At 39.0% G+C, this 555,836-nt stretch overlaps 5 protein-coding genes across 13 annotated transcripts; 2 read left to right on the forward strand and 3 right to left on the reverse strand.

The window, feature by feature from the left end:
• Nucleotides 1–14,599: 14,599 nt before the first annotated feature.
• On the forward strand, nucleotides 14,600–197,563 carry NINL (ninein like). 7 transcript variants are annotated; one of them, XM_020987407.1, is made up of 25 exons: nucleotides 14,607–14,887; nucleotides 73,235–73,428; nucleotides 88,252–88,348; nucleotides 93,034–93,147; nucleotides 96,134–96,306; nucleotides 98,863–98,929; nucleotides 103,163–103,347; nucleotides 105,004–105,156; nucleotides 114,759–114,929; nucleotides 121,425–121,558; nucleotides 123,619–123,759; nucleotides 136,369–136,543; nucleotides 139,731–139,841; nucleotides 142,294–142,374; nucleotides 152,953–153,097; nucleotides 157,454–157,519; nucleotides 161,169–161,278; nucleotides 163,078–163,424; nucleotides 171,608–171,712; nucleotides 173,720–173,789; nucleotides 175,162–175,320; nucleotides 182,795–182,908; nucleotides 188,054–188,266; nucleotides 193,753–193,866; nucleotides 196,558–197,563. In XM_020987407.1, exons 2-25 carry the CDS (start codon nucleotides 73,246–73,248, stop codon nucleotides 196,747–196,749), a joined length of 3,420 nt encoding a protein of 1,139 aa, XP_020843066.1. In that variant the 5' UTR covers nucleotides 14,607–14,887; nucleotides 73,235–73,245; the 3' UTR covers nucleotides 196,750–197,563. The 7 variants fall into 7 exon arrangements, with proteins under 7 accessions (XP_078005807.1, XP_020843066.1, XP_078005809.1 ...); XM_078149683.1 differs by having other exon boundaries at nucleotides 96,134–96,204; XM_078149684.1 differs by lacking the exon at nucleotides 182,795–182,908.
• Nucleotides 197,564–200,818: 3,255 nt separating this feature from the next.
• Nucleotides 200,819–222,213, reverse strand: GINS1 (GINS complex subunit 1). Of its 2 annotated transcripts, none has more exons than XM_020987380.2 (7): nucleotides 222,023–222,213; nucleotides 216,740–216,804; nucleotides 212,937–213,035; nucleotides 210,022–210,112; nucleotides 206,507–206,623; nucleotides 204,817–204,891; nucleotides 200,819–201,099 (listed from the first exon to the last, which is right to left on the reverse strand). In XM_020987380.2, the coding sequence occupies exons 1-7, from the start codon at nucleotides 222,095–222,097 to the stop codon at nucleotides 201,031–201,033; spliced, it is 591 nt and encodes a 196-aa protein (XP_020843039.1). In that variant the 5' UTR covers nucleotides 222,098–222,213; the 3' UTR covers nucleotides 200,819–201,030. The 2 variants fall into 2 exon arrangements, with proteins under 2 accessions (XP_020843039.1, XP_078005812.1); XM_078149686.1 differs by lacking the exon at nucleotides 222,023–222,213 and adding an exon at nucleotides 218,385–218,468.
• A 6,011-nt stretch (nucleotides 222,214–228,224) lies between these two features.
• ABHD12 (abhydrolase domain containing 12, lysophospholipase) lies at nucleotides 228,225–365,421 on the forward strand. Of its 2 annotated transcripts, none has more exons than XM_020987356.2 (13): nucleotides 228,225–228,749; nucleotides 286,978–287,099; nucleotides 309,891–309,996; nucleotides 323,899–324,018; nucleotides 337,401–337,431; nucleotides 341,540–341,585; nucleotides 349,659–349,788; nucleotides 351,508–351,545; nucleotides 354,014–354,093; nucleotides 356,700–356,782; nucleotides 358,750–358,828; nucleotides 361,482–361,609; nucleotides 363,686–365,421. In XM_020987356.2, the coding sequence occupies exons 1-13, from the start codon at nucleotides 228,532–228,534 to the stop codon at nucleotides 363,735–363,737; spliced, it is 1,233 nt and encodes a 410-aa protein (XP_020843015.1). In that variant the 5' UTR covers nucleotides 228,225–228,531; the 3' UTR covers nucleotides 363,738–365,421. The 2 variants fall into 2 exon arrangements, with proteins under 2 accessions (XP_020843015.1, XP_020843009.1); XM_020987350.2 differs by having other exon boundaries at nucleotides 228,226–228,749; nucleotides 286,975–287,099.
• Nucleotides 365,422–367,313: 1,892 nt separating this feature from the next.
• On the reverse strand, nucleotides 367,314–453,246 carry PYGB (glycogen phosphorylase B). The gene is made up of 20 exons (XM_020987329.2): nucleotides 452,886–453,246; nucleotides 427,349–427,450; nucleotides 421,205–421,283; nucleotides 416,832–416,935; nucleotides 407,132–407,263; nucleotides 404,939–405,050; nucleotides 402,723–402,805; nucleotides 399,681–399,824; nucleotides 398,108–398,200; nucleotides 397,114–397,260; nucleotides 395,718–395,881; nucleotides 394,192–394,306; nucleotides 393,575–393,676; nucleotides 390,970–391,117; nucleotides 387,334–387,392; nucleotides 380,401–380,542; nucleotides 377,600–377,807; nucleotides 375,530–375,664; nucleotides 373,781–373,847; nucleotides 367,314–370,503 (listed from the first exon to the last, which is right to left on the reverse strand). The coding sequence occupies exons 1-20, from the start codon at nucleotides 453,126–453,128 to the stop codon at nucleotides 370,351–370,353; spliced, it is 2,532 nt and encodes an 843-aa protein (XP_020842988.1). The 5' UTR covers nucleotides 453,129–453,246; the 3' UTR covers nucleotides 367,314–370,350.
• A 43,400-nt stretch (nucleotides 453,247–496,646) lies between these two features.
• Nucleotides 496,647–534,401, reverse strand: ENTPD6 (ectonucleoside triphosphate diphosphohydrolase 6). Its single transcript, XM_020987316.2, is given in 14 exon segments — nucleotides 496,647–498,573; nucleotides 499,850–499,962; nucleotides 502,725–502,781; nucleotides 510,060–510,200; nucleotides 515,978–516,070; nucleotides 518,539–518,603; nucleotides 519,152–519,231; nucleotides 520,183–520,271; nucleotides 521,671–521,706; nucleotides 522,870–522,945; nucleotides 529,607–529,750; nucleotides 531,543–531,619; nucleotides 534,111–534,362; nucleotides 534,365–534,401. Coding segments are annotated over 14 exon segments (1,359 nt in total). The 3' UTR covers nucleotides 496,647–498,474.
• Nucleotides 534,402–555,836: the final 21,435 nt, after the last annotated feature.

Raw genomic sequence — 555,836 nt, forward strand, 5'->3', positions numbered from 1 at the left:
CTGAGGTCCCTGAATAGATTTCAGGTCTGTGGATTTGGATAGGAAAATAATGACACGTTTATTTTTACAAACCTCTGCAATTTTGTATTTCCTTCAGTTATAAAAGCATCCTGAAAAGAACTCCATGGGCTTCCCCAGACTGCCAAAAGGGTATATAACAAGAAGGGTTAAGAAGTCTTGAATTAGAGAGAATTAGAGAGATGAGGAAAGCTCTACCATACCAGTACCTTAGTTGAGCCTTGTAGGAAGCTAAGGATTATAAAAGGTAGAATTAAAGAGAGCATCATTAATTAACTGATTACAACCTTATTTAATCTCTGAATTAGGCCCACTGATTGGCCCCAGCTGAAGCATAAGGATGGCCTGATAAGACCAAGACTAGTTACAGCAGAATTCAGACTTGAACCTAGAATTCAAACCTAGACCCAGTCTTGATTCTAGATTCAGTGCTTTTCCCTACTATACTAGGCTTCCTTCTAGAAACTGATTGCAACTTATGTTCCATAGCACCTTACAGCTACAAAGCACTTCACATGTTAGTTTGATCCTCACAACAGGACTCCTTGCCACAGAACTAGAGATGGGCACATTTTTGTCTTAATTTTTTTTCAAGGGAAGCTCTTCAAATTATAGGTTGATGAGCTTATTTTTTGTTCCTGACAAACTTCTAGAGCATAATTAAAAGGATGATTTGTGAAAATTTAGAAAGGGAAATGGTGATCATTAAGAGCTCACTTTTTCTAAATAAGAGCTGAATAGGTAGTGAACTGGTAACCCCAGAACAGAACTGCAAGGAGCTCTCTGATTGCAAGGAAACCCCTTGGTAGCTTAGGGCTTAGAGTGCCACCTTGTGGCTTACCCAGATAAATATAGCATTGCATAGCCTATACAGCCATACTCCTCAGTCCCCAATGAAACGATGCCCCTGGCCCCTGCAGGGAGGACTAATTAATCAAAATATCATTTGGAGAAGAGAGGAAGCATTGCAGTAACTAGAGAGAAAGATCTTATAGAACAGACAAGGCTCAGATACACATCTACAAGACTAATATATACTTCCCAATCAATGGCCAAAAGACATGAACAATTTGTAACAGGAAATACAAACTGAGCAAAAGATGCTCAAATCCCCTAATGCTCAAAAAAATGCAAATCAAGACAACCTTAAGATACTGTCTTAATACCACTAGAATGACAAAAAATATGGAGAGATGACAAGACGTTGTTGACAGGACTAGGGAACACGGTGGGACTAAAGACTAATGTAAACATTGTGGAGAGCCACATGGCAATGGATGGATGCCACAACAGGAAGTACTGAAAAGTACCAAGCGCTGCTAAGTTCTAAGGATACAGATCAGAGCACAAAACTGTCCTTTCTGTCAGGAAGCTCACATTGTAGCTGAAGGCAACTACCCACACAGGAGGATTAACGGGATAGATGGAAAGGCCCAGTGATCCTTAGAGTGCTGCAGTAGGTCAGGTGGCAATACTTGGGGATCTGGAGGGCACAGCAGCAAAGGTGGTCAGATGGATGAAGTGGAAGACATAGTGTAAGGGTAGGTGAAAAGACCTACTGTTAAGGCACAGTGTAATGGTGGATGGCAAGGCCTGGTGGTCTTCCCTCTTCCTACAACTCCCCAATCATCCAAGCAGTGTGAGCTGCTGTCACTACCCTTCCCTCTGGAGATAAGGAACTGGAGCAGCCTGGTCCACAATTGTTAGGCAGGGGTGGGGTGTGGTGGGGGGGAGAATTGGCCTTAAGTTCAGAGTACCAGAGAGGCTCCAGCTTCCCTTCTGTGAGTTTGGGATGGAAAAGTCAGCATCCGGGCCAGAGAGGGAAAGAGGGGGAACATTGCCAGGAAGGTTGAGGAGAGGGGCTTCCCACAGTTCTGCTCCACTAGCCCTTCTGGTTCCTAATGGAATCTGGGCGGTAGCAGGCTGGAGCACTGGAGGTAGGAGTATCTTCATATGCCTGCTGGGCCTTCTGACGCCTGGTTACAATATGCAGTAAGCATCACAAAACCAACCAGATCTTTTGAGATTCCATTGCTAGGATCTGAAAACATCATAAAAAGGAAAGACAAATCTATCTGAACACACATATCCATAGTGGCCCTATTTAAAATAGGACAAGTTTGGTCAATAATTTAATGACTGGCTGCATAAATGAGAGGCATCCTTGGCATGATGAATAAAGAATCTTGAAATTACAAGCTATATTAGCTTGTTACCTTAGATAAGTCACCCAAGTCGACCTGCTTGCTTCATTGATATCTTAGGACATTGAAATGTTAAACAACTTGTATGCGATCATACCGCCAGAATGTGTCAGAGGTTGGATTCGAACCACGGCCTTCTTGACTCTAAGGCCAGCCCTCTATCCACTACCATTATGTTACATGATTATTATTAAATTTATAATTTTAGAAAATTATATTGTCATTTGTATCTTTTTTGTTAATAAAAATATACTTTGTTTTATATATCAAATCAATGCCAGCTCCATTTACCAAATTATACAATCTATCCACATATATGTATTAATTAATTCCCTTGAGTATTTATATGTGTATGTGGTTTAATTTATAAGAGCAATTAGGCCAGGTAACACACCTCCTCTCCTAGGAACTTAAAAGACCAATTTTATGAAACATATATAGATATGTTCTTGTAATTCATTTATTTGGTAATGCATATATATTCTATCAAATGGATAAATGAATCTATCTATTTGCATTATCCAACCAGTGTTGTTTTTTTAAGTTCCTAGGAGAATTTAGGAGTAGGCATAATGTCTCCTTAATTGTTCTTGTAAATTATTGGGGCCGTAAAACCAGCATTTATAAACAGTAAATAAATTCAATCGATTCAGTTAACTCCCTATGAAAGTAGTACTCAGCCAAATGTCCAGCAGATGTCACTACAGGTACACCTACTCTGTCATAAAGAAAGCTGGTTTTCATTATTGCCTCACTTAACTTCCTAGAATCATAGAACTTAAAGAGCTAGAAGGAATCTCAGAGATCACCTAGTCCAATTCCCTCATATTTACAAATGAGGAAAATTAGTCCTAAAGAGATTAAGTAAATCCCACCATGGTCATGCAAATGGTTAATGGCCTAACTGGAATTAGAAGAACTAACATCTCCTGACTCCAAGCCCAGTTTTCTTTCCATTCTATTAGGCTACCTTATTATATACCTAGAATAATGGCTCAGTTTTGTCAGAGGCCTAAGAGTTAATGCCAAATAATAGTCATTAGGTTGTCCTTTCTCTTTGATAGCAGTGACTAGTAGAGAGCAAATTGTAACCCTAGTGTTATTCACCATGTTTCTGAGGTTTGAGTCATAAAATTTAGGACTGAAAGGAACCTTAGGCATCTTCTTCTCTACACTTTTAATGTTACAATTGAGAGAACCAAGACCTAGAAAGGTTTGGAGGCTTGACCAAGGAAATATAGATGGTGAAAAGCAGAACTTGGATTTAAACCCAAGTATTCTATGTAACCACTGCTGCCTCTGTGATTCTATCTTCTATTAATTTACATATATATATATATATACATTCATTCATTCATTCATTCACCCATTCTTTGAACAAGTATAATAGAGGTAATCAGAGGAATTCCAGCTCTGCTCTGGCTAGGATACACACCATGGAACATGTCTAGAGTTGGTGACATATTTGTCCAAGTCCTTTCCTGTGGACCATGTGTGCTGGTGATAAAAGTGATGAGAGGCTTAGTGCCTTAGAACGATACAGCACACCCTTGATAGTACTTTGAGCATCTCCCCCACATGCTGTGGGGCTACAGGAAGGGAAAAGGAAGCTGTGTCAAAGCTGCATCTGGAGGATTGACCATTATAATAGCAAGAGTCATCCATCCAATAGACTTTCAAAGGACTATCTCTTCCCTCTGTCCTTCTTTCTCCTCCAACTCTCTGGAACTTGTGATAAGACTCTCTCTCTGGGATTTTGTGAAGGGTGGCAGAGGGGTGGATGAAAGGGTGAGCTTGAGACTAGATCTAAAAATTCTAGTTTCTTCTTCTGTCTTGAATTTCTTTTCAGAATATCAGTAACCCAAATGTTGATCTTGTGCTGGACATTTCCAGTCTTAGAGTCAATCTTGTGAGTGTAAGAGGTCCAGAACTCTTGGATTCCTCAGTTGTTGCCATGTTACGCTATGTGAAGAGCTCTTCAACATCTACTGCAATACTTTCTGGAGAAAAAGAATACTGCAGACGGGAAGATGGCTTGCCAGAAGATAAGGGCTTTAAAAAAAAAAACAGCTTAAGAGCTGAGGAGAATATAAATTTTGTATTCAGGAGTTCCACAAAATGTTCAGATGTTTTAAGTATCAACTTACCAGGACAGTGTAATAATACTGTTACTGTTTCATGTTTAATTTTTTTTTTAATCAAGTTTGTGCCTTTGTGAGTCTTTCTTTTGTGTGGAGGAAGTAAAAAGATGTCCTATAACTGATTTGTATTGCACTTTGAGTGTTTTTCTATTCCCCCTTTTGGGAAGACTCTATACATTAGCCAAACTTAAGCTTCAAGTGATGTTTTTTTTCAAGAGGGTTCCAGTGTGGAAATGTAAAAAGCCACAGACTTTGAAAGAGCCAGACTCTTTTCTTTGGAGATCAGGCTCCCCAGGATGGAACCTGGTCAATACATGGCTCCATAGGTAGGGACCCTTGAAAGGAAGAGATCAAGTACCCCAACTTCCCTAGGCCAGAAGTTGTTCTATGTGTGTTGTCATGATGGTATTTATTAAATACCTGCCCTGTACCAAGTGCTATGCTAAATGCTGTGGAGGAGTCAAAAGAAATATAAAACCCAGATTCTGATTTTTGTGGAGTTTATTGTTAGAGAAACAAGGTAGCATGGGACTTAGAGCTGGAAGGCATCATAGAGATCATCTGTCCCAACTCCCTTACTCTATAGATGAGGCAAAGAAGGTTAATTCATTCACACTTGCCTAACATCACAAAGGGTTGTGTAATTCAAGAGTTATCATTAAAAGACAATTCTAAAACAATATGATAGCTAGAAGTGGTAGTGTGGTACAGACCATATACATATACATACATGTGTGTATGCATGTGTATATATATATGTATGTATATGTATATATATGTATGTCAATATGTTTATATGTACATATCTATAAATGCTAATGGAATTCAGAGTAGGGAAAAACTAATGTGAGACTCTCCGTAAAACTGAGAAACATATGTGCAGAAGATAAGTTTTGAGGGGCGGCTAGGTGGCGCAGTGGATAGAGCACCAGCCCTGGATTCAGCAGGACCTGAGTTCAAATCCGACCTCAGACATATAACCCTTACTAGCTGTGTGAACCTGGGCAAGTCGTTTAACCCCATTACCTAACCAAAAAAAAGAAAAGAAAAGAAGTTTTGAGCTGAACCTTGCAGAAAGTATATGTAACATTTGTACCATATGTAACAAAGGAGAAAGCAGGAATTTCAGGTAACAAAATCACTGAGGCAGGAAAAAACAATGGATATGAAGACTAGAGAAAAGTAAAGATGAGGATGATGATGATGATGATGATGATGATGATTCACATTTATATGGTATTTTAAGGTTTCCAAAGCTCCTTACATATGAAGTACGTGCTCTGGGACTACCTCAAACACCTATTTGCACTGACTGGTAGACTGAGTCCCCAGAGCTTGGCCGCTGCTCCTATCCTCCATATTCTAGGGGATCCTGAGCACCTGGGAGGGTCATTGTAATGCTATTCCCATTGATAATCAGTTGGTATCCATCAGTCAACCAGACAATTAGCTTTTAGAAAGAGTACTAAGATGAAGTGGGAACCATTGGTCTGTGCCAGCCTCTCCCACAAGTAAAATGCAGTCCAGGGGTAAGTGGGACCACGGTAGGAAGCACATGTGGCCACGGGTGACACAGCTCTTGATTCCTGGCAGTCCTCCACTCCTCCTTGTTACATCCTCATGATATTCCCCTTACGCACACTATGGCCTTTTGGTTGGGTACCTCAGAGAGTCCTGAGGCTGCCTTTCCTCACGGCTCCTGGTTGGTCCTTTGGCTCCCAATACAGACATTCTTGTCAGGCATTTCTAGGATGACAATGAAAATCAGAAAGTCCAAACTTTCTAACACTCCAAAATTCACAAGGTCCTCCTCTCGTCAAGGATAGGAGATAAGATTGCAGCTGCAAATCTCTCTTCTCCTCCTAGCAATTTCTTTCAAGAGCTTGGCTCATCACTAGAATCTCTTGGGTTCCAAAGAGATCATTATTTTACACACAGTCCACAGGGCATGACGAGTTTCTCCAGCCAATCCCAATACATTTCCCATATAGCTTCATTTCACTTCAACCAATTGCTTTTGCTTGCTTAATTTGATAGAGGTATTTAGACCTTGTTCAGACCTAGTTCATACCTCTGTTGCCCATTGTTAAACTTTCAGGGTAAGGATTTACACCTCTTACATTAACACACAAGTTAAAAATCAGATCTTGATTTATTGGTTTGTTAATTACACAAATTAATAATGTCAATAATGCAAATTAAACTTAGAACTATGTGCGTATATATCTTCCCTCCCCACTCTACCCTCTAGCCCCAGTTATTAAATATTTATCAGCACACCCTAGCTGCATCATATGATGCACTTTTTTTACAGATGAGGTAACTGAGGCCAAGAGGGATTATGTAATTTGCAAGCCTCATTGAGTAAATTGAGATATAATTTTAACCCATTTTTCCTGACTCCAAGGAAGTCCTATGCTCTCTCTATTCTGTTACACTGGTAAGGCCAACTAGATGAAAGCAAGGGGATCTTTATTAAAGAGGAGCTAGTGATATGTAAGATGGGGTTAGTCAATGGGTGACTTGAATGAAAAGTTTTAAAAGTCTGATTTGATTTGATAGGCAATAGGAAACCACTCTAGCATTTTTTTTTTTTGGTAAGCAAGAAGATAACATGACTGTTTTATTGGATGGGGTCAGAATATGCTAAGCTAAAGCTAGTCAGTGGGCATTTTGTTGTCAGCAGTCCTAAAGAATCTGGATTTACCCTGGCCATTCATTGTCCTAAAGTCCTATAGAGATTGACTTGATAACGGACCCTCATCCTTAATTCACCCTGGGCCTATTAAAAAACAATCTGAACCTTGGTCATCCAGGCCAGAGCAAATTTAACCTATGCAGGGTTTCCTCCAAAGTGTTTAACAAAAACCAACTCACTGCATATGACTCCCTCTGAAATCTGGCTTTAATAAATGTTTGTGGTTGAAATTTTCTTAATCAGGAAACTACAGTAAGCCATAGAACCAAAAGAAAAGGAGAAAAGCCCATAGTAAGAAAAATTAGTTTTTCATCATTATTCCTCTAATGAAAAAGAGACACTCTTAATGGAACTGGTTTCATAATGAACCTTCTATTGTTCTCATCTCTTTGATGTGGCATGCAGAAAGTATTGCTCAATTTTGTACTTTGAGGGATTTGTTGTAATCTTCCCTTTTAACATCAGTTAGCTAGCTCCCTATGTATTTAAATAACACCTAGTGCCATCTAGTATTTTCTCCTCGGTTTCTTTAATAAGAAAGCTATTTTAGTCAAAGCAAAACAGATTTTTCCCTAAAGAGCCAAACTTCCTTGAGAACAAAGTTGGGTAGGTTACATTTGAATTATTCAGGGATTCTTAAAGGCCAATACAACTACACCCTTCCTCTTTCCCAATCACATCCCCCATTCTCTAAATGGGTCCGGTGTCTTTTCTATAGGGCTAGAAGGATTGTACTTTGCAGTTGTTTAAAGGGTTGATATAGGGGCCCTTAACCAAGAATATTTTTCCTTTAGCTATCATAAGGTCCTTTATTTCATAAGGCAACTTTGCAAGTCATCTTCTATTTTTAAAAAATTCAGGTCATTTATGGAAAGAAAAAATTGAAACTGGTAATACCACAAAACAAGCACAAATGTAGACATATCATCCTGCTTTCATTTGCTCCTATAAAAAGCGATTGCTGGAATTCCACAGCTTGCCTAGATTGTGTTGGGATTTTTCCATAAGCTAAGTGCAATGTACGATAATACATCTAGGAATAAAAATCTGCATTAATGAAGGGCAGAAATATATCTGACACAGACATAGATAAATGCGAGTGTTGATACCACTCCAAATCCTGAAAAAGAAGAGTTTAGAAACTTTTGATTCCTGCCAGGAGGGAAACAGGAGATTGAAACCACATATGGCTGGCTACTCTGCTTTCCTCAGACAGGGGGTACCAGGTTAGAATTACAATTATATGTCCCCCAACATATTGTTATTCTAGAAAAAATAATTTTTAGGTTCAAGCTGTATTCCCATTTGCTAACTCTTAACCAGAAAGGATAGAGCCAAGATATGACTCTCAACAAAAATGCCAGTTACACAAAGACCATGACACAACAAATAGCAAATAAAGTCATTTATCCAAGCCAACAGCAAACGGAAATCAGAGAAATTATACAGATGAGAATATATACTGAATAACACACAAAGTGAAGAGCTTTCCTACTTCAAGCAAGGTATCTTTGTTCATCTGACAGCCCCAGATCCCACCCAAAGGGAAATTCTCTGACGCTTCTAGTGCAGTAAGCTGAGGATAGCTACATGATCAAGGTGCCAGCTCCTTTACATTTCAGCTCCTTGCCAGAGTTTGTTTTTTTTCCCTCCCTTCAGGGACCACTCCCTGAAGAGAATCTGAAACTATATATGTTCTCTCTTATAACTAGAATTCAGAAGAACCAGGGTCTGTCTTTTTCTGAGTTCTCACCAACTCTGCCCTTCTGAAATTATACTAGGCAAGTAACTAAACCTCTTTAAAATCCTCATCTCTAAAATAAGAATAATAATACCTCACTATCTATCTCCTGGGGCAGCTAGATGGCTCAGTGACAGAGACAGGCTCAATAAGAGCCAGGAAGACATCTTCCTGAATTCAAATCTGGCCTCAGATATGTGCTAGTTGGGTGACCCTGGGCAAGTTACTTAACCCTGTATACCTCAGTTTCCTCATCTGTAAAATGAGGTGGAGAAGGAAATGGCAAACCACTCTGCATTTTGCCAAGAAAACCCCAAATGGGGTCACAAAGAGCAAGACACAACTGAACAGCAATGATAACATCTATTTATCAGAGTTGTAGAAAGAAAAAGCATTTTATAAACTGCAAAACTGCTATATAAATGCAAATGGTAGTTGGCAAGTAGGGGTTTTTCCTGGTTAATATTTAATTCTATAAATGGTATTCATTTCCAAAGGCTATGTGGTACAGTGGACTCAGGAGGCCTGGACTGCAACGTTGCCTCTGCCACTTAGAACTATATGACTTAATGCAAGTTTGGCCTCAATCTGGACCTTCCCTGCACTTTAGTTCTATAAAATGAAGGGCTGAACTAGATAGGATCTGAGCTCCTTTCTGGCTCTAACATTCTGTGATTATATGAATTCAGTTAATTTCATTTCAGAAAATGCTTGTTGAGTTGTGCTAGGACTATGGTCAACACAAAGAACACAGGAGGCAATGGAAAAAGCAATAGATTTGAAGCTGGAGATTCAAACCCTAGCTGTGCCACTTATTATCTACATGAATCTGGCTAAGTTACTTAACCTCTCCTGGTCTCAGTTTCTTCAAATATAAAATGAGGGGATAGGACTAGATGGCCTTTGGGGTCTCTTCCATCTCTAAATCAATGATCCAAGAGTAAAATTTCATCCCTGCCCTCATGGAACTTAGAGTCTAGCAGGGTTGATAAGATATGTCTAATGTAAGGTATAATGTGAAAATACAATAAAGGAGGTACAAAGTACTTTGTTAGTTCAAAGGAGGGAGAAATCACTCCCAGACGAGGGGATCTTAGAAATTTTCATATAGGAGCTGTCATTTGATCTGGGCCTTGAAGGATGTTAGAAGGTTGAGCTTGGGAAGGGTAGGGTTGGCTTGTTGCTCAGTTGTGTCTTGCTGTTTGTGACCTCATTTGGGGTTCTCTTACCAAAGATACCAGAGTGGTTTTCTATTTCCTTCTCCAGCTCATTTTACCGATGAGGAAACTGAGGCAAACAGGGTTAAGTGACTTACCCAGAGTCACACAGTTAGTACATATCTGACACCAGATGAGTCTTCCTGACCCCAGGCCTGGCGCTTTATCCACTGTGCCACCTAGATGCTGGGGTAGGGTTGGGGAGGCCTGCCAATCAATTTAGTAAACATTTCTTAGGGACCTTCTATGCCCTAGGCACAATACTAGGTACTGACGATACAAAGACAAAAATCTAAATAGTTCTTGCTCTCAAGGACCTTACATTCTATAAGAAAAAACAACATGCATGCATGTAAGTAAATATAAAATATATGCAGTGTAAAGATAATTTTTTTGGGAAATACCAGTGAGGGGAGAAGAGGTAAGGCTTCCTAAAGGAAATGAGCTTTGAGATAAATTTTGAGTTGCAGATGTTACAGTAGTGGAGACAAGATATAGAGGTGAGAAAGAGAGTGAATTCCAGGTTTGAGGGAGAGCCAGGGCAAAGACCTAGAGAAAGAAGAGGAAATGTACATGGACTGCAATTAGGCTAGTATGACTGGAAGCTAGTATTTCTGGTAATAATAGTAATGGGTAACATATAATTAGTAATAATAATAATAATAGCTAGCATTTATAAAGTGTTTTAAGTTTTGCAAAGTGCTTTATTATCTCATTTGATATTAACAACAACCTCTGGAGGCAGGAGCTATTTATTCTTTTGAAGGTGAGGAAACTGAGACAGACAGAAGTTAAGTGACTTCTCCAGGGCCACAAAACTAGTGTATTTCTGAGGCTGGATTTGAATTCGTGTCTCTCTGACTCCACGTCCACTTCTATTTATTGCACCACCTAGATACCATTACTAATGTGTAAAAAGTTTGGAAAAGTAGGCCAGATTCAGAGTGATATTCTATGTACCTGTCACATAACCAAGAAGCTCCAATATCTTACATGTAAGGTTAAATTGACCTATCCCAGGGAGTGTGGCCCTGGAATTAATCTGAATACCAAAGGAGATTCCAGGAATAGAGTGACTCAGTGCTTAAGACTTTTGGGAATGATGAACTTCCTGGTTGCTTCTGGCCATGTGGTGGTCCAGAGCTGAAAGGACTTGTTACGTTGGTATGACATGGAAAATCCTTTGTGGTTCCTTAGTACCCCTCTTCGCCTCTCGACAGTGACAGGGAATCGAGGTGCTTCATCAGTTAAAAGGAGAAACAGCTTTTAGTTGGCTCTCTCTTTCTTTTACCCTCCAAGTGGCATCTAAGATTTCCAGTGAGTGATGGGGGCTGGGCCATCCCCATCTTGGCATCAAGATAGCCACTCACTAACGGCAAACTCCTCTAGGCAAGCTTGTCCCTAGACTTCTCAATTCCTTTTCCACTTTGTGTTTCCTTAGGTAATTGAATATCAACTTAGAGGTAGAAGTGTCCTGGTTTGGGGGCAGCTTTGAGAGTTCAAGAGATCATTGAATTGAGCTTACTGGCAGCAAGGTGAGTTTCTTCATCAGATAAGATGATCACCAAAAAAAGACACCAAGCCACTAGTTTGGCTTTTGACACTACAGAGGGAGGGAGATAGACAAGATGAAATGTGAAAAGCTTCATCAGTAGTCTTGCAAACTGCTTTATGTTCTTAAGAGGATTAAGTATTAGCCTCCAATCAAATTCTAACAATTGTTATGAAGTTGTTCTGTCAAAGTGCACTGGGGGTGGGGATTGGGAGTGGAGAGAGAAGGTGCTTGAGTAAGGGCATAGTAAAACAATGTCTGGAGAGTCCAGAGTTGAGCATGAATGAAGACAAGGCTGATCTGGGTGAGTGTCTTAAAATGAAGGCTCTGGGAGGAACCAGCCAATCAGTGGACAGGGCTAGAGGTAGTTGGTACCTCTGAGGTGTGAATTCCAGGGCCAAAAGGATCTTCCGAAATGAAGAGTTTTCTGGAGCATGACAGAGGAGTCTGGATTGAATCCTGTTGAGAAATGAATATGAAGAACTAAATAACATGATGAAGCAGCATGGGTCAGGAGAAAGAGGACTGAACTAGGAGAAAGGCTGTATGGTGCAATGGCAAGAATACTGGATTTGGAATCAGAAGACCTGAGCTCCTTTATTTACTTCTGGTGTGACCAGAAGTTGATTTACATTTCTATTTCTTAGCCTGTAAAGTTAGCCCAGAGGTCCTTATAAGCTCTATATCTATGAAGGTGGAAACCTGAATTCTAGCTGGGTCTCAAAGGAGTAAGAAGGACTGGAATTTAAAGTCCCTGAGGGCAGGAACAGTTTTATTTTACCTTTATATCTTCAGGGCATAAGGCAACACAAAGTAAGGGTTAGAGATCTGGCTTAGGAGTATGGAGAACCCAGAGTTCAAGGCACTTCTCTGCCACCCTAGGCAAGTCATTTAACTCGTCACACCTCTGGAGCACCCATCAATTAAGGAATAGCTAAACAAATCAAGGTCTTTGAATGTGATGGAAGTGAAATGAAGAGAATGGTTTCAAAGGGGAAGACTTGTATGAACTAATTCTGAGTGAAGTAAACTGAGTCAAGAGAACAATTTTCAAAATAAAAAAATATTGTAAAGATAAACAACTTTGAAAGCCTTAGGAACTCTCATCAACACAATGACCAAATATGATTCTAGAGGACTCATGACAAAACATGCCTTATGTATTGACAAGATGCAAAGAGTGCAGATTGAGAGATATGTTTTAGATATGGCCAATATGGGAATTTGTTTTGCTTTACTATACATGTTTGTAACAGAGGTTTTGCTTTTCTTTTTTTCTCAGTGGGAATGAGAGGGAGGTGAGGAGGAGAGAAGGCAAAGTTTTGTTGATTGAAAAAAAATTTAGTTAAAAAACTTGTCACATCCATATTCAAAAAAATACCAGTGGCTCCCTATTACCTCCAGGATCAAATATAAAATCTTTTGTTTAGCTTTTAAATCTTTCAGATCTGTTCCCTTCTTACCTTTCTAGTCTTCTTACATCTTACTCTCCCCTTCAAGCATTTTGCAGTCCAGTAACATTGGGCTGCTTGGAGTTCCTCAAACAAGACACTCAATTTCCAGACTCTGGGCATTTTCACATTTTCTGTGCCTGGAATTCTCTCTACCTTCATTGCTATCTCCTGGCTATCTTGGCTTCCTTTGAGTTCCAGATAAAATTTCACCTGCTATAAGAAGCCTATCCCAATTTCTCTTAGTACTAATGCTGTATCCTGTATATATCTTGTTTGTGCGTAATTATTTGCATGTTATCTCTCCAATTAGATTGCGAGCTCCTAGGAATCAGGACATTTTTTTTTTGCCTTTCTATCCTCAGAGTTTAGCACTGTGGTGGGCGATTAATAAGTGCTCACTGCCCCCTTTGCAGAACACTTGCAGATATGCATGGATGGATCGTTACCCGAAACTCCCTATGGCTACAAAATCGCAAATCAAGATTAAAAAGAAACCTCCAATAGTGCTTATAGTGTACGGGAACACGTGAAGGATCAATGATTTTTCTGTTGGGCGGAGGGGAGTGGATAGACTTGTGATTTCACCAATGTGGGGAACTCCTGGTGTGAAAACCACACCAATGCAGACCAGCAACTAGTATGTAACTTATCATTTTAGGGAGTTTTGTGGGAGGACTATGAGATTAACTTGTCCTTGGTTACACAGCCAAAGTGAACTAGATCAGAGGAAGGACTTGAAACTAGTGTCTCCCTGACTCCAAGGCCAGCCCTATGTACTATAACAAGCTGCTTCTCAAGGCCTGGAATTTCACAAAGGCGAGCTCCTGATGTGGAAACTTCTTCAGTTAATGCAGACCACAGACCTTCTATGTAGATAGTGGTAAAAATTTGTTGAACTGAATTTAAAGTTAATTAACTTCTTTGCTTTTGGGTTTCCTCAGCTGTAAAGTGAAGGTGTGCATATCTGCTTTTCCTACGTCACAAAGCTGTAGCCAGGACCTGAGAAGACAACATAGACGAAAGTACTTTGAAACAACAAAGCTCTTTTCTCCCAGACAGAACACATTGTGCTTCTGAGTGAGTTAAGGAGTTTCTAAAGTTCTAGGAAAACTTTCAGGCCATAAGCGTATCGTTGGGTAGACTGAGGCCAGAACTTTCTAACAATGAAGCCCGGAGTGGACCCACTACTCCAACCCCTGCTTCCTACGTTCCCTCAACCTCCCAACTCCAGCTCTCAGCCACTCTTCTGTCCTAGAATTAGGAGCAGGGGAAAAATGGGAAAGGAGCCGAGGCAGTGTGTGTGTCTGTGTGTGTGTGTGTGTGTGTGTGTGTGTGTGTGTGTGTGTGTGTGTGTGTTGGGAAAGGTTGCCCTCCTCATGGGGAGCTCCTCTTTCCTAGGTGTGTGTGTGTGTGTCTGTGTGCCCCACACAGGGAGCTCCTCTTCCCTGGGGTGGCCTGGGTTTGTGTCTTTGTCCTCCCCCAGCTCTCCTCCCTTTCCCCAGCCAGGCTGGAGGGAGGAAGGGAGAAGAGGAGGAGGAGGAGGAGCCGGGGGCGGGGGCGGCGCCAGGCAGCCCGGAGGGGCTGGGCGTCGGGGGACCTACACACTCGCACACCCACACAAAGAGCGGCTCGGAGCTGAGGGCCGCGAGCTGCTGGCTGGCTGGCTCGGGGTCTGAACTGTGCCTCCCCCGACCAGTGCCTGGGCTTGTCGCCCCCAGCCTCTCTTGCCCATGGCTCCGATGGGGCCTCCGCTCCAGCCCTGAACCCGAGACCCTGGAGAACCGACATGCTGCAGCTGCCCCAGGAAGGCTGATCGAGGAGAAAGAGTGCCCAGGAGTGGCGAGAAGCGGGGGACACCTGAGGTAAACTGAGCGGTCCTGGGGGCGGATGGTGAGGGTTGAGCCCCGAAGAGGATGGGGAAAGTGCTCCTGCTCTCGGTTTCCACGTAACTGGAAACCCTTGACCTTGAGGTTGGCTGGGGGCGGGGGGGCGGATAAGTTCTGGGACTGGGAGACCATGGACCAAAGAGGGATGGAGCGCTTTGTGGACCCCATTGGTGACGGAGGAAGGAGCACCGGGGAGCATCCCCCCTCCCTTCCTACGTGCGCCTCTTCTTTCTGTCCCATTCTCTCGGTCTTGGCGCAACCCCTTCTCTGTGTCTTTCTGCTCTTTTCGAATTCCCCGACGTTGAGGCCGTTTAGAAAGTTCCTGCGGAGTGAGTAAGCTTGTCTGTGTCTGAGGGGGAGAGGGAGTGTCGTGGGACTGGGGACTCTAGCCGAAGTTCCGGCCCGTCCCCCTGCACGTGCGGCCAGCGGGGCCACTCTCGCATCCTGCGTCCTCCAAGAAAGCGGCCAGCTGGCTGGGCGCGGGGTGTCCCCTTCACTCCAACCCCCCCCCTTTGTGTGCCCACTAGTGCAGTCCTAGCAAGCACTGGTAACTGGGGCAGTTGGCTAAACTTTGTCGTGGCCTGGAGGGTTTTCCTTTTGGGAGTGCTTCTCTCTTTTAGAGAGAACACTTTCCACCTCCCACCCAATGAAAGCTCCCCATCCCCTGAGGCCTGAGTAAAGAGTATTGCTGTCAAAAGAGACTCCTTTGTTTCCCCTCTAATCTTTCTATTGTAGTCCGCCGAGTGATCTATCAACTGCTGCCTAGATCCCCGCTGGTTCCTTCAAAGTTTCAGTTGCAGAAGAGGAAGAAATAACAATAACGAGCTTCTAGATAGAGCTTTAAGGGTTGCAGAGCATTTTATAAAATATTTAATTTTATCCTCAAAGTAAGCCTGGCAGATGAGGTGCTATTTTTATACCCATTTTACAGATGAGGAAACTGAGACAGCAGTTAAGTGACTTTCCCAAGGTCACATAGCTAGTGACAAGTGTCTGGGGATTGGATTTTAAACAGATTTGTCCTGATTCCAAGTCCAGCCCTCTCCAGGCCTCTAGTTGCCTAGAAAGAGCGCTTGATGTGGATTTGTAGGACTTAGTTCACTGATGCTTCCCTTCTGTGTTTTTGGGTAAGCTCCTTAATCTCCTTGGGCCTCAGTTTCCTTATCTGTAAAATGGACGGTGATGTTGGACTAGATGGCAACTGAGGTCTTTTTCAGGCTCTAGATCTATGATGCTGTGAGGAAGAAAAGCTCTCTTGAGTCTCAGGTTTGATCAACACAGGTAAAAAGGAAAGGAGCTCTTGTCAGCTGATTGTGTACAGTGGATAGAGTGCTGGGCTTGGAGTAAGGAAGACCTGAGTTCAAATTTTGGGTTTCCTCAGCCGTAAAGTGGAGCTGCTCTTATCTGCCTTTCCTAGCTCACAAAGCTGTAGCCAGGACCTGAGAAGACACTTACAAGCCGTATGACCTTGAGCAAGTCACTTAAAACTCTTTGCCTCAGTTTCCTCAACTGTAAAATGGGGATAACAACAGCACCTACCTCACACAGTTGTTGTGAGGCTCAAGTAAGATATTTGAGGGTAAAAAGTACTTAACTGCAATGCCTGATACGTGGTAGGCTCTATATAATTGCTTGTTCCTTTCCCCTGTCCTTTCCCTTCCCTTCATCTTCTGTGAATCTTAGGGAATCCAGTTGCCATTTGGTGGTGGTGATCTTTGTTTTGGGAATCATTTGCAGAGACACCAGGCACTTGTTTTGTGACCTTAGTATAGTTGCTACCCCTTTTTGGATATGTTTCCAGTTGAGTAGAAAGAAAAAGTAGGACTAGATGATCTATGAAGGCCACTTGCAATTTAAACATTCTATGAGTGTATGAGAAAACATTACTTGTGTCACAATAGGGATTCAAAGTTGTCTACTGCTCAATCTGCTGGGGCTTGTATATTAAGTGTCCTTACCTTCATTCTTGGGTGTCTCCTAATCTTATAAAGTAACTGGTACTTGGTCCTTGTCTGTCAGTTTTCACTTAAGAGAAAAGGTTGTAATACTGTATTTGATACAGCAACATACTTTTGGAAGGGTGTTGGTAGAGCAGGATTCTTAACCTTTTTTGTGTCATAGACCCTTTGAGGGGGGGTGTCTTATGGACTTCCCTATGAAGCCTAGGGACTCCTCAAAATAATATTTTTAAATTCATATAATAAAATACATAGATTTACAAAAGAAAGCAATTATATTGAAATACAATTGTCAAAATATTAAAAATAACAAATTTAGAGACCTGAATTTAAGAATTCCTGTGCTGGGGATGCCCAATCTCTGCTTTACAGGTTCTTGGAAATGGGCAGCTTTCTACTTTACATTTACTGAGTTCAGTCTAATGTATACCATAGTTGGCTGCTGTGTGGCATAGAAATGTTTCCAGTGTGTTCATTTTTATAAAATATTCATTGTCATAATAATAATGTTAGGTGTGTTTGCTATTATTAAATTTCTTGTGAATTTTGATAAAATAATAAGGAATTGACAGATGCATTTAAAGTTCCCTAAAATGGTGAACTTAAGGGTTTTTTTTTTTTTTGGCTAGGCAATGGGATTACATGACTTGCCCAGGGCCGCACAGCTAGTGTTTGTGTCGGAGGCTGGATTTGAACTCAGGTTCTCCTGACTCGAGGGCCCATGTTCTGTCCACTGTGTCACCTAGCTGCCCCTTAAAGTTCTTTCCCAGAACTGACTTTTGCAATTATTTTAGTATTCCTTTTTTTATTTGTCTAAATTAAGAGTATGGTATGTTTTTTGCTTTTTGTTTTGTTTTTGCATTTGAATTTGCAATGCTAACTTTGCTAACTTCTTGAGCAAAGACAGTATATACCTCTTTGTATCATTTTTTGGTGTCTGTTCAAGGTTACCAGTAACATCTGAAAACTTTTTCCCTGGGGGAAAAACTGTACAGTGGCCAAAAAAAAAAAAGATTGTTTCTTGTCTGTGCATTAATTGGGCAGGAGTACAATGCCAGTGATGTCAAATTAGTTTCATTTTTAGCCATTATCCACATCACCCACAAAAACTGTACTATAATTTTAAAATTACTACAATGTGGTGACTTCTGCTATATCCAAAATGCTTTTCTCATCTTTTAAAAACCAGACCTTCAAATAGTGGTAGTGTGATAATTTTTGTGCTCTTTGTAGTAAATATTATGTTAGTTTGTCCCTTTCCCTAATGTTGAATTAGAAAGTTTATGTGTGAATGAATAAGAAAGAATAGTAGGAATTTAGTTTAAAAAAAAAAGGTAAGGTCTTTTATTTTTCCAAGTTACTATATTATTATGGGTTAGCCTTCCTTCTGGAAAGTAGCATAACCTAGTGGAAAGAACATTAAACCATGGAATTAAGAGACTCTGACTAAACTTTAGTCACTAAAGCATTGTCCATAGAGAGCTGGCCTCAAAGTGGGACAGATCTGGGTTCAAGTGAGCCTTATTTACTGTCTGACTCTGGGCAAGTATATTCTCAGCGCTCTGGACAATTCTCTTAAGACTATAATTGGCAGAGAAGGTGCTGATCGGCATTGGTGAAAGGGGTTTTCTTACCTAGAGCTCCATATACCAGTGAAGTTGCAAGGCAAATCCCTATCCCTACTAAACTTCTGAGTGATTCAGTTTCTCCTTCTGCAAAATGGAGACAATGATTGGCCTTAGTTCAAGAAGAAACTCTTTAGTTCGAAGATAATATGTGAAAATGTTTTAATCCTTTAGAAAGAGACTGTAAAAAACCTTTCAAATCTGTTATAAAGGCATTTACAAGGGAATATCAAAATGCCTTTGTTTTTATATTGGAGTTTTGTTGTATTGCCTGTAATATAAGTTGTTGGAAATCTTTTGTTGTAGTAAAGCCTAGGATGTCTTCCACCCAACCACATGTCCTCAAATCCTCCGTAGAGAAGCTTCTATTTCTCTGCATGGTAATGCCTCCCCTTTATCACAACCTGTTTAAAGAGTTCATTTTGATCAATATATGCACTTTAAAGGTGTTTGGACAGAAGACTTATAAGATAAGACCTATAAGGCAACTTCTGCATTTCTTTCCGATTCCCTGGAAGTAGGTCAGAGGAGTGATCCTGTTGATGGGGAGTGGGCTGGGACATTACTTCTTTAGTACTTAAAAAAATGATAGCCAGGCCTATTGAGAACTGCTTTAACACCAGTACTTTCTCTGTCTGTCTCCTGAGTGTATTGTGTAATTGTGTAGGCTACATTTTGCTCTTAAATTTGTCTCTCCTCTAGCTTCATTCTTGACCCCCCATTCATATTCAAGTTCCATGCAGTTCTTCATACCGTAATTCTTTTATCCAAAACAAATACTTCAGTGCTCTTTGTTTGCTTAAGAAATTAGTTGCAATCCAGAATTCTTCATTAACCAAGTGTAAAAACGGAAGAAGAAAAAAAGATGATGATAAGGTGGGAGAATCAGTAGAGTTTTCCTTTCTGTATATTCAGGTGTAATCCGTTAATGGCTTGAACTGTTGTTTATTTTAGGGAGTAAAACTGGAAATTCTGTATGGAGGAAGTAGAAATGGACTTTAGTTAAGATTGCATAGAGATTAAAGAATAACAACCCAAATCCCTTTTGATGGGTTTTGGAAAACATAATAATTTACTGAAACTATCCCTAATACATATATCTATATTTGTATCTGTATGTATATACACATATATACATTTATATCATGCAATATTATTATATACATATGTAACAGTACATATATACATTTAGATGTATATATGTTTAACAGACCCTTAGCACCATATATGTATATACCTCTTATATATATCTGTATTGTACATAATTGTTTGCATATTGTCTCCCCCATTACATTGTGAGCTTCTTGAGAGCAGGCACTGTTTTCTGCCATTCTTTGTATCTTCAGCCTGGCATAGAGTAGGTACTTTACAAACGTTTAAAAATTGACTAATTCTGTATGCATATGTGTATGTGTATGAGTGTATGTACATATTATACATGCTCACATGCCCACATGTATATGTATATTTTTGTTGTTTAGTGATGTCTGACTCTTGGGGTTTTCTTGGCAAAGATTCTGGAGTAGTTTGCCATTTCCTTCTTCAGCGTATTTTACAGATGAGGAACTGAGGCAAACCAAGATTAAGTGACCTGCCTAGGGTCACTCAGCTAGTGTCTGAGGCCAGATTTGAACTCAGAAATCTTCCTGACTCCAGGCCTGTTGCTCTATCCATTGCACCACTTAGCTGCCCAGCATATATGGTAGTAAGTATTTATTAAAGCAATTATTTTTAAAATGTTCTAAATTTGTTATATTTTGATCTGCTTCCCTGCCCCCTCCCAAACAAAAAGAAAATTTGAAGATACTTCACAAAGAACTTTGGACTGGCCAAAGGGAGGAATAGTAAGTTGCATTTTTTACAAAGAAAAGTATATAAATTGTGTTTGATTGAAAACTTATTCTCCAATCTAGCTTCATCTTATATATCCAAGAAATCAAAGGAATGGCATATTTGAGTTATTTAGTAGTAATTTCTTATACTATACTGTTCTTTCTCCTAAAGGGAATGTGTTTGTTTTTCTGTGGTTCTATTTGACTTTCACCCATTGGCTTTGGAAAAATGGAGCAACTCGCAGGATCAGCATCTTTCCTTCTGAGTGGGGAGTTTACCATAGTGTGTCACACCATCCCTACTGCAGCTTCTCATTGGATAGGAACTTGGCATATAAGGGCCATGCTGACAAATTGTAAACACAGCATGCCAATAGAGGTGTATGCTAATGGCTGTTTTCAGACTCTTGGCTTAGTCACATAGCAGAAGTTCATCATGGGAAGAAATCAAGTAGAGTCACTGAGCTGTTAGATATCTCCTTCCTCTTGTTATTCAGTTATGTCCAAAAGGTACTAGAGTAGTTCCCTATTTCCTTCTCCAGTGAGGAATTGAAGCAAAGAGGAGTTAAAGATCACATGGCTAATAAGTGTCTGAGGTCAGATTGAACTCAGATCTTCCTGACTCCAGGCCTGGTGGTCTATCCACTGCACCACCTAGCTGCCCTCTCCTTCTTATGTTTCTTGTAATAACGGGAGTATCTAACAAACCAGAAGCTAGCTAGCACTAGATCCTGGCCCAGGGACTCAGGGTTTAGTCTCATTTCTACCCTTACACCTGAGGTTTTAAGGATATATGTATATGTGTGTATCCATCTATCTATCTATCAGAAATTTCAAGGACTGAGTGAGAGAAAAATGTACTCTTTTATTATTTTTGCCATGGTTAGGACCATAGATTTAGACCATAAAGGCTATCTAATCCAACTCCCTTGTTTTTTAGATGAGGAAACTGAGGCCAAGACAGGTTAAGTGACTTTCCCAAAGTCTGTTCATTCTCAGCTGTCATCCAGCCCTTTACACTCTCTAATGCCACTTTGTCCTGCCTTCAGGGCGAATTATACGAGCACAGTAGTGATGTCTCACCTGAGCTTTGGACCTTCTCCATGGCCTAATACTGTGTGCATAGTGGGTGCTTTATATATGTTTGTTTAATGGACTCGAATGTCTGTTCCGACCCTGTACAATAAGGGCCCAAGTACAGGGGTATTGACGTGCATATTTCTCTGAGTAAGCTGTTCTGTGAAGTGTGTGCCTCCTGGCATTCTGGGGGGGGGACTGGTGCTTCATTACCATACTACTTTTTTATTGTTAGTGTTGGTAACTACACAGGACAGCAGCTTTGAGAGACTGATGGAGACTGAGTTTCTGCTTTGAGCCTTTTTCTCTGTGAGTGTGTAAATCATGCTGAATAGCATTATCATCTTATGGTTTGGTGAAAAGAACACTGGATTTGGAATCCGGAAGACCTAGGTTCAAATCCCCCCTCATTTATTACAAATCACTTAAACTTAGCTTCAGTTTCTTCATCTGTAAAATGGGGACAATAATAGCACCTGCCTTATAGGGTTGTTTGGTGAGGATTAAGTGAGAGAGTATTTGTAAAGTACAATATAAATGTTGGGGTAGCTAGGTGGTGCAATAAATAAGGGTGCCCAATCTGGAGTCAGGAAGACCCCACTTCAGATTTGGCCTCAGGCACTTAGCTAGCTGTGTGACCCTGGGCAAGTCACTTAGCCCTGTTTGCCTCAGTTTCCTCATACATAAAATGAACTGGAGAAGGAAATGGCAAACCATTCCAGTATCTTTGCCAAGAAAACCCCAAATGGGGTCATGACGAGTCACCCACAACTGAAACTACTGAACAACAACAACAACAATAGTATAAATGTCAGCTGTTAGTATTATTATTATTTAGCTTGGTGGATAATCTCCCAGCATAGCTGTAGCTAAACAAGTCATTATCCTCAAGCCAAACTGGTGATGAGCCTCTCTTAAGGGTAGATAGGCCATTCTCAAAGGAGGAGTATATGTGTATACTATACACCAGTGCCTGGTATACACATAGTAAGTGTTATATAAAATGCTAGTTGTTGTTGTTGTTGTTAGCTGGAAGTGTGATGTTGAAGACTGTCTAGCTCAGGAGCTCTTAACTTTTTTGTGTGTGTTATGGACCCCTTGGACAGTCTGATAAAGCCTCTGGAACCCTTTTGAATGCATGAAATAAAACAGGATTACAAAGGAAACTATACTGACATATAGTTATAATTAAAAAACAAACAAGTTTATTGACTCCAGGTTAAGAATCTCCAATCTAGCTAAAACCGCTAATTTTAAAGATGAGGGAATGAAGTTAAAATTGCTAGTTCTTATCCTGTCATTTGAAATTTTCAATAGATATTCAGATATGTAGTAGGCTTCCTTGTGGTTTTTCTAGTTTCAGGGTGATTACAGAGAAAACTTTTCATTCCAACTTTTCTGTTCTGAACTAGTACCATGACCTTGATGATTCAGGTTAGAGTAAGTTTTGTAACAAGCACTCATCAGGAAATTATTCATTCCTGATTGCTAGGAACCAGGCTTGTTCCGTAAGTTAAAATAGCTTCACTCCTCCACTGCCACCTATCTCCCATCTCTGCTTTGTAGATGTCACAAGCTGCCTCATTCAGCTTCATGTTACTTGGAAAGCCTTTTTTCTCTCACTTGCATCTCATCTTATTAGATCCCTCAGCCCCTAGGTTTTCCTGTGGATTTTAGTGAAATATTATGGTTAGAATACATTAAAGCTAGTTTTCATTCTGGATTTGTATCCTTAATATAGTTCTTCTTTAACTAGAGACTCTTAGAAGGAAGTTAATGCTGGTACCCTTTCTCTGAGATGATCTTGAATGAGTAAGTAAGTGGTGCAGTGGATAGAGCATTGGAATTGGAATGAAGAAGTCCTGAATTCAAATGTAACCTCATATACTTAGGTGTGGGACTCTAGGCAAGTCATTTAACCCCTCCCTCTGTGATTCAGTTTCCTCATCTGTAAAATGGAGATAATAATAGCACCTTACCTTACAGGGTTGTTGAGGATAAAAGGAAGTATTATTTGTAAAGTGCTTCACAAACTTTGAAGTACTACATAAATGCTGGCTGTTATTATTATTAATTTATTCTTATATATTTTGTTTGTATACAGTTGTTTGCTTGTTATTTTGCCCATTAGGTAGGGCAGAGACTGTTTTTGCCTTTCTTTTTATACCTAGCACTCAACAGAGTGCCAGGCACGTAGTAAGTGCTTAAATAAAATGCTTGTTAACTTGACCACTGGACTTATAAACTAGTAGGTCTTTCCAGTCATTTTTAATTATGCCCTTCTGGTAGATACCTGGTTGGCTTTCACATCTACTACATTTTATTGTGTTTATTTGATCCAAAGCAAGGAAGGTCTCCTTGTAGCAACATTAGTCTTTTCCTAGTAAAAAAAAAATCATCAAGATAATGGATTCTTATCCATTAAATTAATGACTTGCAGAACCAGCAGATTATTAGGTGTTCAAATTTAACATACCGGATAGCTTATCTTTAAAAGACAGAAACCAGAAATATTTATTCCTTTGGATTAAAGAAGCTTTTTCTATGCACTGAGGACAAATAAGATCAGCCGTGTTTGATCAGCAATGTTTGAGCAAGTGCTGTTCAGGCTTCTAATTGCATGTGCTAAATTTCAGACTTTAATGCATGAACAAGCATGAGCTGGGGGAGAATTGCTCTTAAGAATGTTGTTGGCCTTGGGGGTGAAAAATACCTTGGAGATTTTACATGCTACATTTTTCAGAGCTTCCCAGAGTTGAAAACCCCAGTTCTGGTGTATGACAAGTTATTTTTTGCTCACTTGCAGCAAAGAGCACAAAATAGATTGGTTCATATTGGGGCATGATTTTTTTATTTTGGGGGTTGTTCATATTAAGACACTGTTGGTATATATTGTTCTACCTTAGAACTTTCCTGATGTAGGAACCCATGGAGCCTGAATTTGTGTATACCATTCCCCCCCCCCAGGTTGTAACATCTTTTTCATTCCCATGATACATCTGTACATCTCCCTTGGACCTGAGAGCCCTATACTAGCTCCACAGAAAGATTTACTGTATATTAAAAACATGCAGGATCTTTCCATGAGGTGATGGGATCCTTTTTTCAAAGTTCTACCTAGTAGCAGGATAAAAACAAGATGGACATATCCAAAAACTAAGTATGATTATAGACAAAACTGTAAGGTTTCGGGGAAAAAAAAGGAACCTATAGTAATCAGTAATTGTATATGTAGAATAGTGGGACAGTTAGCTACCATAAAAATATACACACTACCTCCAGCTGGGGGGGGAAAGGGAGAAAGAAGAGAGTGAGAGAGAGCACAATATTTGAGGTAAAAAAATATAAGAATAGAAAAACCTTCCTCTGAAAATGTGAGATTTTAATTTTAAAAAATCCCAAACTTAGTAACCATTAATAAAACATTCAAATAAACAAAATAAGCAGTGATGAATAAAATTGTGAACTTCAAATTATAATGTTAAAACATGTATGCTACCTTTAACAGAAGAGGAACCAAAATATCATGATTGTTTTCATGTCCTTTTTAAATAATTTTGTGTATTAAAGGGTAGGTAAATGTTATGCAAAAAAAATTTTTTTAAAAGAAAAATCTATCACACATTCTGACATTTTGAAATCAGTTCCAAAGGTGTGTGCAGAAACTCTGCATTGTTTAATCTCACATTGTCAACTTATGTCTGTTATGACATTATTTTTCTGGGAATGGTAACAGGAAGGCCAGAAAAAGCACTCTCATTAGCTTAACCTGTGTTTGAGAACAAAGATGATGCATTTCCATGAATATTAGAGTGGGGTATTCATGATTACACATAACTTTATTATTAGCAGTGGTTAGGGGTTGCATAAACTAGCAAAATGTCCTCTCCTAGACTACTGAACAAATTTTTAAAGAAAGAAGCAATACTCCTACGCATAGTATATGTAATCAAGTTCTCTCCCTGGAATTTATCTTTAGTAAGGTACCACGTCAAAGATTCCATCTGGCTAGCTGGAAAAGGTCTGGATGGTACTGTAACCAACAACAATATTTATAGTAAAGATAAAAGTAGTGAGGACTCGTGATTTTAGTGTGAAAGTTGATCTCCAAGGCTTAGGAAAGAAACAAGCTTGTCTTTTGTGTGATGATAATAAGGAAGAAGATAAAGCAGGCAGATGCTTTTTGCCTCTCTCCCTACTCCTTAGAGACTGATTAAATGTAGGTTCTGTTTAGATTAGTCCTTGGGGGGTCCATTCTAGAGTCAGGGTTACCCAAATAAAAATTCTCACTCTTGTACTTAGGTTAGAAATCTTTATTGATTGCCCTTTCGATTGAGAATAATCCTTGACATACGTCCAAGGGCTTTAGAGCCTACTTGGCTCTGCCTGGATCTGGACCTCTGCTTCTCAGATTGATCCAGAATGGGACCAACTTCCAGGGTCAGAGGAGGAAGGAGAAAGACATAAGACTAATGGCTGTTCATCTGACTATTCTTTTCAGTGCTGGACCTGTATCCCTTCACTTTCCCATTTCTGATTGTTGCACATTAGGGTGATTTATCTGTTGTTCTATGTCATCCCATGACTAAATTTAGTCTGTTTTACTTGGTTGTGTCTTTAAATGCTGACTCTGTCACTTGTGCTTGTCACTAATTTGATGAAAACATCCCAAAGATTTACCTGATTCTTAAAGAGTTGTAACAACTCAAGATTTAGGTTTATTTCACATAACATTTAACTTTTGTACTTTAACTTTTGTAAAGCAATTTATTTCCATTACCTCATTTGGTGTGACCCACTATAGTGGACTCTATAGTCCAATTTTAAAAGTGCCCAGCTATCTGTGTAAATGAAAGCCAAAGAGAGCAACAAGAATCAAATGGTGTGTCTGTCTTGCTATTATGATAGCAATAGGACTGGACTAGAGAGGAAGGAGCAGGATTAGGAGTTCTGCTAGATAGGAGAGGGGTCCTCCTTACTGTTTTTTTTCCATTTTATTCTGAGCTTAAGAAATGAGACAAGCATTTCCATAACATAGAATAGAAAAAAAAAGATGATTGCACATGAAACTGCAAATCTATTGTGTACAACTTGCTATTCCTTTTAAATATATAATAAAGTTATCATGTACATTTTTTTCTTTTTTTTTTATTCTCTCCTCACCCTACCCTAGAGATGGCTACCACTAGACACACATGTGTCTAGTGTGTGTGTATAAAAATCATTCTGTACATCTATTTATCAGTTCTTTCTCTGGACGCAGATAGCATCTTCCTTCATACATCCTTTGTAGTTAATTTGGGTATTTATAATAGTCAAAATATGACTTAGTCACTCAGTTTTTCTTAACACAGTGTTGCTGTTACTGTATACAATGCCTTATTGGTTCTGCTTATTTCACTCTTCATTATTTCATGCAAGTCTTTCCATGTTTTTCTAAAATCATTGAGCTTATGATTTTTTTTTTGGTGAGGCAATTAGGATTAAGTGACTTGCTCAGGGTTATACAGCTAGTAAGTGTCAAGTGTCTGAGGCTGGATTTGAACCCAGGTCTCCTGACTCCAGGGCCGGGACTCTATCTACCACGCCACCTAGCTGCCCCGAGCTCATCATTTAAAAAAATATAATTTATTTTTAGTTTTCAACATTCACTTCCATAAGATTTTGAGTTTTAAATTTTCTCTCCTTCCCTCTCGCCTTCCTCCCTAAGGTGGAGTGCAATCTGATATAGGCTGTACTTATACATTCATATTAAATATTTTCATATTAGTCATGAAATAAAGAAGAATTAGAACTAATGGGAGGAGCCATGAGAAAGAAGAAACAAAGCAAAAACAAAAGAAAAAAAAACAAAAGAAAAGAGCAAATAGTATGCTTTGATATGCATTCAGACTCCGTAGTTCTTTCTCTGGATGTGGACAGCATTTTCTATTGTGAGTCTTTGAGAGTTGTCTTAAATCCTTGCATTGCTGAGAAGAGCTAAGTTTATCAAAGTCAGTCATCGAACAATGTGGCTATTACTGTGTACAATGTTCTCCTGGTTCTGCTCATTTCACTTAGCATCAGTTCATATAAGTCTTTCCAGGTTTTTAAAGAACTTATTGTAGGATTATGGTTCTTAATCCACTCTGCTATCCACTTCCATTTTATGGAAGAGTTCATCCCATTCACATTCCAGTTATGCTTAACTATCTGTGTCTTTCCTCCATCCTATTTTCCCCTTTATGCTTTCCTCTCTCCTTTCTCCCTTTCCCTCCTCACTAGAGTTTTACTTTTGACCACCATCTCCCTCAAATCTGCCCACCCTTCTATCATCCCCCTCCCTATTCTTTCCTCTTTCCCCTCCTACTTCCTGTAGGATGTTAGATTTCTATACCTTAATGATCATGTTATTCCCTCTTTGAGCCAAATCTGATGAGAGTAAGGTTCAAATAATGCTTATCTGCCTCCCTTCTTTCTGTCTACTGTTTTTGTGCCTTTTCATGTGATTTAATTTACCCTTGTCTGCCTCCTCCTTTCCTCTTCTTCCAAGACAATCCCTTTTCACTATTTAATTAGATTTTTATCATCACATCAAAGTCAACTCATACCCATGCCCTCTGTCTATGTATACCCCTTTTAAATGTCTTAATAACTATACAGTTATCAAGAGTTACAAGTGTCATCTTTCCTTGTAGGGATGTAAACAGTTTGCCCTTATTAATAACTTGTATTTTTCTTTTTATGCCTCTCTTAAGTCTTTAAAGATTAAATTTTCTGTTGTTTTTGTTGATCTTTTCATCAGGAAGGCTTAGGAGACACCTATTTCATTGAATGTACATCTCCCTTGAAAAATTATGCTCAGTTTCACTGGGTTGTAATCCAAGCTTCTTTGCCTTACGAAATATCATATTCCACACCCTCTGATCTTTTAATGTAGAAGCTGCAAGGTCCTGCATAATCCTGACTCTGTGGTTCCATGATATTTAAATTGTTTCTGTCTGACTGCTTGCAGTATTTTCTCTTTGATCTGATAATTTTGGAATTTGGCTACAATATTTCTTGGCATTTTCAATTTGGAATCTCTTTCAGGAGGTGATCAGTGGATTCTTTTGATGACTGTTTTACCTTCTGTTCCTAGCCCTCGAGGCCCTTGATGATTTCCTGAAAGATGCTGCCCAGGTTCTTTTTTTCATCATGGTTTTGAGGTAGACCAGTTTTTAAATTGTCAGGGGCAGCTAGGTGGTGCCGTGAATAGAGTTTGGAGTCAGGAGGACCTGAGTTCAAACTGGGGCTTAGACACTTGACAGTTAATAGCTGTGTGATCCTGGGCAAGTCACTTAATCCCGATTGCCACACCAAAAAAAATTTTTTTTTAATTGTCTCTCTGTATCTATTCCAGGTCAGTTGTTTTACCAATGAGGTATTTTATGTTTTCTTCTATTTTTTAATTTTTTTGTTTCTCTTTGACTGATTCTTGATATCTTATAGAGTCATTAGCTTCCTTTTGCCCGGTTCTAATTTTTAATGAATTGTTTGCTTCTATTAGATTTTATACTTCCTATTCCATTTGGCCCACTTTACTTTTTAGGTCCTGGGCTCCCAGCATATCTAGCAGGACAGCTCAACTTTAAAAGCCAGGAAATAGGCATAAGCAGAAACAGACAATGACCATAGATTCTTATTACAGGGACAGGGAAGATCAAGGCACAAATTCAGAAGAGGACAACGTTGTCAATATACCCATATCTAAAACCTCAAAGGGGAATATGAACTAATCTGAAGCCCAGAAAGCCTTCTTGGAAGTGCTCAAGAATGATTTAAAAAGTCAAATATGAGAGGTAGAAGAAAAATTGGGAAAGGAAATAAGAGGTATGCAAGAAAGAGTCAATAACTTGGAAAAAGAACAAAAATTGACTGTACAAAACAAGTCCTTAAAAAATACAATTTGGGGCAGCTAAGTGGTGAAGTGGATAGAGCACTGGCCCTGAAGTCAAGAGAACCTGAGTTCAAATCCATCCTCAAACCAAATACTTGACACTAGCTGTGTGACCCTGGGCCAGTCATTTAACCCCTTAAAAAAAATGCAGTTGGCCAAATGGAAAAAAAAGTACACTTAACCTGTCCCCCACAAGTCCCTCCCTTATCATGTTCCCTTATCCTTTTATTTCTTTATAAATTTAGAAGACTTTTATACCCTTTTAGATATATATATGTTGTTCTCTCTTTAACCCCGATCCAAAGAGAATAAGATTTCAACACTGCCAGCCCTCCACCATCACGTGCTTCTTCTGTATCAGCTCTTCCTTTTATACCTCATTTGCATGGGATGATTGCTCCTTTTCACTTTTTCCTACCCAGTTTTGCTTTTTAGAATCGCCCCATCATACTCAGTTCATTCCCAACCTTTCTTTCAAACTACTCAAGTATGACAGGCTTAAAAATACTGATAACGTTTTCAACATGTAAGAAATAAACAGTTTATCCTTAGTAAGTCCCTTATAATTGGTCTTTGATGTTTTCCTTATATTTCTTTGAGTTCAGGTATTTTTGTCACAAATACCTGAAAAACTTTCAGTTCATTAAATGTTCATTTTCCCCCCCATTTAGGATTATACTTAACTTTGCTGGATAAGTTATTTTTGGTCCCAATCCAGCTTTTTTTTGTTCCTTGAAACATAATGTTCCAAGAACTGTGGTCTTTTAGTGTAGAAGCTGCTAGGTCTTGTGAAATCCAGATTGTAGCTCAGCAGTATTTAAATTTTTTTTTCTTATTCCTTGTAATATTTTTCCTTAACCTGGGAGCTTTGAAACCTGGCTGTGGTATTCCTGTAAGCCTGCTTTCTGGTATCTCAGTGAAAAATAGCAGATTTTTTCTATTTCTACTTTACCCTCTTGCTCTAGAACTTCAGGGCAGTTTTCCTTAATAATTTCTTGTAATATTGTATCCAGATTCTTTTTTTGATCATAACTTTCAGGTAGTCCAACAATTTTTATATAATCTTTCCTCAGTCTGTTCTCCAGATGAGTTGTTTTTCTGATGAGATGTTTCATATCTCTTCTATTTTTTTCATTCTTTTGGTTTTGTTTTATTATTTCTTTGTGTCTCATGACATCATTTGCTTCCAATTCCAGTTTTCAAAAAGCTATTTTGTTTTCAAAAAGCTATTTTGTTAAGATTTTGGATCTCTTTTTACAGTTGATTGATTTTCTTTTCATAATTTTAAAAATTTTCTTCAGTTGTGAAAAGTAACCCCCTATTTTTTCTTTGATCTCTTATTTGATTTTTTAAAGTCCTTTTAAAGTTCTTCTAAGAACTGTTTGAGTTTTTCCAAGAACTCTTTTTGGGCTGGTGACCGTTTGACATTGCCCTTTTGGGGTGGGAGTGTGTTGTTTTTTTTCTTTTCAACCTCACTATCTTTCTCTGAATATGAACTCAGATACCCAGATCTTCTTTTATACCATAGTAGCTATGTGTGGTTGGATGGTTGGGTTTTTTTCTTTTTTACTTACTCATTTTAATTTTAATTTAATTTAATTTTTAGCAGCTTATCATTGTAATAAGGTTAAAACCTTAAGTTTTAGGTAATGGTGCCTCATGCCTTAGGTCATTTTTTACTGTTATTTTCTGAATTCTGTCTGGAGAGCCTCAGGCACTTCTTTCCTTCCCTAAGATATGTCTAGAGCCCCTAGCCACTCTGTTCCTAAAATGCCCTGGCTCCCTGCAGTACCACACTCACTTGCCGTGTGCTCACTCCTTGCCACATCAGTGACAGCTTGGAATCATGCTTAGCCAGTGCTGCTAATAGGCCTAGCATCTAGACACAATGAAGGGTCCCTCAATCTTCTACTCAGCTAAATGATCCTCATCTTTTTGGGTTGATGAAAGTTTATGAGGTGAAAGTTCTTGAGGCTAGGCTGCTTCCCCCCAGCTGCCCCTAGCTGTCCACATATTCTTAACCCCTAACCCTGCCACAGTTCATTAAAATCTAAGTCTAGGAAGGATCAGAGTTTTGGTCTGGGAGGTTAAATTAAGACAAGATCTATTCAACACAGGGTCAGGGACCCAGGCAAGAGAATCTGAGTAACAAGAGAGTCTGGAGGAAAGGGTCTGGGTCACAGGTAAGGGCCACCAGCATCAAGAAAGAGTTGGATGACTTTGTGATCTGGGTTTCACTCTCTGTACAGAGCTAGATTTTTCCTAAAAGACCGGGGAGACTTGAGTCTCTAGGTTGGTAAGTAGGAACATCTGGCTGCACTGGGGGATTGAAAGGGTAAGGAAGCAAGGCATTTGTTTACATTGTGCTAGAGCCATCTTTGTGGTATTCCAAGGAACCTTCTCCAAATTGTGGAGCTCAGACCTGGACCCAGGATGGGTCTGGTTTGAGTATGGCCTCTAAGGAAGGCAGAAGGATTGTGTGGAAAAAGGCGCTGGGTCTGGAGTCAGAGAGAGCAAGTCATTTCACTTTTCTGGGGACTCAGTTTCTCTCCATCTTTAAAGTGAGGGATTAGATGAGATCATTTTTGAAGTCCCTCAGCACGCTCTAAATTTATGATACTAAGTATCTTAATTCAGTTGTCTCATATTTCCTCAATGCCATGTTTACATTTTAAAACAAAACTACATTGCCAACTCATGATTAGCTTGTTGACACAGTATGGTTTGGGTGCTCTTCTTTTCTTTTCTTTTGTTGGTGTAATGGATAGAGTGCTAACTTCCAAGTCAGGAAGATCTAGGTTCATATCTTGGCTCTGATGATGGCTGCGTGACCTTGGACGAGTAGATTAACCTCTTAGTGACTTTAAATTGCAGAACAGTTGGGCTAATTATAGTGATGAAAGAACATTTATGGGGCAGATAAGTGGCACAGGGAGGGATATAAGTTGACTTTGATGTAATGTTTAAAAAAAATCTAATCAAGTGGGTTAAATGGATCCAAGTAAGTGGATTAATCTGATCTAACTAAGAAAATATACTGAGAGAAAAGGAAAGGAGGAGACTGACAAGGGTAAATTACATTACAGGAAAAGGCACAAAAACCTATTACAGCTGAGGGAAAGAAGGGAGGGAGATGAGCATTGTTTGAACCTCACTTTCATCGTATTTGGCTTAAGAAGGGAATAACATGGGAATAACATAGTCAGTTAGGTATAGAAATCTAACTTGCCCTATAGGCAGTAGGAGGGAAAAGGGGAAAGAAAAGGGAGGGGAGATGGAAAGGAGGGAACAAATAGTAAGGGTAAAGGGGAAGAAAAGGGAGGGGGCTAATAGAAGGGAGGTAGGACTGAGGGAGCTGAACTGTTGGTCAAAAAGCAAAACACTAGTGAGGAGGGAAAAGGAGAAAGGAGAAAGAAAAGCATAAATGGGGGTGGGAGGAAAGGATGGAGAGAAAGACACAGACAGTAATTGTAACTGTGAATGTGATTTATGAATGTAATGGAATACTATTGTGCTATAAGAAATGATGAACAGGCAGACTTCAGAAAAACCCGGAAAGACTTTTATGGTCTGATGCTCAATGAAGTGAGCAGAACCAGGAGAACATTATACACAGTACCAGTCACATTGTGCAGTGACTAATATTGATAGACTTAACCCTTCTCAGCAATACAAGGATCTAAGACATCTCCAAAGACCTCATGATGGAAAATGCTATTCACATCCAAAAAAAGAACCATGGAGTTTGAATGCATATCGAAGCATACTATTTGCTATTTTTTTTCTTCTGTTGTGTTTTGTTTCCTCTTTCTGGTGGTTCCTCCTATTGGTTCTAATTCTTACAACATGGCTAATGTGAAAATATGTTTAATAGGAATGTATATGTATAGCCTATATCAGATTGTGTACTGTCTTGGGAGGGAGGTGGGGAGGGAAGGGGAGAAAAATTTAAAACTCAAAAGGTTATGGAAGTGATTGTTGATAAATCAAAATAAATTAATAATAAAAAAAAAGAGTAAGGGTTGAAGCTAGGATTCAAACCCAATTTTCCTCTGACTCCAAGTTCAGGGTTCTTTCTATTGTATTTCTAGCCTGCCCTGTTATCTCTGTTGTTTGACTCTATTAAAAAATCTTCAAGTTTCCTGGTTGTATGCTTTTCCATGTTTGAAATAAGGAAAATAGACAGTTTCTACTTTTTTATTTTTTAAATGTTGTCTTTCTCTTTATTAAGTCCTACCTGTTCATTATCTGTTCCTCACTTTCTGTCACCTTTGCTCATTTAGTGACTTTTCCAGTGACTCCAAGCATGTCTGAACCGAAACCTGGTCCTTTACCTGCTGGCACTGCACAGTGATTCCTAGAGGGTTTAGGATGGGCAGAAGTTGGTGATAACCAGCTGTTGTTGTACAAACCAACCAACCTGAGGCCAGATCCATACAATAAGCCCTTTAATACTTTCCACTGTCACTTGGGCAAAGGAACACAACCATCCTCCCTTCCATAGGTACCTTCAGATTGCTTTTGTATGACCCCTTTTTTCCTTCCAGGTTGTCCTTGATACTGGGGCTTGGGGGGGGGCAGCGAGGTGGCGTGGTGGATAGAGCACCAACCCTGAAGTCAGGAGGACCTGAGTTCAAATCTGGGCTCCGACCAAACACTTGACACTTGCTAGCTGTGTGACCCTGGGCAAGTCACTTTTAACCCCAATTGCCTAAAAAAAAAAAAGAAAAAGAAAAAAAAGCCAAGAACATACTGGGGCTTGGAGAAAAAGAAGGAAAAAGATAAAAGAAAAGAGGATGAACAAGAGGACTAGATTTAAACTTTCAGTAATAGATTCCTTGAATGGAGATAGTGATAGAGACTGTGATTTCATTGGTATAGGGAAGTCCAGGGTAAGGACACTCCCTTTACCAATGCAGGTTAGTACCTCCTCTGCAACTTGTATTCTTAGAGAATTATCTATAGCACTGAGAGGTAACTTAGTTTGCCTATTGTCAGATAGGTTGCATGCCTCGGAAGCAAGATCTGAACCTGGATCTTCTTAAGTCCAAAGCCAGCCTTATATCAAATATACTATGGAGCCTCATAAATACATGTGTATAGGTGTGTACATTTATAGGCATCTTCTCCAGCTTGTTTTACAGATGAAGCAACTGAGGCTAACAGGGTTAAATGACTTGCTCAGGGTCACACAGCTGTTAAATGTCTGAGGTCAAATTTGAACTCGGGAAGATAGTCTTCCTGACTTCATGCCTGACACTATATACTTCCCCACTTTTAAGAGCTGTCCAAAAAGTGAAATGAGCTGTCTAAAGAGGTGGTGGCTTCCTTCTCCTTGGAAGTTTTTGCATAGGCTGGTTGAGTATTTGTTGTATGTTATAATGAAGGTTCTTTTTGTATATGGGTTAGACTAGATGACTGCTAATCTTCTTCAATTCTATGATTTTGCTGTGTCTAAATAAGCTGAGGTTGGTTTGATTCAGAATAAGACTTCACATTTTTGTAGTGTTTACATGGTTATGAGCACATACTTTATCTCATTTGGTTCTCTCAAGGATTCCATGAGCTGAGTAGGCAAGGAATCTTCGCCTCCATTTTATATGTGAAGAAGCTGGGGCCCTAAAAGGGTGAGTGATATACACAACATCATGCAGCTGGGGCTTGAGCTTAGGTCTTCCGACTTCGACTCCAGTGTTCTTGCCATGGCACTGTACCACTTCTTTAATGTTGCTCTTCTGTGTTTAAAGTTGTTGAGAGTGTTTTTTTCACCTTAACTATTGATTCCTCTAGGTTGCTTTGGTGCTTCTTTGTGACATGGAGGTTACTAGATTCCCAAAAGCTTTGTCAACAGAGCATGGGTGGGAAGGGAGGGAAGGGAATAAATATTTATTAAGTACCTGCCACTACCAGATATCCTCACAACAACTCTGGAAGGCAGGTGCTTTCATGATTCCCATTTTACAATTGAGGAAATTGAAACAGACAGAAGTTAAGTTACTTGCCCAAGGTCACATAGCTAGTAAGAGTCTGAGGATGAATTAATAATAATAATGATGGTTAACATTTATATAGCTCCTACTATGTGCCAGGCATTATTGTAAGCATTTTACAAATATTATCTCATTTGGTCCTCATAATAATCCTACTTAGTAGGTGTTGTTATTATCTCTATTTTACAGTTAAGGAAATGAGATCAAGTAATTTGTTCAGGGTCACACAGCTAGTAAGAATCTGAGGCTGGATTTGAACTCAAATCTTCCTGACTCTAATTCCACTTAGCTGTGTCCACCTAACTGTGCCATCCAGCTGCCTAGCAAGGCCTACCAGGGCAGAAAAAAAATTTGACCCAGTGCCCCACAGTGAGAAACAGCCTAGCTAGCCTGGTGAGGCTCATATGATAACATTTTCCATTGTGTTGGCATTTTCTGGTTGTGGCAACTTAAAAAGTTGTCTACTGGAGCATGGAGAGATTATGATCTGCATTGGTAGAGAGAGTACCTTCAGTGAGGCCTTAGGTCCTTGGTGCATTGAAGGAAGTTATTGATTTCCCCTAAATTCAATTCAGCATGTACTTATTAAGCATCTAATGTGTTTGGGCAGAAAGGCACTAGGGGATTTCTAAAGTTTAGTTAAGATGTGATGCCATGCCCAGTGGACCATGACACACACACACACACAGTGAATGAATGGAAGAAAACTCATCAGCTGAGCAGTCACTGTGTGCCAGACATCGTGCAAAGTCCTGGAGATAAAATTAAAAAGGAGTTTACGTTCCAATTTGGTGGAGACAGTTTGGGAGTGATGTACAGAGCAAGATGCACCTAGGGAATTCTAGGGATGGTAAGTGGATGATAGGGCAGTGAACTGATACCCCTTTCTAGAGACAATGTTAGTATGAATGAATGGAAGAAAAAGCTTTTTTGAAGCACTTGCTACTGCCAAGCACTGTGCTGGGGATATGAATATAAAAGCAAAGGCCTTTTGGCCTCTAGCAGCTTATATTTTAATGGATCAGACAGCACATATAAGGGAATGGTGGCCAGGATGGGATATTTTGGTTTTGATAGTTGTAGGGATGATGAGTGGAGTTATAAGAGAGTTGCAGTGAAACTATTGCTATAATTAGGGTTCCAGAACTGAGAGAAGAGAGGGACTGCAATGGTATATACCAAGCAGCCAGCAGAAGATGGCTAGGAGGTAGAGGCAGGTAGGTGTCTCAGTAGATAGAGCACTGGTCCTGGAGTCAGGAGGACCTGAGTTCAAATCTGGCCTCAGATACTTGACTCAATTTCAATTGCCTTGCCAAAAAAAAAAAGAAAAGAAAGAAAAAAGAAGATAGAGAGTAAAATGAAACATGACTGGAGCTAGCCTAGATATAGTGGGCACAGGAGGCACTCACCAATCAGGACAGTGGGGTCCCAGGGGGAATTCTGGGAGTGAAAGGATTATCTCCAGTGCATGGTATTTAGTCCAGATGGCAAGGTGGTTAGTGAGAAGATGAAGGGTAAAGTAGGATAGTGTTTATAAGATTGCTAAGACCAGAGAAAGAAGTGGAGTAAGAAAGAGTAGGTAGGCAGCAAGGCAGATTGCAGGATGGTCAGGGCAAATGATGAGGAACAAAACATGGTACATGGCCTGGGTAAGTTGTCTAGACTTGGGCTCACTGAGGGTGGGAATTTCAAAATTAAGTAGATTAACTTTCCAAGTGACTGGTGACTTTTTTTTTTCCTGGCAGTATGGTTTGGAGGTCTTGTTAGAAGTGAGAATAAATGGGGCCATGGCAGAGGTAGATGGCTGTGCATGTTGTGTATTTGTGTAGATAATCACACACACACACAGCTATAATACATAATAAGTACCAAAAGGCGGTGCAAACAAACTGTTTTGTTAGGTCTGGGAAGTTAGTGCTTACTTCAGTTTGTCTGGAGCATAGAGTATATAGAATGAGTCAACTAACGTTTATTAGAGTGGAATGAATGGTATGAAATAAAGCAGGGTGATCACAGTCTGCAGAGGGTCTTGAATTCTAAGCCAAAGGAGTTTGAGCTTTATTAATTTGGCAGTAGGAAGCCACTGAAAGCTTTTTTTTTTAATAGAGAAATAATGTATTGAAAGCTCCAAATAATGAAGATAAGTCTGGTGAAAGACAGATTTGAGAGGAGAGATAATGGATATAGGAAAATCTGTTAGGAGGCCATTGCAGTTTTTCAGATGAGTGGTCTCTAGTGGAGTACCTCATAGATCTTTCCTTGGCTCTGTGACATTCAGTATTTTTTGGTATCTTTGATGAAAGCATAGACAGCATGCTTGTCAGATTTGTAAGAAAGATAGGACTGGATGCATTGGATGACAAGAGTCAGAATTCAGAAATCTTAGCAGGCTAGACTGATAGAATCTAATAAGATGGAGTTTAATAGAAATAACTGTAAAGTCCCACTTGTGCAGTCACACAAGTAAGGGTTGGGGAAAATGTTTAAAGACAACAGATTGTGTGAAAGAAAGATCTAGAAGTTTTATTGGACTGCCAAATCAATGTGGGACAACAATGGGACATGACATCCAAAAAAGCTAACAAGTTTAAGGGTACGTTAAAGGAAATTGAGTGACCAAAATGAGGGAGGTGATAGACCTGCTGTACTTTGCTTTGGTCAGACCATACTTGGAGTATTGTGTTCAGTTCTGTGTAAGTGAAAGGTAACCAGAGGAAGGCCACTAGGATGTGAAGGTCCTGGATGTCATACCTTACAAGGATTGGTTGGAGGAACTTGGGATGTTTATCCCAAGAGAAAGATGAAGAGAAGACTTGGGTAGGGAGGGTGTGATAGCAGTCTCCAAGTGTTGGAAGGCCTTTCATGTGGAAAAGAAATTAGCCTTATTCTGCTTGGCTCCAGAAGGTTGAGGTAGAAGCAATAAATGATTTCAGGTTGCACAGAGGTAGATTTTGGCTCTGTGTAAGGGGAAAACTTCCCAACAATTAGAACTATCTTAAATTTTTTTTTTAATTTAGAATTATGTAAAAGTGGAATGGGTTGTCTTAGATAGTAGTAGGTTCATCTTTCCCAGATGTCAAGTGGATGTTAAATAATCTCTTATTAGGGCTATTTAGAGGGGATTTCTGTTCAGGTGAATGTTGGACTGAATGACCTCTGAGGTCTCTTTCACCTTTGCAATTCTGTGATCTTATGGTAATGAGGGAGTAGTACCAAGGAAGCAACAGTGGGAAAGGACATGTAAAAATGGAAGCACAGTCCAATAGTACCTGGTAACTAAGGAGCTATGAGAGATGAGGGTGACAGAAGAATCAAAGATAATGCCAACGTGTCAGCCTCGGTTGGGATTATCCTCAGCAGAAACAGTGAAATCAGAAATGGCACGTTTAGGGGCAAAGATAAAGAACCTGTTTTTGAATGTGTTAAGTTTGAGTTGTTGGTGTCATTCAAATGGTGGTGTACTGTAGAGAGCTGGACAAGTGAACGTGAAGCTTAGAAGAGGGTGGGAAATCCAGATGTAAGAGTCATCAGCATAGAGGTTGATGCTTGAAGCTCTACAAATGAATGAGGTTTATAAGGGAGAGACAGTAAAAGAAGAAGAAAGACTAAGTCTATACTTTCTGTTGTTACTGGGTAGGCTGAGGCTAACGGAGCTCTGGAGGCTAAAGCACATTGAGTCTCTTTACAGAATTCAGCATTAATAGAGTGAGCCCTGGGAGGAAGGGGTACCAGGTTGCCTAAGGAGGGGAAAATCAACCCAGGTCAGAATAGGTCAAAGCTGTTTTAATGATCTGGTTGGCAGTAGGAATATGCCCATGCATAGCTGTTTACTTCCTGCCTGGGTAAGATAGAGAGACACTCAGTCTTTGAAGAAGAAAGGAGAGAGAGGAAGAGGATGAAGAGGAGACATAAACTCTGTGTGTATTAAAAGGGATGTTGTTTTGGCCTTTGCTTTGGAGACCTAGTGAAAACCAGTGAAGAGCTAAGTTTTAAATTAAGGGGAAAATATTCCTCCCATGGAAATTATGGATAGATTTTTCTATTAGTATTGGTAACAGAAATAGAAATATGGAAGTGTTTCTCCAGATGTTGCCTACAAGCACTTAGAGTTGAAACAATGCCACATGTTTCTGAATTTGTCATCTGCTTTCACTGGGATGATCTAACCAGTGGTTCAATTTTAAAAATGCGCTTTCAATATCTATATTAGACCACAGGTTTCCTCCTTAGAAACGGTTCTGATGACGATTTAAATTTCAGGGAAATGGGCATGGAAAATGAACAGGCATTTTCCTGGAGCCAAATCTTGATTTTTCCTTGGTAATAGACCATGGGGGAAAAAAGGATAACTGAAACAAATACATTCAATTCAATCCAGTTCAACAAACATTTATTAGGTATCTACTGTATTGAAGGCACTATACCAGCTGAAGATAATCCAACAGCTTCAGCCTCTTTCACGAAATCTTTTACCAAAGCTGTGAACTAGTAGCAGTCAGATTGACTGAGTTGAATTTTATCTCTTTCTTCCCCCTGTTCACAAAAGCTACAGTAGTCAGGGGAAAAGAGGAAAGACAAAAAGCAAAGGGCCTGCATAAACCACAAATTAGGCGATCAATGCCTGAATAAGAAATTTGAGTGTCAGACTTATTTCTTAAATAGGTAACGCTCAGGAGAAAGTACCAGGAAAACTCAGGGAATGCAGTCATCAGCTTCAGGTAAGAGCACTTGATCTTGGTACATATTTCATGAGGTGACATTTCTAAACTGGATTAAGTTTTACTCTGAATCTGAAGCCTTGACACCAAGTTGTATCATTACTAGCTAGCACTTCATGGAATATAATGTACAAAACAGAAGTTCTTAATTACTGAGTTTTGACTGAAGTATGATGGAGAAAATGCTGTTCTTTCCCTAAGCGACATATAGGTTTTCCTCCTAAAAGAAGAATCGAAGTGTGTGTCAGTATGTTTATTTTTGAGTCATTCTGAACTGAAAGCACCCATGTCTACTCGCAGCATCTGATTAATGGGATAAAAGTGCAGTCAGGCATGTAAACACAGAGGATTATGCATTATATTTCTTTTGGGAGATTTTTAACTTGAGTGGAATGAGGACAGAATGAGAAGAGGCTTAGGGGAAAATGGTCTTTCCACATTCTTCTCTTTCAATTTGATAGGTGTTGTGGGTCCTTAAGAAAGCCTATCTCTGTCTTTGTCCCTCATTGTCTCTGTCTCTCTCTATAGCTGTAATGTGATATTCTTTTCTCTCACCACCCCCTTTTTTAAAGCTAAAAACATTCTATGGGGCATGAATATAAGAGAGGGAGAAAGATAATGGGGGAGGGAAGAGAGAGAGAGAGAGAGAGAGAGAGAGAGAGAGAGAGAGAGAGAGAGAGAGAGAGAGAGAGAGAGAGAGAGAGATATCGAGATCACATTACAGATATACAGTGTTTCTAGTATTCTCTGTTACTTTTTCTGCTTTCCTTCTCTGCCCTGAATTTATTTCTGGTTTATTTTATGATTCTTTTGGTGATGTGTTTCCCCTCTTGGAAGCATATTTTAAGACGGAGTTCTGTTCAGGAAGCTCTGAGGCAGTCTTGTAAATGTTGTCATTTGGTTTCAGAGACTAACCTGACTGTTCTTCTGTTCATGTATGGAAAAGATCTCTCACTGTCTCTGTCTCGCTCAAAGTGCTTTAAATTTGTTCAATGTCATTATCATGAAAGTGGTTGAAAAGAATGATAGAAATGGAATTAAAGAAGAATTTTATGTTCTGGGCTTAGTGATAGTAATGTGTTTTTTCCACTGGCATTTAAGAGTGACTTCTGAGCCACTATGGAACATGCTTTGGTATCACTGGTTTTGGAAAGGAATTTGCCTTGAGTAGCAAGTACTGAGTTTCATCATCCTGACTATGTCAGCATTTGCTCTTGGGTAAGAATGATGATCATGTGCTTCTATTTTTCCAAAAACGAGAGAGAAGGATAGAGATACAGAGAGATAGAGAAGAGACAAAGGCATTTGGGTAGACCAAGAAAGGCCTCCTACAGAAGGTGACATTTGATCTCAGTCAGTTAATCAACGAATATTTATTAAGCACCTACTGTATTAAGGCTAGATATAAGGAAAAGCAAAAACACAGTTCTTACCTTCAGGAATCTCACATTCCAATGAGGGAGACAATATGCAGACAACTGCAAGATGTGTGTGTGTGTATACATGTGTATATATATGTATATGTACACATACACTCACGTATATATACACACACATAGTAAATGGGTGGTAATCTTAGGGGGAGGCACTAGTAGGATGAAGAGGTGGGAGGGGGTGACTCAGAAAGGCCTTCTACAGAAGGTGGGATCTCAGCAAAATCTAGAAGGAAGCAAAATGTGGCAGTGAGGAGGTGAACATTTCCACCATAGGAGATTGTCTAGTTCAAGTAAGTAGGCCAGTATTGTTGGACTGCAAATATAGGGAAAGACCAGGTTGTGAAGGGGTTTTAAAAGTCCAACAGGGTTTTTATATTTTATTCTTAGAGCTAATAGGCAACCAGTGGAATTTATTGAGAGAGAGAGAGAGAGAGAGGGAGAGAGGAAGAGTGTGTGTGTGTGTGTGTGTGTGTATGTGTGTGAGACAGAGAGAGAAAGAGAGAGAAAAATGGTTAGATTATTCTAGAAAGATCACTTTGATAGCTGAATGGAGGATGGACTGGAGTGAGAAGAGGCGATGCAGGAAGACCAATCAGAAGGCAGTTGCAGTAGTTCAGGCTTGAGAGGATGAGGGGAGGACCTGTACCAGGGGGGCATTCGTATGAGACAGGAGGTATGTGTGAAAATTCTTGTGAAGGCATAAAGGCAAGACTTGACAATGGAATGGATATGTGGGGCTAGTACAAGGGAAGTGTTTCGGATGACACCTAGGTTATAAGCATAGATGACTGGGAGGACAGTAATACCCTTGACAATAATCTGGAAGCTGGGAAGAGGGGAGGGCTTGGTAGGAAAGATAATGAGTTCAGTTTTCTAAGTGTTAAGTTTGGGATGTCTGCAGGCTATTTTGTTTGAGATGTCAAAAGGGCGGTTGGTATGTGAAACTGGAGGGTAGGAGAGAGGTTCAGGCTAGTTATTATAGCTGAGAATCATCTATATAGAGATGATAATTGAACCCATGGAAGTTGATGAGATCACCAAGTGAGATAAGAGAGAAGAAAGCTCAGGACAAAGTCCTAGTGGACACTCATAGTGGGTAAAACCTGAGTTAAGATCCAGTAAAGGAGACTGAGAAGGAGCAGACAGGTGGGATGAGAACCAGGAAAGAATGGGATCAAGAAAGCCTATAGAGAAGAAAGTATCAAGAAGAAGGTGATAGTGTCAAAAGCTATAGAGGGGTCAAGAAGGATGAAGATTGTGAAAAGGCTGATACACTTGGCAGTTAAGAGATTGGTGGTAGAGAGCAGTTTCAGTTGAAAGGTAAGGATCGGAGTAGGACTGCAGAGGATTTAAAAGAAAGTTGAGAGGAAGGGAAATGGAGACAGATTTTTAGATGGATTTCTCAAGGAGTTTAGCTTAAAAAGAAGGAGAGATCTAGGGCAATAGATAATGGGACGGTTGGTTAAAGTGAGGGTTTTTTAAGGATGAGGGAGACAAAGGTGTGTTTATAGGTAGCAAGGAAGCAGCCAATGGATAGAGATTGAGGAGGGATTAATAGCTAATGTTTCTATAGTGCTTACTATGTGTCAGGCACTGTGCTAAGCACTTTACGGTTATTATGTTATTTGATTCTCACAACAGCCCTGGAAGGTAGGTGCTATTTTACGGATTAGAAAACTGAGGCAAATAGAAGTTAAAGTGATTTGCCCAGGGTCTCACAGATAGTAAGTATCTGAAGGTGGATATGAACTCAGGTCTCCCTGACTGTCCTGGTGGGGATGATCGTGGGGACGTTTTGCTGGAGAAGATGGGATAAAATGAGATCAAAGCAGCATGTAAAGGGGTTTACCTTGGGAGGGAGAAGGGCCACCTCCTCATGTGAGATGAGGGTGATGGAGGTTGTAGTAGAGGAGATCTGAATGATGTGAGATGAGGAGAAAAGAAAGAGCTCTGCATATAAATGGTCCCAGATTTTTCTGTGAAATATGAAGCAAGGCCCTTAACTGAGAGGATGTAAAGGGAGGCTTGCAGAGGGATGAAAAGGTTTGGAAGAGCCACTGGATGAGTAGAAGAGTGAGTCTGTTTGGGAGGTTTTAAAGGAAACCAGACCTTTGGGGGGGGGGGCTAGGCAATGGTGTTAAGTGACTTGCCCAGGGTCACACAGTAAGTGTCAAGTGTCTGAGGCTGAATTTGAACTCAGGTCCTTCTTACTCTAGGGCTGATGCTCAATCCACTGCACTGCCTAGCTGCCCCGAAACCAGACTTTTAATTTAAGAGACATAGATGAGGAGGGAGAACATTCCAGGCACATGAGAGAAACGAGGTGGTTCTGTGAAGCTCAAATAGCATTATCTGTGTAAAGCATTTTGCAAACCTTAAAACACTATATGAATGCCAGTTATTATTATTATTATTATTGTTGTTGTTGTTGTTGTTGTTGTTGTTGTTGTTATTATTATTATTAGCTATAAGTCAGTAGACTTCCAGTCTGGTGCACTGTGCTCTTGCTGAACTCAGAGTTCAGATCAAATGAGATAATGTTTGTAAGACATTTGGCACAATTCCTGGCACGTAGTAGGCACTTAATAAATGCTTATTCCCTTTCCTTCCTTCCCCTCAAGCAGTGTTTACAGAGAAATATGGTAATGGGCTGGTAAATGTTTAATTGGGCTCTTCAGAAAAAAAATGTACTTTTTAAAACAGTTTAATCTGTATTATTAATTTATTCTTATGTCTAGACAATCAACAAAACAGTAACTCAAGCCCTAATTTGTAGAGTTTGGTGATTTCTAAGATGTCAGTACACTGAAAACTTAACAATTGGGCCAGTCTCAGGCACACCACTGGGGACAGTCAATATGAAGGGACAGAGACAGGCGATAGAATAGTAGGCAGATGTGACTAGAACATGCATGTGTAGAAGGGAATTATAGTGTAAGAAGAGTGGAAAGATAAGAAGGGGGATAGGAAGAGCTTTAAGTGCCAAACAGAGGTTTGTTGAGTTGGGGGTAGGGTGAGAGTGATGTGGTCAGAAGTGAACTTTAGGAAGAACACTTTGGCAGCAGAGTGGAGGATAGAGTGGAGGGTGGATAGATCTGAGGCAGGGAGACCAATGGAAGACTGTTGAAATAGCCAAAGAGAAAGGTTTCAAGGGCTTGAATTAGGCTGTGTGAGTAGAGGGTTTTGGACGTGTAAAAGAGGTATTATGAAGAAACAACAAATCTTGGCAACAGATTGGATGGATGGATATGGTAAATGAGTATGAGTTATGAGACTGGAATTACACCAAGTTTGTTAACTTTGGTGACCGGGAGATAGTAGTGCCTTCTACTGTAAAAGGAAAATTGGGAAGAGAGAAAGGTTTGGGGAAAGATGATGACTTCTGTTTTGGACATGTTAAGTTTAAGATGCCTAAGGAACATCTAGTTTGAAATGTCCGAAAGGTAGTTGGTACTGTGAAGTGGGACTCAGGAGAGAGATTAGGGCTGGGAAAATCATCTTCAAAGAGATGATAATTAAATCTCTGGCAGCTAATGAGATCACCAAATGAGAACATATAGAGAGAAAAAAGAGCCCAGGACAGAGTTTTGGCAGTCACTTACAGTTAATGGGCAGGACCTAGAGGAAGATCCAGCAAAGGAGGCTGAGAAGGAGCAGTCAGGTAGGTAGGAAGAAAACCCAGAGAGGAGGAGGACAGCAGTATCAAATGCTACAGAGATCATGAAGAATGAGGACTGAGAACTCTGGACTCGGCAATTAAGAGATTATTGGTAACTTTGGAGAAAGTAGTTTCCATTGAATGAGCCAAGTTGCAGAGAGTTTAGAAGACAATGAAAGGAAAGGAAGTAGAAGCATCAAGTATAGATGGCTTTTTGACATTTAGCTAAGAAGAATTAGAGAGATGTAGACAAATGGCCAGTGGGAGAGGTAGGATCAAGAGAGGGGGTTTGATAGATTAAGGACATAGGGTGGTGTTTGGTAACATCAGGGAAGGAACCAGTAGATAGGAAGAGATTGAGAATTAGAGAGAGAAAGGTGATGATAGTGAGGACAGTCTGCTGGAAAAAGACAGGAGGGGATGGAATTAAGAATACACTGGAATAACCTATAATGGATTGCTTACCGTCTCAGGGAGGGAGGAAGGGAGGGAAGAGGAATAGAATTTGGAACTCAAAACTTAAAAAAAAAGGTTTAAAAATTTATTTTAACATGTATTGGGGGGAAATATTATTTAAAAAAGACAGAAAAAAAGAGTACACTAGAGGGTTTGACCTTTGCAAGGAGAAGAACCAACTTATCGGCAGAGACTGGAGTGAATGAGGAGATAGTGGAGGATGGTGTTAAAAGAATGTGAACAGAGGGAAGTTCTAAATGAATGGCCATAATTTTTTTTCCATCTAAGTATGAGTGTTGGGCCTGAAGTCAGGAAGACCTGAGTTCAAATTCAACCTGAGATCCGTACTAGCTTTGTAACTCTGGTTAAGTTACTTAACCCTGTTTGCCTCAATTTCCTCATTTGTAAAGTGGTCTGGAGAAGGAAATGGCAAATCAGTATCTTTGCCAAGAAAATCCTAAATGAGGTCATGAAGAGTCGGACATGACTGAAACTACAACAATAATCTATTTTTCATTCGTAATTATTTGTTTGAATAGTTCAGTATTGAGTTGTTTTAATTGTAGAAATAGGGAAAGCTTAGGGTTCATCCTCCCAACTTGGATGAGCAAGTCAGTTCCCCAGGGAGTAGCTACTACTCCCCTCAGAATTCTAGGTGACTATAACCTTTTTTCATTATTATTCTTTATTTTAACTATTTACTAATATTATTCTTTGCTCTAAGAAGTGATCTGATGATACACAAACAATCGATTCAGAGAAGATTCACATCAGTAACATGTCTTTTCCAGTTTTTTAAAATAGAGAGAGAGTGAACTCAGAGTACACCTGAGACTTTTTTTTGGAGATGGCCAATGCAGGAATTCATTTTGCTTGACTGTACATGTTTGTAACAAAGGTTTTGTCTTTCTTGCTTTGTCAGTTTAAGGGAGAGGTAAGGTGGGTGGGGAAGGAGAGAATGTGAATCTGAAAATAAAATAAAATTTAATTGAAAATATAATGAGTTTCATTTTGTCTTATATTTAGTGCTTAAAATTTCCTGTACCTACCAGTTCTTGAGAAGGATATTGGTGAAATAAAAGTGTGAGCTTCTGTATCATCTACAAGTGTTTGGGTTCTCGCATGCCTTTTTTCTGATACATGCTTTCTGATATATTTCTCATTATCCTGATCAGTTAGCACCTTTGCATTCAAGTCACTGAGGATCCAAGTGTATGTTGATTCGACTTAGAGTCTCTTACTGAATTCTTTGTGGAATTTAATTTCTCTATTTTTTCATCCTCTGTAACTGAAGTTGATATAAACTGCAATTAGTTTCATAATTTTTTTTGGTAAACACTTGCCATGAGCATTGCAATATGAGACAACCAAATGTTCCATGAAATAGTGTTCTTTATTTTATCTAAGTTATGTGGTGAGGAATGTCTTGCTGCTGTGTACTGCATGATTCATTTGTAGTTAATTACTTAAGAAATTAAATAATGTTGAAGGAATTTTGTGTTTAGACCCAGAAAACATACCCTACAATATTCCTAAATATACTTTCATGTATTACTATTTTTAAAAACTATTTGAAAATCCTTTTCCTCTCCACTCCACCCCCAATAAAACCAGAAAAATGCAATTCTTGTAACACTGCACATTTGCTCAGTCCAAAAATATAGATCTCATTTTGCACCTTGCACGCATCATAAGTATAACTGCTTCTTTAAGTGCATCCTAATTTTTTAAATAGCCATTGACATTCCACCTCATCCAGATTTTCCATAGACATTGAGTCACTATTTTTTTTTCTTCATTCTTCTTTATGGAGACAACAGCAACAACATGAATAGCTTTTCAGTATTTTATTACTTCTGTTGCACTTTTATAGCCCTTTGGGGGAAAATGTTGCTGCAAACTTTAGGGCATGGGATGTACATCCTTTGTATGAATATGGGCATATCTATGCATATCGTCTCCCTTGCTCCTTCTGTATTAATTGTATTGTCACTCAGCCAAGTAATGAATGCATGTAGGTATTTTAATGATCTATCTGATCAGGTATTTTGTTTTATGTAAAAAAAAATTATGAAAATTTTTTGGAAATTTTTTTTTAGGGCAAATGGGGCTAAGTGACTTGCCCAGGGTCACACAGCTAGTCAGTATCAAGTGTTTGGTCTGATGCCAGATTTGAACTCAGGTCCTCCTGACTTCAGGGCTGGTGTTCTATCCTCTGTGCCACCTAGCTGCCCCTGGAAATAATTTTTGTGGGATGTCAGGACCATTGGAACGTTATTGAATCATATAATGTTAGAATTCAGAGGAACCTTAGAGATCTTCTAATCCGGTGGTTCTTAACCTGGGCTCCATAAGCTTTTTAAAAAAATAACTATTTCAGTATAATTGGTTTCCTTTGTAATCCTGTATTTTATTATATGTATTTAAAAACGTTAGTCTGGTAATACTTTAAACAACAAATAAATAAACAAATGAATAAATAAATTAAAAGGCCTTAGGTTTCACCAGATTGCCAGATTAGTCCACAACACAAAAAAGGTGAAGAATCCCTGATTTATTTTTTCACTACTTTAACTTGCTTTCATTTTCTGAGAAATGAATTTTGCAGTTAAAAAAAGGTGCTTCAAACCCTTCACTTGACAAATTACTTTATTGGCCTAGAGAGGTTAAATAACATGCTAAATAAAATAAAACCACACTGGAGCTAGGACCTGTGACACCTAGTTCATTGTTCCATCTATCATACCAGATTGGATGTAAGCTGAACATTTTCCTCATAAACACTTTATTCACCATTATCAAAAACAAAATTTGTCATTCCTCCACTCTCTAATTTTGTCAGTTAAAAAAAGTTTTTCTGAATTTTCCACTTTTTTCAAGGTCTTGCTTCCTGATTCTAATTAGGCTATCCGTTTAAGCTCTTAGGACAATGTTTTCTTTTAGGCTCTCATAAAAACTGGAAAGGGTATGTTGGTAAGTGTTTAATAACCAGCCCTTGTGGGAGGTGGGGTACAGGACACACTTGTAAGGTTATTCTGCATTATTAACATTTTCTCCATCACTTTCTTAAGCCTAGACAATCAACAAAACAATCAAGCCTTGATTTGGAGCTTTTGCCAACTGAACATTTAACAATTGGCTCTCTAGCTGGTTTGAGTTGGCTCCGGCATACCTCTGCAAGCAGCGGGTATGTGCTTCTGTAAATCATGCAGGGCAGAGTAATTCCCACATGAGCATATTTAATGCACTTTTTTGTGCCTTGTAACCATGATACACTTTGGGAGGAGTAGTAGGTAGTTTGAAAGTACAGTGGTTTTTACTCTTTTATAGGGCAGCAGGAAATCTTGGAAGGGTTAATCTTTGACTGTAGAGGTATGTGCATTGCTGCATATATCTACCAGCAGTGGAAAGACAGTGCTTTGAAATTATTTGGGAAAACTCTCAGGTGGTCATTTACTTTTAGTATAGTGGAAACAGCAGTGGAATTACAATCAGAAGTCCTGGGTTCCAATTTCTACTTCTGTCATGTTCTGACTTTATGAACTTAGGCTTTTCTTTGAACTACCCTGAACCTCTGTTTCTACATCTGTCATTCCACCGACAGAGCTTTCCTTACCTGGTTGTTGTAAGGACCAAAGGAGATGTTGAATGGGAAATGGTGTAAAGTACTAGGCACAGAGAATATATGATTCCTGTTTCTGCTTCATTGAGTAAGAAAAGCTGTGAGACAGGCTGAATAGCCGTGAATGGCAGTGGGATTAAAAATAATTTACTTTGATCTCTGGCCAGTGCCTCCTGATGAACCATTCATAGTTTCCTCAGTTTTTGGAACTCTGGTTAGGTTTGATAATAATTCACTAATAATCTCTTTTTCACACACATGTTACAGTGCTGGACTTTGAGTCAGAAAGACCTAGGTTCATGTCATCTCAGATAATTACTAGCTTTGTGACCTGTGCAAATCATTTAACATTTCTGAGCCTCAGTCTCTTCATTGGAGCACCTACCTCAGAGGTGGTTAAGAGGATTAAATGAGATAATGTGTGTAAATTGATGGCAGACCTGAAAGTTATACATAGATGAATATTAGCGCCTATTATACATCTAGAGTAGAGATCCTTAACCTGGGGTCCACAGAGCCTGACCTAAAGGGGTCTGGAGATAGATTTCAAGGGGTCCATGAACTTGGATGGGGAAAAAAAATTATATCTTTATTTTATAATAAACTCTAAAATTTAGTATTTGTTTCCATTGTGAATATAAGCAGCAAGTAAGTATATTGAGCAGGGAGCCACAGCAGGCTTCACCAGGCTGTTAGAGGGGATCATGACGTAAAGAAGGTTAAGAAGTCAAGCGGTCCAGCCCCTCATTTGTCAGATGAGCAAACTGTGGCCCACAGGTTAAATGATTTACCCAAGGTAAATACAAGTTATAAACCTCAGGTAGAACTGAACCTGGGCAGCTAGGTGGTACAGTGGATAGAGTGCCAGGCCTGGAATTAGGAAGACCTGAGTTCACATATGATCTTATTAACTAGCTGTGTGATCCTGGGCAAGTCACTTAACCCTGTTTGCCTCAGTTTCCTTATCTGTCAGATGAGCTGGAGAAGGAAATGGCAGACCACTCCAGTATCTCTTCCAAGAAAACCTCAAATGGGGTCATGAAGAGTGGGACACAACTGAAATAACCAAACAACAAGAACTGAACCCAGGTCCTCAGCGTCCAGAGCCAGGGCTCTTTCTATAATGCCATGTAGCATCCAGGTCTGCTAACTCACTAGTTATGTCACCTTGAGTAAGTCTCTTAACTTTGTGGGTCTCAGTCTCCCCATCTGTAAAATGAGGCGATTATACTAGATCAGGAGTGGGGAACCTGTGGCCCTTTATTAAGGGGATTTGTTTTGCAAAGCTTGGATTCAAATGGCTGTATTTGAGGACCTAGAGGGCCACGTGTTCTCGAGGCTGCAGGTTCCCCACCCCTGTAGTAGATGGATCCTGACCTTCCTTCTGACTCAACATCAGATGGTTCCATAAAGGCTAATCAGGTAGCTGATGTAATGAAATTGGCATTTGATAAGTTTAATGACAGATGACTCAGTTTAATTTAATTCATTGAAGGCTGTTTTAGAATTACCCTGCTTATGCCTATGAAAGTCTTTCTGTGGCTTCTGTAATATCAAATGTATTTTTATAAATGCTTTTTAGAAAGGGGAAAATCATTGGTGCAGGCACTTCTCATCTAAATGTGTTGGCATGCATTAATTATCTTGCCATGGATTGTGACAGCAATAATAATAGCTTTAAGTTTTATAGCATTTTTAAAAAGCACTTTTAGAAGGGTATGAATAGGCAGTTTTTTGATGATGAAATCCAAACAATTTATAGCCATATTAAAAAAAGTGCTCTGAACTATTATTGATTAGAGAGATGCAAATTAACATCCTGGAGGTATCATTTTACATCTATCAGATTGGCTAAAAATGATTGAAAATGAAAGTGACAGATGTTGCAAGGGATATGGAAAAACTGGGACACTAATTCACTGTTGGTAGAATTGTGAACTGATCTAACCATTTTGGAGAGCAATGTGGAATTATGCCCAAAGAGTTATTAAACTTCTTATACCCTTTGACTAACAATACTACTACTAGGTCTGTTTCCAAAGATGATTAGGGAAAAAGAAGAAAAGAACCTGTAAAATATTGTAAAATATTTATAGCAGCTCTATTTGTGGTGGCAAAGAACTGGAAATTGTGGGGATACCTGTCAGTTGGGGAATGGCTGAACAAGTTATAGTGTGTGATTGTGATGGAATACTACTGTGCTGTAACAAATGATGAACTTAGAAAACCATGGATAGACTTGCATGAAATAGTGAAAAGCGAAGTGAGTGGAACCAAGAGAATGTTGTATACAGTAACAGCAATATTGTTTTGAGAAAAACTGAGTGACTAAGTCATTTTGACTATTATAAATACCCACATTGACTACAAAGGACCTATGAAGAAAGGTGCTGTCTGCATCCAGAGAAAGAGCTGATAAGGGGCAACTAAGTGGCACTAGTGGCTAGCACACCAGTCCTGGAGTCAGGAGGACCTGAGTTCAAATTTAGCTTCAGACACTGTGACCCTAGGCAAGTCACTTAACCCCAGTTACCTCACTCATGTAAAGAAAGAACTTATAGATAGTAGTATGTACAAAATGATTTTACACGTATATACACATTGATATCCAATGGTAGCCATCTCTAGGATGTGGTGGGAGAAGGATTTAAAAGAAGTTACATAATAACTTTATTATATATTTAAAAGGAATAGCAAGTTGTATACAGTAAATTTCCAGTTTCATGTGCAATCTTTTTTTTCGTATTCCACTATGTTATGGAAATGCTTGTTTTATTTCTTAAGTTCAGAATAAAATAAAATTTAAAAAAAAAGAAAAGAAACTTAAAAAAATACATTATCTTATATGATCTTTGCAACCACACTGTCAGATAAGTACTTCAAGTCAATGTCTTACCTACTTCCATTTCAAAGCTGAGGAAACCAAGTCTGAGAGAAGTTAAATAAATAGGTAGGAGTCTGAAAGCGAGAAAGTGTCAGAGGCAGGATGTAAACTGGTCTCTCTCTTGACCAAAGTCCACCATTCTTTCCATATTGCCTCCTTCCATCCACAGAGACTCAGAATTTCTAATATACAACAATTTAAGATGACATCCTCATCTTTCCAGATAAAGCAAATACAAACTCAGAATGCCTCCCCTTAGGCCTGTTAATTCTAAGTGAGCCGGGTTTACTAGTGACCCATTTAGAAGTGGTTTCAAATGTCTACTGTTAAGTATCTTTGATGTGCCAGCACTCCTGGGCTTCCTAAACTGAGGAATACAGAGGGCAGGCATCTCTCCTGCTGTCCCTCAGTACAATGTGAGTTTCTAAGGTGCACAGATTAAATTCCCTCATTACTGTGCATAAATTAAGAGCAAACAAACACCTTGCTGTGTGAATCCTCTGAAGGGCTGCATTGCAGAGTAATATAAAATAAGCTATTGTATATCTGGATGACCAACCAGTTTGTTTGGAGATGTGCTTTGCTCCCCGGATAAGGGGGAAAGCTTGATTTTACCAGGTTGAAAATATCTTGGTCATACTTTCAAATTTAATTAAATAATCTCGTGAGGGCCCCATTGTTTTAACAAGCAGGCAAGAAAGGAAGCAAGCAAGCAGGCAAGGAAGTTTTCTTCCTCTGTGCAGTTTCCTCAGACAAAGCTGAACTACTTACTTAGCAAGGCATTGGTGGGGAGCGGGTAGAGAGTGAGAATTCCCTTCTTAAGCACACTTCAGAGAGATTTTGCTGCATTAGTATTTGGTGCACGTGTGAGAAATCCTGAGGAGGATTAAATAATTTAGATGAAGAGGAAATTGAAGAAGCTTCTCTGCTGCCCAAGTATCTGGTAACTTTTATTATTTATAAGGATAAGCAAAAAGCGATCCCAGGAAAGAAAATAGTATAAGTAGGTTTGGTCTGTTACCAAGTTTAGGAGCAGCCTGAGCAGAAATTATTCCTTTAGGCCATGCACAAGATTTTAACTTAATGCTAAAAAGGTCTCCTATCTGGGCCTTTTCTTCTTCTTAGTAATAGGAGGAAAGTAGCTAGGAACTGTGAACAGAACTGTGCTAGATGATAAACTGCATGAGGATGAGAACAGTGTCAGTGTCTTGCCTAGACTTTGTTCTCTCTCCTGGTGCCTAGCACAGTACTACATTGTTATTCAGTTGTTTCAGTTGTGTCCCAATTCATTGTGACCCCATTTGGGGTTTTCTTGGTAAAGATACTGGAATGGTTTGCCGTTTCCTTCTCCAGCCCATATTACAGGTGAGGAAACTGAGGCAGACAGGGTTAAATGACTTGCCCAGGGCCACACAGCTACTAAGTGTCTGAGGCCAGATTTGAACTCAAGAAAAGAAGTCTTCCTGACTCCAGGTCTGGTGCTCCATTTGCTGTGCCACTTATCTGCCCAACAATACCAGGGGTATTTTAGTAAAGGTTTGTTTAAATTGACTGAACTGTACTAGGTTCACCTATCCACAGTCTAAGACTGCATAAAATCAACTCGCTGTTTTTGGACACCCTTGAATTTCCAATACTGAGAGATGTTTAGTCCAAAAGAAAATTCTCTTTAGGAAACAGTCTGGCAGAGTAATCATAAGATCACACATAGATTTAAAATCTAGTTCATTTCACTCATTTTATAGGTGATAAATCCAAGGCCCAGCAAGTTAAAATGACTTTCCCAATATCAAAGGATACAAGAGGCAAAATTCAAACTCAGGTTCTTTGATTCTAAAACCAGCCTCTCTAAGTGCTGTAACTTTTAATATGTTAAGACCAGGATTCAAATCCTGCCTCTGACACTCACTGTTTGACCATAGAAATAATTTCCACCCTCTGAGCTTCCCGATCTTTACCCGTAAAATGGGAATAATAATACCTATCTGTAGTGCCCGCTTCACTGGGTTTTTATATAAAGCTTCAATGAGATAACATATATAAAGAACTCTGCACAGTTTAAAGGAATATACATATTCACCCACAAACATTCTCACATATGCTCACATAGATGCATATATGTCTCGCATGTATTATTGGTTGAATTGTCGAATACCCTGTGCAGCAGGGGTCCTTAGCCTTTTAAAAAATCATAGACTCCTTTTGGCAATCTCTAGGGAAGACTCTGGATCCCTTTCCAAAACAGTATTGGAGGTTTTTTTAATAAACAAGTAAAGGAAATGCTACATTTTATTTAGAAATTAGGGGAAGTGAAAATGTTACTTTTTGCAAGGTTCTTTGATGGACAGATCCTTGGTTAAGAACTCCTGCCCTAGGATTGGTCAGTTACACCTCAGGTGGAGTTATTTAAACAGTTGGGTCATTTTTTGAGTCATGACACCGTTTGAGGTTTTTATTTTTTTTTTCCAGCAAAGATACTGTGGTGGTGTGCCATTTCCTTCTCCGATTCGTTTTGCAGATGAGGAAACTGAGGCAAACAAGATTAAATGACTTGTTTAGGTTCACACAGCTAGTAAATGTCTGAGGTCAGATTTGAACTCAAGGTGAGTCTTCCTGACTGCAGGCTCAATGTGCTATCCGCTGTGCCACCTAGCTGCCCTTAAACAGATTATTTTCCTCCAATACTATGCAGAAATGGTACTGAGGGAATAACAGTTTTGAAGAGAGGGAAGAAACAATTATTCTGGAGCAGGTCCTTAAGACTTAATCAACAGATAAGTACTTTATTTGGGATTATTTGCTGCTGCAAAAGAAGTCACTATCAACATTTTGGTATATTGGCATTATTGCTTGTAAGAAAGGCAAACCATAAATCAAATTATTGTCTGGTCAAATGCTGAAAACAGCTGTAGTAGGATTTAGGACTAAGTAAACCTGCTTTGAGGCCTACTGTTCTCATTGAAGCAACCTGGGTAACCATTCTGGGGGAAAAAAAAAACCGAAAGCTCTGCTAACATAGCCACCATTCCCCGCAGTGAACTGAATAGCTTCACTACCACTAGAGGTCAGATAACAGCCTCAGAACTAGCATAGAAGCAGGCTTCAGAAAGATGGGCCAGTCCACCACAGCAATGAGGACGTGGGGCCTGAAACATGAGCAGGACAATGTGCATGCATGGTAGAATACCTGTGAGCCCATAGGCAGAGCCCTCTTGAAACAACCTTTTTCATAATAGGGAAAAGCACAGCTGGCCCATTCTTTATTATCTGTATCTTATCCCACAAAGGGTAATTAACATTCTTTTACTAATAGCCAGCTTCCATGAATCTGATCACAATAAAGAGGGAAATGAGGCAATTATCTGAATAATTCAACTGAAGAACCACCCTGTACTTCTAAATACATTTGTCTCAGTTACCCGGTGAAGGTGGCTTTGGGCATGATTTCAGCATGTAAATGTTCCTGTTCACAGTTTTTCTTTGGTTGTATAGAAACACAAGCTGTATATAGCACACCTTCACTTACTGGTGCCCAAAACTTTGGTCCCTTCCTCTTTTTTGGCTTGTTTCTGAAGGGAAGACAAGCATGTTTTATTTCCAAATTAAATCATGTTAAAGCAGTGATGACAAGCCCTGATCTTGTGATAACCCAGGAGGTCTCCAGTCTTCATAGACTTTAGAGCAGGAGGGGCTCTCATAAATCAGCAATTCTCAAGTGTAGTCTGGGGAACCCTTGGGTGTCCGTGAGTCTCTTTCAGGCAGTCTACAAGGTCAAAACAATTTTCATAATAATACTAAGTCATTTTAATTTTTAATATGGTAAATATTGATTAACTACCTAAACAAAAACCTTTTGGAAGGTTCCTCAGTAATTTTAAGAGTGCAGAGGGGTCCTGAAATAAATCATCTAATGTATCCCCTGTATTTTTTCCAACGATTTTACACAGCTTTGCCTCACTTAAATCCAGCTCACACTGAAGTCAAGATGTCACCCTCTTGATAGCATTGGTCCTCTTTGAAAACGAAGGATTGACGACAACAACATCAACAACAAAAGATGAGAACCTAAGACCCAGAGATGTAGAATGATTTGTTTCAGTCAGTCAATAAATGTTAAGCACCTGCTTTATACCTGGCACTGTTCTGAGTGCTGGGAATGCACAGAAGGGTAAAAGATAGTCCCTGCTGTCATGGAGTTTGTCGTTTAACCGGGGAGACAACATGCAAACAACTATGTACAAACAATTAATGTAAGCCGAAACGGGGATAATCGACAAGAGGGAAGGGACTAGAATTAAGGGGGATTGGGAAAGGCTTTTTGTAGAAGGAGGGATTTTTTAGCTGGGTCTTTGCAGGAAGCCGGAAGGTGGGTATGAGGAGGGAGAGAATTCCAGGTGTGGGGAACAGTGAGTGAAAATACCAGGAGTCCAGACACGGACTGTCTTGTGCAAGAAACAGCAAAGAGACCAGTGTCACTGATCTTAGTGTGTATGTTGGGGGGGGTGAGGTGGGGGAAGGTTGGAGAGGCGTAAGAGCATTGGAAAGTTATGGGGGGGCACTTCATAAACTGAGGCTTTTTTATTTGATCCTGGAGGTAAGAGGAGTCCACTGGAGTTTATTGTATGTGTGACCTGATCAGGACTGTGCTTTAGGAAGATCAGTTTGGCAGCTGGGCGGAGGATGGATTGGAATGGGGAAAGATTTTAGGCAGGAAGACCAATCAACAGACTGTTACAATAATCCAGGCCCTAGGGTGGTGGCCTGTCAGAGGAGAGAAAGGGGAATATGGTCATCTAGGGAATGAATATCTTGAGATTTGAACCAGAGGTCTTTAATTCCAAAACTACTCACCCCATCAGGTATTGTGAAATCATATAAATTTTCTGAAGGTGAAATTAATTTTAATTTCAATAGGAAGAAAAAAAGACATACAGCAAACACACTTAGAAAGGCGTGGGCAACAAATAGACCTTGATAAGGTTTTGAAACTCCAGTTATTATGTTGAATAAATCCTTAATCATTTTAGAATTGCTGTCCCTGCCAGACCTTGCCAATGAATAATCAGAATCTAGATGCTTAAATGTAAAAGGGGAAAAATTACCAATCCCTTTTCTTTGGAAACAAGGTAAAGTAGGGGAGAGGAGCGAGTCATGGAGGGTGATAAAATAATAACAATAGAAGTTCTGATTTGGTGCTTTAGTTTGTAGTTCAAAATCATTTTTAAAAAGTTTGAAATATGAGGTATAGTTCAAAGATAGTTCTAAAGTACTCATCAAAGTAGTTCAAAAACTTTTAGTTGCAGGAATTAATCATGGGTCTGCAGACGGGACCATTTAGATTTTGAGTCTCCTATACTTGAATATGTCACCTCATCGTTCGCAATACCCAGACAAAAGCATTAAACCTGTATAAATCTCAATGGATCCTTTGGCTTAAGTTAACCCTGATTATAAAGCATCCTTGAAAACAGAGAGAAACGAAACTTTGTGGTACTTTATTTTCTGGAGAGCATAATCAGAAGGGATGGAACTGGCAAAAATCAATAAAAATAAATCGCAGATCAGGACAGTTTTAGTATCCATCTGCAAAACTGTATCAGAGACTTAATGTCATCTCATGGAAGAGATAGATGTATAAAACAGAGAAAGATTGTCCTGAGTCACCCTTGTTGTTTAATGGTGTCTGATTCTTTGTGTCCCCGTTTTTGGGGTTTTCTTGGCAAAGATCCTGGAGTAGTTTGCCATTTCCGTCTCCAGCTCATTTTACAGGTGAGCAGACTGAGGTAGACAGGATCAAGTGACTTGCCCAGGGTCACACAGCTAGTAAGGCCAGGTTTGAACTCAGGAAGAGGAGTCTTTCTGATGTGAAGCTTAGCACTGTATCTGCTACACCACCTAGCTGCCCCAGACACCTATTTGCCCAGTGCTTAGAGCTATAAGCTATCTGCAAGTCTCCCATGAACTGGTATAAGTGGAAACTGTTTGTCTTTCATTCTGTTGTGTATTCTTGGCACTTTCCAGGAATGCCTTCCGTCTTCAACTCTCCCTATCCAAATTCTACTCCCTCAAACCCTCTAAGAGCTACTTGTACTTCTTCTGCGAAGCCTTCCCACCAAGAACACTCCAGCCAACACTGATCCCATTTCCTGATCTCTTAGAGCTAGCTAACATTTACATAGCATTTTAAGGTTTGCAAAATGTTTTTACATTTTTTTTAAAATTTTAACATTTTTAAATATTGCTGCCTGTATTTCTATCTTTTTTTTTTTTTTTGCTAGGCAGTGGGGTTAAGTGACTTGCTCATGGTCACACAGCTAGTAAGTGTTCTGTGTATGAGGCTGGATTTAAACTCAGGTCCTCCTGAATCCAGGGCCAGTGCTCTATCCACTGCGCCACCTAGCCGCCCCATGTTTTTGCCTGTGTTATCTCACTTGATCCTCACAACAACTCTGTGAAGTAGGTGCTGTTATTATCCCCATTTTACAGATGAGGAAAATGAGGCTGAGAGAGGTTGTATGGCCCAGGAGTCACACAGATGCTAAGTGTCTGAGGCAGAATTTGAAGTCGGGTTTAGCACTCTATCCACTGAGCCAACTGGCCACCTGAAAGAGAGCACTTAACTCCCTGCCACATACGTTCTGGCTGCTTTGGCTTTGGGCAGGTAGGTGGCACAGTAGATAGACTGTGAGACCTGGAGTCAAGAAGACTCACCGTCCTGAGTTCAAATCTGGCTCAGAAACTTACTAGCTGCGTGACCCTGGGCAAGTCACTTAACTGTTGTTGCCTCAGTTTCCTCATCTATAAAGCAAGGTGGAGAAGGAAAGGGCAAATCACTCCAGTATCTTTGCCAAGAAAACCCCAAATGGGGTCACACAGAGTCAGAAAAGCCTGAACATACACATACTCTTCAATTTTAGAGTATTATTATATACGAACTTATGTGATTTTAGTCCTTGACACAAGAGGCCATGTCATATGTTTTTCTGTTTTTCATGATATCTATCTGTGGTCAGATAGATGCTCAGAAAATATTAGGGTTACTTGATTGATTGAGTTTATTTGAAGAACATTGCTGCCTTCTTATATATACTACAGTGACTTTCTTTTAAACTAACCCCTTTGGGGGCAGCTAGGTGGTGCAGTGGATAGTGTACCAGCCCTGAAGTCAGGAGGACCTGAGTTCAAATCCGGCCTCAGACCAAGCACTTGACACTAGCTGTGTGACCCTGGGCAAGTCACTTTACCCCAATTGCCTAAAAAAAAAAAAACAAACAAAAACCAAATAAATTAACCCCTTTGTTGCACCCTTCCTCATAACACAGAAGAACATTTACAGAAACCCAATGTTTTCCAGCAAGCTGGTCTGATGGGATTTAGTATATTCCATATCCCCAGTCCCCAAACTCTGTACAGAAAGCGGGGACATATACTTAATCATGACTGATTGAATTTAAATGAATTGTTATTTGAAAGATTGTTATGTAGAAGGATCTGACATTTTGTTCTTGGCCCCAAAGAGCAATGACTATGGTAATAAGAAAATTTAGGCCTGGTATAAAGAAAAACACCTCTCCAAATAGAGTTATCCAAAAGTGTGGTGGGCTGCCTTGGGAGGCAGTGGGTTCCCCCTCATGAGAGGTCTTCAGGTTAAGGATGGATGAACATCTTACAGGGATATTGGAGGAAGGAATTCTCTTGTCAGGTACAAGTTGTTCTCTGTAGCTCTGGAAGACCCTTCCAACCCTGATTCTGCTGTCACCTTTCTATCCACTCTTGAAGGAACTGGCATAGTGAGTCATTCTTTTTATTTTATTTCACTTTAAAATTTTATTTTCTCTCTTTTCCCTCTTTCTTTGCCCTTTTACTATGATGGTTATTTTAAAGTTGGGTTGTAGAGGGTGGTTTGGAAGTTCAGAAAGTGGGTAGGAGGAAATAAGTTTTTTTTTAATTGTCCTGCATGTGTGTGTGTGTGTGTATAGGTACCAGTGATCTGAGAGCCTATCCTCATGGGGGAACAAAGATAAAATAGTCTCTTTGAGTCTTAGAAGAAAAAGAAGATAGGGCCAAATGGAGAGGAGAGAAAGGAGGATTTCTGAATTGCCAGTTTCTTTCTCAGTTACAATGTGGAAGGCAGCAGTTTAACTGATGCTGGTTGTTTCGTATTGTCACTTGGCTTTGTCAGTGATCCTTACTACACACTAGGTACATGTAACTTGGAGAAGCAGAGAAGCAAATTGTTGGATGTGGTTGCTGAATAGCCTGGGTGTGAATTGTGTGCTGAATAAGTTTGGGCTGTTGATAGCTGGGGCCATGGGTTGCTATACAGGCTCAAAGCGTGCATCTTCCTGATGTAAGCTGATTAGGTATCCTCTAACCTGTACCTCTAAAAGCTTATTCTGGGGGGATCCCACTCCTGTATGTATTCTCCTGGTTTTTTTTGAGACCTTTCACTTATTGTCAGTACAAAACCTGGAGAATTCACCGAACTGGGATAATCCTGACTAGATCTGGACTGGCTCTTCCAAGGCAGAGCTAGCCTGGAGTGGGTCCCATAGGCTTGGATCTAAACTCCCAGGACAGTCCTAGGACTTATTGTAGATCCAAAACTAGCCCAAAATTTATATACCTGAGTTAATTTTACCCTTGATTTCTTTATTTTTATTTTTTTCCTCTATTTATTACTAAATAATTTAAATAGATTGCTTTCCCTTCAACAGATTAACAGATCCATTCATGGCAACTGAAATAAATCTTAACTCTTGGAAAATGTACAACAGTGAATGTTGGGTTCTTCTGTAGAGCTCTGTAAGCTCACAAAGAAACTGGCCAGTTCCTTTCTCTTTCTGATCTTTTCTTGCATAAGGATGTAGAAAGAGCACAGGTCCAGAAGTCAAGTGACCTAGATTTCTCGTTCTGGCATTGTCACTAATCCCAGTTGTGTGACTGAGCAAATTACTTCTTTCTCTGCCTCAATTTATTCATCTATAGAATTAAGGAGTTGAATTTCTTTTTCAGCTCTTTGAAATTAAAGGACCTTCTGATTTTATGTCTACTAATTCAGTAGTGTACAATTCAAAGCACCTATTGTCCAGCAACCCTAACCCCAGGTAGTTCTATTGAAGGTGGAAACCACTGATCAAAAAGGACTGAGGAAATCAGATAAAGACTAAATGACAATACAGCTTCTCACTACTACAGAAGAAAAACCAAAACAATTCCAGTAGCATTTACTAAGTGCCTAGTATGCATAGAGTATGGAGGCCAAGTGCATATCCTAATAATGGTTAATTTTCATACTGTATGTGAAGGGCAGTCAGCCTACATGAGCCATGCAGTTAGACCAGGCCATTGTCAAGTTGTGATATTTAGGAAGTGGTATAAAAAAAAGGTTTTCTAATTCTAGGCTCCTTCTGTGGACTCACCCAACTAGTTATACTTTGGGGAAACATGAAACAGTGCCTGTTTGCGTTGAAGTGCTAGCATTTATATTTCCAAACTATCCTCAAGGACTTGGCAGCCAGCTAAAGTAAGAGAGGGCTCTGGAGGCCCAAGGTTGTAATTTTTTAATCATTCCAGAGCTCAGAAAGCCCTCCCACAGGACCATGACTGTGTTGCCTTTTACAAAACCTTGAAAGATCCTTCATTTGCAGTGTGGTATTGAAGCAGGGTGAGAGGGAGTCCACAAATAAACTCAGATATGTGGAATTGTGTGAAACTGATACTTGATTGAGACATAGGTTAAAATACATGTCGATATTGTGGAATCACAATTTTGGTGGGCTATAGTTAGGAGCAGAAAATAGAAGCTAAGAAAGCAAGCACCATCTTCATCTGTATTGAGAGGCATGATGTCCAGGACTAGGGAGGTAATGGTGGCACTGTGTTGTACCCCTCGAGATCACATCTGGAGTGTCGTGTTCCATTCTGAGTGCTGCATCTATAGATTAGAAAGCAACCAGAAGAGGGCAATCAGAATGCTGGGGTGCCTCAAGATAATTCTATTTGCCTTTCATTTCTCTCCAGACTGTTCTGTTGACTCATCTCCACAAGGACTTTCTCTAACATGCCATAGAAAGCTCTTTACTCTGGGTGCTCACTCCATTCCTGGACTCTCTGTCATGTTGGAAGTACCCTTCTTTCCTATTGCCTTTCCCTGTGATTGGGTAGCTCCTTCTGATGGGGTGCTTGGGTGCTTGTCCTTATACTTGGACCCCAATTTCTCCCTAGTCTCAGAAACACTGTCTCTAACAACCACTCCCCAGCCCAAAGTACACTGTGCCTAGCAGTTATTCATGCATGGGCCCCAGCATGACCCTTATCTCTCTCCCTGGTGCAGCTACACAAATCTGGGTGAGAGAGTGCTGGGCTGCTCAGGCTCCAGCCCTCAGATCATGTCTCTAGAAACCTCCCAATTCCTTAGTAAGTTCCTGTCTTGTGAGAAAGCTTTCCCTTGTTGCAGAGCATTCTCTCATAGAGACAGAGGGAGAGAGGTGCCTTGCCCAGCCCAAGGAGTTCTGTCCTTGGCCAGCCCAAGGACTCTTCCTCCTTCTAGACTTCAGAGATGCACACCTCTGTCATCTCCCTGCCTGTCCAGTATACTCCCTGTACTTTCCCATCCATAGCCCCCAAAGATATCTGCGCCTTTGGATTACCTCATCAGTGTCCCTGGCATTTCTTTCCCATGCCCTTTTCCATATAAACCCTAGCTCCATCCTTAGTCTTTTGCAGATTCCTTAAGAATCCTTGCCTGCTCAAAAGTATAACAATAAATCTTTGCCACCTTGACTTGAGGAATGCTTGAGTCTGTGAATTCATTCCAGACGACCCAGCCTGTACTCTGGTCTTTGAGGGGTCTCAGTCTCTCAGACTGCAACACTTCCGGAATGTTCATTTTTAGGGAAGAGGCCCAAGACAACCACGTCCTCTTCCAGTTCCTCTCTTGGTTGTACTACTGACTCTCCTCAGGACTTTACTATACCCTTACTCCCTTCTCAGCTCCTTTTTATGTGTCATCTTCCCCCATTAGAATGTAAGCTTCCTGAGGGCAAGGACTGTCTTTTTTTGCTTTAATCAATCAGTAAACATTTCTTAAGTGCCTCCTGTGCCGGGTACTTTGCTAAGTTCTGGGGATAAAAAAAAAGATGCAAAAAGGCAGTTCCTACCCTTAAGAAGCTTACATCTAGTGGGAGAGACAACATGCAAATGAACACACACGCGCACACATACACAGAGAGAAAGAGAGAGTGTGCTATATATAGGATAAATAGGAAATAACAGAGGGAGGCAGTAGAATTTAGAGAGGGATATTATGAGCCCTTGGCACAGTGTTCAGTAAAGGGTGGTTACCTTGACTTATGATGGCTGAAGAAAAACTTAGCTTGTTTAGCCTGGAGAAGAAGAGACTCGAGAGGTTGGGAGCATGATAGCCAAGTCATAGAAGGTCTGTTAAGGAGAAGAGGGCTAAGACTTGCTTTGTTTGGTTGCTAGGGTAGAACTAGGAATAATGATGGGTTAAAGTTGCACAGAGGCACATGTAGGGTTGGCAGAATGAAAAGCTTCCTCGTCCTCAGAGGTGCTTCAAAGAAGTAGAATGGGCTGCATCAAGAGACAGTGGGTTCTGCTTTCTGTTCTTGATACCATCAAAGAAGGGTCACCCAAGTGTCTGCCTGACCACTCTGGCCATGTTGAAGTCAGAGTCCTCAGGAGCCCGAGCAGCTGCAAAAACTGTTCATTGGAAGCTTGAACTTCAAGATGACAGATGAGAGTCTAAGAGCCATCTTGAGCCACAGAGCATGCTCAGAGAACATGTGATAGTAGGAGCGATCCAAGTACTGAGTGTTCCAGGGGTGTTGGTTTTGTTATCTGTGCCACAGAGGTAAAGGAAGATGTCTATCCTGCCCTACAGGAAAATAGAAGGGTAGGGGATCAGAGAAGGAGGGGTAATAAAAGGGAGGGCAGATTGGTAGAAGGAGTATTCAGAATATGCATGTTGTGTTGGGGTGAGGGGAGGGGAGAGATGTAGAGAAAATTTGGAGCTCAAAATCCTGTGGAAGTGAATGTTGAAAACTAAAAATAAATAAACTAATATTTTTAAAAAAGGAAAAGAAAGATGTATACATGAATGCAAGACCTCACAAAGTTGATTGCAGAGCTGCTGAGCCAAAGAGAGCTGTTTCTAGAAAGGATTCTCAAAACCAGGTGCCCACTTAAACAGTGAAAGAGATTTTTGTGGGTAATATTAAGGAAGGCGCTAAGGAGAACCACTTAAAAGACTACTTTGAACAGTATGAAAAGATGGAAGGGATTGAAATAATGACTGGCCAAGGCCATGGCCAGAACAGGAGCTTTGCTTTTTTTGATGACCGTGACTGTGGATAAGTCATTCAGAAATACCACACTGTGAATGGCCACAACTTTGAAGTAAAAAAAAGCCTTGTCTAAGGAAGGAAATGTTCAGTGTTTCATCTAGTTGAAGATGTTGAAGCGGTTCTGGGAACTTTGGTGGTGGCTGTGGAGATGGCTTTGATGGAAATGATAACTTTGGTTATAATGAAAACTCTGATGGTTGTGCTGATTTTGGCAACAGTGATAGTGGTGGAAGTGGGGATGATTGCAATGGATTTGGCGATGATGGAATCAACTTTGGAGGTGGTGGAAGCTACAATGATTTTGGCGACTACAACAATCTCTTCACACTTGAGTCTCAGGAAGGGAGGAGACTTTGGAGGCAGGATCTCTGACTCTTATGCTGACTCTTATGTGTATGTGCTAAACCACATACACAAGATGGCTGATGGTTCCAATAGTACTAGTAATTATAGCAGTGGTAGAAAATTAGGAAACAAAGCTTAGCAAGAGAGAAGAACCAGAGAAGCAATAATGAAGCTATTGGCTACAGCAGATTTATGAGCTCAAACACAATGGTGGCAGGGCCTGTTGTTCATCCTTTTTCAAAAAGGACCAATGACAGCATGGGTGCTGTCTTGACTGGTGAGTAAATTGGATTTAAGTGAGGCAGAAGATTATCAGCCTCACTCTCTTCCAGGGTCATCTAAGTTCAGCGGCAGGACAAAAGTCAAGGTGGCTGAGCCTATCTGCTACAAGAAGACATGTTACTTTTTGTGTAAAAACTTCAAGACTGTATTTGTGAGTAAATTGTATAGCAGGTTATTTTAGTTTCTTTTCTTTTTTCTATTTAATATTTGATTTTTCCCAATTACATGTAAAAATAATTTTAACATTCTTTTCTGAAATTTTGAGTTCCAAATTCTGTCCTTCCCCTTTCCTCACCTCATTTAGAAGGCAAGGAATTTTTCATAGGTTGTACATGTGTAGTCATGCAGAACACATTTCTATGTAAGTCATGTTGTAAAAGAAAAGAAAAAAAACTGAGAAAAATAAAGTAAAGAAAAAAGTATCCTTCGTCTGCATTCAGGCTCCACAAGTTCTTTCTCTGGAGATGGACAGCACCTTTTCACCATCAGTCCTTCAGAATTGTCTTGGACCATTGTATTGCTGAGAATAGCTAAGTTATTCATAGTTGATCATCATACAATATTGGTGTTACTGTGTACAGGGTTCTTCTGGTTCTGCTCTTTTCGCTTTGCATCAGTTCACACAAGTCTTTCCAGGTTTTTCTGAGAGCATTTTGCTCATCATTTCTTATAATGCAATAGCATTGATCACAATCATATACAACAACTTGTTCGGGCATTCACCAGTTGATGGAAATCCTCTCAATTTCCATAGCTTCTTTTCTGTGGAAAGCATTTAGCATTAAAAAAAAAATTCCTACACAGTTAACAGCCACGTTGTGCAATGACTAACTTTGATAGACAGCCTTTCTCAGCAGTACAAGGATCTAAGACATCTAAGACATGATGGAAAATGCTATCCACATCCAAAGAAAGAACTATGGAGTTTGAATGCAGATCAAAGCATACTATTTGTTCTTTTTTTTTCTGTTTTGTTTTGTTTCCTCTTTCTTATGGTTTCTTCTATTGGTTCTAATTCTTCCTTGCAACATGACTAATGTGAAAATATGTTTAATAGGAATGTATATGTATAGCCTATATCAGATTGCCCGCCATCTTGGGGAGGGAGGAAGAGAAAAATTTAAAACTCAAAAGCTTATGGAAATGGTTGTTGCTAAATCAAAATAAATTAATTTATTTAAAAATTTTTAAAAATATTTTTTAATGTAGATTTTTTGGTATCCATGCTCTTGGTTTTTAATTGTAATAATAATCTGATCATGACACTGAATAAATATGTCTTTTTTAGAGAGAGAGAGACGATAGGGTTCCTCCTTATTGGAAGGTTTCTAACAAAAGCTGGATGACTACTGAGGTGTGTTGTATAATGAGAATTTTTGGGTAGGCATGGGTTGGATTAGATCCGGTCTGAAGTCCCTTAAACTCTGAAATACTCTCATTCTGTTAAGATTTTCTTTGGGAAGACCTGGAGAAGGGTGTGAGGGGAGAGAGTTCCTTTATGTGGTAAAAAAGAAAAATATAAAACTTTTCTTCTTTATGAAGAATTTCATAAAGTTGGATGGGAACTCAGTGGCCAGTTGGTCCAGCCCACAGTAGGATGGCCACTGCTAACATACTTAATAAGTGGTTGTCCAGCCTGTTTGAAGTGAAGACTTCTGATGGTGTGAACTCACTACCATCCCTTTGCACTCTTAGATAGATGTAATTGTTAATTTTTCCTCTACATCAAAACTAAGACCAAACAGAATACATCTAATCCCTACTTCTCATGACAGGTACTTAAAGAAAGTTATCCTGTGCTGCTCCCTCCCCAACCCCTCCCTCAAACCCCCAGTCTTCTGTTCTCCAGGTTATATGCCTCCATTTCCTTTGTTATTGTTTGTTTTGCTAGGCAATCAGGTTAAGTGACTTGTCCAGGGTCACACAGCTAGTAAGTGTGAAATATCTGAGGCCAGATTTGAACTCAGGTCCTCCTGACTCCAGGGCTGGTGCTCTATCCACTGCACCACCTAGCTACCCCTCCATTTCCTTTAATCCATGCTCTGTTGCCAAAATAATCTTAGAGCATTAAGATCATGTCACTTCTGTCGTTCCCCTGTTCAGAAAGCTTCAATGTTTTCCTGTTGCCACTCAGATAAAGTAGATTCCTTTGTTTAGCCGTTACAGCATTGTACAATCTGGTTCCAGCCTACTTTTCTAAATTTTTTTTTCATGTTAGCTCCCCAAACACACTCTGGTCTAAGCAAATGACCTTCTTGTTCTTCTTCATATATGACATCTGTGTCCTACCTCTGTGTCTTTGCCCAGGCTGTTTCCCTGTGCCAGTAATGGGCTACTATCTCCCCTCTGCTTCTTAGAACCCCCAGCTCCCTTCGGTGTAGAAGCTACTGCCTGTACAAATGATTCTCCTGGTGCCCCAGTTGTTAGTGATCTCCTTCATCCAATTTACTTTGTGTCTACATCACCACCATCAAGAATTTGCCTCCTTGAAGGTAGGGACTATTTCTCTCTCTCTCTCTCTCTCTCTCTCTCTCTCTCTCTCTCTCTCTCTCTCTCTTCATTCTAAGTGTAGGCATTTAGTGTTTTTTTAATTATTGCCTTGTGATAATTTTTAAACTCAGGACTAGGAAGGGACCTTATAGACTCTCTAGTCCCATTGCTCCCATTTTACAGATACCCAGAGAAAGGAAGTAGCTTGCTCATGGGCACACAATTAATTATTAGCAGATCTGAGTCCAGAACATAGGCTCCTAACGCATAATTTAGTGCATTTTCTATTATACCAACACATACATGTAGTATTCATATATAACATAATAATTATATGTATATATATGACATATATAGTCATACATTATTTTGTATATGGAATTACAAATATGATATACTATGCAAATATTATGTGTTATATAATTCCATTAGCAGATAGAATTTTGTTTGTAAATGTGTTGCATGTATTATAAATATATATGTACTCTACTGTACTGTAAATATTGTATTGTTTTATTATGATTGTATATTAATATAAATGATGTCTATCTACATGTACATTCATATATACATGCATATATAAATATATACACATACATATATGCATACATCTGAAAAAGCACTAAACTATGTGTTTAAGAGCTTGTATTCTGGTCCCATATGTGTTAGTAATTAATTGTGTACCCATGAGCAAACTACTTCCCTCTCTGAGTATGTATAAAATGAGAGCATTGTGACTAGAGAATCTCTAAGGTCCCCTTCCAGTGGAATCATTACTATTCAAATGTGTCTATGTGTGGGGGTGGTGTATTGACTACTCTGTTCAGACTACATGTGAAGGGTTTGGGGATCACATTTTAGGAAGGACATCCAGAATCTGGAGAGTATTCAGAGAAGGGAAAGCAGAATGGAGTCAGTGCCTTATGGGGTCCATTGAAGGAGGTTGGCACATTTAATATGGAGAAGTGAAGGCTCACAGGGACACAGTGGCTGTCTTCAAGTGTCTGAAAGCCCCTCATGCAGATCATGTTAGATGTGGTATGCTTGGCCTCAGAGGACATTTGGAGCAGTGGGCAGAAGTTGCAGACTGCAAATTTAGGTTTGATGTTAAGGAAGAACTTTCTAACAATAAGAACTATCTGAAAATGGAATGGGCTGCCTCGGTGAGCGAATGAGTTCCCCTTCAGTGGAGGTCTTTAGGCTGAGACTGGATGACCACTTGTCAGATATGTTGTCACGGTGATTCTTTTGGGGTATTGATTGTACTAATTGGCTGCTGAGGTCCCTTCCAACTTCTGAAATTCTGTGCTTCTATCAACAGACACCTTATACCACCAAGTTATAGAGTCCGGCTTAATAGATGACTAGTTCCTCTTCTCCATTCCATCTTTCTTCTTTTTCTAGGTCAGCCAAACTACTTCTTTTAGCTCCTCTGATCCATAAGGAAACAGAGAAATTTCAATATGGCAATCTGCCCATAGTTCCCAGCATTCTGATTGAAACTCTTTTTATAAAAATCCTTTACCCTCCTAACAGTATCCCATGCTGACTATTCTTGGTTGGTGTTCTTGGTTCCCAGGCTAAGAAGTGTCCCTTCTAACTTTATGGCCTGGGGAATATCCCCAAACTACTTTTGCTAGAAGTGGTTCTGACTTCATTTTAGGTTTCTTTCTTGTCTTATCCATCGTTGAGAGTATTGGTTTTATCAATGCACTCCTCTTTATCAGAAATGGAATCATAAGATTTAAAGTAGGAAGGGGCCATAAGATCAGAGTCCAGCTCCCACCCCCATATTACAGATGAGGACATTGAGGCCTGGAAAAGTTAAGCAACATGTCAGTGTCACAAATAGGAAGCAGCAAAGCCAGGATTTGTACCTTGGCCTTCTGACTCCAAATCCAATATTGTCTCCATTCTACCATGCTACTATTTGGTTTTTTGTTTTTCTTTTAGTTCACACTCTTTCCCCTCCCAGCATTATTATCTTTAACAATTCTCCTCATCCCTTTCCTCCAGCTACTGGAAGTATCACTTGTTTGTCCCATTATTCTATCTCACATTAGTTTGTGATTCATTTAAAATTAATATTTGCAAGTACCCTAATTTCCTCTTAATATACGCAAGATAACACTTCTTTTATGCCTATTATTGTTTTGAGTGATGTGGGAGGGAGAACTTGTACAAATGTCAGCTAGAGTTTGTTATTTTTTCTTTCTTTTATAGGTGTTCGGTTTTTAAAAATTATTTTCTGTTTCCACGTTCTTGATGCTGTTGAATGTTAGGTTGTCAATGAAGGCTTGGTGGTCAAAGTTATCTTTGCATCCCCCCAAGCATATTGTAATGCCTGGCACACAGAAGGCAATTAAATAAATGCATGATTAATTGATTGAAAATAAGGGAGGCAGGCTTTGTGGCCTCATGGATGTTTGTCCTAGTTAATTTCTTTGTTCTGGTTTTTTAACTTTTAAAATTGGTTGATCTTTTGTTTTACATCACTTGCTAGTGCACCATGTCTGCAAAGGAGTGGAATTATATTCTCAGATCTCTTCTTTGGAGCCACACTTGGTCATTATAATTTCTTAGCATTTAACTTTAATTGTTTTGTTGTTGTTTCTTTTATGTAGTTATGAACACATTCTAGAATATTTTTGTCTGGATTTTTTTTTGTTCTAGTCGTTTCCTGGTACTATACTTAGCCACGTGTGTGTAGTATTACATGTAGTTTTATGTATATTGTGTTCCTGGTTTTGTTTACTTCCCTTTGTATCAATTCACTGGTATCTTTCCATGTTTCTCTCCATTTCATTCATTCACAGCTTAGCCATTTCTCAGTTGATGGACATGTGCTTTATTTTCATTCTTTGCTAGTACAAAAAAATGCTGCTATAAATGCATTGTTGTATGTGAAATTTTTTTTAAAAAATCGTTGACTTTTCTTGAGGTAGGTGTGTAGCACAACATCTCTGCTTGAAAGAGTATGGAAATTTTGCTCACTTTGAGACTATTTCAAAACTCAAGCATCATGTTAATGTTATGCCCTGCTTTCTAATAATTGGGCAGACTTTTTCTGCCCAGATTTTAGGCCAACCCCATGCAGGACTTTTGTTTGGAATAGTGCTCATTTCTTACCTCCATTCTGCCTCAGGTGTGTTTAGCCACATCTGTGTATACTGGAAGTATTGTTGAGTCATTCATTTTCAGTTGTGTCTGACTCTTTGTGACCTCATTTGGGATTTTCTTGGCAAAAATACTGAATTGGTTTGTAATTTCCATCTCCAGCTCATTTGACAATTGAGGAAACTGAGGCAAACAAGGTTAAGTGATGTGCCCAGGGTCACGCAGTTAGTGAATGTCTGAGCCAGATTTGAACTTGGGAAGATGAGTCTTCCTGACTTCAGACACCTCTCTGCTCATCCTGGAAGTAGCACAGTGCTAACATCATTTTCAGGTAGGAAAGATAACCACATGTTATATGCATATCCGCAGGTTTTACATTGAGAAGCCAAATAAGAATTTCAAGTTTGTCCAGTCACTGCAATATCATACCTGAACTACTAAAATATCACGACTGAAATTCTAACTCAGAACTGGACTCGCTAAAAAAAAAAAGAACTTTTTTTCCCCCCACTGTTCTCTTTCTGAGCAGGAACAGACTCTACCATTCCACTGGAATAAGGGCAGTGACGATTTCATTTCCGTGCTTGCTTCCCCACTGTTTGTCATCGCATGTAGTGGGCACTGAATAAATATTTGTTAAGTGGAATGGAATTCATTCATTTGTTCAACAAATACTTATTAGGTGCTAGACAAAAATGACACAGTTTCTGCCCTCAAGGAACTTACCTTCACCTGGGAGTAAGGATGCCACACATTTGTGGTTACATTTAATATAAGAGAGTGATTGGAGTGAGGAAAAGATCCAGATAAAACGTCCTCGGAAAATTTGAGGAGGAAGAAAAGATGTTCAGCCTCAGGGGAATCAGAGAAATTTACACAGAGGGGGTGGCACCTGACCTGAGCCTTGTAGGAAGGTAGGAATGAAGGAAGTCAAGTCAGATCAACAAGCATTTATTAAGAACCTGCTGCAGTTTGCCAGGTACTGTGCTAGGTGCTGGGAATACAGATACAAGCAAAAAAGAAAGGTGGTCCCTGTCCTCAAGAAGCTTACATTCTAACAGGGGAAGGTGACACATAACAAGAACTGAGAAGTGGATAGAGTTTGTTGTAGGGGGGAGTAGAAGGGGGAGGTGTCATGGTGGAAAAAATAAAGTGCAAAGAGTCAAACGTGGAGTACAGAGAGCAATGAAGGAATGGATGTGGCTGGCCTGGTACTTTCCTTAAAATGGAGGTTTCAGGAGGATGTGACCAATCAGGAAGGGTCCACAATGGTGAAGTTCATCTTCCAGATTGAGAAAGCTGCTGGAGCATAGTTATTTTCCAGGGTGAGAAGGATGAATAACAGTCATGATAGACATGGAAGACATTCTGGTGGAAGACAGCTGTTGTCAGTGTAGAAAAGAGAGATGGTATATGAGATTGAGAGGAGAGCTAGCATGCCAAATTGTCTGAAGCACAGAGTACTTGAAGAATAGAAACAGGGAATGAAGATGGTTGGGACCAGATTGCAGAGGACCTTACATGCCAGGCCAAAGAGTTTTATTTTATCCTAGAATCATTAGGGACCCAGTGAAGGCTTTTTAGTAGGTGGGTTATAGGGCCAGTCTCATGCTTTAGGAAGATTATTTTGGAGCCATGTGGAGGGTGGATTGAAGAGTGGGAGGGGAAGGAGGGAGATTGTAGGCTGGGAAACTCTTTCTGTACCTCAAGTGGGGGTATTAAGGGTATGGACTGGCATTATGGCCATATGAGTGGAAAGATGGGAATTGAATTGAAAGACCGTGAAGGTAGGAACTGGCAACTGATTGAATATTACAGGTGAGGACGAGGCTATAGTCAAGTATGTCGCTGAGCTTAGGAACCTGAGTACTTGGTAGAATAGTAATGCTATCAATAAAAATAAGGCAATTTGGAGAGTAGGGTAATTGTTAGAGAGAAAACTTCAACTTTGAATATATTGAGTGTTAGGTTCCAGTGGGACAGGCAGGCAAAAATGAGAGAGAGATTCTTCCCCATAGATGTTTCTGGTTAATCTATTTGATACATCTCATCCTTTTGAATTATGTTTTACTAAATATTATCAATCGTATTGTTTTACAGTAGAATGATGAATATGACATAGCGAAAAAAACAGTGGCTTTGGAGTCAGAGGGTCTGGGTTTATAATCTGGCTCTGTTCCTTACTCTGTGACCCTGTTTAAGTCAGTTTACCTTTCTGGGCCTCAGTTTCCTCATTTGTAAAATAAGGCGGTTTGGATTAAATGATTTCTTACGTTCCCTTCTAACTTTAAATTCTGTGTTTCTATGGATTTAGTGTTCCTATTCAGTTCCAGGGCCACAATGATGTTCTTCTGATTTCTTTTGTCATAGGGGAACAGAATTTTCCTATCTTTGTAATCCTAAGGAGGGCTTCTCTACAGAGCTTCATATCATTTCCTGATGGGTTGGGAAATTAGGTTGACTAATTGTGTGTGTGGGGTGGGGTGGGGAGTATAACAATTTTTCTAAATATGCTACTTTTTCATTTTCTTGCATTGACTCATGTAGGGTGCTATGGGATGGACGAGGAAGAAGAGAACAAATATGTGTCCCAGCTTAAGGAAGTCTACAGCAGTTGTGATACGACTGGCACGGGATATCTGGGCAAAGAAGAACTGACAGAGCTGTGCCAGAAGCTTCATCTGGAAAGACAGCTGCCTCTGCTTTTGCAGACACTTCTTGGGAATGACCACTTTGCCAGGGTTTGTGTTTAATCTGACATTATTATCCTAGAAGTGATTTGCTAAATGGTGATCATGTATGGTTGCAGACTAGGTCTTATGTGAGAAGTGTCATGTGCACTTAATCCTAGCCTACATTTATGTAGCACTTTATGGTTTACAAATGATCTTCCATTCAGCATCTTTTTATTCCTCAGAGTTTGTGAAGGGGGTCTTGAAAATATTATTAGTCTCATTTTATAGTGGAGGAAATGGATTCAGGGAAGTGAAATTACTTGCCCAAGGACACACAGTAAATGGCAGTACTGGGGCTCAAACCCCGGTCCTCTGATTCCAAACCCAGTGCTTCTTCACTCCTGACGTCTTTGTTTGAAGCTTATAATGGAAGACAAAACTGATGAAGGTACTCAGATGGAGAGTAAATCAATACAAGAGAATCCAATATTAGCTTAGTCAGTCAGTCAACAATTATTAAATGTCTACTATATGTCAGGCACCTTGCTAACTCCTGGGGATATAGAGAAAGGCAAAATCTCAAGATGCTCACATTCTTATGGTGGTGGATAATATGCAAATAGGACAAGTCAGTCAGCAATGTTGAATGCTAAAGAGAGGTTGAAGATAAGGAACTGAGAAATGACTATTAGATTTGAATTAAGAGATCACTGATAACTTTGGAGACCCAAGAAAAGAGAGTAGGGTCATGTAAGCTCAGAGAGGAGATAGTACACCGGAGACCAAGGTGATTAACAGTTCCTATTTAGGTAGTTTGATGTGTATAGCACTAAATCCCTAAATTAATTTAGGTTAAAATGTGATTTTTGTTGTGTTGGTATGTCCCAACATGAATAAAAAATTTATTTCTAGAGATTTGTCTTCCTTTATTTCTAATTCTCTCTTCATAGCAGGTCAGATGAAGACAGAGACCCCTCTAGATAGGATGCTTACTAGTCAAGCTGTTAAACTATCGTTGTTCATCCTTCATGCTTGAAGAGGACTAATGACATCATGATGTTAAAGTCAAGAATAGTGTATTCAGCTGTGGCTAATCAGTCAGATATGAGCTCAGAAGGCTCAACCACAGGTCAGGCCTAAATGGTTTGAACATTTAGGATGGAGATGTCTCTAGATTCACTCGTCTTCCATTTCCTGTGTACTCTTGCAGTTCTGCTTTGCTCACAGAACACAGGACCTTCTTTGATATAGGTATCCCATGCTGGATGATCCTGTCCCAATGTCTCCCGAGTCTTACAATTGATCCTAAAGTTCTTCAGGAAGACCTGGAGAGTGTCCTTAAATAGCTTCATCTGACCTCTGTGCGAGCACTTGCTTGCCTGAATCTTCCATAAAATAGGTAAATGTATGTTTGGCATTTCGGCTACATGGCCTGCCCATCAGGGTTGTGTTCTCTGCAGCTTGAGAGAGCCTCAGTGTCTGGTACCTTATCTTACCAGATGATCTTCAGAATCTTCCTAAGACAATTCCAGTACTACCATTATTTTAACTAAGTTACATCTCACTTTATTTAAAAAAATCTTTTGCTATGTGTGATCTCAGTTTTTAAAACCTTGTAACAGGTTTTCCTTTGTTTCATGGATTGCAATAAAGCATGGAACTCCTGTTTTTGCACTGTTTTATCTTAATATGTAAAGCACAAGCTGCTTTTCATTGGTTCATTTTAATGTTGCTATTTATTACAAGAAGACAGTTAATAATTAAGATAAAAACTTTTAAGAGGCTAGAGAACATAATCAAAATACAGATGTCTCAGCAGCTGACTAGAAGAATCCTTAAGCAGTTGGGATCTAACACTGTGCCCTAAACCAGAAATATAGATTCTCTTTGGGTTCTGATCATTCTCACTGCCCACACTGCACATTATCAGGCAGAATCCTTTTTGGGCAGAGATTTAGATCAGGGTTATACACAGGTCAAATAGAGGTGAAGAATATGTGCTTTTTAAGGTGAGAAGGTAAAGAGGGTGTAAATAAATACTGAGGCAGCTGGGGGAGGGGAGTGGATTAGCATTCTGGACTTGGAGTCAGAACACCTGGGAATTATTTTGTTGTTGTTGTTGTTGTAGGCAGTGGGGTTAAGTGACTTGCCCAGGGTCACACAGCTAGTAAGTGTTATGTGTCTGAAGTCGGATTTGAACTCAGGTCCTCCTGAATCCAGAGCCGGTGCTCTATCCACTGCGCCACCTAGCTGCCCCCTGAGAATTATTTTTGGAAAATTTATTTTGAAGGGTAGACATAAGAGTAGGGTCAGGTACAACATCAAGAATAAGGGTACGACACTGTATAAGATCCATGAACAAACGCTACATCAGTAAAATAGTCAGAGAAAGACAATTGGACTGTCCCGGCAATTCTTGGACAGTTTGCTTCCAAAGCAGAGGAAAGAAAGGATTCTACGCTAAGCTTTAAGGTATCAGCTGCATGACCTTGGGCAGGTCTCTTCTTTCCCTCCCTTACTACAGCCCCTCTGTCAGGAATCGGTTCACTCATCTGTGTAATGAGGTGATTGAAACAGATGGCCCTTTCCAGCTTTCACTTTCTTTGTGTCTGTGTTTCTGTCCTGAGAACATACTGCCTTATAGAATCTAGAATCCTCCCAGTACATACAGCTGGACAGAGCAGTCACGTAATGCCAATTATGTACCACATGCGCTATGGGAACAAATGATACCCATCTTTAAGAGGTACCTTCTGTTCAGTCTGGAAGCTCTGAGCTCCAGTGATTGCTTGCAGGTCAGACACACAACTTCACAGCAGAGGGCTATGTAATTCCTTAATGAAATGAGGACCGTAGGTGGAGATAATTGCATTAAAGTTGTATCACCACTTCAAATTTCAATTAAATTCACCCAACATTTATTGAGTGTGCCAGTCACTGCACCAAGTGATACAAGAAAAACAGAGATAAATCAGTCAGTCTCTTATTGCCAGCAAGCTTAGAGCTTAACAGGAAGCGTAAGGTGTTCACAAATGCACATAATTCAGAGCATGAAAACATATGAGAGGCACCAAGAAGCTAAGTGCTGTAAAGACTGCTGTGCTGGGAGGTGTAGCTAAGACACTGGATGTCTTAAGTCAGGGTCCCAAAAAAGAACTCGACAAGTTAGAACATTGGGCTGAATGGTATAAGATTAAATAGCACCAAAGGAAAGTACTACAAAATAGATTGAAAATGTCAACTTTATAATAACAATGTGACGCCAGCTAAAATAACAAAACCTGAAGTTACATTGAGAGGTATAGTGTCCAGAAGGTGGGAGGTTATTCTCTTACTGTATTTTTTCCTGGTCAGACCACTTCTGAAGCATTGCATTCAGTTCTGGGCATTAGGAAAGTAACTGAGAAGGTGCCCAAAGGAGCACAACCAGAATGCTTAAAGGCTTTGAGTCTATGTCGGCTGAGTATTAGTTGAAGGAACTGAGTGTTGTTACATTAGAAAAGACTCAAAGGAACATGATAGCTATTGTCAAGTATTTGAAGGCATGTCATGTGGAAGGGAGATTAAATTGATTTTATTTGGCTTTAGAGAGCAGAAGTAGGGGTCATAATGGATTGAAGTTGTAAAGGGACAGATTTCAATTAAACATAAGGAGAAATGCCTAACAGTGTTTTGTTGTTCAGTTGTGTCTCACTTGGAAGTTTTTTTTTGGGGGGGGGCAGAGACACTGGAGTGGTTTGCCATTTCCTTCTCCAGCTCATTTTACAGATGAGGAAAGTGAGGCAAACAAGATTAAATTATTTGCCCAGGGTCATATAGCTAGTAAGTATCTGAGGCCATATGTGAAGTCAGGAAGGATGAGTCTTTCCTAACGATAAGTGGTATTACAAGAGTAGAGAGAATTGCCCTGGCAGGTGTAGTGGGTTTCCCCTCACTAGAAGTCTTCAAGCAAAGTCTGGGTTAACTATTTCTCAGGGAAGTTGTAGAAATAGATTCCTGTTCACTTTTGGATTAGGCTAGCTAGTTTTGAACTCCCTTCCGACTCTAAGAATCTCTGATTCTCTGATGATAGCAGAGGGGAGAGGGAACGAAAAGTCCAAGGTTTTGAATGTGGGAAGTTGGTTTGTTATCATCTACTGACAAAAGAAAATGAGTAAATCGAGGAGCAGTTTTTAGAGAAGGATAATAAAATCAGTTTGTGAGCTGCTTGGAGGGCATGAGGATGATATGCCACAGACAGACAACTGGAAATGTAAGTCTAGAGTTGGGAGGGAGATGAGGTGTTTGGGAGACATTTGCATACAGGCTGCAGCCATGCGAGTGAATGAGGTTGCTGAGGAGAGGGTCTAGAGAGAAAAGAGAAGAAGGCTCTTTGGAGAACATCCACCTAAAGGGCTAATGGGGTATGAAAGGGGCCTGTCTTCTTAGAGAGTAAAGCTGGCGGTGGGGACAGGAACTCTCCAGCTGCAACTTAAAGGAAGCTAGAAAGCAAAGCTGGCGATAAAATACACATGCCAGTAAAGGGATTGAGTCCTGGGAAATGTGTGGGAGAGAAATTGGCATCCTGGTATCAAGTTTTCATGTTGCTCAGACTACATTACTCTAAACTGGTTCTGAGCCTAGCTTTTAATCTAGATGTTGCTATGTATTTCTGGCCCCTCAGTTCAGCACTCTTGTTACCCTGCATGCTGATATTGGCTAGGTACAACTGATTCCTTGATTCTGGGCCATTATTTTTCAGTCTTTCCTTGAACCTTGGCCCAGGAGTATTTATCCACAACTCAGTGTCTACCTTGCTTCCATTCCTAGCCCATGAAACAGGAATCCACAGTGCAGTATCCTTGACAAATGGTCTTTTATCCTCTACTTGAAGATTTCTGAGAAATCTGTTACTTCCAGAGGCAGCCCATTCTACTTTTGAGGCATCTCTTAATGGGGAAGTATTGAGGGTGGTAGCAGTGGAAAAGCAGGACAGTTTGAGACGATGTTGTGAAGATAAAATCTAGAGGACTTGGCAGCTGCTTGAATAGGGGAATGGGGGAAGGGTTAGTCAAAAGTGGGTCTGGGGCAGCTAGGTGGCGCAGTGGATAGAGCACAGGCTCTGGATGCAGGAGGACCTGAGTTCAAATGTGACTTCTGACATGTAACATTTACTAGCTGTGTGACCCTGGGCAAGCCACTTTTAACCCCACTGCCTAGCCAAAAAAAAAAAAATTTTTTTTAAATTAAAAGTGATTCTAAGGTTTGTAGTTTAAGTAATTGGAGAAGGATCAATCAGGTTTTTGAGGGAAGAGGAAGATTTCAATTTTGAAGTGTTGAGTCCGAGATGCTAGCAGAACTCCAGGTAGAGATTTTGTTTTGTTTTGTTTTTTGTTTTTAGGCAATTGGGGTTAAGTGACTTGCCCAGGGTCACATAGTTAGTGTCAAGTGTTTGGTCTGAGGACAGATTTGAACTCAGTAGTCCTAACTTCAGGGCCGATGCGCTATCCACTGCGCCACCTAGCTGCCCCCAGGTGGAGATATTTAATTGGCAGTACATTATCCAAATCAACTTATTTTAAAGATGATATTGAATTTGCTGGATAACTGAGTAAGCTTCTGTTTCACTTTAATGATATAGTTTTGAGTAGAGTATAGTTTATTTGTTTTTGCTTTTTGGTGAGGCAGTTGGGGTTAAGTGACTTGCTCAGGGTCACACAGCTAGTAACTGCCAAGTGTCTGAGGCCGGGTTTGAACTCAGATCCTCCTGACCAGAATGAGTTCAATGTTCTTATCTGTCTACCGGACTGGTTCTTTTTTGAAGAGTACAGGGCTTTTGATCTTGCTACCACTTTCAGAGTATGTATAGGGTAGCCTGCTAGCTACTGGGAATGTAGGAACCTCTCCCCAAAAATACTCCATAGTCTCGACGAGATTACAGTTTAGTAAAGGCTGTGTCATATATTTATTGAAAGTATCCTAAGTGTAGTAGGTAACATCTAAACAAAGTGTTAGGAGAGATGAGGAAGGAGAGAACACTGATTGTTTCTGCTTACTTCCGTATCATCCCTTTACTTTATGGACATACGTCTAATAGTAAGAATTGGAGTAAGCAAGTTTTTGGTCATAAATAAAGCATTTGCTGATATGGGAACATTGTCAAGGAAGAATAATACCTAAATATAATAGAGACTTCTACACTTCATCATGTGGTCTGGGTTCTGGAAGACAGTTCTTCTGATAACAAATACCACCATTGCAAAAATGGTGGCCTGGGAGTTTCTCCTAATGTAAGTAGGATAGGATTAAAGGGGTCAAACATGAAGAAGCAAAGTCTAACTTTTCATGAGCAACACTCCTTTTGGTAGAACTGTATGTGTTCCCCAGACCCTAATTCTCTTCTTACAGCCACAAATTATTTATTCCACAGTCTAAGAACAAGTGAGTTTTATTAATAAAATTAATAAGGAATTAAATAAAATTAAAAAGGAATACCAAGGTAAGGAAATTTGAGAACTGACTGAGGGACTGATGAAGATGTAATGGAGGCAGGAGAACATTTCCTGAATACAGGGAAAATACTGTGTCAGGAACAAAGCTTTCAAATAGGAATCGTTGCTCATTTATTTACATAGCACTTTAAGGTCTGCAAAGCACTTTCCTCAATGAAGCCTGTGAGGTAGAAAGTGCGTTTCAGAAGTGAGGAAACTGAGTCTCTGAGGGGTTATGTAACCTACCCACAATCACACAGCTAATTGGTGTCTCGTGCAGGATATTGCAGCATGGGCTCAGTTTGTTATTTGGGTACTTAAAGGTTCATTTTTTACTGTTTCTCTTGACTGTGTCCCAGTGATGTATATCTACCTGCCCAGCACCCCTCATTGTTTTGAGAGTACATGCTCTTTGTCGTGACTTCCAGGAGGCATCTTCTCAGAGGTTAATTTGTCTCTGCTTCCCTCTTTGTTATCTTTCAGTTCTTCTCAGTGGTAGATTAATATTTTTCCTTCCAAACCTCTACTTTGTCATTATCTTAGATAGGCAGCATAATATAGAGGATAGAAAGTTTACCTCAAAGTCAGGAATATATAGATTCAAATCCTATCTTTGAGACATGCTGACTGTGTCACCCTGGCCAGATCATGTAACCTCTTAGTGCCCTAGGCCAGAGGTCAAACACATGTGGCCCACAACACTCCTGAGTATAGCCTGAACCCGATTAAAATGTAATGAGGAAATATTTGATAAAATATATAGTATAAAATATAAGACATGGATATTCCATTTTATTGCATTTATATTGACATGTACAGACACACCTTGGAGATATTACGGATTCCTTCCAGACTACTGCAATAAAGTGAATATCAAAATAAAGCAAGTCAATGGATTTTGGTTTCCCAGTGCATGTAAAAGTTATGTTTACACTATACCATATTCTATTACGTGTGCAATAGTATTATATCTAAAAAAAAATTGTACATATCTTAAAATGCTAACCATCATATCATCTGAGCCTTTGATGGGTCATACTCTTTTTGCCGGTGGAGGGTCTTGGCTCTGCTGATGGCTGCTGACTGATCAGGGTAGTGGTTGCTGAATGTTGGGGTGGCTGTGGCAATTTCTTAAAACAACACAAAAATGAAGTTCGCACATTGATCGACTCTTCCTCTCACTCGAACACTTAGAGGCTATTGTACAGTTATCGTGGCCTAATTTCAGCTTTGGTTGTATCTCAGGAAATAGGGAGGCCTGAGGAGAGGGAGAGAGACAGGGAACAGCCCTTTGGTGGAGCAGTCAAAACACATTTGTTGATTAAGTGTGTCATCTTATACGGGCACAGTTCTTGGTGCCCCAAAACAATTACAATAGTAACATCAAAGACACTGATCACAGATCACCATAACAGATATCATAATAATGAAAAAGTTTGAAATGTTGTGAGAATTACCAAAATGTAACACAGAGACACCATGTGAGCACAAAGCTGTTGGAAAAAATTGGAGCTGATAAATTTGCTGGATGCAGGGTTGCCACAAACCTTAAATTTGTAAAAACAAAAACCCCAAAAAACCCAACCCAACATCTGTAAAGTATAATAAAGTGAAGCTCGAAAGAACGAGGTATGCATGTATATGTTTATACACGTAATACATATATGTATGTATGTGTTATATATACACACAGACATGCATGTGTATAGTGTACACACAGATATATACCTCATTTCTTTGAGTTTTGCTATATTTATGTATGTATTATATATGTATATATGCATGTATGTATGCATGCAGCCCACAAGGATCCTTATGCATGGATTAATAATGGTTCCAGTTTCTTTTTGAGTTTGATACCATTCTAGATAGCTGTCTTAAGTTGTGGTGCTGAACTGCCCTGGTGGGAGGAGTTCCCTGTGTCAGTGAAATCAGATTGATTTCCCTTTCTTCACCTCTGTCCCTATCTACTTTGGTCTTAAGAGTCAGACCTTACCCATCACATTTAGCACCTAGAAGGGGAAAAACCCTGCTGGCTATCTCAGCCCTGCAGCCAAACTTAATGATTGAGATTTGGGGGAGATTTCAAGGTTAATTGTGCTGAGGGCTAGGGATGTAGATGAGATTTTGGGCAGCAGATGTATTGGGATTCTATTTCCCTTTTAGGTTTTTTTTTTTTTGCCTTGTTCAAAGACAATTTTTCTACTAACCTCCTTCTCTGATGCTTCCATCAGTCTTGGAGGCAAAACTGAGCTCTTGAAGAGGAGCCAGCAGGACTCAAGCTCTGGCAGGTTGTGCCTAATTTACTACTGAGGTTTTGAGTGCTTGGGGACCAGTGTTTGTCACCTGAGAATCAGCCTAGCTGAGGGCAGAGAAGTATCACTAGAAGTATGGCCATCAGGCCATGACTTTCTTTGGCCACAGAAATGTCTCCAAAGGTACAGAGGGATAGAGATCTGAATCAGAGGAAGAGGTACCACACAGATAAAAATGTTGTTGTTTTAGAAGATATAAAGTACAACAGAGGAACAAAATTACTTATTCATGGGATTATCAAGTTTTTCTGTAAATGTGGAGAGTGCTTGTTTTTCATTTCTACTTCCTGTTAACAAAATGCTAGCAAAGGCTGGTTCTTAGCCAGCAAATTAATGTGCCCTGAAATTACTGTGACCTCCTTTGGGGAATTTCCATGTATTTTGTTTTTTCAATACTTTCTTATTGACTTAGCAGGAGTAAACAAGTCAGCTTCTTTCTTTTGTGTTTGAATGTCCCAACACCTGAGCTAAGCAAAAAATTCTCCATTAAGAGATAAGTCCCTAAGCAATGGAAATAGCTTCATCACAGGCAGCTTGTCTAATGAGACTCCAATCTGAATGGCTGTCTTCCCTCCAATCCATTTTATGTATTGCTGCCTGATCCTAATACACAGCCTTGATCACATCGTTCTGCTCAAAATCTTCAGTGGCTCTACACTGCCTATTGCATTAAGTTGAGATACTTAGCTTGGCACTGAAGACTGACCCTCTACAACCTAAACTAAAAGTTTTGTCTCATACTACTCATGACCTGTACTCTCTAGCCAAAATGGTCTACTTGCAGTCCCCTAAACATATGCTAACTTGGGGTCAATAAAGACCCCTTTTCCCCCCAGCCAACATTTATGTAGTGCTTACTATGTGCCAAGCACTTCGCTAAGCACTTTATTATTATTATCTCATTTGATCCTCACAACAACTCAGGGAGGTAGGTGCTATTATATCCCCTTTTTACAGATGAGGAAACTGAGGCAAACAGAGGTGAAGTGACTTGCTCAGGGTCACACAGCTAATAAGTGTCTGAGACTGGATTTAAATTCAGGTCTTCTGACTCCAGTTCTTGTTTTTGTTTTGTTTTGGATAGGCAGTGGGGTTAAGTGTCTTGCCCAGGGTCACACAGCAAATAAGTGTCTGAGACTGGATTTGAACTCAGGTCCACCTGAATCCAGGGCCGGTGCTCTATCTACTGCACCACCTGGCTGCATACTTACTAGTTGTTTGACCATGGACAAGATAAGCCTCTTTGACGATTAATTTCTTCACCAGCAATATTAGTGATAATAGCTGCGAATCCAAGCCCTCTATTGATAATCCTTTTGAGATCAAGATGTGTGGGACAGTTCGGTATAGAAATCAATGCTTATTTATACCCTAACTCAAGTTCCTCCTCGCTAACCCCCTTCCCCTTATCCCATTGCCTGGGCTTTCAGGGAGTACAATCTATCCAGGGAGACGAAGGCATCCAGTATATGAGATTTTAGGTGGAACCTTTGTGTGAATTCATTAGAAGCTATAGGTAGCAGCTGAATGAGATGAGTAGGAATGGTTGGGCTGTGATCTGCATCTCTTCAAAGTAGGCTTGTGACTTACCTGGGGAGTTCTCTACCTACACCTCCACCTCTACCAGCAGTCTTCTTATGCTGGAAACACCTTCACCCCAACAGCCTTCTCCAAAGAGTGAGTTCCTCTTCCATTTGAGGAAGTACCCATGACACCCAAGCTGACCTCAAAGCTGGGACCCAACCCATAACTCTCCTACTTTTCTACCTTGCTCCTACTTTCCTCTACCCCTTTCTGCTCCTTTGGAACAAAGCTCCTGGAGGGCAGGGACTGTTTTTTTTTCCCACTTGTATTTATATTCCACAGTGAGGACTGGAATATAGTAAACATTTAATAATTGATTTGTATATTTTTCCATCTCTTGTTGAAGGGAACTTCTAAATGAGGGAGATCGTAAAAATCCATTTAATTATTTCAGGACTATAATGTCTGAATGCTTTTAAATGCTTTAAAAAATTTACAGAGTGCTTTACATTCTTTATTGTATGGTGACCAACTGTAAATTAACTTATTAACTATTCTCAGCAATCAAGTGATTCAAGACAATTCTGAAGGACTTATAATGAAAAAAGCTATCCATTTCCAGAAAAAGAACTGATGGAGTCTGAATGCAGACTGAAGTATTTTTTAAAAACTTTTTTTTCCTGTTTTTGGAAGGTCTGTTTTTTTTATTTTTTTTGCTTGCAACATGGCTAGTTGGAAATGTTTTGTGTAACTGTACGTGTACTATCAATATAAAATTGCTTGCCTTATGGAGGGGGAGTGGATAGAGAGATAGATTCTGGAACTCAAAATTTTAAAAAACAAATGCAAAAAATTGTTTTTACATGTAATTGGGAAATATGTATGTGCATATATATTTCCCAATTACATTTTAATCCTGTTTGTGGCATCCACAGTTCTCTGATATGTAAAACTTAATAGATTGGATAGGACTCCTGGGAATCTCATTATCAGGAAATTCATCATCCTAGGAGATTGAATCAGTCTTGGTACTCATAAATCATTACCCTCTACTGTTCTCTGTTTGGAGAGCCTGAGGGTGGAGCAAAAGAATGCTTCCAAAGCTTCTATTTAAAGAGAGTTTCTAAGCACCACATCTCTTCCTTTCCCACATGTTGCATTCCTTTGGGCTGGGGCTTTTTGAACAGGCCCCTGCAGTTAAGGAGTGGTGGGGGAGGAGATTCTCTTTTTTTTCGGCTTCCTTTTGTGTGTGTTTCTTCCCCCATTAGATTGTAAATTCTTTGAGGGCAGGGACCGTCTTCCTTTTTGTATTGTATCCCCTCCACTTAACACTGTGTATAGCACTTAATAGATGCTTAATAAATGTTTACTGACTGAATGGCTGACAGATTTGGAGGATGGTGAGAGAAAATGAAAACCCTAAGATGTTACAGAGATTCTGAGCCCGGGTGACTGGTGAGATGGTGCCCTTGACAATAAGAGGGAATTTTCAGAAGAGGGTAGGGTTTCAGAAAGGGGGAGATAATGAGTTCCATTTTAAGTTTGAGATATCAATAGGATATACAGTTCAAAACGTCCAGTAAGCAGTCACAGCTTTGAGACTGGAGATCAGGAGAAATTAGGGCTGGCTAACTGGATCTGAGAATTATCTGCATAGAGATAATAATTAAATCCTCCCTTTTTGCTTTCTCTACTTCCCGTATTTTCTCTGTACAACTCAACTTCCACTTAGCTGTCAAAATCTTCCCAAAGCACAAGTTAGATCCTGTCCCTCTTCTACTTAAGATTCTTCATTGGTTGTGGGCGTGATTCTGAAGAGGTCTAGGGGTTTTGGGGTGCTGGGACCCAAGATTGTGGTACCGGGCCCTGCCTGAAAGAATTCAACTCAAATCTTCTTCAGCCAGAGGAAAAGTTTATTAGTGGTAAAACATATAGTCCGGGTGACACCCGTAAGGAGGAGCGGGCATGAGAGGTTCTCAGCCTTATGGGCCTGAGATTCTCAGCCAGGTGACACCTGTAAAGACTAGCAGGCATGAGAGGTTCTCAGCCTTGTGGGCCTGAGATTCTCAGCATCTGAATGAGGGCCAAGGTGGATCTTGAATACTAAAGTAACTTTGGGTGGTCAGAGAAGGGGTTTGGGAAAAGGGTCTAGGTAAGAATTCTAATTGGGGAGGTCAGAGAGATTGAATAGACAATGGGAATAGCTAATGGAGGGAACAGGAAGGCAGAAGTTTGAAAGGTATCTGCACAAAATCAAGGTGGGGCTAGGACTTTCAAAAGGAGATAAAGGAGGGCCTTTCTGGGGCCTATAGGCAAAAGGGAGCCAGATTGTTTTAGGGCGCATCTGAGTAAGATTAAAAGGTAAGGCTAAGGCTTTCTAAGGGAGATGAGGGTCTGGGGCCTGTGAGTCAGATTACCTTTGGGGCAAAGGTTTGGGCTGCGCCCCCTTCAGATTCTACTCTTTGGCTTTTAAAATTCTTCACATTATCTCTAAGTTCTAGCTGAACTGGCTTGTTTGCTCTTCGTGAAATTGGCATTCCACTTCTCACCTTAATGTCTTTGTGTGGACTTTCCCCCATCCCTGGGATATACTTCCTCGTCATTCCTGACCCCTAGAATCCCTAGCTTTCTTCAAACCCAGCTATTATACCATCACCACTGGAAGCTTTTGCTGATTTCCCCTGATTGATAATGTGCTCCCTCTCTCTCTCTTTGTACTCCCCTCTCCCTTCCTCTCCCCTCAAATTAACTTGTATTTACATATTTTTGAATATCTTGTATTCTCTCAATACAAGCTCCTTGAAGACAGAGATTGTTTTTCTTTTGTCTTTGAAGTCAGGTGACCTGGGTTTGAATCCTGCCACAGAGTTGTGTAATGCTGGGCAAGTCATTTTCTTTTACACCCCGTAAATCTGTCAGCTTGAAAGGCTGTGATTTTTGTTAGTTAGGGAGGCTTCCCAGGGTGGGAATACTCTCAGCTCTTGTAGATTTCAGCCTGTTTACAAGTTGTAGGCAGTTATTTTAAGGTTAAATACAATGTAAAGGTTAAAATAATAGCAGTTAAATCAGATGTAAAATTATCTGTAAAATGAGGATAGTAATACTTTCACTACTTAACTTTACAGAGTGGTGGTGAAGAAAAAAAGCATTTTGCAAATCTTAAGTCTTATACAGCACATTATTACTAAATGAATGAAAAAGCATTTATTAAGCAGTTTTTACCGTATGCTGAGCACTGTGTTCAATAGTGGGGATATAAATACAAAATCAAAGACGGTCTCTGCCCTGAAGACACCATTGTAATGGGGGAGATTTTGGGGGGAGTGTTTATCCAGGGAGGGCTGTCAGTACTTTGGTCCAAAAAAGTTACAGGGATAGTGAGTAGGGCCTTAGGGAAGTAGATTTATATCCCAGCCAGGATTAACAGTAGAGTTGGTTTAATCATGGTTCGTAGTGTCTAGAAGGTGGTGAAGGGGGAAGGGAGGTAGAAGTGGTAGGGGGAAAAGTATATGCAAAAGCATTAGGCATGGGGGGCAAGTCTGTTGGTGAAGAGGCTATGAAGAAGGTGATTAGAAAAGAGGGACTGAAGGGGAAGCATGGTTGGTCCTTTCCTAAGTTGGTAGTCTGGTAGAAGCAATTACCAATCAGGAGAATGAGGCCACGGGAGGAAGTTCCTCCCTAGGCTAATAAAATGATTGTTAATGAAATAATATATTGTTATAGTCCTGTAAAAATAAAATATGAAGAACATAAGGAAGAATGGAAAGATGAGGTGATATAAAGTAAGATCAGCAGGACACTTTGACTACTATTACAGATATAAAAAAAATGAAAGCAAAGAAGGGGATATAGAATGAACATCTTTTGTTGGGTTCTGTTTTGTTAAATGCCCAGATTTAAGTAAGTTCTTTCTTTTATTCTTTGTTTTGTATATTTATCTGATGACTCATGTTTTACAGTTAATAGGTTTATAACTTTAAAATGTTTGTAAATTTAAAATGTTTAAAAGAAAAGAAAGAATGAATACATCCAGATTCCAAGGAAAAATTCAGTAGTTCTAAACATGGAAGCTTTTGGTTGATCAGATACTGAGAAACTGTTGAATTTGAAAAGACATTCAAAAAGCAGGGTGGAGGCAAAGAGCATAAAACCGTGAATTCGAAGATCGCAATTCTAATCTTGACTCTACTACTAGCTGGCTCTATGTCCTTGGGCAAATTACTTCACGTGAACCCTATGGGCTTCAGTGTCATCCATAAAATGCCCGGGGGGAGGAAGGAAGATTGGACTTGAAGAGCTCCTGGATTCCTTTTCGGGCCTAATATCCTATGAATCTAAAAATTTAGTCAAGTGATTAATCTGAAGAGGAAAGAGAAGGAAAAAAAATCTCCCCCTCCATGTGATGTTTTCGACGTAAAATGCCGTGTCCTATATCTAAGCTGTAATGCTGTGTGGGCTCTTTTGGACAGATGCAAACTACAACAGGGAGGAAAGAACATCAGATAGTTAAGAGCATTAGATCCTAATGGTTTCTTTTAAGGTGCTGAAAAGATTTCCTTCCATTCTTAAAATTTTCCCAGGTAAACTTTGAAGAATTTAAAGAAGGACTTGTGGCTGTATTGTCATCAGATATCGATGTCAGCACCTCTGATGAAGATAGTAGCTACTTGGAACCAGGTGAGAATGTGCCCCACATTTGTCTTTGACTTGTTTTCGTTCTTTGTTGTTGCATTTTGAGGCATGGTGTCTTAAGGAAAGAGCGCAGCCCTGGGGTGCAGGAAATCTTTGTTCTGTTTCCTTGGCTATCCCTGACTAGTTGTGTTGTGTGACTTTAATTAAGGCATAACTTTTGTATTTTTTCATTTCTTTATACATAAGATAGAAATACTTTCCTTATGTACCTCAAAGGATTGTTGTGAGGATTGAATAAAATAATGGATATGAAATGACTATTCAACAGAGCTTATGGTATGAGAGGAGAGATACTGGTTCTTTAGTTGACAGTTCAGTCATTTTAAATTAATTCAGTAGAACCCTGTAAAGGGGCAGCTAGGTGGATAGAGCACTGGCCCTGGAGTCAGGAGGACCTGAGTTCAATTCTGGCCTCAGACACATGATAACTTCCTAGCTATGTGACTCTGGGCAAGTCACTAAACCCCAGTTGCCTCACTTTAAAAAAAAAAAAAAAGAACCCTGTAAGGATTCTAGTCTTGGTAAGGGACAGATAGTACCATTCTTATGGGTTTCCCATGTTCAGATTAGAGTAATACTGTGTTTTAATATGTATTTGGGAGAGGGAAGTGGTTCAGCTTATGATATAACTAAATATGGGGTGTAGTGACCTACTTTATTACAAGATTTGACTGTAGTTTATTTGCTTCTAAGGTAAAATGATATATATTCTTATGATATGATTTCTGAGAGGCAGCATGGCCGAATGCCTTTAATAGACATCCATAAAGTCAAAATGCTCACTTCTCTGTTGAAAAACTCTGTGGCCTGGGCAAATTCTTAGTCTGTTTGAAGCTGCCCTGATATTGAAAGAGACAATGATTCTTCTTGCAATATGTGTGCTAAATTACAGCAGGGTTCATTCTCTTTCCACTGTTTCAGACAGAAAACTTGGAAGAAGATGATTGCTATCTGCAAGGGCTAACATTTGGCTGAGAGATTTCCCTTCTTTTGCTAGGCTAAAAAGGATAGAACTGGGAATAATAGAAGTTGCAAGAGGAAAGCTTAGGTTTGATATAAGGAAAATTTTCATGACAGAGAGATTCTCAAGTGCAGTGAGCTACGTAGGGAGGTAGTGAGTTTGCCATCATCGGGAATCTTCAGGTAAAGGCTGGATAGCTCGTCATTAGGGATCATAATAGACAGCATGTGGTGACAATGTCTAGTCCAACCCATGCCCCTCAAAAGAATGTTTACTACAGCATACCCAATAAATGGCTATCCAGCCTCTGCATGGAGCCCTTTAATGAAGGGATACCTATGGCCTCTCAGTTTCTCCTTTCCTCTAACCTAATTTGCCTCTTTGTAACTTCTCCCGGTTGCTGTTCTGTATGGGGTCATACAGAGCAGGTCTTATCATCAGTCCCCATGAAAAGTCTTTCAGATACCTGAAGATTAGAGATCATGCCCCCTCCCCAAACCCTGTAGAGTTTTCTCGAGCTTAAGCATCCCCAGTGTTTTCACAGAATCTTTAGATGCCACGACCTTGAGTTCCTTCTTCCATTGTATTGTGAGCTCATTGAGATCAGGGGCTGTCTTTTGCCTCTTTTTGTATTCCCAGTGCATATAGTGGGTGCTTAATAAATGTTTAACTATCCTTGACTGTTAACTTTTCCATCTTTGTTACCATCCTTTGGACTCTCTCCAACTTATCGGTTTCTTTCCTGAAATGTGGTGCCCACAGTGTTCTAACCAGAACAGAATACAGAAAGATTCTAATCTTATTCCTGGGATCTGTGTAAAATTGTAAGGTAGATTCTTGTTCAGGTAGAGATTAGACTAAATGATCTCTGAGGTTCCTTTCAGCTTTGAGAGTCTGTGATTCTGAGAGGATCCTACTATCTTCACCAATTTTAGACTTTTGGAAACTGCGACCAGGTTGGTAATGTCAATAGGACAGAACTAGCCTCTAACCTGTGGGGTCACCAGGGCCAAACAGAGCAGGCTAAAGAGAGGAGAGTCAAGAATCAAACACATTTAATTTTTTTTTAAAATATTTTTTAGGCAACTGGGGTTAAGTGACTTGCCCTGGGTCACACAGCTAGTAAATGTCAGGTATTTGGTCTGAGGTCAGATTTAAACTCAGGTCCTCCTGACTTCAGGGCCGGTGCTCTATCCACTGCACCACCTAGCTGTCTCAGCAATTTAATTTCAAAGTGAGGGAAGTGGCTTGCAAGCAAGGGCTCCTGCTGGAGCCCCACCCCTAGTGGGGGGAACCCGAGGCAGTGTGGGGAAATCTCAATACTTATATCTATGGTTGCACAGTGAGCTGTAGCCTTGACAATGAGGGGTAACAGTAACAATGTGACAAGTTTGATACATAGCAGGGCTTCATGACCAGAACTTGTCCAAGCTCAGAAAATGCCTGGTGCTGGTCAAAGCAATACAATAATTACATGAAATAGTTCTGGGATTTTGCTGTGGCTGAATTCATCCAGAGGGTTAGTGCAAAGGATTGTTGTTCTGCCAGGCTCTCAGGGCACGGCTTGTTTGCTGGGCCTTAGCTCTGGAAAATAGGGTATCCTAATATCTTGACAGTAAATAAGATGTTAAATGAAATTCTACTCAATGTCATTACTTCATTGTGCAGTTAATCTTTTTTCGGCTTCACTCTCCTAGTTGCAAATACTTGTTATCATCCAAATTCTAGAATAATGTAATCTGTTAGAGAAGACAGCATGGGCCTCTGAATCTCGTATCCTTGATTCTAATTTTGGCCATAACACTGAGTATCTGTGTGAGTTGAACTAAGTCGTTTAATATCTTTGTGCCTTAATTCTTCAGTTTGGGAAATATCTGTCATAATATACACAATATACACCTCCACCTGATAGGAATACTGAGAAGAATAATGAAAATCAGTTTGTATTCCCCTTCCCCTCCCCCCAGTGAGAAATGAGGAGTGGGAAGATGTTAACATTCATATGGTGTGTGAAGGAAGATAGGAAGTTAGGTCTATGATATATTAACAGGAAGTCTGGGAAAAGGTGAATTCATTGCCTTGCTGAGTGCTTTGCATCATCTTGGAGTAAAGAAGGCTTGATCTAGAGTGATGAAAGAAAAATATGGGAGTGCACTGACGTGGAAATCCCCACATAAATAAACATACAAAGTACTGGGCTAGGTCCTGAGGGAGATATAAAATTTAGATAAGACACTGACCCTTCCCTCCTGGAGTTCACAGTCTAGTTGGGAAGACTAAAAGGTAACTTGGATCATGGAAAGCTTTTTCCTTTTCTTTTTTTGCTGAGACAATTGGATGATTGGGGTTAAGTGACTTGACCAGGGTCACGCAGCTAGTAAGTATCTGAGGCTGGATTTGAACTCAGATCCTCTTGACTCCAAGGCCAGAGCTCTGTTCATTATGCCACCTAGCTGCCCCTCATGGGAAGCTTTTTGAAGAAGGTAGCATTCAATTGGGTTTTGAGGGATAACTGGGACGTATGAAACTTGGCAACAAGATGACCAGCAAGAAGGTGACCTGTGGGGGCAGCTTACTAGCTGTATGACCCTGGGCAAGTCATTTAACCCTGATTGCCTCACCAAAAAGCAAAAAAAAATTAAAGTATGAAAATGACAAGCAGCTAGGTGGCACAGTGGGTGGAGCACCAGCCCTGGAGAACCTGAGTTCAAATGCGGCCTCAGACACATAACACTTAGTAGCTGTGTGACTCTGGACAAGTCACTTCATCCCAATTGCCTCCCCCCCCAAAAAAAAAAAACAAAAAACAAAAAACAAAAAAACTGAGGATGACCAGGGAGGAAGTGGTGCGCTACTAGAGCCTTCTGATGAATGGGCCATCTAGGTATTCATCAAGCAGGAGGCAGAGGGGTGGGGTGAGGCGGGCCCCAAGTTCCGGGCCTGAAAGGAACACAATGTGAGGTTCAGATGTCTCGTGAGAAGAGAGCCTAATGTAAATGTAAAATGGCTGGAGTCAGTGATGCCAAAAGCTACAGGTCAAGGACAGCATGGACTGAGGACAGGTCATCAGATGCAGCAGTTAAGAGATCGCAGATATCTTTTGACAGAGCAGTTTCAGTCAAGTATATGTGCTTCCCCAGACTGTTAGGTCCTTAATGGCATATACTGTTTTCTCTCTCTCTCTCTCTCTCTCTCTCTCTCTCTCTCTCTCTCTCTCTCTCTCTCTCTCTCTCTCTCCTCCCTCCCTCCCTCCCTCCTCCCTCCCTCCCTCCCTCCCTCCTCCCTCTCTCTCTCTCTCTCTCTCTCTCTCTCTCTCTCTCTCTCTCTCCCCTTCCTTTTCTTTCTTCCTCAGAGTCCAGCAAAGGCTTGGTACATAGTAGGTGCTTAATAAGTGCCTACTGACAGACACTTGACACAGCTGTGTGACCCTGGGCAAGTCACTTAACCCCAACTGCCTCAAAAAAAAAAAATGCTTATTGATTGATAGAATTTGTGGGGGCCAGAAGCCAGATTGCCAGGGGTTGAGAAGTAAGTGGATTATGAGGACAAGGCAGACTGGTACAGATTACTATTACTAGGAATATAGCAATGAAAAGAAAAAGAGATACAGGATGGGATGGTAGGATTTTTAAGGGATGGGAAGCTCTTCAGAGGTTTGTTGCTATCACTATCATAATCTAATTTGAATTTTTTTTTGTTGTTTCTGTAGATTTTCAAAATTATCCACAGTTAAGTGGCTCAAATGCTGTGCCTGATGCTCTACCCCTCAAACCAGCTGAGGATGAATTTCCCAGCACTCAACTGTGTGCCCCTGTTCAAAAAGGTACTCCTGCTGAACTCCCACTTAGTTCTAGGCCTGATTTGAAATTGTTTCCCCAAGTCAGGGCTAATTACAAAACAAAACAGGGGAGCTAGGTGGCACGGTGGATAGAGCACCAGCCCTGGAGTCAGGAGGATCTGAGTTCAAACCTGGCCTCAGATACAACACTAACCTGCTGTGTGATCCTGGGCAAGTCACTTAACCCCACTCATCTCCTTTATGACTTCTTGGTCTCCCCTCCCCCATCTTCTGCACCTTGTCCTTGCTCTTTTACTTCCCTTATCCTTCACATCCTTTTGGCATGTTTTTTGCACTTCCAGCTCCACCCCTTCAGAGCCCACTCCTTCTTAAGAAACCTTGTCCTGCCCCCTACCCAGCCCCTCTGTACCTTTCCTGTTTTCTTATCTTCCATTCCCTTTACTTTCTGCCATTATTTTGTACCTCTGTGAAGAGACTGAATATTATTCCAAAGCTTAGAAAACTAAGGGGTGCCTACTGTATGGCAGTAGCATATTTAGGGCTTTAAGTTTGCAAAGCATTTTACATAAATTGTCTCATGCGATCCTCATAGCAGTTTTGAGAGATAGGCACTGTAGGTGTTGTTATTTCTGTTTTACAGTTAAGGAAAACTGAGGCTTAAAGATAGGTAGTGTCAGAGGAGGGAATAGAGCCCAAGGTTTTCTAGGCTCCAAGTCTGGCACTCTCCTGTCGGGCCTGTGCTACAGAAAGATGATCCCTGTAGTTGAATCCACATTATATATTAAATTATATTACACGTACACATACATACACATACACAAATGAAGGCAGTGTCACAGTTGGGAAAGGATCAGATTTTGATTGATGGAAAATAAGAAGTATACTTTTGGAAATGACTAGTATGGGAATTTGTTTTGCTTAATTTGTTTCACTTAACTGTGCTTATGTGATAATGCAGTTCATTCGTTTCCTTCCTTACTTCCTTCCTTCCTTCCTTCCTTCCTAGTGGGTAAAAGGAAGTGAGAGGAACAAAAAGGTGAATTTAGATAACTGAAAAATAAAGAGATATTTATTTTTAGAAAGGACCAAGCTTTGTTAGGAGACTGGAGCTCTAGTCCTGCTTGGTTACTCATAGCACTCACTTACTGTGTGACCTTAGAGAGTCCCCTTTATCTCACTGAGCCTTGGTTTCCTAATATGTCAAATGAAGGATGCAGCCGTGCTAGTCTCTATGGTCCTTTGCAGATTTAAAATTCGGTTTTGGTCTAACAATTGAGAATATGGTAGAATTGCCTCCTCCTGTACAGCTCATTCTTTCTCTGTTCTCTTGTGTGATCGTGTACATTAAAGTGATGCATATTAATATTGATTCAGAGCTGAAAGGGACCTCAGAGATCTCCTGGTCCAACGGCTTCATTTTAAAGATAATGAAATTGAGACACAGAGAGAGGTTAAGTGTCTGGCCTTAAATTCATGCAACTATCAAGAAACAGAGAGGATTTTTAAAAAATTAATTTATTTATTTTTAGTTTTCAGCATTCACATTTATAAGATTTTGAGTTCTAAATTCCCCTTCCCCTCCAAGAGAGAAGATTTTAACCTGTATCTTCTAATTCTTAAGTCCAGTACTCTTGTCACTACCCCAGCTGCCTCTCATTTTTCAAAAACATCTGGCCATGAAAGAGGGAGGTGATGTTTTTCTGTACTGTTCTGATGAGATTGAGTGTGAAATGTTATGGAAAATATGTGGATTTTTTGGGCAACTCATTATCATAAGAAGATAATTGACTGTCTGGCAAGGGTGGGCAGGGCTAGGGAATGAAAGTACGGGAAGAAAATTGAAACTGAAAAGCATAAAAAAACCTGGCTTGCAATGGGATGTTTTTAGATAATAGATCATTCTCCAATTGCAGAAGTACTAATACTTCAAACTTTGGAGATGAGTTTAGATTCATTACGAGGGAACAAAATCAAATGTGTTGCCAAAATTAGATTGCCTCACGAGTCTATTTCCCTAGTACTTTTAGCGATTCACAAGGGCCTTGTATAACACTGCCCTGTTTTCTTTCCCATGAGCCTCCTACACCTTTGCTGTCCCACTTGACATTTGACTTCCTTTTATTTATAATTCCTCTTACTCATATAAGGAAGTTTACAACTCAATAAGCATAAAGGATTTCACCACATTTGAAAATAATCAGCTAGCCATCTCTTTTTTTCTTGACATCTAAAGTCAAATCCGATTACAGATTCTACAAGGTTGATAGCATTGGATAGCCTGACCATGTCATCCACTTGCTCAAAAACCTTTGCTTGCAAGGTTTAAAGAAACAAAACAAAACAGAGTAAATGACTTGACCAAGGTCACACGGGTAATCCACAGCCTTAGCTCAGTAATTACCTTCTATAACCTGGTTGTAACCTCCCATACCAGTTTTGCTTCATATTATTTCTCTTAAAGAACTCTGTATTCCATCAACACTGGGTTTAGCTCTTCCCTAATCTCATCCCACCTTCTCTCATCTTTGAATAGGTGGTTCCTCAGGTTTAGAATCCACTCTCTCCACATCTCTACCTTTTGAAATGTGTTTCTTTTTTTCTTTCTTTTCTGTTTTTTGGCTAGGCGATGGGGTGAAGTGACTTGCCCAGGGTTACACAGCTAGTAAGTGTCAAGTGTCTGAGTCCGGATTTGAACTCAGGTCCTTCTGACTCTGAGGCCAGAGCTCTATCCACTGCGCCACCTAGCTGCTCCTCTTGGCAAACTTCTAAAGTTATACGTCATTTTCTTTTTTTTGAGAATTAAGAGGAGTTTATTAAAATTCGTCAATGTAGCAATATGTTGATAGGCTGATCACTGGGGATCAGCCTTTGGTCCTATTTTGAAGGTTTTTTGTTTTTATTTTGCTACCAAGAGACTTTAAAGAGGCATTATTTGGGAATGTATGGGCCCAGATACTTTTTTTTTTCCCCTTTAAAAATATTTCTCAAGTTTCCTGATTTTTCTTCCTAGCTGGCACAGATGACGTTCAACCAAAATATGTGAATGGAGCCAAGCGTTATGGTCGTCGGTCCCAACCAGAGGTACGAGATCCTGAGACTGAAACCAAGTTTTTGCAAGAACAGCAAGTAAATGCCAGTGTGAAAAGCCCACTGAGGCGCTCAGCCTCTCTGGAGAGTGTCGAGGTGGGTTCCATCAGGCAGTCCTTTCTTCTCCTCAGTTACTCGGTATTGGGCTAATCCTGCCTCAGTGATTGTCACAGCTGCCAAAGGCCCCCTTAGAGCTGGGAGTCAGGGAGGCATGAAAGTTCTGCTGTGAATCATCTGACTGGTCACTTCCATTCTCATTCATTGTACAATAACTGGATCCACAATTAAACCTCAGGTGCTAAAGAAATCGTGGGAATGCCTGGTGGTTATAGCTTCATAACAAGTGATTTTAAAGTACAGAAGGCTAGACTTGCCATACCTTGATCACATAGAACACATGAGGGCATGTACTTCCAACCTGTGGGTGAGCACCAGACATTTACCACTGACTTTGGCTTTCAACTGGCAAAGTGAATAATTCAGATCCTCCCAAATCCACCTGAATTGTCCTGTTTGGCCATCATGTGCTGATCCAGTTAAGAGCCATGTGGTAGAATGGAAAGGGTACTAGATTGGGTGTCAGAGGTCCTCAGTCTCTGTCCCTGAGGAAATTATTAAAGGCCTATGACCATGCTGAAAAGATAAATTGTATTTTATTAACTAGAGTTATTCATATACCAGCAGTGGACAGGATAAGAATGTAAGAAATGCCAAATGGTCATAGACCAGCACTGACTGAGTCTACCATGCTGGCTTTGATGATGGAACTAGGGGTAAGGAACCTGGGTAATTAATTCCCTCTGTGTCTTGACATCCAAAGGTTATGGTAGAGCCAGGGATATTCTGTAAAAAACTTAGGAATAGACAACTATGCTTTTGGAACATTGCATATATTGTCAGACTCTGTTATTGTGTGACCCTTTCATTTTTTAAATTAGGAAACTGAGGCCCACAGAGATTAAGTAACTTGCTCAAAGTCATCTAGATTAGGAAGTGGCAAATGCATAATTTGAGTCCAGGTACTCTGACACTGTGCTGTATACCAGCTCCTCTCTTTAAATCGGATGCTCTTTTCTTTGCATCATACTGCTTCTACCTTTGCCCTCTCTAGCTGTCCTAATTGAATCTTCTTTCTACTAAATGTTAATACCTGAGGGGCAGCTAGGTGTTGCAGTGGGTAGAGGCCAGGCCTTGGAGTCAGGAGGACCTGAGTCCAAATGTGGATACTTGATACTTCCTAGCTGTGTGACCCTGGGCAAGTCACTTAACCCCATTGCCTAGCCAGAAGAAAAGAAACACATTCCAAAAGGTAGAGATGTGGAGGGGGTGGATTCTAAACCTGAGGAACCACCTATTCAAAGAGGAAAGAGGGTGGGATGAGATTAGGGAAGAGCTAAGCCCGGTGTTGATGGAATATAGAGTTCTTAAAGAGGGATAATATGAAACAAAACTGGTATGATAGGTTACAGCCAGGTTGTAGAAGGCCTTAATTGCTGAGCTAAGGCTGTGGATTACCCGTGTGACCTTGGTCAAGTCATTTACTCTGTTTTGTTTTGGTTTGTTTCTTTAAACCTTGCAAGCAAATGCTTTTGAGCAAGGGGATGACATGGTCAGGCTATCCAATGCTGTTAACCTTTTGGAATTTAATACCTGCGTCTCCTCTTCTGACGTCAAGGCCAGGGTTTTACCAGACTATGTCTCTAACCCATGCTGTCTCTAACAGAGTTAAGTGTAATCTTGGGTACTTAAGAGAGGCATAACTTCCAGTAATAAAGGCAGGGGGAAGATGGTAAATATTTAACAATTGGCTCTCTGTAGGGGAGCAGGGGAGGAGTGTGTGCACAACAGATTTTTAACTGCATTATTAACATTTTCTCCATCTCTTTCTCAAGTCTAGAAAATCAACAGAATAATAAATCAATTCCTGATTTGTAGCATTTGCCGATTTCTGTGTTATGTACTGTGGGAAGTCTTGTTAAATTTGAGGCCCTAAGGCAGGGGTTCTTGACCTGGGGGTCCATGTACTTGTGTTTTGGTTTTGTTTTGTTTTTAGTATTTTGATTACTATATTTCAGTATATTTGGTTTCCTTTGTACTCTTCTGCATTTTATTGTCTGCATTTAAAGAACATTTTTCCGAAAGGGGGTCTATAGGCTTCACCATGGACAAAGGGTCCATGATTCCTTGTTGTTCAATTGTATTCGACTCTTGGTGACCCCATTTGGAGTTTTCCTGGCAGACGTGTTAGAATGGTTTGCCATGTCCTTCTCCGGCTCATTTTATAGATGAGGAAATGGAGATAAACAGGGTTGAGTGACTTGCCCAGCTATTAAGTGTCTGAGGCCAGATTAGAACTCAGGAAGATGAGTCTTGCTGACTCCAGGCCCAGGGCTCTACCTGCTGTGCATACCTAGCTGCCTTAGGTACAAGATACCAAAAGATTAAGCACTCTTTCTCTAAGGCAATCTTAACAAAGAGTAAAGGAAATACTGGCAAAGATTTGAAATTTCATTCTTGTTCTCTGAAACCACTTAATTGATTTGTTTAGGTTTGACTTCCTTGCATAATAGACTTTCCCCACAATTAAGCCACAGTGCATTTCTCTGTAGTGTTTTCTTCACATAGACATTCTCTTTATTAATTTTTTCACAGAGTCTCAAGTCAGATGAAGAAGCTGAAAGCGCTAAAGCACCTCAGAATGAGACTTTTGAAACACAAGGTAAGAATAAAGCTCGTTGCCTCTTTTGTAACACATTGGCCAGTGTTTGCTTTGAGAGGACTAAGGCAGGGAGTGCTCCAATCAGTCCTTCAAGACTGTCCCCCTAGCTACACCTCAGGGTGAGATGAGAGTACGGTAAGTCCATCTGATATTTGTTGTTCAGTATTTTCAGTCGTGTCTGACTCTTCAGGAAGGAATCCATATGGGGTTTTCTTGGCAGAGATACCGGAGAAGTTTGCCGTTTCCTTCTCCTGCTCATTTTACAGATGAGGAAACTGAGACAACAGGGTTAAGTGACTTGGCCAGGGTCATACACTTAGTAAAGTGTCTAAGGCCAGATTTGAACTCAGGAAGAGTCTTTCTGACTCTAAGCCCAGCACCAAGCTGCCCCTTTGATTTATCCAAGGGGAAAATATTAGCAGGCTTTGCATACCTTTGCATGAAGGGTGCTCTAGATACACCCTAGTCAACCAAAGGAATAGAAAACTTCAGAATGTCATTCTTGCCCTCAAGGAGCTTATAATCTAGTTAGGGAGATAGTAACATATATGAAATAATAGTAAAGAGTATAAGCTAGTATATCATTAAATGTTAAAATTATTTGATACAAAATCTAATTCAGTTCAATAAACATTTATTAGGCACTATGTGCATGGTATACACACAGTGGGAATTCAGTGGAGAAAAATATTGAAGAGGGAAGACTCCATAGAAGAATGAGATTTAGGTTGAACCTTAAGTGATGGGTAGGATTTAGATAGGCAGACAACAGCTAGGGACACTTTTGTAATGGGAGAAGCAACCTAAGTGAAAACATGGAAGGAGGTGCTAGCATTGGCATGTTGATAACGCAGTAAACAGATTAATCTAAAGTGGAAGGGAGAGTGTTAGGACATAAAGAAAAATAAGGTTGGGTAGATAGCATGGACTATTTATGGGGGACTTTGAAAGACAGGCAGAAATATTTAAGAGGTAGAATTTGGGCTGATACAGTAAAATAGGAAGCCCTTGAAGCTTTGTGAGTATAGGAGGGACGCAAAGAAAGAGTTTTTGGAGGAAGATTAGTTTAGGGTGCATGTGTGGGATGCATTGGAGAAAGCCAGTATAACTCAGGCTGCTGAAATCTTTTGACTTTAAAGAATTAATATTATAGCACGGAAGCTTTGCCTATGGTACAGTGGCCATACTGCATCTAAAGGGAGATAGATTTACTGAATGCTCTGAGGACATGGCTTCCTTCTTGGGGAAGACCAGTGAAATAAAAACTGGTTATAAAACCACTGAAGACATGTACATTTCCTCAAGGTGACTGTCAGCAGAATTTGATTCCAAAGGGATATTTTAAAGCTGTGATACAGATAATTATGGCCATCAGCTTAAAAGGTCTTTTTTTTTTTTAAGGCAATTGGGGTTAAGTGACTTGCCCAGGGTCACACAACTAGTAAGTGTCAAGTATTTGGTCTGAGGCTGGATTTGAACTTGGGTCTTCCTGACTTCAGGGCCAGTGCTCTATCCACTGCACCACCTAGCTGCCCCTAAAGTGATCACCTTTTTGTTTTTTGTTTTGTTTTTGCTGAGCAGTGGGGTTAAGTGACTTGCCCAGGGTCACACAGCTAGTAAGTGTTAAGTGTCTGAGGTCAGATTTGAACTCAGGTCCTTCTGACTCCAGGGCCAGTGCTCTATCCACTGCATCACCTAGCTGCCCCTTAAAAGGTGATAAGACCACTGGACCATTCAAGAGGTGTTTATAGATCCCAGAGTATTAATACTTAAAGGGAGTTTAGAGATAATTTATTCCACATTGCCTCTCTTCCTCCCCTCCCTCAGTTTCATAGTTGAGGAAATCTGAGCCTGAGACTTAATGACTTAATCAAGGTCACAAAGCTAATAGACTTCATTCAAGTCCAGTGTTTCTTGTTTGTTTGTTTTACTACTACAGGTTATCTGAGCCAGGTTTTCAGAGGTTTCTGTAACAAATACCAGTCCAACTAATGTTGGATTTGTAACTTGAACCAGCCTTACTCTGTCTTATCGAATACAGGCCATCAAGGACTAATGAACATCAGTGCTGCATATTTATCTTCTCTCCATGTTGATGGACACCTTGGGGTTACCTCCTGACAGCAGTCCTGTAGAGGAGAAGGAGAAGCCTGGCCGAAGAGCACAGGCAAAGTGACACTAAACTTGAATTTTCTCTGAAATTAAAAATTAGGCACCATTAGCATACTCTCTTATTTGTGTTCCTGTAAAAGTCAGACTTCTTTGAGTAAGAAAAAAAACAGTCCAATCCACATTTATTAGGAAGCCTAACTATGTGCCAGGCAGCGTAAGTACTGAGGATAAAATTAATAAAAAGAAAGTCAGTGTCTGTCCTCAAAGAGCTTACAATCAGATGGGGGAAGACAGTACATAAAAGGAGGTTGGAAAATAGAGGAAGGAGACCAGGCAGAGAAGCAGATATAAAGTGGAGTGAATCAAAAAATCCAGTCTCTGCCCTCCATCAAGGTATTGGGAGAAGTTTGGTATGCCACTCGCCAACCCTCCAGGACAGAGGACAGAAGACAGAGGAAGATGAGGGAGGTAGTATCAGTCAAGGTTTCAGTTAGCAGCCTGGTGATGAGATTAGAGGTGATGAGCCTAACCAGGGAGAGACATCTTGTTCCTTGGAGTTGAAACCTGGCAGGGCAGCAGATCCTGAGTGAAGTGAGAAAAAAAAGGAAAGGGAGACCTCTTCCACTCAGTATTTCAGTAGATGTTTCCACTTAAACCAGGCATGCTAGAAGAAGGCCATTGTTTGAGAGGATTTCAGTCACGAAGCTGACCACACCCTTAAGAGAAACCCAGCCCCAAAACACTTAAGTGACCTTTACCTGAGGAACAGGTTTAGATTTGTTTTAAACTGGTTCCTTTACAGCCTTGTAAGGGAACCTTCACCTCTTAGCTCAGAACTGACAGCAAGACTACTAATGTGCTAATGCTCAGATGGAACTACAGAATAATTAGATGTTTCTTTGTTTTTTAAAAAACTTGTCTTTGTACCAACCCTGGGAAATAAATCCCTAATCCTCAGTGCTTTGGAAATTAAAATTTTAGACCTGGAAAGAACCTGAGAGATCATTTAGACCAATTTGTATCCTTTCCATTTTTTTTAAATCCATAAAGTTCAGTGTTACTTGTGTATATCCAAATAGATTTAATTTTCTTAGTACTTAGATGCAGTGTGTCTACGTAACTCAGACCATGGAGTGCCTTCACTGGACACATTCAGATCACTCAGGCAGAAGTAGGGCTTGGAATCTGATGGTTTGGCATGCTGCCTCTGTTCTTGCTTCACTCAGCAGGCCTAGCCTGAGCCCACATAACTGATGTTCTCAGGAGCGGTTGTATGCAGAAACAATTTGTAAGATATATAGCTTTCCTTCACACATACATCCTAATATGTCTGCAGCCTTTGTGTTCTCCTAAGATACGTACAGTACCCTGTGACCAAATTGACCTCTCAGACACCGATGGGTAAAATCAGAGGAAAAGAGACATTTTAACAAAAACTTATCTATTTTTAACATGCAGGTAGTTCTTTTTTGTGTGTTTATAATAATCTTACCTATGTGTGGGGGTTTTTTTAGATTTACCGATTTATTTTTTTACATTGCTGTCGTTTCCCAATAATCTTTCACTAATATAACCTTATGTATGTTGGAACAGTGAAGTACAGTGAAACAAAACATATAAAAACATTGGCCATAGTCTGATAGCAGATGCCTTAGCCTGCTCCTATAGTCCACCATCTTTCTATTGAGTAGAGGGAAATATGTTTCATCATCGGTCTGCTGGAATCAGAATTGGTCTCCTTGTATTGATCTGGGTTCTCATCTCTTTTTTTTTTAAGTGTTATTTTCCTTTCCATTACTGTGGTTCTGTAAACTATCCTTTTGGTTCTGCCTTCACATAATTTTGTGCAAGTCTTCTCAAGTTTCTCTGAACTTTTCATGTTCATATTCACTTCTTACATTGTGATAATATTCCATAACATTCATATGCTGTATTTTGTTCCACCATTCCCCAGTCAGTGGGAACTAATTTTGTTTCTAATTGTTTGCTATCCTAAAAAAAGGGTTGCTCTGAATATTTTGGTAACTCTATGTCCGCACTGAGAAAGTTTGTGAAAAGGTTTTTCTCACATTTTAAAATCTCTCAAATATTTACCTGGTTTTACCTTTCTTTGATTTGCAGGCCAAACCTGGAACCCTGAGATATTTGGGAATTTCCCAAAGTCCCCTAATGCTTCCTTAGATGTAACTGAGAACCAGGTGCGGGGAATCTGGGAAGAACTTGGAGTGGGGAGCAGTGGTTATCTAGATGAGGAGGAACTGGAAACAGTTTGTAAAAACATTGGACTGCAGGAACTTGAAAAAGAGGTAAGAGAATCTGATATCGGCTTCACACTGTGATTTGCAAACACATGGCTGGATTCTTGAAGTATTCAAAGTTCTGTTATGTCTCACAGCTCAGAGTGACGTCACAAGTGCAGAGGCCACGTAATAAACCTTGTTTAACCAAAAGAAGGATGTATAGGAATCATAGCTACCTGTGGCTCAGGCATAGAACAAGTTCTGATAAACAATGCAATTAATGTTAAATGCTTGGAGGTAAAAAGTATTATTAAGAAGCCTTGTTGCACAGATGTTTATTGACTTCAGATTATAGAATCATAGATCTAGAGCTGGGAAGGTAGGAGGGACCTTATCAATCATCTAGTCAAATGTCCTTGTGGCGCAGTAAATAGAGCGCTGGGCCTGGAGTCAAGAAGACTCATCTTTCTGAGTTCAAATCTGGCCTCAGACACTTCCTAGCTGTGTGAACCTGGGCAAGTCACTTAACCTGGTTTGCCTGAGTTTCCTCATCTGTCAAATGAGCTGGAGAAGGAAATGGAAAACCACACTAATATCTTTGCCAGAAAATCCTATATGACGTCTTGAAGAGTCAGATATGACTGAAAAGTGACTAAACAACAAAGCTCCTTATTTTTACGGATGACTCAACTGAGGCATTAAGAGATATCTCCAACATTACACAGGCAGTGTGTTGGCAGAGCTGGCATTCAAAGTAAGGTCTTTGAACTCTAAATGTGGCATTCTTTCCACTGTACTGCAATGTAGAGGGTTTTTTTTTTAAAGTTTCTCAGTTTTAGAATTGCATTATGTTATATGATTGTGATAGAATACTATGGGGGTATAAGAAATGATGAGCTGGTTGATTTTAAAAAACATGGAAAGATTTGCATGAAATAATGAAGAGTGAAATCTGCAGGACCAAGAGAACATTTGTATATAGTAACAGCAGTATTGTTCTAAGAACAACTTTGAACAACTAAGTCATTCTGAGTATTATAAATACCCCCCAAAAACCACAGAGGACCTATGAAGGAAGATGCTACCCACATCCAGAGAAAGAACATAAATAGGAATATGTACAGTACGGTTTTACATATTATACGTATTTGTGTCTAATGGTAGCCTTTTCTACTGCAGAGTACGGAGGGAGGATAAAAAGTACCCAGCAGAGGATAAAAGAAAACTTAGACGGAAGCACAGAAAAGCAAAGTAACTTTGAAAATGATTCATGGTAGTTATTATATAGTTTAAGAAAAAAAGCAAATAATGTGAAATGGAAACTTACAGTTTTATACAAAATCCTCTTTTAATGTTGTACATGGAAATGTTCATTTTTATCTTTTTGTATTTAAGTTAAAAATGAATAAAACATTTTAAAAAAGAATTGCTTTTGAGAAGTTTTCTAAGTAAAAAGGAAAATAGGAACCAACTTTTCAGTTAATAGTAGAACATGCTAACTGATTGTGCCACAAAAATTGCCTGTTATAAGGAGTTTCTAAAAGATTTTTTGTAATGGTAAAAACTCAGTAGGCATCATTTTGTTCTGTGGAAATACTTCCCAGTGTTACTACCTGGGTTAGAGGAGAGAGGCAAAAAATCATCCTGACTTCCTAAAACAAACACGGCTGTAACACACAGAGATCTTATTCCTAATTCTGAGTTTCAATATCTTTTCTAAAGGAACTTGAGGATTTGTTTAATAAGCTGGACCGAGATGGTGACGGCAGAGTTAGTTTTAAAGAGTTCCAGCTTGGGGTGTTCAGTCACGGTCCCTGTTCCATCCCTGGATCTTCCACTCCCATCAGACCTAACAACCACTGGCCACATCACCAGGTAAACACTACTAGCTAAATTAGAAGGCTTAAATGACAAAAAACAAAGCTCAAACAAGGGTTCTATACTGTAGGTGACTGAAATTCCCTGGTCATCCGTAATAGCATGCCCATCATAGAACCCTGCAAGATTTTTGATCTTTGTTCATGAGGCACCTGGGAGGCTAGTTGATGGTGTAAGGATTGCCCTGAAATGCAGAGTTTTAGATTTTCAGTAAAATCTTGAAGCAAAAAAGATTAAGCGGCCATGAAGAACTGAGACAATAGAATGATAAATCTAAAACTGGAGGGGGACCTCAGAAACAGCTAGGCTGACTCCCTCATTTTACAGATGAAGAAGCTGAAGCCCAGTTGTGACTTGCCCAAGCTCATACAAGTAGTAACTGTCCAGAGGGAGAGTTGAATCCAGGTCCTTCAAATCTAGAGCTCTCTACAGCAGTACTGTCAAACTCAAATAGAGACGGATCTGTCTGCCAGCATATTGACTTAGAAAACCACAAATTAATGTTCACTATGTTACATTGTGTTTTTATTTGTTTTGATAAATATTTCCCAGTTACATTTTAATATGGTTCACTTGGCTGAGAGTTTGACATCTCTTCTACACTGTATGTGTACTATGTTTACCTTCTAGAAGAAACCTTAAATAAATGTTTATTGAACAATTGATTATTGATTGAGAGCCTAATTCTGGGCTAATTTTAGTAGTCTCAGACAGTTATAAATTCAAAACTGAAAGGGATCTCACAGGTCAATCTAAGATTTAAAAAGGTTTTTTTGTGTCATGTTCCCCTTTGGCAGTCCGATAAAACCTATGGATCTCTGCTTATTGTCAAGTCAAACAAGCATTCATTAAGCCATGTGCTAGGCACTGTGCTAAGTGTTGGGAAATACGAAGAAAGGCAAAAAGATAATCTCTGCTCTCAGATAACAACCAGTCTAATGGGGAGACAACATACATACAACTATGTACAAACAAGATATATAGAAGAGAAGTCAGAGATAATCACAGAGGGAAGGCACTAGCATTAAGGGGGATCAGGAAAGGTTTCTCATAGAAAGTGGGAGGTTTTAGCTTGGATTTGAAGGAAGCCAGGAAGGCCAAGAGGCAAAGATGAAGAGGGAGAGCATTTCTAGGCATGAGCAGCACCCAGTGAAAATCCCAGAGTTGGAAGGTAGAATGTCTCATTCAAGGAACAGCACCAGTGTCATAGCATCAAAGGGTATATGGAAGGGAGTAAGGTGTAATAAGACTGGACAGGTAGGAAAAGGGCCAGGTAATGAAAGCCTTTTAAAAAGCCCCAAGATTTTATTTTTGATCCTGGAAGTGACAGGGAGCCACTGGAGTTCCATGAATGGAATTGGGTGGGTGGGGCCGATACTGTCAGACTTACTCTTTAAGAAGATCAGTTTAAGAAGGATATATCTGAGTGAGGAGATACTTGAGGCAGGGGGGCCAACCAGAAGGCTATTGCAACAGTCCAGGCATGAAGTAATGAGGGACTGTACTAGGGTGGTGGCAATGTCAGGACAGAAGAGGGTGTATGTGAGAGATGTTATGAAGGTAGAACCAATAGGACCTGAGAGCAAATTGGATTTGGGAGGCGAAAGAGGGTGATGAGTCAAGAATGACACCTGGATTGTTGGGTGACCAGGTGAGTGATGGCGCCTTTGACAATAATAAGAAAGTTAGGAAGAAGACAGGGCTGGGGGAAAAGATAATGAGTTCAGTTTGGAGTATGTTGAGTTTAAGCTGTCTGTGAGACAGCTAGTTTGAGATGTCCAATAGGCAGTTGTAGGTGTGAGACTAAGCTTAGGAGAGAAGTTAAAGTAGAGTAATGTGTCTGAGAATCATCGGCATGCAGATAATAATTGAATCCATGGGAAGGGAAGAGTGCTCAGATCAGAGCCTTGGGGGACACTGAAGATTAATGGATGTGACCTAGATGAAGATCCAGCAAAGGTGATTGAGCAGTAATAGCTTCCCAGGGTTGTTGAGAATAAAATGACATCATAGTTGCAGAGTATCTTGCAAGGCTTAAAGCACTACATAATCATGCTGACTATCCTCCTGCTTATTATTATGGTTTTGATGATGATGATGATGATGATGATGATGATGATTCTTGTTAAGATGGCCCTCAGACAGTAGCCACAATCTCACTGAACTTGTCCTTGAAACTTCTCCAGTTTGGTACAGTTTGCCAGCGCTTGTGCTTCACTGGCACCCATTCAGAGTCCAGGGTTTTAAACCTGTCTCCCAGAGGTCAAATGAGGAGGGCTTTCATGGAGAAAAAAAATAATTTTACCATGACTTGTTTGTCATGAAGTTTTTCTTAATGCTCGAACGGTGGTATTGTCCTGCTCTAACCCTATCCTCCCTCTTCACACCAATTCGATAGAAAAGGAGGCAATGGAAAATTTTCGTGAGAGTTTTTCAAGTATTTCTAATCTCATGATTATATTTTGTGGTGGGTATAGGAGTGAAGCTATTATCATATTATTCCTTTTGTTAGGCAGTGGGCTGATTTGAGAACTGAAAATTCTTTTCTTTCTTTCTTTCTTTCTTTCTTTTTTTTTTTTAAGAACTGAAAATTCTGATCAGCCAGGGTGCATGAAAAGAAAAACAAATTAACTAACCAGCCAGCTTCTGGTTTTTCTTAACAGCTTCTCTCGCCCCCCTCTTCCTTTTAAAATCCTTTTTCTAAAGAAAGACTGCTAGATAGAGGAGGGGGGAGGAATATATTTAGAAGTGAAAAGCAAAGGCATCAGTTTTTTAAAAATAGCTTCATTTCTCATTGGCAGTGAAGAATGGTGCTAGGAGTGTTTTTCTTTGTGTGTGTATGTATGTGTCTCTATATGATTTCTGTAGTATGGGAGTATTTTTTTTTTTTTTGCTCAGGCAGTTGGGGTTAAGTGACTTGCTCAGAGTCACACAGCTAGTGAGTGTTATGTGTCGGGGGCCCGATTTGAACTCGGGTCCTCCTGACTCCAGGGCTGATGCTCTATCCACTGCACCACCTAACTTCCCCTGATGATGATGATGATGATAACACTCCTTTCTGTAGAGCATTATCTCCTTTGTTTTTTGTTTTTGTATTTGTTTTTTTGGTGAGGCAGTTGAGGTTAAGTGACTTGCCTAGGGTCATACAGCTAGTGTCAAGCGTCTGAGGCCAGATTTGAACTCAGGTCCTCCTGACTTGTGGAGTATTTCACCTAGATCATAAACCCTATCATACATACTTAGGTAGTTTTATGACCAAAAAATTACTTATCTTGTACCCAACTCTTTGGTGGTAAACCTTGCTGAGCTTAATTAGACTGGTGCTCAAAAGCGCCAGAGTTTCCTCTGTGGTAGGAGTTACTGGAGCTGATGCTTTCATGGAAATGAAATAATTTTTGATGTGTTTGTCTGTGTGTATATGCATCACGTGTATAAAATAGGGCCTTAGCCATTCTCATGCTTTGTATGCTAGGAGAACTGCCAAGGAAAGATAGTTTCTTTTGAATAGTTGTGTTAAGGAAAAAAGTTATGTATGTTCTCTTTTTATTGCTTGGACGGGATCTTGTAGGAATTTTTTAAACAAGGTTAAGTAACAGAGATGGAGAAGAACATAGCTTCCCAGGGAATCACTTAGTTGTTTTAAGACAGCCCTCTTCCTCAGTTCATAAGGAAACAGGTTGGAATCTCATTTCTCTTTGTAACATTGATATCTGCTCAGGCAGGGAGTGCTTTTTGAAGTCCTTGGGAGCTCCATGCCTGCAGAGGCAGAATCTATAGGTCACACTGAGAAACTTGAACCTATTTCAACAAAAGCGTCTCAGGCAGGAAAGAAAATGGGTGGAGGGAGCCGTGTCAGTCCTGATTAGAAACCTGAGCAAGAGATTATTTCTGAGTGTTGTTGTATGATAATGGACAAAAATAATAGCTAGCATTATATGGCACCTACTATGTGCCAGGCAGGAGATTAAATCAGTCAGTACTTAAAGAAATGCAGGCTATTCACTGGAAGGTCAAATACTGAAACTGAAGCTTAAATAGTTTGGACACATAATGAGAAGACAGGACTCATTGGAAAAGACCCTGATGATGGGAAAGCTTGAAGGTTAAGGAAAGGGGGACAGCAGAGGATGAGATGGATAGATAGTGTCATAGAAACAAGCTTGGACAGACTTTGAGAGATAGCGAAAGGATAGAAGGGCCTGTTGTGGTATGGTCCATGGACATGATTGAATGACTGAACAGTAACAGAATGGTCAGTCACTGTGCTAAGCATTTTACAAATATTACCTCGTTTAGATCTCATAACAATCCTATGAGGTACGTGCTATTGTTATTACCATTTTACTGATGAGGAAACTGAGGCAGACAGGATAAGTGACTTGCCTAAGGTCACACAGCTAGTAAGTGTATGAGGCTAGATTTGAACTCAGGCCTTCCTGACTCCAAGGGCCAGCTCTTTATCCACTATACCACTTGGCTGCCCATTGTAAGCAAAATTAGATATGATAATAAATTTAGACATTGGTGTAGGAAATTTCAGAAGGAATTAAAAGATCTGGTTTCAGAAATGTCGGTTGGTAAATCTCAGTGTGACCAGAATCTAGATGTACCTGGGTTTGTGAGTGTAATTATTTCCACTATACATCATCAAACCGGAAACTATCCAATTCTTGTTCCATCATTGGGCAGGTTGGACAAAAGTACAGGAAAGAAGCCCCACAAGGCCCATTCTAGAGCATTGGTCAGCAAACTATAGCCTCCCTGTTATCAAGAGTGCTTTGGGTTTGCAGCCTGCTTTCTCTGTAGTATGAGTGCTTGTGATTTTGTTTCTGGCCTAAATGAATTCATTTGTTTTATCCTTTATTAGTGCATTGTCAAAAGCACTCTTCCCCAGCACTCTGGGCTTTTGTTTGTTTGTTTTGTGCAGTCTAGTAGGGTGTAGGTTAAGTGTTTTCTAGGGTCTTACGTCCCTTTACTGAAATGTCTTATGGACTAAGAATGTTTGAGAACCAGTTTTCTACAGTCAGTGGCAGTGTTTCTCCCAGGATATATAAAATGGTATGTGGGAGAGTGGGGGGCTCTAGTGTGAGTCTACAGGGTACATGCTTTTTGGGGGTACTTTGTTATCCCTCTTGTTAATAGGAGCTGGGTCTTTTAGGCTGCCACTTAATGAGAGGAGTTGGAGAAGAAACCGAGGCAGTGGGGCAGCACCAGCTTATGCAGCCATGTTGGTGCTTCCTAATTGCGTTTTACCCCTCAGAGTCTGAGGCTGTGCGTTACTCTTATGTCATCATTGTATCTAAAAGGGATCATTTAGGGATGTCCCCCCCACAGGTTGACAAGTGTTTATCAAGTATCCGCGAGGTTTTTCTTGTTTTTTCTAGTTGCAAAGGACCTGCCAAAAAAAGATGTCTATGATCATCTAGCATCCCTCTGCCCTTTCCTACCATATCTTCTCTGACACCGATGGTTGTAGAAACAGGATCTGGTTATAAAGTAGTGTCGCTTGGTAGATAGAGTGCTTCACTTGGGATCGAGAAAACCTGGTTTCAAATCTCAACTCAGGCAAGTCGCCACCTGTCTGGACCATGGTTCCCTCATCTTTCATAAAGGGATAATAACAACTGTAGAAATGATGTCACAGGGTTGTCATGAGGCTCAAAAGAGATTATGTATTGAAAGCATGTTGCAAACTATAGAAATGTCAGCTACTATAAGGGAGAAGTTACCATAGTTAAGCCATTTTAAGATAGAGCACTGGACATGGAGTCATGGGGCCTGAGTTCAAATCCCAAACTCTTCTGCTTTCTACCTGTATGACCTTGGGCAAGTCTCTTAATCTCCCGGGGACTCAGTGTTCTCATCAATAAAATGAAGGGGTTGGACCAGATGGCCGGCCTCTAAGGTGTGTTCCACCTGGGGAACACTGATCCTGTGCTGTAATCACAACAGGTGTGGCTTTTTCTATTAAATGATTTCCAAAGATCTCATAGAGAAGACAGTAGAAAACTTCAGATTTGGTACTGGTATGCTGAACTCCTAACTTTTCTAATTTCTTTCTTTGGAAAGAACTAAGGGATTTTCTAGAAAAGAATAAAAGAATTAAAGTTCTGCTCCAAGTGTTAATACTGGATCTAATCTTCCAGATTTAATTTCTGTTGTGGATTTGTTAGGCATTCATCTAAATCCCAGAGGTTTGTTTAATATTTTAATTGTATAGAACCCTTTTTGTTTTTCTATAGCCTGTAACAGCCTGTCTGCCTTTCACACCTGTTGCTGTAACTTTGCCCAAATATTAATGCATTAGTGAAATTTTCTTAAATAAATTGTCTCTCCATTAAAAAAAAATATACTTAGTACCCCTAGATCCAGAACATTGGCCTCTAACTCCATTGATCTCCCAGCTCTTTGTGAGGGGTGTTTAAAAATGTTGAGCAGCTGAGGACTCAGAGTAAATTTCTATGTAATCCCTTCCCCTTAAGTGATTGGTTTGTCGCCTAGATCTGATCATAATGCTCCCTGCACTTTTTCCAACCTCAAGTATAATGAAATTAAAAGAAAATTCCTAGTATTAGCTACCTCATTCCACAGTTATTCTTCCAAATAAAATGTTCCTGGGTCTTTTCTGAAGAACTAGGGGATAACAGAATACAGGAACAGAATGCAAAATTCAGTTACTGTATCGATTTTTGTTTCCTTTACAAGAAGGTTCAGTTCCAGGGGTTGAGCTAGAGGGGCTCCTCTAGAAATGCTTGTGATATGAAAACAAAAGTCAACAGAACAAACATTTATTAAGCCCTTGTTATGTGTCAGATATTGTGCTAAGTACTTAAGATACGAAGAAGTAAAGATCAAAAAAATCCCTGCCCTCAGGGAGCTCATCATCAAGAGAGACTACATGTCAACAATTATGTACAAGGTATATGCAGGATAAATTGGAAATGATCTCAGAGAGAAGACTGGGAGCCAGGGGAAAGTCTTGCAGAAGGTAGGATTTTTGACTCAGACTCAAAGAAAGCCAGGGAAGCTAGGACATAGAGAAAATTAGGGAGACCATTTTAGGCATGGGGGATGTCCAGTGAAAATGTGCAGTGTCTGAAGATGGCGTGTATGAGCTGCAGCAGTTGGGCTAATGTCACTGAATCATAGAGTACATGAATGGGAGTAAGGTGTAAGAAGCCTGGGTAGATAGAAAGGGGCAGAGTTGTTTTTTTTGTTTTTTGGTTAGGCAATGGAGTTAAGTAACTTGCCCAGGGTCACACAGCTAGTAAGTGTCAACTGTCTGAAGCCAGATTTGAACTCAGGTCCTCCTGTCTCCAGGGCTGGTGCTCTATCCACTGTGTCGCCTAGCTGCCCCTGGGGCAGGATTTTAAAGGGCTTTAGATGCCAAACAGAGAATTTTATATTTGATCCTGGAGGTGATTATTGAAGTTTATTGAATGGAATGGGGGGTGGGGAATGACATGGTCATATTTGTTCTTAGGAAGATGAATTTGACAACTAAGTGAAGGATGAACTGTAGTCGGGAAAGACTTAAGGCACTGAGGCCAAGCAGAAGGCTATTGCAGTAGTCCAGGCATGAGGTGATGAGGGCTTGTGCTAGAGTAATGGCAATGTCAAGAGAGAAGGGGTGTGTATGAGATATATTATGAAGGTAGAAACAATAGCATTTTTTAACAGATTGGGTATGGGGGCATAAGAGAAATAAGAGAGTTGAGGGCGACATCCAGGTTCCTGGGCAACTGGGAAAATGGTGGTGCCTTTGACAGCAAATAGGGAAGTTAGGAAGAGGAGATGATTTTGGAGGAAAGAGAATGAGTTCTTTTTTGGACAAGCTGAGTTTAAGGATCTATGAGACATCTAAATTGAAACATCCAATGGGCAGTTCAAGATATGAGAGAGGTTAGAGCTAGATAAGCATATCTGAGGATCATCTGTATCGATATGATCACTGAACCCATGGACGTTAATGAGAACACCAAGTGAGATAGTGTGGAAGAGGGCCTGGGACAGAGCCTTGGGGGACACCCATAGTGAGTGAACATGACCTGGAAGAAGACCTAGCAAAGGAGGCTTAAAAGGCACTGTCAGACAGGTAGTAGGAGATCCAGGAGTGAGCTGTGTCATGAGAACCTAGAGAGGAGTGTGGTGCAGAAGAGGGTGATGATCACCCTTGTCAGAGGCTGCAGAGAAGTTTTGAAGGATGACCAAGAAAAGGCCATTGTAGTTGGCATCTGTAAAATCTATTTTTTAAAAAAAGTTTGGTTTTTAAAAATTTTTCATTGATGTTGCATTTTATGGATTAGAGAGGAAAGAACTGGAAGATGATATTTTAATGTGGAAAATGAACCAGTCTTAATCATCAAAACGGAAGTAAATAACAAATTGGCTCCAGTGAGGCATTGTGGATTATAAATGTTGCCAGCCTTCAGTGTTCTGTTATTGTTAAAAGCTCTATATGATAAAATCAAATCAACAAATAGCAAGTGATAAATGTGACCAGCACAGACTCCGAGAAGGAGGCATGTATGGTAACCAACCTGAAGTGGCTTAGGCCAGAGATGAAAACCTGAGGTGACCTGGCATCTAGAGATGCCGAAACACCCACCTTTGGCTGTTGCCATTTATGAAGGATAATGGAGCTGCTGAAGATGCCAGAGAAATTTGACAGGAATAAAGGCTATTGATGGATGTTGTTACGAATTGCATAACATTTGACTTATTATGTGCATGGTGTCTTAGTACAGTGCTCAAGCTAGAACATTACACTAAGACTTTTGGGATATCCTGTATATGGAGCATTGCTTAGAAGTTGTTGCAACATTATTATTTTTGTGGGCAGCTAGGTGGCATAGGTAATAGAGCACCAGACCTGGAGTCAGGAGGACCTGAGTTCAAATTTGGCCTCAGACACTTACTAGCTGGGTGACCCTGAGCAAGTCATTTAATTCTGTTTGCCTCAGTTTCCTCATTTGTAAAATGAGAAGGAAATGGCAAACCACTCCAGTATCTATGCCAGGAAAAGCCCAAATAGACTTACGAAGAGTGCCACTGAAAAATAACATTACTTTTGTCAAATAGCCATGTGTTGATAGATATGTACGTATAATATAAACACATATGAAAATGGCATCATGTTATCATGGTGTCATAGATACATACATATAAACACATGTTTATATGCATGTACATACACACATGAACATGTGTGTGTGTGCGCACACGCATGTCAGCTAGGTGACACAGTAGATAGAGCATTGGACTGGGAGTCAGGAAATTTAAATCCAGCCTCAGACATTTAATAGCTGTGAAAACCTGAGCAAGTCACTTAACCTTTATTTGCCTTAGTTTCCTTGACTGTAAAATGAGGATAATAATAGTACCTACCTACCATCAAGGTTGTTTTTAGGATAAAATGAGATAATATTTATAAAGGACTTGGCACAATGCCTGGCACGCAGTAAGTGTTTCATAAATGGTAGTTGTTATCATTATCATTATTGTTAGTATTATACATGTTTTATTTATATATATATATATATATATGTATATACACACGTTATATATACAGATATGTCTTCATTTTTACCAATCTACAGGTCTATGAGGAGAATGGCTGTAGAACCTCCACTACTTCATCCCTTCTGTCCCTTTGCATGGATGTGCACCTCTTCTCCAGCATTGATGATGGCACTGGGTTTGCCGTTCCTGAGCAAGTCATAGCCCTTTGGGCACAAGAAGGCATAAAGAATGGCAAGGAGATCTTGCAGGTTTGATACAGACCATTTGGTGCTGCAGCAAAATGCCTTACTTAAACGGCAAGGGTTTGGAGCCAGAATTACCATGGAAGCCATGGGGTTTCCTCCATCCATAGCTGGAGAAGCAAGGGTTTAGGAAAGGAAAAAAAAAACTGAGGGAAGGAAGTGGAATAGAATTTTTCTTTCAGGAGATTATAGCTAGAATGTGTACATACATCTTTTCCTATTTTGTTGTGACAGAAAATCCTCAGCAGAGAAGATTGCTTTGAAACACTCTTGTCTTCATTTCAATTTTTAAAATAAAAGGATCATAGAAGTCAGAAGGGATGACACCTTTGCCTGTGGATTTATTAGAGAGCTTAACTGTACTTATATGTAGGAAGAAAACACATCCACAGACTCATATTTCTACTTAATAATAATAATTATAATGATAACTAACATTTATATAACGCTTTAAGGTTTACAAAGCACTTTAAAAATATTGTTTCCTTTGATCTTCACAGCAACCCTGGGAATAGGTGCTATTATTATCCCTATTTTACAAATAAAGGAATTGAGGCAGACAGAGGCTAAGCCACCTCTCCAGGTTTACATAGCTATTAAATATCTGAGATTGAATTTAGACTCAAGACTTCCTGACTCCAGATTCAGCATTGTTTCCACTGTACCACCTGGATACCAGATTTAGTAGTTAGATCCCTCCCTTGTTCTCAACAACTTAAAACATTTTATTTTTTGTGCATACCAATTATATTCAATTTGGTAAACATTTATTAAGTGCCTACTAAGTTCCGGGCATTATGCTAAATCCAGGGGACATGAAAAGAGGCAAAAGGTAGTCCCTGGGGAGGACAGTATGCAGACAGATATATACAAAGCAAAGAAAGGTACTGGGATTAAAAGGGGTTGGGGAAGGCTTCAGTAGAAGGTGGGGTTTTAGATGGAGAAGAGGAGGCAGAGTGTTTCAGGCATGGGAGACAGCCAGAGAAAATGCCAAGAGCCAAGAGATGAAGTGTTTTGTTGGTGGAACAGCGAGGAGACCAGTGTCATTGATTGGAAGAGTACATTTTGAAGAGTAAGGTGTAAGAAGACTGGAAAGGTAGGAGGGGGCTAGGTTATGAAAGATTTTGAATGACAAACAAAGCATTTTGTATTTGCTCCTGAAGGCAATAGGATGCCACTGGAAAGTTTATTGAGTAGAGTAGGTGACATAGTCAGGCTTGCCCTTTAGGAAAATTACTTTGGTGGCTGAATGGAGGATGGATTGGACTAGGGAGAGATTTGAGGCAGGCAAACTGACCAGCAAGTAAATTCAGTAATCAAGGTGTGAGATGATGAGGGACAGCACCTGAGGGGTGGCAGGAGAGAAGAGAGAGTATTCAAGAGATGTGTCAAAGTCGACAGGCCTTGGCAACAGCTTGGCTGTGGGGGGGGTGGGGTAAGCAATAGTGAGGAATCCAGGATGACTCCTTCGTTGTGAGCCTGAGGCACTGGGAAGATGATATTATAGTATAGCAACTCGGAAGGCAGGAGGAGGGTAGGGTTTAGGAGGCAAGAAAATGAGTTCATTTTTGGACATGGTAAGTTCAAGATATCATTCAGTTTGAGATGTCTGAAAGACCATTAGAAATGGAAGATTGGAAGTCAGAAAAGAGTTTGGGCCAGGAAAAGTAGATTTGGTAATCATCAGTATGAAGATGGCAATTAAATCTGTGGGATCTGATGCAATCATCAACTGAAGTAATATAGGAGGGGAACAGAAGAGGATGGTTAGAGGGTGTGATCTGGAGGAAGATCCAGCAAAGGAGATAGATAATAGATGGTCAGGTGTTTCTGACACCTGTTCCTGTGTCCAGCAAGGTTTTCTGTGTGGTTATGTTTTGGCATCACACCAAGATGCTTTTTTTTTTCAGTTTCCTTTTAACCCCAGAAGTTGTTTGGAGGCTCAGAAACAACCTGTTACCTCATCAGGTTTCTTGGCATTTGGTGGATCTTATTTCAGGTCTTGTCTTGTCTTGTCTTGTCTTGTCTTGTCTTGTCTTGTCTTTGGCAGTGGGGTTAAGTGACTTGCCCAGGGTCACACAGTTAATAAGTGTTATGTGTCTGAGGCCGGATTTGAAGTCAGGTCCTCCTGAATCCAGGGCCGGTGCTGTATCCACTGTGCCACATAGCTGCCCCCCAGGTCATTTCTTTATTCATCTTCCACACACAGGTTTCTTCATTTAGAAGGCCTGAGGGGGTCTCTGTTCTAAAAACAGCCTAGTTATGAGAAAGGTTCTATTTCGACAGATCGCATCTAACCCATGGCAAAGAATTGGCAGGTCTGCTGTCCTTGCATTTTGATCCCCACTGTGTAGAAAAGACAGCCCTATATGTTGGTTGCCCTTTCCAACCTTGGTATTTTATTTTTTCTTGGAGCTTACTCTACATTCAGAATTTCTGTGGTTTTCTTTGTTTTGATGCAACTCACACCACTTACGTGGCAGCTACAGAGTTTGAATAATTTCCTATTCTCCAATTGTACCATTTATTTTTTCTAGAGCCCAACAAGATTGCCAGCCTGTTCTTGATTACACATGGGAAAAAGGCATCTAAAGCCTTTCCAAAGATAGGCTGGCGTTAATAATAATTATAATAACCACAGCTATCCCTTTCATATCTCAGCTTGCCCCATTCTGGTTTCAGTATATCATAGGTAAGCATGAAAAATTAAATGAGAATTTTTGGGGAGTTTTGTGGAAGCCACAGATGACATGTGAAGGCCAATAGATGACACAGAAAAAGTTTAGAAACTCAGAAATGCGCAAAATATGTGTAAAATATTACATATTATATATACATATAGTATATTACATATTTTCTACATATACATATGTATAGTATTACATACATAAAAATGTATAGTATTGTTTAATATCAACATATTTTACCTTTTAATACCATAATAATTCATACTACTTCTCTAGTATAAAGGGAGAGTCAAAAAATTTTACACAGATTTTCCAGATCTTGGGGACACCATGCTCTTAACTCCAATGATGTGGAAGGGATAACTGTACTGTTGTTACAAAGAACTTTGCAAATGAACCCATGTTAAATTCACAATACCCTGGGAGGTCAGTTCCGGGTTATCCCCATTTTATAGATGGGGAAACTGATGTAGACAGAGTGACTTGCACAGGGTCACACAGCTAGTATATGTCTGAGGCCATTTTTGAACCCAGGTCTTCCTGATTTCTGGTCCATTATTCTATCCACTGTGCCACCTGGCTAACTGCCTTGGAATGAGAACTTCCTACCTGTAAAATCTTAGATCTTGAAATTTCATTTCATACAGAGCCTAGGACACTCCTGACCATGATTTAAGAAACTCACCCAGTATACCCTGCCTCTTTTTCTTTTCTTCTGAAGGAGGAAGGGCCGAGCCACTGCCACTGGGGTTTGAACCGTGGGCCTCCCTTTTTTCTAGCAGTACACCAGATGATGCTTTAATCACTTTCCTGTTTCATTTTGGGTGACCTCTCAGGTTCATAGAAAAAGTAAGAAGAAAATATATTTGGACTAAGGGAATTCTTCCTGCAGTTTCTGTGTTTGGCCTCTTAGAATTTAGATGAATAGAGCAAGATGCCTGGGGGTGGGAAGAAGTACTTCTTGACCCTAAGTAATATCATTTTATCTTAAAAAAAAAAAAGGAGTATACCATTGTTAGAATAGAGTATAGAGTTATAGAGTTTCAGGACCGAAAGAAACCATAGATATATAGGGTGGTCCAGATTAGAGCTCAGGTTTCTCAGACTCCAGACTCAATGTTTTCTCCATTATATTACTGCCTCTTTTTTGCCGGTCAGAAGGGAGGGAGGGAGAGAGTAGGTGTTTATATAGTTCTTGTTATGTACCAGGCAGTGTGCTCAGTGCTTTACAAATATCTCACTTGATTCTTATAACGACTGTTAGATGTAGATGCTATATTATCCCCATTTTATAGATGAAAATTTGAAGCAGACAGAGGTTAAGTTATTTGTCCAGAGTCATGCAACTAGCAAGGTTCTAAGGCTGGCATGGAACGCAGGTCTTCTTGACTCCAGGCCCAGCTCTCTATCCACTGTGCCACCTAGCTGCAGTCAGAGAACAGCATTTCTTGCCTTAGACCATGTGGAAGTTCCTGATTTTCCTTCCTTCTTTCCTTCCTTTTTTTCCTTTCTGCCTTCTTTCCTTCCTGCCTGCCTGCCCTACTTTCCAGTTGGTCCTGTGCTGTTATTGATCTTCTCGCCCTCCCTGTGGTGATGTTATCTTGAAAGGGTCCTGGAACCAGTGCCTATATAACATACTTCTTCTAGATGAGGAAGCTTGAGATCTTGCTCTTTCAGAGTGCCTGTTATCCTCCTTAATTCTGTTTGGCCCGTTAGAAGCCATTATCTTTTTTGCCAACTCTGTTGCTGAGCAGAGATTGCCCGGCTAAGACTTTGTTCCCAGCTTGCTCCTTTGTGATACATGTTTGTCATTGTCAAAAAGTCAGCACTTGTATAATCATAACTTGTGTTATAATTATTATTCTAAAAGCTGACACTATGCTTTCCCTTTTCTCAAAGAGCTCAAATGACCTTGCACATAGCTTTTTTCATCCTCCCATAGAACCAATGAGGAAATTGGAGCTTGAATGATATCCCATCTGTGCTGATGTGTCCTATTGCCTGTGGCTTGACTTGCGTGTAGCCTTTAACATGTTTGATAAAGGTAGGGGGAAGTCCATAGTTATGAAAACATGGCTATGTTGTTATATTTTTAATGGATTGATAAGTGTTGCTTATTTTTTTCCTTTTTCCCCATTTACAAATTTTGTTAGATGGTTCCCTGGAGTAGGAGAGGGAGAGCTAAAGAGGGGAAATTAAGCAATGAGGAAAAAAAAGGTGTTGATTAAAAAGAAAAAAAAACCCTATTTGTCAGAACTTATAGGTCTTTGAGATGGCATAAGTACAGAATTTCAGGTCCTAAGCATATTGACATAGATGCCAGGCAGGTTGCTAGGGCAAAAGTAAAACCAAGGGTTGGACTTGGTGATATCTAAGTCCTTTCTAACTCTAAGTTTCCATGTTGAAGGGGAGTGTGGTGTAGTGTAAAGAATCCATGTCAGAAGGCGTGGATTCAAATACTGGCTCTATCATTATCTGTGTGACCTTGGGCAAATCTTTGCCCCCTTGAGGACCTCAGTTTCATCATCTGTAAAATGAGGGATCAGGCTACATGACTTTCATTCTAGCTCTAACTCAGTGAATTGATCAGGTGATCATAAGTCATGCTAAGAACCAAGATTCAGGAATTATTCACAGCATAGAGACCCATCTTGTGCAGCATAAGAGATGACTTTTTTCTTTCCACAAAACACATGACTTCCTGTATCATTGAAAGAGAGACAGCCTATATAAAGTGGCCTGCATGCTGTCCTTTCCTGAGTAAAGCCCAAGGGCCACTTTGTAGCCCACAGCACTCCTAAGGGTGGCCTGAACCGGATTAAAAGATTACCGGGAAATATTTAACCAAATAAATAAAAATACAATAAAATACAGACATTATTACATTTTGAAACGTATTACATTTACATTACCTCGTCTGTATGCGGCCTGCAGAGATCTTATGTATGTATGATTAGTGACTACCCCCGTCTCTATTTGAGTTTGACAGCACTGGGATAGCATAGTGGTATTTGAATTAGGAAGACCTATATTCATATTGTTCTTCTAGACACAGGTTTTATGACCATAGACTTCTCAACCTCAATTTCCGTATCTGCAAAATGTACATGATATTAATACCTATAATACATGTAGTCTGTACCTCCCAGGATCATGGTGAGGCTCCAGTGCTGTGATATGTGTAAAGTGCTTTGCAAACTTTAAATGTTACTATCTAAATGTCAGTTGCCAAAGTAGATACATAGACAGACAGATGGATGGATGGATGGATGGATAGATAGATATAGATAGATAGATAGAATGTTATATACAGAGGATGTCCCCAAAAGTTGAAACTTATTAAAGCTTGTAACTTCATTACAACTTTGGGAATGCCTTATATATGTAAACTTTCATACACACACACACACACACACACACACACACACACACACGCCCCCGCGCGCATATGTATACACTCTCTATGTATATTCTGCACGTGAATATCCATATCTGTCTATCTGTATCTGGCTTAAAGTGTCAGTTAAATCCTGCCTTCTACAAAAAGCGTTTTACCGATTCATCTGAACATTAGTTCCTTCCCTCTGAGATGACATCATCTCCATTTCATCTCGTATCTCCCTCATAAGACTGCGCTCTTTGAGGCAAAGGGTGTTTTTTCCATCTTTGTATCCACAACACTTAGCACGTTGCCTGGCACATAACAGGTGCTTTTAAATTTGACTTATTTTTATTAAAATTTCCAATAAATTCTGTTGATTATTATTAGCATCAGTCTCACCTGCCAGTGAATCCAGATTTTTATTATTTCCAGAACCTTGACTTCAACATGGAAGATAAGGTGAACCTTTTGGAACTGACATGGGCCTTTGACAATGAGTTGATGACTAGTGGTGGAATTCAGCAGGCAGCCTTGGCCTCCTACAGACATGAAGTCTGCTATCTACAGTAAGAGCCTTCTGTTTGTGTATGTTAGTTAGAGACTTCTGATGGAATTCTGTGAGTATCTATGTGTTAGCTCTAGCTTTATTGAAAATTTCAAGCACATGGGATGTGTTGGAGAAAGTGTTGGACCAGTGGTCATTTCCATGGAGAATCTCCAGGTTGTCAAGGAAGAACAGCTAACATTAGGAGCAGCCTGTATTATAGGACCCCTACTTTTATCATTTAATCGATGAACATTTGTTAAATGCCTACTGTGAACTTACAACTGAACTTAGCCCTTGGAATAGGAATATAAAATTTAAATAAGATGCTATCCTAGCATTCGAGGATCATATAGTCTAATAACTCCAGTAATATGCCAAAAAATCACAATGTAAAATATACTTGAGAAACTGACCAGAGAGTTACAAAACAAAATGTTGGGTGAAATCTGAGGGAAAGGTTGTTACCAACGAGGTAATTGGGAAGGTTTCCTGGTATAGGCAGCATTTGAAGTAGGCAGGCAATCAAGAGGTGAAGGGAGAAAGAGAGAACAAAGGGGAAAGTTCTGTCTAGTATCCAGATATGTAGGAAATTCTCCAAGTAATCACCAAAGGATATTGAAAGGCACCATTGTGCAGAGCCTTTTTTATAATCTACCTTTATTCCTACGTCTGTATGTGGAAGGAGAAAAAAAATAAATAAAATGAAGACTAAAGTTTCCTAGCAGTCCATTTTTCTTAGCCTGAACAACTTGTAAAACTTGAAAACTGACACATCCCCCTTGTCAGGTTTTTATTTTTGCATGGTTTGAGCCTTGCCTTATAGAATCTTTTTGAATGGGACGGCAAATGATAATCTCTAAACTTACAGGCTATTCAGTGTTTAATTGAGTCAAATTACATCAAAATTCCAAAAGGAAGATAGAAATATATGTTATTATTTTGAAATTTCATTTTGCTAATCATCAAGGTTGAAAGCAGTCCAATAAACCAAGAAAGTCTAAAAAAATCAATCTGATTTTTCTCAGTGGTGTTGGGTCCTGGACACCAAAAGGAAAACAGAAAACATTTCCCAATCTCTTACACAGTCTCAAAATAAGAGTTTTGGACAGGGACAGTATGTCAATTACATTATGATCCCATTTTAATCAAATTCTGTTTGAGATTTAGCTATTTATATATTCCCTCTGTTTGCCAGGAAGTTAAGTGGAATGATCATTTTTATATGTTTATTGATTGATACTTTTAAAATTATAGGGATTATTGCAGATAGCACATTCTATTCCCCAGGCAGTAAACAGGGAATAACATTAATGGAAAATTAACTCACTTTTCTTAAATTTTATGCTTCCAGATAAAATAACAAAAATTGGATTATATTAAGATGATAAAATCCAGATGATAACTGGAACCAATTAATATACAATTTGAGGGATGTGTAAATAATTAAACATATAGTTTTACATATAATCCAATCTAGTGTTGCTTGTTTGTTCAAAACACACTTTTTAATCACTTGCTTTATGCATTACACCACACAGTATGATCTGAGAAAATAAAAGGCACAATCACTTCCCTTAAAAGTTATAGTCTAGTTGGAACTGAGCAATTTTAGTCAGCTTTGCCAGCTGAATTTAAAAAAAGACTGAACCTCCTTTTCCCTTTGAATTCCATGGAGTATAATCAGCAGGTTTTTCAAGTGGGGAAAGAATTGATGATAGGGTGAATTCTCCTTTTAGAACCCACTGACTTTATTGATGAACCTTAAAAGTTGTACTGGAACAGTGCTAGGCCCAGGCCTCAGCAATGATCCGGAGTGACCAGAAGACCAGCTAATCTCAGAGAGTGCTGACCTGTTCTACCCCCCTTTGGCTCACTTGACTTGAGTTTGCAGCCATATACAGCTAGTAGCAGCACTGCCTCCTAGTACCTATAAAGGACGGAAACAGACACTCTTTCCCTCTCCATCCTGCTCTCACCACTTGCAAGTTCTTTTTTTATTTTAATCTCTCCATGTGAGAGAAAATAAGACTGTTGGTGTTGTGATTGGAATTCAATAATGTCTCCTTCCTCCATGGACAGAGAGCAAGCCGAGCAGACAGTGAAGCAAAGAGACAAACTGAAGCATGATTTGGAGAAATTGGAAAAACGGAACTTGGAGTTTGTCAAAGAGATGGATGAGTGTCACGTTGCCATGGAACACCTCAACGAAAGCAAAATCAAGTACGTGAAGCCAAGCCTGGGGTTAGGTTGGCCAGTAAATTGTGGCTCTACTGGAGCCAGAGGTGTTAATCCCTATATTCATATATATTATGCTAATGTCCAGAAGGCCCTTCCTGTACACCAGATTTGTGAAACTCACTGCCCAGCAGCGCAAAACTCCTGCGGGAGGCGGAACCAGATTAAAATGTAATTGGGAAACATTTAACAAAGTAAATAAAACTCAGGTACAAGATAGACAATGTTAATGTGTGGTTTTCTAAGTCAATATGCTGCCAGCAAGGTTTCTTTTTGAGTTGACATCACTGCTCTATAATATGGTGATGCAGTGTGTCACTGCTAGAGCACTGAACCTGAAGGCATGAAGACCTAAGTTCAAATCCAGCCTCAGATACTTACTAGCTGCATGATGCTGGGCAGATCTCTTAATCTCTCCCTGCCTCAGTTTCCTCATCTGTAAAATGAGAATATTACCAATTGTCTCTGAGGGTGGTTGTGAAGATCAAATGAAATAATTTTTGTGAAATGCTTTGTGAATCTTAAAAGTGCTATATAAATACTATTATTGTTGTTGTTATTATTTCTTCTTTTTAGCTGAGGTTACTTGGACATAGCATTGATAATGTAATTAGGTGTAGTGTGGAGAATGCTGAATTTACAGTTAGGAAGACCCTGAGATTGAATCCTGCCTCAGACACTTAGCTTTGTGATCCTAGGCAAGAACTTAATCTGTAAAATGGATACAATAGTTATTTCCCAAGGTTGTTGTTACGGAGCAAATGAAGCAATCCACAAAAAATGCTTCTTAAATCTATATAAATGCTATATGAATGCTGGCTTTTATCTTAATTATCACTAATATGCTTAACTCATCTGAAACCTAGAAAATGTGCATTTGAATCTGTAGATTAGATTTATAGTCCACCCACCATTTCTTTAAAAACAAATCTGTCCATCTCAAATTAATTTCAACCAATGCTTATTAAGGACCTGCTTGTGTGTTAGGGTCTAAGTATAGAAAAACAAAAATAAAAGTTCTTATTCTTTAGGAGCTTTCGTTAAACTGAGGATGCACCATGTATACGCAAATAATAAAAGAATAATTGAGGTGTGAGAGAACACTGACACCTGGGGAAGGGAGAGGACCAGGGAAGGCTGTACAGAGGATATGATACCTGAATTGAGCCTCTAAAGGAAGAGCTGGGTTTCAAGAGGCAGAAATGGGTATGGCATTGCCGGTAAGGGGGTTATGGCTTATGTGAATACACAGAGTGAGGCGAGTATCAAGTTCAAGAACAGCTAGTTCTGTTTGGCTAGACTGTAGAGTGAATGAAAGGGAATCACGTGAAATAAGGCTAGAACAGTAGGGGAGAGCGAGATTCTGGAGGACCTTAAATGCTAGATTAAGGAGTTTATATTTTATATGTAAGACAGTGGACAAGCATTTTTGGTCAGGGGAAATCATATGATCAGAACAAAGTGATTATTTTGATAGCCATGAGGAGGGTGAAATGGAGAGGAGAGAGACTGGAAGCAGGGAAACTAATTAGGAGACTTAGCCAGCCAAGAGAAGGTCATACGACCCTAGCTAGGGTGGTAGCCATGTGAGAAGAACTAAAGGGAGAAGAGGGAGAGAAGAGAGAGTTGTCATGGAGGTAGAATTTGTTAAAACCTGGTAATTGATTGGACATGGAGGATGCTGGAGAGGAAAGACTAGAAGATGACTCTGAGTATAAAAACCTAGGGGATACAGTTACCAATTTAAGGGCAGTATGCATTAGCTTCCAAGCCTCATAAATCTTGGAACAGGTGATGAAGCCATTTGAGTCTGAGAGCAGTAGGGGGAATATATGATTTCCCTTATATTTGATGAAGTTGGTTTTGCATCTTTTATCATTACTAGGCAGAGTCTTCCCTCTATGCCACCTGGATATTTACTTTATCCATTTGTCCTTTTTTGGAGAGGAAAACAGATACAGCAAGAACTGGATTTTTGAATGGTTTCAGAAACAAGGAAAACTTTGCTAAGCAAGGTGTTCACTGTATGATGCTTATAACTGAGGAAGTGTTGGGTTGCTCAGTGACTGTCTTGCAACTCTGATGTTTCCTGAGAAAATCCATTAAGTTTTCACTCTTAAAAGTACTGCCTTGATTTGAAACATTGCTGAATAATAGGGCTTCAAGCAATTTGAAAGAATATTTCTCCTTCTTATTCCACTATTACTCTTATTGGTAGCAGCATAGTGTGGTGGTAATAATGATTATTTGGCATTTGTATGTGCTTTAAGATTGGGAAAGTACTTTGTATACAAAATTTAATTTGATCCTAATAACAGCATTATGACAATAATGACAACAACAACAATAATAATAGCTAGCACTTACATAGTGCTTTCTGGTTTGTGTGCATCCTGTCTTATTTAAGCCTCACAGAAAACCGTGGGAGCTAAATAATGAAAGTATTATTATCCCTCTTTACACATGAGGGAACCGATTCTCAGAGATATCAGATGGCTTGTTCCTGGTTTCACAGCCCTGGACTTGGAGTCAAAAGACCAGGATTTGAGTCCATGCTCTATCTTCTCAGTCTCCTCATATGTAAAAACAGATAATACTTATAATACTTGTACTACTTAGCTCGCAGAGTTGTCATGAGAATCACTGGATAATAACTCTGTCTGGTCCTTCCCTCCTCATTTTATACATGAGAAACTGAGGCACTGATTAAGTAACTCGACCAGGGTCACATATGTATTATCATAAGTGTTAGAGACAAGATTTGAACCCATGTCTCTTGGCTCCAAATCCAAGGCCCATTCCATTGAATCAATTCACGTAGCCATAAAGATGTAAATGCCAGCCATTATTATTATTGTTGTTGTGGTTGTTATTATTATTATCATCATCATCATCCTCCTCTTTGTTGTTTGGGATTGTTATTAATACAGTTGATTTTCCTCTATCCCTCCTGGGAGGAGGAGAGAAGTATGAGGGGGGGAGTTAGAGATAAAGCAGTGTGTGTTAATTAGTGTTGAAGAATGTTGTGACATGAATTTCAATAGACAGCTCTTGAGTGAGAGTTGGACAGGATGTATTGGAACTTGGCTGTGTGTGATTTTTTTTTTTTGGCTTTTTGGTGAGGCAGTTGTGACTTGCCCAGGGTCACACAGATAGTGTCAAGTGTCTGAGGCCTGATTTGAACTCGGATACTCCTGACTCCAAGGCTGGAGCTCTATCCGCTGCCCACTTAGCTGCCCCCATTTGTGATTTTCTTGAAGCCAGTGTGTTCCAACACCAATACCAGCACACACACACTGACTTTTTTACACCATTGGTTAAGTGATAGAAGCTTCATTGTCTGTAACCCAAAAAGCCATTAGCCCCAAAATAATGGGGGTCTGGAAGGTCAGCGAATAGGGCTTTTTCATAGAACTGAACTGGCTGGGGAGAGAGAAAAACCAGGTTCTTGAACTGGGTTTTACTGTAGAACAGTGTTCTACAGGAAGCCTTCTCCAACCCCTCTTTTTTTTTACCCCCTTTTTTGAGAGGCAGTTGGGGTTAAGTGACTTGCCACTACACCTCCTGGCTGCCCCTCTAACAGCTGTACCTTCCCTCTTTTAATTATTTCCTATTTATCCCCCATGTAGCTTGCTTTGTATGTATTTGTTTGCATGTTTTCTCAAAACCCCATTAAATTATAAGTGCCTTCAGGGTAAGAACTGTCTTTTGCCTTTTTGTATATCCAGCACTTATCACCATGCCTGGCATATCATAGGGGCTTGATAAATGTTGATTGATTGATTGATAGTTTCCTCATCTGTAAAGTGAAGAAATTATGCTGGATGGTCCTTCTTGTGCTAATATTTTAAGATTCTGTTATTCCTAAGGCCAGGAATGGAATGTCTCAAACATAGAGGAAGAAATCTGTTTGTTTGTTTTTTAATGTTCTTGTAGTAGAAAGAGCATACATAGTCTTTGCCATGATAGGATTTGTATTGAAATTCCACTCTACTACATTAGACCTCAGTGACTTAGACAAGTCACTTAAACCTCTCTGGTCTTCAGTTTTCTCAACTCTGAAAGGAAGGGATTGGACTAGATGAGCTTTAAGGTTCCTTTCAGCTTAAAATAATATAATCCTATTTAATTATTATTCTAATTAATATTAATTACTAAAACAACCATATGGGTTATTATATTTAATAAAGTTTCTTTTATTTAATAATAACATTAAAATTAATAATAATAAAACAATTATTAAGCCTAATTAAGATTCCTCTCAGCTTAAAATATCCTATTTATCTTAACTAATCGTTATTTATCACAGATGAACTAAGCTTATTTATTATAGTTAATAAGTATTCTTTTATTAATAAAATGGAAATTAATAATATAATAATTAAAACATTCAGGTTCCTTTCAGCTTTAAATAATATAATTCTATTTAATTATGATTCTAATTAATTATTACAAAGTAGTAAATCTTTACAGTAAGACAAAGGTTTCACCTCACAGAGTTTTCAGCTGCTGGTTGTATGCAAGACACTTTGTGGAGGGCTCTGAGGTAGATACAGAGTTTTTCTAAGATGTATGCCTTGCCTTTATGGAATAGAAACCAGTAGGAAAATAAGACTTGGTCACAGATAGGCATGATCAGGGGTATGCTGGTAAATATTTAACAACTGGTTCTCTGGGAGAGTGTGTATTTACAGAACACTTTTAAGTTTAATCTGCATTATTAACATATTTTCCTTCACTTTCTTAATTCTAGAAATCAGTAAAATAGTGTCATGCCCTGAGGTCAGTCAGAGCTTTGCCAGTTTCCAAAATGTAAATGCTCTCACTAAAAATTTAACAAGGTGGTCTTAGCTCTACTGTACCTCTGGATAATACGTAAAATTACTCAAGTGCAATTAAAGAATCTCAAACAAAATAGTATTTGGTGTCTTAGGGAGAAAAATGTAAATAGAATTTTTACTGTATGATTATTAAGCTAGATTCTTTGCAGTGAAGTCTAGCTTATTTTATCTCCAAAGCAGTGATGGCAACAGTGATGTAGCAGTAGCATAGGTCTTTATGGTTTTAAAGGTAAGGGACAGCTAGGTGGTGCATTGGATAGAGCAGTAGGCCTGCAGTCAGGAAGGTCTGAGTTCAAACTTGAGCTTAGATACTCACTAGCTGTGTGACCCTGGGCAAGTCACTTAACCCCTAGTTGCCTCAGTTTCCTCATCTGTAAAATAAGCTGGAGAAGGACATGGCAAATCATTCCAGAATCTTTGCCAAGAAAGCCCCACATGGGGTCTTGAATTGTGAGCCATGACTGAACAACAAAATAAGATAAGTAAGCTAAGGTGAAATGTAAAATCCTTTAGGGCAGGGACTGTTTTTTTTTTTTTAATTTTGTTTTGTGTTTGTGTCCCTAGTGCAGATTTACATATGTAGTACAGATTTAATAAAATGTCTGTAGAATGAATATTCTATGATTATATGAAAATGAACCGGTTTTGTTATTATTACCAAGCAATAAAATCACCCCCCCATGTCAGTAATGAAAATATTTAGGGAAATTCACTCCACATAGTTTTTGTTATGTTATTACTATTGTAGCAACAGCTTCTGTCAATAGCAACACGTCTCCAGAATGCTCCTGGAAGAGATCATTCTGTGGTTTGCCATCCTAGTGGTACAAACCTCATGTGGGTGTTTGCTCAAAGTGCCAGCTAATCACACTACAGTGAAATAATCAGTTTTTTCATTTCACTGCTTTCCCTAGGAGCCTACCTGCTAATTAGCAAATGATCCTTCCAGGTCTTGTGACTCCAGGCCAGTCCTGTTGCCAGCCTGATAACTGGCCTCTTTGGTTGCTTGGCCTTTAGTGCAGTAAGTCTGACCAAAGGCCTCCTTCCTCATTCAGGGTCCTAATGTTCCAGGCCTTTTGGATAGGCAGGGGAGGCCTCTTAGAAGGGGAAAGCACAAGACCGTACAGCAGCAAGTTCTCAAACTTTTTGGTCTCAGGATCCCTTTATACTCTTCAAAATTATTAGAGTGGCTAGGTGGTGCAGAGGATGGAGCACCAGCCCTGGAAGCAGGAGGACCTGAGTTCAAATGTGACCTCAGATCAGATATGATCCTGGGTGGGTCACTTAATCCTGATGGCCTCAGAAAAGCAAAATTATAGAAGAGCCCACAGAGCTTTTGTTTATATGGTTTATATCTGTTGATATTTACTGTATTGGAAATTAAAATCTTAATATTATTATGACAGAGCAGCTAGGTGGTACAGTTGATAGAGCACCTGGCTTGGAGTCAGGAAGATCTGAATTCAGATGTGACCTCAGACATTCACTAGCCGTGTGACCCCGGGCAAGTCACTTAAACCTGTTTGCCTCAGTTTCCTCATCTGTTAAATGAGCTGGAGAAGGAAATGGCACGCTACTTCAGTATCTTTGCCAAGAAAACCCAAATGGGATCGCGAAGAGTTGGACATGACTGTAAAACAACTCAGCAACAATATTATTATGAAAATAGTTTTGACCTCATGGACCCCCTGTAAGGTCACCTTTGCTCCTCTCCTGTCCCCTGAAGCTTCCTGTCACACCTCTGCTTCTGTATTGTGTGCACTTTTGAAAACAGGGCTTGAATATTTAAAGTAGGAAAAGTCATTCATCCATATTTTAAAGATGCACTGAGGAAATTCTTACAGCCCTGCTTTTAGGAAAATGCTTCAGTTGCTTTTCCCCCTTTAACAAGCATTTATTTTGTATCTCTCCTACTCTCCCTCCCCTACACCAAGGGGGGAAAAAATGAAAACCTAAAGTGCCCAGTTTTTAAAAGTTTTTTTCTTCCCCTGTCAGAAAGCCCTTGAATTTTATAAAGAAGTATAGTTGATACCTATAGGGACTTCATCTTTTAAATACTCTCCCACAAGTTTCCCCACTTATCAAATGGTCTCTGCTGGATCCACCACCTTGAGGGGCAGTATCTGTAACCACGGGACCCTTGTGGGCACCAGACTTTAAAGCCTGTTCTTTTGAAAGGGTGGTGCTAGCGCAACTTTGAAGTTTTCGCTTTTGATGAGTATTTAGTATACTTAAGTTTGATACTTGTGTTAGGCTAAGCAGGTCAAATGGAGGAAGCTTCAAACTTGAAGGTCACCATATTCTGTGATCTAGGGATTTGTCATCACTAGATCTACCCTGTGACCTATAGCTTAAGAAATCTTGACTCTAGTTATTCAGAGGTTGAAGACTGCATGCTATATAACGTTTTAAGTGGCATAGAAAGGTTCTGAAGTGAAATTAATCATTGAGATCATAAGAAGAATAAAAGTAAGGATAGTAGCTAACATTTATAGAGGAACTTCAGGTTTGTAAGGCACTATGGGGTTAAAAATGACTATGAGATATGTCTTGTGTATTATTGTCTGCATTTTATAGATGAAGAAACAGAGGAGAGACAGTGTGGTGTAGTAGATAAAGGTACCAGGCTTGCCATTAGGAAGACCTGTGTCCAAATCCTGCCACAGACACTTGTCAGCTGTGTTATCCCAGACAAGACACTTAGCTTGTCTGAGCTTCACCTCCCTCATCTGTGAAAAAGGGATAGTAATAGCACCTATCACACCTGATTCTTTCGAGTAAGAAATGAGAAAATGTATGTCAAGTGCATTGCAGGCCTTGAAGTGCTAAAAATAAAATAAAGATTAGGGAATTAAGGCTCAGAGGTTAAGTGACTAGCCCAAAGATGAGGGTCCTGTGGCTTCGAGGCTACATGTGGCACTCTAGGTCCTCTAATGTGGCTCTACCTCACTTGAGGACCTAGAGGGCCACATGTGGCCTGGAGGCCACAGGTTTCCCACCCCTGGACTAGCTAGCCCAAGTTCACGCAATGCAAACAAGCATCAGAGGCAGACTTAGAACTCAAATGTTCTTAATTCCAAACCCAGCACTCTATCTACCAAACCACTCTGACTTATCTGTTGTATTTGCCTCAAGTATCCTTTATTTGGGGAAGGGACTTGATGAGCTGAATATTTTTCTTAAGGATGAAGGTTTGGATAAGTATTAAGGTTGGGTGAGTTTTTAAGCACCTGCTTAATCAGAATACACAGTCAAGTGTATGTATTCATCAAAGCCATTTTTAAAAAGGTCCTTAATCAAGCTTACTTGTGCTATTGGATGGTTATTTTATCACATGTGCATTTGGATTTGGTGCTAACACAATCTTTCATCTCCAGTGCCTAGCGCATGGTAAGTGTGTCTATCTGTCTGTCTCTATCATCATTTAAAATTCTAATTTTCAAGGTTGCCTGTTTGGGCTGGGCAAATTCCTGGAAGTGCAGATAGAATAAACTAATATCAACAAGTTTGGTATCCATGGAGAGCTGCTAAATGCCATTTTTATGTCATCTCATAATGTACTTGTTAGACTTGCTGAATGTGGTCTGCCCTATATATTGTGAAAACTGGTCATAAAGATGTATGGGGGTTTCAATTTGATGAAAACGTCTATTAAAAGTGACACTCTGATGGAATAATGGAAAGAGCTTGTCAGTAAAGGTCAGCATGTTGGATACAACTGCTTTGTGTTGTACTTAAAATTCTCATCTTATCCTATTGCCTAATGGCTGTTTGATGGACTAGAGAAAAACAAATTAAGCATCATATTCCATTTTTGTAAGGCCTCAGAGCTTTTATTTTTTATGGAGGTAAATTCAGCTTGAGTGCTTGGAGAATTAACTCAGTAATTCCTTTGCTCATTAGTAGAAATGAGCCCATAAAAAGCCTGCAACTTGAAAATTACCTTGAGGGCAAAGAGAAAAGTACCTAAGAATTTTCTCATTCTAAACAATGTTCATTGTTACTAAAAATAATGTTTTTAGATTTCAGCTCAAAATAAAATAATGAATCAATGCTATCATCTCTTAATTCATATAATATTTACATTTGGATTTATCCATTTTGTAGATTATGTGTAGAAAGTTTTATATTCCAGATGAGCTTTCTCCCACTTCCCAGCATGAGCCACCTTTATGTTCCTTGCATTGGTATGATCAGGGAATACACAATAATTCTAATATGCCAAGCAAAGCATAGCTAGTCAGGAAAATTTTTTTAGACATATGTATTCCGAGACCAACTGCAAATGGTTTTGGAATGATCTGTTCCACTGATTCGTTCATTAGCTATACTGTTAAGACTGATAGTTAATGTGCACATCTTGAATTTGATTTTCCCCCCTAAGTATCTGGTAGGAAATTAGCAACATGGCTTTCTGAGGAGAAGGGGACAAGAGCCCTTCCTTCATATCCCTCTGGCATAGTCTCTTTTTTTTAGACATAATCCAAGATGGAGGATAAAGATGCCCTGGCCAGTGCTCTCACAATCTAATTCATCAAATATCTTATTGCACTTATAATCACATTCCTAGATACATGACAGCCAGGAAATGATTTATGTAGAAATCTTTTATGAGCAGCCAGAGGAGAGTGTAAAGAAATGAACAGTGTACCCCCAGAAAATTACTGTAAGGCTTTGTTATTCCCTCAGTAGGACTGAGCCATGCGTATTACTTTTCAAGCCTCATGAAGGCAGGTGTAGTATGGGAAACTTTGAGATTTTGTTTGGGCCCTTGGGAGCGCTACCTCCTCAACTTATCCAGTATCCCCTGTGGCTCTTTAGGGCAATGCTTTGGGCAGTCTGTGGTTTGCACTGTGTAGTGCTGGACAGAATGCAGAATGAGGTAGTCAGCGAAGGGCCTGTAGCTTTGAGCCTTTTATTTTCTCCAAATCCAAACCTTGTCATTATCAGACTGTAAATTTAGAGAGGGTTTCTTGAATGTCACAGACCCCTTTGGCAGTCCCTTTACAGAATAATCTTTTTAAATATATGAAATAAAATGTGATTACAAAGTAATCAAGTATACTGAACCAAGTGTATTGAAATACATGTATCAAATTTTGAAAAATAAAGCTTACAGACTCCAAGTTAAAAACCCTGAGGGAGAGATCTTAGAGACCACTGAGTTCACTTCCCTCATTTTACTCCTACTGACCTACTGAGGCCATTAGAAGTTAAGTGACTTACCAGTGGCCAGACAGGTAGTAAGAGACAAAGGGGAAATTTAAATCTTGGTCCTCTGACTCCAAAGTCATTTATCCTTCTGTTGCACCTCATTGCAATATCCAGCCATGTCTGAGTTATAGCCCTACGCATATTTTGTTACTGAAGAGGCTCCTGTTTGAAATCTGTTGGGCCTTCTACTTCAAATCTCATGTGTTCAGTTTCAGGTCAGATAACTCTAGCAGAACCGATCGACCACCTTGCACAGACTGCCATGAAGATGCAGGATTGTAGCCATTTAGCTGCTTCTTACAAAGCTAAACGAGGGCGCTGGCTCAGACCACGTAGGCAGTGGGCAGCCAGCCCTCTCAGATCTTCATTGCTTTGAGGATTCCTTGTTTATCATTATGCCTGTTTTCTACTTGGAACACTGAGTGACTTAATTTTATGAATAGTGGGGGAAGGGGAATGCACGGTGTATTTTATAGACTAATCACAGTAGAATGGAAGAAAAAGCAGAAAGAAGGCTGGGGTGTTATTACCAGGGGAAGTGCTCAATCTGGGCTCCTCTATAAATTGTAAACACCCTGCCGGGTGCCTCAGATGTTGAACGCAGTTTGGAGTGCATTCTAATTTAGATTCCAATGACTCTATTTGGGGTTATTTTCTTCTCCTGTCAAGGAAAACATAAAGACAGACAACCCAACAGTTAGAGCCATCCGACAGTGAATGGAGCTGCCTCTAGAGGTAGTATCAGCATTTCCTCCAGCCAAGACTAGAGGACCCATTGTCAGATCTGTTGCAGAGGAAATCCTGTCCAGGTAGAGGTTGGAGAAAATTTCCCTCATCTTAGAAATTCTGATGCTGGGATGACACTATTCAGCCCAGCATTCAAGGCCCCCATGTTGTAGCTGTAACTTCTCTCTTTGAATTAGGGATCTGCAGTATGTAAATCACTGTGTTTGGTGCTAGGGGAGATACTATAAGAGAAGAGAGAATTTCCTAGCCCCGAAGAAGTTGTAGGGGTTATATTCTAGTTGGGGGGGAGGGGATATAAAATCAGGAGGCATTGACGTGTAGTGGAAAAAGCACTGGCTCTGAGGTCAAATGACTAGGATCCAAATATTTCCTGTATAGTTTTGGGGAATGCACTGAACTTTCCTGGGCCTCAGTTTCCTCATGTTAAATGGGAAGGTTGAATTAGATGGCCTTTTGAGGTCCCTTCCAACTTTTGATCCATGGTCCTATGAATTCAAACAAGTGTAACAGAAAAGAGAATGCATTGAGTGCAGAAGAGTACCTGCTTGAGAATCTTGTTTAAAACATACAGCCAAGCCCATCCATTCATTAAACTCATTTAAAAAAAAGTTTCCCCACTCCAAATTGAAACAATAAAGAAATGCCACGTGCTATGAGAATTCAGAGAAAGGAGAGGACACTTCCAGGTGTGGTTGGGGGCAGGGAAAGGGGGATCAGGAAAGAGTTCCTGGAGGAGGTAGCATTTGTGTTGAGCCTTGAAGAGTAGGTAGGATTTCAATAGGTTAACATGGCAGCAGGGCAGAGTGGGGCATTACACTGTAGTAAATATCATGACCAAGCATAATGTGTATTTGAGGCAAATGTTGTAATCTACTTTTAGCCATAGCATAGAGTACTAGGGGTATGGAAGAATGGAATGAGGCTGAAAAAGTATCCAAGAACAAGACTGTGGTGGGCCTTGAAATGCACATAGACAAATTTCTGTGGAGAATGGCCATGAAAATTTCATAGAATATTAACCTTCCCCTACTCCCCTTAAATATGTTCTCATTCTCTTTTGAATATTTTATCTGTGTCTTTCCTATTTAGTATATTCTGCTTTGTATTCTGCTTATTTGTGTCTCTCTCCTATTCTTCCTGCCCTCCCCCGCCCCAATCCCTTGTTAGATTATATTGCAGGCAATGTCTTACTCATTCTTGTATCTCCAGCAGCATCTAGTATGAGACTTTGCATGTTTGTTCTATTTGTTGAATTGAATAATAATGATAGCTGGCCATTATACCTCATTCTAAAGTTTTCAATGCCCTTTGCTTATGTTGCTTTATTTAATCTTTACAATAACTTGTGAGATAGGTGCTGTTATTTTACAGATGAGGAAACTGAGGCTGAGAGAAATTTAGAAGACCTGCTCAGGGTCACACAGCTAGCAAGTTAGCCAGAATTCAAACTCAGGCCTCCCCGTCTTCAGGTCCAGCATTATATATACATTGTACCATCTATCTAATTGGCAAATATTTACTAAGCATCCCATTTACACCCAAAATTATTTGACACTGGAAAGGATCTTACAGGATCATAAGACGTGTTCTTTACCTTCAAGGAACTTGGGGAGATAAGAATAACGTAATAGAACAATTTAATTCTGTGTGACACTGACCATAATTGTAGCAGGAGTTCAGGAAAGACATCAGCGTGGGTTGGCATGGTCAGGGAAGGCTTCATAGGAGAGGACAGAGAACCTGAAGTGGGCTTTCAAGACTTCACCTAGGAGTTAATATTTGTGTGTTACAGACACCTGGAAGAGGACTACAGAGGAAAATTGTCCCTACTTCGATCTGAAATTGAGATGGAGCGAGAGATGCTCTGGCAGCAGGTGAACAGACAGAGAGCCAAGCTTGAAGCAGACATTGAGTATCTACAAGGGGAAGAGGTGTGCCTTCAGGAGAAGCTGACCTTGGCCTTGAAGGTAGGGAAGACCTCTATACTGGGCCATCTGCACCAATTAGAAGATTTTGGTTTTATTGCTACCTCCCCCCCCGAAAAAAAAAGTACTATTTTAACATAGTTAAAACAAACTAGTAATCCTACAGCTTAAAGTCAAAGAGCCCATTTAGGGTCCTTCTGTACTCCAGTACTGTGCTCCATTCAGGAAGTGAAAAGGTGGAAATAAGCATTTATATAGCACCTATTATATTCAAGACATTGTACTAAGTGCTTTCTTTTTTTAATAAATATTATCTCATTTGATCTTTACAACAACCCTCTAAAGTAGGTGCTGTTATCATCCACATTTTACAATTGAGGAAACTGAGGCAGACAGATTAAATGACTATCCACTGTACCACCTCACTGCATAGAATTTGATGAGATCACAATAGATAGTATATAGTAAAAAGAGAATGGAACCCAGGACAAAACCTTGAAGGATACTCATAGCTGCTAGATATAGTACAAATGAATTTCCAGCAAAGAAGACTGAGAAAGAATGTTTAGAGGGCGGCTAGGTAGCACAGTGGATAGAGCACTAGCTCTGGAGTCAGGAGACCTGAGTTCAGATCCGGCCTCAGACACATAATATGTCCTAGCTGTGTGACCCTGGGCAAGTCACTTAACCCCAATTGCTCCCCCCCCAAAAAAAAATTTTTAAAAAGAAAAATATTATATTAGATAAACAGCCCATGTAGAAGAATTAATAATTAATTGAAGCCTAAAACAACTTCATCCTAAAGAATTAATCCAAAGAATAAATCACAGAAACAGGAGAAAATCTTATCAGAGGAGGGGAAAAAGATGAGATTTGACAAAAGAACATCAGATTTGGCAATTGCAAGGTCATTGGTAACTTTGGAGAGGGCAGTTTCGGTTGAATGATGAGGTCAGAAACCCACTTATAGAATATTAAGAAGAGAGTAAGAGGCGAAAAAGTAGTGGTAACTATTAGGTATAGACACCTTTTGTCAAGGAGTTAAGCCAAAAAGGGGAGGGGAGATAGCACATTATAGCTAACAAACATGGTCAGATCAAGTAAGGGTTTTTTAAGGAAGGAGAAAATATGTACGTGTTTGTAATCAACAGGGAAAGAGCCACTGATTGGGGGGAGGGGGAAGAGAGAGAAAGAGAAAGAGAAGATGGTAGTGGAGGCAATCTGCTGGAGAAGAAAAGAGGGAATGGGATAAAGGATACATGTGTGGGAGTGAAATAGGAAACAGTGGGTGATGTCTGAGTAACGTAAAATAAGGAAAGAATAGGGGAGAAGGTGGGACTCTTGGTGAATGACCTTAGCTTTTTTTAGTGAAATATGAAGCATTAAAGAGAACATTAATCTGTATGTTTAAGTTCCCCAGCATGAGAGAAGGGTGGAGAATGGCCTGCCTTTCCTTCATTAGTATGACAGGGAAAGACTACATAACTTGACAGTTTTCTCTCTCATTTCCTGGTATTTGCAAACACTAGTCTCTTTTCTCATGACATCTGGGTTTCAGTCATTTTCAAAGCAAAATATTCATTCACAGAATACAGCAAGATAATACCTTACAAATCATTTCTTGCCAAACACATTATTATTGGAGCCTCTGTGAATAAAAAAAATGTATCCTTTTGAGAAGGTGACAGTGAATTCCACTTAAATTTTACATTGAGAAGCTTCATTTGCCCTATTGAACAAGGCCCTAAATTTGGATCCAGGGAGACCTGGGTTCAAATGTCACCTCATACACAATAAATCATTTCACTTATTTATGCTTCAGTTTCTTCATCTATAAAAGGGGAAGATTTGGACTTGATGGCTGTTAAGAGAGACCTAGAACTGATCCCACGAGCTCCTGGACCTCCGTTTCCTTATCTATAAAATGGGGGTGATAATACCTATAGTTCTCATCTTACAATGATGTTGAAAGGTTAGAATGAAAAAGCATATTATAGAACCTTGCAAACTTTGAGGCATTATATAAACTTTAATTGTCATTATCCTTTTTTATTTATTATGATTTATCAATAATCACTTCCATATGCTTTTGATTTTAAAATTTTTCTCCACCTTCCTCCCCACCTCAAGACAGTGCACAGTCTGATAGAGGCTATATATATATACATTCTTATTAAACATATTTTCAGATTAGTGATGTTGTAAGTAAGAATTAGAGCCAATAGGAGGAACCACCAGAAAGAGGAAGCAAAATTTAACAGAAGAGAAAAAAAAATAGTAAATAGTATGCTTCAATCTACATTCAGATTCCATAGTTCTTTCTTTGGATGTGGATAGCGTTTTCCACCATGAGGCCGTAGATCCTTGTATTGCTGGGAAGGGTTAAGTTTTATCAGTATTAGTCATCACACAGCATGGCTGTTATTGTGTACAACATTCTCTTGGTTGTGCTCACTTCATTCAGCATCAGACCATACAAGTCTTTCCAGGTTTTTCTGAAGTCTGCCTGCTCATCATTTCTTATATCACAATAGTATTCCCTTACATTCATATACCACAACTTGCTCAGCCATTCCCCAATTGATGGGCATCCTCTCAATTTCCAGTTCTTTGCCACCACAAAAAGAGCTCCTATGAATATTTTTGTACATGTGGTCCTTTTCCCATTTGTATGATCCCTTTGGGATATAGCCTTAGAAGTACTATTGCTGGGTCAAAGGGTACACACATTTTTATAGCCCTTTGGGCATAGTTCCAAATTGCTCTCCAAAATGGCTGGATCATTTCACAACCCTACCAACAATGCATTAGTGTTCGAATTTTCCCACATCTTCTCCAACATTTATCATTTTCCTGTTTTGTCATGTTGGCCAATCTGATAGGTATGATGTTGTTTTGATTTGCATTTCTCTAATCAATTTAGAGCATTTTTTTCATGTGACTATAGATGGCTTCAATTTCCTTACCTGAGAACTGCCTGTTCTTATCCTTTGACCATTTATCAGTTGGGGTTGTCATTATCTTTTGAGGAATGGTGTCACATCCCTTAACCAGGGATTACTTATTACCGAGTATCTGCACAAACCTTTGCCTTCACTCTCATTTTATTATTGTTTTCTGTGCTTTTAATATTATTGAATATTCTAGGATTTTCATGGAAGATAGACTAGAAAGAAACATCTTTTAACATAGTTGTCCTTTCATTAAATTCTCACACTTGGTCTTGTAGGAAAATAGTCGCTTACAGAAGGAAATTGTGGAGGTCGTGGAAAAGTTGACAGCATCAGAAAAGCTGGTATCAAAGCTACAGAATGATCTTGAATTTGTGTTGAAAGACAAGGTAACCCTCCTACTTAAACTGGCCTTTGCTCCTGTCAGAAAGGGTCCCTGGATTGGGCTTGGGTGAGAGGTGCTGTGTACATTTGGTAACTCAGGCTCTTTATCTAAAATTTTTGGCACCTAGAAGAAGGGCAGTGACATAGGCGTGAGCTCAGTCCGCTTTCCTATCTAGTATTTTATAATGAAGGAAGGACTAATGGTGTCATTCAGTTTGCCCAAAGGTTCTTTTTATTTCTCTGGAGTTTTCACTAAGATGAAAGGATCCTTATTATACCATCAGACTCCCCCAGGCAGTTGTCCAAAATTCATTTCACAGAATGTTAATTAAATGACTTAACTTGTGAAAGAAATTATATTTAGGTAAGCAAAAAACAATAAGATGTGGTCTCTACCTTTTAAGTTTTTCACAAACTGTCTCATTTCAGAAATTTGAAGAGACAGACCAGGTTGATAAACCTGCAGCAAACATTTATTAGTAGCCCCTGTGTACTCAAAGTACAACCTCATACAGTGGCAGGCTTTTGGAATAATCACAAGTGAAACCTGGAAATGAGGAGCTGCCAGACACATGTGCCAGCCCCCATCATCTCTGCCACATCTATTGTCACCACCATTGTGCGACTCTCCAGGTGTCACTATTGGAGCATAGGGAGAGGGGAGGAGAACGGGCAGCAAGGACTATTACCTTATCCAGCTGTGTAATTGGCTGTGCCAGGGAGAACCTCATGAGTTCCATCTGCTGTGGATGCTAAACTTGTTAAAGAAAGCAAAAAAGGAGTCATTCATTTTGACAGGGTATGGTCCCTGCATACAGGCACCCCCACCCTACACAACTTTGCTTGAACTTTCCTAACTGGTCCTGGCATTTGCCTGAGGGTATAATCCTTTCAACTGGCCTTTCATTTGGCCCTTGTTGTCTGCACCTGCCCCAACCTTAGAGTGCCAGGGTTTGATTCCATCTAGACCCCTTCCACGGTGGCCCAGGTCCCTGGTGTTCGCCTGGGGCACTCGGCCCTTCTCTAATATCTCCCAGTAACCCCAGACCTCTTGGCCAGTCCTTGATCTTTCTGTATATGAGGTCCATCTTGTCCCCGTTCAGATTCCTTAAGCGTCTGGCCTGGTTGTATTGGCATCACAAAGGCTCAGATTCCTTAAGAGTCTGGCCTGCTTGTCAATACAAGCATCACCAATTCTTAAAATCTCGCCCACTCTGACTGGTATTCTATTAAACTTTGTCTTTGGCTGAAAGAAGGCTTGGGTTCAATTCTTTCCAGGCAGGACCTGCTTTGCTTGCCCTTGAATTTCAGGGGCCCAGCACTCCTAGACCTCAGCAATTTGATAGTTTATTAATATTATGAATAAGGACTGGATGAACTTAGAACAAGTACTGAGCACCCTACATGGTAAGCAAAGGGGGAAAAAAGCCTTTATTGAACACCTACGGGGTGTCAGGTACAAAAAGACAGTCCCTGCCCTCAAGGAGCTGATAGTTGAATGTGGGGGGAGGGAGGCAACAAGTGAACAAACATGTACAAACAAGATATATACAGGATAAATAGAAAATAATTAATAGAGGGAAGGTGCTAGAATTAAAAGAGGTTGGGAAAGGCTTTTTATAGAAAATGGGACTACAGAGGAATAAAAAGTACTACACAGTATAGGTAAGTGTTGTTACTGTAAGCTGATTGGAAAGAAAGTCAGATCCCTCTGGCAGTCTCAAACCTTTTCATCCCTGACTCCAGCAAGAACAACCAGCTGATTTGAGAAAGTTGATGTGAGCAATTCTTTTTAACTTCCAGTGGGCCTGTGAGGTGGGAATCCAGCATCACTGTTGGAGGGCAAACCTGTGTTAAACTGCCTCTAGCAAAAACCCTTGCTGTCAATGAGCCTTTTACAGGTGGTCTGGGTGTGGTTCCAGTAAAATAAGTTACTGTCCCATTCCTAGCCCAACTGTACCACAAGTCATGTGACTAGAGACTCTTACTTTCCTTCTTAAGATCACACAGCTTTTATTATTCAGCTCCCTTTAGTTTTGTTTGTAGACAGGTATTCTCAGAATATCAGTAGACCAACATCTAATTTCTCCCAAGTTAAGGCAGATTATATATAGAATGACATTTGGAAGAGTTCTGACCAGTTCCTGGGATAGAAATGTTGAGGCAAATAATGTTAATTTGTGGTTTTCTAGTGGATCCTTACATATGGTTTAGCAGTCTCCATTTCTTTTTTTGCCTTTTTTTCTTTTGTCTTTTAGCAGTCTCCATTTCTATTTGAGTTTGGGTTAAAGTTCAGCTGATCCATCACAAAGCGCCATAGAAGTGAGTCAGGCTGAGAGACTGAGTATTTTTTCCCCCTTTATTTGAGCTGCAGTTGGAAAGGGATATTTTGTTTCCTTCTTGTCATTTGCGTCTTCTGGTTGAGCATAATAAAAATTTTATTTATTGGATTTTCAGCTAGAGCCACATAACCCTGAGCTCTTCAGTACAGAAGAACGGATCACAGAAGTTATAAAAGAATATGAACTCAAGTGTAGGGTATGTACCTCTGGGAAACTCCATTGCAAAAAGCCTTTGCAAAAATTTTTCTCTCTCTGCCTGCTGAGAAGTCATGTGCCTTTTCTATGTAACTTAGTGGAAATGGAGGAGATATGTAATTTCTAGTTTAATTTTTTTTTTGTTTGGAGCAGGTAGAGAACATTTTGTCTCTTGGGCAAAAAGCTTTCTGTATCTCCTGACCTGACTGCTGCTCCTAAACTTCCATGTTTCTCAAGCCCCTTTTGTCTGATACTGCTGTGCTCTTCTTCTAAGAGAGCATCCCACCAGCTTCATAGTTACACGGTAGAAGTACTAGCATACTCATCTGGCCTCCAGTGATAAATATAAAAGGTGCCGGGAGCTCCCTTCTCTTCTGTTGTCAGTTAGGACAATATTATTATTGATGACTCCGTTGTTAGTTAGTAATGTGTTTCCCCCTGAAGCCTTTCCATGCCCAATCAAGGGGCAGCAGAACTAAGATTCCTCAAATTTGCACTGGATTAAACCTAGGTGCTGGAATCAGAAGCCTTCCTCTGTTCTTCACTTTGTTATATTATTATTCTTCTCATGGTCATCATCGTTATTATTGAAAGTAATAATAAGTAATATTAAAAATAATAATAATAATAAGGTATTTTAAGGGCAGCCAGGTGGCACAGTGGATGAAGTGCTGGGCCTGGAGACAGGAAGACTCATCTTTCTGAGTTCAAATCCAGTCTTGGGCACTTACTAGCTGTGTAACCTTAGGCAAGTCGCTTAACCCTGTTTGCCTCAATTCTTCATCTGTAAAATGAGGTAGAGAAGGAAATGGCAAATCTCTCTAGTATCTCTGCCAAGAAAACCCCAAATGGGGTCAGAAAGAGTCAGACACAACTGAAAATGACTGAAATGATGCTTTAAAGTTTGCAAAGTGCTTTACAAATATTCTCATGAGGTGATAATCAAAGGTGGCTTAGCACCCTAAAAGCTACATAGTCAGTCCTCCATTTTAGGAGGAATGTGTACCAGTGTGGGAAAAGGCAATAAATTACTTCATTCTCATGCCAAAGTTATGTTGAAAGGAAAATTCTTCATTTATGCTTTCACGTTGATTAACAAGGCAAAACTCAGGACAAAAGAATTAAGAGGAGTTTATTATAAATATGTCAAGGTAACAAGACATTGGCTGATCACTGAAGGTCAGCAGTGGCTTCAAGGTGGAGCCAACTTTTATCGGTAACTTTGAGACAATTTAGTTAGGTCCACCTCAGCAAAAGAGGTTGGACTCTTGCATCTCAGTTCCTCCCCAAGCAGCAAGAACGTGACAATTTACAGGTAGAGGTACAAAGGTCACAGGTAGGGGATGACTTGGCTGTGTGACCAATATCTGGAGACTAGGTGACACTTCCCCCCAAACTGATTAACAAGAAGGACTGAGAACTGTGGGATACTGAGTCAACAGATAACTTTCAGTAGTAGCATTTATCCCTGATTCTGTCTTTTAATAAAAGCTTGTTCGTCCTTCTTTTCTTCCTCTTATATGTCTAATTGCCTATTGGATTTTTAAATCTCTTTTAAATTTAAATCTCTTCACAGTCTGGTTTCTTTCTGCCTTTCTGGTCTTCTTACATATTACTCCCTTCCACACTGTCTGTGGCCCAGTCCCACTGGTGCATTTGCTGTTCTACACCCATGACATCTTATCTCCTATCTCTGTACTTTTGTCTGCATTGCAATCCCTTCTCACATCCATCTCTAGAAACTTCCAGTTTCCTTTAAGGTTCAGCTCATGAGACTTCTACATGAAGCCTTCTTTGATCCTTCCTTTTTTGATGCCCTAAAACCATTTTGTATATATACATACATGAATATATATGTGCGTATACATATACACACACATACACATGTATGTATATATAAAATATTCTGGCACCAGCTCTAATGGGCCATATAAGAGCAGCTTGTTAAATTTTCAGTCTGAACATTGCACCTCAGAAATCAGCAAAGGCTAAAAATCAGGGTTTGATTTATTATTTTATTGATTATTTAGACTTAAAGTGTTAATAATACAGATTAAACTTGAAGGTGTTTGTGCATACATTTTTTTCCTCTGGCAAATTCAGTTGTTACACATTACTGGCACCCCACTGTATTGCTCTATTCATGTTGCTAGACCTGAGCTCAGAGAATGTAGACTTCACCAAATAATAACTGGTATCAGTATAGAATTTTAAGGTTTGCAAAGTTATTTACATCCACTAGCTCATTTGAGCTTCATCACACTCCTGTGCATATGTGTATATATACATACACACAAATACAAATACACCTTAACGTACACATACATATAGTTGTGAGAATTTTACTGCCCAAATAAGCCAACACAAGATGGGGGTTGGGGGATGAGCACAGAGAAGGGAGAGACAGAGACAGAGACAGGAGCCTGAGTAAGCTGGTAGGACTCAGGTATTTAAATTGTTATTAAGGAATATATGTATCCTTGTTAGCATAGCCATTTACAGTAGATCAAAGAAATCAGTACCTTCTTTATTCGTCAGTCCAGCATTGGTTTAGCTTTATTTAAATAGAATAAAGAGACTGATTCTCCCTGAGTTTTCTTTTGTAATTGTAAAGTGATTGGGGAAGAGGAGTATCGATGGAGACATTCAATAGGCTAGAGGCATCATGCTATAAAAATACATGTATACATGTAAACATTATTATTGCTATTGATTGATAAATTAATATGTGGAAACATGCAAAACACTAGTCTTAAGTCCTGGATCTGGAATTGAACGATGGAAAAAGCAAAGTCCTTTTCTTTTAAAAACATTTTATTTTTTCCTCAATTACATATGAAGACAATATTTAAGATTCATTTTTTAAAATTTTGAGTTCCAAATTATCTCCCTCTCCTGCCTCCTCATTGAGAAGACAAACAATTTGATATAGGTTATACATGTGCAGTTATGTGAAACATGTTTCCGTATTAGTCATGTTGTGAAGGAAAACACAGCCCCCCCAAAAAAACCAACAAGAAAAATAAAGTTAAAAAAAAGTATGTAGAGCAAAGTCTTCTCTAGGCTTCTGTCCCTGATGATTTATATTCCATTAAGTCTTTCAAGTTCTGTAATCAAGTGTATTTTGGAGAAAGAGTAGTCAGCAATGCATTAGGGTTTGTTTTTTGGAACAATGGATTGTTTTTTTTTTAATATGTCTTAAGGTGATTCTATCAATATATGTTAAACTAGTTCAGGTAAATGGGGTTTTGCTCATTCCATCAGTCAACAAACATTTAAATGTTTACTATGTGCCCAGCACTGTGTTAAGGTACTGTGGATGCAAGAAAAGGCAACAGGAAGCTTACTCTTTAATGGGGAGATAACATGTAAATAATCAAGTACACATAAGACACATTCAATAAGACACATAACAGAGTAAATGAAGGGTCATCTTAGAAGAAAAGGCTCTAACCAGAGGGAGGGAGAGGGAATTGGTGGGGGTAAGATCCCTGCAGAGGGTGACATTCGAGCTCAGTAATCTCTTGAATGTGGGTAAAATTCTTAATAAGACTGCTAGGTGGTGAAGTGGATGGAGTGCCAGGCCAGGAGTCAGCAAGACTCATCTTCCTGAGTTTAAATCTGGCCTCAGACCCTTACTAGTTGTGTGACCCTGGGCAAGTCACTTAACCCTGTTTGCCTCACATTTCCTCATCTGTAAAATGAGCTGGAGAAAGAAATGGCAAACTGCTCTAGTGTCTCTGCCAAGAAAACCCCAAGTAGGGTCATGAAGAGTCAGACGCCACTACAGAACAACTCGACAACAAAATTCACAAACTATTAAATTCACTGTTTTAGTAATAATAATTTAAAAATCGCTCCTTCCTTGAAGCCCAAACTGTTGTCCATATCGTGAGGGGAATGGGGTAAACATGAGGGAATGATTGTGTGTGCCCTGAGACTGCTATGGATCTGTAAAAGCCTAGAAAGAACCTTGAAACATCAGCCAAAGGAATGAAGAGAAGGTTGCGCTTAGTAGGCACCAGTACTAAATCACAAGAGTGGAAACAGATCCTAGCAGTTACAGGCAAGCATTTCACAGTGTTTACTGTCAGTGATGTCCTTACCTCTAAGTTGCCTGGATCCATTTGAGGCAATTGTAAGAAATAACGTCATGCCTAAACCCAGATTAGATGAAATAAGAATGGAAATTGAGGAGTTACTTTAATCTGAAGAGGAAAAAGCCTAAAATCCAGAAGGTTTTCATAATATATACTTAATGCAAGAACGCTTAATGCAAACTCCAGAAGTGCCAATATGTAATGAAACAGATGGCAAAAATAATGCTCATGTCTCAAGTGATTTTGACAAGATAGGGGCAGAGTTAAAATGAAATTTTGAAAAGCCCTTTTTGAGTTCCATGGAATGAATTAAACTGACAGACCAATTATATCAAAATAAAGTAATTCAGAAAAGCTGATAGAGGTTCTAGTATGAACTCATGCAATCTCCTACGATATAAAAACATTTCAGGCAGTAGTATGGCTGTTAATATAGCTAAAAAATATAGTTGTGGTCATTGCAATGTTCAGGAACTTAAGAGGAAAGGTAGGGGCAGCTAGGTGGTGCAGTGGATACAGAGCTAGTTCTGAAGTCAGAAAGACCTGAGTCCAAATGTGGCCTCAGGCACTTACTAGCTGTGTGACCCTTGGGAAAGTTACTTAACTCTGACCTGAAGAAGAAAATGGCAACCACCCTAGGATCTTTGCCAAGAAAACCCTAAATGGGATCACAAAGTGTTTGATACAACTGAAAAACACCCCAACAGCACACAGCAGTAAATTTGAACACACTATACTCACCAATTTAAAACAATGAAAAAGAAACTTGTAAAATAGAATCTAGAAAAATACAAGTATATTCAGAAATTTTCAAGATCTTTGATCTACAACTAAAAGTCAAAGTCAAAAGGTCAAGTTGATACAAGGAAGAAAAAGCAGTGAAAGAAACAGACTAGTTATACGCCTATCAAAAGTTTGAGAAGCAAAAAAAATTAGAAACGGAGAGGCCTCAGAGAAAGAGGATATAGAAAATTTCTGGTTGTCTACTCATAAAGTTGAAAGTTCAATATAGTGAAAGCACAAGATGGATCAAAAAGTTGGATATATCTGTAATACACTGAATGATGGAACCGTTTATGGTAAATGAAGGAAATCCATATGTTTTAAATAAATGTTATTGTTCAACCATTTTTCAGTCGTGTCTGACTTTTTGTGACCCCATTTGGGTTTTTCTTGGCAAAGATACTGGACCAATGCACAGCTCCATATCAGCAGTGTATTAGCAGAATACTGACACATAAGCATCTTATTTCTTCCTCTTTTTTGGCCTGATTTCATCACCATGAGAGTGTGCAATAACAACAACAAAAAAGACCTGTTAATAGTTAATGACAGCAGTATTGCCAGAATTATGGTAAATTATATTAATTTCACTTCAATTTAATGTAACCTTGCAGCTAAATAGCTAATGTCAGTCAAACATTTATTAAGTTCCTACTATGTGCTAGGTACTGTATTAAGTGCTGCTCTTTCCTTCCTTCCTCAACTTAGTTGTATCATACAGATAATATAGAAATATCTCTCTTTAGGAAAATCCAGTATACAAAAATCCATGTGTTTTGAACAAATACAGTATTGTTCAATCATTTTTTAGTTATGTCTGACTTTTTGTGACCCCATTTGGCGTTTTTTGGCAAAGATGCTGGAACAGTTTGCCATTTCTTTCTCCAGTTCATTTTACAGATGAGGAAACTGAGGCAAGCAGTAGACTTGTCTAGGATCACACAGCTAGTAAGTGTCTGAGTCCAGATTTAAACTCAAGGAGATGAGATTCCAGGCCCAGCACTCTGTCCATGTGCCACTTGGTGGCCCGTTAAATAAATGTACTGAGGTGATTATTAATATTATAGATTTTTTTCCTCTTTACAGAAAATTCACCATGAAGTTCGTTTAACTATCAAGCTCCTTTAGAAAATTTAAAATATGATTTACACCTAACTTGTTGGGAACAGATCTAGTACTTTAAAGGTGACATAGCTGTGGTTAAAATTAACATTTAAAATGCAACTAACTCCAGATGTGTGGTTATGGATTGTTACCTGAATACCTCTAAGTGCAGTTATCTCCTGTGCACATAATTCCTTCCTTTGTGTTTTTTTTCCTCCTTTAAAATCAGCAGTGATAGTTGCTTGCCTCTGATTCCCCTTCACATCCACATCTATCTATGCCCATCTGGCTTTGGTGTAGATTAACTGTAACCTCATCCTGTGGTTATTTCTGTTGATATTATCATTGTTAAATATACCAGTGAATACCATAAAATAATTTTACATGATTTGTTTATTGTACTGGGAGAAAGAACACTCGATTTTGGAAGAATAAGTGAATTGTAAACTCATTGGTCACTGTAAAAACTGATATTGTTTTAGTTTGGTTTGCATCTTTTAAAGCTCTATTAATAAAGTATTATCAACATTCTGCTTATTCCCCTTCTGACCTAAAAACAAACGAAAAAACCTTTGGTGTTGTTGCTGCTTCCTTTCGGAATTACTAGAGGGTAAAGGTGAGCTTTTGTATCATTCTGAAGTGTGTGCATGAGAAAAGTACTTTGGTGTTCTCCCCTATCATCTCTGCATGGTGGCTTGTTCCAGCAATATAACCCCACACATAGTGGGGATGTGTGCATAAGTATTTTTTCCATGGAATGGTTGTGTTTGTCTTTTGAAAATTGTATTAAATGGATAGCCTAATAGCCCAGCTTTTTAAACTTTCTCTCTGTGTGTGTGTGTGTGTGTGTGTGTGTGTGTGTGTGTGTGTGTGCGTGCGCACACACATATGCAGGGTTGGGGAAATAGGGGTGAAGATGATGGGGTAGAGCAGGGGTGGGGAACCTGAGGCCTTGAGACCACATGTGGCTTTCTAGGTAGCCTTTTGACCGAATCCAAGTTTTACAGAACAAATCCTTTTATTAAGGGGATTTGTTTTGTGAAATTTGGATTAAGTCAAAGGACTCTACTTGAAGATCTAAAAGGCCGCAGGTTCCCCACTCTTTGGGTAGAGGAATAAGCTAGACAAGAAATTTTTACTAAAAGTTAGGGTTGTTTTCTCCTTTGACTTGAAAACAGTTCCACAATTGGGTGTCAGTTCAGTTACCATTTTGACGTTAACTAGGCTAGGTTTGGGTTTTTTTTCCTTCATTCTGAAGGTTGACTCATAGATGAGTTGTTCCTTCCCTTGATGTGATTTATCCATGACCCATTCCAAATTTGGTTTACCACATATATCTTTAAAAGGGATACTTACTGTTTTGTTTTAGGTTGTTGAAAATTTGTTACTAAATCTTCAGAAGAGATGGTTTCTGTATTCTTGCTTTGCTTCTTATTTGGAAACTACTGTCTTTTCTGTCTCCTCTTCCCTTTTCCTAAAGTGTGAGTGAGTGAGTGTGTGTGTGTGTGTGTGTGTGATGGACTTTTTGGAAGTCTGGTGAAACCTATGGATCCCTTCTCAGAATAAATTGTTTAAATGTGTAAAATGTAATACAGAGGATTACAAAGAAAATCAATTTAAGAAAAATTTTTTTTTGTATTTTTCAAACTTTGAGTTCCAAATTTTCTCTTTTCCTCCCTCTCTACCTCAGCTCATTGAGAAGGCAAGCAGTTTGGTATAGGTTATACATATGTAGTTGTGTGAAACATATCCATGATAGTCATGTTATGAAAGAAAATGGGGGAAAAAACCAAGAAAAATAAAGTTTAAAAAAAGTATGCTTCAATCTGTATTCAGATACAATCAGTTCTTTCTCTAGGGATGGATAGCATTTTTCAGCGAAAATCAATTGTTTTGAAATACAGTTATTAATTTTTAAAGTTCATAGGCCCCAGATTAAGAACACTTGCTCAATATCCAGTTGATGTAATAGTTGAAACTAGTCTGCAAGATAGGAGGCTTATAACCAGAGAGGAAGGGAGAACAGAGACCTGAGCAGTCAGTCATTCCTGTTTTGTCCTTTCAGTTTTAAGTTATGTTATTACTTTTTCTTTATTGTTGATTTTTCTCTTGTTGCTGACTTTTTTATTATCAAATTTTAATTCAGTTTTTTTCCCCACTTAAATTCTACAAAAAGTCTTGCAGAACACAGAATAGGATGATTAAACTAATTATACTTTGGAATTCCCAATCACAGAACCTCAGACCTGACCTTTTACTTTCACTTTTGCAGATGTAATCTCTGTAGATTCAGCCTACTCTATTAGACAAAAGTCTGATCTATTTCCACTAAACCTGTAGCTCAGTCTAGAAGGTTATTTCATTTCAGTTACCAACCCTGCAGTGTTTCAGAATTCCCCCTTGGAAGTGATTTATTTTCCTGTTGTTTGGATCTCTTTATCTCTTCCCCCCCTCCCCCTTTATCTCTTTCTTAACTGGTTTGCTTTACACCTGCAGCTATAAAATAAAGGCAGGAGGAGAGGTCAGGACTCTTTCAACCCAGCACCATCCAGGTGGTTCACTTGTAGTTCTCAGGGAGATTTATGTGGTACCCACCAATTAAATTTTCCTAGTCCAATTTGCTTGCAAAATAAGATATCGCCCTTGTAATGTCATTGAGCTTCTTAGAGAAGGAGGGATGAACAACCTGGTACAGAAAAAAAAGTTCCCAGAGGATACCCAGAATCAATGAATGAAAAAGTATTTATTAAGCACTTAGGATATACTGGGCACCTCACTAAGGGCTGGGCATACAGATATATGTAAGTGTGGAGGAAATGTACAAAGCCTGTGTGCTGTGAGTTTTGGGGAACATCCCCCAGAAATGGTAATTTTAGAGGTCAAAGAATGTAGCCTGCAGGGTTGTGTAAATAAAGAGAAACTCTCTGATTCCATCTTATCTCGCATCCAACCTAGATATTCTGAGGAGATTAACTACCAGAACAGACCAGATCTTGGGCTTCTAGGTTACTTCAAAGTTAAGACACCCAGCCCCTGTCACCTGATGACCTGTCTCACTTAGCAAAATAAGGAAAGTGTCTGAGCAGCCTGGCCTAATAGATCCTTTTAGACTGTTTTTGCCATGAAACTGTGTAAAACCCTATACATGTATTATCTCCCTCTTTTCTGAGGAGTTGTTAGCCACCCAACTACACATCAGTTGATGGTTAATTAAATTTTTTATCTTCTAGCCTTGCCTCTGGATTTATTGACCTTCATTCAAAGGGACCTAGGTGGGAAAAATTACTCTCTGGGAGGGACTTAAGATCCCCAGTCTGAGAAATTCCCCTACACAAGCAAGATCCTTCTTCCACTGAAGGAATTTTCATGTCACATCATGACATACTCAATTCAGCAAACATTAAAATTTCTCTCAATAATAAAGATAAGAATAACAGTGCTTGCCTAAAAGCTCACATATATGGAAATTATCTGTAGGCTTGGTTACTATTAAAGCCCATTTTTGTAGTTGGGGAGGAGGAAAATCATGCCAGAATCCTTGTTTCCTTATACCCCATTAGAGTGAGCCATTAGAAATGGGGGCAATCTCAAGTCAAGTCTGGAAAACTTTTCCTTTCTCTTGAAGTTTGACTGACTTTAGCTGTGTCCATAGCTTTATTCAGTGCGAAATATGAGATCCTTTGCACCACTTGAAGAGAAAGCATAATTTTTTAAAAAGTTGAATTTGCAATTTGGTGCTCTTATAGGTTATTTGCAAACTTTGACTTTTTGCAATTTGTCTGGGATTTAATTATTCTTGTTTTTTTCCTTAATTATCTCTGTAATTGTTTTTGAAACTTGATTCTGCTAGTTAGCTCAGTCGAGATGGCATTTTTTTTTGCTATAATTGATTACTCCAGTGTAGACTAGGTGTATCTTTTAAAGGCTTTGTACTTGAAAAGGCTACCTTGAGACTGTCATTATTTTTGAATCCTTATAAGTGTTTATATGTGCTTTTATCATAATCATTTTTGTGTGTGATGTTTCATATTGGGAGGAAAACTGGCACCCTGTTTTATTTAAAACTACTGAAATCTTTACTACCAAATCACAACTGGGAAAAAATATTTAAGCATCACTGTCGAGGATTTCAATTCTTTTTACACCTTGATGCATAGATCAGAGCACCTGGAATTTCAAAAGCTGTCAACTCTTTAACTTCATTTCTTTATTTCTTGTTACATAGGTAAATTAATCAATTAAGTATATGAGTTCCTACCTGTTATCTGGAGTGCATTATTATTGGTATCATGGGTAAGATGCTAAGGAAATTGAAGCTATGGTCCCTGATCTCAAAGAGATTAGTATTCCTCTTGGAACTTAAAATCTAGTTAGCAGCTTATCTGGCTGATGTTACAGGTTACTATGTACAGAACACCTGAGAGACAGAAAAAACATAGGGAACGTAAACTACACAGTGCAAATTTCCTTATCCTAATTTTTTTTCCCTATGGCTCTTTTATATCTGGTCTAATTTCCCAAGAGTGTTAAGTCTGTGATTTGTCTCCTGCAAGTTGGATTGAGTTTGTGTGGCTGTGCCCCTTACCTTACAGGACCTAAGTGACAGGAATGATGAGCTGCAAATCGAGTTGGAAGGCCTGCGCTCCCAGCTGCATGAAAGCAAATACCGTCATTCACGGAGTCCAGAGAAGGACAGTGTGCCAGATGGATACATTCTCTATGCTGATGATCAAGAAGGTAGAACACTTAAAAATGTACAGAATAGGTTTGGAAATAAACAACCTTAGAGCGTTCTTTCTTCTATGCTGATGAGTGAGGTCTCCTCCTTGATTCACTCAGGGTGGATGCTCCTGAACATAAATTGACATAAAGTCATGTTTGGTTCTTCCCACTATACTTTTATATTGAGGAAAAGGCCCCAGCAACCTAAGGCTGAAGAGTATCTATAAAACAGTGGTTAAAGGAAATGAAAAATGAATGGAAAAAGGATGGAAAGCATTGTGAGATTTAGAGACCATGTTTTAGATGTAGAGAATAAGGCATAGGGAGAGAGTTCATTGCCTAAAGCCACATAGATAGTAAATAGCAGAAGTTAAATTTCAACTCAGGTCTCCTGCCTTTAAATCCTGTGTTGCTCTACTACAACATGCCACTTCTTGTATCTTGTTATATATCTTGTTTGTATATAGATGTTTTCATGTTGTCTTCCCTCTTAGATTGTGAGCTTCCTGAGAGCAGGGACTGTCTTTTCCCTTGCTTTGTGTCCTTAGCTCTTAGCACAGTGCCTAGCACATAGAAGGTACTTAATGAATGCGTATTGACTGGCTCTTGGTGCCCAGGGGAGACAGATTGTCACTGCAGAGGGGGAAAAAGTGTGTGTGTGTGTGTGTGTGTGTGTGTGTGTGTGTGTGTGTGTGTGTGTTTGTGTCTGTGTGATTAAAGCAAATTTCAAATGAAGATCCTCCTTTTCTCCCCCCATATCCCCTAGCTCACCAATTGAGAAAGCAAGAAAAACAAAACCCCTTTACAAACATGTGTAGTCAAGTGAAACAAATTCCCATAATGACTACGTCCCCCAAAATGTTCCCAATCAGCACTTTAGATAATATTTTCAAAGAGAGGGAAAGAGGACTAAAAAAATTCCTAAGTAACCGGAAGAAAAGAATGAAAAGCCCTTTGGCTTGGGTGCTGCCTTCTCTTGGGAAGAAGGCCTGTCATTGGTAGCTACCACTGGCCTATGTAAGCAGTGTCAGAGTATTGGGAAAGAGCTGTGCTCTTGAGCTGGGGGCATAGGGGGTCGAGTCTGAAGAAGTGTATGTATGACAGACTAATGCCATAGCAAAGGCTGTATGAAGGTTAGTATTGTTGATACAGGCCGTTCCACGGGTAGAGCCAAGACTACTAAAAATAACTGATATTTATATAGCCTTCTTAAGGTTTTCAAAGCACTTTACATACATTATTATGTCATTGGAACTTCACAACAACGTTGTGTTGTCAGTGTTATCCTCATTTTCCAAATAAGAGAATTAAGGGACTTGGAACATTGTAGAACATTGTAAGTTGCATATGAGATTCAAACCCATGTGTCCTCTGACTCCAAGTCTAATGTTCTTTCTATTGTACCCTCATGCCTTTCAAAAAAGAGTAGAATTTCTATATTTAGAGCCCTGGAATGCATTCCTGCATCCTTACTACACAAGAACTCCCTGAAACTGAGAAAGATCTCATAGAATTCTCAACATCCAGGAAGCGTGGTAGAGTAGAAGGAGGTTGGACCTGGTGTCATAAGTCCTGGATTCAAATCTTAGCTCTTCCACGTACTATGTGAAGTTGAGCACGTCACCTGTCTGAGCATGAGTTTCCTCATCTAAAAAATGAGGCCATTATATTAGACAGTACCTAACTCCCCTTCATATCTAAGGTCCTTTCCAACTTTCATATTCTGTAATTTGCATCTGTGTTATGCTTTGAGATTACCCCATTTGATCCTTAGAACAGTTTTGTGGAGGAGGTGGTAAGTTGCATTTTATAGGTTAGGAATCTGAGGCTCATAGAGGTGACTTACCTCACATAGTGAATAATTATCAGAACCAGGCTTCAAATTCTGGTTTTCTTACTCTGAGTCCAGTGTTATGTAAACCTTATGCCTGCCTCCCTCCCTCCCTCTAGCGAAGTGTCCAGGTACTTCCTTCCACATGGGAAAATGAAGAAAGGGTAGATTACCATTTATGACTCTGGGACAATTCTTGATTGTCTTCCTGGGGTAGTTCTGACACCCTTGGTCCTTTATGGATTTGTAGAGCAGGGAAAATGCTTTGGTTGGAGAACAACATTTGTTAGGGAACATGCTTTACTAAATAGAAGCAATAGGTTTTTACTGTAGTGACAGAGAAGGGAGATGGGGCAACTAAGTCGTGCCAGCTTCTCTAGCTGTGCATCTGAAGCAACTCTCCCCTTGTCCATTGATTTATTCACTGCATGCGAAGCACTGTGCTTGACAGTAGGGGAACAAAGATAAAAATGAAACTGTCCTTTCCCCCTAGAAGCTTACATAATAGAGGAAATAAATAACACACAGAAGGGCAGCTAGGTGGCACAGTGGATGGAGCACCAGCCCTAAAGTCAGGAGGACCTGAGCTCAAATCCAGCCTCAGACCAAACAGTTGATACTGGCTGTGTGACCCTGGGCAAATCCCTTAACCCCAATTGCCTAAAATGAATAAATGAATGAATAAGTAAATAGTAGCGCACAGAGATAAATTGAGACTAAACATATACAAAGTCAATGCAAACAAATAAGTACAAAGTAATTGGGGACAGGCGATGAGGAAAGGCCTCCTATATGAGGTAATATTTGAGCTGATCCTCACATTTAGAAAATGTTACACATCTGGTAGTCCCAAATACTTTGTGAGCTATGAAACTCACAGTTGAGATTTGGGAAATCCTCTAATAATGCTCCCTCTAGAGACACGGGATGAAAGGGATACAAATGCACAACCTACTTTCGGGTTTTTTTTTTCAATTTCTTAATGTTTTTAATTGATTTTCATTCCTTCCCTACTTTTACCCAGAGACATTCAGCTGCATTAACAGTTACCTGATCCTTGCTGATGGAGCAGAAAGGGCAGCCAGTATATCCTATATTCCTGCATCATCAGTGCAGGACACATGCCAATAATAAGCAGATTACCTAGACTCTTTCAGGATGGTGCAAGTGTGGGACCTTAACTACCTCACTGAGTAACTGATTTCTACTTCTATGGGAATGCGTTATTTACAGTCTGTAGACTAAGAGTCTGTACTTGAAACTTCCAGATTCCCTAGACTTCTTTTAAGCCATATATTTAAATTAATACAAAAAATTGTACCTGAAAGAACTAATGAAACATCTAAGTAGGAAACGTGAGTAGTAATACCATTCACCTTGAAAATTTAATTTTTTGAAAGTCAATCAAATATTTATTAAGTGCTGATTATGTGCCTGGTACTAGTCTAAGCACTGGGTATGCAAGCATAAGAAAATGAACAAATGCGTTGCCCCCAGCGAACTTACCTTTTAAGATGAAAATGTGGTAGATAGTAATCATTGTAATCTCTGTTTTGTCAAGTCAAGGAGCCTGAAATGCTATACTGTAGAGCCGCAGGGAGGAAAATCAGTCTTAGAATTTCAGTTAGAAGGGATCTCAGCAGCCATCTAGTTCAAACAGAGCTCAAACAAGAATTCACTACAATGTATCTGAAAAAGTAGCAATCCGACCTCTGCTTGAAGACCTCCAGTGAAGGAGAATTCACTAGCTCCCAACACAGCCTGTTTTATTGTTTAAAAAACTCTGATTGTTAGGAAATGGTTCCTTATATCAAGCCTATTATCAAATCTGCCTCCAGACAACTTCTGCCCACCATGGCCAAATAGCAGAAGTCTTAATCTCTCTTCCAGAAGACAGCCCTTCCATTACTTGAAGAGAGTGATCATCCTCGTACTCCAAGCTAAATATTCCTGGTTCTTTCAGCCAGTCTTCACATGGCTTAGCTTGAGGCTGTTCACCATTTTGGTTGCATCCAACTCACGTGCAAGTCATGACATTACCCTCGAGAATGAAGGACAAACAACAACAATAATAACCCTACTCTCTTCTAGATTAGTTTATCCATGTCCTTCCTAAACTGTGCGCCTAGAACTGAACAAAATATTCCTGGTGTGGTCTAACCAGGGCAAAGTATAGAGGAACTTACCAGCTTCTTATACCTGGAAGCTGTGTCGTTCAATTTAGCCTAGGATCACATTGACTTTTCTGACTTCCCTATCACACCCTTGACTTACATTGAGATTACAAGTCCCCTAAAATGCCCAGATCTTTTTCAGACAAATTGCTATCTACCTCATTTTATACATATGAAGCTGATTTTTGCCAGAGCCAGGAATAAAATCCAGTAGTTCTTAACTCATAAAACTTTGCAAGTCCCTCTGTGCTGTGACATTAGTAGGCAACTTTATATACTCTATTGTTCACAAGAAAACCAGCATTAATTTTAAGTATGAGACTTCCTACTTTTCTTTCTGTTGTTCCTTTCATTCCCCTTTTATAGAAGCAATACAGAGAGTCAATTGGGCCCTTCAAATGAGGAGAAGTCTGTCTGCTACAGGCAAAAATGGTAAGAATATTTAGTAGAGTCACATATAGGGCTTTCTCTAATAAGGATTATAATTAGTGGTGGCATTTGCAAAAACATAAAATATATTAAACTAAAAGCATTTTCTGGATTGACTTCTTCCTCTGCTCAGCCTCATGAAATGGATACAAAACAAGATTTCAGCATGCTGTCTTCCAGTTTCCAGGGTAACAAGATATCTTCCTTTTTTCCGTGTGTCTGTCCCCTAATTTTCCTTTGCCTGGGTACCCCTGGATCTGTCATACTTTTTCCCTTCAATTTCAACAAGAAACATTAAATATCTATTGTATGCAGAACAGACTTCTGTGCATTGAAGGAAATAACATTCAAATAAGACAAGGATCCTTGTCAAATAAGAACTCTTTTTCAGATAAAGAAATGGCCCTTCTCCTTGCCAAAGCAAAACCTTCCACATATACACATGATCCCATTCCATCCTGTCTTCCAGCAGATTGCCCTCTCTCTATCCCCTCATTTATTTTCAACCTTTCTGTCTGCTAGCTGCTTCACTAATGCCTGCAAACATGCCCATCCTCAAAAACCCCCTGACTTGATCCCCCCTACCTATTGTCCTGTATTTCTCCTCCCTTTTGTGGCTGAATTCCTTAAGAAGGCTATCTACAGTCAGCACCTCCACTTCCTTTTACTTTCACTCTCTTCTTAACTCTATAGTCTGGCTTCCAGCCTCATCATTCAACTAAAACTGCTCTCTACAAAGTTATCGATTATTTCTTAATTGCCAAATCTAATGGCCTTTTCTTAGTCTTCATCTTTCTTGAGCTCTCTGTAGCATTTGGCATTGTCTTTTATCGCTTCTCCTTAATTCTGTCTTCTGTCTTGGTTTTCTCAACTCTGTTCTCCCCTGGTTTTCATCCCACCTGTCTGACCGCTCTTTCTTAAGTGTTCTTTGCTGGATCTTCATCCAGGTTGTACCCACTAAGTGAAGGTTTCTGCCAAGGCTTTGTCCTGGGATTCTCTTCTCCCTCTATTTCACTTGGTGATCTCATCAACTCCCATGTATTCAATTATGGTCTCTAAATGAATGGCTTTCAGATATATTTATCTCCAACCCTAACCTCTCTTTTAAAACTGTCATCTCAAATCTCCAACTGCCTATTGGATATCTGAAGCCAGATATCCCATAGACATGTTAAATTCATGTACAAAACTAAACTTGTATCTTTCCCCTCACAACCTTACTTCTTCCTAACTTCCCTGTTACCACAGAGGGTACCAACATCTTCCAGTCACCCAGACTTGGCAATGTAGGTGTAATTCTTGACTCCTCACTCATTTTGATCCCCCATTCCTACTCTGTAGCCAAGTCCTGTTAATTTTGCCTTCATAACATCCCTTGTGCACATTTCTTTTTCTCTTCTGACACTATCACCACCCTTATGCAGGTCCTTATTATCTCGTGCCTGGACTATTGTATAGCCTACTAGCTGGTCTCCCTGCCTTAGGTGTTTCCCTGCTTTAATCCACCCTCCACTTAGCTATCAAATTTATCTTCCTGAAGTACGGGTCTGACCATATTGCCTCCCTATTCAATCAGCTGGGGATCTCTGTTACCTTCAGAATAAAATATAAATCTCTTTTTGGCATTGGCCTTCATAACCCAGCCCTTCCTACTTTTTTGTTTGTTTGTTTGTTTTTAGGCAGTTGGGGTTAAGTGACTTGCCCAGGGTCACACACCTAGTAAGTGTCAAGTGTTTGGTCTGAGGCCGGATTTAAACTCAGGTACTCCTGACTTCAGGGCTGGTGCTCTATCCACTGCGCCACATAGCTGCCCCCCTTCATACTTTTATAGACTTCCTGGAAAACTTTCCTTCCACATACTCTTTGATTCTGTGACATTGGCCTCCCTGCTGTTCCATCTCCCAACTCTGGGCGTTTTCACCAGCTGTCTCCCATGCCTGGAACACTTTCCTTATCTCCTTATCTTCCTGGCTTCCTTCAGGTCTCACATAAAGTCACATGTCCTACAAGAAGCCTTTCCTGACTCTTCTCAGTCTTAGTGTCTTCCTTCTGAGATTATATCTGACTTATCCTTGTATATATCTTTTTGTACAGCGTTATCTGAAGAGTCTCTCCTTTTGACTGTGAGCTCCTTGAAAGCAGGACCTGTTTTTGGACTTTCTTTGTATCTACAATATTTGGCACAGAGTAAATGGTTAAAAAATGTTTATTGACTTGATGGCTTTCCTTCATGGTGCTTACAGTCTCATGGGGAAAAGATGGAGATACTCTAAAGTAAATGTAACAGGCAATGAAATAGTGTGAGTGTATTAGGCACAGAACAAAAAGATATATGAGGTCCAAAGGAGAAAAGTCATCTCTGACAGCAACAGTCATTGAAAGCTTTGTGGAAGAGGTCGTTTCTGAGTTGGAGTTTAAAAATGAAGAGGGAGAAATAGGATATTATAGGCCCAGGGAACAGAGGCACAAAGGCAGGAAAGGTGGGGCATTTGGGCAGGGGAGAACAGAGGCTAGTTTGTCTAGGCTGTGGAATGTGTATAGGAAAGTAAGGCTGGAAAGGTAGGGTGGAACCAGATTATGTAGGTCCTTTAATGTAATTAAATCTGTCTGACCTTTATAGGTTGACCTTAAGGTATTTTTGAAAAAAAGGAGGGGCCAGATCAGAAGATGTTGGGCCAGATGATATCTAGAATGGACTGGAAGGAGAGATTTGCCTGAGGCACATGAACTGCCTAGAGTCACATGACCACAATGTATCAAAGGCAGCTCTTGAACCACGGCTAACTTTCTATCCGCTAAAAGCCAAGCTCTCTGTATACCTCTGTTAATAAGGCAAAGGTGTGTGTGTATATATGCACACCTTAATACGTATGCATATGTGCACATGCAGTAGTCAGTTAACCAGAATCCATTTTCTGATCATACCAGATAAATTTAATGTGTTACTGTATACATAGGACAATTCTTGTTTGGCAGAAAAACTGAATCAATAGAACAGCAAGGTGGGTGCTATTTGATCTCAGTATCTCTGTCTGTGTCACTGACTCTGTTCTCCCCCCCCCCCCGCCCCCAAATGAATATAATGGCAGGAAGCATTGCACAGCAAAAAAGAGCAAGTCTTGTATCTGATACATATTGGTTGTATGACATTAGACAAATTACATGCACCAAGCAAGTTTCTACTCTAAATCTTAGATAGTAAACCCTTCTGGGAAGGGCCAATGAAAATGTCCCCTCACATTGTACTGGTATACCTACTTATGCAAGGTGACCAGATTGCAAATTTAGAATACAATAAAATACACTTCATTAGTGAATTTAGTCCTTTTTTCTCTGGTTCAGAAATACTTTCAGATCTTCCTGTCTTTGAGGCCATAATTGCCACATGGAATACCCAAATGCCAGTTAACAGAAAGCTCTGGTTATTAGGATAATTGGGAATATTCTATTTTAGTATGTTTCTCTTACTGTAATACAGAGTGTCAGCTTTATAATGAATTCTACCATGTTGCATGTAATGTTTTTGTACATTTTTGTGCTGGTAGTAGGTGGAAAGCATGAGTACTTGACATCTCAGTTTCAGATCTAGGGATTTGTAATGGGACCCATCTCTTCTGCTACTGGGTGAAATGAAATGCTATTTTCTTTGCAGGCATCACTTCTGTTGGTGATGATCACGTACCAGTGAGTATAGAAACAGAAATAATGTTAGAGCAACTCAAAGAACATTATCAAGATTTCAAGATCAAACTGGAAACCAAGGTAAAGAAAGAGAGGACAAAGAAAGTCACAGGCCAGAAAATGAACATTTAGCCAAAAGAAAGTGATTTTTGCTTGTGCAGTTGCTTCAGTGTTGTCATTTGCTGCACAGTCATCTCTCTGACAGATTTGGAGGGGGGCTTCCTAGTCAGTAAGTCATGAAGAGTGATGAGGAAAGTCTTATGAAATGTAGATGGCAATGAAGCTTGGTTATGACATGCTGAAAGCAGATGTACAGCATCGTTTATTGCTGTGAAATGTTTATGGACTTTATGTAGATTATAGCCAGCTATTGGCAAGTCCTCCAAGATACTGTGTTATTTAGGACTTGGATTTCATTTCCCTTTATTTTAAGCTTGGGAGGTTTGCCTCTTGGGGACAATCTCTTAACTCAGAAGAATTGTAACTGATGTCAGTCTGGCTGGTTACATTCTTTCTTTAGAAGTCTGTCATGAGTACCATCTGCTCTTTTCAATAGAGTCTCCTGGTGTATGTGACTTGCCCAAGGTCACACAACCAGTATGTGTCAGAGGCAGAACTTGAACCCAGAGTCTCTACTCACTGTGCCATGCTATGTCTTACTATGTTCATTTTCTCTTTCCCACCCCCACCCCCATATAAATGTAGAGATAAATAGGGATAAAGATCCCTTTTATCTTTTGGGCAGCTAGGTGGTACAATAGATAGAGGGCTGAGCCTGGAGTCAGGAAGACTTATCTTCCTGAGTTCAAACTTTGCTTCAGACACTTAGTAGCTGTGTGACCCTGGGCAAGTCACTTAATCTTGTTTGCCTCAGTTTCCTCTTCTGTAAAATGAGCTGGAGAAAGAAATGGCAAACCACTCTGGTATCTTTGCCAAGAAAACTCCAAATGAGGTGAGGAAGAAAATGACTAAATATCAACAGATCTAGATATTGATATCTGTATCTATATAGATATCTAAATTGTCTAGAGTGTAGATAAAGACATCCATATAGATATGTAGGTTGTGATATCTATATTATGTGTACATATATGGATATGTATATCTATTGAGAAAGAGGAGAGGGAGAGAAAGAGAGAAGTTAAATAGTACCTTGTTCTTTTTTTTCTTGTTAGTCTAATAGTATTATTTGCTTGAAACATTTTCCCCCTCTGAGATACATACTAAAAACTGATTATCATATGTCATATTCCTATATAAGGGAGAGCTAGAAGAGGTAGGCTACTCTTACACTTTTTGCACGCTTGTCTTCCAGATTAGATTAAGGCAGAATTTGAAATTGAATCTGTCCTTAAAACTAATGCTAGAGTTGATTGTTCGTCACTGGCCAGACAAACCATGTAGCTCCTCTCAAAATTTTGTTCTGGTTCCAGATACATTTCTAGGTGTCCTTCATGATGGTTAGAATAGCCCTCATGAGGTAGCTAGATGGTGCAGTGGACAGAGCACCAGCCCTGGATTCCGGAAGACCTGAGTTCAAATGTGGCCTCAAACACTTGATACTTACTGTGTGACCCTAGGCAAGTCACTTCACCTCATCGCTTCGCAAAAAAAAAAAAAGAGTCCTCATTTTCCATACTGATTGTCAGCACAGTTTCAGATTCTCTCAATAATTGCTAAGCCTTCTGCCCCACACAGGTGGCATAAGTGCAGCCTGTAAAAAGTAACATTATTGATGATAGTTTTATTTTCATTTCTAATGCTTTTTATGCAACAACAAATTTTAGAGTTTTTTTTTAACATCATGCTTCTCTTTTTTGGATTTTTAAGAAAAGCATAGGAACACTTTAGTAATATCCCGATATTGTCATTTATTTCAGGTAAATTACTATGAGCGAGAAATAGAGCTCATGAAAAAGAACTTTGAGAAGGAGAGAAAAGCCATCGAGCAAGGCTTTAAGATGGAGATCAGTGAGTTAGAAGAACAGAAGGCTGATCTGGAGGAGCTGAATTTGAAATCTCAAGAGCTGATTGAAGGCCTGAAAGATCAGATCCAAAACTCAACACAGAGCCAAGAGCTTGAGAGGAAATTAGAGAAAGAGAGGTCAGAAATGGAACAGTACTACGCAAAGGAGATTTCAAATCTAGGGCAACGGCTGGCCCAAGAAAAGGACCAACTAGAAGAAGAACTGAAATTGAAGCATCAGAATGAGCTGCAGTTAATGAGGTCTGATTGCATGTATTCTTTCTGGATTTCCAAGACTGCACATTCTTGCCATGAACAAAAACTTGAAATTGATTTAGTCAAACAAATGGTGTAAAACTGTAGCCCACTAATACCCAGGTGATGATGATTTATGGGTAGAGGAACGAGGCCTGGAAGAAAAGGTGATAGGTATTGGAAAGAAGTTTATTTAAAGAAAAAGAAAGCTAATTTAAAAAAAAAGTTTTAAAAATCAATTTGCTTGTTGAATTGTAATTCAGTTCTTTTTATATAATTCATGGTAGACTTCCTACTTCCTAATACCCAATGAGCAGGCTGCTTTTTGTCAAGTTAATATTATTTTCCATTTCTCCAGTGGATACTTGTAAATATGAGATTGAAAAACAAATGAAAGAAATAATTTTTGGTTAGTGAGATTTAGGATAAAATGTATAGGCAGAAGAAAAAATGTATATGGAAAAAGTATATGATGTTATGGGTATTCAGGGGCCAGAGACATAGAACATAAACTCATATACATACTTGTTTTGAACCCTTAAGATTTACTTAATGCAGTGTTAAGTATCTAGTTAATACTCAGCCAGTGTGTTCAGTACTAATTTCTAAGGACTTCAGTCTTCTAGGAAAGTTTTCCTTAAAGGTCAAGGTGTCTTAAAATCTATCCAGTTTGGGAAATGATTGGCTATTCCCAGGAAGCAGGGATTAGACTTCTAGCCAATATGATCAATTCAAGATTTGTGACATGATATTGCTTTAAAAAAAAATCCAGTCTTGTTAATTTGGGTAGCTTGGAAGAACATGTTTATGTCAGGAATCTGTGTACTGAAAGTAAAACATTCAACTCAGTTCAACAACAGTGGTACAATGGCTAGAGTGCTAGATGAGGAGTCAGGAAGACATCTTTATGTGTTTAAATTGAGCCTTAGATACTTACTAGCTATGTGACCTTGGGCAAGTCGATTGATCTTTATTTTCTTCAGTTTCCTCTTCTGTAAAATGAGGGTAGTAATAACACCTACTTCTTAGGGCCTTAGGAGGATAAAATAAAATATTTGTAACATGCTCATTGTTATTATTAAGTTCCCAGTATGTGCAAGGTGCTATGGTAAGTTCTGGGGATACAAAGATAAATATAAAACATCCCATAACTTCATGGAGCTCACATTTACTCAATTCTTCTTACATTTTTTCCCCAATAAATAATTTCTCTTTGTACCTTTTTAAAACATCAGAATAATTTTACAACATACCTTCATCCTTAATTGAATTCTCCTTTGTAGCAAAGAAAACTTCCCAGGAAGATCCTGGCAATAAAAGGATATAGGACAGTATAGGCAACATTCCTATCTAGAGAATCCCCCTTCTCCCCAACTTCTTTGCCAAAAGGAGGGGAGTATATTTCCTCCTCTTCTCTGGGTCAGAGTTTGGCAGCATTTTTGAGTTGTTTCCATTAATATAGCCTAGGAAGTTATGCTCCACCATGGAGCTGACATTTGAATATGAAGAAATCATCAGTGAAAAGGAAATTAATAGATTTTCTGCAGCGAAGGTTTTCACTTACTTTTGTACAATGATGCCCTGAGACAGTTGCTAAATATGGCATAATGAGAATGCATTGACAAAAGGTGTACACATCTATTTATTATTTCTCTCTTGTGTTAAGGAGAATGCTACATTGTGCTTCTCTAGTCATCTACCTTTGGATTCACTACTTATACTTAATGGAAGGGAAACTAGTTCCGTAGTGGACAGAGGGTGATAATTGTACCTATTTAGATTATATGTTAGAAGAACACAGCCACATTTCCTCAAGCTTCTTCTGACTATCCCATTGGGAATCTTAGCCATTTGGTAATACAATGACCCAGAAGCACCAGTTGTTCAAGCAGAAATGCTAGACACATAGTTAGTGCTCTACAAATGCTTGTTGGTAAGAAGATTAATTGCTGTAGAGTATCCTTGTACCCTACAGAATACAGGCAATGATTTCTTCCCCTTCAACTCAGTCCATAAAGATGAATTGAACACAGATCCTTTGCTTTTACACTGGTGTACTCTCTCTGTGAAAAGCTTGGTGCAATATTTAGCAAAAAGACACTTAGATTACTTCTTGTGTCTACACCTCAGAAATCCTCTTTTTTTATCTTTTGAAAGACAGGTTTAAATGAAATTCAGCTGTTGAATTAATGAATTTAAAGAAAACTCGCCATATTAAATTCAGCATTTGCACATTTTCAAGTAGGACATGTGAAAATTAGTATGTGTGTAGACATGATATATAGCAACTCACACCAATAGCTTAATTTGCTTTAAAATGGAGATCAACTTTGATTTAAAGTAAAAAAAGCAAGTATATGTTGTTTGGTACATGACGAATGTTAACATATAAAAAGGGCAATTAGCCAAGAGATTCACATTCAAAAGAGAAGCCAGCAACAACCTTCATGACTCAGTCTTCTGTTCTTGTTTGGTAACTGCTAACTTAACACATTTCATTAAAACCTGAGTGATAGGGCATTTTCAGTCTATCAGAGCTTTTATGCTCTAAGCTTTAATGACTTCTAATTGAAGTTAACAGTCTTTTTCCTTGAACATCTACATAGAATTAGGCCTCTTTATGCCAGTGGCCTTCTGTATTGAAAACACAGTCTTTTCTTTATCCTTCTTTGAAGTCTGCATTTCTTACTAATAAAGTCCTTTATCATTTTGAGAATCTACTTTACTTGCTCATCAGGCTTAATTCTGTTCTTTAAAATATATTGGGTTATGTACTTTTGTGGAAAAAAAGCCTTGACAAACAATGGTTAATTTCATACATTTTTGGTGGGAATGGTAAAGAGCACTTGAGCTGAATATATCAAAACAGACAAGGTGACTTTTCTCACCTCAAAAACAAGATCTGTGGTATAGACCTAGGAAAGCCAACAATATGCATATTGTTATTGAACGTGGGTCAATATAAAATTGTTTATCTGCAGGACAGAGGCAGAGATGGAATTGAATCAAAAGCTGTCATGGACAGAAGCCCAGCATGCTGAAAATTATAAGAGGTTATTGGTGCAACATCAGCATGAAAAAGAAGACATGTTACAGAGATACAGCCTGCAAGTGAGAGAGATAAAGGAACAGTGTGATTTAGAAAAAAAGAAATGGGAAGAGAAAGAAAAGGAAATATTTACTCAGTATAAAAAGAAAGAGCTGAAGCTGGAAGAAAGGATGAATGAAGAACATGCTAGGATATGCAAAATGTTTGTCATTGAAAAGGAGAAGGTTGAACTCACTTACAGAATGCAAATAGAAAGGCTTACCCATGAAACAGAGAAAATGAGGGCCCTCTTATCTGATGAGAACAGACAGATAAATAATGAAACCAAGTCTGTGACTAGCCAAGAAATATTTTTTCCACACAAGAGCAGAAACCAAGGGAACCTGTATGAAGAGGACTGGAAACAAGGTGAGCAGTTATTGGCGTGGCCGAAATCCAAAGGTGAAAATCATGACAAGTCTGGAGATCTGTTTTTTATTCAAAAAAAGAAAGAACTTGAAGGAGACAACATAAGTAATTTAGGAACAAAGTATGTAACTGAACTAAAGGAACAAAATTGCCCTACTGAGACTGTTCACAAACCATGTGAATTTCAGACATTGCTGTCATCTCAAAGGCTATTTGATGGTGTCAAGATCAGAGATGCCAATTTGACTTTGCCAAAAACAGAAGAAGCCATGTTCCTTTCTCTTGGAGTAACAGTTGCCTCACCACCTGGATCTGAAGAGGGGTGGAAAGGTGAGGAGCAACAGATGAAGGAACAGTTGCTTTCTGTTGAGGAAAGAGGCATCCAGAATGAGAATTTGTCAGATCATCTCAATATCAGAGAGAAGTTGCTTTTATTGAAAACAGAGGAGAATGGCTTGGTTGCTCTATTTCCACAGAGAACAACTTGATCCCAGCTCTGCAGCCAAAAAAGAGTGTGGCTTTTTCAGGAAAGGAAGATATTGAGAAGCAGAGAGCAATTTTTAAGGAACAAACTGGGAAGCTCACTGAAGAGCTGGAATTAGTGAGGATGAAGGAACAAAACTTGACCACACAGGTACAGGAGACAGAGGAGCAGGCCCAGAAACATATAATGACCTTGGAGCATGAACTGTGTCTCCGGGAAGAAGCTATTAAGAAGGGAGCAGAGCTATTAGACATGTATATACAGTCACACCAGCAGCTAGAAAAGCAACTGAGGACCAAAGAAGAGGAGCTGTCAGTACTTCGGGAAAGGGAGGAAGCGATGCTTAGTCAATTAAAGCATAAAGAGGAGGTGGTGGAAGAAAAGAAGTGGGAGACTGAGACCCAGCTAGAAAGGGAAAAGGACGAGATGAAGATTAAGCTGATTCAGCTGGAAGGGCTAGTCTGGACCCTTGAGAAAGAAACACATTCAAGAGAAAATGACAGGTTTGATCTCTAAACATTTTGGGGGGTTTTAGTAAGAAAAAACCCACAACTAAAGGGTCACTGTTTACTAATGACCCCACTTTACCCACCTTTTCAGTGCTTACCTACCACATCGCTTACAGACTTGGGCTAAGAAGATGAAGGAGTTTGGGGTATTATTGTGTGAAATGGAATGTTTGTCTTCTGGTTTATCCTGTCTCTAATTTGCCCAAATGGAGGAATAAGCATTTAACTTTCCCATGACCTCCTTATACATTAGTTACCTCCTAGGTTGTATAAGCTCTTTCTAGGCATCTGTCAGCACCTATTGAAAATATTTGTTGTTAAGCAAGTTGAGTGCTGTAAACAAGATGGAAAGTAAGAAAAATGAGTGAAAATTGGAAGCAGGCAAAAATAGGATCATTTACAATGTTACAGGTTTTGCACGATGGCTTTTTAAAAATTGCAATTAGGGCCTTTAGTTGGATGAAGTAGTTTTTTTTTACTATTATTTTAATTCTAAGTTGTTGTGATTATGTGATTTCCATTAAGGTTTTGAGGCTTCTAGTACCTATTTGAAATGAGGTATTGAGGAATAATCGAGACACTGTTCATGTATTCATCTTTGACCATTCTGAGCTTTATAGATGTACTGCCTTTTATTTTCTTATTGTCTGGTGGAAGACCAACCTTCCTCTGACTTGGCAGGCATTTTGTCAGATCATGTGAAAGTAATAGAGTTGGGGATTTAAGTTGTTAAGTTTTTGTTTGAAAGTGCTGTAAGTTCTTTCAACTTGAGTCTTTTAAAATAGTGTGACCTCTAGGTCCCTTTGAACTTAAAAAAAATCATCTGATTCATTGGCATTTTCCATATGGTTACATTTAAGTGTTTGAAATGAGAGGGCTTTTGCTGTGTTTGCAATTGGCATGCTTCTACTTGGACAGGCTGGATTTCTCTTAGGCAGGCTTTAAGTTAAAATATTGCCTCCCTGCAGATCCTGATTTCTTGATTTTTATTTCTTTGCCAACTCACTATATACGCCATAATTTCTTTTGCATGTTTTAGAAAAATAAGGAGTTATGCAAGTGAGGAGCTACCCGAAACTAAATGATTAGTCCATAGAATAAATGCCCATTATACATGTTGTCCCTTAACTATGGTAGGATTTGGGGGAAAGGAAGTCGGGATAGATGGATTTATTGACTGATCTTGGCTGGTGTTTATCCCCTTTCCCTACTACCTAAATATGCTAAGGACAGATTATATGAGTAGTAAGAGTAAGACTTAGATTTATTCATTATTATTAGTCATTATTTTCTATTCATGGTTGACATTTAAATAAGTAAATGATCTCTACCAGTTATGTGTTATAAAATGACCATTCAGCCAGATAGACTTCCTTCATCCTATTGCCACTCATAACCATTTTTCTCTCCTTATATAATCCCTTCAGTTAATTTTTTCTTTTCAAAGCTATCCCTGTAAACAGTTGTAGATGTTTCCGAGGTTTCTGTTGCTGGTCCCAGAGTGGTGCAAAAGGGCAGATTAGCAAAGAGAAAAGCTCACCACTCTACGACTCCTGTGGATAAAACACCTATGTATTTTTATCTCCCAAGATTGCTACCTTTCTTGGCTTCCACTTTGCCTTGTTATAAGTAACAGCTATAATTTAGTCATTGGAGTCTACTTAATATCCTTTTAAAGTCACCTACAGATTTTTCCTCTTCCATATCTGAGTGCCTCCTTGCTCTGGTGTTTTCCATTTGGTGGTGCTCCTTTGCCAGGGCTTATGGGGAACTAGGGGTGACAGTATACATTAGACAGGAAGAATTCACCTTGTGTCTTCCCCATGCTGAATAAGGGGCAAATAGGGCATATAACAGGTAAGCCCATCCTAGTCTTTGCTTTTTTTAGTCTTTCTCTGTCTTGGTGCTTCCATGGGTAATTTTTTGTTGTTACTGTTGAAAACAATCCCAGTCTAGAAGCAATTGAACTTGGAGGCATAGCAGATGATTTCATTTTAGTTTAGTGATGGAATGGGGTGGAGTGCAAACGTTTGGAAGATATACAGGGCCTTGGCACACACATACAAGCATAAAGATAAGGGAAAACAGTGGAAGGAGGCACCCCTGCCATTAATACTGCCCCAATTGAGGAATACATGTGCCTCATTATTAGTCCTGGGTGTTCTGTATCATTCACATCAATCCCTATGCATCTCTCATGCTGTGCTGACAGCATCCTCTTTTCATTTATCCATGGTGGCTGAGAGTGCCACAATTATGATAAAATTGCTCTCTTTTCCAGGTTCACTGGTTCTGGCTTTCTATGCAGATAGTTATTGTTGGGATGGCTTGAGATGTAGGGAGCTTTGGGAGCTACTAGGGGTTGGTTTGGAACTGGGAGATGTATTCCTTTGGTCCCCAGGACACCCAGAAAAGTTTCAGGAGTCTAAGGCACTAACTAGCCAGCTTGAGGAATCAAGCTGATAGTCAGTGTTGGATGCATTTTTCTTCTCTTTCCTCTCCCCTTTATAGAAAGCTAAGAAGAAAAATAAAGTAGATGTAGTTCTGAAGTTCTAGTTGATGGAACTTAGTTGGGATGGCTAGGGGTATGAGACCCCAAACTACCTCTTGCAGACAAGCCAGAGTGAATAGAATTCAGTGGAAGCGGTACTTTGAATTTAAAACAAGATTATTAGAGAGGTGAGGTAGTGCTATGCCCACTCTTATCTATATATCTATATATATGTGATATATAGATATGATATCTATCCCCCTTTACTTTCTGATCTCTAACATTCCATCATTCATCAGGATTTTGATAGGAAACACCTGATAAAAAATTCTGAGGGGATGCCAAGGAAAGGGCTCAGCATCTAGAGCAATAATCTCTCTTTTTATTAGGAGATGGGTTAGTGTTTTACTTTTTCTTTTTGAAGATAAGTTGGTGTTTTGGGGGATTTTTTTTGTTTTCTTTTGTTTTTCAGGGACAGGGGTACAGGGATGGGGTCCATTCTATGTAGGAAGACACAAAAAAATGCCTTAATATGAGCCCGGTTTGGACTACCACACTCTGTTCCTAGTACTAATGATTAATTACTTGATAGTTCTTGGTGACCATTTAGTTTTCCTTTATTTTCCTCTATTCCATAGGAAAGAGGTGGCTTTTTTTGTTTGTTTGTTTTACTGATAAAGTGTTGTTTTCCAAAAAAATAAAATAAAGTCACCTGCAGGTTGTTGCTGGGTGTGGGCACAGGTACCAGTTAGCAGTTCTCATCTACCTTTGGTACACCTGGCCCCTTTAACACAATAGATGTTTTCCTTCAGGAAGTGGTATTGAGGTGGAGTGCGGTGGAAGGACAGATTAGCTTTTGTAAAGGAAAAACCCTCAGCAAAAGAAACCAGAAAAAATGTATGTATATATATTTGTGATTAGCTAACTGTATGGAAGCTTCGAACAAGTATACCTGCAAGGTAGTATCATAAGGTAAGGAAGCCTAATTTTCTGTGTTTAAATAAGGAAAATTGTTTAGGTAGAGTTCACACTGAAAAGAGATTTTTCAAATCCAGGAAGTCTATCCTGTAAAATCACCAAGAAAACATCAGCATATGACATCACTGAGTGGGGGAGGGTAGATGGGAAAATGTGGACCGGAGGATTTTTATAAGGTTTCATTCCATTGGAAACCAGGCTAAAAAGTAGAATGAAAATGGTAGTCATGCCTCCAACATCATAATTGTTTTTTTTTTTCTTTATCTGCAGAATCGAGTTGTGTAAACTTTCTGAAGATAACCGTTTACTAAAAAGTAAGCTAAAAAGGTTTCAGCAGGAGCTAGAAGATACAGCAATAGAAGGGGACCAACAGAAGTAAGGGCTCTTTTTACATTATTTAAATGGTTATAGCCTGCACCCTTCCATGTTGTTTATCTGCATGATATTTGAGAAGACAGTTGAACATACCTTCTGATTCAGCTTTTAAGGGTTCTGTGACCCCTTCTGGAACAAGCATACCCAAGAGAATATGGAAAGTGTCGTCAAGGATTCAGTCATTATGCACCTTGTGACACTGTGTCCTCATTTCCCCAAGCTTTTTGGTATTGGCTGTGCCAGGAGACCGCTAGCAGCTTGTAATATAAGCTAGTGCATGAGGCTTTCCCCCAAGGACACATATTATACAGGAGAATACAAACAAAGACACACAGAAGAAGCTATGCAACTGAATTCCCTAGGGAAAAGCCACTCACAAAGATCTCACTTGGATCTCTAACTTTCATGAAAACACATTGAGTTCTGTAATGTGAGAATCAGCCAAAAACATCCGCTCAGAAGCCTGGATTAAGTTCTGTTGTTATAGGTTGGCTACAGGCAGCCTTAGAGGGCGAAAGACTATGGTGTTTTCATCAGAATTATTGGAAACAGTAGCAGGGGAGTAAGTGCCAGGCCTGGAGTCAGGAAGACTCATCTTCATGAGTTCAATTCCAGCCTCAGATGTGTACTAGCTATATGACCTTGGGCAAGTCATTTAACCTTGTTTACCTGCATTTCTTTATCTGTAAAATGATCTGCAGAAGGAAATGGCAAACAACGCCAATATCTCTGTCAAGAAAACCCCAAATGGAGTCACAGAGAGTCAGACATGACTGAAATGAACAAATGACCTTCTCGATCCCCAGAACATTTGCCCTTTACTGATTATGGTATGATAGCCCTTCCAATTCAGAAAACTACCAGCAGAAGCTCTGTGTGTATGTGTGTGTGTGTGTGTGTGTGTGTGTGTGTGTGTGTGTGTGTGTGTGTGTGTGAGAGTGATGCCTTGATGTATGTTGTTGTTCAGTTAGTTCAGTGTTATCTGACTCTTTGTGACACTGTAAACTTTGTCCATGGGATTTTCTTGGCAGAGATCCTGGAGTGATTTATAATTTCCTTCTCCAGCTCATTTTACAGATGAGGAAACTGAGGCAAACAGGGTTAAGTGACTTGTCCCAGGTTATGTATAGCTAATAGGTGTCTGAGGCCAGATTTGAACGCAGATCTTCCTGACTGTAGACCTGGCGCTCTATCCACGGCACCGCCTTAGCTGCCTCTCATTTATGTATATGCAAATACTTACTGGCATATTTTTTCAGAAGATGTTTATGGAGAATAAATATCCCCTGCCCCCAAACCTTCTGTGCTATTTGGCTTCAAGAATATGGTCAAGAGAGTGTATAGATAGTTCAATACAAGCTCTTACAATTTCAAGCATACATTTTGCCCAATGAAATAAATGAATTAAAGAGTAGTGTATATTTGAGGGAAAAAGAAACAAACTGTAAGTAGCCTAATTTTTGAATTAAAACAATATACACTAAAAGAAAAATGTAAATTATTTAAATAAATATGGCTGATTTGGTATTAGAAGCATGTTTAAAAATAATTACATAGAGCAGAAGGAATTTCAGAAAGAGACACAAACAAGACAGTTTTCACTACCATGTCAAATTATATATGCTTAAAAATGCAAGCTGCATGTAAAAATGTTCCACAATTTCATACATAGTCCTCTTTTTCTGTTCGTTTTATATGGACGTCATTGTGTCTGCTAATATCTATTAGATTTTAAAAAAATTCAAAATAATTATGTAGCTCAAAATCCAAACTGGTAATACGAAAATGGAATATGATGCAGATGGAATAATTTGATTGGTAGTTGCGGTTTTACACATTTTACTAGTAGATACAATTTACTAGTATGATATAATGTAACACTACATTAAATAATAAATATTTACTAGTATATAGCAATGGGTTCACTAGCTCAGGATATAAAGAGTTTAGTGATTTTTTTTTTTGCTGAATTGTTGCCTGTGCTATTAATGACTTTTTTCTGAACAGGAAGCAAATAGAAGAATTACAGAGAGAAAAGGAAAAGGCTTTCTCTGAAATAGAAGAGTATAGTAAACAGGTAAAATATTAACATCTTTTTCAGACATACCTAAGAATAAGCTGAAAATATGAGAGCATGAACCTCTTCTTGGTTGAATGACTCCAATCACGTTAGAGTCATAGAATTTTAGAGAGGCCAGCATCCTTTGAGATCGAGTTCCACCTCTTTGCTGGAGGGGAAGGAAAACACATGCAGAGATGGTGAAAAGATTTGCCCAAGGCTACTCAATTAGTAAGTGATAAAGCTAGGATTAGAAGCAATGGTTTTCCCATTATTTCATGATGTAACACCGTGGCAAAGATACATTTTGTAGGTGGGTTTTTTTTTTTTTAAGGAACTGCAGTTTTTGCTAGGAGCAATGTTAATAGTATCTGATACTTATTTACCATTTTAAAGTTTACAGAGGACTTTGTATACATTGTTATTTCATCCTTATAAAAAATCTTGTGAAGTAGGTATTGTTATGTGCACTTTATAGATGTGTAAACTGAGATCCAGAAAGACTAAGTGATTTGCCTGTGACCATATGGCTAGAAAGTGTTAGAGGTGGGCTTCAAACTGACTTAATTCCAGCTTTAGTGCCCTTTCTACTTCCCCAGCTTCCATTCCATAATATCATTAAGACATATTGGTGAATGGAGTTTATGTATTAGTACAGCATTTAAAATAATTTTTCGATAAGTAAGCTTTTAAAAATTTGGCAATCATGTTTTACTTTAGTATGGTGAATTATTAAAATATGTAATGTGTTTTAATATGTGGCAGAGGTTTTCAGAACACTGGATTCAAATTATCATCAAATAATTCCTGTGGGTTTTCAGAATATTATAGGTCTGTTCCATTTCCATTTCATGAACTAAAACATTTTATCTGTTAAGGAATGAAATGAAAATGATTACTTTTTTCCTAAATTATTGAGCTGTCAGTGAAATTTCTCTGTCTTTTAAAAACAAATTTTTATTGATATCTGTCATCATCTTGATTTCTCCCTCTCTCTGTAGAAAGCCCTCCCCTATAAAAAGGTTTTTGAAAAAGAAAGAAAAAAGCAAGCAAAATTAATAAATGTATCCAAAAAATCTGACGGTGAATGCAGTGTTCCACTTAAAGAAGTGGGCAGGGGGGCGGGGGTAGGGTTTGTCTTATCTCTGTCTCTTTTCTGTGATTTTGCATTTGTTTTGTGGTGGTTCTTTCCATTTACATTGTTATAGTCATTGTGTAGACTGTTTTTCTGGCTCTGCTTACATCGCTTTGTATCAGTTCATGTAGAATGTTCCGTAATTCTTTGTGTTCTTCATATTTTTTTTTCAAGCTGGTAATATTGCATTACTTTCATGTAGCACAATTTGTTTAGCCATTTTCTCTCTTTATTTAAAAAAATCTTTTCCTTCAGACAGAGAAGCGCAAGAATGAAATATCCCAGCTCAACATCAAGATCAGTCAGTTGACTGATGAGGTCTCTGTGCTACAGGCTCAGAATGAGAGCAGCCAACAAACTGTGCAGCAGTTAACACAGAGACTTACAGAAGAGGGATGTCGGAAAAAGGAGAAGGTGAGTGAGACTGGGCAGCCACAATAGATAATCCAAGAAATGAGAAGAAAGGCAGTTTGGACACGAGTCATAGAGACAGAGGGAAGACGAGCTAAGACACGCAGCTAGGTAAATATTTAAGTGTCTGTTAGTTGACTCTAATGGAATCAGGGATTTTAGTGTTGGTAGATTAAGAAAGAAAATATAATGATTGCTCAAAGATTCAGGCCCTGTTGGGAAGAAGCCAGAGATGTTCCATATAATAGTCTTTCAGTGTTGTAGGTTGAAGGCTAGAAAAATCAAATAGAATTAAGTAACCAAAATAGCAAGTTTTTGAATTCTCCATTTAAATAACTAAAAAGGGCCATTGGTTTTTCTCTTTCTTAATTTTGTTAAGTCAATCAACTAGCATTTATTAAGCCCCAGGCATTTTGCTAAAAGATGAAGATACAAAGAAAGGCAGGAGACTGTGCCTGCTTTTAAGGAGTTCACAGGGTAATGGGGGAAATGATGTGCAGATAACTATGTGGGGATACACACACACATATGTATATATACACATGCTAATTGGGGATAGTCTCAGAGGAAAGGCATTAAGATTGTGGATAACCAGAAAAGGCTTCTTTCTTGAAGAAGGTGGAATTTTAAATGAGACTTGAAGAAAGCCAGGAAGTGAAGATGAGGAGGGAAGGAGTTCTAAGCATGAGTGGAATAGTCACTAAAAATTCCCAGACTTTGGAGATGGACTATATTGTTTGAGGACTGGCAAGGAGACCAGTGTCACTGGATTGCAGAGTAGTAGAAGGGAGTAAGATGTGAGATTGGAAAAGCAGAAGATGGCCGGGTTATGAAGGGTGTTAAAAGCCATACAGAGGATTTTATATTGGATCTTGGAGGTAACAGGAAGCCACTGGGGTTGATTAAATTCAGGGATGGGGGTTTGATGTGGTCTGAGTTGTGTTTCAGGAAGATCAGTAGGACATATCCATATGAACAGGAGTGGGGAGAGACTTGAGACAGGGGGATGACCCAGAACGCTTTTGCAGTAGTCCAAGCATGAGGTAATAAGGGCCTGCAGGAGGGTGGTGGTAGTGTCAGAGGAGGAGTGTATATGAGAGAGGTTATGAAGGTAAAATTAACAGGATTTACATTGTTAAATATTGCATTTTTACTCACGTTATGGTATGGCCGTGTTGGACATTATGAATGCAGTAGTTGAATTCCTTGGTACATGTCGCTATACCCTTCCAAGCTCAAGGGGCCTAGCTTGGTCCAGCCTCAAGGATATGGATGGCATTGATTTTAGAAGCCGACGTGGGAGATTGTTCCGTTAGATTGAGAACCCTATAATTACTTATAGGTAACATAAGAAGATACTAGAGTAGATCAAATCTCATGGTATATTCGGTGACTGCTTCCCAGTAAGAGCAGACCTCCTAAGTCCAGACTGGCATCCTGGGAGTTAATCATATTGTAGTGACCTTTGGGAGTAGGGAGTTTGGGGCTGCAAGGTCCTTTCCACTTCTAACTCTATGATCCTATTGTGCCATGACCAAAGCCAGGCTCATTCTATTCTGAAATCTGTCTTTCCTATCAACTTCCCCTTTCTGTTGAGGAAATCACCATCCTTTCAAGAAATCACCTTATCATCTAGGAATCTTGCAATTATCCTTGTTTCTTCCTCTCCATCCTCCTCTTTCCCCCCTCCTGCCTTATTCAGTCTATAATCTCCTTCTCTCTTCCCAGAGAGCCATCTCCTATAAAAAAGATTTTTTAAAAAAGAAAGAAAAAAGCAAGCAAAATTAATAAATGTATCCCAAAAATCTGACAATGAATGCAGTGTTCCACTCGTCTTTCTGAAGTGTGTCTTTCTTATCTCTGTCTCTTCTCTTTAATTTTGCATTGTTGATTCTTTCTCCACATAAAATCTCACATCCATCTCCTTCTTCCCGCATCCCCTCATTACTTCATTCTGGTATCATTGCAATAGCTTCCTAATTGGTCCATCTGCTTCCAGACTTTCTGCTCTGTAATCTATCCACACAGCTTCCAAAATAATCTTCTCAAAACACAAATCTGCCATGCCACTCTCCTCCCTACTCAAGAATTTTCTGTTTCTCTCTTGCCCCAAGGATAAAGTATAGACTATTTAGTCTGGCTTTTAAACGCCTTCACAATTTGCCTTTTAGCTTACCTTTTCCAACTGATTTCCCATTACTTTCCCTCATGCATTCTCTGTTCCAGTTACACTGCCTTACTTGATTTTATCTGAATCTGGCCTTCTATCTCACACCTCCCTGTCCTTGCACAGGTTGTCCCATGTCCCTGGAATGGACTCCCTTACTTTTCCTCTTAGAATCACTGACTTCCTTCAAGATTTAACTTAGGAGGTGTCTCCTACAGGAATCCTTTCCTGATCTCCCTACTTGTTACTGCTTTTTCTCTCTCCTTTAAACCATATTGTGTCTGTTAACAAGTTATATTTCCCAGTATAATATAAACTCTTGGAGGGAATGGACTCCCTTTTTAGTCACTAAGCATTTATTAATCACTTACTATACACCAGACACTGGTATATAGTCCCTAGATACTGGGGACACACAAAGAAAGGCCAGAACCCAGTCCAGATGTCCTCCAGGCACCCACATCCCAATAGGGGAATCAACATGCAAAAAATGGGTAAATACAACATATATATATACAGGGTAATTGGAGGGTCACTTTATCCCTGTATCCTCAGTGGCTAGCACAATGCCTTACACATAGAGAGCCATTAATTAAAACTTAGCTGAATTGAATTAAAGGCAACAATTTTTTAAAACATAGAAATAATCATAATAATTTAAGACAGTTTTTTTAACCAACCATATAAAAATGGACAACCTTGGATTTTTCACCCAAGAAAACCATAAAACTCAGTTTAAAAAAAAATGGTCGCGAAGCATATACTGTGCTACAGATCGTATTATATTGCAGGTCAGATCTGTGGTATAGTGGAAAAAATACTCACTTTGGAGTCAGGAGATCTGGGTTCAAATCCTAGCTCTTAAACTTACTAGTTATGTGACACTGAGCATATCATTCCACTCTTTATACCTCAGTTTCCTTTATATGTAAAATGAGCACAATAATGTACTCCATTACAATGTGCTTACTATAGTATTTATATGGGTAGATAAGTGGCACAGTGAATGGAGGGCTGGGTCTGGAGTCAAGATGACTCAGTTTCCTGAGTTCAAATCCAGCCTCAGACACTTACTAGCATATTATCTATGTGACCCTGGGCAAGTCATTTAACCCTATTTGACTCAGTTTCCTCATCTGTAAAATGAGCTGGAGAAGGAAATGGCAAACCACTCCAGTATCTTTGCCACAAAAACCACTGATGGGGTTGGACACGACTGAAAAAACATGGAATAACAACAACAAATAGTGTCAATAACACTAATTGGGTTGTTATGAAGAAAGCATTGTATAAATTTTAAAGTGCTTTGGAAGCCTAAAAGTACTATAACTGTGAGCTATTTCTCTTATGTCTATGCATATACAATAATGACAACTGACATTTATGTAGAATTTGAAAAATTACAAAGCACTTTACATACAATACCTTATTTGATCCTTATGGTAGCCCTCTGAGGCAGTTAATAAAATATTAGCTCCATGCAGGAAGAAACTGAGTCTTATTGAGGTTAAGTGATCTCATAGGGTCACATAGATAATAAAGTATCCAATGCAGAATTTTTGTTTGTTTGTTTTGGTTTTTTAGGCAATTAGGGTTAAGTGACTTGCCCAGAGTCACATAGGTAATAAGTGTTAAGTGTTTGGTCTGAGGCCGGATTTGAACTTAGGTCCTCCTGACTTCAGGGCTGGTGCTCTATCCACTGCACCACCTAGCTGCACCTCTAATGTAGAATTTGAACTTGTGCTTTTCCTGGTTCTGAGTTCAGCATTTTTGACGTTATACCACAGAGTACAGAGTTATCTCTTCATAGCACAGAAAGCCTAAAATAATACTAGTGCCTCTCATCTTTATACCCAACATCAAAATGATGAGACCTTGTACTATGAACATATTTTCCCTGAAGGTCAGTAATTTCTTTAATATATATTTTATTTTCTCCCTTAATTACATGTTAAAACAATTTTTTAACATTTAAAAAAAAATTTTGAGTTCCAAATTCTATTCTTCCCTTACTCCATTCCCCTCTCCCTGAGACAATAAATAATCAGATATAGGTTATACATGTGCAATTATGTCAAACATTCATTTTGTACAAGAAGATTTGAATAAAAGAAAAAGAGTGAAAGAAAGAAAAGAAAAAATAGCATGCTTCCGTCTGTATTCAAACAGTATCAGTTCTTTCTCTAGAGGTGAATAGTATGCTTCATCATTAGTCCTTTGGGATTGTCTTGGATCATTGTATTGCTGAGAATAGCTAACAGTTCTTCACTGAACTCTTCACTGAACAACATTGCTGTTACCATGTACAATGTTCTCCTGGTTCTGTTCACTTCATTTTGCATCACTTACTTATGTAAGTCTTTCATGGTTTTTCTGAAATCATCCTTCTTGTCATTTCTTATAGCACATATTTCATTACAATCATATACCATAGCTTGTTTAGTCATTCCCCAATTGATGGGCATCCCTTCAATTTCTAATTCTTAGCCACCACCAAAAAAAAGAACCGTTATAAATATTTTTGTACAAATAGGTCCTTTTCACTTTTTTGGGATGTCTTTGTAATCTAGACCTAGTAGTGGTATTGCTGGATCAAAGGATATGCACAATTTTATTAGCCTTTAGGCATAGTTCCAAATTGCTCTCCAGAATGGTTGGATCACTTCACAACTATACCAAGTTAGGGGCAGCTAGGTGGTGCAGTGGATAGAGCTTCAGCCTTGGAGTCAGGAGGACCTGAGTTCAAATTCGACCTCAGACACTTGACACTTACTAGCTGTGTGATCCTGGGCAAGTTACAATAATTGCCTCACCAGAGAAAAAGCAAAAAACAAACAAAAACCCAAAACAACAACTCTACCAAGTGTCTTAGTGTTCCAGTTTTCTCACTTCCCCTTCAACTTCCATCATTTTCCTTTTCTGTCATGCTAGCCAATCTGATAGGTATGAGGTGGTACCTCAGGGTTGTTTTAATTAAATCACTTTTTTTTTGCCATCTTGAATTAGCATTTTATTTACCAAAGCAGATTTTCACCGTGTCACACTTTATCTTGAAAATCTGCTAATAAATTACAATATGTTGTAAAGATGCCTAGATATAACTTAGCTTGTACTATTTATAGATTGCTTATATGATCTTGATGATGGAGATATAAACTTTGAAGCAAACATTTACAGCTATTGCTTGTGATCTGGTCAAGCATTAAACTGGTTCAGGTATAAAACATTAACTAGATAAAACAAACATTAAAGTAATGGGCCTAAGTATAACAAAGTAAAACTTAACTTAGTGGCTCTCATCCCACATTCACTATACATAAAGAATGCCTTTCTTTTTATCTGGTAAAATAAACTAGTCCATGTAGAGCAAAATTAACTGAAAATTAGGTGGCTATCACCCTGTTTTCACTATATATAGAGAACCTCTTCCCCAGTCAACATTCAGGAGTTACGCTTTTTCTTCTCCAGTTCAGTTCCCAAACCTAACAAACCCCAAACAGTAATATTGGGGTTCCTGTTACAGTGAATGGAGCGAGCCAGAGGTAGGGTGCTTTTGACTAATGTTTTTTAAATAACAGCATAATGGCAAAACAAAGGAATTCATTTTAAAACCTTAAACCCTCAGAGATTTTGGGGTTATCATATACTGTAAATAAAATTCCTTCTTAAGGAATGAAGTTTAGGGGCAGGTAGGTGGCACAGTGGCACCAGCCCTGGATTCAGGAGGACCTGAGTTCAAATCCAGCCTTAGACACATAACACTTACTAGATGTGTGACCCTGGGCAAGTCATTTAACCCCATTGCTTATACTCCCCCCCCCAAAAAAAAAGAATGAGGTTTAAATTTAGCCGTGGCATACCACATGTAATCAGAATTATTTGTTACATGCAGACAACACCTAGGCAACACAGCAAAAGCAGAAGCATCATAGCACATCCCAAACTGATAAACAACCATACAGACCAAAACATCAACATAGAAAGTTTTCTGATGGTGAATTCAATACGAAATTTTAATTTCAGAGTTTAACAATTATTAATGTTTGTGTACATTCAGTCAATCGAGAATCAAACCTCAGTCTAAGCCACTGCATATACACATTGAAATAAAAAGTACAAGTCATGAAAAAACGTGTGGGGGCTTCTTTACCATAAGGAAATAATTAACAAATGTTTAACTATCTTGCGCCCTGAACATCATAAATTGCAGTCAGCATTTTGTATTACTGATTTTATTAACTTTTAAAAAACACAACTGTAGTTGAATATTATAATAAACAATAGCTATTACTGAGTGTGTTAAGATGATTGTAGTCCTTCACTCAATCACTATTGCATCCAAAAGCCAGCAGTACAATGAAGAGTATTCACTGGCCCCCATTAAGAAAGAGGTTTGATCCTGAATCCCGTTTCATGGTGCATTTCTCTAATCAATTATGACTTAGAGCATTTTTTCATATGACTATAGATAGCTTTGATTCTTTGTCTGAAAACTGTCTGCTCATATCCTTTGACCATTTATCAACTGGGGAATGACTTGTTTTTTTATAAATTTGATTCAGTTCTCTATATATTTGAGAAATGAAGATTTTATCAGAGATACTTGTTGCAAAAATTTCCCCCCAGTTTTCTGCTTTCCTTATAACTTTTGTTGCCTTGTTTCTGTTTGTGCAAAAACTTCTTAATTTTATATAATCAAAATTATCTATTTTACATTTTGTTATGCTCTATATATTTTCTTTGGTCCTAAATGCTTGCCTTATCCATAGATCTCGGTCAGTAATTTAGAACAACTAGCTTTTCTTACATTTTATGCTCATTGTTTTTAAATTTCTGGAACTTAATATTCAGTTGAATTCTGAAAAATCTTTTAGTTTATTTCTTTGGATTGGTAGAAAGGATTATGTTTATTCACACCACATATCTCATTACCCCTCACAGTATAGTTAATAACTGCATATTGAATGAATGAATGAAAAGAACTTTTAAAAAATCTTCTGAGTTCAAGGAAAAATAAGTGTTTAAGTCTAGAAAAGAGAACATCTAATAAATCAGCAGTATATTGACAATTTACCCACATATCATTTTTTGCAGGGGGGGGACTTTTAGGAAGTAGGGTGAAGTGACTTGCCCAGGGTCACACAGCTGGTAAGTGTCTGAGGCCAGATTTGAACTCAGGTCCTCCTGAAACTAGGGCTGTTGGCTCTATCCACTGTGCCACCTAGCTGCCCCCCACATATCCATTTCTCAAATGAAGCCATCAAATTGCTAAAATGATACTTATGTTTGTGAATTTGATTTAATACACAGGATAGTCAAATGCAGCAACTGGAGCTGGAGCTTGAACAGGTGAATCAAGAATGCAGATCTCTGAGACTTTCAGAATCACAGCTGAGAGAGAAGCTTGACGAAAACCTGGGTCAGGTGCGTGCCAGCTGTGGCCCTCACAGATTCTCGCCTGCTCCATATGTGCCATAAATGGCCAGGCTGAGTTTTGAAAGTCCTGGCACTAATTTTAGTGTGACATTAGGTGAATGACTTAAGTTCTCTTCGGGTCTTCATATGGAGAGTTTAAATCATGAGGTGGTTTTATGTACAGGACTCTTGTGAAGAAACTGGAAAATGTAAAGGGTCACTGGAATCATGTGTGGTAACTAATGATAACAATATCTGTATCTGTGTCTATATATATCATAACTCAGCTTTAATGTTTGCAGAACACTTTGTATATCTCTTTAGTGTCTTATGACAATCCTGGAGAGCAAATACTATAGGTATTATTATTCTTATTCTATAGGTGAGGAAATTGAGGCTCAGAAAAGTTTAGTAATGTGCCTATCAAGAGGGAATAGTGGTAGGAAAGATGATCTATCTGCAGAACTGCCATCATTAATGTATAACAATTACAGTTGTCCAAAAATGGAATGGATTGCCCCAGCTAATGTCAGTTATGGAGAGTGGGTCTTGAACCCCAGGTCTTGTGGATTTCTATCATGCCATACTTCTTCTAGATAGGATGCTGAAATTAGAGGTAAAAGGATGGGATCACAAATATGTATAGGAGATTGTTTTGACTGTATCTTAAAAATACAAAAATGAATCAGTCTTTCTTATTCTTGGCATGTGTCAGATCTGATGTTGGAGTCTAGACAGAGCCAAAAGCCCCACCAGTTCCAAAGGAGTCACACTATTGTAAATGTGAGCATCGCCAGCCCAACAGAAATATGCAGAGAATTTGGCTGTTATGTCTAGAGGTTTGCCCTCAGTTCTACACTTGAACATATATAATGATGTCCCTCCTCTGAGTCTAGCCTTGAACTTACTCTTATGTTCCAGAGCTGAGATCAGTAATAGAGTTGGTCTGCTTAAGGAGCCTCTCAAAATACGTCCTCACACTCAGGAGCAGGCCAACCCAAGCCTGCTTGCAAGATAGCAGGTCAGGACTAAGACATCTGCTGAGACTAATTAAGTCCCTAACACTTATAGAAAAGGGAATAGTGGTAGAAAAGATAATACAGTTGCAGAGATGCAGCTGTTAATAACTGTCCAAAAATGAAGTGGGTTGGCTAGAGAAGTAGTGAGTTCTCCATTACTGAGGGCCAACTAGGGCTGGATGACCAGCTATAAAGGATGTTGTAAATGGCATCGCTCTTCATGTATAGGCTGGACTAGATGGTTCTGAGGCTCCTTCCATCTTTGAATTTCAGGATTTTGTAACGTTGTACTGTCTTGTGCGTGGTACTTTTGACACTTCTAGAGCTGAAGGGAACCTTGAGAAACAGTCATAGAATCATACAATCCCAGAGTTAGAAAACTCTTCAAAGGCCATCTATCCTGACCATTATCTGTTATAGAATCCCCTCAATACCAGCCTTAGCAAGAAGTCATCCAGTCCCTGATGTTTAAATACCTTCAGTTTAAGGGGGCTCATTACCTGTACTGTAGCTATGCCATCTCAGACTGACCAGACTAATTTTAGTTTCTCGAGGAAGGAGATTTTCATAATGCGTCTCAAGGATTCATTCCAGGAAATTTCCGCCTTAATTCTTGCCTAAGACTTGCAACAACATAAGCTGATTCTTTTGTGATTTGAAGTATGTTGGTAAAATTTGATGATGGTCATACACTACAGACAAGAAAAATTACATGAGGTTGCAAAATAGACAAGTGGACAAGAAAGAACCAAAATAGTATCTCTTTTGAGAAATGCAGTCTCATCTATTTTGGGGACAAATGAAAAAGAACATGATTGTTCTGTTTTGTTACTGTTAAGTAGTTTCAGTTGTGTCGAACTCTTTGTGACCCATTTGGGGTTTTTTGGCAAAGATATTGGAATGGTTTGCCATTTTCTTCTCCAGCTCATTTTACAGATAAGGAGACTGAGACAAATAGGGTGAAGTGACTTGCACCAGGCTCACACAGCTGGTTAAGTGTCTGAGATCAGATTTGAACTCAGGAAGATGAGTCTTCCTGTCTTGAGGCCCAGCCCTCTATCCACTGTACCACCTAGCTGCCCCTTTACATTGTTCTGTAGGAGGAAAATTGTTTTTGTTATTGTTATATTTTGTTATTTGTTTTTGTTATTTACACTTGCATAAGTCCAAAGTGAAAGAATGCCCAAAGGACATAGGGTGAAAATGAAGAACAAATTATAGGCACTAACAGAGATAAAATGATAGAAAGAAAATCAAGGACTGTTGGAGTTTGCTGGTGTTTAACACTGGTTCCCCTCCCTAGAAAGATAGGGCCAGTGTTTAACAGTGTTTTAGATGCTTTTTGCTTTGAAATTCTGGCGTTTGGTATGTGGCCAAATGGAGCAAAATTACCTGTTGTTACAGCAATCAATCAGGAGTATGTTAAGTGCTTGCTGTGTCTATGCTGAACATTGGTGATATACAGACGGGTGAAATGGCCCTGCCCTCAAGGGAGTGCTCTAAAGAAGAGGTAGCAGGCTACCTAGCCTACAGAATGAGGAAGTGAATAAATGGTGATGCCCCCGTGGGACCCAGAGGGCGAGGAGAGAATTTCACTTCCCTGGATGTGTGAGACGGTTAAACTGTACTAGAAATTTACTTCCTCCGTCATGTGATAGTCAAGGAGGATGCTTGAGAATTGATTCGGTAAACTGCTTTTCTCACATAGAAAATAAGAAGGAAGGGTTAGGAGGACAATTGAAAAAGTATATTTCAGAATAGCAGCTGTCCTCTATTATCTTTTCTAATGAAAGGCCACTTATAGGCTACCTGTCAGGGATACTTTTCAGAAGTGCAGTACAAATGCAGGTGGTTGACTCTTGACTCTTGTTAATGAGAGGAGACCTAGATTGGGGTACTTTATAATCATGGTTCTAGAGGAAATGCAAGGAAGTTCAAAACGACCAGGGTGACCATTGTATTCTTTAATATAATTTTTTTTTCATTATGAACTGGAAAGTCACCAAAAAACATGAATATTTCCATGCACAAAGAAGACTAGTGAATGAGGATGTTAGATGCAACTGCTAGTCAGCTATATACAGCTTGTTCTTTGTAATACAAGTTAAATTTAGTGTGGTAGTACCAGCATTGCTCTGCTTTTCTGTCTCCATCTCCTGTCTCCCCTGGGTATTTTTAAAAACATTTCATTGACACACTTTGCTTTCTTTTCTTCCTTTTTTCATTTTATCACTATCATTATCCTCCGATTTCCCCCATCCAGTTAAAAAACAAAAGCCTCTTTTTGAACAAAAGTATAATCAATCAAAATATATAATTGTAATGGTTGTATCAGGAAATACATGTCTTCTACATCTATAGCCTTTCCCCTCTCTACCAACAGGTGGGAGACATGCTTCATCATATATCTTCTGGAGTCATGATTGTCACTATGTAACCAAGCCCCGGTTTATCTGCAGCTAGTAGAAGGGGATTAAAATAAGAGTGAAAGATTTGAAGGGACTCTGGGGCTGGGAGGCAGTTGAGGCCTTAAAACTGTCACGCCAGCTGTTATTTCTCTGGAAAAAGACTTGAAAAATTTTGGGTGTCATATATCCATATTTGTCAGTAAAAATTTCCCAGTCATGGAAGCCAAAAATTGCCTTTGTTCTGAGGAGAACTTACCAGTCTCTGCACAGTGCAGGAGAAGTTCTTGGTAGTAGAGACATGGCTAGTGCTTAGCATGGTGTTGAAGGGACTTAATCAACGCTGATTAATTGCTTTGGCCTGCCGAATAAAAACTGAATGGCAGCAGTGGCATCCCCTTTAAAGTAGATTTCTGGAGTTTCCTCATGAGAGCTCACTTTTCATTTTGGTTCCTCTCAGTTTGGGTAATAAGGACAGTAGCTTTATTTCTTTTCATGGTAATGTTGTGAATGATAATGTAATGAACTATATGTTATCAGCCACATTTGGGATGTAGAAGGCTAGTCTGGGGTTCTGGTTAATAAAGCTAACATATAAACCATACTTGGTATAATTATAATAATAGCAAACATAAGTGCCTGCTGTGTGTCAGGCACTGTGCTAATAAGCATTTTACAGTTATCTCATTTTATCCTCGCAACAACCCTGGGAGAGAGGTGCTATCAGTATTCTAATATAACAACATTTATATATGAATTTATATATTTATATCTTTTGTGTTTATTTCTGTATTTTTATATATAATTTATATATTTATATTTATACAAGTGGGAAACTAGGTGGAGAGAGTGCCAGGCCCGGAATCAGGAAGACTAATCTTCCTGAGTTCAAATCTGACCTCAGATATTTACCATCTGTGACCCTGGGCAAGTCATTTAACCCTGTTTGCCTCAGTTTCCTCATTTATAAAATGAGCTGGAGGAGGAAGTGGCAAACCACTCCAGTGTCTCTGCCAAGAAAACCCCAAATGGGGTCACGAAGAGTCAGTTATGACTGAAGAACAACAACATTTACATAAATAATATTTATATTATTATTTCATTTTAGAGATTAAAAAACTGAAGCAAATAGATTAAGATTAGACTTGCCCAGGGTCACACAGCTAATATGTGTCTGGGGTCAGATTTGCACTCAGATCTTCTTCAATCTAGGCTTAGTGCTGTAATTCACTGTACCACGTAGCTGCCCCAATTTTTTAGAGAATTTGAATATAATAAAACACTTAAAGCAAAAACTCTCTTGACCTGAGCTTAAGCCTTTATTGATAGTTTAGAAATGCTTAAGCATCCTGCAGTACCTCAGGATAAGTTAGGAACATAATTTTTTGTTCTGTAGGTGGGCCAGGATATGGTTATTGAGGAGTTTTGGGTGATGGATGCCAGTTTTTTAAAAAAATAATTTTATTAGAGGGTTATTGGTGGATGGTGGAACATTTGTAAATTTTAAAGTGTTATATAAATGTGAATAATTATTGTTCTAAGACCAAAAAAGAATTCTGAGCATCTCTTCGAACTTTGGTGGTTAGGTGTTTCCTATACTTTGGTGTTGTTGCTGCCTGTCATCCTATACTTGCCTGGCCTACCAGAGCCTCCTTTGCTACCGTTTCTGGTAATAACTCTGATTTTCAGAATTTTTCTGTAACTGTTGTGCCTTTCCTATTGGGATGTAGTTACTAGAAGCCAAGGCAAAGTTGAAGCTGGCGCAGTCCCAACACACAGAGGAGATGTTTCAAGTAAAGGAGCAGATGTGCCAGTTGGTGCCTCAGGATTATGTGACTGAGTTACAGAATGCATTGGCAGAAGAACAACAGACAGTCCAGCATCTCCGGGAGGATTTTAAATTCCGCACAGAGCAAGCGAGTAGACAACTGGCAAGCCAGAAGGTAAGCAGGGCACGCTGATGTGAGGTGCTGTATTCAGAATCCTGGGACTTAGTTCTGGAACAAGTTTCAAGATGTCTATCTGAGAGTCACTTTGCTGATATTGAAAGGTGTGTTTTGGCTTATCATTCAATTATTCAGAAAAACAAAACCCAAACTAGAATTTCCCCCAAAATGACTTTTTTTTTCATGAATCTCTAAAACAAATGAAATGGAAATTATTTTAGCCGGGCTTAACCATGTTTGTTCATTCCCCTAAGGCCTCATTACTAAAAATTAATCAATGTTGGCTTTTCTCTCTAAAGGCCATTCAAAAAGGGGCAAGCTTAGGAGATAACTGATTACATCTGTGCAGCCAGTCCATTAAAATTCATGGCTGCTGCTTTTTTTTGTTCTCAAAACCAAGATACTGCTAAATTGGACCTCTCCAGCAGGCCAACCAGTGGAGGGGATGAGAGGAATTGTAATTAATTTGCACATGAATTCCCATGAGGCTTTATGGAAAACACAACATATTCCTAATGCCTTCCTCTCTTTTTAAAAATAAAACAAAACCTTTAGGGATCTTTGTCTCACAAAGTGTTTTCACCAATTTATTCTTTACCTCTGGATTTTCATATTCAAAACCAATGTTGGGGGTATTAAAATCTGTCACAGATCAGAATGAATACTACAGAGCTGTGGTGCTAGAAAACTATTTAAATTACACATATGCTATATAACTGTGAGCTATTACTAAGTAGGAGAGAAAGATGGTCACTGTTTTTAACATACATGTCTGTATCTCAGGGATCTCCAGAAATGGTACAGGGTGTCAAAGAGACCAACTACTGTAAGAAAGGTTACACCCAAGCAGACATAACAGCAGAGTGAGATTTTATTCCCACTGGAAACTGGAACTAAAGAAGGAGTTAGAAATCTGAGATGAATGAGAAAAGAGGAAAGAAATTGAGGGAAAGATATGGTTATTTCAATGAAAAAGTCAAATAACAAGAATGATCTCTACTAAGGAAATAGCCACAAGTTTTCAGACAAAAGCATATGTAATTAAAGTAAAACCAATTAAAAATAACTTGAAAATATATAGAGAGAGTCATAGACAGACAAGAGACAGAGAGGAAAAGGGAAGGCAGAGACAGAGAGGAGACATCTACGGAAATGGTGTGATTAAAAGAAATTCTATTAATTCTGTCTTAATTTGAGAGATGTATTTTTAATGCTATCTAGAATTCCAGTCCATAAATGCATTGATTTCTGAATGCTCCCCTAAAAATGTTGGATTTTCTGGAATGTTTTTGGGGGGGTGACCTAGTGGAGAGAACACAGCTACAGATGATTGTTTAAGCTGCATTTAAGAATTTATATTTGCTTAATAAGGGCCTCAGAGAAACTCAAAACTGAGTCTTCTTTCCATCTATTTGCTGCTGCAGGTATTAGTAAATGTTCAAATATCCTAAACATATTGCATATCATAAACATTTATGGCTTAGAAGATAAGTCTGTGGGAATTGCCTAAGTCACACAGGGGTTGAGTGACTTACCTAGGTTTTTCTGTAGCTAGTGTCAGAGATAATATTTGAAGCCAGATCTTCCATACCTAAAACACAGCACTCTACCCTCTATTCCATGCAGCCTCTATAATTATAATGCTTTAACATGTGAAGGTGTACGAAAAGTTCAAAGGATGGAAAGGTCACTCTGGCCGAGGTGCCAGATGTTTCATAGAAGATGGAATTTGAGCTATATCTTGAAGAATGGGTAGGATTGGAATAGATACAGATGGTAGAAGAGAGCATTACAGGCAAAATGAACAGTTTGAGCAAAGGCCTAGAGTCCAGAAAGGTCGAGGAGTGGCCAAAGAATTATAAACAGTGAAGTAGATGAGAGCATGGGATGTATGGAGAGAACAGCATGAGATGGGATTGGAAATAGAGGTTTGTACCACATTGTGAAGGGTCATGGATGCCATGCTTGGATTTTATTCAGTAGGCAGTGGGAAGCTACTGAAGGTTTTTGAGTGGAAGAATAGTGTTGAAGGTTCATTAAAAAGAGGGGGAGGGGACAGCTAGGTGGCATAGTGGATAGAGCTCCAGCCTTGGGGTCAGGAGGACCTGAGTTTAAATCTGGCCTTAGACACTTGGCACTTACTAGCTGTGTGACCGTGGGCAAGTCACTTACCCTGATTGCCTCACCAAAAAAGTAAAAAAATAGAAATTAAAAAAACAAAACAACAATGCTGATTTTGAATGCCTTCCTCCAATACAGTGTCAAACTCTAATCTAAACAGAGCAACTAAACTATATATTAAGATGTTTGCAGATTGCATATTGACCATGTATCAATGTTATCTATATTTCATTGCATTTTTATTTACTTTGTTAAATATTCCCCGATTATATTTTAATCTGGTTCAGCCAGAACTCAGGAGTGTTGTGGGCCAAATCTAGTTCACATGTTTGACATTTCTGCCCTAAAGCATTAATTTGATGCTTCATTATAATGCTAGTGATAGTGATAACTGCTAGTTACATAGTACTTCAAAATGTATAAGGCAGTTTATGTAGATTACTTAATTTGATCCTTACAAAAAGCCTCGAGATAAATGCTACAGGTATTTCTGTCTTCATTTTGCAGTTGAGGAAACAGATTGAGAAATTAAATGGGTTGAAAAGGTGACATAGTATCAAAGGCAGAAATCAATCCCAGGTCTTCCTAATGTCAAGTCCAGCCCTTTAGCCACTATTCCATGCTTTGGCTGAAGTCTTCAAGTATAGGCACAGGAATGGACTGTATATCTGCAGTCTAAGAACCTGCCTACCTAAGTGCAGAGACACTCGCCATCAGGAGGTCGGATTCAGGTGAGAATTTTTTTGGCCAGAAGAACAAGTGAAAATGATCTACCAAGATATGGAGGGGTTGCAACCTGTAACCACACAGGTGAAACCACAGATCCTTTAAGTATTGAAGTAATACTTTTGAAACATGATACAAAGTGGTTTGAGAAGTGACCATACAATTTGGTCATAGGATCATAGATTTATAGTTGGAAGGTACCACTTGTTTTACAGATGAGAAAAATGAGGCAAAGAATGGGTAAGGGACTTGCCCAATATCATATCTAGTAAGTGTCTGAGCTGGGATTTGAATTCAGGTCTTCCTGACTCCAAATCTAATGCTTTATCCACTGTATCAGGGATTCTCTAGTCCAGTGTCACTTTTGAAGAACATAAATCTTTAAGTTTTCTAAATGCTGTCAATAGCTTTATGAGTTCAAAATTTCTTGGAAAAAAATTAGAGGAAATATAAAATTGTGGATGAGTTGCTGATCTTCCATCAGTAGGGGGAATTTCCACACCTAGACTTCCCCCACCTAGACTGCTTAAACCATAGATCTGAACTCTTCCCTCTCCTTCTCCGCCCCAAATTGATATAAACAGCAGAAGGTTGGTAGCCACGCACTAGTTTAAAAACCGTAGTCAATCCAAGCTGAGAAGTAGTGCTGTCTTTGATGAGAGTAAAAAACAAAGCATGACAGATTAGAGGTAATTATCTGAAACCCAGAAGATGATTAATGGTGGTATGCTGACAGAGCTGATCAATACAGTATTGAACATGGGTTTACAGTGTGTTACGGCAGTCAGCCTCTCCCAGGATTAACTAGGAAGGCTTCTCCAGAGGCAAACTCAATAGAAACAGGGGTAATTAACCTGTACATTAGGATACCTGTATACTAGGAAGAAAAGTCCCTGAGTAGGATTACTTGAACTGCCCTTAGAAATTCCATTTACTTTGAAGCATGTCAGTCCCCAAAAGATACAGGCAAATTCCAGAGTCAAGAAAAGAGCCCCCAAGGGATGAATGGAGCAGAGATGAATATGCAGGACAGATCACATAATCTCAAATCTAGTCCAACCTGTACCTGAATAGAAATATCTTCTACAACATCCCAGATGACAGCTCCAGTGAGGGGCCAGCCACAACCCCAGAAAGCAATCCATTCCATTTAAGGATGCTTTCCTTTCATTTAGCTGTAAGCTGTCTAATTGTAGCTTCTATCATAGGTCTGCCCTCTGGAGCCAGGTAGGACAAGTGAATTCTACATGATATCTCTGTAAAATATTTGAAGATTGCAGTCATTCCAGCCTCATCTTCCCGCAGTCATGGGAGACAAATCCCACTGAGTTGTCTTTTCTCCAGGCAAAAAAAGTCTTTGAGTAAATCCTTGTGTGGGACTTCCTTGAGTCTCTCACCATGATGGTTGCCTTCTCTGGCACATGTCAGCTTCTCAAAGTCCTTTCTGAAATATGGCCAGAATTGAAGACAGTATTGTGGATGTGGTATGACCAGGACAGACAGTAAAGCAAAACTGTTCCCTCCCTTTTGGACATACGCATGTGCTAAATCATAGAAAGCAATAAATAGCAGTTAAATAAAATAAAAGAAATATTTCAGGGCATTACATGCTTGTCAAACGAATGGTACACATGGTAAATACTGTCAGTAATTTAGAAGAGGTAGAGATAATTGGGGTCTGACATAGAAGTTTTAGAAGGCTTCATGAAAGAGATCTGAGATCTTGAAATATAGGCAGGCTCTAATATTTAGGAAGTATAAATTACAAAGAGAAAGAATAATGTAAGAAATAGTAGGCTACAAGTAATTATGGCTGAACAATGGAATAGGGATAGAGACTGGAATTATCATAAAGAGCACTCCCAGGTGAGAAAAATTCCTCTACTGATGCATATCCTCACTTTGTGTTCAGCTTATCATCTTAGAAGGTTGCCTAGAGCACTGAGAGGTTTAGTGAACTGTCCTAGGTCACACAGCATTGGAATAGGATAGACTAAATGTAAAGAAAACTATACTGGAAAACCTTCTGGGTTATTATTCCATCACTTTCAAAGCATTAATTATAAAACTCTTAGGTTTATTCTACTTTCTAACCCTGAGCCGTCTTTTAATAATAGGCTAGGTGGTCTGACTCTGGTTTCTTGAAAAAGAAAAAAACGAATATTTAGATGGCACCTTTTGTGTGTCAGACATGGCACTAAATGCTTTACAATTATATCGTTTGATTCTCACAACAAGGGCTATTATTATCTCCATTTTAGAGTTGAAGAAATTGAGGAAGACAGAGGTTACGTGACTTGCCTAGGGTCACACGGCTAGAAAGTGTCTGGGGCTAGATTTGAACTCAGTTCTTCCTGACTCTAGGTCCAACACTCTATTCACTGTACTACCACCTATCAGCCTGCTCTTTTAAAAGGAAGTATTTTTATGGTATTTTAGCCCACTCTATTACTCTATTATATTTTAATATGTTAGCATTGCAACACTTTCTAAAGCATTACTGCATATAGTTTCAAACCTATATTCAGATATGTATGTATATCTCAGATACTCAGATTTGCTCTGTATTTTGAAGTATACAAACAAGGCCATTCCACTATGAATTTAAAATGGTGATTTGTACACTTTTCTGACAGGAACACCATGAAGAACAGCTTAAAAATATGGAAGAGAGGGTGGAAGAGGTAGAAATGAATTTGAAAAACATGGAAATACTGTTGCAAGAGAAAGTGGAACAGTTGAAAGAACAAGTAAGTGATGCTAGCTTTAACCATTTTTGTATTTGCCTCCTTTTTTCCTGAATATTTTTTCGAATGATATTGATCTGCTACTTTGGAGAAGACTGCTGTAGATTACAGTGCAGAGAAAGCAGTGCTGAGCCTGGGGCTCTGCTAGAGAATACTTCTTGGCAGCCAGGGACTGGCTTTTGAGTTTAAATGTGGCCCATTTCCTCATCCAGTCTGTGTATCCTAGACACTTGATATGGGCTATGAGAAAAGAGTGATGGATGGGAAATCAGGAGACCCGGATCCAAAGTGTGAGCAAGACATTTCATCTCTTAGGGTCACGGTGTTCTCATTTACAAAATAACAAGAAATGATATCTTAAGGAGTCTCTAAGCTCTAAGAATGTTAGGGCTCTGTGGCTAAACACTTGTTAGTTGGTGACAAAAAGAAATATATAAATATACAAAGATTCTTGATTTATCAGCATGGAAAACTCTTTGTATAGGAAGTCTGTCCACCATTGCAGATCCCAATCCCAATCCATCTGGTCTCTCAGTTAGGGAACTGCTGAAGGGATGCAAAGGTTAAGTAGCTTGTCAGTGGTCTCCCATCGCAATAAGTATCAGATTCAGGACCTAGATATTCCTGAAAATTCTATTCCCTGTGCCATGCTGTTTTCTGGCATGGAAGTAAGACTTGAAAAATTAGAATATCTTTTGAGAATAATGTATACTTCCCACTGCTGCCACCAATGAATGTTAATTTTTTTAATGTAGTCCAGACAGGACTGATGTTTAACCTGGGAACACCTGGAGAAGAAGAACAATCTGTGGATGGTCATTTACTTTGACCACATATGAGGGGAGTTAGATGTATTGAACATTTTCTAGAATGTCCAAATAGCTTTAAATAAGAAATAGAAAAGCCACTATCTAATTAATGAAAACCAAAGTCATCAGTATAAGTACTGGGTAATCTGACCTCTATTGAATGCCTAGTACTTTGCTAGGCACAGCAGGAGATTCAAAAGAAGACACAGGTCTTGTGTGTGCAAGTTTATGACATAGTTAAGGATGCAAGATATCCCTATTTAATACAAGAGCAAAACACAATGCAATCAAATGCAACACGGTATGGTATTGAGTGGGGGCAGCTAGGGGTGCAGTGGATAGAGTGCTGAGCCTGGAGTCCGGAAGGCTTATCTTTGTGAGTTCAAATCTGGTCACAGATGCTTATTAGCTGTGTGATCCTGGCCAATATACTTGACCCTGTTTGCCTCATTTCCTCATATGTAAAATGAGTTGGAGAAATGGCAAATCACTCCAGTATCTTTGCCAAGAAAACCCCAAATGGGGTCATATGAAGAGTTGGACACAACTGAAAAACACCTGAACAACAAAATGTTGTTGACTATAAATGTTTCAGAAAATCAAAGAATTCTAAAAGAAATTGAAAGGATATTTTATTATTGGTGGTTTTATTATTTGAAATTAAATGATACAGAAATTAAGCATCTACTGTGAAAGGCACTGGGGGTACAAAGACAGAAGTGAATAGTTTCTGCTCTCAAGGTGCTATTTTGGAGGGTTTGAAGATGCCCTTGACTGAGACTGCCCAGGATACATCTCTGCACACTTTTATACATCTCTGCACAAATTAAATGCATCTGTGCATTTAATATATAAAAAGTCATTTTTTACAAGATCTTTCAAGTCACATTCCAATGCAGGAAACATTTCATGTAGAACAAACAGTCTGTATTCTTACAAGCATTCAGTCCTTGTGTTATGATAACCTGTACCTCCATAACTTGAACATGACCAGGAATAAGGGGTTGGTATTGACATCATTATAAATGAAAATTATGTTTGAATCTTGTCAACAGCAGATTTAAATTCTTAAGTTTATAAAGCCTTCTTATTTCAAGGATTTGTGATTTCATCAGTGTAGGAACTCACTCAACAAATGTGTAGATCACAACTCTTCTATGAATTAATAGATGTTCAAAAAGTTGATTTGGCTAAAAAATCCATCACCTTTTGACTGATTTGATGGTGACCCTCTCCAGATTTAGGAGGTCTTGAGATGATAAGAATCCATGATCAGGTCTATAACTCAAAGCCTTTCCAGCTTGGTAGGATCTTACAGATCTTGGGCTCTGATGGTGTAAGTGCCCCACATGCCTTGAGGTATTAAAGTAGGACTTTAGTCATCAGCATATAATAAGCTTAAAACTATTTAATGAATAGAAATTTGCAAGTGTTCCTAGGGCCCTAGCTTTCTCCCAGGCCAGCACTAAAGCATGCTGGTTTTATTTTACTTCCTATACAAGAAAATTAGCTGGTAAATTTAAGAATTCTCAAAATAAATAGCTCATTGATACGACTTATTGGAAATGAATGCTGAAAACTAAAAATTAATTTAAAAAAGATATGGCTTGTCTACTTTTTTAAAATTCATATTAAAAATCACATTTTCCCCCTGATTTTCCACACTGTAGTTTGAGGGTCACCATTTTTACTATGAATGAGAAAAAAACACTCATCAATTAGTATTTTTTATAGTTCTGGATCAAAGTCATAACATATTAAGTGAACACCGTGTGATATACAGGGTCCCTAAGCACATTCATTTATCAAACATATAATGTACCTGATGTAGGATCATAGAATGGAACATCATATCAAGTAGTATATGTTGCTTGTTTTTTCCTAGTTTGCGAAGAATGCAAAATCTGATTTGCTGCTAAAAGACCTGTATGTGGAAAATGCTCACCTAATGAAAGCTCTCCAGATTACAGAACAGAAGCAGAAAGGTGCTGAGAAAAAGAATTTTGTCTTGGAAGAAAAGATTATCGCTCTCAATAAGTTAATAAACAAGATCACTCCAGCATCTCTCTCTGTGTAAAAACTATTTAAAAAATCCTTTTGAGAGGATGTTCACATTTCTAAGAATCTTGCCAGTTATGAACAACCAGCTAGTGGTCCCATCATACAGATGGGGATCACGATATTGGGGTCCAGAGTGGGATCCACATGTTGCCTTGAGGCTGCAGGTTCCTCACCCCTGGGATGGACTGTCAAGTGTTCATTGAGGGCTTCAACTGACCTTGGGTAACTTCCCATCTGCCTCTCAACAGAGTTTAACTGCTTATTGATTGGGTGATGGAGGGTGGGGTGGTTTCTTCAGGGAGAAATGCATGGGAGGGAAAAACAACAAAACACATTTCAACAAAACAAAGGCTTTCCTTTGGTCTCCCCTGGCCCAGATGAGCAGAAAGTCATTATCTTGCAAATCTTTATTAAGATCGATCATTCCATAGTTATTTCCTTCTGACTCAGGTAATTTTAACTTTTGTACCCAGGTAAAAACTATGTAAAGGGGCACTCTCACTTCATGACATGACAAGTAGCTCTTTATTTGTGAATTCCCTCTTTTAGCAAATTACCCTACAATAAGGGAACTGCATAGGTTGCACACAGGTCTATGGGCTCAGGTCATGATGCTATTTATTGTAAATGCAATCTTCTCCCCTTGAGTTTTGTCTTTACACTGGAAGTTGTATTATATGTAAAAAAATGTATAGTTTTTATATCTGTGCGTATATAAACCATGGATATTTGGTTTATCTAAATGTATAGCTATAAATGAAATTACTGTATTTGCTTTGGTACGTTTTCAATAAGAAAAGTTTTAATATTAAAAATGTCAATGTCTGAAAGTTTGTGGATTTTCTTTTTCTAAATAATAAGTGTTTATATAGTGTCTGTTATGTGCCAGGCTAAGCACTTTACAAATATTATCTCATTTGATCCTCTCAAAAATGCTGGGAAGTAGGTGCTATTATCCCCATTTTATAGTTGAGGAAAGTGAAGCAAACAGAGTAAGTATCTGAGGCCAGATTTGAACTTAAAAGCATTTCAGAAGCAGGTAGACCTAAGAAAGTGGGTTGGAGGTTATAGTGACCAAGCTATTTAGTTCGTTAACTCCTCAAATACCTAAGTTTCTTTTCTATGGTTAGTATACATGAATAATTTCATTGATTTTTTTTTTAACCTGAAAAATACATATATGCATAGTCCAGCAAAACAAATCTCACATTAGTCATCAGAAAATGAATGCCTTTAAGTGTTAAGTTCATTATCTCTCTGTCAGAAAGGGTTTGGTGTTTCTCCATTCTTTTGGACTTGTAGTTTATCATTATGTTGATCAGTGTACTAAAGCTTTCAAAATTATTTTTCAATATATTGTTATCACTGTGAAGACTGTTCTAGTTCTGCACACTTCATTTTGCATCAGATGAAACAAGTCTTCTCAACTTCCTCTGGAAATGTCCATTTTGCTATATCTTATAGTACAATAACATTCCATTTCATTCATGTAACACGTTTAGCCATTTCCCAATATGACAATATCCCTTTAGTTTCCAACTTGACTGCCATGAAAGAAGCTGTGAGTCAGTCAATAAAACTCATGCCGGTCTCCTGGGCTAGCCTTTTTCTGATTGCTGAGGACCCTTCTTATCTGCAGGGGATCTGAGACTGCCTGACAGGCTACTATGAAAAGAACTGCTATAAATATTTGCATTTTTCCTCTTCCTTTGACTTCCTTGGTATATAAGTTTATACATACAGGTATATAGCTGGGTGAAAGGATATGCACATTTTAGTAATTTGGGGGGTATAATTTCAGATCAATACCAATAGTACATGTGTATACTTCTTTTCCCTCAGCCCCTCCAAAGCCTTGCTAAGAATGGGATGCATTAATGTCTAGCCCACGTAGGAAGTATAGATTTGAGAACCTAGATGTCAAACTACAGCAATCAGACTCAGGTAGTGGGCATTTCATACATTTAGGATAACAGGATTATTAAAGAGCTAGAAGGGACCTTTAGAGGTTATCTAGTCCAAACCCCCTCAACTTAAAAATGAGGAAACTCAAGCACATGGTGGTAGAGCTGGGATTTGAACCCAGATCTTCTGACTCCAAACTCAGCACTCTTTCAACTACAGACCAGGAGTTCCTACAGCGTTTTTATTTTTTGTCTCCCCTTTGGCGGTATAATGAAGTCTATGGTCTCCTCAGAATGATGTTTTTAAATACATAAAATACATAGGACCACAAAGGAAACCAATTACATTGAAATAGTTTACAAAATATTTTTTAAAAATCAAATTCACACCCCAGGTTGAGAATTCTCGCTCTATAACAAACTGTCTATATAGTTCTGAGTCTTCTCTATATATTCCCTCTCAAAATGTATGTTTTGGGGGCAGACTGTGAAGGTAGTTATTACAGGTATTATCTCCATTTTATGCATAAAGAAACAGGTTCAAAGAATTGATTTGCTGATGTTTAAAAAGTTAGTATCAGAGGAGGAATTTTGAACTCTCTTCTCCTGCTTCCAAGTGCAGCATTCTTTAAATTATGCCATGTCAATGTGATTCGGACAATCGTGACACTGTCAACCATATAATTGAGAGGCACTCCTTACATGGAGCTATCACATGAAACTATAAAGTAAAATGAACCAGAACCAGTGGTTTTAAAGCAAGGTTTAAGTTTAGGTTTTTATAAATGCATCAGTTCATTATTCTCTATTCCATACTTCAGCAAGAATAGCTTTTTCTAAAAAAAGGATTTGAAAGTAAAATTTGCACACCCAAGCCCAATGAATTCTCTGGGAAAGCTACTGCAATCCTCTCTGCCCTGTGCCCACCCCCCCCCTGTTATTAGCATTACAAATATGCAAAGCAGTGTGGCAGGTGCTATATAAATGGAAAGGGAGAGGGCCAAATGCAGAACAGAACCATAGTTAAAATTTCAAAAGTCATCTATCCTTTTCAAAGTCCTACACATTATTGATGCTGTAGAAACTAGATTAGGACATGATTATAAAAATGCCATAGGCAATGGAAAATAACCCACAGAGATGTTACATGTAGCTGACCTTAATAAAAAAAAAGCTATATTAAAATTAAACAACAGAACAACACACATGTCATCTTTATTCTACAAGGTCTTGAGGGAAGGATTGGCTTTAAATATTCACTGTGCACACGTGTGTATATTACACAAAGTAAATGTGAATTTCACACATAGGTGCTATAAAAGTGCTTTATAGGGGTTTCTGTGACAGTATGTCTAGAGTCTGGTTGATATGGGACTGACTGGTTGAGACAAGTGGGAAGGTCATGAGGAATGCAAGTTGTGGAAAGGACAAACCACAGAGAGTGGTTGGGACAGAAAGCACTCCAACCCTCAGGGCTTTATGAAATCTACAAAGTCCTATTATCTAGCCGTCAGCCACATGACATCCTGAGTCTGAAGAAGAGACACAAGTTTCTGCTGTTTCAGCTTTGGTTTCTTTTCTTAGAATGACAACATCTTAATGTTTTTACCTTTGTGTTAAAAGACAGGGCATTAGGGGCAGTTAGGTGGCGCAGTGGATAGAGTACCAGCCCTGAAGTCGGAGGACCTGAGTTCAAATCCAGCCTCAGACCAAACACTTCACACTTACTAGCTGTGTGACCGTAACCCTAGGCAAGTCACTTAACCCCAACTGCCTAAAAAAAAAAAAAAAAGACAGGGCATTAGCCCTGACATGACAGTCAGACTATTATGAGTACGGACATTCTCTTAAAAATAGTCATTTGTAAATCTGTATTTTATTTGTAAGTTAACTGAATGTAATTAAAAGAAAAAAATCATTTCATATCTTTTATACAAACTAACTTGCCATGTTAATCCTGTCCCTGAAGAATTCTAAAACTACTTAACTGGGGCATTTAACTATTACTTTGCTTACACTGGAATACTGATGCAACTGAATTTCTGACAACGAGCTATGAGGAAATGACATCAGACTGCCTAGGCTGTCAACTTCAGTTCCTTTTTCATTGGACATAAATCCAATTAAGTTTTACTTTACTTTTTTTCTGTATCAAACAATAAAGGACATTATCACAACTCATTCCCAAGAGGTTATTATTTATTCCTAAGAAAAACAAACTCCATTTTTCTTTGCATCAGGAGTAAAAAAATACATGAGGAAATTATACCTCAAAAAAGGGTCCATCTGTAATTTTTAGGATCACAATGAAGGGGAGAAGGGCAGAGAGACATTTGTACTGGGTTCAACACTACACTAAAAAGAAAAGCTTTCCCAGAGTTTTCAGGACACTGTTATGACAGAACATGTTCTAGGACTCCTTGTCTGATTAATTGTTCACACTTCCATCTAGGCAAGAAATGCTGGAGAAGAAAAAGAGAAATATATTAGAAACAAAAATGAGTCCTGAACTTTAATGTAGACATAAGGTCATATATGTAATCAGTGTATACAAGTTGGGTTATGTTTTTGTCCTACAGTATGAAACTCAAAAAACATTCCATGCATAGTCCAAATGTGTCATCTTTAATAATAATAATAGTAATAAAATAACAAACCACTGTTTGCCTAGCCATTCTTCTACTATGGGACATGTGTTGCTTTCAATTTTTTCCACTATTACAAATGGAACTGCTATGAATATATTGCATGAATAACCCATTTTTTTTTCTTTTTAGTTATTTCTTTGGGGTATTTGTTTCTTAAAGTGGAATTACTGGGTCAAAGAATAAAAACAATTTTTAGTTTTTGTGACACATTTTGAGAAAGTTCTCAAAATCTAAATAAGTTTACAGTGCCATCAATAATGCATAAGCATACCTGTTTCTCACACATCCTTACTAACATTGGATTTTATCTTATTATACAATAAAAACTTAAATTTGCATTTCTTTCATTGTCTTCAGGGCTATGCACTTTTCTATGTAAAAGACTTTCTTTTAAAAACTACAGTGTGAAGAAAGGAAAAACAACCACTGATTCACTGGATTATCAAACAATATCAACAGTTTCAAAACCAAAAGCAAAATTTATTTTAAATTTTATTCAGTTTTCACTGAACAAACTTAGTTCCAAGTTGAGATGTTTCCAAGTAGAAATGTACTAAATTTTGGTTTTTAGTGAGGAATTCAATGAAGTAGCCTTTCATTGCAAACCAAAAAATTTGCTAGACTGGATATAAATTTGAAGTAAGACACAGCACATTGACTTTATGCATAACAAAATTATGCAGTAATGTTTTTGTGGGTTAGAGGGGACAAGCCCCAATAAAAGGACCCTGATTCTTGTCTTCTTTCTTTACCTCATACACAGACCTTGAGTCCCATTACATTTGGTTAAGTTGTAATGTAACTTAACAAGGAGACAATTTTTCTCCTTGTCATGTTTTGATTTAAGAACTAAAAGTATTGGGTGGAGGAGGACAGGCAGGTAGGCAGGTAGGAGGTTGTTGAAACTTCTGAGATGTAACTAGCCCTATATCCACCCTAGAAAGAGTACTCCTCTCTCCTTACTTCTGCCTGAGTGAAGGTACCTTTAGATCTGCCTAAATAGAAGAAAGGCACATTAAAGGTACTAATCCCCAGGTATTCTGAATTAGGGAACACAAGTAAATCGGAAAGAATTCTTCCCTCCCCAAATACAGGGACTTGAGCAGAGTAAATCAGAATCATAATAACAGTGTATATATAATTAGGAGAACAAAAATAAATACAGGAATCACAGTAGAATTATGTACCCTAAAGTTCCCTTCCATTACAAACCTCAAAGTGCCACATAAGCAGAAAAGATTTTGATAGCTAAGAAAAATCTTACTTATTTTAGCTTTAACTATATAGACCTGGAAATCCACCACGTCCAAAAATGAGTTCACGAACATATCCAAGATGCCCCCAAACATCAAGTGAACTTTTAAAAACAATCAATTTTTATTAAAACCATGGGCTTAGTGAGATCTAAGAAACATAGGAATAGTTCCATAATGTCTGTTAGACATTAGGAGAACATACCATTCATCATAGCAAAGCAAGTTATAAGAAATGACATTCTGGGAACAGAAATTAAACTTTTGCTATACTGCTTCGAGATGGCTTGATTTTGTCCTAATTCTTGGGACCCAAAACTAACTCTGAGACAAGACATAAGAAATTGAGATCTTATGAAAGCATCAGTCATTCTCTACTTTTTGTACATTTGGCATGGCTTATTCTAAGATAAGACTTGAAAGTAATTTTTTAGACCGCATACAATATGAGTCTTTGGTTGTAGCCCCAACACCAAGTTTTCTGGTTTTCAAAAATGACCATCTTTATTTTAGTGGAGTTATTTAAAACTTAGTAGTATTAGCAAAACTAAAATCTAATAAACATGGCCTCTTATTTACCCTGCCTAGATGAAAACTAAATAAGCCACATGATTGTGAAGCATATTTGCTGTACTATACATATGAAACTATAACTACTAGCTTACTGTCAGTTGGCACTGGCTGGTAAATACCAAGGGAGAAGAAATGAGAGAGATGCTAATTATTTTTCATCTTTTGTATTTCCTAAGTATTTAAATATGTTGTATTAATGTGACCAGAGAAACATTAAAATTAAAGATAGTTTTTTATGTCACATGTTATTAAATGAGATAATGTTTATAAAGCAATTGGCATTATAAATGCCAGAAACTTATTCCCTTTCCCTGTTACTAATATGAACTTCTGTATTTGGGTGGAAAAGTCTTAAGACTTTAAGGCACATCTAGATTCCTTATAATGAAAAATTCAGTGCAAATTTTATCACCACAATTTATATTTTTCTCCCTTTTGTTTTTAACTAATATCATCAATTCTCAATATCTGTATTCTTTTCCCCCTGGAAATTCTTGGTAAATATTTCCATTTGAGGCTATAAAACTATCCCTGAAAAACAGAAATTCCTTTACCAGCTGTGCTGTGTGCACCCCCTTCCACTGCTTGTTAAAAATGCACATTCTGGATCTATTATCATATGGTTTTGTTGTTCTTGTTATTAATGTGGGCTATTGTGTGTATAGCTTTCCTAATACTGAACCAACTCTGAATTCCTCATATAAATCCAACTGGTCAGAGTATATAATCATTATGATATGGTTTCTATAGCCTTGGTGCTAAGATTAAAATTTTTTCCATCAGTTTTCTAAGGGTTCTGAACTATAGCAGCGGTTCTTAACCTCTGAAGTGTCATAGACATCTTTGCAGTGGTGAAGCCTATAGACCATGCTCAGAATGTTTTTAAACATATAAAATAAACTACATTGAATTACAAAGGAAACCAATTATGTTGAACTATATTGATGACTGAAATATATTCATGATATGTGTGATAAATATGTTGATATATAATACATTAATGTCAATATATTTACATAGTAATTTATAGTATATGTTTATTTTATGTATGTATGTATGTACATACACATATACATACAAACAAGTTCCTGGACTCTGTGTTAAAAACCTCTGGTCTACAGTTTCTGTGAGATAACACTCAAAATGAAGAGACACATTTTCAAATATAGCTAACGTGAGATTTTGTTTTGCTCGGCTAAGTATGTTTATTACAAGAGTTTTGCTTTGCTTTTCAGTGAGATGAAGAGGTAGGAAGGAGAGAAAATAAATACTTGTGAATTAGAAAAATAATTAATTAAAAATGTATATCTCTCCTGCAGTCATTTCAAGACAAGACAAGAATTCTCACTTAACTTTTTAAAAATGCTTCTTAAGTTAAGGCTCAAGTTAACACTGGGGAACAAGCAATAATAATTTACTCCATGTGAAGGTTCTGTTGATTGTCTATGATAATAAAAATCTGCCTATTCTATGCTTTATTATTATCATTGATATTAAAGTAGATCAAGGATTAATATTCTTTTTCCACTATTTGCAACATTTTTTCCCAATTCCTAGAAAATGTAAAACAGGGGAAGATAATTATAATACGTAGGTCTTAAATAATAATCATAAAAGCCAGGCTTAGTGCCTCACTGTTGTGATTGCTTTTCTCAGTCTGTATTTTTCTAAGATATAATGCAATTTGTGTTATTATAAGAAATACCTGGCTATTTTTTTTCAATAAAACTGAAGTCCCATCATCAACTTCAAACTCTCCATAGTCTTTTAGACACCGCACCTGAAATGGAAGAACCTCAAATTTTTTATTCAAATTACACTTTTCTCATTAGTTAATTAGATACTACTTTATACAAACATTGCTCTGTATCCCTCACCACTCCCTTACTTCTACCCCTCCTCAACTCAACTCCCAATGGCCCAATCTAAAGTTGCCCGCCCCTTTCATTATGTTCTCTGAAGTACATGCTCAGTAGGTAACAAACTTGCTTTCACCTTAAATATTTTAGTTTCTACTCCTCTCATTTCTGGCTCCCACTGAGACCTGATGACACAGCCTCTTTGGCCTCCCTTTCCAGCACTGGTTATACCTTCATCCATTCCCCTCCCCCACTCATTGGTTGAGGTGGGGGAGTTTGAATCCTCCTTGTTCCTCACCCACTTCAATGTTCTCCCTTCACCTCCAACACACAGCAACCTCCCCTCCATTGAGGTTAACTCAATTTATGTCTACCACCCAATCACAATTCTGGTAGCTAACCTGAAAGGGGTGGGCATTAGCACCTGAGAGGACTAGGAAAGGATCCTGCAGAAGGCAGACTTTGAGATGACAGTGAGGAGAATGAGCAAGAAGCTCTTGACAGTAAGGCCAAGCAAAGCAAAAGAAAGGGAGCTCTGCAGTGAGCTGTGCCATCCCGACACCAAACAAAGGACACTGGCAGGCAGGAGAAAAGGGTGGGGTGAGGTAGAAGAGAAGCTGTGGTGAGGGCGCAGAGCACAGTATAAGGCAGGAACAGGAACCAACTGGGATTTGATCCGGTTCTACTAGAAGGTCCTGATCCACTGACTTGGGAATGCTAGTAGCATACTTTTCAAAGGATTGTAGATTTACAGCTGGAAAGGAATTTAAACATGAGATAGCACAACCCTTCAAGTTACTGATGAGGAAACAGGCCATGGTAGGTGACCTGCTCTAAGTCATAATACTGACTTTTATAAGCTTTTTTTTTTTAATGAACTCTTCCACAGAATGTTAAGTATGCTCTCTGGCAATCTCTTAGCATATGGAGAGGTGAGGGATTTTCTTGTCAGCTCTTTGCTAACCTCTTGGCTGGAAAGAAGAATGTACAGAGGGGATTCTCCCAAGCTAATGAAAGTCCTGATGATGTGAAGGAGCAGGAAGTATTTTACTTCCTCTGGGAGGACACACAATCCGATGAATTGTGACTAGGAATAAACTACTTTGTCTTCAAGCCACTGGAGAGCTTTATGGGATTTCTCCCAGTTGGATTTCTCCAACTCTCAAGGGAAGTCAGAGGCCTTTCAAAGTTTTCTCTACATAATTTGTGGCACAGCAGGTTGAGAGCTCGCCTCAGAGCCAGAAGGCTTTCGTTCAAATCACTTAATGTTTCAACTCTCTCAAGTCACTCTATCAAGACTGTAAATTACCAAAAAGTTGTTACTCTTCATTGGTTTCTTTTTCAGACATTCCCTAAATTACTGACATCACTGATCTGAACAATAACAAATTTACCACACACTCAATAACTTCCTTATAATTTTCCTATGACATTCAGCCTAGACTATAAACTACAGTTTGAAAAATAATACTTCAGAACTGAAGTACTTTAGAATAAGCCTCTAACATAGACGGGCACTTGGAAAGTTGCACTTACCTCAATATACAGGCTTTTAGGGGGTTTCATATCTTGTGTAATATCTAATCCTTCATCTCCACCCAAACATCTCATGTATGTAGCAAGAGACTTTTTATAGCGATTGAACCATTCAATCTGCAAGCAAATAGAAATATTAATCTTGCAATTATATGCGAAAGATAAACCTCCTATTCCAAAGAAGACAGAGTTTAACTATGGCCTAAGTGAAATGCAAACCAGCTCCTGGACTCTTAGGAAACAGATACACTTTTTGAATCATGACCCCTTTTAAAATTCTGTGTCCTAAAATATGACCACTAGACATGTTTAGAGATGGAAGTTCTGAAGCAATTAAAACATAAAGATCTCCCTCTTGGTATTTCCTGCCTTCTAATTACTGTGATTTGACTGAGAGCAGTAAACAGACTTCCAAAGGAATACTAGGAAAAATAAAAAGGAATTTTGATAATGGAGAACAGTCAGAAGGAGGAAAACTTAACTTCATTCTGAGGTGAGAAGCTAGTATTAAACTGCACATAATCTACCCAGCAAAAATCAAGCATGAAAGAAAAATCACTAATAGCTTTAAAGACCACAGACATCTATTTGTATTATCTCCTATTTGGAGGACTTACTATTCACGCAGGCAATAAGACAATTCAAAACAGGAATTCTTAGAAAATATTAAAAAGAAGTTAAGCTTTTTAAACTCTTATTTTTAAATAAGGCAACATTTTTAAAATAAGGTAACATTAGTGATTTAGGAGCATTAGGCTGTAACTTCTACACACAGTATGTGCTTTCAACAGGAAGCATCCTTCATTAAGAATTTTACTGGCATTTGCTCCCTGGTGATTGATGTTAGTCCTTCATTTTAGCTTTGCCTTGGCTATTCTATGTTTTGCTTTTTACTCTTCAGTAACTAGATCTGAGTGATACAGAAACACAACCATGAGAATCTACACCAGCTGGTATTCTTCAGTGAGCTGTCAAAAATACCCAGAAATTTAAATAATTACCAGTGACTTCCTGCTTAGCCATTAAATTTTTTTTTTCTTATCACAGGCTTAACAACAAACACGAACATTTCAATATACAAAGAAATGAAAGCATATAATGCTTAGCCCATTCTGAAAATATGCTTTGGTCCTTAAGCCTAAATGGTTACAAGAAGCAGAGAAGCATCCTTTAGTATATTTTAAAATTAAAATGAGCGATTCACATAATAACATGTAGTTACTGTATTTGTGGAGATCAGAGCCCTTTTGTAGGATTCTTTAATTTTTATTCTGATTTTTAAAAATCCTTAGTAAGAAAATAACGGCTGGTGGTGCACTGCTAATTGATCCACAACTACTCTGGAAAGCAATTAAAAGAAAGTGACTAAAATATCCAAACCCTTTGATCTAATGTTCCCACTACTAGGCATATATCCTAAAGAGGTCAAAGATAGAAAGGACCCATATATGTCAAAATATTTACTTGTAGCATTATTTTTTGCAGTAGCAAAAAAATGGAAACAAAGTAGATGCCTATTTAATGGGGAATGGTAAATAAATTACAGTACATGAATGTAATAAAATATTACTGTATTCTAAGAAGTGATGAATATAAAGAAGACCAAAAAGAATGAGAAAATTTAAATGAACTGTTACAAAATGAAGTAAGCAGAAGCAGGATATGCAATGATTATAAAAATATAAATGGAAAGAACAAAAAATATTGAAACCAAAAGCTATATAATTGTAATGATCAAACTTGGCCCTGATGAAATGATATTACATATATTATGGATTCAACTGATATGTTAGTTAATTTTGCTGAACTTTTAAAAAAATGTCCTTTTTTATTCCTTCTTATAAGGGATAGGTTTCTCAGCAGGAAAAGACAGGAGGATATATTAGAAGATTTAAAACAAATACATCAATACATTTTTAAAAGGAAATTGGTGTGTGGCAGCTAGGTGGCACAATGGATAGAGCAGTGGCTCTGGAGTCTGGAGGACCTGAGTTGAAATCCGACCTCAGACACTTGGCAAGTACTACCTGTGTGACCCTGGGCAAGTTACTTAACCCCAACCCCCCCCCAAAAAAAAAGGAAATTGGGAGCAGGCATTAATAATCTTTTACGAATACAAGTAAAAGCAGTAAGATACACTGTAGTTCATTGCAAAATGAGTCACCTACACTATCTGGAAAAATTCCCCAACAATATGTAGTCATTCAAATAAATTATTCTAGTCACTCATCATAAACATTCCTCCTATTACTCATTTCCCCAAATTAGGAAGGGTTGTCCTCAAGACTAGAAGAAACTTATGCCACATGTGAAATTGACTTACATAAGACATATGCAATATGAATGGGGGTGTGAATTTACAAAGTTGGATATAAATGTCTTAATTTTCACTATTGTCTGATAAGACAATTAGCTGTCATCTAGTGATGACATATAGATCACACTAATTTCAATAAGTAAAAAAGTAGAGATTTCAAAATGGCAGAATCAGATCTAACATTCAGGTAAAGTAAGTTCATTTTATACTGTTACTAGAAAGTGTTAACTCAGCTATAAAATGATATAAGAGGGGCAGCTAGGTGGCCAGCAGATGGAACGCTGGCCCTGGAGTCAGGAGGTCCTGATATTTACTAGCTATGTGACCCTGGGCAAGTCACTTAACCCCAACTGCCTTGCAAAAAAACAAATCAAAGCCCCCCCAAAATGACATATGAGATGAAAAAATTAAAACAGAACCCACCAAAAATGCAACCATTTCATAGCTACATGGTAAGCATGAGGAAAAGGTTATCTAAATGCTTATTTATATGTTAAATGGCTAAGACAAAGGAATATATTCTATAGTGAATCATTATCAAAAAACATAGAAGCTATGTGATATAATGTTCAACCATCCCAATTTTCATTACAAATAAACATATCACTTACTAAGGCAAATATACATATATAAGGCAGCAAGGTGGTGCATTAGATAAAACACTGGATCTGGATGCAGGAAGTCCTGAGTTCAAATGTAGCCTCAGACACTATCTGTGTGACCCTGGGCAAGTCATTTAACTTGTTTGCCTCAGTTTCCTCATCTGTAAAATGTGGACAATAACACCCAGGGTTGTTGTAAGGATAAAATGAGATATTTGTAAAAAAACAAACAACAAAAACCAAAACATTTTGCAAACCTTAAAGTGCTACTTATATAAATGCTAGTATTATGATTATTTATTGAAACGCTTTGGAAAATCAAGTGAGATGTGCAAAACCAACAGAATTAATCAAATTCCATCCATACCTCTAAAATCTTGTTAATTATTCTTAATAAGCAGTATAACCAGCCCCGTTTTTTGAACTATAAACCAGGAGAATTTTCCACATATAATCTTGTTTTCGTTTGTTTCCATAAAGTATACTGTATAAATTCAGCCTCAGAATTGCTTACTTATAAATGTGAAAAATGACCAGCAACCATTGTCTTACTAGGATAATACAGTCATATAATCGTGACAACAGAGCTGACTTACTTCTTCAGCTGACATGTGAAATCTCAGTGTGTTTGGTAAGACACTGCCATATTCCCACCTGAGAGCTCTAATCCGAAGCAATCGATCATACCTAGAACATTAGAAAGATATTCAGAATTAAAAAAAAAATTATAGAGAAACAGATTGACCAAAATAACAAGAACTATGAAAAACAAAACTGGCAAAGAAGAACTAGTACTATCAGATCTCTACAGGCTTAGATGCACCCTTGCTCCCCTGGGTTTCTGTACTGACCTCCACTTCTCATATCAGGGTCCTCTGGATTTCTGAAGGTCAGAGCACTGGGTCTTCAAGCCTCCCTGTGACATATTAGGGCTGTGCTGGAGACCTCAAGAGTCCCTGGGCCTTGCGTGTACTATCTGAACCACTGAGGGGGTTGCTACCACACCATGCTGGTTGTGGTATCCAAGGTTGTTACCCCGGGACTTTCTGACCACCTTGTGGCTTTCTGACCTCCCCAGTCTAACTTTCTAAGGGAGTCTTCTGTTCTTGCTTCCTCCATACACAATGCAGGCTACATGCGTCTGTAGTTGAGCTGGGAGGCTGGCAGCTTATCAGTGCTGGCTTGGGTAGTGGCCCTTTTTTCTACTGCCTGTGGGCTTCTGGCTTACTTTTGGTGCAATTATGGAGTAGAAAATGTTACTTACTGTAGTTTCTAACTGATTTCTTGATCATTGTTTGGTTTGGTACCAATTTGGGGTTTTTGCTGGAGGAGGTTTGTGGAACCCAGGTAGTCTTCCTCCTATTCAGGCAGCCATCTTGGCCAAAACTAATAGAATAGGTTTCCTGCCCCAACTCTCCCCACTTAGAAGCCATCTTCAACTTAGTTGACTTTTCTAAAACATAGGTCTGACCAAGTCACCCTCCCATTCAATAAATGCCAACAGCTCCCTATTACTGACAGGATAAGATACAGAATTTTCTGTTTGGTATTTAAAGCTCTTTATAATCTGGTCCCTTCCGACCATTCCAGTCTTGTTATACTTTACTCCCCTCCATGCACTCCGTGATCCAGCTATTTTGATCTGCCTGCTGCTCCTCACACATGATAGTCCATCCTCCATCTCTAGGCCTTTGGACTAGCTATCCCCCCATGCCTGAAATGCCCTCCATCTTCACTTCTACCTCAGTTTCCCTCGCCATCTTGAAGAGTCAACTCAAATGCCACCTTCTGTAGAAAATCTTTCCTAGTCCCCCCGACCTGCTGGTAAGGACTTCTTCTCTTATAATGCCTTTCATCTATTCTATGTTGCTATTTACATATTTTTTTATATGCTGTCTCCCACGTTAGTATAAGAGCTCCTTGAAGGCAGCTCTCAGGTCTCTGCCTTTCTTTAAATCCTCAGTGGAGAGCACAGTGTCTGGCTCACAATAATTAATAAATATCTGTTGACAAAATAAGGAGAAACAGGTAATCTAATATATTAGTTGCTTTAAAAATCTGCAATTAACAAACACCAAATAACATGAGCATTTCCATATACAAAGCAGAACAGAAAGATTATAAATGCAGTCTCAAATTTGCACCATGCATAGCTATCTAATATGTCATCGCATTTAGAAGAGAAATATGCAGTAGGAATCAAAAAACTTACCATACCTTCCAAACTAGCTATCTTACTACAACAATTATATTCTAAAAGCATAAAAAGAGAAAGGTGGGGGGGGAGGGGAGTCTATCTATACAAATGTATTCATACTGGTTCTATTTGTAACAGCAAGAAAAAAGGGAAACAATAGTATGTCTAATAATTGGAGAATGAAGAATAAATTATGGCTTATCAATATAATGTGCTATGTTGGCCTTCAAAAACAATAAATATGAGACATACAATGGTTTATGAAAAAAATCTGCATAAAATGATGCAAAATAAAAACAACTAGACTGCATTCCCAATGACTACACTATCAACAAAATTACAGATAGATAAGAAAGAAAACAAAGCCCAAAGTAGTGGAACTTTAGACAGACTTAGAAGGGAAGGGAAGGGAGAACAAAAACACATTTGGCTTTTTTGGTTCTACCTTGTAAAATGCTTTTCATGTAAGATTTTCATGTTTTATGTAAGATTTTACTACCTTGTTTTGTATATACTACCTTATATTATACTTGATTAAAATTTTTTGTTAATATTATCAAGTATATAATTTAAAAAAATTTTTAAGGGTATTCTAGCTCTTACAAATGAAAACAAATAAATTAAGGACTAGGAAGGGTGGCGCAACAGCAAGAGTAGTGGATTTGGAACTGAAGGACCTAGAATCCAGACCTAGCTCTGCTATTTACCACCTGTGTCACCTTAAGTTACCTTAAGTAACTTACCATCTCCAGACTTTCGTGACCTTGTCTACAAAATGAGGGACTAATTGATCTTTTAGGTACATTCCAGTTCTAAATTTATGAACCTATGATGAAAGAGTTGGAGGGCTTCACCTATGAAATCACATGGAAAAATTCTTTTGCTTCCCTGATACAAGAAAGAAATCTGTATTCTACAATGATCTAAGACAACTCTGAAGGACTCATGATGAAAAATGCTATCCACTTTCAGAGAAAAAAACTGATGGAGTTTGAATGTAGATTGAAGAATTTTTGAAACTTTATTTTTCTTGAGGTCTTTTTTTTTGGTCTGTGTTTTTTTTTGCAACACGGCTAATGTGGAAATATGTTTTCCATGACTGTACATGTATAACCTATATCAAATTGCTTGTCTTTCAAGGAGGGAGGGAAAAAGGAAGGAGAAAATTTGGAACTCAAAATTAAAAAAAAAAGAATGCTAAAAATTGTTATTACATGTAATTGGGAAAAAAATAAAATATAAACTCATAACAAGACATCTGCATTCTATCTATAAAGGTTGTAAAAACAGATTAATTTTCACCAAGAAACTTACAAATATGCAACTATGCAACGTCGATTTCTCAGCAAAGAACTATGTCGAAATTTGATTGTCGGAATTAAGTCACTTCTTCCATCTGACTTAGTCTCATTTCTGATAATAAAAATTCAAAGGAAAAAAAGGAAATTATATACATATATATTTTAGAGTAAGAAGTATATATTATCCAATGACTTTTATTTAAACTGTCCCTTCACATCTACCTCCCAAGCAGCTAGCCAGCAGTGGGCCAAGCTGTGGTTTCTACCAGACATTTATCTTAGGAGTTGGTTTGGGTTTTTTGTGTTTTCTGAAGACAGAGGAGGGGAAAGGAAAGCTTTTTTTTTTCCTTTTGTCAAATGGGAAATTTGTTCTCAAGCTGCGGGGCTGGTATTACTGCCTTGTTTAAAGTATTTCATATTTGTAATATTTACAGAAGCTGGGTCTGTGTAGGGGGAGGCGGGGAGGGTTGTTTTTATACAAGTATTGCAAATGTAGCAGCAGTAGAAAGGGTGGTAGAAGTGCAGATCTATAGAGCCACTGCCATCTTCAGTTCTTGGGTTATCATTTCCTGATATTGTAAGTTATATACAGTGGAAACACACTTGCAATTAGGCCTTTTCAGCCCAGGAATCCATTTTAGAGGGCCCTCTCCATGCGTATCCACCGGAGACACCAGGGACCCTTCATGGTTGACTTCAGCTACCGGGAACTAAAAGAGGTCTTTCTCAACCCTTGAAGACAATCCATCCTTTAATTTTAGATGAAAAAATCCTTACCATTGCAGTAATTTTAGAATGTGATATATTAAAGCATCTGCTGTGTTGTTCACTGCTAACAGGAGTAATATTGGCAATGACTCCCATGGTATATACATTTGTAAATATGATTTCTGGTTTTTTCTGCTTTATACACTGTCTTAACTTTGTGATAAGTGACATGAATTTTATATTAAGCTAAATTTGTTTTCCTGAAACATGGGTTTTTTGTAATTATCAGACTCTGATTTTGGAATGAAATCTTGCAGGTGTTTAAATCACATACTTAAAAGCAAAAAAAAAAAAACATAAATAAATAAATAAATAAAATAAACTGTCCCTTCAATGACAGTCACTTTTAGAATCATTCTATCATGATCAATACAATTAGTCAACTTAAATAATTGCCATGTATCAAAGGCTTTGTAGATTATTTCAACTTTCCTGGCAATTTGCATAAGATTAAAAATGAAAATTAAATCATAGGTCTAAGGCTATACCAAGTAATTTTATTCCACTTAGAATATTCTATCTTTACTATTTTAAAAAACTGTTTATGCAATACAGCACTGTTTTATGCTTTTGTTGCTATATGAAGATAGGATTAGCATTATGATAGAGGATAATTTATAGATTTTTACTGTATGAAGTAATTTATTACTGTGAGAAATGATTATTTGTCTCTTGTTATTAATAAGTAATTATTATATTAGAACGAAGGTTTTTCCCCTTTTCTACCTCCTCATCCAGAAATCAACTAGGGTGGGAAATCTTAGGCATAGATTTATCCAGGCCAAGATCTAATAAGAGAATCAGAGACAGTAAAAGAAATTCTAAGTCTAGGCTGATAGTCAAATTCCTGCTCATTGTGTGTGCTCAGACAGGTCTGGGAAGTGTTGATTCTCCCTTTTGTCAGACAGGTGATATAGAAATTGATAAGTATCTTTGGCAAAGATTTGGGTGACCCACATTATGTACCCCAAGACCCTCATGGTAATATATAGCTCACTCTCTCATTGTAATATCATCCTCTCATTAACTATTAACCAATAAGAGTTGATTGCCACCCTCAGGAACACCTATTCTTCGAAGGGCATATAAACTGTGAATCTACCACCATGAGGGGTCTTTGGTCTAAAAGAGATGGCCAAATGACCACCTTTTTACTAATAAACATGTTGGCCTTATTAATAAAATTATTAAATTACCCAGAAATCATGTTTCTCATAACTTTTTTAAAAAGTCACATTATAAGGACATATTTGGATTATAGCACATCCAAATTTTTGTTGTAAAGAGGTTTTACTTTTAAAAGGCTACAGAGGAAAAAATATTTGGAGTCTCACTCTAAAAAAATATGGTTAGAAACTGGGCAATCACCACAAAACCTCCTCTTACGTGAAGACTAGAACACAATTAAGAAATCAGAGAAAGAACAAAGTTAAAAGTGTTTTTTTTTTACAGGTAATGGGGTACAGAAGTCTATCCTGCTCTACAGGAAAATAGAAGGGGAAGGGGATAAGAGAAGGGAGGGAGGAGAGATAGAAGAGAAGGCAGAACAGGGGAAGGGGTATTCAGAATGCATGCCATCTTGGGGTGGGGGAGGGGTGAGAAATTTGGAACTCAAAAACTTGTGGAAGTGAATATTGAAAACTAAAAATAAATAAATTTATATTTTAAAAAAAGTGTTTTTTTTTTCAGCCTGTCACACTCTTTTATTAGAAATATAGCAATGCCCTTTATTTGGAAGGGGGTGGGGACAGTTTTTATTTTTGGTGAGACAACTGGGGTTACACAGCTAGTAAGTTTAGCTGTGTCTGAGGCACATTTGAACTCAGATCCTCCTGACTCCAAGGCCCCAGCTGTATCTACCGTGCCACCTAGCTGCCCTGGGGATACATTTTATTATGAAAAAAGGAACCAACTGTCACATTTTCTCTACCTTCTAGAAGTCATACATGGTTCCTGAATTGTTCACAAAATGTACTACTATGATTTTTTTTATATATTTCAAATAAACTACTCTTATCAAAGTTCATATAAAGCAAAGACAAAGAAGCTATAAATATATATGCTTGGGAGATTAAAAGCTAATGAATTATTGCTAACAGATTATTTAAAACTACCAACCTCAACACCTTTACCCACCTATAAAATTTTCACCAATCACACCCATGTTTAACAGCAGCATTGAAACATCTGATAACTGTGAATATGAGTAGCTTTAAGAACTACAGTTCTACACTTTGACCTGAGAGCCCACTGCTAGGCAAATTACCTCAAGAAATTATAAAAAAGAAAGAAAATTCATATATATTCATATATCCATTGCAGCATTTTTTGTAGTAGAACCAGAAAAAAAGTAGACTGAAGAATGGATAAACAAACTATACAGGAATGTAATAGAATATTAATGTGTCCTAAGAAATAGTGAAATCATAGAAGGGAAGATTTATATAAACTGATGCAGAATGAAGCAGAGAACATGAAAAACAATATATTAAATGGCTGTAAAATTATAATGACCGAGGTTAGCCCCAGAGAAAAGTTGAAAAAATGCACTTTTTTTTTACATTACCAGGGGAGTATGAGTATATAATATTTAATACACTGTCAGACACAGTGAATGTAATGTATTGGGTAGGTTTTTTTTTTAATAACTACTTCTTTCTTCTTTTTGAATATTCTAAGAGGAAGCTCTCTGGGTAGGAACAGAGGAAAGGAATATATTTGGAAATTAATGTGATATAAAAAACAAAGACCATCAACAAAAATAAAATCAATTATTTCTTTAAAGAATTGTAATTTAAGCACTAATTTTTACTTGCTTATGGCTTCACTTACTTTGGAGTAATATAAATTTCTCTCATAGCAAGGTTGTAAATGAATATTAACTTGCATAGAGGATATAGTGTGATAAATTTCATGAAGGATTATGCAACTTAATGGATGGGTTAAAATTATAAAATTTTAATATAAATTAAAATTATAAAAATATTGATATTGTATCAATTCTTTCAAAATACTTTTTAACATTTTCACTAATACAACACAACTTACACATCAGACTGGTTCTGTTCATACAAAGCTTTCATCTCTTCCAGAACTTGCCTGATTCCATCATCCTAAAATATACAAATTAATTTTGAAATGCATCCTCAAAAGTAAAATTCAAACTAATGTCAAATATTTTACAGGCATATTTATGCACTTTTATTTTACATACACATGTCATCAAAAATCAGTATTCCTACAAAAGCTTTGCAGATGAAGTGACTCCATTAGTTATATGAAACGATACTGTTACAAGGCTTTTATGACAAAATGAAAGTAACAAAGTTTCAAAAACAAATGTAATAGATCTGTAGACTTAACAGTCACCTGACTTGGAATAAGCTTAAATATTTTATATATTTCCTCACAATACCAAATATTAGGTTTTGAAATTCTAACACCATTATATTTGTCTGCTGTATATTTTAAAAACATATTCTCTGGAAAGCATCACCATAACTCTTGAAATTATGTTAACATAGAAAGGATTTCTTTTTTCAGTTCAGCTTTCTGATCAAAATGCCACTAACTTTTGATATCATTGATATCAGTGCAGATACTACTTCACCTACTTACACACAGCACAGTGGAGAGAGGGCTGGTTTTGAAATCAGAGAACAGCTCTGTATTTGAATACTAGCTGTCCCTTTAATTACCTGGGTGATCTTGGAAAAGTCGCATAAGCACTAGAGTTCTTAGTTTCTACATTTATAAAACGAGATGTTTGGCCCAGATGACCTCTAAATTACAGGTTATGATGGGGAGAAATAGTTAAGAATGATTCCTAAAACTGTGGAAAAAATTTACATTAAATTTCTCTGATAAAGGTCTCATTTCTCAAATATATAGAAAACTGAGCCAAATTTATAAAATAAGAGTTATTCCCCAACTGATAAATGGTCAAAGGATATGAACAGGCAGTTTTCAGAAGAAATCAAAGCCATCAATAGTCATATGGGAAAAAAAATGCTCTATTAGAGAAATGTACATTAAAACAATACTGAGGTACCAACTCATACCTATCAGACTGGCTAAAATAAGAGAAAAAGCAAATGAAAAATTGCTGGAGGGGATGTGGAAAAATAGGTATATTAGTGCACTGCTGGTGGAGTTGTGAACTGGTCCAACCATTCTGGAGAACAATTTGGAACTATACCTGAAGAGCAATTAAAACTGCGCATACCCTTTGACTCAGCAATACCACTACTAGCCCTGTACCTCAAAGAGATCAAAGATAAAGGAAAAGGGATCAAATACACAGAAAAATATTTATAGCAACTCTTTTTTTTGGTAGCAAAGAATTAGAAACTGAAGAGATGCCCATCAATTGGGAAATAGGTGAGCAAATTGTGATATATGATTATGAGGGAATACTTTTGTGCTGTAAGAAATGACAAAGGGGGTGGTTTCAGAAAAATCTGTGAAGACTTCTGTGAGCTGCTGGATATAAAGTGAGCAGAATTAGGGGAACATCTTACATAGTAAATGATACTGTAATCAACTGTAAAAGACTACCTAGCTACCCTGATCAATACAATGATCCACAACAATGCCAAAGGACTAATGATAAAAAAAATGCTATTCTTCTCCAGACAGAAAACTGATATACTCTTAAGACTGAAGCAAATTTTTTTACTTTTATTTTTCTTACTTTTCTTTTTGCAACAGCGATAATGTTGAATTGTTTTGTATGACTTCATATGTAAAATGGGTATAGTATTTCTTGCCTTCTCAATAGGTGGGAGAGAAGTGAGGGGAAAGAATCTGAAAATTAAAAAAAAAAGAATGATTTCCAAGTATTAACTTGTGACTGGGTGATGCTCTTAGAAGAAATCGAGACTAGAACAAGATAGATAAGGTTTTTTTAAATTGTTTTTTATTAAATTTTTATTTTGTACTTAAAACTAATTTAAAAAAATGAGCATTTCCATATATAAAATAGAACTGAAACGAGACTGTGAAAATGTGAACCTTTATTAAGGCATGCTTTTTATAAAAGAATATAATAAATACATTTTACTTTCAAAGCTGACCTGCTAGTCTATATTTCCTTATGAATTTCCTTTTGTTCTTTCCTGCATGTCTTCTTTTAAATGCCTCAGTGATACTCTTTCCTTTTTGGGGGGCAATGTTATCCTTAGTCCCTCTCCTCCCTCAAAGTTCCTCCTTTTCTTTGAAAAAATAAAAACAAAATTGTAATAAATAATCATAGTCACAGAAGGCAAATCCACACATCAGTTATCTGAGGAAATGTATGTCTCACTCTGTATCATAAGTACATCACCTTTCTATCAGGAGGTGGGTAGCTTGCTCCATTATCTTTAGGGGGCAATGTTTAAGAGAAAAGACAATGAATTTAGTTGTGAGCTTAATGATGGCTATGAGACATTCAGAGGCAGAAAATGTAGCAGGAAATCGGTGATCTGGGACAGGCTCTTGGGGGAAACTGGGGTTGGATTTTTGGGGTCATCTGCATTGAAGTGGTAATCTAGCCCATGACAAGCTCAACAAAGGAACAGAGTTTAAAAAGAGGAAGGGGACAAAAACAATGACTTAGGAGACACTTTCATCAACTAGTTAATGAAGCTAACAGCAGCTTAATTATTTTAAATTAAGAACTCCATCAATATCTTTGTTCATTATGGCACAAAGTATTTTGCCATTCAAATGCTGAAAACTACCTTATAATAAATAATTTGCAATACAGATTGATTTAAAAGACTATCATGATACACTAAAAACCAACTGAGAATCCTAGCAAGTAGTGGCACTCCTCTGCTCAAGTCTTCAGTGTTTCTAATTGCCTACCAGGAAAAGTCACATCATCTTTGCCATCTATAATCTGGCTCTCTCTTACGTTTTATTACTTATTTTCAAATTATCAATCATCAACCAATAAGCATTTACTAAGCATCCACCGTTTGTCAGGCTAATAAACACCAAGGACACAAATAAAAGTGAAACATTCCCTGAGTTCAAGCAAGTTTACATTTTCAATGGGGAAGCCACATATGTATACAAGCACATACATAATATATGTAAAATGAATACAAGGTAGTTTTAGGAGAGAATGTATTAGTAGCCAGAGGATCAGGAAAAGTTTTGCTTAGAAGATGGCCCTTCAGCTGAGTCCTGAAGGATACCAAGGATTCTGAGAAGCAGAGGTGAGGTCGGAATGACTCAGGCAGGAACAACAGACAGTTACAACGCACAAAAATGACAGACTGAGCTTATCCGCACCCTGAAATAAGTAGGCCCGCATGGCTGGACTGCACAGTATTCGAGGGGAAGTAATGTATATGCTTTAGCTATTCTATGTACCTCAAACATACTGCATAATTAAATGCAGTCATGCTGCTCTAGGAACTAGAAAGTCTTCCCCTTTTCACCTGCTAAATTCCAAATTCAACTCAATGCCATCTTCTCTGTGAAGCATTTCTCTAGCCTCTCACTGAACAATATATAGCAATTAGTTCTGTACTTCTCTAATGTACTTAAGATGTTATCTATTTGTGTCTTATTCCACCAATTGGATTGTAAATTTCATAAGGGTCTGTATTTTATTTTATCTGAACTTCATCCTACAGTGTGTACAACAGTGTTCTGCCATAGTATGTACTTATACTATTAAATGTCTATTGAATTTAACTTTATGGTACCATGTAACACACCTAAATGAGATGTGTGGTGACATGGTAGATCAGTAAGACCTGATTCAAGTCAAGAGAACACAGGCAATCATTAACCTAGTCACGGCCCCCAGGCCACTCTATGAGTCTACAAGTTATAAAATAAAGATTGGCTGATCTGTATCTGAGGAGGGAGTTTCCAAACCAGGAATTCCCTATGTGGACAAAATTATTAAATTTAGTACTAAATTCAATAATATAATACTAAATTCAAAATTATTAAATTCATAAAAAACCTTAAATATAATCCCATTTCAAGTTTTATCGGTAACTTATGTTATCTATTATATAGTCTATTTTAGATAGAAAACATTCAGCACTTAAGATCACATTTGTATCTTCTCTGAGTATTATCTCCCTTTAGCAGAGTAAGAAGTCAATAAGCACAATCTATATTACTGACTGACTTAGAGCTGTAGTGATGATGATGACAATGGGTAACATCTTGGAAGAACTTGGTAGAGTTCCCAGGAGGAAAAAAAGCAAAAAAAGTGAAGTCCAAAGCTAAAGATAAGCGATTGCTCTTTTTCCCATAACTCTTTTTCATAGGTCAAAACACATCTAAATATGTTGCTTGGTGGGTTATCACTAAGACTAAAAGCCTAGCTTTTGAGAATAAATTGCATGGATGAATCAGAACTTTCCCCTTCTCCCCCAACAGTCTTCTAATAAAAAAATAAACCACTAAACTAAGACTTAAAGAGTCATATCATAGGTTGTCAAGGGCTTTAGGGATCATCCAAGACTCCAATCCATCCTTTAAAGTCTAATTCAGAGTTCACTCCTCCATGAAGACACCTATAATTCCGTATCTATGTCTATATCTATCTTTCCATCTATCCATGCATGCATCCATCCATCCAGCTCTTCAGGTATATGCCCTTTTGCTGATACAGACACTGACAACAGAAATGTCAGAGCCTGGACTAAAAAAAAAAAAGGACCTTTCTATTGCTACTGCTTCCTGGAATAATTAGCCAAGAAAAAAGGAAATCTTAAGGACTGATATTGCTGTAGAGATATACTTAGAGGCCTAGATACAACTGATCTATACTCTCCACCGTCTTTGTCTTCATTTATTTGGTCACTCTTCTCTTGTACCCATTCCATTATTTTTTAGTCCATCCCCTTCACACCTCTTCCTTAAGGTATTCCCTTCCCTTACACTCTCATCTCACCTTTCATCCTCTCCTTTCCCTTGGTCCTTTCCCCAATCCAGACTCCCTGCTTTGTTCCCCATCTATCCCTCTTCCAGCTCTCCCCTCCCTTTGAAATCCTTTTTGACCAAGCCCCAAGCGCAGTTCCCACCTTCACTCTCCCCCAATCCTTGGCCCAACCCAGGCCCAGACCTCTCCCAAGAACCACTCCTTAGCCCAGCCCCCGTCCCCTCCCTTCTACCAGCCACTGGCCGTCGGGATTTCACTTTATAAGCCTACTCTCCCTTAGCTCCGAGCTTGGGATCTAGCTCCTCCTCTCTGCCACTTTGGCCCCGCCCCCAGCCCGGCTCCGCCCCGCTTAGACCCCCGCCCCCTCCCTCCACCAATCCCGCGCCCCCCCCAGCCGCGCCATCATTTCAACCCAGCCCCAACTCCGGCCTTACATTGAAGGCTGGCAGCTGCCCGTCGGGGGCGCGGTGAAGCTCGCGGATGAGCTCGATGGCTTTCTCGCAGAACATAGCTCCGCGCGCTCAGGCCGCGACACCCACAACAGCTTCCACTCGCGCCCGCCTGCAGCAGAACCCGCGCCGCCGTGCGCAACGCTCCTCCCTCCCTCCGACCCCGGGAAGGCGGCTTTGGCGCCAAACCCACGTTGGCCAATAGGAGCGGAGAAGAGGAGGGGTGGTGCCCCAGCTCTTGCGCCCTCCCCTGCGCTCACGCCCTGCTTTCCTTGGCTTTCCTACGGGTTTTGGAGAGGGACACGATTCCTTGGACTTGAGAATTCTACTGCTAGTCATGTTGGTCTCCGTTCTCAGCTCTTTCCAGGCCCAGGATTCTGCCCCGGAGCCGAGACATCGGAGCCTGTGTTTGCGGCCGTAAGGGGAATCCTGCCTCCCGAATTTGTCCGGAGGAAAGGCAAGCAGGCTAAGGCAGGATTTAGGCCCCTCGGGCTGTCGCCTGTGTGAGAGGCAAGTCACGCTGATGCCATTTTGTTGTGTCCTCCTGCTGAGCCCCGGCCCACTCAGGCTGTGGAACGCGGCCCGGCCGGCCCATTGACAAAAAGCGTGGGAATTCCGCCTCCCGCTTCTTTGTGACGTCACGAAGAGCATTGTGCTTCGCGCGGTTTGTCCACGCTGGCTGTGTGCCTTCCACGAGTGACCGACCTGATCTGCAGCGTGACCCAGCTGTTTGTTTCATCCATTGTAGTGAAATAATGGATATCGTAATGCACAGATTTGGATAAATGTATGGTTAGTGGGCAATTATTTTGTCCATTTTCATTTATCTAGTTTTTAAATATGTATCAAGATTTCGATATTTGAGTGTTGGACATGTGGTTTAAGTGTCAAGTTTTTGCTTTAAAAAAACAACCACCACCAAATACTTTTACCTAGAGGTAATTTTAAAAAATTTTAAAAGTAGTTCCTCTCCCTACAGTTTTTAAAAAATCACTGAATATTAGAGCTGGGAGGGATCTTACAGTGTTCTAGTCCAACCTCTCTCATTTTACGGATGAAGAAACTGAGGGTTGTCATACAGTTAAGTTCCCTGATTTGACCAGAGTTCCATGGGGAATGAGTTAGTAGACCCAGCATTTGTTTCCAAATAGTGATGCTTCGCCAGACTGTGTATCTTGCACAATTAAAGAAGAAACAGGCCTAGAGAGGAAATGACTTGTCTGTCCTAGAGTGTGCAATTTGCCCATAGCAGATCTAGGATTACAGTTTGTTTCTTGCCTTTGGATCATGGGATTTAGATGTGAAAGGAGCTTTAGAGGTTATATAATTCTTTTTACATATGAAAAAAACTAGGTGAAGTGACTTGCCTGATGCAAAGCAGCTAGTAAATGAGAGAGTTGGGATTGAAATCCACTGCTTCCTACTACAAATCCAAGTCAAGTCATCAAGCACTCTAAGAATCTCCTATGTGCCAGGCACTATATTAAGCACTGGGTATACAAAAGCAAAAACTTTCCTGCCCTCAATGAGCTTACAATCTAATCGACTGATTACCCAATCTTGAACTGTTTCTCCTATTGCTTACATGGAAGAGAATATATTCAAGCTAGACATCAATTTGGGGCAGCTAAGTGGCCCAGGGAATAGAGTGCTGAGCCTGGAGTCAAGACTCTTCCTGAGTTCAGATTTGGCCTCAGATACTTACTAGCTGTATGACCCTGGACAAGTCACTTAATCTTCAGTTTCCTCATCTGTAAAATGATCTGGAGAAGGAAATGGCAAATGACTCCAGTATCTTTGTCAAGAAAACCTCAAATAGAGTCACAAAGAGTCAAACACTACTAAACAAGAGACATCAATTCATTTGTGTCAAAAATGAGTACAGCTAGGTGGCTCAGTGGATAGAGCACCGGAGGACCTGAGTTTAAATCCAGCCTCAGACACATAACATTTACTTGCTGTGTGACTCTGGGCAAGTCACTTGACCCCAATTGCCTCACCAAAAAAAAAAACCCAACAAAAAAAGTTACAAGTTTTACATAAAAATCATTTTGACAGCAAAGGACACAGTCATTTACTTTTTCTATATTAATCATTTCAAAGTTTTGTTTTCATTTGAAGATATTTTAAATCAGCAAGGGGAAATGACTTTAAAATCTACTAGGAAAAAAACATCCAGAAATTCAATAGCTCTGACTTTTTAAATTATCATTTTAATGTTTGGGAATTTTTCTTGCTTTGGGAATTTGTAGAGAATCTTAGAGTCGGTCAAAACTAGGATTAGATCTGACCTGGCCTGCCTCTTTGAACTTGGTCATTTTGTTTCTTTGATCGACACTCTCCTTTTCTGTAAAATGAAAGGGTCTGTAAGTCCCTTCTCATCTCTAACATTCAAACTGTAAGAATCAAAATCTTATTTAATATATCCTGGGAACAGAATCTTTGATTCAAGTTATCTAGGGAGCTCTGTGACTTGGTACATAAAATCCTAGGGAGTTGCCTGTGGCAAATGGAAGTTAAATGACTGCTTGCTTAGTCATACCACTAGTGTTAGAGACTGATTTTAAACCTAGTTCTTCCTAGCTTCAGGCCTAGTACTATATCCATTAGACTGTGTTTACTTTAACGCACCTGGTATGTTCAGCACAATACAGAGCTGTTTGTTTTTGTTTTTTAAGTACTGTGGTTTTAACATAACTACTGAGCTGGAAAGGTTTTAAGTTTGTCCAAGAGATGGACTTTTCCAAAGACCAAAGTTCTTGGAAGACTCCTCACCAAAGGGCTGACCCCCATGTGATGAATGTGTTGGGCCACAGAATTAGGCATGAAGGAATTATAATCTATTCTATCTGTTCTTTATTAGGGGCTAAATACCCGCCTTAATGAAATCAATGATATTTTAAAATACAGTATTCAACTGCCCTGACTGTATTTATGCTTAGCCTCCATTGGATACTTTGTTGCTCTGTTGTTAAATTACAGTAGTTAAAAAGTATAGATACTGTATAGATTTAATTTGAGACTTAATAGTTTCAGAGACTTACTTTGGAAGCATAAAACTTCAAAATTCTGTCCTTAAAACAAGTAAGACTTTGTGATTTCCGCTAGCATCACAGCCCTTTAGCCAGGTGTCCACATTCATGATAAAGGCGAATGGCCAGGTTGACTGTAGCAATCTGAGATCTAAGAGTTTTTAACTATGTTGCTTTCTTTTCAGAAATATATATAAGTGTTAGAGTATAACTTTTTCATTCGGTTTAGTTGCATTTAATTGCAGCATTTCCAATCTCCATTGTTGTACTACTTTGAGGAATTCACAATTTGAATTTCACTAACACATGCTTTTAAAACATAGATTAAGATATTTATGTGTGACATTTAGCAAAATTGTCAATAAACTTTTGAATTTGAAAACATAATTAAAATGATAATTTAAAAAGTCAGAGCTGTTGAATTTCTGGATTTTTTTTCCTAGTAGATTTTAAATAGTCATTTCCCCTTGCTGATTTAAAATATTTTCAAATGGAAATAAACTTTGAAATGATTAATATAGAAAAGGTAAATGAATGTGTCCTTTGCTTATTTTTCACCTGTCAAATGATACACTAATTATTCTTAAGCATAGTCACAATACAAAATTTGTGACATCAAAAATTTTAGGTGGGTAAGAATTATCAGACTTGTTGGGATTGAGCATGGACTTAATTATCATATCATTTAAAGATTAAATGTGCTTTGAGGTTGGACTGATCAATAAGTATTAGGAAGCACTGCAATATCCTGGGGATAGAAAGATGAAAAACAATATCTTCAATGAGCTTACAGTCTTAGTTACATAATCATTATGCACTCTACATTGCTTTCCTCACAAGAGTCCTGTGAAATAAAGTATTTTTATTCTTGTTTTACCAAAGAGGAACCTGAGACTTATAGAGGTTAAATGTCTACTCCATAGTTACAGAGGTAGTAAGTGGTACAACTGGGAACTGAACCCAAGTCTTCTGACTCCAAGTCATGTGTTTGTTTTTTTTCCACTAGCCATCAGTTCTAATTGCATTGTGAAATCAGGAGGTCTAATACAAGTAGATATACCTGAAATAATAGGCCTATAGAAAATAGTTAATAAATGAAAAGTTAATTATTTAGATATATTTTTCCTAAATGCTTGAAGCAGTAGGAAATCGGCACAGTACAGTGAAAAGAGTCTTTGATTTGGACTCAGAGAGTCTGGTTTTACATTCTCTTTCTCCATTTGCTACTACCTGTGTGACTTTGGGCAAATCACTTAAAGTTTTCGGGGTCCCAGTTTCTTTATCAATAAAATGAGTGGATTAAACTACATGACTCTATCTAAGGTCACTTCTACTCTAAATCTCTAATATCTAGGTAGGTCTGAAGTATTAGTGGTTTGCATACAATCACATATAAAATAAAAATCTCAAAGTATACTTCTATAAATCAAGTCCTTATAGGACAATGTAAAAAATTATTGAATGAACCTTGATCTTGCATTCTATATAATAGTAGGTGCTTAATAGTCATTTTTTGAATGAATGAATGAATGAATAACATATTTTGTTCATAGGTTTATGGCCACAGAGTAAGATACTTAAAGTTGTCCATCATAGACCTCAGGTAGTTTTTGTATTTGATGTTCTGAACAGACTGCTTTCTGAAGAAAAACAATTAGAAATAGGGATAGGAAGATGTATAGCAAACAACTACTGGTAGTCACTAACTAAAGGAGAGGTAAAGTTTGTATCTCTGAAACACTGGCCTGAGAACTCAGTGTTATCTTTGAATAAGCAAGAATCTGTGTCCTATACCAATATTCCAATAACAAACAGTTAACGCTAAGAACTATTTGCATTATTGTATGGGTCCTGCATTATTCATCCTGACCACTATGATAGTGACAATAGTTTTCAAGAGGTTAGAAAGTCATACATTTTCCAGTAAAATTGGTTTTCTTTTCTTTCTTTTCTGAGGTTTGATTACAGTGGAAAGAGTGTTAGATTTGGAGTCAGAGTTTCTGGGTTCATAAGCCTGGGTATTCTCCAATCTTAGAGAAATCACTTCATCTCTCTAAGGCTAAATTTCCTTATCTATATGATGAGAGGGTTGGATTAGATGACCCCTAAGGTCTCTTCAAGCCCTAAGTCTAGAATTGCTTCCCTCTGAAATGATCATTGAAATATCTAGTATAGGGGCAGCTAGGTGGTGAACTGGCCCTGGATTCAGGAGCACCTGAGTTCAAATCCAGCCTCAGACACATAACTCTTAGTAGCTGTGTGACCCTGGGCAAGTCACTTAACCCCATTGTCTAGCCAAAAAAAAAATATTGTTAGCCATCCTCTTTTGTAAAAGAGTATGAGATTGGCAATCAATTACTTGCAGTCTAGTCCAGGTTCAGCCACTAACCTGGTGTGTGACCTTGGGCAAGTCACATCTCTCCTTTGGAACTCACTATGCTCATTTGTAAAATGATATTAAGAATATGCCTCATATTTACCTAACAGGGTTGTTGTGAAGATCAAATAAGGCAATATATGTATAATGCTTTTCAAATCTTAAAGTCTTCTATAAATGTTATTATTTATCATCTTACATTACCCTCCATGTAAGAATACTAGACACGTAATTAGAGCATATTGCATATGGTACAGGCTCAATGATTACTATTTGTGTAGTGTGACCTTGGAAAAGTCACTTCCTCTGTTTCTTCATGTGTAAAATAAGGGGGTTAGACTATAAAATTTCCAATGTTTAATATTCTGTATTTAACAATCAAGACTTTAGAATGACCAAAAAAAATTTTTTGAATGTCCCTTGGGATCATTTAAGAATCAGTTTGCCACCTATAGTGAAGTAGTTGATACCTTATGCATTTATGCCTTTTCTTCTATATGCCCTTCCACGAACACGGCAAAACCCGTTCCTATTGAGCCCAAGAAATAGTAAGGTTCCCTCACCAGGTAAGGGCTGGACCTTGGTCATGGTGGATTCTGTTTTGCCCAAACCATGATACCCAAGTGGACAGCTTCCTCTTGCCCTCCTTAACATGGAAGCTGTGCTAAGTGTGCTCCGCCCAGGGCAGGAAGTGGAGGAATGAGAGTTGGAGTGGGAGGAGGGGGAGGCGTGTCCAGTGGGGAACGGAGGAAGGGCGTTGCATGTGATTGGTGGGCGGCGGCCGGCCGGGCCCCTGCAGCTGTTCTGTAAGTAGCTGGGGCGCCGCCGGCCCCGAGTATAATGTGAGCGAGCAGAGGCGGTGGGCAGCGAGTGCCGCCGGGATTCTGACTTTGCAGCTACTGCGGCATCAGCAGCAGGGAGCCCAGGGGCAGCGTGCTGTGCAGGACTGGGAGGAGGTGCTGGTGACAGGGGTAGCGCAGGGAGGAGCAGCCGCCGTGGGAAGCCGAGGGAGGGAGTAGGAAAGGATTCAGCTGCTCTGCTCGGCCGGCCTCTGTCTCTAGTGTCAGGCAGCTCTGGAGCTCGGGATGAGAAAGCGGAACGAGTCAGTCGCCTTGGAGCATGAGCGCTTCGCTGCCTCTGCCTCCTCCTCACCCTCTTCTTCCTCGTCCTCTCCCTCTTCCCCCGCTGCCGCTGCAGCGTTGGACAAGGATTGTCGCCTCAAGAAGAACCTGCGTCTGGCGGGCAAGGGGACAAAGGAGCTGGGCTCCTCCTCCAACGCGGGCATGAAGCGGGCGTTCGGCAGGTAAGGAGGCTGGCCGCGACTCGAACCCGAGTCCATCATCCCCTTTTCCCCTCACCTTGGGGAGCTGGGCCCTCGGCCCTATCCTTTCGGGGGCGCTGACCTGAAGAGCCTCCTCTTCCCCCTCCTCCCAAATTGCATGGAACCGCCGACCCCGTGGGGCGAGATGCAGGCAACCTAGCAAAGCCTGATGATCCAAGTGCGCACCCCACCTTTTCACTCCTCCACTCTTCCTGCGACCTTGGCCTCGAGTTCTCCCCACGCCTCCTCTCTCTTCTTTTTCTCCCCCAAGGTGAAGAGTAGCCCCAAGAGCCTGACCCGAGAAAGACAGTTTATCTCCCTTTACTTGAGTCCTCTCGGGGGCGAGGTGGCAGCTGCTCGTGCTGGCTAGAAGTCAGGGCTCAGCATCCTCCACTTAGACCCAACCAGACTCAGTCTCCTTCCTCATTCCTTACCTTTTCAAAACCCTGTGAGCTTTAGTCCAAATCCACTTTTTAAGACTGAGCATCCATCCACCTTCTCCCTCCCCTCCATGCTCAGGTAAGTTTCAAGAGATGACCAGCGGCCTTTCCCAGTTCTCCTGTCTCTTAGATGGTCGACTTCCCAGTCGTAGAATTCTGCCCCTCTCCCAATTCCCTGCTGGCATAGAAAACTTACCCACTGTTTCCCCTAACCTACAGTCTTCCCTTAGCCTGGTCCAGGAGTTGAGCTCAGTTTCCTTCTTTCTCTTTTCCTTCGAAGCCTGACCTCTCCCTCACTTATTTATACCCCTGAGAGCCTGGCTGGAAGCCCAGTGTCTCTCTCTGTCTCTGTCTCTGTAGCTGATGTGATTGCCTCTTTTTCTAAGAGAGGGCTGGGGGCATGCCTTCAATTCAACTAACATTTATTAGGGGCCTTGTTTGTAGTGTTTTGCTAAGGGGATAGAAGATATTGGTAGTATACTGTTTACTATCATTTCCGGATAGATTAGGATATTGGGAAGATACATTCGGAGCTCCCCAGGAGCCTGGTAATAACATCTTTGGAGTGAGATAACATGAGGGAAAAGGAACCAGCTCCTGAATCAAAGGTAGATTGGAAGGGTGACCTGGCAAGGGGTAGAGACAGTTGTGAGTAGAGATGACTTTAGTTTAGGACAGAACCTCCCCCTCTCCCCCCTTTCTATTTATCTTTATTTATTTATTTATTTTTTGCTGGGCAGTGGGGTTAAGTGACTTGCCCAGGGTCACACAGCTAGTAAGTGTTATGTGTCTGAGGTCGAATTTGAACTCAGGTCCTCCTGAATCCAGGGCCCATGCTCTATCCATTACGCCACCTAGCTGCCCCATTTCCCCCCCCCCTTTTTAAATTCAATTATCTTGTTGTCTTGGTTTGTGCAGAAGAGTCCACAACAATTAAAAACTTCAGGAATTTTACCACTTCCTCCCTCCTCCGTTTTATAGTGAATAAAACACCATCCATTCATTGCACAGCCTACAAAATCTTTGGGAATAAAGTCAGCAGCAGCCTTGCACACTTCCAGAGGAGATTTGCTCTCAGAAGATAAAGCTATTACATCCTCATTTAGCTAACTGAAACTTCAAGTTTGGTATATACAAATAGCTTATAGCATTTGGAAACTAGCCAGGTGGATAAGCCTCCCTAGGAACACAGTACAATATGGTAATTATTCAGTGGCTACAGTTCTTCCCATAGGTAATCTCAGGATGCATTTATGCATTAGCTGACTTCAGAACAGGTTTCATCGAATTTGACGCGCACTTAATTTCTTTCCAAATTACCAGTCTTTTGGGTGGAATATTTAGATGTTTGTAGAAAAAAAATTGTTGTACAATTGAATAATTGTAATATACCATGCTCATATTTCTAAAAATTAGAATATAGGATTATTAGGGATATTATTGCAATGAAATTGCTTTTTTGGGTTGCAATCAAAGGAAGTTGGCTAAGTGAGGTAAAAAGTGTGTATCAAGTATTTCCCAAAGAAGTCTGTCTCATTTCTTTAAATGCAAGAAGTTTTAAAGTGGAATGTTAGAACCATTTACCTCCTAGGTCAGTAGTTCAGAGTTATCCCAGATGAGTAATGACTAGAAGGTTTTGTTTTTATGTAAAAGCAGCTGGCAGCTGGTCAAGGTGTTTTGGGAAACAAGTCTATCCCTATGGTCTCATGTATTTTTTTTTAACTATCATACAACTAGCACTAATTTATTTTAGGAATAGTCCAGGCATAAAACTTATATGAGATTTGAACCATTTTTCAAAACAAAATGACCAGAATAGTTCTTATGCATAATAAATGATGTGTGAGGACACTATGTATTGAACTAACTAGGCTTTTCTGTGAATGAGTGTCTGGCACCTTGGGTGAGAGGCACAGTCATGCTCAGTTAAATCAGATTCTTCTAACAGTGCCTGGAGGTTTTGTCCCTGCCTCACCCATCAAACCTGTGGTCTGTAGCAGGAGGTAGAACTAGGTATTTAGGCCCCTCCTTTGAACAAGGTTTTGTAGGGGTTCTTAACCAAAAGTCCATGAATTTAAAAAAAAAAGCATGTGTATGTGTGTACACACACATATAAACTTTATGTTGGTTTCTTTTGTAATCCTATATATTTGTTTTTGTGCATTTAAAAACCTCATTCTAAAAAGAGGTCCATAGGCTTCACTAGAGTGCCAGAGGGGTCCACGACGCAAAAATTGTTATGACTTTCTGCTTTAGGGGAACGCAGAGAAGGTCTCTAGGTTTTGAAGTAAAGACTTCTGTATGTTACCATTTGACTTATCTTCACGGAGCATTTTTCCAAAAGCTAGCAAATATCCAAGAGGATAAATATCTTCTGGGTTCCTTACATACAAAGTACCAGGAAGATAAGTTGATTAATATGTTTAAGGCTGCCTTCTGTGAATTGCTGGGATGGGAGAAGACAGTATGGAACTTTGGTGGAAATGAGAAGAGCTCTGGGCTTCTAGTGAATTCAGTCCAATAAAAAGATGCAGATCTCCCCTTGTCTCCAGGTTGTTGATGATAGAGAAGCTGGCTGAGGATTCTTTAATGCCCTTTAATTTGGGGAATTCAGGCCCAATGATATATTAGGACCCATAAATGACCTTGAGTTTAATGGGAGTCATTTTGTAATTCCTGTTCTCTGTAGGAAAAATAGGACTTTGAAATGGCTCATATTGGTTATGGATCAAAGTACTGAAACAGTGACAGATTTACAGAGTTAACACTAATCTGTGTTCAGGTGTTGATTGCTCTCTTCGTGTATTCGAAGAGATAGAGGGATTGTTCTGCTTAGCCCCAGAAGGCAGATCGACATAGAAGTTGCAGAGAGGCAGATTTAGGCCAGATAGGAGGAAAACTTCCCAATCATCAAAGCTATTCAAAAGTGAAATGAGTTCAGGGAGTAGTTGGGGGCCTCTACTCATTGGCCTTCAAGCCAAATCTTGATGACCATTTGTTGTGTATGTTGTAGAGGAGATTCTTGTTCAGATATATATGGCCAGGGCTGGATGACCCCTGAGGCACAACAAATTCTGTGATTCTATAGTACCGACTTTCTGAAGAGCATTGTACCAGACAGTAGATAGTTTTTTGAGGTTATGAGTGGAGAAGATAGGGGAAGAAAACCACCAAAAAACAGGGGGTGGGGGAGCTAGCTATGTACCTGATAATAAATATGTAAGTACATCAGCAGTGATCTACAAAACAAAGTCCTGTGTGAGCCTGAAAGGAAAAGAAGTTAAGGACACAGTGGGGATTGGGGAGGCTCTGAAAAGGTCATGTTTGAATCGAACTTTAAAAGATAAATAGAAATTGAACTGGCATAAAGAATGGTCTGAGGGAAGGAATGGAGACCAGAGAATTCAGAGCATGTCATGGAGTGCAAAGAGAAGTGAAGTTTAATAGGAGTGAAGAGTGTGGAGATGAGAAATACAAAAAAATCCTGGAAAACGTTTGGTATTGTGGTAGATCCTAGAATGTCAGAGAAAGAAGTTTGAACTTTTTGCGCAATAAATAAATAAATAGTGTGTGATAGGGGAACAATGCAATTTTAAGCAGAGAGTGATTCGTATATATGTATATGTTTAAAACTACTTATTCTGACGTGTACTGTATGAAGAATAGATTGGAAGGGGGGAAAAAGTGAAGATGGAAAAATGTGTAACAAAACTATTGCAATAGTCTTGGCAGGTGGTCAAGGCCTTTATTAGAGTGATGGTGTCAGGAATATAAAGGAGAGGATTGATTTAGGCAGTGTTGTAAAGGTAAAATCAACAAGACTCAGTAATTGACTGTGAGAGGTGTAGGGGAGAAAGTGAAAAAACCCAAGGTTACTTTTTTCAAAGCAAGTTTCAATCAAGACAACATTTTCAAGTGTATTATCTGTCAAATTTTCAAACTTTAGTACTTCATACATGTATATCATTAATTCCTGCTATTCAAGAATTTCATATTTTACAAACTGGTAGTAATCTCAACCATTTTTTAGAATGTAAACCTTTTTGGACTTCAGTTTGTTCATCTATCAAATTAGGGGGGTTGGTCTAGATGACCACTAACATACCTACCAGTTCTGTTTATGTCATTTAATGTGTCTTTCAGTCAGTTGATAAACATTTATTAAGCACCTGCTATCTGCCAGGTACTATACTAAGCACTGGGGATACAAAGAAAGGCAAAATATAGTTCCTGTTCTCAAGTTCACAGTCTAATGAGACAGACAAAATGTGAACAACTACGTACAAACAAGAGCTGTACTGTACGGGATAAATTGGAAACGTTCAACAGCGGTAAAGCACTAGAATTCAAGAGTATTGGGAAAGACTTCCTGCAGAAAATGGGATTTTAGCTGGGACTTGAAGGAAGTTAGGAGGCAGAGATGAGGAGGGAGAGCCTTCCATGAGGAGGGAGCAGCCATTAGAAATGCTTGGAGTAGGGAGATGGAGTGTCTTGTTTGAGGAATAGCAACATCATTGTCACTGGATGGAAGAGTATAGAGGGAGGCTGGTGGAGAGGAGAGAGTCAATTGTGAGAAGATTGGAAAGGTAGGAGGAGACTGGTTGTGAAGTGCTTTGAATGCCAAATAGGATTTTCAAAAATTGGTTAATTAAAAAAAACCTTTCTCTAGTTTACCATTTTTGTTAAGGAAGCTGTACTCTGAAATAAGGAGCTCCAGTTAAAAATAATGGCATAGTAGTTAAAGCACTGCACTTTGCTGCAGAAGACAGCAAAGTTCAAATCCTGCCTCAGACACTTAATAATTATATGATAATAGGCAAGTCATTTAATTTCTCTGAGCCTCAGCTTCTTCATCTGTATCCTTTTGTCATCTGTAAAATGGCAGTAATCTGTTTTAGGCTGTATTCTAGAGTCTTCTTCTTTGAATACTTCTGCCCTATGGCCAGAGGCCCTACAAACTCACCAGTTTGTAGAACCAGATTGAAATGTAAGTGAGAAATGTTTAACAAAATAAATAAAAATACTGTACAATAATAGAGCCTGTTAATTTGTGGTTTTCTAAGTCAGTATGCATCAGCAGAAATTATTTTCTGTTTGAGTTTGACACCATTGACCTCGGGGGTCATTCTAAGCCTATAAATTACAAAAAAGGTGCTGACCTGCTTTTTGCTTTGGTAGAGGGAGTTTCCTGACCTGGGGGTTCAAAAACTGGTAAAATCATGGGTCCAGGTCCCATCCTAGTACTTTTACTATTTGTCTTTTGCTATAAGGAAGTGTTTTGCAAACCTTAAAACACTTTGTAAATGTGAATTATTATTAATGTAACATACTTCATGTTTACAAATATACTATATACCTGCTGTATGTTGTAAGCCCTGTGGCAGATGCTGGGATACAGAATTGAATAAGGTGTCCCTTCTCCCAAGAAGCTTATACTCTGTAGAGGAAATAAAACACAGATGCAGGCAACTGTAATACAAACTCTCATTATTAATTGCATACATTTATGTAGTATTTTGCATACATTTTTCTTACTTGATTTTCAAACCAATCTCTTTTGAACTCCAGATAAGCTGTTTGGAGATAACCATCTGGATGTCACAGTAGGCATACAAACTCAGCATATCCCAAAAGAATCTCTCCCCATAAAAAACAAACAAAAACTCCCAACAGCTCCCCAGACTCCTTGTTTCCAGTCACTGAGGTTCATCTTTAAGGTTTATCCCTTTTCCTTACCTACTGTTTCCAATCCTTTGCCAAGTACTATCAACTGCACTTCCACTGCTCTCAAATACAAATCCTTTTCTCCATTCACATGATCACCACCAGTGAGTTCAGGCACTTGACTGGATTGCTTTAATAATGTAATCTGCCTAAGTGCAATCTTTCTGCTCTTCAGCCATTCCTTTGACAACTGCCAAAATAGCCTTCCATTTGAATTTTATTCTATATAATAAATACATAAATATATAATATAGTAATAAATATAAATATACATATAATAAATATATAAACAGATTTTATTCTATATAACTTTGTTACCCTGTCCACATCCTGGTTGATGCTATTATCTACCAATCATAGGTCATTCTTCCTTCTTTCTTAAGGAGTCTGACACGTGGCTCACAGTCTTTCTTCTCACTCTAGTCCCCATCCTCAGACTTAAAGACTTCCATATACATGTTGGTGCCCTGGCCTACCACTTTATTAGCATCTTCATCTCCTGTGATCAATGTCTTCTTCACTTCATCTCAGGCACACTTCAGGAAGGTGTTATACCGTCTATCTCACCATTACCCATAATCCAGACCTCCACTAATCAGAATGCAGAGATTATTCTGCCAGGCCATAACTTTTTATCCTTTCATCCCACCCCTTTCCATCTTAAATCTGGTCTTTGAGGTTACATAACCATTATAAATGAGTCCACTGCAGATTTATCTAATCTTAACTAGGCGTTCACTGTTACAAGGCAATACTTTTATTTCCTTATTGACTTTCTTTCAGGACCATAATTGTCCTAAAGTTTTTTACTCCTTAAGCTTCGTATGCTGTCTCCTGTATCAGTCGAGAAACTTATGTCCTACTTTACTAAGGAAATAGAAGCCATAAACTCCATCTTCTCACCTAATTTTTTTTTGGAGGGCTAGGCAGTGGGGTTAAGTGACTTGCCCAGGGTCACACAGCTAATAAGTGTCAAGTGTCTGAGGCTGGATTTGAACTCAGGTCCTCCTGACTCCAGGGTCAGTGTTCTATCCACTGTGCCACCTAGCTGTCCCTTCTCACCTATTCTTTACCACAGTTACGTATACCATCTCTTAATTATTTCCTCCTTTGCTCTTGGTTCTAAGGAAGGGTAGTCCTTGCCAAAGACAGTCCTTCTATCTTTTTTTTTTAATCTCATCTTTTGCCCATCAATTGCCTCTTCCAATCATTTCCACCTCCCTCCATCTTCAGTCTTTGCCTATTTACTACTTTTTCCTCTGCTGCCTACAAATTGCCTAGATTTCACTCATCTTTAAGAACTCCTTACTCTACTCTGCCTTTAAGCTATCTTATCTTTAAATGGGTAAAGCATTTATTCAGTGCTTTTAGTGTGTCAGGCCCTGTGCTAAGCACAGAGGATAAAAGTGCAAGGGAACAAGGAAGATCCTGCTTTCAAGAAGCTTATATTATAATGGAGGAAGACAATATATGCTAGAAAATACAGAGCAGGGGTGGAAATCACACCTGTATGGGGACATACCCAAGAGAGTACAGGAGGTAATGTGGATGCATGGTTTCCCATAAGATAAAGCCAAAGGCTAACCAGTCAGAGCTGGGGGAGCCAGGGGTAGAGTTATAAGCTTCAGGTGGGGTGGAAATGATTGGAAAGTAGGACCCTTTACAATCTAAGTTCTAGACAAAGCCACCTATATTTCTCTTACTTCCATTTGCTCACCTCCCCCTCATTCTCACTCCCTTGCCATCTGACTGCTGACCTTACTACCCTACTGAACTCACATTCTCCAGGGTTACCAGTGATTTAATTGTTAGATCTAATGCCCATTTCATCTTTCTTGACCTCTTTGCAGCAGTTGATATTGTTGACTGACTCTTTCCTTCTCTATTTCATCTGCTCTTCTCTGGCCTTTCATGACACTGCTTACTCATGCTTCTCTTCCTTACTTGGGTCCCCCATTGATATCCCTCACTATCATCTCTCACTGCTATTGCTGGTTCCTACTGTTTGCTCTCTTCCAGGAGATATAGTGCCAGCTCTTAAACAAGTAGACCATGGAGCGTAATCAGTATCACTGTTCTTTCCATCTGTGCTTTCTTAGTATTCTATGCTAGATCATCAGCCACTCTTGCTTCAGAGCTCTGTCCTGGGTCTTCTCCTCTTGTCATTTTACACTATCAGTGGTGATTCTCAAATTTACATAACCAGTTTTCATAATTCTGCTGGCCTTCCCTGCCACATCAACTGCTGGATATGTGTGTGTTAGATGTCCCATAGATACCTCAAACTCAATATATCTGAAATGGAATTCATTATCTTTCACCCTAGATCTGCCCTTCTTCTGAACTTCTGTTGTGGTGCACTACCATCTTTCTATCTTTCTAGTCACCCAGGTTTGATAATGGAATTGTCCTTAACTCTTCATTCTCCTTTACCGCCATATTTGCCCAGTTACCAAATCTTGTGAATCATTCCTCTACGGCATCTTTTACATCTCTCCCTTCTTTTCCATTCACAAGGCTGCTAGCCTATTTCAGGCCCTTATCACTTCTTTCTTGGACTATAACAATAGCTTCCTAATTGGTCTCCCCTCCTTCACTTTCTCCTCTCTCCATTCTATTTTCCACACACTTTCCAAACTGATAATCCTCAAGCCCAGGTCCAACCATGTCATTCTTCTAGTTAGGAAGCATCTTCTACCTTTTAAAACCCTACGTAATATCTCGAGCCTTTCTTTCCAGCTTGATTTTTATGTTACTTGCAGTCACACACTCTCTTTCAGGGAAACTGGACAGCTTGTTCCCTGTGTATTGCATTCATATTCTGCCTCTCTATAGGCTCTCCCCTATAACTGAAATGTTCTCCTAAATTAATTTTTTTTCTTAGAATGAATGGCTAGTTCCCTTCAAGGCTCAGTTCCAGTACTAGCTGTGAAATGAACCCTTGCCGGATCATCACTCTAGTGCTCTCCCCAGCTTGAAATTCTTTTTGTATTTACATAATCTCTTGTATTTTATATAATTTATATAAATGAAGTTTCCTTATAGAATTGTATTTACTTATTAGCATACTTGTTTTTTTTCCTTTCTTCTCAAATAGAGTATAAGCTCTTTGAGAGCAGGGACTGTTGAGTTTTTGTCTTTGAATCATCAGGGCGTTGTGCAGTGCCTTGCCTGTAACAGTTACTTAATAAATGAATATTGAAATGAATTAAATTCCTAGTGCATGGATTTTACCACGTATCCTTAAGTTTTCTGTTGCCACTGGGATGAAATAGAAACTCCTCACCCCTTTTCGGTGTTGAATCCTCCCTTCCCAGACCTTTTATGCTGTTCACACTTGGCATTCCAGCCAAAATGAGTTAGTACCTCATTCCCCAAAGTCAACATGCAGTCTCTTGCTTCTAGGCCCCATCCATAGGCTATTCTCCATACCAGAGTTTCATCCCTTCGTCCTCTCTGTGTTTCAGAATATTTATCCACCTTTGAGGTTCATTTCAGACCTTTCTTGATCTACCCCATTATTAGTGCTCTCTTTACTTCAAATGTGCTTGTGTTCATTAACTTGTGTACTTGTTATATGTCTCTGCTCTCCTCCCCCCTGCCCAGAAGTGAATTTTCTCTCTCTTTTTTTAGTATTTGTACCAGGAGCACCTAATCTTACTAGGCCCTTACTGATGTTTAGCTAACCTTTGAAATGGGTAGCTGGGTTTTGTGACTCTCTCCCAAGAGAAACTATTTCACCCCCCCAAAAAACCAACCAAACAAACAGAAAAGGGCCAGAGGCAACAGTTATGATGATTTTTAAGATGCCCTTGAGCTTTAAGATTTGGGGATTGGATTTGTTATCATCTACCTTTTATGGAAGAGGACATAAACTCAGAGTGGTTAAATGACTTGTTCAGTTACAACTACACCCCTCCTAATGATGGTAGTAATTCTGGCATCTCTGATTTAGAGTGTATAGGTCCACTTTCCACCAGTACAGATCACAGTCCCTCTCTGCCTTAACAGATGATCTTTGTGAGATTCTATAGCAACCAAGCCTCTGGTGATAAGCCTCTCTGAATTTTGACTGGTCCTTGGACTATAAAAACACAGCCCATACTCAAGCTTTCCTACTTGGCTTTTCCAACTTAGCAGTACCTGTAAAAGCTTGTGCTATTAGAGGAGGAATGTTAATAATAGCTGACATTATGAACCATAAAATACAGCTCTGTATATGCATTCTTTTTTGCATAACTACCCTATGAGGTCAGTAATGTAAGTAGTAGTATCTCCATTTTATAGATGAGGAAACTGAGGCTAATTTTTTTTTGCCTAAAGCCACATAATTCAAAATTGCATCTCTCTAATTTTAAATCCAGTGCACTTTTCATATGACCCCATGGACCACTGCACACCAGGCCTTCTGTCCTCTACTATCTTTCAAAGTCTATCCAAGTTCATGTTCATTTTTTCCACAATATTATCTATCCATCTTATCATCTGTTGTCCCCTTCTCCTTTTGCCTTCCATCTTTCCCAACTTCAAGGGCTTTTCCAATGAGTCCTGTCTTCTTCTTATGTGGCCAAAGTGTTTAAGCTTCAGCTTCAGTATCTGACTTTCCAATGAATAGTCTGAATTATTTTCTTTATATATTGACAGATTTGATCTTCTTGCTGTCCAAAGGTCTCTCAAAAGTCTTCTCTAGTGCTACAGTTCTAAAGCGTTGATTCTGTGGTACTTGGCTTTCCTTATAAGTCCAACTCTCACAGCTATACATTGCTACTGGAAAAACCATAGCTTGACTGTACTGACTTTTGTCAGCAAGATGATAGCTTTCCTTCTGAGGAGTTATATCTTTTAATTTCATGGCTGCAGTCTCCATCTGCAGTGATCTTTGAGCCCAAGAATGTAAAATCTGACACTGACTCTATTTCTCCTGTCTCTGTTTGGCAGGGAGTGATGGGACCAGTTGCTGAGATCTTAGGGGTTTTTTGATGTTATTCTTCAAGCTGGCTTTTATACTTTCTTTCACACTCATGAAGAGGCTTCTTACTTCCTCTTCACTTTCTGCCATTATAGTGGTATAGTCTGCATATCTGAGATTGTTAATATTTCTCCTGACAACCTTAATTTCAGCTTTTGATTCATCCAGCCTGACATTTCACATGATACACTCTGCATATAAGTTAAATAAGGTGACACTATACAGCCTTGTCATACTCCTTTCCTATCTTAAACCAATTAGTTGTGCCATGTTTGGTTCTAACTGTTGCTTCTTGACCCACATACAGGTTCCTTAGGAGACAAGTAAGATTATCTGGTACTCCCATTTCTTTGAGGATTTGCTGTATTTTGTTGTGATCCACATAGTCAAAGGCTTTAATGTAGTCCATGAAACAGGAGAAAATGTTTTTCTGGAGCTCCCTTGCTTTCTCCATAATGCAGTGAATATTGATTGGCAATTTGGTCTCTAGTTCCTCCACCTCTTTGAAATCCAACCTGCTGTTCTGGTAATTCTTGGTTCACATATTACTGAAACCTAGCTTGCAGAATCTTGAGCATAATCTTGCTGGCATGTGAAATGAGTGTAATTGTTCAGTACGTTGAACATTCCTTGACTTTGCCCTTCTTTAGGATCATAATGTAAACTGATCTTTTCTAAGCCAGTGGCCATTGTTGTGTTTTTCAAATTTGCTGGCATATTGAGTGCAGAACTCTAGCAGCAGCATCTTTTAGGGTTTTAAATAACTCAGCTGGAATTCTATCACCTTCACTAGTCTTATTGTTACCAATTCTTCCTAAGGCCCTTTTAACTTCATTCTCCAGGATGTCTGGCTCTTGGTCAGTAACCATACTATAATGGTTATCAGTGATGTTAAGATCTTTCTTATACAGTTCTTTTGTGTATTCTTGCCTCTTTCACGTAATCTTTTTTTTTTTAAATACTAAAATATTTTTCATCTGGAAAGTGAACATTCCCAGTGCCTTCATCCAATCCTTATACATTGCAGCCAGATTATGAAGGGCTTTGAATATCAGATTAGATTTTATTCTATAGACAATAGAAAGTCATTGGTGATTTTTGAGCAGAGAAATAAAAATCAACTGTGCATTGAGAAGCCAACTTAACCTTTTTGGGCCTTGGTTTCCACATTTATAAAACATGGTGATTTAATTTGATGACCTCAAATGTCCCTCGTAGTTCTAAATCTGTGGTCCTAGGATTATTTGTATTGTTCAGCGGTTCTGAACTAAAAATAATTGCTGGCATTCAGACTGCTTTAAGGTTTGCAGACTGGTTTTTGTACCTTACCTGTCTACTTTTAGCCTCAGTTTCCTTTCAAATGGGCATAATAACTGCATACCTGTCTACTGGGGTTGGGATTAAGATTATAAAAGCATCCTAGACATGGAGCTAGAAGGGAACTGAAACTCCATTTAGTTCACTGTCTTCATTTTACAGATGAGGAGACTGAGGCCCAGGTAGTTTGAAAGACTTGTTCAAGTTTATACAGGTGGTATAATAGGATTTGAAATAGGATCTCTCCTGACTCTAAATCCACTGCTTTTTCTGTTGTGCCACAACTTAGAAGTCTGACAGAGTCAATCATTTGGATCTGTTCTGACCTTGGAAGCTGAAAAGGCTGTGATGCTGATTACATTTCCATTAATATAATCCCTTCAATCATCCATTTGTCCGAGGGCTAGCATTGTGTCTTGAGGAAGACTGCAAATAGCAGGAAGTGGCAACATCTGTGAAAAGAAATGATGGTGAGAGATTGGCAGGCTCAGGTGATGGTCAGCCAGGAGCCAGATAGAGCCAAGGAGGGACACAAAAGTGGCAAAACAGAGGTGGAGTGCTGCTGGAAAAGAGCCTGCACCAAACCAGTATAGATAGGGAATTTTAAAGGAAAAATCGCTGGAGAGAAGAAACTGGAAAAGGGCCAGCAAAGGAGAGATGTGTCAGAATTCTGATTTGAAGGAGCCAGATTTACTTCCTTCCCTTTTGTTGTGGCCGTAGGTGATCAGATGCAGAAAGTCACATGGATTGTACAAATCGTTGGGTCTAAGGATGGTCTGCTTGGAGGGAGGGAGTTTGCTTTATTTTCTAGAACACTCCAAGTTCTTTACCCTTGCTAAGGAGGGAAACTCACCTAGGGTAAATCTCGAGGGTTGACTAGGTCCTTGCAGGAAGTGAAGGGCCACTCAGAAAGGGAAACACGGTTTCTTTACTGTCTTTGAGGTTAGATAGACTTTTTTTGGTGTGTGTCTTTATTGTATAAGTAAAATCTGTTCCTTGTTTAGTGCCTCATGAGCCTTAGAATTTGTAAAGGGCTGGTACTGGTCAGTGATGTTCTCGGGCTTACATGGGTTCAGGCAGATAATGAAAAGAAGAGGGGTTTCCAAAGTATACCTAGGTCCTCCATGTCAGGAAGGAGCACATATTTATTTGTGTACATGTCTAATATCCCTGCCATATATGAGATTGTAAGTTTTTATATCTCCACCAGTATCTAGCACAATGTGCCATGCAAAGTAGAGACTCAGTTGGTGTTTGATGGATGCATGAATTAATTTAACCAAACATGTTCAATTACAAGAGGTGAAATAGGGCCAGAGAGGTTAAGTGGACTTAGGATTGGATCATTTAAGAATTTGAATCATGAGTTACAACTTGGTTCATGAAGATCCCTTAATGAATCCTATGAAATGTAAATTTCATGAATTTTTTGTTTTTGTTTTTTTTTGGCAACTGCTAGTTTTCCAGATTCCCAGTTCCTAATTGGAATTGGCTACAAGAGTACCTGTAATTTTGAGGCCTTAGAACAATGGGGGGTCCTATACCATACCCAATAGGAAAATAGGAGGGGAATGGAATAAGAGAAAGGTGAGTATGATAAAAGGAAGGGTGAATTAAGTGAGGCAGTGGTTAGAAGCCAAATAGACTTTTGAGGAGGGACAGGATGAAAGAGATAGAGTTCCCATAGAGTCAACAATGAAGTAACACTAAAAATTTTTAGAGCAAGTTTCTCTGATAAAGGCCTCGCTTCCCAGATATATACCAAGTATAGAGCTGAGTCAAATTTGTAAAAAAAAACCCAACCCATTCTTCAGTTGATAAATGGTCAAAAGATAAAAATAGGCAGTTTTCAGAAAAAGAAATCAAAGCTATAGTTATTTTTTCATATGAAAATATAGTCTAAATCACTGTTGATTAGAGAGAGGAAAATTAAAACTCTGAGGTACCACCTTACACGTATCAGAAATGACAAATGCTAGAGGGGGTGAAGGAAACTTCTGGGGGAGTAATGGACTGGTCCAACCATTCTGGAGAACAATTTGGAACTATACCCAAAGAGCAATGAAACTGTGCATACCCTTTGACCCATCAATACCACTAGTAGGCCTGTATCTCAAAGAGATCAAAGAAAAAGGAAAAGGACCTATATGTACAAAAATATTTATAGCAGCTGTTTTTGTAGTGGCAAAGAATTGGAAAATAAAGGGATGCTCATCAGTTGGGGAATGGCTGAACAAGTTGTGGCATATGATTGTCATGGAATACTATTTATTGTGCTATAAGAAATGACAAGGGGGTGGTTTCAGAAAAAAGCATGGCAAGACCTGTATAAAGTCCTGCAAATTGAAGTGAGAAGTGGGAGATCGATGAGCACAGTAAGAGCAACATTGTAATGATGATAAGCTGTGAAAGACTTAGCTACTCTGATGAATACAGTGATATGAGACAATTCCAGAGGATTCATTATGAAAAAATGCTATCCATCCCCAGAAAGAGAACTGCTGAATTCTGAGTGCAAATTGAAGTAAATTTTTCTTGCTTTTTTTTTGTTTGAAATGTAGCTAATGTGGAAATATGTTTTGCATGATTTCACATGTATAATTGATATATTACTTGCATTCTCAGTGGGTGTGGAAGGTTGTGGGAGGAGAGAGGGAGAGAATTTGGAACTCAAAATTTAAAAAGAAAAGAATGCTAAAAATAAATAATGAATTTTAAATGGTTTTTATGAAAAGAACTATTAGAGGTCTAAAGCTCTCAGGAACACCAAAACTTGTGAATCCTAGGAACCACCAAAGGCTGGGAGCCAAATGTATGTTTCAAATATGGGACATCTTTAGTCAGGCCCTGAGAATTCAATCGCCAAGCATTTACTGACTGAGATTTCCAAACCAGTCTTCCCTATTCACAGGATTCTTGAATGAGCCTCAGGCAAAAAGTTCTCTTTCCTATGACTAATGAACTCCCACCATGCTCCATGATTGAGTCTCTTAATTGTCCAGGTGAGAATATCTTTTTTTTTTGGAGGGGGGGAGGAGGAAAGAAGGAGCTTAAACATTTTTTTTCTTGATACCTTTTTGTTTTTACATTGCCTTCATTTCTCATTACAGAAGAGGATACAAGTCCTTGACTGATTTATATATTTCACATACCAAATTGGTGGTAGAGTCAGGATTTTAACCCAGAGCTCTTGATTCCTATTCTAGTGGTTTTTTTCCTACTATAAGTTATGACATTTCATGTAGTCACAATGGTTTATACTTTAAAAAAAAAACTGGATCTATGATTTCATCAATATAGAGAGCTCTTTTAAAATGTTGTTGTTGTTGTTGTTGTTTTTGCTAGGCAAATGGAGTTAAGTGACTTGCTGAAGGTCACACAGCTAGTAAGTGTCAAGTGTCTGAGGTCATATTTGAACTCAGGTCCTCCTGACTCCAGAGCCAGTGGTCTATCCACTGTGCCACCTAGCTGCCCCTAAAAAATAACTTTTTAATTAAAACTTTTAAATTAAAAAATCCATCTTCACTTTCTCCCACTCCCCTTTCTGCCCCAAGAAAGAAAGAAAAACAAAACCTTGTTACAAATACATCAGTCAAGCAAAGCAAATTCCTGAATTGGCCTTGTCTAAAAAAACAAATGCCCCGGTATGTACTCTTGAGTTCATCATCCCTCTGTTAGGAGGTAAGCAGCATGTTTTATCATGTCATTACATTGATCAGAGTTCCTAAGACTTTGAAACTTGTTTATCTTTGCACTGTTGTTAACATACGAATTTTTCTGGTTTAGCTCACATCCCTCTGTAGCAGTCTTCCCAGGTTTTCCTTAAAACTACCTCCTTCATATTTCTTACAGAACAATAGTATTATGTCATATTTATATATCATAACTTGTTGAGCCACTTACTAGTTAGTGGGCATCCTCTCAGTTTCTAATTTTTTGCTGCCACAGAAATGTTATAAATATTTTGATACGCCATTTATTTCTTTGCTTAGGACCAATTCCTTCCTTACTACCCTCCCTCTTATTCTTCCTTCTCACATTTCTCTCATGTTTTGCTGTTGAGTGAATCATACCATAATTTCCCTTTTCTTCCCCTGAAGTAGGCATATCATCCTTTATTCTGTCTTACTTTAATTTTGGAGGAAGAGTTAGCCAAGTTCTTTGCCAAGGATAATCCTTACTTATGCCCTCCACCTCATCCCCTCCTTTCTCTAGCAATTACCCCTTTAAGCTTCCTCTTTCATCTCCATTCTCTTTCTGTCTACATTCTGGCTCCTTCCTGTCTAAAAAGCATGCCTAAATCTTCCCCAAATTAAAAAAAAAAAGCCTTGAGTTGACTCTGCCATTGCCTTTAGCTATTGTCCAATATCTCTCCTTCCTTTCCTAGAATCCCTAGAAAAGGCCATGCCTGCTGTTTACTTCTTCATCTCTCACTCTTCAAACCTTTTGTCATCTGGTGCCAACCTCACCACTTAACTAAAGCTGCTCTTTCCAAATTTACCAATGAGCTCTTAATTATTTATCTGATGATTTTTTTTGTTTATCCTTTTCACTTTTAACCTTTCTGCTGTTCCCCCCATCCCCTCTGCTCTCTTACCTCTGGGTTTTTTTGTTTGTTTGTATTTTTGGTTTGGGAGGGAGTCATATGCTCTTTCTTGAATCTCCTACCTGACTAATGCAGATCATCGTCTCTGTCCCTTAAAAATCTGTTATGTTCTCTCTTCTCCTTCTCTAAAATTCTCACTTGGTGATATCATCACCTCCTGTAGTTTAAACTAGCATCCCTGTGCAGATGACTCCCACACATATATCTCTGTCTTCTGAGCTCCAGGGCTTCATTACTTATCACCTGGATCATTGCAATATCTTCTTTGCACTCCTTGCTTCTAATCTCTCTCTTCTTCCATCTGTCCTGCGCCCATTTGCCAGGGTGATGTTCCTAATGCACAGGTCTGCGCGTATCACTGGCCTGTTGAAGGATCTTCAGTGGCTCCCCAGTGTACTTGGAGGTAAAACACAACCTCCTCAGCCTGATATCAAGAGCCCTCCATGATCTTGCTCCAACCTGTTATTCCAGATTACTCAAATTACAGTAATTTCACTTTATTCCCCCTTCATGCACGCTATGTTCCACAGAAAGTGGGTACACTTTCTGTTCCCCAAACTTTGAATTCCGTGTCTTTGGCACAGGCTGTTGTCCTACATTGCGGTTGTTTGGGCTCTCAGCTCTTCTCCACCTCTTGCTTCCCATCAGGGCCCAGCTCCATTGCCACTTCCTATGGGAAGCCTTTCCTGATCCTCCTTGTTCAGAGGTGGGGAATCTGGGGCCTCGAGGCCACATGTGACCTAGGTCCTTGGGTGCAGCCTTTTGACTGACTCCAAGTTTTACAGAACAGATCCTTTTATGAAAGGTATTTGTTCAGTGAAGTTTGGATTGAGTCAAAGGGCTGCACTTGAGGACCCAGAGGACCACATGTGGCTTTGAGTCCCCAGGCTCCGCACACCTGCCTTATTGTTAGCGCTTTCTCTCCCCTCAAACAATCTCATATTTATAAATCTGTGCCTCAGTTAACCAAGCTCTTTGAACATATTTTATCGTTGTTGCCCTATAACCTATTTCAATGTCTTGCTTGTAATAGGTATTTAATAAATGTTTGAATTGAATTGAGTCTCTTGCTTCTTTCCTTCAATCAACTATTATTTCAGTGCCTTTTATATGCCCAGCAATGTTCTAGGAAATATAGTTACAGGCAGACTAAAAGTTACTTGTTTGCAAAGTTTTGTTTTGTTTTAATAAACTTTAAGTAAATGAGATAGTATCTGTAAAGCTCTTAGCATTGTGCCTGGCACTTAGTAAGCACTTCATAAATGTTTCTTCCCTTCCCCCATAGGCAAGTTCTGGTCTGATTTTGCTGTTTTCTATGAAAAATGTTCTTAACCTGAAGAAGCAGTTTTTTCCCCCTGCATGAATATGGGCTGAATTTTGTTTAAATTCTAGGAAATTTACAGATGTCTAAATCTTTAATAGGAGCCTAATTGTAGCAGAAGGAATTGCATCACCACCTTTATTGGATTCAAATTTGGGTAACTTGGAAAGAACACTGCCCTGGGATTCAGAAGATTCTCAAATTTATTCTGTTGCACAAATTTTCAGTTTTCTAAGACTACTACTAATTCTTTTTTAAAATGGTAGCATTTATAACTTCCAGATATGCTAATTTTATGCAAATTGTAGAAACATTTGTGAATTCCTGGAGTGTTATTTTTTAATTGTTATACTTCAGTGAGGCATACCTTCCACTTTTCTGATTGAGAGGTGGTGGACTATAGGTACAGAATGAAACATATATTGGTGAACATAGCTAATGAGTCAGTTTTGTTTTGTTAACCACTGTTTCATTACAAGGTAGGGTTGTATATGGGGAATGGAGGGGAGGAGTCTTTAGGAAGTGAATGATTTTTTAAAAGCACAAACAAAACATTTTAACTGCTTTCTTTGAGGACAGCATGTAATATATAATATATCATAATATAAATCATACATGCCACATGTATATATACATATGCACACACATATATGCATGTATACATATATACACATATATATAAAGAAAGTTTTCCTAGAATTGGTGCTGAGCATAGCCCAGGTAAAGCACACTCTTGTCTGAAAGAGAGTAGGGTGCTGGATTTGGAGTGAAGAAGAACCTCATTTGACCCTGACATACTAAACAAGTATGTCAAACAAGTATTAAACCTTTTTGTGTCCCTGGGCAACTCTCCAAGTTCATAAATTACAATCAACAAACATTTATTAAGTGCCTACTATGTACCAAGCACTATGCTAATTCCTGGCCTTACAAAACTCAGGGAGTTCACTTTCTAATGGACGAAATGACATATATACACAAACTGTCCAGACAAGTTACCTGGTCTGCAGCAGTGGAAGGAATTTCTACTCCAGTAATTCCTCACACTGATGAATCGATGCCTGTCTCCCAGGGTTGTGGGGAAGTTCAGACAAAATGATAGACCTTCAAGCGGCATTTGTCTCAGCATTTACCATCATCTGAGGCCACTTGGGAAAAACGGCAAATGTTTTTTGCTGAGCCGTTGAGATGAAGTGTGTATTTTGCCTGTGTCAGTCAGTAAACACTTACTGAGGCACCTACTATGTGCCAGACGCTTTGCCAATCTTTGTGGATAACAAAGAAGAGTAAAAGGGCAGCTCCTGCCCTTCATGAGTAACAATTCACTACGTACAAACAAGCTCTGAAGAGATAGGTTGGAAATAGAGGGAATGCCCTGGAATTAAGAGGGATTGAGAAAGACTGTACTATAGGAGATGAGATTTTAGCTGGGCCTGGAAGGGAAGCCTGGAGGCAGAGGTGAAAATTCCCAGAGTTAGGAGATGGAGTGTCTTGTTTGAGCAGCTGCGAGAAGGCATTTGGCAGCTAGGTGGTAAAGTGGAGAGAGTACCAGGTCTGGGGGCAGAAAGACTTATCTTCCTGAGTTCAAGTCTTACCTCACACCCTTACTAGCTGTGTGACCCTCAGCAAGTCACCTGACCCTGTTTGCCTCAGTTTTCTCATCTGTAAAATGAGCTGGAGAAAGAAATGGCAAACCACTCCAGTATCTTTGCCAAGAAAACCCCAAAAGGGGGTCACAGAGTCAGACATGGCTGAACAACAACAATTGGATCACATGGTCCACACGTCATTGGATCACATGGTGGGTGTAAGGAAGTATAAGATATAAGAAGACTGAAAAAGGAGTTTTTCTCTGGCTTAGGCAGGAACTAAAGCCCAACTTTGGTGTTAATGATAACATGTTCCAACCAACTGAGCTAAAACCTTCATACCTTATTTTTAGTATAATGGTGCTCTTTAAGGAAGTCAGAGCAATTTCTAAAAATCTTATGGCATCACTGCATAGCAACTATTTACCTTATCTTTCAGATTAATAAGATAAGGGAGTCATGGACAAAATTGCAAAGTAGGTAGGATCCCTATTTCTATAACAACTATTTGTTCCAAGGAGCATGACTGACATTTGCTCCCTGGTAGACCAGAACCCACTACTGAGGCTCTTCACCTAGCTTGCTGTATCACTGTGTAAACTTAAGTAAGTCATTAAAAAAAAAAAACAACTCCTTAGCACTTTAGCTGTCTTCTTAGTCATCCTAGTCAACACTTAACCCTTTCTTGATGATTCTTTCTGCTTCTTCTTTCTCCTATGTAGCTAAACAAATCTGATTCTGATTTCAGGTGGTAGAGCTCTTTACATGGTGTTGAACAGTATTAAATAGTCAAGGCATGAATACTTATAACTGAATTGCATTTATCTGGGACTGTACAGTTTTTGCAGTAACCCAAAAGAATAGGGAAGATACTTTGTTGTAATCATCAAATTATACACTGTAAGTAATCCCAGTGAAATAACCTATAGAAGTCAAGCAGTTGGTGGACACAGGTACTAAGTGTCAGAGGTGAAACTGGATCCCAGTTCCTCTGATTCCAGACCAGTGTTTTTGGGGTTTTTTTTGACTAGGTTGCCTCCTCAAATTGTTAGCCCTCTATCTATCTACTACTAGAATGCTTGACCTTGGTGATACAAAGCTTCTGAGTATCATTTTAAGTACTGTATTGTCATGGCAAATATACATGCCATTAAAATGATAGTCTCAAATTAATATTACTCTCTATGGACTGCATTTTAAGTCACATTAAGGGAAAGAGTTTCTATCTTGAGGGTGCTATTTTGTGACAAAGTATAGATATTGAGTCTTCCACTAAATTTTCCTCTGATGCCTGTGTGACAGAAGAGTGACCTTCAGTTCTCTATGGCAGGTCTGACTGAGTATAGGCTTGGGCACGCCTAGTATGGTGCACAGTGTAGGTTTGTTGTCAGAGACCAGCTTAATTAAGTTCACTGAGGCTTATCACTAGGTTGGCTGCTGGCTGATGATTTTTTTTTGGGCCAAAATAACTCTTAAAGAACATATATTTAGTAATGAAAGGTAGTTACAATCTGTAGCAATAGAAGTAGCCACACTGATAATATTCCAAATCCTTGAGGTACTGAAACACAGGATTAAAGCATTCTGTTTTGGTCATAAACCATCTACCAGTCTGGATGGTTGCAAGTGACCGATTGCCATAACTTAAGTAGGACAATGGATACGTATGCACAGTTGCTGCTATGAAGGCTGCCAGTATTTGACTTAGTTTGTAAAATAGAACAATGATGTTATTTTCTACTTATCTAAATAGTTGGGCATTTGAAATGGATTTAGGTTATGGTTGTGTTTGTTATTTTGAAAAGAAACTTGGGTACAGATAACTGGGTCCCACATGCCATTTATCAGTTTGGAATATTGAGGTCAAGATAATTCTGTCTTCCCCCCAGATTCTTTTTTTTTTTTGTCTAGGCAATAGGGGTTAAGTGACTTGCCCAAGGTCACACAGCTAGTTAAGTGTCAAGTGTCTGAGGCCAGATCTGAACTCAGTTCCTCCCGACTCCAAGGCCAGAGCTTTATCCACTGTGCCACCTAGGTGCCTCTACTCCTAGATTCATTCATTCATTCATTTATTTATCTACTTACCCACTCATCAATTAATTAATTAATTGATTGATTTGCTTATTCATTTATTCACTCATTCATTCGTTCACTCATTTATTTGCTTGTTTGTTTATTTATTTATTTTTGGCTAGGCAATGGGGTTAAGTGACTTGCCCAGGATCACACCGCTAGTAAGTGTTATGTATCTGAGGCTGGATTTGAACTCAGGTCCTCCTGAATCCAGGGCCGGTGCTCTATACACTGTGCCACCTAGCTGCCCCTCAGATTCTTATTGGTATTCTTTTTCTGTCTCAACAAATAAATTTGAAGTAAAACACATACACACACGCATGCACCCACGCATGCCTGCCTCCCTCATAAAGATATTTAGGCAGTTTGGAATGGTTTCCAAGTATGAATAAATTGAAGATTTAAAAGTGCTATTTGAGCTAAGTCAAGTGTGGACATGGGAGTATGAGTAAGGGTGCTTTTGCATCTAAAAAGTTAAACATAAGCTAAAATTAAAGGGAAGTAGCTTTTTGGTGCTTGGAAAGAAAAATCCTTGTTTTGGAAGTTAATGCCAATACTGATACTTTCAACTTTTCATGACAGTTTAATAAGACGTCTGGATCTCTCGTACACATCAAATTCTTTTTGGTTTTGACAGATTTCTCAGATCTTGAAAAGGTCTGGCAGAGAGCAGTATTTAGTCTGTCCTCACATCTCTTTTGTCCTTCGTTGAACCATTTCCAAATTTGGGAAATCAATTACTTGGTATTTATTAAGCATCTATCATATTCTAGGCTTTTTGGTAGGCTCTAGGAACAGATCAAATACAAAAAATATCTTGGTATAATATTTTTCTGATAATCAGGAGACCTAGGTCCTAATCTCCAGTCTGTTATGACTTCCTACGTGACCTTGGACAAATCGCTTAGCCTCTTTGCTATTTAATTTCCTCCCCTGTAAATGATCTTTAAAGGCCTCTTTTAGCCTGAAAATTCTAGGATTAAAACTAGAGTTTGATGTGGACAACACATCAAAACACATTTGATATGGCCCTGAAGAACATTTCTGGAAATAGGTTCATTTGAATCTTGAAAACTTTAGCCACTTTAATATTTAATTTAAAAAAAAAGACTTGTCAGTCTGGAAAACAGAGCTGGAAGTGATGTGATTCAAATCTTATATATTAACAAAAGTGATGAACTTGCTCATCAAATCTTGAGAATCAAAGAACTAGAGATCACCAGTTGAAGCTTGAAAAATACAATCTTTCAAGGACAAATAGGACAAATAAAAGGAGGCACTAATTTTATAACTACCTTTCCACATAAGAAGTAATAGAAGCTAAAAAATGAAGAAGTTCAAGAGAGAGTTAAATAAACTTAGCAACGATGATTCTTTGATGGGTGTTAGTAAGGGGAAATTAACAATGTATGTGTTTGGAGATAGCCTTAGAAAGAACAAGCTGTCAGCTCACATGCCCAGCATGTTTTGATTTTAGTGAAAGAGGCAGAGTTCAGGGGGTGTGGATGAACCACTGGACTAACTCAGAAAGCCAGTATGACTGCAGTTTCTAGATTTTTACTAAAATAATTTAATTCAAAATTCTTTGGCATAATACAGGGGCTGTTTTATCTTAGCTACTGGTTGAAAAATGTAGCCAGCATGACTCCTACATATTTTTCCAAAAATCATTTACTTGCAGTGTTCTGGGAAAAGCAGGACAGATGTTTTGGTGCCTAGCATGCTTTCAGTACAATATTGAAGCAAATTCAGTGTTTTCCAAGGAGAGAGGCCCACTAACTGCAGGCTATCTTTTTGTTAGAACTCTGCCAACAAAATTCTCATGACATTTTTTGTTGTTGTTTTTCCTCTCAAACAAAAGGACATTTATGGATTGTCCTCTTTGGTGTTTTTAAAGCCTTAGAATTTGCAATTTGGTAAGAATATGATGATTCTATGTTGGCTGGCTATGTTAAATAAGGATTTTAAAATTCACGTTATGGCTGTGTCCTGAAAACCAAGAAATTAAATACAACTATAGTTCTGGAAATGAATTTTGGGTGTCTTATACATGTGAGGGCTCATGTGTATATCCCTCCTAAAGGAAATAGGGTAGACTAAAGCTACAAACAGATTTCAATATGAATATATTCCAGTTATTATTTTTGGATTGGTACTCCCCTAGGGAAGAATGGGATTCCTTATCCAAAGACTATAACCGTTAGTCTACAACTTTTCTGTTTCCCTTCTCACATAGAACCTTCCTTACCCTGACCATAGGATCCTCTTTAGTAAAGCACAGGTATCGTGTGAACAATTTGAAAGTGTTTCCCAAATGGATCTCCACTAGCAATGAACTTCAGTTCCATATTTCTGCTTCCTGCTTTTTTCCCCTTGCCTTTTATCCTCTTTTTTACTGCTGCATGGTGAATGTGTTCCCATGATCCTTTTCTGCTCCCTCTTCTATCTCCATATTTTACTTCTTGTCAATCTCAACCTCACCCTCTGCCACTGTAGCTTTTATTATTATCTCCATACAAATGATTCCTAAATCTCCATTTCTAGCCTCACCTTTCCCAAAGCTGTGATTTCATTATTTCCAGATCTTAGCATCTCAAACTCACCATGTCTAAATCTGAAATCATCTTCTTGCCTTTTAAACCTTATGTCCCAAATTTCTTTATTCCTAACAATGGCTATACTATCTTCCTAGTAACTCAGGCATGTAGTACTTGGAGTAGTATTTTTATTCTTCCTTCTCCTTCATCTCACATAATATTGTCACAACAGTTACTATGCTTCAGTTTGTAACTTTACAATCTCTCTTATATCTGGTCCTTCCCACTCTCCCCCCACCCCAATTTAAGTTCATCTTAGAATCATCTTACTTCATGCTCTTATGTCATCTAGACTATTAATTGCCTTATTATTAATTACTTTCCAGTTGACCATTTAGCCTTCATTCTGCTCCTTCTTGAAGTCTGAACTCTTGATTCTGGCATTCAGAACTCTCTAAGCTCAGTTTGGTTCCAGCCTACCCATTCAGCCTTCCATATGCTGTTTCTCTTCACATACTCTATATTTATGTTAAGAGAGACAGCATGCGATATAATAGGAAGATTGCTGGACTTGGAGTCAGGAAAGACCTGGATCTAAAACCTATATCTTAGAATTGTTATGTCACCATGGGTAATCTATTTAGCCTCTCTCAATCTCAATTTTCTCATTTATCGATAGTAATATCTGGCACACAGGGCTTTTTTGAGGATCAAATGAGATAATGTGTACTGTACAAACACTAGACAGAAGTCAGCTGTGTGATCTTCATTATACATGAACTGACTTTTCATCCCCATTCTCACTCTCTCCTGGCTAAGCTAGTTCCTTACCTTAATTCTAAGGATTTTTCCAATTTGCGGTTTTGAAGAACCTCTAAGCCTCCATGAATGAACTCAACAGCAGAAAGATTTTTATACTTCGTCCTTCCTGGCAACCCTCTCATCCCCACTCCTGCCCACATATAACTAGGTAGCACGGCAGCTCTGAAGTGAGCTTAGATTTCTTGGTTACCATCATATGCTAGGCTAGATAATAGTGCATTTAAGTGAGTTTGGAACATGGAATGACTGGATCCCAAGAGTAGTCAAGGTGTCATATCCACCTGGGGTGTGGTTGGGGGACAGGCTGTAGTAGAATGCCCTAGGAAATTAACTTGGGTTTTTTTCTCCTCAATATTTCTTCCCATGTTTTTGGTGATGGAAAATATGGTCTACTTCTCCTATTTTCAGAAGACAGAGAGGTGGAGGAGATAGCTAAAGTGTGGGGTAACCGAGTTAGGATCCTAGAAGGTTCCAGACCCATGGTTCTTAACCTCGCATCTATGAACTTGGTTGTTTTTTGTTTGTTTAATATTTTGATAACTGTATTTAAATAGAATTGGTTTCTTCTATATTTTATGCCTTTAAAAATGTTTTTTTGAGAAGGGATTCCCTTAGGCTTTACCAGATTGCCCATGAGATCAATGATAGTCAAAACACAGGGTAAAAGCCTTCAGTTTTATTCTGGGCAGAATCTAATAAGATGAAAATGTATAGGAATGAATGTAGAGTCCTACACTCAGGCTCAAAAGATTGGCTTTACCTGTACTAGAAGATGGGGGAGGCATTCTTAAAGAACTATGCATGGTAAAAAGAGATCTAGTGCTTTTAGTGAATTGCAAGCTTTGAATGAATCAATCAACAGGGCAACATAGCTGCTCCCCAAAAACTGTGATCTGAAGCTATATGGAGAGGTTTAGTCTAAGTTGGTCTGCATCTGGAGAACTGTGTACATTTCTGGATGGCACATGCTAAGATGGACATTGATGATCTGTATTGAATCCAGACAAGGGTGACTAAGATGAGGAACAGCCTGGAGATTGCTATAGGAAGTCCAGTTGAAGGAACTGAGGCTGTCATTCAAGAGATCAGGACCTTGCCAACCCTGTTGCTACCATGAAATTCAGATGATGTAGGTGCTTTAAGATGAAAAGGAGAATGATTTGTTCATTAGTCCCCTGCAAAGTGTCTTTGTTTTCTGAGATGGGATATAAAGAGTCTAATGATTGGGCTACTCAGTGGTTCTGTTCCTGAAAGTTGCAGAGAAAGATTTTGGGTTTATATAAAAAGAAACTTACCAGCATTTAAAGCTAGACAAAAGTGAAATTGGCTGCTTCAGAAGGGTCTTGAGTTCCTTCTCATTAGAAGGCTTCTTGATTATGTTGTAATGAGGTTTCTTAGTCATGTGTGGTTTGGATTGTGTGGCCTCAGGCATCCCTTCCAGGCTCAGAGATTCTTAGATTCTTCATTTCTGGAATGGACTCTGCTCTACTTATCTGCAGTTCCTTTCCCCATCTCATTTTGAAGCCTCTCCCTTTCTTCAAGACCCAATTCAGGTTCTACTTAGTCTATGAAGCCTTCCTTGCTCCCCACACCCTCAGATAAAAATATCCTCATGTAATATGTTTCTTAAAGCTCGTTGCTTTGTTCTCTCTTGAATTCATATTGGTCTCCCTTATAGCAATTATATGTGTACTTAATGTCTTCAGTTGATTGGGAGCAACTTGGAAGTAGAGTTTGTGTCATAGCCCTAGAACTTAGCTCTATGCCTTATATCTATATAGGGAATACTTAATGCTATTAGCTCTTAAAATTTTTTAACTTTGAGTTCACTTTGTTGATTTTTACTACAGCATGAGGAAATCTAAGCATAGAAACTATATACAAAACAACTTATAGACAAATATAAAAAGTTCTCTTAATCAAGTTCTTAAGTTTGGGGGTCATACAACTGACTTGCTTAGGAAAATCTTTGCCTGTTCCTTCTATTATATTCTCTTCATAGATGGTATAAAGATGCCTTTAGCTGAGTCCCCATCCAAATAATCACAAATTCTGAATCATTTGAGTTCATATGAAGTTTCAGTATATGCCTTGAATACTGAATTATGAAACAAGTTAGTAAATTTAAATTTTTTTTAGGGGGTGGGGGTGAGTTATATCTTCCAAGCTTTGTGAGAGAAGGACTTTTGAAAGCTCAAAGCAATTCATAAATGTGCAGAAATGTTATTTCATCAGGATATGGTCTTTGGATACCTTGAGCCTGTGATCTAATTCTATCTCTTTGTTTTCAATGTCATCAACTATTTTTGTTCTGCAAGTTAGATTGGTACTATGCAGAGCAAAACCAAAAACCACACCCTTGATTTATAATACAAGAATATATTTTATTGACTGTTAAATGAACATTCAACTCATAAAGTTCTGTGAGGAACAGAAGGATGGGCAGAGTGAAAGGAAGAATGAGGAAGAAAATGCTCTGTTTGTTCTCAGCGCTACCTCACCTTTGCTGATAGTTATGTCTCTTGGGTATCAAGCAAGGATGAGAATGGAAGTGTTGAAGTACTTTTGAGAATGAGGAGGAATCTGGCTCCAATTTCAAGCTAAAACTATGGTTCCTGGATTTCAAGCATCTTTTCTAGCCTGTAGATGTTGGGGGAAGGTGTCAGCTTTTGGTCTATTAGGAGATAATGTTAAGTGATTTGATGACTTAAAAACCTAGTTATTTGCCACTCCCCCCCCCCTTTTTTTGGCATTAAGGGCAGTTAGGTTATTTGTGTCCTCACTCCTTTTCTCACTGATGGTCAGCAGTGCCAATTGGCTGTCCCCAAAATTAATATGGTAATGGCTCACATTAGGAGAATTGTAGTGCCCAGAACAAGGGGAGTAATTGTTTTAGTAGGCTCTGACCTGGCAAGAACACATCTAAAGTGTCATTGTGTTGTGGGCACCATATTTTAAGAGGGACTCCTACAAATGACTTCCAGAGGAAGATGGTCAGAATGGTGAGGGAGGAGGATGAATCCAACCTATTAATTCCTTTATTGAACAGTGAGTCTAGAGAATAGATATATAGGAGTCTCTGGGAGTTGTGTTAATTAGTTTTCCATACTTGAAGGATTGTCTCTGGGAGAGGAAGGAGATTTGTTTTTATATAGTACCTCAGGGCAGCTAGATTGAGAGTCAAAGGATCTTGGTTTGAGTTTTAGCCCTAGTTGAAATACCAGCCCTATTGATACCTATGTGACATTGGACATCCTATCACTTAACCTCTCTGGGCCTCTCAGTATACAATTAGGGGGGTGACCTGCATGGTTTTTATCTTTTTTATTTTTTGATATAAATTTATTTGTTTTTAGTTTTCAACATTTACTTCTACAAGCTTTTGAGTTCCAAATTTTCATCCATCTTGCCCCTCCCCCTACCCCAAGATGACATGCATTCTGAATACCCCTTTCCCTAGTTTGCCCTCTCTTCTATCTCTCCCCCCCTTCTCTTATCCCCTTCCCCTTCTATTTTCCTGTAGGGCAGGATAGACTTCTGTGCCCCATTTCCTGTATTTCTTATTTCCCAGTTGCATGTGAAAACTTTTTTTTAAACATGTGGTTTTTAAAACTTTGGGGTTTCAAATTTTCTCCCTTCCTCCCTCCCCACCCACCCTCATTGAAAAGGCAAGCAACTCAGTATAGGTTATACATGTGCAGTTATGCAAAACACTTCCATAGTAGACATGTTGTGAAAAACTAACTCTATTTCCCTTAATCCTATCATGCGCCCCCATTTATTCTATTCTTTCTTTTGACCCTGTCCCTCCCCAGAAGTATTTACTTCTGATTACCCCTTTCCCAATCTGCCCTCCTCTCTATCATCCCCTGCTCTCTTGTCCTCCCCCCCCCCATTTTCCTGTAGGGTAAAACAGATTTCCATACCCAATTGAATGTGTATGTTATTCCCTCCTCAAGCCAAATCCTATGAGAATAAGATTCACTCATTCCCTCTCACCTTCCCCGTTTCCCCTCCACTGTAAGAGACTTTTCTTTTCTGTTTTTTTTGTGAGATAATTTACCCCATTCTACCTCTCCCTTTCTTCTTCTCCAAGTATAATCCTCTCTCATCCCTTAATTTTATTCTCCAGATATGACCCCTTAATCTTCAACTCACCCTGTGCCCTCTATCTATCTACATATACATACATATAATTTTTTTCCTCCAACTACCCTAATACTGACAAAGGTCTCATGAGTTATAAATATCATCTTTCCATGCAGGAATGTAAACAGTTCAATCTTAATAAGTCTCTTATGATTTCTCTTTCCTGTTTACCTCTTCATGTTCCACTTGAGTCTGTATTTGAAAGTCAAATTTTCTATTCAGCTCTGGTCTTTTCATCAGAATGCTTGAAAGTCCTCTATTTCACTGAATGACCATTTTTTCCCCTGAAGGATTATACTCAGTTTTGCTGGGTAGGTGATTCTTGGTTGTAATCCTATCTCCTTTGCCCTCTGGAATATTATATTCCATGCCCTGTGGTCCTTTAATGTAGAAGCTGCTAAATCTTGTGTTATCCTGATTGTGTTTCCACAGTACTTGAATTGTTTCCTTCTGGCAGCTTGTAATATTTTCTCCTTGACCTGGGAACTCTGGAATTTGGCTATAATATTCCTAGGAGTTTTCCTTTGGGGATCTCTTTCAGGAGGAGATCTGTGGATTCTTTCAATTTCTATTTTGCCCTCTGGTTCTATATATCAGGGCAGTTTTCCTTGATAATTTCTTGAAAGATGATGTCTAGGCTCTTTTTTGATCATGGCTTTCAGATAGTCCAATAATTTTTAAATTCTCTCTCCTGGATCTATTTTCCAGGTCAGTTGTTTTTCCAATGAGATATTTCACATTGTTTTCTAATTTTTCATTCTTTTGGATTTGTTTTACAGTGTCTTGATTTCTCATAAAGTCACTATCTTCCAATTGCTCTATTCTAATTTTTAAGGAAGTATTTTCTTCAGTAATCTTTTGGACTTCCTTTTCCATTTGGCCAATTTTTCTTTTTAGGGCATTTTCTCCTCATTGGCTTTTTGGACCTCTTTTGCCATTTGGGTTAGGCTATTTTTAAGGTGTTATTTTCTTCAGTATTTTTTGGGTCTCCTTTAGCAAGCTGTTGACTATGATTTTCTTGCATCACTCTCATTTCTCTTCCCAGTTTTTCCTCTACTTCTCTTACTTGCTTCTCAAAATCCCTTTTGAGCTCTTCCAAGGCCTGGGACTGATTCATATTTTTCTTGGAGGCTTTGGATGTAGGAGCTTTGACTTTGTTGTCTTCTTCTGGTTGTATTTTTGATCTTCTTTTCACCAAAGTAAGATAATATAGTCTGACTCTTTTTGCGCTGCTTGCTCATGATCCCAGCCAATTACTTGAGTTTTAACCTCTTTGTTAAGGTAAGAGTCTGCTTCCAATGTGGAGAATGTACTGTCCCAAGCTTTGGGGGTTTATACAGCTGTTTTCAGAGATACTTGTAGGGACCTGTAAATTTTCAGTTCTTCCAAGGTGGTATGATAAGGGTGAGGTGTTTACTCCTTTCCTCTGTGCTGTCTGTTAGTGACCACAAGCACTCCTTTCTGTCCTGAACTGTGAGAAGGTTTCCTTTCCACAGCCACTACAAGCTCCACCACGTCAGCGCTCCTCCTAGCCCCAGGACCGCCGCCCAGAACTGTGACCCAGATCCAAGCACGGGCAAAGCAAGAGATTCCTGCCTCAGCACTGGCAAATAGATCCCTGAATTCCCCCTCTGATCAGCCACTGGATTCCCCCTCAGTCTGTGGGCCAGAAGCTCAGGAAGCAGCCACTGCCCGGGGGCCCATGCTTTGTGTTCTGCGCTCTGGAGCTGGCTCTGACGTGGCTCCTTTCTCAGCACCACAGAAACAGACTTTTCCCACCGACCTTCTAAGTTGTCTTTGGTGTTTGTGGGTTGAGAGGTCTGGAAGCCGCCACAGCTGCAGGCGATTCAGTCCTCTGAGGCCTTCTCCAGGTTCTCTGCAGCCTGTGTGCCCACGCCATACTGCACTCTACTCCCTGCCTAGCGCAATATACCTTTCTGATCAACCATCCAGGTTGTCTTGGGCTGGAAATATGCTTCACTCTGTCTTTTTGTGGGTTCTGTTGCTTTAGAATTTGTTTAGAGCCATTTTTTAATAGGTATTTGGAGGAGCTTAGGGGAGAGCTCAAGCAAGTCACTGCTTTCACTCTGCCATCTTGCCTCCGCCTCCCCCCCCCCAGTTTTTAATGCCCACTCCTGCTCAGAATCTAATAATGCTATTACCAGTTGGTAGAGTTTACATTGTAAGTGTAATAGGAATTTGAGGACTAATTGGCATCCTGGGATTTATAGTTCAGAGGGACAAGCATCCCTGAATCAAAAGACATACTTGAGTCATGCCTAGGATTTTTTTTTTTTAAAGAAACACACAATCTGAGAGAGAATAGACTGAGGAAGGAGAGACTGCATGAGCTAAGCAGCCGCAGCAGATGGTGTCCCATCCCCACCTAGGACTTAATAAGCTGGGCTGGAAAGAATTAGTGGCTAAAGGAGAAACTAAAAGGAGAGCAGAGATGGAGGAGAGGGTCATGTAAGCATCTTGGAATAGAGAACTTGGCCTGAAGCTGCTGGTTGTAATTGACACTTCCAGGACTGAGGGAAGTTCCAAAAGGTCTGCTCTTTCCTCAGTTTTTCCTCCCTGTCCCTGTCTAGTAACAGGCACTCTAATATACTTGGGCTTTTTTGCTTGTTTTTTTAACCTAAGCATTTCCTGTATCCTGATTTTTACCTCAAATGTAAAGAAGCCAGGGTTAGCTGGAAATGATCAAAATGTCAGTTGGAGCAAAAAGCCAAACTTCTGTCTGAATGTTAGGGATTTTTCCTTACTAGGGGCTTTGATCTGTTATAATTATGTTAATAACTTTTCATCTGAGCCCTGAAGTCCATTTTATTGTCCTTAGTCCAAATATGAGCTGTTTTAACTGGGTGTGGTCGATTACATTTCCAGCCTCTAGGTAGAAGAACCTGGAGATGCCAGAGTGAGATTGCTCCGCCCCTTCCAGAAGGGAGGAGGGAGCACAAAGCATGGAGTAACACAGTACCACCCACCAGTGTTATATAAGGAAAACCTTTCTAAAATTTCTAGGTGATTAACAATGGAATAAGCTGCCTGATGATAAAGCTTCAGGTCACCAGAAGTGTTTAAGTAGAGGTTGGACAACCACTCATCTGAGATGTAGTTGGAATTCCTACAGGGAATTTGAAGCTCCTGTCAATGAACCAGCATTTATTAAGCTTCTACTGTATCCCAGGCACTGTGCTTAGGCACTGGGAATACAAAGACAAAATTAAAACTGTTCTGCCCTTGAAAAATAATTTAGGGGCGGCTAGGTGGCACACTGGATAGAGCACTGGCCCTGTATTCAGGAGGACCTGAGTTCAAATCTGGCCTCAGACACATAACACTTAACTAGCTGTGTGACCCTGGGCAAGTCACTTTGCCCCATTGCCTAGCCAAAAAAAAAAAAAAGGAAAAAAAAGAGAAAAATAGTTTATCAGGAAAGATGACATGGATTTTTCTTAAGGAGTCACTCTTAACTGGGAGGACTGGGAAAGGTCTTATGTAGGAAGCAGTCCTTTGTTGCGTCTCCCTGCGTGTTGTACCTTAATCTTTGAAGCAAGCTACAGGTGCCAAGTGGTGAAGGTGAGAAGGGAGTGCATTCTAGGCATGGGAGAGAGCCTGTTAAAAGGCATGTAAGTGGGAGATGGAAAGTTGTATGTGAGGAACAACAAGAAAGGCACTTTGGCTGGTCTGAAGAGTGTGTAAAAGGGACAAATGTATAATAAGGCTGAAAAAAGTAAGTTAGAGCCATATTGTGAAAGGCTTTATATGTGAGAGGGCTGGCATTTGATCCTAGAAGGAACAGGGAACCACCAGAGTTTGAGCAGAGAAGTAACTTGATTAGACCTATATGTTTCAGGAAAATTACTTTGGCATATATTTGTGGAGGGTGGATTTGAGAATAGGGAGACCAAAAAATGAAGCTATTGGAATAGTTACTATATAATAACAAAAATGATGGTAATGATTATGATAACGCTAGTATTTATGTAGTACTTTAAGGTTGGCAAAGTGTGTTACTTGTTACCTTGTTTGATCCTTGCAACAACCTTCTGTGGTAGGGGCTTTTATTATCTGTATTTTATAGGTGAGGAAACTGAGGTAGAGAGAGGCTAAATGACTTGCCCAAGATCACACAGCTAATAAGTATCTGAGGCAAGATTTGAACTCAGTTCTTACTCCAAGACTTAACATTCTGTCTCAGTGATACCTAGCAGATTCTGTTTACTACCTTGCATTAGAATCTCTAGTTCGCTCCATTAGCCACATTTTATACATTTGTGTGTAGGCATTTGGAGGCCAGGGGTCTTATAAGATCTCGTACCTTACTGGTCCTTGCCTTGATAGTCTTTTTCCTATGTTGTTTTTCTACTTTTTCTAATAACTGGTTTGATAAATGTATGTTGGCAGTTTTTTGCGTCCCCTTTTCCCTTTAAATGCCTCTTGATCTGGACATTCCAGTAGTTTAAACCTTGATCTAGAAATATAAATTCTATTCTTACATACTATCTTTTTTGCCTGTTGTTTGCTTCCCAAATCTTCCTTTTCCATTGGAAACCCTGACATTCAGCTGGCCACAGTAATAAATGTCAACTTTATAATTCCAAACAAAAGAAACTTAGAACTCAACTTGGGAACTACTTATAACCAGCGTTCCCAAACTGGCACCTTTGGTCACCACTGTGAACTCAAAGGAAAACTGCAGGGTTATTTTAAGTTTAAGGGGAACACAGTAATACTTGACATCTGTCAGATTCTAAGCAAACTAGTAGCTTGAGCTAGTTCACAGCATTAGCTTTGTGGCGTTATATGCCTTTCAATGGCATCCTTCAATGTTTGAGATTTGGTTTTGCTTACTTATGCTTTTGGCTAATTTCTTGAACTTTCTCTTTTGCAATGTCATCTTTATGAAACTGGGCTTTCAGCAGTTTCTGTCCTACTTGAAAATCAGTGTGGAACAGGAAATAAAGATAGTTGTGTCTGATCTGATCCAAGGTTTGAGAACTGTGCAGTACCCAACAGGTGTACCCATCCCGTTAGCAAATAATTGTGGTTTTTTAAGAATGAAATAAAAATCTTTTTCTTTCAATTGATATTTTAAAATAGCTGCTAAGTTGTTAGGATATGATAATAAGCTAGGATACTTATTTAGCTTCTTAGACCTGGCTACTTAATTAATGGAACCATTGAGCATTTCTTTTGGCTGATGTGTGTGTGGAAAAGATGACTGCCGTACTAAGGGTACCATGAATGGAGACAGGGAATTTCTGATTTATACTATAGAGATAGAGCATTCTTTGCCTCATTACTAAAGCTGGGACAAAAGGGAGGCACAGTAGGCAGTTGATCAGAGTACAACATGCAGGAGGGATTCAACAAGGGACAATTAAAATATTGTTTTAAGGCAGGTATTTTTTTTTAATATTGGAAAACTACTCTTCAAGGGCAAAAGTCTTTTGTGACTCAGTTGCATATGGTAGAATGAAGGCAGAAAGCACAAGCTATGCAAAGTTTTAGCCTTGTTTGGTACATACAGATGCTTCCTCTACCCTCTTCTCAGGGCTCTTAGGTTGACTCTCGTAGTTGAGTACAAACTAAATTACATATTTTCCAGCTGAACATGAATAAAGGAGACTTCACGGCTCCTGAATACACTGTTTGACTCAGTTTTTGTAGCTGATCCAGACTAGAAGCTTCAAACAGTTTGCAAATAAGCAGCGTACAGAAGACTCACTAATTAAGGCAATGTGGTGGCGTAGTGGACAGAGTGCTTCAGGTCCGGCCTTGGACTCATACTGGCTTGGGCAAGTCACTTAACTGCCCTTTGCCTCAGTTTGCTCATCTGTAAAATGGGGCTAATAATAACGCCTACCTCCCAGAGTTGTTGTGAAGCTCAAATGAGATAAAAATTGTGAAGTGCTTAGAACAATGCCTGGCACATAGTAAACACTACATAAATCTTTCATATTATTATTGTTATTATTTAATTATTATTATTTTATTATTATTTAGAAAGAGCTTGACTTGTCTTTGCTACTCATTAACTCTGTCACCTGAGTAAGCCATTCATCTTCTCTGAGACTATTTCCTCACCCACATGATGAGAATGATTATTTCCTGGCTCCACCTGTTTACCAGACATTTTTGAGTAACACTGTGGTCCAATGGAAAGAATCTTTGATCTTGACATCAAAATCTCTGTTACAAAGAGTCAGCTTTGGTTTTGATGACAAGAAAAATTTCCTAACAATTAGAGCTTCCCAAAAGTGTAACAGGCTGCCCTGGAGCTTAGTGAGTTTCCCCTTACTGGACATCCTAAACAAAGGCTAAGTTAACCACTTGCCAATTATGTTGTAGAAGGTCAATTATATTGAGGTTGGGGGAACTTGTTAATTATATTGTAGAAGAAACTTATGTTTAGGTATGGGTTTTGGACTAGGTAGTTTCTGAGGTTCCTTTCAGTTCTGAAACTGAATTTTTTGTGTTTTTATACAATTTATTTGTCTCCTTCCTTGTCAGACTATCAGCTATTACTTCTCACTGATGTCAGTGTGCCCGCCTTCTTCTAATTTGCTGCTTTTAATCTTCTTAGGGATTGAAAACTGCATAACCATGTTTATTAGAACTACCTTACATCATGTTAAGCAGGTGCTGCATAATTGCCTGAGCAACTTTTCCTATGAGCAAAGTTCATAAACTTTGTTATCAGGGCTTTGCGGTTTCTGTTTTTGCTGCTCAGAAGCAAAAAAATAAACTACTTGACTGTGTACTGTGTAGTTGAGGCTTCTACATAGTAAATTTTATAGTAGCAAAGTATGTAGACCTGAAAGGGTTTGTAGAGATCATGGTCCAACCCAAGTCCTCTGACTCCAAATACTATTCTCTTTTCCCTACACAAAATGACTTCTGGATAAGTGAAGTGTCATTGTATTGATCTTTTTTTTCCCCTCAACATTAAACATGAAGGCTTTGGCTTGATATATCTTTAATGAAGATGTAAGAGACTAACAATGAATATATGTGCTTTGTTATCATTGTAAATTTCCTGTTCAACTACCAACTCCTCTTCCCCCTCCCACGTGCCAAATTCTGCCAGCGCTGCTTGAGTTTCAAAGCATACAAGATGAGAAACTCAAAACAGCAACTCTTGGCTTTGTTAAGTTTCTGCTTTACCGCCATTAACTTTGGCAGGCTTTTTGAGTAGGGCACTAGAAAAAGTACTAGGTTCAGTCAGGAAGCCTGATTGGGTTTTCTGGTCCTAGTTCTCTTTGTAGTATAACTGTAGATAAATAATTTAACCTTCACTTATTTCCTTATCTTTCAAATAAGGGTAGTAGTACCTGTCCTATCTACCTCCACTGAGTAGTTAGGTGATGATCAAGTATGTGTCAGAGAGCGTTGAAATATATAATATGAAAATATGGTTCCGTGGCATAAATGGCAATATTATTTGTTGTTATTTTCTTTCTTTTGGCAAGAAGCAAGGCATCTATCTTTGTTTTATGATTTTTTATTTGGCTACAAGGTGAAATTCTGTACATAAATTCCCATGAATTTTCCTATAGGCTCAGGTTATAAAATTGGAAATATATTCTAGAGAAATAATGGTGAGATTAAGGGAACATCTGGAGTCTTGGGCCACTGAACAATTTAGAACTGGAAATCCCTTGACCTGAAGTACCTTCGTCTCCAGATCTAATTGTTTGCTTTAAGTTGTTTAGAACATTGCTTTTGAATAACCACAGCATCCTTGCTATTGCTCCTTAGAATAATATTTTGAATTTTTTTTTCTTTGAAGGTACTTCTAGGATTTATCTCATTCTCGAGGGCAGCAGCATCAATAAAAGTTTAAATAGCCAAGTACTTAAGAAGCAAAGTGGCATGGAGTAATAGACCTGGAGTCAGAAGGATCTGGTTTCAAATTCTGCCTTTCACATTTCTTACTTCTTTGGCCATGGACAAGTCACTTGGCCTCTCTAAACCATGCTTTATTTATCTGTGAAATGGGGATGATACCTGGATTGCCCCTCTCAGAGGATTATTGTGAACCTCAAATGAGTTAATGTATGTAAAATGCTTTGCAAATCTTAAAACCTGTATCAGTGACAGTTATCACCTACTATGTGGGGAGCTCTCTGCTAGTTGATAGGGGAGATGGAAAGTTTATATAAGATGCCATCCTTTCCTTATAGTCTAAGGAGCTTTCTTATAGTCTAATATTGATAGGTTGTGTATGCTTTTATTAGACACTATAGTAATCTTGAATGCTTTTCTTCTGTAAATACTCTTGTTTTATCTTTCATGAGACTGGCTAATGTTTGACCACACAAAACAAATCTTTTTTTTAAACTGATAATTAAGATATGAAAGGTGGCATGGTATAGTGGGATAGAGGGGCCAGCCTTGGAATCAGAGGCTCTGTGACCCTAGCACGAGTCATTCTCAAAGCCCCAGATAACTCTCTATGACTACAAGTAACAGAAGAATTTTTGAATTTCTTTTTTTGAAGGGTACTTCTGTGTTGGATTATACACTATTTTGTTTGACCTTTTGAATCACCTAAAGACAAAGAAATTGCTTTTTATAGAGGTGCATGTTGTGTCATAAGCCTGTGCCTTTTTTTTTTTTGGCTACGCAATGACTTGCCCAGGGTCACACAGCTAGTGAGTGTTATATGTCTGAGGCTGGATTTGAACTCAGGTCCTCCTGACTCCAGGGCCTGTACTACTCTATCCACTACGCCATCTAGCTGCCCCCTAAGCCTGTGCCTTTTAAAAAGCAAGAGGAGGACCCTTCAAGAACCTGCCTTTACGGTATAAATGAGTATATGTAACTAACTTAAATGGGACAGCTAGGTGGCACAGTGGATAGAGACCTGGGCCTGAAGTCAGGAACTCATTTCCTGAATTCAAATCTGGCCTCAGACACTTATTAGCAGTGTGACCCTGGGCAAGTCATTTAACTTGCCTTAGTTCCTCATCTAAAAATGAGCTAGGGAAGAAAATGGCAAACCACTCCAGTATCTTTGCCAAGAAAACTCCAAATGAGGTCATGAAGAGTTGGACATTACTGAAAATGACTGAACAATAACAACAAAAAACCAACTAAAACAAATTGACTCTAGGAACTAGGCAGATATGTTGGAGTCAAGTTCGGCAGGACAGCACAGTATTGATTCCCTGTTAACTCCTGGAATATTCCTTGGTCTTTAATCTGAAGCATAGTCATATTTTAACATAACCAATAGTGAGTAAGCAGCTGTAAGTAAGTGAGTAAGCTGTCAAGTCTAGTAATTATTATAGCATGTTAAAGTGTCACATACCATCTATTGTTATTTTTAGTTAAGAGGAAAAAATTGTGATTAATTGCAAATAGCAAATAACTCTGATAGATGATAAACTCCATTCTTTGTTTTTGTATCTTCAGTGTGTCTAGCACAGGACTTGGTACTTGGAAGTACTTAATAATTGCTGGTTGATTGAAAATATATCTCTTGCACAAGGATAAAGATGTTTTTGTTAGTTTGTATTGTGGTCCCTTGCCATTTCATGCAGCAAACACAACATGGATTACATTGGATTCTGCTTAAGGTTTGGTATAACTTTATATTTTCTAGATTCTAATAGCTCAGGTTCTTATATTACTAAGGTGGGCCATTGGCCCTTCAGAATGAAATACAAGAATACCTCAGGATCCTTTGCTTGTCTGTCTATCTTGGGCAAGCATGGTGGCACAGTGGATAGAATGTAGGATTTGGAGTCAAGAAGACCTGAGTTCAAATCCTACCTCACATACTAACTAGCTGTGTGACCCTGAACAAGTCACTTAACCGGTCTGTGATTCAGTTTTCCCATCTGTAAAATGGGGATAATAATAACACCTACTTCACAAGGTTGTTAAGAGGATCAAATAAGTAAACATTTGTAAAGAACTTTGCAAACTTTAAAGTGTTATATGAATGCTAGCTATTATCTTTTTAGATGCAATTATTTCAGCTTTTTCTACCATACTATGCATTTCAAGACCTTCTTTATAATTGTAGGGAATCTGTAATATAGTGAAGTAAATGTTTATTGTGGAGGTAGAAAGCAGGTTTGTATTTTAGCTGTTACTTGTGAGGTCACTTAGTTTCCTCATCTTTAAAATGTGGGTCCTGACATTTGTGCTGCCTATCTCACAGGACTGTTGGGAGAACACTTTGTAAATCTTTAGTACTTCAGGGACATGTAATGTTGTTGGTATTGGCATTGACTCCCCAATGAGCATCGCACAACCCCTCTGTTATAGCTGATAGACCTTGAGACTCTGGTAGTTTTGAGTAAGAATGAGGAGATTATAACTGCTGACATTTCAGGTTAAACAAATGGGTAACCTGATGTGCAATGACCTTGAAGCAGTGACCTTCAAAGGGAAGTCCTCTTGGAAAAGAACAAAATCTACCCTACTGAGGAAAAGTGACATAGGAGAAAGAACACTAGATTTGGGATGGGGAGAGCTAGGTTTGAGTCTAGGCTCTGCCAACTTTTACTAGCTATGTGACATTAGGAAATTCATTTCTTAGGACCTGAGTTTGGACTCTGATTCTTATATTGATGCTGTAGCATTGATTTAATAAAAATGTTTTATTGTTGCATTTACATTATAATAATTTTCTACCCACTCTTGTAATAAAAGTAAGCCAAAACATCTGATATAATAACCTTTTCTAATAGTATATACAATATTCTTCCTACCAGCCTTCCACCTCTCTACCACAAGAGAGAAAGGGAAGGAAAACAGAATGAGCATTTATTGAGCACCTACTATGTGCCAGGCACTGTGCTACGTGCTTTACAAACACTTTTGTTTGAGATATGTTTTACTACCTCTTTTCCAGCATCTTCAATGATTTTTCTGTTATTTAAGTTTGATTTACTGTTGTCATCATGTTCTTTTGATTCTGCATACTTCACTTTGCCTTAGTTAATTAAAAATCTTCCTTCGTTTCTCTGAATTTGTCATGTTGTTCATTTCTTGCTTGTTTGTTTGTTTTTGCTTTTTGCTAGGCAATTGGGGTTAAGTGACTTGCCCAGGGTCACTCAGCTAGTATGTGTTGTGTGTTGTGTGTCTGAGACCAGATTTGAACTCAGATCCTCCTGACTCCAAGGCCGGAGCTCTTTCCACTGCGCCACCTAGCTGCCCCCCATGTTGTTCAGTTCTCACTGCACAATAATGTTCCATTACATACATATACCATAGTTTTGAGGTATTGTTGTCAGCTATTTCTTCAATCAGTGGTTCATTACCATGGAATCATACTGAACTTTCTATTATTGCTCATCTCCCACATCTACTCAGTTTTCATGTCTTGGTCTGCTTCCTCAATAAATCTTACCACCTTTCCCCTCTCTCTATTCATACACTTATCACCCTAGTTGAGGCTCTCCTAACCTCTTGCTAGACTGTTGCAATAACTTCCTTATTGATCTCCTGGCATTTATTTAGTCTCTCTCCTCTCCAATCCATGCTCCATACAGTTGCCAGACTGATATTCTTTTTTGTTGTTATTTTCTCTTTTTTTAAAGAATGTTTTATTTTATTTCTTCTCAATTACATGTAAAACAATTTTTAACATTCATTTTTTATAATTTTTGAGTTCCAAATTCCCTCCCTCCCTCCCTCTTTTCCTCCTTTCTTGAGGAGGCAGACACTTTGATATAGATTATATACACATGCAGTCATGCAAAACTTTTCCATGTTAGTCATGTTGTGAAAGAAAACACAGACCAAAAAAAAAAAACCAATGAAAAAATAAAGAACGTGAAAAAATAGTATGCCTCAATATGCATTCAGATTCCATCAGTTCTTTCTCTGGAGGTGGATAGCATTTTCCATCAGTAATCTTTTGGAATTGTTTTGGATCATTGTGTTGCTGAGAAGAGCTAAGTCTATTATAGTTGATCATCACACAATGTTGCTGTTACCATCACCATGTATTTTAAAAAATATATCTTCTGTATCTATTTACTTGTGACCATGTCACTCCCTAGTGTAAAACTGTATAGACTATAAGCCCATTGAGGACAGAGACTCTTATGTTTGCGTTTGTATCCATAGTACTCAGTGCTCAGTACTGGGCTCAATACTTGGCACTTAGTAAGTTCTTTTTTTTTCTTTTGTTAAATAAGAAATCATTAAAATAAAGTTTTGTTTCACTTTAATAAATTTGTCAGTACACTACAAAAAAAGGAAAAATAAAATAGTTTTTAATAACAAACACAGGCTTATTTTGCTTTAGTTCTGTATAACATGCTCATGAAGAAAACAGGTTCTGTATTTGAGAAAAAAGGGGAGAATATTGTCCCTGAGATGGTGTGAATAAGTGGTGTTCTACATGGAAAGGGGTCAAGAACAATGATCTTGTAAAATTTCTTTCTGACCTAGGCCCCGTCACCATTTCTTCAGTACTAGCCTGTAATGGAAAGCTCTTTTGTCTTGGAACTATGTTTGCTTATATTGAGATTTAAAGAATAAAAGCCAATTAATTTCAAATAAAATATATGGGTTATGCTGTCTTAAATACAAAGCTCAGTGATCTACCTTGCTAGAGTGTCATCCCTGTAACTTGTATTTGAATGACACAGTATGGTTGTGTATAGGCAACTAGGTTTTCCCAGACATATGCAAACATAGCTTTTTGGGTGGCTACAGAATCAGGAAGACCTATGTTCAAATCTTGTCCCTGACAGTTTCTGGCTGTGTGTCTTGATAAATTACTTAACGTGTTTGAGATTTGTGTTCCTTACCTATTAAATGAGAATAGTAATAACTGAAGGTCTACTTCACAGGATTGATATGAGGCACAAATGATATGTATATAAAGCAAAACCCATAACTAAGGTAGAGCAACTGGAGCTTTAACCAAGCTTGCTGAAATGTATGTGATGTTGGTAATGTTTGCATTCCTCCTCTAGCATAAAAACAACCAAGCTTATCATTGTAATTCACAAAAAAAATTAGTTAAAACAGGCAACCACCTCTCTGGGTATGGACATACCTCAAATGAGCTTGTTTTCTGAGTCTTCATGTCTTCCCTGATCCATGCCCCTTCCCCACCCTACATTCTCCCCAGTAGTGACCTCAGCATGTACCAAGGTCTTTATCCATCGGTATCTTATCTTTTAAAAAATATTTTATTTTTCCCCAATTACATGTTAAAACAATTTTTACCTTTTTTAAAAAAAATTTTGAGTTCTAAATTCTATCCCTCCCTTACTCCCTCTCTGAGATGGTAAGCAATCTGATACAGCTTATATATGTGCAATCACATAAAACATTTTTATATTAGTCATTTTATACAAGAAGACTCAAACAAAGGAAAGAAAAAAAGTGAAAAATAGTATGCTTCAGTCTGTAGTCAGATAATATCACTTCTTTCTTAGGAGGTGGAAAAGCAATATAGTAAGTTCTTAATGAGTACTTATTGCACATCGGTTTTGTTTCCAGGTTTTTGCTACCAAAAAGATTTATTTTATGATTTTTTATATGATATATACCTTTCTTTCTGTCTTTGACTTCCTTAGAATGTTCCCAGTAAGGGGATTGCTGGACCACAGGAAATGGACAATTTATTCATTTTTCTTGTGGAATTCCAAATTCCAATATACATTGGTAGGGCCACTTCACCATTCAACTAACCATGCATCCCTATGCCTCTGTTACTACAGCCTCTCCAGCATTGACTATTCATTCCCATCTATTTTTTCATATTTACCAATTTACATGGAGTAAGGTAATATAAACCTGAATTGTTTCAATTTGCATTTCTGTTATGATTAGTGATTTGGAAGCATATTTTCATGTGGTCATTTGTAGTTTGCAGATCTTCTTTTGAAAGCTGATCATATCCTTTGGCTACTTTTTATTGGGGAATATCTCTTGTTAACCATTGAGTATACATTTCAGACTACTTACATGTTGTTAACCATTTACTTTACACTTCAAACTGCTTACATATATTCTTCATATCATATGGTATAAGTAGATTCCTAGGCTCTTAATATTTCTTGCAAGCACTTTTGGTTAAAAGTTGTGACCTGAAAATGCTTAAATGAATATTAGTATTGGGTAATAAGTAGATAAATATGTAGCTAAATTAAACATAACTTATATCCTTGGCTATATGGAATAGATAATCTTGCAGGTATAAACGTTCTTTGAGTAACATGAATCAGCTTCTTCCAGAAGGAGCAGGGGGATGGGAGGAAAAGTGACTACAGTTATCCAACCTGGAATTTGTGGCTATTTCTTGTCCCCAGAAACCATTTTAGCTACAGCTGAGAGAACTACTCATCCACTGTTGAACAGAGTTGGATAGGTTTTGTTTAGCTTTGAAAGGCTAGGAATAACAACTATTTGGAATTTTAAAGTAAGTGCAAGATGAGGTGCATCTTTTTTTTTTCCACTCTAGTAAGCCTTGGACCAAAATTTTGTCACTGGACTTGCATACTTGAAGCCACTTAATTATCTTTTGAACTTCCTTTGTTCTTGACTTTGTCTTGTGTTACCATAGATAAGGTCCTCCTTTTTAATCTGCTAATCAGAGTGTTTCATATTACCACCTTGATCTTACTGCTCAAAGCTGAGGGAGGGGGGAGATGAGAACTTCTTAGAATATAAATGTAATACATATTTTATTTGTTGATGAGGAATAGCAAGGTTTTTAAAAAATGTTTTCAGAATTTCTCTGTCCAAAGATTTTCTTTCCATTTTTAGTGTAAACCAGCAAAATAATGCCATACAACTCTACCAAGTGGTTGATTTTAGATTTTAACAGATTTAACAGTGAACATTTATCCCTAATAAGAAAGTTAGCATCTTATTGAGATTTGAGTGACTATAAGGAAATATCTCCCAATGCTCACATCCCAAATCAATTATTTCCAAGGCCTGTTGAGTAAAAAATCTTTGTAATATCAGTAAAGGAAAATGACTAACTTACAATTCCTATTAACTCAGTATAATAATAACATCCATCAGTAGCACATCATCTTAAATATATAACTGTAGCATAAGAAAGGGTATCACTGTATTAATTTGGAAGACGGATCTGGGAACTTGGGCCTTTTGAAAAAAATAGCACCAGTGTGTGAGTAGTCTCCATCTTTTTTAAATAGAAAGGTTTTGAACAATTAAAAACCTCTCACCCGGGAATGAACACCACCTCTACCCCCCAAGCCTTATGCCTTAAATTATTTCATTTAACTTAAGAGAAACACTTTCCCTCTTTTTCTTTTCAAGGCTCTTTATCTACACAGATGTATATCATTGCTTTGACTATCTCAATAGGAAAGTAATAAAATGCTAGAGTTACTGAACCAGAATGGTTTTATTCAGCTTGGCCTTGTTCCAAAAATTCTGGTCTCTGTCATGAGAAAATTCTGTCATTTCCATAGTATTCCTACTACCATAAGCACAGCATCTGTGTGTATGTACAGGTACATGGAAGGCATTGCAATTCAAGTGTATGTTTCTTTAGAAAGCAAATGACTTTTTTTATGGTGTGGGAGGTGGTGCCCTCAGCAACATGGAGGAGCCCCCAGCATAGAAATTCCGCCAAGGCAGATGTGGAACTGCTTTGTGACTTAATAGTCTTACAGACTTGATTGGGGATGCTGAGAGGTTAAATAACTTGCCAGTGGTTACATATTATGTATAGAGGCAGTACTTGAACTCAGGTCTTCCTGGTTTCAACATCAGCTCTTTAGTCATTTAACAGGTACCCCCCCCCAATATTTATTTACAGTTTTCAGCATTCACTTTTATAAGATTTTGAGTTTCAATTTTCTCCCTCTCCTCCCTCCTCCCAAGATGGCATGTAATCTGATATAGGCCATACATGTACAATCGTATTACACATATTCCCACATTAGCAATGTTGTAAAGAAGAATTAGTTAATAGGTATTTATTACAAGCTTACCGTTGTCAGGCACTGTGCTAAGTGTGTGTGATACAAAGAAAGACAAAAACACAGCCCTTGCTATTCTAATAGTGGAGAAAGCATGCAAAAATTATACATATGAGGTATATAGATGTAAATGTGTAAGTGAAATGTAATATCTGAAGGAAAGACACTAGCAGTGGGGGTTGAGGGTGAGGGAAGGAAATTGGGAAAGGACTGTTGCAGAAAGTGAGATCTAAGCCACATCTTGAAAGAAGATCTGAGTTTAGATCCAGCCTCAGACACTTAGTAGCAGTGTGATCCTGGGTAAGTCACTTAACCTTTTTGCCTCAGTTTCCTCATCTGTAAAATGAGCAAACCATTCCAATATCTTTGCCAAGAATACTCCAAATGAGGTCACAAAGAGTCAGATGTGATGGCAAATGACAATGACAACCTGCCTGCCTCTGTTTCCTTAACTGTAAAATGGGATAATAATAGCACCTACTTTTCAGGATTGTTGTAAAGATCAAATGAGATGATATTTTCAAAGTGCTTAGGCTTTGTAATGCCTAGCACATAGTAGGTGCTTAATAAATCCTTTTTTCCATCTCTGGGCCTCAGTTTCTTCATCTGTAAAGTAAGAGGGAGTTGGACCAGGTAGGTCCCTGTTTAGTTCTATATTTTTGTGATTTAAAGAAACTAATAATATTTAAGTGTATTTAAGTATTTATGTTCTTTTTCAGGATAACGACAAAAATAGTAACTGACACATAGTGCTTTAAGGTTAGTGAAGTTTTATGTATATTATCACATTTGATCCTCACAACAACCCTAACAAATGAAGAAACTGAGGCCAGAAGAGGTTAGATGACTTTTCCAGGGTTACACGTTTATGAAGTATCTAAGGGGGCATTTGACTCCCAAGTCCAGAGCTCTGTCCTTTATATAGGATTTTTGATTCAAGTTGGGGCAGTCTTTTTTTCCTATCATTGTATCCTCAGCATTTGGCACATTGCCTGGTATCTAATAAGCACTTAGTAAATGCTTGAGCAGCTGGGTGGCACAGTAAATGGAGCTCTTGGATCTGGAGTCAGGAAGACCTGAGTTCAAATCCATCCTTAGATACTAACTGTGTGACTCTGGGTAAGTCAGTTACCCCCGTTTGCCTCAGTTCATCATCTGTAAAATGGGCTGGAGAAGGAAATGGCAAACCACTCCAGTGTCTTTGCCAAGAAAACCCCAGATGGGGTCGTGGAGAGTCAGACAGTACTGAAATGACTGAACAACAACAAGAGCAATGACAAATACTTGTTCACTAATAGACTCACCATCCTGCCTTTCAGACCTTATCTCCAGTGGTGTGTTCAGTTCTAGGTGTCAGTATTTAAGAAAACCATAATAAGCTGGAAGAACTTGAGGAAGGCAACCTGGATGATCAAGAGCCAAGAGTCCCTTCTTGTGAGCATTAATTGAAGGAAGTAGACATACTTAGCCTGCAGAAGAGAAGACTGGAGGTGGAGGGGAAAGGGTGGAGGGAGCATGATAGCTGTGTTCAAGTATGTGAAGGGCTTGTTTTATGCAGGAGGAGTCAGACTTGTCCTGTTTGTCCTTGGAAGTCAGGACCAGGAGCATTGGGTCGAAGTTGCAGAGAGATAGATTAGGGGGCTTGATGTTAGGAAAAACTAAGAATTAGCTGTTCAAAAGTGAAATGGGGTGTGTTAAGAGGTGTGTGTATGGGGAGGGGTCATCTCCCTCTTTGAACCTCTCTAAGCAGAGAATGATTGACCCCTTGTTGAGTATGTTAACAGTAAGGATTGCTCTCAAATATTGATTGGACTAGGTGATTGCTGAGAGGTCCCTTCTAACTTAAATTTTGTGAATCTGAGACCTGGTTTTGCCAGTTCTTATAAATGAGAAAATAAATTTTTATAAATGAGAAAAAGGAAATGTTATATAGCCCAACTCCTTCATTCCGCAACTAAGGGAACTGAAAAATTTGGAGGTGGTTTCAAATATCTCTTATTACAATTACTGTGGAGTCAATGTCCTTAGCCTCCTCTCTAGAATATAAACCCCTTGAGAACAAGGTTTGTTTTTGTTTTAGTCTGTATGCCCACAGCCTGTCACAGTGCCTGGCAAATATTAGGCACTTAATGCTTATGGGACAAACAAGGATTAAAACCAATCAGATAAATAAATGGTCATGACTTAAAAATAATTTTCAAAAATCCTCAGACTCATCAAAATTCTATTTGCCTCACAGAAGTTTTGTTGCTTTTACCTGAGTCTACCAATTTTAGGAAGGCAGAGTGGTATGGAAGGAATGACTTCTGGATTTGGAGTCAGAGGAAGTCAGGTTCACGTGCTGGACCACTCCATGTGTGACCTTGGATAAGTTACTTAACCTCTCTAGGACTGTTTTCTTCCCTGTGAAATGAAGAAATGCAGTAAGTGGTCTCTGAGTTCCCTTCTAGATCTAAATCTTCATGCTACTTTGGCATCTCATACCTAACAATTTTAGGTTTAATGATTTAATGGAAAGAGCTTAAATCTGGAAATTAGAAGATATGGATGCTGGCATTTTAATTTCTTTAATTCCGTTTTTTTTTCACCTGTAAAATGAGCCAATTAATATCTGTTCCCATCTCTAGCTAACAGAAGCAAAGAAGTCTGAAAATGATTTCTGATTCTCTGGAATTTAGAATTCAGCAAGTTATCTGAATTTCAGAGTGAAAACTTCTAGCAAGATTTTAATGAGTTGCCTGCTAAAGCAAAGTAATTTCTGCCCTGGGTACCTGTTGGTTCCCCTTCCATTCATCCTGAAGTTGCTTCTTGACAGCTAGCTCTAGTTGGCTGGAACAGGAGCTCCTCCCCTTTTCTTTAGAATGTTTTGGTGGAACTTCCCTCCCTGCCCCTTTTGTATATACTATGATTGCCTCTGAGCATGTGCAGGCACAGGCCTCTTTGTCAGCAGTATGAAGGTCTGCAAGTCCTTTTTCTGTATCCCACTGAGGGGGAGCTGGATGTGGAGGTAAGAATGGAAGTTCACATTTAGCTCTATATTCTTTGGAGTTTTTTATTCTTTAAGAAATGAGATTTCCTGCTTTACAAATCTTGTTTGTTTGGCTTACATAACTGAAACTCCTACATATTTTTGTAGGTTGCATGGGATTCGGGATTGGAAGGAAGCTTAAAGATCACCTAGACAAGCTCTTTCGTTTTACAGACGATGAAAGTCTCAGAGGCATGAACTGACTTGTTCAAGCCCACACAAGTTTTGCTGAGATTGCTTTGAAACTTGAGTAAAGCAGTGTACTTAATTTGGTTATTGTAGATTGGCTCCATTCAGTCTCTCCTCTTCCCTCTCCCCACCTCCATCTCATTTAATTGATTTAATTCAGAAACTGAGATGAAAAAGACCATGTTTAATAGTGATTTTAACGTCCTTAATAGTGGAACTTTTTTCAAGGTTGTGTGTTCTATAGGAAGCAGGATCTGGAATCATCTCTGATTCTGAGTCTTATCCTTCAGCCCTGTCAATAGAATTTCTAACTAATGGATCTTGGGTAGAATATGTATTAGAAAGCATGAAATAATGGTGACTTTTTTTTTTATTAACTGTACTCTATCCCATGAAGGCAAGGGAACATATGCCTTTCTTTGGAGCAGATAAACTTTACCCAGGTGAGAGAGAGTATATAATGCTTCTTGATCCTGCTATCTAGTTTGCTTTTTGCACACAGCTTGTTGCGTTTCTAATTTTATTTCACTTTTCTTGATGCCTTTAGTTTTTTCTTATTTTCCTATGTTTTTTTCTTATTTTTCCTGTTTCATTTTTTTTTTCTGAATATATCCCTCTTCTACCTAGAGAAGTCATTCCTTGTAACAATTATCAGAAGGGAAAGAGAAAAAATTCAGTCCAGCAAAACTAACCACTATGTAGGTTGTCTGACAATTATGCCACAAAGGCGTGAATTTGATTTTATAACTTGAATTTAGATTATGTCATTGCCTCCACCACAAGAAACTGTGCCTTTTAATACAATAGTAAAAAAGTCAGTGTTTAAATTAAGATTGGGGAGGAGGGTGTGGAAGGAGGCAGGATACATACAGGATGTTCTTAATGAGGCATGATAAATTGCTCAAGTCTTATTTGGGATAATTGTGGGTTTTTTTTATCTGGAGCATCCATTTAGAACGTATTTTTAGGATACACCTGCAAAGTACAAAAAGGTATTGAGAGGCTTAACTTGTTTGAAACCAAATACTTTGGGCCATATGTTAATATTATTCATTCTTCTCATTATCATCTTGCCAAGTATGCAGACCTCTGTTTTCAAGTTCTTTTTTTGGCCTTTGTTCAAACCAAAAATTGTTCAGACTTTGTGCCAATCTTTTTTTTGAACCTGTTTTAGAAGGCACTTTTAACATGACTTCTGTTGGCAGAAAGGTCTCAGAGAATGGCTGTCAAGCAGTAGCATTTGTAGAATGATCTGGCTTTTAAAGCAAAACAACAAATGCCTTTTTTTAAAGAAAGAAAAAAATTGCTTCTCTTCCAGCATCTCCAGTGATGTAACATTTTAGTTTAGTGAAGGATTTAACTTTTTAATAGGTTATTTTATCATCCACACGTTCTGGATCATTGGCTCTGCAATTGGTTAGAGTGGTTTAGGCAAGGTGCTAAAACAGAGGATTTATGTGAAATCCCAGCTTTAGCTGTCAGTCGCTTTAGCCACAGATTTATTTTTGCACAGTAATAGACTTGTGAATTTCTTTGACTGATGGAAGGTAGCTCTGGTTTTAGAGAGAACTGTGTAGTTATACCATATTAAGAGCCTTTTAATCATCAGCTTCTTGATCATTCTAGTAATGAAAGCTTGAGTTTCTTTTAACCACCTTTAGGCTAGGAGAAGTCATGGGAGATACAGAAGAACTTGCAGGCAAAATATAAACACACATGACACTGTTGGAAAATGAGTTCTTAATTATGTACCTAATCTAGTAGAAGAAAAGGTCAGAGATAATATTGGTCATTTTATTCATCTATGTAAATAGCCTCTTTATGGAAATAAAATAATCCAAAAGCTGTCCCCCATCTTCCTCCTCCTTTTGCCATATGAATTAGATCATTTATTATAACTCATACTTATATACATCTACATATAGATATAGATAGCTAAAACTCAGCATGTCCAAAACGGGATTATTCTCTTTCCCCCTAAACCCTTTACAATCCAGCATTCATTTGGCCTCCAAAGTGATTTTCTGAAAGCACAGGTCTGACCATGTCAACTCCTGCCCCCACCCCCTCCCTAAGTCAAACTTCAGTGGTTTCCTGTCATCTGCAGCATCAAATACAAAATTCTTTGTTAGCTGTTTAAAGCCCTTCATCAACTAGGACAGTTTTCTTATACCTCTTTCCCCACCACGTACTCTTTCATCCAATGACACCAGTGGCTTCCTTGCTGTTCCACAAAGAAGACATTCCGTCTCTTGACTCCAGGAATTTTCTAAGGCTATCACCCATGCCTGCAAAGCTCTTCCCCTTCATCACCTACCTCTGTCTTCCTTGAAATCCCAACTAAGATGCCACCTCGTGCAGGAATCCTTTTGCCATCTGGTGACAGTGAGTATATATATGTAGTCACCAGATGGTTAATAGTTAATTGCCATAGGAATGTTGCAGACAGAAGATGTTAAAGGAGTTCAGAGAAGGGAGAGATTTCACGGAGGGAGCATTTGAGCCGAGTCTTAAAGCATTGGTAGTATTGGAGTCACAGAGAAGAAGAAGAAGGAGGACATTGCAAATGGAGAGAATGGTGTGAACAACAGCAGAGGATGATGGTTAGGATGCTGAAGTTCTTAGTTCATTCCATAGGAAGATGGCTTGAAGGAACTGAATATATATGATGTTTTAGACTGGAGAAGATTCACGAAGACACTATAATTTACTACAAGTATTTAGAAAGGGGATCTTCAACATGGAAGAAGGATCAAGTTTGTCCTGTCTAAACCCAGAGGGCAGAACTAGGAACACTGGATGGAAGTTAAAAAAGAGTCAGATTTGGGCCTGAGGTCAGGAAAAACACTGTAATAAATTAGAGCTATCCAAAATGGGAATGAATTGCCTCAGAAGGGAGCGAACTCCCCGGTCAATGAAGGCTTTGCAGCAAAAGGTGCTTGATTACTTACTGGGTTGTATAGGATACTTTTTTTTTTATGCATATGTGATGGACCAGATTGCTATTGAGGTCCCTTTCAACTCTGAAATTTGTTTAGTCTATCTTTGTGTAGACCATTATGGCTGTAGTGAGAGGACTCACAAATGTGAGTGGTTAGAAAAGACTTGTGGGTTTTCTGAGTTGCAAGCAGCAACTGTTGTTTTTCAGTCATTTCCAGTTGTGTCAGACTCTGTGACCTCATTTGGGGTTTTCTTGGCAAAGATACTGGCGTGGTTTGCCATTTCCTTCTCCAGTTCATTTTATGGATGAGGAAACTGAGGTAAACAGGATTAAATGATTTGTCAAGGGTCACACAACTAAGTATCTGAGGCCAGATTTGAACTCAAGAAGATGGGTCTTCCCGACTACAAGCCTATCTTGTAGTATATCCGCTGTGTATCCATTCTATCCACTGTGCCACCTAACTCCCCTAATGGCAGTCTAGTCCAATCCATACCTGAGGAAGAGTCCCTCCTACAACATAACCAATAAGTGGCCATGCAGTCGTCTCAGCTGAAAAGGGCTTGAAGAAGAAGGATCTTGTTGTCTCCTGAGGGAGCCCATTCCACTTTTCTAAAGTACTAATTGTTGTTTAAGAAGTTTTTATGTCTATCCAAAAGTTGCATCTTTTTGCTTCTGCCCTCTGGGGGCCAAATGTTTAATTTTTCTGCTGTATAACAACCCTTCAAAATGTTTGAAAATGGCTATCATGTCTTCTCTTTCTTCTCTTCTCCTGGGAAAACATTTCCAGTCTCTTTGACCAATTGAGCTTAATTCAACAAGTATTTCTTTATTAAGGACTTATTATATTTATTGCCATAAGGGCTTAATTAATCCAGGCAGTGGTCTAGGACCTGGATATGATTTGTTAGGGACAGATCATGGAGGATCTTGAATGTCAGGTAAAGGGATTTGGACTTGATTCTGCAGCTCTGCGGGAGTAATTGAATGTTTTTCATCCACAGAGTGAGCTGAATAGAATAGTGCCTTAAAAAAATCTCTCTGATATTGGTGTTCAGGAATTGATTGGAATCGGTCAGTAGGCATTTAGTGTGCTATGTGTCATGTTCCAGGCAGCTCTCATAAGATTATTTGTTTAAAAGCAGTAGCCTGTCTGTATTGGTAGAAGGGGTTTCCTCACTGGGGATTCCTTATTCCATTGCAATCACAGGGCAAGAGTAACATGTACCAAGCACTGATCAAGATCGCTTGGACAAGAACAAAAGTTGAGATATTCCCTGGTCTTGAGCTTACATTCTCCCAAGTGAAAGAAGGCAATCGCACCTACCGTCTATGAGATCTTGAGTAATAATAATAATTATAATAGCTATTTTTATTACATCATTATAATTCTTAGCTATTATTATCATCTTTGGTAAATTGAGCCTTCCTGGGCCTCAGTTCTCTTATGTGCAAAGCAAAGGCATTGAATTAGATGGCCTCCGAGGTCTCTTCCCTAGGCTCCTCGATCTCTGATCTTACTGCAGAAATCTGGGCATGACAGCGTAGCTTGAATTGAGGTGGTGGCAGTAGGAATTGAAAGAAAGCAACTAATGTGCAAGGCATTTCAAAAGAAGAATTGGCAGGATTTGGGAGTTGATGAAGGAAAAAAGTCAAATAAGATTAAGGTCTCAACTCTGGTTATGATGACATATTTCTCTTGGTGGCCCCCTACAGAACCCATCATAATGTTTAGGTATTCAAATCTTTAAAGTTTTATAAGAACTTAAAAAAAATTCTATTCCCGTTTCACACAGAACATGGGAGCTCAAGTCCTGACCAGTAGTGACTAAGCCATTTTCCTACTGCTTGTTGAGGGGTAAAGCCCCTTACTTTTGGTGACTTTTACAGTCACCAAAGATCTTCTAAGGTTATAAAGTGACTTTTTGAGGAAAAGGGTTTTTTTTGTTTTTTGTTTTTGTTTTTTAGTTTTATAATTTCTCTTCTGGTACCTCTGGTCAAAACCACAGACTCAGATAGCACAATAGCTCAGGAGTGAGATTATTCCTCTGTCTAACCCTTGGCTAGGTGATAGTACAGGTTCGTTAATTTAGAAATAGCTGAATGACTATAGCCAAAGAATCATCATTAATGACTAGATGTCAGCTTAGAGGGAGATCTCTTGTAGAATGGTTAGGGGTCTGTAGTGAAATTTACTATTTTCAATATTTATGTTTATCCTGTATATAGTTCAGCTGTATGTAGCGGTTCACACGTTGTCTTCCCCATTGGAGTGTGAGTTCCCTGAGATCAGGGACTGTCTTTTACCTTTTTTTTTTTCTATATATAGAACTTAGCATAGTGCCAGGCAGATAGTAGGCACTATATAAATGTTTATTGACTGATTAATTTTGTCAGTGACTTGGATGAAGGTATATGCCTTGTCAGATTTGCAGATAACACAAAGCTCAGATGGATAGTTAACACTTTGTTAACTATTTTAAAATGTCTTGAAAGGCTTTAGAATGATGACTAGGAGCTAGTAAGATGAAATTTAATAGAGATAATTTGAAGTTCTATACTTATGAAGCTTTTTTTTTAAACCAAGTATACAATGGGAGAGGTATGACTAGACTGTAACTTAGCAGAAAATCTCTCAAGGTTTTATCAGACTGAAAGCTTAATGTTAGCAGTGCCGCCTGGCTGCCAGAAAAGGCAGTCTGATTTAAAGCTGCAAAAACAAAAGCACAGTCTCCAAGACATGGAATAAAATGGCCCTGGTATAGTCTAGTGCGTGGATGGGGAACCTGTGACCACATGTGGCCCTCTAGGTCCTCAAGTGCTGCCGTTTGGCTGAATCCAAGCTTCACAGAACAAATCCCCTTAATAAAAGGATTTGTTCTATAAAACTTGGACCAGTCAAAAGGCTGCACCCAAGGAACTAGAAGGCCACATGTGGCCTCAAGGCAACAGGTTCCCCACCCCTGGCTAGTGTTTGCCTTTTCAGTGGGTGGGAGAACTGGCTAGAGGGAAGGAGATAATTTAGAACTCAAAAAAATTTTTTTTAATGTTTAAAAAAAAAAGATGGCCTTTGTATAGTCTTCCCTGATCATTCTATGTCTGGAGTACTATGTTTAGTTGGGACACTAAATTTTTATGATAAGATAGAGGGCAACCAGGATGGTGAAGGGCCTTGAGTCCTTGCCATATGAAAATTGGTTGACTTAACTAGGTACGTTTAGTTTAGAGAAGACTTGATCAGGATCAGCTCTCTTCAAATATTTAAAGAGCTGCCACATGGAAAAGGGATTAGATCTTTCTTCATATATTTGCCAAGAAACTCTAGGGTTTGGGTACCCATGATTTCACAGTCCACTAATATTGTGGAGACCCATTTCAGTTTATCAGGCTAGAAACAAGGATCTTGTTTCAATGCCACTTTGAGCTGAAGGCTCCCTACTCATAAATGTCAAAGTGTTGGACTCCCCTCGACTGCATGGCTAGACACTCTTTGTATGTATGTGTCAGATGTCAGACCTTCCAGCAAAAGTATCTATGCCTTCAAACTCATAACAGGAATACACTGCTCACCTTCCATTGCCTCAGCGCATATCATAAATCAGGGCTTCCTGATCTAAAGGGGACAGATCTTTAGCTCTGCCTACTCTTTGGTCTGTGGTCTAACTGGCATCAGTTCAGTGTTCCAACTTATCCATTTTCTAGACACCTATCTGTGGCTGTCTGTTCACTAAAGGACAGTTCTCTGGCCCTCAGTCCATTTAACATCACTCTAGATCAGTCCTTAAAAATGATCTCCCTTAGGGCAGCTAGGTGGCACAGTGGATAGGGCACACTGGTCCTGGATTCAGGAGGACCTGAGTTCAAATCCAGCCTCAGATACGTAACACTTACTAGCTGTGTGACCCTGGGCAAGTTACTTAACCCCATTGCCTTAAAAAAAAGAATGATCTCCCTTGTCTTTTGGGTGATTCATGTGACTCATTTAGTCTTCTGAGCAGTAAGCATCACATATATTCCTCCTTTTAATACATAACGTGATATTTCTTACGTCACTTAATAATATAAAAACACCAGTAGAGTAACAATAAGCTTATGTGTATACATATACATGTACAGATATATGTATACATATACGTATACTATGTGAGTATGTACAGAGAGAGAGAGATTACCTAGAGAGAAGGATTAACAGTGTGGCACAGTGGATGAATAGCCATGGAAGAGCCAGTACTGGTGAACTTTCTTAAAGCCTCAAAAGAGGAGCTAAAACCAAAGAGACAATAGGGTGAACGCCTTTATGCCCACTCTTTTTATCTCTTAAAGGTGATCACTGCACATATATATATATATATCTCTCACTCTCTCCAGTAAACTACTTCTCATTAAGCCTCTTTGTCCACTCTGGTGCTGCTCCCTAAGGTTCTCTTAACCTCCCCCTCCCTATCAGAAACTCCTAAGGGGGGGGTATGCTCCCCGTTTCCCATTCATCCAGTCACTTTATGGTTCTAATGGGCTTTTACTTCAACCTTTTCCACATTTTAACCTAGGCTTTAAAAGTGTGCTAATGATGCCACAGGCCCCAGGGCATGCTGTTACCCCATGGAGTCCATACTTCCAATTCAAATTAGATGATCTCTGGGTCCCAGTCTATCCTACTTCTTGTTCTTTTTGTTTTTGTTCCTTCTCTTCCTCCTCCTGGAATCCCAAGCCTTTTAAATGTCAGGCAGAAGATGGGTTTGGGATAGGATTAACTCTTCCATTCGTTAAACCATCCAGAGTCATGAAGACAAAAGGTCCATGTGAGGAGGGGTGGCATATCGTGGGGAAGTTCCATTTCTCCAAAGAATATTTAAGTCGCCTCGTTGTAGTGAGACGATCCATCTCTTTGCTGCCTAAGATCCTCTGTATCCCTTCCAGGTCATTCGGCAGCTTTGTATTCTTGCAGCTTTGGCTTCATCTCTACCCTTTTCTTTCTTGGCCTCACAGCTAGCCACCCCATCGGCCACCTCCCCGCCAGATTCCCTGCATGGCTCCATTTGGACAGTGGGGCTCTAGTAGAGTTGGTTTTCTCTTTCTGTCTCTACTAACTGCTTTGGCAGGTGACTTGACCTGGATTTCATTTTTCTTTAATTCTAGTTGTGTATTTAGGTAACTCAAAGATACCCTTGCTAGGATGCTGTGCCTGCATGGCTCTAGAGTGCCTTAGGCTTCATGGTCCACATCATAATGGTGAATCCTGATGATAAGAAAAGAAGGGAGAGAACATTCCAGGTGGCAATAATAGGCATAGAGGTGAGAATGAATAAGTTTGCCAAGAATACACAGCACATCTGTGAGACTAGAGGCAACAAAGTAAAAGAAAGAAGTAACAAGAAGTGTAGTTATTAATGGACCTGAAGTTTCATGTGGAGAAAGCCCCAGATTTTGGAGCAGGGCAGTGAAACGGTGAAAATGGTTTGAAGAAGATTAACCTGTTCCCAATCTTTTCAATATCTGGGTCCCATTTTAAATCTTAAAAAAAAAATTCAGCCCCTTTACATGATGGTAGTTTTGTATTTCTCAGCAGATACTAATGGGATAATGATAAAATGGCACTATGAACTCAAGACAACTTTTAGATGAATTTGTGTGTTAGTCACAGTAGCATATACATGGATTTGAAAAATACTAATACATATGTGTAGGGGATTTTCAGTCTGCAGAAGGTATGCTTGATTATTTATGGATTTGAATATGTATTCTCAAGACACTTGCTAGTATCATGGTTTTGCTGTGGCTAGAAGGATGGCAATTAAAAAGCATCTGTAGGGACCTCAGAAGTGTTGGTTAATGAAGCCAATTTTAGCAGAGGTATATGGAGCCACTGTGTAGATAACTGGCTCTGGTTTGCTATGACCAGCTGGCACTTAGCACCATGCCTGGCACTTATGAGGTGCTTAATAAATGTTTATTGATTGAGCCAGATAAGATGTGACTCGGTCTGCCCAGGTTGGGTTTCAGTCTGTAATGGGAAAATTTGAGTTGGTTGTTTCTTGCAGAATTTTTTGCTTCCCCTCACCCACTTTGTACCCAATCCAGAGGGTTTTTAATAAGTCTTTGCTATTACTTGGGGTATTTTTTTCACATGCTAATGAAGAACTGTTCAGAAATGCTAATGAGGAGCTTCTTTGGCTTTCTGCTTTGCCAAATAAGCCAGACAAATAATTTAGAGTTTAAAAGCAAAAAAAAAAAGTTTAAAATTACTGTTCTCTGAAGTCAAAACTAACAGCTAAATAACTTTTTACTCAGTTGCACTGATAAGTGAGAGGTCACTGTAGTTGTTAGCTTATCGGTCAGTGTAAACCATTGGCTGCTATTCTAAAACTTCAGTGGAAAACTTTGTTAAAATAAGCCTATGTAAAGTAGTCTAAAAGAAGTCTTTACTTGCGTGATTTAGGTCGGGGAAAGACGTGCTTGATTTGTTGCAGTTTTGAGGATAGTCGCCATCATTGGCTATTACAGCTATGAAAAGGCACTTGCTTCAGTCTGATGATTTTAATTACTTTTCTTTTCCAGAAGAAAGGGATTGTGGTTTCGCCTGCGGAAGATACTTCTTTGGTCATTGGCCTTGTACATTGCCATTCCATTCCTTGTAAAACTTTGTCCTGGGATACAGGCTAAGCTGATTTTCTTAAATTTTGGTAAGTGATAACTTTCAAACCTGTTTATTTGAATGTTTTTAGTTTTAATTATAATTGGCATTTATATAGCACCAAAAGGTTGCAAAAGACTCAACTTATTTATTTTCAGCCTCACAAAAGTCCTGAGGTAAGCACTACAGTTGTCATTTTACCAATGAGGAAACTGAGGTTCAGATTAAGTGGATAAGCCCAGGGCCCCAAAGTTGGAGTGTGAGTGAAGGCCTTCCAGGCTTCAAGGCCAGCACTATATAACATGCCAAGCTGCCTCTTTTGTCTTGTTAAATAGCTTTTTGGGTGGAGGATGAGAGGAAAAGTGGGCATTTAAAAAAAATCTGCCATTGAATTTTGCTTTTGCTTTCCATTTTGGACATTCATATCCATGAATGAGATAGACAATAGCCATTTTTTAAAGATAGCATTTTGCTATGCATTTAGCTGAAAGTATCGATACAGATTTTGTGGGAACACATTTAAAATATGGTTTAACATTAGTTATCTTTTCCTATGAAAATTTTAACTTAAGGAACTGTTGTTGTTATTCAGTCATGTCTGACTCTTCATGACTCTGTTTGCAGTTTTCTTGGCAAAGATGCTGGAGTAGTTTGCTATTTCCTTCTCCAGCTCATTTCACAGATGAGGAAACTGAGGCAGACAGGATTAAGTGACTTGCCCAGGGTCACACAACTAGTAAATGTCTGAGGACAGATTTGAACTCTGGTCTTCCTAATTCCAAGCCTGGCACTCTGTCCACTACACTGTTGAGGTTTAGGGGTGCTGGGACCCCGAAATGGGTCCTGCCTGAAAGAATTTGACCCAAGCCTTCTTTCAGCCAAAAACAAGGTTTATTAGAACATCCATCATATTGGATGGACTCTTAAGGAATCTGAGCAGTGGCTAGATTTTAAGAATCTGAGCATCTTAATGGAGACAAGATGGATCTTATATACAGAAAGACTGTAGGAGGGATCTAGGAGTGGCCAAGTAAGTAGTCTGAGGGGACTGTGAAGTAATAGAATGCCAGGGACCTGGACCATGTGGCCAAGGGAGAATGGAGCCTGGCTAGGAATAAGGGTGGGAAGTAGCTGGGGGCCATAGGGAGGTAAGACAATGGAGGGCTAGGCTAGGTTAAGGGTAACTGAGATTTGGGAGGTTGGGCATAGCCACAGTGAAAGGCCATTTGATGGGATTGTAGCCTCAGGTGAACACCAGAGACTTGGTCATGTGGGAAAGTCCAGGGCTTTTCCTTTCTGAGGTCCAGATCCCAACCCCATCAGCACCACCCACCTGCCCAAGACATTTTATTTTGGAAACAGTGAGATAACAATTTCTTTGACGTGAAAAAATTTTCATATACGTCTTTTGGTTTTTTTTAAGCCTGTAAAATCCTTTGAATTTTTTTAGAGATAAATGTTTGCTTTTTAATTGTGGTAAGCTTATTAATTCAGTTTTAGGATATTTATATGAAAATTAAAATTCAAGAGTATGAAATGCAGTATAGATAAAATGACTTCTAGGCAGTATGAACACTATGAAGAACGCTTATGAATAGCAATATCTAATAATGAAAGGACAGGACCAGGACTAAGGTACTGTGAACTATGGAAGGCGTGAAAAACACGGGACTAATTGAAATGCAGATAAGACTTGAAAACAGCTTAGCCTCTGTAACTATCGTCTTTCCAACTTCTCATTATGGTACTGTTCATGAAACAGAAAGAACGAGAGTTAACATTCTAGGGGTTTTGGGTTTTTTTGATGACACTTAGAAATGCGGAGGCTTAGGACACTGGGAAGCTGAGAACAGAGGTGAAATAGTCCCAAGTGGAAATAACAGCCAGGAAGAAGATAATCAAAGAGGCAGAGTGGGTGGGCAGTTTTATAAAAGTGAAGACATAACTTATGAACCCTGGTGTGAGAAATTAAAAGCTGAAAGTAGAGAAAGGGAGGATGTGTAAGTCAGGCTGAGAGAAAGGACAGGTGCGTGGATTTATTTGCCTTACCTGAGATAATCTTGGGAATTCAAGAATCTGCAATTCAGGTGGCACAGTGGATACAGCACTGGCCCTGGAGTCAAGAGGACCTGAGTTCAAATATGACGTCAGACACATAATACTCACTAGCTGTGTGACTCTGGGCAAGTCACTTAACTCCAATTGCCTCACAAAGGGGAAAAAAAAAGGAAAAAGGAATAGACAAAGTCTGGGCACTTTGGGCCTGTAGGAATGTAAAATTTCTAGACATTTTGAAGCCACAAGTGGTAAGTGCTTTCTGTTAATTTAATAGATGAAGGATTTATGATTTCACAGATATGGTGACTCTCCATGAACCAGTCTGTAGCTTAGTAGATAGACTTTGAGAGTTGTCTGAGGCTTGTAAGGGTTAGCTGATTTGACCAAGGTTCAAGAGAGAGAAAGACAGAGAGACAGACAGTGTGACAGTGAGAGAGAGAAAGAGAGAGAGAGAGAGAGAGAGAGTGTGTATGTGTTGGGGGAGAAGGGAAGATGAATCCAATTTCAGTACTCTGGTCAGTATACCATACAACCCATTTCTTCTTGTTGTGAAAGTAATTTTTGATTTTGATTTTAGGAAAAGAAAAGGGACATTTTAGAGCAAGCTGAAATATTAAAAACAAATAAACACCTGCTTATATAGCCCCATGATTTTGGGGTTTTTTTGGTAGGTTTAACAAAGTAAAAATATATACTTCATGATCATAAAATTCTCATACTTAGCATAATTAAAGATATAGTTTATTCAGATAATTTCATATTTCAATTGAATTTACTTTAAAATGCTCTTAATTTTTGTCATAAATGGAATTATAAGCTGCTGGACTTTAAGCAGGCTGGCATAACTTTTTCTTCACCAGTTTATGAGACTTAGACAAGCATTTAAACAGAAGAAACTGTTAACATATGAGAGTAAAACAAAGTTTTTGTTAAAAGAATGTATGATAACATAGTTAAGCAACACTGTGTATAAATTCCATAATGTCTTTTCTTCCAAAGTTAACTTAACAGTCATTGGTCTCTGGAAGATCTTAAGTGGTGAAGTAGTTGGATTTGAAGTCAGAGGACATGGTTCAAATCTTTCTTTCACTTAATACCTGTGTGACTTTGGATAATCTTGTCACTTCTTTGGGCCTTGGTTTCTTATCTGTGAAATGGGAGAATTGAACTAAATGACTTTTGAAGCCTCTTCTAGCTCTCGATCTAGGGTCCAGTGACCTCACCAGTAAGGCAGCTGATTTTGCTACAAAAGAATTAAACCATGGCTTAACTTGTATGGGTTATTAAAAATCTAGTTCATTAAAATAATTTAATATTCTGAATTCTGTTCAAATTTAAATTATTACTCTTTAATAAAGAAGCCTGCCTACTTTCTGCTCCTTTAGTTAGGAGAGGGGGTCAGAAAGAACTAGAGTCTCATCTTTCCTCTAATTCCAAAACCCTTGGACTTCACTTATGCAAGTCAGAGCAATATGTTCATCATTTCTAATCTCTTTTGGAATAAATAGATATTACCATCAAAAAATCTTTCTATAATCTGTCCTTTGGAGCCTGTTCAGAGGGGTAAAAACTTCCCTGCCGACCTCTAGATCAAGAGACAGGAGGCTCTTCACTCCACAGAGCCACCAAGGTGATTTTTCATGTGCAAGTCTGACCATGTTATGTCCCTACTCAAGTTGTAGTGGCTCCATATTACTTTTAGGATCAAATAGAAACTCCTCTTTGGTATCCAGAACCCTGTATGAACTGACCCCAACCTGTCTTTCCAACCTCACTTTTCATTAGCCCCCTGAAAATACACAGTGGTCCAGCCAAACTGGGCTTCTTACTACTTTTCATGCATAGCTCAGAGTTTAATTTGGAAACCCCCTCCTATAGGAGGCTTTTTCTGATCTACCCAGATTCTTGGCCTCCCCCTACCCCCAAAGTCTAGTGCATCTATTTTGCTTCCGTCAGCTAGATTGGACACTTCACAAGGGCAGGGGCTACTTTGCTTTTGTTCTTATGTGCCAGGTGCCTAGAATATGGTAGAGACTTAATAAATACTTGGTCATTGATTGAGGCATAGAAGGTTGGGAAGTCTCTTTTCTTCTCTTATAGAAATAGCAGCGTCCCTAGAGGCAGAAACTAATATTGTTCTTTTTTATTAGTATTTCATTTCTTTTTCCTAGTCATGTCAAGAAAATTTTTATCATCCATTTTTAAAAGATTATGAGTTCCAAATTTTTCTCCCTTCCTTCCCTCTCCTCTTCCCTTCCCCTCTTCTGAAAATGGTAGGTAGTTTGATGTAGTTTATACATGTGCTATGATATAAAAATTTTCCGTGTTAGTCACAGTTGTAAAAGAAGAAACAGCTTAAAAGAATAAAATGGGGGGAAAATGTGCTTCAATCTGCATTCAGAGTTCATCAGTTCTTTGTCTGGAGGTGGGTAGCATTTTCCTTCCTGAGTCTTTTATCATTGTGTTGCTGAGAAAAGCCGAGTCATTCACAGCTGATCATCACACAGTGTTGCTGATACTGTGTACAGTGTTTTGCTGGTTCTGCTCATTTCACTTTGCATCAGTTTGTACAAATCTTACCAGGATTTTGTGAAAGCTGCTTGTTCATCATTTCTTGTTGCACAGTGGTATTCCATTGCATTCATATACCAAAGCTTGTTCAGCCATTCCCTAAATGATGGGCATCCCCAAAATTTCCAATATTTTGCCACCATGAAGAAGGCTACTATAAATATGTTTGCACATGCAGATCTTTTTCCCTTTTTTTTTTTTAATCTCTTTGGGTTACAGACCTTAGTAGTGGTATTGGTGGATCAAAGGGTATGCAGTTTAGTTGCCTTTTGGGCATAGTTCCAAATTGCTTTCCAGAATGGTTGGATCAGTTCACAACTGCACCAACAGTGCATCAGTGTCCCAGTTTTCCCTCACTGATACTGTTCTTTCGTTTGACAGCTTTTCCTCTGATTTGCTCTCAGAGTATGGAAATTATAGTGGTATAGTATCATAAATGGTTTTGCATAAAAAGTTTTTCCCAATATGAGTTTTTAGAAGGATGAGTCATTTTGTGAAAACCTGGTAGATATTTATAGTACAAGAATTTGAGTTCCTATCAGAAACCACTTTCCCTTCGGCCTAGATCTATGTCTGTTGGCAACTGTTTGTATTCTTGGGTCAGCAGACTGCTTCCTGAAATCAGCACTTTTGAGTCTTAGTCAGAAAAAGGTCTTTATTTCCATGTCTGTTTATTGTTGCTTCATAGACACTTATTCTGATGAGGGACAAATCTTTTCTCTTTCCTGGTTTAGCCTTCCTTAACTACCACTACCAAGTATATGGAAGCATATACTTAATATCTATGTATAAGTAGAGCCTATATCAGATTGCATGTCGTCTTGGGAAGGAGAGAAGATTTAAAACTCAAAATCTTATGAAAGTGAATGTTGAAAACTAAAAATAAATTAATTATTAAAAAAAAGAAATAGGAGCGTAGAGTTGGAAGGGATCTTGAATGTCACTGCATCTGTAAAATGAGGGGGTTGGAGGAAATGACCTCTAAGGTACCTTCCACCTCTAAAATCTGTGATCCTATGTTTTAGTCCAGAGCTATAAGGAGGGCGATGTGGAGACAAGAGGGCCCCAAATTGGTCCTGATGGAATGGGGGGGAAAGTAGTGTGACTACAAGTCCACAGAAGAGAGGGTGATGTGATTGTTATAGGGACAAGACTACCCACACTCCTGCTTCCTCTTGAGAGCACACACACACACACACACACACACACACACACACACACACTCTCTCTCTCTCTCTCTCTCTCTCTCTCTCTCTCTCTCTCTCTCTCTCTCTCGCTCTCTCTCTCGCTCTCGCTCTCGCTCTCGCTCTCTCTCTTTCTCTCTCTCTCTGTCTCTCTCTCTGTCTCTCTCTGTCTCTCAATTTGTACCTTTTAGAGTTTGGAAAATTAGAGCCAGGTACTGCTCTTCCTGCATCCAACATCCTGGAGATCTCCAACCCAAATGGTCTTGTGCTGTAGGCACAAGCTGGCTACATTTCTCTGAGGAGGTTTTTCAGGCTGACCTGTTGTAAATCAGGCCCCAGTAAGCTGGTCCCAGATGTTAGAAGAGAAGTCTGAGAAGTGGGGACCAGGATTGAAGCACTTAAATCAGTGCCACCCCTGCCATTACACAAAGGATAAGCTGAAAGAGAGAATTAGTGGACCTCTGCCACAATCTACCATCTCTTTCCGTAACATCCCTGAAGGGTCCTGGCCATTTTCCTCCCCCTGTGGCCTGGCCTCTCCTTCCCTGCCCCTCTCCCAATTCAGCAGATGCATTGTATGTTGCCTGATTGCAGATGGAGGGGAAGGAGAGGTATGTGGGTGGTGAATGGTTTGTGCCCAATCCTCCCACTCTAGCATCTCATGACCCAGGCCTGACCATACTCTTTAATTAGCAAGAACATCTGATGAAAATATGAAGCTATCCCTTAGATCTCCACCCTTTCACAAACTCTCAAGAAAGCTATCTATGCTCTTTTATCCATCTGCTCTCTTCCACATGTCCAAACCCCTCGCAGTCTGGTTTTCAATCCTTCTGCTAAACTGAAACTACCCTCTCTAAAATCACCAATGATGCTCAATTGCTAAATCCAGTATTTTCTCAGCCCTCGTTCTTGATCTCTGCAACTTTTGAGAATGTTAACCAAATACTCCCTCCCCCGAAGGTAGATATTTTCTCTATCCTCATATAGAGACACAAAACTTTCCTGCTTCTTTTCCTCTTATCTGGCTGATCCTTCACAATCTCCTTGACTTCCCTCTTATGCAGAAATGTACCTCAAGGCTGCTCTACACTTTCCTCTCTCAGTGATCCCATTATTTCCCTTGGGCTTCATTGCTGTCTCTGTGCTAATGATTTCCAGGTCAATATATCCAGCTCTAATCCCTCTTGTCCACTCCAGGCCCACATCATCAATTAATTGCCTATTGGACATCACTGCTAAATATCCCATGGGCATCTCAAACTTTTTAAAATTTTACACTTAAATACAAAATGAGAAAAAAAAACATTGTCATACACATAGCAGACCATGAGAGATGATTGAATATAAAATGATAAATTTCGATTTCAAGAAAACTTATATAATAAATACTGCACATTGTTTTCAAAGCTGCCCGACTTTTGTTTCCTCCTTGGTTTTCTTTTGTTCTCTGCTATGCTCTTTTTACTTTACTTTTTTCCCCTCTCCCCCACCCTAAAGAAGGCTACAATTAAGTGTGAATATACATATACATAAACATATATATCAACAAACACATACATGTATGAATATATACACATATGTATACATACATGCACATACATGCAAGACCATACTATGCTTATTTCTGCTTATCATCTGTTTCTTTTTCTGTGTGTTTCTAAATCAACCCACTCATCATTTCCTATACCACAGCAATATTCCTTTCTGGATTCAAATAGCATCTTCCTCATAGGATCTTTGAGATTAATTTAGGTATTTATAATATTCAGAATGACTTGGTTGCTCAAAGTTATTCTTAAAACAATACTGCTGTTACTGTAATAAATGTTCTCTTGATCTGCTCATTTCACTCTCCATTATTTCATGGAGGTCTCTCCATGCTTTTCTAAAATCACTGAGCTCATCATCATTTCTTATAGCAGAGTAATATTCCGTCATGAACAGATACCACTATTTGTTTAGCCATTCCCCAATTGACGAGTATCCCTGCAATTTCCAGTTCCTTGCCACTACAAAGAAAACTGCTATAAATATTTTAGAACATGTAGGTTCTTTTCCATTTTCCCTAATTGTCTTGGGAAATAGTCCTAATAGTGATATTGACCCCTAATAGTGGGTTAAAGGGTATAGATAGTTTAATAACTCTTTGGGCATAATTCCAAATCTCTCTCCAGAATTGTTGAATCAGCTCACAGATCCATAAACAATGAATTAAGGTCCTAATTTTTCCACATGTGCATCTCAAACTTAACATGTCTGAAACAGAAGTTATATTCTTCCCCCTAAAACCACTGTTTCTCCAAACTTCCCTGTTCCTATTGAGACTACCATCTTTCAAGTCACGCAGCTTTACAACCTCAGCAGAAACATCTGCCCTTCTTGTTCCTTCCTGCACAGATCCAGTCACTTGCTAAGTCTTGTCAGTGCCACCTCTACATCTCTCACATCTGTCCCTTTCTCTTCATCTGGAAGGCCATCATCTTCATTCAGTCCCTCCATTTCATGTGCCTCAGCCATTGCAGTGGCCTCTTCACTTGGTTCCATTTCCAGCCTCCTTCTCTAACCCATCTTCCACACAGCTTCCATGAAACTCTTCTTAAAGCACAAGTCTGGCCACCTTCCTCTTTTGATGAAGGACCTTCAGTATATTACCTTCCTTCATGCATTCTGTTTTGCAGCAAAACTGACCTTCTGCATGCTAGTCTCCAACCTTGACCTTTTATCTCCTGCCTCTTCTGCACAGGCTTTTTTCCATATGCGTGGAACATACTCTCCTCACCTTTACTTCTTAGTGAAGGCTGTTCCTCCAGAAAAGCTATGCTGATCTCCCAATTTGTTAGTGTTTTTTCCGTCTTCAGATTATTAAATAAATGCTTTTCTGAATACATGTTGTATCTCTCCAGCAGAAAGCAAACTCATTGAGGAGAGTGATTATTATTTAATTTTGTCTTTGTATCACCAGCCCGGTCTGACACAGTGAGTTGCACTGAGCAGAAACTTTATAAATTCTTGTTGCAATGGATTAGAAGTGACCAGATGGTGCTAGTGGTGAGCTCCTCCACTCAATTCATACCAGTGTCCTAAACTGAGGGCACTTTCCTTCCTTTTGCCCCAGGTGGAAAAATTCCTAGTATTATCTCTGGTCTAGTCTAACTGACATCTTCATTTTATAGATGAGGAAACTAAGGCCTACGGACGGGGTATGGTTTGCCCAAGGTTGAAGAGCAAGTAAGAGGAAAGATTTAACTTAGTTGTTCTAATTCCTGTGTCAGAGGTTAATAATAGCTAACATTTATATTATGTTTGTTATGTACCATACACTGTGCTAAGCGCTTTACAGTTATCTCATTTGATTCTCACAAAAACCTTAGGAGGTAGGTGTTTTTATTATCTCCATTTAACAGATGAAGAAACTGAGGCAAACATGTTCAATGAGTTGCCCAGGGTCATACAGCTAATACATATCTGAGGCCAGATCTGAACTCAGATCTTCCTGACTCCAGGTCCAGCATTCTGTCCTCTCCAAGTTGCTGCCTCTAGATCAAGTTAATCTTACAGTTCACTTTTTTAAAATTTTAACTAGATCACCTGAATCTGGCATGATGGGAAGAGACCTATTATCATTGTTTCTTTTCTACTAGTATTTGTAGCGGTTTTTTTTTTCTTTCATCCTTAATCCTCCTCATCTCATCCTGTCCCCTAATATCCTTTGTAGCAAGTATTTAGGACTTCTCAGTTACTCATATCAATTGAAGTCACCTGGAATCTAGCTATTTAAAACCCAATCAGAAATGTTTATTTTTTTTTGATGGGAATATCTTTTTTTAATTTATTTTTATTTATTTTTTTTTTTCCATATGCTTTTGAGTTGAAAATTTTTCTCCCTTTTTCTCCCCCCCACCCTCCCCAAGACGGCACACAATCTGACATAGGCTTTACATTTACATACCCATTAAACATATTTTCACATTAGTGAAGTTGTAAGTAAAAATTAAAACCAATACGAGGAACCATCAGAAAGATGAAACAAAACTCAACAGAAGGTAAAAATAAGTGAGAGTGATTCGACTTCCATAGTTCTTTCTTTGGATGTGGACAGCCTTTTCCATCCTGAGGCCTCTGGAGATGTCTTAGATCCTCGTTATGCTGAGAAGGGTTCAGTTTAACATTCTTAGTCATTGCATAACGTGGCTGCTATTGTGTACAAAGTCCTCTTGGTTCTGCTCATTTCACTCAGCATCAGACCATATAAGTCTTTCCAGGTTTTTCTGAAGCCAGCCTGTTCATCATTTCTTATAGCACAATAGTATTCCATTACATTCATATACCACAACTTGCTCAGCCATTCCCCAATTGATGGGCATCTTCTCAATTTCCAATTCTTTGCCACCACAAAAAGAGCTGCTATGAATATTTTTGTACATGTGGGTCCTTTTCCCATTTGTTTGATCTCTTTGGGATATAGCCCTAGAAGTGCTATTGCTGGATCAAAGGGTATGCACATAGAAATATTTATTTTAACCATACTTTCTATGTGTACTTTATCCATATATCCATATGTATATATGCATGCATACACACACACACACACACACACACACACACACACACACACACACGCTTTCTGTGCAGTGTGGTAGAGGGGAACAAGAGCACTGAATGTGGATGGAGCCCAGATTTTAACTCAGGTCTCCTTGCTCTGTAGGCTACTTCCTCATCCTGTCCACTGATGTCTAGCAACAATACCAACCACCTCAAAGTATCAGGGCTGCTCCTCTTGGTTACCTACTGGCTGGGTGACCATGAGCAAATCTGTTTACCTCTTTGATCAAGTCTCTTTGCATCCTTACTTTCTTCATCTGTGAAATAAGGATAATACTTATAGTGCGTCATGACTCTGCAGCCTTCACTGTGTATCTGTTTAAACAAGTCTTCCCATATATCTCTGAATTCTTGTTATTTGTCTTTTCTTACAGCACAGCAATATTCGATTATACTTACATATCAAAATTAATTTCAAAATCCTTCATGTACTATATATCAGTGTGAGGTTGAGCTATTATTATTTCATGCTTCTTCCCTGTCTTTACATTTATAGAATGTTCTTGCCTTAGTGAAATTCCTAGATGTTCTTTTGGGAAACTGCTCCTCTTTCTGTGGCTACAGCCAGTTTGCCTTGTCCAGGTTATGTTCTAAAGGATTACCTATTTGCACTCCATTGGCAAAGCCCTCCAAACATGAGAAGTACTTTTTTTGTACTTGGGTGGTAAAATAAACAAGTTTGACTTCTGTTTGAAGCTGAGATCTCTTTTAAAAATCAGTTGTAAGAGGTTTATCAGTTAAACTCTGTGTTCATTCCCCCATGACGTGGAGGTTTTATTTACTTGGCTGTGCTGCCAGAAATTCTTGAGTTAGCCATGTAGTTTGTGTTAGAATACCTGCCCTTGACCCTAACCCTCAATTCCCGTACCTATCTCAGTTGGGTTGGGCTGGCAGCTCTCCAGCATGCCCTAGTTGACTGCAGAAGTAACAGTATGTGTTTGTCCTGTGGCCTATTGGGATTGGCAAGAGCTGTATTCATGGATAAAGTATAATGGGTGAGAGAAAGAAAACACTAAATTTCATTGGCTTTTTATTGCAGAAATTGCCTATTTCCCACATTAAGCATTATGAAATCAGTTCCCTACTATTTGTGGCTATCAGTTTGTATAATCCTTACAATTGTCCCTTAAAATTGACTGCTGCCTTACAGATTAAAAGACGAAAGGTGGGGCAGCTAGATTGTGCAGTGAATAGAGCACCAGCCCTGGAGTCAGGAGGATCTGAGTTCAAATGCGGCCTCAGACCAAACACTTGACACTAGCTGTGTGAGTCTGGGCAAGTCACTTAACCCCAATTGCCTAAAAAAAAAAAAAAGAGGAAAGGGACCTGAAAAGTCATCCAATCCAGGTCCTTCATTTTAGAGATGAACAAACTAAGCTGAGAGAGACAGACACACCTTTATCACTTCTTGCCTAGACTGTTAACAGTCTCCTTATTGTTCTCCTGGCTTCATTTTACTCCTCGCTTCATTTTTTTTTCTTTCTTTTTTTAGGCAATTGGGGTTAAATGACTTGTCCAGGGTCACACAGCTAGTAAGTGTCAGTTGTTTGGTCTGAGGCCGGATTTGAACTCAGGTCCTCCTGACTTCAGGGCCATGTTCTATCCACTTAGCTGCCCCTATCCTCACTTCAATCGGTCTGTCACACAGCTGCCAAAATAATTTCCCAAAAGCACAAGTCTGATCATGTCCCTCCCTATCTCAAGAATTTTTTGTGGCTCCCTGTTGCCCTTAGGTTAAGGTATAAACTACTCAGTTTGACATTTAAAGGCCTTCACAATCTGGTTCCAGTCCACCTCTCTAGCCAGACTTGATTGCTTGCCTTTCTTCATGCCTCACACTCCTCTCTTATCTCCATACTTTTTGTGGAATATAGTCCCACCGCTTTAGAATTCCTAACTCCCTTCAAAGCTTAGCTTAAGTTATCAGCTTCTACATGGAACCTTTACTAACCTCCTGCCCCTACACAATTTTATATTTAGTATATACATATTTTGTATGAACTTATGTGTACGTGTTTTCCTTTCAACAGAATGTGAGCCCACTGAGGTCAGGAACTGTTTGATTTTTGTTTTTGTAATAGCTAGCACCTAACACAGTGCCTAGCATATAGAAGGTGTTTAATAAATATTTGCTGATTGATTCACATGCTCCTTTCTACCAGATTGTCCTGCTTCTTGTTCTTTGGCAATCTCGCATACAAAAATGAAACAGTCCCTGCCCTCAAGAAATTTACATTCCATTAGGGGAAGTAACATGTTAAAATTTTAGTCCATACAAAATAAATACAAGGTTTTGTTTTTTTTGGAGGGAAGTACTAGCAGTTAGGGGTCAGGAAAGGCCTCATATAGAAGGTGATGTTGAAGCTAAGACCTGAAGGAAACTGCAGATCTTGCTAAGAGATCCAACCAGTTCAACTCTGTGTTGTCCTCCTCTCTTGAATTCCCTAGTCCCCTTTTCATGTCATTTATGCCTACCCAGGCTTTATCCTTGGATCATTTCTACTATTTGTTGTCTTTGCTCCCACACACGATGCTGAATGAATTGGAGAAAATCAACCAACTGTTCTGTCTAGATCCACTAAAAATTCGTCATATAACCTCAACTGGGCCCTCACTGCTGCTAGGCAATCCTGCTATACATATTCCCTTATTCCCTTATCAGCTCACTATCCTACTTTCTGCAGTGGTTCTTCCAACCCTTTTCATCCCTCTTCAGAACTACTACGGCTCTTCCTCCTCCTCCCCTTTCTCCTCAACTAAGAACCTTGCTTCATATTTTACAGAAAAAAACGAGGCCATCCCAGGCCTTCAGGCTCACAACCCAGGAGTCATCCTCAACTCCTCACTGTCTCTCAATCCCCGTATCCAAGCTGTTGCCAAAGCCTGTTGCTTTCACCTTTGTAACATCTTCCAATTATGTCCCTTTTCTCTTCTCTGACACTGCCACCAATCTTGTACAGGCCCTCATCACCTCATGCCTGGATTATTCCAATATCCTGCTGATGGTTCAGCCTGCCTCAATCTCTGCCCACTCTAATCTATCCTTCACTGAGCCATTGAAGTGATTTTTCTACAGCACAAGTTTGATCATGTTGTTTCTCCCCCATCCCAAACTCCTCCTGGGAGGATGGCCTCATTTTTTCAGTGGTGCACAATATTACAATGATGAACCAGAAATGAACAGAACCAAGAGAACATTGTACTCAGTGTTCTCTTGGTTCTGTTCATTTCACTTTGCATCAGTTCATGTAAGTCTTCCCAGGTTTTTCTGAAATCATCCCTGCTTGTTAATATTTATAGCTCAATATTATTCCAACACAGTCATATACCACAACTTGTTCAGCCATTCCCCAGTTGATGGACATCTCTTCAATTTCCAATTCTTTGCCCCCACAAAAAGAGCTGTTATAAATATTTTTGTACAAACAGGTCCTTTTCCCTCTCTCTTGCTGTCTTTGAGATATAGACCTAGTGATGGTATTTCTGGATCAGAGGGTATGCGTGGTTTATAGCTTTTTGGGTGTAGTTACAAATTATTCTCCAGAATGGTTGGACTAGTTCACAACTGCATCAACAGTGTATTAGTGTCCCAACTTTTCCACATCCCATCCAGCTTTTGTAATTTTCCTTTTCTGCCATGTTAGCCAATATGATAGGTGTGAGGTGCTGTAACAGAGATGTTTTAATTTGCATTTAATTTTCTAGTGATTTAGAGCATTTTTTATATGACTATTGATAGCTTTGATTTTTTTTTCTCTGAAAACTTCCTGTTCATATCCTATGATCATTTATTGACTGGGCAATAGCTCCTATCTTTATAAATTTGTCTAGTTTTCTATATATTTGAGGAATGAGGCCTTTATCAGAGAAACTTGCTGAAAACTTTTCCCCTACTTTCTTGTTTGCCTTCCAATTTTGGCTAAATTAGTTTTGTTTGTGGAAAAGCTTTAAATTTCATATAATCAAAATCATCTGTTTTACTTCCCATGATCCTGTTTGTCTCTTGTTTGGTCATAAATTCTTCCCTTATCCGTAGATTTGATAGGTGTATTTTTTCATGTTCCCCCAGTTTACTTATGATATCACCCTTCATGCCATTTTTTGTCATCTTTGCCAATTTGCAGGGTGTGAGATAAAACCTCAATGTTTTGATTTGCATTTCTCTTATTATTAGTGATTTGAAACATTCTTTCATGTTGTGAATATTTTGTAGTTTTTCTTTTGAGAACCATTTACTCATAGTTTGTTCTATATATCATTTATCTATTGGGAAATGGCTATTAGTCCTCTATATTAATTATTTATATATCTTGGATAACAAACCCTTATAAAAGAAATTTGATACAATGATTTTTTCCCCATTCAACCCATTTTCTTCTTATCCTAGGTGCATTAATTTCGTCTGTGAAGAAGCTTTTCAGTTTTATGTAATTCAAGCCATCTCTTTTATCTTTTGTAATTGCATCTCTTGTTTAGTTAATATATCTTGTACCAATAGGTGAAAAATGTATATGATCTGCTTCTCTTCATATGTTTTTGTAATCTTATCATTAATATTAACATGATGAATCCATTTAGAATATATTATGGAAATGTTGGTCTAAGCCTAATTTCTGCCAAACTGTTTTTCAGTTTTCCCAGTAGTTTTTATCAAATAAAGAGTTTTTTCCCCAAGGTTATTTATATTTTCTGCTTTATCAAACACTGGGTTATGGAGTTCCATTTTTTTTCTCTGAGTCTCTCTCCTTTGTCTATTTTGTTCCATTAATTTGTTTTCCTCTCTAGTTTTCAACCAATCCCAGATGGTTTTGATAACTGCTGCTTTAGGGGCAGCTATGTGGTACAGTGGATAGATCAATCTACCCTGAAGTCAGGAGGACCTGATTTCAAAATCTAGCCTCAGACAGTTACTAGCTATGTGACCCTGAGCAAGTCACTTAACCCCAATTGACTCCCCCCAAAAACCGAACCAAGGTAACAACAACAACATCTGCTGCTTTATAATATAGTTTGCAGTCTGGAAGTGCCATTCGCTTTTCATCCCTAGTTCTTTTCATTATTTCCCTTTATATTCTTGGTCTTTTTTTTTCCCAAATGAATTTTGTAATTATTTTTTCAAGTTCTATAAAGCAACCTCTTGGTAATTTGATTGGTGTAGCATTAAAATTGTAAATTAAATTTGGAAACGTTATTTTTATTATATTGGTACAGCTTTGTCAAGAGCACGGAATATTCCTCTAGCTATTTAAGTTTTTTATTTCTTTGTACTTTGTAATTGACTGTATACAAGATTTTGTCTGCTTTAGTACATCAGTCCCCAGATATTTTATACATAGGATTTCTCTTTCTGTTTTTGTTTCTTGGATTTTGTTATTATATAGAAATGCTATTGATTTTTTGAGGATTTATTTTTGTAGCCTACGTCTTTCCTGAAGCTGTTGTCTCAGTGTCTTTGCTGATTTCCTAGGACTTCCCAAGTACGCCATCATTTCAGCAGCCAATAGATAGATTTCCTCTTTGCCTATCTTTATTCCTTTAATTTCTTTCGCTTGTCTTATTGCTGTTGCCAAAATTTTTAGAACTCTGTCAAATAATAGTGGAGAAAGTAGGCCTCTTCCTTTCGCTCCCATATTTATTAGGAAAGGTTCTAGTGTATTTCTTCGATGGGAAGAAGCTTTTTGAAATCAGTTAAATATATGATCTCTAAGGTCTCTTCCAAGTCTAAATCCATAATAGTATGATCTTTTATCTCAGTGGACGATATAGGCATAATTAATTACAACTGCCAACTTTAGGGGTTAATCAATTTCTCTCTCTCTTTCTCTCAAAAATCTGTATTTAATAGGTTCCTCTGTTTGTATCCCTTGGACTTTCAACTGCCAAACTTTGAGTCATTCTGGCTCATCTCACTCCCTTCAATTCCAACTAGAAGCTGTTAAATAGGTTTAATGAATTGCTTTCCTTGTGCTTTGGTCCATTTCCTTTAGAGTAATTTTTCTTTGTAGATCTTCACGATACAGTGACTGGAATCATTCCAAAATTAAAGATCTTCCAAATAGGAACTAAAACTTGAAAATAATTTGGCTTCTTAGGCCTAAAATTTCTCAGTTTAGAGAGCCTTGTTTGGATTAATTTGTTAAACCTCATAAAATTAATCCTTTAAAAGATAAGAAATCTTATTAAGCAGTTTGGATACATTTACAAAAATTTTAATTCAACTTTTTTTTCTTTCACTGTTGGTGACTTCTGACTCTGCTTTAGAGTGTCAAAGTGCTAGTCACATTTTTTTTTGCCAATGATTTTCCAATACAATACTTAGGATAATTTGAGCACTCATCAGCTATGATTTATTAAGAGCGTTAGTGTGCATGACATGAAAGCATATAGAGTCTATTGTACTTTGAATACTTAAGAAATTTAATTGGAAAAAGTTATTTTTAAATTTAACTCCTTGGGTTTTACCTTTACGTGAAAAGAAGGAAAAAAGCATTTATTTAGAACCTGTATGAGGCTCTTTACAAATATTATTTCATTTGATGCTTGCAGTATCCTTGGAAGGTAGGTACTATTATTATTGTCATTTTGCAGTGGAGGAAACTAAATTACATGCGTAGAGTCACACAGGCTGAATTTGAACTCGGCTTTTCCTGATTCAAGGCCCAATGTTTCTATCCACTGTACGTACACCTAGTTGCTTGTGAAGATTATCTGTTCTTAGATGTAGTCTAAGAATGTATGACTTCTGAAATAGTCTGACGTATTTAGAAATAAAGTATCCCAAAAAAAAAGATTTTCTACTGAAATTTTGATAATTGAATTTCTTTTAGTTCTCTAAAAATGGGTTTTCATCTCCAAAGTTATTTCTGCTTTTGAGGGGTGTCAGAATAAACACATCAATCTGATCTTCCTTGCTGCATATCTGTTCTTTTCTCTGTTGCCTTACCTCCTTCCTTCTCTCCTAATCGTTATTTCTCATATGTGAACTCAAAACATTTTATCCTCTTAAGCAGTTATATTCAGATATAACTTTTTCTGCCTATTTCACTTCCTTTTATTATTATTTCAGAAATTCATAACTTATTTCTGAATATACCCCTCCTCTCCTTAGCAAACTGTTATAAAAGAAAGAGAAAAGAATTTCTCAGAACAAAGCAATACATGTCTGACAATATGTTCAGTGTTCTGCTCCCAGACCCACTTGCTCAGTCTGCAAGGCTGTTTGTTTCTTTTTTTCAATTCTCCTCCAAGGTGAAGCTTGGTATCCAACTTTCAGCTTAAACTTTTTAATGGTATCTCTTATTCTTATATCACTTACATTTTCCAGTGTAGCCCTCCTCCTTCCCCTCCCAGAGAGCCTTCCCTTAAATGAAGAAGAAAAAGAATGGAAGGAAAAGAATTTCAGTAGAACTAAGCAGCACACCAAAAGTCTGACATTATATGCAATTTTCCATGCTCATATTGGCTTCTACAAAGATGGTGGGGAGGTTCATTCTCATGTAATTACATTGTGTTCAGTTTTGTTGTTATTATTTTTCCGTCTACATTGTTGTCATTGTATATATTTTTTCCCTCATCTTGCTTATTCTACTTTGCATCAGCTTACATAAATCTTCCCATGCTTTTCTGAATTCTTCATATTCATCATTTCTTATTGTTTAGCCATTGCCCAATTAATGAATAACTGCTTTGTTTCTAGCTTTTTACTGCCAATAAAAGTGCTGCAATTAATTATTATTATTTTTTTAATATGGGGCCTTTATTTCTGTCTTGTGACCTACTTGGTGAACCCCGTAAGGGTGGGGATTGGTTTTGCCTTTCCTGTATCCCCAGGTATAGCACCATGCCTGAGAAGTAGTACATGCTTAATAAAAGCTTTGTGATTGATTAATCGACTGATTAAAGTTCCTGCTCAGCAGTGGGCTCTTTGGGTCTGAAGGTATACATTGTAATCACTTTTTTTTTTCCAAACATATTCAGACATTGTCTCTCAGAATGGGTGGGCAGATTCACAGTTTGAACAAGAGTATGTTAGTTATGCCTGTCAACACAAAGCCTTTTATCATTAACTGCTTCCAACTTTTGTCACCTTTAAGTTTTGTTGGATGTTTGAAGAAGCCTCAGAGTTTTTCTATGCATGTCTCTTATTTTTTAGTTATTTGGAATAATCTCACATTTATTTTATGTTGGGTCACTTCTGCTATAGATTTACAAGCTCCTTGAAGATAAGAATTATTTGCTAGGTGACACAGTGGATGCAGTGCCAGTCCTGAAGGCAGGAAGACCCGAGTTCAAATGTAGCCTCACACATTTACTAGCTGTGTGAACCTGGGCAAGTCACTTAACCTCTGTTTTCCTTTGTTTCCTTATGTGTAAAATGGGGACAATAATAGCACCAACCTCTCAGGGTTGTTGTGAGGATCAAATTAGATACTATTTCTGAAGTGCTTAGCACAATGCCTGACACGTAATAGGCACTCTATGCAAATTAAGTATTATTATTATTATCATTATTGTCATGCCTTCTCAAAATTGTATCTTTGGTTCATTTGGGGATAACTTTAAAAATCTCTCCTTAACAGCCAATGTAAACAAATCAATGTACGGGAAAACTGAAAGCAAAACAAAAGAATTCAGTATCAGTATTCTTGGGATGCCATGACAACTTGCTTTTTTTTTTATTTAATCCTCTTCTCAGAAAGAAATCTTGTAGGAATCCTATAAATGATCTTCTTCTCAAACTATACCTCATTCAGATTGCCCTGTTGAAATCTCTCCAGAGGCAATTAAGAGTTTAGCCTCTCATGAAACATTTTATAGTACATCTAACAAGTTTCCAGGGAATATGGTTCATTTTTTAAAATTCCTATCACAGTCAATTAAACCACTCTTTTTGTTCCTTTTACTCTAATTGCTTCAGACTTTAGAGATAGCTTGCTTTTGTCTAGGTACGTCAAAGACAAAATTAACATCACCATTCTGTAGATACATCTGTCTTGGATTTCTATGCTATTGCAGTTTCTTTGGTGTGACTTACAGGTTCTAATGTAAATTTGTTGCAAGTATACCACTTTAGTATGGATTAAATACCTAGAATGGAAATTTTTTTTTATAAATTTAGAAGTAATTACTTGAATCTGTTCTTTTTGGTGAAAAATTAATATCTTATTTGTGTTAATGGAAAAAGTACTGGATCTGAGGTCACAGAATCTGAGTTAGGAGGTATCTCATGGGCCATCCAGTCCATTCTTGGTTTTTTAACCGGATTAACTTTACGATATCACAGACAAAGAAAGTCATTCAGCTTCTTTTGTTGTTGTTGTTGTTTTGGTGAGGCAATTGAGGTTAATTGACTTGCCCAGGGACACACAGCTAGTTTCAAGTATCTAAGACCAAATTTGAACTCAGGTCCTCCTGACTCCCAGGCTGGTGTTATATCTACTGCACCACCTAGCTGCCCCAGTCATTCGACTTCTTAACGGGGAAAACCCAGCACCTCATGGGTCAGCTTGCCCTTTCTACTTTTGAACAGCTTGAATTGATCACTTCTGCCCATTAGTCTGATTTCTGCTCTCTGGGTTGAAGCAGGCCTCATAACCCTTCAGATACTTACAGAGAGCTGTTACGTCCCCTATCAAGTCTACTCTTTTTCCAGGCTAAAAATCCCCACTTCCATTAGTTGATTTTCACATACATAGCCTTATCTCAAGGGCCCCCACTATCCTGGTCATCCTCTTGTAGACACACTTCAGCTTATCTATGTTCTTCCGAAAACATGCCCAGAATGGAACACCATGCTGTAGCCATTGCCTCCAGGGCTGGACCAAGGACAGTGATATCATCTTCGTGCTTGTTCTCAATACAATCAGAAACCAATATTTGCCTTTTTTTTGTCTACCTTGAGTACAGTATTGACCTGTATTGAACTTGGCAGTCTAGAATAATCCTCAGACAAAGGGCTTTGTCTTCTTTCCCTGAATACCCACTTTCAGTGTCCTGCTGGGCCTGGATCCAGGATCCTGTGATGTCCTAAGAATAAAAAGTTCATCCTGCATGGGGATGGTCAGGCGGAAACTGAATTTGAGTTTGAGTCTCGGCTCTGATACTTAAGTGGCGTTGGACAAATCACTGCCTTTAAGCCTCAGTTTCTCCCTCTGTAAAAATGAGGAAATTAAATAATCTCTAAGATCCCTTCTAGCTCTAAATCTTAAGAAAAAGACCAAAATTGATTAGATTGAACTTAAAAAATAATATTCTTAGGTTCTATAGGTTTGTTAGATTCCATATTTATGATTGTTAGATTCTAAGTGATTGTTTTTTTTTCTCTTTGGCAAAGGAGCAATCAACGGTTTGGGTTATTAATTAGATATGGTAGGTTAGAGAGAGATGAAACCAAAGTTTTACTTACTGGAGATGGTGTGAATAGTGGTGCCATGAATAGAAATAATGAAAACAAGAAGAAAAAATTTAGGAAAAATATGATATGCTTGGTTTTAGACATGTTGCCATTGAAGTACCCATGGGATGTTCAGGTGGAGAGGTTCCTGTAGGCAGCTGAATATATAGCCCTGGAGCTCAGGAGAGAAGACAGGGCAAGAGATGTAGAGTCAGAGAATAGTGTGGTACAATGTCATGAGGGCTGAATTCAAACCCTGCCTCTTCTACTGACTACCTGTGTACCTTTTCACATTTCTAGGTTTCATTTATTTATAAATGTTTGAAAAAATATATTAACATGGGCAAAACACAATGTTTGAGTTGTGCCTAAAAAGTAATTTAGAAGTATGCCATTAGCAGGTTTTCAGAAAATATGGACACTAAAGTAGTGAATCATTGTCTTCTAAGAAGTATTTCTTAATAAAAAGTAATATCATTGATTCACACAAATGTATTAAATATATAAAAACCCCCACCAAAATATTATTTAGAGAAGAATAAATTACAGTCTCAAATAACAATGCTCTCATTTCTCAATAGGATATAGTCATTAATATAATTATTAATGATATTATACTTCCTTTTCATTGTTAATATAGTTTATCAAACTGCCTCTCTTCAGTGATTATGTTCCACATAAATGTCTCTGATTCATCAATTTGCAGATCTGTCAACAGCATCTTAGCCCTGATTTCAGCCTTATTAATACAGTCTTATTACCCACATCCTGTACTCCATGAACTCCATAATAAATACATCACAGTATACACTAAAACCTTCTTGGATCAGATGCTGGATATTTTGCTTCTTTTGCTGTCTCAGTGGTGATGTATTGAATGTCAGAGGTGGTACAGTAACAGCTATGACTATGTCTCTCATGGTCTTTCAATCTAAAAATCACCAATTCCTGCCGAAGGACCTCTTCCAGGCATGTAGCTATCTGACACAAAATTAGGAAACATCATATGGTAAAATTGGCATTTCTGAAGCCAAGAGAAGAAAGTGGTCCTTGATGTAAGCTGTTTCAGGGAAAGTCAAATCAGATAAAATTGGACAGGCATTCTTACTATGTATATAGTACTGTGTAAGGTACTGGGAATACTAAGACAAAATAGAAACAGTCCCTGCCCTCGAGGAGCTTATTAGACCTGGGCAAAGGCCATTGGATTCAGTGATTGAGAGGTCACAGTGACCTTAGAGCAGTTTTAGTCAAGCAGTGGGGGCAAAAGCCCCCAAAGGAGTTGAAGGACTATAACGACTTGAAAAATGGGTGATTAAAAAAAACAGATTAGGAAACTGAGGCTCGGAGAGCTTAAGTGAACTTCTATCTGGTATAAATAAATATTTCGACAGATTTAGCTTCGAAGTAGAGGAGGGAGATGAGACAGTAGCTGAATGGGATGGAAGGTAAAGAAAGGCTTTCTTAGGACCAGGGAGATATGAGAGCTTCTTAGAGTATTGCTTCAGCTTTACTCCCTTCTCTCAAGTGCATACCCTTGCATATTTTCAAATTATGCATTGAACTATCTACCACTATCTAACTGTAATTTATTCGTTGGTAGCATTCTGTAATTGAAAACCTAGTTTGTGTTTGGGAATTTAGGTGGCTACCTGCGAGTACCTTGGCTAATTTAATTAAAGTCAAGCATGATTTGAAAGGGTAGCTAGGTGGCACAGTGGATAGAGTGCCTCCTGAAGTCAGGAAGAATAATCTGCTTGGGTTCAAATCCAGCCTCTGACACTTACGGGCTGTGTGTCCTTGGATGAGTCACTTAACCGTGTTTATCTCAGTTTCCTTATCTGTAAAATAAGCTGGAGAAGAAAATCGCAAACCACTCCAGTATTTTTTCCAAGAACCCCAAATAGGGGACACAAAGAGTCTGACGTGACTGCAACAACACAACAACAAAATGATTTGAAAGTCTCACCTTGTACGTATTTGTGTACAACCTTTAAATTCTAATGTAATCTTTTCTTTAATCCAACAGTGAGGGTTCCCTATTTTATTGACTTGAAAAAGCCACAGGAGCAAGGCTTAAATCACACCTATAATTACTACCTCCAGCCAGAAGAAGGGGTAACCATTGGAGTCTGGTAAGTAGAAGGTTCTATTTCTGCAGTGTTGGAGTTGCTGAAATTTTTCTGCAAGAATTTTCTCTTAATTAGATTGAAGAGGCAGCGTAGTGCAGTGAAAAGATTTGGAGTCAGAAGGACCTGGGTTCAGATCAGCTATGCTGTTCACTCATTCACTGTGTGGTCGTGAATAAATGACAACTTTTCTGGGCCTCAGTTTTTCATTTGAAAAATGAAGACAATTTGTATAAATAATACTAAACTCAGAGTGTTGTTGTGAAGCTCAAAAGAGTGTTTGTTGTATGTAAAGCTCCTGACAAACTTCAAAGTTCTATTTGTATGTCAGGTGTTAATAATCATATCAGTAAAATGAGTATGTTGCAGTATGTGACCTCTGAGGTCCCTTCCAGCTTTAAATCTGTGACCCCATGATGATCTTCCGCATGACTTGGATGCCCTGTATAATGGACCTCCACCCTGATCCTGAACATGAATGGACCAGAGTGTCATTGGCTGGGGCAGCTAGGTGGTGCAGTGGATAGAGCACCAACCTTGAAGTCAGGAGAACCTGAGTTCAAATCCAGACTTAGACCAAACACTTGACATGTACTAGCTGTGTGACCCTGGGCAGCTCACTGAACCCCATTGCCTAGCCAAAAGAAAAAAAAAGCAAAAAAAAAATACAAAAACAGAGTGTCATTGGTTGTCCTTAGTAAAATTATTGTAATATTCTCCCTATATAACTGAAGCACAAAATCTCATCTGCAGATGTCAGTGTAATATACACAGAATCTTGAGAGAGTTAACTTGAAAAGATGTCACCTGGGACCTCAGTATAATTATGCTCCAGTCTATTTGAAATGAAATTGAAGGAGTCAGAAATACCACCATTATTAGAACTGCCACTCCATTTTAGAATCTAAACATTTCCTCCGAATCCCTAAAAAAGACACAGACACAGTCACACATACACTCTTCAGCTAGAAGTCTCATTGGCACCACAAGTTCAGAAAAGGTTTTGGGCTGTTTCCACGCAGGTCTGAGGGGAGGTGGCAGCAGAGGTGTGGCTGACTTGCCCCATGCTGTCTCCTGCCTCTCCTTCAGGGTCATTTGCTGCTTCATCTGGGTTAGTTTGCCTTTTCCATGGATAGGGTTATTTGACACTTGGTAGTAAAGGCTAACTCCTTCTTTGCAGTTGTTGCTTGCTAGTCTATTTCTGTTGCCCCAATCCATCCTTCACACTACTACCAGATGAATATTTCTGTTGCGTAGACCTGGTTGTATACATGTGTTCAGAAATCTTTAGTGGTTTTCTGTTGCCTGCTGAGTAAAATTCAGATTTCTTTGCTTGGCATACATGGCCTTCCACTATTCTGATGGCCCCTTGTCTTTCTTGCCTTAGCTTCTGTTACTTACTGTCAAACAAGTTCTGTGCTTTCCTATGTGTGTCTTTGTTCACACCGTTCCCTCTACCTGTATGTCCTCCTGCTTTCTTTGTGCTCATTGAATTCCTACCTATCTCTTCTAGCACAAGTCAAGGGCCACGAGCGCAGGAAGGACTGCTCCACTCAATGTTAATGGGAGATAGTCCTTGGACCCAACATGTACTTTGCTTATATCTTCCAAATGTATCTATTATTTATTAATGTCTTGTATCCCTGATCTTATATGTTAAATCTAAACCCCTCATTTTGCCAGTGAAGAAACTGAGACTGAGAGAGGTTAGTACCATCTAGTTACCCCATGTGAGGGCAGAGAGTCATTCTTACTAAACTTTGTATTTCTCCTGCAGAGTCTAGCATAATGTTCTACACACAATATATGCTTAATAAATGTCATTATTGAATTTAAAAACCTGAAATGGTTAAGATTTTGTGGTCTTATTGTTTGTCTCTTTTAGAAAAAATAATTGCTGGTAGTTTATATCTAAAATAAACAAGGAGGGGCAACTAGGTGGCGCAGTGGTCGGAGCACCAGGCCTGGAATCAGGAGGACCTGAGTTCAACTCCAGCGTCTGACCAGATACTTGACCCTGGGCAAGTCACTTAACCCCAATTGCCTCACCAAAAAAAAGTTATAATAATAATAAAATAAAATAAACAAGGGTTCTCAAGAAAGGACCAGAAACCATAAGCAAACATTGATGCTGAGGTTGCAGAGAATAATGGCTGAATTGCTATCATTTATTTTCAGATAAATTTTTTTTTCCAGCAAAGGGAGTTCTTGAGCTTGTATTTATCAATTAAAGAATGTCAGTGGTGTCCTTAGCGATCATCTAGCCTGACCTTCTTATTTTATAGATGAGAAAACAGAAGACAAGACAGGTTGTGTTTCATGACCTGCGATCACTCAGATGTTAGGTTATAGCCAACTTTAAAAGCAGCAGCTCCTTCACTAGGATGGGGGCTGTAGTAAGGATTCCATTGATGATAGTATTTTCTGTGTTGACTTAGTTATATCTTAGGTAATAGGTAATTAGAGCCAGCAAGGATTAGTAGTTGTGTGCAATAGTTGGTGTTTGTTTGTGTACATGCATTCATTTCGTGAACATTTAATAAGTGCCAGCTGTGTGCAAAACATGCTGATATGTGCAGAAGATACAAAGTTTATATGAGAGAGAGCCCCTGCCTTTATGGAGCTTCCAGTCTGTAAAAGGAGAAGACTAAAAAAGAAACCAGGATATAATGTTACATGACCACGTGTATTTGATATGAGATAAAGTACTCTGTGAGGTCTAAGGGGGAATGCTTTTACAGACAGAGAATCAAGGAAGACTTCTTGAAGGAAGAGACGTTTGAATTGTGCTTCAAAGGCTGGGCAGGAGTTCAGTAGGCCAAGAGTGGGAGAAAGGACTGTTTTAGGCAAAGAGAATTCTAGGAATGAAAGCGTGGAGAGTAGAGAACATAGGGCATATTTAGGGGACAGTGAATAGTCCACTTTGGGGTTTTGTACTCACTTTGTGCTTCCTTCCTTTTGTGCAAAGTGTCTTTTTATGCTTGGTGGGGGAATAAGATGAAATAGAATTAGAAAGCTGGAGAGGTACCAGATTGTGAAGAGCCTCAAATGTCAGGCAAAGAGAGTTTGGCATTCTATACAATATACTCAGGTTCTATTCCTGATGAGTTCAGAAAACATTTCTCTGAGATGTGCTTTATTACAATGTAATGTAACTTAGCCCTGCTCCAATAGACCCAGCAGGAGTATAACTCTGAGGCTGCAGCATGGAAAATTGGGAGCTCCTCTATGAGCAGTAATAGACAGAAAGATACCCTTCTGTTTCTGGATGCCTTCTGATGTTAGCATTCTTGGACCTTCCTGTGAATCTTAGTGGAGTTTGAGTAGCCTCCAGACTGAAATGTCAAATTTGGAACCTTCAAAATGTCTTTCTTACTTAATAGTGCACAGGTTCCTGATCCTATGAGAACACTAATTATAGTTTTCAACCCCAAAGTTATATTTTCTTGATCATTCTAAATTTTGAAATGTGCTGTGGGAAATTTTGAGCCAAGATGGTAGACTAGAGGCAACCCAGCTGAACTTTTTCAACATTCTCCTCCAAACAACTTTAAAATAATGCCTCAAATAAAATTTTAGAGTTGCAGAGCCAACAAAAGGTCAAAGTGAGACATTTTTCCGGCCTAAGAAAACTTAGGCGGTCAGCAGAAGTTTGTGACACAGGTAGAAGCCTGTCCAGAGTCCACACTGAGCAGATGCAGCAGCAGCAATATTTTGGGAACTCTCAGCCCAGAGATAGTAAGGGGGTCAGACAACTAGTCAGAAAGAGCTTCCAGGGGATCCTGAGCTGGCACTGATTGGCAACTCTATTACCCATACACAATTCCAGGGCAGAGAGGGAGCACTGGAGGTCAGTCACAAGGAGGCAGGGCCCCTGGTCGCAGTTCCAAGGCAAAGAGAGAGTGGCAGAGGATCAAAAGCCCTTTTTGGGTAAAGATCAGAATGCAGATTAGGAGAGCAGTGACCATACCTCTCCCAGGATGACAGTAGATTGGATGCACCAAAAACATGCAGACCCCTAGAACTAGTTCTGAAAATAGCAACACAAAAAATCTTAAAGGCTGAGACAGTGCCTCCCCACCTTAAGGTGAGCAGAGCCCAACTTTAACATAAAGTTCAAAGTCAAGAAATAAGCTGGGAAAATGAGCAAACAACAACAACAAAAATTGACCATAAAAAGCTACTATGGTGTGGCAGGGAAGACTAAGACAAACTCAGAAGAGCAATGTGAAAATTGCTACCAAAAAAACCCTCTTAAGAAAAATGCGTATTGGACTCAAGCCCCACAAGAATGCTGGAAGAGTTAAAGAAAGAGATGAATGGTAGAAGAAAAATGTAAAAAGAAATGAGAATGATGCAAGAAAATTCTAAAAAGAGAATGACCAGCTTGGTAAAAAAGGCACAAAAAATACTGAAGAAAATAACACCTTAAAAATAACACCTAGTGGAAAAAGAGGTACAAAAATTAACTGATTTTTTAAAAATCTCCTTAAAATATAGAATAGGGCAAATGGGATAGGAATTATAAAAATTCACTGAAGAAAAGAATTCCTTAAAAATTAGAATTGGGCAACTAGAAGCTAATGACTCCATGAAACATTAAGAAACAATAAAACTAAGTCAAAAGAATGAAAAAATAGAAGAAAATGTGAATTAGCAGAAAAACAACTGACCTGGAAAATAGATCAAGGAGAAATGATTTAAGAATTATTAGACCTGGGGCAGCTAGGAGGCGCAGTGGATAGAGCACCGGCCCTGGAGTCAGGAGGACCTGAGGTCAAATTTGGCCTCAGACCAAACACTTGATACTTACTAGCAGTGTGACCCTGGGCAAGTCACTTAACCCCAATTGCCTTAAAAAAAATTATTAGACCTGAAAGCCATGATCAAAGAAAGATCCTTGATATTGCATTTCAAGAAATTATCAAGGAAAACTGCCCCAATATCTTAGATTCAGAGGGTATAATAGTAATTGAAAAAATCTACTGATCTTCTTCTGAAAGTGATCCCAAAATTTTCAGGACTGTTGTAGCCAAATTCCAGAGTTGCCAGGTGAAAGAGAAAATAAGCAGCCAGAAAAAAACAGTTCAAATATAGTGGGACTATAATCAAGATCACACAAGATTTAGCAGCTTCTGTGTTCAAGAAACAGAGAGCTTGGGATATGATATTCTGTAAGGCAAAGGAGCTAGGATTACAACCAAGAATAACACATCCAGCAAAACTGAGCATAATCCTTCAGGGGGAAAAAATGGACATTTAATGATATGGAGTGTTTTTAAGCATTCGTGATGAAAACATCAGAGCTGAATAGAAAATATGACATTCAACCACAAGACTGAAGCGAAGCATAAAAAGGCAAACATGAAAAAGTAATCATAAGGGTCTCATTAAACTGTTTACATTCCTATATGGGAAGATGATACATGTAACTCCTAAGAACGTTATTATTAGGGCAGTTAAAAGGAGTTTACATAGACATCAAGCATGTGTATGAAACAATTTTGTTGGAATGATCTAAAAAAAATGGAGTGAGAAAGAAGGATGAACTGGGAGAACGGGTAAAGGGAGAGGTAGGTAGAATGAGGAACATTTTTTTCTCACATAAAAGAGGTGCACAAAGAAGAGGTTTTACAGTAGAAGGGAAAGAGGCAGTGCTCGAATCTCACTCATTGGAATTGGTTCAAAGAGGGAAGAAATATATACATATTATGTATAGTGCATTATATAATGTATTATACATACATTCAGTTGTGTATAGAACTATAACTTACTCCATAAGGAAATAGGGAAGGGGATAAGAGAAAGAGGGGAAAGGAATGATAAAAGGGAGGACAGATTACAGGAGTTGGTGGTTAGAAGCAAAATAGACTTTTGAAGAGGGACAGGATAAAAAGAAAGAGAGAAGAAACAGAAGAAAATGAGATAAAGAAGGAAATACATAGTAATCATAATGTGGATGGAAATGCGATATGCTCACCCATAAAATGGAAACAGATAGCAGAATGGATTAGAAACCAGAATCAACAATATGTTCCTTACAAGAGACATCCTTGAAACAGAAAGATACAGAGTTAAAGGGTTGGAACAGAACCTAATATGCTTTAGCTGAACTGAAAAAAAAAATGCAAGGATAGCAATCATGATCTCATACAAAGTAAAAGCAAAAATAGATATAATTAAAAGAAATAATCAGGGAAATTACATTTTGCCAAAAGTTAGCCTAGGCAGTATCAAAAATTTTTATCAAAAAAGTTTCTCTGATAAAGGACTTAATTCATCAAACATACAGTGAGTATAGAACTGAATCAGATTTATAAAAATTAGAACCATTCCCCAAGTGATAAATGGTCAAAGGATATGAACAGGCAGTTTTCAGAAGAAGAAATCAAAGATATATACTCACATAAAATGTTGCAAGTCACCATCGATTAGAGAAAAGCAAATTAAAAAAGCTCTGAGGTACCACCTCACACCAATCAGAAATGACAAATGCTAGACAACATGAGAGAAAATAGGTACTCTAATGAACTAATGAATTGTTGATGGAGTAGTGAACTGGGCCAACCATTTTGGAGAATAATTTAGAACGAGGCCCAAAGGGATATAAAACTGTATACCTTTTGGTCCAGCAATACCACTACTAGGTCTGTATCCCAAAGAAATCAAAGAAAAGGAAAAGGAGCTATATATACAAAAATATTTATAGCAGTTCTTTTCGTGGTACCAAAAAATTGGAAATCAAGATGATGCTCGTCATTTGGGGAATGGCTGAACAAGTTGAAGCATATGATTGTGATGGAGTGCTGTTGTGCTTTGGGAAGTGATGAGGTGAGTGGTTTCAGAAAACATGGCAAGACATAAGAACTGATGTGAAGTGAGAAGAACTGGGAGATCATTGTCCACAGTAACAGCAATGCTGTAATGATGATCAACTGTGAAAGACTTGGCTGCTCTGATCAATACAATGATATAAGACAATTCCAAAGGACTTTCTGGAGAACTAATACATTCTGAATGTAAATTGAAGTATAATTTTCTCACTTTATTTTTCTTGCTTTTTTAAAAAATATGGCTGATGTGGAACTATGTTTTGCATGATGTCACATGTATAATTGATATTATATTGTTTGCCTTCTTAGTGGGTCTGAAAAGGGGTAGGAGGAACTCCAAATTTAAAAAGAAAAGTATGTTTAAATAAATAAAACATGAATATATATAAACAAATATAAATATAAATAATAATGAATAAAAATAAAATAAATAAAAATAAACTTTAAAATATTTTAAAAAGTTAATTACAGGATAATTTTGAAATGAATGTGTTGATTTATTTATATGCTTTAAGAAAATAAAGCTTGACAGAATAAAGATTCACAATTTCATATACAATCCTTTTTTATGTTCTTTGTACATAGAAATGTTCATCTTGGTGTCTTGTCAAGTTCAATATAACAAAAAGTAAAAATTATTTTTAAAAAACTACTAGAAAAAATTAAAATGGGTAATTTTGTTATTAACTCTAAAGATTTGGTTGGTTTCCAAGATAAATTTCAATTAGGCTTATAATAATATTGTCTTTAGTTCAGAATACTACACCTGTCCTGAGCTTTAGTTTCCATTTGCAGTGTCAAGAGGAGAAATAATTAATGATTTTTTATAAATAATCGCAGCATAGTGTATTCAGATAGAGGTTGAAAATGTGGCAGGATTTTTCAGTTATAGATATTTTATTAGCAGTTGTGGTTCAGCATATCCCCACTTGATGGGATAACTGGTATTACTATAGCACTTTAATGTTTACATAACTCTTTACCTACATTACCTCTTTGGGCATTATTATCTTCATTTTATAGGGGAGGAAACTCAGGATTTATGAGATTAAGTAACTTGTCCAGGGTTTCTAAGATGCTTTGTAAATCTTAAAGCATTGTGTAAAGAAAGGAAGGAAATAAGCCTATTTATTAGGCACCTATCTTGTGAGATAGGTGCTATTAATATCCTCATTTTATTGTTGAGGAAACTGAGGCAAACAGAGGTTAAATGACATGTCCAAGGTCACAAAGTTATTGAGTGACTGACACCCGATTTGAACTCAGGGATTCCTCCCTGCAGTTCTAGTGCTCAATCCACTTTACTATCAGCTTTTGTTGTTATTAGTTGAGTTTGGGAATCAGAATTCCAGCCTGGCACAGGGCAGTGATTTAGTACTGATATGGTGATTTAGGCATCTGCTATATCTCTCTCTCTATTAAAAGGAGAGTACCTAAAGCTATCTTGACTTGTCCTAATGTTAATTTCATCCTTCAGAAGGTGAAGGAACCAATGTGGCAAACTTCTGCTCGGGAGCTGATACTCATTGATAAGAAATTACTTGTTGCTTGGGTGAAAGTAAAAGAAACCTAGTGCAGAATTGACCACTTCATCATAGAATTTGTGATAGAGGAAGCCAGATGGAGTCTGACATACATATAGATTTCAGATGGTTGAGAAAAAGGATAAGGTAGGATTCAGTGGACAAAAATTCAAGGAAAGTCAGTTAAGCAGGGACAGGAGGCTTTCAGGATTGAAATTCTGAAGGCGCAGAAGAAGTTTTTATGAGGAAGAGTAGCTCTGTTGTCTAGAGACAGATGTGGATGCACAAGGACTCATGAGCCAACTTAGATTTTACCAAGATATATGGAAGATGGAAGCAAAACAGATGACTTTAATACGAAAGTGTAGTATGGTATATTGAAATGACGGATTAAGGCCCAGTGACTGCGTAGATTGACCTAAAGTCAGGTTTAATGTAAACTCCTTGAAGGCAAGTTGTTTTCATTTTTGCCTGTATATACCTAGTGCTTATCACAATGAATGATACCTAGTAGGCTCTTTAAAATGTTGTTGCTTTTTTAATTGAATTCATATAAGGTTCCAGTAACTTGTAACCCTAAATCAGCACCCTTGTTAAGTATCCCTCCTCCTCTCCTTAACCCTCATTTTAGGATTCTTTTAACTCCTTGCTTGTATAAACACACTACTCTACCCTGCAATTTAGCTGATGTGACTACCAAGGCAAATAGCAATTTAGAAGATATTTCTCCTCGTTCCCTGCCCAAGTTAAAAAAATTTGTGTATCTCATCAGACAGAATATGTTTGTAAAGCTTTTGCTTATTTTGTAGTATTCCTGACCTTTTCCTATTCCTGAGAAGACCCTCCCTGTCACATGTAAGAAATTTTGCTAATTCCATTTAGGCCTAAGGATTTTAAGGTATTGAGAGCTCATCCTATGAACATGGCCATGACCAATTAACATAGTGATAAAAAGTAAAGATGAAGTGGAGATGCCATCCTCCTGCCTCATCAGTTTAAATGCTGAGAAGCCTGAAGTAGAGCTCTCCCTGCCCCCAATTAGTGGAGAAAGCATCCCAGAATAGAAACACAAAAGAATAGAGATGAAATGTCAGGTTGCGTGGCGGCCACCAGCAGATGTTGTGCTGTGCATGAGTGTATGACCTCATGGGCTTGGAAGATAAGCCCTGGGGGAGCTGAACTGGCACAAATCGGGATGGAAAGCAGGGCTGGAAACAAACGGTAGCTTCCTTCTTACTCTTATGACCAGTTGGTTTTAAAACAGGTCTTGTGGATGTCACTGAATAAATGCGAAATCCCAGAACGTGTAAGTGTGCGTTGTGTTATTTTTATGCTAAGGGGTGTGTGACATCTCACTACAGTGTATGTTCATGTGGATTATTTGTGCCCAACCTGTGATAGAGCCTTTTGATCTCCTATTGGTCTGATCAGCCATAGTCAGACAAATTGTGCCTTGACCCCAACATAATGATGTTATTTTGATCGTCTCTGAGAACAAAGGATAACCAACCAACCAACAATGCATGTATCTCCTGAGACTAGTGAGGCATAAGGACCGTCCGAAGGGGAATCCGAGATAAGATTTGCAGCATGAAATGGATGGTAGAATGATAGTGAGTGACAGAGAGAGAATCGAGCTTTTTAGGCCTTAGTGCTTGTTTTTGTTTTTGCCAAGGAAGAATCCTATTTGAACTAGAAATAGCAGAAGAAAAATAGATAATAGGGAGTTAATAATCCTGTAGGAGGAAAGAAGACACACGTAAGTGTCACTGATAAGTGCAGGTCATCAGCCAAGATTAACTATAGCCCAGGTTGCTGAAAGAACTTAATATAAATGAGTGCTAAGCTACTCTTGATGCTTTTGAATGACTGTGAAGAATGGGAGAGGCTGAAGAACTGGAGAAGAGCATTTGTTGTCATGAATTTCAGAAGAGAATAGATTCCATAAACTCTAGGCCCATTTCTTGGCACAATTCTAGAATATATCATTAAGTGGAGAGTTTGTTGTTCAGTCATTTTCAGTTGTGTCTGACTGTTTGTGATCCCATTTGGGCTTTTTTTGGCAAAGATACTGGAGTGGTTTGCCATTTCCTACTCTATTTTACATATAAGGAAACTGACACAAACAATTAAGTGACTTGCTTAGGGTCACACTGCTAGTGTGTCTAAGGCCAGATTTGAACTCAGGAAGCTGAGTCTTACTGACTTCAGGCCTGGCACTCTAGGCATCACCTAAGCTGCCAAATGGAGAATCATTGACCGCCTTGAAAAAAGGAGGCAGCAATCACAGGAATTACTATGGATTCATTAAAAATAAGTCATGGCAACTGTACTATAAAAAATGAGGGGCTAGTTTCTGAAAAACCTGGGAAGACTTGTATAAACTGATGTAAAGTGAAGTGAGTAGAAACAGGAGAACACTTTTTGCAAAGACCAGTGATATTGTGAAGTCAAACCTATTTAAAAGGCTAAGGAACTCTGATCAAAGTAACTTACTCCAGTAGACTCATGATGAACCATGTTACCAACCTCTGATAGAAAGGTAAAAGATTCAAAGTGCAAAATGAGACTTTTCTTTTTTTAGACGTGGCCGATGGGGAAATTTGTTTCACTCAACTATATATGTTTATGATAAAGTTTTGTTTTTCTTTCTTCCTCAGTTGGAGATGGGGAGGACTGAGAGGGAAAGAAAGCAGATTTTTGCTGATTAAAAAATTTCAATTTGATTTTAAGAAATTTGTTGAACATGAAAAGAAAATGAATGAGTATGTGAACTGAGGCACAGTGAAGTGAGCAGAAGTAGCAATAATGACAGTTAAAGACAAACTATAAGAGGCTTAAAAACACAGAGGACTGATGATGAATCATGCTACCTACTTCCTGACAGACAAGTGACAGATTCAGGGTACTGAATGAGACACTTGGTTGTTTTTTTTTTTAACATGGTGATTGCAGGAATTTTGTTTTGTTTGTCTATGTGTATTTGTTACAAGGATTTTGTTTTTCTTTTTTGTTGTTGTTTTTTTTTTTTTCCAGTGGGAAAGAGGAAGTAGGAGGGAAGGAAAATAGAATTTTTTTACATTAGGTAAGTGCAGAGAAGAAAAGAACAGGTCATGGCAGAGTGAACTCATTTTCTTTTGTGACAAGGTTTATTAGACTGATGGATTGGGGAATGCTTGGGGAATACTAGGATCTTAGCAAAATGTCTAACTAGATGTTTCATATTGTTTTTGTGGACAAGATGGGGAGATGTGGGTTGTTGTTTGGTCATATCTGACTCTTGATGACCCCCAGACCTTACTGTACATGAGGCCAAATTTGAACTTAGCTCTTCCTGACTCCAGGCCCAACACTGTATCCACTGAGCCATCTAGCTTCCTCAGGAGATGAGTACATACTAATAAAGTTAAGTGAATTTCTACTTACTCAAATAACCAGACCCCAAAGGATGATTTGACATCAGCTTGGAAAGAAGTTTCTAGTGGAGTACAATAGAGTTCTGGGCTTGTCTCTGCTTTTTAAAGTATTTTTTTGTCAATGACTTGGATAAAGACATAGATAACATGCTTAATCAAATTTATAGATAACACAAAGCTGTGAAGGATAACTAACATTGGACAGTCAGCCAGTAAACATTTAAGTGCTAAGTGCCTAGCATGTGCCAAGCACTCTGCTAAACACTGGAGATACAAAAAGAGGCAAAAGACAGTCCCTGCCTTTAAGGAGCTCACAGTTTAATGGAGGAGACAACAAGCAAACAACTATGTACAAGCAGCTATGTAGAGGATAAATAAGAAGTAATTAAAAGAGGGAAGGCACTAGAATATAAGGGGGAGGGGGAGGAAAGTCTTCCTGTAGAAGATGAGATTTTAATTGGGATTTAAAGGAAGCCAGTAGGCAGAGATGAGGAAACATGTTCCAGGCATGGGGGACAGCCAGAGAAAATGCCCAGGGCAGAGAGATGGACAATATCAGGGGTGGGAATCTTTTATTAAGATTTATTAAAGTGGGGAATCCTTTTATTAAGGGGATAATAGTAATAGGATTGAAGAGAATATGGCAGGGAATGAAGTATGAGAAGAGTGGAAAGATAGAAGGGGGCTTGATTATGAAGAACTTTGAATGCCAAACAGGATTTTGTATTTGATTATGGATGTAATACGGAGCCAGTCAAGTTCATTGAGTTGGGGGGAGGGTCAGATAGAATAGTTGAACCTGCACTTTAAGAAAATGGCAGCTTAATGGAGGATGGATTGGAATGAGGAGAAATTTGAGGCAGGATAACCCACCGATGGGCTGTTGTGGTAGTCCAGGCATGAGTTGATGAAAGCCTACACTAGAGTGGTGGCAATATCAAGAGGGGTGAAGGAGAGTACATTCAAAAAAATGTTTCAAATATGAAATCAGCAGGCCTTGGTGACAGATTGGATGTGGGAGATGAGAGATAGTGAGGCTAGACTCCTAGGTTGAGAGAGTGTGAGGGACTGGAGGTTGTAGTGGAAAACTTTTGTGCCAATATGTAGAATTCAGAGAAGTGGAGGAAGACTTTTATGAACTGATGCAGTGTGAAACAGAGTCAAGAGTCATGACTACAATGATGTAAACAACAACAAAAAACCCACTAAAAAAATTAAAGACAACTAAACTCAGATTGTGTTGGCCAGCCTTGGTCCAGAAGAACAAATAAAACATTTCTCTCCTGTAGAAAGATGAGGAGATTACAGGTGCAGTGTATGTGTGTACGTGATAGTCATGGCAATTAATTTTGCTCAGTTTTCTCTATTATTGGTATAGCATATGCCTGTTATCTCTGCTACCAAGGAGACTAAGGCTGTTGGACTGATTGAATTTGGGAGTTCTGAACTGCAGAGGACTAAAGTGGTTGAATGTCCATACTAACTCTCGCAATAGTCTAGTGATCCCCTGGGAGAAGGGGGTTCACCAGGCTGCTGAAGGAGGTACAACCTTGTCCAGTTGGAAATGGAGAAGGTCAAAGCTTCCATTAGTGGATGCTAATCTTCTAGCTTGGGTAAGTTAAAAAAAGAAATGGTGGGGTTTTTTTTAAGCATCATTTAAGCTTTTAAAAAAGCCATGACACTATAGGTCATCCCAGCTGTCTTCTTTGTTGTAATATGGGTGACCTGAGTAAGACACCAGTTGGAAACCCTATCTGGATGCATGATTCTCAACAAGAAAGGAACCATGTAGATTGGCAAACACTTGACACCATCTCTGGAGGGAACCAATCCCTTCTGTGGCACAGACCAGCTGTTCATATATTCAGAATGTTCATAAATCAAGTGTTGGTAAGGAAGGAAGGGAGTGCTTACATATGACTTCACTTAAAAACTATGAGTTAAAGAATCTTTTCTTACTAATTCAAATTGACTTTTCCCTAGATAGTCCAAATTTTTGCATAGTTGCATTGTGTTTATTGCATTCTTTATAGCATTTGAGCTCTGAATTAATTCTGTGAAACCAAATGAAGTTATAATTTTAAAGGGATAAAAGAATACGCAATCATTGCTTGTTGTCTCTGGTCATATTTTCAGGCACACAGTCCCTACAGTCTTATGGAAGAATGCTCAAGGAAAGGACCAAGTATGGTATGAGGATACCTTGGCTTCTAACCATCCTATCATTCTTTATTTACATGGAAATGCAGGCACTAGGTAAGGATGAAATGAATCAGTTATAAACATATATCACTGACACCTCTTTTTTGGTTGATGGCTTAAATTGATGTAGTGAACATTGTTGGTTCCAGGGAAAGTTACTTTTGCCTTAAGTCCTGCTTGTTAAAAGGGGGAGAGAGTTAAGTCCACCTTCACAAAGGTTTCAGGAAAATGAAACCAGGGAAGTCTGAAAGATGATGAAAAAGTATGACCCATAATAATTAAAAGACACACCTGAAGTAGTTGTGTAGTTTAATCCTGTGTTGAGGAGGTGACTGGGAAGGGAAATAAAAGAAAAATGCAAATGCAGGGAAAATGAAGGATAGAAAATACATAAAGGAAAAAGCCAAGCTTGAGGAATTATGAAAGAGGGATTTAGTGTCTACTCAGATTGTTGTACTTGGCTACAAGATAAACAGTTAAAATGCATGTGACCAGTATAGAAAGTGCACGTAGTATATTAATTAGAATTGGAATGCCAAAATTGGCTTTGAACACTTATTTCCACATGCATATCCTTATGGGAAGTGGCGTGATACAGTGGAAAGAAGGAGGAAAGGAAAAAATATTTATTAAGTGCCTACTATGTGCTGCCAGGTACTGTGCTAAGCACTTCATGAATATTATCTTATTTGATCCTCTTAAGGACCTGGAAATGTAAAATGGAAAGAATTCAGGATTTAGAATCAGCAGATCGGGGTTTGCCGCCACCCCCCACATCCCCATTCCCCGCCCTGCCCCAGTGCTGCTACTGATTACCTGTATGACCTTGGGAAAAGTCACTTTTCCTCCCTGGGCCTGAGTCTCCTCATCTGTAAGTAAATAAGAGGGATGGACCCAATGACCTCTCAGGTCTTTTCCTGGTCAAAATCTATGATGATTTGATCTGGAACTCATGTAGGTTTCAACTGAATTCTTTCTTTCAAATGAAATGAAGCAGAATTCCTATAACTCTGTGTAATGTAAATGGCCTGCATCTATGTGTTTTTAAAAAAAAATTTAGATAAAGTCTATTTTATATTGTGGCGTGAATCTATGATTACTTTAAATATGGTCTAGATCAACTTCGGCACTGCTACTGTAGGTCAGGTCTTTTTTTTTTCGCAAGAAATAAATTATGGGATAAGCAAGGAAATGAGTATTTATAAATTACTCTGGCACTTGCGAACACTGTGTGGTGTTGCACAATATGAAGCCAGTTAGGCATGGGGATTGAGGGCTGGTGGGGGGAGACTGTGAGAGGAAGAATAGTTTCAAAGAACAATTGTAAGGGGCTTTTCTGTAGGAGGGAAGTGGGGCACAGTAGGTGTCTTATCGTCGGACTCCTATAGAGTTTGGAATTTCAGAAAGAACCATGCAACCCTCGTGACACATGAGATCAGAGTTTTAAGCTATGAAAATGGAATGCTGCCCTCCTGAATCATGGACACACTTCCCCAATTTGTTTTCCTTTTTGGGCAGGACAAAGGCAGTGGGTTAATCTCTTTTTGAGGGAATGCATAGTTAAAAATAGTTTTTTCTTCATCTCCTTTCTCTGTATTTAAGGAGATGCACAGTTTACTACTGACCAACTTGAAGTTTTACAGTCAAACAGCATGTGTTTATTAAGCACTTACTATGAGACAGGAACTTTTGTCAGCCACTGGGTATGCAAAGAAAAAGCAAAACAAATAGTCCTGGCCCTCAAAGAGATTTCTTTTTAATTGGGGAGACAACATGGACATAATTAGGTACCTGTGGAAAATACAGCGTAGATCATGTTGCTAATTGCATAGTAAAGGAGATTAATTTGATCCTGAGAGAATTTGATTCTTAGGTTTATGAAGATGAGATACTGTGGTTTTTTTCTTTCTGCTCCCTAACTCATACTGAAGGAAAGGAAGGAAAGAAGAGCTTGGTTTCTGTTGCAAGTGGTACAACTTCAACATTGTCTCATTCTTAGGACTTTTTCGTATTTCCCTCTTTCGCTCCCCGTCTTCCTAACCCCCCCCCATTTCTTACTTCACATTGTGATTGCTATCTTCTTCCTTTCCCTTCTATCTATAGATACGTATGGCTCTCCACTATCTTAAACCATCTGTCACTCTTACTTCCAGATGCCAGCCTGTTTCATTCATTTCACCATCAGATTTCTCATACAACTGGTCAATACTTCTTCCTTTCCTCATTACCCATTTACTCTCTTGCAAACTTAGCTTCTACTTCACTATTATATTGGAAGCTCACAAGTGCCCTAATCACTACAAATCCATATACCTTTTTTCAGTCCTTACCGTATTGAACTTCTTCAATTGAACTCAGATATACTTCCAGGGATTCAATGAACACCTTTATTTTTTAATTTTTGGGGGAGAGGCAATAGGGGTTAAGTGACTTGTTCAGGGTCACACAGCTAGTGTCTGTGATCAGATTTGAACTCGGGTCCTCCTGACTCCAGGGCTGGTGCTCCACCTAGCTGCCCCTAACCTTTGTTTTTAAATGATTCTCAAATCTGTATCTCCAGTCCCACATTTCCAGTTGCCTATTAAGTATCTCTACTGTCATGTCCTTTAATCATGTCATACAGTACAATACCATAAATATTTATTAAATGCCTACTGTATGCCAGATGCTGTGCTACACTCTGGGGATACAAATAAGAAAAAGAAAGAGTTCTCACCCTCGAGGAGCTACAGTCTAATGGGGGAAGATAACCCCTCCCCCCAAAAAAAATGCTAAAAGGAGGCAGGAGGGCCAGCAAGGGGTATGAAGTTCCATGGAGCCAAATCCAAGCAGAATTGCTGGTAGAAAATGGAGAGTTACCTGAAAGAGTTATGAAAGTTCTGAGCATTCTATAAAGGAAACCTTGGGAGGAATTTATTGCTCTTCCCTCCAGTCCTCCAGTCAGAGGGGATTCTGTGTGGCTAAAACCCACCTCATTATCTCCCTTCTTCTCAGCTTTAGCTTCTCTTCCGATCATTTTTCTTTGAATGGTACCATGTTATTCTCAATTACCTAAGCTGTGACATTGGTATAATTGACTTTTCCTTGTCTACATTCCCCTCTAATAAACCAAGCGAGGTATTGATTTTTTCTTTAAAGATGGCTCCCACATGATCCTGGTCTGCTGTCCTACATAGGGCCTTTTTTTTTTTAAAGACATGTTTACTGATGCCTTTTTTTCCCCCTGGTTCCTACCTTATGTCAAAGAAGTACAACAGATCAACACGTTGGCCATAAAACTAATCTTCTCAGCCATCCTTTGTTCTCAGGAACTGCTGCTCAAAACCCTTCAGTGCCTCCCTTTACTCATAGGACAAAATCCATATTCTTTTTGCCTGGCATTTGAAGCTCTCCAAAATTAGCCGCAGCTTACTTTTCTAACCCTTATGCTCCAGTGTTCTCCTACACAAAACCTCTATAGCTTTCCTAAATCATTATCTCTCAAACAGGCCTTATGCTTCCCCATGTTTATACTTGTGAACATGCAGTTCCATCTGTCTGGAATGCCCTCACCCTCTCACTCAAACCCTACCACACCTTTACTATTTATTTGCAAATTGATTATGTACTGCTTTGGGGCATCTTTTCTTGTGTTGTCTTGAATGAATTGTTACTATACAATCTTGCATTGTTTTAACATTCCCTGTGTCCTGTTGCCTCAACAACCAGATTATTAAATAAATTCTTTGTCGGCCCAAGACCCTGTTTTATATTTTTGAGTTCCCATTGTGTCTGCTTTAAAGTACCCTGTAGCACAGTCAATATTCAGTAAATATTTGGTTGATTTTCAACTCCATGTGGCATGGCTGAACCCCCAGTATCCTGTGGGGAGAGAATATAAGCCCTACGTTGCTTACAGTAGGTACTCAAAAGTTTGATTATGATAAAAGACATCATACTACAGTGCTTTAGAGTTTACAAAGTATTTTCACATGTTATTAATAGCAACAACAACAACAATAGTAATAATAGCTAGAATGTTTAGGCGTACAAAGAGCTTTACAAACATTATCACAAAGGGGCAGCTAGGTGGCTCAGTGGATAGAGCTCCGGCTTTGGAGTCAGGAGGACCTGAGTTCAAATCTGGCCTCAGACACTTGACACTTAACTAGCTGTGTGACCCTGGGCAAGTCACTTAACCCCAACTGCCTCACCAAAAAAAAAAAGTACAACTCAAACATTATCACAACAATCTAGAGAGGTAATTGCTATTATTGTGCCCATTTCATAGATGAAGAAATTAAGGAAGATAGAGGTTAAGGGTCACACAGCTTATAAGAGGGGTTGGGAAACACTTCCTGTAAAAGATGGAATTTTAGTTGAGATTTAAAGGAAGCCAGGGAAGTCAAGGCTGGGAGTTGAGGAGGGAAAGGGACAGCCACAAAGATGCCCAGAGTTATGGGTCACATAGCTAGTAAGTGTTTAGGCTCTATTTCGCCTCAGTTCTTCTTGCCTCCAGGTCTAGCTCTCTATTCACTATGCCATCTAGCTGCTTCACTATATTTAAGCTTGGGGACAGCTAGGTGGCACAATGGATAGAGCCACCAGCTCTGGAGTCAGGAGAACCCACAGTGGATAGAGCACCAGCTCTGGTGTCAGGAGAACCCAAGTTCAAATGTAGCCTCACATACTTATTAGCTGTGTGACCCTGGGCAAGTCACCTAACCCCGATTGCCTCAAAAAAAAAAAGGCTATATTTGAGCCTCACTATAACAAAATAAAGTAGTTAAGGTAGGATAAGTATTATTATCATCAGCCCTGTTTCAATGGATGAGGAAACTGGTGCCCAAACAGATTATGACTTCTTCAAGTTTGGTTTGTACTAAACTTCTCTGTTCCTCAATTCCTTCATCTGTAAAATAAGAGAGTTGGTCTTGATGGCCTCCAAGGGTTCCTTTCATGTCTAAATCTATGATCTTATTACTAAGAGGGTAAGTGGTATAATTCCAATCCTTATATGACTTTTATAAAAAGGAAGCCACCATATGAAATAATAAAGTCTGGTTTTTATACAGCACTTTAAGGTTTCTGAAGTGCTTTATATACATATGAACCTCTCAGCAACCTTTTAAGGTAGGTGCTTTTTTATAGATGAGGAAACTGAGTCTCAAAGAGGTTAAGTGACTTTGACTTACCTAAGGTCAAACAGCCAAGAAGTGTCCAAGGTAGGCTGCCTGCTCCCAATCCATCCTGCAATCTTTCCACTGTACCATGCTGCCTCAAATGGAGGTATCCCTGCAGTGAAACAAAAAAGGATGAGTTTAGAAATCTCAATGTTCACTTTCACTTTTTAGTACTGTCATAATAATATACCCTAAAGTTGAATGTTACAGACATTTGTACTTGTTTTTGAAAAATTATATATAATTAACAGTATCCTTACCTGATCCCTCTTAGTTCTAGTGCCTTTTCTCTGTTATTTCCAATTTCTCCAGTATATAGTTTATTTGTACATAGTTGTTTGCATATTTTCTCCCCATTAGGTTGTGAACTCCTTTTGCCTTTCTTTATGTCACCAGCCCTAAGCACAGAGCCTGATACTTAATAGGTGCTTAATAAACATTTATTGATTTACTTTTCTACTTTAAAAGATCCTATGATGAATCTTTGCAAGTTTATATTAGTTTCCTCTTCAGGAATCTAGCTTTCTTCTTATTGCCCTTTACCTTGAACCAACATCATTCCTACTCCTGGTAGAGGCTTCTCTGAAAGTGTGAACAGTATTCCTGATAGCTGTTCTAACTATCTCTCTTATTAATGTTCTTATCCTATAGGACTTCATAAGAGTCACCTTTTTTTCTTTCTTTCATTGTGTATAAGCAACTTTACTGTCCTTTCTTCTTTGGGTAAATTGGTCTTGAGTTTTTATTCAGTCATGTAAAACATACTAACCAATACTCTGCTCATTCCTAGTGGAAATTCTATTATTCCTTAGGTACAGCTTAGTTTTTGTCTTGTAAGATTGTAGGGAGAGGATGATAGGAGTCATTCCCTTCATAGGAGCACTTTAGTGAACTTAGAAAAAGAACCTGGGGACACGGGCAGAATTAGGTCATTTGAGACAGAAAAGACACATTACTTTTCTTTGAGTTCATCTCTGTTTGAAAATGAGCTGAAAATGGGAGCAAAGAAAAGACAGAAAAGCTCAGTGAAAGTCCCAACAGGGTACCAAGGGATCAAACCTGGAAGATATGGCCATCCCCTGCTAGCTATTAAAGAATCAGATATAATGAAGACAGAGAGGAGTGATGGTGTACCTACCTACCGAAGAGGCCAGAAGGCTCCTTGTGAAACTGGGGCCAGAGGCTAGCTTGGAACAAGCAATGAGATCAGTAGAGGGTTCCTCAGGCAGGGTTAAATTTTAAGTGGGTAGCTTGTATATATTAGCTAGTCTTTGACGAGTCTTTGACGACTTATATTATCTTAGTGTAGGATGCCTGTGGGTCTGCTAAGCTCAGATTTGGAGTTGAACAACAGACCTGGGTTCAAATCTCAACTCTGCTACTTGTTATCTAGGACATGTCATTTTAGTATTCTGGGCCCGTATTTCCTCATCAATGAAATGAGTTGAGTTAAATGGTTCCTTGAGTCTCGTCGTATTTTAATTTCTGTGGCCTGTAACTTTTCTGAGTCTCAATTTCATCATCTCTGAAGTGAAGTTAGATTAGATAATCTCTTCTAGTTTTCAGTTCTGTGGCCTATAAACTTCTGAATTGATTTCCACCTTTGTAAAACTGAGTCATTCAGTAAATATATAGTAAGCCCTACTATATGCTGCGTACTGTGCTAAACCTTGAGGATATAAAAAGAAGCAAAGACAGTCCGTACCATCAAGGAGCTAACAATCCAGTGGAGGAGGCAATAAGCAAATGGATATGTACAAACAAGCTACAGACGGGATAAATAAGAAGTAATTAAAAGAGAGAAGTCACTAGAATTAATAATTGTTGGGAAAGGTTTCCTGTAGGAGATGGAATTTTAGCTGGGACTTAAAGGAAGCCAGGAGGCAAAGATGAAGAGAGAGAGGATTTCAGGCATGGGGGATAGTCAGAGAAAATGCCTGTAGTCAAGAGATGGAGTATTCTGTTCATGGCCAATGTCAGTGGATCAAAGTATGTTTTGGGGAGTTAGGGTGTAAGAAGACTGGAAAGGTAGAAGGGAACTAGGCCTAGAAGGGTTTTGAATGCCAAACAACATTTTGTATTTGCTCCTGGAGGTGACAGAGAACAACCGGAGTTTATTGATTAAGGGGTAAAAAAGAGAAATAATAATACTTGCATTACCTTATCTCACTGGATTGTTGTGACAAGCACACTTTGTCAACCTTGAAGCTCTGTAGAAATTTGAGGGGTCCTTTGATCCTAGATGTAGAACTAGAAATGACCTTAAGAGATGATCAATCTAGTCTAAGGCTCATTGTTGTTGTTTAGTTGCTGTTCAGTTGTGTCCAACTCTTTGTGACCCCATTTGGGGTTTTCTTGGCAAAGATGCTGGCATGGTTTGCCATTTCCTTCTTCAGGTCATTTTACAGATGAAGAAACTAAGGCAGACAGGGTGAAGTGACTTGCCCAGAGTCACACAGCTAGAAAGTGTGAAGAGGCGTATACACCATGGGGATGAGCCATGTGATTCCAAGCCCACTGTGACACTTGTCTGCCTCAGGCTCATTGTACAGATAAAGAAACTTAGGCCAGAAGAGGGAAAGTGACAGTTATTCCTAAGCAAGACAAATCAGCACATTAGCTATATCTGCCCAAGTATGCCTCATGTTGCAGCTCTCCACCATCTCTCAAAAAAAAAAGTGAGAATCATGCTCCTTAGTCCTCTAGAGTCATCATTGATTTTCAATGTTCTTTATGTTTCTTTTGGTGATTCTTTTGTTGTTTCCCTTGGTTTCCTAGGAAAGTTCCTTTTTGAAAAGATTCTAACCTTCCATGAGCTAAACTAAGTGGGTTATGAGTTTGCCCAAACTTGGACCAAGATAGTGAGGGAGATTAAAGTACTGCTAGAAACCAAGCATAGGGGTGAGGAGGTGGGAATACTGTAGTATTCCTAATTTCCTGGCTGGCTTAATATATAAATGCTAATTATTGTTATTATTATTATTTTATAGTTCATAAAGTGCTTTACAACTGTTATCTCATTTTATCCTAACAAAAACCTTAGGAGGTAGCTGCTGTTATTATCTTCATTTTACAAATAAGAAAACTAGAGCTCAGGAGAGATGAATTTACTTGCCTGGGGTCACACAACTAGGCTGGATTTGAACTTAGGTGTTCCTGATTCAGTTCTCTATCTATCCATTTTGCCACCTAGCTGGCGCTGAAGAAAAGAATATATAGCTCTCAGAATAGAGGGAGCTGAGGATTGACATGCTTTAAAAAAATTGTTTCATTGATATAGTTTGCTTTTACGCTGCAAACTTTTACAGATCACTGCTACTTCCTGAGAGGTCCCTTGTAACAAAGTAAAATAGTTAAGTAAAACTCATCTGAAACTGCTTGCAACATTTCACATCTGTAGCACCCCCCACCTATTAAAAAAAATGAACAGAAAACTATTCGTACTGCCCCAACCCCACTGAAAAATAAAGTTAAAAACAATTTTTTTTGGCAGTAAATATCCATAGTTAAGTAAAACAAATTCCCCTGCTGGCTGTATACAGGAATGCGTATCTTGCTCTGTACCCTTAAATAAATCCGTTCTTTTTAAATGGATACAAAGCATGTGTCATCACTGGTCCTTGGGAATCATAAATGGTCATTGTATTGATCATTATCTTTACATCTTTCAAAGTTATTTTGTTTTTACAGTGTTGTTGTTGTATAAATCCTTCTCCTGGTCCTGCTCATTTCATTCTTCATTAATTTACAGAAGTCCTTGAAATTGCTCATTTTTATAATATTGATTGCTCTGCTTCTGCTTACTTCATTCTGCATCAGGTCATATAAGGTCCCTTCCTTCACAGGGGACTTTGCCATATACAGACAAGGTGCCTGGCTCCTGTCCTCTTCAGTCAACCATACAAATACTGGAGTGTTTGCTGTTTGCTGCACAGTGTTGGTTGTCCTTTGTTTCCAAAGGCAGCTCTGGGTTTGCTTTCCCATGGCGAGATTCATCTGTGTGGTTGGACTTGGACATCTTCTTGCTAATAATCAAGATGACTTGCAAAACATTGTTCAGATAGGATCACTTTGCCTCCATAGCCACACGGCAAAAAAGCAGGGGTGTGGAAAGATTTATTGTCTGTGAAGGCCAGTTTTTCTGCTTGTCATCCATGGCCTTTCCATTGCTACTGTATTTGTATGTGCCTGGGGTGTTATGTGGGGCTAGGGTGTCTACTGCAATAGCACCTGTTAACTCAGGTGTTAGTGCCTCAGCTGGAGACTGAATTTGAAAGGAAGGGAGAGCAGGGGAGCAAGAAGAAGTCAAGAATGAGGGCAGAAGTGTTCTGTATGCATTGTTTACAAAAATAAGACCTTTTGCTATGTGAACAGTGGATTTTAGAGTCAGAGGGCTTGGGTCTTAGAGAAAGGAAGGAAATAAACGTTAGATACATTGAGAAAGGAATTCTTACTAGCTGTGGTTTGGACTTCATGGCTTCTGACATTCTGCCTAACTATGAAATTCTGTGATTTCCTTCAGCGATGCTTACTCCTGGCTCTCAGAAGAGCAGTGTGTATTTTATCTTCTCTTTGTTGATAAAATTGTAGCTATTACTGTCATGTACTAGACTCAGGAAGCCTAGAAAACTCTAGGAATGTCAGAGTAATGAAAGCTATCACAGTGCTTTCACATACTGAAAATAGGCCTTGTTGGAGCTTTAGGAACTTGAGAACCATGAAGGAAATTGAGCCAGAAAGATGCTGCAATCGTTACATGAGAGTAAAGAGTTCATGGGGCCAGGGGCCTGGGTGGGAGGAGGGTGATTTTGGAGATGCTAGTGAGTGACGTTTGATTGTTTCATTTACAATTCCAGTGATCACCAGGCTAAAGTGTAGATGCTGTCCATCTTCACCAATGACGATTCCCACAGGTGGAGGCACCCAATAAAAGAGTCAACACAAAAGGAAAATCATAACCCAAAAGAACTCATGGAATGCAAAAATGTTTATAGCAGCTCTTTTTTTTTGTGGTGGCAAAGAATTGGATACTGAGGGGATACATATCAATTGGGGAATGGCTAAACAATTTGTAGTATTCAGATGGATAGAATTCTGTCATGCTCTAAGAAATGATGGAGGAGATGATTTCAGAGAAACATGGGAAGACTTGTATGAACTGGTACAAAGTAAAGTGAGCAGATCCAAAACATTTTATACCCAACTACTGACAATGCAAAGACTTGGAAATTCTGATCAATGCAATGACCAAATGCAATTCCAGAGGACTCATGATAATGGTAAAGAACTCAGCAGTAATTTGAAAAAATATGCCTATGTTTTTTGGACATGTCCAATTTGGGAATTTGTTTTATTTGGCTATATGTATTTTTAACAGGTTCTTGTTCTTCATTGGTGGTGGGAAGGGGGGAGGGAGAGGGTTGGGAGGGAGAGAATTTCGATCTGAAAATAAAATTTAATTTAAAAAATAACCTGGGGGAAAAAAAAGATGTGTTGAAGGAGAGGTTGTTATAGGAAAAGTATGGCAAATACAGGGTACCCAAAAAAATCTTAGTGAAGTTTTAAACTTCAATAGCTTTAATAGCACAAAAGTACACTAAGACTTTTGGGACGTTCTATGTAGGTGGAAAGGAGAAGAGATGAAATATTGTGCAATAGGATTTGAAATTTTGGGCATCGGTCAGTGCTCTTCCAAATGAGTACCTCTTGGTACAACTGACCAGAACATACTACAAAACTAAAAGGTCATTGGACTAAACAGCCTGTATTCATAATTCAGCCTGTAAAACCCTAGAAAGAATTGAGGGAAACAAAGAAGTGTATGTTCTCCTGACAGCTATTGTACCTTCTGCAGAAGGGAAGTGTAGTGTGATAGATAGAGCATTGTGCTTCAACTCCAGAACACCTGGGTTCCAGTCTTACCACAGACACTTAACAGCTGCATGCCCCCAGACAAGTCACCTAAGCTCTTCTCAGCCTCATTTTCTTAATTTGTAAAGTGGGAATTTCGTTGTTCAGTCATTTCAGTTGTGTCTGACTCTTCTTGACATCATTTGGGGTTTTCTCGGCAAAATACTGGAGTGATTTACCATTTCCTTCTCCAGCTCATTATACAGATGAGAAAACTGAGACAAGCAGGGTTAAGTGACTTGCCCAGAGTAACATAGCCACTAAGGGTCTGAGGCCAATTTGAACTCAGGAAGATGAGTCTTCCTGACTCCAGGTCCAGCACTCTATCCACCAAACCACCAGCTACCCCCCAAAATGGGATTAAAATATCCGTAATATGTTCCTCAGTGGTTTATTGTGAGGATCAAATGGGACGTGTATAAAGCTCCTTACAAACTTTTAAGTGCCATTTACATGTGAGTTTTTCCTCACGGCTTTTTTCTAAAACCAGTCTTAGGATATAAGTAGTGTTTCAGATCATTCAATGAAATACCTGTGGGCGATGAAATAGTTGCTGATTGAAATGGAACTTTGCAAAAATAGTTTTCCTAGTCCTTAGACCTACCTGATCCCTTCTTTGTTCAAAAACATGCTTTAACTATGATATTTTTGGTTTGTTTGTTTTTTTAAAGAACAAAACAAAAGTGTCCACCCTACCCTTCCCTCACTTATTTTTTTTTTAAATTGGGGATGAGAAACACTGTTTTTGATTGGTTTGCTCCCTTTGGTTGAGTGAATTTATTTAAAAAAAACCTGCAGTCCCTTGGGGCCATTTCTAAGGCTTCCATGTATGCTGTGCTCAGTCCCTCCATCTCATGACTTTTTGCATGTGTTTCTTTCCTGAAAATGGAGTTTGCCAAAGCAGTAGGATGCTGCTGCTACTGCTGCTGTGCCCCCAAACAAGCCAGCCAGTCTGGGTTTAACTGAAGAGGGCAGGTGCCATGTAGTCCCCAAGGCATCTGAAGGGAGCTGAAAACACCATTTTCATAAAAGCCTTCTCATGGTCTGAAAAAGTCGTCTGCTGTTGTCTGCTAGGTTAAGTGCAAGGTGGCATATGAGAGTGGGAGATGAGCCTGATGGTCTCTTTTGAAATTTGTCTTGACTTGGAAGCCCTTCTGGGAAGTTGTCAGAATGATTCCTTACAAACTCAAGAGGCTTTTGGCCATGTGCATATTTTCAGTCTCTGCAGTTGCCCAAGTTATTAGATAAAAAACTTTGACTCTTTAATTCTTCAGCGTGGCAGTTCATAGTGCAGTGCAGCTTGAACTTGGCCAGACAGGTTAGAGAGCTTGAAGATGTGATCTTTATCAGTAAACTGGCCTGCATGTCAGATAGGGAGCCTTCAGCCACATGGACCCTGGGCCATATTCGCATTGCAGGGTAAGAAAAGGAACTTGAGCTTTCTCCTCTGATTCCTAGAGCTACAGCTTGTTTTGGGAATGCCCAGGGGAGGTCTCAAACACTGTTGAGTTACTACTCCTTTGAAAACTTTTTGAGCAGAAACATCCAGGATAGCCCCCTTACTTTTGAAGTGCTTTGGAACCCTATTTTGGGGTTCTGTGGCCTCAGAGGCTTACTGAGGGCTTCTTAAGACTTCTGTCATTTTAATTCCATTTTTTATGGACTAGACAAAAGCATTTCAATGTACGAAGAACTGAAAAGGAAGGTTGAATTATGAAACTGAATTTCTATTACATACAGTTTCCTTTTAAAGCATATGTTGTGACTAAATGTGAAAATATGTTTAATAGGAATGTATATGTAGAGCCTATATCAGAGTGCACGCCATCTTGGGGAGGGAGATGGGGAAGGAGGGGAGAAAAATGTAAAACTCAAAAGCTTGTGGAAGTCATTATTGAAAACTAAAAATAAATTAATTTTTAAAAATGGGGGGAAAAAAGCATATGTTGAATTCAGTTGAAAGAAAATGGATTGTGGATAGAGCACTGGCCCTGGGGTCAGGAGGACCTCAGTTCAGATTTGGCCTCAGACACTTATTAGATGTGTGACCCTGGGCAAGTCACTTAACCCTGATTGCCTCCAAAAAAAAAAAGAAGAAAGAAGAAAAGAAAAAAAATGGATTTAGTTTCATGCCGTAGACCCTCTAGTCATAGTGCCACTGAATTATGGGTTATAGTTAAAGTGCTTCCATCAGCCGATTTTGACAAGCACCTAGCAGAGTGTATTACATATTAAGGAGCTACTAGGTCGTTAATTAATGCTTATTAGATTGTATTGAATTGGTGATTGTACACTAGTTCTTTGTGAAGATGATACTAATGTAGTATATCACTTTCTTACTTCCCTCTCTGTTAATTTCTCTAGAGGAGGAGACCATCGAGTGGCACTGTACAAGGTAAGACATTTCTCTTTCCCATTTGTTCATTTTAAGGGGTGGGAGGGAACAGGATGAATCCACTGATAATATTTGTCAAAGTTAGCCAGTGCTGGGAATAGCTATTGCCTAGTTTCTCTGCTCTTCTCAGGAAAGGAATGTTAGGAAGCTATACCAGCAAGCTGATGTCTGTTTTGCCCATGCAAAAACATTTTTCATGCGAGATTTCCGCAATGACATTTTTCAGAATTCTGAATTGTTTTTTCTCATGCCTGTGTCAAACAGACACTGGCAGGATACATGAAGTGCTATTTGACTTTGAGTTTTCAAAATGTTGTGCTGAATAGACTCCTAACAAAGCCATTGATCCAACCTTTTGTGGTAATAGTGATGAGAGGCAGTTGGCATAATGGATATAGGGCTGGCCTTGGAGTCAGGAAGACCTGTGTTTCAAGTTTTACCTTTGACATGTATCAGTTATGTGACCATGGGCAGGATAGTGATCAAGGTAGCTCTCTACAAATGTAGGTTACAGAAAAATTGCATTGCTGGAGGGAGTTTCCACACTTGGGTTCCCCCATCCTGATGAAATCACAGGTCCAAGACAATAATAATAATTAATAATAATAGCAAGAATTACAGATATGCTTTACTGCTAACCTAAACTTAAAACAGTGCTTATTACTGAATAAGTTCCTTGCCTAACAGTATGAGAGGTATACAATAAAACTCATTCCAACAATTTTATTGAAAGGCATTTTCTAAATGTTTGCCAAAGCAGGTGGGAAGTTGAAAAACTCATTCTCTCCAAAAAAGGAAAGGGAAAAAAATGGAGGGGAAAAAAAAATTAAGGTAAATTGCCAAGGCCATGTCAAATTGTGATGAATGAGCTTCTGTATTCATGAAGTTGTATTCCATGGAAGGAATAGCCCTATCCTGCCTCAGTTCTCTCTCTGTTGAATCAGCACTGTATTCTTCTTAAAATCACTGGCTTCTGTGATATCGGGTCTGAACCATGCTCCTGGTGCGTGTTTTTCTAGGGCCAACCCCCCTGTCTTTCTCTATCTCTTTAAATCTCTCTAATTCAGGACATTTCTCAGTGCTGTCAGGTCAAAAGTGACATATAACTAGGGATGTGCTTTCCTCCCTTATATCTCAAATAAAAGACATCTAAGTATTTAAAGAGCACAATGCCTTTCCTGGCAGAAAAGAATAACAGAAAAACAGAGAAATAATTCAATATATGCCAAAGGTAATTTTCTCTCCCAGATGAACAGATCAGCCAGTACTCTGGGCCCTCAGAGGTACATTTCTTGAGTTTTGGACTATAATTCTGGGAGTTGCCACTACTTTAGGAGGAGAAAGGGGATGGTTAAAAAGCTTTTAAGTGGGTCTTTGTGGTCCACATTAAAAGAAAAGCATTCCATTCCCTTTCTCTATGATCCACCTATGGTCCTGTAGCCTCCCTGTGAGATCAACACAGGGTAGGTCTAGTCTCTGTGGTTTTTGTATATATTTAGCTGGGAAGGTAGGAGTTATTGGCTTATCCCAGTGGCCTTTTTAGTAATTCCTTGTTGGTCTTTGATGGAAAGTTGCTCAAGGCTTCCACACAGCCTGTATCCGCTTCTGTGGTTCATAATTTGACACAGTAGCTAACAGAACTCTAGTAGCAGCAGATTGTATGATACTTCCCAGGTGTATCCACGTAGTCTTAGTATCCAAATAGCCAAATAGGCTATAGAATGATATTAGACAAGATAATTTCTGAAGTCTTGGCCCATGGAGCAGGTCCCCTGTATAAAGTTTTAAACTTGATCAGTTTAATACCTGGTTTTTTTCTTTTGTATCTCAGTCACTCTCTGTCATTTTGGGCCCAATTAAATAAGTCTCTTATCAAGTAAACAGAAATAAGCCCAAGTGAAAGCTGATGGGGGTCGATGCCCTGTGATTAGATTAAAAGATCTGACATCATATTCCAAAGACTTATTTATAACATAAAGCATTTAGGGAGTAACTGTAGCTAGACGGGCACATTGTCTGGGCTCATACTGAATAGAGCCCAGTCTCTCTCTTTCTTCTTAGACAAAATTTCAAGTAATGAGTTTCAACTAGTACATGAAATAGGGCACTTTCTGTCAGAGGCTTTTAATCTTTTTTGTGCCATGGAGACTTTTGGTAGTCTGGTGAAACCTATGGATCCCTTCTCAAAATGATGTTTTAAAATGTATAAGAAAAAATGTATGTGATTACAAAGGAAACCAATTATATTAAAATAAATACATAGGGTTTTTTTTTCTGCAACCAACTTTGCAGACCCCCTGAAACCTATCCCAAGGTTGAGACCTTAGTCTAAAAACTGCTACTCAAAGTGGATTAGAAGATTCTCTTTCCTTGGTTTCTCAAGAGTAGTCAATAAAATTCAGATTTTTTTTCTTTCAAAAAGTACCTTATTATCCAGCCAACAAGGTAGAATCTGGAAGCGTGGATAGTTTGCTGAAGGCATGAAATTCTCTTTATTAAAAATTGCCTTACTCCTATTTTCAGTAATTCCATTGCCAGGTAGCATGTTGTTAGTCAGAAATAGACTTCGTTCTTTACCGAGGGGACCTTGTGATATGAAGCAAATATTTGTAAAAAGGAGTAATTGGAGGCAGAGAGAATGAGTCAAATGTCCCAGCCCAGATCACTTATATAGGCTATAGATTTAAAGTTAGAAAACTTTAGGGGTTATCTAGACGAACCCTTTCCTTTAACAGATGAGGCATTTAAATGACTTGTCTAAATAAGGTCACACAGGTAATAAATGGCAGAGCTTTGATTTGAACTCAGGTCCTGTGACTCCAAGTTCCACACTCAAAACAACAAGATTGAACAGAGCAAGAAGTTTTAATGATAGGATTATTTCTTATATCCTTTTATGAGGTTGTGCTCCAGTGACAGTAACAAGTGGGCTCATTTATGTAGTTGTCTTATGGTAACACTGTGATTGTCCTCTTACTTAGAGATTTTAACCAGTTTGGTGAGAGTTTTGTTGTTATTCAGTCATTTCAGTTGTGTCCAATTCTTTGTGACCCTTAGCAAAGATAACTGGAGTGGTTTGCCATTTCCCTCTCCAGCTCATTTTACAGATGAGGAACTGAGGCAAACAGGGTTAAGTGACTTGTCTGGGTCACATAGCTGGAAGTGTCTAAGGCCAGATTTAAATTCATGAAGATGAGTCTTTCAGATTCCAAGCCTAGTGTTCTATCCACTGTGCCACCAGCTACTCTTTGGTGTGAGGGTAGAGACATTAATAAATAGGTTTTCAGTTAGTTGGAGCTGGGGTTTTTGTTTTTTTTAGTAATGAATAGATCTGATTCTACTAACAGATGAAAGTTAGTTGGATTACAGTAAAAAGGCATAGCCTTCACTCACTATGTTTTCTCTCTCCATATAATCCCTCCCTAGTGTTCCATGCTGGGAGTACCTAAAGGATATTATAGCTAGGTAGCACAATGGATGGAGTGCTGGGTTCTGGAGTCAGGAAGGCCCAACTTCAAATCTGACTTCAGACACATACTAGGTGTGTGACCCTGGGCAATCCCTTCACTCTGCCTCAGTTTCCTCATCTGTCAAATGAGCTAGAGAAGGAAATGTCAAACCACCCCAGTATTTTTGCCGGGAAAACCCCAAATGAAGTCATGAAGAGTAGGACATAACTGAAACAACTCAGCAACAACAACAACATTGCAGAGCAGAGTATGATTGGAGCTCTTCCATGGCCACCTACAAGGGACTGTGCAACCCTGTTGTAAACCTCTTCCTCTGCCTCCACCTCCTAGGTCTTTTGGCTTGGGAAGTAGAATCTGAGACAAGGTGTTTGTTTATCCTGGGACCTATAAGAACCCTCAAAATATTCCTTAGAATTAGAAATAACTGGGAGTGGAAAATCCCCTCATAAGGCCATCTCTTGTGAGGCTTGTTAGGTGAGGTTACCTTTACTAATTAACTCACAGGTGTTAGGTGTGCTAGTTATACTCAGAACCCTATGCAGAAGTATTAGCTAGGCTTTTAGATAAAGGGACAGCTCTTTGTGAGACAGACATTTGTTTTTGTTGCAAAAATCTATGTGTTTCTTTTCCCTTTACAGGTTCTGAGTTCCCTTGGTTACCATGTAGTCACCTTTGATTACAGAGGTGAGATTTATTTTGAAGTGACTTTGAAGAACTTACTATTGACCTCTTCTCTCGTCCTTTAACCTCATGCTTTCTTCAAACAGTCTCTTTGATAGGAGTGGAAAAATCCAATTATTTTCTATGTTATAATCTTCCTTTAGGGTCCTTTTCACTGTGTGAGAATGGCAGGAAGGGAAATGGAAATGCTTTTCTTCTGGCCTGGTTTTCTGTGTAGTTAGTCTCCTCCATTACTGATGCCTTTTCCTGCATATAGACAGCAAATATACTGTCCTGTTGGCAGAGACCATAAAGTTAATGAAATGGCTATACGTATCCATGCTAAGCACCTTTTTTGTTGGGAAAGACCCTGGAATTTTTTTTTCCTCTTCCAAACTTAAAACTTTACTTTTTCTGACATTAAAAAAACAAGACTGATAAAATGAATACCTAATGAGTATTGTATATGAAATTGGGAATCTCTTTTTAAAAAAACTTACTTTTCAAGTATATAATAAGTTTCAGTGTGCTAATATTCAAGCTGTCCTCATCTTTTTCCTTCTGAACTTCCTTTTGTTTGTTTCTGTGCATCTTTTAAAATGCTTTAATAACCCTTTCTGCCATTTTTTTTGGATAGTACTATTGCTAACCCTTATCTTTCCCCCAACATTCCTCCTCAAATTTGCATAATTAACAAAACAAATACATCTGTTGTCCACATCCAGAACTGTATGTCTCATTTTGTATCTTGAGACCTCCTTGTTAGGAGGTGACTAGCATGCTTCATCATTTGTAGTGAAGGTTGGTCATTTCATTGTTAAAATTTCTTAAATCTTTGAAAGCTGATTCTCTTTGCAGTGCAGTTATAAATAGTTCTCCTGATTCTTCCCACTTAACTCTGTATCAATTACACTAGTCTATCTTAGTTTCTCTGAAAACTGTCTCTTTATTGTTTCTTTTTTATTTGTTTCTTTTCTTTCTTTCTTTTTTTTGGCTAGGCAGTGGGGTTAAGTGACTAGCCTAGGGTCATACAGTTATAGTAAGTGTCAAGTGTTTGAGGTTGGATTTGAACTCAGGTCCTCTTGACTCCAGGACTGGTGCTCTATCCACTTTACCACCTAGCTGCCCCCTCTTTATTGTTTCTTACGGCGCATTAATATGCCATTACTTTGCCACTCTGAAGCCTTTATTCAGGAAGAATTGGAAGGAAACTTAGCTAATAACCCTTTCCTATTGTTCACTTCATCTAAATTCTTCCTTTCCCCTATTTCCTGGCAGAAGCACGCAGCTTAATGCAAAGCACCATCCTCTGTTGAGTTCCCTTGCTCAACTTTCTGTATCTTAAAAAAGTAGATCAAATTACGTATGGTTGGCCAAACTTCTGCAGCCTTCTCTGTCTAGTTCGCATCAATTTAAAAATCTTTGGGGCAGCCAGGTGGCACAGTGGATAGAATACCAACCCTGGAGTCAAGAGGACCTGAGTTCAAATCCGGCCTCAGGCACATAATACTTACTAGCTATGTGACACTGGACAAGACATTTAACCTCAATTACCTGACCAATAAATAAATAAAATACTGTGCATGACTTATTGTCTTTGCCATGTCAGCAGTACTTTCTAGAAGTAGTTTGGTTGGACTGCTGATTTTGCCTTGTGTATGACAGGGCTCTGTTGTGGCACAGTTTTGCTCTCCTGAATCACAGCCAATGATGTGTACAGGGAAAATTTCTTGGGAGTTTCATTATAAAGATATGCTGTTATGTGGCATGTTAAAAATCTGTTTCCTGAGTAACTTGAATTTTTATTCAACTCAAGTCAGCAGGCATGTATTAATCTCATATTCTGTGTGTTATCAGGCACTGTGCTGCCTAGTTGCTATAAAGGCAGGTCCCTGGCCTTTCTACAGTTCAGCAGCTGAACTGTGTGCGCTACAGCTATCCAAGCCTATTGAATAAGAAAGCAACCTTGAGACATTGACAAAGGGAAGAGTACTGGGTTTTGCCTCAGTGGGCTTACTTCTGTGATTTTTTTTTAAAATCTTTTTGAAGCCATTCCTTTCTCTTCTCTCCACTTAAATTTTCTTCCTCTCACCTCTTCCAGCTTAAACCACTGAATCCATAAGTATTGACTGAGCACCGACTGTGTGCCCAATATTATGTGAATACCATTGGAGATTCAAAAGAAGACATGTGGCCTTTGCCCTAAAGGGGTTGGATTTTAAATTAATGAGAACTCAACAGAGGATGACTGGCTGAGTTTGATCAGCCATATATGGCTGGTCATATACATTTTATTTCATCTACATTTTAAAATACAGAGAGTTGAGCAAGGGAGCTCAACAGAGGATGGTGTTTTCCATTAAGCTGCATGCTTCTGTCAGGAAGTAGGGGAAAAGAAGAGTTTAGATGAAGTGTGTGATATGAGAAAACTAGCTAACTTTCCAGTTCTTCCTGAATAAGTGTTTCAGAGTGGCAGAGTATTTGCTCAATGAAATATTTCCTTCCCCATCCTCCACACCAGTTGGGGAGAGCAATGAGGAGGATAGTTTGACTAGAGCAAAGAGTGTGTGTTTGAGAATAGTGGAAAATAAAGTTAGATAAATGAATCAATAAATAAGGTGGAGGCTAGATTATGAAGAGCCTTAAAAGCCAAGCTGAGATGTGTGGAGTTCTTATAATAGGGCACAGTTGTAAGTTTTTAAGCTAGAAAGGAACATGATGAAAGAGTTTTTAAGAGCTTAACCTGTCAGGGTAGAGGATACATAGGGTTAGAAAGAGACTGGACCCAGGGATGCCACCTATTGTAGGGAATCCTGGTGTGAGGTGTTGGTGACAGTGACAATGGAGAGGAAAGGACTAGTGACCAGGGGTGGGGAACCTGTGGCCTTGAGGTCACAAGTACGGCCCTTTGAATCCAAACTTCACAGAACAAATGAAATGTCCCCACCCCTGGACTAGTTTAAGAGAGTTTGAAACTTCCCTCATCACTTCCTATGATAGTTTGACCTGAAATGTGGCAGTGAGTAAGATCTTGTGAGCAAAGCTGGGGTCCTAACTCTGAGAACCTGTTGCTGATACTCAGGGATCATTCTCTCCTCCAAACTTTTGCGGCCTTTACTATTTATACCATGTATTCAGCACCTATCAAATGCTACCTTGTGTTGTTGTCTTTTTACAGATATTGTATAACTCTCCCAACTATATTGTGAGTGCTTTGAGGGAAATAGACCATATCTCATACTTCCACATATCCTTAATGCAACACACATTCCCTCATACAAAGCAGGTACTTTGCTGCTGCTGTGTAGATTTTCACTCTGAAACCTTAGGCAGTTCCTCAGAAGATTGGCTGGAAAAACCATATTGGTATAGTTTCTGCCTACCCATTCTCCACTCCTATTGTAGACATATGGTAACTTTCTGGACCTGGGAAGCAGGTTTTACTGCCTTAAGTCCCATGGCTTTTGTTTATGCATCAAAACTGGATCCTTCTAAACCTTGTGATGCCTTTTTAAAAAAATCACTTGATGATGACTCATTGCTGAGCTGCTCAAAAACCAGCAATCATTGGTTCCTTTTTGAGGTACAAGGGGGAAGAAAGATAAGGGGAATGGCCTAAGAAAAGATATTTTAAAAACACAAACATCAGGGAATTCAGCCCACTGAGACAAAACTCCTTACTTTTCCTCTTGTTAATGTGTCAAGGCAACTTCCTTCTCTTGGGTGTCTGAGGCACTGAGCTGTAAAAAGACCACAAACTTCTCTTAATGCTTCTTTTTAGCACAGGCTTGCCCAGCCTGTTGTAAGGAGTTGCATTAGTTCCTCTACTAATTGTTGAAAGAGCTCCAGAATAGCTCACCTGAAATGACTAGCATTTAGTTTCTTCTCCTGCTACCCTTGGCAGCAGCTACCTAGAGAAAAGTGTTGAGGCCACTGGCACAGGATCCAGAGAAAAGAGGGAAGCTGGGCTTAGAAAAAGGCATTGGAGTGTATGTGTTGTAGTATATATGATACAGCACAGGATGAAGGACTACTGTCCACTTGTGCTCTTCATCCCTGCCCCTCCCAGGATCTCTACAGCCTCCTGGACCTTGCTCTGGAAAAATAAAAAAAGACATGTACTATAAATAAACTAAAATACCTCCCTTCCCTTGACCCTCAGGCTACCCATTTCACTTTTCCCTGTCACTGCCAAATTTAACAAAGGAGTAGCCTCCATTCACTTCTTCCCACGATCCACTTCTCATTCAACTCCTTTCGATCTGGATTCTTCCATCAACATTCTGCTGAAACCGTTCCATTTTGTGGCACCATTTGACCTCCTCATTGCCAGGTCTCATCACCTTTTCAGTGTTCATTGTCCTTGACTTGTGTGTAGTATTCAAACTGTTGGCCATCACCTGTCTTGTTGAAGGTTTCTCTTGGCTTTTGGGACACAGGGCTTGCTTCAGTCTCTCCCCACCTTTCTGGCTATTGTCTTTATCCATGGTTCCACTTCTTTGTCCTGATCTGTTGCATCTTTGACTCTTTTTTGTCTTCACCCGCTTCCTTGGCATTCTCCCGCGCTCTCTTGGCTTCATTTCTGGCCAGTAAGCAGATGACTCTCAAAATCCAGACCGATATTTTCCATTACCTACTAGACATTTGCATCTGGACAGCCTATAAGCATCTCGAACTGAAAATGGCTAGAAGTGAACTCTTCATCCTTCCCTGATGATTTCTCTGCTTATGTTAATAGTATAATTTTCCTGGTTACCTGTGCTTATAATCTTTACTTCGTCTTTAACGTTCAGCAAGTGGCTAACTAATGTTGATTCTACTTCTGCAATTTCTCTGACATTCACTCTTTCAGCTCCCTGTAACCTAGCATACTGTAGTAGTTTCCTACTGTGTCTCCCCACCCCCCCTAACTCTCCCCATTCCAGCCTTTCCCACACCCCATTGCCAGAATAATCTTCCTGATCCTCGGCTTTGATTACATCATCCCTCCCCACAACCCTGCTCAGAAAACTTTCAGTGGTTCCAGTTGCATACAGAACAAATTCCAGACTGGCTTCAGCCTACGTTATCTCACATAATACCCTTCTATGCTCTTTATGCCTCCCAAACTAGGCTCCTCCCTATCTCTGAAATAGCCCTTGTTTTCCTGCCTCTGTCTTTTTAATTCCTAATAGTTAAAATCTTCAAGCCCCAAATCTCATCTCTTCCTGTTAAACTGCTATTTATCCTTTAAGACCCAACTTAGTTGATACCTCCTCCATGAAGCCATCCTTGATTCCCTCCCCCCCTTCCCAAGATGGGAATGAAGAGTTCTTCCTATGGACCGTCAGAGTACCTTGTTTACTTTTCTTATGTATTAGTATATTCTATTTTCATATATATGTGTTATCTTTCCTATTAGAGTATAGAATCCTTGAGAGAAGCAACTGAGTCTCATTTGTCTTTGTGTCTGAACATTTACCCTTGGACATAGTAATGGATTTGGACCTTTTAAAAATTTTTTTAAATTATTTATTTATTTTTAGTTTTCAATATTCACTTCCATAAGATTTTGAGTTCCAGATTTTTTTCCCCATCCCTCCCTTCCCCCCACCCCAAGATGGCATGCAATTTGATATAGGCTCTATATATACATTCATAATAAACACATTTCCACATTAGTCATGTTGTGAAAGAAGAACCAGAACAAAAAGGGAAAACCACGAGAAAGGAAAAAAAGAGTAAATAATATGCTTTGATCTACATTCAGACTCCATAGTTCTTTCTCTGGATATGGATAGCATTTTCCACCTTGAGTCTTTTGGAGTTGTCTTACATCCTTGCATTGCTGAGAAGAGCTAAATCTATCAAAGTTAGTTATCACACAGCGTGGCTGTTACTGTGTACAACATTCTCATGGTTCTGCTTACTTCAGTCAGCATCAGACCACACAAGTCCTTCCAGGTTTTTCTGAAGTCTGCTTACTCATCATTTCTTATAGCATAATAGTGTTCCATTACATTCATATACCACAACTCATTCAGCCATTCCCCAACTGATGAGCATCCCCTCAATTTCCAAGTCTTTGCCACCACAAAAAGTTACTATAAATATTTTTGTACATGTGGGTCCTTTTCCCATTTGTATTTCCCTCTTTGGGATACAGACTTAGAAGTGGTATTGCTGGGTCAAATGGTAGGATTTGGACTATGATATGCTTAATAAAGGCTTGGTAAAATTGAAAAGAATGTCACCTAGCAAAAATGAATGAATTCCAATTTATAGTCCCAGTTATGGAGGCCAGCATGATGTGCCTCAACTCCTGATTCTGCCATTAGCTGCCAGTGTGACCTTGGGCAAGTCACTTCTCAATCAGTCTGTCAATAGGTAAACATTATTAAGCACCTACTATGTGAAATGCACTGTGCACTCTGGGAATACAAAAAGAGACAAAAGACTGTCCCTATCCTTAAGGATCTAATGGGGGAGACAGCAGGCAAACAATTATACAAAGCAAGCTATGCAGGGTAAATAGGAAATAATTAGCAGAAGGAAGGTTTAGAATTAAGAAGGATTGGGAAAGTCTTTCTGTAAAAGATGGGATTTTAGTTGGGACTTATTCTGGGCCTTGGGTTTTTTTTTCCTATGAGGAGATTCAACTACATGATCTCAGTGTTCCTTCCAGGCTAAAAAATGACAAGATTTTCTAGTCAGTTTTCATGAAAGCCAAACAGGATCAGGAAGTTGAAAACACTGGCCAAATTCTGGTTGTGAAATTATCTGTCATTATAATACAGATCAGAAATTACATCAAATTTTAGGACAGATATCACATGTCTGTCTTATGCCAGCCTTCAGTTCCTTCAATTTCTACAGGTAATCTTGAGGTGACCACTTCAGATTCAGTGGTAGTAATTATTATTCTCCTCCACCAAAAAAAAAATACCTCATATATTACACACACTAAAGTGTGTTTGCGTGAGGGAATGAATCACATACACACATTTTCTCCCCCAATAACTTTCATTAGAGAGAAAGAGGGAGAGAAAAGGGAGAGGGGAGAGGTTAAGGGGTGGAATGGAAGGGAATGACTCAGACTTTTTGGTTGAATCGTATTGAATCAGTTCCTCTGTTATTTAGCAGTTAGTTCATAATCTGTGCTAGCCATCAGTTTGTGTGGCATTCTGAGAAGGTTTGTGGGTAGGGGGTCACAGTTTTCCCTGGGAGGACTAGGTCAGTAGAGCTAGTGATTACAAATTACCAGGAGGGTAATTGCCATGAGGCAGTCTTTCCAGTGCCGGCATTTTCTCAGACTTTAGAAATCCACATATTTGCTTGGAAACAAGTTTAAGTTGAGGAATAAATGAATGTTTCGAGGTGTTTGGAGGCTCACAGAATCACAAGTTGCTACATCTAGAAAGGGACTTCAAAGATGAAGAACCTGTGGTCCAAAGAATTGTAAAGATTTGCCCAAATGTCTGATTAGTGGGAGAGCCTGGATTTTGAATCCAGGTTTCCTGACTCCCAGTCCTGGGCTCTTTCCACTATAGCTTGCTTGCTCATATACAAAGGTACGGTGAGAATACTTGTAAAAGTGCTTTGTAAACCTTAAAACATTTTTTTAAAGTTAGCTGTTGTTACTATTATTGTTTATGAAAACTCATCCCTTTACCCTTCACTCTGCAGTGATTCCTCAGTGTCAGTATAACATAGACAAGTGTGTGGCTGTGGTGTGAGCTGACTCATAGAATCTCACAACCAAGACTTGGAAGGGACCTCAGATCATTCAGCCCATCCCTTCATCCCTGGTCATCCGTATTCCTCTTGGGTTCAGTGGCGGGGGGCTAACTAGCGAGGGGAGCCCATTCATTCTGTGCTGTATGGTCTGTATTGCTAGTTTTGTCTTCATTGTGCTGAAAGCTGTGACTCATTGAACACCTGGTGGAGCTTCCGCTCATGGCTATTAGTCTTGCTTTTTCAACGAGTCAGAATAAGCCTGCTTCTTCTATGTGGCAGCCCACAAACAATCATTTCTGGGCATGCAAATAATTTGTATTTGACAAATGGCTTTAAATGTTAAGATCTTTCATTTGCTCTTTCTCTGGACTCCTTTTTTAGGCTGGGGTGATTCAATAGGAACTCCAACAGAACGGGGAATGACCTATGATGCGTTACATGTTTTTGACTGGATAAAAGCAAGAAGTGGTTACAATCCTGTGTATATTTGGGGCCATTCACTGGGCACTGGGTAAGATTTCCATTCACCTGGCATTTAATTGCCTTTGGAAGGGGAAATTGGGGGGAGGGTGTAATCTTTAAATTATTGACCTGTCCAAGTCTATAGCTCAAGCCCTTTTTCTATGAGCGTTTCTGAAGCTTATCCCTAGATATTTTCCATTGTATCATTAAACACATTAGAATTAAAGTATTTATCCCTATATTATCCATTATTCACAGATGAGGAAGCTGAGGCAGATACAGGTTAAGTGCCCTGGGTCACAGAGCTAGTAAGTATTTGAGGCTACATTTGAACTTAGGCATTCCTTACTTCAGGTCTAATAGTCTATCCACTAGCTGCCTCATCACTATTCAATCTATCAAAAAAGCTTTTATTAAGCACTTATTACTAGGTAGCAGGCATTCTGCAGAGGAGATAGAGAGGTAAAAACAGTTCCTGCCCTTAAGGGGCTCACATTTTAATGGAGGAGACAACATGTAAATAAGAAGATATAGACAAAGAAAATCTAGTGAGAATAGATGGGAGGTCATCTCAGAAGGGAAGGCCTCCTGATCAATTTGTGTTGTGTTGTGCATAAGTTGTACTTGGAGCCACAACTAGGTGCTCATCAGAAAGGCCAGGTCCTTGGGCGAAGTGGTCTGTACTGTTATGCTCCCTTTCATTCCGTAACTCCATGAGAGCCACCAATTCCTCCCTTCCCAAAAAAAGGCGAATTCCTTGAATACATTGCAGCTGGTTGGGGTAGGGTGCCACAGGATATGATACTCCATCTGATACTGTGATAACCTCCGTTAGAATGTGAGAGACATGCTAAACTTTTTCATATTGTATTTTCTGAAGGCTATAAAGAGGGTATGTTTGAAAAAACTTAAATACCAGCTAGAGGAGAATGAGAATCTAAATTGGGACTGCTATGCTGTCCTGCTCAAAAAACAGACGAACCATGTTCAAAATGGGCATCTTTCATTGGCTTCCCAATTTTTTATCAAAGATGGTCTTTGTACAGCCAAACCAGTGAGGTCTGGGTTCGATTGCAGACAAAGATAATCGTCTCCCTGCGTGTGCTGCCTGGGTTCAGAAAACATGCAACAAGGATAAATAAGGATAGATATTTACTGCATGTGCTGGGTTGGTGAAGACAATGTGCTTATCAGTGGCACTTTTTTCCAAGCAGTGAATCATGACTTTCTAAGTGGTCTCTCATGAGAAGTGGTCAATGTGCTTTCCTACGTCTGTTAATTGAAAGGGTGTTATTCCTTCCTGACAGGTTCAGTAGTAGAAGGCATTCTGTGGTCATTTAGGAAGTTGACTTACCCATTACCATCAAAAGTGTTCATCCATTCCCAAGGTGTGAGGTGAAGTGGGTCATTGCTGGAAGAGAGCTCAGCAGACACAGTCCACTGATGCAACCATTAGGAGTCATTGAAGGTCTGAGCCTCTCTGCAGGACCCCCAGGACTTTCTACCATTTGTATCTTTCTAAAAGGCCATGCTCAGTTCATAGGTCACCATTCTTCCTGAAAGGGCAGCACACGTTCCCAGCTGTCAAATTACAGCGTCCTTTCTTGGGGGAAAAAAAAAAACCTTGAAAAGAAGGTAGATTATCATTTCATTGATGGTGCTTTATGCCTGTCCTTTTAGTGGTTTAAACCATTCTTATCTTGATTAGGAAATAGAAAAGGATTAACTTTTATTTATAATTAATTTGCTTCCTTTTTTTTCTTTCTAGAGTTGCAACCAACTTAGTAAGGCGCTTATGTGAACGAGGTAAGAATGTCTAAGACCACTAGTAAGGCATTTAATGACCACCATAACTTTTCTGTGGCCATTGCAGAAGCATGTTACAAAATGTATGCTTGTCCCTAGTTCTGAAGACACATTGTATGCTTATTAAATAAGATAGCTTCCATTGAAGAGTTTTCTGTCAGAAGGTTTTCTATCACTAGGTCCTCCTGTCTCACCTGTTCCCTTTTTCTCAGGTTTGGGCACTCTGTTGAGGCTCCCCCTTTCCCCTCCCCCCCCACTTAATTTTTAGTATAAAGTAGGTATCTGTCACATGGATAGAATTGTGGTTATATTTTTTCGTTGGATCTGAAGTGCCGATTGGACCCTCCCTCTGCCCAATCTATTATGCATATTCCCCTTTAAGGTTCTCTTCCTCTTCAGCCTTCTTTTGACTTGATATATGAAATCTCAAGGCGCTGATTCTGTTTTTTGATAGCTCTAATCACTAGGACTTTTTCTCTTTATATCAAGCCGAAACCTAACTTTCTAGAAATTTCACTTTCTTAGATAACACCACAAACTTCCCAGTGGCATGTCAGTTCTACCCTGGCATATGAGTCACGAGCAAATGATTCAAGGCTCTTAGAGACTTTTTTTTTAAAGACAAAAACAAAACCAAACCAAACCCAAAAAGCTCCTCAGTGTTAGCTTCTCCTGCTGTAGGGTAGAGAATCTCTGATGCTGCTCATGTAGCCAAAAGCAGCTAATACTAAGTTTCACACCCATCCCTCCCTGTATTTACTTTCTAAGATAGCTCTGTACTAGGTGGAATCAGGTGTACTTGACTCCTCTCCCTTCCCCCCTGTCTGTAAATAATTACTTTGAAAAAACAGCTGGAGCATGGGCTAAGACATGAGAAATGACTTGGAGATCTGGAATCTGTTTGACCCAATTGTTGTAAGTTGGATCGGTCTTTTGACTTCTCTGCCACTGTTACATGTGTGGCCTTGGGCAGATAACTCACTTCCCTTCCCTTCCTTCAGTGTTTTCATCCGTAGAATGGGGATCATCATGCTTACCCTACCCACTTTGGAGTTGGGAGGCTGTTGTGAGGATCATGGAATCTGAGTCACAGAGATTCACTGTCAAGTCCATAAACATTTATTTTTTGTAAAGCACTTTACCAATATTTCATTTGATCCTTACAACAACCTTGGAAGGTAGGTGCCATTATGATCCCTATTTTACAGTTGAGGAAACTGAGGCAGGGAGAGATGGTGATTTTCCAGGGTCACACAATAAGTGTCTGAATCTGGTTTTGAACTCAGGTTTTCCTGACTCCAAGCCTAGCACTCTGTTCACAGCACCACCTTGCTGCCTCATCTAATCCCACTCATACCTGAAAAAGAAAAGGTTGCAGACAAATTTTAGATCAAAGTAAGGAAAAATTTCAGAACAACAAAAGCTGTCCAACAGAAGCAGTTCTTTCTCATAAGCTGTGAGTAGTCAGCCATTCTTTGCTCAAAGACCTTTGGTGAGGGGGAAATCAGCTGTTCCCTGAGCCCTTTCTTTTGGATACCTCTCTTGTTTGGAAACTTTACTTGCACCCTTTGGAAATCTGCCTTTTGGTAGCATCTGCCCATTGCTTTCTTCCTCCCAGGGCCAAACAGAACAAGTCTAATCCTTCTTGCATATGATAATCTTTAAATACTTGGAAGATGTTTATCTCTTTACCTCTCCTGGCAAAACATCCCTAGTTCCTTCTTGTGACATGACCTCAAGGCCCTTGGTTACCCTCCTCCAGACACTTCCACTTACCAGTGTCTTTCCTGAAATGTGTGGCCCAGGGGCAGCTGGATGGCACAGTGGATAGAGCATCAGCCCTGAAGTCAGGAGGACCTGAGTTCAAATGCAGCCTCAGACATATAACGCTCACTAGCTGTATGACTCTGGGCAAGTCACTAGCCAAAAAAAAAAAATGAGTATAAAATGTGTGGCCCAGAATTGAACAGTCCTCTAGATGTAGCTCAGCTAGGGCAGAGTGCAGTAGGACTATCACCTTCTTGTTCCTCAAAGCTGTACACGCCCTCGGTCACCCAGATCTGGCACACAGATTGATAACAGTGGAATGGGGTGGTTTCTGGACTAGTGCAGGCCTGGGTTTGCTCAGGGTGTGTCCGGGGTCATGTGCTTCTCACTCCTGTCATGCTTGAATGTCATACTGTTTTCAGTGGTGATTCGCCTCTTTCAGAGCCTTTTGATGAGGAGGTTGGATTAGTTATGAACTCTGAGGCCCTTTCCAGCTCTAAATCACTGCCCTAATGGGTCAGAGTCAACAGCAGAATGGAGCCATGGGCACTTAACTCTCAGAAGCTTTGTCTGGAAAGGAATTTTCTTAGATCCTTTTGGCACAGTTTTGGACAGGGTGGCATTCAAGGCCACTTAAAGATGACACCATTTTGCTAAGGCTTATTGCGTCATCATGTTTTCTTTTTCCCTCCCTTGTTTAGAAACTCCTCCAGACGCCCTCATATTGGAATCTCCATTTACAAACATACGTGAAGAAGCAAAAAGTCATCCATTTTCAGTGGCAAGTAGTGATTTTAAAATGGTTTCCTGGTTTCATTTTAAGCAGAGCCAACTCTATATTACTGGTGTGGAGCAAGATATAGAGTAAAAAATGTTCTTACACAGGTCATTCCAAAGGGGAAGGAGTCAAACCGCAAGAGAGACTTTTTACAGATACTATCCAACTGGTGTGAATTGCCTTGGCTCTTAGGAGACTTGACGATTTGTGCGCTCTTCAGAAATGGGGAGCTCAGTCTTTTGGCAATTTCCTTACTGAAATATTTATTTAAGAATTTAAAAGAAGGTCACGAGTGTTAGAAGATTGTTGTATTTGTTCTCTGAGCCCAGTTCTCTTCCCTTTGTCTTCACTTCCCATCCTGCCAAGTGTACATACTAGGTTATCTAGGATTAGAAACTGGAAGTTGTGAGTTTAAAAGGAAAGGTTCTTTGGGTTGGCCAGGCATATGAAATTGTGGGGAGACTAAGGACTATGCTTTGATCAGTACACACACACACACACACACACACACACACACACATGCACGTACTTGTGTATATATATCTATACATGTATGTATATGTATGTGTATATGGATATATACGTGTGTGTGTGTACAAACATATATACACACACGTATTGCTGGCTGTGACTAGAGAGTCCCACTGCTAATTTAATTTCTCTTGTTTGTCCCCTTTGCTTCCTTGAAATTCTTGAGTTCCTTCATATTTCCATATTTGGTTTGAGCTCTTGGAATGAAGGAAACTCTGGGGTTTCCCTCTGAATTGTGCTGTCACACAGGTGCATTGCTTGGGGCAGGGGCCATTTTAATCTTTATTTTTAAAATCTCCTTTTCCGCAGTATTTTGTGATTCACCTGTCCTTTGTAAAGAAAAGGACCTTGGGGCCCCTACTGTCTTCCTCTATGGAAAGCTATTGTTTGGCTTTAATTCTTTCATCTCCAAATTAAGTCCTAGCTTATATCACCAAAGTAGAAACTGACCTTGTTTGAAAGTCTGCCCCTGAAGCCAGATTTTTACAGACTGATAAGAATCACTGTGGTAGCATAGTCATAATCTTGTTATCTTTCCCCCTTGATACGAGAGACTTAGAGTAATAAGCATTTATTAAATGCTTATTTAAACTGTGCAAAGCTGCAGATAAAAAGCCAACACAGTCCCATATCTCTTAAGAATTTATACTCTACTTGACTTGAAGGCCCTGGGTGCTTAGGTGAGGGTGGGGAGATAATACAGAAAAAAGAAGAGGTTGGAAGTAGGACAAACCCACCCTATTGTATACCATTTTGCTCAATACTGGCTCTGTTGGAGGGATTTCTCATGGCTTTTTGTTTTGGTGAGTGGATGAGGCTGGAATTTGTTCTGTGAAGTTTGGATTCAGTGAAAGGGCTATACTTGAGGACCTAGAGGGCCACATGTGGCCTCGAGGCCACAGGTTCCCCACCACTGGTATAGAGATTGCTGGATTTAGAGTCAGAAGAGCTGGGTTCAAATTCTGAGTGTTACTTATGTATTTTTGTAAACATGTGTGACCTTGAGCAAATTTGTCTTTATTCAACCTCTTGTTTTTAGTACCCTCCCATCAAAGGAAATATAAGCTCTTTGAGGTCAGGGGCTGTCTTCTGTCTCCAGCCTTATGTATGTAGAGCAAACACTGAACAATTATTGCTGAATTTCATTTCAATATTACAAAGTCTCTCTTTATGGGGGAAAAGTGCTAATAGGCATTAATTTTAAGACAGCTTAACACATTATTCCTCCTGTGAATATTTTCAATTTTAAAGGGAACCTTGGGCAAATTCAGATCAATAACTCTCTAATGGTATAATTTCCATTTCTGAATGACCTGGGTTAAAGAGAGAAGTTTGGGGATAAAGGAGACTTTCTCTTAATGACACTAGCCTACTTTCTTACTTATTTGGGCAGCCCTTGATGGGCATTAGAAGGATGATGTACTTAATGCAGCCATACCCATTAAAAATGGCCTTTAGCTATCTTTGCTGAGGTACAAGCAAGACAAATGGAGAAGTAGATGTGAATCTCTTTGTATTTGCATCATTTTTCACATCCTCAATGAGTTTATTCATTAATGACCCCTTTGGAGCATGTGTTACTCAAACTAAATTGGAAGTGCCTATTTTGACTTTTTCATTCCATTTCAGTTGAGTAGAGGTTTACTTATGGGGTGCAGAACTGGGCTGGGTAGGGGGCCCTGCAGAAGATACAAGGTTTAGATAGACATGCGCCCTGCACCTAGTGAGCTTTCAGGTGGAGAGGGCAGTCCACAAGTAATATATGAGAGGTGTGAAGTCTGAGGAGAAAGGTCATTGCTGCCAGGGGGAAATGGAGAAAGGCACCATGCAAGAGGAGGGACATTGGAATCGCCTTTAAGGGATGGGTGGGAATGCAGTCGAAGGTGGGAGGGAGGGTGTTCCCAGGGCGTAGGTACCACAGAAGCTGGACAATGGGGCACGTGCAGAGGCCAGCTGCTTGTGCAAGTTGTGTTGGAATATAGGAAGCCCTGAAGGGCGGCAGACGAGAGGGTGCTAGGAAGGAGAAGAGGGGATTTTGTTATACACATCTGGCAATTCTGTCTTTTCTGTGTCTACAGGTCTACCGATACTTTCCTGGATTTGATTGGTTCTTCCTCGACCCCATCACTAGTAATGGGATTAAATTTGCAAATGACGAAAAGTAAGTGGCCGTTCTTTGCTCTGAAGCTTTCTTTCCTTCAGCGTATCTCCTGGGCAAAGGAAGTGTGTTGGGAGGAAAGCTGAAGTGTATGGTCTTTTACTACCAACTGAATAATAAGGCAGTTCTTTATCAGGCAGAAGCCCCAACTTTTCACATGCTCTGGGTCTGTAATGGGAGTGTTTTAAAATCTCAGTATATTTTGCATTCCAGGTGGGTCCATGGAGTGTCACCAAATCTTTACTTTTTTTTTTCCTATTCCAGAATTCACATTTTAGTATGACTAATAAACTCACAGACATGTGCTTTAAAGAATGAGAGGGGGATTACAACTGTCTTTTGTGCAGCTAGGTAGTACAGTGAATGAGTGCCAGGCTTGGAGTCAGGAAGGCTCATCCTCCTGAGTTCAGATCTGGCCTCATACACTTACTAGCCATGTGACCCCAGGCAAGTCACTTTGCCCAGTCTGCCTCAGTTTCCTCATCTGTAAAATGAACTGGGGAAGGAAATAGCAAACCATTCCAGTATCTTTGCCAAGAAAATCCCAAATGGGGTCATGAAGAGTTGGACGTGACTGAAAAATGATTGAACAGCAACAAATAGCTCCTTACATAGTAGCAGAGGCAAAGCATGCTGGGCTTAGATGGGGGGAAGACCCTGGGTTCAGATCCCACCTGTGACACTTCCTAGCTGTTTGGTTCTGTCAAGTTATTTAACCTCATTGTCCCGCAGGCACTTCCTACTTTACTACTAAGGCATAGACATTTGGATCTGTGCATTCCCAGAAAATAGTAGGTGTACGTAAATGAATTTACTTAAATTTTCAAAGTGTACCAAGGAGTACCTTGATTTGAATGAACCTGAGCTTTCAAAGTCCCAGTTTGGTCCTAAAGCCACCTTAGAGAATGAACCCAGTACCTAGTTAATTGCATTGCACACAGTAGGAGCTTAATAAATATTTGTTGAGTTGAAAGTGAATCACCATTCAGAGAAGAGACAAATTACATGATTCTTCACATTTATGAAATGTATCACAATAGAATTCTTTTAAATACCAATCTCCCCTCATGCCTTCTAAATGGTTTGATTTATATATTTTATTGTAGTCTATTTACTCAGTATTTTTGAGGACCACATCTATTCTGTAAAAAGAGGAGGCCCTGCAGTAAATATCCATATTTCATTTCTAAAAAAAAAATCATAGGGACTGATTTTGGTGAACATTTTTGACATGATGATAAAGAGCACAAACCGCTCAGCAAAGGTAGAAATTCCTTATTTTAAAAAGGACATAATAAAATAATATTGAATACATATGTAATCAATTTGCTTTGCAACCATATCCATTTAAATGAAATTCAATCTGTAAAACGCCCTAACTACTTTTTAGTTAGTCCCACTGTCTACATCAGTACTTTTGTGTATTTTTTCCCATTCACTTTCCTCTTGTATGGTCATAATTATTGTTTATTCTGTTTTTTCTGGCTCTGCATTATTCCATAAAGTTCTTTCCATGTTTCCTTTTAACACATACACTTGCCAATCTTAATGACATTGTAGTATTGTATTGCATTAATGTGCCAAATGTTATCCAGCCATTTCCCCTTTTGTTGGACATTTAAGTTATTTACTATTTGTTGCAATTATATGTACTTCCACTCTGATCTGAGAGTGGATAGTTCTTTGTTGTTGTTTTTGATAATATTTTGAAGGTATATTAAGTTAGAATTTCTTTATCAAACTTATGAAATCTATTTCATGTTCTCTTAAAACAAAAGAGAGATTTAACAAACACTATAATGTAGACCCCAATAGCATTACTGAAGCCAAAACGTCAAAATTCCCTTTCCCAAAGAGCCAAATACTTACAAGAGTGAATCTTTCCATGTCCTTTCCTTGTCCTGGTCACTAGGGGCTAGAATGCTTTCTTGTTTTTAGTATCTATAACTTTGCTGTTGTTCTCATTTCAGTGTGAAATACATATCATGCTCCTTGCTTATTCTTCATGCTGAAGATGACCCCATCGTGCCATTCCATCTAGGAAGAAAGGTATGTGGGCCTGGTTGGTAGGTTAAGGGAAGGTAAACTAGGCAGGTTATTTGAAAGAATACGGGTGCCTCAGGTAGTCAATAAAGTTACCTTTGCTACTTATTGATAAAGAGTGGAGAAGATCAGTGGATCCTGGGTTTAAAAGCTAGAAGGGTCTCAGAGGGCACTGAGACCAAGCCCATTATTTTTCAGGTGAGGAAAGTGGCTCAGGAGTGTTCAGTGACCTGCCCGGGGTCTCAGACGTAGCATTTGAAACCTACATCCTCTGACTCCAGCACCAGGTCTCTTTCCCCTGTACTACGTAGTTTCAAGGGACCATTGTATAAATGATGATGTGCTTTGAGCTACAGAAACTAGAAGTTGGGTTGCTCTGCTGTAGTTACTATGCCAGTGAGCAGATTCTTGTTTTTTTTCCTTTTTGGTGAGGCAGTCAGGGTTAAAGTGAGTGTCAAGTGTCTGAGGCCACATTTAAACTCGGCTCCTCCTGACTCCAAGGCTAGAGCTGTATCCACTGTGCCACCTAGCTGCCCCGAGTGAGCAGACTCTTAAAAAAGAAGATGAGGCTTTAGGGGAAACTGTTTTCACTAAAAGAGCAGCTATGTTTGGAATTGATGTTGGACTGGAAATGGGCCCTGCCTTCTCCCCAGGAACATCCAAGAAGAAAGTGAATGGAAATAAATAGAGAAAATTACTGATGTAGACTTAGTGGGAATAACTAAAAAGTAGGTTAGAACATTTTATGGATTAAATTTAATTTAAATGGATATTATGGCAAAGCAAATTTAATTGATTACATATATTCAATGTTATTTTACTATGTCCTTTTATAAATAAGGAATTTCTGCCTTTGCTAGATGGTTTATGGACTATGGAAAAGACAATGGATGTTAAGAGTTTGGTTAAAAAAATTGTATACACATATGTATCTATATGTGTGTATATCTATCTCTGTATCTTCAAGGAAATAATTGGCTGCTCGAGTGATAATTAAGAATAATTTAAGGGGCGGCTAGGTGGCACAGTGGATACAACTCTGGTCTTCGAGTCAGGAGGACCTGAGTTTAAATCCAGCCTCAGGCACTTGACATTTACTAGCTGTGTGACACTGGGCAAGTCACTTAACCCCGATTGCCTCACCAAGAAGTGAAAAAAAAATTTTTTTTAAAAATATTCATTTACAGATCAACATAACTGGTTCATTCACAAGGAAATCCAATTTTTATTGACAAGGCTGGGGCAGGCAAGAAGAATGTAATTACAGTGCTCTATGGCAGAAGAGCTTCCAATTTGTTGGCTAGAGGTGAAGGGGGGTTTAATTTAATCTCTGCTTTGTAAGTAAGTCATCGCCTGATGAGGTGAGATGGACCATGCTTTTAATACCTCAAGCCAATGGGTGTAATTCTTATACTCAGAGTCTGTGCTATTATCACAAGAATGACACCTCAGAGGTTTGGTCTTATGGCTAGTTCATGATCCCTCCCTCCCTGGAGGAGAGATGTTTCTAACAGGAAAGAGTTGATTCTGAAATGAAATGGAAGAAGACAGAGCAGACAGGCATCTTCTGTAAATGAAAAGGCAAGGTGCCATAGCTCCGAATGAAGAGCAGGCTTTATTATAATGATGTCAGTCCAGCTTTGAATTCTCTAAGGTTTTATCTTTCTTCCCCGGTGCCCAAGGCACTTCCAAAGATCCTCTGTGAAATGCTGAAGCACTCACTTCAAATGGTGCTTTGTCGGGCACTGTATGGAGCAAACTAAACAGACCCACGCTTTGTCCTTGAGCATTTAATGTAGGGGCAGACATGCTTGGGGTCATAGATGTAGAGCTGGAGGGGGCCTTGAAGGCCATCTCATTGGCCAGACCCCCTCATTTTACAGATGAAAAAGTGAGGCCAATGACAGACAAGTATCCAGCAAATACAGATTAAACACAACCACTGATATTAGAGGGGGAGCTGGAACTTAGAATAATACCAACTGTATACTAACAAGAATTATTCTCCTACTCTTGGGACTCTTTGGCAGGTGGGTAACAATGTGGAGAGTCTTTTGTTACACCACAGATAGTCAAATCAACCTTTCTTCTTGATCCTCAGCATTTCAGTGGAAATTGAAGGCATGTTGGAGAAACTGAGTCAGATACAAAAAGACTTTAAATGCTCTTCTGAAGACATTATAGCAGTTCACTAGCCGTGCTGGGAGTTTCTTGACTCCCATTTTAGTGTCCTCAGCAACAGGTTAAATTTCCTTCCCTGGACTTGATTGCTCTGTCTTACCTGTTGGGATGTGGTGTGATGGAAAGGAGTGAGTACTGATACGTTTGGATTTGATTCTTGGCTTTACTGCTTACTTAGCATAAGATGATTTCTAGAAATCATTATGCTGTCATATTTAGAATAGGTTAGGTATCTTCCTGTTTCCCAGGGAGGACAAATTCGGATGAATTAAGATGGTCATTCTGGGGAGTGCTTCCCAGAGAAATATACTTACTATATAATTAGGAAGTTCTGTTGTTCTTCATAACGTCATCGTTAACAGCATTGCAGGGCCTGGGAAGGTACTCGCCACTACCTACTGTCTCTTGAACAGGTATGTTACAAGTTCAGTTCCTGTGCTGTCGTGGCCTTACTCTTGTCTCATTTTCCGGTTCTCAGCTTTATAACATCGCCGCACCATCTCAGAGCTTCCGGGACTTCAAAGTCCAGTTTGTTCCGTTTCATAGGGACCTTGGCTACAGACACAAGTACATATACAAGAGTCCTGAACTACCTCGGATATTGAGGTGAGAGAAAACAATTGCAATAAGGTCTCTTCTCTGTTGACTTCAGGGTGCAGCCAGGCCAAGAAAGAAAACAGTGGGAGCCCATCTAGGGAGAGGGAAGAGGCAGCGTGTAGTGGGCCATGCCTGTTGTATGTAGTACGGTTACTAGCAAAATATATTTTCTGTTGTTTGGAATGTGATTGTGTTGGAATGTCATTGTCGGATTCTCATATATGATAACTAAAATAACTATAGCCATAATAGATTCACATTGTTCCCTCTCTCATTTGATCCCTATGGCAGTTCTGTGAGAGAAAAATCCCCATTTTACAACTGAGGAAACTCCTAACTGTAGAGATTGTGAAGTCCCTATAAAACAGCACAGCTAGTTAGTGGGACTAGAACCAAGGCCTCCTGGCTGACAGTTGAGCGTTCTTTCCATGGAACTTCATCTCTGCGGGTGAAAGACATCCAAGCAGCGAGATCTCCCAAAGATCCTCGTGGCGTGAGCGCCACACATAATTATTTAAGGTTTTCATGGGGTATTGGGGCCTGATGACTGGGGCGAGATATCCCTGTAGTGGGTACCTTTTTTGTCCTCTCTGAAGTGCCTGTGTGCGGCTGTCTGGCACTCAGGAAGAAGAGCGAGGAGAGATTTAATCCAAACAACTCCCAGAATGACTTACCCTGTTTTGTTTCACTCCCTCTCCTTTCCTGCTTCCCCTCTCTCCTGTCCTCTCCCTTCTTCCCTCCTGCTGTCCGCTCCTTTCCTCCCCATTTATTGTGTTCAGTCATGTCTGACTTTGTGACCCTGTGGGCAGTGCTGTCCATGGGGTTTTCTTGGCTTGCCATTTTCTTCTCCAATAGATTAAAGCAAATGGAGATTAAGTGACTTGCTCAGGGTCACACAGCTTGTGTCTGAGGTTGGATTTGAACTCGGGTTTGCTTGACTCCAGGCCCAGTGCTCTATCCACTGAGCCATCTAGCCACTTGCTCCACATGCAAGGTTTTTAGTTTCCTTCTCAGCCCTGACTGGATGTGCCTTTCTGCCCACACTTGATAGTGTAGGTGCCCTTTCCCTCTTTTGCTGTCTTTGCCAGCCTTTCCTCCTGGCCTCAGGCCATTTCCTGAAATGTGATGCTCCCCTCTGGCCACATTCCCGTGTCCACTCAGTGTGCTGGCCTCAGTATCAGGTACAGAAATTCAGTTCTGAGGTCGGAACATAGATCAAGAGAAATGCTGAGCCATCAGTGAAAAAGAACAGAACAGAATCTAGAGCTGATTGAGGCTGCAGGGCTGGCAGAGAAGGGGGATGGCAAAGGGACCAAAGACAAGTCTCAGGTGCCTTGTCTTAGCCCAGAAGCCTCCCCTTTCTTATGCCTGTTCTGCAAGCTTTTGATAAGTTTGTTCAGGCTGGCTCTGATTTGACTTTTGAAATGACTTGTTTTGTCTGGGTCCCCCCAAGGGAAAGAGCTAACAGTGGAGGTTGGTACCTTTTTAAAGCAACTTCATGCTCTGTAACAACTAGAAAGTGGAAATGAAATTTCCTCTTCCCCTAGCTCCCTTCATCAGCTTACCAGGAAGCATTGACACATAGGTCATTTGACCCACAGACCTTTATGGTTTAAATTTTCCTGGAACTTGTTTCCAGAAGAGGTGGAACATCCTGGGCTTGAATTTTATTTAAAGCTTAAACCAGTTCAGTAAGGAGTCTGAAGATTTCAAAAGTCAAAGTAATTTCTTATGGAAGTCTGGATTTCTTTGTTAGCTGCCATCCAGCCCCATGTGATGTTATTTATGGAGGCATACCCTGAAAAGGGAAGGGAAGAAGCATTAAAAAGCTCCTGCTGTGTGCTAGGCACTGTGCTAAGGACCCTGTGAGCTAGGTGCTATTATTACCACCATTTTACAGTTGAGGAAGCAGGAAGGCAGAGTTTAAGTGACTTGCCCAGAGTCTGAGGCCAGACATTTGAACTTAGCTCTCCCTGACTCCAGGCCAGCGCTCTGTGTACTTAGTCACCAGCTCCCTTTTTTCTGGTTAACACCTGAACTCGATTGCCTTGTATTTGTCTCATAGACTGTTTTCCTTTGGTCTAGGGAATTCCTGGGAAAACCAGAACATGAGCATCATCATGAGCTGCACCACTGAGGACTGGCTGCGTGAAAGCATGAAGATCTCTTTCCCCCCGATCTTTTCTTTTCCTTTGGATCAGTCCACAATCCTGGAAACCGTCAGCAGCAGACGAGTCTAGCACTCCAGCATCCACATTGCTCAGGAACCCTGGCTTGTCATCAGGCTTGCCCATGGAGGGGACTCAAAATGATATTAGTTGGTAGGAGTGGGAGCAACTCAGTGTGAGCCCGAGGGACCCAAGGATCCCACCAAGTAGCTGAAAATGTGAACCTTTCTTGGAAATGTAGAGGGGACGGATGGCATGGTTTCTCTCCACCCCACAACTTGAGCTTTCTCTTAAGCATACGTTGGCCACGGTGGACCTGCCATAACTTGGTTGATCCTGCTTCTGTCTTGCTTTTTGGTGGCTATTTTTTTTTATTATGGAGACTTTGTTCCCTACTCACTTCTACAAGTTCAACTGTTACTCAAGAAGGCGAAAGGGACTCTTGCTGTCTCAAAACAAGGACTTCAACCTCTTAACTGAAGGGAGTGGTAGGTGGAGACTTGAAAATGAAGGATTTATTTAGGGTTCTTCCTGTCTCTCCCTAGTACACCCATAATGAACTTTGGATGGTTTATTATTATTTCTCACCCTAGGCATACTTGCACTCCATGGCCACCATTCTCTTCTCTTGGTGGTACTTTTGCTAATTCACGAGACTTATTATGGTGATTATTATTTGTACTTCTCCCAATTCATTTCTCCTCCATTTCTCTCTCTCATCCTTTTAACTAACCTCAGTCTAAACTAAGCATTTATTTAAAAATAAAATAGTGGTGGTGATCTGTCTTCCTTTTTCTCTGCAAAACTAGAAAAATCAACCACACTAAGCACTTTGAGGCAGAAAAGTTTGTACCTTGAACAACTTCCGTGAGACTACTTTGCTCTGTGGTTTTAGCTACAAGATTTAAAGGCAGAGCGAGTTTTCCCAGCTTAGTGCTGTCTACTTAAAAAAGCTGGGGCAGAATTTGGCTAGTGAATGTGAATGGAGTTTCCTGATGTCTTCCTTCTCTGGCCTTAGGCAAGACTCAGTCCCCTAATTCAGATACATAGGACCACTCTCTATGGGGAAGGCTGTCCTGCAGTGGGATAGGAACATTCCAGATCGCACATCAGGTTTCCATGTCTTTGCATTTCTGGTCCCAAGGTGAAACCTTTGTAGCCTTAGGCACAGAAAGCCCATTCCTGCAGTTGTATATCGAGTAGCATGAGCACATAAGCATGCAGGGGAGTTCTAGCTACAGGTGCCTAATGTCTATTTTTAATGAATTTTATGCCGTAAAAAAGATGGAGTATAGTTAGTTTTGGCCCGTGTTACTTAGGAGCTGTGTGCCACTGAAATGCTACTTACTGGAGTTATTTATTGCACTGATAGATGTACCATTTGGCTTTTTTTGTACAACCAAATCAACATTCCATGAGATGCTGTTGCTTTCATTAGACACCCATTAAATATAATTCAACCTTAAATGAGAATGTTGTCAATCTTCCCCAATTAACAAAAGATCAGATGCTCCAAAGCATGAACCTGATACTGTTTGTTTGTCACCTACAGTTCCAATCATTAGGCCAGTATTGTGTAGTGAACTTTAAAGTAAAATCTCTCAAAGGAAAAAAAATGCATAATTTTAATAAAGTTGCCTTTGGATCACTCCATTGCTGACTCTGCCTATTTTGTGCTTCAGTGTTAAATACACATCTGTTTAATTTCTAGGTTCCATTCTATCTTAGGCCTCCCCACCCTGGGTTGTTCCAAAGTACCTGCTATAATACCTCATGGGAACAGGCTTAATTCCTTAGGCCCTTTTAGTGTCTGTGGGGTTCCTGAATCTTGATTTACTATCAGCACACTGGACTTGTGTGGAAGAGGGCTTATTTTATTTTGGGGGCCCCAGTACAAGCCATTTCCAGGCCAGAAGCATCAATCTACCACTAGTCTACCTCGTGGGGATTTAAATTAAAGTAATTCTTGTGTTACAGTCATGTCCTACAGACAGCGTGACTGTGAATAGAGAAAAGGGGACAGAGGTTGTGGCGACAACTGACTAGACCTAGGGAACTGATGAACCGTATATGGGAGTGGGATGAGAAAGAAAAGTCATTAACAAACATCAGCGTAAAGCATCAGCCTGGAGCTAGCTCTCACTGGGGTCTGGGCCTGGCTCTACTTCTGCACAAATAAAGTGAGTAAGTTGGACGGACATGTTCTCTAAGGTCACTTCCGCTTTATATTTCTGCAGATCTATGTACCTATTAACCAGAAACACCCTAGCATTTCCTACAATTTTTTCTTGGCTACGATGGCTTATCATTTGTCATGTACTAGCATTCTTAATGTTCACCAAGAAAGCACAGAGAAGTTTTAATTCGGAATGCAGAATGGTGTGGTTGAGTTTCACAAGTCTGAATGCTTATACCTCTGCTTGCCAGTAATTTGGGGGGAAGGAGGGGACCAATATGTCAGCAACCCAGGTCCATGGTGGGCTTTGTTCTTAGAAATAAAGATACCATTGTGGCATTACTGCTCCTAGCAAGATCTGAGTAAAGCCTGAATAATCAAAAGATCAATTGTTCCATGTGTTAAATGGGCTCGGTTTCTTTGGATACAAAAAACTTCACTAGTTCATATTGTGAGCAATTCTTGATTCAACCTGCAGCTGTGTGAACGATTTTAAAACAAGGCGAACAAGGCAAGTTGTAGGCTTCACATTTTAGAGTCCCCATAGCATCCTTCATTATCAAGTATGTACAGGGACTGAAGTGAAGGTGGGTTAGAAAGGTATTGGGAGGGGAGGGGCTGGGAACTGTAACAGAATGAACACCACTGCAGACACAGCATATTTTCTTCCACCATTATACAATACTTAACGATGCCTTAGTCTCAAGGAGGCTCTTTGAATAACTAGTTTTCAAGCCACTGTCACAGCATCCCATAGGCATTTGGCTGAATGTCAGAAGGGGCATTACTGAAAGGTGGGCACCTCACCACCCTGGATGTCAGCTTTCAGAAAAATGTGAGTTAATTTCTCTCCCCCTTCCCCCACCGTGACTGGAGCAGGAGTAGGGCTGAAATTAACACTAAACACTGCTAAATTCCACATTTCCCCACTGATGTTTGTGACAAAGCAGTGGCACACCTTCATTCTCCACTAAGCCTGAGTTACAATGGCATTCTGCCTTCTCCATGAAGAGGGGAATGAGCCTGGCTTCTTCAGGTAGGGCTGCTCCTCTCCCCAACCTAATTTCCTCCATTACCAACTCTAGGGGTGAATTTTTAGCTGTAGTCACTAAGCCAAAGCAATGATGAATAGGCATATGCTATCCTCAATCAGTGTTCTTCTCTGGCAATTGCTGGCTATGCTGGACTCCGGAGTGGAACAGGTAAGGATGCTTAATTAATCCTTTGTGGCTGCTTTGCTGGTTACTAGGCACAACCCAGATGAACTGGTAGTGGAGTCTGAGAACAGTTAGGAGAGAACAGAGGGCATTGATGTAACAAATAGGGTTTTGATTATGCATTTAAAAAAACAAGCAGTCTAGAATATGTGTCCAATTAACCAATGATATAACTGTTTAATCAGTTTCTCACACACAAGGATAGTTACAGTGATCCACTACAGACAAGTGATTTTACACATACAGTGCTGGCTTCATGGAATACAGAATCTGTGTACACAAAGGTTTGAATGTAGTCAGAGTGGAAAACATTAGGACTCTGCCCCAGGGCCAAGCCAGGGTTTGATTTCCCTCCTGAACCAACCCCAGTGAGTTCCTGGAACTACACTCCCCATCAGGCATTCCTGACTAAGGAAATGCCCCATTAGGAAAACCTCAATTGCCTAGCATACTGAGGGTCCAGCTTGTTAAAATGGCTATTCAGAAACAAAAAGATAGAGAGACAGTAAGGCAACAGCTATCCATACACCCAACATGCAAGTAAGGAAGCCTCCAAGAATAACAGCTTGACACTTAAGGAATTAAAATCCGAGTTCGATCCAAATAACTGGTTCTCTTTCCAATGATCAAAAAAGGTTAACTATAGCTTTCCCCATACCTTTTTCTTTGTGGACTTTCACTACTTTGGAAAATTAATCAGTATCAGATCTACTCTGGAGTGTTGCCATAGCCAGGGAGGCCTGTCCCTTACTCTCCTCTCACTGAACAGGACAATATACTTCCACTAGCAACAGAGAATGCTTTGGTCTTGGTGGCTCAGCAAATATAACAACAAAGAAACACACACCCCATATTTGCTTTCAAATCACAATATCTCCAATTTTCAGTTATTTATTCCACTCTATTATAATGTGGTGGAGAGCAGCAAATAATAGGAATAGGACCTAAATCAAGGCCCCTCATATTCAGTTTGAAAAAGGTAGAACATTCAGCCTTATCTCCTTTTCCACTATGGGAAAACACATGGTATGGCCCAATTGCTCAGAAAATGGATTGGGGGAGAAGCAAATTTTGTTTAGATAAAAGCCCAAAATGTGAGCCAACATGAGCTAGGGGGCCAGCTACCTCATCCGGGGAGTCCTCAGGACTTGCACTTGTCCTACTTGCACTGTCCTTAGTCAAAGCATAAGACGTGTTCCAGTACACCCAATGGAAACAGGTAGTAGTTGATGGGTGTCTGGGTGGGGCTCAATAGTATTCAGACAAGTTTAATATATTCATGGCAAATAGCTTGTTTATAGTAAGCTAAAAAGTACCATTTTTAGTTGGTAAAGAAAGAAATAAAAAACATAGCTAGTTTCAGTTCCTTATTATTTTTTCTTGGAAAAAAAAATAAAACCAGGATAACCTTCAGTTAAATAGTCTTGTCCTTAAAAGATGTACACAGTCTGTTTATACCACATAGTGCTGTGTCCTTCATCTTGTTCTACTTTTGACATGTCTAGGAAATGTTAGATTATAACTACCCAAATGTGGGCAAACTACCAGAGAAAGGATTGGTAGCTGCACCAGAGCAGTGACTTGGGGACCAAGGGGACTTCCACGTTTCCTTATTCGCTTGCTGGCCAGAACCCACATGAAGCTACAGCTACACCTATCTTTGTTTACTTGCAGGATATGACAGGGCAATGCTGAGAGAATTTGTGCACTTGGCAATAGCAAAGGTTTTACCTGCAAGAACAAGTAAGAATTTCCTGCACTTTGGTAAGTTCTAAGGACGTATTTCTGACTAATATAGACTCACCTTGTCCACTTTCAACTAGGAAGAGATGTAGAAAACAAGGAAAGTTGGGAAGTAGGGAATATTTAATGCTAATTAATGTTTAATTTCTAAAACCCCTACCCAGCATTACTAACTCAATCTTTAAGGCAAATTGCAGCTGAAGTCAGTAATGCCTTCCTGATGACAGAGGTTACATGACCACTACTCAGGTCCAAAGAGGACTGGACTAGAACCACGGATCTGGGTTTCTGGGGGAGCTGGACACTGGAATAAAGTGTTCTACCTGTCCAGGAAAGAAGAGTGATTTTTGTAGACAACAGACCCCACCCTGCTTAGCAAAAGGCCTTCTTCCCTCACAGCCCCAAATATCCCTGGTCTGCTAAATACCTTTCTTCACATGTTGGCACCATGGCATTTGGCCAGAAGTACACCTTTTAGTACTTTTTTTTAAAGCAAAAAATGCTCATTATTTTCTATCTAGTCATGACCTTGATTTTTTTCAATGGAGTTGGCTTTAAAAAAAATCCGGACATCAAAACAATTCTTGAGAGACAGAATTATTCCCCTCCTGTTCATTTATACACAGAGAATGCTATGTAGACTATGAAATGATATGGAGATATTAAAGGTTTCACGATCCTACAGGGTCGGCGGCAGGGAGAGGGAGGAGGAGAGCGTGCGTGCGTGCGTGTGTGTGTGTGTGTGTGTGTGTGTGTGTGTCTATCTGTGTGTGTGTGTGAGACAAAGGGGACTGTAATAGTCCTGGATGATTTTCAAAGGAGCCTGACAACCACTGCTGCATGTGACATGTACTTCCAAAGCTTTTGCTGAAATGCACATTCTCATGTCTCATCAAGCCCACTTTCATACAAATAACAGGTATTGCAAGGCAGAGTCCCAGCAGCTTGAAGTAAAGAATCCAAACCAGCTGGAAGACAGTGCATGAGTCTTCTGGAGGGAGGGACAGGACGGCAAGCACCCCAAGAACCATGCATACTAGCAAGTAGGACGGAGCTGGCAGAGTAGCCATCCCACCTATCTAACTATCTAGCAAATGCTAATTTTACTGAGGAGTTTTCTCCTCTCTTCACAAAGCTGCTTTTTTTTGGGGGGGGGAAGGGGAATAATAGGAAAGGGGCACAAATTCCCAAAGCACCCAGCACCTAAGCTACCTCACTAACTTGGAAGCACAGGCATAAATCATGCCCTCATTCTTTTCCCTCAAACCATCATCACCACCATCACTTTCTTCTCTATGAAATACTATTTTATAAAGACAAGATCACCCACTGGTGGTAAAGTGACTGCAAACTGTATTCGGTGCAAAGTTAACTAGAAACCAGAAGCACTTCCATCTTGAATCCATGAGACTGCTGTTCCCAACAGTGCCCCACTGACAGGCCATGCTACTCCCTGGGGACGTTAGGGGGTGGGATCTTCACGTCTGAGGGTTCAACACCCCATATCTCCCTGGCGTATTCAGTGATTGTCCGGTCACTGGAAAACTTCCCAGAGCAAGCAATATTCTTGATGACTTTCTTTGTCCACTCTTTGGGATTCTGCAGAACAAAAGAGAAGTTAGAAAAACCCATCGGTACTGAGAGACTATGGCTATAAAGATACAATACCTGACAATGGTCCCACAAGCTGTAATTCTAGCTCTCGAGTCAGTTTTCTGGGAAGTGAGGAGTCCCTAACTCCTATATTTACTAAATGGGCCCCAAGAATGAACCCAGGAAGGTGACCTAAAAGGGAAATGTACTGCTATGGAAGTAGTATGCTTGGCTTGTCTAGCTTTATCAGCAGAGGGACTGGGAACAGAACCTGGAAACCTCAGGCAGGAGAAACCTCTTAAAATGCCCTATCTTTCCCAAGTGAGGTCAGTCTTAAAGAGTGAGACACAATTAAAAAATGACTGAACAACAACAATTTCCTGCAACCACAAATAGTGAAGTCTGTATGTTACCATACAAAGGGATGGACCTTTCTTTGGGATGAGAGACTTGAGTAAACTATTCGCTAGGTCCACTCTGGGGCCTGATCCTACTAGAAGATCACGTCACCATCCTGCTTCCCCCTGACAACAAGTACAGTTTGTGGTCACCCCCAGGAGGGAAAAGTGTAGCTTGCTGCTTCTTGACGTCAGTACGAGGCCCTGAATCTAATGGCACACAAGGCTGCCGGCAAGCAGCGGCAAACACTTAAAAGACATGCATTTTTTAATAGAAACTGTCACCCAAAATATGACATACATTAAAAAAAATATTCCAGCACAAAATCCAGTCAGACTCCACATTCACTGTCTCTACATTGTTTTTAAATCATTTTCATTCCAAATGTCAACCTGTTGGGCTTTTTAAACTCTTGACTTCAATTTCTAAATCTTGGGGAGACTGACCAGGAAAGACACTAAGCAGCCAGAACCTCTGCTGCTAAGAAACCAGTTGTAGTGAGCCAAGTAACCTAGGTAAAGGAGGTCCTGGGGAAAACTCTAAGGCTTAAGAGACACACAGCACATGATACTAGACAGACAGCCATGGCAAAGGGTTCGATTTGTTCTTGGATCCAGAAGGAATAAGTAGGAGCAGTAAGTGGACATCAAAAAGGCAGATTTTATGTTCATGCAGAGAAAACGTTCTACCAACCAGAGCCCTCCAACCAACAAGCCTACTATGTGCTAGGCATAGTGCTGGGTGCAAGGGATACCCATAAAAATGGAATGGGCCACCTTGGGGAGGTGATGGGTACCCTCCTCACTAGAGGAGGCCAAAGAAGACCTGGGCAACTGTGTCATGGAGCAGACTCTTTCTTGGTTAGAACACATGGTCTATGAGGTTCTTCCTTCTGAGATTACTTCCCACCAACTCTCTCTCAGAGAGAGAAAAGAGTGTAAATACACACACACACACGTAAGTATGTGTGTGTCTGTGTATGAAAACCTTGCAGGCACACGGCTGCTTACATGTTGCTCGCCCATTAGAACGTGAAGTCCTTGACATCAGAGGTCACATTTTGCCTTTCATATCTCCGGGTGCTTAGCGCAGCCCTGGAATATAGTAGGTGCATAATACGTGCTTGGTGACTGAACTTCACACTTCACAGTTAAGACTGACACTGAATATGAGAATGGCAAACAAAGCAGGATGGTGTCATAATCCCATGGCAGTCATTTTAATGGCTTTCAGCAGTCATCTGGCCTACCTATCTACTGTGAACTTACTCCCATCTATCAATGCCATTCTCACTTCCTCTTCCCCAATCTCACTTGCTTCTTCTACTGATCTCTAAAATAGTGAAAAAAGAATCTGAGAATAGCAACCATCATGGCAGTTTCCACTAGACAATAACATAAAATAAGTCAAGTGGGAATAGAAAGGTGTAGCAGAGCAACTGCTATTGAGCCTATTCTGAATTTTGTGTTGATCACCTCAGGTGATGCATTTGTTTCCTAACTGGTTCTCCTTCCCTCTAATTTCTGTCCTTTCCAATTAACCTGTTATATCACTCACTTCCCCGCTAAAAAACAGAGAGCAGCTTCCCACTGCTGCCTGGGCCAAATTCGAAGTCCTGAATCTGGAACCCAAAGTCCTCTTGTCCAAAAGCCCAACAGGAAAGGTGTCCAGTCTCAGGTTGCTCTACTCCCCCAAGTACACTGTCCAATCTAACTAGCCTAGATTTTTTTTTCTGACTCCCCAAGTCCATTCCTGCTTTTATGTCTTTGCTCATGCTTTTTTCCTACTAGAAATGCTTTTTCTCAGGCCAAATTCCAAGTGTGAGGCCCAGATTACCTCCTTCACCAGCTCTCTTAGATTAACTGCAATTTAAGACGTCTCCTTTACTCTGAATTTCTGCAGCCACAAGCACTGCCCTGAATTGTTTTCTAGCAGCTTCACGTACGTAAATCTGCTTCCTTAATTAGATTTCAAGAGGAGAGAGACCATTTCTTCTTTCTTTTGTATAATTATAGTTCCTGGCATAGTGCTGGCAATAGAGCAAGTACTTCAAAAACAGTAAATTAATAAGAAGTAAAAGCAGGAAATGTCCTTATGCTTATTTTCATGGCTACTTTGTGGTACAAGTTACTCAAAAAAATCTAATGACAATACACAAACTGAACTAGGAAAGAGTGGTTTCCAGCACTACTACAGTACAGTATCTATAACCTCTTGTCAACATATCTACCAAAGCTCTAAGGATGAATATTGGCATTAACATCTTCCCTTTCGTCCAAGGACCAACAGCTAAGGTATTTACTATCCCAATCCTAACTCTTCAGTCTAAGGACATGTGGCAAATCTCCCTGTTGGGCTCAAAGTCAAGTTAAGAGAAAGAATCCCTGCTAACAACCATGCCAAGAACAGAAGAGATCTGGGCTGCAGGGGACTAGAGGGGGAGTTTGCGCATTGCTATGGATACTACAAGCGGAATGGACAAGGGAGAGAGTAACAAGGTACAGAAAGCAGAGCTTTTGGCATTTACAATCTCGAAGGGAACATGTTAAGCTGATCATCTGCACCCAATCATATAACTCAAGTCTCTGAAACATTCTCTAAATGCTCTAGCAACCCCACTTGGGGGCTACAATCTAGTTGTGAGAATATCATTTTAGAGAATCGTTTTTGAAAATGAAAGTAATACACAGCAAGAGAGAGATGGTTTATTTCTGCCCTTGATGCCAGTAACTGGCCAGAAGACTAGGCAAAGGGCCTCACAGGCCAGACCTCTCACAGCAACGTCTCCTGACAGACTGCGATATTTGGTTGTGCTGGCCTGAGGAAACCTGGCTTTCTGAGCATCTCATGCCCCTAAGTTCTCAGAGGACATATGCAGTATTACCCTATATAACTGGTCCACTTTTGCTTGGCATTGTATATAGGCTTCATAGTCAGCAAACACTTTAAACCTGAAAACAGAAAATAGACTGTGATTGGAATAAAGTTGGGCAAAATGAAAAAAAATACTCAGGAGAAATTTTATTCTGCAATAAGAGGGACATGGGTGAATGGACAGAAAAGATCCAGTTCTTTGAATTTTTTAACACTAATACTACTAGTTAATACTCAGGTTTAGATTTGGGCTGTACAACATAACACAAACCATACTAATGCTTTCTTAGAAGCCTATCTACTCCATTACCCCACCTATTAATTTTACATAATTAGAGGAAACCATGACTAAAATTTTCCCTCTAGGAGGGATTAAAGAAAGCAAAGGTCACTCCTCCAATTTTTAAAAGCAAAGGTTCTTTAGCTGGGGTCCACAGACCTGGTCTATGGAGAGATTTTGGGGGTCCATGCATCTAAGTCTCTATTTTTTTTATCTTTTTTTTTTTTGACAAGGCAACTGGGGTTAAGTGACTTGCCCAGAGTCACACAGCTAGTGAGTGTTATGTGTCTGAGACTGGATTTGAACTCAGGTCCTCCTGACTCCAGGGCCAGTGCTCTATCCACTGTGCCACTAGCTGCCCCAAAATCTCTATTTTTACTAACCTCTAACTGAAATTTAGCATTTCCTTCAATTAAAATTTTTTTTCAAAGAAACACTGTTTTGACAAGGGGTCCAGGACATAAAAAAATTAAGAGCCCCTGCGTTTAAAGCTAAGACACTCAAGCTGCTGCTTATAATTAGGCCCTTAGTTCATTTCAACAAAATTTATATTCAGTTGTCATTACATTTACATATATTATTATAACTCATCTTTATAATAAGCCTTTGGGGTAGCCAGGTAGCTGTTGCAATAATCCCCATTTCAGAGATAAGGAAATGGAGTGAAGAGGATGTGTTCTGACTTAGGTAAGGTGTCTAGACAACCCATACCTGGACAGGAGAGGAGGCAGGGGAAAGAAAAGGGGGAAAAGCTGTATCTATGAGGGTTTATGTGCAAGACAGACAGAGCTTCAACTGGAACTTGGATCATTTATTCCCTGGACCAAGTGCTCTGCCTCTCTCAGAGCTACAACTGTGTACTGACATTTACTCATCCTCCAAAATCACATTTTGTGTGTGTGTGTGTGTGTGTGTGTGTGTGTGTGTGTGTGTGTGTGTGTGTATGAAGGGAGAGACGATGGAGGGAAAGATAAAGCTTTTTCATGAAAATTCATCTTTAGGTGGTGCACAGTATAGAGCACTAGGTCTGGAGTAAGGAAAATTCGAGTTCAAAGTCAGCCTTATACACTTACTAGCTGTGTGACCCTGGGAAAGTCACTTAGCCTCTTTTTTTTCCAAGATTCCTCAACTGTAAAATAGGGATAATAACAGCACCTCTATCTCAGGGTTGTTATGAAGATCAAATAAGGTAATATTTGAAAATGTTTACGCAGTGTCTGGCAAATAGTTTTAAGTGTCAAAACAGATACAAATACGACCTCAGACCAAACACCTGACACTTACTAGCTGTGTGACCCTGGGCAAGTCACTTAACCCCAACTGCCTAAAAACAAACAAACAAACAAACAAAAAAGCTGAAACAGATAGAATGAGCTACAGACACACACAAAAAGAAATATTTTGCATTCAGTGGGTTATAATTGGACTTCAAATCAAGGAAATTTCTACACAAGTGTGAAACAAAAGCTAATTTTCTACCTGTCGTGATGCATTAGCATGTTCACAATATCCTTGAAGCAGTCAGGATCCTTAGGAGAGAAAAATCCACCGCTGATCTGGTCAATCACTTGCTTCAGCTCCGGGATCCGCTCGTAGTACTCTTTGGCATTGTACCTGCAGAGGAAGTAAGTACAAATATTCCTGATGTTGACATATGAGTAGATTGTAAGTGATGACAGGCCCATGACCAAATATATATAGATCTCTTCCTCAATCTAGTAACTTTTACTAAGTGAACATACAAGGTTTATGATGCAATGTTTACCAGTATTTCCTCCTCTCTTGCAAACTTTTATCAATTAAACAACAAACTTTTATTAATTAGGTCCCATGGTCCTATGAGGCTTCACAAAGAAGGGGTGCTTGAGTTGAGTCTTGCAGGAAGGAGAGCTTCTAGGTGGCTGAGGTGAGGGGAAAGTGTATTGAGCCCCCGGAGCTGACAGTGCAAAGTCACAGACAGAGGGGAATCACGAGGGGCTAGCTGTATGTGGGGGAAAGGGGAAGTGTCTACATTTGTGTTTCCTTCGTGATATTTATGTACTGTGGTCTTTACTCTAACCAGAACCTAAGGAACAGGAGCTCTGATAACCCCACATATTGCATAGGTAATAATTTTTTATATTATTCCAAAGTCTTACTGTGCTCCTCTCTGAGGGAATGGCCTTACTGTGAAGCTGCTTCTGCTCAAAAGCCTTTACTGGATTCACTTAAAAGACTAAGCCAAGTTCAAATTCTTCTGCCTGTCAAGACCCTACACAATTTGGCATAATTCTACCCAATACAATGTCCCAACGGACTTAACTCTTTCATCTCTGAAAACAGAGCTCCTGGCTCCCTTTAGGACTCATTGTCCCTACTGCTGAGTTCCTCAGATGGCCTGCTGCATAGGGATAGACTGGTTTTAGGAGTTTCCCATTACTCCTCAGGCCATCTCTTCACCAGCTGTCTTCCCCCTCTCCCCACCCCTTTCCTGCTATGGAAACAAAATCAAAATAACACATCAACCCTGCCACTGCTACTAGAAAATGTAAGACCATCCACTCCACTAAGGCTCCACTCACTATCAATAAACCTTTCCAAACTAAAATGTCCCTCCCTAACACTCTCCTGTATTTATTGTCTCCCTCTATTAGAATGTAAGCTTCTGGGGGCAGCTAGGTGGTACAATGGATAAAGCACTGGGCCTGAAGTCAGGAAGGCCATGAGTTCAAATCCAGCCTCAGACATTTACCAGCTTGGTGACTCTGGGCAAGTCATTCAACTTCTGTTTGCCTCAGTTTTTCAACTTTAAAATGGGAGTAATAAAAGCACTTACTTCCCAGGGTTGTTGGGAAGAACAAATGACATATTTATAAAACTCTTAGCACAGTGTCTGATACATAGTAGGTGGTACAGAAATGCTTTTTCCCTCCGCTTCCTCCCTTCCCCTTGAAGGCAAGGAATGTCCTCCATTTTGTCCTCCTATGCCCAGCAAAGCACTGTACTTGGCACACACTAAGTATTTAATAAATTTATATTTCATTCATTCATTCATTCATTGTCATATTCTATTCCCTACCATGTATTCAATGTTCTGCCCAAACTGTACTGCAAACATACTCTGCATTCTCCTACCCCTCCCTCACCTGTTGAATTCTATGCATCTTTTAGATGGGTACCATCTAACTCAAATGCCACCTCCTTCATAAATCTTCTCTGATTCCTCCCCACTGGTAACAACCTTTTCCCACGCAAACTCTACAAAACACGTTGTTTCACATGTGTCTAAAGTGCTCATCACATGGCATTATTGATAGTATTTGCCTGTACATGCACTCTATCCTTAGACAATGTTGGCTCCATGAGAACAGAGACTATCCCTTATCTAAACTGTCTCTTCTCCAATGACCAAACACAGTGCACTGCAAGCAGGAACTTATTGTTGGTAAAATTTCATTCTCAAGCTCGAGTAGTATCCAGCTGCACCAATGACCTAGAAAGATGCCATGTTTTATGGAACAAATAAAAGAAGACAGAGGAAAAATTACTAAGCAATGGAGATGCACATACCCTTTCTTGTCCATGGCCTCCACATCTTCCACCCTCATACCAAAGATGAAAAGATTCTCTTCCCCAGCCTCTTCAGCCATCTCCACATTAGCACCATCCATGGTTCCAATAGTGAGGGCTCCATTCACCATAAATTTCATGTTCCCTGTGCCTGAGGCCTCTGTGCCAGCTGTGGAGATTTGCTGTGACAGGTCAGCTGAAGGGATCACTATGAGATGAGATGGAAAAGGGCAACATAAAACAAGATGAGTTATTCAGCCATGTTTTAATCCTGGCTCTATCAAACTTAGTTTATCAGTCACTCCTAGGTCTGCCAGAGAAATAATCTATCACAACCAATGCTGACCAAGAAGAACTTATTTCCTTAGTTTTTAGAGGGAACTAGATTTCTAAAGCTTTTTAGTCCATCAGCAAAAATGTAAAAAAAAAGTGGATTCCCATATGCCCAGAGGGCCCATTTAAATAGATAATATAAGATAACATTCCTTAGTAGAGCGATACTAAGGAAATACAAAGGGGACGCAGGGAGAGATGCCAGTCCAACACAGAATAGTTTTTGTTCATTGGCATTTTCCATGATGTGGCGGCTACAGAGTTAGCATCAGATCTTGCAGTTGATCCCAAGAGTGCTCTTAATTAGAATTTTCCACGATCTAGATGATAGAATAGCTCACTCTACCTTACAGTTTCTCCCCAACATGCTGGTAAGAATTGTTCTTTTGGCCTTTTGTCTTCCCCAGTAAGACATCTTAGTCTGATGTCATTGCTATTCAAGTTTGACAAGCAGAAAGACAAAGGGAGTAGTTTATGATGTATCACTGCTCTTCACTGTATTACTGGTGATTTTGATATGAAGAACAGCCAAGTCCAGCCCTTCCTCAAAGGAGAAAAAGCCAGGTTTGTAAGACATGGAAGAATCACACTCATTCCTAACGGTGCAAGTAAGACTACATCCAAGAGCTTCCCTAAGAAGTTTCTTTGAGAACATTATGATGAATCATTAATATTACTATTTAGAGAGTTATGTGAAGAATAAAAGAATATTTAGGCAGAACTCTGAATCCTAAATTATTACTACTACCATTTTATATATAGGATTGCCAGTACATTTACTACTATATAAAGTAGAGACAGACACAGGAGAATTGAAAGAGGGAAAAATTAGAGAGATTAGTTCATAATCTGAATGCATTCCTTTATTTAGGGAGCCTGCAAAATTGCAACTAGCAGCTTATACTTAGTGAGCTTATAGCCAAGTGAAGCACCTGGGATAACTTAAGAATTCTGGGAATTCAAACCCCAGCTCAACTCCTTACTGGATGGTGCAAGTCATCTGCCTGCCAAATATCTGTCTTCGTATTAGGAAAATTAGGATTTACATTTGAGATCTAGAGCCTTCATCAACCTGGAAGAAGTTTGGAAGGGTATTCAAGGTCAGCAGGTATACACCTGATGCACATTCCTGCAATAGCTCATAAGAGAAATGTCAAAATTTTCAACACTCCTTCAATCTCCAGTTGCTGACACATAAGAACCACTACTAGTGGCTGCCGGAATTAGAAGGTGAGGCCAGATGCTGTAAGAAGAAAAGAAGCATCTAATCTCTGTGAAAAGTCAAAAGCAGTTACACTAACCTCAGGGGAGGTTATAAAGAAGGAACGAGAGGGATTTCAAAGAACTCTGCAAAACGAAGTGCCGTCCCATATGTTAAATACGTTTTCTTGGTAAGAAGCAGTATGGCTTGTCTATATATAAAGCAAGCCAGGTCAGACCTGACTGAGTTTTCCATTCCTGAATTCTAAGAGGAGGAGAATATTTTAGTAAGTTTCCATTCAGTATGAAATAAATTATAACAACTCAAAGCTGTTAGGCACACGACTGCCGTATTGCCTTTGATCTCGGCTTCTTCCCATGGGGAGGGACACTAGCTACACAGGTCCAACAGAGAGAGACTAAAATCAAAGACTGGGGGTGGGGAGGGGGAAGAGGGGAAAGGTAGAGAGGGGTGGGGGAAGAAAAACTGGGGAAAATTCAGAGAGGAGGGAAAGGAGAAGTAAGGGATGAGCTTGAAGGGTGAGAGACAGGGAAAAAAAAGCCATGCGATAAGGGGAAGGCAGTGCTAAGACAGCCTGAAGATGCCTGTCAAGTTCTCCTTCCTCACCTCTGCGTCCTGGCTTCCCTGGCTTCATGCAAGCCCCAGATAAAAGTCCATCTTGGACAGGAAGCCCTTCCCAGTTCTTCTTAATTCTAGTGCCTTCCTTCTTGATTGTTTCCAATTTATCCAGGACAGAGCTTGTTTGTACCTAGTTGTTTGCGTGTGAGCTCCCTGACCGGACTGAGAGCTCCTTGGGAGCTCTGGTCTACTTTGTATTCCCAGCACACAGCACAGTGCCTGGCACATAGGATGCTTCATAAATGTTTACTGACTCAGAGACAATACTAACCTTAAAATGCTAATGTCCTTCTCGGTCATGCCGAATCTGCTAGTTGAGTACATAACTTTAATTCCTAGGGTGAAGTTCTTTCATGGTAGACTAGGGAATAGCTAATGCTTAGCCTTTCACCCTTAGCATTCAAAGGCCTAGAAAATACCCCTCTACCGGAAGAATAAGGGTAATCAAGTTTAATCAAAAGTTACTTTGTTCTAAGGAAAACACAAGCATTGCACAGACCAGAGTCTCGACTCCATATGACAGTTGCCAGCAGGAAGCAGAAGGAAAGAGCATATGAATATAAGTTGTTTCCAACAGAACCAGAGGCCATATATACATATATATCAAGTGAAGTTTTCCAAGTTCTACCTTTTTCAGCGAAGGAGACTCGATAATTCTCTAAGAAGATCACTTTAAGCCTGTCTCCTACAACTGGATCCTGATTGACGACATTACCAATGGATGTAACCAACTTGATGATCATCTTAGCCATGTGATAACCAGGAGCAGCCTGCAAACAGAAAATGATCAGATAGATATAAAAATACATGGAAGGCTAGAGGTCACTTATGAATGAGAAAAATAAGAAAACAGTATTATTAGTTTATCAGGATAAATGCTCACAAACTAATACTTTTCTCTTGTAGGAGAGTTATTATAAACTGCTACTGAAATTAACTGAAACATTAAGGATGCCCTCATGAAATCATCTCATGTTATCACTCAACTTCTATGATAAGAATTTATAGCCTGAACCAGCCAAAATTTCTGCATTTGAAAACAGCCAATAAGTGTGCTGGTACACATAACTAATGGGCACCATTTATTACAGTAATGGTTTACATTTTTCAAAGGAAAATGATACCACATCCTCCTCTTTTCCTTATTCCAGGAGACAGTATAGATTGGGGTTCCTTTTTCTCAAACTCATCCAAAACCGATCAGCAATGGCTCTTAAAAAAAGACTGAAGTACTCAGTCTTCTGAACCTCTCAATTCCAGTTCAATCTGAATACTTAAGAAACCACTGATTACTTCACACTCCTAATCTCATCATATGCTGCTTCTACATCCAAGCATTTCCCAAGCAATCTTATTTCTAGTACCTTCCCTCTATCGATTATTTTCTACTTATCCTGTACGTAACTTGCTGTACATACTGGTTATGTTGTTTCTTTCCATTAGATTGTAAGTTCCTCAAGGGCAGAGACTGTCTTTTGCCTAATGCTCAGCACAGTGCCCAGCACATAAAAAGTGCTTATAAATGTTCACTGATTACTGGATACAAATATCCACACAGAAAGAGTTTTGCATTTCTTGAGGTAAAAGTGAGGCAACTTCTTAGTGATGAGGCTCATAGGATTTCTATCAAGCTACTCCAGACCTACAGTTATTTGAAAGATAAATCCAATACTTCAACGTACTACATACTGTAAACCTTCAAAAACACATATGAACAGCCACTTGTTGATCTTAACTAATTGTCTTTAAACACGATCTCATACTTCTCAGGGAAGATCAAGTTCTTCACATTGGTTCATCCAATTTGTTTTCTCTCCCTCATGAATTCCCTTTAGGCGTTTGGAAAGATAAGAAAGGGAGACAAACAAACAAACAAACAGGAGGCCATCAGGCTTCCCAGGCCACAGAGTAAACAAAAAGCCACCAAACTAAACTTATCATATCAAGCAATGATCTTACTGAATCAGGAAGACCTGGGTTCAAGGTCTGACACTGCTAGCTGTGTAACAAAGGACAAAGCACTTGATTGCTCTGAGCCTTATTTTCTTCCTTTGCAAAATGAGGCTAAAATAATAAGAAGTTACCTAATTCACAGAACTACAGAGAGGTTCAAATGACATAAGGTATAGAAAGTACTTTGTGAACTTTAAAAGATAAATGTTAATATTTATCTGTCTTTTCAAAAAACTCCTGGGGCAGCTAGATGGTGCAGCAGATAGAGCACCAGCCCTGAAGTCAGGAGGACCTGAGCTCATATCTGGCCTCAGACCAAACACTTGACACTTACTAGCTGTGTGACCCTGGGCAAGTCACTGAACTCCAACTGCCTAAAAAATAAATAAAATAAATAAAATAAATTAAAAAAAACTCCCACCACCATTACACTAATGCCAAGGTCTCACTCTCTCTCATCTGGGCTCTGGCAATGCTTTTCTAATTGATCTCCCTGCCTCAATTCTCTCTCAATTACAAAGCATCCTGCACACCACTGCTAAAGCAACATGGCCCCCAGAGTAGAGTCACAATTGGTTAGCCTCCACAATTAGGCTTTCATCCACTCTTGCCTCCTGCTACATCCAAATATTCTACATTCCAGGCCAACTATTATTCCCTGACTCCCAAACGTGCCTTCTGTTTTCCCTGTTTTTGCTCCCTCTTGCTAGAATGCCCTTTCTCTATCCCAATCTCCAGCTGCTGAAATCCCACTCATCCAGAGCCCCTCAAATGCCACCTCCACCATTAGCCTACTTCTTCCCCTCTAAATAGATGTAAGCCACCAGAGCTTACAGCATCTATATTCTCCTTTGTGTGATGGCTGCTTGTGTACTTGCAATATATGTATAAAGTGCTTAGCACAGTGCCTGGCACATGGCAGGAGCTTACAAAGGATTACTTGCTTTCCTCCCTTTCCTTCATCACAACATTAGCTCCAAGAGCTGAGGGCTACATTATTTTTATTTTTTATTCAATGCACAATCTACCAAAATGCCTTAATGTCATGGCACCCAAATATCTAATAAACTGAAACAATACTACAAAGAACAACCTCACAGAAATGCTGACTATTTAATACACTTAACAGCCTACAGGATGCTCATCCAAGCCATTACATTGTGTCAAACAACAAATCACGTCACCTACACTGGTACCCTCAAATTCTAACAACCCGCTTAAGAATCTCAGGGAAAAAAAGGACTGCAGATTTCAGAGTCCAATGACATCAAGTAAGACCTCCTTAAATTGGCATCTTTCAAGGCTATATAGCTTTTCATGAAGTGCTATGCTTTTAAGGGATACTTTCCCTATGTTCTTTGATTACAAAACTGGTAGAAGGCTGTATTTATTTTATGCATGGATACAAAGTGTATCAGAAGTTTGCAGAACCAGTAAGTGTATTTGTAATCTCTATTTTAGTCCACTAAGCATTCCTGAAATAGCTTATATTATATAACCTAAGTACTATACACATTTAAAAATATAAAAAGATGGATTAAAGGCCAAATACAGCTTAATTTCCAACTGATAAGATAGCCACACCCTATACTTTGTGTCCATTTTCCAAATACTGAAGAGAAAGGGATGACTGAATTCTAAGAATGCTATAGTAAGCATCTGCCAATGATTTAATCAGAGGAATTTAGGGGGGTAAATAACAAAGAGCAAAGAGAGTAGTATTTGCTCTGGGTTAAATGATCTGAATGTCTGTGGTATAGTAAGCAAATAAATAGCCCAGGCTTGATCACCCTAAGCTAGCTATCCATGGGTAAAAAAAAGTGAGTAAGCCAGTCCTAAAACTAACTGCATGGCCACAGTGTCCTGCCATTGTTTATGTGTGTGACATGGTGGCTGTTAAGAAATTACAGGGTAGGATTCCTCTATCAGAAGTTTTTTCAAAAGCCTCCTTCCTCTGACTGTAAAAGTAGGAGTAAAAAAAGGACGGCAAGGTGCATTTAAAATTTTTTTTAAGTTACCATCCTGAATTATAAATCCAGGAGACAAAAACTGGCAGAGATGCTAATATCCTATTTCTATAAAGTCACCAGGTCCACATATGATTCACGTGAACAACATGCTGAGGCCTTTAAAAAATGCACAATTATGATTACTGAGAAACTATCACAGATCAGCTACAAGAGACTTTGGCAGGCCTCTGGCTGGTTGCTGAATGACTGAACAAAGTATTTAATAAATGCTTGCCATTTGCAAAGCACTGTGCTAAGAGCTAGGGACACCCAGAGAAAAGTAAGAAAGCCCTGCTCTCAAAGAACTCACATTCTAAGAGTGGAGACAACCCATATGGAAGGTTTCAGCTGCAAATCAGATGGAAAGGTCGGATACAAGATGGTAGTGCTTCTTCATTAACATCATTTTCACTGATAAAATTACATCACTTTCTGATGCTTAACCATTTGACAGGCTCAAGGACTTTGGTAGCAAGAACTTTCTCAGATCCTAGAGTTGCCTCCCAGAATGAAGGCTGTGAGGGCTGGGCCTAGAAGCAGGACAGGTAGTCTGGGAGGCAGAGGGGTGGCAGCTCCCTGGACTTCTGTGTTCATCTGACTGTTGTAGTTGTTGCTGGTGGGAAGGAAAGAGGTGTCCCTTTTCCACAATGATTTCTCTCCTCCAAGACAGCTACAAAGGCTGGTCTGGAAACATTTCTGGTGATTTAGGGGATACTATTGATGAGGTCTAGAGGTTAGAGGTCCTGAAATCCCAAAATCGCGACACTCAGGTCCTGCCCAAAAGAATTCAATCCAAGCCTTCTTTTAGCCAAAAACAAGGTTTATTGAAGATTCGCCATATTAGCCAGACTCTTAATGAATCTCAGCATCTATGCACTATTGGCTAGATTGTGAAAATCTGAGCAGTGGCTAGATTATAAGAACCCCAGCATCTTAATGGAGACAAGATGGACCTTATATACAGAAAGACTGTGGGAGGGATCCAGGAGTGGCCAAATAGTCTAGGAGGTAACAATTCCAGGGAAATGGAGTCTAGGTGGAACCTCGGTAGGAAGTGGCCTGGGGCCATAGGGAGGCAAGACAATGGAGGGCCAGGCTAGGTAATTGGGGGGATTGGGTGTAGCCAAAATAAAGGGCCAGGCTAGGTCAAGGATAACAGAATTGTGGCATTAGGTGTAGGCAAAACAATGGAATCACGGCCTCAAGGGAACGCCAGAGATCTCCTTGATCAAGTGGGAGAATTCAAGAACAGTCCAAAGACTCATAGGCCCATAGACAAACAGAGCCCATAGACAAATGGAGCCCAAGACAAAGGTCTCACTTTGGGCCCATACCCCATCACTATCACTACTATTCACAATGCTCTTGGACTCAGGGCTTCAGGCTATTTCCACTGAGGTCTGAGGGAAGATGGTGGTCAAGGTAGTGGTAATGGTGGTTCAATTAGCCTGGCACACAATGAATTAACTATATATCCATATCTATATCTTTAAACAACATTCTCTTTTCCCTCTCATTAGAATTGCCCTTCTGTGTCTTTAGAATCTCACATCTTCCTAGCCTGACTTCCTCTGAAGATGCTTGCTATTTGTGTCATCTCTGGTAAGTCAGTGAACTTCCCTCATCTGTAAAATGGGGGGGGGATTGGGTTAGATGCCTCTGAGGTCCCATCCAGTGCTAAATCTATGATCTTAAGAATTTTAATTAATGAGATCTTGCCTATCTTTCCTCTGAATTTTTTAAAATTTGCTCTTCCCAAATCTAGAGTACCTGTCAAAACAATGTCTTTACCAGAAACTCTAAGAGGGCATGGTCACATCTCCTTCCCCTGAGGGTCCCATCATTTCCAACCTAGCAATCAGTTAATGATCCTTGGAAGGTCACAGAAAACAAAAGAATCACTGCCTCTTGGGACTGGAGAAGAGCAAACATGGTGCTTTCCTTTTTAAATTTAATATTTTATTTTCCCCCAATTACATGTAAAAACAATTTTCAACATTTTAAAAACTGAATTCCAAATTCTCTCCCTCCCTCTCCACCCTCCCTTATTGAGAAGGTAAGCAATTTGATATAGTTTATACATGTATAATTATGCAAAACATATTTCCATGTTAGTCATGTTATAAAAGAAAACACAGACCAAAATAAAAATAAAAACAAAATTAAATTAAATTTAAAAAGTTAAAATAAAATTTAAAAAAATTAAAAAAATAAAAACCCAAGAAAAAAATTAAAAGTATGCTTCAATTTGTATTCAGACTCCATCAGTTCTTTCTCTGGAGATAGACAGCATTTTTCATCACAAGTGCTTCAAAGCTGTCTTGGATAAATGTGTTGATGTTCAAAAAAGGAAACTGAACATAGGATACAAAACTTAACTTAATTTTTATGCCTGCTGATATTGTATAAAGTGTTATTAAAGGGATGGTGAATGAACCTACAGAAATAGAGTGATCATTAATAATGAGCATGGTTTTATCAAAAAACCAGCCAAGACAGCCTAATTTCATTTCCTTTCTTGACAGGGTTACAAGACTGACAGAGAAGCCCTGTGGTGTAATGGATAGAAGGCTGCCTCAAAGCCAGGAAGACCTGGATTCAAGCCTTCCCTCTAACACATCCTGGCTGGGAGACCATGGGCATTTAACCTCTCACTACTCTACACAACTAAGAGATGCTGACCTCCTTATATACAAGTTTCCTATTCCAATGAGATCCCCATCTGGTCTCTGTGCTCTTAGCAGTCTAAAGATCAAAGGATTTAGTCTAATCCCTACATTTTAAACATGAGGAAACTGAGGCCCAAAAAGGGTAAATGGCTCTCCCAAAGTCACCTAAGTAGAAAGGCAAAAAGCCAGGATTTGAATGCAGGTCCTGGGCCTCTTAAATTTAGCAGCCTTTCCTCTAAACCACACTGCCTCCTACAAAGTATATGACAAAGGCCTTCATACTATTCCTGCAGGAAAAGATGGAGAAATACCTGGAGCAAAGCTGGAGCTACCTAAATGATACATAAAGAGCATTCACGAAGGGCTTGATGTCACCTCGCCAAGGGGCCTCTCATGGAGTGCCCAAGGCATCTGTGCTTGGCTGTTTACTATTCAGTGACTTGGATAAAGACATTATGAGGGGGGAAAAGACCACTAGGGCACACCTGTGAAACAAGTGAATAAACATAAAGCTAGGAAGGACAAAGAACACAATAGATAAGCGAGTATTCAAAAAGAGCTTGATGGTCTCTAGCGTTAAGTCCAATGAAAGAGGAAATTTAAGAGAGATCAATGTATACTCGGGTGCAAAAAATTCATTTCACAAGAATAAGGTAGGGATAGTTTGCCTAGAAAGAAATCTGACTGAAAAATAACTGGGCGAAGTTTAATAGACTTTCAGGTTCAATGATATAGAAGTCACTAAGATGCACTGGAAGACAAATTTTTTAGCCACAGTAACTCTAGGAGAACATCTACTAAGGTAGTAGATACTGCACAGACAAGTTATCCAACTAACATTCAAAAGGATTATAATCTTTCCATCACGGACACAAAAACGTACAAATTCTACTAACATATATTTAGGAATCTATAAGAAAGACACCTTACCTTTCCCCCAATCATGACAGTCCTTGGTACAAAGGATTTGCCTGGGTCTTTCCTTATTCCTACGGGGTTAACAAAGAAGGTTAAAGTGGGACAATTACTTTAAAAAATCATTTCATGTTACACCTGATTGATAAAGCCCTTTCTTCACTCCAACATACTTTAAATATCTAACAACAGAGGAAAACATCAAAATGATATGACTAGAGAAGAAAGGATAGTTCTTCCATATAGATGAAACATAAAATATGGCACAGTAATTGCAACTTAACTTGCTCAGAAAAATAATTTTCTTCTCCATTAGTGAAAAGTATGCTCATTTCCTTTTTTTTCCTGTGTACAATCGAGGTTATTAACAATTGTTAATATTTAAGAGATAAACATAAAAACAGCCACCAAGAATACAAATTATAGGTGCAATTTTTCTGAGTGGATCATTTTAACAACTTTAAAAAGATCTGGTCATAAAAATCTCATGAGAAACTCAAAAGTAATTTGGGGGATGTTCAACATTGCCTGAAAGCCCTTGAATAGACTGAAAGAGAATATTGCCACTGCCATTAAAAGTTCTATCACAAACTATCATGGGATCACACATTTATAGCTGTACAGGAACTTACTGGTCACTGAATCTGACCTCTTCATTTTATTTTATTATTATTTTATTTTTTTGGCTAGGCAATGGGGTTAAGTGACTTGCCCAGGGTCACACAGCTAGTAAGTGTTATGTGTCTGAGGCCAGATTTGAACTCAGGTCCTCCTGAATCCAGGGCCAGTGCTCTATCCACTGAGCCACCTAGCTGCCCCAACCTCTTCATTTTAAATTAGGGCCCAGAGTACTAACCTGCTCACTGCCATACAGATAATAATTGACACAACCAGCATTTGCACTCAAGCCCTCTGGCTCCACATTCACAACTTAAAGAATAATATCTAGAATCACACATAATCAGATAATTTGTTTATACCTGTAAAGGCTCTCAGAGATAATTCCCTCACTTCAAAGATGAAGAAGCTAAAGCCCAAGAGGTTTCAGTGAATTGTTCTGGCTAATGTGGATACCAAACGGAAGAGCCAAGGCCAGAAGTCAGCCAGCCTTCCTCCTTTCTGATTCTTTTCACAAGGTCACTGTGTTGGTATCTTAAATGCACCAATCAAAACATAAAAGATAAACTGATCTCAGTTTCTCAGGTCCTATTCCAAAGGTATTACATCAGCTTCAACCTGGGCCAAGGGAAGAGAACCAGGCTTCACTATCCTCACCAGCCATCAAGCTAAAGTTGCTGAAGGCCACATGCCAGTGATAGAGGGCAGAAGTTTAATCACAGGGCAAATCCACTGGATCAAGGAAAACACAACCTAAGGCCACCAGGAAACCTCAGCCATCAAAGCTGGATTGAGAAAACTACAATTCTTATCAGCAGCCAATGGGGATCAATGAAATTAAGGGCTATGAGATCACATCAGCCTTTAACGAGTCCATGTTAAGCAATGTCTCACACGCTTTTACCAGCTTTCCTTCAATATGTTACAATATAATGTTATAATAAGACTTATAAAACATTTTGTTATTTTTTTAAAATCTCATGTGATCCTAAGAGTTATGAGGGATATTATAATCCCTATTTTATAGGTGAGGAAATAGGTTAAGGGAAGTTGTAATTTGCCCATGGACCCAAAGCTATTTAAAAGGTGGGCTGTGTGGGGCAGCTAGGAGGCACAATGGATAGTGCACCGGCCCTGAAGTCAGGAGGACCTGAGTCCAAATCTGGCCTCAGACCAAACATTTGACACTTACTAGTTGTGTGACCCTGGGCAAGTCACTTAACCCCAACTGCCTTAAAAAAAAAATGGCATGTGAACCTTCTTGCCTCAAAGTCTACTCAGAGCCCTATCTGCTAGAGTGCATTGACCCTGACCAATGTACCTTTTGTCATACAGGTATATGTCAGTCTTCTTCATCAAATCTACTAAAGTATGCAATGTGATCTGTTTTATTTATTTATTTTTAGAAATATGTTATCAATTTCATTGAGATGTTGTAAAGATTAACCTAACTTGTATCAATTCTAAGGTATTTTACCAACAGAGAGCCAGTGGTCCCAAATAAGCTCCAAACAGTTGAAGGAGCCATGTCTACAAGACCAAGCTGCTGAAGGAATTCTATCTTTCTTACAAAGTTAATTTTCTTTTTTTTTAATATTAATCCATCATATTTTATAAAGCCAGGTAAACAAGGCTGGAAAAGTCTAGGTTAAGTACTTCTAAAGCTTAACAAACGAATTGTATATGGTTTTAAAAGAGCAAATGCCCTATAAAATTCAAATAGCTCTGAGTAGATTTCCTCACTGGCCTCACCATGAATATATCATATTGGATCTCAATTTTAAGCCTGTGCTCCTAGAATCCTCCTCACTGAAATCCTCCTCTTTCCTATCTATCGCAAACCTTCATTCCAACCCTTATATTTCCAAGCACCCTTCCTGCTTGAAGCCTTTCCTGTCAGCTCCCATCCTTAGTGACAGTACTCCCTTTTCTCTGAATTCTCATGGTACTACTTACTGTTCAGATCATTTATATCTCCGGATCTGATTTAAAATAAACACCTCATGCTGTTAATGAATTATTTCACATGTGTAAGTTTCTGTAATTCTGACTAGATTTTTTTAAGCTCCTTTAGGCAGTAACTCTGTTTTACTTATTTTATATTCTCCTTAATGCACAGTAGTGGGAGGAACAAAGTAGGTATTCAATAAGTACTTCCTAAATGAATGTCTTGATAATTTTTTTCTAGTTTTGTCTACATATTTTATCTAGAAAGCTGATATCTATTGATACTTATAAAAACTTTCAGTTCAGGTCAAAATAAACTTAATTTTAGGAAAACAGAACACATTCTCTGTTCCCCTATGAATCACTAAAATTAAGATCTGAGATCCACAAAAATCGTACCTCACTCTATGCCAAAAGACTCCATTCTATTAGTTGGAGAAAAAGTAAGTACAATTATGCAACATTAAGGTAACAAGATTTGATATTTATTAATTAGAAAATGGTAATTTAACTTAAAAGACAATCTTTTTTGACACAAAAGATCAAAAATACGAGGTAAAACAATTACCCTCCATTTCTCAGAAAGCGAACTTTAAGACTAAGTGTGTAAACAACTATTAGCTGGCACTGCTGGAAGAAATAGCATAATTTCAATCTGGAATCTGACGTAGCAAAAAAAAGGAATTGAATTTGGAGTGTAAATCCCAGATCTGTTACTGTGATCTTAGAGAAGTCAATTTCCTAATCTGTAAAATGAGGTGGCTGGGCTAAATGATATCTAAAATCTTTTCTAACTCTAGATATGACCCTAAAAGTGAAACACAAGTCTGTTATCCCACATTACCCTCTCTTTGGTATGATCACAGTCTGAGGGGAAATGACTGTCAGGCTACTATAGTAATGAACTATAAGAGAGAAGAATAGTAGAGGAATGGCAAAATGAAATGAGAACTGAAGAGGTGGAGGAAATTGTTGGGAACAAAGGGGCCCTAGAAGGAGGAAAATAATGAAGCTTTTAAACTATCACAATCATGAAATAGTTAATGCCCCACTGAAACCTGAAATGCTAAAGAAGCCAACACTTACGGTTGTATAGAGTGATGATGTGTAAGCAGTTCAGCAGCTGCCTCTTGTACTCATGGATTCTCTTCACATGCACATCAAACATGGAAGAGGGATTGATTTTCACCTTGTATTCCTGCTCTAGGAAGGCAGAAAACTTCAGTTTGTTTTCCTAGGGAAAAGAAACAGAAGGAAACAATTGACTTTTTCTTGATTTTCTTTTTGCCTGGCAAATATTACGATGTTGTCCAAGAATGGCTTTGAGGATCTAAAGACATGCCATGTATCCAGCTATTCCTGTTCCCTAAAGGAAAGCTCAGACACAGCATCTTTTCCCATTCTGCTGGAAATCTAATGGGGATGTAAAAATTCACAGGTAGTTAAAGAAGGGTAGGGGAAGCACAACACTATAAGCCTTAAAGATCAAAGCTGAGATGAAAAGATTAGACTGGGAGTGGGGATCCTGAGGCCTAGAGGCCAAACGTGGCCTTCTCCATCCTCAAGTATGGCCCTTTGTCTGATCAAAACTTCACAGAACAAATCCCCTTAACAAAAGGATTTGTTCTGTAAAACTTGGACTCAGTCAAAAGGCTACAGGATCCCCACTCCTGGGTTAGATAAACAGCAAGTGGCAGAAAGAGGTGCCAAAATAAAAAGGAATCACTGAATGTAGAAGAGTGCCAGTACTAGAGAATGAAAAGAGTTAAGAGAAAGAAGAAGAAACAATAATGACAATTTTAAAACAGAAAGTATCACTAGCATTACATTAAGTTAAACATCTGGGAAAGAGAAATCAACTTTGTACTATGTAATATTTTTAAAATGGAAAAAACACCATCAGATATAAATCAATGAGGAAAGGAATTCTGTTGTGTTTTATTTCAAGGTAGCTATACAGGGATTCATTTTTTGGTTTGAAAGGCTTCAAATTACATAAATTCAGCTTTTTATTAGCATTGCTAAAGGTCACATTGTCAGCAAGTTTTTAAGATAAAACCTGTCTACACTAAGAGACCATTAAGGTATGCTTTTTAACCTACAAAGCACATGGCTTAAACTACTACTCTTCAGCGGTTTTCCATACCTATAGCACAATTTCACTTCAAAACAAAAGTTGTTTACAGTACTCAATCTGACAAATAGTGGAGGCAGCGAGGTGGCAAAGTGGACACAGCAATGAGTTTGGACTCAGGAAGACCTGAGTTTTAATCCTGCCTCAGTTGCTTACTAGCTGTGTGACCCCAGACAAGCCACTTAACCACTCCTAGTCTTGGTTTCCTCATCTGTAAAATGGGATAATAACCTATTTCATAGGGTTGCTGTGAGGATCAAATGAGATAACTTATATAAAGTGCTTCACAAATTTTAAAGGGCTATATAAATGCTAGCTATCATTATGATTACTTTTATTACATGCCTATTATGTGTCAGGTACCGTGCAAGGTGTGAAAGATACAAAGACAAAACCAAAATGTCCCTGCCCTCAAGGAGCAGAGTTGCTCCTTCAAGGAGTTTGACCAGGGGGATTTATGCACAAAAGCAAGAAATTAAAAGACTATGCAGAACAATTCAAAACAGTTTCAAGAGAGAGACAGAGCAAAAAACTATGAGGAAAAGGAAAAGTCTTATGTAGAAGGTGACAGCTGAGCCACGCTTTGAAGGGAGGAAGGGATTCTAAGAGATGGAAATGAGGAGGGAGTGATATGCAAATACAGGAGAATTAACTGAAAAGCCCCAGGAGAAGATGGAAAGTTATACTCTGGTAATAGCTAACAGTCCAGTCTGGATGGGAACACCGAGAACATGAAAAAGAATAATATAAAACAATAATGAAACAGGTAGGTGGGAGCCAGATTACGAATAACTTTTAGTCAAAGGTTAAGGAGTTTATTTTTCCCAAAGGCAAAAGGAAGCCAATGAAGAGCAGGAGAATAACATAGTCACACCTGTGCTTTAAAACATCAATTTGGCAGCTGTGTGGAGGATGGGCTGGAGAAGAGATTGGAAGTAGAGAGACAAGTAGGAGGCAACAAGCGATAGTTCATTTGAGAGGCGATAAGGATCTGCACTAGGGTAGAGACTTCGGCAAAGGGAAAAGAAGCAGACAATTGCAAGATATGCTACAAAAGTAAAATAGGCCAGATTTATTAACTGACTCTGGATACCAGTGGGAATTAAGGGAAAGGAAATAATCAAGAGTATTATTATTGTTAATCAAGACTATAAGATTACAAATCTGAAGTGACTGGAAGAAGGTAGTGACTCAACAGAAACAGAAAAGTTTGGAAAAGGGGTGGATTCATTCACTCAACAAGTATTAATTAGAAATAAGAGAATAAATTTCTCAGCAAAGAACTGTTTTTGTGCAAGAGTTACATACCAAACTTATTCACCAATCTGCATGTAGTAGATACTTACTTTTTTTTTCTTTTTTAAACTAAATTAGACTGCTAACCATAGTCCACATGGAGTAATTCAATCACTGAGTTTCAAATGCTCAATGTACTGATTTCATAACTGCCATATATCCTATAAATATTCTGGAGTTAGTTAGGAAAAAGAAATTGGGAGTTACAGAGTAATTTAAAGTGAGAAAATGTCAGGAAAACTTTATTCACACCCCTATTACCTGTTTGACTTTGGCCACATCCCTGATGAATGCTTCATCATTGATCAATGGCAAAAGCTTCTTCAGTTGACTTAAATCAGTGAGAAAATCTTCCCCAATTTTCTAGAGAAATGCAAAAAAGCATCAGCTGCTAAGAGTGGCTGTGCCTTCTGATACATTGAAAAGAAATTCAGTGCCAACATGGCATTCTTATTAATGCTGTTGAAACAACCAATTTTGTTGGTGCATTTCCCTTATTTTCATATCCCTTTAAAAGCGCTCAGTCCAAGCTACTTAACTTGCTGACACAGCATGTACTTCCAACCCCACTTTATAATCAATAACTAATGGAGGCTGAACTTTTCTCCCACATTTTAACAAAAGACTGAAACATTACCATGCACTCAATGCTACCAACTTTAAAGCTAGTCACCATGTATACTATTAGTTCAAGTAAGCTGCCCAATTCAAAGATGAGAGATTTCTTTTCAGCTGTAGCTAAAGAACTGAAGCAAAAAAGAACCTTCTCAACTGAAAGAATCACTGAGGTCTAATCCTGCGGTGTCCTAAACTGCACTCACTTCTACTGACCTGTGAGTCTTAAGGGTAAGCAATGTAAGGTCAACTCTGGCCCTCACCTCCACAATGATCTCTGCCAGACCTGGATTGCACAACAGTAGCCACCGTCTGGGAGTGATGCCATTTGTCTTGTTCTGGAACTTCTCTGGCTCCAGTTCATAAAAATCTTTAAAACTAAAAAATAAAGGAAATAGAGAAAGGTCATAGAGTGGCTTTGTTTGGAACAGGATAAGCAAGATCTTTTAAGACCCCTTTTGCTTAAAAAAATGGCTTCCAGAACTCCAACATACATAAAGCACCTAAGATGGAGCTTCTAAAATTATTACCCTATGTCAGCAGAGCACTTCATTTATGTATGTGCATAAGGCTGGTTTGGCCAACATACTTTGGCATGCATTCTTTATGCAGATGGAACAAATCTGGGAAGGTAAGTGGGGCAGGAATGGTGAAAGAAAGATCTGACTATGTATACTGAAGGTTAATTTTGGACTGAGTTCTTATTGTAAATACCAGTGGAATGTTGGATTCTCTAAATGAATTCAAAATCATTATGGTGGCACTATTCCTGTTCTCTAGATTAGCCCTCCAATCCCTCTAGATAGCCTTCCTACTCAGCACTGGAACATGAACTTCTTGGGGGCAAGGGTATTTTTTCTTTGTATACCTAGCACAGTGTCTTGCATATAAGAGTCATTTAAAAGATACTGAGTTGAGGTAAACATTGTTTTCAGGCAGGAAAAGAAACATGGAAAGGTTATGGGTTATGTTGGTGTGGCATAGTGCAAAGTCTGAGGTATTTGGAGCTAGAAGATCTGGGTTCAAGTCTTGACTCTACTTACTATCTGGGTTTCCTAGAACAAGTCACTTTATTTCTATTAGTCTCAGTTTCCTCATTATTAAAATTAGAAGAAAAAAAAGAGAAAAAAAATTCATCTAGATTATCTCTAATGTCTCTTCCAGTGGGAAAGTTCTATGGTCTATATGAGAAAGACAACAAGTCTCTCACCTACCATTACTCCAGGATGGTGAGAAACTAGCTGATGGTCTCAATTATTTGTGGATCAAAGTCTAACGTTAGCCACTACCTTGACAGTGGCTTCCCTTATGCACACCCTCAAGAGAAACAAAGGAGGGTAAGAGGAAAGGGTTGAAAGAATCCCTGCCTATCTGACGAGATGGTTTCTTTTAGTTTAAGGGTAGGGAGGTAAACTGCTGGTCAATGGAATACTTAGACCACTGTACCACAGCAACATCATCTTAATGGAGAAATACAAGAACCTTCATTGAGATTTAACCCTCAATGAAATGAAACTTTATGCCAATACCTAAACCTTGGATCCTCCTGACCTGCCTGCTCCACTTAGCAGCGGACAGCTATACAAGAGGCCATATTTACCCCACTGAACTAATTATGTGCTTCATGATGTCAGTGGGCTGTTTTGTATGTAAAGTACATGGTTCAATATGGTATGGTATTCTTGATGACAGGAGCGGGGCACAGAATTGGATTAAGTCCTTTAGATTTCAAAGGCATGCGCCTGAATTTAAGTCTAAGTACATTCAATGGCACTCTCTAGGCACTCACACAGAATGCTTCACAATCTCTGAGTGAATTCTTGCTACTCCGTTGACAGCATGGGATCCAATCACACAAAGCTGGGCCATGTTAATCCTTTTACAATCTCCCTCCTCAATCACAGACATCCTCCTCAGTCGGTCCACATCCCCAGGAAACATGGCAGCCACATTCTGTCACCAAGGTAGAGAGAAACATTAGTGGCTTCCCTCTCTGAATGCAGAGCTAATAAGGAAGACTAAATATTCCCTTCCCCAGACACACAAAAAGGATTTTCTGCTTCTCCCTCCAAAATTACAGAACATAGTGGAGAACAATAGCAGCAAATGTCCTCAAGTATCTTACTAGAGTTGCCCATATCATACCAACCCAATTCTAAATGCTACTAATTCTGTTTTCATCATTTCCTGGCACTAATAGAAAAAACAGACGAGACTAAAATTTTAAAGTATCTACATTTTCCTTTTTCATACACTGTTGAATACTACAAGGTATAGTGGTTAAAATACTGGGTTGTGAGACAAGAAAGCCTCCTTCCAAACCCTCCCTTTGCTATTTACTAGCTGTGTGACCCTAGATCAGGGATGGGGAACCTGAGGCCTGGAGACCACAGGTTCCCCCTGCCCTAGAGAAACCATTTAATCTCTATATGTCTGAAGCAACTTCCTTAGACTTATCTACTAAGTTACTCACAGTAACTGATAGGTTATAAGGTGTGCAGGGAGGGAGAGCCCACACTACAAGTGCCCTATGCGTTCAAAATCACACCTCCTTCACATATTACATAATATATGCAAGACAGAAGCCTGCTGCCACTACAAGGAACAGAAACACAATTAGTACTGGACCAGGTAGGCCCAAATCCAGTGTTTAATCAGTATGGGATTCCTTCCCTGACTCCAGCAAAATAAAGAAACAAAAACTAACTTCCTAACCAGAGCTCCTACTTTAATTATTATGGCAGCCATTTCAGAATTCTACTGGTAGGTATGGAGTCGAATCAGAAGGTCTAGGGCTAAGGGCAACTAGGTGGTACAGTGGATAGAGCACCAGCCCTGGAGTCAGAAGGACTGGAGTTCAAATCCAGCCTCAGACACTTAACACTTACTAGCTGTGTGACCTTGGCAAGTCACTTAACCCCATTGCCTAGCCCCCCCCAAAAAAAAAAAGAAGAAGAAGAAGAAGAAGAAGGTCTATAGTTTGATCATTAACTAACTATCCCTAATAGTACTAGAGCATATACCCTAAATATACCATGGGGGCTAAAATAACCTACAGCCTTTTAAGTCATCCCTCAGAGTTCACTTAAAGGAGAACAAGTTGAAGATAATTCCCCACCAAAACTAAATCACATTATATTTTCCTTTCCCCACTCTCTCAGCATGAGGGGTGGCCTCATTCTTACATCCAAGTGCTTCTGATTAACAGCATAGATAATCTCCAGGTGTCTCGGCAGTAACTTCTCAAACATGGAGACAGGCCACCGCTCCAGAGCCTCAGGCAGGACAGTGTGGTTGGTATAGGCACATGTCTTTCTGGTGATCTCCCAGGCCTAGAAGTAGATTAGAACACTTAAGTTACACACAACTTTTTTTTTAAAGTCACCTCTTTCCTCAGCAGGGTAAGACAAATTAAAACTCGGGAGAGGAAGAGTGGAGAGACAGATCCAACCTGAAAGTATGGAAAAACTGCCATTGTTTACAGCCTGCACTCGGATTCTCCTGGGCAACACTGCCCTCTCCTGCAGGCTAAAGAGTATAACAAGACCATACACCAAAACTGCAGCCATTTCAGAGAGAATACCCACAAATGTATGGCTGAGATGGGTTGTTTGGTATTCTATAAATACAGGAAAAATCCATGTATGACTTCACAGGTTGATCCCTTTTTTTCTAGGGGAAAAGTCAACCACAGAAGCTTCCAAGGCTCCAATAAGTGGGTCATGAGATCCAAATATACTTACTTACTCTCTGAGGTTTCTTCCTCTTAACTCTACGTAGACTAAGGAAAAAGATACAAGAATCCCTCTCTAATGTGCCAGAATCCTTTTCCATGATCATACTGTTTGCGCTCATCTTTCTACTACATGTGTACTACTCAACAAGCTTTCCTTCCTTTCATTCACAAGAAAAATTTAGCAGCTTTTCTCAGAATGATCTTTACTGTCTTCTCATTGCCCATTTCTCTTTCCCAATAACCTCTTATTTCAATTACAGTCCTTCCCAGCTAGGCAACACAGCTGCCTCCTATTTCATAGAACTGAGAGGCAGTAATTGAGGAATTCATATAGAAATGTTAGTATGTGGATAAGCTGAAGTAGATGTGCTATACTTTTAGAACACAGAAAACACCAACTTTCTTTCCCTGGCCCCGGGAGGTAGGGGACCCCTTGCTCTTACCTTATCCCAATCCACCTTTTCAACATCCACTAGGATTCTCATGAGTTCTGGAATCGAGAGTGCTGGGTGGGTATCATTGAGCTGAATGGCAACCTGGAATTGAAATCAATAATTTTGGACTATATTCATATCTTTCCTCTACAGTTCAGCACAAGGACCACAACTGACACAATGTGAGTTATTGAAAAGAACTTCTACAGTAGCAAATGAACCCAAGGTTGTCAGGGAGTCCAGGAAGGACTTAATAATACAACGTGACATCTATGACACTAATCTGCTACTTTTGCCAGGAATGTGAGTTGGGGATTAAGGACAAAAGAGCAGCTTTTCCCTCCTGGCAGCAATACCACTGTCTGGAAGACAACGTTTGGAGCTAGGACACAAGATCCTAGGTTGGAGCTGGAAGGGACCTCGGAGGTAATCTAGACCAACCTCCTCATTTTACAGATGAGAAAACTCAGGAAGGTCTAATGGGTGACCTCTAGTCCCACAAGTGACAAGTGGCAGAACTGGGATTTGTATCTAGATCCTTGACTCCAAATCCAAAATTCACTCCATCATATCATGACCCCCCTCCCCATTTAAATACATATAAGAATAGTGTGTTTTGTTGTTTAGTTGTTTTTCAGTCACGCCTGACTCTCTGTGACCTCTTTTGGGGTTTTCTTGGCAGAGATACTGGAGAGGTTTGCCATTTCCTTCTCCAGCTCATTTGATGGATGAGGAAATTGAGGTAAACAGGGTTAAGTGACTTGCCCAGCACCACAAAGCTAGTTAAGCGTCTGAGGCTGGATTTGAATGAAGAAAATGGAGTGTTTCTAACTCCAGGCCTGGCATCCTATCCACCACACCACTTAGCCGCCCCATATACAAGAACAGTGGATGCTGACAAGTTTCCTGAGAAACTAATTCATCATCACTTTGATGCTGGTGAATGATTATCAATGAGAGGATGAATGAACATCTGTAGTAATCTTCCACTCTTGTTTTTATAGTATCCTATTCCTGTCTCTGAATGTTTAAGTAAATTTCTATCTAAGACATAATTTCTTTAAAAAACAACCAAGTAGGGGGCAGCTAGGTGGTGCAGTGGATAGAGCACTGACCCTGTATTCAAAAGAACCTGAGTTCAAATCCAGCCTCAGACACATAACACTTACTAGCTGTGTGACTCTGGGCAAGTCACTTAACCTCATTACCTAACCAAAAAAAAAAAAACTCCGAACAAAAACCAAACAAAAAAAACCAACCAAGTAGAAAAAAGGCCAAGGAAATAATTTTCCTCCTTTAACCTCAGCTCCCTAGGTAAGATATGACATAGGAACAGGAGGTTTCCAGGAAAGTAACAAAGTAGACAGAAGTAGGTTTAGACAAAGAAGTAGGTTTCTACATTTGTCTTAGTATTCAATAATAGACAATGAAATCATCACTGTGGTATGAACAGTCAACCTGAAGAACTGACACTATAGACACATTACATTGTACAAAGGAGAAAGCTAAATACTTAAAAAAAAAACCAAACCCCCAAAACTGGCAGGGTTACAAAGAAGAATTTAGGCCCCAGCCAACCTACCTTGTCTGGGAAAGTTTCAAAACAGGTTCTCACTGGATCCCGGCAGCCAAACTTGGAAGACTTGAAACGGCGAATGATATCTTGCAGAGTAGCAGCCACCACAAAGTATTCTTGCTTCAGTCGAAGCTCCTTTCCTTCAAAAAACTGTATAGAAAGAAGTCTATCTGTGATTTGGGCTCTGCTAAAGAGGCTGAAGCAAATGAAATGACCAGAGCTAAACCCTGGGGGAGCCAGGGGCCAATGGAAAGCTTGGCAATCACATGCTGATAGGGACAATCATGGCAACAATGCATTTCTGTGTAATGCTTTAAAGTTTCCAAAGTATGTGACACATCTCACTTAAGCTGAACAACTCTGCAAGGTAATAATACCTCAGGTATTATCAGTCCGATTTTATGAACAAGAAACTTGTTAAGTCAAGAGAATTGCTCAGGATCAGGGTGTTAGAGGCAGGATTTGAACAAAGGACTTCCTGATTCTAAGACCAGCATTCCATCCACCCTGCCAGTGGTTTCCAAAGAGGGGAAAAACCCAAGAAGGCCGAAGCCTGACCCTGAGGTCTATGTGATCAACTACCGGCAGGGTGGGAGGATGGGTGGACTCTGACTTTCCCCAAAATACCTCACCTTGCAGCTGTTCTCCATATCTACCTTTACCTCAAACTCCCCTTCACTCTGCCCACTTCCTGTGCTATGCAAGCCCCCAACCTTCCCCTTTCTTAGCCAGACCCAATACTGACCTGAAACCCACAGGAGAAACTGTGCAGGGACCTTTGGGAAAACTCACTCTCCTCCTGCCCCCTCCTCCCCTTACCCTCTGGCTGTAGCAAATGCCTTTTGGAAGGCACAGTCAGCACTCTGGGCAATGGTCTGAGTGGGTAAAGGCCTGCTCCCTCCCCCTTTTCATTCTGTAGGGGACGGAGTCTTACGGGATGAACAGGCAGGGACAGGTTGTGAGCAAATCATTTAACTCCTCTATGCTTCAGTTTCCTTATCAATAAAATGGCAATTTTACACAAGTTACAACAGCACCTACCTCACAAGGCTACTGTGAGGATCAAATGAGATACCACCCATAAAGAACCTGGCAAAGCGCTATACAAATGCTAGCTGTTATTCTTATTATTCAGCCCCTGAATTTATATTTCTCCCCAACTTCTCCATAAATGTCAAGGACACCCCCATCCTCCCAGTCCCCTAACACTCACAAACTCACTATGATCCCAGACTCCTCATTCTCGCTCACCTCAAACATCCGTATCAGCTGCCTAATCTTGTCCTTTCCGTCTCCCCCTCTTACATCTACCTGTCTTCCCTCTACTCACACAACCACCAGCCGCGTTCAGGCCCTCATTATCATCTCTCACCTGAAATACTGAAAAGGCCTCCTACTCGGTTTCTATGCCCCAAGTCTCTCCCCCATTCCAACCCAACCTCAACACAGCTGTCAATGTGATTTTCCTAATGTGTGGGTCTGGCTGACCATGTCACTTCCCTATTCAATACATTCCAGTGGTTCCCTATGGACCTTAGGGTCAAATACTATTTCATCTTTATCCTCTCCTTTCTAAATTTCAATTGTTGTTTTATAATGTACATAATAACTAATGTAGTGGTACATGTACATAATTTTTAAAAAAGCAAATATATATGTATATGTTCAAAAATTTTACTGATAAGGGTATGCAATCAAAAAAGTTTAGAGACTACTATTGCTCCATACCATGCTGCCCCTAAGGCTAAAAACCTGCAAGGCTGGGAGCTCCTCTGCCTCTTTTCTAAACCTTATGGTGGCCTGAAAACCCTTTAGGGCACCCACTCCAAACCCAAGAGGCTCCAAGACTCTTCTGTGACTGTTATCCTTTTTTTTTTTTTCCATCTGGGGTGGAAGAGTAAGGTTGGAGTTGGGAATAAATTTGCCAAATTTCCTGGTCAACCATAAAAGTCTTTTTACAAGAAGTCAAGTACTTACTAAATTTTCTTCTCAGATCTACTACACATAGGAAAATAGAGCCATCAAATATTTAATATAATAACAATGAGTACTCTTTAAAAAAAAAACTCAACCACCACAATGAGTACTCCAAATAGGGAGCCAGCTACTCTAAATAATTATATTAACAATCAAACAAACCAAATATTTAAACCTTCAAAACACTGTTTTAAAACATGATGATCCTGCGGGGCAGGAGAAGCTTCAAAACACTATTCTCTTCCTACCAAAAGGAGAACTTACATAAAGTAATAGGAAACTTGCACACATCAGTGACATCAGGGGCAACTTACTTAATAAATGAAAGAAGTGGAGGCCAAATATTTTAGGAACTGGACCAAAGGTCAAAAATGGGTCAATATTAGGACCCAGCAGAGCCATGGGTGCTTAGTTTTATGCTCTCCAAAAGCCTTAAAAAAAAAAAGCCCCAAGAAGAGCTACTTCAAAAAGAAATGAAAATATATGACAAATTGAGCTGGGACAAGGAGAGACGTTAGAACATGAGAGAAAACTTTAGGATGATTACTGGTAGCACAAGTAAAGAGTCACAAAAGGCAGAGCAAGGCAATATTGGTAACAATTTATATTGTAAGAAAAAGTCCACTCTAAGAGACCTCTAGTTAGTATTAATGTGAGACTGACACCAAGGAAAAGTACAAATTATTATTACATTCTTCTTCAAGGTCAGCAAATTCAAGGCCTGTTGACCTCTAAAGACTTCAAGACCTTGCATTTTCATTTTTATTCACTTGAAAGATATGCAATGCTATCACCTTGATTTATTATAGCCCTGTGATTTCATCAGTGTCACTTCCACTGTCATAGATTAAAATCTGTCTACAGTTTATAGGTTTGAGCTGCCTGAGGGGTCGGAGAGCCTAAGTGATTTGCACATGGACCCAGAGTTAGTTTATTTGAATCCAGGCCTTCTCGATTTCAATTCCAGTTCTCTACAGTGCAGTGCTGCTTGTATAATGCCAACAATTAACGTATATGTAATGCCTCTATTATGTTTTAATGCTAATAAGAGTAAAAGAAATTACTACTCACATTATCATTTGGATACAAGACCCTGGAGATGTTTTCAGCCAGATTTCTATCCAGAACAGCTTGAATATAGTCCCCCACATTAACTAGAGATAAAGAAAGCTCATTAGCATATGTGTGAATTCTCTCAAAATACTAACAGGTCTTTATCAAGTGGGGACATTACTTTCTACTAACCTCTATGTTCTAAGCCAAAGAATCATTTCTGAATAGTATGCCAGTCTAACTAAAAACTGATTTTTTTGCCTTCATCTCAGCCCCATCTTTAAAATAGGAAAGACTCTCTGGATCTTTGCTTAAAATTCTCGAAGGCAAGAGATCACAATTAACTATCAATGATGAGCTCAAGCTAATCCTGATGACCAAGATCTGTCTAGTTCTGTGAATCTGGTGTTCAGCAGGCCAAAATATGAAGTGAAGTTGGGGGGCTTCATTTGAAAAGAAATCATTTCTGAAGTACAAATAAATCCTCTCTCTACAAGAGAACACAATAGGGCTGATTCCCAACCTTTCTAGTTACACAGGCGCTGGGTAAAGAGTCTTCTGGACCTCAAAATAAAGTCCACCTATCCATAACAAGCATAAAGACAATAAAATGATGAACATCTGGACTGCTTCTGAAGACTATGTGGTAATAAATGGTTAAGTGGGCAAACATCTGGAATGACCCAATTATAACTAGGGATAGGGACCAGACCTGTGACTTCATTAGTAGTGAACTCCCAGGTAAGGAACACCCTCTCCCAATGCAGGCTGGCACCCTCTCTGCAACTTAAAGAGTCCCCAAGGAGGTTAAGTGACCTGCGGTGGGTCACACAGCCAGTATGTGTCAGAGGCAGTATTTGAACACAGGTCTTCCTGGCTCCAAGGCCTGCTCTCTATTCACTAAATTTAGAACAGATGTAAAACCAAAGGCTTTTTACCTCAAAGTATGATAGTCTAAAAAGATAAGTTAACTGCAAAAAGTATTATAGTAACAGAAAATTTCAGAGTTGGAAAGGATCATAGGGACCATACCCAAAAAAGAATCCTCCCTACAAAATATCTAGCAAGTGATACTGACTGAAGACCTCCAATAAGAGGGAACCCACTAACCCCCATGACAGCCAACTTTTGGCAAGAACTAACTGCTAGAAAGTAGTTCCTTACATAAAAGGCTAAATTTATTTATTTGTTTAGTTCTGCCCTCTGAGTCCAAACAGAATGAACTAATCCTTCTATGTGACATCCTTCAAATACATAAAGATGGCTATCATGTCCACTTTCTCACCAAGTTTTTTTTCTCCAAGTTAAATATCTTCAGTTCTTTCAATTGATCCCTCCTCTGCCATGGCCTCAGGGCCCTTCAACATCATGCTGCTCTTCTCTGGATGTTCTCCAGAATTCTAACATGCTTGCTAAACTACAATGCTTAAAACTGAACACAACACACTAGATATAGTCTGACTAGGGCAAAAGATAAGCTATGTCTTTTTTTTTTTTTTAATTTCAGAATGTTTAATTTAAATTTATATTGATTACAATAAAAATGTCATAAAAGCAGAAGTAAATTATCTCATTGGCACACTGATTCAGGGAGATTTCATTCTTAATCATGTTGCTAAAATAGGAAATGTCCATTAGTTTAAGCTAATTTTCAATATCTCTAAAAGCATTCATACACTCCCCTTAGGCCAATCCCAAGCTATGTCTTTTTTAAAGTAGCCTTAGATTGCATTAGCTTTGAGCTCATGGTTCACTAAAACCTCTAGATCTTTCTCAGATGAACTACTATCCTATCCTATATTTCTGAAATAGATTTTTCAAGCCCAAATATAAATTAGTTATTTATTTTACTTATTTAAATATCTTTTTCATGAAACTTTAGTTGAGAAAACAAAGCAAAAAACCAACACCACCTCAGTTTTTTTTACATCCTTAAGCTAAACAGCCCAATTTACCAGAACACTGCTGTCTACCTCTTGCCGACATTTGTTTCCACAATAACCAATGACCAATACCCGCACTCAAACAAACAGCTCCCATAGATTGTGCCTTGGTAGGTAAAATTGTTTCTAACCATTCTACATGTTATTTTAAAGCAACAAAACAATTTTAGGAACAAAATAAAAAATACTTCGCAAAAAGGTGCCCAGTTATTGCTTATGTCTCAGGTCAGGAGGAAGGAGGAAAAGACAGTAATTACTGGTGAAATATGATTATGACAATATGACACTCACATTCCTGAAGGTTGAAATCATTGGGTGCCTTAGCAGACCACAGCCTCATTGTGTTAACAGTGTTATTTTTGTACCCTGGCACTGGGGTATCATAAGGCATTGCAAGCACCACCTGTAAAGCAGAAGTTATTCCTTGTTTTTCACTTTATCAAGTTTAAGAAGCAAGGTCAACAAAAAATACACTTCATTAATGACTTTTCTAATCCTGATGCTCTAGAGAGTTGCTTTTTTTATTTAATGGAGATGGGAAGCGACAAGAAAAGGCACCAAAAAATGACAGTTTACTTTTGGAGATAAACATGCATTAACTTCCAATGAGTTTGACACAAAGGAGAGGGAGCATGCTGAATTTTTAAAAATCCTGGACTCAGGCGTCTAATGTTGACGTAAATTCCTGTTGTTACATATTTTCACCCTCCAGCTCCAATCTCAACTAGCTCCAAAGTTCCCTGGGATCTTTAGTAAAAACCATGGAGAACAAAGCTCTAAGCAAGCAGACAGATATATTCTGGGCACTGTCACATTACAAGCTTCAAAGTTGTTCCTGCTAACCACCTAATTATAAAAACTTTTTTTTTTAACTAAAAAGAAAAGATGACTAAATCTGAAACACTATGAAGGCCTTCCAAAGCAAAACTGCTCTTTTCTCAATCTCTGGAACTTGTTTCCTTAATATCTCAAAAACGTGATGAAAAACTAAACTAACAGATGAATGACTGACTAATTAGGTCACTCTACGGGACCTCACAGTTGGTATAAATAATTTCACAAGACTAGTAAAGAGATCCTTCTCTTGACAAAGAGGACTACTTGAGCAAAATACCACAAATAATCTAAGATGTGGTCACTAGATAGCTGTAGCAAAAAGTTGCCTTTTCTCTGTCGATTATTTCCAATTTATCCTGTATATAGCTTGATTTGTATATCTTTGTTCGCATGTTGTCTTTCCTATTAGATTGCAAGATCCTTGGGGGCAGGTACTGTCTTTTGCCTCTCTCTTTTTTTTTTAATCTCCAGAGCTTAGCACAGTGCCTGGCACATGGCAGGTGCTTAATAAATATTTACTGATTGATGTGGAACTATAGTTTTCTCTCTGTAAGGAAGATTCAATTGGAGGGGAAGATCTCCAGAAAGAACTGTGATATGAAAACAAAAATATAAATAAAACTAATTTTTAAAAGATTACCAGTAAGATTAGACAAAATTTCTGAAACCCTCCAAGGAAGTAAATGAAGATAAGTAATAGTTGAGGAAACTGCATCACTGAGAGGCCAAATATGCTGACACATAATCATTTATGATAAAACTAACATTTACACAGATTTATAATTAAGAAAGCCATTTTCTCACCATCATCCTGTGAGGTAGTAGTTTATATACCACTGAGGCTTGGGGAGGTATGGCAGCTCTGCCCAAGTTCACACCATCAACAAATGACAAGCCAGGTCCTGAGTCTGGTTTTTTAACCCCAAGTCCAAGGCTCTTTTCAACTTTACAGCACTGAGCTCACTACAGCAATGCCTCCCCCATCACTAAGATGAGGTAGATATGTATTAGAATTCAACAACTACAGAATCCCCAAGTTATACATTAATCTCTCAATAAGTATTTTGTGCTGAAGTGCCAGCAGACCTAATCTAATTTTCAACCTTCCCCCAAAGAATGAATTAAATATCTAGGTGCTCTGCCATGAAGTGGAGGCTATGGGACAGGAGAAGAACTTAAGGCTCATCATCACTTGTTCTGGGCAGCTTCTTAGGGGTTGCTCCATTAGAAAGCTGACATCTACATTTATTTCCTTCCTACCCCAACCTAAGATGAACTGTCTATCCCTGCCAAAATTCCATTTTCTCCATAAACTCCAACAATAAACTAGATGATATACATAACTGCTGCTTTATCGCTAGCATACAACCCCTAATAAACTATAAAGAGGGGCTTCCTTTGCATGTTGAAGGACTGGCTTTGTCTCTGCTAAACATTTTCTTCTAAGTGAAAAAATGTATATGTTACAAAAAAAAGAAAATGTTCTAAGTGGCCTTTGGTGCTTTGAGCTAAACCCTACATGGCTGTAGCAGATCTCATAAAGCACACAGGGCTGCAGTACAATAAAACTTTATAACTACATTTTCTTACCTGGTTCATTTCACTCTACTCTGTCTGACTCTACTTTTCTCCTACTAGTTGTAATACCTGAGTATCCAACCACTTCACGCCATCTGCAGTATGCTCCACTCGGCCATAGAAATGCACAGGAAGCATGTATTCAGGACGGGCCTTTTCCCAAGGGTTGCCGTAACGTAGCCAATCATCAGCTTCTTCAACCTAAAAAAAACCAAAAAACACTCAGCAATCATTTTAGCTCCTCTAATACTGGAATTATACTTATTGTGTCCTTTGTATCATACCTAGGGCATTGATATAAACCAAGACATCCTAGTGAAGTTGCTTAAAATTGTATAGTAACAATTGGTTTTAAGAATGATCTTCTTCTATGGATTCTTGAAGAATCCAGAGGTTTTTTTTTCCTGTATAGAATTCTGTGTTATCTACTCAATGTACCAAGATGGGTCTCAAGATAAATACTTGGATGAATCCATGAGCTCTTCAATATAGGTACTCCCTCCAACAGTACTAATCCCAAGATAAAAGTAAGTCTCCCCAAACCTACCAATAAATGAAAGTAGAAAGATGGAATTTAATATGGTGTAATATATTAAGTGATAGTATGCAGTGGTTTTTTTTTTAAAGGTAAAATTATACTGCTTGCAGGAAAAATACAGGTCCATTTTTGGGGAAAGTGAGTAGAGAACTGGGGCAGCTAGGTGGCGCAGTGGATAGAGCACTGGCCCTTGATTCAGGAGAACGCGAGTTCAAATCTTGCCTCAGACACATAACACTTACTAGCTGTGTGACCCTGGGCAAATCACTTAACCCCCATTGCCCAACCCCTCCCCCTCCAAAAAAAAGAAAGTTGAGTAGAGAACTGTGGAATTTGAAATCAATTATATTTTCAGGCAAAGATCTAATTCTTATTTCTTTAAGCATGACGCATGGGTACTTTAAGGCCCAATGACATGCTGCTGGGAGGAAAGCGATATGCGATAATGATATTCAGAAAAGTATAAGGAAAAGATGAAGTTTTCCCCTCTCATGAGTACTAGTTCCTCTCCCTCCATTCCTCATGTGTCTCATCTGCTGAGTGGCTCTCGTCCATGTCTCTCTTCCTCTTTGCCATCTATCCTTCTTGGGCTTTGCTCATGTTATATCATGGGTGACGAGTTAAGAAAAACGTAATTTGACATGCTGCACATTCATAATGAACCATCTGTGGTGCTGACTGAAAGCCACGAGTCAAGAGAAATCTAAAAATGTACATTTATTTTAGCAGTCGGAAGGGGCTTTATAATGTAATGCTAACAATCTCTAATAAGGGAGATGCAACAAGTATCCCTTTAGAAATTTAACATCTTCAAAGGGTATTGAGGGATTTAAATAAGAAAACGAAGGTCCTGAAAGGTTTTGTTCTGAAGGTTTTAAGGGTAAAGAAGAGGGAGGATAAAAAAACAGTAGGCGAGAAAGTAGAAAGAAGGGGAAGAAACTTGCTAATGCTCATAAGCGGGGTGCATCAGAAGAACAGTATACCAACATGGAGGAAGGGGTGTTGGGTGGACATCTGATGAACCACATTCTTATCTGAAACAGACATAGTAGGCTTAAACAAACACATGTACACACACACATACACAGAGTTTGAGATGAAAATACACAAATTCAATGGGAAAGCAAGCAAGAATGAGGGGAGGGGAGTACAAAATCAAGAGGGAGGGTAGGGCGGGACAAGGGGAAGAGAATAGCAAAAAAAAGCTTCCTGATTCTGAAAGGAAGGTGGTAGAGAGAGGCAGAGGGAAAGGTCTTTAAGAGAAGAATTAAAATTTGAGAATTAGGTTCATCAGTTGGGGAATGGCTGAACAAATTGTGGTTTATGAATGTAATAGTATACTACTGTCACAAGAAATAACAAAAGAGATGATTTCAGAGAATCCTTGGTAGTATTAAACGACTCATTTGAGTCACTGAAGTAAGCAGACCTAAAAGAAAAATTTATACAAGGGCGACAACACTGTAAAGAAAAACAACTTTTGGGGTAGCTAGGTGGCGCAGTGGATACAGCTTCAGCGTTGGGAGTCAGGAGGACCTAAGTTCAAATCCAGACTCAGACACTTGACACTTAACTAGCTGTGTGACCTTGGGCAAGTCACTTAACCCCAACTGCCTTAAAAAACAACAACAAAAACAACAACAACAACTTTTGAGTGACCAACCATGTATCCAGAGGATACAAGTTGAAGCATGTTAACCTACTACCTAACAAAGAGGTGAGGGACTCAAAGTGCGGGAAGAGACATATATATTTGGATATAGCCACTGTGTGTGGATTCGTTTTGCTTGTATATTCGTTTTGCTTTACTTGGTATAGCATTTTTTTCTCCTTTTTCAGTTTTTTAATGGGAGGAGGAGTTGAGGAGACGGAAAGTTAGCAATAGAGATGCTAAAAACAGTGCCACTGAAGAAAACACACGGAAGCCCAGACAATCAGAGCAGTTAAAGAAACATGTAGAATTATGTACTTTTTAAGGGGTAAAAAAAGAAGACTCACAGTTTTGTATATAATCCTACTTTGTTCTTATGCTCATTTTAGGGAGTACTTAAGTTCAAAATTGGAAAAAAATTCTGTTGCTGTTCAGTCATTTCAGTCATGCCTCTTTCAGTATCTGACTCTGTGATCCCATTCAGGATTTTCTTGGCAAAGACACTGGAGTGGTTTGCCATTTCTGTCTCCAGCACATTTGGCAGATGAGGAAGTGAGGCAAACAGGTTCAAGTGACTTGCCCAGGGTCACACAGCTAGTAAGTATCTGAGGCTAGATTTGAACTCATGAGGATGAATCTTCCTTACTCCATGCCCCACATTCTATCCACTATACCACAAAGCTGTCCCTTCCTTAAACAGATGTGGTCAAATTCTTCCCTTAGGTTCAGAGAAACATAAGAATATTTGTATGAATTGATGTAAAGCAAATAAAGAAGACAGTAGAACAATGTTATTTAATCTCCATTTGGCCCACCCAGAAGGAAGGCCATCATTTTACTCCTCCCTAATCGATTCTCTATCACCCCACAGCAGCTGTTCCAAATCCTCTGTTTCCCTCTCAAGTCTCACATATCACCATCCTCCCCTACCTTCTCAGCAGAGGACTCCAACTCATCCTAAGTCATTCCCAAGGAACTCCCTCCCCCTTACTCTACATTTCAAAACCTCTTGACATCATTTCATATTCTTTCTACTTCTACTCTAAGTCTCTGATAAAAAGGTGGCCTTGCTCCTTGGCAAGGCCAACCCCACTCTATGTACCCTTGGTTCTATCCCCTTTTTTGGCCCCCAGCAGACTGCCTAAAATCATCCCTTCCTTCTCAAATCATCATTATTTCCCTTTCTGTTGACTCATTTGATGCTGCCTATAAACATCTAGGTATCCCTCTTCTCTTTAAAAAAAAAAAAACAAACAAACAACCTTGCCTCTGCCTAATACTCCCTCGATAGATATATCATTGAGTATCTCTCTTCCCTTTCACAGAAAAGACTAGCCAAACTCATCTGATGGTTCCACTTACTCTTCCCCCCACTTTCTTTCAACCCCTCTGGCTTCCAAGCTCACCAAAAAACTGTTCGCTTCAAAGTTATTAATGATCTTTAAAAATTTTTTTAATTATTATATGACCTTTACTATATGTACATATATATAATATATAATAAACATAAACACACATACATGAACAAGGATTCTTTCATACACAGCTTATTTTTTAAGCATATACTAAATTTATCATGATTGCTCTAACACTGCCCTACTTGTCATCTATGCAGGAATTTCTCCTGAAATTCCTTTAGCTCTCTTCTATGTATTTTGTTTTTGTGGTTTCACTATACTACCTCCCTTCACTCCAGCCCACCCACAAAAACAAAAATAAATGCTCTCATGTTACAAATGAGCATAGTCAAGGTAAATAGATTCACACATTTACCACGTCTCAAAATTTATGTTTCTTTCTGCATCCTCGGTCTATCGACTAGCTACCAAGAGGTGAGAAACATGACTCACCATTAGTCTCATGGGATCATTGATTATATCAATCATAGTTTCAACATCTTTCAGAGTTGTCTCTCTTCCTAACATTTAGTCATTATATAAATTGTTCTGGTTATGGGAACCTCACTCTGCCTCATTTCACACAAACTCTCCAAAGTTTCTCTGAATCTGTCACCCTTATCATTTCTTACAGCAAACTAAATCCCATAACAGCCATATACTACCATATACCATAATTTGTTCATCTATTCCCCAGTTGGAAGTACCTATTTTATTTACATTTTTTTGCTACAAAAAAAAGTGCTGATAATATTTGTGTACACATGAGTCCTTTTCATCTTTCTCTGATCTCTTTGGAGTATAAATCTAGCACTGGTGTCACTGAGTAAAAAGGTATGTTTAGTTTAGACTTCTGGGGCCTAGTTCTAAATTGCTTTCTCAAATGATTGGATCAACTGACAGGCCTACAGTTTCTCTAACAATTATAACCCTTTTTTGCCATCTTTGACTATCTGATGTGTTTGAAGTTGAACTTCACAGTTGTTTTATTTTGCACTTCTCTTATTAATGATTTAGAGCATTTTTTTTCATATGGGATATTGTCAGCTTGACTTTCTTTTGAGAAATGCCTATTCAGTGCCTTTGACACTTTTATTTATTCAGAAATGGCTCTTGTTCCATCATTTCATATGTGTGTGTATGTATGTGTGTATACATATGTATGTATATATGTATGTGTGTATGTATGTATGTATGTATGTATGTATGTATGTATGTACTAGATGTCAGACATTTTTATAAAAGGCATTTGAATGAAAGATTTCCCCCCTAGTTAACCACCATCTTTCTAATTTTAACTATTGATTTGTGCAAAAGCTTTTCAATTCTGTATGATCAATATGTCTTTTTTATATCTCTATCCCCTGCTAAGTCAAGAATTTTTCCCATATTCATAATTGTGCTCCTGTAATATGTTTATAATGACCTTATCTAAGTCATGCATCCATCTGGAGTTCGTGGTGTTATATATACTATGAGATATTTGTTTCTGAGACTGCTTTCCAATTTTTTCAGCAGTTTTGGTCAAATAGTGAGTCTTTATCCCTATAAGTTAGGGTCCTTTAAGATTTTCAAACATTATGTTATATTCAATTGCTTCAGGGTCATGGGTTATTAACCTGTCCAAATGATCAAATTTTATATAAGTTAAGCAGTACCAGATAGTTTTGATGATTACCGCTTTGTAGTTCAGTGTGAGATTGGGTACTACTAGGCTCCCTTCCTATTTTTTTCTCCCAATATTTTCCTTGAGGTTCTTGATCTTGTCGACATCTAAATTAGTTTCATTATAATTCTGTTTACTTCTATATAGTTAGTCTCTAGTAGTTTGATTGGGATGGCACACAATCAGTAAATTAAAATAATACTGTTATTTTTATTATATTGACAAAGTCCAACCACGACCAATTAATATTGCTCTAATTATTTATTTCAGTAGAGTATTTTGAAGTGGTATTCGTATAATTCCTGTACCTTGGAAAGTAGATTCCCAGACATTTTATCCATCCTATAGATATTTTAAAAGGAATGTATTTTTTGATTTTTTTAGTGCCTCCTAAGGCGTTTTCTTAGTAATATACCAAAAGGCTGGAAATTTACATGGGTTTATTTGGTAACCTAGCACTTCAATAGTCTTAAATTAATTTTAAGTGACTCGTGTTCTCTAAGTAAAATGATCATATCAACTACAAAAAGTGTTTTTTTTCTCCTATGTCTACGCTTAGGTTCTCAATTTCTTTCTCTTGTCTTAATGCTAGAGATAGCATTTCTAGAACTCTATAAAAAATAATACCAGGAACAATGGCCATCCTTGCAATATCCTTGATTTTACAAAAAAGGCTTTTAGCCTTTCTTCACTACAAATAATGCTAGTTCTTGGGTTTTGATACACAATATTTATCACAGATCTACAAAATTAAGCAATGGTTCATTTATTCCTATGCTTTTAATGTTTTAACATTAATAACATAATGCTTTAATATAAAACAAATCTTTTGTCAAAATTCTATTTCTGCATCAACTGATACAAATGTCTTTATTATTTTTGTTATTAATACGGTCAATTATATGCATATATTTCCTAAGATTAAACCAACTCTGCATCAAAGTATAAATCCAACCTATTTACAGTACATAATTTTAAAAATATGTTGCTGTAGCCACTTTGCTAACATATTATTTAGCATTTTTATACTGATATTCATTAGAACTATAGTCCTATCATTTTCTTTGCTTTAGTGTTCCCTCATTTAGCTATGAGGATGACATTTCTCACAGAATGAATTGGTAGATTCTGTTCTTTACAAACAATTTATGCAATACTCTAATTGGCTATTCAATGTTTGAGAGAATTCATTAATAAATGTTATCTAGTCCTACTTTTAAAAAAAAATTTGGCAGTTCCTTTAGGGTTGTTCAGTTTATATTTCTAGGATTGGGTTATCAAAATTCTGTATTTTTCATTCTGTTAATCTAGGTATTTAATATTTTTGTAAAATAATCCAACTGCTTCAGTTAATTATCAATTTTGTCAGCATTTGTGTATAAAAGTTTGAAATTTCCTTTATTTCTTCATTTGTTGTGATTTTTCCTTTTTAATATTGGTGGTTTTAAAAACATCAGATTAGCTAATGATTTATCTACTTATTATTTCTTTTTTGTTTGTTTTTACTAGCCAATCGGGGTTAAGTAACTTGCCCAGGGTCACACAGCTGGTAAGTGTCAAGTGTCTGAGGCCAGATTTGAACTCAGGTGCTCCTGAATCCAGGGTCAGTGCTCTACCCACTGCGCCACCTAGCTGCCCCCTATTTATTATTTCTTTGAAGTTCCTAGTTTTATTTCAATTGTATTTCTTTTTTATTTTTAGAATTTACATTTTTACACTGAGTTTTGGAAAAAAATTGTTCATTACCTAGGGGTTTTGTTAGTAGAATGCTCAATTCATTGATCTGTTACATATCCCCTCCCCTAAGGGCTGCTTTGGTTGCATCACAGAAATTTTGGTATTTTAAAACATTATTGCCATTTATCACTGATTAAATTACCCACTGTTGCTATAATTTGTTTTTTGACCCACTAATTCCTTAGGAATATTTAGTCTACATTTATGTTTGAATTTTTTCTTCAAATATCCTCTAATGACCATTTTCTTCCATCATTGTAAGTAAACATATGTATAATACTTCTACTTTTCTGTATTTTTATGTCTTGGCATGCAATTTTTTTTTTGCAAAAGCATCATATATAGTTGAGAAATACATATATTCTATTTCCATTCAGCTATCACCAGAAATCTATCACATCTAACTTTCAAATTTTTATTTAGGTCCTTAACTTCTTACTAATCATTTTGTTAGATTTGTCTTAATTTTAAAAGAGGCAAACTAATGGCCCCAACTGAGTTTTGCTACTTATTTCTCCCCATAATTTGATTAACTTGTCCTTTAAGTATTGAGATCCTGTCATCTGGTGTACACACATTAAATATCAATATTATTTCACTATCTGAAGTTACCTTAAATACAATGTTGTTTTCCTGCTCTCTTAACATACTTATTTCTGCTATTGCCTTGTCTGAGATGATTGCTACTCTTCCTTTTCTGGATTTGTTCGAAATATTAAGTTTTGCTCCAGCTTTTCATTCTATATGTTGTATGTCAAAAATATATTAATTTGTGTATTTACAACAATAAGTTAGAAATCAAAATCCTACTCAATGCCTCCCCTGGACATTAAGGTGACTCTAAGCTTTCAAGGTTATATTTATAAATGCTAAGAAGCTATAAAGGTTTTGAGTACAAGTCTAGTGAGGGAATTTAACTGTTAATTATTCTGCTACTATGGGGACCTGAATTCAGAAAGACTTAATAGCACAAAGTCCACAGGTGATGCATATTTTAGTTATACCTACTCTCAAAGATAATCTAAGAGGCTGGAGTCAGTCAACTACAATTTATTATTTACCTACTACTATGTACTGAGCTAAGCACTGGGGATACAAAGAGAGATAAAAGACAATCTAAAGACGTGGTAAAGTGACAGAGGATGCAACTTATCAGTGGAGGGAAAACCCATAATGAGGAAACCACTTACATAACAAGGACAAAAAAAAAAAGGGAAATAATCAGAGAAGCATATTTCTGCTATACAGTTAAGGTATTAAGTTGATTCAAGATTAGAAAGACTCAGTAACAACACTAAGTTTTATTCTTTGGAGTAGGAGAATAAGACTACCCAATGATACTCATATATATAAAGAACTTGGCCAAAGAACATGTTTTTCTTTATAATCCTGGAAATGACAACGAAGAGAAAAGGTCAGGAAGGGTATTATAAGCGACAGATCAAAATCTGTTTTTTCTTAACTGGTTAAAAAATTAGGCAGTAAACCTGAATAACAATTTCCTACTATTGCCATTAACTTATTTATTCAAATTATGATCCATAGGAGCAAAGTCTAAACATAACTTTGGTTCAGATTTCTAGTTGCCGAGTACTTTTTAAAAGGCCTTTCTAGGCTTAGGTGAGATAATAGTGATGCCCTATTTAAAATATTCCTTTTTAACATGTATAGTACCAGACTGTATGCCATCGTGAGGCGGGGGGGAAGGGGAGGTGCAACTACCAGGGAGAAAAAGATCTGGAACTCAAAACCTTATACAAATGAATGCTGAAAACTATCTTTATGTGTAATTGGAAAAAAATAAAATGCTATTAAAATAAATATTAAATAAAATTTACTAAATAAATATTAAAAATGAAATACTATTTAAAAAAATAAAATAAAATATTCCTTGAAACTTTTTATCTAGGGTCTTACAACCTGCTGTGCAGGCCAAAAACAGGTCAAATGCCTCATCATGAATTAACAGTGATTCATTTGGGGACTCTAACTTCTTTAGAGGATAACTTTAAGTCAGCTCAGTGAGTTATAACAGGATGTTAATGAAATAAAAACCATCATTTTCATCTTTGGATACACCAGTGTGCTTTACACAAAGAAAAATTGCTCATGACCAAAGCTTCCACCTTTAACTTCATAATAACAGTGCACTCCAACAGTACAAAATAGGTAACAACAAAATCCCAGGAAGATAGTGGAAAACTACTTAAAGTCAATTACAGATAATTAAAATCCTGTTAATATAAAAAGGATGAATCACATTGCGGTCCAGTAATTTCACACTTTGGTATGAAAGGCATCTAATTTTATATCTCAAAAAAGTTGCTACAATTTCCTTGGACTCTTTTCCACCCTTACTCACCAGCCTGGTATGCATCCCTGTTAAATCCTATTCTCCCTCAACACCCGTAACTCCTAGTCAGGCATCAATAACACAATCCATTCGTGATCCCTAACCAAACTGTGTGGTCTTCAACACAGATTCTAATTACAACTGGGAACGACCAATGAAAAAGGTTTAAGAGACTGGGTCATTACCAGTATCTAACCATAACAACAGCATGTTGTTACTAACAGAAAAAAATGTAACTGAGGTATGTGATATCAATTCTACTTTATTCCAGTTTCCTGTTTTTAGTTCAATTGGCCTGTAGTCACTCCAGGAAAACACTGAATCATTTTAGAAGCCAGACTGGGAAATACTGATTTCTTACTCATATAGGAGAACAACACTAATAAAGGAATTAGATGAACTAAAAATTTCCCATCTACCAACATACCTGCCAGCCATTGATAATCTTCTGATTAAAAATGCCAAATTCATAACGGATTCCATAACCATAGGCTGCCAGTCCCAATGTAGCCATTGAATCCAGGAAACAAGCTAAAAATGTAAGACAAAAAAAATTATTAATTTATAAATGTCTACAGAAAATAAATTATTATATCTGGCTCCGTGTCAAAGTTCAGACACTCAAAAGTAAACTATTTGCTTTTGGAAGGTATCCTTCAAGTAAGGGATATGTGTAACTTCAGGGAGGTTGTACAAGAATTACAAAGGTTATTTAGCCAGATATTGGTGACAGCACTTATAGACAGAATAGGTTAAATTTTACCTCCTGTAGGCCCTAGTCTTCCTACCACCACCCTCCCCCCTGGTTCTTCCCAAACTTGGAATCCTCTCTGTCTAGGTACTAAAAATTTACCCCACAGGATTTATAATCTAAGGAACTTGCTTCAAATCCCACTTCTGGTTCTTAACCTCTCCAAGACCTGTTTCTTCATGTGAAAATAAGCCAATGAGATCAGGTGACCTTTAAATTTCATTTTAGTTGCACAGCCTATGATCTATTGCCATGCAAAAGGAAGATGAACAATCTGGGGATTAAAAAATATATATTTTGGAACAAATGCTATTGAGTATCACTAGGCCTAGCCTAGCTCCAGAGTCTAAATGACTCAGCCTTTTTCTGGCGGTGCAAAGCAAAATCCAAAACAACTTCCTGCTGTAGATTTAGGGAGGGAAGGTCTTTTTTGCTGAATGAATGAATACCATCATTATCATTTAGACTTTATATTGTAATTTATCACCCTCTTCAAATTCTAAATGCTATAATCTCTGAATTTTCTACCTAAAAACTCAAGAAACCTTGAATTCAAGAAGGCATGTGACAGTCTTTCATGACATGCTTGTGACTGAGATGGGCAAAATGTGAGCTGACACACATAGTACAGTTGGGTGAATCCTAAACTAGCTGAACAACCATTGCCCAAAACTGTGACCTTAGGCAACCTGACCAAGTTTGTTACTCAACACACAGTATCTTAGACAGGTACTGCCCACAGACAATAAATACTGACCCAGAACTGATTAGGAAGAAGATATTAAGTGGGATTACACACAATGCTCTCACATTGATCAATGTCACAAAAGCCCATCATTTTAATTTGAACAGACTCCTAATGATGCTGCAGGGCTGCAAATTCTAGAATACCACAATCTCAAAAGAAGTATAGTTGCCAAGTGAGCCAAAGGAAAATGCAAGGTTACACAAAGTAGATATAAGCGGACTGTGGAGCTGCTACCAGTGATGATTTTGCAAGTGATAAGTGATTAAGTCATCAACCTCATGTACTACCAGAAAAAACTGGTGGTTCTTTATATAATGAAAGAGATAAGAGAGGGCAAATCCAAGGGCTGTGCTCAAATTCAAGAGATTTTAAAAGAACAAAAGGAAGGCTTCCAGTCTGCTGGGTGGCTTTTCTATGGAGGATATGTAGGAAAATAACAGAATCTCAAGGTTGGACAAGTCAAAGAATAAAGAAAAAGATACACAGAATAAAAAGGTGTGGGTAGGCTGTCATCTATACTAAATGAAGAACACATACTATTAAGATCAGAGATCCATTAATGTACCGAAGTTCAGATCAATTTGAAAGGCAGCTTTTTTAGCCTTTCTTTAGAGAAGTAACTGAGGGAACCCTTACAAAAGGTGGCACAAGAGCACAATACGCCATTTCTCATGTCACCACAAAAGGAAATGTATTCTTGCATCTTTGGATATTCTGAAGAACCTTAAAGTACAAAACTGAAATCGTATCACATTATAACTTCAATCTCTGTTTCTATTTTCTTAAACTATTCCCACAAAAAGCCATTTTAAATTTTAAAAGATGAGAAAAACTCTGACCATGCTATCTCAAAGGAAAACAGTATTGAAAGGAAATGGTATCCTTCGAAGGAAAGCTGTGGTACCCCAAGACAATTCATTCAATTTATTCACTCAATAAACATTTATTAAGCACCTGTGCCAGGCACTGTGCTAAGTACTTTAAGTATCTGAACCCAGAAGCGTTGGGCTAACATGTAGGAATAGTACAAGATACTATTTCACTCTATGTTACAGTAACCAATGGTTAAACTAGGTAAAAGCTGTTGTGAATAGACCTGAATGGTAGAGGAATCAAGAACAAGTCTAAGGACACAAAGTCTGATGATAATGAACCGAGTGGCTAAATGGAACTGTGAAGACACTTATTTCATCCCCTTCCCCATCTTTTTTAGGTAGGGAGATGTGGCAACATTCAAAGGATTAGTGACTTCTTAGCTTGGAATTAGGCTGGACTAGAAATGAGGAAAAAAGATAATGATGACAAATTATAACCACTAGGAAGAGGTAAAGGGAACAAGATCTAGAAGTGAACCCATGGATAAACAATAACTGCGTAAAACTAACCTTTGCTCAAAGATAGGAGCAGGGTTATTCTGATATAGATCCTATATGTGAAATACTGACAAAGGTGCTGAATAAACGTGAACCTGCTTATAGAACTTACATGTATACTTCAAAGTCTGGACACTAGCTCAAGATAGTTATACTAAGAAATTTATTCCATAAACCAACTTAATGGAATCTTTGGTTTTTATTGTTTTTCTAGTCCTATTCCTGACTATAAATGTACAGATAAAAAGACACCAGCCTAAGACCATACAAGCAGGCCCTCAGCTTTATATAGTTAATAATAAACTGGTGTGATTAGTCAACAAGTATGTTAGAGGCTACTCCCTTTTCATCCTCTTTTGCCCATTCAACCAATCGTAATTGTAAAAGAGCCAAACGTATAAAACCTTGTCTCCCCATCAATCACTGCCCAAGAATCCTTCAGAAGCAAAGGAAACCGATGAAACAGCACCAGCCTGTCAGAGACAGGACTTTTTCTGCATATAAAATGAAAGCTAGGAAGCTACTTAGCTACTGTCATCCTTGCAATTAGGCCCATACACTGTGCTTCACAGGGGCTGTAATCCCACATTCCAGATAAGAACACTTCTCAAATAGGTAAACATGGAGAAAATAAGCTACAAGATGCTTAGCCTTGCCATCTATATTTTATTTGTTTGTGTCTCCAAATATCCTTCCATAAACTTGGCTCCTAAAATTTAAGTTTTACGTGTGGGCTATTTTTCATTTCATTAGTGGGGCTACTGATTTGCCACAAATCACTGATTTGATCTAAATGGCAAGACAAGTTAACAGAGGACCCTGATCATCTCTTCTCCCCTAAAAGTCTCTGTGAATTTCCAGGCTAAATTAACATGTTAATGGCTATAAAAGGAGAACAAATAGTAAGTAAGGTAGGATATCCAGAACTATTAATGAAGTGACAAAAGGGAAGCAGGCCAAAAGGAACAATGGGAAAAGCTGAAAGTGGTTTAATAAATATACAAAGTCCCTAGTTCTGATGGTAAGGGTAATCATGAGTTTATGCATGCCCAAGAAGTTCAGTCCCCACAGCTTTTGGCCAGAGCTTTATATACTCAGCAAAGTATTTAGACAAATACAGGTTTCCACTGAGTTACTCCTCAGCTTTAAGAGGCAGGGTCAAAGAGCAACCCTCTAAGCCTCCTCCTAAGTTTTGCCAGCTATTACTACATGGGTATAGTCTGACACTTAACAGAGATTAGGATTTTGAGAAGAGCCAGCGCTTGCCATGATTTGACTGAAGGATTAGCTTTCAAATATAAAGATGAAACCAGTGACACTCGTAGCATGTTAATTTTTTAAAATTAGTAGATTTGAGTTTGTTCTCAATCTCTCTCAGTTTTTTGTATAACTAATTTGCAATACTGTCAACCAGCAAAGAATATAGTAACCAGAAAAAAAGATCTTCTCTATGCAAAGCCAGTTAAGCATACATGGATTAATCATGATTTTAGCCTCATAAGCACTATACCCCTCCATTAGACTACTATTCTGATACTTCATTATGGCTTGGGGTGACACTGGATTCTTGAATGCTAAGCCAACAGAGGGCAAACTCTGGTAAACACTACTAAGCTAGAAAGGCTTCACGTGAGGGCTTAACAAAAGATTTTTTGTCTCTAGTCTGAGAACCAACCTAAACTTGGACAGAACTATGATCACAAGGCTGGCAATTAAGTTTTCAACAACAACATCTTACACAGACTGTTTATTAAGATGTTAAAAAAAATTGCAATCTATGTTGGTAGAGGAAGTACCCAGGTATGAAATCATGAACCCTTGAAGTAGTGAATTAAATCAATCAATAAATACTACTACATGTTATAACCAGCAAAATTAGGGGATTCATATATAACACTGAGAAAAAATTCACAAAAACTTATAATTACCTGCCAGTCTCCCCAATCCTCCGTTACCAAGACCTGCATCTTCTTCTATTTCCTCAAGTTCTTCCAAGTCTAATCCCAACTGAAAATAAAGAGAAAGTTAAATTTAACATACAACCAAAAAAGGAAAAGAAGATAATTAATTCCAGTTATTTTAGACCAGAAAGGTCAGTGTATCCTTTCTTAGGCTTTGACTTTTTGTTATAAATACTCTATCTTAATTTCACAAACAGTCACCGTAAAGTTTCCATAGACATTTCCAAACATCATGGGCATTCAAATCAGGCATGCATTAATAAATAAAAAAAGGAGTTGGAAGGTTAAGCTGTTTATAATAGACAAAATATTATTTTAAAATGAAGCTGGTTTGTCACATTCTATAGTTTCTTGTCTTCAAATGAACAATACTAGTTCATACTGCATCGATTCTGCTTTTGTTTAAAAAAAGTCAATACGCTCCAAGCACTTTACCTTTACCATCTCACATGACCTCACATAGATGCAGGTATCACATCTTGCCCATCTCAAAGATAAAGCAACAAAGTCCCAAATTACAAGGTTATGCTCAAAGTTATGGCTGGTCATGGTGTAGAGACATAGTATTTTTTTTTCAGTTCAACAAGCCTTTTGTTTTCACACTGTCTATTCTTTGGGACTAAGACTGATTATTACCATTACTCAAGTTCAGCTCCCCTCTGGCACATTCCAGGCAAAGGGGACTGTGCAAAGGCAGGAGACAGGAGATGGACTGTTTTGTATGAGGAATAACAAATAGGCTAGTTTGGCTGGAAAGAGCAGTGACGTAAAAACAAAAGGCAGTTACAACTTGTTTTTTAAAAAAAGATTCTGGGAAGGGGGGGGGGGAGAGGGAAAAGAAAATCAAGCCGGTGAAAACTGTCTCGCAAAAGCACAAGTCACAAATGAATGCACGTCCTAATTTTTAAAATCCACAACATGCTGACAAACCTCAAAGACAGAAATCACCTCCAAAGATTTCCCAGTACCTCACTCTCAATCCTATTCTCAATGCAGCACAGCATAGTGGATAGAGCCATGGACAGGCAGAAAAGACCTGATTCAAATCCCACCTCAGAGATTTAGAAGTTTTGTGACCAAGGATAAGATATAACCTCCAGGAGTCTGTTTTCTCACCTGTAAAATGAGAATGATAATAGTACCTACCTTAAAGGAAAATTGAGAGTATAAAAACAAGATAGTGCAAGTAAAGTGTTTAACATAGTTTGTTATATGTAAACTATTATCATTAAACCTACAACACTTTCCATTTCACTAAACTGATAACGGACCATTTTCTCCCTTTACAAGGCCTTTATATCCAATCAATTGTCAAGTCTCAGCCTTAGCATATCTCTAGCATCTTCTCTTGTTCCCTGGGCCCTACTCTGGTTCAGGCTCTCTATCACCTCTTACTAGGGCTATAGTGATAGCCTTCTATCTGGTATTAATGCTTCCATTCTTTAACTGGTATTCACAGTTCCAGTTCCTCCAGTCTACAATCTATCCTCCTCCCCAGAAGCCAAAATATCTTTCCAGAATTATTTCACGTTATTCTCCTTCTCAAACTCTACATTCTTGCCAAACTGGTCCACATACTGCTCCCCAAATTTGGCATTCAATCTCAGGCAACTGAACAGGTTGGGGACCCTCTCTAATCGTCTATATCTGGATCCAGCTGGCTCTGAAGGAGAAAGTGAGGCTGGTGACTTTGCACAACCCTTCCTCATTTAAATATAATTCAACTGCAAGCCATTGCATCACCTTCCTGATGTCACTGCCCTCTTCAAAAATGAAGGACAAACAACAACAAATGGACAGGCTACCCCAATGCGTGGAGTAATTTTCTTCTTCACCTCTACCTGTTAGAATCCTCTGGGGCTCAGCCCGGATACCAACTAAAAACTTCCCAAGATGCTTCTAGGTTTTAGTATTGTCTTTCTCCTCATTATTTACAGACATTTTTAATCCCTCAATTCAATGCAAAGTTTCTCATTCTCATATTTGCACCTCCAGCACTTGCACCTCCAGCACCTGCACCTCCAGCACCAACCCATAGTTCTTGGCAACAAAGTACTCTTTGTAAGTGCTTAAGTACCTTTAACTTATTGAAATACTACATCCTGACTCCTATGACCTAATTATCAGGTCTTTCAATCCCCAAATTTACAGGGATTCTACCAAAGTCAAAGACCAAGAAAAAGGAAGTAAAAATAAGTTAAGTGGCTCAGGAAGAGAATAATATCTCTCCTAACTGACTTCAAACACTCTGTGAAGGCAGGGGTTGAATGTATTTGTATGCCCAGCCCCTAATAAAGTATTCAGCACATAACACACGCTTTAAAAATGTTTTATAGAGTTGGGGAAAGATCACTAAAAGGAAAGAAAAGGAAAGAATTATGATTGATGAGCTGAAAAAACTAGTAATACTTTTTTTAGAGTACAAATAACAGGAAAAGACAGGAGACTGACAGAAGAATGCTGTATATGTTGCCAATTGCCTAACTACTTGTTTTTCTTTGTAACAAGGAAGAGTTCAAATAGTGAGGAAAGAGGGGCAGTGTACTTGGAGATGATTGCCATAAAAATAAGTCAGCAAGAAAATTTATTTTAAAAAATTTCTTGAATTAAATATGCCTATCACTGAAATTAAAGACCATGATGACCGATGATATTTTTTATGGCGTACATAATCACACTTGGGGAATTTGTACCCACTGTGTATGAAAGCAAATCTAGAATGAAGAAGGATAAAACTTCTAAAGTAGGAATGCTAGGACTATGTTTAAAAAATACAAGACAAAGTAAAGTAACACTTTGGGAGAGGAAAAAAAATCTTTGGGGAGATAGAAAAATTGGACATTAAGTTACTTGTTTTTCTAACAACTACATCATAGATAAAAATAACTTTTTTCTGCTTATAGTTTGCTATGTTATGGCAGCAATGGCAATATGTTTTAATGAAGGATATGGTAAAAACCTAGTATCATTCAAAAAAGTTAATGAGATGCTTTAAACAAAAAAAATCCTGTGAATTATTGGCAGTATTTTCCAAAGTGAAAATACCTTTAAAGGTAGTGTTAATTTGCTTGACATTTTTCACATAAAGTTATCAGGAAATAGCACTTATGAGGCAGCATGAAATAATCAAAACTCCAGGTAAATAAATCAGTACAGGCCCAGAATATGAAAGAATCTGAGCTAAATCTTAAAAACAGAGCAATGAAAATACAGACTATAAGCAAGAATTAATTAAAGCAAGACTAAATCATAGGACCTAAGCAGATCTCAAAGCAGATCTGTCTGCTGATATTCACTGACATTAATAATAAAAAAATTTATATGTGGCCTTACGGTTTCTTATAAAGCATTCACATACATTATCTTGTTTGATTCTCACAACAACACGGTAAGCAATGCAAGAATGATTACACCCCTTTTTACAAATAAACGAACAGGATACAGTGAAGTGAAGCAATATGCTGAAGGTTACAAACCTTGTTAAATGGCAAAGCAGGAGCACAGGGTTCTTTTTACCACACCAATTCGATTTAATTCAATAAATAATTATTAAGCACCTACTGTATGTTAGGTATAGGGCTAAGCACTGGGGACACAAAAAGGGACAAAAGACATTCCCTGCTCTAAAGGAAGAGATAACATGCAAACAAATATATACAAAGCAAGTTATATATAGGATAAATAGGAAATAATTAACAGAGGGAAGGCACTGGAATAAGAGGGGTTGGGGAAGGCTTCCTGCAGAAGGTAAGAAGGAAGCCAGGGAGGTCAGTAGTTGAGTGGAGGAAGGAGAACAGCCAGAGAAAATGCCCAGAGCCAAGAGATGGAGTGTCTTCTTTGTGGAACAGCCAGGGGGCCAGGGTCACCACTGACAAGTATGCGTCAGGGAATAAGGTGTAAGAAGACTGGGAAGGTAAGACGGAACCAGGTTACAAGGACTCGGAGAAACAAACAGACGGGTTTACTCCTGGAAGCAAGAGGAAGCCACTGGAATTTAATGAATAGGGGATGACATGATCAGACTTGCATTTAAAGAAAATCACTCTGGAGGATGGTTTGGAGTGGGGAGATACTTGAGGCAGGCAGATTCACCAGCAGGCTATTTGCAATATTCCAGAATGAGGTGATGAGGGCCTGCCCTGGGCAATGGCAGTGCCATTAGAGAAAATGGGCACGTGTGAGCGATGTGGCAAAGGTGCAATCCATGGACCTTGGCAGCAGCTTGGATATGAGGGGTGAGAGATATCAAGGAATCCAGGATGACTCCTAGGTTTTGAGCCTCAGGGACAGGAGGATAAGGTTGTTTTCCATAGTAACAGGGAAGCTGTACTGGGGATGGGGAGAGGAGAAGAGTTTAGGGGAAAGACAATGAGTTTTGATTTGGACATTTCCCATTAATCAGCAAGCCAAAGAAAGAAAATACTTGTCTGCACCAATAATTTCCTAATCCCTGTCTCCACAAAATAGAAAGGCAAGCTCAATCCAGTGGAAAGTACCTCCAATCTAGGGTCAGAGGATCTAGGCTCACTATCTGGCTTACTACTCTGCAGCCTTGGGCAAGTCATTTAGGCTCTGTGGGCCTCTGTTTCTTCATCCATAATGGCAGAGGCAAGAATTAGATGACTTCTACAATACCTTGCAGCCGGCTCTATATCTAAGATACTCTGACTGCAGGATCTCTAATACACAAGAAAAGGGGATTCGCTGGGTCAATCATTCCCTACCAGTTCTTCATTAGAGAACAAAAAGTATCCTCCCAAGACTCTAGACTCTGAACTCCTGCTCCTACCCCTTCCCCAGCATATTCTATGCTTCTCTGATAACCCTGACTGGGAGCTGTCTTTAATTTCCTTGTAAACACAAGGCCATGATGGGGGAAGGCCAAGAAGGGGGACGTAGTACAGCTATGGGAGTTGGGGGAAAATCTGCAGGTTTTTCACACTTGGGAAGAATTATGGCAGATAAAGCAATGGACTTGAAGTCAGTGAAGTCCTGGGTTCCAAAAGTTTTACAATCATGGATAAATCACTTAATTTCAGTTTTCTTACCTGTAAAATGGGATGATATACTAACAATTTCAATGAACTGCAGTGAAGAAAGAGCTTTATTAAGCACTTTATCAATTTATTATTATAAAAAAGGGAGGGAACAGGAAGACTTCCCTCCTCCATACATATAAACACACAGACACCAACACCACTACTCCTGCCCCCCCCGCAAAAAAAAAATGTGCTCTGCAGATTTTTCCAAGGGAGCTTAAAAGAAAAAACTGAACTGGGGTTTACAATATATGATTTTGAAGTTTAAATACTCCCTAAGAGAGTCATTCCTAATTCACAGCTATCAGTCCTTCAACAATAGGTTTCATATAGAGAAGAAGGAAGAAACATTTTGGGGCTACAGCAAAAATCTGGATAGGATCTGAGACTAAGGACAGTCAGAAGTCAGTACAAGCATATCTATATTATCCATATTCACCATGCTTCCATTAGAATATACTGTCATTGCTACCATCCTTGATATCTATGGAGCAAGAGACAAAAGACAAGCAGAAAAGGGGGTCTGAAGCGGGACACTGCCCTCCTACCCTTCTTTGGTAGAGGATGGAGTGCGGAATATTGCACATAGCATCAGATTTTTCTGATATGTTGGAGGAAATTTGAGGAATTTTTTCTTTTTCACTTTTTCATTCTTTATTACACAGTAGGAAATATAAATGTGTAAAATAAAAAAAAGAAATATAAAAGAAATATGATATATTTTATAAAAAAAGAAGATGACAGAAACTTTCCCTACTTCAAAACTCTGCCTAGAGATCCAATTAACTGCCAATGTCTGATTTTAAATGTCAGAACCCTTTTAGAAGTCTATAAATCTACGTCTTTCCCAATCCAACATTTCCTAGGCCAATACAATCCATTATCTTGGCCATCCAAATCCACCCTTCTACCACAGGAAAAAGAATCTTATGTCTGTGTCTCAGCCTTCATTTCTCTTCTTTTTTATAATTAGTACAATATTTGGCTTGGGTATTTCCACATTTCCAGAAGAACCTAGACGTATGCTACTGAGGACGAGGATGAGAATGACTCTGCTTGAAAAACAACATACCTGATAAATAGCTTCATCACAAGCATTCTGGAGACCCAGATTCACCATTGTATTCTGTAGAGTCCGGCCCATGTAGAATTCCAGGGAAAGATAATAAATGCGCTGGGGAAACAGAAAGAAAGTTGTGTTTATTTTAATCTTTATACCTAGGAGCACTGAGTCTTAATTACCTAATTCAATAATATGATTTCCACGTGAAAATTCAATTGGATTTCTGTGACTTTTGAGTTCCTCTTATTATGTTTAGGGAACTACAAGGGATATAAAAATGACTAATAAAACTTGCCCTTGTGAGCTTAATTCAGTTGTACATGATGGTGAGGTGGGTTTTTTTTGGAGGGGGAAGGAAGATGTATATGTGTATACATGTATGTATGTATGTATGTACACACACACACATACACACTCTTGCCTCCCCCAAAAGTAGAATTATATGCAAATATTCACAGAGTTACAAAATAATGTTGACAGTTTGAAAGAAAAAAAGTAAGTGTGTCTGAGGAAAGGGTTTAGAATAAGATTCAAAAGAGAAGGCTACAAAGAAAAAGTAGCATCTGTGATGAGTGTGGAGAATGGTTTTGCAAGGAAATGGCCAGGAGCTTAATCTGGAGGCTGTTTCAGTGGTCCAAATCAATCAATCAATCAATCAATATTTATTAAGCAACTACTATGTGCCAGGTATTGTGCTAAGCACTGGGGATACAAAAAGAGGCAAAAGACAGTCTCTGCCTTCGAGAAGCGCACAATCTAATGGTGTGCACAATATGCAAATACACACACACACACACACAGAGCAGGCTATACAGAGGATAAGCAGGAAATAATTAATGGAAGGAAGGCATTAGAATTTAGAGTGATTTGGAAAAGCTTCCTGTAAAGATACGATTTTAGTTAGGACTTAAAGGAAGCCAGGGAAATCACTAGGCAGAGTTGAGAAGAGAGTGCATTTCAGGTATGGAGGACAGCCAGAGAGAATGTCCAGAGCCGTGAGATGAACAGCCAGGAGGCCAATATCATTGGACTGAAGAATACGTGTCAGGGAGGAAAGTATAGGAAGGGCAGGAGGGGGCTAGGTTATGCAGGACTTTGAATGCCAAACAGAGATTTCTGTTTAGTCCTAGAGGTGATAAAGCAAACTGAATTTATGGATTGAGGGGTGGGGTAGAGGGAGGATTTGACATTTTCAGACATGTGCTTCAGGAAGCTGCCTTTGGTGGCTGAGTGGAGTAGGGGGAAAACTGAGGTGAGCTGACGCATCAGCAAGCTATCTGCAATAGTTCAGGCATGAGGTGATGAAAGCACTGGAGTGGCAGCAATGTCAGAGGAGAGGAAAGATATATCTGAGAGATGTTGCAAAGGTGAAATCAACTGGCCTTGGATCAGGGGATTGAGAGATCATGAGGAATCCAGGACGACTCCTTGGCTGTGAGCCGGGGGCACTGGGAGGATGGTTTTGGGATGTGGAGTGGGGAGCTAGGGGGAATGATAATAAGTTCACTTTGGACATATCTAAGATATCCATGGATGTCCAGTTTGAGATGTCTGAAAGGCAACTGGAGATGTTCTCGGCAGAGAGGCTGGGCAGGATAGGTAGATTTGAGAATCGCCAGTAGAAGACATAACCAAGCATGGGGGAAAAGAGACAACAGAACACTGAGGGGCACTTTCAGTTAGAGGGCGTATTCTGGATGAGGATCCAGCAAAGAACACTAAGAAGTAGCAGTCAGATATGTAGGAGGTGAACTAGGAGAGAGTGGTGTCCTAGAAAACTCAAGGAGAAGAGAGTATCAAGAAAGAGAGGGTGATCAACAGAGTCAAAGGCTGAAGAGAGTCAAGGAGACTGAGGACTGACTAAAAGCCCCTGGATTTGGCAACTAAGAGATCAATGATAACTTTGAAGAGAGCAGTTTTGGTAAAATGATACGGTTGGAAACTGACCTTAAAGGGTTAAGGGTTAAGAAGAGAGTGAGAGGAGAAAAATGGAGGCACCTATTGTAGATGGCCTTTTCAAGGAGTTTAACTACAATGAGCAGAAGAGATACAGAATAATAGTTAGCAGGGATGGAAGGTTCAATTGTTGTACAGTAGTGTCTGACTCTGTGATCTCATCTGGGATTTTCTTGGCAAGAATACTGGGGTGGTCTGTCATTTCCTTCTCTAGCTAATTTTACAGATGAGGAGCTGAGGCAAACAGGGCTAAACAGCTTGCTCAGGATCAGACAGCTAGTAAATGTCTGAGACAGGATTTGAACTTAGGTCTTCCTGACTCCAGGGCTGGCGCTCTATCCACTGTGCTACCTAGCTGCCCCATGGAAGGATCAAGGGCAGGAGAGCCTTGGGCATGTCTGCAAACAGCAGGGAATCAGTCAATAGAGAGGGAGAGATTAAAGATAAGTCACAGAGTAAGGACAACAGAGGGAGAAATCTGTTGGAGAGGATGAGATGGGATGGAATGGAATGGAATGAGCAGGTAGAAGAATTAGTGTTAATAAGGAGAGAGGCCACTTCACCACGTGATTCAGGGATGGAGAAGGAGATAGTGGCAGAAGGCACCTGACTGATAGAAGATAAGGAAGAGGGAAACTCAGGACAAATTTGCCTCAGTAAGATATCAGGCAAGATAAGTTCACACACTTAACAGATATCACATTGCCTGCCTTCTCAATGGGTAGGGGAAGCTTGGGAGGAATGAAGAAAATTTGAAACTCAAAAAATTCTTAAATAATGTTAAAAATTAATACAAAGTTAAAGGGAAAAAAGATATGAGGTAAGGTTCTCAGCTGAGAGGGTGGGTGGAAGGGCAGCGTTTGAGAAAGGATGAAAAAGTTTGGAAGAGCTGCTACAGAGAGTAGGATAATGAGTTGACAAGGGAGGTATAGTAGGACTGCCTTGCAACAGTGAGGGCCCAGTTAAGGCTATATAACATAAATCTGTAGTGGAACCAGTCAGAATAATTGCATGATTTTCTCTACCTTCATTCTGCAACACATCTGTGTAGGAGAAAAGGTGGTAAATAATGAAAGTGATCCAAGACTGAGGCTTGGCAAATAGGAGGTGGTGAGGGCCTGAATTAGATTGATAGCCATGTGAGTGGAGAGTGGCCATCAGATGTTAGAGATGTTTTGGAAGTGATATGTAGGCCTTGAATGATGGGTAGAATTTCAAAATGGAAGAAATGGAGGCAGAGGGATTAGAAAGAGACAGAGCCAGAAGGAAAAGAATTTGGTTGGAGCACAGGATCAAAGATTTAGAGTTGGAAGGGACCTTTGGGGCTAATGAATCTAAGCCCTTAACCCCCATTTTGCAGATGAAACAGAGGCCATGACAGGTTAAGTGATCTGACCTAGATCTACAGCTAAAAAGTTTCTGAGGCAGAATCTGAAACTAGATCCTCCTGATATCAAATCCAATGCCCTTACTACAACACACTGTCTCTCAACCCATTCCATGCCTTCTCAACTAGGGTGATTCTTGTCCCTCTCTTTCCAAAAAGCTTTTATGGAAAACTAACCACAAACCCTAGCGACCTTCATCTTTTTATTTTCATCTCTAGGGCACATAAAAAAAGAGTAGTATGAGATAAGGCTAGAAAGGGAGGCTGGAGTCAGAATGTCAATTAAGATTTTTCAATTCGCTATGGGAATCACTGAAGGCTTTTGAGGAGTGATACCCCTGAAATTATATAGGATAGATTGGAGAGGCAGAGACATGCTGCTGCAGTTAAGTCAAGAAAGATGAAAATTGAGAAATGACCATTGTACTTAGCATTCAGAAAGTCATCAGTGACCCTTAAGAAAGGAAGTTCAGTAAAGCAGTGAAGATAGAAGCTAGATTTCAAAGGGCTAAAGAGAATAGGTGATAACAAGTAGAGGCAATAGGTACAGAATACTTTTTCAAGAAATCTGGTGGGAAAAGGGAGAACAAAGATGTATGACAGGACCATAGCTGATGAAGTAAGAAAGGTGAAGGGAAACTGGCAGACAACTAGGGCCTAAAGATGAAGGAGGACTGAAGAAGATACAGACAGTTCTCGCTTTACATAAATGGACAGTTTAGCAGAAAGTGACTTTATGCAATGAGATTTTGCCTGTGGGGAAGAAAAAAGAGAAGAGAGGAAGGAACGGGGCCAGCACACAATTCAAGGACATGTAGGGGCTGGGGACAAAGAAACTAGAACAGCAGGAGGGAGGGAATACTCAGGGCTTAGGACCAGTCATGTGGGGGCCTGGCTAGAACTAAGAGGAAGAACACCCAAGAGGCAGACACATGGGAGCTAGACATGGACACAGACAGGAGAGAACCCAGTAGCTGAAAGCAGAAGACAGACCTACAGGCAAATGGCGGGTGGATGGGTGGAACAGGGCAAAATTCTCTTCTCTCTGCAGCAGAGGTCTCAAGCCGTCAAGACACCCCTACCCCACAATACTCCTGTGGCTGTCTCTCTGCATGTCTATTCTACTGCTTTCTTTTTCAGGTTTGTTTTTTTTTTGACAGGGAGAGGCAGCAATATTGTAAAGTTAACATAGGTGTTTTTTCAGAATGCATATTTCCTTTCAGAATTTTTTACATAAAGTCAAATCTGCATAATGTGAATTTATGTAAAGCAAGAACTGTCTGTTTATGAGAGATAGTATAAATGTTGGACCAATGTCCTGAAGAGTGCAATCAAAGAGGTTTTTTTTTTTATCCGATTCAGAAGAGGAAACAATGAGTGATGGACTGAGGTATTTTGAGGCACATAGGAAGAGAGCAAGGAAGCTCGTGTGTGTGTGTGTTATGTATGTATGTGTATATATGTATATATATACATAAGCTTCCTTACTGTCTTCCTACATGCCTCAAAATACCTCAGTCCATGGGGGGGCCTGGCCCCCAAATATATGTGTGTGTGTGTGTGTGTGTGTGTGTGTGTGTGTGTGTGTGGTGTGTGTATAATACCCCATATTGATTCAATGAAGTAGGGTACTAGTTCAATTTCTAGGGAAGGTAGGGAAGGGAAAGGAAAGAAATATAGTTAGAGGTTTGAGATGAAAAGAAAAGGTTTGGAAAATGAGTCAGGGAATTCATAAGTGTAGAGTATAAGGATTGCCAAGAAACTACAAACACTTGGCTAAGCATAAACTTCTGAGTGAAGTTACAACTTCGTGAGAAAGATGAGAGGGTGTGGGCAAGGAGTAGAAGTCTCCCGGTGATCCATAGCATTCAACTTTAAGACAGATTCCTGTGGATGGGATGTATTATTAAGATAGTTTACTTTTGCAAGGTATTAGCTACCAGAGTTAGCTAGTCACAAATTTTAAAAATCTGGTTGCCCAAGTAAGTACTCTCACATTTGTGCTGTTTGTTCTTCTGGCTGCTGCCTATTTCCAGTGTGGCTGAAATTTTACTAGACCCCACGTAGGCTAGGTAAAACAGAGCTCCAGGGTGAACACAGCCCTCTTGTCTTGTGACAGCATGCCAAACCTTTTTTAGCTGTTCACTGGGCTGAAATGGAAATGTCCTTTAATGGAATGCTTTTCCATCTTGTCTCCTTGGCCTTTTCACAAGACCAATATTATAATGGGCTGTTTTGGATAAGCAACTACAGTATTATGTGCAGCTGTGAGATGTGAGATTATTATGTGATATGCTCATTAATCACTTTCAAAAGACTCACTTTCAAATTAAAAATAAAGAAACCCTGGGACACATTATCAATGCACTTTGACATAACTGTAATTCATGAAATGATCTCATCAGCTCCCATGGATTGAATTACTATCTCTATGCTGATGATTCTCAAATCTACATACATATTCTGCCCCTATCTCTGTACTGATCTCCGATCTCCAATCACCTTGCAGAGATCTTGAAATGGATGGCCAGCAGACATATTAAACTAACTGAACTCATTATTTTTCCTTTTAAACTCTACCCAGTCCCTACCTTCCCTATAACCATAGAGAACAACATCATTCTCCCAGTTCCTAAGGCTCACAACCTAGGAGTCATCCTGGACTACTCACTATCTCTCACCCCCCACATCCAAGCTGTTGCCAAGGCTTATCAATTTTACCTTTACAACATCTCTCAAATACGCTCCCTTCTTTCTTCTGGCACTTGCCACTACCTGGTGCAGGCTCTAATCACCTCGTTCCTGGACTACTGCAATGGTCTGCCAGTGGGTTTGCCTGCCACAAATCTCTTCTCACTAGAATCCATCCTCCATTCAGCTACCAAAGTGATTTTCCTAGAGTGCAAGTCCAATTATATTACCCTCTTAATCAATAAATTCTAGTGTTTCCCTATGGCTCCTAGGATCAAATATAAAATGCTCTATGTAGCATTCAAAGTCCTTCATAACCTAGCCCCTTTTTACCATTCCAGTCTTCCCACACCTTATTCCCTACCACATATAGTGACAGTGTTACTTCGAACCAGTGATACTATCCTCCTGGCTGTTCCACAAACAAGACACTTCATCTCTTAGCTTGGGGCATTTTCTCGGGCTGTCCCCCATACCTGGGATGCTCTTCCCTTTCCACTCTGACTACTGACCTCCCTGGATTCCTCTGAGACCCAACTAAAATCTCTTCTACAAGAAGTCTGCCCCAACCTCCTCTTAATTCTAGTGCCTTTTCTCTGCTAATTATTTCCTTTTTATTCTGTAGATGGCTTGCTTTGTATGTATTTGTTTACATGTTGTCTCCTCCATTAGAGTGCAAGCTTCTTGAAGGCAGGAACTGTCTTTTGCCTCTTTTTGTATCCCCAGTGCTTAGCACCATGCCTGACACATAACAGGCACTTAAATGCTTGTGGAGTAAGCAAATGAATGAATGAATTGATAAATGAATGAATGAATAAATTCACAGATGGATGAAGTGCTATGCCCATCACATTTGATGGATTCTCTATGGAAGGGTATGGGTAAGGTTCTGATCTGTACTTTTGGAGGGAGTACACCAATTCCAGTGAGACTAAGTAATGAATTATTTTCCTTTTTATATATGAGAGATGCTCTGTATATTGACACAGTATCTTTTTTCCCTCTGGCTCATCATCCATATCACGCTCCCGAACTGTGTTTCCCAAAGTTCTATGCTGAGCCGTCTTTTCTTCTTCTACTACACATTCGTGGTAATCTCCTATAGTTAAAATATGATCTCTATGCAGAAGACTCTCAGAGCTATATATATACTCACCTTCAGTCTCTCCCCTAAGCTTCAGTCTCATATCATCAATTGCCTCTTGAACTGGATGGACCAGAGACATTTTAAACTTAACACGTCTAAAACTGGCCTCACTATCTTTACATTAAGTTTCCATTCCCTTGTCATTTTTATCTCTGTAAAATCTCTTTCATGCCGTCATCTCTCCTTTGATACTGCCACCACCATGGAGGTACTCATCACTTCACATCTGGACTATTGCAACAGACTGCCTCAAATTCTATCCCCTCTCTAGCCAATCTGCCATTCAGCTGTCAAACTAATCTGCCCAAAGCCTAAGTCTGACCGTGTCCCCACCCTTCATTCTGTAAATTCCAGTGGCTTCCTATTACCTCTGAGATCAAATATAAATTTCTGTTTGGCTTTTAAGGCCCTCCATAATTTGGCCCCTTCCACCTTTCCAGTCTTCTTACACTACTCCCTTTTCCGCAGACTACAATCGAATGACACTGGCCTCCTTGCTGATGTTTGTATAAGACACTCCAATCTCCAGGCTCTGGGAATTTTCACTGGTTGTCCTCCATGCCTGGAACACAGACACAGACACACACAGACAGACACACTCTCTCTGTCTCTGTCTCTCTCTCTTCCTCCCTCCCTCCCTCCCTAAGCTACCACCTAAGTTAAGGCTGTCATTTATTACCCCTTACCTAGATGACTCCAACAGAATCCTAATTGGGTTCACTGCCTCTAGTGTCTCATCACTCCAGTTCATCCTAAATGTTGCTGCCAAAGGAATTTTCCTTAAGTACAAATTTGACTATATCATTCTATTCAAAAACCTTCACTGGCTTCCTATTACTCTAGAATAAACATAACTCCTTTGTTGAGCTTTTAGAGTCTTACACAACCTGTCTTTCCAACCTCAAAAGACATTCCTCCCCCTCCTGCACTCTGCCATCCAGCCAAATTGGCCTTCACTGTGTTTCTCACTCTACCTCCCATCTCCAAGCTTTTGCATTGGCCATCCCCCATTCCTGGAACGTATTCCTTCCACACTTCTGTCTAATAGAGACCCTCTCTTCCTCTAGGTTGCGGTTCAGGCACTATCATCTTCATGAAGGCTTTCCTGATCCCCCAACTGCTAGTGCCCTCCCTCCCAAACTACTTTAGATTGACCTACTTTGTATTTATTTGTTTTTATTGACTTTATAGTTATGCTGCATATATTTTCATATGTACTTCTGGCTTCCTGCATTAAAACAGTAAGCTCAATGAAAGCAGGGCTCTGTTTCATTCCTTATACTTACATCCCCAGGCCTAGCACAGTGCTTAGTAGATAGCAGGTGTTTAATAAATACTTGTTGATTGATTCCTTAAGAAATAAATGAGGGAGCCAAGATGGCAGTGTGAAAGCAGTGACTTGCTTGAGCTCTCCCCCACACCCCTCCAAATACTCAAAAAAAATGGCTCTAAACAAATTCTGAAGCAGCAGAACCCACAAAAAGACAGAGTGAAACAAATTTCCAGCCCAAGACAATCGGGATGATCTATCAGAAAGGTGTATCGCGCTGGGCTCGGAGCGCAGCCCAGCGTGGAGTGGGCGCGCAGGCCACAGCAAACCTGGAGCAGGCCTCAGAGGACTGAATCGTGGCAGCTGTGGAGGTTTCCAGACTCCTCAATCCACAATGCCAAAGACAACTTAGAAGGTCAGTGGGAAAAGTCTGTTTCTGTCGTGGTCTGAGAAGGAAGGCGGGTTTCAGCTCCATTCCCCAAGAGCTGGCCTGGGGGGGGCAGCTGCTCCCCGAGCTTCCGGCCCACAGACTGAGGGGGAATCCAGTGGCTGATCAGAGAGGGACTGCAGGGATCTCTTTGCCAGTGCTGAGGCAGGAATCTCTTGCTTTGCCCTGTGTGGATCTGGGTCACAGTTCTGGGCGGCAGTGCTGGGGTAAAGAGGAGCGCTAGCTGGTGGAGCTTGGCGTGGCTGTGGAGAGGAACCCTCCTCACAGTTACAAAACAGAAAGGAATACTTGTGGTCACAGGCCAGGAAACGAGTAAACACCTCCCCCCCTTATCATACCACCTTGGAAGAACTGAAAATTTACAGGTCCCTACAAGTATCTCTGAAAACAGCTATACAAACCCCTGAAGCTTGGGACAGTACATTCTCCACATTGGAAGCAGACTCTTACCTTAACAAAGAGTTTAAAACTCAAGTAATTGGCTGGGATCATGAGCAAGCAGCACAAAAAAGTCAGACTATAATCTTACTTTGGTGAAAAAGGAAGATCAAAATATACAACCAGAAGAAGACAACAAAGTCAAAGCTCCTACATCCAAAGCCTCCAAGAAAAATATGAATCAGTCCCAGGCCTTGGAAGAGCTCAAAAGGGATTTTGAGCAAGTAAGGGAAGTAGAGGAAAAACTGAGAGTGATGCAAGAAAATCATGAAAAACAAGTCAACAGCTTGCTAAAGGAGACCCAAAAAAATACTGAAGAAAATAACACCTTAAAAAATAGCCTAACCCAAATGGCAAAAGAGGTCCAAAAAGCCAATGAGGAGAAGAATGCCCTAAAAAGAAAAATTGGCCAAATGGAAAAGGAAGTCCAAAAGCTTACTGAAGAAAATACTTCCTTAAAAATTAGAATAGAGCAATTGGAAGATAGTGACTTTATGAGAAATCAAGACACTGTAAAACAAATCCAAAAGAATGAAAAATTAGAAAACAATGTGAAATATCTCATTGGAAAAACAACTGACCTGGAAAATAGATCCAGGAGAGAGAATTTAAAAATTATTGGACTATCTGAAAGCCATGATCAAAAAAGAGCCTAGACATCATCTTTCAAGAAATTATCAAGGAAAACTGCCCTGATATAGTAAAACCAGAGGGCAAAATAGAAATTGAAAGAATCCACAGATCTCCTCCTGAAAGAGATCCCCAAAGGAAAACTCCTAGGAATATTATAGCCAAATTCCAGAGTTCCCAGGTCAAGGAGAAAATATTACAAGCTGCCAGAAGAAACAGTTCAAGTACTGTGGAAACACAATCAGGATAACACAAGATTTAGCAGCTTCTACATTAAAGGACCGCAGGGCATGGAATATAATATTCCAGAGGGCAAAGGAGATAGGATTACAACCAAGAATCACCTACCCAGCAAAACTGAGTATAATCCTTCAGGGGAAAAAATGGTCATTCAGTGAAATAGAGGACTTTCAAGCATTCTTGATGAAAAGACCAGAGCTGAATAGAAAATTTGACTTTCAAATACAGGACTCAAGTGGAACATGAAGAGGTAAACAGGAAAGAGAAATCATAAGAGACTTATTAAGATTGAACTGTTTACATTCCTGCATGGAAAGATGATATTTATAACTCATGAGACCTTTGTCAGTATTAGGGTAGTTGGAGAAAAAAAATTATATGTATGTATATGTAGATAGATAGAGGGCACAGGGTGAGTTGAAGATTAAGGGGTCATATCTGGAGAATAAAATTAAGGGATGAGGAGGATTATACTCAGAGAAGAAGAAAGGGAGAGGTAGAATGGGGTAAATTATCTCACAAAAAAAAAACAGAAAAGAAAAGTCTCTTACAGTGGAGGGGAATCGGGGGAAGGTGAGAGGGAATGAGTGAATCTTATTCTCATAGGATTTGGCTTAAGGAGGGAATAACATACACATTCAATTGGGTATGGAAATCTGTCTTACCCTACAGAAAATAGGGGGAGAAGGGGACAAGAGAGCAGGGGATGATAGAGGGAGGGCAGATTGGGAAAGGGGTAATCAGAAGTAAATACTTCTGAGGAGGACAGGGTCAAAAGAAAGAATGGAATAAATGAGAGGGCAGGATAGGATTAAGGGAAATAGAGTTAGTTTTTAACAACATGTCTACTATGGACATGTTTTGCATAACTGCACATGTACAACCTTATTGAGTTGCTTGCCTTTTCAGTGAGGGTGGGTGGGGAGGAAGGAAGAGAGAAAATTTGAAACCTAAAGTTTTTAAAACATATGTTTAAAAAAATTTTTTTCACATGCTACTGGGAAATAAGAAATACAGGAAATGGGGTACAGAAGTCTATCCTGCCCTACAGGAAAATAGAAGGGGAAGAGGATAAGAGAAGGGGAGAGAGACAGAAGAGAGGACAGACTAGGGGAAGGGATATTCAGAATGCATGCCATCTTGGGTTGGGGGGACGGGGGGAGATGGGGTGAAAATTTGGAATTCAAAAACTTGTGGGAGTGAATGTTGAAAACTAAAAATAAATAAATTTGTATTTAAAAAAATAAATTATTTTGATTGCGTGCAAAAAAAAAAGAAAGGAAGAAATGAGGGGAAAAAGTACTTCCTCCACTTTCTCCCCAAAATTCTTCATATTATGACATATCCAAGAAAACAATACCAGAAATGGAAACCAAATATACTAACTTTTTTTTTTTGGCTAGGCAATGGGGTGAAGTGACTTACCCAGGGTCACACAGCTAGTTAAGTGTCAAAAATTGAGGCCAAATTTGAACTCAGGTCTTCCTGAATCCAGAGCTGTTGCTGTATCCACTGCACCATCTAGCTGCCCCCAAGTATACTAAATTCAACCCAGAACTGTTTCCACTACAAAGACTATAACACTTACATACTGTATTGAGATACAAAAACCAGTTCTAACTCTCAAATCAAATAAGCTATTTCCTCTTACATGGGGAACAAAAGTCCTATCTTCACTCTGCTTCAAGTTGGTCAACATCTAAGTAGAGAAAGCAGTGTGACACAGTGGGAAAAGCACTGATTCTGTAGCAGGAGGTCCTGGGTTCAAACCCTATCTCTGCCACTTAACTGCCAGTGTGACATTGGACAAATAACTTACCTTCCCTGGGCCTGTTTCCTCATGTGCAAAATAGCAAGCTTGGACTAGATAAATAACTTCAAAGGTCCCTTCCAGTTCTAAATAAAGCAGCTCTAAATACCTAACGATAACACATAGTTGAATATCTACTAGAAGCTTGGTGGGATGGGTCTGAAGAAGGAAAGCTGTTGTTTTATAGGTAAGGTTGAAAAATGCAAAGGTCCAAGACTAGAAAAGTCATCTGATTTAAAGGGCAAATCACTTTAACCCCAGTGGTATATTCTGACAAAACAGGAGCATGTACTGATTATTGTCCTTTACACTTGAAGGTGAAGTGTTAGTAGAGCTGTTACAGGGCCCTAATTTGGGCAACTTGCAAGTGAGCAAAAAATAACTAAACATGCCTACCGCCCCTTTCCATTCTGCATCTGGGAAGTGCGCCTTTGCTTTTCAGCTCTTGTCACAAGTTTATAGCACTTGTCACTGATGACAGTTCTACAAAACTTCAAATAGAATGGAAAAGTCCAGATTTACTCTGACAGCACCCCCACTGAAAGCACAGAAACCTAATGAGCACAGCTTCAACAGTGATAGACAGAGTTAGCCCAGAGGCACCTGGATATAAGCGGGACAGGTGAACGTGATGACAATATTACCTCAACATTCATTGAGTATAACACTTCGCGCTGAAAGCCATGATCATTACAAGTACTCAGATTCCCATGCTACAAAGCTTATCACAAGTCACACCTCCAAGAAGGCTTTGGTATTTTAACATCTTAGTTTCCAGGATCCATGACTAAACACTATTGGAGTCAGACTGTCTTACAGCGATAAAGGTAAAACAGCAGACTTGCAAAAGGAAAGTGCCATAGAAATCTCATGTAATAAATCAATTCAACTGCAGTGGAAATAAAACCTAAATCAATAAACTCAGGAAGGCATAAAAACTATTATGCAAATGAGAAGTTATAGTTTTATTCAGAAATCAAGCAGATATACTTATCACATACATTTCTATTATAGAATGCACAGCTCAGAGTACTCAAATGGATCTGTGATCTAACATGACAATGCAGATCATAATCCATCTCTGTCTATCCTATGTGACTTTTGTCCATGTCCAACCATAAGGTCATTACCAGGAGTCCATCCAGTGTACTGAGATCCTTCCTCATTTTAGACTGAAATTTTGAGGCTACCAAAGAAATACATTTAATAGTTCTCTCTCTCGCTCTCACCTGATGACCTCATCTTCTGTTTCATTCACACATTTCTTTGATGACATTCTTCATTCTACTTCACTGATATAATTCCTTATTTGTAATCTGTTGTAGAGGGCTTACATCCAACACAGGCCTCTCCACTGTCCTCTGGTGATTTTATACTCAATTTCAATTCTACTGAGGCTATAATACTCCATTACTCTCAGCCAAACGTAACCCAACCAGGTGATTATAAGTATTATAAAGATGGGCCATTGTTTCAAGAAGAAGCTTAGGGGTTAATAAAAGTTTTACATTTTCCCCAAAATAATTCAGCTTGTTCTCCTCTCCTCTAGTTCAATTCTGGACCCAACACATAGTGCATTTGCAAATGTTAATACAAGATACACACACAGATACATACATACACACACACACACACACATACAGAGGCACATATGTCCTATAGATTATCCATTCAACTATATATCACAGTGTGGACAATAGGCATGTTTCATCCACTTGGTTTTTCCTGTGTAGATAGTTAGACCACACACTTTCAAAGAGTTATGGATATTATCCAGAAAAGTTCAGTAGTGTTCTGGGGTTTGATGTAATCTGCACAATGTCATCACCAAACAGGACCAACTGGAGGAACATGGCATGGTATGGTGAAAAAGCACTGTCTTTGGGGTCACAGGACTTGGGTTTAAATCCTCTCTCTGATGAGTCCTACATGTGTGACCTAAAAGCTAGTCACTTAACTTCCTTGGGTCTTAGTTTCCTCACCTATAAAATGAGCAGATTAGATAGCCTTTATACTATCTTTCAGCTCTAGATCCATGGTCCTATGTATATCCTCCCTCAGAAATTCAGATTATATTGAAAATAAAAATTGCTGTAATTTAGAAGCAAATAGTTGCTTCTGTTTAAAGAAATTTAGCAATATATGTGATAAGTGCATTTACTGGACTTCTGAACAAAACCAAAGCATTTATGGCTCTAGTGCCATGTCAGTTAGCCTCAAAGGAGAAACCCAATTCAAGCTTGAAAAATATAGCTTTATGAAAAACAAATACTTAAAATTAAATCCAATTATTAGAACTTTGCCTTTAAAAAAATCAGATCTACTTTCCAGAATCTCAGCGCAAATATAGGACCTACATTATCTTTTAAATAATGAATGTAATTTTAAAACTCAACTAAAGGTAGAGGAAAATAGGAAAAATATGTTTTTCTGAAGTTGAAGAAAACAGAAAAAATAGTTTCTACAGTGAATCCTAAACACAAGTAACAGATGCTCTCCTAGGGATAACTATTTGACTTTAATGTAGCAAAATACCTCATCATGTGATGATTACCTACAAATCAAATACATCAAATCTCCATGACAATATATGCAATGATGCACAAGCCAGATAGACTAACAGAGAAGTAGCGTGACAGCAGAAATAGCACAGCCATAAGAGGCAGAAGACTTCTAGCTTTACTACTAAGATGACTAATCTTATAATGAAATAACAATCCCTTGTCTGTAGTGAAATCCTATGATATTATGACTATCTACATGCTCATGATTACCCCCAAGTACTCAAATTAGCAAAATAGACCACTAGAATTAAAAATATGGTCATCTGATATACCCTCTTTACCAGCTGCCCTCATCCTCTTAATTGCTACTCCCTGGAAAGCACACATTTACTGGTCCTCCCATCTCTCACTAATGATCTCATTTGCTTGGCATGGAAAGGGAATGGGAAGTCAAAAGACCAGGATTCATTTAATCCCTCTGAATCTTAGTTTCCTCATACATATAAAAATGACGACACACTTCTGGCTCCACAACGAATTTTCAGTGGTTCACAGACAACCTTTTTTTTTTCTCCCCAAAATGGAACTAAATATTTTCATACCTTTAACAGATTAGACTGCAAGTTCCTAGAAGGCACAGACTTCTCCATTTTTGTATCCCCAATGCCACGTAATACTCCACACAGAGTTGTTTAATAAATGTTTACTGAACTGAGTATAACTGGGTAAAATTTCCACGCTAATGCGGAGTAATACAAATGTGCGTAAACAATGTTTTTCCAATGTTCAATAACACACAAAAAAGGTGAAAAGCTAAGTGAGAGCAACATAAAAACTTTACTAACAGAAGAATGACAAATAAACTTTTTGAAAACAACTTAAGCATTTCTGAAATCTACCAATGGCACTGGAGTTTAAAAAAGCAACAGCCAATCCATTTGTCTTTCCATGACTGAGATGAATGGGGTTTATGGGAATTAAGACACTCTTCTCCCTCTCCTGAAGAGTTTAAAATCAGATGTTTTGTTTCACTGAAAACACAAAACACGTTAAAGGAAAAGAAAGAAGCAGCTTTGGGGAGGGCAGATGTCAAAGAGTTCAGAAAATCTTTAAGGGTAATCCAACAGACTACAGGAAAGATCAAATCACAGGGATAGTAAACTTCTTTAAGCACAAGAGGGAATTCTGACAAGGAAGGAGCAAAAGGGAGAACTGTTTAAAGAGCCAGCTATGATATACAAGGAACTCATCAGCCAACTTACATAATAAAAACATAAGCACAGAAAGACAGAAACGAAGACAAACACAAAAACTGTCATGGCCCTATGCAGAATGGCATCAGGAGCACCAGGGTTCAGAAAAAGCTGAGATTAGCCAGAAAACCGTAAACAAGAAAAAGTGAGGGGACAGAAGAATAATTGTGTACAGGGAAGAAAGACAGTAGTCTGGACTATATGGAATAACAAATCGACCTAACAGAACACTGACATCCCAGAGAAGCAAAGAAAGGCATCCCCTGATAAGTTCAAGTCACCAGGCCCAGATGAACTATATCCCAGAGTACTGAAAGAACAAACAGATGCAATGGCAGAGTCACTGCCAATGACCTTGCAAAGATCACAACTGGACAGCCATTACACAACAGAAAAAACCCACGTTCCAGTTTTCGATAAAGGGCAGAGAATAGTCCACAGACAAAAGGCCAGGAAGCCTGACTTCATATTCAGCAAAATTCTAGCTCATATTATTCAATTAAATTCAACAAACACGTATTAAGCACTGACTACGTGCAAGGCACCGTGCTAGGCATTGTTACTAAACATCTAGAACGAGATTCTCTAGAAAATGAGCACTGCGATATCACAAAGACCATGCATGACTTCATTAGCAAGAGGTCAAATCCCAACTTGACTTGAAGAGGAGATGAAAAAATGTTATCTTCTTCCTTCCACCGGAGGATAATGGCTATGGGACATCGCTTATACTATTAGAGTCAGTTGATATGTTGGTTAGTTCTGCTATTTTTCTCCTCTTTATTTTCGTTATAAGGGATAGCTTTTCAAAAAGCAGAAACCAGGTCAAACTAACTTTATTTTCTTTTAGGACAGGGTTATTAGACCGATAGATCAAAAAACCCAATATAATTTACCCGAATTTCAGTAAAACATTTATAAATTGTTCATGCTATTATTGTAGAAAAGATAAATGGGTTAAGTGCTAGACAGCAGCACAGGTAAACAGATCTATAACTGATTGAATAACCAAACTTAAAGTAAAGTCATTAATGGTTAGGGGTTTATGAGGACGTTTCTAGAGGAGAGTCTTAGAGATCTGTGCTGGGTCCTTCAAGGTTTTAATGTTTTTGTGTTTGTTTATTTAATAATCACCTGAAAACATAGAAGGCTATCATATTTGGAGATGGCATCAAGCTAAGTGGGAGGGATAGTGAACAACACAAAAATGTCCTGTTAACATTTAAGAGCTATAAAAAAAAATGGAATGGTTTGCCCCGGGGGTAGGAGCTCCCCTCACTATAAATCTTTAAGCAAAAGTCACCTGGTAAATATTTCAGGGGACATGAGATATGAGACATTCCATATGATCCCCTCATACAAAGGGATTCTTGTTCAAGTACAGGTTGGACTAGACAGCATCTGAAATATTTCTGACACTGTCTAACTTTATAATTTGACAAACAATCATCAGTTATAATCTATAATCCCAATGTAATTTCTAAACATCACTTCTAAGCATTACTTTAATTTTCTAATTGATCTAATAAGCCTCTATATAGCAATAATCCTCTTTTAACTTCTCTCCCCAGCCTGTGCCCCCAAATCTCTGGGCCTTCACACAGGATGGCCCCAATGGCTGGAATATACACTCTCCTCATTTTTACCTCTTAGAATCCTAAATTTCCTTCAATACTCAACTCAAATGCCACCTCCTCCATAAAGCACTTCAAACCCTTCTCCATAAGGTCCTTCCTGCACCATGCCACATCCCTCTTTCCCCAGTAGCTAGTACCTCCATCCAAATTTCCTTGTATTTATTTTGTATCTACTTCTATTTGTTTATGTTCCCTTCCTGGACAGAATGTGAAGGCAGTGACTGTTTCATTTTTGTCCATGTGTCCCAAGTTCTTAGCATAGTACCTGATGTACTGACACACAGGGAGTGCTTAACAACTTGCTTACTGACTGACTGACCTTATGCCAGGCCCTTTTATTGAGAACTTAAAAGACCTCTTATGCATGTCTCTGGTTAAACAGTCTACTAACTGAATGTAAGATTAAGCTCCCTGAGAACAAAGGCTCTTTTAAAAAAAAATCTTTAGGAGCAGCTAAGAGGCCCAGTGGCTAGAGCACCAGCCCTGAAGTCAGGAGGACCTGAGTTCAAATATGACCTTAGACCAAACACTTGACACTTACTAGCTATGTGACCTTGGCCAAGTCACTTACCCCCATTTCCTAAAAAAAAAAATAAATCTTTATATCCCTAGCACAATGTAATATGCTAAATGAATAAATTTACAATTAATAAATGCATAATGATTAATAAACATTTACTGAATGAAACTGCTAACTCAGTATTTAAGCACTCCAACAATGTTCATGAAAAACAATAATATTCACCTAGAAGAATTCCAATAAGGAATATGCCACAGCTATACTTATAAAGGAACAGGTCACTTATTCACATAAACAAGCATGATTCCACCTTTCATTTCACCTGCTTGGAAGCACAACTAGATTGAGTCTTTGGAACCTCTTCTCTATCCCCAACATATTTCAAACAGGATCTTTTCCCTTTATTTAATCAAATTTAACATTCATAACACTCATTTATTCTCCAAATAGTTTTGAAAGAGGGAAAAAATACCTAGAAAGCAGTTAAACGTTGAAGGATCCAATCTGTTTTCTATGCACCCATACTTTTTAGTTCTGGGACATTCCCAACTTCTCTACACCTCCAGGCACCTCCAAAGAGAATATCCGAAGAAACTTAAGCTTCACTACATAGAAGGAAGATCATTTTACAGTGTAGATCGTGACAAGTCTTTATGAAATGCTTATGCACCCAGTCCTGGGTTAATCAGCCTATGCTGGGGAGAAAAGTCTGGGATCCTAGACAACAGTGTGCACTGAAAACACCTCAAGGTTTTAGTAGACTGCAAGCTCAATATGAACCAAAAAGTCACAGGGCAGCAAAGGAAACTAATTTGATCTAAGGCTACATTAAGAGAGGCAGAATATCCAAAAAAGGAGGTGATAGTACAGCTATACTCTGCTGCGGTTAAAGTGCATCTGAAGAACTGGATTAGTTTTAGACAACATGTAGGAGGTCAAGTGCAAAGAAGAGCAACCAAAAACTGGAGCCCGTGGCATCGGAGTCTCAGTTTAGTCTGGAAAAGAGAAGGCTTTAGGGGAAGTAACTGTCTGAAAGGATCCAAAGAGCCTTCACGTGGAGGCATGAATAGATTTATCTTGCTTGGCCCTAGAACAATAGTTCTCAAAGGGTCTGACAGGAGGTTTGCTATTTAGGAGACAATAGTTTATATATTATTGCAGGTAAAAGAAAATGTATGAATAATTTTAATATAACTTTTACTTACTCAGCATACATAGTATAAGTAGAGCACTCCCAAAATAAATAAAACTTGCCTATTACACATGTACTATACACTAAACTTGAAACATATCAGACCTTGAGCTCACAAAGAAATCAACAATTATGGTTGCTCTTAATGAAGAGAAAATAAGCACAGGTGATTATTCTTCCTTTCCATAGTGTTGCCAACTTAAATTCAGTGTGCTGTGTTTCCTTATGGAAAATACTACTGTGTTATGAGTAAAAAACATTTAAGAGACACCGCCATAGAAAGTAAAACTACTAAGAATCCAGAGACTATCACCCTTACTTTATACATGGAAATACTTCGCTTCAAATTGTGGTAGATATCATCAAGGTTTTAATGTGCCTGCCTTCTCCAAAATGCTAGTCTAGTCTATTAAGAACACGTTTTGTTTTTCTAAATCTCAGTTCTAAAGAATGTAGAAAGACTACAGAATTTTGAAACTGAAATAGATTGTTCAAGATTTTACCCAGAGAAATCAAATCTGTTTTTACTCTGATACTAAATATCTATCCTCTGGTCTCTGTTTCTAATGAGAATTGTCACTTTCTATACTATGTCCTTAAAAAATATCTAAATCCAAAGAGACATGACTATGGAAATATAGTTGCTGTTCAGTCTTATCTAACTTTTTTTGTGACTCCATTTGGAGCTGTCTTGGCAGATATTGGATGACTTGCCATTTCCTTTTCCAGTTCATTTTACGGATACAGATGCAGAACTAAGGCAAACACGGTTAAGGGACTTGCACAGGGTGATACTGCCAGATTTGAACTCAGGAAGATGAGTCTTCCTGATTTCAGGCCCAGCACTTTATCCACTGCACCACCTAGCTGCCCTTATGGAAATATACTTATCATTAACAGGTATGCCTGTTCCTAACTAACCTGGAATTGTTGGTTTGTTATATGTCACAGTGTATTTATAACTAATGTGGTACTACATGTTTTCATCAGTCTTTCAACTTTTATATTAAACATTTCAACACTGAGGAAAGTCTCTAAAATAAAATGAAGTATTAGTTTTTATTACAGAAGATGATTCCATAAGAATCCAATAGAACAAAATGATTCCCACATTTTTGCTGCTTGAACAAATTTCCAGATTTCTACACTTGTTTTACCAAATATTCTCTAGGCAATTCACTTTGTGATGAAAAAGAAAAATATCTCTACACCCCTATTCATTTTCTTTAAAAAAAAAAACAACTTTGTTTAGAAACTGCATTATAATGTAGAGGCATAACAAATGGTTTAAAGTTATTCTTCATACCAGAAAAAAAAAATCAGATACAATCGTGGAAAAAATTAGTTATGTTTTTGTCCCATTTGTAAAATGATCTATTATAAATAGCTAATAAATTATCAGAAAGAACTTGGAAAGTTAAATAATAAATATAGTAAAAAAAATATAATGTATATATCTTTTGTTCCATTCTAACAATCTTCAAAAAAGGTCACTGCAGACAGAAGTAACACTACTTATTAAGTGGGATGTGTGGTTTAATTAAGATAAAAGTGAAATGTATTCCCCTCTCCTTCAAAATATTCCTAGGTACTCATTGAAGATCATAATTTTAACCAATATTCAGTAAGAAAGATTGTTTTCTAGAAGTCACTAAAATGCTGCTGAAATATTTTGCAAGAAGCCCAATTACTTCTTTAAAGCAAATTATTTTATTTTTTTAATACAAATTTATTTTTAGTTTTCAACATTTACTTCCACAAGATTTTGAGTTCCAAATTTTCACCCCATCTTGCCCCTCCTCCCACCCCAAGATGGCATGCATTCTGAATACCCCTTCCTAGTCTGCCCTCTCTTCTATCTTCCCCCCCCTTCTCTCATCCCCTTCCCCTTCTATTTTCCTATAGGGTAGGATAGACTCCTGTACCCCATTTCCTGTATTTCTTATTTCCCAGTTGCATGTAAAAACACCTTTTTAAAACATGTATTTAACTTTGGGTTCCAAGTTTTCTCCCTTCCTCTCTCCCCACCCACTCTCATTGAAAAGGCAAGCAACTCAATATAGGTTATACATGTGCAGTTATGCAAACCACTTCCACAGTAGACATGTTGTGAAAAACTAACTCTATTTCCCTTAATCTTATCATGCCCCCTCCATTTATTCTATTCTTTCTTTTGACCCTGTCCCCTCCTCAGAAGTATTTGCTTCTGTTTACCCCCTTTTCCCAATCTGCCCTCCTCTCTATCATCCCCGTGATCTCTTATCCTTTTCTCCCCCTATTTTCCTGTAGGGTAAGACAGATTTCCATACCCAATTGAATGTGTATGTTATTCCCTCCTTAAGCCAAATCCTATGAGAATAAGATTCACTCATTCCCTCTAACCTTCCCTTGTTTCCCCTCCACTGTAAGAGCCTTTTCTTTTCTGTTTTTTTGTGAGATAATTTACCCCATTCTACCTCTCCCTTTCTTCTTCTCCTAGTATAATCCTCTTATCCCTTAATTTTATTCTCCAGATATGACCCCTTCATCTTCAACTCACCCTGTGCCCTCTATCTATCTATCTATCTATCTATCTATCTATCTATCTATCTATCTATCTATCTATATTAAAGCAAATTATTTAAAATCTCAGTTCTTGTTCTAACCCAGGGGTGGGAAACCTGCAGCCTGAGGCCACATGTGGCCTTCTAGGTCCTTGGGTGCAGTGTTTTGACTGATTCCAAGTTTTACTGAACAAATCCTTTTATTAAGGGGATTTGTTCCATGAAGTTTGAATGCAGTCAATGGGCCTGCACTTGAGGACCTAGAGGGCCACATGTGACTTTGAGGCCACAGGTTCCCCACTGCTGTTCTAACCTCTTTAGAAAATGTTTCCAAACACTGACACACAGAATTTTCAAACTGGAAAAGGTTTCAGAGATGGAATCTTTTTATGGATAAAGAAATTGGGTGGTACACAAAGAAGTCAAAAGATCTGCTGAAGGTTGGCACCCAGTTAGCTAGGGACAAAGCTGGGTCTGCCACATTTCTTGCCTCTCAGTCCAGGGTCTGTCCCCTACACCACTTGGCCCTCTGATTATGACTATTTTTTTTTTTAATCACAGCTAGCGTCTTTTCCTAGCCTTACTTATTTCCAGTTGAGAGGCGTATTGCCATAGCAGATAAATGGACTTGAACTAAGGAGACTTGGGTCCAAATTCTATGCATTTGTGGACAAGTCACACTCACTGTTTCTTTATCTTTATAAAATGGAGATCAACCAATCAACAAGCATTTAAGTGTTGAGTTACAAGTACTTACACTGTGTTAAGCACTAGGTATACAAAGGAAAAGCAAAAACAGTCTGCCCTCAAGAAGCTTACAGTCTAACAAGAAAGACCGAAATCAGTATATGCAAAATATATGCAGAGTAGGTAGAAATAGTAACCTTAGAGGGAAAAACACTAATGACTGAGGGGAGGGAGGGCTGGAAAGGCATTCTAGAAAAGGGGGTACTTCAGCTGAATCTTGAAAACAGAGATTCCAAAAGGTGAAGGAGAGGAGGAAAAGCATTACAGGCATGGGGCATAGGCAATGCAAAGACTCAGAGACAGATTTAGTGTTAAGTGTGAGACACAGCAAACAGGCCAGCATGGTTGGATTGTAAAGCTCATAGAGGGGATTAATAAGTAAAAACCTGGAAAGATAGAAAGGTGATAGGGTGTGAAGACCTTTCATAGTATTTGCACTACCTACGTGACAGGGTTCTTGTGAGGAAAGTGCTTTGCAAATCTTAGAGCACTTCATAAATCTGAGAGTATTCTGCCAAGTGTAATCCTACACATTTTTGCCAGATCATCTGACCTGCTGAACAGCAGGTACACCAGAAAAATCTTCCTTAGACAATATTAACAATAAAGTAATAGACAGAAATAGTAAATGGTGAAGAGGCTATGGAAAGATGGACACATATATATGTATATGTATGTATATATATATGTACATATATACATATATTAAAAAATCGGTGGAACTAGATATATATATATAATTAGTAGAACTAGAAATTGGCCCAACTAATTTGGAATTTGGTAAGAAAACTCATATTGTTTGATCCATCAATCCCATTATCAGTATACACCCTAAGAAGATTAAACAGAGAGAAAGAAAGATATGGTATAAACAAAATATATGTAGCAGTACTTTTTGTGATAGAAAAAAGGAGAAACAAAATGAGTATCCATCAATTCAGGATCATCTGAAAAAACTGTGCAATATGAATGTAATGGAATATTACTGTACTGTGTCATAAGAAACAATAAATACGATGAATTCGGAGAGATAGGGGATACCTTATATAAATTAATTCTGAGGAAAATAAGCAGAAAAAAACAATATCAATCTAAACAAAAAGTTACATGGATAGGAAGCCAAACTCTGAGCAACTGTAATAACTAAGTTTGGTCCTGGATAAGAGGCAATAAAACATACCGCCCTTCTCATGGTGGACACCTATGGATATGGAGTGCTGAAATACACTATTAGATTGAGTCATTGTGTGGGTTGGATTTAATAGACTTCCTCTGCTACAATAATAAAAATAATGAAAAAGCTTATATCTGCATAGCTTTCAAGTTTACAAAGAGTTTTATATACATTACTTTATTCAAGCAAAATTTTCTCTGGAACAATCCTTACAGTGTTGTTATGTAACTTACTACAAAGTATGAAATTACTAATCTCTGAATAATTAAAGTCATAGTTGAACCCAAAATGAAATGAAGGGAAATGTGATGGATATAAGCAGGCTGAAGCATGTTTCCAAGAAACAATTGTGCAGGGGAAGGAATGTGAAAAATATTATCAAATAAACGTATGTTCAGAAAAAAAGGGTGGGTTGGTCCAAGGACTGACTGTTGTACATTATCCTGTCATATTCAGCAGTTCCAAATTCCTGCAAATTGTCTTTAATCCCAAAGTTAATCTCTTTCCTGATTAGTTTTCATTCATTCTTAGTTTATTTTTAAAATATTTCAACTGTCAAAACTAAAAACCAAATTTCTCAAGGAATCATGCTGAAGAAAGAAAATGCATTTTTCTTCTCCTTCCACATCTCTTCTTACTCCTCGATTTCATGATTTTACACACAATTGCTACAGCAGTATAGTTTACTAAACCAGGTCAATAAGACCTACAATGTCCTGCAGACTACTATTCACCACCACCTTTCAGCGCATTAGACTGCCCAGGCTTGGCTTCCTGTATACACCCTCACAAACATTACAGCAAAAAAAAAACAAACAAAAAAACCCAGAAGATTAATCCTGCCCTGAAGCACATTCATAAGTCTTTTGCAGAGATTTCATCAAGACTTTTGCTAAAACTGGATACCAGATAACTAAGAAGATATTAGGACAAGAATAAAGAATCCTATCAAACTTAGCTGTACAGTCCATCCCTACAAACCCCAGATATTCTGAAATGCATGTGAAGGTTGACATTTTAAAAGAAACTTCCTGGGAGCAATGTCCTCTGTTAAGGAAGGGTGAATTATGAAATCATACAATTTAAAGAAGGAAGTTCAACCCTTTCGTTACACACAGATGTACCAACTGAGGCGCAGGGAGACTTGCCCAAGGTCACACGGTAGTAATTGGCAGAGCAGGGCTTTGAACCTAGGCCTTGTGCCTCCAAATACAGGGTTCTTTGTTACTTAGGCCCCTTCCAGCTCTACATCTATTTCCCTAGGTCATTCTAGTTGTGCCTCAGAGGGAGCTACTGGGTTGTCTAGAGGAAGCAGTGGGGAGGTTCGGCAGGAGAGATAGCGGGAGGAAGGAAAGGGGGGAGTGGGTATCGAACCCTGAAGGCTACAGCTGAGCTGGGCTGGGTATCCAGAGTTTGCAGGATGGAAAAGCCCTGAGGTTGGCCAGAGAAGCGGAGAATCCAGGAGGGTGGAGGCAGTTTTGCGGCTAGCGGAGGAGGGGTGCTGGATCAGAGAAGTGAAGGAGAGAAGGTGTGCAAGAAAAGGCTTGAAGTGCATGCCGAGTGGGAGAGGGGTGCAGGACGGGGGAGGGGTGCAGAATGAGGAAAAAAGATGTGCAGGACAGAGTGAAAAGGTTATGCAGACTGGAGTGTAGGGTACAGACCCGGGGAGCGATGCAGCACGGGGTGGGGGAGCAGTATAAAAAGGAGGGAAGGGCGCAGGACCGGGGGAGGGGCGGAGGACGGGGCGGGGAGGTTATGCGGCAGGGGTGCAGCACGGGGGGGGGCAGTACAAGACGGAAGGAGGGGCGCAGGACACGGTAAGGAGGAGATGCAGGCTTGGGCTACAGGACGGAGAGGCTGCAGCACAGCGGGGCGGTGGAGGACGGAGGAAAGGGCGCAGGACGGCAGTGGGGAGGAGATGCGGGGAGGGGGCCGCCGCCCAGCCGCCCGTGGACTCACCTTGGGGTCCTTCTCGTAGTAGTACTGCTGCGTGCGGATCCAGCGGCCCACCAGGTGGTCGCGCACCGTGTGAGCCAGCGCGAAGAAATAGTCTCGGGGAGTGGCCACATTGCGGTCCTTGACCAGGGTGAAGTGGAGGTGCCGGTTGAAGCTCTTCCTCACCTCCGCCACGTCGCCCAGCCCGGCGATGCCCCGCACGCTGATCTGCTTCCGCTTTTCGCTGTCGGTCAGGGGCACGGCCATCGCGGTGGTTGCGGGCCCCGCCCGGCGGGCAGAAGGGACAGCAGACACGGAGAGACGAGGAAGAAGATGCTGCAGCGGCCACCGCAGCCAGGGATCTGAGGGCAACCTCCGGGAGACGGCAGCGCGCCTGCGCAGCGCGCCAGGGAGGTGGAGAGGGGGTGGAGCTGGGGGCGGGGCGACAGCGGGGAGGGGTGGGGCGAGGGAGGTGGAGGAGGGGAGGAGGAGGGGACCCAGTAGCAGGAACCCGGGGGGAGGAGGGAGCTGCTCCTCCCTCCCGCCTCCACCTCCCCACCCCCCACCCTTACCCCCGCCCCCCAATCTGCTTTGGGTTTTGTTTGTTTTTGAAGCTGTTTATGACAGGGAGAAGTCAGTTGGTCGTGTGGATAGAGAGCTGGAGTGCCCCGGCCAGCTCTCTAAAACTATTAACTGCAGCGAATATAGCTAGCATTTTTGTTGTTAAGGCCTTTTTCTGTCGTGTCCAAATCTCCGTGACCCCATTTGGGGTTTTCTTGGCAGAGATACTGTAGAGGTTTGCCATTTGCTTCTCCAACTCATTTTACAGATGAGGAAACTGAAGCAAACAGGGTTAAGTGACTTGCCCACGGTCACACAGCTAAGTGTCTGAGGCCAAATTTGAACTCACTAAGTTAAGTCTTCCTGACTTCAGGTCTGGCACTCTATCCACTGCGCCTTCTAGCTTCTCTAGCTAGCATTTACATAGTTCTTTTTAAAGTTTGCAATATGCTTTACAAATATTTCATTTTATCCTGACAACAGAACAGGAAACAGAGGCACACTGTTTCAAAGTTTGCAAAGTACTTTACCAGTATTATCTCATTTGAGCCTCTCCAAAACCCTGGGAAACAAGAAACTCTGGGAAACCCTTGCCCAGGGTCACATAGGTAGTAAATGGCAAAAGAAGAATTTGAACCCCTGGCCTTCTAATGTCTTCTGAAGGGCACCTAGGTGGTTCCTGGAGTCAGGAAGACCTGAGTTCAAATTTGGGCCCAGTAACTTACTAGCTGTGTGACCCTGGGCAAGTTCCTTAACCCTGTTTGCCTCAGTTTCCTCATCTGTAAAATGAGCCGGAGAAGGAAATGGCACATCCCTCCAATATCTTTGAGAAGAAAACCCCAAATGGGGTATGAAGAGTCAGACAGGACTGAAAGAACTTGGCAACAAATGTTACAATGTCAGATCCAGATCTATTTTCATTAGATACTCTAGAGAAAGTTAAAGGAAAGATCAGGACTCTTTCCCTTAGGAATATATTTTGGTGCATTTATTTAACTGTCTAGACCTATCAGTTGGATAGAACTGGGAATAATTCAGGAAAGGTTGTTAGGTGGTACAGTGGATAGAGTGCTGGGCCTGGTTCAAATGCAGCCTCAGATACTTTCTAGCTGTGTGACACTGGGCAAGTCACTTGACTTCTGTTTGCCTCAGTTTGCCTCCTCTGTAAAATGGGAAGAATAATAGCACCTCTCTCCTAGGTTGTTGCAAGGATCAAGTAAGATAATAACTGTAAAGTGCTTAGAGTAGTGCCTGGCATATAGTAAGTGCTATAAAAATGTTAGCTATTGGGACAGCTAGGTGGAGCAGTGGATAGAGCACTGGCCCTGGAGTCAGGAAGACCTGAGTTCAAATCCAGCCTCAGACACTTGATGCTTACTAGCTGTGTGACCATGGACAAGTCACTTAACCTCAGTTGCCTTACCGAAAAAAATGTTAGCTAATTAATATAATAATTATTATCATTTAGTGGTAGATACAGCACCAGCCCTAGAGTCAGGAGGTCCTGAGTTCAAATCCAGTCTCAGACCAGATACTTGACACTTACTAGCTGCGTGACCCTGGGCAAGTCACTTAATCCCAATTGCCTTGCCAAAAGGAAAAAAAAAGAAAGAAAAAAAATAATCATTATCATTATTGGATATCCCAGAGTGCTTCTGAATTGTGTAGTAATCTATAATCTATATTATATAGATATATCTGGTTCTTCCCTTTATAGTGCTATATGCATAATAATAATAGTTCACAATTATATTGGCTCTGAGGTTTATGAAGCCTTACTTTACTCATAGCTACTTTGAGGTAGTTCTTGCAAGTATTATTATCCCACTTCCTAGATGAAGAAGCTAAGGAAGTATGTGAAAGTCAGGATTCACAAATCCTGGAAGGGAACTTGAGAAAGACACCTGTAGTCATTGCTTTGACTTCCTCTCCTCTCTCTCTCTTCTGAATCTTCCGCAAACTGGCTTCTAACCTCATCATTTAACTGAAACTGTTCTCTCCAAAGTTGCCACTGATTGCCAAGTTTAATGGCCTTTTCTCAATTCTTTTGACCTCTGCAAAATTCGACACTTTCTCTCCTGTTTAGGTTTTCATGTACCAGTCTCTACTGTGTGACAGACAGCTCCTTCTCAGTCTCCTTTGCTGGTCCTACCCACTGACCCCAGTGTCCTCCAAGGCTCTGTCCTGGGTCGTCTTCTCTTCCTTCTATACTATTGGCATAGCTCAAAAGAAATGAAAAATGTGCAAATTTAGAGACATCTCCACTTCAAATGTTTATCTGGACTACTTGTGCCCGATCTGAAGTAAAGCCTTCTAAGCCAGTATTGATCTGATCAGTTACAGTCAGACAAGTTAATTCGTTCCTCTTTGAGAACAAAAACAACCACCACCATTTCCTTCGATGATTTAATTAGTTCCCATGGGTTCGATTATCAGCTCTATGCAGACGATTCCTAAATCTCTATATCCTCATTCCTGAGCTTCGGTCCTGCCTTTTGGACACCTCCAACTAGACAATTCTGCAGGCATCTCAAAATCAACATGACCAAAACAGTACTCATTAGCTTTCTCCTGGCCTCCCTTCTTCTGATCTTCCCTATCACTGTTAAGAACACTGCATCCTCTCAGTCATACAGGCTCACAATCTTGGTGTCATTCTCGACTCTTTACCCTTACTCATCCCACATATCCAATCCATTGCCAATTCTTGTTGTTTCTACCTTTCTAACAATCTCTTCTCTTCATTCCCTTCTCTTCTATCACACAGCTACCACCCGGTACAGGTTCATCACCTCTCACCTGCACTATTGCAAAGGCCTTCCGAATGATCTCCCTGACTCAAGTCTCTCCCTGTTTCAATCTGTTCTATAGAGGTTTATCTGCCAAGGTGATTTTCAAATTCATAGATCTGTCCATTACTCTCTCCACCTACTATTACCTCCAGAATCAAATAGAAATTCTTTTGTTTGATATTTAAAGCTTTTTGTAACCTGATCCCTCCTGACCTTTGTGGGCTGCTAACACTTTTTTTCTTTTGTCTAGGCAATGGAGTTAAGTGACTTGCCCAGGGTCACATGATGCTAGTAAGGGTTATGTGTCTGAGGCTAGATTTGAACTCAGGTCCTCCTGAATCCAGGGGCATTGCTCTATCCACCGTGCCACCTAGCTGCCCCCTGCTAACACTTTCTTCCCTCCACATATGTTACTCTCCAGTGGCATGGTCCAGCTCGCTTTCCATCCATACAACGCTCCATCTTCCCTCTGTCTGCCTTTGGATTGGTTACCCTGCCCTCCTCACATTTGGAATTCTCTTCCTCCTTACCTCTCCCTCTCCAGATCGCAGATTTCCTTCAAGTTGTTGTTATCGAGTCATTTCAGTCATGTCCGACTCTTCATGACCCTATTTGGGGTTTTCTTGGCAAAGGTACTGGAATGGTTTGCCATTCCCTCCTCCAGCTCATTTTACAGATGAGGAAACTGAAGCAAACAGGGCGACCAAATAAATTCCAGCTTTTACAGAAGACCTTCCCCAGTCCCTCCAGCTTTAGAGCTTTTACTTTTGAGATTGCCTTGCCTATGCTTTTGTATGTACCTAGTTATTCACTTACTGCCTCCTCCATTAGAATATGGGCTTCATAAGGGCAGGGACTGGTTGTGTGTGTGTGTGTGTTTTTTTTCCTTTTAACATCTCCAAAACGAAAGCTTTTTGAGAACAAGAGTGAACAAGTCAGACATGCTTTCAGAATGTAAATTTAGCAATCGTGGGGAGAACGGATAGAAGAGGAAGAAACTGGAGGCAAAAAGACCAATGAGGAGGTTATGTTAGGGGAGAGGCTTTGAAGGCTTGAATTACTGGTAGTTATATGTGGAGAGAAGGGGACTAATAAGACAGACAGGAAGCCTCATGGAGGAAGAAGGAAGGATCCTCTAAAAGAGAGGCTCCATGTTGAATTTAGAGCCATCACAGCCACCTTCATTTGGGGAAGATTATACAGGGCTGTCGCTAAGGAAGAGAGCCTTGTTGGAGTTGACCCAGCATTGACAAATTGTTCCTGGCCTGCTTTTTGTCCCCTTTGGCTGCTGTCCTGGTTCTCCACCTGAAGATATCCCACATTCATGCTCTACACACTCCAAAATCCCTGTAATCCTGTACAGATATGCTCCCCCTTCCCACCAAAGAAAAACCCCTAAAACAAAGAATCAACCCTGACTTGTGTTGCACTGTCCTATTTTGTCAGGGCATGTATTTGTCTCCCTAGATGATAGCTAGCTATCTGATAAATTACCTGAATGAAGAAATCTCCTACAAAGCAAAGTAAATTATTTTCTCTTGGGTCCCAGTGGAAAAATTCCCACACCAGAAAAGTGATTTGGCATGAATTTCAGGTATTAGCCTGGCCAATAAGGGATATTGCGACTCGTCACACTCCTTAAATGGGCCGTAGCCCACCCTGTATAGAAACAGGCCTGACTGCAGGTCAGGAAGCCCTCTGATAGCCGTCTGATGGTCCCGTTTGCCTCGCCATACAATATTTCTGGGTCCTTGAGATACATGGAACTTCCCTCAGAATGTGTGAACTCTCTTTCCCTTTCTCTTTGGCTTACCTCCTGAGCTCTTAGGTATGCTCTTTCTCTCTCTATTGGATCATCTGGCACTGCCTCATTGTACCCCACCCCCCATCCCCATGGTATCTAGCATAGTTCCAAGTATGTAGTAAGTACTCAAAATGTTTTATTGACTCAATGAACCCAGTGACCCCTTAGAGATTATTCATTGATTATTATTACCTCAGTTATTTCCCTCTAGTCAAAGTCAAGTCATTAGTGTCTTCTATCCCCTCACCCCTAACAGCAACAACAATAACCACAAATGTAAGGCAACAATCAGTAAACCAACAAACATTTATTAAGCCCCTGCCATGTTAGGCACTACGCCCAGCCCTGGAGATGTGCAGGCAAGCTAAAAACGACCCGGTCTTTGCCTCTAAGGAGCTTGTGTTCCATGGGGACTGGAGGTAGTAGCCACAGCGGTACATATACCCAGAGAGGTATACTATAAGATAGGAAGTGATGGCACTCAAGGAGGGACCCCAAGTGCTCCCAGGAAAATTTGAGGAGGGAGAGAAGGCTTTCATCTGGAAGGGATTTGGGAAGGCTACCCAGAAGAAAGACAAGATCCTGAAAGGCAAAGATGAGGATGGAATACATTTCCCAGAATGGGGAATGGATGACTTGTGGGAATGGCTGGATATGGGACGTGGCATGCTGGCTTCAGGGAACAAATCAGTATTTCAGTTTTTCCAGACTATAAGGGAAGGAGACGTGAAGTAAGGAGGTGATTAATATATGTTTATTGAATTGGATTGATATAAAGCTGAATTAGATAGCAGAGACAAGAGAAAGTTAAGTTAAGGTAGGCACTCCCATCCCCACCCCCACTTCCAAGGCACAGCATATAAGGGGCAGTGAAAAAGAGAAAGACAATTTTTGAAAATTAAAAAATATATAAATTTGTTTTTTTGATTGCTAGAAAATTCTATTCTGTAGCACTTTTTATTTTGTGATAGGTAATAAGTGTTATGGACAGTTAGGTGGCAGAGTGGACCTGGAATCAAGGAGACCTGAGTTCAAATCTAGCCTCAGACATTTACCATCTGGGTGGTCCTGGCTAAGTCACTTAACCTGTTTGCCTCAGTTTCCTCATCTGTAAAATGAGCTGGAGAAGGAAATGGTAAACCACTCCCAGGATCTTTGCCAGAAAACCCCAAATGGGGTCACCAAAAGTCGAACCTGACTGAAAAATGACTGACAACAACAAGGCCTACAGTGAAGATTCAGAGTTTAGTGAACTTCTGAAGCAGAGGATATAACTTTCTTTTTTTGAAAAATTTTTAATTTATTTTCAATTATCAACAATCAATTCCATAAACTTTTTGAGTTTTAAATTTTTCTCCCCCTCGGGGGCAGCTAGGTGGCGCAATGGATAGAGCACCGGCCCTGAAGTCAGGAGGACCTGAATTCAAATCCGACCTCAGACCAAATACTTGACACTTACTAGCTGTGTGACTCTGGGCAAGTCACTTAACCCCAGCTGCCTAAAAAAAAAAAAATTTCTCCCCCTCTCTCCCTACCTCCTTTCCCAAGACGGCACACAGTCAGATATAGGCTATACATATATATTCCTATTAAACATATTTTCACATTAGTCATGTTGTAGGTAAGAATTAGAACTATAAGAGGAACCTCCAGAAAGAAGAAACAAAACACAACAGAAGAAAAAAAAATAGCAAATAGTATGCTTCAATGTGCATTCAAACTCCATAGTTCTTTCTTTGGATGTGGATAGCATTTTCCATGAGGCCTTTGGAGATATCTTAGATCCTTGTACTGCTGAGAAGGGTGAAGTCTATCAATATTATTCACTGCACAACATGGCTGTTATTGTGTACAAAGTCCTCTTGGTTCTGCTCACTTCACTCAGCATCAGACCATACAAGTCTTTCCAGGTTTTTCTGAAGTCAGCTTATTCATCATTTCTTATAGCACAATAGTATTCCATTACACTCATATACCACAACTTGTTCAGCCATTGCACAGTTGATGGGCATCCCCTCAATTTCCAATTCTTTGCTGCCACAAAAAGAGTTGCTATAAATATTTTGTACATGTGGGTCCTTTTTCCATTTGTACGATCTCTTTGGGATGCAGCCCTAGAAGTGCTATTGCTGGGGCAAAGGGTATACACATTTTTATAGCCCTTTGGGCATAGTTCCAAATTGCTCTCCAAAATGGTTGGATCATTTCATAACTCCACCAACAATGCATTAGTGTTCCAATTTTCCCACATTTTCTCCCACATTTGTCATTTTCCTGTTTTGTCATGTTGGCCAATCTGATAGATGTGATGTGGTACCTCAGAATTGTTTTGATTTGCATTTCTCTAATCAATAGTGATTTAGAGCATTTTTTCATATGACTATAGATGGCTTTAATTTCTTCAACTGAGAACTGCCTGTTCATATCCTTTTACCATTTATCAATTGGGGAATGACTTGTATTCTTATAAATTTGACTTATTTCTCTATATATTTTAGAAATGAGGCCCTTATCAGAGAGACTGGTTGTAAATATTATTTCCCAATTTTCTACTTTCCTTCTAATCTTAGTTGCATTGGCTTTATTTGTGCAAAAACTTTTCAATTTAATGTAATCAAAGTTATCCGTTTTGCTTTTCGTAATGTTCTCTATCTCCTGTTTGGTCATGAATTCTTCTATTCTCCATAAATCTGATAGGTAAACTATTCCTTGCTCTCCCAGTTTGCTTACAGTATCAGCCTGTATATCTAAATCATGAACCCATTTTGACTTTATTTTGGTACATGGTGTGAGATTTTGGTCTATGCCTAGTTTCTGCTATACTTTTTTAGAAGATGTAATTTTCAGACCTCATCTAGAGTCACAAATGTCTTGCCTTAACCCTAATAGTAAGATAATATTTTAAAGGCTATCTAGTCCAACCTCTGACTTTGTAGATAAAAAAACTGAAGCTCTGAGATGTACCATTAGACTGTGAGCTCCTTGAGGGCAAGGACTGTCTTTTGCCTTTCTTTGTATTCCCAGTGCTTAGCACAGTGCTTGGCCCATTGTGGTCATGGTTCAGTCCATTTCAGTCATGTCCAACTCTTTGTGACCCCATTTGGGGTTCTCTTGGCAAAGATACTGGATTGGTTGTCATTTTCTTCTCTAACTCTTTACAGATGAGGAAACTGAGACAAACAGGGTTAAGGGACGATGGGTCACATAGCTAGGAAGTGTCTGAGGCCAAGTTTGAACTCAGATCTACCTGACGCAAGCCCGCCACTCTGTCCACTGTGCCACCTCTCTGCCCCTTGGCATATACTTACAGCTTAATAAATATTTGATGACTTAAGTAATTTGCCCAAAGTTATTCAAGTAATAAGTGGCAGAGCTGGGATTTGAACTCTCTCTAAATCCAGTCCTTTTCCCACCATACCATGCTCCTGCATTTGGTTCCTTTAAGAAAGATTAGTGCCTTTATGAAAGCATTTGAATTATTCATCGGAAGCAAAGCATTATATAAAATGGCAATAAAGTAGGGGGACAAGTAATATATAAGACAACATATAATTAAAATAATACAGTTGAGACAAAACTGTGCTGCTTGCCTAATGCAAATCATTTACACTCCTGTTAACTCTGATTAACAGATAATAATGCAAATTTTCCTGATACGGTTATCACATGATTCTTCTTTACTTCCTTTGGAAAACTTAATAAGACAGGTAAGGGGTATATACTTTATTTTTGGTCTCTGATTTTGGCCTCTTTTATGCAAACACATTGCCTACAATGGGGTGTTAATTTTCCTTTAAAGTCCTAAAAGAAAAGTAATCATTCAGTATTTATTAAATGCCTATATGTACCAGGCTTTGTCCTAAGTGCTGAGGATACAAGGAAAGGCAAAAACACAGTCTCTATCCTTACCATCTAAGGGGGGGGTGGAGATTACCTGCAAACAATTATGTGCAAACAAGGATACAGAGTAAGTGAGAAATTTTCAACAGAGGGAAGGCATGAGAATTAAGAGGGATTGGGAGTAGAAAATGGGATCTTAGCTGGGACTTAAAAGAAGTCAGGGAATCCAGGAGGCAGAAATAAGGAGGGAGAACAATCTGTACATAGGGGACAGCCAGTAAAAATGTCTTGTTTGAGAAACAGCAAGGAAACCAGTGTCACTGGATCACAGAGTACATGGGGATGGGGTGAGGTGTTAGGGATAAGATGACTGGAAATGTGGTGGGGGCTATATTATGAAGGGCTTTAAATGTCAAACAGATGATTTTATATTTGACTCTGGAAGTCATAAGGAACCACTGGAATTTGTTGAGTGTGGAAGTGACGTGGCCAGACCTGCTTTAGGAAGATCAGTTAGGCAGCTGAGGGGAGGATGAAGTGGAGTGGGGAGAGGTTTCTGGCAGGCAGACCAACTAGCAGTGTGTGCAGAAGTGAAGTAAATAGGGCCTGTATCAGGATGGTGGTAGCATCAGAGAAGAGAAGAAGGGGTATGAGAGAAATGTGACAAAGGTAAAAATCAGCAGTCCTTGGCAACAGATTGGATATGTGGGATGAGAGAGAGTGAGGAGTTGAGGATCGAACCTAGGTTGTGAGCCTGGGAACTGGAAGGATGGTGATCACCTAGACAGTGGTAGGAAAGTTCAGAAGAATTTGTGAGGAAAGATAATGAGTTAGGTTTTGGACATGTTGAGTTCATCCAGTTCAAGATATCTAATAGGCAGGTGGAGATGAAAGACTGGGGGTCAGCAGACAGTTAGGACTAGCTAAGTAGATTTGAGAATTATCCACAGAGATGATAATGAATCCATGGGAACTGATAAGATCATTAAGTGAAATAGTATGGAGGGAGAGAATCCAGGACAGAGCCTATGGGACACCTATGGTTAGCAGGTGTGACTTAGATGGAGATCCAGCAAAGGGGGTTAAGAAAGATTGGTCAGATTGGTAGGAAGAGAACCAGGAGAAAGTGGGGTCCCAAAAACTCCGTGAAAAGAAAGTATCAAGGCCCATTCCTACCTTTTCAGTTTTATCATACTCTAGTTTCATCTGAACACTCTACTACCTAGCTGCATGGACCTCGTTACTGTTCCTCACATACAACACTCCATCTCCTGAATCTATTCAGAAGGTAGTTTCCTCATCCGTAAAATGAACTGGAGAAGGAAATGGCCAACACTCCAGTATCTTTACCAAGAAAACCTCAAATGGGGATCATGAAGAGTCAGGCATACATGACTGAAAAACGACTGAACAGTAGCAAAATAGTAGGTTAGCAATTACATCTTCCAGTTCTTTCAGTATCTGAAGATGTGTTTTATCTGGTTACTTGAACTCATCAAGGGAAGCCAGACATTCTTTTATTATTTCCATTTTTCTCATGGGCTTCAATTCTCTATTATCCATTTTTGTTCTCTTTTCAAGTCCAAAGAAGAGAAAGCAGAAGTTCAGTAAGAGCAAAATAGTTCTGCTTTCTTTAAATTGTCTGTTATCATCTTATCATCCCATCTGCCTGAAGAGCAAGCAGTCCTCTCCCTTCACTTCTCTTTTCCCCAGCATAGCTAAAATTCCCCAAATCCTTCTTTGTTGTCCATTACATTTATGACCAGCCTCAGCTCATTATGAGCTTTAGCATTCTTGACTCTGTTCTTACAGGACAATGCCATACCTGTGTATTCATTCTCATTTACCTTCCCTTGCTTCTGTAGTCAGATGTAGCCACATAACCCACTCATACTGGCAGTGTGGTCTTTTTAGAAAATTGTTTATTTATTTTTAGTTTTCAACATTCACTTCTATAATTTTTTGAGTTTTAAATTTTCTCCCCCTTCCTCTCCTCCTCCCTCCAAGATGGCATTCAATCTGATATAGGCCGTACCTGTACATTCATATTAAGCATATTTTCCCATTTTTTCTCATAGTCCCTAAAATGCTGATTTTTAAATACATCATTGAAATTTACAAAGATGAAAACAAGAACAAAAACAAGATTTTTTTCCAAAAGATTTTAATTGAAAAACTGCTGAAGACATTGGTAAAGATCCTTGGATTAGGTGAGAGGTGAAGAGATTATACCCTTACACCATTGTAGAAATCTATGATTTCTTTGGCAACAGTCGCTTCTTCTATATTTGCATTTTTATCTGTCACCACAAGATTAAAACCCAGAGGCTGCTCTTCCATTTGCTTTAATCATAAAGACTTATGTTTCTAAAACAATTTAAAGTTCAAAAAGTTCTTTCTTCAAACTGGATTCTCAAATCTATTTAGCTAGTCCTAACTCTCTGTTGACCCCCAGTCTTTCATCTCCACCTGCCTATTAGACATCTTGAACTGGATTACCTCAACATGTCCAAAACCTAACTCATTATCTTTCCCCACAAATTCTTCTGAATTTTCCTACTACTGTCTAGGTGATCAACATCCTCCCAGTTCTCCCACGAACCGAAGCTGAGTGTAGTGAGCAGAACCAGGAGAACCTTGTACACAGTAACAGCAACACTGTGAAATGACTGACTTAGTTAAACTTAGCTCTTCTCAGCAATGCAATGATCTAAGACAATTCCAAAAGACTTATGATGGAAAATGCTATCCACATCCACATCCACAGAACGAACTATGGAGTCTGAATGCAGATGGAAGCATAATATTTTTTCTTTTTTTGTTTTTTCTTTCTTGTGGTTTTTCCCCGTTGCCCTGACTCTTCTTTGACAACATGACTAATGTGGAAATATGTTTGATATGATTGTACATGAAGGAGGGGGAGAGATTTTAGAACTCACAATCTTATAAAAGTGAATGTTGAAAACTAAAAATAAGTAAATATTTTTTAAAAGTGCTTTCTTTATATCCTTTCTACACAGGGTATGTAAGTACAAATGTTGCTATCGCCATTTTGGTAGATGACTAACTAATTGGTTAAGTGCCCATGATTACACACCTAGTGAATGTCTGAAAAAGGATTTGAATCCAGTTTTTCTTACTCCAAATCTAGAGTGCTATCCACTACTCCACACTGCTCTAAACTAAGGAAGCAGTGAGCTTCTTAACTATATGTAAGCAATTTTTTTTAAATTGAAGACAGCCTTTAAGGTTAGTAAAAGTCCTAAATATTGTTGATACTGATAAACATATCAGTTGACATCAAGGTTAAAGTAGGTCTCTACTTCTACAAGCATTCTTTATGTTCCCAGTATCATAAACAAACAAACAAACAAACAAAAAATAAATATATGAACAAACAAATAAATGATAAACAAACACACATATATGTATTTATATACATATGTATGATGCACACATACATACATAATTATATATGTATACACATATAATATAGTCAATGCATTTGAGGGTTCCAAGTAAAACAGCCAGATTTAGTTGAACAAGGCCAGGAACCAGATAAAACCAGATAAAAAGGAGCAAAATCAAGTGAATATTATTGGCCAACTATGGAAATTATCCAAGGAAATAATATGACCCAAGAAATAATTTGCAAAATGTGTAACTAGGTAATAATCTCAATGAGAGCTAGCATTCATATAGTGCTTTGAGGTTTGCAAAGTCCTTTATATGTATTACCTCTTTAGAGCTTCACAAGAGCCCTGTGAAAGTAGGTGCTATTATGATCTTCCTTATTTTATATATTTATATAATGTTATTTTACAGATAATGAAACTGAAGCTGAGAGGTTATGACTTGCCTAGGGTCACCTATCTAGTAAGTATCTGAGAGAGGTTTTGAATTCCAGTCTTCCTGTCTCTAAGTCCAGCGCTCAACCACCAGGAGAGGAGGGAGACAAGAGAAAGGGGAGTGGGATGGTGGACTGGGGGAGGTGATGGTCAGGATGATTACAATGATATCTCATTGTAATTGCAGAAACTTTTGCTGACTGACAAGGAATATAAAAAAAAGAGAGAGATTGGGAAAATAAGAATCTGTCAGCCTTTCTACTGTACTGCCTAAGGAGCAAATTGCTCTGATTCTAGCCAATACCTTGACTTTAGACAGAAATGTATCCTAAAGTAGAAAGCAATTCATTAAACTTGATCAAAATACCCTTTAAGAATATCCAAATCCTTTCCTCTATCTTAACTTTATTTTCAGCACACAACCTTTTGATCCATAATTTGGTCTTCTGGGGAGAGCAATTACTAGGATTTTTGTACTTGGGGCAAGCAGCATGAAGTATGCACTCAATGGAAGGAACCAGTGGATAGATGGAGACTTGGGGAAAAACTACTGCTAGAGTGGCTGCTTTGATAGGGAAAGGAAGGAGGGGATTGGGAAAAGGAGATACAGGGTGGTGATTGGTATTTAGTAACTTCATCCTGGCTATGAAGGTGCTATGTTCTGTTGTTTCTGTGATGCTGAAGAGCTCCAGGCGTTGGCAGCACCCTCAAAATTCAGTTCTGTCTAAGTCTGGCACCTTCGAATAAGGTTCCAATCATTTTATCTTAGTTCCAGTTCATTAGGAAGGAATGTCCAGTGCAAAAGACATTCAATCTGAAATAAGATGTGTGGCTCCAGAAACACTGGGCTTCCAAAAACAACTGACTTTGAATTTTGGAGAAGGTCAAACTCTCACTGTTTGTTATGGTACTCATTTGCAAGAAGGAATTTACAACTTTATATAGTTTATATTGGCAGTATTTCTCCATTTGTACTATCCAAAGAGATGTTACTCACTGCCCTAATGTCAGGGGAGAAAAACAAGTAGTTCATTGTTTCATGAAGCTCGTCCAGATCATGCTGTCTTACATGCAAGACATTAATTGGGTATACTATCTACCTCCCTGGAGAGATGGGGCTAATTAACCTAAGCAGGAGGGAAATTTTGGAAGTGGAAAAGATTCCCTGAAATTTCCCATTAAACTTCAGTGGGGCAATGACAGAAACAGAAGCTGGAAGTAGACATAAGGACATGATATTTCCTCATTCTTTAACTTCTAGTAAGCATACCTTCTCCCCCATCCACCTGCTATGCTTTTAGATTTTCCTGATTGCTATCCTAGCAGATAAATAGCTTCTTTCTGTTTTCCTTTGAATATTACCCTAGGCACACAAAGACTGTAATACTCCACTGATCTCTCATCCTCAAATCCATAGCAATTTCTAGTCTGCCACAGATTTCCAGAATTTAAATCTATGTTCTCTCTAATTATTTCTATTAATTTTTTTTATGAAGAAAAACTCAGATTAGTAACAAATGAAGCCAATTGTGCTTTCCAAGGTAGTGTAAATCTGGGAGTTACAGCTTAGGAAATTTTAGCAAGAAAATGAAGAGATTTTAAATTTCTGCTTTTTTATCATGTTCTATCTCTAGAAAGAAAATGAGTAGGATTAATTCTCTGGGCACATCATAATGTAATTGACAATTCAAATAGAAGAGGATTTAAAGTAACATTGGCACACATGGATAAAAAAAATGTAACATTAGCCTTCTCATACTTAATGGAGTTTCCTTTTGGACCCATCTCTAGAGGTGTGCTGCAAAGGTGCTAAGTCAAGTTGGAATCAACTGGACATCAGGGAAGTTAGGAAACCTATTTGTTTTAGCTATACTTTTTTATTACATAACCACTTTTATTTGCTAGTGTTGGTTTAAGCCCTTAATGGAAAATCCATTAAGAAAATAGACAACAGTTCTAGGCTTGATTTAAAAGGAAATATAATAAAGTATTTGCTAATGTTCTTTTGGAGCAAAGCCAACACTTTCATATGTGGCTTTCAGTAGTACTGGAATTGATTGACTTTGAAGAAAAACATATGAAGAAAACAAGTTATAACTTAGTATGTTGGAAAGAGGAGGCAGAATTTGGACCTGGATTTAGAAGACATGACTTCTCTTTCATTCTCTGCTATTTATTACCTGTGTGACATTGGGTAAGTCACTTAATTTTGTTAGTCCTACTTTTCCTCATCTGTAAAATGAAGGGATTGGCTTAGATCATCTTTAAATCCTAATTTAGATTTCTAAGTTGAAATTCTAACCCTAAATCATATGGCATGTCTATGAGTTGGGGGGAAAATAGAGCCTTCAGACTGAAAGAAAATAATGGGATGCAGTTGGACCAAAATTAATGTTTTATAATGCCATCCATTTTTCTTAAAACTGCTGCTATCCTAGAGATCTGAAATTTTCTTTTATGAATCCTCTGAAATCTCCTCTCCAGTTCTTTTTTCTTGTGGTTCTTATTGGTTCTAATTCTTCTTTACAACATGAGTAACGTGAAAATATGTTTAATAGGAATGTACATGTAGAGCCTATATCAGATTGCATGCTGTCTTAGGGAGTAGGGAGAGGAGGGAAGGGGAGAAAATTTAAAACTCAAAAGCTTATGGAAGTGAATGTTGAAAACTAAAAATAAATTAAGGAAAAAAAGGGAAAAAAAATCTCTCCAAGACAGATCAGAGCTTTTGAAGTCAGAAGACCTAGCTTATATTCCTATCTCTTCCAATGATTTGGTCTATAAAAGTTTTTTTCAGTTACCAAACATTAATTTTTTTCTCTTTTCTACCCCTCCCCCCCCACCAATGGAAAAAAGAAGAAAAAAGAAAACTCATAACAAATATTCATAGTCAATCAAAACAAATTCCCACATTGGTCACATCCAAAAATGTATGCCTCATTCTTCATCTTGACTCCATGGCCTCTCTATCATAAAAGAGGTAGGAGCATGCTTCATCATCTGTCCTCTGGAATCATGGCTAGTCATTGCATTAATTAGAATTCCTAAGTTTTTCAAAGTTGTTTGTCTTTTTTTTTAACTTAGTGTTGTCTTTATTTTTTATTTTTTTAAAATATAAATTTATTTATTTTTAGTTTTCAACATTCACTTCCACAAGTTTTGGAGTTCCAAATTTTCACCCCATCTCACCCCTCCCCCCACCCCAAGATGGCATGCATTTTGAATACCCCTTCCCCTAGTCTGTCCTCTCTTCTATCTCTTCCCCGCCCCCCTTCTCTTATGCCCTTCCCCTTCTATTTTCCAGTAGGGCAAGATGGACTTCTGTACCCCATTTCCTGTATTTCTTATTTCCCAGTAGCATGTGAAAACATTTTTTTTAAACATATGTTTTTAAAACTTTAGGTTTCAGATTTTGTCTCTTCCTCCCCACTCACCCTCATTGAAAAGGCAATCAACTCAATATAGGTTGCACATGTGCAGTTATGCAAAACACTTCCATAGTAGACATGTTGTGACAAACTAACTCTGTTTCCCTTAATCCTATCCTGCCCTCTCATTTATTCCACTCTTTCTTTTGACCCTGTCTCTCCTCAGAAGTATTTACTTCTGATTACCCCCTTTCCCAATCTGCCCTCCTCTCTATCATCCCCTTGTTCTCTTGTCCCCTTCTCCCCCTATTTTCCTGTAGGCTAAGACAGATTTCCATACCCAACTGAATGTGTATGTTATTCCCTCCTTAAGCCAAATCCTATGAGAATAAGATGATTTACCCCATTCTACCTCTGCCTTTCTTCTTCTCCAAGTATAATCGTCCCTCATTCCTTATCTATCCATATATATATATATATATATATATATATGTATATGTATATACACATACATATAATTTTTTCCTCCAACTACCCTAATACTGACAAAGATCTCATGAGTTATAAATATCATCTTTCCATGCAGGAATGTCAACAGTTCAATCTTAATAAGTCTTTTATGATTTCTCTTTCCTGTTTACCTCTTCATGTTCCACTTGAGTCCTGTATTTGAAAGTCAGGATTTTCTGTTCAGCTCTGATCTTTTCATCAAGAATGCTTGAAAGTCCTCTATTTCACTGAATGACTATTTTTTCCCCTGAAGGATTATACTTAGTTTTGCTTGGTAGGTGATTCTTGGTTGTAATCCTATCTCCTTTGCCCTCTGGAATATTATAGTTCATGCCCTGCGGTCCTTTAATGTAGAAGCTGCTAAATCTTCTGTTATCCTGACTGTGTTTCTACAGTACTTGAATTGTTTCCTTCTGGCATCTTGTAATATTTTCTCCTTGACCTGGGAACTCTGGAATTTGTCTATAATATTCCTAGGAGTTTTCCTTTGGGGATCTCTTTCAGGAGGAGATCTGTGGATTCTTTCAACTTCTATTTTGCCCTCTGGTTCTACTACATCAGGGCAGTTTTCCTTGATAATTTCTTGAAAGATGATATCTAGGCTCTGTTTTTGATTATGGCTTTCAGATAGTCCAATAATTTTTAAATTTTTCTCTCTCCTGGATCTATTTTCCAGGTCAATTGTTTTTCCAATGAGATATTTCACATTGTTTTCTAATTTTTCATTCTTTTGGATTTGTTTTACAGTGTCTTGATTTCTCATAAAGTCACTAGCTTCCAATTGCTCTATTCTAATTTTTAAGGAAGTATTTTCTTCAGTAAGCTTTTGGACTTCCTTTTCCATTTGGCCAATTTTTCTTTTTAGGGCATTTTTCTCCTCATTGGCTTTTTGGACCTCTTTTCCCATTTGGGTTAGGCTATTTTTTAAGGTGTTATTTTCTTCAATATTTTTTTGGGTCTCCTTTAGCAAGCTGTTGACTTGTTTTTCATAATTTTCTTGAATCACTCTCATTTCTCTTCCCAGTTTTTCCTCTGCTTCCCTTACTTGCTTCTCAAAATCCCTTTTGAGCTCTTCCAAGGCCTGGGAATGATTCATATTTTTCTTGGAGGCTTTGGATGTAGGAGCTTTGACTTTGTTGTCTTCTTCTGGTTGTATATTTTGATCTTCTTTGTCACCAAAGTAAGATAATATAGTCTGACTGTTTTTATGCTGCTTGCTCATGATCCCAGCCAATTACTTGAGTTTTAACCTCTTTGTTAAGGTAAGAGTCTGCTTCCAATGTGGAGAACGTACTGTCCCAAGCTTCAGGGGTTTGTATAGCTGTTTTCAGAGATACTTGTAGGGACCTGTAAATTTTCAGTTCTTCCAAGGCGGTATGATAAGAGGGGGAGGTGTTTACTCCTTTCCTGGCCTATGACCACAAGTATTCCTTTCTGTTCTGTAACTGTGAGGAGAGATTCCTCTCCACAGCCACTACAAGCTCCACCATGCCAGCATTCCTCCTCACCCCAGAAGAACTATATAATGTACTGCAGTTCTTAAACGAAAACCTTTTATCTACTAAATCAATAAAAACAGAAAAAGAAAGACCCATGGGCATTCACATGTTCAAAGGAGGAAATTAAGGTCTGGAGGCAGTCCAGTTCACATTTTTTGTTTTGATCATTGTGAGAAATAAGAGTTAAGTTTCCAAATAAGTAGATAAGAAATCAGCACAGACAGGCTAACTTCTCCATCCAGGGTGGGGGGGAATGAGAACACAATTCTAGGCACAAAATGCATGTTAAGGGGTGGGGATCACATGTATATAAAATATATGAACAGGGCATATAAAGAAGATTGTAACCCAGAAGGATTAGGACCAATCCTGATCCAGAAGGGAGAGATTGGCAATTACTAACTACAAAATTGCTCTTGCTTCTGTACTCGGCACACTCCTCTTCAAAGGAGGTAGGCCCGCTTCTCACGAGAACTGAAAGGACTCACTTCAACCTTCTTTAATAAAAAGTCTTTGAGACACCAGTCTTTGAAACTGAGTCTGGGATCTTCTTTATAACAATCATTAACTTTAAATTTTAAAAAAAGTTATTGATTAGTTTAATTATAATTAATAAAGTAATAAGCATTAATGATATTATTATAATTAATAAATTATTGATATAATTTTAAAATATCATCTTCATTTCCAAATATATCTCTCTGTTCCCTCCCCATAGAACCTCCCCTTGTAATAAAGAATAAAAAAGAGAGGGGAAAAAAGTAGTTCAGCAAAACTAAACAACACATTGACCAAGTCTGACAGTACATACAATGTTCTGCACCTGTAGTTTCCCACTTTGTCAAAAAAAAAATGAGAGAGAAGCATTTTTAACTCTCTTCTCTCCTCTCTTCTTTGGGCTGGCTCATTATAATTACTCAGGGTCCTTTCCTGAGGGACAGCAAAAAGGACAGCATGCATGGAGGGGACTGATATGTAATAAAGCTTGAAAGGTAGGATGGGGACAAATTGTGAAGAACTTTAAATGCCAAACAGATGTTTCTATATTTGATTTTGGAGGCAAAAGAAAGTCACTGGAATTTTTCATGTAGGAGTGGGGTAGGGTTGACATGGTTAGCCTTGAGATATAGGAAAATCACTTTGGTGGCACTTGGCAGGATTCCTTGGTAATATCAGTCTCAGCCTCAAGGGGCGTGGTGGGTTCAGAGGTCTTAGCTCCTGCTGTAGTCTAGGGGATGGATGTTGCCCTACTAGTAGTTCCCTTGTCACTGCTGCCTTCCTCTTAGTGCTCTCTTGGTTGTCTCCAATTAAACCACGTGACCAATGCCACAAATAAAAAGGTCTATTGTTTTCATCAGTAGTTCTTCTGTGAAGCCCCTTTAACTACTAGCAATGGGCCCTAACAATTGGTACCAGGTGTGAGGGAAGGGTGATGAGTTAAGTTTTAGACATCTTGATTTTCAGTCAAATGCTGGACACCTAGGTCGAATATTTAATGGTAGATGGAAATGCTCTGGATCTTAAGATACAGGATGGAGTAGGAGAGAGATTTGGAAGGCATCCACCTAGAGATGACCATAGAAATGGGTGAAATTTCTAAAGGGGGGAGTTTGTGTAGAAAGGAGAGTGTAAGAGGAAGAAGAGAAGCCACTGAAAGGTTCAGAAGTGGGAGTGGGAGTGCCTGAAACCAAAGAAACTCAGCAGCATTAGGAAACAGCCAGAGGAACAAACTACCCGTTGTGCAAATTGGACCTTTTGATTACAGGTATCCCTTGGTTAAAAGGATGTTGGTAAATACTCTACATTGTCTGTTTTTTAGAGCTGCTGCTCACTTCCTTAAGAAGCCCAACTACCCAAGCTCTCAAGTTTTATTTGAACAAGTTACTTCAGGTCCCTTCTCCAAAATTATTGAAGAAATTTCTAGGGAACTTGACCTCCCTTCCCACTTAAAATTAACAATGAAGGAATGAAGCATCTTTTTTTTTCCCCTCCTACTCACATTTATCTTTGTGTGTGTGTGTGTGTGTGTGTGTGTGTGTGTGTGTGTGTAGCAACAAATGTTATATATGCTTTCTGTTTTGCAGAAACTTCATGAACATTATGCTAGAATTTTACCATAGCAAGAAAATTTGGCTAAAAAAAGTCAACCTACGTGTAATTTTGCGCAGTTTTTGAGCTAAGAGATAACTACCTACTTTATTTATTCCTGAGACTATATCAACAGAGCTGGAGGTGGGGAGAAGGGGTCCAAATTTCCCCTCCCTATTACACTTACATAGCAAACTTCCAATATATCTGTAAACCAATTACTCTGTATGAGAAGGTTTTGTTCCTCTACTTGATTTCCCTATTTCTTTTAATGCCACTATCATTTCCCCAGCCACTTCAGGTTTAAAATCTAGGAATCACCATTGTTCCTTCTTGCTTGCCTGTCACCTTCCATGTTCAATCATTCATCATTCAATCCACATCTCTATAATGTTTTACAGAACTACCAGGAGCTCTAGAGCAATGGTGATCATTTTTCTGGGGAGGTAGAAGTCTGCTAAATAGAGGGATTTGGGGCAATATTCTGAGCAATGTCATCATTTCCCTTTGATCCTGCAAGAAGAGTTTGACTTTGGAAAGTTAGGAAGTAGGCTTTCTTTTTTTTTTTGTTTTGTTTTTTCCTCCAGCAGAAAATGACTAAAGAATGTATCCAGCCTTGCACTAGTTGGGAGCTGACTTGTAATATTAATGATCTCTCCATCTTATTGCATAGGGGAAGCCAATTTAATGCAAAAACTCCTTAGAATATAGTCTTTAAAGACTAATAATAATAATTTTTTAAAGGCAATTGGGGTTAAGTGACTTGCCCAGGGTCACACAGCTAGTAAGTGTCTGAGGTCACATTTGAACTCAGGTCCTCCTGAATCCAGAGTTGGTGTTCTATCTACTGCACCATCTAGCTGCCCTAAAGACTAATAATAATAATTAATAGCTAGCATTTTATAAAGTGCTTTAAGATTTGCATAGCACTTTATAAATACCATCTCATTTGATTTCTACAACAACCCTGAGAAATAGGTGCTATTATTATTCCCATTTTACACATAAAGAAACTGAAGCAGACAGAAGTTAAGTGACTTGCCCAGGTCATGTAGCTAATAAGTGTCTAAGGCAGGATTCAGACTCAGCTCTTCTTTATTCAATATCCAGAATTCTAATACCCACTCTGAGAGTATTATCTGTATTGTAACTCTGAAAATGTTGGCCTTGTGGAATACTACTGGGATATAAGAAATGATGAGCTGGTTGATTTTATTTATTTTTGTTTGAGGCAATCGGGGGTTAAGTGACTTGCCCAGGGTCACACAGCTAGTGAATATCATGTGTCTGAGGCCAGATTTGAACTCAGGTCCTCCTGACTCCAGGGTCAGTGCTTTATTCACTATGCCATCTAGCTGCCCCAAGCTAGTTGATTTTAGAAAAACATGGAAAGACTTTCATGAAATAATGAAAAATGAAATGAACAGTAACAAGAGAACATTGTACATAGCAACAGAAATACTGTCCTAAGGACAGCTTTAAATGACTAATTCATCTTGAGTATAATAAATTCTCAAACCAACAAAGGACCTATGAAGGAAGATGCTAGTTATTTACAGAGAAAGAACTGATAAATAAAAGTGTATATAATATGGTTTTACATATGTATATTTGCATTTAAGTACAGCCTTCTCTAGGGTGGGTGGGGAGGAAGGGAGAAAAAAAATGCAGCACAGAGAACGAAAGAAAGCTTTAGAAGGAAGCACAGAAAAGCCAGGTAGCTTTGAAAACAATGTGTAGTATTTATTATATAGTTGTTGTTTTTTTTTAAAGTAAACAGTCTGAGATGGAAATTCATGGTTTTATATTGAATCCTCTCTTTATGTTGTGCTGTGTACATGGAAATGTTTTTTTTTTTGTCTTTTTGCATTTAAGTTCAAAATGAATAAAAAATTTTAAAAAAAGAAAGTGTTGAGGTCAAAGGGCCTTACTCTAAAAAAGCTATTGAATAATAAAATTACACCTCTGTGATGACTACAGGATGCTTTATTTATTATTATTATTATTATTATCTTTAGGCAGTTGGGGTTAAGTGACTTGCCGAGGGTCACACAGCTAGTAAGTATGAAATGTTTGGTCTGAGGCTGGATTTGAACTCAGGTCCTCCTGACTTCAGGGCCGGTGCTCTATCCACCGTGCCACTTAGCTTCCCCCCAGGATGCTTTATTTAGAAAAATCCAAGAGAAGCAGCAAAAAACCCCAACAAAACAAAAAAAACAAGCCAACAAAAAACCAAACTAATTGAGGTAGCAGGTAAAGTAGTAGGATATAAAATTACCCCACAAAATCGATAGCATTTCTCTATAGCAATAACAAAATCTAGGGAAAAAATAATAGAAAAAAATCATGTTCAAAATAACAACAAAATGAATAAAATATCTTAAGAGTTAGTCTTTGGAAGCTTACACAACACCTGTGTAGTTACAGAGAAAGAATGAATTAAATAACTGGATAATTTAGTGCTCGTGACTGGCCCCTATAGTAAAAATGACAAACTACCTTAACTTGCAGATTTAGTGCTATACCAGTGAAATTGTCAGTTGCTCTATAGAGGTAGGCAAAATAATAAAATTCATTTGAGAAAGCAAAAGATCTAGAAACTTAAAGGGAATGATGAGGGGAAAAAAGTAGGAATGAAGGAGAAATAGCACCTCCAGAACTCAAATTACAATGTTATGACCAGCAGGTATCCATTGTCATAGGGCAGTTTGACTGCCGAGGACTTTCTTGCCAACTGGAGAGGGGCTGGAGCTAATCCTCCCAGACAACCTGTTTCCGCTTATCCGAGTAAGCTGCCAGCCTGACTTTCCCTTTTTATCTTTATTCCCTTCCACCTTTCTACTTCTTTAGTCAGGTGCCAGAGATTGCTTAAGGCTGCCTCAGCATTTAGAGTCCTCTGGATCCAACACAATTGAAGAGCTGGGTTTTAGCCTCTCAAGTGAACCGGTAGGTCATCAAGCATTTATTAAGCCTTAGCTGCACTTGAGGACCTAGAGGGCTACATGTGGCCTTGAGGCTACACGTTTCCCACCCATGGCTCCAGGCACTGTGATAAGCTCTGGGAATACAAACGCCTGGAGGTCTGGCCAAGATTCAGAGCTTCCACTTAGAGAATATGGGAAGTCTGCTTCCAAGCTGTACATAAGGCCAGTGCCTTGGAGAGACTATGGCCTGTGGATAGACATTCTGTGACTAGTTCCTTTAGGATAACCATGTGTGGAAGAAAAGGATCTTTGGCTGTGGAATCATGGAAGCCTTAGTTACCGTCCTTTTGCCTCATTTGATCGTTGCAGATGGATCTTAATGACTCTCTCATGGCATCCTGGTGAAAGATCATTCTGTGAAGGGAATGGAAGAGTCTCTGACTTTGGGAGTTTTGAAAGGTCAGGAGGGTGAGCCACAGGAATCAGTGTCGGCTGGGTTTTTTTGTAGCTATCCCTGCATCAAACCTATGAAGATCAAGGAGCAACCTTTGGGAGTGGCCTTCGGGACCCCAGCCCAGAGGTAGTTGAGACACATGTGTTAATCATGCTGTATCTGAATATGAACTTGTTGGGACCAATGCTATATAGAAACTGAACTAAATGTTGAGTTTACTCTTTCCAGAGATTGAGGTGACACAGGGGGCAGTATGTCCTGTAAGTGTTAAAGGGATGTCTGTATGTTTTTTCTTGCTCTGTCTTTGAAATAAATATCTCTTTGTAAAAGCTAGCATACGTGAATTGGTTTAGTTAAACAGGGCACTAGTCACAGGCCCTTAACAATAGGGGGAACATAGCTTTCAGGGGCTGAAAATGGAGGCAGTAATGGAAATACCCCAATCCCTTCAGGTATCCTAGGACCCCACAGGGACATGTGACCAGCCTGGCTCTGGAAGAGAGAGCCAGAACACATCTACCACAAGCACAAACATGAGCCCTAAAGGAGCTCATGATCTAATGGAGGAGATTACATGCAAACCACTATGTACATACAAAATATATACAGGGTAAATGGGAGATAATACGAGAAGAAAGGCACTGTGGAAGAGGGACTAGAAAGACATCTTGTGATGTAAGATTTGAGCTGTCTTGAAGGAAGCTAAAAGTTGGATGTGGGAAGCGGAGGGGCATTCTAGATAAGGGGGACAGACAGTAAAAAACGTCCAGTTGGGAGACAATGTTATCTTTGAGAGACAGTAAGTAGGCCTGGGTGGTTGGATTGTAAAGTATGTGGAGGGGAGTAAATAACAAGGTGGGAAGGAGCCAGCTGTGAAGGGCTTTAAAAGCCAAACCAAAAATTTTATATTCGATCCTTGAGATGATAGGGAACCACTGGGATTTATTAAGTGTGTATGTGTGTGTAGGTAACATGGTCAGATCTTTGGTTTAGAAAGATTAATTTGACAGCTAAATGGAGGGTAGACTGGGTTGGAGAGAGACTTGAGGCAGGTAGATCAGGCAGCAGGCTAGTGCAAGAGTCCAGTCATGTGGTGATGAGGGTTTGCAGCAGGTGGTGGCAGAGTCCTAGGAGAAAGGGGCGGCTATGAGAGATGTTACAAAGGTATTATAAATAGGACTTGGCAACAGATTGAATTTGAGGATAAGTGAGAGTAAGGAGTGGCAATGTAAGTTGTGAACATGGATGACTGGGAAGATGGTGGCATCCTTGACATTAATGGGCATGTTTGGAAGAGGGAATGGGGTTTGGGGGGGAAGATAATGTTTCTGTTTGGGGCATATTGATTTTAAGATGCCTACAGGACATACTATTTGAGATATCCAATAAGTAATTATTGGTGCAAGACTGGAGGTCCAAAGAGAGGTTAGGGCTGGATATCTGAGAATCATTTGCATAATATACAACTGTTGAAATAACTATGTGAGATAGAAAAGACTAGAGGAAGAAGGGAAGAGAGTTCAGAACTGAGCTTTGGGAGGCATTCATGATTAATGGGCATGACTAGGAGGAAGATACAGCAAAAGATTGAGAAGTGGTCAGAAAGGTTGGAGGAGAACCGGGAGAGAACATTTTCATGAAAGCCTATTGATGAGACAGTAACAGAGAGAAAAGGATGATCAGTCCATATGGATCCCTTTATCTGCTATTTTGAGGAACTTAGTAGACAAAAGATAGTACTAACTATATCTTTCTAGTGCAAAGTCCACAAACCAAAATGAAAATCTTGGTTTTCTGGATAGAGGTGTAATCACCCAACCCTGATAATTCTGTGTGTTTAAGTTAGCTGCTGGCATCCAAGCAATTAACTTCCTTGTATGCAATTAGAGCCTACAATAAAAAACAATTAATTAATGTTTTTATTATTATAAAGGTAGTGAAACATGTGCTAGACAAGAAATAAATGAATTCTAAACAGGTTGAATGGCTGGATATCCAAAGAAATAGATAGAGTACTGAGCATGGAGTCAGGAAGATCTAAGTTCAAATCCAGTCAGCTCTGTGACCCTAGGCAAGTCATTTAACTTCTGTTTCCCTGTTTCCTCATCTGTAAAATGGTGATAATAGCACCTACTTCCCAGGGTTGTTATGAGTTGCAAATGAGATAATAATTGTAAAGTGCTTAGCACAGTGCCTGGCACATAATAAGTGCTACATTAATGTTAGCTATTATTATTTTAAAGTATTATGTAATTTTGGAAGATCTCCTTGGAATAACCCAGAGATCTGTGTTTGGCCCTATGATATTTATCATTTTTTATCAGTGAGTTGGATAAAGGCAAAGATGTCATGCTTATCAAATCTGCGGATGACCCATTTAGCTTGAGAAAGGACCTTAGTGTTTGGAACTTTGATCTTGCCAGGTGATCTTCATAATCCTCCTATGACGATTCAAATGGAAGCAATTCAGTTTCATGGCATGGTGCTGGTTATACTGTCCAAGCTTCACAGGCATACCAACAATGAGGTCAACACAACAGCCTGGAGACCTTCAGTTTGGTAGGCAGTCTACCATCTTTTCTCATTCACACTTTCCTTCATAGCCTCCCAAACATGAGCTAGCTCTGGCAATGCACGAGTTAACTTCATTATTAATGAGTACATCCCTGGAAAGTACACTGCCATGCTAAGGGAACTTATCTATAGCACTCAAAATTACTCCACTGCTGCAACCAGTGCGAGGATGAGGCAGTGCTGGCAGACTGAGAACCTCTGTTTTCTTGGTGTTGTCAGGCCAAAATCAGCACGAGCAACAGAGTTGATCCATACTCTGTTGCATAATGCGCTTGACTATGAAGTTAGGATTCAAAAAGAATTGGACAGGCTAGAAAGCTGGCCCACATATAATAGGATGAATCTTAGTAGGGAAAAATGTAAAATCTCATACTAGGATTCAAGAAATCAGCTTCAAAGGCATAATATGGGGGAGGCATAGCTAGATAGCAATCTACAAAAAAGATCTGGGGGGTTTCAGTGAACAGAAATATGAGTCACAATGTGATATGACAATCGGGAGTGCTAACAAAATCACAAACTTCATTAAGAGGAGTCATAATATCTAGCCCTGGGAAGATGATTGTCCCTCTAAGCTCTGATGAGGCTATACACAGAGTATTATGTTTAGTTCTGGGAGTCACATTTTAGGAAAGATATTGATAAGGTAGAGAGCAGTCACAAGAGGGCAACCAGAATGGGGAGGGGAAGGGGGACAGAGTCTTGAGATCATGCCATATAAGAATATAGATCGAAGGAACTGGGGATATTTATCCTGGAGAAGAAAAGACTTAGGGAAGACATGATAGTGATAAAGGAATTAGCCATGTTCTGTTTGACCCTAGTGAGCAGAACTAGGAAAAGGCAGAGGTGGATTTAGAATTGATACAAGGAAAAATTTTCTAAAAATTAGAACTACCTAAAAGAGGAGTAAGCTGCCTTTTAAGGTAGTAGATTCTTCCTTACTGAAGGAAGACTTCCTTACTCATCAAGCAGACTCCATGACTACCTGTTGGATAGAAGGGATTCTTATTCGGTATGGGTTGGACTAGATGCCTTCGGAGATCCTTCCTTATTCCTACATTTTTTGATGCCAGGTCCCATGAGATCCATATATTTTGGACGTTTTTATTATGAACTTAATAATCATTAACAGTCAAACATTTATATATAACGAAGAAAAATGGGATTGTGTATGAATTGTAAGCTTCTATGATGTAGTTTTAAAGGCAGCTGGGTGGTACAGTGGATGAAGTGCCAGCCCTAGAGTCAGGAGGACCTGAGTTCAAATGTGACCTTGGACACTTAGTAGTTAGTTGTTTGACCCTGGGCAAGTTACTTAACCATTTTTGCCTCAGTTTCCTCATCTGTGAAATGAGCTGGAGAAGGAAATGGCAAACCACTCTAGTATCTTTGCCAAGAAAACCCCAAATGGAGTCATGAAGAGTGGACATGACTAAAAACAACTGAACAGCAATAAAGTTACCCTGTTTGTATCTCCTGATTTCTTTTTGTTTTATGTATCTTAAGTGGTTTTTGGTGCTCTTTTCTTTTTCTTTTTTGTATTTCTCATTAACCAATCCCGAAGCCCTCCTTTATAATAAATAAGTACAGATAAGCAAAACAAATGAACATGTTGGCCATTTCTGAAAGTAAAGGTCTCATTCTGCACCTCTAGTTCATCCTCTCTCTGTCAAGAGGTAGGAGGCATGTTTTACCAGCAGTCTTTTATAGTCATTACTGGTTACATCTTTGATGAGAGTTCTGAAGTCTTTCAGAATCGTTATCCTTTATAATATTGTGATCATAGTGTAAATTATTCTGGTTTTGATTACACATCAGTTCATACAAGTATTACCAAGTTTCACAGAATCTGTAGTATGAATTTCTTTTGGCACAATAATATTTCATTATACCCATATGCTACAGTTTGTTCATTCATTTTCCCAATCTCACTTTTTCCAGTGCTTTTTTATAACAAAAAGTGCTATTATAATATGTATGGGTCCTTTGCTTCTTTGACCTCCTGGGAGACCCTACAATTTTACAGATGAGAAGAATGAGAGAAGTGACTTACCCATGCTCACATTGATAGCAGGTAACAGAGAGAGGATTATAACCTAGGTCCTCCTACTCTAAATCTAGTATTCTTTCCCACTGTACCATATTGCCTCCATGCTGCCAAGGTCTATAACTGGGGAGTATAAGTACTCCACTGCTGCAGGTCATAATCCTTTTATAATTTCTTAGACAGTCTTTAGGATTTGCCATATGTGAAAAATTCATCATTCATCCAGTCTAGTGATACCTCTGAACTTTCCTGGGCTCCTCTGTGGACAACAGACACACTGTTGGGCTCATTCTTAAAGCTCTTCTAAAGAGGTATAACTTGCCAGAGCTGGTACTCTACTGATCTAGCTTTGAGAAACTAGGGGCACTTCTAGACCATGATGAAGCATTAGAGGAGAGCTTTAGTGAAGCCTCAATAAATAATGCAATATATATTAAGTTAAAATCTTTTACAGACCAATTAAACATTTCCGTTCTCTTTCTTTCCCTTCTCTTCCCTCTTCCCTTCCCCTTCTTCTTCCCTTTCTCCTTTCTTTCCCTCTTTCCTTTTCTTCTCCCTTCCCTTCCCTTCTCCCTGTTTCCCTTCTTTCTCCCCTTCTCCCTCCTCTTCTCCCTTCCCTACTGCCTTCCCTTCACTTCCCTTCCCTCTCCCAAGTTTACCCAGTTGCTATAGTCAAGTTTACAGTTTGACAACCAATAAAAAGAAGTCATCACAATGGAAAATCATTAGCGTTGGCACAGAGAATTTTGTGGAAGGAAACTACTATTGCAGTAGGTTTCCCCATACCATCAGAGTAATAAAGTAGAAAATTGTAAACTAAAAGAGTTCTAAAATAAAATAAAGCAAAGGTTTGTTTTTCCTGTTCCAAAGGACGTTGAAAGTAGAATGACTCAGAGATTTTACTGAAGCATGAATCATTCCATGACTTGTTTGATGACCTTCTGGGAAATGTTAATGCATTTTTCAAATGCTTTGAAATTAAACTTGGCTAAAATGTAAAAAAAAACCCACAAATTTCTAGCTTACTTTAAATTATCTTTCTTTCTTTTCTTCATCTAAAAATTTCCCTTAACATTTAATTAGTTGGCTACTGCGGGGGGAAGGGAACTGGAAGTCTTTCTCAGAAAGAAGTCAGGGGAAGATGGTTATGCTTGTGTGGCAGTAGTGTTAATTTCTCTATGACCTAGCATAGAAAAGGTTTACAATTTCTAATAGCATTTAAGAGGAAAAACATCAAGATGCCTACAAAGAGAAAATGCTTACAGACCATATCACTTTAAATCACTGGAGCCTCACACTGCAGCACCCTGAAGCTGGAAGGACAAAATTTTAGGAGAGAATAATTGGACATACTGTAGTTTGCCTCACTGAAAAATCATCATCTGGCTAGAATGCATTGGAACTCACCCAAGCCTGCCTGTCCTAACAAGAGATATGAGGAAGCACAAGAGTTCACGTCACTAGCTTGGATTCTCACTATTTCCTTCCTGCCTTCCCTTTCTCCAGACCCAACCCTAACCCCAACCCCAACCTGCAAACATACACTCTCTCTCAACACAAACACACCAACTACCCCCCCCCACACGTATATACTTTCTCCCTTCCCCCCTTCTCCCCCTCCCCCAGCTTTTCTATTGCCTTACAACAGTTTTCTAAGCATGGAGCTCCCTGAGCATCATGAAAACTATACCTTAACACCTTTGTGCCTTCAACTACTTACTTCATTGAAATTGTGCAAGGAAGAAAGTATAGGCTGTGTTTGTTATTGTTTAGTTGTATCTGACTCTTTGTGACCCTATTTGGGGGTTTTCTTGGCAAGGATGCTGGAGTGGTTTGCCATTTCCTTCTCCATCTCATTTTATAAATGAGGAAATTGAGGCAAACAGGGTTAAATAACTTGCCCAGGGTAATACAACTAGTAAGTGTCTGAGGCTGGATTTGAACTCATAAAGATGAGTCTTCCTCCAGTGCTCTATCTGCTGTGCCACCTGGCTGCCCCATAGGCTATCTGTAGACATTGTGTAATAAAGACTGAAGCATCTAAGGAAGTATCATTTTGCAGTGAATAGATTATTGCATTTTATAGGCAGTAAACTTGAACTTAAGTCTTGGCTCTGCCACTCATTCACTGTGTGACTTGGGGCAAATCAACCTCTGAGCCTAAGTTTCCTCATCTGTAGAAATAAAATATTTGCACTATTTATCTCACAGGGTTGTTACGAGGTAAATTCAATTTATTTACTAAGTACTACCACTTTAGTGTTTCATTGCCATGGAGGTGACCGTGAATACTACCAGAACACTAGCATTCGTAGGGTTTGGACAATCTTTAATTTCATAACATAATTTGAGATGTAGATTCAGACCTTGATGTTCATTCAGACCAAGACTTGTTAAAAACAATTAGGTAGGAGGATTCTGGGAAGATGGCAAAGTAGGTCAGAAAATTCCAAGCTCTCCAGATTTCCCCCCTAAATGAGTTAAAATCACTCCTCAGGGCTAACAAAAAAATAAATAACAGTAGGGACAGAACAGTGGTCCTCCTGGGACAACTGGAGAAGATCTGAAGAAAAATCCTAGGATGAAGTTTGGTCCCTGTGAAGAATAAACACCTCCAGGCTAGTCCAGCTTAAACAAGTGGGAAGCCCTGGGTTGGGAGGCTGCCTAGGCCCCAGCCACAAGAACTTTTAAAAGGCAAGCAACTCAATATAAGTTATACATGTGCAGTTACGCAAAACACTTCCATAGTAGACATATTGTGAAAAACTAACTCTATTTCCCTTAATCCTATCCTGCCCTCCCATTTATTCTATGCTTTCTTTTGACCCTGTCTCTCCTCAGAAGTGTTTGCTTCCGATTACCCCCTTTCCCAACCTGCCCTCCTATCACCCCCCCTGCTCTCTTGTCCCCTTCTCCCCCTATTTTCCTGTAGGGTAAGACGGATTTCCATACCCAACTGAATGTATATGTTATTGCCTCTGTAAGCCAAATCCTATGAGAATAAGATTCACTCATTCCCTCTAACCTTCCCTTGTTTCCCCTCCACTGTAAAAGACTTTTCTGTTTTTTTTTGTGAGATAATTTACCCCATTCTACCTCTCCCTTTCTTCTTTTCTGAGTATAATCTTCTCTCATCCCTTAATTTTATTCTCCAGATATGACCCCTTCATCTTCAACTCACCCTGTGCCCTCTATCTATCTATCTATCTATCTATACATACATACATATAATTTTTTTCTTCCAACTACCCTAATACTGACAAAGGTCTCATGAGTTATAAATATCATCTTTCCATGCAGGAATATAAACAGTTCAATCTTAATAAGTCTTTTATGATTTCTCTTTCCTGTTTACCTTTTCATGTTCCACTTGAGTCCTGTATTTGAAAGTCAAATTTTCTGTTCAGCTCTGATCTTTTCATCAAGAATGCTTGAAAGTCCTCTATTTCACTGAATGACCATTTTTTCCCCTGAAGGATTATACTCAGTTTTGCAGGGTAGGTGATTCTTGGTTGTAATCCTATCTCCTTTGCCCTCCAGAATATTATATTCCATGCCCTGCAATCCTTTAACGTAGAAACTGCTAAATCTTGGGTTATCCTGATTTTGTTTCCACAGTACTTGAATTGTTTCCTTCTGGCAGCTTGTAATATTTTCTCCTTGACCTGGGAACTCTGGAATTTGGCTACAATATTCCTAGGAGTTTTCCTTTGGGGATCTCTTTCAGAAGGAGATTGGTAGATTCTTTCAATTTCTATTTTGCCCTCTGGTTCTAATATATCAGGGCAGTTTTCCTTGATAATTTTTTTTCTCTCTTTTTTTTTTTAAATTGATGAGGCATTTGGGGTTAAGTGACTTGCCCAGGGTCACACAGCTAGTAAAAGTTATGTGTCTGAGGCCGGATTTGAACTCAGGTCCTCCTGAATCCAGGGCTGGTGCTCTATCTACTGCGCCACCTAGCTGCCCTGATAATTTCTTGAAAGATGATGTCTAGGCTGTTTTTTTGATCATGGCTTTCAGATAGTCCAGTAATTTTTAAGTTCTCTCTCCTGGATCTATTTTCCAGGTTAGTTGTTTTTTCAAATGAGATATTTCACATTGTTTTCTATTTTTTTCATTCTTTTGGATTTGTTTTACAGTGTCTTGATTTCTCATAAGGTCACTAGCTTCCAATTGCTCTATACTAAATTTTAAGGAAGTATTTTCTTCAGTAAGCTTTTGGACTTCCTTTTCCATTTGGCCAATTTTCCTTTTTAGGGCATTCTTCTCCTCATTGGCTTTTCCCCATTTGGGTTAGGCTATTTTTTAAGGTGTTATTTTCTTCAATATTTTTTTGGGTCTCCTTTAGCAAGCTGTTGACTTGTTTTTCATGATTTTCTTGCATCACTCTCAGTTTTTCCTCTACTTCCCTTACTTCTCAAAATCCCTTTTGAGCTCTTCCAAGGCCTGGGAATGATTCATATTTTTTTGGAGGCTTTGGATGTAGGAGCTTTGACTTTGTTGTCTTCTTCTGGTTGTATATTTTGATCTTCTTTGTCACCAAAGTAAGATAATATAGTCTGACTCTTTTTGTGCTGCTTGCTCATGATCCCAGCCAATTACTTGAGTTTTAAACTCTTTGTTAAGGTAAGAGTCTGCTTCCAATGTGGAGAATGCACTGTCCCAAGCTTGGGGGTTTGTATAGCTGTTTTCAGCGATACTTGTAGGAGCCTGTACATTTTCAGTACTTCCAAGGTGGTATGATAAGGGGTGAGGTGTTTACTCCTTTCCTGGCCTGTGCTCTGGTCTATTAGTGACCACAAGTACTCCTTTCTGTCCTATAACTGTGAAGAGGGTTTACTTTCCAAAGCCACTACAAGCTCCACCACACCAGCACTCCTCCTCACCCCAGGACTGCCTCCCAGAACTGTGACCCAGATCCAAGCACGGGCAAAGCAAGAGATTCCTGCCTCAGCACTGGCAAATCACTCTCTGATCAGCCACTGGATTTCCCCTTAGTCTGTGGGCCAGAAGCTCAGGAGGCAGCTGCCCCAACACCCAGGGCCACGCACTTGGGGAACTAGAGCTGAGACCCTGTGTTCCTCTCTCAGCACCGTAGAAACAGACTTTTCCCACTGACCTTCTAAGTTGTCTTTGGCATTCCTGGATTGAGGAGTCTGGCAACTGCCACAACTGCAGGCGATTCAGTCCTCTGAGGCCCGCTCCAGTTTTGCTGCAGCCTGCGCACCCAACGCCGGACTACGCTCTTCTACCAGTCCAGCGTGATACACCTTTCTGATCAACCACCCAGGTTGTCTTGGGCTGGAAATTTGTTTCACTCTGTCTTTTTGTGGGTTCTACTTTAGAATTTGTTTTGAGCCATTTTTATAGGTATTTGGAGGGGTTTGGGGGACAGCTCAAGCAAGTCACTGCTTTCACTCCACCATTTTGGCTCCGCCCACAAGAACATTTATCCCCGGGACAGTGAGGGGAGTTGGGCACCTGAGCTGGGGAAGCTGAGGGAACCTCTGCTGATAAGGAACGCCAGACCCAGCTGTGCTACACAGACATGGGTCTTGGTGAGAAGGAACAGCACATGCCAGGTGAATGCAGAAGCAGTGGGGCAGGGCCATTGCTGGCTTTGGGCACTCACTGGAGGCTGGAGGTCTTGATTCCAGTCCCAGGCCAGAGGGAGAACCGAAGGAGGATCTGAGGCCAGAGGAACCATCCCCTGTACTCCAGGGCTAGAGGTGACTATAAAAAATAAGCTGCTACAAAAACCCAAAAACCAAAAAACAAAAAAAGAAAAAAGAAGGCAAAGGAGAAAGAATTCAGCATAGAAAGTTACTATGGGAATAGAGAAGACTGAGATTCATCTTCAGAGGAGGATACTAAAGCAAAGAAACCCTCTTCTGTCCCAAAGAGTAATGTCAAATGGTCCCCTGTCCAAAAAGAATTCATAGAAGAACTTAAAAAAGACTTTAAAAACCAAATGAGAGAGACTGAGGAAAAACTCAAAGAAAAAATAAGAACAATCCAAGAAAAACAATTAGATTATCAAATGAAAGTCAACCAATTAGAAAAGGAGATCCAGAATCTTAAGGAAGAAAATGACTCCTTGAAAATCAGAATTGGGCAAGGGGAAGCCTTCTCATAAGGGGAAGAAAAGTCATAAGAGACCAAGAAATAATAAGACAAAATATAAAGAATGAAAAAATAGAAGAGAATATGAAACATCTCATAAGAAAAACAACTGATCTGGAGAACAGATCAAGAAGAGAAAACATAAGAATAATCAAGCTACCTGAAAGCTATGATTAAAAAAAGAATCTTGATATAATAATGCAAGAAATAATTAAAGAAAATTGTCCTGAAGTATTGCAACAAGAGGGAAAAGTTGAAATAGAAAAAATCCACCAATCACCACCTGAAAAAGATCCTATGAGGAAAATCCACAGGAATATCATAGTCAAATTCTGAAACCCCTAACTCAAGGATAAAATATTATGAGTAACAAGAAAAAAACAATTTAAATATGGCGGTGCCACAATTAGAATCACACAAGACCTAGCAGTGATGACACTAAAAGACTGCAGATCTTGGAACATTATATATCAAAGAGCAAAAGAATTGAGGTTCTGGCTGAAAACATCATATCCAGCAAAGCTAAGCATAATCCTGAATGAAAAAAAAACCCCATGGATATTTAATGAATTGTCAGACTTTCAGGATTTTGTTAAAAAAAACAAACAAACAACCTGAACTTAATAGAAAATTTGATATACAAGAGCCAAGAGAAATATAAGGTACATACCAAAGACTAATTACAAGAGACTCAGTAAAGACTGACTGTTTACCTTTTTTATGAGGAAATATAAAAGGTTTGTGTAAGATTGTTAGCAGTAATTGGGTAGTTCATAAGGAAGATTGGGGTAGACCTAAGTAGGACATGATTTTAAAAAGTAAAGCCATTTAGGAACAGCTAAAAAGAGTAATTATCTTATACAAGTGAGGTGTGAGAGGAAGAACCAACACAGAGGAATTAGATGGGAGAGGAAGGCTGATAGTTCTGGAAACCTACTTTCATCAGAAATGGGTTGGGGGAATACTACATATATATCTAGAAGAGTATTAAAGTCTTCTAAATTCAGAAAGAAATAAAATGCTAAATAAGATAAAATAGGGCAGGGGAGAGGATGAGAGAGGGATCCTTTTTAGAAGTTTTTTCTTTTTTTTAAAATTTTTAACATATGTTTTTAAAACTTTGGGTGACAGATTTTCTTCCTTCCTCCCTCCCCACCCACCCTCACTGAAAAGGCAAGCATCTCGATACAGGTTATAGATGCACAGTCATATAAAACCCTTCCATAGTAGTCCTTTTGTGAAAAACTAAGTATATTTCCCTTCATCCTATCCTATCTCCCATTTATTCTATTCTCTCTTTTGACCCTGTCCCTCCTCCAAAGTGTTTGCTTTTGATTATCCCCTCCCCCAATCTGCCCTTCCCTCTATCAACCCCCTGCTCTCTTGTCCCTTTCCTCCCTTATTTTCCTGTAGGGTAAGATAGATTTCCACACCGCATTGTGTATGTTATTCAGGAGGGCTCTTTAGAGGGGAAGGTGAGGGAATAGGTTAAAGGGGGAGGTTAAGTAATAGGAAGGCAAGGTAGTGGGAAGATGTATAGGAGCCAGGAGGGATAGGAAATAAGAGATGTGCACAAACAAAATAAAGATGAGGAGTAGAATTTGTTAGGGAAAAAGGAGCAAGGGTGGTAATCATGATCTTGTACAAAGTTAAGGCTAAAAGACTGTTTAAAACAATTAGACAGTATAAGGTTGGAATATTGCTGTGGTGTAGGAAATGACGAGTTGGTGGATTTGGAAAAATATGGAAAGACTTGGACTTAGAAAGAAAGAGGTTCTCTACCCTCAGAGAAACAGAGAACAAATAAGTAGAATACAATCTTACACAGATGCATATGAATATATATGCCTATATATGAGTATGATTATAGATATCTAAGTATATGTATGTGTAAGTGTATGTATGTACAGGTATATGTATGAATATGTACACATGTATATTTTTGTGTATATATGTTTATATATATGTGTAAATATATGTATATGTGTCTATATACACATACACATAATATATAATATGTATGACATATGTGTCCATGTATATGTGAAGGAGGAAGGAGGAAAAAAGCAAAGTAAAAAGTGCACAGCAAAGAATAAAAGAAAACTTACAAGGAAGCAAAGAAAAGATGGACAGCTCTCAGAACAATGCATAGTATTTATTATATGGGATTTCTTGAAATGGAAATTTATTGCTGTATACTTTGAAGCCTCTCTCCTGTTCAACATGTTGTGCACATGGAAATGCTTTCCCCCCCTTATTTTGTATTTAAGTTTAAAATTAAAAAAAATTTACAAAAAAACCTCAAAACAAATCACTAGGTACTTTCTTATTAACCATCCTGCCTCTATCTCAGGATACAGTTTTCTCTTAGCCATGTTTGTTCTGTTCTTTTAGGGTCTGAACAGACTTTTCTTTAACAGACAAAAGCAAAACAGAGATTAAGTTCAGCTTTATTTTTTGCTTTTTTTTTTTTTATTATCTCTAATCAGCACAGTGTCTCCTAACAATGGGTGTGCCTCTTTCCATTCTTCTTACTCTAAGCATATCTTTTAAAACCCTCTTTCATTGTCCCGGTTTTTTTTTTTTAGAAATCTCAACTTTCTGAACTTCAGTCCTCTTAAAACTCTTGAAGTCCCATGCCAATTCCATTGTATTTGTCCTTATGTAGCTATGCTTCCCTCTTTAGTACTTACTTTGACAAATCTATGACTTTATTGATGTGGGAGGTCACTCCACAGGTACATTCAGACTTTCTCATTCTATGCAATTCTTGTCTATGGTTTTCCATAAATCTCCCAGAGAAGCTACTCAAAGTATTGAAGGCTTCTGTTTCCTTTTAATATTTCATGGATACCAGGGTAACACTTCATCTATCAGTTTTTACTTATTCTTGCTACATTTTTGGATCACCTTCTTTTTTGGTCTTTTATATCCCCAGTGATGTACTTAGCCATATTAAAAAATCTACTTACATCCATAATACATCTTTCTATTGTGCTTTGTGTCCTTAAAATTCTGATTTCTTTTGAGGTCAAAACATTTAATGATTCACAGTCACACAGCATCATCAGGAGAATAGTGTTATCAAATAGATGGGTTTTGATGTCTAGAATAAGTTTGGGATTAGAAATACCACACAGTTTCCCGTGTTCAATCCAGCCCCAAATCTTTAATTTAATTTAACTCTGGGCCTAGTTCATTTTCCACTCATAATACCTGTCCAAGATAGAAATATTGAAGGACTAATTCAGACTGTTCATCCAATTGTATGCCATAATTTGGACAATAGATATTTCTTATCCACTTGGCTCTTTCCTTGTAAATTACAAGGCTGATCTCTTCTGAATGTGACTCTCACTGAGGAGACCTGCTGCTTATAATATCATCTGTAAATAAGAACATCTTTTTTTTTTTTAGGCAATTGGGGTTAAGTGACTTGCCCAGGGTCACACAGCTAGTAAGTGTCAAGTGTTTGGTCTGAGGCCATATTTGAACTCAGGTCCTCCTGACTTCAGGGCCAGTGCTCTATCTGTGCCACCTAGCTGCTCCTAAATAAGAACATCTTGAAAATTTTCTTATCTCTAATCCCTTCTACTTGGATTCTGCATAAAACTTCCCTCCCCAGCACTGGTGAACACCTTTGGCAATCAATTAATCAATAAACATTTATTACAGAACCACTACGTGCCAGACACAGTGCTAGGCAAACACGTATCTCCTTATTTTATTCCTCACTTCATACTCAGAGGCTCCCTGATAAAAATTATACACAGTTGGCATCTTTCATGGATTCTTGCATGACATTAAAAACTGTGCAGGAGGAACCTTGTTGGAGAGAAGCCTTTAAACTATTTTGTCCTAATCAGTTGGTCAATAAACATTTATTAAGTGCCTACTGTGTGCCAGGCACTATGCTAAGTGCTAGGGATAAAAAGAAAGGCAAAAGACAGTCCCTGCCCTCCAGGAGCTTGCAGTCCAATGGAGAAGACAACACACAAATAATTATTTACAAACAAGTAATATACAGGACAAATTAGATATAATTAAAAGAGGGAAGGCAGTAGAATTAGGAGGGATTGGGAAAGGTTTACTGTAGAGGTAGGATTTAAACTGCAACTTGAAAGGAAGCCAGGAGGTGGAGATGAGGAGGGAAGACATTCTATGCATGGGGCACAGCCAGTGAAAATGCCCAGTGTCTTGTTTGAGGAACAGCAAGGAGGCTGGTGTGCTGGATGGAAGAGAGAGAGAGAGAGAGTATGTGTGTGTGTGTGTGTGTGCACGCATGTGTATGTGAGGTCAGTTAGGTGTAAGAAGACTGGAAAGATGGGGGTGGATCTAGGTTTTGAAAGCCAAAAAAGGATTTTTATATTTGATCTCGAAGGTGATAGGGAGTCATGGAGTTGAGCAGGAGAGTGACTTGGTGAGACTTGTACTTTGTGAAGATCACTTTGGCAGCTGAGTAGGGGATAGACTGGAGTGGAAAGAGACCTGTGGCGAGGAGACGTGCTGGCAGGCTATTGTACTAGTCCAGGTGTGAGGTGTTGAGAGCCTACACCATCATGGTGGTGGCAGGTCAGAGGAGAAAAGGAGCCATATACTACAGACGGCATGGAGATAAAATCAATAGGCTTTGGCAACAGATTGGATATGGGGGGTGAGAAATAGTGAAGTGTAGAGGCTAGATTTCAAGCCTGGGTGACTGGGAGGCTGGTGGTTCACTTGGCAGTAATGAGGAAGTTTGGAAGTGGTGAGGGAAGGGTTTTGAGGGAAAGATAATCAGTTCTGTTTTGAACATGTTGAGTTAAAGATATGTAGGATAGAGACTCACACAGCTAATTAAGTGTCTGAGGCAAGATTTGAACTCAGGCCTTTCTGAGTCCAACAGCTAGTCTACTATGCCACCAAGCTGCCCCTTGCTCACTGATTTTGGGGTCTACATGAATACTAGTCTCCTGGTATAAAAAGGCTTTGGTTGTGTTGTGATCTGCATCAAGGAAGTACTCACACTGATGAAATCATCAATTCTTTCAGTAATCACAATAAGTGAAAGTAAGTGTAGTTACTGATGTCTTTTGGTCATTTTTTTTGGGGGGGGTAATAGTATCCTACACTACTTTTTCCATTTTTATGTAATCTCCTCTTTGAGACATCTTGAAAACTGAATTCTGAGTGTCTTAAAATTATTTCTCACATAAATTTCTTCTGTCTGTATTTGGTCAAATCCAGCTGCTCTTGCTAACTAACTTTATCTAAAGTGGACATTTCTACTTCCTTACATAGTACATTAGGAACTGAGGAGGCCAAATGCGGAGGTTTCACTGTCATCAGTGATGACAAAAATTGCTATAGACATTTAAGCTGGGTCTCATGCCAACCTTTCTAGAGGTTTATCTTCCCCTTTACTATGTTTCCCTATTTTTTTAAGGTTAAAATGACATGAAACCTTCTTTCATTCTCCTTTATGTAATATACAAATAAGTGTATACTTGGTTGTCATGTCTTACCACTTGGCAAAGAGATCAAGTATTTTCTGGCTGAGGTGTGTTCTGGGTTTTTTGCTCCTTGTTTAGGTAATTTCTTTTACAGTGGATAATTTAAGAAATTATGATCATCAGAATTAACTTTATTTATATATCCATTACCCATTTTTCAAAGTCAATAGTTGGTTTAAGATGTTAATGTTGTCCAGAAATCCTATCTAATCTTTGTGACTCTTAACCAGATATCTATTCCCTAGGCACATCACCCTTTGCCCTGTCATTTCCCCATATGGGGAATATTCTCTATCTCAAACTTTCCAAGCTAGGGAACTTTCAGTTCCCTAGCTTGTGGGCAACTCCACGCCTGTGACATCAGGGGTGAGAAACCTTTCAGAATCACCTCTATGGAATATCTCATCCCTGTCTATAACATACCTGAGCTGCTCTGAGGCAAGGAGTGAAGATGGGACAGAATCCCAGAGAGAAGTTGGAATGGTGTTTGTTAAGTCTGAGGTACCATCTTCCAAAAGGTCCTTGTAGATTCCCTCCTCCTGCCTTGGACTGAAGATCCAAGCATCCCTAGCTGTATCCCTTTTCTAACTTTGGAGTGTCAGAGAAGTGTGTGTGTGTTTTCTTCTCTAGTTTTGCAAAACTCAGCTTTCCCCCAATTAGGGGTGTGTGTGTGTGTGTGTAGAATGCAATCCTACAACTTTTCACTTTTAGATTCTGTTTCCCTCTGTGCTCCCTTGAGTGTCTTTAGTTAAGTAACATGGCATTTCCTTCAATGCACCAAATAAGATGGCCTACTAATTTAACATTGACTGACTTGTCTAATTCTTCTGATAAGCCAGTTCTTTTTCTGGGGGTGGTGGTGTCTCAGAAAAGGACCCTTACAGCTGCATAAGAACTTGTAATTGCATTTTGTCTTGTCATTTTTGTTCATTCATCAATTTTGGCACTAATACATGTGCTATTTTCAGCTGATAATATACATACAGACTGCACGCAGAAAACTAACTTTGAAATGACTTCCACGTCAGTAACCAATCATTCATTCCCCCTTTGTTTACAGCGAATCCATTTCACTTTTCGTTATGTTTTTCTGGGATCATCATGCACATCAAGTACCTTCCACACTCACAGTGTTAATGGTATACAAGTGGGGAGGCTTTCTTAGCCCTAATATATACTTTCCACACAGTCCCCACCCTAGTTTAGGCCGTAATAACCTTTTCCCTGAACTAGTACAACAGTCTTCTAATTGCCTCAAATCCTCAAATCTCCTTGCCTTAAGCCTTTCCCCTCTTCAATCCATCTTCCACGTAGCCACCAAAGTGGTTTTTCTAAAGGTCTGTTGTTACCTTCCTTCCCCTCATTAATAAGCTCCAATTGCTCCCTTTTACCTCTACCAATATGAACTCCTCTGTATGGCATTTAGAGCTCTTCTCAACCTGGTTTCATCCTACCTTTCCATACTTATTATATATAACTCCCCTCCTCATGCTCTATTGCCTACCAATACTACCCTTACCATTCCTTAATGAGACAATTCATCTCCTCTCTGTGACACTGCAGTGTTCCATGATGGGAATATACTCTTCCATCTCTCTCTCTTTTGAAATCTGTAGCTCCTTCCAGCCTTCGCTCAATCATCACCTTCTGCTTGAGGTCCTTCCTGTCCCCCCAACATCTAGTACTTTCCCATGTAGGTTTACCTTGTATCTGCTTTGTTTTTTGTATATACCCATATATGTACATATGGTCTTCCTCATTAGAAGGTAAACTCCCTGAAGGGCAGAGGTTGTTCTTTTTTTCTTGAAGTGGCGGGTAGCTGCAAAGGACAGAAAGCCATACTGCATTTTTATGGCTTTCTGTGGTCAAAGAAGTCATTATCTATTGGCTAATCCTGTGGTGATGAGCCTCTCCACGCTTGGTTAAGCTAGTCCTTGGACAACAGACTACAACTAAGATTGTCAACAAAGACCTTTGACCTTAGTAGTACTTGGCAGAGCTTATACACTGCTACCATAGCCTCTAAGAGCCTGTTACTTCCATACTACGATGAGGTATTGAAGTAATTTTCTTTGTACCCTTTAAAAAATCTGAGATCAGAGAGCTGTCTGTGCAACCACATTTATTTAGGTGCCTCCTCTCTTTGTCCCTTCATTGTATCATTTGTTATAGTTGTGCTGTCAAAAGTTAATTTTTAATACACATCCTAAGAGCCTAACTTTTCTCTGAACTTTCCCGTTTGTTTTTCTAATATCTAGGTCACATAGTTGAGCATGAATTATTCTTCCCTGGCTATTAAGAACTTTAAGATGATGGCAATTTTTTAATGATAACATGGTATAGTGCAAAGAAGGCTGGACTTGAGCTGTACTTGTGTGAGATTCCTCCTTTGCCCCTTTCTAGATGACTGACCTCGAATATTACTAAGCTTCTCTAAGCTTCAAAGGAAGATGCTAAAGGGGAATGATTTTTGTGTTGTTTAGTTGTTTTTCAGTTGTGTCCAACTCTTCGTGACCCCATTTAGAAGTTTTCTTGGCAAAAACTGTAGTGGTTTGCCATTTCCTTTCCTGGGTCATTTTGCACAGGAAACTGAGGCAAACAGAGTTAAGTGGCTTGCCACGGGTCATATAGCTAATAAGTGTCCGAGGCCAGATTTGAACTCAGAAAGATGGGTCTTCCCAATTCCAAGCCCAGTGCTCTATCCATTGTGCCACCTAGCTGCCAAAATGGGCATAACAATACTTTCAAAACTTACACTTCGGGAAAACCTACACTTCAAGGGTATGCTGAGGGTCAATGTAAGTTTCATTTCACCAATCATTTCTCTAGCGGAGAGAATAAAGTCTAAAGTTGCATTTCTCTTCATTGTTATAGTAGTCAGGCAAATTAAAGGCAGATTTATCAAATGCCTACCTTTTAGCAGAATGAAATTTCTACTAGAGGCCTAATACTTAAGGTCTCATACCAATATATTCTGGCTCTCTGCCAATTTCAGAAAAGCAGCAATCACACGAAAATTTGGCCAGGTGATTTATAGCATACTCTACTAACAATACAATTCCCATTTTCTTTCCTTTTATTTTAACCTAGGCGCTCTGTCCTTATGCTTTCAGATTTGTAGAGTTTATATAGCAATTTTTACTTCTTCCAAGTGCTTTTTACAGATATAATTTTATTTGATAAATGCTTATTAATAAGCATCTAGCATATACTTTTATCTTTATAGAAAATCTGAGATAATTTCGAGTAGACTGACTCAGTGTTCTCATCTGTAAATGGGGGATAACAAGTGAAAGGACTTGCTGACATCAAACAGCTAGTTAGCAGCAGAGTCGGGACCAGAGCTCCCAAGCTCTATTGGCTGTCAACATGGAGTCCTTCCCTTCTTTGGACTATTGCCACTCACTGGAACTCCCCTCCCTATGTCTCCTGCACCACGGGCATAGCTCATTCATGAGGAAAGAAGGGAATATACATTTGTAGAGTGCCTACTATGTGCCACACACTGTGCCAAGCACTTTAAATATATTATCTCATTTGGTCCTCACAACCATTGTGGGAGGTAAGTTCTGTTATTATCCTCATTTTACATCCAAGAAAACTGAGTTTGACAGAGGTTAAGTGACTTGCCCAGGGTCCCAGAGCTAATAAGTGTCTGAGGCCACATACGAACCCCAATATTCCTGACTCTAAGTCCAGTACTCTCTCCACTGTGCCATCCAGCTGCTTCTAACTCCTAAGAGTTGTTTTACTGATGACAAGATTAATTAGACTTGACATTTAATGATGGTACCTTTTAAAGTCTGTTCACAGATCCTTTTTGCATCCTCACTCATCAAGCACACACAGAGTTAAAGATGACAGTTGTAAGCTTTTTTTTTTAATTTTGGGGAACACATATAACATTTAGCTGTTTCAAGTATTTACGGGCACAGATGGTTTTTAAGAAATGACTGATGAGTACCTAAACGGTGTTTTGGCAGAACAAGAACAGTGTCTCCTCCACCATAAACTCTAGGTAGCCGATACACAGAGACAGCACCATGGAGGTAGTTTACAGTCAGACATTTGGAGATCACTGAGGTGAGTTAGTACCTAATACTAGTAATAGTAGGACCTAATACTAGTAATATTAGTACTAGTATTAGTACCTAAAATGCCACTGCATGTCCATAAATATCCTACAGTCTGTCTGTAATTTCAAGAAGAGTGGAGAGGAAATTCTGGGAACTTGAGTCCAGTTTCAGATGGAACAGAAAAACTTTCACAAAGTTAGTGTTTGATGCTTCAAAACATTTCCCTTGATCTCCTTATAGCACTGACGCTGTTCCAGTTACCAACCCTGCTTGGCTGCAGACCTGGCTCAATGCAGCAATACATTCATTTGGATGAGGAAGACAATGCCCAGAGGAGGGGGAAAGGACACTCAGAAAGCCTGAAAACTTAGTGATTCTTCAAGTGAAGAAATTTTGGGAAAAAAAACCCCAAAACCAAAAATAAATGTATTTATATCCATTAACACTCATAATTATGCCCATCATTTAGTTTTTTGTAGCCAGTGGCACATAAGATGAGCATGCAATTCTACCATTTTCTACAGTGTCTTCCCTGGAGATAGGATAAGTGTTTGCAATCACAGTGACAACTCTTCTAGTGAAGAAAGAATTACATCCAAAACCAAACCTTGTAAGCATTTAGCAGGGCTGGTCTCTGGAAAAATTGAATTTGAATATACATAAAGAGATAAACATTTTCAATTCTAAGGTTCTCTATAGACTACCCTTAGGGTTAGTCTATCCTACTGGGGCTTAATTTTCATTTTGTCAACTCAAAGGGAAAACAAAACCCACCAAGTTGTATGTTATCTCTTCACCAACTTCTCCAAGTAGTAGATGGAGAAGTTAAGGTCACTATGGAAGCAAGCAGGTAGGAACAGAAGTATGGGATAGAAATAACCCACGTGCCAGGAGAGAGGGGCTTTACAGTTCTAGAAATGCTGAAAAACATGGGGATCTGTCAGTGTTCTCCTTTTCACAACTTTCTAGCCAGTTGTGAAGGGGCCTGTCATCTACTGATTGAAGAAAACTGGCCTACGCTTACTCACATCACTCTTCTGTCCACATAAAACTAGTAAGAGATGAAATAATCCCTCAAGTAAATGAAAAGAATCTAGGTCACTCATGCTCCTCTAGAAGAGCTACAGAAGTCTGCCTTGCCATCAGGTATGGGTTGTATGAACACTGAACAAGTGATACACCTTCAAAATTGGACCGAAAATGCAATCTGGATTGAGTAAGACAAAGCAGTCTATTGTCCACACAGTAACGTCCATGTAGGTGTTCCAACAGTTAGCACTGCAAAGGCAACACAATGTACCAATAGAAACTGTCCAAAACATAAATAGTGAAGTCTCTGTTAAAAATCAGATAATAAATTAAGATTTAATTAACACAAGTGGGAAATGTTTACTTGGCTGTTCACCAAACTGCTCCCAAATGCTGTTCAATAGAAGATGGAGTCAAATAAATTCCACAAAGGTGTCGGGTTCTCATGGAGACTGTAGCAATTCCTGTGGAAAAAATTCCAGAGTAATATCACTGACCCCTCATTAAGGTGCTCAAGGGCTCTGCTCAAAAAAGGCTTGGCAATGTTCTCTGAAATAAGGCTCATATGAAGGTCTCAGGCACTATGAGACTTTGTTCTGTTGTCTGTTGAGTGAATCAATGTAGTGAAAAGTGGCTCCCAGAGCCCAACTGGTTTCGATGTCATCAATTTTCCGAGCCAGCTTAAAAAGAAAAAAAAAAGAGAGAAAAAGACTTATGTTAAAGAGTGTGGATAAAGATCATGTTTAAAAGAAAATGGTTAAAGGTCATGTTTGTTTGTTTGTTTCTTTTCTGGCTAGGCCAATGGGGTTAAGTGACTTGCCCAAGGTCACACAGCTAGTAAGTGTTATGTGTCTGAGGACGGATTTGAACTCAGGTCCTCCTGACTCCAGGGCCGGTGCTCTATCCACTGTGCCACCTTGCTTCCCCAGTTAAAGATCAGGGTTAAAAAAATGTGGTATAGTGGACAGAGTGCTGGATTTGGTGTCATGAAGACCCAGGTTCAAATCCCACTTCTGACATTTGCTAGCTGGCACAATCCTGGGCAAACCATTTAATTTTTCTTAGCCTCATTTTCCTCATTTGTAAAATGGGCTTTTGAAGTCTCTTCTGGATCTAAATTGTTCACTGGAATCGATGCTAAAATAGGATATATACAAGACAGTCACATCTGATTTCTACCAATCAACACATCCTAACTGATAAGGGATATTAAAAAGTCAGATACTGGAAATGGAATAGCTCTAAAGTATGATTTGATCACTTCACTATGTAGCTTAGTCTGACTTGTTTTCTTTTAACAAACTACCACTAGTCCATTTGAAAAGTTTATCCATCGAGTAAGATTTAATTTAAAAAAAGTTTATACATCAAAAAGTTATAACTTTATTAAGTTTTATTTCCTCTTTTACAAAAGAAAACTATGTAAAATATACTTAACTATGCATATGATATGACCAGGTCATCTTGAAAGTACTCCTATTAGTATGAATTCCTTGGAGTTTTAAATTCTTGGCATGGTCAGAATTTAATATTACTATAACACTTAAAAGTCCTTTTGAGTTCTTGTAGCTATTGGCTTTTTTGAATGAAATTTATGTTAGTATCCCTTTCAAACTATCATAATAATTTCTTTTCTTTTCTTTTTCTTTTTTTTAAGGATAGGCAATGGGGTTAAGTGAAAATGGTTAAAGGTCATGTTTGTTTGTTAAGTGACTTGCCCAAGGTCACACAGCCACTAAGTGTTATGTGTCTGGGGCCGCATTTGAACTCAGGTCCTCCTGAATCCAGGGCCGGTGCTCTATCCACTGCGTCACCTAGCTACCCCTCATAATAATTACTAAAAGGAAATTATATTGGAGATTTCTGTGTTAGGATTACAGCTCTTACAATTCTGCCATAAAGGACTGTAATGCTATTTTTGAGGTTGTCAGGAATACAAAAGTAGCAGACTCTCACCTTAAGCACTTTGTTTTTCGGAAACCCAAATTCTTGAAGTAGCAAACTAATATAGGTAAGGTCCATACAAATAAAAGGATTCTCCTGTGGGTTAATTTCCATGGTTTTACAAACTAGAGGGAATAACAAAGGAAAATCTAGTTTTGAAATGATTAACAAGAACAGGAATTAGCTTATTTTTCTTGATATGATAAATATGGAGAAGAAAGCCACATCTTTCTCTTATCTTCTCTCTTTACTGTGACTCTATATATGTTTTAAAGAAGTCACTGTGAATACCATCTACTTAAATTGCAAAAGCAACATATTCCTAGCTCAGAATAATTCTCTGTGACGTTTATGAGATCAGCTACCAAAAAAATAATCTCTTGGCGATTTCCTTCTATGAAGGGTTATTGATAAACAGAAAAAAAAAGAATCAACAGCATATGACACAGAAGTAAAAATCAACTTAATTTAAATGATTGAAGTTTTTTTTTGGGGAGAAGACAGTAATTAAACAACTGATTTTAAAATCAAGAATGGTAACATAAAATCTTAGCCAATTAAAAGCATATTTAAATTGCAGTTTCAATTCTGTGTTACAATTAATTTAGGCCAGGAGAGATAAAGGAAAGAGAAGAAAGGGAGGAAAGGGAATGACTGAAGGGAAAGGGAACTGAGAAAAATGATAGGACAGTCACAGAGAGGAACAGCTTGAGGGAAAAACAGTGAAGAAGGGATAGAGAGAGGCAGAAGAAACAGGAGAAAAAAAAACCCAGGAGGGGAGAAAAGCCTCCAGCAGCTTAAGTAATAGGTAAATCACTACCTTATTATGAAATCCAATTATATTGAGGCTTCTAGCTTCTGAGAAAGAATATTTTTGTCACTTCCTTTTGCTAATTATGACTGTAATTCTGTTCATAGCTCTTTAGTCTGCAAAAGTTTCATGCTGAAGGAATTCTTAAGCTATGATATTCATAATATTGTTATAAATTTGCTGGGGAGAAATTATTCTCTGGGCTGCATTGACGATGACCAGCACATTGTTAAAATGGACAAAGCATGCATTTGCTCTTTTCTTTTTAACCTATTTATCAATAATTTGCAAACACAGAAAGACATCAATCTACAAATGACAAAGCTAGGAAAATAATAAATATTCTTGAGGACAAAATCAGAATCCAGGAAAATCTCAAAAGGCTAGTACAATGGGCCAAATAGGTTTGAGAAATCAAATGAAAAATTATAGTACTGGGAAGACATGGTTGGAATGCCCATGATGGAAAAAAAAAAGGCTTAGGGGTTTAAACTGACATCAAGCTCAGTGAGATGGTCAAGAGTAAAGCTGGTTACTAAAAATGCTAATAAATCTTAGGTTGTATTAGAAGTACTGTGTTTGGGATATGAGAGGATAAATGTTCTTTCAACTGATCACATATTTTGAGTACAGTGCTCAGGTCCAGTTGCTATACTTTATAGAGTTCTTGTTAAGGTCATACAGAAGAAGAAATCTGGACAGCAAAGGATCTATACACCATTTGGTAGAAAGAACTGGGGATATTCAGTCTAAAGAAGAGAAGACCTGGTTGGGGGAAGAGGGGAGCAGCTTTATAGCTATAGTCACATATTTGAGGGGTTGGTGAGTTATTCCTTATGCTTCTAGAATGTTAGAACTACCAATATAAGAACATTCTTACATAAGAACATTCAATATAAGAACAATATAAGAGACATTCTAACAGGTATCTACAAAATGGTGAGGTTACTGAAAAGACTCAAGTATAAATTGTATGTCAGGTATGTTACCTAGTAGAATCCTATATGGCAATTTCTTCATGGAATGAGTTGAATTTGAATACAGATAAGATTCCTACAAACTCCAAGATTCTATGTTTGTGTCCTGGAGGTCAGATGAAATTGAGCCAAGGACTGGAGTTTTCTACTCCTGCTCTATTGACATTATCACTATTGGCATCAAATCATGGACAATTATAAATTAGCTATTTTATACAATGGAAGATGATTGTTCTGGCTTTTCTTGAAAGCCAAAGAACATTCAATTCAACACACATTATTGAAGGCCTACTATGTAAGAGGTACATTCCTTTAAATGAATGAAATCTTAAGAAAAATACCATTTAACATTCTTCAGTATAATAGAGAATGTAAGCTTCTGGAGGAAAGGGCTGTTTCCTTTTTGCCTTAGTATCACCAGAGGCTAGTGTACATGTCAGACATTAAAGTAGGCAGTTAATATTTGTTGAATTAAAATGGAATTAAATTTGGAGCATATACATGAATAATTTCAAAACTGCAGTTGCAGAAGTGAACATTTGGAACCTACCAACCAGGTAAAGTAACATTTCTGACGCAAGTACAACTAAATTCTGTGGCATTATGAGATGGCAATCTCTTATCAACTGGCTACCATTTATGTTCTGGTAAGAACAAACAACAGCTTTTATACTGAATTTAATGCAGCCTACACAAAACATTAATTAGAAAATATCACTGGAGCAAATTGTGATACACAAAATTTATAACTAACCACTGCATATCTGACACTGTAAAGAATAAGTAATTATTAGAAAGATGGTATGGTCTAGTGGACAGAATCAAGAAAGGAGAATCCAGGAAAAAAAAAATATTTTTTGGCTAGGCAATGGGGTTAAGTGACTTGTCCAGGGTCACACAGCTAGTAAGTGTCATGTGTCTGAGGACAGATTTGAACTCAGGTCCTCCTGACTTCGGGGGTGCTCTATCCACTGCACCACCTAGATGCCCCTGAGAATCCAGAATATTAATCCTAGCTATGTGGCTGCCTTCCATGTTGACATGGAAATTGTCTTTTGGGGCCTACTTTCCAACATGCAAAAGGTCTAACTTTACTTGCCGTATTTTGCTGCAATTTCAAAGTCTTCAACTGTGAGACTGCCTCCTTTCTCCTTATCTGCAAGAAAAGAAAAATGTTAATTTTTTACAAAGATTCTGGATTCCAGGTCACCACACACAGGAATCTGTGATTTCATCAGCTAGCAAGGGTTGGGAACCTGTGGGCTTGAGGCCACATGTGGCCTTCTAGGTCCTCAAGGGCAGCCTTTTGACTGAGTCCAAGTTTAACAGAACAAATCCTTTTATTAAGGGGATTTGTTCTGTGAAGTTTGGATTCAGTCAAAGGGCTGCCCTTGAGGACCTAGAGGGCCACATGTGGCCTCAAGGCTGCAGGTTTCACCCCTGAGCTGGGGAATGCTCTATATGGAAATTCCTTCTACCAATGCAGGATGTGATCTATAAATTGGCAAGCAAATCCCCTTTGGAGTTAGTCTTCTGAGAGGCTATGCAACTTGCCAAGGGTCACCCAGTTAGTGTCCAAGGCAGGTTTTGAACTCAGGTCTTCTTGACTCCAAATCCAGCACTCTAATCATTAATGCCATGCTTTGGATTATACAACAATGCTAAAGATGAAAAAGGGAAAAACTATGCCCTGCAGTGCAGTAATTTGACTTGCCACTATGTTTTTAAAGTTCCATAAAATCATTATTGTAATTTTCCTTGCCTAATCAAGTTTTTTTTAGGATAGAGTGGTGCTAAAAACTGCATTTGCAGAAACTGCTGCCATATTTATTATCTTTTCTTAATAGGATAGAACTTCATGAAAGCTATGCATTCTTTACAGGGTCATAAAGAGGAAAGGAGGGGAAACATAGTCAAAGGGCCTTGGAGGGCTCCTTGATTTCAAAGGTGTCAGCCAAGACAGGAAAATCATCAAGCAGATACTTCCTTGTTCTAAGGATCAATATAATTCTAAATCTAGGTTCATAAAAAATTGTGAGGTTCAAGAAGCTGTTCCTTAGCTGTGGAACAGATTTGGTAGTAGCCTTCTGGAATAATTTTTCTGAGTCTAAAAAACAAACTCAGTAAACACAGTTGGCTGTTCTCTTAAAAATCCTCCAGGAACATTAAGATCTCTTTCATGGTATTCTGCAGAATGAGAGCAGGCATTAAAAGCTTGATTCATTTCCCTTTGGGAGCTTCCCAGGAAGACTGTGAGGTCTTATTCTGCAGTCATTTGTCTGATTTTTAAAACAATCATGTTTGGTTTTATACCTTCAAATGACTCTTCTCAACTTCAAAGGAGTCACCTTGAGAGGCTCTCCACAAAATCCAAAGGTGACACTGTTTAAAATATTTCAGAAGCTCCTCCTTGGGAAATGGCTTTGGAGCCTTTGGAAGAGTTTTTTGAATATACTCAGTGGTTACGGTAAATGATGACTTTTGGAAATAATCCAGAGGTTATTCAAAGCTAAGTCTGGTAATCAAAGTAATACCATTTTTGGTTAAAAAGAAATTGAGGTGTGACTCTCTTTGTATCTATATGTACACATACACGTAACACATGTGTATCTGGGTATACATGCAAATATGTATACGTACAATATACACATGCATGTGTATACATGCGCATATATATATTTTACCACACCTATCATTTTTTTTTTGGTAGGGATTTACTGGTAAAGAATTTCCTGCAGATCAGCACCTTCTCTGCAAATTATTGTGGTACAAAGTTGCTTGGAGCACTAAGAACTCGAATAATTTCTTCCCCAGGGTGATACAAATTTTAAAACAAGATAAAAGGACACAGAGCTGGAAGAGACTTTAGAGATGTTTAGTCCATAGGCTCTTAACAGACACCCCAAGAGGTTTGTAGATTGATTTCAGGGGGTACATGAACTTGGATGGGAGAAAAAATTACATCTTTACTTCAGTATCACTGGTTTCCTTTGCAATTCTATGCATTTTACTTTATACATTTAAAAACACTGTTCTGAGAAGGGGTTCAGAGGCCTTACCAGACTGCCACAGGGGTCCATGATTAAAAAGGTTAAGGACTCCTAATTCTAATCCAATTCTCTTATTTTATAGGCTCAATGCTACACAGGGGGTTCACTGCATCGCCAGGATCTGACCCCAGATATTGAGACTCCAAATCTGGGGTTCTTCCCAATTCTAAAACTGTTTTGAACAGTGGTTGCATCATTGGAATTAACTGTATAGCTTGTCAAGGTGGGAACACTAATTTGGACAGGTAAATTCCCCTATACTTTTCCAGGGGAAGGGGGCAGTTTCATTATGTTCTGGTACCCTGAAGGAATAAACTCAGAGTTCAAATGTTTTGCTGTTGTTTTTTTAGTATATGTTTCCCAGGACATGAAAAATGAACAGATTAAGGGGCAAACAATATGAGTTGCCTATATGGTTACACTATACCAACTATAGTCTGGGCTGGAGTTTAACTTTTTTAGTTTGTGAAACCTGTGAATTTGTTGGGATATGAACAAGGGAACATACTCTCTCTTCAACTCCCAAGCCATCTGTCTACCCACACTGACAAAAACATTGTATAACCATAGTAATATGCACTAGCTGTCTTTCTTCTTCTACCATTACTTACCATCCGGGAATTTAACTAGCATGGTCAAAAACTGGCAAAGGGCACTGAATACTAATTGATACATCCAGTGGTTTAAAGTTTGTAAAATATTTTACATATATTACTCCACTGGAAACTCTTACAACAACCTTGTGAGGTGGGTACAAAAACATCTTTATCCCCATTTTACAAATGAAGAATTCAAAGCTCTAAGAGGTTGAATAACTTGATTACACAGCTGGATGCAGGATTTGAACCTAGATGTTCCTGATTCCAAGTCTCGCACCCTATCAACTACACCCCAGATCATCCTACCATCAAAAGAATCTTCAGGAAGAAGATGAAGCTAAATGAAAGAATAGCTCATAGGTTATTCGTGGTGAGGTGAAAAAAGAAATTGGTTGAAACATCATATCATGGCATGTTTTGTCAACTTGTGTTTCAATGCTCCTGAGTTATTTGCAAAAAGACCACCAAGGAAATAATTGCATTTTACATCATAACATCTGTTGCAGATTATTAAAAGGCAGACACATTCTACAAAGAATTTTCCTTAAGACCCTCCACGTTAAATCAACATACATTTTGATATCTGATGACTTCAATCCAAAAGTAGGACAAATAAGAGTGAAAATATGTTGACAAATATAGCTCAGGAATAAGGAATTAGAGAGGCCAAGGACTTGCATAGAATACAGAAGCCTCATGTCTATGTAACATTAACTTTTTTTTTTTTGAGGAAAAAATTCCTAAGGCACTGGGTATATAAAGCACTAAAAAAATCACAAAAAATGAAACTGACCATATTTTAAAAGAGAACGATGCATTACTGATGTGGGAGTTACTCCTGAATCAGCAGTTTGTATACAGTTGGATTACTGACATGTTAAAGCAAAAATCCAAATCAACATAATATGAAGCAGAAGAATAAAAGTGAAAAAGATATAACATGTAATTAAATCTCTGACCTGTTGTATTTAAACAAACTATTGACACAGGAAATAGGAAATGGATGGGAAAAATGATATTAACACTGATTATAGCTTTTTCATACAGATAATGTAATCAACTGTTTAATGAAGCCACAAGTGCTTAAAAGCCTTAATCTACAAACATATGACTCACTTGGGAAGTAGAAAGGTATGGCAGCCATGGGCTGATTCAGAATATAAACTTGTTTTAAAAAGTTGTTTAGAGGGGCAGCTAGGTGGTGTAGTGGATAGAGCACCAGCCTTGGATGCAGGAGGACCTGAGTTCAAATCTGACCTGAGACACATAACACTTTCTAGCTGGGTGACCCTAGGCAAGTCACTTAACCCCATTGCCTAGCAAAAACAAACAAACAAAAAAATTAAAAGTTGTTTAGAGGAGGTTGGTTGGCATTATTACCTCATATAAGAGTGAGGAGGAACAGAGAAGAAAATTAGTTTAAAGTAAGTTGGTAAATGTGTTTTAAGAAAAAACTGGAAGGAACCAAGAAGACTTTGTACACAATAACAGCCACGTTATGCAATGACTAAGAATGTTAAACTGAACCCTTCTCAGCATTAAGAGGATCTAAGACATCTCCAGAGGCCTCAGGATGGAAAATGCTGTCCACATCCAAAGAAAGAACTATGGAAGTCGAATTGCTATCACTTATTTTTACCTTCTGTTGAGTTTTGTTTCATCTTTCTGCTGGTTCCTCCTATTGGTTTTAATTTTTACTTACAACTTCACTAATGTGAAAATATGTTTAATGGGTATGTAAATGTAAATCCTATGTCAGATTGTGCACCGTCTTGGGGAGGGTGGGGGGGAGGAAAAGGGAGAAAAATTTTCAACTCAAAGGCATATGGAAAAAAAAAATTTAAAAAAAAATTATAAAAAAAAGAAAAAACTGGAAGGAACACAATATTTCTATGACAAACTCTCTTCATCATTATGGACAATGGAACCAATCACATTCAAACACTAAGATAATTGCACTGGATATGGATATAAAGAAAGTGGAAACGGCCCTGAAGAAAGATGAGAAAGGATGGTCTAGACCAGGAATACACAAAGAATATCTGTGCTGGAGGTGACACAATTTTGAGGGACCAGAGATCAATTCTCAAGGTATTTGAAAGACGGGAAGATAACAAAAGCATGGGGGGAAAAATCCCCAACCAAAAACTCAGACCTTGTTATAAAAAAAAGAAAAAGATGCCAAAAGAATATTAATAACTACTACTGACCAATAAGTATGCTTTCTCACCTATACAAAAATAAAAGAATAATCCAGGATTAACAATCTGAATCTCCTTGAATAATAAAGGAGAGTATCCTTGATGGAAGGTATTAAAAAGGCAGGTTTTGACAAGTGACATTTCTTAGAAGACCACACCTTTATCATAAAACATTTGACTGAAGGATGTAAAGGATGTAAAATTTCATTGTGCATTTTGTCTGCTGATTATAAAACAGCATTTGATTCAGTAGAATTGTCTTAAATTAAGATTTCTATCTAAATCTTACACTGTCTTAAAATCTCCAACAAGGTAATGCACAAGAACACATCAAAATTATACAAGATTCACTGAAAGATGTAACAGAGATAACTTTGATGATCATTAATAACAAGTGAAGTATAAGATAGCCAGATGTAGACTTGCCAAAGGTATATATAATAGTCACGGAAATCCAACACGAATTCCACATTAAGGAAGGGTTCCTTAAAGATGACAAGGTCCTCCAGCTTCTTCTGTTATCAGATCAAAGTCTGCTAGTTGCATCAAGCTCTGGAATACTGCAGAACCTAAATGAGATGCAGTCATCCAAAGGAATATGTCCTATCTTACAGAAAATATACAAAGTGGATGAAGAATATCACCCAGACTATGGATACGCAGTTGAATAGACAACCTATGGAGCTCATTCATCAGTATATACATCATGGATAGTATAAATGGACAATGAGCTGGGCAGAGGTTTGAATAGGAAAAGAGTAGGTTGTGATGCCTTTGGGATGCTACAAAGGTTCTTTAATTAACCTAAGCTGCTTCTTGAAACAAAGGCTCACTACTTTAATACCAATATTTGTGCACGTGTGCACACACGCATGTTTGTGTGTGTGTGTAGTTACAAGTATAGAACACTTTAGACTCTAAAAGAGCTGAAGTTAAGAAATGCTCAAAGGGTAATGCACAGGTACAAAAAGGGTGTGAGCAAGCTGCAACACATTATAAACAAAGAATTATGCTAAAGAAGTGACAAAAAGGATGTAATCAAAGAAATCGGGTTGGTCAGGTGGCAAGACCATGGGATAGCCAGTAGTTAGCCTGTGTGTTCCTTTGGTATGGTAATGTTAAAAAGATAGAGAGGAAAGCTCCCAGAACACTGGATGGACCCCTTGTGGAAAATTTATAGGAAGACATAGACAAGAATCACACAGGAAGGTCAGGCATGGGTGGGTTGCTCTATACTGTTGAAGGAATACTCACATTAAGATCACACTTCCATTTGAGTACTGTGTATCTAGAAGATTCTGAGAAAGATGGTAATTTCATGTAATGATTCAGATCCTTATTTGCCCCCAACTCTAGGCAATATACTTCAATTTCGGTTTTAGTTTAAAAGAAAATGATCAGGTTCACCACTTATTTTTTCAACTCACCTGACTTTACTACCTCTCTGCCTAACAGTTTTATTTTCTATAAAGTGGAAATCAAAACTCTTTTTTTTTCCCTGAGCCAATGGCACTTTATTAAAGGGACCATGGTCCCCTCTAATGAAGTGGATTCAGATCTTCCTCACAAGGAGAGCAAAACTCTTAACCCTGGCTTCTCTCATTAGGATATATAAAGATGAATTAAGTTATGTCACTAGACCATTCTGAACTATTCAGAACAAACTGGTAGGACTGAGGAGGTTGGTCCCTTCCACAGCAAGTCTTTCTTAGACAAGGAGAGGCTTGAGATATAATCAGGTAGGTGGCAGTGGTGATACAAAAATAACTAACATTTGCATAGTACTTTAAGGCTTGCAAATTCTTTCCTCAGAAAATGACACGTGCTACCTCCAAATTCTAATTAAAGGGGGGACACTGATGTTCTGTCCAAGGCGTCTGTCTCTAAGGCAGGGTTAAGATGCTGTTTTAGCTACATTTCAAGGAAACTTGCTAGATTTGGGTTCAATTTATTGGCATAAAGGTCACACCCCTGTCTTAAAGAAAAGTGTCATATAAGTATAAGGTATCTTTTAATATAAAAAAGAAATGATGGTTTTAGTGGTATCAACTCATTAATTTCTAGAAACTAAGTTAGTAGCTCCTTAATTCAGAATTATGAAACCATAGGCAGTCCTGGTGTAGTGGAGAGAGAATCAGCCTCAGACCTGGATTCTAATCCTTCCTCTGACACACAGCAGTTGCTTGACTCTGGGCAAATTACTTAATGGCTCAGTGCACCTGGAAACCCTCTAGGGCTATAAGTTGTGGACAATGAGCTTGACCCACACTGGTAGGAGTTTGCTCATTGGGAATTCTCTATAGAAATGAAATGAAAATTCTCTACAGAAATGAAAGGTCTGGTCTATTGTCTTCCTCCCAGTCCTCCTCCCCCATAAAATATATTCTCAACAGGACTGTCAGTGATTCCTAAAACAGTTTCAAGCATATTTCCATAATCTTATCTCCCTGGTTCCTTTGACATGATTAAGAGTGAAGGGGGAAACAAATTCTTCCAGAGGTCATAAGAGATCTGGTATTTGAAGACCATCCTAACTTTAGCACCACTAAATTGGGCACGAAAAGGACAAGTAACATTAACTTACCTATGAGACCAACATTTGCTGCAAGATCATAATAGTAAGAAAAAGCATAAAAATCCAAGTTCTTGACTTCTTCAGTTTTATGCACCTTGTTATGGAGGATTTCTGATACTCTTTTAGAGCACAATTCATACAGGTCAACCCCTAAAATCAAAGGAAACACACATTGGTTTTGGTTTTTGAAAATCACTAAGCACACATATATATGAGAACCTAATGGTCTTCTGCATATTTAATTTCTGAAGTAGTTCAATTAAACGTGAAACAAGATGCCAGATATGCCAAAGAAAACTCATAAGCTTCCTGTTTTCTTAATCAGATCTGGAAATTACTAAACTATTAAAAGATGATGGGGAGAATAAGTTAATAGTTTATGAGGCTGAGTGAATTTTCATTACTCTAGCTCCAAATAGAAAAAAAAATTCTAGACTGCATGACTAATGAGATGATGATAATAACTGCTGACATCTTTTTGGAGCTTAAAGGTTTGCAAAGAGCTTTACATACTCTGATCTTCATAATAATCCTGTGAAGTAAATACTATAGGTATCAACAAAGACATAGGACAGATAAGGAAATTAAAACTCAGAAATATTAAGTGATTTGCTAGTGGTTACACAGACATTGTAAGTATCATGGATCTGAATCCAGGTCTCTCTCTATTTCACTCTTCACAACATTATATTATCTCTTACAATATCATCCACAAATGGGTGGAGGTATATGAATGACTACTACCTCTTGTTCTGAGAAAAGCCACTAGTGTGAGCTCTGTATTTTCCCCTTCTCCATATCGCACAATCACTTACCATTATATTCCTTTACTCTTGCCTCTGATAATGAGGTGGCCTTTCTCCTCACCAAGGCCTAACCCTAAATGTACCCCCTCCATATGTGCACTTAATTCCATCCCTTTCCATCTTCTTCAGTAGAGTACTCCTGCAGCCATCCCCCACCATCAATTTCTCCCAATCACTGCTTCCTTGCCTGGTGCCTAAAAACATGCTCAAGTCTTCCCAACTTTAAAGAAAACATCACTAGACCCAACCATCGTATTTGTTGGGTCTCCCATATTCTGCCTTTCTTAGCCAATTTCCTAGAAAAAGCCACATATACTTACTCCCTCTGCTTCCTCTTCTCTCATTTTCTTCTAACCACTTTGAAAGATAGCTTCCAACTATATTATTCATATCAAACTGCTTTCTCCAAAATTAACAATCATCACATAGTTGCAAAATCTTATAGCCCTTTCTGGGTCTTCATCCTTTGTGACCTCTCTTGACAAAGCCGGCCACCATTTCTTCCAGGATACTTTCTACGTTCTTGGTTTTCATGGATGTGCTTTTCCTTGGTTCTCCCCCAGTCTTTTGTTGGTTTAGCATCCATATCATGCCCACTAACTTTGGGCGTGTCACAGGGCTCTGTCTCTCCACACTACCTCACTTGATGACTTTATCAGTTTCCATGAGTTTACATCATCCGTGTACAGGTGACTCCCAGATATACCTAGGCTTAGTCTCTCTCCTGAGCTCTAGTTCCACATTACTCACTGTCCATTAGACATTTTAAACTGGATGTCTCACAGACATCACAAAATCAAAAGGGCCCAAAGAGAACTCACCTTTTCTCCCAAACTCCAATCTCTTCTAATGTTCCCTCTGATCTCTTTAAAAAATTCCTTATTGCTGTCAAGGTCATGACTTTGTAACCTTGGTATCATTTTTGCTTACTCACTGTCACACAGCCCACATATCCAATAAGATACCAAATTTTATCACTTCTGTCTCCCCAAATCTCTCCTGTCCAGCCCCTCCACAATCACCAACTCATTGTCTGTCACTTGGACTAATGAAACAGCTTTCCAATTGGCTCCCTGCTTCTGGTCCATAGAACTGCTCAAATGATTTTCCCAAAGATTCTTTCTGACCATGTCACTCATCTGATCAAGAAGTTCCAATAGCTTTTTGTGGCAAAGATAAGGAAGAAATATAAGTAAGCTTGCTGAAGATGGGGACCATTTCACTTTTGTCTTTGTGTCCTTGGCATGATGTCTGTTACAGGGCGGGAACGGAAGAGATTCTTCTGAATTGATTGAAACAATACTATTTTATGGTTCTAAAAGGGGCTTAGGGGATTGGGAAAACAACAATGAAGTTTCTTGAGCAATAGAGGCCCAGGGATAACCACCACAATGACATAATTATTTGGACTGATTTTGCACAGTTCTTCTGAAGAGTTCTGAGTTCCTACATTAGCTAATTGATTTTCACAACAGTCATAGGAGATAGGGAGGGGAAGTGGTGGTGTCCTCATTTTACAGAGAAATCAAATGCACAGTTGAGGTAGGCGATTTGTACAAAGTTAGCACATTAAGACATGGAATTAGGTTTACAAGGGTCTCTTGGCTGGTTGGGTATGGTTAAGGAAGATATGTAAAATTAACTGAAATTAAAAGCCAAAAGGATACCTCTAAAAAAACCAGGGAGGCTATGGGTAATTCTCAAATTATGTACGTTCTATTCATATACATCTCTTACATATGAAGAGCCCAAATGGCCTGCTGGTTACAGAAACTTCCCATCCTTTCCTATGATCAATGATTGCCTTTCTCTCCCTTTCCTTCTGGCTGCTTTAGGAATTATCTAGAAGAGGACATTCTTTCCCATTCTCTCTTCATATTTACATTTCCTCAGGGCCAGTCAGTCCAGAATAAGGTCTGGGGTGGCAGAATTAGTGAAGGTTAATCCTCCCTCCCTCCAATCTTCCCTTCTGTGATGTCTGCTTGGCAGCTTTCCCAGGCTCTGTCCCATCTTCTCATCATTGTCCCCTCAGAGGCCTGTCTCTTAACCCCAAACCTATGGTGAAATGAAGATGAATCTTATAGTTTAGCCCTTTGTGTACCCAAATATCTACCATCATTACCTTTATTTTCCCTACAGGGTTTAAATGAGGAAAAGGAGAAAGTAGAAGTATAGGAAAATAGGAGGGAAAACTTTTTATCTTCATCTGTTTTCCATTGTTATTAGTAGGCAAAGCCTTTAAAAAAAACAAAAACAAAACAAAGCAAGCCTTAAAAGGGCTATCTGACAGGGGAGAAGATATGAGCCTGTGTTCTTTTTCAAACAGGGCCAGTGGAGGCGAGAAACTGTGGTTAAAAGACAGATAACTGACATTTATATAGCCCTTTCAAGTATGCATATTTCATTTGAACCTTAGAACAATCCTCTGAGGTAGGTACTGCAGGTATTATCCTTATTCTCATTTTATAAACGAGGAAACTACGGCTGAGAGAGATTGACTTGTTGAAGGCCACGTGGCTAGTAAATATTAGAGACAAGATTTGAACCCAGGACTTCACGACTCCAAGTCTAACACTCTAAGATGCTTTGCTTTAGTGGACCGGGTAGTAGACAGGAGATAAAAGGAGTAATGGGATAGAGAAGGGTCCATGGGGTTTCATACTGACAGGAAGTATTAGGCCCTCTGTGGTTATTCACCCTGAAACTCCAGACCCCACCACCTGCACCTTTCCTTTCTACTTCACATCCAAACTTTTCAAACTAATTCCTTCAAACTAATCTAGGCTAGATCATCTCTCAAAATCTCTATCACTGTCCTAATCTTCAAAAGGTTCCTGTCCAAGCTTCTGGTCTCTGACCTATCACTCCCAACTCTGAAGTCCTTCACCTGACTCACCATGGAGCCCCTATCCTATGCCACAGAAGTTGTTACCAGTGGCTTGGAACTAGGAAAGTCCCTGTTTTCAATGCCTACATGGAGATGGGGGGAGGGGGGAGGAGAGGAGAAGGCAGAGCAGGGAGGAAGTTAAGAAGGACTCTGAGTTCCTGATCCTTCCAAGAGGCTATGGATGGAGAGCTGTTCCCATTGTTTAAATGTCTAATGAGTGGACAGTGCAGTTTTAGGTGCTAGGAAATATAAAGTTTATAGAAGACTCAGTCTCTGCCTTCATGGAGATAGTATTGTAGAGGAGAAAGATATCAACACATATTAATATAACACACACATATGTATATATGTGTGTATATATATATATGTGTGTATGTGCACACACACATACACATATGTGCACAAATGAGACATAAAATAAGGTAGTGTAGATAATGGGACTCCAAACATAATTTCATTATCAGACATGGATATATACCTTTTTTGGGGGGTTAAAATCTACGTTTTAAGATCCAGCTCAAGATCCTCCAGGAAGCCTTCTCTGATTTCCCTAATCAGAAAAGATCTCTTTTCTCTGTCCTTGCAAAACCACATTTTATCTGCCTTATCTATTTATAGCTTATTTTCTGCTAGATGTATATTTGTGTAGTATTGCATATTCATGTATATATTGCATCTTCTCTCTAGACCAGGGATAGGAAACCTATGGCCTTGAGGCTGCAGGTTCCCCATCCCTGCTCCAGACTATAAACTCTACGAGGGGAAAGACCATGCCTTAATTATCTCTTCTTAATTATCGTAATAATTTTCTCCAGTGCTTTGCAAATCACAGGTGCTTAATAGATAAGCTTTATATAAGGGTGCAACATGTGTATAAACAGTTAGATTCTGTAACACTAGACTTAACATACTTCAGGTACAGGTAATTTATAAGTTAAATGGTTTTGTTGCAGAGTGGCTTGGGAATGTAAGGGTTTCTAATACTGTTTCTATAGGAAACGTGTTCTAATTTCTAAACTATTGACTTATAAATGATTTTTTGCAATAGTCTAAAATACGGGACTGCCCAAAGTTGAGTAACAGATTCACTGTAACTTGAAGGAACCCACTAACAGAGCTCTCTGCAGTAGTTTCATTTTGTTCCTTGCTAGGCAGCATGGAGAGAAATGAGTGGGAAATTATTTCTGTGGCAACAGTTGCCAAAGTGAAAATGCCAAGATTTCCTTTCCTATTCACAAACTTGGCAAAAAAAGGTTATGTTTCTTTGCCAATAGCACAGATACATTTGTTCAGCTCCAAATCCCAGGGATAGGTGGGTGATTGAGTGAGTGGAAGAACAGTTATTTTGCCAGGTCCTTGGAATTGTAAGAGCTTATTAGGAAAAGATACCCTTTCTGGAAAAAATGCACACAGAGGCTGGCAGGGAATGTAGAGAGACTTATGGAATACCAATTTGTATCCTTAGACTTAGTATTGTTGCGTGGTGCAGTAGTTTCCAACTTATTTTTGGCTTAGAACTCGACATCTAATTAAGTTTTTATTTTCTTTTTTTTGTATGCTTTAAAAATTGTTTTATTATGAATGAGGAAATGACCAACATGGATGTTTCCATATACAAAGGACAGAAGGAGAAAGGCATGGGAAATTGTGACTCTTACATACAGCTTGTTCATCTAATTAAATTTCACAGCTCAGCTTCTATTTCCCATCCAACTTCCTTCTTTTTGTGTTCTGTCCAGGACCCTGTACGTTAGGTGCATTCTTAGGCTGTGAGGACAGTGTCACTATTTAATTTGATGCTTATAGTACAGTTCTCACCACAGCCTAATGTGTACTTAGGCACTTAATAAATGCTCTCAGTGATTATGATGACTTTTAAGAGCCAGACTTTATGACCTTCATGCAGAATCTAGGGCTTGACATAATTCTAGGCTCCATGAAAGACCCTGCACTGATAAAACACTGAACCAACGAGTAGGGGAGTAAGCACGGGAAAATGATCCCTGTTTTTGCTGCTAACTTATCACAAAACCCTGGGAAGAAAAATCACTACAATTCTTGAGATTGTTCTCAAGACAATAAGAATATTGTATGATATAGGCTTCGTAACACTTCCTTTTTCTAAAAGGTAGCTGAAGAAAAAAAAATACAAAGTACTAAACTTTTCTGAAGGCTGTTCTTCAATCTGTCAATATCCTCAAAATGAAAAGAATAAGCAAAAGGAATAGCCATACCTGTTTTGTGCCCTGAAATTTTGTATGTTATTTCAGCATGCTCCCATTCTCCGTTAAAACTGGAAGGAAAGCAGGGGCTGACCAACTCCTTGTCTGAAATCAAAATCATAAAATATCCTGTGACAATGACAAGACATAGAACCAGCATGGGCGTTTGGATCTCAGCACAGAGGTATTCACACTGTGCTGTTGCTCTGGAATTTCAAGGCTCTTCTGAGTTGGCAAATAAAGAGGAAGCCATACCTCAGACTGAGACACTAAGCTTCCCCTTGGCAAGGCCTCTTTTCAAAGACTGAGTGGGGAGTTCTAGTCTGATCAAAGGAAAAACTTAACTTTTGTCTACAAAATTTTGGGAAAAACATAAGAAAAATGTTCCAGAATATTTCAGAATAGAAACTAGTGATGAACTAGAGATGGGGGACAACATTCAGATTTGAAAAATAAAAACAAAACCCCCCCCAAAACCCTCAACAATTAGTATTTGTATAAATAAAATATTACTCTGGCCTTTTTAAGGAAACAGAAGTTTCTACCTAGAATCCAGATCCTTAACACTGAACAGCTTTTCATCTCGGCTTCCTGACCTATGATTGTGAAGGGCAATATAAAGATTGGGAACTAATATCCTTGGAGAAAGAAGATGAATTAGAGCATCTGTCATTTTCAAGGACAAGAGAGCTAGGAACCACAATAATGATATGCCTCCACAACCAAAGAGAGCCTGAGCTCTAATGAACCCACTGGTAAATCCCTTATGGTTAGAGGACAGGTGGCTGCCCAGTGAAAAACAGGTCCACATAGTTTGTGCCTCATAGAGCCCCTTGTGATTGGTGGCACCTTTGTGATTATGAGCACCACTATAACTAGAGATTGCTTCAGATAACTTTAGAAAGGGATACAAGCAGGATATGTAAGGGGGAATTGAAATTATGATTAGCAGACAAATTTTCTAAGCTTTTTTTTTAAAGAGAGGCAATCGGGGTTAAGTGACTTGCCCAAGGTCACACAGCTAGTGCGGGTCAGTGTTTGGTCTGAGGCCGCATCTGAACTCAGGTCCTCCTGACTTCAGGGCCAGTGTTCTATCCACTGTGACACCTAGCTGCCCCAAATATTCTTGAAGCCTTCTCTTCCTTTTTTTTTTTTTTTTAAGGCAATTGGGGTTAAGTGACTTGCCCAGGGTCACCCAGCAAGTAAGTGTGTCAAGTGTTTTGTCTGAGGCCGGATTTGAACTCAGGGCCAGTGCTCTATACACTGCACCACCTAGCTGCCCCTAAAATTTTCTAAGCTTTTGAAGCTGGTGTGTGACAGAGAGGAGATGAAAATCTATTAATGCTCAAAACTTGCATTAATTTTGGTTAGTATACATCTAAAAGTCTATTTCATAAAATGACACCTGTATAGGAGAACAATCATTTATTTAAGTTTTCAGTTTCCTACAACAATGGAAATATGATAGATTTTCAGCAACTAAGGAAAGGGAAGCTAGAAACATCAGAGTTGAAATTGAGCCCCATCCTCTGAATTACCATAAAAAAGGGTTTATGGGAATAAAGTAATCTCCTAAGATAGAAAACTAAAAATGAGTGTTTTGAAAACTTGAGTCACTGGATAAAACTATAAAATTTAACAAGCTTGTTACAGTATTCAATCTTATAGCTAAATGCAATAAAGTACAGGATCTCAGATGGATTTCCATGTAGCACATCCCATGTTATACACTGTCAAAACCTCCCCTTAAAAGGAAAGTCTAACTTTGGTTTATTTTATGAGTTTTCATAGAACAAAAGACCTCAAAAGGAAAGTTCCCACAACACTAGAAATCAAGGTATGCGTAAGAAAAGAAAAAAATTCCTATCTGTAGCACTGCAGTTTGCAAAGGTTACATAGCCATTTCATTTGTAGTACTCACTACTGTAAAACGATATACAGAGTAATGCAATATTTCAAATATCTGAAATTAGAGATAGTCTCATGACACTCAAGCTCAAGGCATCCAAGTCTATCTTGCCATAAATGATATGCAGCTGGATTTCTGAAGCCAATAAGAAATTGTATTTCTGGGATCCATTTGTGACTCTGTAACAAAAACCTACTTCTGACAAGCCGAGAGAGACAGATCAAGAGCCACAATGCATTGGTTTTCCTGTGAAAGGTCCAGGACACAGAATAGTGATTGTGGTGCACAGGGGCACCAGTATACATATCCCCACTGCAAGCATCCCCAAAGGAGGGGAAGAAAGGCCAACAGATGAAATTCCTCTTTGATGAGTGGGTTGCAGAGATTTTTCTTTCTTCTTCTTCTTCTTCTTCTTTTTTGGGGAGGGAGGCAGTTGGGGTTAAGTGACTTGCCCAGAGTCATACAGCTAGTAAGTGTTATGTGTCTGAGGCCTAATTTGAACTCAGGTCCTCCTAACTCCAGGGCTGATGCTCTGTCCACTATCCCACCTAGCTGCCTTCTCCCCCCTTTTTTTTTCCCAGAGATTTTTCAAGGACTATCTATGTCTGATAGATATGAAAAGTAGAAGTTTCAGAAACAGATCCTAAAACTTCTTCCTACTTACCAGGTTTTCCCTCTACTCCTCCTAAGATTGCAAGCCTTGCTGACATCAAACCAAGTCCCAAGTAGCTGTTGAAAATAAAATCCTTGGTGAAAGAAGGGCCTGTACCTCAGGGAATATACACAATCATTTTGCAGTGTATCTACCTGGCCTTGGTCAGAAGCAAGCTGTTTGGGAAGGAGCTACAAAGGCTGCTTTTAGTCTTCTTTTAGAAACTTTTCTCTATAGAGTTCAAGCTCCATTGTGATAATCTATCAAAGCTGATGTGTAGCAAGAGAAAGTCTGGAAATTTTATTGCATAATTTAGAGCTTTCTCTCCACATTTCCTCAGATACAGTCCAGATTTCTTTCAGTAAGGATATACAATTAATGGGGGGAAAAACCAGCTAAGATGCTTCAGTTTTATTATAAATTAAATAAAAAATGGATCTAGTATCTTCTTTGATGGCAACAAAAAAAGACTTGAGTTGGTTAAGAGGTAAGGGAGCTCTACGATCCATTTTAATACTGGAATTGTAAACAGTGCAGTTATTTCACTGAATAAGAGCTTGGGAATCAAAGGGGGTATTATTTCTTTGTGACTAAACTGTCAACAGCTCTATGTCTTATAACAAACCTGTATGAGTACAGCTTATAGGTACTATTGAACATCTGGAATGACGTTATGTAGCCAGCTGGGGATGTCTGCAGGGTGACCTGAAGAGCAACAGAAGGGTTACTGTGGTAGACCAATACTGTCACTTCCAGAAGAAACCTTCCTCCTCCCACAAAACCAGGCATGGGAAAGATCACGAGCATTTACAGAACTACTTAATATAAACCACTTGCCAAATTAAACCACAAAGAACTTCATTTTTGCAAAGATCAAAATAAAATGTTTAAGGTTAAAACCCAGTATTTTTTTCCCTCAAGGATAATAATTCAGTCTGCTCCCCAATATAAGACCTAAGCAAGACAATTAGAAATTCATAGAACTCAATGATAATTTCAATAAATTCAAATGATTCCTTTGATTTAAAGTGAGGAGAGGTATAGCATTTTAAAAGCAGCTTATGTCTTAATTTAAAATATGTGAAATTTTCATAGGAAGTTTATTTTGGAAAGGTCTAAAGCTTTCTATTCGTAAAACAGCATTATCTGGCTTTTCTTCATGCCACAGAAAAATTGCAATGTCTGCAAAGTGTTTTTAACTCTGGCCTAAAGATACTAAGTTATTATCTTACTTATCACCCCATTAAACTGCCTGCCAAATGGAGTCAAAGAAAAAATTCCCTTACCACAATCTCTGGTTTCTGCTTAGGGAGTGGAAAACAAAGCCATTAGCTTCAGTACGATATTAACAGAACTATATGGATGCCCTCACATAACTCTGCTAAGTGTACATTTTTTCCTGGACATATTCTAGCCATATCCATATCACCAGTAGCGTCCAACTCCACGTTGGCTTTAAGGAATTCAGAAGGAGACTTTAATCTGATTCTCAGGGTACTGTGATAAATCCCATATCAACCCAGTACCAAAAAAGGCAACTCAAACTAGGAAATAGTTTGCTACAATAGTGCTTATATATACTAATGCTGAAAAGCTAATAAAGCTTATCTTGGGTCAATGCTTCATTGCAGAAAACAGACAGTAGGATCAGATTACCTCAATTTTTGGAAGAAATGTGATTTGGGTTGATCCACCTCCTAAATCCAGCATGCCTACACTGTTCTTTCCTGGAGTGTTTAAATTGCCTAAAGTACACAAAACAGGATCAAAACAGTGCTGCCTCATGATAGCTATTAAATCGCATCACAAAACAATGCAAACAAAAGAGATTCCAAACTCTTAAGTGGACGGACAAAAATGCTGCAGAGAGTTTTGATATAAAGATCTTACACGTTTTTAAGGAAACAGTGGCTTGGTCATCTATAACCTTAGTTAAAATAAGTATAGCTACAAAAATTAGCACCAAAGATATTGGGATAGACCCACCTAATGGGAAGGTGATTAATAACTGGCTCACTTCCTGAAGAATCATGCTTTTTTTTTTTAAATCTACCTACTAAACAAATTCTCTTCCACACAATTATTAGATCCAAGAAAGGAGCTCCATTCTTTGTCATTGGCAAGATAAGGCTCCATGATTATTCTACATTATAAGATGGTTCTTTTAGGTAATACAGTTTAAATGCCTTAGTAGTGGGTCAAAAATCAAATTATATCTTCTTGGATATTTTGAGTAATATAAATAAAATTGTTTTTCAGTTCCCTAACAGGGTGGAAAACCTTACTGTATCATGCCTTTAATGTTTCTGCTTCTTCACCTGCCCTGTCTACCTCATATGTTTGTTAGGAGAATCAAATGAGACCATACGGTCATTACTTAGATATGGAGAGGCTCTTAAGAGGTCATTTTGTTCAGCTTCCAAGAGGTTATAACTTGCCACGCTGAGCAGATTGGTTTTCTATCCTCCAATCCAATGCTCTTTCCATTATACCATACAGATTTCAAAGCAGATAGTAAACATGTAAATGCTTTTCAGAGCACTAAGTAAATGTAAGGTGAGAATGTAATTAATAAGCATTTATAGTACACTTAATATTGGGAAAGCACTTCATATTAGCTTTATGAACTACTCCTCAGAAACATGGCCTAAAGGAAGGATTTCACATTATCTCGGATCTAGCATTTTATTTTTTTTAATTCCTAATTGAAAGTGGGGTAGATGAACAATGTCTCCATAGGTACTTGATGCTTCTGGAAGAAGATGATGGTGCAGGATAAAAGGTCAGGTAAACAGTTCTGCCATGGCATGGGCTTAAAAAAGTTAAAACATTAATTCTCTTCAGCATTAAAGTAGGTTAAATGGTTAGAAGTAGAATAAAAATGCACAATGCTGAAGTCCAGGGCAATTTTGACCTTGTTGAGGCATGCAGACTTTTAAATTCTATTCATTTACATAGCCTGTGCAAATATTGTATTGGAACTATGGGAAATTACAAAAGAAATAAAAAAACTAAAGTCCCTCAAAACAAGGTCTTACTTTTAAGAAGGCTTGTTGAATACCTAACTTAGAAGTGAACCAGAGGCGTCTTTGAAATAATGCTCTTTAGGTCACAGCTTTACTGGCCTATTAAGTTAAAGCATACCTGTTAAAAAGTTCACTGTGATCCATGCTGAAACTCCTACGAGAAAAAATTTCACAAATATTTAAGTTTGGATAAAACAGTCATTCATAAGACACAGACATTCTTAATATACAACTATGGATGAGCAAATGGAAAAAAATGTTTATTAAGTGCTAAGAACTATGCTAACTGGACCCCCTAATTCCTTTTTGGTCTGGAAGCCATAAATTTAATAAAGATATTTCACCTAGTTTACTTACAGCTCTTTGTAGTAATTAGTAAATGGATATAAATGTGTTTATCTTTTTATAAGAACAAACACACATGTATACATATGACATATAATTGCACTGTACACACATGTATATATCTGCATATATGCATAGTACACACACATATATGTAATCTCCAAGCAAAACTGGAATAGATTATAATTAAACTGGAAAATACATTTTGCTATAATAGTGATTACACACACCAATGCTCAAAAGTTAGCAAATACATGCTACATTTCAGACATTCTCTCTTCCCCTAGTAATATGCACTTGAAGAAAACATATAAAAAAAAGAAATGTCCATTACTGATCTTTTCAAACATTTAGAAAGTTTTCACAGGATGTCAGATCTTTTCCTCCTGATATTCCATATATTTCTCTTCCCTACTCCAGTATCCCTGTTCCTACTAGAGAGGGAAGCCAGAGAAATGTACCCTTGTGTAAATAAAAGAGAAGACTATTTAGCAGTTTTTCTTCCTCCATTTCTTAAACAATTAAATTCCCTTTTAGAGACAGAGAGAAGGAAGGAAAATTTGAAAACTAATACTGTTCATTTCTCTTGAGAAGCAACTTATCTACTCTGTTGGAATTCCTACTATTTAGTATAATAAAAGGAAGATAACCTACATCAGTTACACTACAGTGTGGATTTTCCTTTCCACATGGAAAGTCCGAATATGAGAGATGTAAAAGTGAAAAGGTATCCAGCTTAAGAATCGCCATCCAAGGACAGATGGTGACATCAAAAGTAGTGTTGCCATTCAAAGGGCTTTATGGATATTGATGCAATACAAAAATACTGTGAGGACTGAAACATGAGATATTTACTTTTACTCAACAAAATTCTTTACTCCATTTTACAAAATAAAAAAGTCTAACAGGCACTTAATATTAAGTTTTTTAATATTAAACAAGTAAACATTGAGGTGTCATTTCTGATCTTACCTTCATCAGTTCCATTCATTATGGAAACACAGTCATCTCCTACAAGGAAAGGTGATGCCTGGAAAACCTCTCTTACCTAAATTTTCAGAAAGAAAATAAATCTCATTATTTATAATTATGTCACAATTCTATTAAATAAAAGAACAGGTGAGCACCATGATGATTTCTGGATTTGTTTTATATAGTGGAGCTCAGAGAATAAGACGAAAGTTCTCTCTTATAGTTTCCAAATCGTTAGCTATGAGATATCCTAATCTATTATTTCAAGAAATCTAAGCTGGGTTGTAGAGCCATAGGTAAAAGGTTTACTCCAAAATCACCCTGGGAGAACTTGCTATAATTTAGTCCTTATTCAGAGGAACTCTAGAAAGTTGGCTTGGTTTATAAGGTTTACCAGTATCAGATCCCAAACTATACCACAAAGCAGTAATCATAAAAACTGGTTAAAAAGAGAGTTTGATCAGTAGAACAAATTAGACACACAACATAAAAGAAACACAGTAGCATAGTGTTTGACAAACCCAAAGACCAGAGTTACTGAGGTAAGGACTCACTACTTGACAAAATCTGCTGGGAAAACTGGAAAAATAGTCTGGCAGAAATTAAGTTTAAACCAATACCTCACATCACACACCAAGAAAAGTTCCAAATGGATATATGCCCTAGATATAAAAGGTCACGTCATGAACAAATTAAAAGTGCAAGGAAGAAATTACCTTTCAGATCTATGGAGAGGGGAAGAGCTCATGACTAAACAAGTGATAAGAGTATTATATAAGATAAAGTGGTGAATTTTGATTCTACAAAATTAAAGTTTTTGCACCAGGTAATCTAATCCAATAAAAATTAGAAAGGACAAAAGTAATTGGGGAAAAAAAAATCTTTGCAAGAAGTTTCTCTTATGAGGGTCTTGTTTCTAGGACATGTAAAGAACTGATTCAAACTAATTAGAATAAGAGCCATTGCCCAGTAGATAGTTAAAGGATGTGAAAAAACAGTTTTCAAAGGAAGAAATCTAAGCTATCAACAATCATATGAAAAAGTCACTAGTAATTAGAGAAATGTGAATTAAAGCGACTTTGAGGTTCTACATCATACCTATAAGACTGTTAAAGGTGACAAAAGAAGAAATAAGAAATGTTGGAAAGGCTGTAAGAAAACGGCACTAGTCTATTGATGAAGCTATGAATAAGTTCAGTCATTCTGGAAAGGAATTTGGAACTATGCTCAGAAGTTTGCCAAATTTCATACATTTTGACATATTTCTACCACTGTTAGACTTATATGCACAAAGAAATAAAAGAGGAAAGGACCTATGTGTACAAAAATATTTATAGCAGCTCTTTTCATGGTAACCAAAAATTCAAAACTGAGGGGGCTGTTTTCTTTTTGGGGAATGGCTAAACAAATCATGGTATATGAATACAATGGAATATTATTGTTCCATAAGAAATGATGAAGGAATAATTTCAGAGGAAACTAGAAAGACTTTTATGAACAGATGGAAAGTGAAATGAGAAAAAGGAGAACAATTTGTACAATGATAACATTATAAAGAAAAACAACTTTGAAAGACTTTAGAACTCTGATTGACACAATGATGAATCACAAGTTTAACAGAATGATGAAGCATACTGCTTATCTCCTGACAGAGGTGATGAACTTAAAATGCACAGAGGCATAATTTTCAGATGTGGTTAATAAAGGAATTTGTTTTGCTGTAAAGAGATGTATCAAGGGATTTGTGTTTTGGGGTTTAAAAAATTGCTCAATATGGGGTAGTGGGAAGGACCAATTAATTAAAAATACTTGTTACTTGAAAAATTAAAAAAAAATAAAGAACAGGAGGGGTGGGGCAGGAGGTGTTATTATTAATAACAGCTAATATTTATTGAGTACTTTAGAGTTATAAATTGTTTCATATACATTATGAAATTTGACCTTCATGTTCTCTTTAGGCCAGCTCTAGAAAGAAGTCATACCTCCAAAAGGAACAAAATGTTGTGCATACTTTTTTCCTAAAGCTGCAGGAGATGGAAATCCTGGGGAGAAGCCTCTAGTTCTAGATCTCTAACATTATGGACCATGAGAATTTAACAGGAATTCCTTGTGTGACTGGGGGCAGGGTCTCTCAACTGCAGCTTCTTAGTGGTGGGTTAGGAGTGGTAGGAACGTTCTGCTGAGCATTCCAAAGCAATTTATAATAGTTATGAAGTCTGCTTTGAAAGCCAGGTCCCTGTGTCATGGGGACTTGTTTTCAAGACTGGCTTAATAAACCTACAAAATGTATTAAAAAACTGATCATACCCTTCGACCTGGGAATTCCACTGTAAAGACATTAGCCTAAAATATTATGAAAAAGAAGAAAGGACATGTCTATACAAAAATACTTACACCTGGTTTGTTTAGAACAGCAAAAAATTTGAAATAATCTATATGTGTAACAATGTGTAACAATTGGAGAATGGATAAATTATGGAATATTATGGCATTATAAAACAACATAAAAATGTAGATACAAGGAAATGCAGAAAGTCATTTAGTCAATAAGCATTTATTAAGTAAGCATCCACCATGTGCCAGGCACTGTGCTGAGGATACAAAGAAAGAAAATAAAAAAAAACATTCTCTGCTTTCATGGAGCTCCCAGTGCAACTGGAAAGACAACACAACAGGCAAACAACCATGTACAAACAAGATACATACAGGATAGACTGGGGGTGATCAGCACAGGCAGGGACCAGCATTCGGGGAGATCAGGAAAGACTTCTTGTGGGAGGCCAGATTTCAGCTAGGATTTGAATGAAAGAAGTCAGGACAGTGAGAAGGCAGAGATGAGGAAAGGAAGGATTCCAGGCATAAGGGACAGTCGGTGAAAATGCAGAGTTGGGAGGGTGAGTGTTTGGTATACAGAACAAAAAGGAGCTCAATGTCATTGGACTGAACAGTATGTGGGGTGAGAGAGGGGAACAAAATGTAAGAAGATTGGGAAGGCAGGAAGAGGCCAAGTTATGGAGGGCTTTGAATGTCAAAGAACTTTACCATTGATCTTGGGGCAGTAGAAGCACTGGAGTTTACTGAATGGGGGGTGCATATGGACATGGTCAGCTCTACACTTCAGGAAGATAGATTTGACAACTGAGAATGTGGAGAGATGAGGCAGGAAGATCAATCAGAAGGCTACAGTTATGAGGTAAGGAGGGCCTGGACTAGGGGTAACAGTGTCAAAGGAGGAAAAAAGAGAAACTATGAGACATGTTATGAAGGCAGACTTGACAAAACTTGGCAACAGACTAAATATGGGCTGGAGGTGGAGTGGTTAGAAAGAGTTAGGTTTTGAGCCTGGGAGACTGGGAGGATGGTGGTATTAACAGAAAAGCTAGGAAAAGGGAAATGAGTTAAATTTTGGACATTCGACTTTTAAGATGTTTATGGAACATCCACTGAGAGGTCCAAGAGACAGTGGGAGAAGCAAAACTGGAGGTCAGTAAAGAGATTATGGGTGATAAGCAGATTTGAGAATTATCAGCATAGAGATAACTGAAACCATGTGAGCTGATGAGATCACCATGTGAATTAGCATAGAGGGTACAAGATGGAGCCTTGGGCAACACCCAACTTGAGTGGGCGTGATCTGGGTGAAGTTTCAGCAAAGGAGACTGAGAAGGAGCAGATTAGATATGTGAGAGAACCAAGTGAGATAAGACATAAAAATGAGAGAAACAAAAGGACTTTCTCTCAATTTCTGTGTGTATACATATATACACATATGTATGTATATCTGCACAATTATGTATATTACACATAAAAAGCAAACAAAGCCAAAGGAAGTAGAATTTCAGGAGAGACAAAGTAAGCTTTTTTTTTGTTTGCTTGAATATAGTTGGAAATTTACCACAGGTTTGGTTAATTGTTGGAGGACTGGTGTTTGACGTAAAATTTGACTTATTTAAAAAAAATTCACCTTTTAGTCAGGTATTGGTATTAGTTTCACATGCTGACATATACTTTGCTAACACTATTTCACTTAATTGAATTTTAACTCCCTAAATGTGTATTCCAAAACTGAGTCATGTTTCCTAACTCCAACCATTTGCTATATAGGAAAGTGTATCTGAAATAACTCTAAAACTAAATGGACATTATATATATATATATATATATATGTGTGTGTGTGTGTGTGTGTGTGTGTGTGTGTGTGTATATGTATATGTATGCATATAGCAGTAATATCCTTACATAGCTAGATGATCAACAAATAACTATCAAATAGATAACTATTTAGGAAACCTATTAGAGGGCACACACGCCTCGCTATAATCACCTAATTCTACTGGGCTAAATACAGGGCTATCTTGTCATGTTTCCTGCATCAGCGCAAGATTTTTAAGATTTATGTTACATTACTTTTTTGCAGAGGGAAACAAGGGAGTTACCCATTGAAAGGAGCAAATAGATAAAAAGTACAAGGAATGGGGAAGGATTATTTAGCTTGAATGGCTGAATGGCTCCTTAAATCTCAGATTAATGAAGATACTGTATTGTTACACCATGATGACAAAAACTGTTCATCCCATATTCATGGTGACCTTGCTTAAACTGAAACATAAAAGATGTAAGTTAAAGAACTGAGACTATTATGTCTTGAAAGAGATTACTGAGGAATGACATAAAATCTATGTGGAAGCACTTAAAAATCAGATCTGTTTTAAAGAAGCTATGTACATACTCTTACCTGAAAACAAGGCTGACTAAATAAGTTAGTCAGCTAGTTTTTTGTTGAAAACAATCAGTAAACCCTTTGATTCAGTGTTTCTATTACTCCTTAAGAAGTGTCATTTTCCCCACTACTTCCGTCTTTTCCCCTTCCCTCCCAGTTCCTCAAGCTGTCTGGTTTTTTTTTATTAAAAAAGTTTTCTTGATGCCTGTTGTTTTTATATCACAGTAATTTCTAGATATAACACATACTACCCCTCCTTCCCTCTCTACTCACAGACAGCACTGAACCCTCCTTTTTTTTGGCTAGGCAATGGGGTTAAGTGACTTGCCCAGGGTCACACTGCTAGTTAAGTGCTACGTGTCTGAGGCTGGATTTGAATTCAGGTCCTTCTGAATCCAGGGCCGGTACTCTATCCACTGCACCACCTAACTGCTCTCCTCTACCCCTTCCCCCACCCTAGCCAATGGGGAACAGTTATCCCCTCATACCCTCAGTGAAAAGAGGAACCAAGTCTGGACTCTGGCCCTCTCTCTGAACACTGAAGACTCTTGCATCAAACAGGAAAGTCAGATCAGTGTCACTCTAAGTTCCCCATCGTTATGCTTTCCCCAACTTCTAATTTGCTGCTGCCCCATCTCATCAGGGACCTGCCAAAAAGCAGCCACCCTGCTTTGTAGGGAGACAAGAGGTTCTGTACTGTACAGCAACAAAAATGATCTAAACATTCATACACCATGATTTTTTTTTCAGCCATTCCCCAACTAGTGGATGCTTACTTTTTCTTCCCTTCATGATTATCTTCTGCAGTTACTTCCTTTATACAATGTATATGCCTTGAAAGCAAGGATTATTTTATTTTTGTCTTTATATTCCCAGTACTTAACACTGTGTCTGACACACAGAAGGCATTTAATAAATGCTTGTTGTTCACTGACTGAATTTTTTGTTTTTGACCTCCTTGGAGTATATAGCCAGTGGTGGATTAATGGGTCAAAGGATATGAACAATTTAACAACTTTTCTTGCCAATTTTTAATTCTTTCCTAAAACAGTTGAACCAATGCACAGTTTCTACAACAGAGTATCAATCAGTATTGTCTCTCTTTCCACAATCCCTCCAATATTGTTTCTGTGTCTGGTCATCTTGGTCAATTTTCAGAGCAGAAGATGAAGCCTCAGACTTTCTTTGATTTGCATTTAATATGATGATCTGGAGTATGTTATCAGATACTGCATTTCTCCTTTTGAAAATTGTTCATATCCTTTGATCATTTATCTACGGAAGAATGGATACTTTTGTCAATTTGCTATATTTTCTTAGATCAAACAGTGGTATATGATGCAAATATTCTCTAACACCCTCCCTTCCAATAATTTCTTTTAATCCTATCTGCATTATTTGTGCAAAAGCCTTTTAAGTAATTAAAATTGTCTATTTAGTCTTTTAGGATTACCTCTTATCACTTGTTCAGTTACAAAGTTTCTTTTAACTATAGTTATACAAGTTATTACTGTCTTTTTTCTTCTGATTTGTTCAAAGATTTTCACAGTAGCATTATAATTTCTAAGTCTATGGTTCTATGTAACTGAAAGAAACTGGGAATCCAAAAATTGGAGAATACTTAAATAAATTGTGGTACATTAGTATTATGGAATGTTATAATGCCATTAATACTGACAAGCAGAAGGAATACAAAGAACTCTGACCTTATGGAATAATACAAAGTGGAAAAAAAGCAAAACCAGAAGAACTGAATACACATGAACCACAACCATGTAAGAAGAAAAATAAATGCTAATGGACAAAGAATTTTGATGTGGATTCAGAGGGGGTGGTAATGATGAGAAAAAAGTTCTTTAATTTATGAGATGAAATTAAAGTGTAAAAGTTATTATGCAAGTTAATTTGGTTGTACTGATGTTAAATATTAAGTTTCTAATAAAACATTTAATTTAAAAACACCTAATCACCAACAAAAATTCTATTCTATCTCAAAAGGGAAACTGGACATGATTACCTTCTGTAGCAACTTTTGAGCCTTTTCACCTGGTAACAGACGCAAACCAGCTGTTGCCTTAAGAACCAAAGGTGTGACCTTCCACAGATCAAAAGGAATTTCTTCTTTAGCAACATCCAGTAGTTCTTGTATTCCCTGAGTGCTCTGAGATTTTAAAAGCAAAATATGATACTGACATTTTCAAGCCAGAAAAGTGTAGTTTTTTTTTAAGACTCAGCTCAAATGCCATTTTCTGCATAAGGCCTTTCCTGGTCCCTCCAGATGCCAGTGCTGACTCCCACAATATTTACTTGTATAGATTTGTATAAATCTATATAAAGGTATATTAACTCTGCCATTGGAATGTATGCTTCCTGAGGGCTGGAATTATTTTGCTTTTATATCTTCAGCGCCTAGTACATTGCTCAGCATATAGTAGGAGCTTAATAAATGTCTGCTGAATGATAGAATAGAATTCAACTTACTTATGCTGGGAAATGTTAAAGGAAAATGGTAGTAGTATGTGACTGAGTACCACCACATGAATATCATTACTGATTTATAAATCCATGGGACAGACGTCTTTTCAATGTTTTACCAGTGCCTACCCACCATATAGCTCTGTTAGTCACACACCACCACCATTTCCCTAAATTGTTTCCCAACAAAATTGAATTCTATTCTCTATCAATCAACCAGCAATATTAATATAGCTATACAACTTAGACAGTTAATTGTTATATGTACTAGTGATATCTTATTTATGGCCCATGCCTGAGTAAACTTGGCTGGTAATCCAGTAATTCTTGATCTGCTTTTCAGCTGTAAAGTGAGAGGTGAAGTGGTGGACTAAATGACCTTTAACTTCTTGCCAGTTCCAAGTCCACGTTTGCAACTCTAAACAAAGCCATGCCACTAAGTTTGGGACTACAATGCAAGTACCCCAGGAACGATCCATTATTTTATGGTTTGAGATGACTTAGCGAGAACTTTGTCATATGACAGAAATAGCACTGGACTGAGTATTATGAAACTGGGGTCCTAATTCTAGCTCTGTTACTAATGGACATGTATGTAACCTTGGGCAAATCACTTAATATCTTTGGGGGACTCAGTTTCCTCATACAGAAAATGAGAGAGCTGGTCAATGTGACCTCTTTCAGCTCTGGATTCTTTTATTAAATAGCTTAAAAGGTACTGAGAGTGAATTTTATTATAATTATATATCACAATATATAATTATAATCAATATAATTCTAAAATATCATAACATATAATTATATAAATTATAAAATATATTATAACACATAATAATTACATAAATGACAATAGCTAATGTTTATATGTATTTATTATGTGCCAGGCATTATGTTAAGTGCTTTATAATTATTATCTCATTTAATCGTTACAACAACCCTGAGAGGTAGGTTCCATTATTATCCCCATTTTACAGATGAGGAAACTGAGACAAACAGGTTAAAGGACTTAACCAGAGTCAAACAGCTGGTATGTATCTGAGACTGGATTTGAACCTAGGTCTTCCTGTCTCCAGGCCCAGTATACCACCTAATTTGATAATACCATTACTTCAGTTCATTATAACCCCAATGGAATTTTAATCTCAATGTAGGTCAGAAATAGGCTTTAATTCTCAAGTAGAATATAGCAGTAGCTTTCTGTAATTTTGCACTCATCCTTCAAATGTAAACTCTTGGTTGGGGGAAGTTATTTACTTACAAAATACTGCTAATTTATAAAGCCCATGGCTGTTATTTCTAAAAGGAAGTCTCTCTCTTCAAAATAGTTATTATTAGCTGACAGTACAAACCCTCTTCTCTTCTGCTCCCTCAAGAAAAAGAAGTTACTACATTTCTATAACTAGAAAGAAGGCTGGTTTGAAAATCAGTGTAAAGAAAGATTTCATTTAGATACAGTACATCAATGAAAGTAAAGTTACCTTATCAACATCATCAGCATAAGCAGAAAGTCCTGGCTTTAGGGCTTTGAATGTTTCATGGGTCAAAGTAGGAGTTTCTAGGAGGAAAAAGAAGTTAAAAGCACAAATCACTTATGTGAAGTTTACTTAAATTAGGTCTTTTTTTTGTGACTGGTACCACTATGAAATTTTGTCAAGGTATTTGTTAATAATGATGATACAATTTTTAATAGCAGATGTTAAAAAAAAAATCAAAGAACCAACCCCAAACTGTTTTGTAACTTACAAAACTTTATATGTGGGGAAAACACTATTTGTTTCATTGTCTTTACATCTGACCTTTCCAATCACACTCAACCAGACAGATTTGAAATGTGATATAATGGTATTTATTCCTTCTTTGGGATCTTAGAATATTTCTGCCCCAATGAACTTTTACTTTCAACAAAGTTACATTTGATGATCCACCTAATAGAGAGGAACCATGCTATATATAATTTAAAACTGAATGGAGTAACCAAACATAATCTCTCTTTGACAGATGCATTTTAGGATTCTGTTGCATTATATTTAACTTTCCATATTTCCTTTTTATTTTGGAGGTTAGCTTGTATTTCCTGAGCATGTTCCACTTGAAGAACTGATGAAAATGGCTGAAAACAGGTATTAAAAAGATCACAACTAAAGTATAAATGCTTGGGGTAGACTGATGTAATCAGAAAAACTCTGGAGGAAAAAAAGTATTTTTTCAAAGATCTGACTGCCTTCTCCTATCTCACGTTCATCCACGCACACATGCATGTGCACATGTGCACACAGAATTTAAAAAAAAAATCTTGCCTTAAAATTTTGTTACTCCCCTCTAATCCTGGTTTTTACAGCTAATTCTAAATATAGCAAATGTGATAATTTTATGTGGAAACCAAGTTGTTTTTTTTTTTGGTAACACACTTATGTAAGTGACTACTTCTCTATGATGCTTAAATTTTTTTACTGATGCTTTTAAAAATTTTACATCAGTCAGTTCAGGAAATACTAACCTCTTCTTTGTAACAAATAAAAACAATTAAGCAAAAACACTTGAAAGAGGAAATGTGTTTGAAAATGTACATAATGTTCTCTGGAACTATTTTTTAAAATTTATTAAATGTTTAGCTTACTTTTAGTTATCTTTTAATTTACACTGCTGTCACTGTATATATTATTTTTTGGTTTTGTTGATTTCACTCTTTCATATAAGTCTTCCCAATGCTTCTCTGAATTTCTCATTCATCCTTTCTTTGTAATAATATTACATTATATCTACACTTCATAATTCTTTCAGTCATTGACCAAATGATGGACAAGTACTTTCTTTCCAGGTGTCTGCTACCACAAATAGTGCTGCTATTAATGTAGAGCTCTGTTTCTGTCTTTGACCTCATTGTAGCATATATTCAATAGTAGGATCACTGGATCAAACTTCTTTTTTTTGAGCTACTACATATAATTTCCCACCTTCCAACCCAAATGATTTTTACATCCGTTGCTATCTAAACCTAACACTAAAAAAACGAACAAACAAAAAACCTGTCCCTAATAATTTACAAGCCAGTTCAACAACAAAACAAGCAGTGGGCATTCTGATAATGGAAAGTGGCTTCATTAACAAATACATCAGGAACTATCTGGCTCCTTGTGGAGTCTTGTGGACTCTTTTAATATGCTGAAACCATATTTGGCCTTGGATGGGTAGGAAACATGTAAGGAACCCCTACCTTAGAAGGCTATTGATTCAGTACCAAGCTTGATTCTTGCTACTAAGACGTAAGTCTTAGTATTACTCAGACTGCAAATGCACTAGATTATCGATTATCTTTGACATGTTATTGTCCAGACTCTGGAGAGAGCTTCAAACCATGTACTGTACATCTACTGTATGTGATTTCTCTAAGACTGAAGACATCCCACCTGCCTGAACCTTTAGTGCCTGATTGTTCCTCTCTGCCTTGGCTGAAATCTCTGACCAAGATCTCTGGTCTACTTGATTTTTGGCATTGGGAGCTCAGAGACCATCTGAACTGACTGCTTCATTTTACAAGCGAGCATACAAACTCATTAACGTTAAATGATTTTCTTCACTTCTCTCTGATCCCAAAAGATCTTCTGGGATAGCTTTATGCTCTGGGGAACAGAAACTGTAAGCCAGGAGGGTCCTCATAGTCTATTTTGTGAAATCTGTCACTCCAACAATATGACCACAGGGAGGGACCACAGTGGAAGGGATAGAGGGCCAGCCTCCAAGTCAGTAAGATCCAGGTAGAGTCCTACTCCTCAGTCCCACACAAGGCTGTGAGGCCTTGGGCAAATCACTTAATCTCCAGTGCCTGAGGCATATCTCTCTAAGACCAGAAGCTGTAGAAGATTGCTGATATGTATAGGTAGAGAGGGTTTCCTCACTAGGAGCTCCCTCAATGGAAGAAATCATAGCTCCACATGAAACAAACATGTTATTAGCCAATAGAGGAGGTGATATGAATAACGAGAAACACAAAAATCAAATATGCAGAAAAGAAAAGAAGGCCTGTGTTTTCATCATCTTGGTCATACCTTTCGCAGTCTGGGTGAACTGAAAGATGTGTATTCGGGTTCCGGTGCTTCCAGCATCAAACATAATTCCATAGAACACTGCACGATTAGCTACCACCAATTTCTCATGGGACTGCTGATTTTTTCTTGAACCCACAGCAGTCTCTGTTATGCTGAAGATTCTTTGGGTAGCAAAAGCCCATCGCCATTTTACGTATGCCACATATATGAACAGACATACAAATAGTCCCAACGGATAAGCAATTTTTGATATTTCATGTTTCCATGACTATTTCTCAATGTTTTTCTCATTTCTTTGGATATCAGAATTCTGTGTTAAAATGCAGGAAGGGAAAAGCAAGAGACATATTTTAGACAACATGGTATTTTATTAAAATACATTCTATGTGTAAACTTCATTGTAGCCAAGGAATCAAATCTCAACCAGAAACTATTTCAAATGTTCTCTTTTCCTTGAACCAGAAACAAAATTTGAAACATTTTGAAGTTACTGTGAAGCCAACTGATCTTTGAAACGGCCTAAGTTTTAAAACTTCATTGCTAAATCTTAATAATAGGCAAAATCTTAGTGAAAAACTGATCTGTGATACTGATCATTGACATGATTTTTTTTCTCTTTTACGTGTATAATTTTGAGTATCAAGTGATACCACTCTAATGTTTCTGTTGATCTTTGTTAATATACTACTTTTTATAAAGTTGTGATCACCGTGTACAAATTATTTTGTGTTCCTTTTTCATTTATTTTATACACATCTTTTCAGGCAGTGATGACTCGGTTTCACATACTTGTTATTTTCCACAGCAACACAATATTCCATCATGTTTAGGCTACAGTTTGTTTATTTGCTAGTTGCCACCCTGGGGCCTTTGGGTTATTTGCAGTCTTTTGTAATTCTAATTAGTTGGAATAAAAATATTCGAATGGTCCTTTCTTTCTGAATTATATCCTTGGAGCATACTCCCCCCAAAATAAAATGACCAGGTCAAAGAATGTAAATTATTTTATAGCCTGATTAACAGCATCATCAGATTGTTTTCCCAAAGAAAAACCAAACCATAGTGCCACTAGCAATTTGTCTGTATATTTATTTCCCTGTATCCTTTCCAACACTAGGCTTCACAATTATTTATTTTATTTTTAGCTAGCTGAACGTCCTTACGATGGTGCCTTAAAGCTATTCTGTTTTATATTTCTTTAGTTTTTCTCTCTCTCCATATACATATATATATTTATATAAATAATTTGAAAATATATTGCCTGTATTTTTCCCAGAGAACTTGAGTAAAATCTTGATACTTATATATTTGTGCCAATTCTTTATTTTTGTTTGCTATGTTTTTCATACACTTCACACAGTAAGTGGTTCATAAATGCTCAATATATCTTTTTCCCTTTCTATTTCTTTCCTTTTGATCTTTGTTACCTTTTACAGCAAAAAAAGCTTACTACAATATAAAACAACGGATTGCTTTTTGATTCCCATATGGCTCTCTTGCTGATTACTTCAGGCAGTCATCAAGCATTTATTAAGTGCCTATTATGTGCCAGGCACTCTGCTAAGGGCTCAGGATACAAAAAAAGGCAAAAAACAATCCCTCCCCTTAAGGATATTATAATCTAAAAGGGTGGAGACAACCTGCAGAGAACAATGCATAAGCAAGACATACACAGGACAAATATATACACATATACACATACATATACATATAGGACAAACATATATACAGATAATAAACAGAGGGAAGGTACTAATATATATTTTATACACACACACACACACACACACACACACACACATACAGATAATAAACAGAGGGAAGGTACTAATATTAAAAGGGACTGGGAAAGGCTTCTTGTAGAAGATGGGATTTTAGTTGGGACTTGAAGGAAGCCAGGAGACAGAGATGAAGAGGGAGAGACTTCTGGGTATGGAGGATACTCTGTGAAAATGCGGAGTAAGAAGATGGCGTATCTTGTTGAAGGAACAGCAACAAGGCCAGTACACTCCATGCAGTGGCATCTTCCCTCCTTCCAATGTATTTTGGATCACATAGTACACAGACGGCCAGCAAGGTATAAGAGGACTGGAGGGGGGAAGGGACCAGGTTATGAAAGGCTATGAATGCCAAACAGAAGATTTTATATTTGATCCTGGAGGTGACAGAAAACCATTGGAGTTTACCGAATGGAGGAGCGACATGGTCAGATGTGTGCTTTCAGAAAATCAATGCAACAGTGGAAGCTAGTCTCGAATGGGGAGAAGCTTGACACAGGGAGATAAACCAACTAGCAGGCTATTGCTACAGTGTGGCATGAAGTGATGAAGGCCTGGACCAGGGTGGCTGCAGTCAGAGGAGAGAAAGGGGTATATATGCTGCAAAGGCAGAACTGATAGAACTTGGAACCAAATTGGATATGAGGGGGTCAGAGTGAGGAGTTCAGTATGACACCTGGTTTACAAGCCTAGTTACTGGGAGGATGGTGCCCCCCACAGTAATAGGAAAATCAGGAAGAAAGGAGATAGTGGAGCAAAAGTTAAGATTGCAGTTTAGGACATGTTGAGTTTACAAGACATCCAGTTTAACATGTCCAACAGGTAGCTGAAGATGCAAAGCCTGAGGTTAGGAGAGAAATCTGGCCTACATAAGTAGATCTGCAAATCATTAGCATAAGAGAGAATAATTTTAATCCATGAAAACGAATGGGATCTTCAAGCCAAACAGTATAAAGGGAGAAAAGGAGAGGGCCCAGGACAGTGTTGGGAATACTCATGATTAGCAGGGTGACCTGGATGAAGATCTAGCAAGACGCAGATCATACAGGTAGGAAGAGAACCAGGATAGGGCAGCGTCACAAAAACATAGATATAAGAGTGTATAAGGGAAAAAGAGCATTACTGACAATGTCAAAGGCTATCTTAATAGAAGTCAAGAAGGATGAGGACTGAGAGGCCATTAGCTGTGGCAATTAAGAGGTCACTGATAAGTTTGAAGAAAGCAATTGATTGGGTCACAATCTGGACTGGAGAATTAAGAAAAGAGTGAGAAGAAACAAAGTGGAGGCACCAATTAGAGATAGTGTTCTCAAGGAATTTAGCCACAAAGGGAGGAGATATATGGGATTATAGCTAGCAAGGATGGATGGATCAAGTGAGGAATATTTTTGAGGATGGGAGAGACCATTAATTCCTTGAAAACTCTATTAAATTCTAGTTAGGGCTAAAAAAATATTACTTAGGAGCATTCCAGATGAAACAAATGATTTATTAAAATTACAGAACCTTTCCCCCCCCACTGTTTAAGGAATTTTTATAATCCAAATTACGTTTCCTTGCTCAGCTATCAATTCTGTTATCTAAAACAGTGGTGATATTCTGAGCTTTTCCACAGTAAAGAATTACAAAATTAAAGAAAGGAATGCTTTAAATTTTTGTACTGTGCTGGAAGTTCTTCCCTCCTTCCCCTCCCCCCAGGTCTATAAAACATTAATTTGTTTTTATATAAGAACCTTCTTAAAGACAGAATAACTTCTACACATTTACTTATTTTGGTTAAGGGAGTTCAATGACTGATTAAAGCAATGTCCAATTATTCAGTTATTATCATAATGCTGTTACAAAACAACTACAAATTACTTAGACCCGAAATAGGTTGAAAGGCCTGTAAGAACAGGAGATAGCATAACTAGTAATTGCAGCTTCAGAAGCATGGCATCTAGGCAGTCATAGGAAGCACTTTCTAACCATTAAAGATTTCCAAAATTGGAGTAAGTTAGCTAGCAGAGTGCTGGAACTTACTAGATATTTGCTGAATGAATGAATCAAAAGTTTGAGAGCTTTTTACCAGTGGGACGGTTCAAGTACAAGAGAGGTCACAGAATCACAACATTTCAGAGTTAAAAGATGCCTCTAGTCCAGCATATAGAGACTTGCTAGTATATCACCCAGGCGTTCACACCTTTGGCTGGAGATTTCCCATGAGGGGGAACCTCCCAGAGGAAGCCCGCTCCACTTTCAGGTAGCTCTTATTGTTGAGTAGTTTTTTCTTATAGCAAGCCCAAGTGTCCCTTTTAGATAATTCTACCAAAGGCTCCTGGTTCACTCCTCTTGGGATAGAACAAGTCTAATCCCATTTCCACATAACAGCCTATCAAATACTTGAAGACTATAATCTCAAGCCCCCTTCTCATCACCTACCCCAGTATTCTAATTTCCAGACTAAATTTAGGTTGCTTCATTCAGTTTTCTTTCATATGGCATAAGGCCCTGTACCATTTTGGTTGCCCTCCCTTCTCTGGAGACTCACCAGAACTGAACACAATACTTCAGATGTGGTCTGACCACAGCAGAGAATAGGAGAAAAATCCTTTATTCCTGGAATCGATTCCTCTCTTAATGTAGCTCCAGATTGCACTGATTTTTTTGGATTTCTTTATCACTTTGCTGATTGCTAATGAACTGAAACTCTACAAAACCCCCAGATCTCTACCAGACAAACTGAAATTCAATCATGCCTTCCTTGTGCTGTACTTGTGAAGCTGATTTCTTGAAACTAAATGTAAGACTTCATAATTTCCTTTAACAAACGTCATTCATTCTATTACATTCAGCTCAATGACCTACTTTATCAAGATCTTTTTGAAAAGTGACTGCCACATGATCAACATGTTATATGCTTGCTAACTTTGTGTCACTTGCAAATTTTATGAGGATTGCTTCCTATGCCTTTATCCAAATCACTGATAAATATTAAATATCACAGAGCCAAGCACAGATCCCTGAGGCACTTCAATGGGGACCTCTGGACCAAGATTCAAAAGAACCATTCAAAACTACTCTGAGATTAGTCATAAAACCAGTTCCGAATTATCTAATTTTACTATCCTATAGCCCACATTTCCTTATCCTCTCCATAAGAACAGCATGAAATACTTTACTAAATGCTTCACTAAACTGTATCTACAAGCACCCTCCTGGGCTAGTTTAGTAAACCTGTGAGGAAAGTCCCTGGATTAGTCTGGTACAACCTGAATATCGGCCTGCTCCACAATCATCACTTATTTAAATCATGAAAGGCTTTAAAACTCTATACGAAAATTCTGCCAGTAAATAAAGTCAAGTTAACAGGACTGTGGGCGGCAGGTTCAATTCTCTTTATTTCTTTTTAAAATCAGGACATTTACCTTTCTCCAGTTCTACGGCACCTCTACAGTTCTCCATGATCTTTCCAATGTCACCAACGGCTCAGATATTGTATCCACCAATTTTCAGAATTGGCAATGTAGTTCATTTGGGCCAGATAAGTTGAATCCATCAAGTACAACTAAATGCTTTCTTACTATTTGCCTACTTATCTTGGGTGTCAGCTCCCTAGTAGCTGTTTTTGTTTTGTTCTTTCCAGTAAAAGATCATTCTTCTTGGCAGAAATAAAAGAAACAAAACAAGAACTGGGCAGGTCTGCTTTTTCTCTGCTGTCTACTTGAAAACAATGTTGTAGAGGAGATTATTGTATCTGGTAGGGGACTGGTCTAGATGACCTTCAATCTTGAGATTTTAGAGCAAAAATAACGCATATAGAATAAAATATAAACAAACTCCTGAAGAGCACAGTTTCATTTTTTTTTCTTTCTATCTCCAGTGACTAGCACATTGGTCCTTACTAATATACAATGACCTCTGCCCTAAGGCAGAGATTGTATCTTACAGTTCCTTGTATTCTTAGTGATTCTTATGGCTATCACTGTGAAAGAAGGTGCCCAGTGGAGCACTCTTGGCAGAGGTGTACTTGGCCCTATACTGTTTAACATTTTTATCACTGACTCGAATAAGGGGAGATATGGCACGCACATCAAATCTGCAGATGAAGCAGTGCTGGGAGGGAGAGCTAACATAATGGATTAAAGAACAGAATGCAAAGATAAAATCTGACAGTGATAAATGTAAAGCTTTAAATTTGGGCTCATAAAATGAGCTTCACAAGTACAAGATGGGGAAAGGTAGAGGGCAGTCTGTATGAAAAGATGGCTTTTTTGTGTTTTTTTTTTTTGGCTAGGCAATGCGGTTAAGTGACTTGCCCAGGGTCACACAGCTACTAAGTGTTATGTGTCTGAGGCTGGATTTGAACTCAGGTCCTCCTGACTTCAGGGCTGGTGCTTTATCTACTGTGCCAACTAGCTGCCCCTCGGGGGTGGGGATGTGGTGTTATTAATGGACACCACGCTATTAATCAATGTTTTATGGCAGCTAAGAAGATGAATCCGATTTCTGGTTGCATTAGGAAAGGCAGAGTACTAGGAATAGGAAGAGACAGTCTTGCTGTACCCTGCCCTGGTCAGATCAAATCTAGAATATTATGTTCAGTTCTGGGCATTAGATTTTAGGAAATATGTTGATAGGCTGGAACATGTGCAGAGGAAGACAACTAGGATAGTAAAAGGCTTTGTGTTTATGCCAGGAGATGATTATTATTATTTGAAGGAATGAGGATACTAAGCCTGAAGAAGAGAGCATATGAAGCTTATCTTTATTTTGTCTTGTCCTGTATTTTATCCCTAGATCACAAAGAGCAATGAATGGTAACTGCAAAAGGGCAAATTAAGGCTTTATGAAAAGTAAAGTTTCCCAACAATTAAAACTAGCCCAAGTGGAGAGAGGTGCTTCAGGAGGTAGAGGCTCTTTAACTTTAGGCCTTTAAGCAAAGGCTAAGTGACCCACTGTTAGGGAGCAGGGGCGCTTTCTCGTTCAAGTACAGGTTGGATTACACGGCGTCTGAGGTCTCTTACAACTCTTCAGTGATTCTACTTGGTGAACATCTGATGCGAATGATGACTAAACAACACAGGCCCGTCTCTCCTAAGCTGAAACAACACACCACTAAACGAGACCACACTAATTCTATAAAATGATTCTATAAGATATTTTACATAATTTAGCATGCTTTATTATTTGCCTAATCAAAAATCATTACTAACTCTAAAAAAAATGACTATTTTAATCAATAAATATTTGAGTACCTACATGCCAGATATTTTGGCAATATAAAGAAATATACGACAAAGTCCTTGACCCTCTAGGAACTTATTATCTACATGCGGCTATAATATGCAATAAAGATAATTACCACTACAGGGCAATATATGCTAAGTGCCATATAAGTGGTGTGGCCAGTATAAGACTCAGAAAAAGGAGTAATTACTTTCAATTGAAGGGAAGTTTTCATCCCTGAAGGGATGGTAAATAAAGAAGATGGATCCAGGGGTAGAATGTAAGTTTGGTGAGAACAGATAGGCAGGTAGAAAGGAGTGGTAAGGGAATTCCAGGTACAAAATTCAGAAAGGCAAGAAATCTCCAAGCATATTCAAGGGTAGGAAAGGAAACTATTTTGGCAGAAATTAAGGGTTCCTGTAGAGAAACAGTAATAGGCAGGCAATTGGATGAAGGAGATAGGAATGGACAAGAAAAAGTTTGGTGGGGAATATGAGAGGTGTGTTCCAGTACTGGAAGGGCAACCATGTGAAACGATTAGATTTTTTTCTGTTTTGCCCCAGAACCAGAAGCAAAGGGGTAGGAGTTGCAAAGGGGTAGATTTAGCCTTGATATAAGGAAAGACTTCCTAAAAATCAGAACTATCTAAAAGTAGAAAAGACTGCTATGGGCTCCTCTTCTTCGGATGTTTTCAGGAAGAGGCTGAATGACCACTGGTCAGATATGGTATGGTGGTGATTCCTTTTCAGGTATGAGTTGGATTAGATGGTCACTATGCATGCAGTTAAAACAACCGTAACCTGACCAATTTAAGAGAAGTTACTGATATCAGAAATGCAAAATGGATAAAGGAAAGGACATCAATACAGATTACCATGGTTTTGAAGACATGTTTAACCAACATAAATCAACTGCTGTAATGGGAAGAAGAGCCTAAAAATGACCTTCGGTATCAAATACCTGATTTCTGCCAGCAGAAAAAGAACAATATTGGTTTAGAACAGAAATACATTTGTAAAATCTCAAAGAGGATGTTGGAAAATAATGAGCAGTATTGCTTTGTAGTGATAACAATGATAGCTAGCATTCATACAGCACTTTAAGATTTACAAAAAGACCGGTGAATAATATCTCATTTCGTCCTTGAAATGGGCATTATTACACCCATTTTACAGGTGAGGGAACTGAGGCAGACAGAGATTAAGTGACTTATCTAGCACCACACTCTTAGCAAGTATATGAGTTTGGATTTGAATTCTGTTCTTCCTGACTGGGAGTCTAGTGTTGCATCTTACTTACTGTGCCATCTAACAGCATCTAAATAATTATACACATGAGAAGACGACCACTCACTTGAGAAGCCTAAACAGCTGGACTTAACTGAACTTATACAGGAAAGACCACATGAGGTAGGCCTTTAGCTGGCTTTTATAAACACTTACAAAAGCAGCAAAGATGTCTTCTGGTTGCCAGGACTTTTGTTTGGGAAAGTTTGCTTAGTGATTCTAAAAACAAGAGAAGAATTGAGGCTTTCACTCAAATACTCCCTCTGTGCAGTGGCTTCTGAAATCCAGAAGACTAAAAGCCACGGGGACCAGAAAACACATTTCCAGAGAGCCCTGGGCCCAGCGAGACTTGGAAAGACAGAAGAGCGCCTCAGGTGCCCAGTACTCACATGATGGTTTTCTACCTATGCCTTTGGGCAAGGTCAGACAAGGTTAGACTTCACAGGCATATCAATTCCAAAGAAGAAAAAACCTGGCTCCCTTTAAAAAGTGTCCTGTGTGACAGTGCTGCTTTTGGTTTGTTATTTTCATATCAATGTGTAAGCTGCAACCAATATTATCTTCCATTAATATTTTCTCTATATATATGGCTTTAACGGACCATACAATCTACATATCAAGTTTTTTAGTAGGTCACTGGAGGTAAAAATGGATTTGGCAGCTTTATCCAGTGCCCCCTTTCCAGGTGGAAAGTTAGAAAACTGCTCAATTTCCAAACAAAAAAAATTTCTTAGATGGAGGTTAGATTTTTGTGTATATTGAATACATTTAATTAAGAAACATCTTACGGAGCATCTATTTCAGAAGTACTGAGCTTGGTGCCTTGGGGGTTATTACGAGAATAAAAAGAAATCACAGAATTTTAGAGTTAGAAGGGACCCCACTGGCCATCTAGTCCAACCCATACCACCCTGAAAAGAATCACCATTAAAATATATCTAACAAGAAGTCTTTAAGGCTCTGCTAATTAGACGTAAACTATTACGGTGGTCCATTATACTTTTTAAGATAGTTATATTTTTAAATGAGTTTTGGAGGGGGATAAGAAAGAGGCCTCCCCTGAAAATATTGATTTACCCACTTATCATTAATTGTAAAATTCTACCATTAATGTTTCATTCATTTGGGTTCAGGTTTAGACCCTTTTAAAACACAAATATTTCTGGGAAAAGAAATACATGTAGCCATCATTAGTCATTAACACGGTAGTATGAATTAATTTCTTAAAACTTCTACCAATCATTTTATGGCCTTTGATAAGAGGGGTAGAATACAGTACTAGGTCTAGGCTAGGAGGAAAAAGTCAGCTGGGAGCAGCATAAGGGCACTGGGTACCTCAGGAAAGGTTCTGTGAGAGGGATAAATGATGCTCTAATGGGGAAAAAGGCCATCAAAATCTTTTCTTTTGTTTGTGTCCTTCATAAAAGGTGAAATGAGGTTAATCAGAATTCACTAGAGGAAGTGAATTTTGAACCTAGTCTTAAAAGAGTGATGGATATTGCTCTTCAGCCAACTTTCCAGGAATTAGGTTCCTAATAAATTTCCTGAAACGTTAAACATTATTTGGCTTGAAAATAAACCTTCCACTACCCAACCTACTCTGTAGGTAGAAATAAGAAGCCTATCTGTTAATTAAGTATATAATAAGGATTTCTGTTGAAGAAAAGGAAAGGGTTGTGAAGAAAAATGACCACTATGTACATTGAAAACTTAGTGAAGATGTTTGAAGTACATTAAAGACATACTCCAAAAACTACTAGTAATTCTCTAACACCCTTCAGTGTGTCTTTTCCTCCCCTTTCCACAAAATGTCCATTCTGGTGTTATAGAAGACTAGCTATTACAGCAAAATCTTACTTAACCAAAATAGGATCCTTTAGCCCTACCTGCTGTTTCAAATTCCCGGTAGGCTCAATGTGGAATACTATTAGGATTTCTCCACCTATGGCACTGTTCTCTTCTTCCCAGTCTTCCATGAAAGCATAATGTGGAGGGGAAAAAAAGACAGTAAATCCTTCTCAAATTATTTCTTTAGGGGAATGAGGAAGGGGAAATATTTCTTGATTTGTCATTATTTGAACTGTTAACAGATCAGGCCATAGTTTTTTTCTTTTTCATATTTTGCTATACAGGGAGCATATAATATTATCTATTATTAACAAGGGAGTCTCTCTCTCTGAACAAACTCAATTAATGAAATATTTATTAAATGCCTTATACGTGCAAGACCCGGGAATAAAATGGTAAAAACCAGCATATTCTTTGGCCTCAAAAAGTTTACAATGGAATGAGGGAGGTAGGAAGGGGGACACAAGTATCATTCAGGGTGAAATGCACTATGCAAAAAGGAAGGGACAAAGAGATCTTTCAGCGTCAGGGAGGGAGTAAAAGCTTTATGAAGGTGGCATTTGAGATGGGCTTTGAAGAGGATTTTGATAGGCAAGTGACACGGAAGTAGGTGTCCCAGACATGGGGGATGGATTCCAGGAATGCACAGAGGAGGTAAGGGCAGGTTACAATCTTGGAACTAAGTCCAGTCTGGCAGGAACAGAGTGTGCAAAGGAAGACTTAAAGCAGAAAGGTAGGCTACAGCCGGAATATAGAGGGCCTCAAACATACTGTCAAGGAATTTATATTCTACATGCAAACAAAAGGACAAATCCACAGTGTGAAAAATTCACTCAAAAAGTTTCATTTGCATAGTAGAAATTTCCAGTAGTGAAATCTGCTATCTGCATGGCATTCCCAAGCACAGGTAGCTTTAGAATAGCTGGCACAGTGACAACGCTCTGTACAAACATACCATGAAACCCTGGGCCTTCCCACCCATGTGGAACAACCTCTTGTCCCAAGCAGCCACAAGGGCTCTGAGGTGGCTGTGTATGCTAGGGGTGGGGTAAGCATACATCCATTTTCCTGAAATGCTGTAGCTAAGATGGCAGACACTACCCAGTAGAACGCAACTCTCTCGAGGGCAGGGGCTGTTTTTTCATTTGCTTTTGTATCCCCCGGCCTTAGCCTACTACTTCGCAAATGGCTAGATTTTAATAAATGCTTGTCGAAATACAAACAAATTGAATTTCACACCCGCTCCCATTCAATCCAACAAACATTTTAAAGAGCACCTACTACGAGCCACAGGTTCTTGGGAGATACACAGAAAAAACCGAAAAAACAATCCTTGTAAAAGAGTTTGAATTATGAGATGTGGAGGGGGGCGGGAGGGTGGAATACAACACGCTCCGTGGCAACAGAGGCCTGGGCATCAACTGGATGGCACAAGTGGATGGAACGCTGGACTCGGGAGTCAGGAAAAACTAAATTCTAAGCCTGCCTCGGCCACTTACCAGCCGTGTTCTCTCTCTCTGCCTCGGTTTCCCCATCTTTAAAATGGAGTTAATAAAAGCATCTTCCTCCCAGGATTGTGAGGACCAAGTCAAATTACTAAAGCGTTTTGCAAACATTAAAACTAAATACATATTAGCTATTATTACTATTGCCAGGCTTGAGGGGTTGGGCTGGCATGGGATGCACTCATTGGGTCCCACCTCCAGACAGCTCCAGTTGGAAAACCCAGGACATCGGCACTGGAGGGTGCGCCTCCTGCGGCCGGTGCTCCCAAGAGGGGCGCCACAAAGGTTTCCCAGGACTACCCGGGGCCGCGCAGCACAGGTTATACTGAGCTACTGGAAGCCGGAGCTGCCCCCGCCCAGCCTTCCTTCCCTCCTGCCCTCACTCACCCTCCGCCCGCCGGCCGCGCTGCCGGGGACACCCCCATCCAACGGCGGGGGCAGCTCGCTCCTCCCCCAACTCGTGCTGCTCCGAGGCCCCGACTCCCAGCGCACGGCAGGGCGTCGCAGCGAACCAGCCCAAGTCTGGCTCTGGCTCCAGCTCCGGGCCCCGCCCCCAGCGGACTCGGCGTCAGGCGCCGTGGGAGGCGGAGCGTGGAAGGGAAAGCCACAAAGCCAAGGCGGAGGTGCGCAGGCGCCCACCTCGTGGTCCAGGCACGTCTGTAAGGCCCCGCGAGTCGTGGCTTGTACCTGCCCTTCCCGCTCCCTCTGCTTCTTTTCCGAGAGTGGTTGGATAGATATAAAGGGGAAGCCGATCTCGGAGCCCTATTCTACCCCCACCTCCTCCGTGTACAAATGAGGAAACTGAGGCCAAGGAGAGTGTTGACTTGCCTAAGGTCACACAGGTCGTTCCAGCCCAGGTCCTCTGACTTTACACCGAGCCAGTTTACTTGCTTTTCTTTTCTTTCATGTACTCAAAAATGTAGAGCTGGGAAGGGACGTTAAAGGTCAAAGCACCTCGAGTCCTCTTCTCTTTTCCATCAGTACTGCCCTGCTTGGCGATCTCGTTAGCTCTCAAGGGTTCGATTCTTAACTCTGCAGCCGATTTTCAGATCTGTGCACCCAACCCTAACTCCTCTTCGCAATCTGGTCCTCTCCTACCTTTCCAGACTTAAAAGTTTACTCTATGACCCAGTTAGGCTGACCTAACTTGGTATTCGTTATTCCTTGCCCAGGATATTGTCTCATGACTGTGCCTTTTCCCCCCCGGAAGGCTCTCCCTCCACACCTAATGCCTTCCCTCTGAGATGATTTGATATTTAGATATCTTTTATGCACATAATTACTTGTGTGTTTGTTTCTCCTATTAGAATGTAAGCTCCCTGAGTCTGGCCTTGTTTTTGTGGTTTTTGTATCCCCAGAACCTAGCACAGTGGTTGGCATGGAGTGGGTGCTTTTTTAAAAAAAAATTTATTATTTTGATTTATCAACAATCACTTCCATATGCTTTTGAGTTTAACATTTTTCTCCCTCTTCCACCCCATCACCCTCCTCAAGACAGTGCACAATCTGACATATATTTACATTCCTATTAAACATATTTTCACATTAGTGAAGTTGTAAGTAAAAATTAAAACCAATAGGAGGAACCATCAGAAAGAGGAAACAAAACTCAACAGAAGAGAAAAAAAAGATAGCGATTCAACTTCCGTAGTTCTTTCTTTGGATGTGGATAGCATTTTCTGCTATCCGCTTCCGTTTTATGGGAGAGTTCATCCCATTCACATTCACAGTTATGATTACTGTGTGTTTTTCTCCGTCCCCCCCCATGCTTTTCTTTCTCCTTTCACCCTTCACTAGTGTTTTGCTTTGACCATGGCCTCCTTCAGTCTCTCCTCCCTTCTATTACCCCTTTCTTTTTTCTTCCCCTTTACCCTTACTGCTTCTTCCCTCCGTTCTATCCCCCCTCCCTTTTCTTTCCCCTTTCCCCTCCTACTGCCTATAGGGCAAGTTAGATTTCTGTACATAACTGATTATGCTATTCCCTTCTTGAGCCAAATCTGATGAGAGTAAGGTTCAAACAAAGCTCACCCCCCCTTCCCTCTGCTGTAATAGGATTTTCTGTCTTTTCTTGTAATGAAATTTACCCTTGTCTGCATTCTCCTTTCTCAGTACATTTTCTAAGATCAGATTAATCCCCTTATTTGGATTCATTTAACCCACTTGATTAGATTTTTTTTTTATCATTACATCAAGGTCAACTAATATCCACCCTCTTTATGTATACTCCTTTAACATGGTGTAATAACAATACAGTTCTCAAGAGTTGCAAATGTCATCTTCTGGAGTGGGTGCTTGATAAGTGCTTGAAGACTGGTTCAGACAGTTAGGTGGTTCAGTGGATAGAGTGTCAGGCTGTGAGTCAGGAAGGCTCATCTTCCTGAGTTCAAATCTGGCCTCAGACACTTACAGTTCTGTGACCCTGCGCAAGTCACTTAACTCTCTTTGTCTGAGTTTCCTCATTTATAAAATGAGAAGAAATTGCAAACCACTCCAGTATCTTTGCCAAGAAAATCCCAAATGGGGTCACTAAGAGTCACAGAAAGAGCTCAGCAACAGCAAAGGACTGACTCACTCTCCTGATGTCCACTCCCTCATCATCAACTGCCTTTTGGATGTCTCAAATTGGATGTCCCTAAGGTATCTCAAACTCAACAAGTCCCAACAGAATTCATTGTCCATTTCCTCTTATTCAGTGTTTCTTTGTTCAGTGGTTTCAGTGGTGTCTGACTTTTTGTGACCACGTTTGGAGTTTTCTTGGCAAAAATACTGGAGCGGTTTGCCATTTCCTTCTCTTCCATCCTCTTCCTTGACCTCTTTCTAATTCCTAGCTTTACTATGTGGGAACCACCATCCTCCTAGTCACCCAGGCCCACAGCTTTGCTCTCACCCTTTAATCATCACACTCATACACCATCTCATACTTCACATACACAGTCTGTTGTCACTTGTTATTTCTACCTTCTTAACATCATCTCTTGTATATGTCCCTTTTCTCTCACAGAGCCAGGACCCTAGTAAAAGCCCTAATCGCCTGCTTCAAGTCTCACCCTACTCCAATCTATCCTCAACAGCCAAAGTGATCTTCCTAAAGGGCAAATCTAGCAGCCTGCTCCCACTCCCACTTCATAAGTTCCAGTGGCTCCCTATTACCTTTAAGATCTAACAAAATATTCTTTCATTTAGAGTCCTTCACAACCTAGCTTCTTCCTGCCTTTGCAGGCTTCTCAAATTTTACTCCCTTTCTAACTGCTCCATGATCCAGTTCCCCTGCTCTACTCCTGTTGCTTCTCCCAACATCGCACCTTGGCAATGACTGTCCCCCAGGCCTTTGAATGATTTTCCTTCTCACATCTGCTTCTTAGCTTCTCTGATTCCTTCAAAAGAGCTGAAATCTTACCTTCTATAGGGCTTTCTCTGTCCCCCTCCTTCCCAGCCCCTTTCCTCAGAGATTAACTTTAATTTTGATGGTGCATGTTGTCTCTCCCATTAGAATGTACACTCCTTGAAGACAGGGAATATATTTTTGCTTTTCTTTGTGTCCTTAGTACTTAGTTCAGTTCCTAATACTTGTTGATAATGAAGACATTAACTCTGTGTGTGTGTGTGTGTGTGTGTGTGTGTGTGTGTGTGTTGATGAAGACTGGATAAGTCCCCTTAGAAAAGATGGAATTTGAGCTGTTTTTTTTTTTAAGGCAATTGGGGTTAAGTGACTTGCCCAGGGTCATGCAGCTAGTAAGTGTCAAGTGTTTGGTCTGAGGCCAGATTTGAACTCAGGTCCTCCTGACTTCAGGGCTGGTGCTCTATCCACTGCACCACCTAGCTGCCCCTTGAGCTGAGTCTCGAAAGAACCAGGGAACCAGGAGGTGGAGGTGAGGAGGGAGAGCGTTCCAAGCATGGAATAGCTGGTGACAAGGGAGATAGTGTGTCCTGTGTGAGGAATAGCTAGACAGCCAGCATGGGTGATAAAGTATGTGGAAGGGATTAATTGTAGAAAGACCGGAAAGGTAAGAAGAGGCTAGGTTGTGAAAGGTTTTAAAAGCTAAGCAGAGGATTTTATATTTGAGCTTGAAGGCAACTCAACTATCATTTCCTCCAATGAGCATTTCTTGATTTATCTGGCCCCAACTGATCTCTCCATTCTCTGCGTTAAGATGCTCATTTTGGCATTTAGTTATACAATACTTTCTGGATTGAATTTGGGAAACCACAAGGTTTTTTAATGATCCTAACCCATTCCTCAGCACAAAAATCCATCTCTTCAAAGCACATGTTCTCCCAGTGAAGTTGTATTACAAAGATTCTTGGAATACCAAAATCTCCGAAGAATCGAAATAATGCAGTGGTTTGTGGAAAGTTGCCTGGTGAGCACAAATAGATTAAGTTTATTTCCAAAGATTACTTTTAACAAATAAGGAAAACAGGTAGAATTTTGTGGTGAGATACATTTACTATGCAATATTTGTAGTTTTTTTTTACCATGGCCAACTGCTATCTATACTCATAATGTGGTCAGTTGTCTTTCCTAAAAGTGAAATATTCCATCTACCTCACCAGGGCTATGTTCTGTATAACCTGGATGTAGATATAAGTATAGCAACTGGACCAGTTATTTCAGTAGTATAGGAAAAAAGCCAAGAAAGGAAACTCCCTCTACCAATGCAGGTTGGTACCATCATATATCTTGTATGCACAATTTTTTTTTGGCACATTATCTCCTTCATTAGATTGAAGGAGAGGGCAGTGACTATTTTGTTTTTCTTTTCTTTTTTTTCCCTGTTTTTCTTTGTATCACCACCTATTAGCACAGTGCCTGACACATAGTAAATGCTTAATAAATGCCTGTTGATTGACTGGCTGAAAGGATGAGTAGGATTTGGATATGTACAAAGGAAGGAGATAGAGTTGGTGTGGGGGGAGGAAGCAAAATTTAAGGAGATAGAAATTAGCGTGATTCTTCCAGAGAACAGGAATGCAGGGTTCTATTGAGATTAGAAGATATTCGGATAGGCAGTGCATAAATTATAGAGGGCTTTGAATGGTAAATGCTAGAGTTTTTATTTGATTCAATGGGCAATGTGGGAAACACTGAAGATTTTTGAATAGGGAAATAGCATGAAGAAAGAAGTGATTTATGATTATTAATGTGGTGACAAGGTGAAGTACAGAATGAATTAGAAATAGGGAGCCACTAGAATTTATTGAGTAGGAGTAGAAAAAAGCAGAAAGAGACTAGAATCAGGAAAACTAATTCCAAGGTTATTGCTGTAAAACAGTTAGGAAGTGATGAATCTTCCTTAAAATTGTTCTTTGACACATCCAAATCATCATGACCCGGAAGTGGCCCTCAGTTCTTGAAGGCTATTGCAGAAGGACAAAATCTGTACCAGGTCTTACCAAAATGGGAAGGCTCCAAATACCAGCCCAACAACTGACTCATCCATGGACAAGCTAAGCTTAGTTTAAAAAGGCTAATCACCAGAAGTTTAACCATTAGGGCATCTTTTGTATATTTTGGCCACAGCAACTCATACTATCCTATACTGAGGCAGGACAAGACTATGATGGAAAGAAGACCTACCCTGATAAAACCATAGATCTTTTGATATACTTGAATCATTGAAGTAATGAAGGTATAGACTAGGTGTATGGATTTTAGATATGAAGAGGACATTCTATGGTGCAGTAGAAAGAGTTATGAACCTGGATTTAGGGAACCTGGGTTTGAAGTTTGCATCTTCTACTTGCTACCCGTGTGACATAAGGTGATTCCCTTAAACCCTGCCTGCCTCATTTCCTACATCTATAAAACGAGAGGAGTAGACTTTATGATCTCTGAAATTTCAGCTCTGAATCTATAATTTTTCCTTTAAACTATATACAGTATACATTTTTATATTAAAATAATGCTTTATTAAAATGTTCAGCAGATTAAAAAAGCTGACACACTTAAGGATCAAAATACACATTCAGTATGCATCACAATGTTGCCCCAACCAGCTTGGTCTCCCACTTCATCTCCCATGACTTAAGGATAAACCATCTTCCTCTCCAATCCCCACTGCCCATTCTATGCTCTTCATACAACTCAAGTCTATCCTTCTAATATCTTATTCTAACTTTGTCCATCCCTTCCACTGTCCTCTATGGAAAATTAACAAAATTACATAACTAACAAACCTCTTCATTGTAGACTCTTTCTCTAGTGCTCCTTCAAAATCTCTTTTGGCAGACTCAGAGAGCTCCCTCCCTCCTTATACATCCTTGGCCATATTTTTTCCCCCATACTCCTTGCTACCTTCTCTCATATAGCCTGACACACAAGTTCTAGAGGGGGAATCAGAATACTTCTCAGTTGTTCCCATTGTTATTTCCGTACTCTCCCTCTATTGTCTTCACTCATCAACCTTTCATCCTTTGAGGTTCACTCTATTCAAATTTATCAACCAATCCACAACACTTGTGGCTGTTGTCTACCATAGATCACATTCCTCTTTTCAAGTATTTCAATAACTGACTCATAGGTTTCCTCTGTACTTTATACTCTTATATTCTCCACCTTATATGTCTTGCCTTATACTACTCAAACATCTTAACCTCCCAGTTCCTCAATCCATTTAACCACTACAACCTACTCCTTAGCTACATGCAGGGATGGTAACACCATTGATCTTACCATTCCCCACAATTTGTCCACTTCCATGATCAAGATTTCAGAAATTTCTTTATCTGATCATAACCTATTATCATTCCCTCTCTCCCTATACCTTACTCCTCCTAAACCTTTTCTTTATCCTCAGTTTGACCTCTGATTCTTTCATCTCTGAGTACTCTTCCAGGTCATCACTCTTATGTCTTTCCTCAATTCCAAATCCCAACTTGTTAGTTTACCAGTTCATTTCTACATAATCTCAGCCAAACCTATAGGATAATCTTTTGATCTTCATTGCCTCTACTTTCTCTCCTCTCACTTCTCAACCCTTTGCAAACTGGCTTTAGAACTCATCATTCAAATGAAATTGTTCTCTCCAAAGTTACCAGTGATCTCTTAATTACCAGATTGAATAATCTTTTCTTTTTAAAAATTTTTTTACTTAATTTTCTATTTGTTTAGTAACTTATTTTCCCCCAGTTGCATGTAAAAACCATTTTTTAAGTTCATTATTAAAACATTGAGTTCCAAATTCTCTCCCTTCCCCCTTCCCCCTTTGAGAAGGCAAGCAATTTGACATAGGTTATACATGTTAGTTGTGCAAAACATATCCATAATAGTCATATTGCAAAAGATAACAGGAAAAAAACTCAAGAAAAATAAAGTTTAAAAAAAGTATTCTTAAGTCTATATTCAGACACCCTGATGACCTTTTCTTGCTTATTTTTCTTGACTTTTTTGCATCAGTTAACACTGTTACTACCCTTTCTCTTTGAATACTTTCTCCTCCATGGGTTTTCATGATTACTTTCAGTTTTCTTTTTACCTATCTGACCTAGTCTTATCATATCTTGTATCTGTGAGTGTATATAGCAAGATTCTATTCTTGACTCTCTTCTTTTCTTTCTCTACATTCTCTCTTGGTGACCACATCAACTCACACAGGTCTAATGGTCTTCATCTCTGTGTAGATTAATTATAGAGCCACATATCCAATCCTAGTCTCTTTCTTAAGTTCCAGTATCACATCACCAGCTGCCTAGTGGCAGTGGGATAACCTGGATATTCCAGAAGTATCAAAAAGTCAAGACATCCAAAACACAGTTTATTGTCTTTCTCCCAAACCCACCTCTCTTCCAACTTTCCCAGTTACTGTCAAAGGTACCACAATACTTCCAGTCCCCCAAGATTACAACCTTGACATTGTGCCCAACTATTCACTCTCCTTCAGTCCACATGTTCAATAAGTTGCCAAATCTTGTCATGTTTACCTCTACAATCTCTCTCTCCACCCAACCCTTTCTCTCTACTCACAGATGTGCAACCCTAGTTCAGGCCCTCATTACTTCTTCTGGATTATTGCAATAGCTTCCTGATTGGTCCCTTTGCCTCAAGTCTCTATTCCAAACCATCCATACAATTGCTAAAGGATTTTCCTAAGATGCAGGTCTGACCATGTCACCCTTCTGCACAACAAATTCTAGTGGTTTTCTATTACTTTTCGAATGAATTATAATTTGATTATCTGTTGACAAATCAATTTGGCATTTAAAGCATTCACATTCTGGCCCAAGCTTATCTTTCCAGCCTTATTACACTGTCCTTGCCTTCATGAACACTATTTTCTGGCTAGACTGGATTTCTCTCTATTCATCACACATGACAATCTATCTCCTGTCTCTGTGCTACTGCTCAGTATCACATGTCTGGAATGCACTCCCTCCTTACTACTGCCTTTTAGAAACCCCAATTCCTTCAGTTCATAGCTCAAACTCTATTTTGTACATGAAGTCTTTTTTGATTCCTTTTCTACTAGTTCCCCCTACCGCATCACCTTGTATCTATTTTGTATGAATAAGAGAATGAAAAAGCATTTATGAAGCACTTATAATATGCTAGACATTGTGTTAAGTGTCAGGCTGCAAATACCATAAGCATGCAACATAGCTCCCTCCCTCAAGGAGCTTACATTTTCTCTTGCACATATATGTATAGGTAAGTCTCTCTCTCTCTCTCTCTCTCTCTCTCTCTCTCTCTCTCTGTATATATGTATACACACACACACACACACACACACACACACACATAAAATCTGTCACATTACATGCAGCAGCTATTCTAAACCTTATCTCCAAACCTACTACATCATTCTATCTTCCTTTTTCAGCAGAACACCTTACCTCCTTAATTACTGAAAAAACAAAGACTACTTGCCATCAGCTTCCTCTTCCCACTCCATACTACAAAGACCTTTCTGCATTGTTTGTCACTCTATTTTGTTTCAGTCTTTGAGGAAGAGATAGGTGTTGTCTTTACCAAGATCAGCCTCTCTATTTGTGACCTTGATCTCTTCTCTTCCTGTCACTTTTAGGACATTTCCTCTCCTCTCCTCTCTTTGTTTTTGTTTTTTACATTAATTTTTTCAATGAATAATAATCTGTCTTTATTCCTTCCCAGCCTCCACTCTAATTGAGAAAGGAAGAGAAACATAACCCCTGTTACAACCATATATATAGTCAAGCAAACCAGATTCCCAGGTCAGTTCTATAAGATACCTCACATTTTTTTCAGTCTTTTGACTTTGATTTCATATTTTCTGTTGTCTCACGGAATCATTGGCTTCTATTTGGCTTTCTAATTCTAATTTTCAGGGAATTGTTGGTTGGATGAGGTTTGTACCCCTTAAGGTAAGCTGTTAATTCCCTTTCCAGTTCTTTCTTCCATAATTCTCGTTTTTTGCCTAATTTTTCTTTTGGAGCTCTCGTTTCATTTATAGAAATATTAAAAAAAGCCAGCTAGTTCTCTTCTAAAAACTCTAGTTGAAGCTAGTCCCTAAGCTGTGTCTTTCTTTGAGGCTTTCCTTATAGATGTGGAATTATTACCTTCTGGGTTTTTGTCCTGAATGTCCCTATGACTATAATAACTTTTTATGGTGGGATTTTTTTTTTTTGCTCATTATTCCAGCTTACTTCCTGACTTCTGACTTGATGGTAGGGCCAAGCTTTACCAATTTCTTGAAGGAATGTCTCACCTTGTGATCTCTAGGTTCCTACTACTGCTTTCTTGGGGTTAGTGAGGTTTGTGTTTTTCTTTTTTTAATTATAAATTTATACTTTAAAACAAATATAAAATAAGAAAAGAAAAAAAAACATGTCATGTGCACAGCAGAACAAAGAGAGGATTCAAAATACATAGCAATAAATTTCCATTTCAAGAAAGCCTATATATTAAATATGGTGTTGAGAGCTGTCCATCTTTTCTTTGCTTCCTTGTAGGTTTTCTTTTGTTCTCTGCTATATGCTTTTTACTTTGTTCTTTTTTTCCTAGTTTATGTTTTTTTTCCAGGCTTGCTGGAACAGCTCAGTCTGGGGACCTGCAAGCTTTTAGCTTTTTGACCTATTCTCAAAATGGTCTGATCAAGGATAAAGTCACTGACCCTACAGCTAGAATGC

The sequence above is a fragment of the Phascolarctos cinereus genome, unplaced genomic scaffold (assembly GCF_003287225.1).
Source record: "Phascolarctos cinereus isolate Bilbo 61053 unplaced genomic scaffold, phaCin_HiC Scaffold_2;HRSCAF=192, whole genome shotgun sequence".
Lineage (NCBI taxonomy): Eukaryota > Metazoa > Chordata > Mammalia > Diprotodontia > Phascolarctidae > Phascolarctos > Phascolarctos cinereus.

Bases quoted from the DNA above. Each gene is read 5' to 3' on its own strand.
- NINL (XM_020987407.1), top strand. From the start codon at position 73,246: ATGGACGAGGAAGAAGAGAACAAATATGTGTCCCAGCTTAAGGAAGTC. The intron at 93,148-96,133 runs GTACTCCTGCTG...TTTTCTTCCTAG, and splicing joins GTGTGCCCCTGTTCAAAAAG to CTGGCACAGATGACGTTCAA. The intron at 153,098-157,453 runs GTAGAACACTTA...CCCCTTTTATAG, and splicing joins CTATGCTGATGATCAAGAAG to AAGCAATACAGAGAGTCAAT.
- GINS1 (XM_020987380.2), bottom strand. From the start codon at position 222,097: ATGTTCTGCGAGAAAGCCATCGAGCTCATCCGCGAGCTTCACCGCGCC. The intron at 216,805-222,022 runs GTAAGGCCGGAG...TGTATATTTTAG, and splicing joins GGCAGCTGCCAGCCTTCAAT to GATGATGGAATCAGGCAAGT. The intron at 201,100-204,816 runs GTATTTCTTATA...TTTCTTCTCCAG, and splicing joins TATTGAAAAAAAATAGCCAG to CATTTCTTGCCTAGATGGAA.
- ABHD12 (XM_020987350.2), top strand. From the start codon at position 228,532: ATGAGAAAGCGGAACGAGTCAGTCGCCTTGGAGCATGAGCGCTTCGCT. The intron at 349,789-351,507 runs GTAAGATTTCCA...TTTTCTTTCTAG, and splicing joins GGCCATTCACTGGGCACTGG to AGTTGCAACCAACTTAGTAA. The intron at 358,829-361,481 runs GTATGTGGGCCT...TCCGGTTCTCAG, and splicing joins CATTCCATCTAGGAAGAAAG to CTTTATAACATCGCCGCACC.
- PYGB (XM_020987329.2), bottom strand. From the start codon at position 453,128: ATGGCCGTGCCCCTGACCGACAGCGAAAAGCGGAAGCAGATCAGCGTG. The intron at 416,936-421,204 runs GTAATTATAAGT...TTACATTTTTAG, and splicing joins AGGATTGGGGAGACTGGCAG to CTTGTTTCCTGGATTCAATG. The intron at 402,806-404,938 runs GTGAGTGTCATA...CTTTATCTCTAG, and splicing joins TGATTTCAACCTTCAGGAAT to TTAATGTGGGGGACTATATT.